At 37.9% G+C, this 563,993-nt stretch overlaps 62 protein-coding genes, 1 long non-coding RNA gene, 13 other non-coding genes and 1 pseudogene across 135 annotated transcripts; 42 read left to right on the forward strand and 35 right to left on the reverse strand.

Moving 5' to 3' along the window:
• Positions 1–7,814: 7,814 nt before the first annotated feature.
• LOC110183897 (lysosomal alpha-mannosidase-like) lies at positions 7,815–11,219 on the forward strand. The gene is made up of 3 exons (XM_086831343.1): positions 7,815–7,960; positions 8,151–9,896; positions 9,956–11,219. The coding sequence occupies exons 1-3, from the start codon at positions 7,877–7,879 to the stop codon at positions 11,135–11,137; spliced, it is 3,012 nt and encodes a 1,003-aa protein (XP_086687469.1). The 5' UTR covers positions 7,815–7,876; the 3' UTR covers positions 11,138–11,219.
• Positions 11,220–12,926: 1,707 nt separating this feature from the next.
• On the forward strand, positions 12,927–16,284 carry LManV (Lysosomal alpha-mannosidase V). The gene is made up of 5 exons (XM_086831344.1): positions 12,927–13,062; positions 13,120–13,490; positions 13,551–14,021; positions 14,079–14,964; positions 15,028–16,284. The coding sequence occupies exons 1-5, from the start codon at positions 12,982–12,984 to the stop codon at positions 16,207–16,209; spliced, it is 2,991 nt and encodes a 996-aa protein (XP_086687470.1). The 5' UTR covers positions 12,927–12,981; the 3' UTR covers positions 16,210–16,284.
• A 925-nt stretch (positions 16,285–17,209) lies between these two features.
• LManIV (Lysosomal alpha-mannosidase IV) lies at positions 17,210–20,370 on the forward strand. The gene is made up of 5 exons (XM_020952245.2): positions 17,210–17,293; positions 17,356–17,726; positions 17,785–18,255; positions 18,311–19,130; positions 19,192–20,370. The coding sequence occupies exons 1-5, from the start codon at positions 17,210–17,212 to the stop codon at positions 20,368–20,370; spliced, it is 2,925 nt and encodes a 974-aa protein (XP_020807904.2).
• A 490-nt stretch (positions 20,371–20,860) lies between these two features.
• On the forward strand, positions 20,861–24,060 carry LManIII (Lysosomal alpha-mannosidase III). The gene is made up of 5 exons (XM_020952244.2): positions 20,861–20,950; positions 21,006–21,376; positions 21,435–21,905; positions 21,963–22,812; positions 22,876–24,060. The coding sequence occupies exons 1-5, from the start codon at positions 20,867–20,869 to the stop codon at positions 24,058–24,060; spliced, it is 2,961 nt and encodes a 986-aa protein (XP_020807903.2). The 5' UTR covers positions 20,861–20,866.
• A 16,005-nt stretch (positions 24,061–40,065) lies between these two features.
• LOC110183903 (uncharacterized) lies at positions 40,066–41,468 on the reverse strand. Its single transcript, XM_020952246.2, has 2 exons — positions 40,576–41,468; positions 40,066–40,510 (listed from the first exon to the last, which is right to left on the reverse strand). Exon 1 carries the CDS (start codon positions 41,324–41,326, stop codon positions 40,577–40,579), a length of 750 nt encoding a protein of 249 aa, XP_020807905.1. The 5' UTR covers positions 41,327–41,468; the 3' UTR covers positions 40,066–40,510; position 40,576.
• A 12,740-nt stretch (positions 41,469–54,208) lies between these two features.
• Positions 54,209–55,643, forward strand: LOC110178078 (uncharacterized). 2 transcript variants are annotated; one of them, XM_020945082.2, is made up of 2 exons: positions 54,209–54,345; positions 54,406–55,643. In XM_020945082.2, the coding sequence occupies exons 1-2, from the start codon at positions 54,280–54,282 to the stop codon at positions 55,252–55,254; spliced, it is 915 nt and encodes a 304-aa protein (XP_020800741.2). In that variant the 5' UTR covers positions 54,209–54,279; the 3' UTR covers positions 55,255–55,643. The 2 variants fall into 2 exon arrangements, with proteins under 2 accessions (XP_020800741.2, XP_020800740.2); XM_020945081.2 differs by having other exon boundaries at positions 54,228–54,345; positions 54,394–55,643.
• A 3,752-nt stretch (positions 55,644–59,395) lies between these two features.
• raw (NDT-like domain-containing protein raw) lies at positions 59,396–86,118 on the forward strand. 13 transcript variants are annotated; one of them, XM_086831350.1, is made up of 11 exons: positions 59,396–59,780; positions 65,392–66,027; positions 82,663–82,769; positions 82,830–82,944; positions 83,012–83,354; positions 83,430–83,644; positions 83,725–83,883; positions 83,955–84,346; positions 84,410–84,601; positions 84,680–85,335; positions 85,393–86,118. In XM_086831350.1, exons 2-11 carry the CDS (start codon positions 65,543–65,545, stop codon positions 85,546–85,548), a joined length of 2,820 nt encoding a protein of 939 aa, XP_086687476.1. In that variant the 5' UTR covers positions 59,396–59,780; positions 65,392–65,542; the 3' UTR covers positions 85,549–86,118. The 13 variants fall into 13 exon arrangements, with proteins under 13 accessions (XP_086687476.1, XP_086687473.1, XP_086687481.1 ...); XM_086831351.1 differs by lacking the exon at positions 59,396–59,780 and adding an exon at positions 64,805–64,963; XM_086831352.1 differs by lacking the exon at positions 59,396–59,780 and adding an exon at positions 64,830–64,903.
• Positions 86,119–87,572: 1,454 nt separating this feature from the next.
• Hnf4 (Hepatocyte nuclear factor 4) lies at positions 87,573–112,709 on the forward strand. 3 transcript variants are annotated; one of them, XM_086831361.1, is made up of 8 exons: positions 87,573–88,941; positions 92,547–92,726; positions 109,726–110,179; positions 110,241–110,737; positions 110,800–110,937; positions 111,010–111,246; positions 111,319–111,999; positions 112,068–112,709. In XM_086831361.1, exons 2-8 carry the CDS (start codon positions 92,636–92,638, stop codon positions 112,112–112,114), a joined length of 2,145 nt encoding a protein of 714 aa, XP_086687487.1. In that variant the 5' UTR covers positions 87,573–88,941; positions 92,547–92,635; the 3' UTR covers positions 112,115–112,709. The 3 variants fall into 3 exon arrangements, with proteins under 3 accessions (XP_086687487.1, XP_086687486.1, XP_020807890.2); XM_086831360.1 differs by lacking the exons at positions 87,573–88,941; positions 92,547–92,726 and adding an exon at positions 98,614–99,629; XM_020952231.2 differs by lacking the exons at positions 87,573–88,941; positions 92,547–92,726 and adding an exon at positions 108,613–108,835.
• Positions 89,645–94,448, reverse strand: CatB (Catalase B). 2 transcript variants are annotated; one of them, XM_086831362.1, is made up of 3 exons: positions 94,293–94,448; positions 90,476–91,330; positions 89,645–90,422 (listed from the first exon to the last, which is right to left on the reverse strand). In XM_086831362.1, exons 2-3 carry the CDS (start codon positions 91,313–91,315, stop codon positions 89,742–89,744), a joined length of 1,521 nt encoding a protein of 506 aa, XP_086687488.1. In that variant the 5' UTR covers positions 91,316–91,330; positions 94,293–94,448; the 3' UTR covers positions 89,645–89,741. The 2 variants fall into 2 exon arrangements, with proteins under 2 accessions (XP_086687488.1, XP_020807891.2); XM_020952232.2 differs by having other exon boundaries at positions 90,476–91,333; positions 94,293–94,432.
• Positions 112,710–113,299: 590 nt separating the features above from the next.
• Positions 113,300–114,452, reverse strand: Trs23 (trafficking protein particle complex subunit 4-like protein Trs23). Its single transcript, XM_020952234.2, has 3 exons — positions 114,306–114,452; positions 113,874–114,228; positions 113,300–113,816 (listed from the first exon to the last, which is right to left on the reverse strand). The coding sequence occupies exons 2-3, from the start codon at positions 114,046–114,048 to the stop codon at positions 113,332–113,334; spliced, it is 660 nt and encodes a 219-aa protein (XP_020807893.2). The 5' UTR covers positions 114,049–114,228; positions 114,306–114,452; the 3' UTR covers positions 113,300–113,331.
• PrBP (Prenyl-binding protein) lies at positions 114,178–115,421 on the forward strand. Its single transcript, XM_020952235.2, has one exon. It carries the CDS (start codon positions 114,345–114,347, stop codon positions 114,798–114,800), a length of 456 nt encoding a protein of 151 aa, XP_020807894.2. The 5' UTR covers positions 114,178–114,344; the 3' UTR covers positions 114,801–115,421.
• Positions 115,422–115,720: 299 nt separating this feature from the next.
• Positions 115,721–119,425, forward strand: LOC110183893 (glutactin). Its single transcript, XM_020952238.2, has 5 exons — positions 115,721–116,306; positions 117,489–117,644; positions 117,764–118,460; positions 118,533–118,729; positions 118,790–119,425. Exons 1-5 carry the CDS (start codon positions 115,731–115,733, stop codon positions 119,423–119,425), a joined length of 2,262 nt encoding a protein of 753 aa, XP_020807897.2. The 5' UTR covers positions 115,721–115,730.
• TRNAD-GUC (transfer RNA aspartic acid (anticodon GUC)) lies at positions 116,442–116,513 on the forward strand. Its single transcript has one exon. It is a non-coding gene; the product is annotated as a tRNA-Asp (tRNA).
• TRNAD-GUC (transfer RNA aspartic acid (anticodon GUC)) lies at positions 116,618–116,689 on the forward strand. Its single transcript has one exon. It is a non-coding gene; the product is annotated as a tRNA-Asp (tRNA).
• TRNAD-GUC (transfer RNA aspartic acid (anticodon GUC)) lies at positions 116,958–117,029 on the reverse strand. Its single transcript has one exon. It is a non-coding gene; the product is annotated as a tRNA-Asp (tRNA).
• A 1,884-nt stretch (positions 119,426–121,309) lies between the features above and the next one.
• LOC110178072 (glutactin) lies at positions 121,310–124,741 on the forward strand. The gene is made up of 4 exons (XM_020945077.2): positions 121,310–121,534; positions 122,879–123,550; positions 123,604–123,969; positions 124,060–124,741. The coding sequence occupies exons 1-4, from the start codon at positions 121,310–121,312 to the stop codon at positions 124,663–124,665; spliced, it is 1,869 nt and encodes a 622-aa protein (XP_020800736.2). The 3' UTR covers positions 124,666–124,741.
• TRNAD-GUC (transfer RNA aspartic acid (anticodon GUC)) lies at positions 121,873–121,944 on the reverse strand. The gene has a single exon. It is a non-coding gene; the product is annotated as a tRNA-Asp (tRNA).
• Positions 124,742–124,885: 144 nt separating the features above from the next.
• Positions 124,886–157,119, reverse strand: Glt (Glutactin). Its single transcript, XM_086831345.1, has 2 exons — positions 154,590–157,119; positions 124,886–127,081 (listed from the first exon to the last, which is right to left on the reverse strand). Exons 1-2 carry the CDS (start codon positions 155,746–155,748, stop codon positions 124,968–124,970), a joined length of 3,273 nt encoding a protein of 1,090 aa, XP_086687471.1. The 5' UTR covers positions 155,749–157,119; the 3' UTR covers positions 124,886–124,967.
• A 4,279-nt stretch (positions 157,120–161,398) lies between these two features.
• On the reverse strand, positions 161,399–311,589 carry Sema1a (semaphorin 1a). Its single transcript, XM_086831364.1, has 22 exons — positions 311,445–311,589; positions 310,260–311,043; positions 286,173–286,824; positions 204,084–204,180; positions 193,362–193,470; positions 188,702–188,897; positions 176,224–176,328; positions 175,326–175,414; positions 175,009–175,150; positions 174,793–174,914; positions 174,646–174,726; positions 174,136–174,281; positions 169,435–169,517; positions 169,229–169,372; positions 169,049–169,160; positions 168,277–168,419; positions 168,072–168,200; positions 167,071–167,260; positions 166,741–167,011; positions 166,609–166,662; positions 163,592–163,664; positions 161,399–163,022 (listed from the first exon to the last, which is right to left on the reverse strand). Exons 3-22 carry the CDS (start codon positions 286,462–286,464, stop codon positions 162,826–162,828), a joined length of 2,775 nt encoding a protein of 924 aa, XP_086687490.1. The 5' UTR covers positions 286,465–286,824; positions 310,260–311,043; positions 311,445–311,589; the 3' UTR covers positions 161,399–162,825.
• Positions 182,841–182,912, forward strand: TRNAD-GUC (transfer RNA aspartic acid (anticodon GUC)). Its single transcript has one exon. It is a non-coding gene; the product is annotated as a tRNA-Asp (tRNA).
• On the reverse strand, positions 183,224–183,295 carry TRNAD-GUC (transfer RNA aspartic acid (anticodon GUC)). Its single transcript has one exon. It is a non-coding gene; the product is annotated as a tRNA-Asp (tRNA).
• TRNAD-GUC (transfer RNA aspartic acid (anticodon GUC)) lies at positions 223,402–223,473 on the reverse strand. Its single transcript has one exon. It is a non-coding gene; the product is annotated as a tRNA-Asp (tRNA).
• On the forward strand, positions 250,388–251,146 carry LOC147644057 (uncharacterized). Its single transcript, XR_015271315.1, has 2 exons — positions 250,388–250,527; positions 250,592–251,146. It is a non-coding gene; the product is annotated as an uncharacterized LOC147644057 (long non-coding RNA).
• LOC110183864 (bomanin Short 3-like) lies at positions 251,991–252,348 on the forward strand. Its single transcript, XM_020952217.2, has 2 exons — positions 251,991–252,074; positions 252,151–252,348. The coding sequence occupies exons 1-2, from the start codon at positions 252,023–252,025 to the stop codon at positions 252,222–252,224; spliced, it is 126 nt and encodes a 41-aa protein (XP_020807876.1). The 5' UTR covers positions 251,991–252,022; the 3' UTR covers positions 252,225–252,348.
• On the reverse strand, positions 277,423–277,495 carry TRNAF-GAA (transfer RNA phenylalanine (anticodon GAA)). The gene has a single exon. It is a non-coding gene; the product is annotated as a tRNA-Phe (tRNA).
• Positions 311,590–314,674: 3,085 nt separating the features above from the next.
• On the reverse strand, positions 314,675–314,746 carry TRNAD-GUC (transfer RNA aspartic acid (anticodon GUC)). Its single transcript has one exon. It is a non-coding gene; the product is annotated as a tRNA-Asp (tRNA).
• A 176-nt stretch (positions 314,747–314,922) lies between these two features.
• On the forward strand, positions 314,923–314,994 carry TRNAD-GUC (transfer RNA aspartic acid (anticodon GUC)). The gene has a single exon. It is a non-coding gene; the product is annotated as a tRNA-Asp (tRNA).
• A 334-nt stretch (positions 314,995–315,328) lies between these two features.
• TRNAD-GUC (transfer RNA aspartic acid (anticodon GUC)) lies at positions 315,329–315,400 on the reverse strand. Its single transcript has one exon. It is a non-coding gene; the product is annotated as a tRNA-Asp (tRNA).
• Positions 315,401–315,541: 141 nt separating this feature from the next.
• Positions 315,542–315,613, forward strand: TRNAD-GUC (transfer RNA aspartic acid (anticodon GUC)). Its single transcript has one exon. It is a non-coding gene; the product is annotated as a tRNA-Asp (tRNA).
• A 141-nt stretch (positions 315,614–315,754) lies between these two features.
• Positions 315,755–331,381, reverse strand: LOC110183867 (uncharacterized). 5 transcript variants are annotated; one of them, XM_020952220.2, is made up of 6 exons: positions 331,082–331,381; positions 322,002–322,186; positions 321,779–321,840; positions 320,333–320,513; positions 319,909–320,141; positions 315,755–316,731 (listed from the first exon to the last, which is right to left on the reverse strand). In XM_020952220.2, exons 2-6 carry the CDS (start codon positions 322,019–322,021, stop codon positions 315,947–315,949), a joined length of 1,281 nt encoding a protein of 426 aa, XP_020807879.2. In that variant the 5' UTR covers positions 322,022–322,186; positions 331,082–331,381; the 3' UTR covers positions 315,755–315,946. The 5 variants fall into 5 exon arrangements, with proteins under 5 accessions (XP_020807879.2, XP_086687492.1, XP_086687494.1 ...); XM_086831366.1 differs by having other exon boundaries at positions 330,868–331,316; XM_086831368.1 differs by having other exon boundaries at positions 330,862–331,314.
• A 1,098-nt stretch (positions 331,382–332,479) lies between these two features.
• On the forward strand, positions 332,480–336,014 carry lmgA (anaphase promoting complex subunit lemming A). The gene has a single exon (XM_086831372.1). It carries the CDS (start codon positions 332,480–332,482, stop codon positions 332,735–332,737), a length of 258 nt encoding a protein of 85 aa, XP_086687498.1. The 3' UTR covers positions 332,738–336,014.
• On the forward strand, positions 332,840–336,014 carry lmgB (lemming B). Its single transcript, XM_020952229.2, has one exon. The coding sequence runs from the start codon at positions 332,840–332,842 to the stop codon at positions 333,992–333,994; it is 1,155 nt and encodes a 384-aa protein (XP_020807888.2). The 3' UTR covers positions 333,995–336,014.
• On the reverse strand, positions 335,790–341,271 carry Acer (Angiotensin-converting enzyme-related). 2 transcript variants are annotated; one of them, XM_086831370.1, is made up of 5 exons: positions 339,356–339,722; positions 338,879–339,289; positions 338,253–338,817; positions 336,372–337,613; positions 335,790–336,184 (listed from the first exon to the last, which is right to left on the reverse strand). In XM_086831370.1, the coding sequence occupies exons 2-5, from the start codon at positions 338,942–338,944 to the stop codon at positions 336,147–336,149; spliced, it is 1,911 nt and encodes a 636-aa protein (XP_086687496.1). In that variant the 5' UTR covers positions 338,945–339,289; positions 339,356–339,722; the 3' UTR covers positions 335,790–336,146. The 2 variants fall into 2 exon arrangements, 1 of the variants encoding a protein (XP_086687496.1); XR_015271316.1 differs by lacking the exons at positions 335,790–336,184; positions 336,372–337,613; positions 338,253–338,817 and adding an exon at positions 339,846–341,271 and having other exon boundaries at positions 339,117–339,289.
• A 337-nt stretch (positions 341,272–341,608) lies between these two features.
• Positions 341,609–342,178, forward strand: mRpL51 (mitochondrial ribosomal protein L51). Its single transcript, XM_020952216.2, has one exon. It carries the CDS (start codon positions 341,609–341,611, stop codon positions 342,131–342,133), a length of 525 nt encoding a protein of 174 aa, XP_020807875.2. The 3' UTR covers positions 342,134–342,178.
• On the reverse strand, positions 342,146–343,877 carry PIG-U (phosphatidylinositol glycan anchor biosynthesis class U). Its single transcript, XM_020952215.2, has 4 exons — positions 343,655–343,877; positions 342,970–343,594; positions 342,630–342,901; positions 342,146–342,575 (listed from the first exon to the last, which is right to left on the reverse strand). Exons 1-4 carry the CDS (start codon positions 343,782–343,784, stop codon positions 342,322–342,324), a joined length of 1,281 nt encoding a protein of 426 aa, XP_020807874.1. The 5' UTR covers positions 343,785–343,877; the 3' UTR covers positions 342,146–342,321.
• Positions 343,878–343,925: 48 nt separating this feature from the next.
• LOC110183872 (U3 small nucleolar ribonucleoprotein MPP10) lies at positions 343,926–346,721 on the forward strand. The gene is made up of 3 exons (XM_020952225.2): positions 343,926–344,288; positions 344,347–346,081; positions 346,155–346,721. Exons 1-3 carry the CDS (start codon positions 344,191–344,193, stop codon positions 346,299–346,301), a joined length of 1,980 nt encoding a protein of 659 aa, XP_020807884.2. The 5' UTR covers positions 343,926–344,190; the 3' UTR covers positions 346,302–346,721.
• A 565-nt stretch (positions 346,722–347,286) lies between these two features.
• On the forward strand, positions 347,287–349,901 carry LOC110178062 (ribosomal L1 domain-containing protein CG13096). Its single transcript, XM_020945069.2, has 2 exons — positions 347,287–348,820; positions 348,986–349,901. The coding sequence occupies exons 1-2, from the start codon at positions 347,390–347,392 to the stop codon at positions 349,757–349,759; spliced, it is 2,205 nt and encodes a 734-aa protein (XP_020800728.2). The 5' UTR covers positions 347,287–347,389; the 3' UTR covers positions 349,760–349,901.
• Dh31 (diuretic hormone class 2) lies at positions 349,742–378,714 on the forward strand. 2 transcript variants are annotated; one of them, XM_020952223.2, is made up of 5 exons: positions 351,935–352,041; positions 352,100–352,167; positions 376,681–376,789; positions 377,496–377,621; positions 377,697–378,714. In XM_020952223.2, the coding sequence occupies exons 3-5, from the start codon at positions 376,695–376,697 to the stop codon at positions 377,830–377,832; spliced, it is 357 nt and encodes a 118-aa protein (XP_020807882.2). In that variant the 5' UTR covers positions 351,935–352,041; positions 352,100–352,167; positions 376,681–376,694; the 3' UTR covers positions 377,833–378,714. The 2 variants fall into 2 exon arrangements, with proteins under 2 accessions (XP_086687524.1, XP_020807882.2); XM_086831398.1 differs by lacking the exons at positions 351,935–352,041; positions 352,100–352,167 and adding an exon at positions 349,742–351,349.
• Positions 363,557–381,810, reverse strand: LOC110178070 (uncharacterized). Of its 2 annotated transcripts, XR_015271317.1 has the most exons (5): positions 380,994–381,205; positions 379,797–380,933; positions 379,552–379,740; positions 378,076–378,254; positions 363,557–364,292 (listed from the first exon to the last, which is right to left on the reverse strand). XR_015271317.1 is itself a non-coding variant. In XM_086831392.1 (3 exons), the coding sequence occupies exons 1-3, from the start codon at positions 381,048–381,050 to the stop codon at positions 379,606–379,608; spliced, it is 1,329 nt and encodes a 442-aa protein (XP_086687518.1). In that variant the 5' UTR covers positions 381,051–381,810; the 3' UTR covers positions 379,554–379,605. The 2 variants fall into 2 exon arrangements, 1 of the variants encoding a protein (XP_086687518.1); XM_086831392.1 differs by lacking the exons at positions 363,557–364,292; positions 378,076–378,254 and having other exon boundaries at positions 379,554–379,740; positions 380,994–381,810.
• Bace (beta-site APP-cleaving enzyme) lies at positions 370,126–373,518 on the forward strand. The gene has a single exon (XM_020952222.2). It carries the CDS (start codon positions 372,359–372,361, stop codon positions 373,475–373,477), a length of 1,119 nt encoding a protein of 372 aa, XP_020807881.1. The 5' UTR covers positions 370,126–372,358; the 3' UTR covers positions 373,478–373,518.
• dachs (unconventional myosin-IXb-like dachs) lies at positions 381,240–453,761 on the reverse strand. Of its 3 annotated transcripts, XM_086831373.1 has the most exons (10): positions 451,481–453,761; positions 450,813–451,386; positions 427,767–428,225; positions 427,356–427,576; positions 386,869–387,179; positions 385,950–386,540; positions 384,316–385,020; positions 382,227–383,904; positions 382,008–382,165; positions 381,240–381,950 (listed from the first exon to the last, which is right to left on the reverse strand). In XM_086831373.1, the coding sequence occupies exons 3-10, from the start codon at positions 428,186–428,188 to the stop codon at positions 381,633–381,635; spliced, it is 4,404 nt and encodes a 1,467-aa protein (XP_086687499.1). In that variant the 5' UTR covers positions 428,189–428,225; positions 450,813–451,386; positions 451,481–453,761; the 3' UTR covers positions 381,240–381,632. The 3 variants fall into 3 exon arrangements, with proteins under 3 accessions (XP_086687499.1, XP_086687501.1, XP_086687502.1); XM_086831375.1 differs by lacking the exons at positions 450,813–451,386; positions 451,481–453,761 and adding an exon at positions 428,291–428,378; XM_086831376.1 differs by lacking the exons at positions 427,356–427,576; positions 427,767–428,225; positions 450,813–451,386; positions 451,481–453,761 and adding an exon at positions 390,715–391,747.
• Positions 387,423–388,070, reverse strand: LOC110183860 (uncharacterized). Its single transcript, XM_020952214.2, has one exon. The coding sequence runs from the start codon at positions 387,956–387,958 to the stop codon at positions 387,536–387,538; it is 423 nt and encodes a 140-aa protein (XP_020807873.1). The 5' UTR covers positions 387,959–388,070; the 3' UTR covers positions 387,423–387,535.
• On the reverse strand, positions 438,807–450,949 carry prg (piragua). The gene is made up of 3 exons (XM_020952210.2): positions 450,813–450,949; positions 440,974–441,429; positions 438,807–440,919 (listed from the first exon to the last, which is right to left on the reverse strand). The coding sequence occupies exons 2-3, from the start codon at positions 441,109–441,111 to the stop codon at positions 439,366–439,368; spliced, it is 1,692 nt and encodes a 563-aa protein (XP_020807869.2). The 5' UTR covers positions 441,112–441,429; positions 450,813–450,949; the 3' UTR covers positions 438,807–439,365.
• Agpat2 (1-Acylglycerol-3-phosphate O-acyltransferase 2) lies at positions 442,231–448,208 on the forward strand. Of its 4 annotated transcripts, none has more exons than XM_020952211.2 (3): positions 442,231–442,678; positions 446,622–446,833; positions 447,114–448,208. In XM_020952211.2, exons 2-3 carry the CDS (start codon positions 446,658–446,660, stop codon positions 447,751–447,753), a joined length of 816 nt encoding a protein of 271 aa, XP_020807870.2. In that variant the 5' UTR covers positions 442,231–442,678; positions 446,622–446,657; the 3' UTR covers positions 447,754–448,208. The 4 variants fall into 4 exon arrangements, with proteins under 4 accessions (XP_020807870.2, XP_086687522.1, XP_086687521.1 ...); XM_086831396.1 differs by lacking the exon at positions 442,231–442,678 and adding an exon at positions 445,070–445,157; XM_086831395.1 differs by lacking the exon at positions 442,231–442,678 and adding an exon at positions 446,006–446,129.
• On the forward strand, positions 448,204–452,188 carry Aasdh (Aminoadipate-semialdehyde dehydrogenase). Of its 2 annotated transcripts, none has more exons than XM_086831379.1 (6): positions 448,204–448,797; positions 448,859–449,197; positions 449,261–449,538; positions 449,597–450,027; positions 450,081–451,411; positions 451,469–452,188. In XM_086831379.1, the coding sequence occupies exons 3-6, from the start codon at positions 449,276–449,278 to the stop codon at positions 451,880–451,882; spliced, it is 2,439 nt and encodes an 812-aa protein (XP_086687505.1). In that variant the 5' UTR covers positions 448,204–448,797; positions 448,859–449,197; positions 449,261–449,275; the 3' UTR covers positions 451,883–452,188. The 2 variants fall into 2 exon arrangements, with proteins under 2 accessions (XP_086687505.1, XP_086687504.1); XM_086831378.1 differs by having other exon boundaries at positions 448,387–448,797; positions 449,257–449,538.
• mus201 (rad2 superfamily protein mus201) lies at positions 451,870–456,318 on the reverse strand. The gene is made up of 3 exons (XM_020952209.2): positions 456,094–456,318; positions 455,856–456,031; positions 451,870–455,782 (listed from the first exon to the last, which is right to left on the reverse strand). The coding sequence occupies exons 1-3, from the start codon at positions 456,179–456,181 to the stop codon at positions 452,255–452,257; spliced, it is 3,792 nt and encodes a 1,263-aa protein (XP_020807868.2). The 5' UTR covers positions 456,182–456,318; the 3' UTR covers positions 451,870–452,254.
• A 181-nt stretch (positions 456,319–456,499) lies between these two features.
• On the reverse strand, positions 456,500–457,251 carry Chrac-14 (DNA polymerase epsilon subunit 3 Chrac-14). Its single transcript, XM_020952193.2, has one exon. It carries the CDS (start codon positions 457,154–457,156, stop codon positions 456,773–456,775), a length of 384 nt encoding a protein of 127 aa, XP_020807852.1. The 5' UTR covers positions 457,157–457,251; the 3' UTR covers positions 456,500–456,772.
• D12 (YEATS domain containing 2 homolog D12) lies at positions 457,067–460,562 on the forward strand. Its single transcript, XM_020952183.2, has 2 exons — positions 457,067–458,370; positions 458,432–460,562. Exons 1-2 carry the CDS (start codon positions 457,474–457,476, stop codon positions 460,412–460,414), a joined length of 2,880 nt encoding a protein of 959 aa, XP_020807842.2. The 5' UTR covers positions 457,067–457,473; the 3' UTR covers positions 460,415–460,562.
• Positions 460,563–461,486: 924 nt separating this feature from the next.
• On the forward strand, positions 461,487–464,398 carry grk (gurken). 2 transcript variants are annotated; one of them, XM_020952194.2, is made up of 4 exons: positions 461,487–461,732; positions 461,878–462,174; positions 462,834–463,526; positions 463,598–464,398. In XM_020952194.2, exons 2-4 carry the CDS (start codon positions 462,105–462,107, stop codon positions 463,801–463,803), a joined length of 969 nt encoding a protein of 322 aa, XP_020807853.2. In that variant the 5' UTR covers positions 461,487–461,732; positions 461,878–462,104; the 3' UTR covers positions 463,804–464,398. The 2 variants fall into 2 exon arrangements, with proteins under 2 accessions (XP_020807853.2, XP_086687520.1); XM_086831394.1 differs by having other exon boundaries at positions 461,520–461,814.
• Positions 464,399–464,487: 89 nt separating this feature from the next.
• Akap200 (A kinase anchor protein 200) lies at positions 464,488–481,744 on the reverse strand. 10 transcript variants are annotated; one of them, XM_020952185.2, is made up of 6 exons: positions 481,556–481,744; positions 468,440–468,683; positions 467,964–468,371; positions 467,436–467,897; positions 466,110–467,201; positions 464,488–465,209 (listed from the first exon to the last, which is right to left on the reverse strand). In XM_020952185.2, exons 2-6 carry the CDS (start codon positions 468,638–468,640, stop codon positions 465,123–465,125), a joined length of 2,250 nt encoding a protein of 749 aa, XP_020807844.2. In that variant the 5' UTR covers positions 468,641–468,683; positions 481,556–481,744; the 3' UTR covers positions 464,488–465,122. The 10 variants fall into 10 exon arrangements, with proteins under 10 accessions (XP_020807844.2, XP_086687511.1, XP_086687512.1 ...); XM_086831385.1 differs by having other exon boundaries at positions 476,832–481,562; XM_086831386.1 differs by lacking the exon at positions 481,556–481,744 and adding an exon at positions 469,234–469,485.
• LOC110183852 (uncharacterized) lies at positions 481,494–485,755 on the forward strand. Of its 3 annotated transcripts, XM_020952205.2 has the most exons (5): positions 481,494–481,956; positions 482,039–482,199; positions 482,306–482,528; positions 482,587–483,995; positions 485,622–485,755. In XM_020952205.2, the coding sequence occupies exon 4, from the start codon at positions 482,614–482,616 to the stop codon at positions 483,991–483,993; it is 1,380 nt and encodes a 459-aa protein (XP_020807864.2). In that variant the 5' UTR covers positions 481,494–481,956; positions 482,039–482,199; positions 482,306–482,528; positions 482,587–482,613; the 3' UTR covers positions 483,994–483,995; positions 485,622–485,755. The 3 variants fall into 3 exon arrangements, with proteins under 3 accessions (XP_020807864.2, XP_020807861.2, XP_086687517.1); XM_086831391.1 differs by lacking the exon at positions 481,494–481,956 and having other exon boundaries at positions 482,027–482,199; positions 485,562–485,695; XM_020952202.2 differs by lacking the exons at positions 481,494–481,956; positions 485,622–485,755 and having other exon boundaries at positions 481,986–482,199; positions 482,587–485,346.
• A 25-nt stretch (positions 485,756–485,780) lies between these two features.
• Naglu (N-acetyl-alpha-glucosaminidase) lies at positions 485,781–488,620 on the forward strand. The gene is made up of 2 exons (XM_020952201.2): positions 485,781–486,151; positions 486,211–488,620. The coding sequence occupies exons 1-2, from the start codon at positions 485,795–485,797 to the stop codon at positions 488,290–488,292; spliced, it is 2,439 nt and encodes an 812-aa protein (XP_020807860.2). The 5' UTR covers positions 485,781–485,794; the 3' UTR covers positions 488,293–488,620.
• Positions 488,610–494,195, reverse strand: emb (exportin-1 emb). Its single transcript, XM_020952200.2, has 7 exons — positions 493,908–494,195; positions 491,728–493,552; positions 491,258–491,628; positions 490,661–491,140; positions 490,270–490,602; positions 489,842–490,207; positions 488,610–489,769 (listed from the first exon to the last, which is right to left on the reverse strand). Exons 2-7 carry the CDS (start codon positions 493,217–493,219, stop codon positions 489,620–489,622), a joined length of 3,192 nt encoding a protein of 1,063 aa, XP_020807859.1. The 5' UTR covers positions 493,220–493,552; positions 493,908–494,195; the 3' UTR covers positions 488,610–489,619.
• fy (fuzzy planar cell polarity protein-like protein) lies at positions 494,185–495,895 on the forward strand. The gene is made up of 3 exons (XM_020952206.2): positions 494,185–494,383; positions 494,456–495,570; positions 495,632–495,895. Exons 1-3 carry the CDS (start codon positions 494,306–494,308, stop codon positions 495,687–495,689), a joined length of 1,251 nt encoding a protein of 416 aa, XP_020807865.1. The 5' UTR covers positions 494,185–494,305; the 3' UTR covers positions 495,690–495,895.
• LOC110183854 (uncharacterized) lies at positions 495,587–497,131 on the reverse strand. The gene has a single exon (XM_020952207.2). The coding sequence runs from the start codon at positions 497,014–497,016 to the stop codon at positions 495,904–495,906; it is 1,113 nt and encodes a 370-aa protein (XP_020807866.2). The 5' UTR covers positions 497,017–497,131; the 3' UTR covers positions 495,587–495,903.
• A 411-nt stretch (positions 497,132–497,542) lies between these two features.
• LOC110183847 (uncharacterized) lies at positions 497,543–499,406 on the reverse strand. Its single transcript, XM_020952197.2, has 3 exons — positions 499,373–499,406; positions 498,312–499,305; positions 497,543–498,191 (listed from the first exon to the last, which is right to left on the reverse strand). Exons 2-3 carry the CDS (start codon positions 498,625–498,627, stop codon positions 497,677–497,679), a joined length of 831 nt encoding a protein of 276 aa, XP_020807856.2. The 5' UTR covers positions 498,628–499,305; positions 499,373–499,406; the 3' UTR covers positions 497,543–497,676.
• A 766-nt stretch (positions 499,407–500,172) lies between these two features.
• On the reverse strand, positions 500,173–501,669 carry LOC110183837 (uncharacterized). Its single transcript, XM_020952187.2, has one exon. It carries the CDS (start codon positions 501,561–501,563, stop codon positions 500,214–500,216), a length of 1,350 nt encoding a protein of 449 aa, XP_020807846.2. The 5' UTR covers positions 501,564–501,669; the 3' UTR covers positions 500,173–500,213.
• Positions 501,670–501,799: 130 nt separating this feature from the next.
• On the forward strand, positions 501,800–502,425 carry Peritrophin-15a. The gene is made up of 2 exons (XM_020952198.2): positions 501,800–501,997; positions 502,092–502,425. The coding sequence occupies exons 1-2, from the start codon at positions 501,988–501,990 to the stop codon at positions 502,382–502,384; spliced, it is 303 nt and encodes a 100-aa protein (XP_020807857.2). The 5' UTR covers positions 501,800–501,987; the 3' UTR covers positions 502,385–502,425.
• A 4,645-nt stretch (positions 502,426–507,070) lies between these two features.
• Positions 507,071–507,683, reverse strand: Peritrophin-15b. Its single transcript, XM_020952195.2, has 2 exons — positions 507,596–507,683; positions 507,071–507,528 (listed from the first exon to the last, which is right to left on the reverse strand). Exons 1-2 carry the CDS (start codon positions 507,603–507,605, stop codon positions 507,257–507,259), a joined length of 282 nt encoding a protein of 93 aa, XP_020807854.1. The 5' UTR covers positions 507,606–507,683; the 3' UTR covers positions 507,071–507,256.
• Positions 507,684–508,300: 617 nt separating this feature from the next.
• Positions 508,301–508,398, reverse strand: LOC147644058 (U6atac minor spliceosomal RNA). Its single transcript, XR_015271374.1, has one exon. It is a non-coding gene; the product is annotated as a U6atac minor spliceosomal RNA (small nuclear RNA).
• A 320-nt stretch (positions 508,399–508,718) lies between these two features.
• Positions 508,719–509,364, forward strand: LOC110183845 (uncharacterized). Its single transcript, XM_020952196.2, has one exon. It carries the CDS (start codon positions 508,846–508,848, stop codon positions 509,269–509,271), a length of 426 nt encoding a protein of 141 aa, XP_020807855.2. The 5' UTR covers positions 508,719–508,845; the 3' UTR covers positions 509,272–509,364.
• On the reverse strand, positions 509,284–514,066 carry LOC110183824 (proton-coupled amino acid transporter-like protein acs). 6 transcript variants are annotated; one of them, XM_086831401.1, is made up of 7 exons: positions 513,933–514,066; positions 513,518–513,749; positions 513,288–513,412; positions 511,609–511,774; positions 510,580–511,477; positions 510,223–510,395; positions 509,284–510,164 (listed from the first exon to the last, which is right to left on the reverse strand). In XM_086831401.1, exons 4-7 carry the CDS (start codon positions 511,745–511,747, stop codon positions 509,920–509,922), a joined length of 1,455 nt encoding a protein of 484 aa, XP_086687527.1. In that variant the 5' UTR covers positions 511,748–511,774; positions 513,288–513,412; positions 513,518–513,749; positions 513,933–514,066; the 3' UTR covers positions 509,284–509,919. The 6 variants fall into 6 exon arrangements, with proteins under 6 accessions (XP_086687527.1, XP_086687526.1, XP_020807838.1 ...); XM_086831400.1 differs by having other exon boundaries at positions 510,580–511,480; positions 513,933–514,027; XM_020952179.2 differs by having other exon boundaries at positions 510,580–511,489; positions 513,933–514,027.
• Positions 514,067–514,423: 357 nt separating this feature from the next.
• On the forward strand, positions 514,424–514,819 carry Dad1 (dolichyl-diphosphooligosaccharide--protein glycosyltransferase subunit). The gene has a single exon (XM_020952181.2). It carries the CDS (start codon positions 514,424–514,426, stop codon positions 514,760–514,762), a length of 339 nt encoding a protein of 112 aa, XP_020807840.1. The 3' UTR covers positions 514,763–514,819.
• Positions 514,771–515,631, reverse strand: Rcd4 (Reduction in Cnn dots 4). Its single transcript, XM_020952182.2, has 2 exons — positions 515,135–515,631; positions 514,771–515,072 (listed from the first exon to the last, which is right to left on the reverse strand). The coding sequence occupies exons 1-2, from the start codon at positions 515,438–515,440 to the stop codon at positions 514,809–514,811; spliced, it is 570 nt and encodes a 189-aa protein (XP_020807841.2). The 5' UTR covers positions 515,441–515,631; the 3' UTR covers positions 514,771–514,808.
• LOC110183827 (transmembrane protein 126) lies at positions 515,531–516,592 on the forward strand. Its single transcript, XM_020952180.2, has 2 exons — positions 515,531–515,897; positions 515,965–516,592. The coding sequence occupies exons 1-2, from the start codon at positions 515,779–515,781 to the stop codon at positions 516,515–516,517; spliced, it is 672 nt and encodes a 223-aa protein (XP_020807839.2). The 5' UTR covers positions 515,531–515,778; the 3' UTR covers positions 516,518–516,592.
• Positions 516,593–516,710: 118 nt separating this feature from the next.
• Positions 516,711–520,180, forward strand: AlaRS (alanine--tRNA ligase, cytoplasmic). Of its 2 annotated transcripts, none has more exons than XM_020952188.2 (3): positions 516,711–516,800; positions 517,043–518,050; positions 518,111–520,180. In XM_020952188.2, the coding sequence occupies exons 2-3, from the start codon at positions 517,056–517,058 to the stop codon at positions 520,014–520,016; spliced, it is 2,901 nt and encodes a 966-aa protein (XP_020807847.1). In that variant the 5' UTR covers positions 516,711–516,800; positions 517,043–517,055; the 3' UTR covers positions 520,017–520,180. The 2 variants fall into 2 exon arrangements, with proteins under 2 accessions (XP_020807847.1, XP_086687528.1); XM_086831402.1 differs by having other exon boundaries at positions 516,789–516,907.
• Positions 520,181–520,248: 68 nt separating this feature from the next.
• On the reverse strand, positions 520,249–521,464 carry LOC110183841 (haloacid dehalogenase-like hydrolase domain-containing protein 2). The gene is made up of 4 exons (XM_020952192.2): positions 521,252–521,464; positions 520,886–521,182; positions 520,612–520,828; positions 520,249–520,555 (listed from the first exon to the last, which is right to left on the reverse strand). Exons 1-4 carry the CDS (start codon positions 521,380–521,382, stop codon positions 520,382–520,384), a joined length of 819 nt encoding a protein of 272 aa, XP_020807851.2. The 5' UTR covers positions 521,383–521,464; the 3' UTR covers positions 520,249–520,381.
• Positions 520,341–522,919, forward strand: LOC110183839 (mitochondrial ribosome-associated GTPase 2). 2 transcript variants are annotated; one of them, XM_086831406.1, is made up of 3 exons: positions 520,341–520,479; positions 521,645–521,800; positions 521,858–522,919. In XM_086831406.1, exons 2-3 carry the CDS (start codon positions 521,657–521,659, stop codon positions 522,857–522,859), a joined length of 1,146 nt encoding a protein of 381 aa, XP_086687532.1. In that variant the 5' UTR covers positions 520,341–520,479; positions 521,645–521,656; the 3' UTR covers positions 522,860–522,919. The 2 variants fall into 2 exon arrangements, with proteins under 2 accessions (XP_086687532.1, XP_086687533.1); XM_086831407.1 differs by lacking the exon at positions 520,341–520,479 and adding an exon at positions 521,437–521,550.
• On the reverse strand, positions 522,871–523,888 carry Wdr82 (WD repeat domain 82). Its single transcript, XM_020952191.2, has one exon. The coding sequence runs from the start codon at positions 523,886–523,888 to the stop codon at positions 522,935–522,937; it is 954 nt and encodes a 317-aa protein (XP_020807850.1). The 3' UTR covers positions 522,871–522,934.
• Positions 523,889–524,266: 378 nt separating this feature from the next.
• On the reverse strand, positions 524,267–528,036 carry LOC110183831 (pancreatic triacylglycerol lipase). Of its 4 annotated transcripts, none has more exons than XM_086831408.1 (6): positions 527,865–528,036; positions 525,855–526,057; positions 525,723–525,789; positions 525,070–525,477; positions 524,628–525,002; positions 524,267–524,570 (listed from the first exon to the last, which is right to left on the reverse strand). In XM_086831408.1, the coding sequence occupies exons 2-6, from the start codon at positions 525,880–525,882 to the stop codon at positions 524,432–524,434; spliced, it is 1,017 nt and encodes a 338-aa protein (XP_086687534.1). In that variant the 5' UTR covers positions 525,883–526,057; positions 527,865–528,036; the 3' UTR covers positions 524,267–524,431. The 4 variants fall into 4 exon arrangements, with proteins under 4 accessions (XP_086687534.1, XP_086687536.1, XP_086687535.1 ...); XM_086831410.1 differs by having other exon boundaries at positions 525,855–526,002; positions 527,865–527,989; XM_086831409.1 differs by lacking the exon at positions 527,865–528,036 and adding an exon at positions 527,203–527,745.
• Positions 528,037–528,377: 341 nt separating this feature from the next.
• Positions 528,378–532,283, reverse strand: Pp2A-29B (Protein phosphatase PP2A regulatory subunit A). Of its 3 annotated transcripts, XM_086831404.1 has the most exons (8): positions 531,906–532,275; positions 531,237–531,390; positions 530,747–531,165; positions 530,613–530,687; positions 529,785–530,550; positions 529,449–529,721; positions 528,752–528,794; positions 528,378–528,689 (listed from the first exon to the last, which is right to left on the reverse strand). In XM_086831404.1, the coding sequence occupies exons 1-7, from the start codon at positions 531,987–531,989 to the stop codon at positions 528,790–528,792; spliced, it is 1,776 nt and encodes a 591-aa protein (XP_086687530.1). In that variant the 5' UTR covers positions 531,990–532,275; the 3' UTR covers positions 528,378–528,689; positions 528,752–528,789. The 3 variants fall into 3 exon arrangements, with proteins under 3 accessions (XP_086687530.1, XP_086687529.1, XP_020807832.2); XM_086831403.1 differs by having other exon boundaries at positions 528,378–528,794; positions 531,906–532,283; XM_020952173.2 differs by lacking the exon at positions 528,378–528,689 and having other exon boundaries at positions 528,696–529,304; positions 531,906–532,268.
• An 80-nt stretch (positions 532,284–532,363) lies between these two features.
• On the reverse strand, positions 532,364–533,692 carry CSN8 (COP9 signalosome subunit 8). Its single transcript, XM_020952174.2, has 5 exons — positions 533,373–533,692; positions 533,071–533,317; positions 532,956–533,020; positions 532,718–532,893; positions 532,364–532,659 (listed from the first exon to the last, which is right to left on the reverse strand). Exons 2-5 carry the CDS (start codon positions 533,125–533,127, stop codon positions 532,409–532,411), a joined length of 549 nt encoding a protein of 182 aa, XP_020807833.1. The 5' UTR covers positions 533,128–533,317; positions 533,373–533,692; the 3' UTR covers positions 532,364–532,408.
• RpS13 (ribosomal protein S13) lies at positions 533,440–534,359 on the forward strand. The gene is made up of 3 exons (XM_020952175.2): positions 533,440–533,492; positions 533,712–533,839; positions 533,908–534,359. The coding sequence occupies exons 1-3, from the start codon at positions 533,470–533,472 to the stop codon at positions 534,210–534,212; spliced, it is 456 nt and encodes a 151-aa protein (XP_020807834.1). The 5' UTR covers positions 533,440–533,469; the 3' UTR covers positions 534,213–534,359.
• A 1,030-nt stretch (positions 534,360–535,389) lies between these two features.
• LOC110183820 (putative multidrug resistance-associated protein lethal(2)03659) lies at positions 535,390–541,938 on the forward strand. 4 transcript variants are annotated; one of them, XM_086831413.1, is made up of 10 exons: positions 535,390–535,596; positions 536,606–536,727; positions 536,788–536,873; positions 537,275–537,583; positions 537,650–537,858; positions 537,925–539,564; positions 539,642–540,162; positions 540,230–540,495; positions 540,632–541,561; positions 541,624–541,938. In XM_086831413.1, the coding sequence occupies exons 2-10, from the start codon at positions 536,651–536,653 to the stop codon at positions 541,660–541,662; spliced, it is 4,077 nt and encodes a 1,358-aa protein (XP_086687539.1). In that variant the 5' UTR covers positions 535,390–535,596; positions 536,606–536,650; the 3' UTR covers positions 541,663–541,938. The 4 variants fall into 4 exon arrangements, with proteins under 4 accessions (XP_086687539.1, XP_086687541.1, XP_020807830.2 ...); XM_086831415.1 differs by having other exon boundaries at positions 535,420–535,676; positions 536,627–536,727; XM_020952171.2 differs by having other exon boundaries at positions 535,420–535,596; positions 536,627–536,727.
• Positions 541,939–542,500: 562 nt separating this feature from the next.
• LOC110178054 (putative multidrug resistance-associated protein lethal(2)03659) lies at positions 542,501–547,350 on the forward strand. Of its 3 annotated transcripts, none has more exons than XM_086831416.1 (9): positions 542,501–542,624; positions 542,685–542,770; positions 542,929–543,252; positions 543,345–543,553; positions 543,614–545,211; positions 545,283–545,782; positions 545,860–546,125; positions 546,188–547,117; positions 547,174–547,350. In XM_086831416.1, exons 1-9 carry the CDS (start codon positions 542,530–542,532, stop codon positions 547,180–547,182), a joined length of 4,017 nt encoding a protein of 1,338 aa, XP_086687542.1. In that variant the 5' UTR covers positions 542,501–542,529; the 3' UTR covers positions 547,183–547,350. The 3 variants fall into 3 exon arrangements, with proteins under 3 accessions (XP_086687542.1, XP_086687543.1, XP_086687544.1); XM_086831417.1 differs by having other exon boundaries at positions 542,944–543,252; XM_086831418.1 differs by lacking the exon at positions 542,685–542,770 and having other exon boundaries at positions 542,549–542,624; positions 542,944–543,252.
• A 708-nt stretch (positions 547,351–548,058) lies between these two features.
• On the forward strand, positions 548,059–552,821 carry LOC110183832 (putative multidrug resistance-associated protein lethal(2)03659). The gene is made up of 9 exons (XM_086831419.1): positions 548,059–548,248; positions 548,312–548,397; positions 548,513–548,821; positions 548,878–549,086; positions 549,146–550,740; positions 550,798–551,273; positions 551,351–551,616; positions 551,674–552,603; positions 552,665–552,821. Exons 1-9 carry the CDS (start codon positions 548,187–548,189, stop codon positions 552,695–552,697), a joined length of 3,966 nt encoding a protein of 1,321 aa, XP_086687545.1. The 5' UTR covers positions 548,059–548,186; the 3' UTR covers positions 552,698–552,821.
• Positions 552,822–553,443: 622 nt separating this feature from the next.
• Positions 553,444–558,240, forward strand: LOC110178058 (putative multidrug resistance-associated protein lethal(2)03659; annotated as a pseudogene). The gene is made up of 7 exons (XR_015271318.1): positions 553,444–553,529; positions 553,675–553,983; positions 554,063–554,271; positions 554,330–555,938; positions 556,003–556,511; positions 556,610–556,875; positions 556,943–558,240. The product of XR_015271318.1 is annotated as a putative multidrug resistance-associated protein lethal(2)03659 (transcript).
• The last annotated feature ends 5,753 nt before the right edge of the window (positions 558,241–563,993 follow it).

The following is a 563,993-nucleotide window of genomic DNA, read 5'->3' on the forward strand; positions in this document are numbered from 1 at the left end:
TTACCCCGCATCCTGGGTCCTGGAATCTTCGTTCCCGCTCCTGTTTTTTGCACCCACACACACAGGCAGCAAACGCTGTAAACAATAAATAATGCCAATGTCATGTTGTTTAAGGTGTACGTATACCTTCATAGGCCCTGACATAATGCGCAATCATTCACTTTGGGCCGACCTGACACTTCTACTTGCCCCCGACCATGAAAGTGTGAAAAATGCATGTGAACAGTTTGATTGATTTTTACTCGATTTTTCCATGTTTGCCAAACCTCAAAAATCAATTTCAACGGTGACGGAATGGTGAATCTATGCTATACGGCTGGGAAGTATTATATTTTCTACATAATGAAACAGCAAAAAGTCAGCTGAATATTAAATATGAAATACTTGATTTCTCTTAAGGAGCTGTTCTAAATTTCGAGAGGATCTACTCCTGATTTCTAAATTTATTATTAATACCCTGACATATTTATTTTATTTCCAGCATTACAACCTTTTTTCTTGCATATATTTTTTTCTTTAATATCTTTCCTGATTTAAATTTATATATATTTTTCTTTATTTTTAAATAGAAATTTCACATTTACACTTGAACTCCGTTGGCAGTCGAGCGCTAACTGGGAAGGAGTTTACTTTGGGGGGTTGGGGAGGCAGAGAACGCCTGTCAGTCAGTTAGACATCGGCGGGAACGTCATCGTTGAGGCACAAGAACAAAAGGACTTCCGGTGACGTTTAAATGCGTGGCATGTCACGGCACAGCGGCAGACAGCAGCATCCTGGCTGAAGCCATGAGTCTGAGGGTCCCGAGTCCTGATTCCTGGCAGCAGCGGCGTGTGTCCTGGCAGGAAACCCACCGCCAGATCCCAGCTCCGGGGGTTGTCCCCCTCAACTTGCATACGGCTTATGCATATTTTTGGGTGGAATTCCCAGTAAAAAAGCAAGTAAAACAAAAACATCAAACTTTTTGCGTTGATTACTATTAACTAATGAAGCAGCTGCCGCTGCCACCCCCTTGAGGCAAGTTCAAGTACACACATGTTGTGGGGCACGCCTACCATTTCGATTGAGCCAGGCAGCCGAGCAGAAGTCGCAAGTACATATCAAGTTATTAATTTCATGAAGTGCCAGGCACATCAATGTCTTCCTCCCGTAGAGGCATCAACAATGGGGACTTTCTGTCACCGCCTAACAAGATCTGCACCACGCTCCAAGGACGACGACGAGGACGAGCAGGAGGATGTTAACTTGAAGCTGGGATTGGGGGACACATCACATCATCACGTATGGTTACGCACATTGTTCGTGCGCAGCGCAAAATGCTGTCGAAAATTAAAATTCAGAGACCCTTCTACTTAACTTACCTTGCCTTAGCCCTTGTATGCACCAAGAGAAAATTGTAGAGGTATTTAAAATTTAAGATAAGTAACTAACTAAGGAAAGTTCAAGCATTGCTTAACATACGCTTAAAATAATTCCATTCTTTAAATCAATTTTTATTTAGATTCCTTTTAAGTTCCTCTTTTAATTGTTCTTATATTTCAAGAAAGGATAATGCAAATTCTTAATAGTAAAATTCCTTTAATTTCACTCGCCTAAAAAAACCATTTTCCTATCCCCTTAAATAATTATTGTTTTTCCCCCAGTGTACCCTTCCAGGAGGTGGGTGAAAAGTGAAGCAAAACAACGACGTGATTGCATTACACAATCAAAACAGGCACAGCCAGCCCTTTGGATCGCAGAGGGTAGCATAGTAGCCCTTCGTTCCCTTTTGCCCCGTCAATCCCCGAACTCGGATCCGGCGAAAAATCAAAGCCCGGGCCACTATAGCACTAAAGTAATAGACCAACCGACCCACCGACCGACGGAGCAACCCAACCGAATGTTGAAACGTGTGCGTGGGCGTTGCAACTGCTACGCCCCATCATCAGAATCCAATCAAATTAACAACAACAGGCCGCAGAAGCAGCAACAGAGCTACAGAGCTATAGGATTTGGGTGGAATAGGAATTGGTAGAGCGTCTGGTCTCATGAAGCCCCTGATGAACCCGGATCCCCTCGGTCCAGGCCGCCTGTCGATGGTACGTTAATTTCAATTTGATTTCCGCGCCGGAGTACGCAAAGGGGGGTGGAGGAAAACGAAACGTCTGAGCAACAATTATACGGCAACTTCATTAGGTCAACATGGAGAGAGAGAGCTGAGGCTGAGGTTGAAGGGGCGGCGGACTGGTTGGTTTTGCGGCTTACGCAACGGCCCAACGTTGATGAGGGGGGCGGATGCGCAAGGGGTAGATTAATCAGGGTAAAACTATTAATTAAATACCAATTCATTTCCGCAAATTCAAAGCACACACACACCCCCGTATACAACTCTGCCACAGATGCGGTCCTTTGTGCGGGGTTTAGCTGTATTTCTATTTAAGGCAGCCAGCCCAGCGGTGAGTTGAGTGGTTGGTTTGATTTTGGGGCCAGGATGTAGGATTTTGATTTGAAAATTGGTCCTGATATTAGGTTGCAATGTGCCAAAATATATGTGGCTTTCACTTACCAAAGCCTAAGAGGTCTTAGAATGCTATTAACTTACAAGTAACCCAGCAGCACAGAGGTCCTAAAAGTCTGCTACACTTGCAAAATAATAAAAACCTTGTTTCATTTGTAATAAATACATAATAAAATATAGAATGCATCACTTTATGAACAGACATGATATGTCTGAAGTCCCTTGTGTGGGCTGTACTTCTATTTTTATTAGCAAACCTGATTCAGCATTAAATTAGGCAAATCTGAAACCCATAAATAGCCCTCATACCAGCATCAGATGAGACATAAAGTATCCAACTCCCAATGCCCCCAAGCATTGTAATAGAGTAAAAAAAAAATGGAGAAAAATGCAGATGAACGGGGAAAATGTGGCAACAAAAAAACAAAAATTGTCATAATAAAATCCCCAAGCTTATCAGTAAGCGCAGCAGCAGTCAGGGTATTAACAAAAAAAACAAAAAGCCGGCGGAGACCCCGAACAGGCAAAATAAAAATTATATACCGCAAAAGGATTTAGGACCAAAAACAGGAGACAGGAGAGACAGGAGAGAACTGGCTGCAGCTTTGCTCATCCGGTGTGTCAACAATTCCCAAGCTTCAACGCTTTGATGTCGCCCGTGGAGCTGGAAGCCTGGAGTCCTGGCAACGAGAAGGACTAAGGCCCAGCCAGACACTGGTGTCATCCACTCAGATGACGCTGATGGCATCATTAACGCATATTCCGGACTGCCTTTCGGGCACAACCAGACACCGAACCGTCGAGGCGACGGGTCCCGGGGAATCGGTCCCGTTTCCGGCTTTTGAAGTTCGAGCGTCAGGCTTTTAATTTTCTTTGTCTTCTCGCTGACGTTTGGGGCCAAAGGGTGCAAATTAATCGAAGGCTTAATTAGCACACACACACTCACACACAAGGACTCCCGGACTCGTTGAGCGGCGCCAACGTGGCGTATGATTAATAAACAGCTCCCTTGGCGGATGAATCCCCCAACGCTGATTTATGCTGTGTGCAGCAATTAAGGGGCATCGATGAAGGTGAAGGTTGTCAATATACGGCAGGCAGGCAGGTGGCAAGGATCCAGCGGTGGCTTCACCTCCATCTCCTGGCTAGCTAGCACCTTTTTATGAGTACTGCGGCAGCGTAGTTGGTTTGCCACTTAATGTGCTTTGCCCACTAATTAGGTTGTTTTGCCGGCTGCCGTCACATTTCAAGTGCTGAAACAGGTGACAAAAAGGTGACGCCAAGACCAGGAGCAGCTGCAGCGGTGGTGCCTCTGCGAAAATAATAACAACAACTGCACTTGAAGCTAACACTTTCGAGCTGCATCCAAGGAAATGGGTAATTGTTAGCATTGGGCTAAAGGGGTTAAGGAATACTCTACCCTCGGGTAATTATAACTCACACAATCGGAGCTTACATTTTAAGTATACATACATAAATGTATTCTAAGATTATTAAGCAATCTTACTTAATGATAATAATAAAGAATTTCTATTGAATGAGCTTGATAGTTAAAGCAATTGTTTAATTCATGATTACACTTTATAGTCGGCTTATCAGTTAGCTAAACCTTTAGCAAGACGTACAATTTAATTGCAAAATAATACTATTTAAGTGTGCAATTAGGATTATCAATCAACAAGGTAACTCGGCCAAGAAACTCAATAATCAAGGTACTTCAATATTTGTTTACCCAAACGATAAGGATCAGATTAGGTTTCGCAGGTGGCAACCAACCTAAACTTTGCATAAATTTAAATATTACTCTTTGATTAGATTTAATAGCTTTAATAATTTTTAATTTTAGAAAAGTGAAGAGGCACTCTGACTGTCTGATATGCCCCAAACGAAACTCATCTGGCATCTTGGCTTTTTAATTTGAAAGGCAAGATGACTTTCCATGAAAGTGCAGCAGTAACTTGTTAGAAGCGCGTTTTCCATACAACAACAACATCAACTACAACAACAACAATATAAGCAGCAAAAGAAGAGTAGACTCAAAGTGAAAAATGTTTTAATTACTCATCTCAAGGCGAATCCGCAAACCTACTTTCCCTCTCTCACGATTGATTAAATTAATAAAGTTGTAAAGGTACAAAAATTTGGATTTTTAATTATAGAAAACAGGCTTTTAACTTTAACTAATTAAATGAAAAGTATTACAAAATATTGTAGTTTATACATGATGTTGACTCATTGAAAATATCACTTTAAATATTCTGAAATACTTATATTTATGTACAAGGGATCCACTCTAAATAGTACTGTGGATCGTATATAAATTTATATTTATATTTTTATATATTTATTTTTTCTTAACCTGTCGAATCCCAGATTAGCTAAAACAGTAGCACACAAAGGTCTTTTGACAATTGTTTGTTGGAACACTCGAATGCCTCCTCTTTCTGGCATATTCTCCTCCTGCGCCGCCGTTGTGTGCTAAATAGTTCCCCCAGGGCCGAATCCACTCGAGTCGTGCTAATGAGAACACCCCAGTGACAAGGAGACTCCGGCAAGGACGAGCTCTACGCTAAAGGATGCTTCTAATGCAGGGGAGAGCGAGCGCTGCATTATGCAAATACTCGCAAAAGGCGAAACAATTTTTGCACTGCAGTGGCGAAGTGGAGTGGTCCCGTCCAAAGTCCTGCCCGAGCAGAAGACAAGGAGGTGTGCAGATCCTTAGCCAGGAGCCGGCGGCAATGCAGCGTGTTCCATTTGCACACATTTCGACAGGGCAATTAATTATGCTAAATTCGTTTAGAGAAATGCAAAGCATTGCACAAAGGCTAAGGGTAAGTCTCAGAGTTCATTGTATGAACCAAGAACTTTATTATTTTTAATATTTTTTAATTATTCGATAAGACAATAAGGCAAAGGTATTACTTAGATTATTATTATTATTATTCATTATTAAAAGAGATTTAATATTTATATTTATTAATACACTAACAAAGCAACAAAGACATTACTGGAAAGCTATATTGATTCAGCATTATCAACCTTTACTTAGTTTCAATTGAAAGTGAAAATTAATAAAGGTTTTCTAGTTTAACTTCACAAGCTATATAATAAATTTAAACAATAGCGAATAAACTAAATTATTTTTTTGTCAAAGATTGTACAATTACATATTATTAATCCTGCTTTTAAGCTTCATCTAAAGTTCAAAGGCTAAATAAATAAAACCTTTTGTAAGCAATATCATAAACCCATTAATCTTTACCGTTTACCACTCGAAACACTTGGCAATTCATCCCTGAAAATATTATATTATATAAGGGTCTGGGACCAGCAAAACTTGGCGCCCGGAACCACCTTTTTGACCAGCAACCATTGGATGACTTTTAAGTGGGTCTAAGGCTCAGATCTCCGTACTGGCAAAGAGGCTGCTGGCCTGACATTTGCGCTGGCCATGCGCAATTAATTACAAAAGTGTTTGCGGACAAATGGCGTCCAGCAACATGGGCACATGGGGTACACGTGGTCGCTTCGGTGTTTATCCTGTGAACCCCAACTGGACATGGCCATGGGAAATGTTGATGATGATGACGACGACGACGACGACGACGATGTGGAGGGCATTTCTTTTCGCCGGCTCGCCACCAGCTCGACAGCGTTTATGTGGGCTCAAGTGGTACGGAGAGACCCCGAGAGAAGCGGCAGGCTCTTTGCTTTGAGGTTATTTGCTTTTAATGACTCGCAAACTACACTCACACCCACACTCACACCCACACCCCATGTCCATCCTGCACACGCAGTGGTTGTGCCACATGGCGTATGCGTCATGTGTGTGTATGTTGCCTAAGTGTTTTCAGATATCGCGCATCAGTAGCCAACGACAGCATGTGCCCTGTGTCCCATGGTTTGTTGACTTTTAGACGCTGTTTGTTTGTCAGCACAATTTTGTTTTCTTTTTCTGATTTTCTAGTTTTTTTTTTTTTTTTTTTGCCCACATATTTTTTTCTGTACTTTTTGGCTTTTCATCTTGGCATCGGCGCAGCAGACAAGCAGCAGCAGGACCCATAAATGAGCTTTGAAGTTTGCATATGAGAGTGCAATGCATTCGCACTGGCTGGAAGGGATAATGCGGCGCAATTATAGACAGGGGCCGGGAAGTCCTTCCCCCCCAAACCTTCGGTTATATCCTTGAAAATAAATTGTTTTGTTAATTATTTATGGTTGGTTTAATGAGTGTGTACTCCGCGAACTGCTCTGTACTGTACTCGGGCGGCTCTGGCAATCCCTTCGTTTGGGGCGTCGACATTCACGAGTTTGTTATACTTTTGCATTTTGCAATTATTTTAATGAGTTTTGCATTTAAGCGATTTTATGCAATCATCGTCATTCGCGATAGTGTTGGATGCCAAAAGGGATATATGTACATATGTGCGCATAAATACAGAGTATACAATATAATTGCCGCTTTTGCTTCATTAAAAAATAAATCTTTTTTACGGCCGGGCAGACTCATTAAAAAGTTTAACAATTTGTATGGCGATATGATGCATAAAGTATCTCTTTGAATTTACGGGCAATACTTTTTGATATTATATATTGTATTTAAAAATTAAGTTATCTATATTTTCATAAAGCTAAAGTTCTACTACAATTCTCTATCAATTAAGTTTTTTACAAGTCTCATACTTGGTATTCTTTTAAATTACTTAAAACTACCCATTTATTAACCAAATATTAGCCCCATTTTAGGCCATACTTTCCTTGCTAAATAACCATTTTATATTCCCATTGATTTGAACGATAAGAAACCCTAATTACCTCTCACCAAGAGGCACCATTTATGATAACAATTCAAAACACTTCCTCCACATGTGGTCCTAATATTCAAAACACTTTTCCTCAAGGTAATCAGTCACTCTTCTGTGCCGTGAAGGGCTATATAAACGATTCAAAAATAGACCTTTGAGTTTCCTAACCCAGTATCAGTCCCTGTTTGGGGTCTGCATGAAATTATTTCCTCTACGCCTTGGTACAAATTCATAAATATTGTATATAACGTACTCGTCAATGGAAGCTCATTTTACTAATCGCTTGCCTGCGATTAGAACCAATTAATATACCTTTTAAGATATGCAATGAAAAACACTGAACTTGTACTTCGTAGTGCAAATATCAGTATTTCCCTGGTCTTTTGGTCTATCGTTAAGCCGTTTTATTGACTCCTCAAGCCCAAGCACAAGCCTCTTGACCACCAAAGCTGATTGCTTATCAGTCAAAATCCGCAAGGGGTTCTCCTATAAAAGCCACCCAAAATTCCTAAGAAAGTCAGTCCTGTGCTTGGATCGAAACGGTTTATTTCGGAAAGAAAATTGTTAAATCGTCGCCATGAAATATCTGTGCGGCATTGTGCTCTTTGTCGCCCTGTTGGCACTCAGTATTAGGCCATCAGAGGAGGCCTGTGGTTACGAGGTGAGGAGTGCAAAAAAACAAGGATAATACTATCAGGATGTTATAACAAAATATAAATGAAAAAAAAGTTCTCTATAATTAATTTTCAACTGTGAAAAAACTACTTCAAAAAATTGCAATTAATTTTAAAACTTTATAAAGTGATTAACTTACAAAATTACTAAACTAATTCTTAAAAATCCTTTCCCAGGCATGTCCCAAAACCAAATCGAACATGATCAACATTCACATGGTTCCCCATTCCCATGACGACGTCGGTTGGCTAAAGACTGTTGATCAGTACTTCTATGGCCACAAAAGCAACATTCAGCATGCCGGAGTCCAGTACATCATCGATACTGTGATCTCTGAGCTCATCAAGGATCCCTCTCGTCGCTTCATCCAGGTGGAGACCTCCTTCTTTGCCAAGTGGTGGGCTGAGCAGTCGGAGACCGTGAAGCAGGTTGTCAAGAAACTGGTGAATGAGGGTCGTCTGGAGTTCACTGGTGGTGCCTGGAGCATGAACGATGAGGCTGCCGTCAACTATCAGAGTGTGATCGATCAGTTCACCCTTGGCTTGAAGTTCTTGGACGACACCTTCGGTTCCTGTGCCCGTCCCCGCATCGGCTGGCAGATTGATCCCTTTGGTCATTCCCGAGAGCAGGCCTCGATCTTTGCTCAGATGGGATATGATGGCGAGTTCTTTGCCCGCATGGATCACCGTGACAAAAATAACCGCATCGATAACTTGGGCATGGAGATGATCTGGGATGCTAGTGATTCGCTGACCAACGATGAGATCTTCACTGGCTTGCTGTACCGTCATTACTCGGCTCCTCCCGGTTACTGCTTCGATGTGCACTGCGGAGACGATCCGATTATCGATACCAAGAGCTACGACAATAATGTCAAGTCCCGTGTGGATGACTTCCTCAGCTATGTCACGGAGGTGGCCAAGCACTACCGATCCAACCACATTATGATTCCCATGGGTGATGATTTCCAGTACGAAGATGCCCAGGTTAACTTCAAGAACATGGACAAGCTGATCAAGTACGTCAACGAGCGTCAAGCCGAGGGCTCCACCTTCAATCTATTCTACTCCACCCCCGCCTGCTACCTGAACTCCGTGCACGAGGGTCTCCAGACCTGGCCCAACAAGACCGAGGACTTCTTCCCCTATGGCAGTGATGACAACAGCTACTGGACCGGCTACTTTACCTCTCGTCCCACCCAGAAACGTTTCGAGCGTGATGGCAACCACATCCTGCAGGTGGCCAAGCAACTCAGTGTTTTTGCCGAGCTCACGAGCAAGCAGCAAAAGGAAGACCTGGAATACCTCCGAGAGATTATGGGTGTGATGCAGCACCACGATGCCATCACCGGAACCGAGAAGCAGGCTGTGTCCAATGACTACGATCGTCTCTTGTATGATGCCATTCTGGGTGGAACCAGCACTGCCCGCGATGGCCTTCGTAAGCTGACCAATCTTCCGAATGGAGAGTTCGAAAGTTGCCTGCAGATGAACATTAGCGAGTGCGCCTTCACCAAGGATGGAGCTGACAACGTGGTGGTAACTTTGTACAACCCATTGGCCCACACTTCAACGCAGTATGTGCGAGTTCCTGTTAAGGACGAGAAATACGAGGTAACCGATGAGAAGGGCCGTGTGGTGCCCTCCGAAGTGGTTCCGGTCTTCTGGCAGGTTCTGGCTTTGGAGTTCCGCAACAATGACACTCAGCACGAGCTGGTTTTCAAGGCTTCTGTTAACAAGATTGCCAACTACTACATCAAAAAGATTGATAGTGCTGAGAGCAGGACAGTCGTTCAGCCCAGTCATGGCAAAAAGTCCGAAGATTTGTCTGCCGAAGTTCCCAAACGATTCAAGAAGGTTCACTCTCTAAAGAACGCCACCGAAACCTTTGACGAAGAGGGAGAGACTGTGGTGCAGACCTCGGTTAGTAGCATATAATTATTTTCTTTTGTTTGTATTACTAAACCTTTACTTTCTTTTAGCAAATCAAACTGGTGATTGACAACAAGACAGGTCTCCTGAAGACCGTTGAGATGAACGGAATTTCCGAGAACATTGATCAAAGCTATGGTGTATACAGGACCTATGACTCTGGCGCATATGTCTTCCGGCAGTATCACCAGGCCGACTTTATTGTCCAGGATGAGGGCGTGGAGTTCTCTGTTTACGATGGAGCTTTAGTCAAGGAAATCCACCAGACATTCAGCGACTATGTGTCCCAGACTATTCGCATCTATGAGGGTGACAACAAGGTGGAGTTTGAGTGGCAGGTTGGCCCCATCGAAAGGGAAGAGGAGTTTGGCAGGGAAGTTGTCATCATTTTCAACAGCACTGTCGCCTCCAATGGTGTGTCATACACCGACTCCAACGGCCGTGAGATGATCAAGCGTGTCAAGGATCAGCGCGAGGACTTTACTCCTGGTCTGGATAGGCAGCCAACTGCAGCCAACTACTATCCCATCACATCCCGAATGGCCATCCAGGATAGCAATAAACGCATTGCTCTGCTTAATGATCGTGCCCAGGGAGGAGCCAGCATGCAGGATGGTCAGATGGAGCTGATGTTGCACCGTCGCCTTGTCCGCGATGATGGATACGGAGTTGGAGAGGCCCTGAACGAGGAGAAGTATGGCCAACCAATGATTGCCCGTGGCAAAGTTTACCTGATCCTCAGCCCCGCCGATGAGTCCACGGCCAGTGAACGTTATGCCGAGAAGGAGATCCATTTGCCCTTCTGGAAATTCTTCAGCAAGAATTCGGGAAGCACCAATTCTGTGCCCAAAGCGGTGCCCAGCTTCGAGGACTTCCCCCAGTCGGTTCATCTGCTCACCCTGGAGCCCTTCAACGATGACGAGGTCCTGCTCCGTGTGGAGAACTTCTTGGATCACACGGAAGGCAAGGTGGTTAGCTTTAATATTCGCCCGATCTTTGACTACTTGAATGGGCTGGAGATTCGTGAAACCACCTTGGATGGCAACCTGCCTCTGAGTGACATGAAACGTTTCAAATTCCTCCACGACAACGGTGGTCGCAGGCCCGATGCCGTTGAGTACTACACTGCCGCCCACAAGCCCTTGGCTGCTGATAAATCCCAGGAAGCCTCCGAGTTCAGCGTCACCCTGCATCCCATGCAGATCCGTACTTTCATCATCAAGACGGAATAAACAAAAAGTTCTCACCGAGATATACAGTATTTAAAGCGATGTAAAATATTTAAATGAATAAAATCAATCCCAAAAATTAAAATCAGTAATTTATATTTAATTAAGGCTCTTATATTTGAGTATATCAAAATTTTACAAAGTTACAAAATTAAGTAATAGCAATAATTGAATTAATTAGAAAATAAAAGCATAGGTAGCACAGCTGAGCCTGATCATGATACATAATACATAATATAATTGTCATATTTAGGACTTACCCCATAGGCTCCTCATAGTATCATCAATAAGAGCTGCTTCCTGTTTATCCAGATGGATTACATAGGCCACGTCATATTTTTGGAGTCAAAGGGTAAACACAATGACTATCACTATCACCATCACAATAGATGTGAACAGCAGGTGGGCGTCGAACAGAATGAGGCCGGAGCGAGTGAAGTGCCTCTATTTATAGTCCGCGAGGAAAGAGAACAGAGAATATGAGAGCGAGAGAGAAAGAGCTATCATTTGATATCATGCACAGAGAGAGATGCAACGATTGAGATGCAATGAGAGGGAGAGCGAGAGGAAGCGGGAGCGAGTCATAGTCATAGAGCTAGTGATTACAATTATATTAATATTATAATAGTTTGCAAGTGTAGGTATTCGTGTTCTTTATATTGTTTTTGGCGGTGTGCTTTTAACTTGTAAACAATATGAGACAACTATTTTAAATTCAGTAAAAATAATTCTTTCTGTAATTCCTTTTCCATAACTTAAACTAAACTTAATGATGTAATTAAAATAGAACACACATATACATAAATATGAAATTATTTTTTAAGGTTGCCACGAAATTTAAAACTGCATAGATGTTCTGACCAACTATTGATATAAAAACATAAAAGCTAAAATATATATGCTTTTAAAAATAACATATTAAAGTATTAACATCTCTTAGCCAATTGTTATTGGGTAATAACCAGGTCGACATAAGTGTTTTGTTGATCTTGGTTTAATTGGTCATTACAATTAGTACTCCATGATATCTCGTCACTTGCACTTTGCGTGGGGCTTTAATTCTTACACTTTCAATTTACTGTTTATATTAGGCTTTGATAGCGGTTGATTAATTCCGGTACAAATCCATAAACAGAGTTTAGAAATGTTAATGTGCAATCGACTATTAAAATCATTTTCTCTTATCTACAGATAAGCACTGCAGCTCCATCAAAACAGAAGCTGATGTATATAGAGGCTAATTAAGATATCAATATCAATATCAATATCAATGACCAGTAGTTTCAAAATTTGGAAATTTGTTATGATTATACAATTGGCATGGGGTAGTAAAAGTTGGAAATTCATGAATTATTATTTAAGATAATACATATAAATTTCTGCATAATTAATAATTAGTATTGATTGCTTATCAATAATACTTCGAAAAGCATTACTTTAAAAAATAATCTTAGTATACATCCCTACTCTTAATGCTATGAAGTTTTTCCTTGGCAACCGACCTAGTTGAAAGTAGTGCATTCATATGCTCTTGAACCAAAATCATTATGATAATCTTAAGATAAGCCCGCAAAGGCTTATTAAGATATGACAAGTAGTTCAAGAATAGTAAATTTTGTTATGGTTTCTGCGATCAACTTCTAATCGTTCAATTATCGCTGAAATATAGCTAATTGAATTTTAAGCATGCTTGAGTTCTTTTAAACCAAGATAAACTCAAGTACCGATTGCTTATCAATGACTTCAAAGACCCGTATATAAGGCTGTGAATGAATGCAAAGAAATCAGTTGTGGACTCGACTCCGAGTCATTTGTTTCATCGTTTTTTAGACACTGGGCTTTCAAAAATGAAATACTTAGGCTTCATTCTCTGTGCTGCCTTGTTCGCAATCCAAGCCCAGTCAGCTCTGGCTGTCTGTGGCTATGAGGTGAGGATAAAGGATACTACATTTAATAAACAGGATATAAACAAAGTGCTTTTGCAGTCATGTCATCCGACCAAGTCGAACATGGTCAATATACATTTAGTGCCCCATTCCCATGACGATGTGGGCTGGCTAAAAACGGTTGATCAGTATTTCTATGGCCACAAGAATAATATCCAGCATGCCGGAGTCCAGTACATCATTGATACTGTGATCTCTGAGCTCATCAAGGATCCCGCCCGTCGCTTCATCCAGGTGGAAACATCCTTCTTCTCCAAGTGGTGGGACGAGCAATCGGAAACCGTCAGGTCAATTGTAAAGAAATTGGTCAACGAGGGTCGCCTGCAGTTCACAAACGGAGCCTGGAGCATGAATGACGAGGCTGCCGTGAACTATCAGAGTGTAATTGATCAGTTCACAGTTGGATTGAAGTGAGTCATATATTTCATTATTTATAGAAAACTCAGTAATATGTTGCTCTCTACCGACAGATTTCTGGATGACACTTTTGGAGTCTGTGGACGTCCTCGTGTCGGTTGGCAAATCGATCCTTTTGGTCATTCCCGTGAACAGGCCTCTCTCTACGCCCAAATGGGCTACGATGGAGAATTTTTCTCCCGTATGGATCACAACGACAAGGGAAGGCGTATGAATGACTTGGCCTTGGAAATGGTCTGGGATGCCAGCGAATCTTTGGACAATGTCAAGCTTTTTACTGGACTTCTTTACACCTTTTACTGGGACACTCCTGGATTCTGCTTTGATGTGCATTGCAACGACGATCCCATTATTGATGGCGACAGCTACGATAATAATGTAAAGTCCAGAGTGGACGACTTTATTGCCTACGCCGCCCAGGTGGCTGAGAAGTTCCGCACAAATCATATCATGATTCCCATGGGCGGAGATTTCCAGTACGAAGATGCTGAAGTTAATTTCAAAAACATGGACAAGCTAATCAAGTATGAAAATGACTAATTTTTCTATACTTCATTTAACGACTTATTTTCTTTTTTAAGGTACATTAATGAGCGACAGACCAGTGGCTCAAAGTACAACATCTTCTACTCCACTCCTGGATGCTATCTGAACTCTGTCCATCAGAGTGTGCAGTCCTATCCCAACAAAACCCAAGACTTCTTCCCCTATGGCAGTGATACCAATAGCTTCTGGACTGGCTACTATACCTCTCGACCCACGCAGAAGCGTTTCGAGCGTGATGGCAACCATATCCTGCAGGTTGCCAAGCAACTCAGTGCTTTTGCCAAGCTCTCGAGTGAACAGCAGAAAGAGGATCTGGAGTATCTCCGCCAGATCATGGGTGTGATGCAGCACCACGATGCCATCACCGGAACCGAGAAGCAGGCTGTGTCCAATGATTACGATCGTCTTCTGCATGATGCCATCATCGGAGGAACCAACACAGCCCGGGATGCCCTTCGTAAGCTGACCGACCTTCCGAATGGAGAGTTTGAAAGTTGCCTGCAGACGAACATTAGCGAGTGCGCCTTCACCAAGGATGGAGCTGATAACGTGGTGGTGACCCTTTACAACCCATTGGCTCATACAACCAACCAATATGTGCGAGTTCCCGTCAAGAATGAGAACTACGAGGTGACGGATGAGAAGGGTCGCATCGTGGCCTCTGAAGTGGTTCCTGTTGCCTGGCAGGTTCTGGCTCTGGAGTTCCGTAACAACAACACTCAACACGAGCTGGTTTTCAAGGCTTCCGTAAATAAGATTGCCAACTATTACATCAAGAAGGTAGCCAGTAGGAACATTGTTCCAACTGCCGCCAAGTCCGCTCAGAAGAAAGAACTGCCTTTAAAAGCCAATAAGAAAGTCAAGTCCATGAAGACTGCTGCTGAGACCCATGACGACGAGGAGACTGTGGTCCAGACTTCGGTAGGATTACATTAAATTATTAATTCAGAATTTCCTTGTACTAACTTTTTACTTCTTTTTTAGCAAATCAAACTGGTAATCGACAACAAGACAGGCCTCTTAAAGACAGTTGAAATGAATGGAGTTTCCGAGAACATTGAGCAAAGCTTTGGTATTTATAGAACCTATGATTCTGGAGCCTATGTCTTCCGTCAGTATAACCAAGGAGACTTTGAAATTCAAAAGGATGGTGTGGAGTTTACTGTTTACGATGGAGCTCTAGTCAAGGAAATCCATCAGACATACAATGAGTTCATCTCCCAGGTTATTCGTATCAATGAGGGAGAAGAACATGTAGAGTTCGAGTGGCTTGTTGGTCCCATTCCAGTTGAAGAAAACTTTGGCAATGAAGTGGTTACAGTCTTCAGCAGTGGAATCTCATCCAATGGAGTTTTCTACACTGACTCCAATGGTCGTGAGTTGATCAGGCGAGAAAAGGATAAGCGAGAGGACTTTACTCCAGAATTAGCCGTCCAGCCAACTTCTGGAAATTATTATCCGATCACATCTCGCATTGCCTTGCAGGATAGCAACAATCGGATGGCTCTACTGACGGATCGTGCCCAGGGAGGATCTAGCATGAAGGATGGACAATTGGAGCTGATGCTGCACCGTCGCCTTGTCCGTGATGATGGTTATGGAGTTGGAGAAGCTCTGAACGAGGAGAAGTATGGCCAGCCTCTGATTGCCCGCGGCAAGGTCTACTTGATCCTTAACTCTGCCGAGGAATCAACATCCGTGGAGCGTGAGGCTGAGAAGGTGTTCCATCTGCCCCTATGGAAGTTCTTCAGCCAGAATACTGGCAGCAGCGGCTCTGTGGCCAAGTCTCTTCCCAGCTTCGATGATTTCCCCAAGTCGGTGCATCTCCTCACCCTGGAGCCCTTCAACGATGATGAGATCCTGTTCCGTGTGGAGAATTTCATGGATCACATTGAGGGTAGGGTTGTTAGCTTCAACATTCGTCCAATCTTTGATTACTTAAATGGATTGGAGATTCGCGAGACTACTCTGGATGGCAACTTGCCTCTAAGTGACTTGAAGCGTTTCAAGTTCCACGCTGAGGGTTCCGGAGTGAGAGGAACTGAGCCCGAGTACTACACTTCGGCCCACAAGCCATTGGCAGCCAATGGAACCCAGGATGCCTCCGAGTTCGCCGTAACCCTGTACCCAATGCAAATTCGTACTTTTATCATCAAGACCCAGTAAATTATTGAATGTAACAACTAAATTATTGGCATAATGAATAAATTTTAAATAAATGTATTGAATATAATCGATTAATAGAAATGCATTCTTATTTTTTTTTTTTTTTAAAGATGTTTTAAATTCAACTTCAACACTACTTAAGTAATTTTTTCTTTATTGTTTATAACTGTACAAAGCAAAGACAATATCTATTAATATGTTGGAATCAGAGCAATATATATTATTCAAAGTGTTATATATAATGGTTCTTTAAATCTATATTTATTGATATTATTATATGACAATTTTTTCGAGAAATCAAAGTTTAAGAAACTTCCTAACTCAGCCACAAATGGATTAATTTTAATTCGAAAAGCTTTCCCATTATAGTTTTTGGTAGGTTAATTAATCTGCTAACTCAATTTAAAGTTTAAGAAAAGTAAAATTTTTGCCAATTTTTTTAAATTTTAACGAAACCCCTTATAAAATTTTTAAATTTTTTTTAAACAAATTAATGCCTAGATAGATTATACTTTTGATGCTGATCCAGAATATAAATGATTTATAGGGTCGGAAATGACTCCTTCATTGGGTTACAAGCATTTGACTAAAATTATAATAATATTATTTGTTATTTTTATTGATTTGGCAAAACTTGTTTTATTTCAGATTACAAACTAATGCATTAATATAAATGGGAATCCTGTAGAATTTTTCACAAGATATAAATACATAGTCTAAGAAAATTTTACATTGTTTTAAAAAGTATATTCATATTCATCTTCCTAAATGGATCATAGGTCAAGAGTATTGTTCAAGAGCCCTGTAATTGCATTCATCTACTTGAGTTTTTTTATGGGTGTACCAACTTAGCTAATTAGCGTTAATTTCAAGTACGTTGGCTTATCACAGTGATCATCAACTGATTGCTTATCAAGCCATCCAAGAATAGGAAGCCATATAAGCAGCAAATTAATGGAAAAGAAAGTCAGTTCTTATTTCCATTCGCAAAATTCTAGTAATGTCAAATCTCTGCCAACTTTTTCTCCTAGCCACCTTATTGGTGGTGTATATAAAACAGTCACAGGCCGTTTGTGGCTATGAGGTCAGATAAGTTTAATTCAATATACAACATATATCTATCTATAAATATACATATTTCTTTAGGCATGTCCAGCAACAAAGGCAAACATGATCAATATTCACTTGGTGCCGCACTCCCACAACGATGTGGGTTGGCTTAAAACAGTGGATCAATCCTATTACGGCTACAAGAATAAGATCCACCATGCTGGCGTTCAATATATCTTGGAGAGCGTAGTGACCCAGCTTATCGAAGATCCCAAACGCCGATTTATTCAAGTAGAGACAGCCTTCTTTGCCAAGTGGTGGCAGGATCAATCGGAGACCATGAAGCAAGTGGTCAAGAAACTGGTCAACGAAGGACGCCTCGAGTTTACTGGTGGAGCTTGGAGCATGAATGATGAGGCTGCTGTTAACTATCAGGGTGTGATTGATCAGTTTACAGTGGGTTTGAAGTAAGTAAAGGAAAGATTCCTTATTACATTAATAACACCTTCAACTCACATGTTCCAGGTTCCTTAATGAGACATTTGGAGCATGTGCTCGTCCTCGAGTTGGCTGGCAAATAGATACTTTTGGCCACTCCCGGGAACAGGCTGCCATATTCGCAAATATGGGTTACGATGGTCAGTTCTTTTCGCGAATGGATCACAACGATAAGGCCACTCGTTTGAAGGATTTGACCATGGAAATGATCTGGGATGCCAGCGAATCGTTGAATGGAGTTAAACTGTTCAGCGGAATGCTCTACAACTTTTACTCGGATACTCCAGGGTTCTGTTTTGATATTCTTTGCACTGATCAACCCATTATCGATGGCAATAGCTATGAGAATAATGTCCAGTCCAGGATAGATGGCTTCATCAGTTATGCGGAAGAGATGTCAAAGCATTACTTGACAAGCCACATAATGGTGCCAATGGGTGGGGACTTCCAATACGAAGATGCTAAGGTCAACTATAAGAATATGGACAAGCTAATCAAGTAAATAATCTTTAAAGAAACATCAAATTTCATTAATAAAGTAAATATTTTATAGGTACATCAACGAGCGCCAGGCAAATGGTTCCATTTACAACATTTTCTACTCAACACCAAGCTGCTACCTGCACTCTCTACATCAGAGCCTGGAGACTTGGCCAAACAAGACCCAGGATTTCTTTCCGTATGCCCATGAGCCCAACAGCTTCTGGACTGGCTTCTTCACATCCCGTCCTACCCAGAAAAGATTCGAACGTGAAGGCAATCACATACTCCAAGTGGCCAAGCAACTAAGTGTCTTGGCCAATCTATCCAGTGAGCAGAATAACAAGGACTTGGAAAATCTACGCCAGACCATGGGTGTGATGCAGCACCATGATGCCATAACTGGAACCGAGAAGCAAGCAGTTTCTGATGATTATGATCGTCTTTTATATGAAGCCATCTTGGGAGGCACTAATATCGCAAGGGATGCTCTTCGTAAACTAACTAATCTTCCTAATGGAGAATTCGAAAGTTGCCTGAAATTGAACATCAGTGAATGCGCTTTTACCAAGGATGGAGCTGATAACGTTGTTGTGACTTTGTATAATCCTTTGGCTCATATCTCCACACAGTATGTGCGTATTCCTGTCAAGGAGGAGAGCTACCAAGTCACAGATGAAAAGGGAAACATTGTTGCTTCGGAAGTGATGCCAGTCCCCTGGCAGGTTCTGGCCTTAGATCACCGTCTAAACAATACTCAGCACGAGTTGGTCTTTAAGGCCACAGTTAACAAAATAGCCAATTATTATATCAAAAAATCCGAGAATCCAGAAGGTACAACAATTACTAAACCGCGTGTTATCGAAGGCACTGAGACTATTGTTGAGAATTCAGTAAGTTCATTTAACTTTAAGCTTCTTCCAAGACTTAATTATTAATTCTGCTTATTTACAGCTCATAAAACTGGTGATTGACAATGAAACAGGTTATCTGAAGAGCCTTGAGATGAATGGTGTCTCAGAAAAACTAAACCAAAACTTTGGCATATATTTGGGTCGTGCTTCTTGTGCTTATACTTTCCGCCAAAGCAGCGATATTCAAATCTTTGAAAACAACTTCGAGTTCACAGTTTACGAGGGAACTTTGGTCAAGGAAATTCATCAGCATGTAAATGAGTGGATCTCCCAAGTCATTCGAATCTATGAGGGCATCAATCGAGTGGAGATTGAATGGCTCGTAGGACCCATACCTGATGATGATAAAGTGGGCAAAGAGTTTGTCACCAATTTCCAGAGTGAAATTTCCTCAAAAGGAGTCTTCTACACTGATTCCAATGGTCGTGAGTTGATGAGACGAGAGAAGAATAAGAGGGAGGACTTTGTTTCCAATTTGACCCTTCAAGCTGTGAGCGGTAACTTTTATCCTGTGACAAGTCGCATTGCTTTGCAGGATGACAGAAAGCGGTTGGTCCTGCTTAACGATCGTTCTCAGGGAGGAGCCAGCTTGGAAGATGGTCAACTTGAGATGTTACTTCATCGTCGCCTGTTCTTTAACGATGGCGGTGGAGTTGGTGAAGCTCTGAACGAGACCCAATTTGGCAAAGGCTTGATTGCACGAGGAAAACTATACCTGATCCTCGACTTGGTGGAAGAGGGAAATACTATAACTGAGCGTGTTAATGAGAAGGAGCTCTTCCTTCCATTTTGGAAATTCTTCAGCAAGACCACTGATACTGGAAAGGCAGTAACTAAATCAATTCCAGACTTTAATGACCTCCCTCAGTCTGTTCATCTACTCACTCTAGAGCCCTTCACAGAGAATGAAATTTTGCTGCGCCTTGAGAACTTTTTGGATAAAACCGAGGGACATGTTATAAGCTTTAATATTTTACATATTTTTAACAGTCTTGGCGGTCAGGAGATTCGGGAGACCACTTTAGATGGCAACATGCCATTAAGCCAGATGAAGCGTTTCAAGTTCCAAGCCCAGGATTCAGGAAATTTGCCTTCAGAAGTCGAGTACTTCACGGCGCCGCACAAGTCTCTGGAAGCTAATAAGTTTGATGAAGCTTCTGAATTCACTGTCACCTTGTATCCCATGCAAATACATACTTTTGTAATCAAAACGGAGTAAATTAAATGAATGAAATAAAATGAAATGTATAAATTTTAATTATTCTGTGTTGCCCCACTTCTGTGTATACCTTTCACTTTCTCAAAGATAAGACTAAGGTTCAAAATCATAAACGTTACCTTATCTTCAAGTGGCCTATTGGTAATTAAAATCCATTTAAGTAATCAGGAAATTGAATGATAAGAATTGCAATGCTCTTGACAAATCCCAGATAATAAATACAGGTAGATAAGCCACTGAGTTCGATTTGATTATCTTAACAACTATGAAATGCATGCGGTAGGGTAATTACCCTTCGAGACCCATTGATGATTAGGTTTTGTTAATCACCTCTCGAATAGGCAAATTCAAAACACTCTGAAGTTATCAAATTAGATTAGTTATCAAAACAACTTTGGAGTATAAGGACCCCCATTGAGGAGCTTATAAAAATGGGAAAATTTTTGTTTTGAAGTCAGTTCTTGGTTAGACTTGGATCTTTGACAAACTCAAACAAATGGCTAACCTTAAGATTCTAGCAATTTTTGTGGCCTTGTGTGCCTGCCACATTTTGCCTTCTGAGGCTGTTTGTGGCTATGAGGTAAGGGAAATTATAAATTTTCTACAAAATGTAATATTAACGTGTTTACCTTTAGTCATGTCCTGAAACAAAGTCGAATATGATCAACATTCACTTGGTTCCTCACTCCCATGATGATCTGGGTTGGCTGAAGACCGCCGATCAGTACTATTATGGGAATAAGCATAGCATTCAGCATGCCGGTGTGCAATATATTTTCGATACAGTTGTCGCTGAACTCGCCAAGGATTCACGCCGACGATTCATTCAGGTGGAGACAGCCTTCTTTGCCAAGTGGTGGCAGGATCAGTCGGAGACTAAGAAAAAGCTGGTGAAGAAGTTGGTAAACGAAGGACGCCTGGAGTTCACTGGTGGAGCTTGGAGCATGAATGATGAGGCTGCTGTTAACTATCAGAGTATGATTGATCAGTTCACAGTGGGTTTAAAGTAAGTAAAGTAAAATCTTAGATTCTTTTAGATTATATATCCTTAAATAATACCTCAGATTCCTTAATGACAACTTTGGCGTCTGTGGAAGACCCCGCGTTGGCTGGCAAATCGATGCATTCGGTCATTCTCGAGAGCAGGCTTCGATATTTGCCCAAATGGGTTTCGATGGCCAGTTCTTTGCCCGCATGGATCAGAATGACAAAAACAAGCGAGTGGATAACCTGGGTCTCGAAATGATCTGGGATGCCAGTGAGACCCTGAAAGATTTAGAGTTCTTCACGGGAATGCTCTACAACCATTATTCGGCGCCTCCTGGCTTCTGCTTTGATTCCCTTTGCCAAGATGATCCCATTATTGATGGCAAGAGCTACGATAATAATGTCAAGTCCCGGGTAGATGATTTCATCAACTATGCCACTAACCTGGCCAAATATTATCGCTCCAGCCACATTATGGTGCCCATGGGCGATGACTTTCAATACGAAAATGCATACATGAACTACAGGAATATGGACAAACTTATCAAGTTAGTACAAGAGTGCAATATATTTTAACTTTATCTTTATAACAATTCCCCTAATAGGTATGTCAACGAACGCCAAGCAACTGGCTCCAAGTTTAATATCTTTTACTCGACGGCTGGTTGTTATTTAAATTCCCTACACAAGAGTCTTCAGAGCTGGCCCAACAAGACCCAGGACTTCCTTCCCCATTCCCACGAGGCGAAGAGCTTCTGGACCGGCTTCTTCACCTCACGTCCTACCCAGAAAAGATTTGAGCGCGATGGAAACCACATCCTCCAAGTGGCCAAACAACTGAGTGTCCTGGCTAATCTATCCAGTGAACAGCAGACTAAGGACTTGGAATATCTGCGTGAGATCATGGGTGTGATGCAGCATCACGACGCCATCACCGGAACCGAGAAGCAGGAGGTCTCCAATGACTACGATCGACTTTTGTATGATGCCATTTTAGGAGGAGCAAACACAGCCCGCGATGCTTTAAGAGTTCTAACCAACCAACCGAATGGCGAATTTGAAAGTTGTTTGAAACTGAACATTAGCGAGTGTGCCTTTAGCAAGGATGGAGCGGATAATGTGGTTGTTACCTTGTATAACCCATTGGCACACACTTCAACGCAGTATGTGCGAGTTCCAGTGAAAAATGAAAACTACGCAGTGACTAATGAAAAGGGCCAAGTTGTGGCGTCTGAGGTTGTGCCAGTTCCCTGGCAGGTTTTGGCTCTGGAGCACCGTAACAACGATACGCAGCATGAGTTGGTTTTCAAGGCTACTGTCAACAAGATTGGTAGTTTTTACATCAAGAAGGTTGAAGAGCAGCAGATGGATATTCCCAACCGCTTCAAGAAGGTTCACTTATTGAAGAGCGATGCTGGGACCCATGACGATGGGGAGACAATTGTGCAGACTTCGGTAAGCTCAAATTTAGATATATCACTGAACTTTTCTTTTAATATATATTCTACCTGTTATCAGCTTATCAAACTCGCTATAGATAACAACACAGGACGTTTGAAAACCGTTGAAATGAATGGAGTTTCCGAAAGCATTGACCAGACCTTTGGAATGTATAAGACTGCCCGTTCTTGCCATTACATTTTCCGCCAGGATGCAGACTTGGAACTTCTGGAAGATCCTGTTGAGTTTTCCGTTTACGATGGACTTTTGGTCAAGGAAATCCATCAGAACTTTAACGAGTATGTGTCCCAGGTGATACGCATCTATGAGGGCGTAAACCGTGTAGAATTCGAATGGTTAGTGGGTCCCATCCCGATAGATGATGAACTAGGCAAGGAGATAGTCACTGTTTTTAAGAGTGGAATTTCCAACGAAGGAGTCTTCTACACCGACTCAAATGGCCGTGAAATGATCAGACGCGAAAAGGACAAGAGGGAGGACTTTACTCCCGATCTCAGTGAACAGCCCGTGAGCGGAAACATTTATCCGGTGACCTCGAGGTTTGCCATGCAGGACAGTAGCCGGCGATTGGTGATCCTCAACGATCGGTCTCAGGGTGGAACTAGCTTGGAAAATGGACGTGTGGAGATGATGCTCCATCGTCGTCACATTTTTGCTGACGGGTCAGGTGCTGCCGAAGCCATTAATGAACAGCAATTTGGAAAGGGTCTTATTGCGAGGGGAAAGCTTTTCCTTTCTCTCAGTGCTGTCGAGGAAGGAGTAACTGCCGCCGAGCGTGTGGCCGAGAAGGAGATTCATTTGCCTTTCTGGAAATTCTTCAGCAAGTCCACCGAAGTCGTAGGAAAAGTGTCCAAGACGCTGCCTGACTTTAATGAATTACCCGAATCGGTTCATTTGCTCACTTTGGAACCCTACTCCAAGGATGAGATTCTGCTGCGCGTGGAGAACTTCTTGGACCAGACGGAGGTCAGCACGATTAGCTTTAATATCCGCCAGATCTTTGATAGTTTGGGCGGTCTGGAAATTAGGGAAACCACTTTGGATGGCAATCTTCCTCTGAGCGATATGAAACGTCTGAAATTCCCACACGATGGCGCTGGACTTATTTCCTCAACTCCTGAGTACTTTACAAGTACGCACAAGCCTTTGGCAGCGAACAAGTCCCAGGAAGTTTCCGAGTTCAGTGTCACTTTGAGTCCCATGCAGATTCGCACTTTTATTATTAAGAAGGAGTTGGTTTAATTCAGAACTCATTTTATAACTGAACTTTGTATAAACAATATTGATAATGTTTGATTCCTAAAGGATTCATCAAACGACAGTCTTATTACGACTTTATATATTAGTTTAAAACTACAAATTTTATCTTTGGGAACACCTTAACCCATCTGGGATTCCTAAGAGCAATGCCTGTACAGCCCTGCTTTAATTTATAAAAAACTAAACTTACAGATTTCTCATTTCTCTACATATGTGGGACCTCTCTTAATACCCCAGCGAACCGCAAAGATAATTACAAGTTGGCAATGTCGAATCGAGATTATCAGTATCAGTCGCTCCGCAGGCTTTTCATATTTAGCGCTTACAATGCAGATACATTTACTGCAGTGGCTTCGGCTTCTTCCACCCTCATCCGACAGGAACAAACACCTCAAATCCCTTGGCCTGAGTCGACATAAGTCCTTCGGTTATTTGGTGAACCCATGGCTTCCATATTTCCCCCCGTTGTTTTGCATTCTGTTGTGAGCTTTCGGCGCAGCAAGGCTTTTGCCATCCGGATATCTATGTATATACATATATATATTTCTGTACTATATAGGTATAAGTAGGAATGATATCTGTGTGCTCTAATGCTGCTAATGTCTGGCACTCGAAAAAAGATTTGCGCCCAATACCCCGTAACCGAGCCCCTGCCCACTAAATACTTTTGTGCCAACACCACACTCGCGTTGCAGGAGGAGGACAGTCCTAGCCTGGGTCCTGGCCAGAGTCCTGGCCTGAGTCCTGGGCTTTTATTATTAAGTTCGCCACGGGAGACTTTAATCTTCGGTTTCAGTCCTCCTGGTTGGGACAGCCGGCTCGCACCGCTCTACTTCATTTCACTTTACTGCGATGCAAAACAATGAACTCCTGAAATTCATGCCATATGTATGTGTGAGCCCTGCGTCCTGTGTCCTCGGTACTGAGTCCTCAGTCCTGTGTCCTGGGAGATGGGAAAAATTATTTAATATTACCCGTCTTAGCCGATGAGGCGGAGCAAGTTGAGGCGTTGTTTGGTCTTAATCCTGGACGAGCATTAGACATGGAATTTAATTTAGTTCCAGTTGAAGGCGGGAAGGATACACAAAGAAAGAAAGTGTTATCCTTTATATGAAAATATGAACAAAATTCTAAATATATGTATTCTATATACTAGAATTGATAGTTACATAGATTGTTATTAAACTTAGAAACATTTCTATTCCTTTAAACTTCAAAACTTGTGTATAACAAGTTTCTACTATACAATTAAGTAGTTCTTAGGAGGACCCCCAAATTTTCTCTCTGTGTATAACAGTCTGGCCTGGCATATGTGTGCCAAGTGCCCCATGCTGGCTGTCAAACTGCGCTTTGCCGACTTTCGGTCGAGTTGGCGCTTTTAATTCAAATGAAACCCATCCTTGTAGAACGCTGCCTGTTTACTCGCTGAGCCGGGCAGATAATCCAACTTTGATTAAGTAATTTCGACGTCGGGTAGCGTAATAAGTTGGGTGTTCAAATCCAAGACTCAGTCGTTTATTCCCATGTGTGTGTGTGTGGGCGTGGTGAAGCCGAACAAAACAAAAGGACTCAACCGGAAATGGGGGGAAAAAAAGGGAAAATTATTTGGTAGAAGCACCATAATGATTAGCACAATGCTGCAGTATATATTCCTGCTGAGTTTGATTGTTTGTTTTGAGATTTTCGGGACACGTTGTGTGCAATTACCATATAATAACGATATAACCACTCACTCATACAGAGGTCACACATTTTAATTGACAATCGATTGTTAAATGGGTAAATAACTTGGAAAAAATAATTGATCAGCTTGAGGTAGATAAAGAAATTTCTATAGAAAATAAAGAAAAGAATGCTCTCTCATCTGCCAAAGTTCAATCGAACCAGAACCAGAAATTGGTCTAAAAAACCAGGGCCAGAATTGGAAATAAAACAAATATCTAGCGTATGAAAAAACCGGCAAAACAATGGACAAATGGCAAAACTAAGCGGCTAAACAAATATCGTCATCGGGCATAAATCCTCTCACTAAACCGCTCACTCGACAACTCAATAATACGAGCACAACGGCGCAAAAAGAACGATCCAAAGTGTGCTTTTTGGCACTTCAAATACAGGAAACTGCAGTCGGCTGCCTGGGCTTATAGACAATCGACTGGCTGGCTGGCCCCCCCAGGAACCTAAGCACTCAGTGGGTAAACTGTGGGCAAGTTAGCGGTTGTGTGTGTCATTTTAATCAACGGCAACATGCAGCGGATTATCCGACAGCTAAACAACACCCGATGCCAATGAATGGAGGAGCGTTACGCTTTGACAATTGCCACTACGGTGCTTAACGCTCCTCGTCTCGTATTTTTTCACCCCTGCACATTGGTGCAAATATATATAAATTATAATGGAATATTAGTTACGGATATAGTAGATATGATTACATTGATACTACATTGATTACATTGATTTTATCTCACGTGGAAGCTTAACATTTTCAAATGAATCATTCGATTTGTAAGGCTTTCGTCTTCAGAAGTTTAAATACTTTCATTTCACTTTTAAAAATATAAATATTTACTTTGCATTTTAAGCAAAATAATATTTTTCAAATATTTTATTGGGAAGTTATTAAATTTATATGATAATTCAATCACTTTACCAGTGTGCCCTCGATAGCAATTAAAAGCGCAGTGAGTTCAAAGCCTACTTAGGGTTTGTTAAACGATACGAACAAGCTGAATATAAAAGTAAAAACAGTGAGAAAAATGTATATTTAGTAAATATTATTTACAGTTATTATTAATATGCGCTTGAAATATTGAAAATTATATAGCAAAACTAACCCATTAAAAGATTTTACAAAAAGCAGAAAACTATCTATTTCTTTCTATTCAATAAAAGTTTTAAAAAAGATGAAGAAATCAAAATGTTTATTCTCATCTGAAATTGAATTGTTACATATCTTTAAATAAGATCGAAACTTTACAAATTCTGAATTTAAATTAATTCTTTCAAAACTTAATAAGCAATAACTATGAATTTATGAACTTAAGCCAACTTTAAGCTAAATCTTTTACATGCCTCAGGCACTCATATTTCCCTCAGTGTTTTTCTTCTCTATGTATTTTTTTTAAGGGATTTCAAAATTTATTGAACCGCAACAAAATGTCATTGATGTCACCATCAACAACAGCATCCATCTGCCACTGCACTTAATGATGATCAGCATAGACATCATGAACATCGACAACCGTATCCCGAATCTTTTTATTAGCAACAAGTTTTTAATATCGCAGCAGGAGCTCTCATATCCATGGCGGTACAGAGTACCATAAAAATGCCTCTAACTTTTAACAATAGCGCCCTAGTCTATCTATATCCTGCCTTCGTCCTTCGCCACGGATCCCCTTCAAAGGACGAGCATCCCTCAGCGAGTGCCGATTTTATAAGAATTTAATATGCGCCACGTATTTGATGTCGAGGATGTGTTTCGGTTTATACGGATTCGTCCTTTATTTTCCTGCGCAGTTTTCTTGTATCATTCACACTTTGGTTGGGTTCAAAGATGTACAGATTGATTTGCCAAAGGAAAGGTATATAAATTAAATATTTGTGGGATTATATATAGGGAACTTTGAAGTAAAGGTGACTTAAGACCTATAAATTTTAATTTTAAAAAATAATAATATTAATAAATCAATAAAATATTTATTACCTAATAGGTATAGATTCTTCTCAGGTTTAATACCTCTTTTAATTATGCAGATATTTATCCTTATTGAAAGTATAAATGATCTATTGCAGCTGTCCCGCCTAATCCTTCGGCAATGTCGCCGTTTTCTTCATTACATCATAACGATTATGAAATAAATACTTCCGTTTCTTTGAGTCCTTCGTCTTCGGTGTGAGGAGCCTTTCTCGCTCACTCTCATCCGGCCTCAATGCTCTGCGATTTTCCATAGAAGAGAAATAAATCAACTGCATGTCCTGTTCCTGGCGATTGCCACCAGGACTTCTCATTCAATCTCACTCTCTACCCCCCGAGAGCCGTGTATTTATTGTTGCGTTTTTAAGTTTGGAATTTTTAATTTATGGCGCATCCTTCATTGTTAAAATTTATAATTCTTGCATCTTTTGGAGACCTGAAACCGAGAACACGGGACTGCTTAAGGAATAAAATATATATATCGGCGGCGAGTCCTGAAAATTATGATGTATGTGCAATAAATAATCCGAAATAAATAAATTATCACCAGAGGTTATTTATTTTTTGTTGTTTCTCTCGGGGCAGGCCCGGTCCGAGTGGCGCATCTAATAGATGCCGGTTTTCTTTCGGTCCAGGATGTAGGAATCCTTTTTTTTTGCGATTCGGATTCCTACGATCCCGATGATTTGTTGGCGACCCTAGATGTGCAGGAGAGTGTGTTTTCCTGGCGGTTTTACACATTTACAAGGGTGCTAATGTTAGTTTTGTGCACTTTTTTCTCCGCTCAACTGTGAGCTCCTATTCCTTTGGCAATCCTTTGGCTGGGCCATAAATCAAGGCTTGATTTGGCGCTTCGCATGTGTCCGGGGTTGTTCTTTGTCTATTTGCCCAGCACACGGCTTCCTTTTGTTTTAATGTGCCAAATATACTCGTCCTTGCCGTCGTCTCCTGCAAACTCCCATTTTTCTAGATTTCTTTTTTTTCTCTTTTACTTGTGCTTTTATAGTGCTTTTTGTTTTTAGCACGGGGTTAACCCGTTTAACCCTTGGCAAAGCGACTGCTCCTCGTTGGTTAACCACGGACAACGTTAGATGACATTTTCCAGGACATATTGCCACGACACTGAGGTCAACCTTTTTCATGTTCATTGGCTGGTGTGCGAAATATTTTTGCACTTTTGATCATGGAAATTGTTATGACTCCTATCCGGTACTCTTAAGTGACCAAAATGGAACCAATTTAAGTTAATTTTGGTGTCGTTAAAGTTAAAGTAAATGGATTTTGTTGAAAAGGATTTAATTCTTTATATTTCATTTCATGTAACTAAAAAATTACAAGCATATAAAGTTACATTTATAGAGAATACTAATCATATTTTAAATAAATGTTGTACCAAGGAATATTTATAGGTTTCTTTTAGAATAAGCAATATTATGTTAACAGTCTAAATATTCCTTTACCATAATTTTAAACCAATTAAAATATAAGTTTAATAAATAAGGATTTCTTCTCCTAATCGCTTTAGTTTCGATCTTAGGAAGTTATAGGAAAAGATATTAAGATCTACGAAGCTTGACCTCGTAGGGCTACTTCAGAGCCGGTTCAGGGGTCAGAGGTCAGGGGCTGGAGGCGCGGGAATGTAGAAGGTCCTGCGGGCAGGGAGGGAGCCAGCGGCATTTTGCCGTAACTGTCTTTGTCGCAATGTCGTAAATAAAGTCGGGGCAGGCATCCTCGCTGAACATTGGAATTTATGCGCGTTGATTTATTTGCTGTTAGCGATTTATTGCTGCCGCAGCCGCATCCCATCGACCAGGACCAAGGACGAAGGACGACAAGGGAGCGATGCGACTGAGAGAGAGAGAGAGAGAGAGGAGCAATCGGTGACATGACTGCGGACGTCGCACAGGAGCAGGACACACGTATTGGGCATGTCCTGGTTGCTGCTCGGATCCCGTGCGCCGCTCGTTATTAAGTTTTTAATTTATGGCCATGTGAATGCAGCGGCAAGCGGATCCCAACCAAAAAAATATAAAAATGAAGAAAATAAAAAGGAAAAGGATCTTTGCCAGCTCCCGTTGTTTTTTCGTATTTTATTTTCGTCATATTTTGCTAAAAATTATATTTTAATTGAGCGTCCCGCCGTCACTCTCCCGGCATACTCCCCTCTAATCCCCAGCGGCTGTCAAATAAACGCTCTGCGTTGACAGTTTTGCCACTGACAGCCACATCAGCGGCCACAAAAATATTGAAATTATTATGACTTTGTCTTTGCCAGATACTAGCCTCATTCTGGAGTTGAAAAAATGAATCGAATGGGGGATACTTCGTGAAGATTTTACTCTTTCAAATCCTTAAGAAAATTATGAATGCTAATTTAAGATAAAAGAGTTAAAAGAGTACAGACATGAACCTATGTTTATTATTCAAAAATTTAAAAAATAATTTAAATAAATATATTTTATAAAAACCCAGTTTATAGAAACCCAGTTATCTTTGCAATTGGTCGATGTAATAATTAACTTTTTTGGTCTGTTAACAATTTTGGTTAGTGCTTTATATAACATTTCTCTAAAATAAGTTTTTCAAGGCAGTATCTTGCAAATATTTTCAAAACATCTTAAAATCTAGGATGGATTTCTATTTTGTATAAACATTTTGTATTTTAAATTCCAAAAAAATCATAATGATAGCCGAATGCCTAGAATTTTATCAAATATTTTCGCTTATCAGTTAACTAATGATTTTAAACTTCAATAAAAATAATCCTTGAGAGACTGAGATATAGCCTAAACAACCAGCACGTCCCTGTGACTTACCCTGTATAAATATATTAAATTCTGGATGCTATCCGGGAAGGACGACGAAGTGTCAGGAAATGTGGCCGGGGGCGGTGTCGGCATCCGTCGGCGTCCAAATGCGGCGACCGCAGACACACGCAAAAATTCTAATTTCTCCACTCAGTCGAGAACCCCAAAAACAGCAAAGCACAAAAATAATAATACAAAAAAAAAAAATAAAATAAAGTAAACGAACCAAAATTGTGGGGGAAGCGAAAAAAGGAAAAATACCAGAAATATTTTTCTAAGCATGCGTCGGCGACCCGTCATCATCATCATCGTTCTCATCATCCTTGGTTAGCCCAGGGCTTCAAAATGAAATTAAATTTGATGTGCCCTGGTGCTTTGGGTTTGTTTAGTTCCGTATACCTTTTCCTCCCCCTTTTTCCGCCCCCTTTTCCCAGCTCTGCCCAGTCCCGGACTCCGGACTCTACCGGAGCACCCCGGGCAACTCTGGAATCGCATTAAGCAAACATTTAAATTTAATTTCGCATGTAATGAGGCATTTGTTTGTTTATTTTATTTCACTTGGCTTTGCGGCACTCCACCTAAACCCCTCTGAAATTGTTTTGATTTTTTTTGATTTTGGGTTATGTATTTTTTGGGGTTTTCCTGATGATTTGATTGCTTAATATTTTTTCAAGGAATTAACAGCAGCTCAAAGTTTGTACTTAACTTTGTTCTATTTCATTTTGAGTTGCTGAAATAAGTATATATTTCTGCATACTTGAGAGCAACTTGAAAACTAAAAGAAACTGATGTCTGCTTCCGTATTTTTTTGGTGCAAGTGTTTAATTACAGTTAGCTCACCATGGAAACCCATTAGACCATGGCTCATTAAATCAAAAATAGCCTGCTCCATTTTGGCTAATGGACATCCTCTGCAGCACAGTAAACATCTTGGAAGTTGAACGTGAAATAAATCAAAGATTTGAATTTGTTTTATGCACTTTTTGTATACTCTTTCCATAGGTTTTATTGTTTACAAAATTCTTGTTTATTAATTAATGCTATTACAACTTCTGTAAAGGTATTTCTAACACACCAATAAAGGTTTTCAATGGTTATTTTGAGGTGTAACCCTTTATAAAAAGGTTTCTATTTATACTGAAATATTTATTGAAAAATTATAATATTTGAACCGAAATAAGACTGCATTTAAGGGTCAAAATGCTATAAACAACATTTGTATTACTTTGCAAGGATATATTTGAACTTAAAGGGTATTTAAAACCTGTCTAAAGTATACATACCTCTTATTTTTTACATATTTTTTTCTTCTGGTCGACTGACTGGTTGCTTTCCTTCCTTATCCGGGCACTTTAGCCAAATGGTGGAAACAAGCCCGAAGAGAGCTGAAATTTTTCAAATTGGAAATAGCACACAATTTCCCTAATTGGCGCGGGAGGATGGCATACACCGTTCGTGGAAGAACAACAACATACCCGGACGGCTTATTATAATCGCGAAAAATGCTGATAATAATGATGACGATGATGAGCACCTGGCGCGTTTAATTATTATGTCTCTAATGCATCCCGCCCCCAAAAACAACATGCCACACACACACCTCCCTCGGTGTGTAGCCTCGCACCTACATGCAATTTCACACATGTGAGGAAAAACACAAAGCAGGCGTCGCATTTCCATAATGGCTGCAAAAAAATACATCTTCTGGGCATATATATACCATACATATATACATATACTTTATAATGCCGGCTCCCTAGGATGGGGTAATATGGGGTAAACAATATTTTTAATATGCAAACAGAAAATGGGGAAGGAAAGATGCTGCTGCTTATGCCGGCTTATCAAAAAAGTGTTGCAAAATTAGCCAAGCCAAGAGCTGAAGTGAGTGCAATGTTTAAAAAGCTGGAAATTCTTAGCCAAGAGAGTGTGTGTGGGGATACTTTGACTAATTTTCAGAATGCTACTGGATGGAATAGCACAAAGGGGATGCATCATGGACTTAGATCATGGTCTTAACAAAAATATATATCATAATAAATATACGGCTTCAAGGACCTTTAGAAATTGTATTCTTTTTGTATATATTTTGTTCGAAATAGTCTAATTCTGAGAGCTATTCATTATTTAAAGTATTAATATATGAAACAAACCGGTGCCTAAATCTATAGTAATTTTATTACAATTAAAAAACTCTGTTTTGTAACGAAGTTTTTATTTTGGAACCTTTGGGAATAGGATTTTAAATAATTATTCGATTTTTAAATGGAATATTGGAATAATTAATTATTATAATAGCATATTTTTATACCTTTTCATTTTATTTTACTTTCAGTCAAAAGGCTGTAAAAACAAAAGGAATCATTTACGACCCTATAAACTATATATATATTCTTGAGCAGTATCAAAAGCCGAGTCGATCTAGTTTTGCCTAATTAAAATTAAATCAAAAAAAATTTTTAAGGCGTTACTATCGTCAAAATTTTCAGAAATTGTCAAAAATTTTAAATTTGTAAAATTTTAAATTAAGTATGCATTTTTGTTAGCCTGATAAAAACTTACATGGGTCAGCTTTCCGGATTAAAATTAAGAACTTTTTTTTCGTGAAACTTTAATTTGTCGAAAAATTTTCATTTTAAAATCTCGTTAAATATTAATTTAAACTTGGTTTTGATTGATTTTAAACCAATTTTAAACTGCATTGGTATATAGGGTTATTTCTTGTAACCTATAATAATATTCAATTCGTGTTATTAAAATTTATTAAATAGAAATAAAAATTATTTCAAAACCACGTCTCCAAAATAGTCACCACTTGAAAACATCTCAACTCTTGAATTCCTGTTAATTTGGCAGTACGAGAAAGCCGACATCATTTATTTCAATCATTTATCAAAATGTTCAGGTCGAAAAAGAAACTGAAAAATCTCCGATTTCAGGCTTTCAACACCGAACCGCTAATGAGCCAAGTTCAGTTCTCTTGAATGTTGTTGTTCCGCGAAACTCAATGAGTCAAAACGTATCTTGGCGGTATGGCGGCCAGACAAGTTGACAGGCCGCCCCTGGCCCAAAGTGTGGGAGGAGGTTAAAGCCAAAAAAGGGGGGGAAACGAGGAGAGGAGAGAAGTTAAGTGCGCAGATTCATTAATTTACATTAAAATGTAATTAGCGGTCAAATAAGTGGCAGGAAAAATACAGAAACCGCAAAAATATGCGAGCTGCCAAAAGAGAAGGGAAGAATACAAAAAAATAAAAAATAAAAACCCAGTTCATCCGCCACAGAAACCAATTGAAATGCAATTTAAAATTATATATTATATTGTTTTACTTTGGGCATTTAATGAGTGTTCATATTTGTAGAAGTAATAAAATAATAAAAAGAAAAATAGGGCCTCCAATTACAAGGTCTCATTAGGAGAAATCTTACTGAACAACCATTAAAATAGTTTAGCATAAAACTTGGTGTATTCTTAATCCAAACAATGCATATTTCCCCTGCAAATGCCAAAGTAAGTAAAAAGCAAAAATTGTGAGAAATTCTATTCCTAAACAGAATACTCTATAGATATAATAATAAATCTATTATAAGGCACTCATCTTAAAAATTAAGTACTCAAAATTTGTGCAACTAAAATCAATGAGAAATGTATTCAGAATTCTGGAAATTAGCCTTTTATTAAATAATTTTTTGTAGGTTGTTACAGATTTTGTGTTTTAAAATTGTAAACGTTTTGGATTTTATATTTAATTCGAATTATTATTATACGATCGCCTAAAATAATCACTTTCCTTCTCGTAAGGGTATTGAAAAGGAAATTTTTCGCTTGTTAGCTATTTCCGCTAAGAAAATGGCTGACTTGTTAAGTACGAACAAGGCGCCATTTTTTTTTTTGCGCTCGCGTTATAATATAATTTTTTTCTTAGCTTGTTAACAAATTTTATGCATTTCTTAACTTTTGGAGGCGAGTTAACGAGTCCCAGGCTCTGGAATCCAACTTGCTTATTATTATTTGCGGCGATTCTTTGGAATCCTCTGAGGGGAAACGCATGCAGATGGTGTGGAGGGGGACCTGGACCTGCATTGTGGTTATCATACTTTAACAAGTTTTCAAAGAGCATGAAATTTCCCTTTTGGCCGTGTCCTGGGTCCAGGCTAAAATGCAACTTGGGCGCAAAAGATGTAGAATGCAAAAGTGCTGAAAATGCTGCGTGCAGCTAACTTTTTATCGTCGCGGCCTGGTCTGCTCTGGTTTTTGGCTAAGAGAGAAAAAATAAAAAAAAGTCTCATGCAAAATATTGCATTAAAAACGACCCAGGAAAAGCCACCATAATGGGAAGAATGATGATCGGGATGCTGCTGCAGCAGGTGTATTGTCCGAGTGCGGTCGCATTTTGTTAATTTCTCAGACCTGCTCGGAGGCTGCCAAGAAAGGCCCAAGGAAGTCGTCGTTGTTGTGGCTGCTGGCTGGTATACAAAAGCGAAAATGAATTCATAATTAGATGACACCATCCGTGCGTAAATAATAATTTTTGCCCGTTTTTTTCTTTTTCCTTATGCAACCTCGACTGAGCTGAGCTCCCACTGCTAGTTAGTTAAAACGCGCGAATGAGTTTTCTTGAGTTTTCCCTCTGCTTTTTCCATTGTCAGCAGAACATTTTGCCTCTGCTCAAGTTTTATATAAATATATATATGTACATGTATATACATATATATATGTGTGTATACTTAGCCAGGCAGCGAGCCTGTGGGCTGAGGTTCAGCAAGTTTTTATCCAATCGCTGCTCTGATGTACCCCGTATTTTGTTAGTATAAAGGGTATATTCGAAAAGATGACATAAGGGGTTTATTTAAAGAGACTGATTTTGGATTGTTTACATAAAAGGTTCTATATTTATTATTAATCAGTAAGTATCAATAAACATTAAGTAACTATGAGCAGTACGTAACCATGAGAAATGAGTAACTATGAGCAGTAAATATCTATAACCAGTAAGAAACTTAATTAGTAAGTATCAATGAACATTAAGTAACTATGATCATTTATAAATTATGAGCAGTAAGGAACTCTGAACAGTAAGTATCTATGACCAGTAAGTATGTATGCCTGATCAGTTACTAACTTTGAACACTTATAAACAATGACTTGCAACTTTTGTAACACAACATATTTCTTATACTTGGCCTGGAGAAGTCACTTCGTTCCGGGGATGTTAGAACCAGTTGGGAATCATATGCTCAGATGTGCGAGAATTGAGCAAGCCATTTGAATGAAACTATGGAGTTATTCGTTTATATAATTATACTAGTATATAAGTCGGAGCATGGCGAATCGGTGGACTATATATTGACATATATATAGCTGCAATAGGAACGATCAGAAAATTTTAAGCAATTTATAACTTTTTCAGTTTTCCAGATTTCAATCAAACTTAATATATAGCCATTATATATATTACTCTAGAATTTTGTGTAAATCAATCTTTAAGTTATTGCTTAAATTATAAACTCGATTTAGTTTAATAATTCCAAAAATATATGATTTTCTTATACTTTTCCCTTAAACTGTATCGTATTTCAAGAACTGCTTTTAATTGCAAACTCGATTTAATTTAATAATTTCTGGACTACATGCTTCTCTTATTCTTTTTCTTTATACTGTATCTTATATGTTTTCATACAAATTATATTATAATTAGCTTTATAGGGAACTCATAATTCTTAACTATTGACCCTTGAGCGCTACTTTCCGCTGTTGGCCAAGTTACCTACGCCATTGGTATCATCTCGGCGGCATCTTCTGCTGCTAGTTTGGCCGTTCAGTTAAGTTCAACGCTGCTCAGCACGTCTCATCCCGGTTTTGGCCAAGTCTTAGCCCAGCTCTATTTTGGCCCGCTCGGTTCTGTTCTGTTCTGTTCAGTTCTCTTCTGTTTGTTTCTTTATCGCGCTTTCGCCAAGTGGCAAAGTTTTCTCGTTATAAGTTTTGTAGCCTTTGTGTCTCTCGCGGACCAGCTCGAAGCTTTTTGCCGGGCCGAGCGCGATGCGAGGAAACTTTCGATATTCCTTCAAAAGTTTATGGCCAAGCGTCGAACGAGTCGCGAATCGCCAAAAAAAAAGGACACCCACTCACACACCCACACAGAAAAATTATGGAGGACGCCAGGATTCGCCGGCAACACGTTTCCCTACTTTCCATTCCCCAATTGAGAGTTGGCAAACAAAAAAATTATATTATTTTATTGTTGTTTGGCTGGCGCATAACTTTGTGCCAAACACTTCGTTCACTGTGGGACTCGCATTATCCCAAAACGAAAGTTTTCCCCTCTTTTTCCTTTTTTTTTTTTTGTATATTTTTCTAGGAAATGGAAGACTTCTGTTCTGTGTTCGCCTATAACTTTTGGCTCCATTTGCCGCCGTATTCCGAAGTCGGACGAAGTCAGAGCCAGACCCTGGGCAGATAAGGAAAACTATTTCCATATTCACATGCAACTGGCAAGTGCACTTTAAATTCTTGCAAATGAGTAGCTCGGCTCAATGCGGTTGAACAAATTTACCATTCACATTTTGATTGCCAAAAAGTTTTGATGCCTTTTGTACCGAAGTGAATAAATAATAAATTCATATCAGAATTTCATACATTTTTAAGGAAACTTTGCTGATATAGTGCTGGGAAAATCCGAAAGGTTTGCTTATGTGACTAATTAGAAACAAATTTAAAGATTTGTTTTCATAAAACTTATTGGCACAAGAAAGGAAAGTATCTTCGGAAAGCCGTAGTTAATATATTATAGATTTATCATTTGAATTCTATGATTGAATGAGAAATCTATCAAAACCAAGATTAAAATATTCTCACTTTTTGAAACGATATTTTTATATGACATTTTTTTTCAGCAAATGAAGATTTAAAAATCTCATAGCTAAGCCAAAAATGCATTAAATTTAGTTGGGAAAGCTTTCCTATGTTAGTTTTTCTCTAGCAATTAATCAGCTTACTCAATTTAAAATTTAAACATTTTGACAATTTTGGACAATTTTAACGATGTAACCCCTTATATTTTTTTTAAGAAAAGAATGGACACATTTTTTAAATTTATTTTTTCACCCAAACATGGCTAAATCGACTGGGCTGTTGATGCTGATCAAGAGTATATATGGTTTATAGGGTCGATAATGACTCCTTCATTACGTTTCAAGCTTCTGACTTAAATTATATTGTTCAAAAAGGTATAAAAACAGACCTTTTTTTTAAATTTCAATTTTTCGGACATCATAATTAAGCCATAATTTCATTAATTTTAATTCGGAAAGCTTTTTTGTGCTAGTTTTTATTGAACTAACAAATCTGCATACTGCGTTTGTTGATGCTATTGTCAGTTTTTGACTAAAATCATAAAAACCTGCAAAAAGGTATAAAAACAGACAATTTTGTCCAAAACTTATAGTTTTAACAACTCATAACTAAGCCAAAAAATTATTAATTTTAATTCAGAAAGCTGTTCTATGCTGGTTTTTAATAGATCAACAAATCTGCATACTCAGTTTTAAAATTTGAAAAATTTGTTGTCAAATTTTGACCATTTTAATGCTGTAACCCCTTATAAAAATTTTAATTTTCGAACAAATTTTTAAAATTTATCGATGTATCGACTCGGCTTTTAAAGCTGATCAAGAATATATATGATTATAGGGTCGGAAATGACTACACATTTTTACAAGCTTCTTTATAATAATAAAATAATAATCTCGATACGAAAGTTGTATACAATATTTTAAAGTAAACTTTGCTCTTCCAAACATATATACAAATAATATCTATAAAGTACAGCTTAAATTATTATTGTTTTATTGCCTCCATTGGTGACCTTAATGGATCTTCCTGCCGCTGACCAAACAAAGCGGATGCAGTGCCTCAGGCAACCGCTGATTCCAACCATATGTCCCCGTGCCATATGTTGATAATTGTAAATTAAAATGGAATTTTTGTCATACGCCAACAGCAATTAATATGCAATGAGCGATAAATAATAATAATTAACAAACATATTATGGACAGGAGTGGATCGAGAGAGAGGGAGTGGGTGGACAGTGGTTTAGATTTATGCAGGAACTAATTTTCAAGGTCATTAGAATGCCCACCGAATTGGGAGAGCCACTGACACTGAGCATCCCATTGTTTGGCTAATGTTTATTGATAATCACAGACAATGGACTAGCCCCAGTGTCATTGTTGTTGCTATTATTGTTCGAGCGTAACCCATAAATACTCCAGGGGCAGTCAAAACAATCGCCGTGAAAGGGGGGACTGGGTTGGGCTTCTGTTTGGGTTTGCCACCAGGCGGTGGCGCCTCTGACTGAGACAATGAGCAAAAGGCAAATCAACGCAATCGATAGGCACTTTGATTTTTGGGGGCGGAGGGAGAGAGGACACCACCCACGCCCACTAGGAGGCAATGACAGCGGCGGCTGAAATGGCGACAACTATTGTCCTTTTTTGGGTCCGGCATGCAGCAAATGGCACAACTTCCGCTCTCGCTTGACTGCTGCAAAATTCACGGAAATTATCAATAAATATGCGAAGGCCCGAGAACCCGTGAAATGAATGAAACTGGCAAATTTTTCACCATATCTCCGGCTCTGGCTGAACTCATTTTTATGCAGCACGGCACACGATCCAATGTCCCTGTGTCCGAAATGTCCGAGATTTTGTGCGACTCTCCCCGCCTCATAGCGGAAGCATCATTATCATAAATTATCATTTTGTAGGAATTGCATCCGCTGTCAGCCAGAAAAACCGAGCAATAACAACAGAAATGACGACAATTTCAATTGCCGGTCGCCCTTCCTCTTCATGTTTTTTTGAGATTCCCCTTGCCACTCCCACATTACTTCTGGCCATTCGAATTGGCAAATACTTTTCTAGTTTAATTTATGGCTGACCAATGCGAACCCTGGGGAACATCAGTTGGATTTATTTCTGGCAAATCGGTTTAACGTACATGAAAATAAATGAATCCAAGAATATATAACATAAATACAAAATAATTGTTTATAACTACGGTGTAAGGCAATTCTAGAGGTTTGTTAAGGCTTTATTTAATGCTTAAATGCTTTAACTAAATCAACCAAAATTAATATTTAAACAATCAAATCGAAAATGTATAACTATTTTTATTTAAAAATATGTTAATTAAACGGAAGATCCAAAAACATTTAAACTAACATTAAACAATCCAAAAGGATAAATTAAATATGAGAATCAATACAAAACTTAATGATTTTTAGCAACCAAGGTTCGTTATTAAATAAATAAAATATTTTTACATATTGTTTATACCATTTTACATTGTTTATTACATTGAATATTAAAAGGAACAGATAAAGATAGTTATCTTTCAAACAGACATTATTATTCATGTAATGATCTCTCCCAATTATTATAAAAAATAACTAAATAATGCAGGAAAAGTAAACAACAAAAAACAATTCAACAGTAGGCCTTGCTATATATTTTTTCATATTTACAACCAATTAAAAGCACTGACAATTTGTAATAATTTTGTAACCAAATAAATGTGCCTAATATTTAGAATATATGTTAAGCAAATAAGACTACTCTTAAAATTTGGAAATATCCATTAAAAGCACTAGATAAAATCAAAATCATTTAGGACACGATTTCTCTTCCGTTTTTGAGGTAAAATTTGTCGTATCAGAGATGACAAAGACTTCGATTCCAGATCGCTTTACGAGTCACGTTTTGAGCCATGAGCCTGGGACGTGATTGAGGCTGCTCAGGGTTAGTACCCGATCTCTAGATGAATCACATCTGTGCCATATTGATCTGCCTGGCATTGGATATATATTCATGAATGCCATCACGTCGGGACTGAATAAGGTGTTACCTTTCCAAATCGCATATGAGTAATATCTAAGTGGGACGATAGGAGGATAGTATTCCATTTACACTCACAATTCAAACCTACTTAAACTTACCTCAGAAATCATCTTCTCTACGTGTTGTATTTGTATCTATTGTATAATAACGTGTTGTTTTACTTCTTGAATCAAAATACTCGATATTTTCTTTAACGCAAAAGGCGGCAACGCGACAGGCAATCATCAACAGCATAAAGCAAATCTGCAGCACAAAGGCAACATGCATTACATCGTCCTGCCGCAGCAGATCGAAATTGTCATTGGTGATCAGAATATGACAGATCATCACAACAAAGACACTGGCGAGAAAAAGGCTCACTTCAACGTCCCGTATGAAAAACCAGTTGGTAAAGAGATCTATGGATCTAATACAGAATACCAGGATGAAGCCCAGGCAAGCCAAGACAGCTACCTTGGTGGGATTGGGATATAAACGGTTTATGATTAGCAAATAGCTCACGAGCAGGACGAGTCCTGAGATTAATATTCCCGCGCCTATCAATATAAGGGTGTGGAGTAGATTCCATTTACTCAGGAAGAGGGCTACGCCGATGGTTAATAGTTCGTAGCAGATGAGGACAAAGATAATGTTCCAGGGACGCCTGTACCTCATTGCCTCGAATAGGTGAATGCAGGCGAGCAGGATGAATCCGGCAAGGAGCAGGATCAGCGTAAATAGCAATGGATTCTTTGAGTACAAGCAAATGATCATCCACTGGGGAATGGCTATCAGCACGAAGAGTAACCATATTAGCAGTGTCACCAAGACGAACTTTCTCTTGGAGAATGTATTATCTGCGGGCTCCATGGCTTATCGCCACTGAATTCCACTATTTTTGCTCTTGCTTCTCAACTCTCTGGCTAAGACTAAAAATTTTTTAAAACATTTCCGAAATACCTAATATATAAAAATTTAGATAACTTTAACTAGTATAATTTTGTTTGACAACTGAGGCAAAGATTATAGGAACCAGCCTCCTGCGACAAATCTATTATATGGCAGCCGCAAAAGTGCCAACTCTGCCACATATCTTGAGAGAGCTTCCCTTTGAGGACCTCCAGGGGGGTGAAACAAAAAAATAAAATTACATAGCCGTAGAAGCCAGAGAAACGCTAAATAAATGACAAAATACTAAAAAAAAAGCTCGCACGAGCTGCAAGGACACTTGAGGCTCAGCAGCGGCCAAAAGTCCTTTGAAGTTGGATAAAAACCCGAGTCCCGTGGCCCGGCCAGTTTGTCTCCAAGGAAATACACAAAAAAATAAGATCGCTGGCAAGAGGAGAGTGCGGAGTAAAATCAATCTGCGATAACCGATGGTAAGAATATGAGAGGCTTTATAATGCTATACAATAACAAATACAGCAAAACGACTACCAGAGTCCAGCGAAAATACGTACAAACAGCTGAGGTCAAAATAATAGAAATAATAATATTTTTGAAATAATATAACCATAGTAAAAACAAAGCACACTATACAACTATATGTTATATTATTTATCACTAAACTTTAATATCTTTTAAGACATTTATAACACTTAAAATGATTTCATTAAAAATATATTTTTATATAGGTCTTAGGACTAACTATATAAGGTCCTCTCATTATCCTTAAATTAAATTATCAGATAAATTAAATATTTTCCTAAATGAATACCTATTTTGTAGCGAATTAACTACCGTTTCAACCTCATCTGTGCAGACATATATGAGCAGCATAATGAAATAAAAATAAAAGGAAATGTTTGGCTGGGAAATTGAATTGGAAAATGCTCACACAGAAACACACACTCACGAATTGAATGGTGGATAAAAAATAAAACCAATCAAATAAGGGAGAGTCAAACCGGACTTCACCTGTCGCTTATTTTTGTTCTTAATTTTAATTGAAAATTTGTACAACGTCGTCATCGTCTCTCTCTTTTGCGCATTGTAGTTGTTTGCAGTGCTTCTCGTCTCGTTTAATTACAAGCGATTAAAATCTGTGAAAATTTATTAAATTCCATAAATCAGCAGAGCTCTTCCCGCCCCTCTACCCTCCTAGTTGATTCTGCGGTCATTCCCCTGACTATTATAAATTATGCGTTGCCGGGGGCCACCTCTCCCTCTCTCCTTCTACACCAAAAAAAGGACGAAATGGCTTAACCACAAAATGTCACTTCACCCGCTTGCCTGGGTTGACTGACAATAACCGCTTTTTTAACGTTCCTGATTATGTAATTATATGGGTTTGGGTAGAGAAAATATACACCCTCACATCTTCATCCACCGAAATCGAATAAAAGTATGCGGTTTCCCCCTTTGCGAGGGTTAAGATTCCATATATAAATATATATCCAAACCGATCTGATTGCAGTTACCGGGACAACCTGTTTGAACTCTTGTGACCAGGAGACCACAAATCCATATGACCAATTAGAGGGTTTTACACATCAATTGCATTTGCTTACAAATATTGTACAATTTATTTTTTATTTACAATTTGCTTTAATTGACTTATTCTTTTCTAGGAATGAAATATCTCCAAAACATTTATTTGATTATGTATATATATATGTATATGTATTATATATAATTATATATCAATATTTACATATAGTACAACAATATATTTTGATAGTTTTTACACAATTTGTTGAGGAGATTTGTCATAAAGTTTACTATAAATATGATAAGATACTACTTAACATAATAAATTCCTATAGAATTCAGCTCGAAAGAAATCACAATATATACGATTAAAATTTAAAAAAAGCAAAGGGGTATTACGGAATTATCCTAATATTGTTTAGATCACAATTTTTTATATATTTTATAATGAACTGTACATAAGATAAAACAGAATATAATTTAGGAATCGCTGTTAACAACCTATTTATTGCGATTTTACCTTTAACACCACATTTCCATTAATCTTAAATATATACAAATATTTAATATTGTTTACAATTAGCTTATAGCCAAACAGTATTCACAAATATATTCGATTTAGCATATATTTTTCAACATAATCCCACAATCATTGCTCACCATTCATCACGACAAATTACAATGTCCGGGAATTGTGACCCACGCGAAAAAAAAGTAAATAAAAAACACGCAAAACAAAAAAAAAAAAAAGAAAATCTAGGAAAACCGAAAAAAGAAAACAGACCACAGACAGCAGTTAAATGATGCTACTTAGCCGATAAGAACCCAGCGAAAAAATCCAGCTCCAAAGGCAGGACAACCCCAAGCGGCGCGTTATTTGTTTTGTGTGCGTTGTCCAAAACAATTTCCTTCCTTAATCACATGCTAACAACATGGAATTGGGGGGAGAGACAAAAAATTACATTTATCTGACCAAAGGACGAACAAATCAGAAAGATTCACAACAACAAAATGTATAGGAACACTCGGAAAAATCAACAAAAGTAATAACATTGTAACGATTAAAAATCGAGATATTTGAAATTCATTTCAAATGTTGTGCTGCAAATAAAAATACAAAAAAAATTGTTTAGTAAGTAAATTTAATAAAATTCTTTTTAAATGAGGTTTACAACTATGTACTTTCTTGCCCTGTAAATATATGGAGTGCCCAGGGACAACGTTTCTAATTGTAAAAGATAAAAAAGCAAGGCGAATCTAACTTTGGGCTGCTCAGTCGACATTTCTCGTTAGACCCTGGCAACAAAAAATCCGAAAAATAAAAAAAAGGAACGGTGAAGATAAATGACAGGCAAGTTTCGGAGATGGGGCTGCCGTGGTTCTAGGATCTGGCCAGGGCATAAGGATAAGAGGGGAGGAGTCTGCGTGTGTGCCTGTGTGTAAAGACATTTGGCGGCAACTGTAGCATACTTTCGAGAGCCTCTGCTGGGCTTTCAGGACATTCTATGTATGCCAACAGCTTGTCGAGTGTTTCTGGGGTTCGTTTTTTTCGCTCTCCGCTTTTTTTTGGTATTTGTGCTATCGATGTCGCCATAAGTTGTGCAAACCCCTTCAGATCTCGGCCGCCTTGTCCGCCTGCCACAATTTCACCAGCTTCGCTCTCTCTGCTTGACCAAGTGCAAAATGTCAAGTTTTTCCCTTTGATGTGTGGATCGGATGACAGTATGTAAATTCGTTTAGATTCGTTCATTTTAATCGGAAAAGAAATACACCACTAACCTAGGGCAAACAATAATCTCACTTCAAGCTGATTACTTTGTTTAATGCGAGGTTATCTGGAATCTGATCCGCTGCCCCATGAAATTAATTCAACTTGTTTTGTTGTCAGTCATATGCCAGCATTTCAATTGTTAAAAGACAAATTAGTCTTAACTTGAGAATGGGGAATTTCTTTCACTAATTAATTGAGCTCTTAAATTGATGAATTTAAAGATCTATAAATATATATAATATATTTCATCAGGTAAGCTAGGATGAGTCATTATAAGTCTGTATATTAACGATTATTATCAATTCTGAGTGTCGCATTCTATTTATCTCACATCTATAACGTATCCAACTGTGCATTTTCTCATGGCAAATTATCGAAGATTAATGATAATTAAATTTACCACCAACCCTCATCGGGAACATTATGGGATGGGTTTTGGAATCAAGAACCAAGGGTCATTGAGGTAATCTGTCACTGGCCTCCTTAAATCCAACTGCAAATTGAACAATAAAATAATTATACAACCAATGCGGGCATTTCAGTTAAAGAAAAATTAACATTTATCCAGAAATCAATGCTGATTCTTATAATTATAACTATCACTGAACTTGACCTCCATTTGAATAAATCAAATTCATTAAATATAATTTCCTTGTGATTCTCACATCCTTATTGTTCGTTCACAAGTTCAAGTCGAATTCCTTATGCTGTTTTTTGGGGGTCAATAGGGGAGGCAATTTTTATTGGATTTTATTTTTATTGTCCTACATAAATTTATTTATTTTATGACATTTTCTGGCTATTTTTTTCTTGGTTGTGGGCACATTGATATTTGACAGTTATTGCGGGTTCCGGAAACGCCCAGTTTTTCTGGTTCCTTTTATATACCATGAATTTTTCTTTCGATTATTTGGTCTACTTGTTTTACTTGTACGGGAATGTGGACTAGAAATGTTTTAAAAGAATATTAAATTGCAACAAAATACATGGTTGATACTCAAAATAGAAGTAGTTATTATTAAATTAAACTAATTTCATCAATGTGAAATTGAGAAAGATTAAGAAGTGAATTTATTCATAACAGAAGCTCAATATTACTACATAGAAGTTATTATTGAAAAAATAGGAAAAAATGTCTTAAAATCATATTTAATAATATAACAAGTTCAATTTCCAAGTAGTAAGCTCTTTTTGTATTCGTTTCAAAGGAATCCTAAAATAATATAATCGTGGGTGGCTAATGAATTTTTTCCTTTTGGCAGGACTTCTGGCTGATGAAGCTCGTCCAATGCTCCACGGGTCAAGGATATTAAATCTTGTACAACACCCTCATAAACAGCATTTCCCCCTCTCTATCTTCCTCAATTGCCCAACCCCAAGTTAGTCGTAAAAAATCAGGGAGCGCACGTGTCCACCTTTTTATATTTTCGTCCTTTTGTATAGGATTTTTTCGTTTGGGCCGCTTGCATGTCCTGGGCGGAGAGATGCGTGAATAATTTTGTTGCAGGACCTTTGGTCACGCTGTGAATCAATCTTGCGGCCACCGGAAGTAAACAACGAACCGCCCAAAAAACTGAAGCTCCGAATATGGGAATTAATGGATGCAATTTTCGAATATTCTACGATCTGGAAAACTTTTCAACTTGAATATTCTTAAAGCCCTGCCGCCTGATTCGAAACAAAATGGAGCAGCTCTCATGTACTTTTCTTTTCTCCGAGGGGGCGAACTATTAGCGTTTAGTGCGCATGTTTAAGGACGAAATCCCCGCCAACAGGGAGTGGAGCAAACAGCAACACTTCAAAGTGGTTGCAAGCAACCCTGAGTTACTTTTTTTCTCCCCCTAGCCGGGCGTCCTTTTTTGCGCCATTTGTATTGGCATTTGGCAGCGCGTGCTCCAATAAGAACAAAAGGAATTCCCTCACTCCCTGCCAGCTTCCGCCAATTTTGTTTGTTTGTTTTCTTTTTTTTTTTGGGGCCTGGCGTTTTTTTTCCAGGAACTTCCCAGTCGGGTGGCAGACAGGACTAAAGGTTATTGGAGTGGCAATGCACACAGGGGAAGGGGTCTCTCTGGGGGCACACTATGGAAAGAGGTTTATACCTTTTTTTTCAACCTCCTAGGCCTTCTTAATTATCGCATTTTCACAGTTTTCTTGCTGGGAAAATGTTAGTAGAGAAATCACCTTTTTAAGAGCTTAAATTTTGACTAGCAAAACTTTAATGGAGGATGTATCATATGATTTTCAGTTTTAATTATATTATTTATTAAAATTTTAAATCAGAAATGCTTTTAAAATACATATATTATATATATATATATATAAAAATGTGATATTAATTATTTTGTACTATTTTTTAAAACAAATATACAAAGATCTCCTTGTTGGTTTATATATATGATATTGATATGCATTAAAAAGGAAGGTTTATATTTGCATTTATTACCATTCATTATTTGTTTCAAATTATATAAATAAATTGTATTTTAAATAATTAGTTGTTATAATAAATATCTGATTTGGTTCAGGGTAATTTTATAATAGTCTTTTACTTAGTAAATAAGAAATTAATCAAAACAGAAAAATGTTTTAGTTAAGGAGCAAATTTAGCAGCTACTACTACTTCCATATTCTTATTTTAATTGTAGTTCTATTTATATTATTATTATAATATTTAAATAACTAAAAAGTTCTTTTGTAAATGAAAACAAAGCCTATTTTATTATGCTGCCTATCTATTTGATTCCAAATCGGTATATTTATTTAATTTAATAAAATCTTTTAGAAAGGTAAACAATTGTTTTCCTAGAAAACTTCTTAATACTATGATAAATTTTAATAAAAAAAATTAAAAAACAAGTCCTGCAATTCCCATTTTTCCATATATGTGCTCATGGAAACAGTGATATTGCCTCATTCCCTTACCAATTTGCATTAACCACAAGCAAAACACCCACAATACTGGGCACCCTTGGTGCTGTGTAGAAACCACAGCAACAACTTCTATCATCATTCTCATCATCATCGGGCATCATGAATGAATCTGTCATATTATTTCGGCAATGATGTTGACAACAACAACAGCAACAAGGACTTGGTTTATAGCTTCCAAAAAAATCCCCCAGTGTGCAATATTTATCATGTCACATAATATTTTTCTGGCATTTGCACGTCACCTCCACACCCCCAGGATGTGTCTAGGACTTTCCTCTCCCCCTAAAAATTCAGGCTTAAGCAGCTGAAACACACACACACACACACACACACACACACAGAGTACTAGCTGAAATCTCAACCCCTTCGGTGAAGCAAACGATGTGGGCGGAGGTCTCAGGAGGAGGAGAAGGACGACGAGAAGGAGGCAGCGGCGGTTGGTTGCCAGCCATCAATTGCAGTCATCAACCACCGCCGCCGTCAGGACGTCTGCCTGATATCACTGCGAAACTTTAACACTGTTTTACACTCAGAAAAATAGGGAGAATCTTATAATTTCAAATACAGAAAAATTATTTAATTTACAAGTAAAAGAATCCTTACATTTATACCTTTTCAGGGTATTATAATTTTAGTCGGAAACTTAAAACAAGCGACCTTATAAATAATATATATTATTGATCAGCATTAACAGATGAATCGATCTAGCTATGTTTAGTTAAAAACAAAAAAATTTCAAAATTTTAAAATTTTTTCAAAAAAAGGATGGGTTTCATAGTTAAAATTTTTTAAAAATTGTCCAAAAATTTATAATTCAAATTAAGTATACAGATTAATAAACTTATCAAAAACTATCACGGAACTGCTTTCCGCATAGAATTTAGTGCTTTTTTGGCTTAGTTATGAGTTTTTTAAGCTTTGATTATTTGAAAAAAATGTTCATATAAATATATTGATAAAAATTGATCCTAAAATTCCAAACATATATATGATTGGTTTCCGATTTAATCCAATAATTCATTAGCAAATTGCAAAAGTATATTAAATTTGCCTCTCTATAACTAGTTTCCTTTCTTGTTTTATAACTTTAGTTCTTATAATAAAATCTTGAATTTTTTGAATATTTTTCCTGAATATATATATATTTTTTGTAGTGTATTTCAAGCAAAGCAAAACCCTGCCTTAACCCCTACCACGAGTCGCTGCTCATTGAATTTTCTGCTGATTTCATTTCGACTTCTTTTGCTCCGCTGGGAACTAACTTAAAAGGGGGGAGGGAGGGAATTTGGGAGGTAGAGTGTGGGTGGGATGGGGTGGTGGGCAGGAAGTGGATCTGGGTGGGTTTTTGGGGTGGCTGATTGTTGTTGTCACAGCTTCTGTTTTGCCTGTTAATATTTTTGGCAATTGTCGCCTTCCCCTGCTCCCCAGCCACACTTCCCCTTTGGGAGCAAATTAATGATGTCTTTCCCCTTCTCCACCCACAAATGGAAATTACTAAGAAATATCTTTAGGTGTTTGTTGTTTCAGTTATTGCATTATTACACCATTTAGTTATGTATTTTGACATAATTAAACTAATAGTTTTGCTATGAGATATTTACAAATTTTCTACCTTAATTCTAAGAGTTATTTCCGCTGCAAAATCAGCTTTTTTAATCAGAAATAAAGAATAAATAAGTAAAGAAATTATAATAAAATTTCATTTTATATTTTTTAGCAAAAGAATGTTTTCAGTTTCTTCTTGGCAAATGAAATATCAAAATAGGTTTAAGATTTTCACATTTCATATTGCAGTTGAATATTTAAATGCTTTCCTCCCTTCAACTTTGTGTTAACTTCCGTAAATTGTGGTTAACTTCCAAGTTCTTATTCGTGGCTAACTTTGAATGCCCCGCCCTGCTTGTTGGCCAAGTGTCCGCCACTCGTTCGGGGTACTCTTAGAATTTTTATCCATCAACACCTGAGCAGAATGCTGACTGAGCTGAAGAGAAGATGGTAGAAAGAATGTCGCCGAGTGGCAAGGATGGCGGACCGCACTTGAGGAGCTCCAGAGAAGCGGAACGCGGCAAAGAAGGAGCGGCAGCTGGCCAAGTACCGCGTCGCCATCATCATCTTCATCATCATCATCACCATCGACGTCGTCGTCATCAACATCATCGTCCTTCCTGGCAACACTCTCAATTAAAATGTCCTCGCTTGGTAAGCGTGAGCGTTCAAGAGGCCATGAAAACTCCTTATTACACAGTGTCAGCGGTCCAACCACACTGAAAGATATTCTAGGAACTACAAATATTTTGCAGGATTTTTTAAGGATTAAAAATTATTTAGAATTGTACTTAAGAAAGCTTTAGAAACTTTAGAATAAAGTGTTACGTGCAAAGCAAATTCTTTCAAAACCACAAAAAGCCAAGAATTCATTTTTAAATGCAAATATTTTATAAATGTTTCTATGGTTTTTTTTTAAGTGCACTTCAGCAACTCATACCCTCAGCCCCTCATGGGTTAAAGCCCAACCATAGTCGCGAACAGCTTCTAACCCGAACCCGCGAGGGTTCTTGGCACCTACGTGTTAATAACGCGAAATGCGGTGAAATTTTTGTATTTTCAAGTACGCACTTGAGAGTGCCACGCCCCAGAGTCCTTGCCGCCCACCGCCCAACGCCCAGTTGAAACAGAAACCCTCCTCCACGGTGTGCAAAAGTAGAAAAATGAAAATTGCAGCAAACCAGAAATCATTGAGTGAGTTGGCAACACTTGGCGGGCCCAAAAGGAGCTACCCCAAATAGGGGGTAGTTTTTGATTAGGGGAGGAGGAATGCCAACTAAAAAAAAAACACTTTAAAGAAAAGCAGAAAAAAAATTAATTTTGTTTTTGGTTGAAATTCGAAACACTTCAAATATTTGGAGAGTCGAGAGTTCAAAAATTTGTGGGACAAGTTGACGCCAATGGAAGGAAAAGCCAGAGTATGGACATGGGAAATTTTAAACCCACTTGCCAGCTGCCTACAGGGCAGCACTTAAAAAGGACCCCCAACTCGCGTGCCCTTAACCCATGTTTACTTCTGCAATATTGACATGAAAATATTTACACAAAAATACAAATCGCGACCCCACGTTCTCCATCTTCCTTCTTCTAGAGGAGGCGAAAGTTTCAATTGCTTGACTCCCAATACCCTTTAAAAGGGGTATATTTAGTAGTTTTAAATAATAAATATATATATAAAAAATATGTATATGGAATAAATGATTTATATATAGTTAGAAACTAATTAAGAAATCAAGAACAAAATATTCAAAGAATTGCAAAATAGCTACTCAGCGTTAACACATTTGGAAAAGGTTTTTCGAAATCATGAAATTTTAAGACAGTTCATAAATTAAATATATAATATATTAAATAAGTTTCAATATATTTTTTATTGTTTAAATTAACTTTTAATTAATTCTTTATATAATTTAGATTCCAATTACTTTTCCTTCTAATTTCTTTACTTATTCAAAGAGTATTTCCATAATATAATCTCTCCACTCTAGTTCAGCCTTCTTAGACTTTGTGTACTTATTTTTTTGTGGCTTGTGTGTGAGTGTGTTGTGTCTGCTTGTCGTCTACAATTTCCACATGTGGCTTTTCCTTGAAAGGTTTTCAGCTGCGGAAAAGTTTTTCGCTGCAGCTGGAGGGCACCAATAAACGTCAGACGCGTGTCAGGGCGCGTCCTTTGTACACTGACACCTCTATGGCTGATTTGATCCAAACTTTTCGGGGGGAAGGATGGGGAGGTGGATGAACTTCAAGTAGGCAGGACAGGTGAGAGATGCTGCAGATGCAGGATGTATAGGTGAACAGGATGTTCTTGGCCACGGGTATGGCTGTCATCAGCAATTGGACAAATCGGTAAAGTTATGCCAGAGTGTCGAAGTGGTTAAGAAATTCAGGTAACAAGGGAAGGAAATTTGTCGGGAAATCTAATCTAATGGGAAATAATAGATAGAAAGGTTAATAAATAAATCTGTACTGTATAAATCTATATTAAATTATTAGCTATTATATTTTCTTAGAAGTATTTTTAACGCTTTTGAAATGATATAATAATCTCAATATTATCTCCCATGAAAACCCCAGTTTCTATCTGTTTGCAATTATTTTTTAAATTGTTTTTCCCCCACCACTCCCCTTTAGCTCTTATCAGCAAATACGAAACACGCGTTGAATTAAAGCAAAAAAAATATATATAAATCTCATTGACTAATAAAATTAAACTGATAACTTAACTAAATCAAACATTGTCGCTGGGCCACTGAAACTGAGTTCGACCCCTTTTTTTTGCCTCCTGCGGACATGAAAATCCCCTCCGGTTCTTGAGGCCTGAAGAGCTGTGAATCTAGAAAGCTGGAAAGTGGAAACTGGAAACTTATGTCAGTGGCACGCGTCTGTGGCACGTGACCCCGACAAGAAAATCACGCTCAAGATCGCCCAGCGGGCAGTGACGAGAGCAAGTGGAGTGCCACCCCCGGGTGGAGATGGGGATGGTGACGAATGCTCGTGTTCAGATGCTTTTAAATTTAAATCGAATCAAATTGATTTGCTTACAGTTCCAGTTTTCAGTACAATTTGAGCCTGCTGCTGCACTGGAAAAAAAATTAAAATAACACCCTATCAATTCTAAATTTTTCACTTAAACCTCTTAAAAAATGTAACTGTAGGTGAGGTTTTTTAATTTATTGAAAATGTGTTGCATTGTAAAAAATTAGCCGAATTTGGTATTTTAAAAACATGATGTTATGGGAAACTTTTAAACACTGTTTGTTTAGGTTTTTAAACCTCTTTTGATTTTTGAAGTTAATTTAGTCAAATTAAGTCATAAAAATTGCTTATTTTATTCAGAAAATTAACTGTAATTATTATAAAATAAATTAATACTTTTTAATACATGTCGAGAATTAATTAAAACATTTATTAAGACATTGCACATTTTAAGACACATTTTTTTAAATGCTTTCAAACCCCTATTGTTTTTACAGAAACCGGAAATTAGGTAATGCCTTTGAAAATGATTTTTGTATGTTACAATATTAATGAAATTAATTATAAATACCAAGTGATTTATTAAGAAAAGGGTTTTACCTTACAAAAATATATTAATAAAACATTTTATTAAATACTTTTAAAAACCTTTTGTATGAACTTAAATGCTATTATTGTTCCTGTGAATTTATTGTCGAAAATTACATTCCAAAAAAATATGCAAAATTTGGAATATGAAAATCTAGTAATATTTATAATATTATTTTTATAAAACATATATTAAATTTGATTTCAGTGTACTATCAATTGGCACGCCTTCTGTATGGCCGAAGGGGATGTGCCCAGTGTGCCCTGACCCTGTCCCAAGGTCTTTGTTTAGCCATTTGACAAGTGTTTTGACAATATTTATTTGAGCTACTACAACTGCTACATACACTGCCACGCCCCCCGCCCGCACACCAAGGCATTTTCCAGCGCCCACATTTTGTGGCACTGTTGCCGTTGGGTAATTTGATTTCCTTGGCACTGCCATCATCTGCATCCTTGACGTTGGACACGTTTCTGCCTAATGGAGTTGCTCGAGTGGCGTGAATTTCAATTAAATTAAATCAAAATGTTGCATTTTTTATTAAGGCCATTAGCAGCACACACACATATATATATATACATATATATATATACCCCGCGGGTCCCCTAGTTGGTTAAATTAAATTAGATACCACCTCACTCGCTCCAAAGAATTTTTGTATCTTAATGTGCATAATGAAGTGCTGAGACTTGACTTGCCAAGCAGCACCTGAGAGTGTGTGAGGAAAATGTATCAAAAGGATACCTATTTTGTTGAATATTTAAATTAACTATTAAGGGTTCGAATGAGTAATTTTTACGTTAATATATGAATCAACTCAAATAATTAAAACCGCTTACATATTCATTTAAATACATTTTAATTTCCAGCACCATTTCGAGTGAGGTTGGGTTGGAGTTACAGGTGCAACTGTTGCCAAGTTGAGGAAAGGAATGGGGGTTGTGGTACCTATTAGGTGGAAAGTGGAGTTTTTCCCCCATTGTTGTGTGTGCATTAAGAGCGCCGCTGCAGTGCTCGGAAAATTCTGGAGTGAGAGTGAGAGAGAGAGAGCGCACTTTGAGTGGCAATAAACAATGCATAATGAGTTGAGAGTGTTGTTATTATTGTTGCTAACCGTGGCCAGAGACGTTGCATTAGTCAAACAGGTAATTTAAATTAAAAATAAAACAATGCAACAGAGTAGAGGTGCGAAACGCCATTAGGAAATTACAAATTAAGATGCAAGTAAGTCTTTTCTTAAGGGTGTTCAAAGTGTGTGATTTACGCAAAAATAAAATATATTTCCTAGCTTAGATCACCAGTAAAATATTATATTACAAGCACTTATTTTGTACATTTAAATGCAAAATAAATTGTTATCAACAAATTTCAAACAAATTTCAAAGAAATTAATAAAGAAAAACAAAAACAATTAAAGCGAAAATTGTTTGTTTTTTTTTTTGTTGTAGATTTTATATAGTCAAAAGGTCTTTTCATTATCAACTTCAACACAGATTGTGCCTATAAAACCCCTAGGAATTAGACTATTTGCATTAGTCGGTTTCAATAGCCACATAGAGAAAGTCTTGAGTTTTGTGCAAAATGAAATACATTGTGATCCTTTTCGTCTTCGGGGTCCTTTGCCAAAATATCCTTGCAAGAGGAATTGTGAGTTTACTGAAGAAATAATTCTCATTGATTTACAACTAATCCCAGTACTTATCACAGGGCAATACAGTCTTAGATGATTTCGAACGAAGACTGGTGAGACTGGAATCTCGGCAGTTCTCCGATAGCGAAAACCTAGAGCACAGGATGCTCCAACTGGAAATGCAGTTGGGAAATCAAAAAGGAGAAGAAAAGCCGCAAATTAGTCAAATCGAACGAAATTACTATGAAATTTCAAAAGTGGAAAAGCATGACGAGGAAATGACATTCCTTCAAAGACTTGAGAAAGTGGAGACGAACTGGGAGAAGGAGCTGGAAGAGAAACTGACGAAATTCTCCTCGAAATATGAGAACCTATCAGAGAGACTCTTAGATATTGAGGAGCATATAGAAAAACAAAATGATCATCAAAATAATCAGGATACGGAGAGCACATCTGTTGAAGAAAATAGCAATTCTGAAGAGCATAAATTGCAGACAATTGGTAGCAATTCTGAAGAGAATAAATTCCAGACAATTGGTTCAAAGTCATATTACATTGAAGATAATCGAACAGTCACCTGGACTACGGCTGTGATGAAATGTCGGGATATGAACGCACACCTGGTTAGTCTCCAAAACGAAGACGAGTGGAATGCTTTGAGGGAGAATCTGAACCAGGAGCACAGCTATTGGACTGACATCAACGACCGTGCCGAAGAGAACGAGTTCGTATCCGAAACCACAGACAGGAGAGCTCCTTTCCTCCAGTGGGATGAGAACGAACCGAATTCCAGACCCGGAGCCGAGGATTGCGTTGAGTTGAGGTCTGATCATGATTTCAGGATGAATGACGTGTATTGCCTTGATTTTAAATATTTCATTTGCGAAAAGCGTAACAACGATAATTACGAAACTACCGAGGAATAAATCATTTTTCTTTTTTTTTATGGTCTAAATCATTCTTTTTTACAAGGGTCTGATCAAGAGGACCTATTAAACTTGTACAGCTAAAAATTTATCCAAATTATGTTTTATTGAAATTATCCCTGCGAGAGATTCATATGAATTTTTTTAAATTCCTATACAATTAATTGAGTGAAAATATAACAAATTGATTATGGAAATATATATGGTATATGGATATGCGATGATATAAAATATTTTATTTACGAATCAAATATTAAAGATATTTTCTGAATATCAAATGTAATTATCATTTTTAAATCTTCAAGAAATGTTAGATGTATACTTTTTTTAATTATTGTAACACTTATTATTACTATAAATAAACTTTTCATATGAGTTTTATTAATATAGAACGCCAAAACTTAATATTTAACCGGAATCAATTTACAGACAACGAGTAATAGCTAAAAAATTAAAAAATAGGAACAAAACACAGATGATTCAGTTTAATATTTATTTATTCGCGGCAATAGCATGTTTTTTTTCGATTTCGCTAAGAAAAGTCAATAGCCATGCATTATCATATTGCAGATGTATGTGTGTGTTGTTAGCGGTTGAAATTACAAAAATACCTTCAATCTTTATATGCCTAAAATACATTTGAAATTTTTAACGGAATAAAAAATTAAATATAAATGCTTTTACTTTGTAACTTGTTTCTTTCTATTTTAGTGAAAGTTTCTCAACACGGTCTACATATATAAATCTATATTATTCTTTAAAAAAACATTTTTTTTAAATGGCTAGAAATACTTTAATAACTATAATTTAAAAAAATATCAAAGACACGAAAATGGCGAGAAATACTTTAATAACTAAAATTTTTAAAATATCAAAGACACCTAGCGAGCGCAATCGTTACCAACGTCGTTTTTACTTTCCACAGAAATCCTAGAGGAGGCGCCACATTATGAAATTTCAATCCTTAATTCCATAAAAACCGTTATGGGGCGTATTTTTGAGGGAAGGAATTTAATAAACGCAGCTTTAAACTATATTTTCCCTCTTTTCTTTTTCCTTCTTAGTTTTTAACCTCTTTGATCATTGTTCTCCACCTCTGGTGAGTGTCTTGGCTGTATCGCAAGCCATATTTAGTGTAACCATTTTAAACAGCCAAAACATACCAACTCTTTTTTAGAGGGCTGGCTCCATGATAATCTTCCGATACCTATGTTATCGATGACATGAACCGTATAAGTTATATTCTGTGCAATTATAAACTAAAACAGACTAAATATAAAATAGAGATGTTAAAAATTGTAGATAAATAAATTATACATAATTATTTAAATCATAGTTATTGTATATGTATTTTCATTCAATGTTTCCAATTCGCACAGTGTGATTCCGATTTCCAATGACTAATACACATAATATTTAAAGGTTTACATTTACAGTTTTACATTTAAATGGATATTTCTCTAAGATATAAATCTATATAATATAGTCAAACAATTTCCTTATAAAATAAACTGATATTCTGAAAAAAATAAATCTCTGAGATGAAAATATTTTGAAAAAGCTGTTATAACATTTTCATTTAATTTCCTAAAGCTTCCTATTATTTCCATATAAATAATACCGAATTTCTTAAATAACACATAAATTTGTAATTATATAAATCTGTTAAAAACATGGAAAGTTAAGTTTGGTTTCTTACATTTTCCAACATACATATATATAAGTGAGAGAATATAGAAGACTAAGTGAAAAGTTTCATTCAGATAGATTCAAAGCTGAGAGACTAATTAATATACTAAAGCGTTTAAGAAAATGGTAAATGCTCATAATAATGGGTTTGAAAGTATTTGATTTATTTTATTTATTTAAATTTTGGATATAATAAAAAAATAGCGTGTGAAAAATCCTGTTTTCACGGATTACTTAATATAACTTCATATAACTTCGATTTACGAACGCGTGCACATATGCACAGCATATAGGCTTACTAGGGGAAGATTAACGAGAATTTGTTAAAAATTTCAATTGTTCTTAACCGTCGGATTCCGAAAAAATCGAATAACAGTGGGTGGTGTATTTGGGCTGATAGCTAAGGCGCGAACTATGAAAATGGAACCAGATGGCAACATGCAGAGAACCACTCGCTGAATCAGACCATGGAACCATGATAAGAAAAATACTAAACTAAATAACAATAGCAAATTGTTGAATAAAACATTAAGAAAAATGACTGCCCAATAAACGCAAACCCCATTCAAAACAATTTGGTGGAATTTTCATCTAAATCAGGGACCTATTTCAATTATTTTAGTATATACCTAGGTAGAAAATATTTCTATTGGCCATTTAAACAATTGTTTAAAGAATGCATGCCCCATGAATGGAAATGACATTCCAAGCATTTTGGTATATGTTTCATCAAAATCCGTTTTGCCGTTCAAGAGAAAACATTACTTTTTCATTTATTTCCATAAATGTACGAAGAATAAATATATCTGGCAGCACTGCCTACCAAAAATTAAGTCAAGTTGATTTAAACTTTATTATAAAACTTATGCTAAATAATGATCGTACCATTAACGGGATCGCTGTTCTGAAAATTTTGATCCATGTTTCAACAAAATCCGTTCAGTCGTTAATAAGAAATCCCGAGTTTTTCATTTATTTCCATTTATGTGTCCCGCAGCCCTGCCTACGAAAAAACAAGAAATCTTGGCTTAAACTTTATGGCTAAACCTATGCAAAAGAAAGACTGCCCCATAGACGGCATCGCAGTTATGAACATTTTGATCTATGTTTGATCAAAATCCGTTCAGTCGTTAATGAGAAATCCGACATTTTCATTTATTGCAGTTGGGTACCAGGGGTGCATAGTCATGCCTCCTTAGTATATAAATTAATAATTCAAATGTTTATTTCTCCAAAACTACTGAACGGATTTCGATGAAACATTTACCAAATTGCTTAGAATAACGATATCATTTATTGAGCTGACTATTAAATGATATTTCGAAAATTTGCTTCTCAAATCTAGTGCTTCAATGCCCTTGCTATGTCATATGATTTCAGGTCAAAAATTTGCAACGCAGTAAATAAATTATTTCCGATCCTATAAAGTATATATGTATATTCTTGATCAGCATCAACAGCCGAGTCTATCTAGCCTGTCCATTTGTCTTTCTGTCCAATTATAAGCAAAATAGACCCTTATATTTAAAGCTCTCTTAATAAAACTTTGAAGTTAGTCTTCTATATACAATAACTAGTATATAATGTTCAGAACTGCGATGCCCTTTATTGCTTTTGTATACATACGTCCCACCATTAAGTTTAAATCACATTTTTTTATTTAATATTTTTCTTTGAACATACATACAATTATGCCATTCATGAAAAAGTCAGGATTTCTTATGAACGACTGAACGGATTTTGACGAAACATGGATCAAAATGTTCAGAAATGCGATCCCGTTAATGAAATGGATCTTCATTTTGCATAAGTTTTATAATCAAGTTTAAATCAAACTGATTTAATTTTAGGCAGGCAGTGCTGCCAGATATATTTATTCTTCGTACATTTATGGAAATAAATGAAAAAGTGTAGTTTTCTCTTGAACGGCTGAACGGATTTTGATGAAACATATACCAAAATGCTTGGAATGTGAATTCCATTCATGCATTGCATGCATATTTTATACAATCGTTTAAATTGTTCAATAGGAATATTTTCTGCCTGGCTATTTATCGATAGGGTGTGGGAGGCGCCCCTATTGAAATGAAGCCAGTGTTTATTAACGAGGTTGGAAAAACGGTCGGGTATTGCTGCACGCTTTTAATTAGCCGAGATATTAAGAAATCCGAAAAAACACAATTTGACATTCTTTTTTCTTAATATATCCAAATGTCAAATACTTTCAAACCCAGTAAAAAACAATAGTAAATTAATTTAAAAAAATTAATGCTTTAATTACGAAATAAATGAAAAATTAAATATCCTTTCCATGTTCCATTTCGACGCTAACTCATCGACGCTAATTTGACGGACATCCTTTATAATAAATTGATTTTTTCAACTGTTGGGTTAGCTTTTTTGTGCCTTGACCGTATGGCAACACTGTTGCCATCGGTACATCGATAAATTCATCGATGTTTCGCGCACTTTTAACGTTTGATCATAATCTGACCACACTAATCTCTAGTTTTCCACAAAAAAAGAAAGAGGAACGGGCAAAACAAACGCGCTTAATTAATTTAAGATGTGACAACCAGTGAAGGCAATAATAAATATATTAACAACCCGCCAGCAGAGTGTGCAGTGTTTTTGTTACTGTTACTGCGTAAAACGTGTTAAGTGGAGCATATCGTTTGGAAAGGACGGATGCATGGAAGAAGGGCAAAAACAATGGAGCTGCCGTGAAAATTGATTAAACAAAACAACAACATCGGGACTGAAGAGTGAAGGGAAACCAGTGCCCAGCGAGAGCAAAGGAGATAAATAATGCACAAAATGGTTAAATTATTCCTCAGGTAATTACATTAACAACAAAATAAACGACAGACATTGGCCCCCGCTCTCCATTCGCTGTGTTCTTGTTATTGTTGTTGCTCTCCATCTCCCTCTCTTTGTCTTTGCTCTTTGAGCTGCGTTTTTATTTTTATGAATGACGTAAGCCCCCCGCCGCTTTGGTGCCCATAGGAAAGCAATAACAACAACAACAATAATATGAGGCCGCATAACAAATTTGGTTTTGTTGTTGTTGGGCTGCCGAAAAAAAGAGTGGAAAGGGAAAGAAATAAAAAAAAACTCTGTCCTAACAGAATTGTTTGTGTGTTTGTATGTGTGGGGGCCCCACTCTCTGTGGCACACACACACTCAGGGCAGAAGTGGCGTCGTTGGCTTTTTTTCTGGAAAAACGTGCTCGCCAAAAGAGAGAGAGGGAGCTATTTTAAGAGCGAAAGAGTAATTTAGTTTGGCCCCCTTACTCTTTACAATGCTATTTCTTTTTTTGGTCAATGACCTAAGCTTTTTTGTCCGTTAGTTGGTTTCGTTTCGTTTGCCAATTTCTACACGCTTTTGCCTATGAATGGTTGTATGTATGTGTGTGTTTGTATAAGCTGGAAAAGTTGTACTCTGCCTTTTGATGCGATTTACCGCTAATTTTTTCAAAAGCCTTGAGCTCCAAATTTAAAGAGAGCCAATTGACCTCGCTTCCCCCCAAAGAGGTAAACAAAAGAGCAAAGTTTATGTGATTTTTTTTAAAGATTTCTATTGAAGTATTGCGAAATAAACATAATTGTTTATGAAGCGTTAAGTCAGCGGAATGTCCTTGAACTTTAATTACCATTTTTATTGGCAGCTTGAGAAGATTTGACCTATCAAAATATTAATGTATAAGTTCTTAGTAAATGCTTAGTTCCGAAATTCCTAAAATAGATTTAAAATCGATTAAAAATATTTCCACCATTTAAATTGATTACGAATCGAAAGTGATAACTGTAAAACTATAGCATACTTTTAGTATCGTTATTTTGCTGATATCCTTCATCCGCTCCTGTGCCTCTATCAGTTTTTTCACTTATTCATTGCACTTTTCTATATTCCACTCAATCATTGTTGTTGTTGTGACAGTTTTGATAATAATTAAGTTTATGCACTCAATTGCATTGAAGGCGGAAATAAAAACCGCACAAAGATGTAACATTTTGATACGTTTTGTAGCAATAACAAATACCAGCAAATAAGAACAACAACAAAGGCAATGACAAACAAATTAATAAACCGCGAAAAACAAGGCAATGTTTACACGTAAAATAAATATTTTTGTTGTCATTCGAAAATGATATACAGGCCATTGTTGTGGGCTTTTAAAATGCAAATATTTTAATTTCAATTGCAGCAACTGCAGGGTTTCTTTGTTCTTAATTCCTATTAAAAGTTTAGGTATATTAGAAGGGCAATATGTTAAACATTTTTAATTTAATATAATAGAAGATTGAAAGCAAAAAGTATATTTATAGTGGATGCTAAAAAAACACTGAGGTTGCATAATTCCTTAAATAGGTGTCTTAAAATATGGAATACATTTGTTTAGGATCGCTGGGATATATTTAGATTTATTTAAATTAATATTTCAATATCGATTTATTTAAATAAATATATAGATATAGATTTAAATACATTTTTTCGTCAAATATAATGTTTTATTTTATTTTATTGTTATTATAATTCACACATTTTGTAGGGTATTACGAGAACGGTTATGCCTTTCCTCAATGAACTTTGAGAAAATGCTTACACAAAGAGCGAAGCAAAAAAAAGCCTCAAGTTCTCTTTTTCTTTTAAACTCTCTCAATTCTGTTGATATGTAAACAATCGAGTAAAATGACTTAATAATGATTTTAGTACTTACATATTACCACCAGGAAAAGCAGAGCGGAAGTGCTTTTATAAATATACAAAAATTTAAGTGCCAAAAATGGCAATAAGTGATCGAGGCGACATTAAATGTGGCTAAGTAAATACGAAGGCATCCATTACTGAAGGTCGTTTTTGTTTGAGTGCGATAAACTTTAATTTTTTATTTTTATTTTTTGACTCTATAGCAAATAATACGACCCTATATGTATTTGTGATTCGCATTATCTGTTGGCTTTTGTTATCCAACCATTTACTTATCTAGGCATGATTCTTGATACTTGATTGAATTGTTGTCCGTATGTTAGCGCCTCGAATAGTAATCGATTCCCAGCTTATCAGCAGTGGGAATTGGAAATAAAAGAGCTTTACGAGTGTACCCCAGACCCCAGAAGGTGAGAAGCACCTAGCAAGTCGCACACCTTCAACCAATTTGTCAATCAACTGACAATCATTTGTCAATCAAGTCGACCCAAGACGATTTTTGTTCCCCCCGTGTGGGTGAGGTGGATTCTATAGTTTTTATTTACTATTCAGTGTCTGAAAAGTAGGGCAAGAGTTTAATGAATAATCGAATTAATTAATTACTTACCTATTATATCTCAGGATATACAAATTTGTGTCTTGATTTAATTATTTAAATTGATTGAAATTGTTGCAAGTTATTATTATTTCAGTCTTCTTTAAAGTCATACATTGTAAGTCACAGTTTATAACTCAAAACTATGTTATGTGTTTTCATATTTTCAAACTATATATACTTTTCACATAATATATAATAATATCCATAAAGTCAAATTATTTAGACTTTTACCAAGGAAACAAACTTGTCATTATCTTTTTATGTTCAAGTCTTTTAAAAAACAAATGTTAACTGAAAAGCATTTCTGTGCATTGCAGTTTATATATTTTATTTATATTTATCTGACATTTTTTTTATCTTAAACTTGACTTGACAAAAGTGATCTTATCTCATGTGAATTAAAATTTAAATTATTTCATAAAGTAAACTGTAGCAACTTGAATTATCTGACTTTTAGTATAAATATTATCAACTTTTACCCTTAAACGTCAATGTAAACTTTTCTAGTTTATCTCTAATTGTATTTATCTCAAGACACAACACAAAAATAAAGTTGTTTATATTTTTGTTTTGTTTTGTTTATTTTTGTATACTATCTCTATCTCAAAGTATTGTGTTTATCCGGGATTATCCGGAACCGCCAAAAATGAAATCAAATGCAATGTTTTCACCTTGTTCCAATGCCAAACCGTGGCAAAGCAATTAATTAGGCTTAGATGGATTTATGACCACCATATAACCCAAGATAACCCGGCAACCCACAAGTCGCTTATGGCATCATCATCGCAAAATGCTCATAAAAGGCGCGTCTATGACAGCATCTCCACCACTGGTGCCGTGCACATTTTGAGTATTTTTGGCCAAAACAACAACAACAATAGCGGAAAATAATAGAAACAAAATAAAATAAAAATAAAAACAAAAAACCAAGCGTCTTGGACATGTGCGCAAATCTTTTTGAACTTTCGCATTCGCGGCAAAAGCGAAACAAGTGCCAAGAGCAAACCCTGACATACATTATAATTTGTAGCAACGCCCTCTTTTTATTTTGTCTAAACAGACTTTAATTTTTTTTTTTAGAAAACAAATATATACCTATATATGTATATATAGCATATTTATATTTTTGTGGATATTTTGTTCACCTACACGCGCTCATAATCCCATTTCAAGCGGCATCAATAAATATTCGGCCGGCAGATATAGCCAAATTTCTATAGCTATGCTGCTGTTGTTTATATATAAATATATATATATATGTGTGTTTATGAATATATATAGTCATATATTTGGCAAATCGTCTTCAGACCGCCCACCAACAGCTGTTGACAGCGCTTCGGAAATAACAACTTACCTGGTAAGAGGATCAGGTAAAAATGCCTGAGACCTTTATGAAAGCCAAAAGGGAGTCCCGCCATTAGTCACAAGGTTACTTGGTCAACTACAATCTAAATTCGCATTTTTGCTTGTGGCTGTGAGTAATCGCAATAATTAGTAATTGGTAGCAGCTCACAAATGTGGTATTAAAGACACAGTCCGTTTAATAAATGTATAGCTTTAGACAGTCAATGAATCGTGAAAAACATTAAAGGGGAATTCGTAAAAAAGGGATTTGTAGTAGGTAATTGTTTAGTTAATTGGATTAAAAAAATAGAAAAACGCTTAAAACTAAAACTTGTACTTATACTCATATGACTCACTGTACAATTCGATTGACTTTCGTTTGATTTGCCATTTGATTGGAAAACTTATAGAAAGTCAATGATGAAAACATTAAAACAAACAAAACCAAAAGAGAAAGCCTTAGTGCCAAAAACAATGGGAATCAATAGATGAATGTTTATGGTTCGAATAAAGGTTGATAAAATATATATACTCTAGGGTATAAAAGGGGAAAGAACTCATAATTCATAAATACACAAGTGAGTAATTATATTTTATCAAAATTAAAAAGAAACTAAGATAAATTTTACTAAATGCAAATTATAAAGTTAAATAGTGTAGTAAGCTTTTCCATTACTTTGATTTAATCAAAAGCTTAATTTTTCATAAGAAAATTATCCATAAATGATGTATTTTTTATATCTTGAAATCATTATTTCTTAGCAGTATAAAAATATATAGATATATTTAAATATATATTAACCGTACGTTGCCCAAATATGTCTAATTTAATTATAATCGCTCAACGAGAACTTAAGCTCTTAATGATATTCAATCAATTTTAATATTTTCTGTTCTCTATTTGGTGTGTGAATTTACCGAAAAAAAAAAAATTGATTTAATTCCACTTAATGTGCGGTGTGAATTAAATCGTTAGCTGGTCAACAGAAATTATTGTTTAAACAAATGGAGAGTTTTGGCCCACGCGCTCTGCTTCCTCCTACATTTATTATTGCTTTTGTTGTTGTCTCCCCAAAAATGTTTGTTTTGAACGTGTGCTATGGCAAGAGAGCGGCAGAGAGAGAGAGCGAGAGTGAGCTTCTCTCTGCTTATTCTCTTTATCTCTAAGCGATTCTCTCTCTTACGATCGCTGCTCGTCGTAGTACTTCTGTGGACATCGTCCCATTTTGCGACTCATTCGCTTGCCTTCATTCGACGCGTTCACAACGTTGCGTATACGCCTCGTGGGCCGCGTGCATAAGAGTCGTCGTGAGTGTGTGTGCGAGTGTGCTTGTGTGTGTGAGGTTGGGCCTGTGCGAGTGTCTCTTTGTGAGTTCTCTTCACATATACATATATAGTATTTACGAATATTGTATTTTTTCTGCGCCCCGACTTCCGTTTGGTGTATAAAATCATTTCTAAATTTATAAAACAAACGCGTATACACACACTCTAGTTCGCCGCCTCAAAAGAAATCAATTTAATTTGTGCAGAAGATGTATATTTATGCATAAATATATATTTGCCAAAGGCACCCACACGAAACGAAGAGAAACAAAAATTATTAAAAATAAAAACACCCAAGTGCTAAACAACATAAAAGTGGGAAATAAAATTTGCAGATTTATTTAGCCAAGACACTTAAACACACACACTGTTTGCTGCATTTGAATTATATTTATTGTTTTACCCACCCATGTTTTTATATGTATGAGTTTTGTTTTTGAACATTGTTTATTTTCCCATAAATTCTTCAGTTGAAAGTGAAAGTGGCGTCGCAGAGAGATCGCACGGAACAAAATGGACAATTTATGCTAAATGCAAATGCTAAATGCGAACAGAAAAAAAACAACGGAAGCTTGAACATTGAACTTTGACATTTGGCTTAGAAATTTGTTGATATACAAAATGCGCTTGCAACATCGTTATGCCACAACAAATGCCACAACTACCAATCCGAATACCAACAATAATAACTCTTCGACCAGTAACATCAACATTAAGCGAGCCAAGAAACTGAGTGGCAATAATAATAGCAGCAGCAGCGGGATTATCAAATTACGTTCTGGAAATCAAAAATCTAACAAAATGCCACCACAAATGCCAATGGACAAGGATTCAGAGGTACTGGAGGAGCAGCATCCCAAGGAGATTGTTGATGAAGTTGAGGAGGAGACCACGACCACCACCACCTCGGTGGAGCTCCGCTCTTCGACCAGTTCGCACATCCGTGCCTATGCCACCATCAGGAGCAACTCGACATCGGCGATCCTGGCTCAGGCGGGTCTTCCGCCCCCGCTCACCCACGCCGGAATGTTATATGCCCGCCCTCGCACCCTCAACGTTCACAATGTCTGCCAGACGCCCGCACAGATAACGCAACTATTTTTTGGGTATGTTTTTTTGTTTCGATTTCTCTTTTTTATTTGTGTTTTTATTAATTCATGTTTTGGTTGCGGATATATTTACTAACACAATGGAGAAAAAACCACTAAGGGGGGAAATATGTGGAGAGCACTATTTAGATAGTTTGAAGATACTTTTAAAGGAACTTATTATAGTGTCCACAAAAATATTATCTATTTTCTAGGCATAAGGTGTTGAATAAGGCATCTTTTTCCCTTGAAACTTGATAAATATCAGCTCTTGATACTAGTTAGTTCTTATAGATAGTTTAAAATTTGTAAAGATACTTTTCAAGGAACTTATTATAGGAATTTATTATAGAGTTATATAGCACTTGTCTTAGGCACCTGTTTTGGCATGAAACTTGTCAAATATCGTAATTAAATACTAGTTAGTTAGTTTTATATTTGTTTTGGAGTAAAGAAAAGTTTTTTTAACAAAAGTTTATGTATAAAATAAGCTTAAAAACATCTTAAAAACATATGTATGCTAAACTTTACAATTCCCTTAATTGAATTAAATATCTTTCCATTGTTTATAGATACTTATATGCTTATAATTTTCAAGGAACTCTTTATAGTGTCCACAAAGTATGGAGAAAAGTTACTTATTCGCATGGTAAAACTTTCTTAGGTATCTTTTTTTTACATGAAACTAATTACATATCATCTTTTGATGTTAGTTAGTTAATTTTAAGTAAGATTTGGCCAAGAAATTACGTTTCAAATGTGCCTAAAAACCATCAATACAAACATGTTACAAACATATCTATGCTAAATTTCACATTTCCCTTAGTAGGATTAAATATCTTTCCATTGTTTATACATAAATCTTTTGATTCTTATACGAATCAAATCTTTGAAATCTTTCGTTCACTTTAAGAAATACTTTATCCAAATATTTATATAAAAAGGCAAGTCAAGGATACAAATAAGAGTGTTTTATAGTTGACCATTCATCATTCTCATCCATGTTGGTTGTCAATTGGGAGGGTCAAGCTCCCTGCAGGTAACCAACAAGGTCACCTCAGATACAAATTCCAGATGGACATTCGCATAAATATTTATTGGGTTCTTCGGCGGAATTAATGAATTGTTTATAGGAAATGTTGGAGCATAGGAATTTCCCTTTTTCTTGTACTGAAATAATTCCAGTTCACTATCCTTTTACGACTTGGGTTAATGCACTTCAAGTGCCTCCGTTTTGCATTAATCAAATTAAGAACCAGATTTGGATGAATGCCTTCAGGGTTATTCACTTTATTTGTCATAATCATTTGAGCAATTTATAGCCGATAAGTTCAATATGCTGTTTGGCACAGAGATTTATCTGTTGGGCGTCACGATCTGCCACGCCCACGCCCAACCGCCCAGAGAACTGCAATCCGTTCCGTTTGGCGGGATTCGTTCTTGAGAGATTTTGTCATCGTTATTTTAAAACTGAAATATATATTTATATCGCACAGAAATACAGAAAAACAGAATACGTAAAAATATTCAATTAAATGAATTTGCCAACGCTCCCCGACTGACAATACACTTTGTCACTGTGTGAAAATTCAATGAACTTGATCTTTGTCTGATGTTTTTCTTTTTCATTTAGAGAAGCGCGTGTATTGCATTTATTTTTGATGTTTGCTTTGTTTTTTTTCCCCGTCCCCCTCTTTTGTCAATTGGAATTGAAACTCAAAATAATAACAAAGCATTAAAATGTCAAGCGGAGCTGTAAACACGAACTCACAAGAAAGCAAGCATCGAGTATCGAGTGCGATTGTGGCTATCGAGTACACGCTGTAGATTGAACATTTGTCTCAATTTGCATATAATAAAGTCATAAATAAGCCAGCAAATTGTCACTTTTATAACATATTTATTGAGCGCATTGCCTCCAGGCAATGTACAGTAAAAATAACGAATATTTGGTGACCTATAATAGAGAGAAATTAACTATAGAACAGAAAGTTTTGATACCTGAAACTTGACTTGGTGTTCAGGTATCATTATCACCTATGGAAACACATTTAATAGATTAAAATCTAATATATAGAGGATATCTCTCAAGTTTAATAAATAAAATAAAATAAAATTAATAATTATAATAGTAACCACACCCAATCCCTCCATAAATGTATCTATGTATCTTTGTATCTGCGGGGTATGAACAAAGTTCAATTCATTAGATCTTTGGCTATATGGCTCTTGATTTCGGCCATTTGCTTCCCACCATCTTCGTGGCCGATGATGTTATATATGGCTGAAATTTAATTTTAGCCATGATCTATTGTCTACTGACCTTCTTCGTGACACACTCTGTTTGTAATGCTGGGCGGCACGTGTTGGTGATTTTCAGAGCATTGCACTGGAAACGAAAAGGGATTAAAATATATATACGATATAAACTATTAACTTGGCTAGAAGACGTAGAAAAGCGTCAACTAATTTGCCCTCATAAATCACAGAGTTTAATTAATTAAGAGTTGGTTGCGTTCGCCTTTCTGTTTTTCTTTTTCATTTCGCCTTAATTTAATTGTTGCCACAAGTGCCGCTGGATGTGCGTTCATTGGTTGCAACCATAAATCAAGCATTGATGATGATGAGTTTATCAAAGGCACTTCAATTTAGTAGCCGCATTCTTTTGTCAATTATTATTATATATTTTTTTTTATTGTAGTAGAGTAGCCAGCATTATTTTATTATTTGTTTTGATGTCTTGCCCCTTTATTGCTTTGTTGATTCCGCATTTATCATATTGTGTGCCTTTTTGATTCGTGATATTATGCTATACATTTAACTCGATTATGGAATAGTGCAATCACGCTTAATTAATTTATTAAAACTCTCTATTAGAATGCCAATTCCAAGTATTTTTAGTCTCGGGCTTATCCGAAATGCATGGAAATCCAAGTTATAGTATTAAATGATATTGTTTATATTTTTAGAATTGCTTTAAGATTAACTAGACCCTTCATTCGGAATATCCGGATGATAATATAATCATTTTGCTGGGTAAATCTTCATCCTAGGAATATTCACTTGATTATAGTTTTATTCATAGAGAATTAATGGGAAAATGTAGGGGGAAGACCCTTAATACTATTAAATATTATCCTTATTACTTTAGAGCTTAGTATTTAGCTATTTTAAATATGCGAATTAACTTGTCATAAGTTAGTCGAGTCATCAGCCGTCACAGCTTCAGGTTTATAATCGGGAGAAGTTAATTAAGAAAATCACCTGCACACCCAATTCGACCGCTTCCATTGCGGAACTGCGGCACGTTGGCAAATAAATAATAATAAATGTGGTGGGAAATGCATTAATAGGCTAAGCAAATGTGCGCATTAATTATTCATTCGACATAATTGAGAAACGTGCTATAAACAATTAATCGAAAGCCAAACCAACACCCGTGCTTTTGCTGTAAACACATCCAGAGCCAAACATACATAAATATCGAATAACGAATAATGAACCCCCCGATCCGAGCCAGACGAGTGAGCTAATCGTTTAAAAATATCTGAAAACCCAACAAATGCAGATCGCAAAACTGAATGCAATCAGTTGGCCAAGTTTAGATAGATGAAACCCTATAAAGACCAGAACAGAATTGTGGGCTTTGATTACCAGATAATGGTCTAATGGTCGATAAAGGCAAACGGATGAGCCAATCAGGGTCTGATGTCACCTTCCAAAAACTGTATTTTAACCTCATCGATGAAGGGGAGACTTCGATTTGATAAAACCGATAAGAGATATATATATATAAATGGAGTATAATCATCCGGTATAGGTGATGTTGTCATCCCACAAAATAGGTTTAGGGCATAAATCGTTCATTATTTATTACTTTCCTCTGATAAGGTTAGATTATAAAAATCGAATTAAAGATGATCCCATCAATTGATGTCATTACCTATAAAGAGTTTCTATAATGATTGGTGATTTGATTACATATTTTTCTTAGATTGTAGCTGTGATTTCTTTGTACTTGAATTTTTCTTATACACGATCTACTTGAGATGAACATGGCCAAAAGATAACTCATTTGCACTTGGTTCATTTTCATGGCCAAATACTTTTCTCATTGCCATCTTCCAAACTAAAAAGCGCTTAAACAATGTTTTCTTTCTCTTTTTTTATTCCATATATAAATACATAAATATTTTTGCATTGTTTACGTATCTCCATTTGTTTGGTTTTGCAATCGTCGCTTTATTTATCCGAAACATGTTCTAAAAATAATATGCATCTATACAAAAGTCAAAAGAAAGTGTGAATTTTTGAGGGCCATTACTGGAGGCTACTTCATAATTTACAATGCAAACAAAAACACATCAACCGTGGCAATACAATAGCTGCCAAAAACGCAAATAATAAAATTAAAAAAGAAAAGAGAGGAGCAATTTAATAGCAAAATTTAAGAAAGCCCATTAAATCATGTGAGTTTAAATAACAGATATATTTTGTATATACCTCTCTATATATTTATAGCAAAAGAAAAGGCGCAAACAAAATACAATTTTTTAGAATATAATTTTATGGCAGTGTCGAGTGGTTTTTTGTTATTTTGTGTGGGTTTCCTATGGCGTTCCATCAATTTAAGCTCACTCATGATGAGTGCTTGGGATACAACTTTTTATCTCAATTTTATATTGAATTAATTGTAATAATTAAATATATAAAAACTCTAGAGAAGAGTTTAGATGTAACAGATTAAATTGCAAAGAACTTGACTTAATATACAGATTTAAATAGGATTAAGGTTAGTCATTAAAATGTTATAGTTTTAACTACTTATGCCAAATAAATTAATAATAATAAAGTGCGATATAGATGAGAACTAAGATATATACAGTGCTCATCTCCATCAAAGTTCTTTATTAGGATTGGTACAGTCTAGTGTTCTATTTATATTATTTTAAAATATTAGTTCAAAAATCCAAAGAACCAAAAATGCATCTTAGTTTTAGTAGCAATTATAACTTAACTTCCAGGCTAGAAACTCCCTTATTAAAGACTTTCTTTTAAGATCTTCTTGGTATATCATATATTCCCTAGAAAATGTCAAGTCTATATTCTTTCTCCTAGCAATCCTAACGACCTTAGATTCCAGATTCTTTATATATTCACCATAAGGAGTAACTGACTCACATTTCACCGATTTGCATTCTCAGTAAAACAACATTTTGAGGCAGCGCAGATGTTGAAACGATCGGTGGATGCCTCACTAACCTTGCGCAAAAAAACGAATACAATATTATATATTTATATATATACTATATAGGGAAATGTAGATTGTGGTTCTGGTTTGCTTTATCGATCGCCTGGATCTGGGCTTTTGGGCCTCTCTCTCTCTTTGTTAGTCGACCGAAATATGTAACCTATTTATTTTTGAAATGTTGACCTCATACGCACACACTGTTGCTTAAGTGGGAGTAAATCGATAGCGACCAAATGTGTCGATGACAACTTCATTCATCGCAGCATGGAGACTGATGATTGACTGATTGACTGATTGACTGATTGACTGACTGACTGACTGACTGACTGAACAACTGACTAACTGACAGTATGTAGGCTGTTGAGCGGCTTTTGTTCTTACTATCTCTATACTTTCAATCAGAAAACGATAATTCATGACATCATCATCATCATCATCAACGGTCCGTGACAGTTCCTCCACCCTTTCCGCTTGAGTGGCACACTTAATTGGTAATTTAACACAATATTAAATAAATGTGAGCCCTCTCTGGTCTAACCGACACCATCCCAGTGGTTGTAATTCCTATTAATATAAATTCATTTTATAATTTGTTTTTCATTTTGCTTGTTTTTCGCCTTTCCGCAACATCAACAAAGTTCGTGAGCTTTTTGCTAAGCGATTTTCTCATAATCGGCATTTCATTGATGGAGTCATTGAGCAGGGGAAAAAGAGAGTGTAAATATATATATAAATTTATATATAGTATATGAAAAACAGCGGAAAGAAACCCACTTGGCGGGAAAGAAGCACTCAGTGCATGGCAAGTCAGTCAGTTGCTCGGTTGCGCCTCTAATGAGCGGTTGTGTTTTGTCAGCTATTTATTTAATATTTTGTTAAAAAAAATATAAATTAAACAGATGAAACAAATTGTGCTTAATGATATTTTGTGGATACATCCTCTCAAAGGACAAATACATCTACTAAATCCTTATTTACAACAAGGAACTACAATAAATAAGGATCTTTAGGGGTTCTAAAACTTCAAGAATTTAGGATCTTTAAGGATTGTGTTTGGTAATTAACTTTAATAATTAATTGCTTTTAATACAGAAGGAATACTTATATTTAATTGTATTAAATTTGCTTCAAAAATGTTTTTAATATAAGCTTAGACATTTTCCTAAATATTCGATTGTTTTTAAAGATGCTCAAGCTCGTAATTTCCCCTAATATTCGATGTTTTCTAGATAGATTACTATTTTAATTTAAAAAAAATAATAATAATTACTATATTTTTTACAGGAATTTATTCCTTAAGATTATAGTAAAAGTTTTTACTATAGGAAGCTATAAAAAAGAGTAAAATAACATTACACATTTCCTTATTTTTACGAGGTCTCTTACGAAGGTTATTTCCTATACTACTTGGAAATAATTTCAAGAATTTAAACAATATCAATTGTTTTGCTTTAATTTCCTAGAAAGAGTTTCAATGTAAATTTTCCCCATTGCTCCAGGGAATATATAATATGTAGAAATATTCTTTTTCTGGAGCATGATCGAATCGTTTTCCATACACATAGATCGATTGTTCGAACTGGCAAATACTTTTTTAGCAATGTGTATTGAATACTCCGCTCCGCTCGGCCATCAGAAGTTTTTTGTGCTGCGATTAGATTAGATGTTAGAGCACCGATAAAGCAAATCACTTTGTACACTCTAGAGAAAACCCAAAAGAGATTGGGAATCAGACAAATTGAAAACAAATACAGACCAATTCAGGCCAATCCATATTGGCGTCTAGCTGAAATTCCTGATGGTGTGCCTGCAAAAGGTAAACAAATTACTCGCAAGTGATATCATGGCGCTCCACAATTTTGGTATACAATCGAATAAATAATAAATAAATGCAAAACCTGGGAGGAGGGCAAGTAGAATAACATATATACAATATAAATACGAGGCACAGAAAAAAAATGGTAAAGTGCGGAGCTTTAAAAATAAACGTTGATGTCACAAGCCAGCCCCCAGAGACGAGCGGCGAAAAATAAAGAATATAAGAAGCCGCAAGCAAACCGCAAAATAAAGCAAAAAAATAAAAGGTTATAGGACAACGAACGACTCTGCAATCAAGATACTTTACTACTCGTATGAGACTAAAGCAATTCCCAGGCCAAAAAAACGATGACGCTATATCTTTTACAGACACAAACTACTATCCCCTCCTGTCTTGTGAAAGCTTTGCCGCATTTTGGCCGTGTTTACCAAGTCTCTATAAATAGTTCCTCCGGCAGAAGCAACGCTTTATAAATAAAGAAACACCGATTAATCAGATACGAATAGAACCACTTGAGGTAGGGTTTCTACTAACAACTCCTCTCAGGCTGGACAGTGAAAGGTGGTCACCAATCATGGCTAAGAACAGCTCAGAATAGAATAGAACAATTGGAATTGTAAGACTTAATGATGATGGTTTTGATGGGATATATATTATCTTTGGGGGATCTTCTGCTATGAATTATGTCAATCATTAGTGTTAGTTCCTAAATTACAGATAGATGAAGGGTTTGGTTCCAGTTTAAAGTAAAATATTATCTTGTTAGCTATTTTTGATTTATTTGAAAAGTTATAATTGTTTCTAAGTCAGCTATTTTTTTTATAACATTTTACACAAAAGTCTAGATTAATATATTATAGCTATATATCAAATTTGACGAAAATCTGTTGAAAACTGGAAAAGTTATGTTTTTGTCTTAAAGTTGTCCGATCGTTCCTATGCGGCTATATATATGTGTATATATAGTCCACCGATTCGCCATGCTTCGACTTATATACTAGTAAAATTTGATATAAGAATAACTACATAGTTTCATTCAAATAGCTTAAATTTGTTCCAAAACAAATCTCGCACATCTGTGCATATGATTCCCAACTCGTTCTAACATCCCCGGAACGAAGTGACTTCTGCCGGCCAAGCATCAGAAATGTGTTGTGTTACAAAAGTTGCAAGTCATTGTTTATTAGTGTTCAAAGTTAGCAACTGATCATACATATGTACATACCTACTGATCATAGTTACTGGTCATAGATACTTACTGTTCAGAGTTATTTACTGCTCATATTAACTTGCTGCATAAAGTTAATTACTGATCATTGATACTTACTGATTAACTTACTTACTGGTCATAGATACTTACTGCTCATAGCTACTTAGTATTCAGAGTTACTTAGGGTTCATAGAAACTTACTAATCATAGGTAATTACTGGTCATAGTTAGTTACCTATTATTGGTACTTACTGATTAAGTTACTTACTGGTTATAGATACTTACTGATCATAGTTACTTACTGGTCTGAGTTACTTTATTACTGATCATAGTTACTTACTGGTCACAACTAATTGCTGATCATAGTAACTTGCTGTTGACAGATACTTTATGATCCTCTACATTTAAGAACCCTTTCTTTGGCTAGTTATTAACTGATATTTATTATGTATTTATTATTTGGTTACCTATTTTAATTTCAACGGATTATTTCAAGGTCTTAAAAAATGTATTTTTTATGTTTTCTTTTCAAGTCCTTAAAGTCTTATCTGCCAAAAGGATTTGTACTGCTTAGTTAAATATAATTAATTGTTCAAATAGCCAAACATAGCAATATTGTGAGCAAACTTAACTGATAATATTTGAGAAGCATTTGTACACTGAACAAAACGTGTTATATTCTTCGAAAGGGATTTGGTAATGAGTGCATTGTGTTAACTATGTTAAAATTTACTTAATTTTAAATCAATTTTTTTTTTTTAATAATTAATATATAATATATAATTTTTTTCAATCTAAGCCACGTTTAAATACTTTTTCACACTTTATCACTCCATTAACAATTATTATTAACTTAGGTTTTGCAAAGACAGCTACCCACCCATACCTAATCGAGGCGTTTTTTGGGTGGCTATATTACCAATTTGGTTAAGATAAAACCGATAAAATGGATAAGAAACTGCTGGGAGAGTTCAAAGAGCTCGGTGATGACGCCAGCTCATTGATAAATATTCAGCGAGAGTTGCTGCAGCTAAATACAGATAACAGATAAAGCCTGATAAATAAAAAAGAGATATGTTTGCAAATACAACAACAGCAACAAAAAATTAAGTGTGTTGCCAAGATTGTATTGGCCGGCCCACTAAAAACAGCTGTTCAAAAAGAGCGGCAATTTGCTCTTTCCCTCCCACTCTCCCACTCTCTTTATGGGTCCCGCTCTTTCAGTGGCTACTCTTTGTTTAACAATTTACTCACCAAGGCATCGTCATTTTTATTATTAGTTATGACCTCATCATCGATTATTGCCGGGAGAGTTGTGCCAGTGTGAGTGGCAGCCGGTCGTTGTGTGTGTGTGTGTTTGTATTGAAACGAGTCGCTGAGCAAGCTGCAGCCACAGCTCCCCCATCCCACCACGCCCCTCTCAGCACCTTTGGGTCTCTCCCTCTCTCTCTCATTCGCTACCTGTTACCAACAGAGAGTGAGCTCCATTCGATGTTTTGTATGTTTGTGTTAGGGCGCCACAAGTCTTGTGCAAATGTGCACTGAAAAAAATAGTATAGTTAGATCAGAAATTTAAAATTAAATAAAAAAAAAGGAAAAGGGTATATAAGAATAGCAGAAATATATATTTTTTATTATCTTTTGTTCTTATATATAGAAATAAAATTTATAAAATTAAATAAATAGAATTAAAATTTATAAAATTAATATGAATCTTAATTCCTACAATCTATAATAATCATTTTTATTATTTTATATATATAAAAAAACCAAAAACTAAATTTTTATATATTTTTATTACTTGTAATTTCTTTAAGTGTAGCTTAGAACACACCTCTCTTTAAGATTTGTCTCCATCTATGCATGGAACGCCGCTGATTAATCCCGCGCCTGCCTGACATGTGTTCTATAAACTTGTACGCAAATATTTTTCGCTTGATTTACAAGCTGTTAAATGCAAATATATGTTTAGCCACTCACAGTGATTTACACACAGCGCCCCCAAATGCAAATAGTATGTTTGTGACTAGCAACATTTAATCTTCCACTGACGCTCTCCAGTGTCGTACTCATTCCCCGAGTTCAACGTACATTTCGTGTCATTCCGTTCAATTGTCTTTCGGAAATTGTTTATTACTCATTACAAAATTACTCTACGTCGTGGATGGAGGAGCGTGGGTCAATGAAATCATTTCCACAAATGCATTTTTCTTAATGGGTATCTCTATAAAGATTGCCTGATGACCGCAAACGTCATTCGGCTTGGCTACGGGCCAAAATTTATAATATATTTATTGCACATGCTGGATTTTGTTGGAAAAGTTCATTCATCACTTGCGGAAATGCTGATCTGTTTACTACCATGATCAGTTTATCCAGAGATTATTCATTAATTGAATTAAATAAGGAGAAAGTTTGAATGAATAACATGTAAATTATAGATCTACTTTGTTTATTAATCCGTGGGAGTTATAACTATATATAGATCTAAAAAATACACAGAACCAGGATGAACTAACTGTGTAAACTGTAAATTAATTATTATTAATTAATATAAAATAAATGCTTACCCCCAACATAAATGAAGAAAATTCTCTCGTCAGTAAATTAATTACCCAAAAATCAAGATACAAATTTTAACACTTCCCCTTAGTTTTTTTTATAATTGATTATCTCTACCAATTTCATGTCTTGTCTTACCTTTATTAATTGCTACTCTCAGCTCAGCACCTGATTAACAGATAAGAATATTCATTAAATCAAATGGCATACATATGTATATATTATTTGCAACTGGAAATAAATGATAAGTTATACTTATGATTCAGAGATAAAAATTCATTTAATTAACTGCAACATTCATTCAAGAAATGAATACTATGCGAGCAGATAATTGCTATTTATTACTATCAAACAATGAGGATCAGACACGATCTGATGAATCAGAACCAGGAATTTCACATACTCTTATCTGATCTATGATGGCCCAATGGCTGATACTAAGTACAAGACCACAAGGGCTTCATTATAGGCAATTTTGTTTTGTTATCGACAGATAGCTTTAGTTATAGATAGTCTTAACTAGATTCGAATAGAAACGCTAACCACACGTTATCTTTAGCACGTAGGGTCTGTTACCAAAGGTGAGATAAAGTCACAGGGTAACAGAGAGACTGAGAGAGAGAGAGGACCTTGGTTTATTAACTTGGCCTTATCTTAGCTTAGCTTTTAATGGGTCACAGAGAATTTCCGGTAGCCTGGCCAGATCACTTAGGTATATTTGTTTACCTTCTCTTTATTTTTCTCTGGGTTTCTCTGGGACTCGTGCTTCATTTATTTATTTGTTAATTTTTATGCGGTTGGTCAGCATAAAAACAAACAAAAATGCCAAACTTGTTTACTACCTTATGTCGTCGCAGTTTAGGGGCACATCATGTCAGGTTCTTGGAATCTATCTGATGCCAGAATTTCATCATGAATACAGCTAATGAATCAGCATAGACCCACCTGACCTGGAAATCTGGAATATTTCGTTCGTTCATTTAAAATGAGTATTTAAATTTTTCCATCGTTTGAAAAATATAGTAGCAAACTCCTAAGGTTTCTAATACTTTCTTAGCCTAATAATTAGTTATTTTTAAACTCGAGCTTAATATATTATATATCATGAATGAATTACTTAGTATCATTCACTAAGATAACTTCCCGTTTTGCCTTTAATTAGATGATCAGGAAATGCATCTCAGTATAGGCATTGGAAATACTAAAAACAACATTTATGACCAAATCAAGAATCTGTTAATTGTTCGGATGCTGCACTTCCTCGGTTGCATTCCCGCCTCGTCTTTTCAGACCGGAAATGTTGCCACTGCCAAATTTGCTCATCGATGGCGGCCAATGCTCTTCCTCTTAATGGATCTCTCTGATTCTTTGCCGTGTTTGTGGTAAACAAAGCATAAAGAAATCTGTTTGCCATAAAAATTCCAACAACAAGAAACAAAACGGTACAAATATGGCGCAACTTCACCCACACAGACACGGGCCAGAAGCAGAAGCAGGCCAAAAATAGAAGACCAACAGAACGAAACAATTTTAATACAAAAAAAAAAATAAATATAAACAAAAAAAGAGGTAAAGAGAGGCCAGGCCAAATTTAGTGAATGATGTGGAGATGTGGGCGTGCCTAGTCAGCTGATGCAGTCATGTAATTGGCATTTAGACAAGTTTTGACCGCCGCCTGCACTTGGTCTTTGTCTGTCTCTCGGCCAAACTGTCTGTGTTGCCAGATTTTGGGTATCAATACAAGACAAAGTAATGTAACTATATTACAAAATAAATAAACTGTAATTTGGGATCTTTAAATACATAATAATGTCTTAAACATGATCTTAAGAAAGTGCTTACCATTCACTTTGATATAATCATAAGACTTTCAGTTCATATAGCATCGAATACGTTGTCAATCGTCTTAGATATTGATTAAGTTAAACATCTAAAAATTCAGATTCACTAATTCTAAAATAAAATCTATATCTATTATTAACAAAAATATAGATTAAAATATAATAGCTATATTTTAAATTTAATGCAAATCTGTTGAAAAGGGGAAAAGTTATAATGTTTTTTCTTAAAAATTTCCGATCGTTCCTATGCGGCTATATATATGTATATATATATAGTCCACCGATTCGCCATGCTCCGACTTATATACTAGTAAAATTTTGTAGAAGAAGAACTCCATAGGTTCATTCAAATAGCTTGCTCTTTGTTCCAAAAAACATCTCGCACATCTGTACATATGATTCCCAACTCGTTCTAACATCCCCGGAACGAAGTGACTTCTGCCGGCCGAGTATCAGAAATGTGTTGTGTTACAAAAGTTGCAAGTCATTGTTTATAAGTGTTCAAAGTTAGTTACTGATCATACATACATACATACTTACTGGTCATAGATACTTACTGCTCATAGTTACATGCTGCACATAGTTAATTACTGATTATTGGTACTTACTGATTAAGTTACTTACTGGTCATAGATACTTACTGGTCATAGATACTTACTGGTCAAAGATACTTTCTGGTCATTGTTAATTACTGATCATAGTTACTTGCTGTTCAGAGTTACTTAATGTTCATAGAAACTTACTGATCATAGTTAATTAGTAATCATAGCTCTATAAATCATCCGATTGTTCCTATATCAGTTATATATATGTATATATATATTCCACCGATTCGGGATGCTCCGATTTATAACCTTGTAAAAGTATCTAAAAGATCAACTGCATAGTTGCATTCAAATAGCTTGCCTTAATTTGATCCAAAACAAATCTCGTACATCTGAGCCTATGATTCCCAACTAGTTCTAACATCCCCGGAACGAAGTGACTTCTGCCGGCCGAGTATCAGAAATGTGTTGTGTTAAAAAAGTTGCAAGTCATTGTTTATTAGTGTTCAAAGTTAGTAACTGCTCATAGATACTTACTGGTCAAAGATAATTACTGGTCATATATACTTACTGTTCAGAGTTACTTAATGTTCATAGAAACTTACTGATCATAGTCAATTAATGGTCATAGTTAATTACTGGTCATAGCTAATTACTGATCATTGTTCTATAAATCGTCCGATTGTTCCTATGTCAGCTATATATATTTATATATATAGTCCACCGATTTGGCATGCGCCGATTTATATACTAGTAAAATTATAAAGAAGAATAACTTCATAGTTTCATTTAAATAGCTTGCTCTTTGTTCCAAAACAAATCTCGCACATCTGAGCATATGATTCCCAACTCGTTCTAACATCCCCGGAACGAAGTGACTGCTGCCGGCCGAGTATCAGAAATGTGTTGTGTTACAAAAGTTGCAAGTCATTGTTTATCGTAGTTAGTTAAAGTTAGTAAGTGATCATACGTACTTACTGGTCATAGTTACTTACTGATCATAGTTACTTAGTGGTCATAGATACTTACTGATCATAGATACCTACTAGTCATAGATACTGGTAGAGTTACTTAATGTTTATTGATACTTACTGATTAAGTTACTTACTGGTTATAGATACTTGCTCATCATAGTTACGTACTGTTCATAGTTACTTACTCCACATAGATAATTACTGATCATAGCTATTTACTAATCATAGTTACTTAATGTTCATTGATATTTACTGACCAAAGGTAATTAATGTTAAAAGAAATTAACTGATCATAGTTACTTAAAGTTGAAAGATACTTATACATATATATACTTTATATGGTCAGAGATGACTTCTTAACTGCGTTGCGAACTTCTGAGTAAAAATTATAATTCCCTCCAAGGGTATAAAAACTAGCCAAACTCTCAACTCAGAAACTAGCCAAAAACCATTCTCTTTCTCTGACATAATCGGTTGGCATTTTGGATTTGAATTTGCATTTTGTTGTTGGGGCTTTCGGGCTTCTCTTGCCCAACATGTGTCATTGTGATGTTAGGAGTTTCTTTGCCTCTGTGTTGCATGGTATTTTTTATGCTTTGTTTGTGTGGGCAGAGCATCGGCCCAAACAGTTAACAGACAAGTTTCGTTGAGCTATAAAACCAAAAATGTTGCTCCTCATTAATGTCTTCCCGTTTGCACACTTGTTTTTTTAGAGCTATTTTGACAGGGACTTTTCTGAGTGATGCGTGGGTTGTATAAATCGTTGGGAAAATGAGAATTTTGTAGACTTGTTTACATCTTTGATTATGTTCAGGAGTATGCCTAAAAAAGGGGGAATATCGCTAACCCACGCTATTTGCTATAACTGCTTAGGAATTACAGGCATATGTTAGACTCATTTTCTTAAGTCTTATGCAGGTAATTATATATTACCAGAAAGGAAACTAACTTAGGGAAGCCAAAGTTTATATACTTTGCAATATAATTTAATGATTGAATCGGAAATCGATCATAACTAAGCTTAAAATATGTGCATTACTTAAATCGATATATATCGATATTTTTATAGCTTCTAACTGAAATTATAATACCCTTACAAGTCTATAAAAATAACACAAAGTAAAAGCATCTTATTTATTCCTACCTTGAATCATATTTTTAATAGTTTTTATTTTTGCAAAAAAAAAAAAAAGTATATATTTTCTGACTTTTATTTGTCACTTGTCTGGGCCTTGACTTGACGTCATTTCACCGAATGGCAACCTTCTTCTTGCCATTCCCTAATCATTGATAAGCCAGAGCAATTATATGAAATAATTCTCAACTCTGAACAAATTCTATAAACAAAAAATAAATTTGTTGAGTTCAGTCGTAAATCTCAATCGCTGGTGTTTAAAACCGAGAGTGCAATAAAAAATTATAATTATAAATAATTTACGCAATACAAAAATTACAAAATTCTATTGTGGTGTGGAAATTGTCAACAACGCAAAAGATATATAATATATTGCTATAAGAGATATTGTGTACCAAATTGTGAATGAATTATTTTGCGTTTTCCATTGCCAAGCCTGAACCCAAGAGATATAAATAAGAAATACAAAACAGTTTCGAAATCCAAATGGAAATCAAGTAACTGCGTCGCAAAAAATTTCGTTCAGTCCCGGGTCTAGGGTATATACGATAAATATTACCCATTTATAGGCTGCCCTCCAGCCCGCTTCAATCGGTTCTCTCCCTTGCGTGGCTGGCATACGTTACGTATACGCGATATTTAAATTTCCATTGTACAAATGATGCAATTGCCAATGTTTTTCCTACTGATGATTCTACTGCTGCTGATGATGGTGACGACGACGATGTCTGGGCAAAGGGCGAACGATGAGAAAGAACCCAACAAGGCTGCCGCAAAAATATCGTAATATTTTTTAAAAATAAATATTGGGTTTGGGGTTTTTTTTTTTAAGCTTGCATTTCCATTTTCGTCTTTACATGACTCGAAATGGTAGCTTTAAAACATGTGTCGCCCCGAGAAACGTGACTGGCGTTCAATTTTGATATATACTGAGATTTATAATACGGAATTGATTAGCTCTCTAGTCCTTGGTTGGGTTCATTGCAGTGATCCCCGTATAAAAATGTAAATGATATGGATTTTCAGTTTGTTTTTTACAAGTGTTTATTTATGAAAACTATGTTTCCGGCTAGGTTTTTCAACTCTAAACTAACAATATGCTAAAAATACTTGCTGTATCTTCCAGCCAAGTAATAAAACAATAAATTGCACAATGTATCGCATCCACAGGCACATAAATCGACTAATTGTTTAATAAGGTCATAAATCGTTCAATAAACCATTACCCAAGGCAGTTTATTTTTAAATATTGAGCAACGATAAAAGTGAAAGAGAATGTTTGCTAATGATCTTCTCATTTATATTATATCTTACAGAGAAGTGCTGAATGCATGGCGTGGAAAGGCCCGGTGCAATGTAGTACCCGACGAGCGGACCCAGGAGCTCTTTCACGAGCTAAGCTTCCATCCTAGCCAAAAGCAGAGTGAGTATTACCCATAGATCCTTTGATGGCAAATGTTTAAAGTTGTATTTTGTGTTACAGTTAGTGAAATGCTGCAAACGGCCAAGAAGGTGGCCCGCAAGGGTGGCAGTGGACAGGCGAATGGCTTGACCTTTGGCCAGTTTTGTGTTCTAGCTGCGGATCTTAAGCGTTTTAGGTGAGTCTATGAATGCATCTCCTTTGCAATATATTTAACTAATCATGCTTTTATTTACTATCCCCAGAGCTTCAACAATTTCGAATCAGCCGTCTTATTGCGACTACCAGACACTGCTACCGGAACAAGATGATCCTGCCAGCCCCTCCACCTCCACCCAGCAACATCTGCAATCGCCAGCTGCCGCCACATCGTCATCGCCTGGTTACAGCAACAAGAAATCGGATAATCATGGCACCGAGCTGCGGAGCACCAAGTCCTTCAGCAGCGTGGATGACACCAAAAAGAAGAAGAATGCCAGCAATGAGCCCGTGGAGGTATTCCTTGGGGGCTCCTGTAATCCAACCACCTGGCGAGCCGACGTTGCCATACCAGCCCTCAAGGAATTGGGCATTTCGTTCTACAATCCTGTAAGTCCTCCTAATTTAATATTATTTCAAGAATTTTGTCACTAACTTTTTGTTTTGGATTTGTTCAACCAACAGCAAGTATCCGATTGGACGCCCGATCTTATAGAGCTGGAGCATCGAGCTAAGGAAAAGGCCCGTGTATTATTCTTTGTTATGGATTCGGAAACACGCGCATCTGCTGGTGCCATCGAGGCGGCACACATAGCGGGTCAAAACTGCAAGCAGCTGGTGTTGGTTTTGCATCCGTATAAACCAAATCAGAAGATCCTAAATGAGCCTATTTCACAGCAGTAAGTATTTAATATATTTCCGAAATAATCAAAGAAACCCATGTAATATTAAATACAAAATTCGTTTACTTAATTTGCAGAGAATACCTCGATCTAAATCGGAATCAATTGATACTTAAGGAGCTGGTCTCCCGTCGCGGCCTGCCTGTATTGGATAATATACCCTTGGGCTTGCATCGCACCAAGGAAATTCTCTCTGGCATCCGAGATCCACCGTCCAAAATATCTTCTATATTAGAGTGAGTGTCTCACATTTCAATATTATACTATTTAACAAAACTAATTGGATTTTTTCTACCTTTACTCTTAGTACCGTTCGCGGCGCCTTCGATCGCGTGAATCCGCAAAGCGATCTGCTCACTGTGGAACAGTGCAAACGTGCTCTCTTATTCCTAGGCTATGCTCAGAGTTTAGTTAATTTAGACAATCTAACTAAGATCATAATCAATCAACGCGAATCGCTGAAATTGCTCCAAACGCACAGTCCTAGAGCTGGCGTTGAAAATCTGGATGGGAATGCTACTGCTGAGGGCAGCAACTTCATCCAGCCCACTTTGCCCAGCCAGGAGCTCATCGACTTTGATCTGTTCTGTGTGATCTCGGCCTACCTGTCCGTCCTGCAGCAGGAGATCCACGAGAGCGGCTGTATTTCACCCATCAAGGGTACTAATGTGCCGCCTCCGCAGGTTTACTTTACAAATGGTAATTATTAAGGTGGATATTTTGATAGGAAACCTTTATTAACTCCATTTTTCTTTCAAACAGCTCCCGATGTGGACATCTATTATTCGGCCAGTAAGAATATTTCACGCACTTCAAGCAACGCCAGCGTTCCGTCCAACAGCAGCAGTGGTATTGGTCATGATCTGGAGCGACAGAACTTGTTCGAGCAGCTCAGCCGCAGCCGGGATAGCGGCACCTCGTCGCCCCAGCCCACGGGGCCATCAAGCAGCTTAGGTAAAAGCCCCAGACCACAGATTCTCCTCAATGTGGAGTCGATTGAAACAACCGAAATAATCACGACCAAAACAATAGAAACCAAGGCCAATGCTGTGACGGCTGCCCAATTAGTTTCTACGCCCGCCGAGGAAGAGGAAAGCGACTCCAACGATTCGGTATTCTCCAGCAGCAGTTCGATAGCCAGTGCCGGCGATGCCCTCTGTTGCGGTGGTGGTCTAGATCTCCGAGATGTCTATCTGGGCGGCAGTTGTGTCATTCGCACCAAGTGGCGTACGGAACTGGCTGTTCCCTATCTGCAATCGAAGAATGTTAGTTTCCACACCCCAGCGCTGCACGAAAGCATTCAGCAGATGCAGCAGAACCAAGATCAAAGCCAGGAGCAGGCAGCTGTCGCCCAGCAACAACAGACGCCCAACGAGCAACAGCAAACGCAGAGATCTTTTGTACGTACGCGCAGAAAGTGCAGGGGCAACCAGCTGCAGTTGGAGGAGCAGGAGGAGCTAACCGTCGCAGAGGAGTCGCTTAGCTGGTCCCTACCACCGGTGGCCGTACGCCAGAGCCTGTACAACCCATCGCTGCTGGACTCTAGCCGAGTGCTGCTCTTCGTCATCACGAATGAGACACGTTCGCTGGCTCCCATGACACTAGCCGCCCACTGCATAGGCCTCATGTACAACGTTGTGCTGGCGGTGCAGATGCTGCCCGATGACTGCGTCCTGGGTGGCGAGAAGGTGGGTTGCTATACTTAAATCCAACGTATATGTATTAATAATTATATTTCCTTGCAGCTGACAGTGGCGGCCATCAAGGACTACAATCGCGGACGGTCGTACCTGATTGACCTGGCCAAGCGCCAAGGCGTGCCTGTGTTCACGGATGTTCGGGCGGCCCTCGAGTGCACCGTGGCCAAGGTGCAGGCCTATAACAACCGGGATCGCTGCTAATTCGTACCTGTATTCAAGTTCCAGCACATGACAATTTAAGCTTATGTCTAATCTAAGGCCTAGTGCAATTTACGTTCTACTTTCCCCTACCCAAAACTTAAAACTAACTTAAACGGTGTCTAATCGTATTCGGAGTACACTCTTTTACCTAGTTAAAGCTATACGTAATATATGATATATAAATAAAACAAAAACCAAGTGTAAAACCACTAAAATGTCGTCGCCCAGAAAGCGCATTTCATAAACTAATGGAGAAAGTGACATGCATTCGAAGCTCCCCTCTCTCTATATTGCTATAACGCTATATATGCTGTATGCTTTATGCTAATTTATTATTTATTTAACACACAATCATGTGGTACATGTGCTAAATTAACTGTAAATATTCAAACATGTACAATTTTAAAATATATTTATATATATTTTATAATCGTAGTGAGCATTCATATACAATTAATTAATAACTATGTAAAGCAACAATTATATATACATATATGTATACCCATAGTGACCCACTATACCAGTTAGACGGCAAAAAAAATATCTCAATAAACCAATTTTTCTAACATATACAAGATTTTTATAATATTTCGACATTTTAAGCGTTAAGTTTCTGAATCATTAATAACTGATTCAATTTCCTAATTGTTTTAAGGGGGCCATTGACCTTTACTATAATTGTCTTTAATTTTACTTCTTAAAAAGTCCAGAAATTGTATTTTTTAATGCTTTTCTCTACCACTTTTGAAAGATATTTATGATTTATCAACATTTAATTGATAATATCTTAAATATTAATAATTTTATTAGACTTTCTCTTGGCTTAAGGTGCATTTGAACAGTCACTATAAATGTACTCAATTTTACTTGAGAAAGTCCTGAAATTGTATTTTCCAAATGTAATGATTAGCTTTTCCTTACATAATTTAAAGGATTTCTATGATTTTAAGACATTTTAACTGATAAGTAACTTGTATATTAATAATTTCATTCGATTTCATATTAATTTTTTGTGGCCATTTGTCATTTACTATATTTTTTCTCAATTTTACTTTCAAGAAGTCATAAAGATTTATTTTTTAAATCTTGCCTGAGCCTTTTTTACATATTTGAAAAGATTTATATGATTTTTCGAGGCATTGAACGACAGATTTCTTAAATATTAATTATTTTATTCGATTTTTTAATGGTTTAGGGGGCATTTGCCATTTATTATACTTAGGCGTAATTTTTTTTATGCATCTTTCGACATTTTAATTGATAATAATTTTAAATATTAATAATTTTATTAATTTTTGTATTGTTTTCTGATGGCATTTGACATTTATTATTTATTATTTATTATATTATTCTCAATTTTATTTTTTTTTCGGCATTTTAATTATAAATTATTAATAATCTTAAATATTAATAACTGTATTAAATTTTGTATTGTTTTTTGATATAATTTGTAATTTATTTTAATTGTTGTCAATTTTATTTTGGAAAATGTCCGATAATTTTATATTCATTTGTAGGAATATTTTTTTCTAACATATTAAAAAAGATTTTTTATTAATTTTTCGACATTCTAGTTGATTAATATCGTAAATATTAATAGTTTTATTCGATTTGTATTTTTTTTCTGTGGCCTTTTGTCATTTACATAAATAGTTTTTAATTTTCCTATGAAAAATGTCCTGAAATTGTGTTTTCTTGACTGTAGGATTATGTTTTTATAACATATTTGAATCGATTTTATATGATTTTTTTACATTTAGGCAAATAGTTTCTAAAATATTAATAATTTAAACAGATTTTCTGTTGGTCTTAAGGTGAATTTACCTTTTTGTTCTTTATTTTACATTAGAAAAATTCGTGAAATTTGATTTTTAAAATGTAGGAACAGCTTAGAAAAATTTCCATTAAGGAAATTTGGTATGTAAACTTGCCAACTTCTTATCAAAAACTAAATTATAAGCCAAATTAAGCTACGCGCTTCTCAAAAGCTTTTCCAGAATTAAGGGAAAACGCGCTGGCCTGACAACTCTAACGTCCCATCACGCCACCAGATCATCCCTCTTTGCGACAATCTGGCAACTCCCCCCGAAGATCGGCGAAAATCTGACGTGATAGAAGTCACACTCTCACACTCGCAGTCACACGGACGGTCAGTACTCTCACTCTCAGCAAATTGCTTTGTTGCTATTTTCGCGTGGCTCCGTTTTGAACTCTGTTAGACTGAAATTTAACAACAAAATGTGATATTATCGGCGCTGGTTTGCCACACGCGTTTTTCACCATTCGTCGCGTTGTGTGGGCATGTGTGTGTTATTGTTTTAGTTTCACTTGCTGCCCCCTCTTTTTCGTTCGGTTTGGCGACTTTGATTTCATTCGCCAATCGTCAATCGGTCGGTCCGCCGGGTTCTTTTTTCCAATTGGAATGCGACAGTGTGCGTACGCGTGTGTGTGTGCTAGCGGGTTCAATCAACTGTAGTTTGCCAGCCGCGCACATTCCTCCCCCGCCCACCCAAAGCCATGCTTAAGAACCACAACACGCTCCATTTATGCAATTAATGCATATTAAAATAATAAAGTAAACGGAATTTTTTGTTTGGCAAAAACAACTACGTAACAGCAGCAGTCGCAGTCGCAGCCCCCTCGTGTGTCTGTGTGTGTGTGCGAGAGCGCCGCGAGAGAGAGTGGGAGCAGTGAGTGATAAGTGAGAGGGAGAGGCATTGTTGGCACTTTTGTAACGGAACTCAGAAGCCGTAGTTGAATTCAAGTGACGTTCGAAGACGGCGGCGAAAAGGAAAACTGAAAAACAAAGCAACAGCAGCGATATGTTAAAGTTATATACATATATTCCACTTTGATTGAAATAAATGAATATGCAGTGTGCCAGTTATACAACTGGCAAAATCACTCGTACGGGCTTAATTAAACGCCCGAGATGAATATCGCCTCAGTAGCAGTACAGCAGCAACAAGTGCAATAAAAAATCAAAAGTCAAAATCAAAAGAGTGGCAAGCGTGTGTGTGTTTGTTTGTGCTCAAAACAAAACATAAAAATATCTCTCCAGACACAATACAGCAACAGCAACAACAATAGCCAATAATAATAAAAAGTAATACGAAGAGGGGAGAGAGACAGACATAAACAGAAATTAACCGGCGCAGCAGCGACTTTAATTATAACGAGCCACGAATTTCGTATAAGGAAATCAACAAGTGTGTGTCTGCTCTGCTATTTCGCTTTTCATTCATGCCTTCAACTCCACAACAAAGCAACAAATAATCACAACAAAAACAATCGAAAAACAACAACAATAATAATAATAATAACCAGCTGATAAAAGGCTTGCAGTCAAATAAACAACAACAGCGAGAATATCGCCTGGCCACTGAGCTTTAAGTAAGTTCAAGTCACCCAACTGGTTGGGAACCTTTCCTATTTACTGAATTGTTTATTATTACAGCCCGCCTATATTTGTTAAACGTTTTAGTTAGACAAGCTTTTGGTTTTTATAATCAAGAGTGTGTGTGTGCAGTACAGTGCGTTACAAAACAGTGGGTGCAAATATTGGGTGACATTTTAATGCTTGAAAACAACCCATTAAATTGAAAGTATATGAGTTTTCCTTTGTGAAATTATCATGAAATTCTATTTTACTTACTCCCTATACGATTGTTAAACAGAACTCAACCAGGAAGCTCCATAAAAATACCTATCAAACAGTCTTAATAATCAATTGACTTTAATATGTCTATAGAGACGAATCTTACTGTGTTTATAAACGCATATTAATTAAGCAAACGAACCCTGGGCACGTGTAGAATATGCAAGGCGAGCGACTCGGTAATGACAGATCTGACTGTGTGGGCGGTGGAGAGGTCTCCGAAAGGGCATCAAAGCTTGGATAAGACCTGTTAACACATCGGTTAGAAAACCAAATAGGTGGGATATATGATCATTTTCTGGAAGCCAGCCTTAACCCCAAAAGTATGCAGTACCGGTGCAAGAAGGTTAAAGGTTAAAGAAAGTATTCCCTATAGATCATGGATTTGAACATGATAACTTAGATGTTTTCCTTACTACTTTAAAACCACTTATTAAATTGCAGTTTTCACATTCTTAAACGGAGGTATCTTTATCCTAGAATTTACATCACATTAATTTTGATATAAGCTTATCAAATTAGGCTTCTAGACTTCCTAGAACTTGGATATCTTGGCCGTGTTTAGGGCCTCCGTCATCAAGCGACCGAAGTCAGAGTGAACCATGGTAAATAGCTTTACGGCACGCTCCTGAAGGAACTGACTGGCCTCGGACAGATGCTCAGATAAGTTTCGCACAAGTCGCTTCCTTCCACAATTGTCCAAAGTATATGTCCAAAAGTCGGTGACCTGACTAAAGTTATCCTCGGTATCACCACTCATGTAGCGATAAACATCACCAGTCACAGGACAGCACGTTTGCAGGGCCATTGCTCGGGGACTTTCCTTGGGACCGCAGAAAGAGTTTGGGAAGTAATTGGGAGCTCCACTCTGATTATCAGTCACTGTCATGGGGCCATCGCGTTGGTAGTTTCTTACATTAACCCTGTAGGGACAATTGACAGGGATTTGCATGCAATTAATGCCCAAACGATGCCGCTGAGTGTCTCCATAGGCAAAGAGTCGACCCTGAAGCATCTTATCCGGCGAAGGTTCGATTCCTGGTACCATATGAGCCGGACTAAAGGCTAACTGTTCGACCTCCGTGAAATAGTTGGTGGGATTACGATCCAGGACAATCTTGCCAACTGGCAGCAGGGGAAAGTCCTTTTGGGGCCACACTTTGGTCACATCAAAGGGATTAAAGCGACACTTTTTGGCCTCCTCATTGAGCATTACCTAAACGAAAAACATTAATTACAATAATAGTGATTATTCCTTAAATTACCTACCTGTATAAACATACTCCAAGTGGGATAATTGCCCTTCTTGATCGAGTTGAATAGATCCCTTATGGCATAATCCGGGTCGTGGGACTTTAGCTCATCACAGCGTCGACTGTCCAGGTTTTTGATGCCCTGATCGGTTTTAAAGTGAAACTTCACATACTGCGTTTCCCCGTTCGAATTAACCATGCGATAGGTGTGAACTCCAAAGCCATGCATATGACGATATCCATCGGGGGTTCCCCGATCACTGAAATACATGAGCAGGGCATGCAGAGTCTCCGGACGCAGGGTCATAAAATCCCAGAACATATCCGCATCCCTGAGATGGGTCTGTGGATTACGCTTTTGGGCATGTATTAGGCTGGGGAATAGCGAAGGATCCCGCACATAATACACAGGCATATTACATCCCACCATATCCCAGATGCCATCATCTGTATAGAATTTCACAGCAAATCCTCGCTCTCCACGGATCGTATCCGCCGAACCATTCTCACCGCAGGACATGGAAAATCTCATGGCAACGGCTGTGCGTTTCTTTACCTTATCGAAAATTGTGGCTGCACAGAACTTTGATATATCATGGGTACACTCAAAGTAACCAAACGCTCCAGCTCCCTTGGCATAGGCCACACGTTCGGGTATTCGTTCGCAATCGAAACTCATAATTTCATCCAAAAACTGAAAGTCCTGGAGCAGGGCAGGACCCCTTGGACCCACCGTTTGTATGGCATCCCTTCCGGCAACTGGAGTTCCACTAGAAGTTGTGCATTGCCTTTGCTCCTCAGAGTCATTGGTTTTATAGTCGATTAATTGATTCGAGGCCGGATCACGGGAACACATTCTTAAATTTTAAAGCTACTAGTGAGATATATACGTTTTAAAAACCACAAAAAAGTAAAGTATAATCTTTTTAAAGAAAATATCACTCAATGCAGGTGAACGTACTAGGTTTTAGGAAATGATTTTAAAACTGAAGTGTAAGTCAATCGAATGTGAGGGTTCAAGAGAAGTTTAGTTCAAAGAACACTTGGAAGGGGTTTAACAAATAACCTCTCAGATTTGAAGTTAATTGGGTGAAGTTTTCATCGTTTTGTTTTTGAATACTATAATGTCATGAAGTATAGTTCCCTAAAAGTGTTCTTGTCATGATATTAGAATATGGAGTATAGAGTACCCCTTAAGAAAGTTTGCCTAAGGTCGTAACTGTTGTACCCTTATAATGAATGAGTTCTCCTAGCTTTGCTTTTTATTTTTTCCCAAAATATTATCTAAATAAAGTAAAATACCCACTAAAATTATCTTTAATATTGTTATATAAACAAATACTTAGTTTTGCATCAAATAATACTCGATTTGAAGCAACTCGCGACAGTCAGCAGCGTTCAAAGGTGAGACACTGGTGACAGTGCCGCCGAGGGGGTCTGCGTCAGTCAGTGGTAACTAACTGATAAGAGATAACAGAGAGCTATAAAAGGTAATACGAGAGACGAGACTGTAGTCCCCATAGAGTCCATGGAGCTTATCGGCTGTTCTGGCACTCGAGCGAAAAGAGAAAAAAGAGAATTAAAAAAGTTCGCATAATGGTAAAAAATGGGCAGAAGAAACAATAAATTTCTGATAATCAGAAATTGTGTTTCAGCGTTATCAACAGTTTATATATATTTTTTTACCATTTTTACCTTCTTTTTTTATCAGCCGCCCTGGGCCAGTCAATAAAGTTATTGAAGATTATGATTTTGGGTATTTTTTTCGGGCTTGTGTTTTTGTGAGTTTTCATGTTTGAAGAGGTGGAGTACAGCTTTGGTTTATAGTACAGGTGTGTCTGGCACATCACTGATATCACCTGGGGAGATCGTAAACCCAATGACTCCTAACTATATCCAATGGAGGGGCCATGTAATGTGAGCACTCATGTTGACACCTCCATTCAATGTGTGCTTCGAACAAGTATATTTGTAGATTTACAGGCGATACTTCAGTTCGATTATCGGACAATCATTAAAACTTTAATTTGTCCAGCAATAGATTGATATATGACAGCTAATCGATCGCCATGTTCCCCCTTTTGCAGTTGCCGGGGCACAAACTTTATGACTATGTGATTGGAGAACCCTTTGTTAACCATTTGTAACCTGTAAATATAAAACGTGGCCATAAACAATGAAACATCCACAGGATTTGACTGTAACCGATGGGCAGCTAATGAAGGTCAACAAGGTGGAGAAAATGGAACAGGAGTTGCAGGAGTCTGGTAAGCTTTAAGTAATTAATATAATACTATGAAATAAGAACAAATTTGTAAATAATTGAACAGAATTAGTACTTAAATTTTAACTTAAAGATATCTTATCTGTCTGAAAGATCATTCCTTAAGGGTTCTAAGAAAATTACCTCAAGTTTAATACACATTATTTTCACTTTTTTCAAGTACTTTTATAGCTAAAGATATTTCCTATAAATGCTCAACAAACATTGCCATAAACTTTCCAAAAATATTTGCGATAATCGTTTATGAACTTGAAAAGATTTCAATCACATCGATCGAGTTATAAATGATATATTTCTAGTCAAAGTTCAAACCTCTTTCTGCAAAGAAAAGAAAAGAAATGGAATGAAACACGTGCCACGTGTGGCAACCAAACGAAATCATTTGAAAATCGCATTCGCTGGCAGTAATAATGGTATTATAAATAGAGCGCCGTGGCCTTGATAAGACCGCTTACCAGCCGATAAGCCCAGTAATCATTATAAAATGTTTATAATTTGTTTATTGATTAAGAAAATTGCTGGCGCTGCTGCTGCAACTGCTGATGGTGGAATTAAAGTTGCAATTGAAACAGCCTAGAAACAAAAAGGGCGTCAGCCAATCGAAACAAAGGAAAGGCTCACACACAAAAACAAAATTTAAGCGCTGTGAAACGTAATTGTAAAGTTTAACTTAACCCCAAAGGGTTAAATATGCGCAATGGCAAACACTCTGAAGCGACTAAATACTGTGGCTTATATATACGCCAAGCTCGCTTACAAGCCCACTTGTTGAATATTTATAGTCCCCCCTGACTGGCTTTAGCTATATAGCTTCAGCTATATAGCCTGGGTTTGTGTCACCTGAGTGTGCTTATAGTATTTATTTATTTTTTACCCCTAACCGAAAGCCAATTTGTATGTCTGCGCCTCCTGTAATTCCAGGGCTATTATGCATGGCGGAGGTTCAGGGGCCTGAGCCACTGAATGCCACTTTATAAATCGAGGAGGGACTCGACTCTCCCATTTTGCCTGCTGATATGTGATAGGAGGTTATCGCCCAGACGCGAACTCCATTGATTTTGCATACTGCCTTTATGCTTGGCTATGGCGCTTCTTCTTTTATAATTATAATTAAAAAGTTTGTACTTTCGTATCTAGATCTTAGAATAGCCTCAGCGGCAGACAAACTAAAGAAATAACCCATATTTTTCTATCTGTCTTTTTGCTTTTATATACTTTTTATATCCGCTTTGAACATTCATTAATTTCCATGATAGATAATGAAAGGAAGCGCCTTGCGTCACTTTGTGATATAAAGTAAACAAATTATACAGTTTGCTTGAGGTCATGAAGGGTTTTGCAATAGGCAAAAGCTGATATAAACATATATTATATAGAATAGGGTAAAGTGAAACCTACTGATAAGTCGGTTGCATATTCATTATAATGATATCGGTGATGGTCAATATGAAACTATTGTCAATAATGTTTTTAAAAGGGTTCTTGAAGGTGATCTTTTAGTGTATTATAAGGCAATTTTTGGATTATACTACTTAGTAACAAAACATACCTGATATATAGAGCAGTATTCAACAATATTAAATGATATTGATACAGAGGGTTTCATTTATAATATACAATAAAAATTATACTTTATTTTTGACAGCTATAGAAAGGCTAATATGTTTAATTTTCAAAATAATAGCATAAGTATTATGTCTCCAAATGAGATACTTGTTTCTCTCCAGAATATTCCCTATTTGCAACCGCTGAAAAGTAGGCAATGCTTAGTAAAACACCAAAAGTATCTTTCTCCTTTTGCATTTAAAAAATGTTAAAAATGTTAATATTTTACTAAACGAAATGCATTCCAAAAGAACTCTCACAAAACTCAGGACTTATTACTCAATAGTTGTGTGAGCGGGGGAAAAGCTTTTCAAGTTGAGTGTTTTTGGTAGTTAAAGTACTATATATGTATGTAGTTCTCGGTGAACCCATTCCCGAGATTCACTCCTTATACAATCCACTTGTTTGGGGGGACTATCCTCACACTTGAGCTAATTCGCCAATTAGTTGGAGCTGCGGGCTCAGCTTTATTCAATTGCGATGCTTATTATTTCTTATTGTTTCATCATGCAGGAGCTCGTCGAGAGCCCCCAAGCGAGTATCTCACAGATACAGGAAAGCGAGCAAACTACTCAGCCCAATGTGGACACATTTCACTTAAAGTTGTCGCCGCTAAATGAAGTGTAAATAGTAAATTGCAGTCAAACATTATGAATACCATAATGGTCATTATTGTCATAGTCATCATCATAACGATCATTGCATTCAATCCGCAAGTCAGGCGACAGTGATCATGATCATGATCATGAAGCCAATGACGAACCGCACATGAAAATCACATGTGTATCTCATGGATACGCAGGCAGTCGCATTGCTTCGCTGTGCTCGGCTCATTCTTTTGGTGGCTTGTCTCTATAAAAATGTATGCAAATAAAATAATAATTTTCTTTTTCTTCCATTTTTTTTGTTGTTCATTGCACAAAATTCACTTAACAAAGCAACCGAGAAGGAGAAAAGAAAATACAAGAAAGACAGGGAGAGCCAGCTTGTGTTCTGGCTTGGCTAATTTTCATAATTCCCTGGAAATTGCAATCCCCCAAGGGACCGATGCCACCACATGTGGCCGGGAAAAGCGACAGCCATCAGCTCTTGAACATGGCATGCATTTTATTTTAATTCTATCTTTTTTTCCACACTTTTGTTTTCCGCGCTTACACGCTACTGTTGTTGGTGTAGTTTTCTTATTGCATTATTTTCGTCACCATCACCACCACACCCCATTTCCCCCAGGCAGGAAACATGTGGATACTGAGAAAAATTTAATGAAAATGTTATTAAACGGGAATTTAATGGGGCTTCACCACATTAAATAATACGTTAAATAAACCACTAAGTAAATTACAGATTTAAACAGAAGATTAATATAAACAAAATGTCAACAAGTTAAATGATATTTTACTTTATAGTTATTCTATGATTAATGCATGTAGCTTCATATCAAAGAATGGTATCCCTTTTCTCCATGTATCTCTCAGATAGCAACTCAGTGGAGTTTTGTTTGAGTCGAATTCGTATTTCCGATTATGGGGACATTTGTGGTGTGTGTCTGAATGTAAATGATTCATTCGAATCTGTTGGTCTCTGTCTCAAAACCAAAACATATGCGTCATGTTTGGGCGATCGTACCGCTCACATACATTTACAGATTATAAAATGCATAAATGTACGTAAACATATTTTGTAATTGCACTTAATGCAATCTCTCAACCCCATTTCAAGGGATCAGGGAGCCACAGATGATGATGTTTTGCATCAATGCAATATGGAAGAGAGAAGACTGAAAGATGTCCATTCGAAGTGGATAACTTGTCATATTATTTTGTCATTACACAGAGAAGATTTCTCGAAGAACGAAGATACAGAAATATATAGGGTTATAATAAGCATTTTAGCATGGTTAAAATTTGCTTTAGCATAATAAAATGATGTTCAGAAATATATATTTTCTAAATCTTTGCCTTAAAGATATTTAGAAAGGTATTGAAATAAAGTTATGGCTAAACAAAGGAATTATCTGCAAGTCCTGCTTTTCTAGGCTTTCTTGATTTACTTCTAAATTCTTTTGTTTAAATGAATCTTAAAACACTCTTAAAGAAATCTTTCTTTACAACTATTTAGAAAAGACTTCGCTTTACTCAACTTAAATTCAAATGAAAATAAGTAATAAATAGTTGAATAGAGTTCTGCAAGATTAGGTTAAATTGTTACAATAATTTAGAAAGACAAATCTGACTTAGTTCACTGGATTCTTGATTAATTATTACAACACATAATCATGGATTTGTCACTGCATTCAATTACAATGGCCCACCAAAAAAATGGCCCCACACAATAATAATTATATCAAGTTTCCGCAAAGCCGTTGGATGATTTGTGATGTGTCGGGTGATGACGCCGATTCGAAATGAAAATGTATTGAAAGGAAGCAAAGTGCACAAATGAGTGGACTGGGAGCTTCATTTCGTCACAGAAATTCCGGCGTATAAAGTACGGGTACGAGTACGAGTAAATCGGAATGAAAGAGGGAACATTGCGATTGTGCAGGCAGTTGGAATTAAATTCAATTGAATCACACAAGTATCAATCAGAGCTGCAGCCAAAGAATATAAACACAAATCAGTGTCATACTCATCATCGATCTACAAAAACCATCCCTGGAAACTCGGAATTTTCCGACTGTTTTCCCCACAGCCTAACTGATAAGCAATGCCTTGAACGGCTTAGGCCTAAGGCGCTTACTAATCTTCTCTGGAAAGTCTCTATATATCAACAGAAACAACGACCTATTATAATGCCTCACTCTATAAGCTATATGCAGTCTATCTCTGATTCTTTTCCACATCTGTCTCTCACTCACTCACACTCTCTGTGTGATTTGCTGTCTGAGACAAATGAGGCTCCGGTTTTGATAAGAAACTAGGGAGAGATACCAGAGAACTGACTGTTTGCCGAGCTGAAAGTGAAGTGATCTACAAATAGAAAAGTGGAAAATCATTTTGCCAGGGTTATTTCTAAGCTATAGAAGAGATTTTTATGAATATTTGGTATATAAGATGATTGATAATATTTTAAGATTCTTATAGCTAAAAGAATTATATAAGAATTTTATGTTATATTATAACAGGGTAAACTGCATTAACAAGGGAAAAACTATGACAAAATTGCTTTAAGGGAACATGATATACTTAATAATCAGGACTATTTAAATAATTTAAAACAGAAAGTATTTTGGGTAACAAGTCATACCAGGAAAAGGATTAATTGGAAAATCACTTGTTAAATTTTACAAATTTAAATTAAGGTATTAAAAATTAAAATCTCAGCAGTTTGGAAATATTGCTATATAAAAAGTATGATACTATGTGTAGCTTGATCTTTTTAAAATGAAGAATGTTGAATATACAATAATGTTCAAAACCAGATTACAAAAATCACTTAATTGACTCTAAAATGACTTAGAAACTAATTAATAAATATTTCATAATTTATTTATATAAAGTTAACACTTGGTAATACCTTAAAACAGACTTATCAGTAAATTATTAAAAAAGTAAAAGCAACCTTAGAAATAATGAGTAAATTATTATTACTTAGCAGTAACACAATTTTAAGAGATTTGAAAATCTGCTTTAATTTTCTAAAAACTTTCTTGTTTGTAAATATTTGATATATTTTTCTCTATACAAATTTTGTTTAAAAAGCAATACCTTTTTTTAATAATTCAAAATTCTGATATTCCCTTCATTCTATATATCTGATCTATCTATTCTGATAACTCACTAAATACAGTCAAGACTTTCATTTTTGGTAAGCTAAATCTTGGCTTATCTAGGTAAACTGTGAAAACGTAGAAGAAAAAGGAGCAATAAAAACTATTTATTTTAATGAAAGCTCAAAAACATATAGAGCCCCCCAAACAAATGTACACAGAGAGATATGGTTTTTATTATATGTGCCATTAAACAATTTGAGTTGCTATATATACACATAAATGTAAATATGTGTGTGTTAGTGGAATCCGCTTAATCTGAACTGATAAGACCGCCCTGCTTCTGCGCATGCCTCTGATCCAACACAAAAAAATAAAATAAAAACCGATCGAAGGCGATCCGAGCGATCCGAGACTGTTAACAATTTTTTGCCAAGACGACCGACCAGTAATAATAATAATAATAATCACACACTAGCAGCAATAGCAACAATAACAACAACAACAACAACAATAGAAGCCACCGGCAGAGAGGTAATAATAATATTTATTAAAGTTTTTCTACGATCACTGTGGTATTGTACGGTCAGCTTTGAGCCGAACGATCCAAAGCTTTCCGTCGGGAGTGCGTCGTGCTGTCGGTGCTGTCGGTTCCGTCGGCTTCTATATCTACAACAAATAATATTAAGACAGTTAGTACGTGTTGAGAACATTATTTGAGGTTTAGTCAGTGTTTTGCACTAGGCGGTAATAATACAGACAGCCGCAGGGCACCGCAGGCTCTCTCTGCACCCTTTTCCGCAATAAATCCAAAACCCTAAATCCAAGAAGCCGGCTTTAAAGACAATATACTAACTACCAACTCTTATACATTAAAATAAATAACAAAGAGAAAAAAGAAAAGGATTTTCAATTAAGGACTGTGATTATTCCATTTGTTTTACTTACTTGCCGTTCTTGCATTATTTATTTATGCACCTCGTATGTTAATAATGTATATAGTAGATATATCGGTTCGATTCGCTTGAATTCTCGGTGTTTCCAGTGTCTCCTTAACTTTCATCGCTTCAGCTATTTTCGGTTTTAATTTGTGCAAATATTTAACTTTACTTAAGTGTGTCTCTGGCCCCTTCTCACCTTTAGCTGGCTTCAAATAAAACCAGCAAAAAAGTGTCAAGAATTATAAAAAAACACACAAAAAATGAGCACCAACAACAGCAGAAGCGACAAAAGCAACAAGCGTTTGTGAAAAAGTAAATTTTACAAAAAATCATAAAAGAAATAAACAAAAAAGTGTGAAGGATTCTCAAATATTTAAGACGTGTATTGAATATTCAACTCAAGGACCTAGAGTCGAGTTTATTCATCACCCTTTTGCTAACAATCAATCCTAATCAACCGGATTAACTTAATTTGAGTTCGCAAAAAGTGAACTATCAGCAAAAGATTAACACACAATCCAAATGTACGCCTCAATGTTGCCAAGTTTGTTAAATATGAAAACGGAGAATTTAACAAATTCCAGCTACGATGATGCCTTTCTCCTCGAGGAGAATCTTTTACATATAATGGGTGAGTTTAGAGAAAAACTAGGAAAACCTTTAGCTCTAGATACAGATGAATTTATTGAATATTTTTGGAATAATTATTACATGATTTTATCAAGTTATGAAAGATACATCATCAGAGTTTTTGGAAATTTGGTAATTTCTAAATTTGATTGCGTTTTTATTTACCAATTAATCGAAAAGAAGAAAAGATTTGTGGTCATTTTTGAGTTGATTATGAATTTTATTTACCAATTAATCGAGAAGAGGTGTTTAAATTGGTCTTACCAATCAATATTCCATGTAATTACGGTACTTATTTTTGTTTTTAACAACTCAATTAATTGAGAATTAGCTGCTGTAATAAAGACTCCGTATGCCTTATGTAATATGAGAATTTTAATTAAAAGATTGCTACTACAATCATTAATAAATGCTTCTAAGAATCATAAATACTTTTATTAATTAGAAAAGTCGCTTATTTATTCTGAAACCTAACCAGCTTGAATCTTATACTTACTGAATATATTTCAATCTAAATAATAATATTCCAATATTATCTCAATTCGTAACAGAGTACTTTAAATGCGCATTTTGATATTCATCTACATTTAAAAAAGATAACACTAGGGCGTTAATTTAAAAATATATGTTCAGGAATCCCCGGCTATATAAAATAATCTCAAGTCATGCTGATAACAAAATCTGCAAAACTTTGATAGCCTGAGAAGCTGCGTGGGGTATATTAAGGTTATAATTGTTCAAGATAAAGTTAATACTTTTAACTAAAGCCAAAGATCTATAGTTACTATCCGTATAAAGGACTTATGTCCAAGTAATTCTTAGTACAGGGTATATTTAGGCCGTGACTAGCCGTCTAAGCAATGTGTTTTGTTCCCAGAGTTGAACGCCTCTCTGATAAGATACACTTAATTGCGGCCATGACAACATCGAAAACAATTCATAGCCCAAAATCAGGCGACATGATCCATTCAGATCGCAGCTCATTATGTGTCCATCGACTTGCAAAAACAAAATAAAAGTAAATAAATAAACGCTTGTAATTCGTTGCTACATCCTCCAGTCCTATGTGGTCATATTATCTGATTCTATATCTGACTACAGATAAGTGCGAGACCCCTCTCGACTGCAACTTTTTTTTCACGATTTATCGTGGCAACCCGAACACATTATCAGGTATAGCTGGCCATCATAAAAACTCACTTTATTGCAATGTTTATCAGCGATTATGATTCTTTGCCTTGTGCATTCGCTTTGATAAGATTTACTTGGCCAACCAAGAAGCGGAGAAAGTCGAAAACAACCAAGGACAAGGGGAATTGGCCAAGAAGCCTGAAGAAAAACCATCACATAGGGTATTTCCAGCTAATATAGTTGGAATTTTAATACAGAATATTTGATTTATAATCAAGGGTGTTCCAAGCTTCGATCAGTTTATGCTACTATCATTATTATGTCGAATTCTTTGTTTAAAAACACAATTTGTTTTAAATATTACGTGGAGGTGCATACCATTATCTATTCAAATGTAGAACCAACATAACCGTAGTCAGTCAGCCGAAATAATATTTTTGGTATGACAATTTTTACCACACGACTGGTTGGTTTAATTACCAACCAAATCATTCATTCGGTCAGTATACTAAAATTACTGATACACCTTCATTACGGATATAGCCCCCTCACTCCAGGCGATGAGCTCTCGGTAACCCCAGAGCCCCTTCCAATCACAGGAAAAACAACTTCAACTACAAATACACATTCGATTTGTACTTAATTTCTTGCAATTATTCAGATACTCTATTGATTCTAATCACTGGGTCTCCTCCAATGGCAGTGATCTAACCGGAAATACTAGCCTTACAATATGCATAACACTAACATAGATATTTATAGTACAAGTGAACTCTGGGGCATATTGAAATCCCCACTTGAGATGTACATCTACATATGAGAACCCAGTAGCTATCGATAAGTACTGTCGAAATTGGGGAGAAAATTGAGTCTGATTGAGTGTCAGACACTTGAGATACTCAAAAATCACAAAGTGATAAGAAATAAGAGTGGAACGTTTTCACATGTCGAATGATAGATTTTTGGGAGAGGAATTAAATACACTAAAACGAGTCGAGAAAATAGAATAAATGAATACAATTAAATATAAAATATATCTTAAAGGAGAGATATCTTTGGAAATAGATCCATAAATATTAAAATATTTAAATAAATATTTGCAATGATTTTATTTATATTTATTTTGGTTTATACCATTAATGTTGTCGCGAATTTTATTTTTATTTCACTTTATAGAGATCTACTGGATATTTTAAACTGATGATATTAACTATAAAAAAAATCTTTAAAATGATATATATATACCTTGATCATATGATCTCCCTTTTGTATATAATTTTCAGGAAATTCTCGTTTTGTATACTTAAAAAAAGTCTGCTGAACCTATTAATTTGAATTAATTTTAATGCTGTATATTAATATATATAATTTCTTTGAGGTAGGTCCACTTTCTCAACTTAATCCCTTTAAATATATATAATTGAATCATAAAACTGTCAATAAAGACCCCGTTTTTTGGGATTTTTAATTTGTGATTTCACACGCCCAGTCGCAGTTCCCGTCACCGTGACTTGCAGTTAGCAATTTTCTCGGGAATCGTGATTATGAGAGGTCTCGCATGCTAATTAGAAAATAAAAAATAAAAGTAGGAAGCCTGTCTGGGTCATGACCCAGACACGATAAAAAGATAAGAAAAAAAATCTGATCGAATTCAAGATGTGTGCAATTTAGAGCTAAGCTTTTTGGGTGAATTAAGAGTGCGCGCTCTCAACTCAATCTAAAGTTCTAAATGTCATGATATGCGGTTCAAGGAGAGGATTGCTTTAATTGCTGTCCGGCGGTGTCTATTTGCTAGTTGGAGATACAAATGTATCTGAAACACGTTAGCGCCCAATTAAGAGGACAGACGACGGACAGAGAGCGACCATAACAAACATAGTTAATGGAAATTACACTTGACTCGATTCTAAGTGCCCCCCCGAGTGCGAGAAGTTTTACTTTCAGCATTCAGATTTAAAGATCCACACATAGATACATAGATGTATATAGATACGATAGTTTTATCTAACAATTTGCTGTCTGATTGGTCCGTGTGTGTGTGTGTACTGGTTGCAGCTTTGGCTTTTTGTTAATAACAATTTAATTGAGACGTTTTTAGTATTTTAATTATAGACAATATGAGCGCAATTATTAGTCATAAAAATAATGATAATGCCAATAAAAAGTTGAATCTTACGAGACGCTGTCGCTTTTAATTGGATCAAGCCCAGCGGGCAAAACTTGAGAGACTCTCGATGGCCAGTGTGATCATTAAAGCTATAATTTTTGTTATTTTTATTTGTTTAAATTTTGGCTGACCTAACCTAGCCCAATTTAAGCCAATGATCGCATTCGGTTAGCTGGAAAATTCTCAAAATGTTTACAATACATCTATTGACTTGCCAAACTTGTCATTTCACAACCAAAAGGTGGCTTTTCCTATTTTCATAAGCCACTCCCCAATGCAATGCATCGATATTACACTGAAGAAAAGTGACTACACTGAAGAAAAGTGACAGAACTTGTTAAAGTAAGATTCCTTCAGATATTTGGTAAATAATACCAAGAGAATGTTGATTATATTTGTAAGATTTTTTAATCTTTTAAACAGTTTTATTAATTATAGAAACCTGTTAATTTCAGATTTAAGTCACTAAATTTAGAACTGATTCTATATCTCTGAGCTAGCTAATTTTTTGCAGTGTACATTTGCCATTAATTGACCAATATTTGCACTCTAAAGTCAATCTGACAATGCACATTTTTCGCACATTTAATTGTTGGTTGACAATTTCTAATGTCCAGAGCAAACATCCGTTGGGCGTTGGATTGTTCCCCATCGATGATGCTAATGCTGGTAATGATGATGATGGAATATAGATGGAATTGCCCCACAATATTGGCAATAGAGTGCGAATGACATTCTATAAAGATCATTCCTGGGAGATGAGCTCAACGTTTGCTTGTGGTCTGATTGATTTGGGGCCAATATTTGCAGTGATTTCACAGATATTTCCCACCACAAGTGTTTGCTTAAGTCCTAGATTTCCCCCTTTTAATTATCCGCGAATGATGCAATCCTAAAATAGGTTTTTTTTCGGCTGCCTACAAGTACTTACCAAATGTATTTGTGGAAATTTGTTTGTACAAAATTAAATTTAATTGCTTTTAACGAATATTAAATACAACCACTTGGTGGCAGGTTCAAGATCATTAACTGAATTGGCAGGAGGAGCCAAAGACACTATTCGTAGATCTTTTCCTGAAATTACGAAAGCAATTAAGCTGCGCCATAAACTAAAGCCTTGTGGGGTTCAAGGAACCTCCAGCACCCCGAATGATTATTATCTGGAAGGGAAGGAAATGGCGACCTTCACAGTTGCATCATTTCTGGGCGGTGCCATGAGGTCAGATCGTGGGTGGGTGGGTGCATGCAGCTGCGCGAATCACTGATAACATTATATATGTAATGCTATATATGCATATTTGTAGGATTTGCTTACGAATCAACATTTCCACCTGGCAATTAGACAGTATTTTGCGACGTCCGTCTTACGCATATTTATTGAGCTTGACCTGTGACTTGCCATTTAAATTTAAACAATTCTTGAGGCTGAAATGCTATATCAATGGCGAAATTACCAGTATATAAAAAGGCAGGTAAACAATTTTTACATTGTGCATCAGAATTGGGATATTTATTATTTTCTTGCGTTAATTCTAATAAAATGTACATATATACTGTTTGTAGTACATTTAAAAAATATTCCTAATTAATTAGAGTCCATATTCCTATAATCTAATTATAATCTTTAAGTTTTTCTTTCTTGTTGTATCTACTGACTCTCTGAAATCTTCTGAACTGCTTATCCTGATCAGAAATACTTACATACTTACGATTTGTATTATGTTTTAAATGTTTCCTTGTTTCATTTCTATGTATTTTACACGACTGCAATATACCCTTTACTTTGACAACTACTGGAAATGGGAGTAACAATAACTGATATCTCGCTGATTCATTTTTTATTTTCCTCTACCTTCAATTGTATTTTGTTTTTGTGCTTGTATTTTTTTTTTTGCTAATTGCTCTTGTCGCATGTGGACAACGTATGGACAGGCTATTGTTTCGGATTCGGTTTCGATTTCGTATGTTTTCACTGAGTTTGCCGATTTAAAACAAAAATTGATCATACGCCGTGTGTGCTATCAGCTCGCTCGGACTCGCCATTAGGCACGTTATTGAGTCTCTCTCTGTGCCGGGCGATAAGAGTCTGTATTGAAGCTCGATTGGGATTGTAAACGGCAAGGGGAAAGAGGAAAGGGGAAAGGGGTTTTCAAATTACATACATATGTTTGTAGGCTAATGCCAGTCGTTTGCAACGCCGATTAAACTAAAACAATAATTAAGGTCTTAGCTAAATTGCTCTCTCTCTCTCTCATGCTCGTACAATCTGTATACGTGTACAAATATAATTCAAGATTTTCTAGATTTTGCTGTGACTTCCTTAATCCGAGCTCAACCCAAAACAAATAAGAGGAAAAAAAACATGATATGATTATGGATTATTAAAGCTATTTTTATACACTGACCCCTTTAACTATATATTCTCGATCAAGGCGTCGTAATAATGGTAATGTAATTGAGAACATTTATGTTTACTTATCACATTTTCTTATAAAAAGCTGACCAGTCTTAATTTATGGATATTGTTAGGAATTGTTAAGATAAAGCTATAGCTTGTAAATCTCTCATAAAGATCGAAGAAGGTTATTTTGTTGAAGCAATTTGAATTCTTTTTGGATGGAAACTGCTTCAATTCTTATCAAAATTTTATTATATTTTGTGACTAATGGTTGACTAATACCGAATAAACACACACCAGGTGTGTGTAAATTTAAACACAAAAGCCGTCATGTTGATAAAAATAATTAAAAATGTTAATAATAAAGAATTCTCTTAAATTAATAATTTTCAGAAGAAATCTATGCCAGCATTTTATTTCAATATTTGTTTTCTGTTTGAGTTTATATAATGCTTTAAAAAAAATATATATCAGGTTGGGTAAACAAAAATTTTGTATCTAAAAATACATCCGTTTTGCGTAGATCGAGCAAAGTTCTCATCCAAAAGATATATTTATAATATATTTTCAAAATTCTGTTCACATGCCTTAATAATATTTTACTCTATTCATAGGGTATTTCCAATCTTCGCTAAGATCTGTTAATGTCACATAACCATATTTAAGAAAACAGCTGCTAACATTACTAATTATTTTCGGTTTTACCAAATTAGCTTTGTTTATTTATGCAAATTAAAATGTATATTCCACAAAGTGAAGAGATGAAAAGAGCATCCATCAACACATTAATTAACATCTTTTCTCCAGATCTATTTATTTATTTATACTTTTTTTGGGGGGAGGCTTTGGGGGCTCGTCGCCCGCTGGCCGTTAGCTTTATTGATTTTGTTTGTGGTGTTTGGCAAATAAATTGGCCAAATTAAGCTAAAAAGCCCCTGCACTCACATTCCCATTTAAAAATATGAATAGATAAAAATAAACATTAGTAATACCTCTTTTATATACATATGTATATAATGATTCTTTGATACCCTCAGGTGCGGCACTTGTTCCGTTGTTTTCTTATCTCTGGACACATCGTAAACGTGTGTTTTTCTGCTCTTGCTCTTGTTTTTATCAACGGTCATAAACTATTTGCGGCAAATACGCATAAGAAATCCGCCAAATTATTATTTCACCGAATCGTCCGAGAATCCGATATTTTCTAATCTCAGATTGCGATTTGTGCCCACTTCAGAGGGGGCATCGATGGCAGCAGCAGGAACCACATTTTTTGCAATGCTAACGATGACGCGGCGTTAAAAAAGCTGAACTCTAACGATGACTTGACTAAAAAATAAAAAAAAACTTACACCGGGGCCTGTTTCCCCCACAACAAAAACACCCCAGCCATAGTGTGCGAAAGAGAGAGCGATGCGGCTATGAGAAAGTTTTATATATCCGAAATGATAGCAAAACGAGTGTTATGCTTTTATTTACCCTTTTTTATTATTATTATTTCTCTTCTTTTTTTTGGGTTGGGTTGTTTCTGTTTATTTTGTGTTCAGTGAGCTGGTAAAACATGAGCATTAGCTGTGATAAAAAAACTAAAAGTACACGCATTCACATTCTTTGTTTATTAGAACATTTCGTCGTATAAACTAGGGTGTTATTATACCCATTTAGGGATATTTTAATTTCAGTCAGAAGCTTGTAACTCAGTGAAGGAATCCGATCCTATAACAATGTCCGGTTGAAAAATAAAATTTTTTTGACATTATTTTTAATTTTTCCCTAAACAAGATATTGGGTTACATCGTTAAAATTAAAAAAAAAAAAATTAATTTAAATAGGCTATGCAAATTTGTTAACCCAACTCACAAACTAACATAGGATAGCTTTCAGAACTAAAATTAATGCTTTTTTAGCTTAGCTCTGAGATATAAAAATATCTATTATAAAAATATCGTCTTTAATTACTTGTTTTTGTCTAAACTTTGCTTATTTCGAGTACTTGCTCTTATTTCCAATATAATTTTCAAGCTGTAAGAGAATATCAGGTGTCGAAGGGCCGTGATTAATTGTCTGGGAATCTGTGAACAAGCAAACCAATTAACCCCTTCGAGTGCACTTATGAAAAGTCTATTAAGACGGTAAATGTTTACAAATCTATTAAGCAAAGCTGATTCGCAGGGAGATTCAAAATAATAGTTATAGTGATGAAAAATGTGTTTGCTTTGAAATAATGTAGTATTTGTAAAGTTAGTTAGTGTTAATTAATATCAGTGAATTTGTAGTTTTAACGGGAAGTTGTAAGAAAAATTGTATAAAGCATCACGATATGGGGATAATCAGTTAGTGTAAAAAGTATTATAAAAATACACAAATACTTAATATAATAATAATAAAACACTTTTAATTATAAAACCAGATACTATTCTACAAAACAACTTATATTCTTTGTTTAACTAAAAATACTCATATACATAAGTATGTATATTTAGGTAATAAAAAATCACTTCCACTGTGCGGGTATTTTGATTGTTTTTTATTAAAGGCAACTACTATTTACCGCCTCTTCCTCTTCTATATTCGTGTTACTAGTATTTCTAGTTTCTCTCTTTCTCTTTCTCTTTCTCCGGTCTCCCCAACTGATTTTCTGTTATGTTATTTTTACACACTCGCACACACACACGCACACTCTCCGGCTGCCTCATAACGATGTCCAAATTAAAGCCGGCTTTTTTTCTACACATTTTTTATTTATTTGTTTATTCGTGTGACTTTACTCTCCATGTTGTTGTTCTTTTTTTTCGTCCAAAACGAATTTCTATCTCTGCTTGTGTTTAATTTTCCTTGTGTATTGGTGGGGAGAGAGCTCCAAGTCTGGTTTTAAACTTGGGCTCTCTCACTCTCTGGGAGAGAAAATCGCTGTATGTGTGTGAGATATGCAAACACAGTTGAATTGATTTAAGCGTCGATTAACGCATACACTTGCAATGCATAGTGGGGCCTTTTTGCGGGTTTTCGTTTTAAAAATGATTAAATTAACTAAGTAATATAATCGAGTAGTTTAAATAGTAGCTTATAGATAATTTTTCAACTTATAAAAACACTTGGTAATAAAAATTCTACCCTTTATGTACTATTACATATATAGCTTATCGCAGGTGACATACTTCAAGAATTTGCTCCAAAGTCTCCACTGTGCGCTGGCGGCAAGCAGAGCGACAGACAGAGTGGTGAGCGGCAAAGACAACATACGATACGACTGAATATATTTTCGAGTCGTGTGTGTTTCTTTCAGTAATCAGTTGCATTATAATGGTGCGCAAGTCCGGTAGAGTTAAAATTTCTAGTCGCGATCGCGATGGTGATCGCCCCGCCGTTGCTGATATTCTGTTGCGTGGCAAAGTGGGCGGTGGGCGGGTCTCCGTCGCAGTTGCAGCAGCCAAGGCGGTGGAGTCAGCGGCTGAGGGACGACGACGACGCAGACGCGACAGCAGCGCCAGCCACACGGCCTCAAGTGACGGTCTGTTTGTTGTTTTTTGTTGTTGTTAATATTTTAGCTTTTGCTCATTTTTGTGTTTGTTGCTATTACGCGATTTTTAAAAAAACATTTTTTTTTTTTCGCAATATTACCATTTCTACGATAGGCAACACGCAGGTCAACAAATAAATTACACATGCAGCGTATATGGCACAGTTGGGGTTAAAAAAATAGTGATCAAATTAAGTGCACAAAGGAAAATTAAATTCTTTTTAAAACACCTTATTTTTCATTTATTTTTACATTTTTCTTTTAAAGAAACAAAGATCTTATTCTCTAAATTCAACCATTTTGTATATAATTATAATTAAAACAGGGAAACTTGTATTAAAACTGCATTGCTACTATTTTAAATGCAAATCAATTCCTAAAAAGTTTTACGTATACGTGATATTAAATGCTGTGCAGCCTAAACTCTTGCCACCAGTAAATCTAAAACTGTTCCGAAGAATTCGCGTAGGCGCAGTGTGGTTCTAAAACTGTGTTCATGTCTGCCCAGCCCCTGCGGCTGCCAAACTGTTGATCTAAGCATGACACGACATATATTTAACGACACGTTTGTCGAATGAGTAACAAAGAACAATAACTAAATTGATTATATATTTATATATTTTATAGTCCTACTTAATGGTGTTTACAAATATTATAGTGGAAATAATAACAACGGAATTTATTGACTCTTGAGATGTATTGGGAACTTTTCCAGTGCTTTTCAAACATTATTTAAACGCGGAAAATTTGAAATTTCATATTCTTTGGTTTCTGTAAGGCTTATTTTAATAAAATTGGTACAAAATAAATAGTAAAATGAAATGAAATTATATCCTGAATGAACCCAAAACTAACTTCCTTTATACCCTTTCTCCTTGCAGAGTCTGAAAGCCACATAATGCACGCCGATGCCTTGGCCGCTGGATATCCCGGTGCCTCTCAGCCGCACAGTCCCATCGGACATGCTCTTAGTCCCAATGGCGTTGTCCTCGGTCTGAGCAACAGCAGCAACCAGAGCAGCGAGAATTTTGCGCTCTGCAATGGAAACGGAGGTGGCAATGCGGGTAGTGCAGGAGGCGGAAGCGCCAGCAGCGGCAGCACCAACAACAATAGCATGTTCTCGCCGAATCATAACCATAGTGGAAGCGGAAGTGGTGGCAGCAGTCAACAGCAGCTGCAACAGCAACAACAGCAGCAGCAGCAGCAACAGTCACCGACGGTGTGTGCCATCTGCGGAGATCGAGCAACAGGGAAGCACTATGGAGCCTCCAGTTGCGACGGCTGCAAGGGATTCTTTAGGCGCAGTGTGAGGAAGAATCACCAGTACACGTGCAGGTGGGCATTAATTAATAACCATCTTCTTACTTAAGTCGATTAAACGATCTTCCTTTACCAGATTCTCCCGCAACTGTGTGGTGGACAAAGATAAGCGGAACCAGTGTCGCTATTGCCGGCTAAGGAAGTGCTTCAAGGCGGGCATGAAGAAGGAAGCGGTCCAGAACGAACGGGATCGGATCAGCTGTCGACGCACCTCCAACGATGATCCGGACCCGGGCAATGGTCTCTCCGTGATCTCGCTGGTCAAGGCCGAGAACGAATCGCGCCAGTCTAAGGCCGGCGCTGCCATGGAGCCTAACATCAACGAGGATCTTTCCACAAAGCAGTTTGCCAGCATTAATGATGTCTGCGAGTCGATGAAGCAACAGCTATTGACCCTGGTTGAGTGGGCCAAGCAGATTCCGGCCTTTAACGAGTTGCAGCTGGATGACCAAGTGGCCCTGTTGCGTGCCCATGCCGGTGAGCACCTGCTGCTCGGTCTGTCACGTCGATCGATGCACCTTAAGGATGTCCTGCTGTTGAGCAACAATTGTGTGATCACTAGACATTGTCCAGGTGGGTTAGCTACATACTTTAACATCTTGATTTGGAGATCAATGAGAAGTTATCTTTTGTAGATCCCCTTGTGTCACCCAATTTAGACATCTCTCGGATAGGCGCCCGCATCATTGACGAACTTGTGGTGGTCATGAAGGATGTGGGCATCGATGATACCGAATTTGCCTGCATCAAGGCCCTGGTCTTTTTCGATCCCAGTGAGTTTACGCAGAGTTCATAATCTTGAGCGATATCTTTAATTAATGTTTCGTAATTTAAATAATTTACAGATGCCAAGGGCCTAAATGAGCCGCATCGCATCAAGTCGCTGCGTCACCAGATACTCAATAATCTCGAGGACTACATATCCGATCGGCAGTACGAGTCACGCGGTCGCTTCGGCGAGATCCTGCTTATCCTGCCCGTTCTGCAGTCCATCACCTGGCAGATGATCGAACAGATTCAGTTTGCCAAGATCTTTGGCGTGGCACATATCGACTCGCTGCTTCAGGAGATGCTTTTGGGAGGTGGGTTCAAGCATATAATTAACATTTAAACTTATTAAATATATAATTCATTTTTATATCCGAATTTTGCAGGGGAGTTGGCTGACAATCCTTTGCCTTTGTCGCCACCGAATCAATCCAACGACTACCAAAGTCCCACCCACACAGGAAACATGGATGGTGGCGGCAGTCAGGTGAACTCCTCCCTAGATCCGCTGGTCTCGGCGGGTGGCAGTGGACCGCATGGCTTGGACCTAGAGGTTCAGCACATCCAGGCCTTGATAGAGGCGAATAGCGCAGAGGATTCGTTTCGGGCTTATACAGCTGGCACAGCAGTAGCTGCGGTAGCTGCCGCTATCTCGTCTTCCTCCTCCGCCTCTGCACCCACATCCGTGGCTCCGGCTGCGATCTCGCCCCCGCTCAACAGCCCCAAGTCGCAACAGCAACAACAACAACAGCAACAGCATCAGCATCAACAGCAACATGCGAGTCACCAGCAGCAGGATGGATCCTACATGGATGGACCCGTGAAGCACTACAATGGCAGTCGGTCCCATCACAGTCCCCAACGGATGCATCCCTACCAAAGACCGGTCGCATCGCCAGTCGATGCGACCAGCGGTGTTGGCGGCCTGGTGTTGCGGAATCCCGCCGACATAACGCTCAATGAGTACAACCGGAGCGAGGGCAGCAGTGCCGAGGAGATGCTGCGACGCACTCCGCTCAAAATCCGAGCGCCGGAGTTGCTAACAGCTCCCACTGGCTATGGAATGGGTGAGTTTCCAAGAAAGATTTATATAATAAAATAAATACTCATCTCTGTCTTTTCTTTGGTATTTCAGAACCCTGTCGCATGACGTTAAAGCAGGAGCCCGAGACTGGTTACTGAATGGTTACCAATTGGTGCAATAGGCAGTTTGCAATAGGACTATGCTCAAAGACAGACACACACCACACATACACACACCACACATACACACACACACACCCCTTACACAGAGATACAGGCCCCGCTCTTGCTGTAGAGAGATGGAAAATGAAGAACTTACTTAATTGTTATGCCTTGAACATTTTTGATACTTTTTATTAGTCGTTAAGTAGGTATCTTGGAAATTGTTGCTTAATTTTTAAAATGTTTAACGCAGTTGCAATCTATTTTTGGAGTCATATTTCGCTCAAGAAGTTTATTATATACACCTATATATATATACTTGCATATATATATTATACACCATCTAGCATGTACTGAGTTTGTTGGTTATTTGGTTATTTTATCCTTGTGCATGGGTCACAAAGCATACATATATAGGCCATGCAATATATTGTTTTAGGTTAGGGTGTTGTCTAGATTATGCGCTGAAAGTGTAATATACAAATTATATTTAGTGTTAAACAAAGAACTATTTTTATATGAGTATGTATAAAATACAACAAACTATTCTAAGATGGCTGAATGAATAAAAAACGGAAAATCTATACAAAAATAAGGAACGGTATAATGTGGAAGTGTGTTTGTTATTCTTTGGTTATTTGGAAAGTAAAAGAAGTGTAGTGAAAATCGTGTTCTTAAAAAAAGTGAGTGTATAAGTTAACCGTGAACGATGTAGCCACAGCTGTGCATCGAAGTTTAAGATCGGAGCTCAACATGACTGGAAGTTTATTGTGCCTATCCAAAAATTATGCTTCTAATTGTTGATCTAAGATTTTTATCATTTAAAAATATGTGCATATTTGTTTTTAATTTCAAAACAATCTAATGGCGAATCCGAATATAGGCGAGTTTTTGCAATCATTTGCATTTTGGCCTTTATTCTTTAAATCGGTACTATTTTTGTAAGAAAATCTAAGTTTAAACTAACAATAACTAAGCCAATAATTAGTTTAATTCAATTCGGAAAGCTTATATAACCTGCATACTCAAACATAGCCATATTGATTCGCCTGTTAATGCTGATCAAGAATATATATGACTTATAGGGTCGGAAATGATTCCTACACATCGTAATAAGCTTATATTTATAATACCATCAAATAAATATAAAGAAACCCCACAGCTGCAAAGAAAACACCTCAATAACATTGTACAAAGACTACTTAAACCTTTATTTATTTATCAATATTGCTAATTCCCGTCTTCTCCACCTGAGCGAGCAGCTCCTGGAGCTTGTTGTCGAACAACTCGCACCGGATGGGCATCTCCAGGGAGTAAAATGGGTTCTTGAGGACATAGTCGGAGTACAGCTCGTAAACCTTGCGCAGCAGCAGGTCTATACCATTCAGTCCCGTCTCCGAGATCACAATAAACTTGATGCCAGTGAGCGTTTGGAAGCAGTGCAGCGTGAACGTATCCGCCTCCAGCAGCTCAATGCCAGAGCTCTTTGGCTCCGGACTCAGCTGGCTGGCAATGGCGAACAGGGGATAGAACATGCTGGCCAGGAAGATCTTCTCGTTGGTGGTCATCTTTGGCCGGCTGAACTTCAGGTTGATGGGATAGTTCTCCGGCGCCTCCAGCGTCGTCTTCACATCGCGTCCATCGTCCAGGGTTACGCCCGTGACGGCTATGCCGTTGACCGCCACCAGGACGTGGCCAACTGCAAGTCGTGATGTTTATTAGTCAATAGATAACATTGAAACCAAGACACACCCACCATTTATGCCATCCTTGCGGTTGAACGACACCGAAACCTTCTTGGAATCGTAGTCCAGCACCAGGTCCAGCGGGTATGTGAATGTCTTCTCGTGCTCGATGCGTGGCACATTGTTGTCCAGGTTGAATATAAGGCCACCCGATTTGCTGACTATATAAACGCCATATATAATCATGGCTTATTGTGGCTAATTTCTAGTTATTGGGAATGTTTTCTTTTGGTGAATTAGTGCTGGCAGAGCGGAAAATCGCTGGTATCGATAGTTTCCCAGCTATCGATTATTGAATCGAGTTCGAAAGTGTGGCAACGCCAAGTGATGATTCGGCGGGCACACTATTTTCTGCACAGCTGATGGCTGGCATTAGGATTAAAAATAAACATAATTGATTTTCTGCTCCGCTTAGTATACGTAAACGCGTAGGCGGTTCTCACCTGGTTGTGCTCCAGATTCACCAACATTCAGCTGCAGCGATGGGCTCCGACGATCAGAGCGCCGGTGACAGGATTCAGAAGGGATTCCAGATCAACTACATGATACTGCGGGACGCCGACAGCGGCAAGGTGATATGGCAGGAGAACAAGGACTTCTCGGCACCGGATCTGGAGCACGAGGCGCGAGTGCCGGTGAAGATACTGGACATGAGAGCTGTGTCGCGGGAGATCAACTTCAGCACCATCGAGCCGATGGAGAATTTCCGGCTCGACCAGAAGGTACTGTTCAAGGGACGCATCATGGAGGAGTGGTTCTTTGAAATGGGCTTCGTGGGAGCCAACACAACCAACACCTGGCAGTCGACCATTGAGGCGGCGCCCGAGTCCCAGATGATGCCCGCCAAGGTCTTGAACGGCAATGTGACGATCCAAACCAGTTTCTACGACAACGAGACACTCATCACCAAATCGGTTGTGCGCCTGTACTACATTTAAGCGATGTTGACGGTGAATCACCTGGCCAGCTGTTCCCATCTGCGCCCACATACGGCTTGCGGAACGGAGCTATCGATCTTCAGCAGATGTTCTCTCCATAACAAAACATTAAGATCGCTTTAGAATACTTCTGCATTTCAATGCAATTGTTTGTGCGTTTATGAACTAGTTGTAGTCTATAATGCATTTTAATCTAATTTTACATGATGCCTACTACATACTACATTAATTTATTAATAAAGATTTAACGAATGTAACACACGCAACTACCAAGGAGTGAAAGCCCTCGAAAACATCATGCTAACGTACAAATATTTATATCTATCTCCTGACTAAATGCTTAAATCTGTCAAAAAGTTTGACTAAAAATAGCGCAGAATAATGCAATCTTTGCAATCCGTTCAGAGAAAATGTGTATCTCTAGATCTCTGGCAGTCTGACTTAATGACAACAATAAAAAATACAAATAAACATTTAAGCAGATTGCAAAATGTATCACCAGTTAAGAAAAATCTTTAGCTACGACTGCGAGTACCATTTAAAAGTCTACTGAAATCTGTCAAAGTTGTATTAGATATGGCTTTATGCAAATATATAAGAAGATGTTTGAAAGAAATGTAATATAAACGAGTTTTAATCTTATTATTTTAGTTATTATGAGATAGTTATCTAAAGCAATTGTAATGTATCGCTTACCTTAATTTAAATTATTTTGAAAAGGCCTTGACTTACAGCAATTTATCACCAAAAAAAAAAGGGATCCTACGAATCCCACTAATTGGGAGAAAACCAGACAGAGGTCAACTCTAGAACTGGTTGTGCCGCCTAGCTCTCTTTTACTTTCATGCCAAGAGCAGCATAACATAATCTCACCTGCGGCTAAATTTCGCATAAGTTCGCATTTAGATGGCTGTCATTGAATATTCATATATGTCGGGATCGCGAAAAGTGGCGCTCAAGTTAAGAGGAAGATTCGGACAGAGTGCTGTCTTGACCCCATTTACCATAATCCGAAATAGAACTCGTGCCCGGTCAAGAGCCACTGGAGGGTGTCGAGAAAGTCTTCTTGGTGGCCAGACATTTGGACTAGACCACAGTTCGATTCCATCGTTTAACAGCTTCGCACCTGAAGTTCAGTGTATTAAGAGAATGGCAAGGATTAGTGGAGCTCTTGTGCTCCTGGCCATCGTCCTTCTGGCCCTCTTTGCGGCCAGCAGCCAGGCGCAGAAGAACCAGAACAAGCAGAAGAAACAGCGGCCAGCACCAGGCGATGTCCAGGGTAACATGGGTCACCACAAGAACAAGCGACCCAGGCCCCAGCAGGGCCAAAAGCAGAAGCAGAAGCCCAACAAGCAGCAAATGCAGAATGTCCAGCAGCCCACGATATTCACCGTTTCCGTTCCCGAATTGGGCAAGCTTCGCGGTCGCACCTTGAGCACGGATTGGACTGGTCAAAAGATAATGCAGTTCCTCGATATTCCCTACGGCAAAGCTGATCGATTTAAGGTAAGTTTGTCTTACCAGTATTATTATTTGGTTTATTTATTATTTAAGTCTAACGGAGATACTTTTATTCTGAGTAAATATCAAAAATCAAATGCATGACTCTGTTACCCCGCATTTGACACCCAACCGCCAACATCCTCGATAGTATAGTGGTTAGTATCCCCGCCTGTCACGCGGGAGACCGGGGTTCAATTCCCCGTCGGGGAGAATGTTAAAAACCTTTTTTGTTTTTTTTTTATTTCATTATTTTTTATTTTTATTTTTTCTTATACCCTTGTAAATTATTTGGTCGAGAAATCAGTTTATCCAAATCCTCGATAGTATAGTGGTTAGTATCCCCGCCTGTCACGCGGGAGACCGGGGTTCAATTCCCCGTCGGGGAGATTATAGGATAAATCTTTTTTAGAAATTTATTTTCCTGAAAATCAAGTCAATATGTAAATTTATTCTATTTTGTTTTAATAAGTATATATATAGTTTTAGTATAAATATAGGACAAAATGCAGGTTGTATTTTAATATTATACGTTCTAATTTGAACTTTAGAACCCACAACGTTATGGCTAGCATGAATACAAATATCCTTGAACTCATTAAGAAAAGAAAAGCTAAAAAATGCAATATGTAAAATAAAAAAAGAATGCTTACACATCTCCCCGACGGGGAATTGAACCCCGGTCTCCCGCGTGACAGGCGGGGATACTAACCACTATACTATCGAGGATGTTGTCCGACAGGCGTCAAATGCAAGCTAGCTGCGTTCATTCGGCTCGAATTAGAGAAATTGTATATTTCAGCAAATAGTATGAACCATGTATTTATAGTTCCATGTATACTCTTTAATTTTAGTCACAAGGAAAGAATGCATGGTAGAATAAAATTAAAATATTAATATTCCCTCCATGGCTTCAGTGAAGGAGTCCGACCCTATAAATCACATAAATTCTTGATCAGCATCAAAGGGCGAATCTTTCTAGGGATGTAGGAAAAATTATACATTTTTGAAAAATTAAATTTAATGCATTTTTTGCTTAGTTATGAACTATTAAAAATTCCAAAATCCTGATTAAATTGTAAACTGCAAGGGTATACGAAATTAGGCTTTACGGAGTTCGATTTCTTTCTTGTTTCTAACTTTAATAAATTTTAACTGGTTAAAGAATTAAACACTATTTTCCCACAGCCAGCTGAACCCGCACCAGCTTGGAGGGGCTCTTTACCCGCCCATCGTCCTCACGCCGGATGTCCATCTATCCAGGATCTGCTCATGTTCTCCAAACTGGAGGAGGAAGGCTATGATGTGGAGGACTGCCTGCGGCTAACCATAAACACAAAGGCGGTATGTTAAATGCTTTTTGTTGCAATTTATTTATTTCTTTGCATATAATATTAATTAAAGATAAATTTGCAATTGCAATTATAAATATATGACTTAAAAATTCGCTGATTCCGTTTCAGATGGAGGGAAAATCCATGCCGGTGATGGTATACATCCATGGTGACTTCTTCTACGACGGTGACTCAGTGGAGGCCGCTCCTGGCTATTTGCTGGAGCACGATGTGGTTCTGGTCTCTGTCCGTTATCGCCTGGGACCCTTCGGCTTCCTCTCCACGCTGACCAACGATATGCCCGGCAATGCCGCTGTCACGGATATTATCCTGGCCCTCAAGTGGCTGCAGAAGCACATTGCCTCCTTTGGTGGTGATCCCAAACGGGTCACACTTTTCGGTCAAGTGGGTGGAGCAGCGTTGGTCAATGTGCTCACCCTGAGTCCTGCAGTTCCGGCTGGACTCTTCCACCGGGTGATCTATCAGTCGGGCACGGCTCTGTCGCCGGCCTTTATCACGGACAAGCCGCTGGGTGCCACCAAGGCCATTGGCAAAATCGCCGGCTGCAAGCAGCCTGGAAAGGTGGATCAGCTCAATAAGTGTTTGGAACGCCTGAATACCACAATGCTCCTGGCCGCCTTCAGCGTGCATGGTGAAAATCAGCCCTCCCTGTCCGGCGGAGCTTACGGTGGAGTGCAGTTGGTCATTGGTGGTCCTTCCGGCATCCTTCCCGAACATCCTGGACGCCTGCTGGCCGCCGAGAAGTTCCAAGCTTATCCCACAATGGGTGGCAGTGTGAAGAATGGAGGAACCTTTATGTTGAGGGGTAAGTTTATATTTAGTCGTTTTATGGCTTATTATTTTATATATAAATTAATCTTTAATTTCTTATTTGCAGACATCTTTGCTGATACATTTAATGAGACAATTTTGGATGACAAAATGACGGGAAGACAATATATTGATACCATTATCGAGCATGCCAATGGTGCTGATCCCACTGGCTCCTGGAGAGAGTTTTCCGACGAGGAGATTTTCTCGGAAGCCGATGTCAAGAATGGCACCTTCAAGCGTTTAACTTCGGGATTAATTGATGTGAGTAACTATAGTAAATAATATGTATTTATTCATATTTAAATTAAATATTATTTCCAGCTCTGCAGCACCATTTCCCTGAAGAATCCCGTGCTGCTGGTGCTCCAGGCCAATGCCAAGAAGTTGCCCAACAGCACTTACCTGTACACCTTTGACTATGAGGGAGAGCAGAATCGCTATGCCACCAGTCCAGAGGAGGCCAGTTTTATGCCCTTCGACATGGGAACTTCGCTGACGGACGACAACCTGTATCTATTCCCCTGGCCACGGTTCCTGGCCCTCAACTCCAACCGAGACATTAAGATGGCCCGACGTATGGTTTCCCTGTGGACATCCTTTGCCACGACGGGGGTTCCCCGGGCTCCCGGTGTACCAGAATGGCCAACGATGAATGATGAGACGGGTCCTTATATGCGTATCGGTCGTACCGTCACCTTTAGTGACAATTACCTAGATGAATATCGCATTGCCGTGGAGGAAGAAAAGCATGGTTACAGCCTGGTCAACGAGGACTTTTATGAGCTGGAATCCGCCCTGGAGGCGGAGGCCAAGCTAGACAAGGATCAGGTGGCCGCCTTGGAGGAGGAAGAAGACCAGGATGAGAGCGAGGAAGAGGGCGAACGAGCTGCCAATGAGGGCCGTGGACAGAACCTGGTCTTTATTGCCAGGAAGTCAACTCGTGTCCAAAAGCAATAGAAATGTAAAGCAAATTATGATCCTGTCCCCTCTCTAATTTATTTATTCTCCAAATACTTCTTAAATAAATGTATAATTTAGTAAAGGGTCGTGTTATTTGGAGGGGTTTCTTTATGTCCTCTTAAATGTAATTATTATATTTTAGTAATACTTTACCTTAACATCCTCCAAATGCGACCATTGACCTTCTATAAAATTAATTGTAAATTATACAAAACTGAATTCATTTCATCATTTATGTTTCTTGTGATTATCTATAAATTATTAGATTACAAATTATATGTTAAGCTTTTTTTGTTTTATCAGAAACCGCTTTCTTTCACGGCCTCATAAATCATATTTCGCGGTTCATGGTTTAGAATCTCCATGAATAGGGGTATCAAATTTCCATACAAATTAATTAGTGAACATAATAGAAGTTAAATAAAGCATGACACATCATTAGGTCTTTGGTTTAATTAATTTGCCACTTTGGCATCAACATTAGCTGTATTTCAGCTGTAACCAAGATTGATTGAATAATCCCTTCTGAGTAAGATATATCTTTCTAGATAGAAAACAGCGATGCCCTTTCTTTTTAGGAAATATTAAAGCGAAACGAATAAAAATTTTTCTTATGCTATCATATGCTAAAAATTTCTTCTTTGTTCATTTTATTACCTTAAAATTATTTTAATTTTAATTAAACTTTCCCACAACATTCCCTGGAATTTAAATTAAATAATTTGCAAGAATAATAAAAGCAATTCTTTTGAGCTCGTTAATATGAATTCTACAAAAGGAAAAGTCTGCTTTCTTCTAGTTTCCTTTCCTGGCGGGGTTTCCCAATTTTGTCTAAATGTATAGATAGCCAAAAAATAATGGAATTATCTTGTGCGATTATGTGTAAAAGTCGTTGATCTCTTTTGGCACAGAAGTGTTGCCTATGCTTTCTCTCCCGCCACTCGCGATGATGGATCATACACCTCGGGAGTAGGAATACCAGTAGCGAGGAGAATATGCGGAATCAATTAGGTAAAATTTTAAATTTAAATCAATGCCCGCAGCTTTTTCGAGATTAATATTTCCAGCTTCGATGCTACCCGCACTTTCATCGTCGCCATCGTCATCCTCAACGTGAGAAAGACAAACTTAGTTAATGGCTAATGTTTGCTGGTAAATATTCGCATTAATCTGAGCGACTAATGACGGACTGGCAGACAAACCGGGCTAAGATTCGGGTGTCCAATCTTCTGCTCTTGTAGTTTTCCCTTTTACTTACCAATGATCAGCGGAGCAGTCAAGCAACCGAAATCGGAGCATCGAAATCTGTTCTAGCACTGAGCAAAAAATATTTGATCAGAAATAATATTATATATATCTCTTAAAATAGTTTAAACTCAATGAAACAGCTTGAAAAATGGAATAACCTTTTTTATTCATTGTTAAAAGTAGCAATATACATATATATTATTAAAATTATGATATGCCTTCTAAACGTTTAATTTTATATATTTTATAACGAGTCAAATGCTGAAATCAATTCAATAAATTATATTTTCTTATTACACAATCTTTAATAATTATTATATCTAGATAACATTTTGTTGTAAGCTTGTTAAAACTAAAATATTTACATTTTTTCTACCCTTTTCTCCCTGTGTAATTATTAGCATATGTGTTTGGCTCTAACCGCATCATTTGCAGTAGATTTCGCGTTTTGTTTTAGCCAGTTTTCGTTTTGCAAACTCTCCGTTTTGGCTATTTCGGTCAGTCATGGGGTGAAACTTCGGGTCAACACGGCGGACTAATATCTATTAGCTCCGTCTGGCCACAGATCAGTTGCTTTCCGTGCGCTACAGAGAGTGCTGGTTCGATCCGCGATTATCCCGAACCCGACAGAAGATGCAGCAGCTCGTGTTTACGATATTACTTATACTCCTCCACAACGGGGTGGAGTCTCGGTTCCGGAACAGGCAGTACGATGAGGAAAAGGACACCATCGTGGAACTGCCCAAGCTGGGCAGCATCCAGGGAAAGATCCTTGAAACGGCCTGGACAAAGCGTGAAGTGCTGCAATTTGTGGATGTCCGATATGCAGAGCCTCCCACGGGACTAAATCGCTTCAAGGTACCCAGAATAGTATTCTGAGCTTTAGTGAACTATTTCAGTATGGAATTTAAAGCCAAACAATGGAGTTGAAGCAAGTGAATTATAATAAGTTCTTTATGTTTTTTGGTGCAAAAAAATAGAGGTCGTCGTTATGCAAAAATGCAAAAATGTGTTAGCATAACAGATTCGCCAAGAATTTCAAATAGAAATGTCCAACTTTATTTGGAGTCTGGTTTCTCATACCACAAAAACTTTCAAAATTATGTAAATTTCCCCAAAGGCAATAAATAAGCCAAAACAGAGACTTAATTCTGAACAGAAAAAAAGGCAAACAAAAATATAAATGTTCCTCACATCTCCCCGACGGGGAATTGAACCCCGGTCTCCCGCGTGACAGGCGGGGATACTAACCACTATACTATCGAGGATTTGGTAGTAGGCGGCAATTATTAAGTTCTTGGGCAGGTGCGCATCTGCAGGTTGTCCACAATCAGTTTATGGGAAAACGGAGATTATTATTAGATTGTAGTATGAGACATTAGAATTGAATTATAAGCAGAAAAAAATGTTGAAAACTATGAAATTCGCTTGAAGTTTTAAATAGGAATAAAACGTATATTTATTTATAAACATTTGGAATATACATTTATAAATAACAGAGTTTCCCTTAACTAACTAAAATATTCGCATTCTTTGAATCAATATTTTCAACACTTTTATATGACAAATTTTACGATAACTTAAAGCTTAAAAAACTCATAGCTAAGCCAAAAATGTACTAAATTCAATTCGGAAAGCTTCCCTATGCTAGTTTTTATTAGGATAATCAATCTGCATACTCAATTTAAAATATGAAATTTTCGCCATTTTTGACAATTTTAATGATGTAACCCCTTATCGTTTTTGCGAAAAATTGAAAAAATTTCAAAATTTTTTTTTCAGCCGGACATAACCAGATCGATTTGCCTCTTAGTTCTGATCAAGAATATATATTATTTATAGGGTCAGAAATGACTCCTTCATATTGTTTTAAGTTTCCGACTAAAATAGCAATAACGATAAAGAGTATAAATATTAAAACATTCAACCGGCAAAACCATATAGTTGCTGACATTCCTAATCTGAAAACCAGCAAACATTTGAATAAACTTAAACATTTCTATATTTTAAATTTATTCAGTCTGAGAGACGTGATTTTGAGAGAAATGCGAATGGTTTTCAGAGAGTCAGTTGTCATCGTATTTGCATATCATTTACAAGAATGCCATAAAAAATAAACTGTTAATTAATTTGAACTGATAAACCTAATGGGATGGCCCTCATCAGAAATATTGATTCTCATTATTAATTAACTTTATACAGCCCCCACGTCCCATCGAGCCATGGGAGGATGTGATGGATGCCACAGCAGAGAAGATCGGATGTCCTTCGGTGGTGTCAATGGAATCCCTCCGAAAACTGGACGATGTGCTAGACGTGGAGGATTGCTTGACCATGACCATTACCACGCCAAATGTGACTGCCCGCCTTCCTGTCCTGGTGTACATTCACGGCGAGTACCTCTACGAGGGCAGCAACTCGGAGGCGCCACCGGATTATCTGCTCGAGAAGGACATTGTGCTAGTCACGCCGCAGTACCGCCTCGGTCCTTTTGGTTTCCTGTCAACGAAAACGGATGAGATTCCCGGCAATGCTGGCTTCCTGGACATTTTCCTGGCACTGCAGTTTGTTAAGCATTTTATCTCAAACTTTGGCGGCGATCCCGAACGGGTTACGGTGGCTGGCCAGGTAGGCGGAGCAGCCATTGCCCACCTGCTCACACTCTCGCCGATGGTACAGCGCGGTCTATTTAGCCAGGTGATTTATCACTCGGGATCCGCTATTATGCCCATCTTTCTGGAGGAGGATCCCCGGAAACATGCCCACGAGATTGCCAAGAAGGCCGATTGCCAAATGGTGACGGTTCGTGATCTCAACTCTTGTCTCATGGATCTCACGGCTATGGAGTTGCTTACCGCCTTTATGGAGCATGCTGTAAGTTCTTGTATATATAAATCGGTAAAAAGTCTAACAATTTATTTTGGTAGCTCGAGAAATCAGACCTGGGAATTGGACACACTGGTGGCATTCAGTTTACAATTGGTGGACCTAGTGGTGTGTTGCCAAAGCATCCTTATGACCTTATGCTGGAGTCCAACTTCTCTTATCCGGCTATGGGAGGGTGCCCAAAAAACGCTGGAACTCGAGTGCTCAACGAGATTGTGGACAACGATTTTGAGGGAAAGATACCGGATGATGAGTATAATACCTACAACTATATCGACCATGTGATACGCCAAGTGGTGGGCACGGATAAGACCATGCTCCTTACCAGTTTTGTCACCCATGATTTCTTCAATCGTCATCTGCTGGAAAATGGCACCTTTCATACCCTGATCCCTAGACTTATTGATGTAAGTAATGCCTTTTATATTCCTTTATTCAGAACGAAGGTAAAACTATGATTTTGATTTTAAAATTAATTTTAAAATCTTATGTGTTAGGTGGCTGGCACTTTGAACCACAAGCTGCCCGTTCTGTTGGCTCTGAATATGAACAACAAGCATAATCCGCACAACACCTTCCTCTACTCCTTCGAATATGCCGGCGAGTTTAATCGGTATAAGGAGATGGATGAGGAGACCAATATGCAGAGTCCTTTCCGGGCAGGAGTCTCATTAACCGATGAGGCTCTCTATCTTTTTCCCTACCCTGACCATGTGAAGCGCCTTAGTCCACCGGATGTGACCATGGCTCGCCGCATGGTCGATCTCTGGACGAACTTTGTCATTACTGGAAATCCCCTTGGTTCCTATCGCTCTGGCTACTGGCCACCCATGACCACGCTCTATGGTCCTTATATGAAGATCGACGAGACTCTGACCATTGGAGGCAATTACTTTACCGAGTTCTCGGCCACCTTGCGGGACGAGGATGAAGGCCATAGCCTGGTCCGTGAGATTTATTACCTGCGCAGCCGCAGCCGGAAGCAGGCGCTGGCCAAGCGTCGAAAAGCATTGGCGACCTCATCCGCCAGCAGGATAAAGAAGCTCCAAGGTCGCAAGAGTCTGGTGAAGCGGCCCAGCCGGAACAAGATACGATTTTTTTAAGTAGCTCCACTTAGAACTAGGTTTAGAATTTTAGAACTTATTATCCCACAGGTTAAACTCACAAAATAATATTGGTATTTATCGCCCACGTTTGTTTAGTGAAATAAAGTGCTCATTAAATTATTAAAAAATAACCATGTGAAGTGTATGCAATTTAAATTTCAAAATCATATACATATGTGCTATATATCTCAAGAAGAAAGCTTCGACAGGTACAAAATTAGTACAGATAGCTCATATTGTGTTTATTTTAATATAAAAAGAGTGTTTTAAAAGAAATTAAAAGACGGGATTGGTATTATTTAATGCCTGCGTCGCTGGTGTCTGTGCATGAGCTTAATGTGCTGTGGTCCGTTGGCCAGGCTCCTGAATTGTGAATATCCTGGATGTTCCTGACGGGCCTCTTCCTGCTCCTCTTCGGCCCTCTCTCGTGCCTCGAGGGCTCTGTCACGTTCCTCCTCCTCCTCGCGCATCTTTTGCTGGGCACGCACGTAATCCTCGTAGCTTGGATAGGAGCTGGGATCGTTGGCCGGATCGGAAGGTTCCTGGTCTTCAGAGTCTTCCGGATTCTCCTCAAGTGGCTCTTCTTGCTCCTGATCTACCTGATCCCTTCGCTCCTCATCCCGATCCTGTAATTCCGCATCGAAATCGGATTCGGCTGGTTGCCTGGCTTGGTGAGCTCTTAAATAATCATCGTAGCTGGGATAGTTACGCGGATCATCACTGTCAGGTTGGGGTTCACGCTCCTGCTGCTCTCGCTCCTGTTGCTCACGCTCCTGCTGCTCACGCTCCTGCTGCTCACGCTCCTGCTGCTCACGCTCCTGCTGCTCACGCTCCTGCTGCTCTCGTTCATGCTGCTCACGGAGTTGTTGCTCGCGGTCCTGCTCCTCGTTATAGTTACGCTCTGGTTCCGTATCTGGAGGATTTTCTCCTTGCTGCGCTTTAAGGTAATCTTCGTAGCTGGGATAGGATTGTCGATCATCGTCGGGATTTTCATCCGGCTGCTGTTCCCGCTCCTGCTGCTCTCGTTCCTGTTGCAAGCGCTCTTCCTCGAGTCTCTCCTCCTGTTCCCGTGCCTGCTGCTCACGTCTCTGCAGCTCCTCGTCGTAACCACGATCGGGTGTTGATTCAGAAGACTGGTCTTGGTGATTTCGGAGATAGTCATCATAGCTGGGATAGGGTTCAAGTTCGTTATTTGGGTTTTCATCGCGTACTGATTGATCTCGCTCTTGTTGCTCTCGCTCTTGCTGCTCACGCTCTTGCTGTTCTCGCTCTTGCTGCTCCCGTTCTCGCTGTTCTCGCTCTCGCTGCTCCCGTTCTCGCTGTTCTCGCTCTCGCTGCTCACGCTCTCGCTGCTCACGTTCATATTGCTCTCGTTGTTGTTGCGCTCGCAGTATTTGTTCGCGACGCTGTTGTTCTTGCAGCTCCTTCTCTCGTTGTTGTTGCTCGTGTTCTTGACGTTGTTGCTCTCGAGGATCCTGAGCTGGACGACGATTCTGGTTATCCCGCTGCTGCTGCTCTCGCCAACGTTGCTCCCTTTCCCGCTGTGCCCGCAACTGCTGATCCCGGATGAACTGCGCCTGCCGCTCCTCCTGAGCTCTCACGTAGTCTGGATTTGCTGGACGCCAAGTCTGTTGCGGTTGCCTGTTCTGCCAGTTGGCATAGGGATTATACGCGTACGGACGCCTGGTAGTTGTGGTCGTGGTCGTGGTGGTGGTGGTAGTAGTGGGATAGGTTGGATATGGTGGATAGGTGTAGGGCCTAGTCGGTGGTGCAACCGATCCACTGCTGCTGGTGGTGGCATTGAAGTACTCTCCGTAAATATTGGGCAAGTTGATGCCCTCTCCGAAGTGTGGATCCAGCTCAAGCATATTCTGGCGGTTGTTGGTGAAGCGCAGGAAGGGTCCATACTCGGACGTGGCTCGTGGCCACACTCCAGAGTTCGGGTTGGGCACTCCAGTAACCGCAAAGTTCACCCACATGGTGACCAGGGCACGGGACAGGGACCTGTCGACGGGATTCAGGCGACTGGCCTCCACTGGGTAGGGGAACAAGTAGACGCTGTCATCGCTCAGTGAGGCATCCACACCGAAGGGCAGGGGATTATTCAGATGTCCAAAGCGGTGGTGTTCGCCGCGGTAGTCAAAAGTGTACAGGTAAACTGGTGTCGAGCGGTAGGACTGGCGGATGGAGAAGATGACGGGAGCGCGGTACAGGATTAGGTTACTCAGCTCCAGCAGACCCTGCGTCACATTGCGGACACTGGCCGAGTACTGCATGTCCCAGGAGAAGATCTCACGTTGAGCCCATTGCTTCCAGATGTGGTGCTCGCTGGGAGGTGCCGTGTGACGCAGCACCACATCGATGTAGTCGCTCACATTCCGGGACTGCAGGCTGGAGATCTGGTTATAGAAGCCTGCAAGAAAAGGTTATTAAAGATATCTGTTAGATACGATATACACATATAAACAACAACTGAAGACCATTTTAAACGACTGTTTTTAAAGTATATTAGAGTTATGTTTCTATAAAAACTGTCTACATAATTGTTCTTATCGCCGGGCATTGACATTCGACTTGTCAATTTTATTTTGGGAAAATACACAAGATTAAATAGGTTTAATTAAAATGCAAACATTTCCTGCCTGCCGACGTACATAAGTAGCATAAAAACCGAAGAACCTTGACACTAATTAAAAACAGCCCAACAATCACATCAACATGACGATTTTTTCTGTATCAGTCGGAGTAATCACATAGCTCCTTATCACACTGACCCCCGAGATCCGCTGAAGCTTCTTATCGCAGGCAGCCACAGGTTTTGTCTCAACAAATCTCTTTCAGTTCAAAATATTATGGAACCTAGCAAAAAATAGGTTCTGATTTAACGAGTAATAGTAACTTCCATTACGTTGTAAGCACAAATCAAATAGTTATTTAAGTTTAAATCATATACTTGTTATTTAACAAACCAAAAGAGTAAAAATCTCACAACTAACTAAAAAATGTATTAAATTCAATTCGGATAGCTGTTAATGCTGATCAAGAATATATATGATTTATAGGGTCGGAAATGACTCCTTCATGTTGTTTTAAGCTTCCTACTGAAACTATAATACCCTCAAATTCAAATAAATACCGCAATTTTATATGACAATTTTTAAGACATATCAAAGCCTAAAAATCTCATAACTAAGCTAAAAATGCATTAATTTTAATTCCGAAAGCTTTTCTATATTATTTTTTACTGGGTTGATAAATCTGCATACTCCTTCTCTGCACTGCAAGCCTGTGACTGAAATTATCACATCCGCAAATGGTTATTTAAATTTAAATATTAAGCAGAAATTAGGACAATTTTTTCGACAAACCAAAAGGTAAAAATCTCATAACTTAGCCAAAAATGCATTAAATTTAATTCGGAAAGCTTTCCTATGCTAGTTTTTATTAGGATAATCAATCTGCATACTCAATTTAAAATATAAAATTTTCGCCATTTTTGATAATTTTAATGATGTAACCCCTTATCGTTTTTGCGAAAAATTGAAAAAATTTCAAAAAATTATTTTTCAACCAGACATAACCTGATCGATTCGCCTCTTAATTCTGATCAAGAATATATATGATGGATAGGGTCGTAAATGACTCCTTCATATTGTTTTAAGCTTCCGACTGAAACTATAATACCCTTAAATTCAAATAAATACCACAATTTTATATGACAATTTTTAAGACATATCAAAGCCTAAAAATCTCATAACTAAGCCAAAAACGCATTAATTTTAATTCCGAAAGCTTAAGACATATCAAAGCCTAAAAATCTCATAGCTAAGCTAAAAATGCATTAATTTTAATTCCGAAAGCTTTTCTATATTATTTTTTACTGGGTTGATAAATCTGCATACTCCTTCTCTGCACTGCAAGCTTGTGATTGAAATTATCACATCCGCAAATGGTTATTTAAATTTAAATATTAACCAGAAATTGTTTGACAATTTTTAAGACATATCAAAGCCTAAAAATCTCATAACTAAACTAAAAATGCATTAATTTTAATTCGGAAAGCTTTTCTATATTATTTTTTACTGGATTGATAAATCTGCATACTCCTTCTCTGCACTGCAAGCTTGTGACTGAAATTATCACATCCGCAAATGGTTATTTAAATTTAAATATTAAGCAGAAATTAGGACAATTTTTCCGACAAACCAAAGGGTAAAAATCTCATAACTTAGCCAAAAATGCATTAAATTTAATTCGGAAAGCTTTCCTATGCTAGTTTTTATTAGGATAATCAATCTGCATACTCAATTTAAAATATAAAATTTTCGCCATTTTTGACAATTTTAATGATGTAACCCCTTATCGTTTTTGCGAAAAATTGAAAAAATTGCAAACAATTTTTTTTCAACCAGACATAACCAGATCAATTCGCCTCTTAATTCTGATCAAGAATATATATGATTGATAGGGTCGTAAATGACTCCTTCATATTGTTTTAAGCTTCCGACTGAAACTATAATACCCTTAAATTCAAATAAATACCACAATTTTATATGACAATTTTTAAGACATATCAAAGCCTAAAAATCTCATAACTAAACTAAAAATGCATTAATTTTAATTCGGAAAGCTTTTCTATATTATTTTTTACTGGGTTGATAAATCTGCATACTCCTTCTCTGTACCGCAAGCCTGTGACTGAAATTATCACATCCGTAAATGGTTATATAAATTTAAATATTAGCCAGAAATTAGGACAATTTTTCCGACAAACCAAAGGGTAAAACTCTCATAACTTAGCCAAAAATGCATTAAATTTAATTCGGAAAGCTTTCCTATGCTAGTTTTTATTAGGATAATCAATCTGCATACTCAATTTAAAATATAAATTTGTCGCCATTTTTGACAATTTTAATGATGTAACCCCTTATCGTTTTTGCGAAAAATTGAAAAAATTGCAAACAATTTTTTTTCAACCAGACATAACCAGATCAATTCGCCTCTTAATTCTGATCAAGAATATATATGATTGATAGGGTCGTAAATGACTCCTTCATATTGTTTTAAGCTTCCGACTGAAACTATAATACCCTTAAATTCAAATAAATACCACAATTTTATATGACAATTTTTAAGACATATCAAAGCCTAAAAATCTCATAACTAAACTAAAAATGCATTAATTTTAATTCGGAAAGCTTTTCTATATTATTTTTTACTGGATTGATAAATCTGCATACTCCTTCTCTGCACTGCAAGCTTGTGACTGAAATTATCACATCCGCAAATGGTTATTTAAATTTAAATATTAAGCAGAAATTAGGACAATTTTTTCGACAAACCAAAAGGTAAAAATCTCATAACTTAGCCAAAAATGCATTAAATTTAATTCGGAAAGCTTTCCTATGCTAGTTTTTATTAGGATAATCAATCTGCATACTCAATTTAAAATATAAATTTGTCGCCATTTTTGACAATTTTAATGATGTAACCCCTTATCGTTTTTGCGAAAAATTGAAAAAATTTCAAAAAATTATTTTTCAACCAGACATAACCAGATCGATTCGCCTCTTAATTCTGATCAAGAATATATATGATGGATAGGGTCGTAAATGACTCCTTCATATTGTTTTAAGCTTCCGACTGAAACTATAATACCCTTAAATTCAAATAAATACCACAATTTTTAAGACATATCAAAGCCTAAAAATCTCATAACTAAGCTAAAAACGCATTAATTTTAATTCGGAAAGCTTTTCTATATTATTTTTTACTGGGTTAATAAATCTGCATACTCCTTCTCTGCACCGCAAGCCTGTGACTGAAATTATCACATCCGTAAATGGTTATATAAATTTAAATATTAGCCAGAAATTAGGACAATTTTTCCGACAAACCAAAGGGTAAAACTCTCATAACTTAGCCAAAAATGCATTAAATTTAATTCGGAAAGCTTTCCTATGCTAGTTTTTATTAGGATAATCAATCTGCATACTCAATTTAAAATATAAATTTGTCGCCATTTTTGACAATTTTAATGATGTAACCCCTTATCGTTTTTGCGAAAAATTGAAAAAATTTCAAAAAATTATTTTTCAACCAGACATAACCAGATCGATTCGCCTCTTAATTCTGATCAAGAATATATATGATGGATAGGGTCGTAAATGACTCCTTCATATTGTTTTAAGCTTCCGACTGAAACTATAATACCCTCAAATTCAAATAAATACCACCATTTTATATGACAATTTTTAAGACATATCAAAGCCTAAAAATCTCATAACTAAGCCAAAAATGCATTAATTTTAATTCGGAAAGCTTTTCTATATTATTTTTTACTGGGTTGATAAATCTGCATACTCCTTCTCTGCACCGCAAGCCTGTGACTGAAATTATCACATCCGCAAATGGTTATTTAAATTTAAATATTAAGCAGAAATTAGGACAATTTTTCCGACAAACCAAAGGGTAAAAATCTCATAACTTAGCCAAAAATGCATTAAATTTAATTCGGAAAGCTTTCCTATGCTAGTTTTTATTAGGATAATCAATCTGCATACTCAATTTAAAATATAAAATTTTCGCCATTTTTGACAATTTTAATGATGTAACCCCTTATCGTTTTTGCGAAAAATTGAAAAAATTGCAAACAATTTTTTTTCAACCAGACATAACCAGATCAATTCGCCTCTTAATTCTGATCAAGAATATATATGATTGATAGGGTCGTAAATGACTCCTTCATATTGTTTTAAGCTTCCGACTGAAACTATAATACCCTTAAATTCAAATAAATACCACAATTTTATATGACAATTTTTAAGACATATCAAAGCCTAAAAATCTCATAACTAAACTAAAAATGCATTAATTTTAATTCGGAAAGCTTTTCTATATTATTTTTTACTGGGTTGATAAATCTGCATACTCCTTCTCTGTACCGCAAGCCTGTGACTGAAATTATCACATCCGCAAATGGTTATTTAAATTTAAATATTAAGCAGAAATTAGGACAATTTTTTCGACAAACCAAAAGGTAAAAATCTCATAACTAAGCCAAAAATGCATTAAATTTAATTCGGAAAGCTTTCCTATGCTAGTTTTTATTAGGATAATCAATCTGCATACTCAATTTAAAATATAAATTTGTCGCCATTTTTGACAATTTTAATGATGTAACCCCTTATCGTTTTTGCGAAAAATTGAAAAAATTTCAAAAAATTATTTTTCAACCAGACATAACCAGATCGATTCGCCTCTTAATTCTGATCAAGAATATATATGATGGATAGGGTCGTAAATGACTCCTTCATATTGTTTTAAGCTTCCGACTGAAACTATAATACCCTTAAATTCAAATAAATACCACAATTTTTAAGACATATCAAAGCCTAAAAATCTCATAACTAAGCTAAAAACGCATTAATTTTAATTCGGAAAGCTTTTCTATATTATTTTTTACTGGGTTAATAAATCTGCATACTCCTTCTCTGCACCGCAAGCCTGTGACTGAAATTATCACATCCGCAAATGGTTATATAAATTTAAATATTAGCCAGAAATTAGGACAATTTTTCCGACAAACCAAAGGGTAAAACTCTCATAACTTAGCCAAAAATGCATTAAATTTAATTCGGAAAGCTTTCCTATGCTAGTTTTTATTAGGATAATCAATCTGCATACTCAATTTAAAATATAAATTTGTCGCCATTTTTGACAATTTTAATGATGTAACCCCTTATCGTTTTTGCGAAAAATTGAAAAAATTTCAAAAAATTATTTTTCAACCAGACATAACCAGATCGATTCGCCTCTTAATTCTGATCAAGAATATATATGATGGATAGGGTCGTAAATGACTCCTTCATATTGTTTTAAGCTTCCGACTGAAACTATAATACCCTTAAATTCAAATAAATACCACAATTTTATATGACAATTTTTAAGACATATCAAAGCCTAAAAATCTCATAACTAAGCCAAAAACGCATTAATTTTAATTCCGAAAGCTTTTCTATATTATGTTGTACTAGATTGATAAATCTGCATACTCCTTCTCTGCACTGCAAGCTTGTGATTGAAATTATCACATCCGCAAATGGTTATTTAAATTTAAATATTAACCAGAAATTGTTTGACAATTTTTAAGACATATCAAAGCCTAAAAATCTCATAACTAAACTAAAAATGCATTAATTTTAATTCGGAAAGCTTTTCTATATTATTTTTTACTGGGTTGATAAATCTGCATACTCCTTCTCTGCACTGCAAGCTTGTGACTGAAATTATCACATCCGCAAATGGTTATTTAAATTTAAATATTAAGCAGAAATTAGGACAATTTTTTCGACAAACCAAAAGGTAAAAATCTCATAACTTAGCCAAAAATGCATTAAATTCAATTCGGAAAGCTTTCCTATGCTAGTTTTTATTAGGATAATCAATCTGCATACTCAATTTAAAATATAAAATTTTCGCCATTTTTGACAATTTTAATGATGTAACCTCTTATCGTTTTTGCGAAAAATTGAAAAAATTGCAAACAATTTTTTTTCAACCAGACATAACCAGATCGATTCGCCTCTTAATTTTGATCAAGAATATATATGATATATAGGGTCGGAAATGACTCCTTCATGTTGTTTTAAGCTTCCGACTGAAACTATAATACCCTCAAATTCAAATAAATACCACAATTTTTAAGACATATCAAAGCCTAAAAATCTCATAACTAAGCCAAAAACGCATTAATTTTAATTCGGAAAGCTTTTCTATATTATTTTTTACTGGGTTAATAAATCTGCATACTCCTTCTCTGCACCGCAAGCCTGTGACTGAAATTATCACATCCGCAAATGGTTATTTAAATTTAAATATTAGCCAGAAATTAGGACAATTTTTCCGACAAACCAAAGGGTAAAACTCTCATAACTTAGCCAAAAATGCATTAAATTCAATTCGGAAAGCTTTCCTATGCTAGTTTTTATTAGGATAATCAATCTGCATACTCAATTTAAAATATAAAATTTTCGCCATTTTTGACAATTTTAATGATGTAACCCCTTATCGTTTTTGCGAAAAATTGAAAAAATTTTAAAATTTTTTTTTTTCAACCAGACATAACCAGATCGATTCGCTTCTTAATTTTGATCAAGAATATATATGATATATAGGGTCGGAAATGACTCCTTCATGTTGTTGTAAGCTTCCGACTGAAACTATAATACCCTCAAATTCAAATAAATACCACCATTTTATATGACAATTTTTAAGACATATCAAAGCCTAAAAATCTCATAACTAAGCCAAAAATGCATTAATTTTAATTCGGAAAGCTTTTCTATATTATTTTTTACTGGGTTGATAAATCTGCATACTCCTTCTCTGCACCGCAAGCCTGTGACTGAAATTATCACATCCGCAAATGGTTATTTAAATTTAAATATTAAGCAGAAATTAGGACAATTTTTTCGACAAACCAAAAGGTAAAAATCTCATAACTTAGCCAAAAATGTATTAAATTTAATTCGGAAAGCTTTCCTATGCTAGTTTTTATAAGGATAATCAATCTGCTTACTCAATTTAAAATATAAAATTTTCGCCATTTTTGACAATTTTAATGATGTAACCCCTTATCGTTTTTGCGAAAAATTGAAAAAATTGCAAACAATTTTTTTTCAACCAGACATAACCAGATCGATTCGCCTCTTAATTCTGATCAAGAATATATATGATTTATAGGGTCAGAAATGACTCCTTCATGTTGTTGTAAGCTTCCGACTGAAACTATAATACCCTCAAATTCAAATAAATACCACCATTTTATATGACAATTTTTAAGACATAACAAAGCGGAAAAATCTCATAACTAAGCTAAAAATGCATTAATTTTAATACGGAAAGATTTTCTATATTATTTTTTACTGCGTTGATAAATCTGCATACTCCTTCTCTGCACTGCAAGCTTGTGACTGAAATTATCACATCCGCAAATGGTTATTTAAATTTAAATATTAAGCAGAAATTAGGACAATTTTTTCGACAAACCAAAAGGTAAAAATCTCATAACTTAGCCAAAAATGCATTAAATTTAATTCGGAAAGCTTTCCTATGCTAGTTTTTATTAGGATAATCAATCTGCTTACTCAATTTAAAATATAAAATTTTCGCCATTTTTGACAATTTTAATGATGTAACCCCTTATCGTTTTTGCGAAAAATTGAAAAAATTTCAAAATTTTTGTTTCCCACCAAACATAGCCAGATTGATTCGCCTCTTAATTTTGATCAAGAATATATATGATATATAGGGTCGGAAATGACTCCTTCATGTTGTTGTAAGCTTCCGACTGAAACTATAATACCCTCAAATTCAAATAAATACCACAATTTTATTTGACTATTTTTAAGACATATCAATGCCTAAAAATCTCATAACTAAGCTAAAAATGCATTAATTTTAATTCGGAAAGCTTTTCTATATTATTTTTTACTGGGTTAATAAATCTGCATACTCCTTCTCTGCACTGCAAGCTTGTGACTGAAATTATCACGTCCGCAAATGGTTATTTAAATTTAAATATTAACCAGAAATTATTTGACAATTTTTAAGACATATTAAAGCGCAAAAATCTCATAACTAAGCTAAAAATGCATTAATTTTAATTCGGAAAGCTTTTCTATATTATTTTTTACTGGGTTAATAAATCTGCATACTCCTTCTCTGCACCGCAAGCCTGTGACTGAAATTATCACATCCGCAAATGGTTATTTAAATTTAAATATTAAGCAGAAATTAGGACAATTTTTTCGACAAACCAAAAGGTAAAAATCTCATAACTTAGCCAAAAATGCATTAAATTTAATTCGGAAAGCTTTCCTATGCTAGTTTTTATTAGGATAATCAATCTGCATACTCAATTTAAAATATAAAATTTTCGCCATTTTTGACAATTTTAATGATGTAACCCCTTATCGTTTTTGCGAAAAATTGAAAAAATTTTAAAATTTTTTTTTTTCAACCAGACATAACCAGATCGATTCGCCTCTTAATTTTGATCAAGAATATATATGATTTATTGGGTCGGAAATGACTCCTTCATGTTGTTTTAAGCTTCCGACTGAAACTATAATACCCTCAAATTCAAATAAATACCACCATTTTATATGACAATTTTTAAGACATATCAAAGCCTAAAAATCTCATAACTAAGCTAAAAATGCATTAATTTTAATTCCGAAAGCTTTTCTATATTATTTTTTACTGGGTTGATAAATCTGCATACTCCTTCTCTGCACTGCAAGCTTGTGACTGAAATTATCACGTCCGCAAATGGTTATTTAAATTTAAATATTGACCAGAAATTATTTGACAATTTTTAAGACATATTAAAGCGCAAAAATCTCATAACTAAGCTAAAAATGCATTAATTTTAATTCGGAAAGCTTTTCTATATTATTTTTTACTGGGTTGACGAATCTGCATACTCCTTCTCTGCACTGCAAGCTTGTGACTGAAATTATCACATCCGCAAATGGTTATTTAAATTTAAATATTAGCCAGAAATTAGGACAATTTTTCCGACAAACCAAAGGGTAAAACTCTCATAACTTAGCCAAAAATGCATTAAATTCAATTCGGAAAGCTTTCCTATGCTAGTTTTTATAAGGATAATCAATCTGCTTACTCAATTTAAAATATAAAATTTTCGCCATTTTTGACAATTTTAATGATGTAACCCCTTATCGTTTTTGCGAAATATTGAAAAAATTTTAAAATTTTTTTTTTTCAACCAGACATAACCAGATCTTTTCGTTTCTTAATTTTGATCAAGAATATATATGATATATAGGGTCGGAAATGACTCCTTCATGTTGTTGTAAGCTTCCGACTGAAACTATAATACCCTCAAATTCAAATAAATACCACAATTTTATTTGACAATTTTTAAGACATATCAATGCCTAAAAATCTCATAACTAAGCTAAAAATGCATTAATTTTAATTCGGAAAGCTTTTCTATATTATTTTTTACTGGGTTAATAAATCTGCATACTCCTTCTCTGCACCGCAAGCCTGTGACTGAAATTATCACATCCGCAAATGGTTATTTAAATTTAAATATTAAGCAGAAATTAGGACAATTTTTTCGACAAACCAAATGGTAAAAATCTCATAACTTAGCCAAAAATGCATTAAATTCAATTCGGAAAGCTTTCCTATGCTAGTTTTTATTAGGATAATCAATCTGCATACTCAATTTAAAATATAAAATTTTCGCCATTTTTGACAATTTTAATGATGTAACCCCTTATCGTTTTTGCGAAAAATTGAAAAAATTTCAAAACATTTTTTTTCAACCAGACATAACCAGATCGATTCGCCTCTTAATTTTGATCAAGAATATATATGATTTATTGGGTCGGAAATGACTCCTTCATGTTGTTTTAAGCTTCCGACTGAAACTATAATACCCTCAAATTCAAATAAATACCACAATTTTATTTGACAATTTTTAAGACATATCAATGCCTAAAAATCTCATAACTAAGCCAAAAACGCATTAATTTTAATTCGGAAAGCTTTTCTATATTATTTTTTACTGGGTCGATAAATCTGCATACTCCTTCTCTGCACCGCAAGCCTGTGACTGAAATTATCACATCCGCAAATGGTTATTTAAATTTAAATATTAGCCAGAAATTAGGACAATTTTTCCGACAAACCAAAGGGTAAAACTCTCATAACTTAGCCAAAAATGCATTAAATTCAATTCGGAAAGCTTTCCTATGCTAGTTTTTATAAGGATAATCAATCTGCTTACTCAATTTAAAATATAAAATTTTCGCCATTTTTGACAATTTTAATGATGTAACCCCTTATCGTTTTTGCGAAAAATTGAAAAAATTTTAAAATTTTTTTTTTTCAATCAGACATAACCAGATCTTTTCGCTTCTTAATTTTGATCAAGAATATATATGATATATAGGGTCGGAAATGACTCCTTCATGTTGTTGTAAGCTTCCGACTGAAACTATAATACCCTCAAATTCAAATAAATACCACAATTTTATTTGACAATTTTTAAGACATATCAATGCCTAAAAATCTCATAACTAAGCTAAAAATGCATTAATTTTAATTCGGAAAGCTTTTCTATATTATTTTTTACTGGGTTAATAAATCTGCATACTCCTTCTCTGCACCGCAAGCCTGTGACTGAAATTATCACATCCGCAAATGGGTATTTAAATTTAAATATTAAGCAGAAATTAGGACAATTTTTCCGACAAACCAAAGGGTAAAACTCTCATAACTTAGCCAAAAATGCATTAAATTCAATTCGGAAAGCTTTCCTATGCTAGTTTTTATAAGGATAATCAATCTGCTTACTCAATTTAAAATATAAAATTTTCGCCATTTTTGACAATTTTAATGATGTAACCCCTTATCGTTTTTGCGAAAAATTGAAAAAATTGCAAACAATTTTTTTTCAACCAGACATAACCAAATCGATTCGCCTCTTAATTCTGATCAAGAATATATATGATTTATTGGGTCGGAAATGACTCCTTCATGTTGTTTTAAGCTTCCGACTGAAACTATAATACCCTCAAATTCAAATAAATACCACCATTTTATATGACAATTTTTAAGACATAACAAAGCGGAAAAATCTCATAACTAAGCCAAAAATGCATTAATTTTAATACGGAAAGATTTTCTATATTATTTTTTACTGCGTTGATAAATCTGCATACTCCTTCTCTGCACTGCAAGCTTGTGACTGAAATTATCACATCCGCGAATGGTTATTTAAATTTAAATATTAAGCAGAAATTAGGACAATTTTTTCGACAAACCAAATGGTAAAAATCTCATAACTTAGCCAAAAATGCATTAAATTCAATTCGGAAAGCTTTCCTATGCTAGTTTTTATTAGGATAATCAATCTGCATACTCAATTTAAAATATAAAATTTTCGCCATTTTTGACAATTTTAATGATGTAACCCCTTATCGTTTTTGCGAAAAATTGAAAAAATTTCAAAACATTTTTTTTCAACCAGACATAACCAGATCGATTCGCCTCTTAATTTTGATCAAGAATATATATGATTTATTGGGTCGGAAATGACTCCTTCATGTTGTTTTAAGCTTCCGACTGAAACTATAATACCCTCAAATTCAAATAAATACCACCATTTTATATGACAATTTTTAAGACATATCAAAGCCTAAAAATCTCATAACTAAGCCAAAAACGCATTAATTTTAATTCGGAAAGATTTTCTATATTATTTTTTACTGGGTTGATAAATCTGCATACTCCTTCTCTGCACCGCAAGCCTGTGACTGAAATTATCACATCCGCAAATGGTTATTTAAATTTAAATATTAAGCAGAAATTAGGACAATTTTTTCGACAAACCAAAGGGTAAAACTCTCATAACTTAGCCAAAAATGCATTAAATTCAATTCGGAAAGCTTTCCTATGCTAGTTTTTATTAGGATAATCAATCTGCATACTCAATTTAAAATATAAAATTTTCGCCATTTTTGACAATTTTAATGATGTAACCCCTTATAGTTTTTGCGAAAAATTGAAAAAATTTCAAAATATTTTTTTTCAACCAGACATAACCAGATCGATTCGCCTCTTAATTCTGATCAAGAATATATATGATTTATTGGGTCGGAAATGACTCCTTCATGTTGTTTTAAGCTTCCGACTGAAACTATAATACCCTCAAATTCAAATAAATACCACCATTTTATATGACAATTTTTAAGACATATCAAAGCCTAAAAATCTCATAACTAAGCCAAAAACGCATTAATTTTAATTCGGAAAGATTTTCTATATTATTTTTTACTGGGTTGATAAATCTGCATACTCCTTCTCTGCACCGCAAGCCTGTGACTGAAATTATCACATCCGCAAATGGTTATTTAAATTTAAATATTAGCCAGAAATTAGGACAATTTTTTCGACAAACCAAAGGGTAAAACTCTCATAACTTAGCCAAAAATGCATTAAATTCAATTCGGAAAGCTTTCCTATGCTAGTTTTTATTAGGATAATCAATCTGCATACTCAATTTAAAATATAAAATTTTCGCCATTTTTGACAATTTTAATGATGTAACCCCTTATCGTTTTTGCGAAAAATTGAAAAAATTGCAAACAATTTTTTTTCAACCAGACATAACCAGATCGATTCGCCTCTTAATTTTGATCAAGAATATATATGATATATAGGTTCGTAAATGATTCCTTCATATTGTTTTAAGCTTCCGACTGAAACTATAATACCCTTAAATTCAAATAAATACCACAATTTTATATGACAATTTTTAAGACATATCAAAGCGCAAAAATCTCATAACTAAGCTAAAAATGCATTAATTTTAATACGGAAAGATTTTCTATATTATTTTTTACTGCGTTGATAAATCTGCATACTCCTTCTCTGCACTGCAAGCTTGTGACTGAAATTATCACATCCGCAAATGGTTATTTAAATTTAAATATTAACCAGAAATTATTTGACAATTTTTAAGACATATTAAAGCGCAAAAATCTCATAACTAAGCTAAAAATGCATTAATTTTAATTCGGAAAGCTTTTCTATATTATTTTTTACTGGGTTAATAAATCTGCATACTCCTTCTCTGCACCGCAAGCCTGTGACTGAAATCATCACATCCGCAAATGGTTATTTAAATTTAAATATTAAGCAGAAATTAGGACAATTTTTTCGACAAACCAAAAGGTAAAAATCTCATAACTTAGCCAAAAATGCATTAAATTCAATTCGGAAAGCTTTCCTATGCTAGTTTTTATTAGGATAATCAATCTGCATACTCAATTTAAAATATAAAATTTTCGCCATTTTTGCGAAAAATTGAAAAAATTAAAAAATTTTTTTTTTTCAACCAGACATAACCAGATCGATTCGCTTCTTAATTTTGATCAAGAATATATATGATATATAGGGTCGGAAATGACTCCTTCATGTTGTTGTAAGCTTCCTACTGAAACTATAATACCCTTAAATTCAAATAAATACCACCATTTTATATGACAATTTTTAAGACATATCAATGCCTAAAAATCTCATAACTAAGCTAAAAATGCATTAATTTTAATTCGGAAAGCTTTTCTATATTATTTTTTACTGGGTTGATAAATCTGCATACTCCTTCTCTGCACTGCAAGCTTGTGACTGAAATTATCACATCCGCAAATGGTTATTTAAATTTAAATATTAACCAGAAATTATTTGACAATTTTTAAGACATATCAAAGCGCAAAAATCTCATAACTAAGCTAAAAATGCATTAATTTTACCTCGGAAAGCTTTTCTATATTATTTTTTACTGGGTTAATAAATCTGCATACTCCTTCTCTGCACCGCAAGCTTGTGACTGAAATTATCACATCCGCAAATGGTTATTTAAATTTAAATATTAAGCAGAAATTAGGACAATTTTTTCGACAAACCAAAGGGTAAAACTCTCATAACTTAGCCAAAAATGCATTAAATTCAATTCGGAAAGCTTTCCTATGCTAGTTTTTATTAGGATAATCAATCTGCTTACTCAATTTAAAATATAAAATTTTCGCCATTTTTGACAATTTTAATGATGTAACCCCTTATCGTTTTTGCGAAAAATTGAAAAAATTGCAAACAATTTTTTTTCAACCAGACATAACCAGATCGATTCGCCTCTTAATTTTGATCAAGAATATATATGATATATAGGGTCGGAAATGACTCCTTCATGTTGTTTTAAGCTTCCGACTGAAACTATAATACCCTCAAATTCAAATAAATACCACCATTTTATATGACAATTTTTAAGACATATCAAAGCCTAAAAATCTCATAACTAAGCTAAAAATGCATTAATTTTAATTCGGAAAGCTTTTCTATATTATTTTTTACTGGGTTGATAAATCTGCATACTCCTTCTCTGCACTGCAAGCTTGTGACTGAAATTATCACATCCGCAAATGGTTATTTAAATTTAAATATTAACCAGAAATTATTTGACAATTTTTAAGACATATCAAAGCGCAAAAATCTCATAACTAAGCTAAAAATGCATTAATTTTAATACGGAAAGATTTTCTATATTATTTTTTACTGCGTTGATAAATCTGCATACTCCTTCTCTGCACTGCAAGCCTGTGACTGAAATTATCACGTCCGCAAATGGTTATTTAAATTTAAATATTAGCCAGAAATTAGGACAATTTTTCCGACAAACCAAAGGGTAAAACTCTCATAACTTAGCCAAAAATGCATTAAATTCAATTCGGAAAGCTTTCCTATGCTAGTTTTTATTAGGATAATCAATCTGCTTACTCAATTTAAAATATAAAATTTTCGCCATTTTTGACAATTTTAATGATGTAACCCCTTATCGTTTTTGCGAAAAATTAAAAAAAATGCAAACAATTTTTTTTCAACCAGACATAACCAAATCGATTCGCCTCTTAATTCTGATCAAGAATATATATGATATATAGGTTCGTAAATGATTCCTTCATATTGTTTTAAGCTTCCGACTGAAACTATAATACCCTTAAATTCAAATAAATACCACAATTTTATATGACAATTTTTAAGACATATCAAAGCGCAAAAATCTCATAACTAAGCTAAAAATGCATTAATTTTAATACGGAAAGATTTTCTATATTATTTTTTACTGCGTTGATAAATCTGCATACTCCTTCTCTGCACTGCAAGCTTGTGACTGAAATTATCACATCCGCAAATGGTTATTTAAATTTAAATATTAACCAGAAATTATTTGACAATTTTTAAGACATATCAAAGCGCAAAAATCTCATAACTAAGCTAAAAATGCATTAATTTTACCTCGGAAAGCTTTTCTATATTATTTTTTACTGGGTTAATAAATCTGCATACTCCTTCTCTGCACCGCAAGCCTGTGACTGAAATTATCACATCCGCAAATGGTTATTTAAATTTAAATATTAAGCAGAAATTAGGACAATTTTTTCGACAAACCAAAGGGTAAAACTCTCATAACTTAGCCAAAAATGCATTAAATTCAATTCGGAAAGCTTTCCTATGCTAGTTTTTATTAGGATAATCAATCTGCTTACTCAATTTAAAATATAAAATTTTCGCCATTTTTGACAATTTTAATGATGTAACCCCTTATCGTTTTTGCGAAAAATTGAAAAAATTGCAAACAATTTTTTTTCAACCAGACATAACCAGATCGATTCGCCTCTTAATTTTGATCAAGAATATATATGATATATAGGTTCGTAAATGATTCCTTCATATTGTTTTAAGCTTCCGACTGAAACTATAATACCCTTAAATTCAAATAAATACCACAATTTTATATGACAATTTTTAAGACATATCAAAGCGCAAAAATCTCATAACTAAGCTAAAAATGCATTAATTTTAATACGGAAAGATTTTCTATATTATTTTTTACTGGGTTGATAAATCTGCATACTCCTTCTCTGCACTGCAAGCTTGTGACTGAAATTATCACATCCGCAAATGGTTATTTAAATTTAAATATTAACCAGAAATTATTTGACAATTTTTAAGACATATTAAAGCGCAAAAATCTCATAACTAAGCTAAAAATGCATTAATTTTAATTCGGAAAGCTTTTCTATATTATTTTTTACTGGGTTAATAAATCTGCATACTCCTTCTCTGCACCGCAAGCCTGTGACTGAAATCATCACATCCGCAAATGGTTATTTAAATTTAAATATTAAGCAGAAATTAGGACAATTTTTTCGACAAACCAAAAGGTAAAAATCTCATAACTTAGCCAAAAATGCATTAAATTCAATTCGGAAAGCTTTCCTATGCTAGTTTTTATTAGGATAATCAATCTGCATACTCAATTTAAAATATAAAATTTTCGCCATTTTTGCGAAAAATTGAAAAAATTAAAAAATTTTTTTTTTTCAACCAGACATAACCAGATCGATTCGCTTCTTAATTTTGATCAAGAATATATATGATATATAGGGTCGGAAATGACTCCTTCATGTTGTTGTAAGCTTCCTACTGAAACTATAATACCCTTAAATTCAAATAAATACCACCATTTTATATGACAATTTTTAAGACATATCAATGCCTAAAAATCTCATAACTAAGCTAAAAATGCATTAATTTTAATTCGGAAAGCTTTTCTATATTATTTTTTACTGGGTTGATAAATCTGCATACTCCTTCTCTGCACTGCAAGCTTGTGACTGAAATTATCACATCCGCAAATGGTTATTTAAATTTAAATATTAACCAGAAATTAGGACAATTTTTTCGACAAACCAAAGGGTAAAACTCTCATAACTTAGCCAAAAATGCATTAAATTCAATTCGGAAAGCTTTCCTATGCTAGTTTTTATTAGGATAATCAATCTGCTTACTCAATTTAAAATATAAAATTTTCGCCATTTTTGACAATTTTAATGATGTAACCCCTTATCGTTTTTGCGAAAAATTGAAAAAATTGCAAACAATTTTTTTTCAACCAGACATAACCAGATCGATTCGCCTCTTAATTTTGATCAAGAATATATATGATATATAGGGTCGGAAATGACTCCTTCATGTTGTTTTAAGCTTCCGACTGAAACTATAATACCCTCAAATTCAAATAAATACCACCATTTTATATGACAATTTTTAAGACATATCAAAGCCTAAAAATCTCATAACTAAGCTAAAAATGCATTAATTTTAATTCGGAAAGCTTTTCTATATTATTTTTTACTGGGTTGATAAATCTGCATACTCCTTCTCTGCACTGCAAGCTTGTGACTGAAATTATCACATCCGCAAATGGTTATTTAAATTTAAATATTAACCAGAAATTATTTGACAATTTTTAAGACATATCAAAGCGCAAAAATCTCATAACTAAGCTAAAAATGCATTAATTTTAATACGGAAAGATTTTCTATATTATTTTTTACTGCGTTGATAAATCTGCATACTCCTTCTCTGCACTGCAAGCCTGTGACTGAAATTATCACGTCCGCAAATGGTTATTTAAATTTAAATATTAGCCAGAAATTAGGACAATTTTTCCGACAAACCAAAGGGTAAAACTCTCATAACTTAGCCAAAAATGCATTAAATTCAATTCGGAAAGCTTTCCTATGCTAGTTTTTATTAGGATAATCAATCTGCTTACTCAATTTAAAATATAAAATTTTCGCCATTTTTGACAATTTTAATGATGTAACCCCTTATCGTTTTTGCGAAAAATTAAAAAAAATGCAAACAATTTTTTTTCAACCAGACATAACCAAATCGATTCGCCTCTTAATTCTGATCAAGAATATATATGATTTATTGGGTCGGAAATGACTCCTTCATGTTGTTTTAAGCTTCCGACTGAAACTATAATACCCTCAAATTCAAATAAATACCACCATTTTATATGACAATTTTTAAGACATAACAAAGCGGAAAAATCTCATAACTAAGCTAAAAATGCATTAATTTTAATACGGAAAGATTTTCTATATTATTTTTTACTGCGTTGATAAATCTGCATACTCCTTCTCTGCACTGCAAGCTTGTGACTGAAATTATCACATCCGCAAATGGTTATTTAAATTTAAATATTAACCAGAAATTATTTGACAATTTTTAAGACATATCAAAGCGCAAAAATCTCATAACTAAGCTAAAAATGCATTAATTTTACCTCGGAAAGCTTTTCTATATTATTTTTTACTGGGTTAATAAATCTGCATACTCCTTCTCTGCACCGCAAGCCTGTGACTGAAATTATCACATCCGCAAATGGTTATTTAAATTTAAATATTAAGCAGAAATTAGGACAATTTTTTCGACAAACCAAAGGGTAAAACTCTCATAACTTAGCCAAAAATGCATTAAATTCAATTCGGAAAGCTTTCCTATGCTAGTTTTTATTAGGATAATCAATCTGCTTACTCAATTTAAAATATAAAATTTTCGCCATTTTTGACAATTTTAATGATGTAACCCCTTATCGTTTTTGCGAAAAATTGAAAAAATTGCAAACAATTTTTTTTCAACCAGACATAACCAGATCGATTCGCCTCTTAATTTTGATCAAGAATATATATGATATATAGGGTCGGAAATGACTCCTTCATGTTGTTTTAAGCTTCCGACTGAAACTATAATACCCTCAAATTCAAATAAATACCACCATTTTATATGACAATTTTTAAGACATATCAAAGCCTAAAAATCTCATAACTAAGCCAAAAACGCATTAATTTTAATTCGGAAAGATTTTCTATATTATTTTTTACTGGGTTGATAAATCTGCATACTCCTTCTCTGCACCGCAAGCCTGTGACTGAAATTATCACATCCGCAAATGGTTATTTAAATTTAAATATTAGCCAGAAATTAGGACAATTTTTTCGACAAACCAAAGGGTAAAACTCTCATAACTTAGCCAAAAATGCATTAAATTCAATTCGGAAAGCTTTCCTATGCTAGTTTTTATTAGGATAATCAATCTGCATACTCAATTTAAAATATAAAATTTTCGCCATTTTTGACAATTTTAATGATGTAACCCCTTATCGTTTTTGCGAAAAATTGAAAAAATTGCAAACAATTTTTTTTCAACCAGACATAACCAGATCGATTCGCCTCTTAATTTTGATCAAGAATATATATGATATATAGGTTCGTAAATGATTCCTTCATATTGTTTTAAGCTTCCGACTGAAACTATAATACCCTTAAATTCAAATAAATACCACAATTTTATATGACAATTTTTAAGACATATCAAAGCGCAAAAATCTCATAACTAAGCTAAAAATGCATTAATTTTAATACGGAAAGATTTTCTATATTATTTTTTACTGCGTTGATAAATCTGCATACTCCTTCTCTGCACTGCAAGCTTGTGACTGAAATTATCACATCCGCAAATGGTTATTTAAATTTAAATATTAACCAGAAATTATTTGACAATTTTTAAGACATATTAAAGCGCAAAAATCTCATAACTAAGCTAAAAATGCATTAATTTTAATTCGGAAAGCTTTTCTATATTATTTTTTACTGGGTTAATAAATCTGCATACTCCTTCTCTGCACCGCAAGCCTGTGACTGAAATCATCACATCCGCAAATGGTTATTTAAATTTAAATATTAAGCAGAAATTAGGACAATTTTTTCGACAAACCAAAAGGTAAAAATCTCATAACTTAGCCAAAAATGCATTAAATTCAATTCGGAAAGCTTTCCTATGCTAGTTTTTATTAGGATAATCAATCTGCATACTCAATTTAAAATATAAAATTTTCGCCATTTTTGCGAAAAATTGAAAAAATTAAAAATTTTTTTTTTTTCAACCAGACATAACCAGATCGATTCGCTTCTTAATTTTGATCAAGAATATATATGATATATAGGGTCGGAAATGACTCCTTCATGTTGTTGTAAGCTTCCTACTGAAACTATAATACCCTTAAATTCAAATAAATACCACCATTTTATATGACAATTTTTAAGACATATCAATGCCTAAAAATCTCATAACTAAGCTAAAAATGCATTAATTTTAATTCGGAAAGCTTTTCTATATTATTTTTTACTGGGTTGATAAATCTGCATACTCCTTCTCTGCACTGCAAGCTTGTGACTGAAATTATCACATCCGCAAATGGTTATTTAAATTTAAATATTAACCAGAAATTATTTGACAATTTTTAAGACATATCAAAGCGCAAAAATCTCATAACTAAGCTAAAAATGCATTAATTTTACCTCGGAAAGCTTTTCTATATTATTTTTTACTGGGTTAATAAATCTGCATACTCCTTCTCTGCACCGCAAGCCTGTGACTGAAATTATCACATCCGCAAATGGTTATTTAAATTTAAATATTAAGCAGAAATTAGGACAATTTTTTCGACAAACCAAAGGGTAAAACTCTCATAACTTAGCCAAAAATGCATTAAATTCAATTCGGAAAGCTTTCCTATGCTAGTTTTTATTAGGATAATCAATCTGCTTACTCAATTTAAAATATAAAATTTTCGCCATTTTTGACAATTTTAATGATGTAACCCCTTATCGTTTTTGCGAAAAATTGAAAAAATTGCAAACAATTTTTTTTCAACCAGACATAACCAGATCGATTCGCCTCTTAATTTTGATCAAGAATATATATGATATATAGGGTCGGAAATGACTCCTTCATGTTGTTTTAAGCTTCCGACTGAAACTATAATACCCTCAAATTCAAATAAATACCACCATTTTATATGACAATTTTTAAGACATATCAAAGCCTAAAAATCTCATAACTAAGCTAAAAATGCATTAATTTTAATTCGGAAAGCTTTTCTATATTATTTTTTACTGGGTTGATAAATCTGCATACTCCTTCTCTGCACTGCAAGCTTGTGACTGAAATTATCACATCCGCAAATGGTTATTTAAATTTAAATATTAACCAGAAATTATTTGACAATTTTTAAGACATATCAAAGCGCAAAAATCTCATAACTAAGCTAAAAATGCATTAATTTTAATACGGAAAGATTTTCTATATTATTTTTTACTGCGTTGATAAATCTGCATACTCCTTCTCTGCACTGCAAGCCTGTGACTGAAATTATCACGTCCGCAAATGGTTATTTAAATTTAAATATTAGCCAGAAATTAGGACAATTTTTCCGACAAACCAAAGGGTAAAACTCTCATAACTTAGCCAAAAATGCATTAAATTCAATTCGGAAAGCTTTCCTATGCTAGTTTTTATAAGGATAATCAATCTGCTTACTCAATTTAAAATATAAAATTTTCGCCATTTTTGACAATTTTAATGATGTAACCCCTTATCGTTTTTGCGAAAAATTGAAAAAATTGCAAACAATTTTTTTTCAACCAGACATAACCAAATCGATTCGCCTCTTAATTCTGATCAAGAATATATATGATTTATTGGGTCGGAAATGACTCCTTCATGTTGTTTTAAGCTTCCGACTGAAACTATAATACCCTCAAATTCAAATAAATACCACCATTTTATATGACAATTTTTAAGACATAACAAAGCGGAAAAATCTCATAACTAAGCTAAAAATGCATTAATTTTAATACGGAAAGATTTTCTATATTATTTTTTACTGCGTTGATAAATCTGCATACTCCTTCTCTGCACTGCAAGCTTGTGACTGAAATTATCACATCCGCAAATGGTTATTTAAATTTAAATATTAACCAGAAATTATTTGACAATTTTTAAGACATATTAAAGCGCAAAAATCTCATAACTAAGCTAAAAATGCATTAATTTTAATTCGGAAAGCTTTTCTATATTATTTTTTACTGGGTTAATAAATCTGCATACTCCTTCTCTGCACCGCAAGCCTGTGACTGAAATTATCACATCCGCAAATGGGTATTTAAATTTAAATATTAAGCAGAAATTAGGACAATTTTTTCGACAAACCAAAAGGTAAAAATCTCATAACTTAGCCAAAAATGCATTAAATTCAATTCGGAAAGCTTTCCTATGCTAGTTTTTATTAGGATAATCAATCTGCTTACTCAATTTAAAATATAAAATTTTCGCCATTTTTGACAATTTTAATGATGTAACCCCTTATCGTTTTTGCGAAAAATTGAAAAAATTGCAAACAATTTTTTTTTCAACCAGACATAACCAAATCGATTCGCCTCTTAATTCTGATCAAGAATATATATGATTTATTGGGTCGGAAATGACTCCTTCATGTTGTTTTAAGCTTCCGACTGAAACTATAATACCCTCAAATTCAAATAAATAACACAATGTTATATGACAATTTTTAAGACATAACAAAGCGCAAAAATCTCATAACTAAGGTAAAAATGCATTAATTTTAATTCCGAAAGCTTTTCTATATTATTTTTTACTGGGTCGATAAATCTGCATACTCCTTCTCTGCACTGCAAGCTTGTGATTGAAATTATCACATCCGCAAATGGTTATTTAAATTTAAATATTAACCAGAAATTAGGACAATTTTTTCTACAAACAAAAGGGTAAAAATCTCATAACTTAGCCAAAAATGCATTAAATTCAATTCGGAAAGCTTTCCTATGCTAGTTTTTATTAGGATAATCAATCTGCATACTCAATTTAAAATATAAAATTTTCGCCATTTTTGACAATTTTAATGATGTAACCCCTTATCGTTTTTGCGAAAAATTGAAAAAATTGCAAACAATTTTTTTTCAACCAGACATAACCAGATCGATTCGCCTCTTAATTTTGATCAGGAATATATATGATATATAGGTTCGTAAATGATTCCTTCATATTGTTTTAAGCTTCCGACTGAAACTATAATACCCTTAAATTCAAATAAATACCACAATTTTATATGACAATTTTTAAGACATATCAAAGCGCAAAAATCTCATAACTAAGCTAAAAATGCATTAATTTTAATACGGAAAGATTTTCTATATTATTTTTTACTGCGTTGATAAATCTGCATACTCCTTCTCTGCACTGCAAGCTTGTGACTGAAATTATCACATCCGCAAATGGTTATTTAAATTTAAATATTAACCAGAAATTATTTGACAATTTTTAAGACATATTAAAGCGCAAAAATCTCATAACTAAGCTAAAAATGCATTAATTTTAATTCGGAAAGCTTTTCTATATTATTTTTTACTGGGTTAATAAATCTGCATACTCCTTCTCTGCACCGCAAGCCTGTGACTGAAATTATCACATCCGCAAATGGTTATTTAAATTTAAATATTAAGCAGAAATTAGGACAATTTTTTCGACAAACCAAAAGGTAAAAATCTCATAACTTAGCCAAAAATGCATTAAATTCAATTCGGAAAGCTTTCCTATGCTAGTTTTTATTAGGATAATCAATCTGCATACTCAATTTAAAATATAAAATTTTCGCCATTTTTGCGAAAAATTGAAAAAATTAAAAAATTTTTTTTTTCAACCAGACATAACCAGATCGATTCGCTTCTTAATTTTGATCAAGAATATATATGATATATAGGGTCGGAAATGACTCCTTCATGTTGTTGTAAGCTTCCTACTGAAACTATAATACCCTTAAATTCAAATAAATACCACCATTTTATATGACAATTTTTAAGACATATCAATGCCTAAAAATCTCATAACTAAGCTAAAAATGCATTAATTTTAATTCGGAAAGCTTTTCTATATTATTTTTTACTGGGTTGATAAATCTGCATACTCCTTCTCTGCACTGCAAGCTTGTGACTGAAATTATCACATCCGCAAATGGTTATTTAAATTTAAATATTAACCAGAAATTATTTGACAATTTTTAAGACATATCAAAGCGCAAAAATCTCATAACTAAGCTAAAAATGCATTAATTTTACCTCGGAAAGCTTTTCTATATTATTTTCTACTGGGTTAATAAATCTGCATACTCCTTCTCTGCACCGCAAGCCTGTGACTGAAATTATCACATCCGCAAATGGTTATTTAAATTTAAATATTAAGCAGAAATTAGGACAATTTTTTCGACAAACCAAAGGGTAAAACTCTCATAACTTAGCCAAAAATGCATTAAATTCAATTCGGAAAGCTTTCCTATGCTAGTTTTTATTAGGATAATCAATCTGCTTACTCAATTTAAAATATAAAATTTTCGCCATTTTTGACAATTTTAATGATGTAACCCCTTATCGTTTTTGCGAAAAATTGAAAAAATTTCAAAATTTTTGTTTCCCACCAAACATAGCCAGATCGATTCGCCTCTTAATTCTGATCAAGAATATATATGATTTATAGGGTCAGAAATGACTCCTTCATGTTGTTTTAAGCTTCCAACAGAAACTATAATACCCTCAAATTCAAATAAATACCACAATTTTATATGACAATTTTTAATACATAACAAAGCGCAAAAATCTCATAACTAAGCTAAAAATGCATTAATTTTAATACGGAAAGATTTTCTATATTATTTTTTACTGCGTTGATAAATCTGCATACTCCTTCTCTGCACCGCAAGCCTGTGACTGAAATTATCACATCCGCAAATGGTTATTTAAATTTAAATATTAACCAGAAATTATTTGACAATTTTTAAGACATATCAAAGCGCAAAAATCTCATAACTAAGCTAAAAATGCATTAATTTTACCTCGGAAAGCTTTTCTATATTATTTTTTACTGGGTTAATAAATCTGCATACTCCTTCTCTGCACCGCAAGCCTGTGACTGAAATTATCACGTCCGCAAATGGTTATTTAAATTTAAATATTAGCCAGAAATTAGGACAATTTTTCCGACAAACCAAAGGGTAAAACTCTCATAACTTAGCCAAAAATGCATTAAATTCAATTCGGAAAGCTTTCCTATGCTAGTTTTTATAAGGATAATCAATCTGCTTACTCAATTTAAAATATAAAATTTTCGCCATTTTTGACAATTTTAATGATGTAACCCCTTATCGTTTTTGCGAAAAATTGAAAAAATTTTAAAATTTTTTTTTTCAACCAGACATAACCAGATCGATTCGCCTCATAATTTTGATCAAGAATATATATGATATATAGGGTCGGAAATGACTCCTTCATGTTGTTGTAAGCTTCCGACTGAAACTATAATACCCTCAAATTAAAATAAATACCACAATTTTATATGACAATTTTTAAGACATATCAATGCCTAAAAATCTCATAACTAAGCTAAAAATGCATTAATTTTAATTCGGAAAGCTTTTCTATATTATTTTTTACTGCGTTGATAAATCTGCATACTCCTTCTCTGCACCGCAAGCCTGTGACTGAAATTATCACATCCGCAAATGGTTATTTAAATTTAAATATTAAGCAGAAATTAGGACAATTTTTTCGACAAACCAAAAGGTAAAAATCTCATAACTTAGCCAAAAATGCATTAAATTCAATTCGGAAAGCTTTCCTATGCTAGTTTTTATTAGGATAATCAATCTGCTTACTCAATTTAAAATATAAAATTTTCGCCATTTTTGACAATTTTAATGATGTAACCCCTTATCGTTTTTGCGAAAAATTGAAAAAATTTTAAAATTTTTTTTTTCAACCAGACATAACCAGATCGATTCGCCTCTTAATTTTGATCAAGAATATATATGATTTATAGGGTCAGAAATGACTCCTTCATGTTGTTTTAAGCTTCCGACTGAAACTATAATACCCTCAAATTCAAATAAATACCACAATTTTATATGACAATTTTTAAGACATAACAAAGCGGAAAAATCTCATAACTAAGCTAAAAATGCATTAATTTTAATACGGAAAGATTTTCTATATTATTTTTTACTGCGTTGATAAATCTGCATACTCCTTCTCTGCACCGCAAGCCTGTGACTGAAATTATCACATCCGCAAATGGTTATTTAAATTTAAATATTAACCAGAAATTATTTGACAATTTTTAAGACATATCAAAGCGCAAAAATCTCATAACTAAGCTAAAAATGCATTAATTTTACCTCGGAAAGCTTTTCTATATTATTTTTTACTGGGTTAATAAATCTGCATACTCCTTCTCTGCACCGCAAGCCTGTGACTGAAATTATCACATCCGCAAATGGTTATTTAAATTTAAATATTAGCTAGAAATTAGGACAATTTTTCCGACAAACCAAAGGGTAAAACTCTCATAACTTAGCCAAAAATGCATTAAATTCAATTCGGAAAGCTTTCCTATGCTAGTTTTTATAAGGATAATCAATCTGCTTACTCAATTTAAAATATAAAATTTTCGCCATTTTTGACAATTTTAATGATGTAACCCCTTATCGTTTTTGCGAAAAATTGAAAAAATTGCAAACAATTTTTTTTCAACCAGACATAACCAGATCGATTCGCCTCTTAATTTTGATCAAGAATATATATGATATATAGGGTCGGAAATGACTCCTTCATGTTGTTTTAAGCTTCCGACTGAAACTATAATACCCTCAAATTCAAATAAATACCACCATTTTATATGACAATTTTTAAGACATATCAAAGCCTAAAAATCTCATAACTAAGCTAAAAATGCATTAATTTTAATTCGGAAAGCTTTTCTATATTATTTTTTACTGGGTTGATAAATCTGCATACTCCTTCTCTGCACTGCAAGCTTGTGACTGAAATTATCACATCCGCAAATGGTTATTTAAATTTAAATATTAACCAGAAATTATTTGACAATTTTTAAGACATATCAAAGCGCAAAAATCTCATAACTAAGCCAAAAATGCATTAATTTTAATTCGGAAAGCTTTTCTATATTATTTTTTACTGGGTTGATAAATCTGCATACTCCTTCTCTGCACTGCAAGCCTGTGACTGAAATTATCACATCCGCAAATGGTTATTTAAATTTAAATATTAAGCAGAAATTAGGACAATTTTTTCGACAAACCAAAAGGTAAAAATCTCATAACTTAGCCAAAAATGCATTAAATTCAATTCGGAAAGCTTTCCTATGCTAGTTTTTATTAGGATAATCAATCTGCATACTCAATTTAAAATATAAAATTTTCGCCATTTTTGACAATTTATCGTTTTTGCGAAAAATTGAAAAAATTGCAAACAATTTTTTTTCAACCAGACATAAACAGATCAATTCGCCTCTTAATTCTGATCAAGAATATATATGATTGATAGGGTCGTAAATGACTCCTTCATATTGTTTTAAGCTTCCGACTGAAACTATAATTCCCTCAAATTCAAATAAATACCACAATTTTATATGACAATTTTTAAGACATATCAAAGCGCAAAAATCTCATAACTAATCTAAAAATGCATTAATTTTAATTCGGAAAGATTTTCTATAGTTTCTAACTTAAAATATTCCTATGAAAAATTGTGGGACTCACGTGACAGGATGAAGGCGCTGGCATCTTTGGCGGCTCCGACAATGGTGGGCACACTGTTGCTGGCGTTGGTGGCCAGGGCGGCCGGGTGACGGGGCAGGTATCCAAGGCGGTCGCCCACGACAAGCTTGAAGCCGCCGAGGGAGCTAAGACCACGCGGCTCGTTCTGCTCGAAGAGCTGCTCGAAGGCGGAGACCAGCTGCGAGGTGGGCAGTGTCGCCAGGCAGTCGTACAGCGGGGCAAGGGTGCGGGCGGCGGGATTGGTTGGACAACGGGCGAGGCGGGCAAAGGTGTCCAGGGTCTCCAACGGGCGCTCATCGATCAGGTAGGGATTGAGGGCGGTGCCCGACTGCAGGATCAATTGCTGGAAGAGGTCTGAGGCCCGTCCGCTGAGGCTAAGAGCGTGGACCAATGTGGCTCCGCCCGCCTGTCCTGCCAGCGTAACCTGACCGGGATTGCCGCCAAAGTGAGCCAGATTGCGCTGCAGCCACTCGAGGGCCAATTGAAGATCGGAGAGAGCCACGTTACCAGGAAGCTCGTCGCTTAGAGCGCTCAGGAAGCCGAAGGGCGCCAGACGATAGTTGATCGAGACGAGGAGCACGTCCTTCTCCAGGACATAGTCCGGCTGGGCCTCTTCAGCGCCACCGTCGAACAGCATCTCGCCGTGCACGAAGACCAGCACCGGCAGGTCCTTGGCCCCCTCGGGTGCGTAGATGTTCAAGGTCAGGCAATCGTCCACGTTCTCGCCGCGGGACTCGGATTCCCTCAGGCGCTGCAACTCTGGAAACTGGGCACAGTTCGGGCTCTGCACGGTGGCGTCAATCCGTCCCCGGAGGTTAGCAGGTTGAGCCGCCTGGAATCGTGCCAGACCGCTGCCCACTTGACCATACCGCACGCCCAAAAAGGCGTTCACAGGACGCCCGGCAATGGTCTTATAGTTGCGAACTCCCTCGATCTGTCCGATCCCTGGAATAGGCACCACGGCCGACTGGGGCTCTTGGGGTGCGTTGCGTGGTTCCGCCTGCCAGGGAGCTGGCTTCAGGGGCTCCGGCTGCCATGGCTTCACCTCCTCATCGTTGTAATCGTCGTCGTAGTCCGGTCTGGGGAGACCAAAGATTGGGGCCGCACAAAGGGCCAGCACAACAAGGAGCAGCGGCTGCATGTTGCTCACTGCGTCGCGTTCGAAAGGGAACTGATTTCGGAATCGGATTCGACGACCTGAAAAGCTTACAGCTTTATCTGTGGCCAGAGCAACAGTCAGCAGCAACAGCAGCAGCAGCAGCAGCCTTGGTGCGAGCTCACTGCGAGGTTGGCTTGAGGCGACACTGGAACTGAGGAGTAATCAGAAAAATCACTCTGGAAGAGAGCCTAGACTTTGCGATATCAGAAAGATAAATTTTTCACAAAATGTATAGCATACTTATGAGGGTCTTCCCCATATGCCTTATATTTATTACGTCAAAACTTCTTTTGTTTTCCCTATAAACAGGACACAATATATATATAGGGATACCAAGGAAATAGTTTAACAAATTTATTAAAACCTATGATTGTTTAAATCTTAACACTAACCTTATTTACATTTCTAAATGTAAAATGATGTTTTAATGGATGCCTTAATCTGTGAGTCTACCCTCGTTGTCCCAGTCCAAGTCTCAGTTGGTGGTGTCATGACCGCGATTAATCTGCTATTTGTGCTTCCAGCTGTATTACTTGGCTAGCTTTGGCTGACCTTATCTCTTCCGGGCCTTATCTGCTGGAACAGCATCGATTTTCTGGTTGGCTCGAGTCGGGTTTCAACATGGAGCTATGCAATGTTAAATTAAGAACACTGTTTACATAGTCAGACTTAACAAATCTTATGCAACAATTCAAGAAAATAGCAAGAAATAAAGAAGAAATTATATTGCTTATTAACTCAAATAATTAATTTTCTCTACATACCTTTAATTTTGTACCTTTTCTTACCAACAAGAACATGATTACTGGAAGAGAAAATAAATATAGATGCCTTGACCCTGAAATTCAAGATTAAAACGCAATGAACAGATTCATAATATAATAATCTCTATATTTTCATTTTTATTAATCATTTTTCGATTCCATTCCCTCCATTTCTGTTCTTGTTAAAGTTTCATTTTCATTTTCTGGTTTTGTATCGGCTTGTTCAGTATGTATCTATAATAATGTGTTATAATTAAGAATCGTCATTTCATCTAAATATTTCTGTTATAATAATACAATATAATAATAATTAATAATATGCGGTTCTTTGTTTTTACTTCTTATTCATTTTTTGTTATCGATTTCACTGTATGTTAAACGTGTGTGAGTGGGTTTTGAGTGTGTTGTATATTGGCTTGCTTCTGAATGTATTCTCCGGATCGATCCGTTTGGGAGTTAATTGTGTCTTGGACCGAGTTCGGATCTGGGGCCTCGCAGCAGCAATTCTTATCCGCTTGAGTTTGATTATTAATTCGTATCTGAGACCGACTCATCTATCTTCTCTTTATGACGCGCAGCTTACGTACAGTACAGTACAGTACGGTACGTTCGAGTGTGGAAATCAGAGTTCTAGGAAAGCTAAAAGCAAGTGGTATGCATATATACTTGTGTCTATATACGTATATATGTATATGTTTATATATTCGTTCTAGGTATTTTAATCTCGATTATGCTGTGGCGCTGTGGCAGTGGCCGTCACTGTGGGCCAAAGAAAAGGAAGCCTCTTAAATTCAAATCCAAAATCTAAAAAAAAATCAGAAACCAAAAAGCGAAGAGTGTCTCATTACGTATGTAGTATGTTATGTATTTAGCAGCTTCCTTTGACTATGTACTATACATCCTCAAAGAATGCCAGAAAAAAGAAATGCAAAAGTCCTTGTTCCATCTTCTATTTAGATGCATAATTTAACATGGCTTAGTGGCACTGATTGAGCCATTTGATTGATTGATTGATACCGGGGGTTGCCATCGCCTGCGGGAATATCGTTTTAGGAACTTCTCAAACTAATTAAGGACTCGTCAAAATCAAATGCGAATGAAACGAACTCCTTAGCTCCCGGTTCTGGCGTTCTCTAGTCAAAAATCGTTTACCAAAAAATGCACATTAATTATGTTCTTTCACTGATTTCTGATTTCAGTTTTTGCTTGTTTTGTTTTTATATTTTTGTTTTGTCTTTTTAGTTGTTTTTTGTTTTCTTGTATATTTTTGTAGCTCAGTCTTTTTACTAACAATTTGTTGTTGTTTTTGTTGTTGTTCTTGTTATTTAATTAGCTTCTTGATGCTGTAGATCTTATTTATTATTTCGCAGTGCTGATCTTGCACATTTGCCGCTTGAATACTAAGTGTGTGTTTTTATTATTCGAACGAAATCGAACAAATTACAACGAATTCCTGCTTGGAGAGAGGGTGGACTGTGTTTTGTTTTAATTTCTTTTTTTCTCAGTGTGTAGGTGTGTATGTGTGTGTGTTTGGGGGTTGAAATGAGTAGGAGAAAGTTCAATTCATTTAGTTTATAGTTCGCATCGATTAAAGTGGCTAGCTGTTAGCTCTATAGTTGCTTGGAAGTACCGTTGTTCTTTTGTTTTTTTGTTTGTGTCTAACTTTCGTAACTTATTTGATTAAATATTTTGTTATTCACTTTGTTTTTTTTTTTGTTTTCTTTTTTGGGGGATTTCATTACATTTTGTGTTACTCATTACGATCTTGCGCTACATTTGTCAACAATTTAAATTTATCCTTACGTATTTGTAACCGCTAAAGAATGGATAACATACTCGTGTCATATGGCTCCTATATGCTTTGATAACTCCTAATCGATAAGCACATCTTCTGGATTGTTTGGATTCTCTGTTTGTGTGTTTTTTCTTTTTTTTTGTGGAGAGTGGAACCAAGCGGTGAATGGTAATCGTTTTTTGGTAATCGAGTTATGGATCATTATGTTTTTTGCTTTAATGAAGGAATATTTTATTTGGTTTTGGTGAAGTATTTACAGAGTTTCGCATAATAGTATTCATATAGGTAATGCATACGTTAGGCTGGTTTGTTTGTTGCGTTATAAAATCTTAACATAATTATTATAATTTGAATTCGCGAACTCGCATAACTCTGCCTCGGGAAAGTAAAAATGCATCGATTACGTGTCAGTGTGTTTTCGTAATTATACTATGTTGCATAGAGAGAGTGAGATAGAGAGCTGTCTACTTAGAAATAATAAAACCAAACGGAACCGGAAATAGTTGTTACGTTACGTGACGTGACATTACGTGACGTTACGTTACGTTACGCTTAGCCTATATCCGCTCAGTGTTCTGATTTCAGTTGTATCTGTAATAGTTCGCTCGTTTTCCCAAAAAACAATAATAATAATACAGTTAATAAGAGTCAAGTTAATCGTAAATGCCTTAGCCTAATTAGTAGGTATTCTTTTTTTATAATGTAATGCCTGCTCGTAATAATATCTATCCTTTAATCATTCATATATTTTTGTTTTTGTTTTTCGGTTTCATATATATTAATATTTAGTTTTATTTTATGTAAGAAGCACTTGAATATATATCGTTCTTAATGGAAAAAATGAAAACTTGAGTGTGTGTCATGTCAAGGGTTCATTTCCTTCGTTCCTAATGATTTTTATTTTTTAATATTTTCGTTTTCTTATTTCGGGTTCCTGCTTTCTGCTCTAATTCCTTAAATGTTGCTTGTTCTTTTTATATATATTTTAATAAGTTGCTAATTAGCAAATATGAATGCGCCGGCTACAATCTGTAGGTAATAATTGTTTTTTTTTTTTTTTTTGTCTTATTCGGAGAAAGTTAAAAATCGTTTTCAATTAGCTTATAATTATCTTTAAAGTATGTTCAATCTCAACCCCAGATTCCTGCTCTTCTTAAAAAGTTGCAGAATGGGTTTATCTTGTTTACCAAAAAGTGTAACTTTTCCGGAAAGTGTTTTAGAAATTTATAGATTTTTTTGTTTGCATTTGTTTTTCGACTCTGCCATTTCTTTGTTGGGTGTTTTTAATAAAATACTTTGCTTAATTCTTTTGTTTAATATTTTTTTGTTGATTTTTTTTCCTTTTTTGTTTTCATTCAATTTAAAAGCATTTCTAGAGAATCTCTCGTCTAAAGTACCTAATAAGTGTATGGGTCATCTATATATTTATGTATAAGTATATATATATATATATATTCGTGGATTCTCTGCTGTTTTTGCTGCTGGTTTATGTCAGTGTAAAACCGTTCAATTGTAGCCTGGGCCTCGTATTACAATTACAATTACAATGTTCGACTGCTCGCCTTGTATATATGTATATTAAATAATCGGTAATCGGCATTCAGTTTTGCTTGTTGCTGTTTGTTTTGTATATATATATATGTAAATGGTAAAGTGTATAAAAGTTAATGATCTGATTCAGTAATACTTGTATGAAATTGTATGATTAGTTGATGTAGATCTAGAATTAGTTCAAACTTCTATGTTGTATCGATCTGCAGCTACTCTAAGTGTCTGACTCTTATTTTGTTACTTTTTTGTTGTTGCTTACGAGTTATATGTTTACGTGTTTTGTATTGCTTTCAAAGTACCTAAAACACTTTTCTAAAAGAATACCGATAAAAAACAAGTAGATTTAAAAACTAAATAAATCGAAAGAAAATTATCTTTAAATGCTTAAGGGCAGTACGCTTTCATTTATAGTTCAAATTAAATAAGAAATATGTACAAATAAAACTAATCAAAACACAGTATAAATAATTCATAAATATTTATATATCTTTGGCCGGTCTATAAATTATATAGAAATCTTGCTTTCTTGCATTCCTAATAATGGCTTTTCGTTTTCTCATTCTGCGGTTGGTTTTGTTTTCTTCGATTGTATACATTTTGTAAAAAAGTAAAATTGCATATAAAAGCATTAAATTGCAGCTGCATTAAGTATGTATAATACGTATGCAAGTGTTTCAGTGTCCTTGTATTTATTTACTATTTTTTAAACGCTACTGTTATGCCTTTACTGTTTACACATTTGCTTTGATTTAGATATTTCTACGCTTTCTTTAATCGTCTTGCAACGCAATTTCCAAGATTGATCAGATGATGACTGAATGGTTCTCATACAAAATATTGAATATCAGCTTAGCTTAGTCTACCTTCTAACATAACTCTATTACGAGAACAACATTAGCAATGCCCCTAGTGAAAATATTTTCAAAAGTTCTCTGCGCTCTGACCCGGATTCTATTATACAAAATCTATGTGGCTAGGCTAATGTTTAGTTTTAATGCTTTCACTAAATTTTGATCGATCACGTCACATGAAATTTGTGTGTCCTTCCTAATTATATATTCGTATTCGTATATATACATGGATAGCGAGTTCATTTCTCAATGCAAACAATAGTAAAAACTAACTAAAAATGGGTGTGGGCCCAGTGTTTGGACACCAAACACCCGATTATGGCACATATCGCACATACTGATTTCTGTACAGATCGGTTGAATATATAATGCGTATATAGTCCTGTACATAATTTACACTTTCCTACATGAGACTGAAGCAGAAAGATCCATGAAGAGTAGAGTAGCAGTGTGGGGGACTCAGCAAACGAAAATTGACAACGGAAAACCCTACTTAGTTACTCGATCTCTGACGGCTTACGACTAATTTGTTTGCCTTCCTCATACACACTATTTTGGTAGTTTAATTTCTTTCGTTTTTGTCTGGTGTAAATCAGTAATAAGCGTTTCGTTTTTTTTTGTTTTTCTCTTATCTTGCCATGTAAATTTCTTCTATTTTTCCTCTTCTCTCAGGGTTAAATGCAAAAAATCTTGTATATCGCGTACACTCTACTCGAATAAGGTTTTGCTTAGCCTACGTCCTCTCTATGTTTAATATTTACAAGTGTTGACTCTGCTCAAATTGGTAATTAACAATATCATTTGCAGCTCTAATTTAGCGTAGCCTTTGTTACTTTTTTTTACTTTTTTTAACCGTGTCTATATATATGTATATATAATCATGTTTGTATATAAAGAGTCATATAGACGTACGTTATATGTTATATGCTTTTGTATACTTAGCAGATCTGGGTATATGTATAAAGGCTATATAATTATAAAGTTCGTGTATAACTTCTCTCTGGCTTTCTGGTTTTTTCTTATTTTTTGTGTGTAAGTAAATCCCCATGCAGCTTCCATAGCAAGCATTTTTGTTTGATTGCAACTTTTGGTTAAATGAAGGGAGCGAGGATGGTTGAGGATAAGGGGTATTATAATCATAGCCCCAGTCATAAGTCACAGTGTAAGTTGCATTGCATTGCATCGATTGAGTCTTGTGTACTATTTAAGGTGGTATTATATTAAGCAAAAGAAATATTAATTTCAGTTTTCTATGTAATTAATTTAAATACCACCTTAAAACAAACCAGGTTTCTTGTTTTTATATAAGCACTTGCGCTATATTCCGGAATCGTTGTTCTTGATCCCTAGCTTTTAAATCGAAATCGCTCCTACTACCTTCTTAATTTAAGAATACCTTCTCCGATTAAAAGTGCTTATATCTTCGACTTGCCTGCTAGTACATCTCATTCTCATCCCAATCGACGGACTGCAGCACCAGCTTGTCCAGTTCCTTGGAGTCACCGGAACTGCTATTTCTCCTTCGCCTTCGCCATTTCCGGTTGAGTTGTGTGGCCATTTGTGGGGCGGCAAACATGGCCGCCGCTGCTGCACTTAGCTTTGTGGGCGTTATGGCAGTGCTAGAGGTTGTGGGCGTGGCACCACCGCCAGCAGGACTCATGCTGAATAGCTCTCGGTTGCCGAAGCGAAATCGACGAGGCGGTGGCACTGGTGGCGAGGCAAGCAGATGGGGCGTGTCATAGGGCGGCGGCGGTGTGATCATGGCCAGCGATGAGGTGTCCTCCATATCCTCACCATCGAAGTCCGAGTGGGCGCGGGCATCGGAGTGGGCATGGCCTTCGTACAGTTCGTAGGATGGTGTCTCCTCCAGCGGCGATTGCGGCTGAACGGGTGTCACCGGCATGGACTTGGCCTTGGCAAATGTCCTGCCGCCCATTGGACTCTTGGCGAGATGCTGCTGCTGATGCTGGAGTTGCTGCTGCTGCAGCTGCTGCAGCTGCTGTTGCTGGTGCTGGACTGGAAGCGGAATCGGGAGCGGTAGTGGGTGCTGCTTGGGCTGGGCCTGGATGAGTGGCATCGATTTGGTGTTGCATATCAATCAATCACGGTAGATGTAGCTGCAGTTCTTGGGGCTCTCCTGCGGACTGGGGCTGCTGGATGGCGGTGCCGGACTGCTGCTGCTGTTGGACATTACGGGCGAGGAGCCGGAACTGGAGTGCGACGGCTGGGGCTGTTGCTGCTGCGACTGCTGCTGCTGTTGCTGCTGCTGGGGGCTATTGGAGCGGTGTTGAGTTACTGCAAAAGCACAAAGGCACAGGGATTAGCAGCGGGTTTGAAGAGAGAGAGAGTTTCATGGGGCATGGGGCATGGGTGCTTGGGTGCATGTTGCATCGGGGTCTGGAGACAAGGTAACACACTGAGAGGCTAGGGATGCATATGCACAACACCGAGGAGTCTGCTGCAACATGCACATAAACACTCACACAGCAACTACTCTTACACGTATCAAGTATCAACTTAAATATATCAAATATGAAATCAAACAAGAGCACATGAAAATAATATTGTGATTTTACATTTTAGGTAAAGTTTAAGGTTATAGAATGCAATTTTGAAGGGATACCCCACCAGAGGGGGTAATGTCCAACCCATTATTCGGGTTTCGAACCACAGAGATCGATCAGAGACAGAGATAGAGGGAGAGAGTGGAAAGAGAGAGAGGAAGTAGAAAGGGATCAGGAGGTAGAACCGCCGACAGAGCTTGTGGGTGATGTTTTGTGTATTCTGTGTCCTGTGGGTCTCTCTGGTTGGCCAGTTATATGGCATATAACTCTATATAACTTAACACAAGGATTATCACTTACCAATGCCATGACGGGGCGGCTGTCTTCTTGCGCGACCAAGACTTCTGTTACGTGTGTTTGTGTTGTTTACAGCCTATATATAGGGGGTTGGAGTGTTTATCAATTTCTCAGCTTTTACATACGATATTATCAAGATTCAAGCTTCGTTAGAGTTACGTAAAAATGTTGAGGAAATCAACCAAACAACACAAGAAGAAAGTATAACGCTAATTTGCTTCAAACATTACACGTTCGCAGTCAATCTTTTGCTCTCAAGCCAAGGCCAATTTGTTGTGTGGTGTGTCTGCGGTTCTAGCAACCCAAATAATAATTAATAATTGATGTTAAATTAATATTAATCTAAGATTTTTAGTTCTTTGTTTACTTTCTCAGCTGGCAATACAGTTTCCTCCAATTGGTATTCATTTTAAATTTCGGCAAGCAAACAGAAAATGTCGAGTGTGTGTGCTTAGCATAATCCATTAAATAAATAAAAAATCTTAACAATTACAGGGTATTTAAGTATGGGTTATAGTTTAATTATTGCAGGTTACTTATAGTATGTGTGACTGGGTAATGTGTTATATTTGTATTCTAAGACACACACACACACATCCTGGAAAGGACTTGATTAATTTGTGGAATTTGGCGCCCATGCAGGAGGAGAGATCAAGAGTGTGAATCGGAATCTCAGGTCTCAGAACTCGGGTCTCAAGGATCAGGGAATGAAAGAGGCTGAAGGACACGCTGGCGAGCAGGCGAGCTGGGCGCGGGATGGCTGACTGGGCTGGACTGATCGATTGATCGATTAACCGATTGTTGCAACGATATATTCTTTTATTTTCGCATTCGATAATGTGTCATGTGGCAAATCAAAATGTGAGTGAAGAGAGAAAGATAGTTATAGAGAGAGAGAGAGAGAAAAAGGAACAAAGCTTCTGCAACAGTGCCTAAAAAAGGATCTATCGATAAATTGAAAACTAAACTTTGCAACGGTGCTCCAAAATGTTTTCAAAAATATTGTTAACAAACAGCAAAAACCGTGAAGATTTCTTTTGAAAATTACTTTTTGCCTAGAGAATTTCGGTAGAGCTCGTTGCGAAGAGAGCTTCCATATTGCAGCTTTTGAGCAAAATTCCAAATTTTCCAGATTAATATTATTCAGCAAATCGAAGCCCCACAAAAAAATAACCAATAAGCAAAAGAGGGATAGTCAAGAAATAATAATAAATAAACAGAAAAATAAACTTAAAAATAAACTCAAGTCAGCTTTAGTTATAAATAAGTATTTACCATATTTTGGGTAATTAGTCCCTGACTGGTTTCAGCCGCCCCACTCCCGTCTCAAAGGTAAACCTAATGAAAAAAGGGGAAGAAGAAGAGAGAAAAGATAGAGATAGATTTTTTGGTTTTTTTTTCGTTTTTTTTTTTTGTTTTTTGAGTTTGTTTTTCGAGTTTTGTAAGAGGCTGTTAGTATCGTTGGGAAAGTGTCTCTCTGGACTGAAGAAGTAGATGTGAAATGATCTATACAAAATGCTTAAACAGAGATAGAAATGGTACAAAAACCCGGGACTCGATTCGAACGATTGGTGTATTTCCAGCTTGAACGCAGAACCCAAATGCCAAAGAATATAAAAGCGAAATAATGAAGGGATCGAGATGAAGATGATAAGATCTTAGCATGCGCCTAAATGGAGATGAGGTCGATGAGTTTTTATTATGGGTTTGATAGCAGAAGAACAGGAGAATTTATTATATATCCTACATTTTTATAGTAATATGCAAATCATTTAAAGTAGAAAAATATAAAATTAAGGTTAATTTTCCCAGGAACTAAGGATAAAGTTTATATAAACTAATAGTTGATGTATAATGAATAATGAAAAATAGTATTCTAACTTGTTTCTTGCAATATAATTATGTACACTATTCTCTAAGGTGAGCGGTTATTAAGTCTTAGTTTTAATACCAGTATTATAAGTAATACCAGTATTATAAGTTTAGTCAGAAGTTTAAAACAATATGAAGGAGTCATTTCCGACCCTATAAATCATATATATTCTTGATCAGCATTAAGAGGCGAATCGATCTAGCTACGTCTGGTTAAAAAAAAATACATTTTTTTAATTTTTCCAATTTTTCGCAAAAACGATAAGGGGTTACATCATTAAAATTGCCAAAAATTGGCAAAAATGGCGAAAATGTTATATTTTAAATTGAGTAGATTTATTAACCTATCAAAAACTAGCATCGAACCGTTTTCTAAATTGAGTTTAATGCATTTTTGGCTTAGTTATGAGGTTTTCAAACTTTGATTTTTCACAAAAATGCATACATAAATATAATATGAATAAATATCTATTTAAGGGTAGATAAACTTTGGCTTCTCTAAGTTAGTTTTCTTAAAAAACACGTTTTACCAGCACCTAAAGATTTTAATAATAGTTTCTATATTAATAGTATTGATAGAAAATATGATAACCATATAAAATATTATATAGGACTTCGAAAAAGTAATATGTTTTGGAGAAACTTTAAATGAATGATAGGTCACAAAACATAAGCATGCGAATAAAATAATAATAGTACGCAACACACAACAATACAAACTACAACGACATATAAACAATATTTGTGGGCTATGAAGATGATGTACTATAATTATGCAATTTTGTGCTATAAAATACATATAATTTATACTTTAAACCCACTCTTGGGTGGAACTTTTACACACACACTTAGAGGAGACATGGAAAACAAGCTGAAGGAGGTGAGACTAAGAAATACACCAATCGACGATTGTGTGAGGAGAGAGAGAGAGATAGTTCAATACATTTCAAATACAAGCGCAGCACAAGGACTCTCGATAACTATGTACTTAGTGTCAGAAAATATCGAACAACATCGAAAAGAGCGCAATGATTAAGATTAGAGATTAGTAGTAGTAGTAGTAATAGTATTTGGATACGATAGTTGGAAATGAAAATAGATCCGTCTGATCTCCATCCAGATCGGTGGAGAGGCCAGGCTCAACTCACCTTCTTGACGCTGCGGGTGGTGGAAAAGCCATCGCCGCGCCTATAGTTGTCGCCCTGCAAAAGGAAACATACATTATAGTATAAGAAAAAGGATATCCTGCAGCCTGCATCCTGCCTAGCATCGATACTCACCATCACCTGGTGTGAGCGCAGGGTACCAAAGTTATCGCGTCCGCGATATGATTGCTGGGTATTGTAGCCATCGGGCTGGAACTGGAAGAGTGTTTCCGAGTTGGGGCCTTGATGCATCTGGTGCATGGGTGGCTTCCTTAGTGTATTCTTTGGCGAGTGCATCTTATTTGGTGGCGGTGGCTGAGGTAGCAGCACTGGCTCCGCATACGTCACCTCCTCCACCTGAGGCAGCAGCTTGGGCTCCTGCTGGATGCGGCATGATGAGGGGAAGCTGTAACAGAGAGAGTATTGTTTAATCAAACTCATACGCATTGGAAAAGTATAACAAACCTATTGACATTTTGTCGCTGCTCAAAGTACTCATATTCCGTATCCGGATATGGCAGATTGTCATCCTCGTCCTTGTGGCAGCGTCTTCCACAGAAGTAGCCCGTGAAGAAACCAACGAGCAGGGAGAAGATCGAACCCGCTAGCACGGCCATCACCAGGGTCTCCACTGTGTACTGGGCATTGATTATATCTGCGGAAATTTGGGGTCCTTCAATTAGTAAATTATTGGTTTTATGTGGTCATGGATATTGGTTCGTTTTGCATCGATACAGTAGTGTGCATTAGGCAAAACATTCAACAACAACAACAAACAGTTTAATGCACACCAAAAATATGGTTTGTTGTGTTGGGTATTCAGTGTGGGATTGGTTTTTATATGGAGGTTGTTCCATTATTGCAACGACATCAAGAAAACATCCAAACATCGAATTTAGAACGCACGTAAGCGTTCAGAAATCATAAAGAAAGAAAGATAAGAAAAATATGAATAATAGTTAGTACAAAGGTACAACAGCAAGTACAGGTAACATATAATTATTGATATAAATAAACAAATATTTATTGAAATATTAGACTTAGTTTTAAAGGGTTCAATGAGATAACAAAGGATATCTTTTAGGGGGTAAGGTAAAGGCAGTTCTACATTATACAAAAAGCTACTTGATTAAACACAAAATTGCATCAAATAAGAAGTATTTTCGTTTAAAATAAACTGCCAGCAGCCAGCAGTTATAATGGTAGATGAATGGCATAAAGTGGCAATAACCCGACAGCCAGGAGCTCTGGGAATCCGCGCAAAATGAAAATGTGATTGGCGATGAAAACAACAGGTAACACGGGACTCCTTGCAGGAGCAGGAACCCGGCAAAAGGTTGGTAGGAAGGAAGAGGGAGTAAATTGACAAGCAAATACGTGCATAAGACAAAAAGAAAGGAACGAGTGCAACGAAAATAAAATGATATAAATATAGTATGCAAGTGGCAAGCGCTTGGGTACATTACCATCGAAGTTCTTATCAATGTTGTCGATGATTTCCTGATCCTTGCTCTGGCGCCGTGAGTCCAACAAATCCATGTCGTTCCGGAAGCCCTTCTGCTCCCCGGCATTGGCATCCTTTGAATTTATTTTGCCTGTAAGAAAGCAAATCGGAGTTAGAACCAGAGTGTTCCATGAAATGCTCGTCGGCCACTTGCAGCGTTCACTCACCTGAGGGACAGGCTGCATGCTGGCCGGTGGCCACATTCTGGTAGAAATAGTTCTCCTCCAGCCACCGTGGAGCGCCATGGGAGCGGCACTTGCCAGCAATTTTGTCCCAGGCGCAGTATGGATCCTGCAATGCGACGCATTCGCTGTGAGGGGGAGAAAAACGGGTGAATAAATAACATAAATGCAGATAGAAAAAGGAAAAGTGAGATGGAAAATTTAGCTGGAGTTTGCATGAAGTTTTCATTGGCAAATAAAAAATGGAAATTGATTTTTGGGGTCATATTAGATATAATTTTCAATATATTCTCATTGTAAAATGTTTAAATTTAATATAAATATTAGAATTACATTACATACGTTTCTTGGTCTTGATATTCCACTAAGAAAATCTTAAAAAGTGTATTATAATGACTTTTAAATGATATTTTTATATGACCCTTATTAAAAGTTAAAAACTTCATAACTAAGCCAAAAATAATTTACAAGCTCCTGACTAATATTAAAATACCCTGCAAGGCTTTAATAATCTTTATTAATGCCCAATATTTATCTCAGTGTAATAAAAGCCAAAATGAAAAGTGGATAGAGCGAAAAGCTCCACGAATATATGGCATATTGAGGCAGTCAAGTGGCAGACAGGCGACACGCAAATTGTTACATGATAATAAAAATGCCATTGTCTGGAGTATGTAGCGAGGTCGAAATGGGTTGTAAGGGCGGATGAGGATGAAGATGAGGATGAGGAAGGGCTGAGTCCGGGACTGGCACTCACCTGCAGCTGGTAATTTTGTCATTGTGACAGCGATGCAGTTGTATGGCCACCACCTGGCTGTCCGTCACAATGATTAATTTGCCATCATCGTAGCTGCCATCTTTCGGTTGATCTGCGAATTTTAATGAGAATTGAGTACCAGGGCAAGGGATATGTGTATATTAATTAACTCCAACTCACCGTACTGCATGGTCCTAACGATCTCCAGGTTTCGAATGGGTTCACTCTTGGTCAGCACATCAATCTCTTCGATGACAACGGATGTGACTTTGTCTGCGGAATCGGCAGATTCGGCATTCACTGATTTGATGATCTTGCCATGATCTGTTTAGGATTATATTATGATTAATTTAATTTCCTAAAAATATATTAAATTGAAAACGTACCTGTTCCCACAAATATAACGTCATAGGTCTTTCCACCAGGAGTCTTGATTTGTGCATCTACAGCGATTTGTGTGAAGCGATAACTGAAATAAAACAAGTTGAAATTGATTATTTAGAATTTCTGTTGAAATATTTATAAATATATTTATATAACCTCAAGTTTATTCTTCTTCAGACTTTTCCTATCGACTCCTTAATTACTTTTGCTATACTTGCAGTCCATTTTGTTTAGAACTAATTCCTCTTCCATCAACAACTCTGGCGGTTTTGATATAAATGAACGACAGCAGAATGTCAATGCATGTACCCTGCTTTCTTTATTTTCCGACAATGGTTTTTCGCCTGTTTCCCAGACAGACCGACAGACAGGCTTCAGTCATTTCGGTTAGACGTCCATTAATAATGGACAGAAGGGTCCGCAGCGGCATTGTGGCCGTGGACGACTGGTTAGCAAAGCGACAGAGCAACCGCCAGTGCAACATGAGTGGCAACATTCGGTGCTGCAACTACTAGCTTTTATTTCTTTTTTTTTTTACTTTTTGTATGTTTTATATATGCAAAAAGCATATTCTGAACAACAACAAAGAAGTTGTAGATGAAATAAAAACGAGAATTTCCCTCTGATTTCACCGCAAAAGCGCCGTCCGCCTCTCCAATGTTTGTGGCCGGTCGTCGTGTCCAGTGTTTCTGCTGCTCCTGCTCCTGCTGCTCCTGCTCCTGTCATGCCTTCCTGCCTCGATTTAAATGCAAATGTCTGGCAGCCAGAATGGAAGTTACAATGGGGCCACTCCATGTCCCATTGCTCTGCTATTCTTTTTCATTTTTATTGTTAATTAACTAATCTTGTTGCCTGGGGAGGAGGGGGCTTTGCAGCAGCAACAATTTTCCAAATTGCTCTACATATTTTGGAATAATTCATTAAATAAAGTTTACATTTCCTGTGGACAAGTTGGTTGAATGGAATTTGTGTTGGGGTTTTTCAAAATCTAATTTCAGCTTAGTTGAGCCTTTTTCTGGTATTCATAAATATGCCTTTAACTGATTTATTTAAACTAAGAGAAACTTAAAGGGAATTTATTTCGTGTTGAATTTATAGTTGAAGATATATTAAAAAGGCATACTCTGGAGCATTGCTCTTAATTATTTAAACCTAAAGTTGACTGTTTAAAGAAGCAAACAAACAATTTCAGCTAAACTTGAAATTGGAAAATATATGTATGTACAGACAAGGCATGGTGGAAGCATATGCAAAACAAGTAAAGCCAGCAAGCAAGTCAAGAAATATTAAAAAAAAAAGGCAGCCAGGACCACGTCCTGTGCCGGGTCAAAGTCCAAAGTCCTGGCAATTGAAACTTGCGAAAATGTTGCCAACTTTTTGTATCGCTCCGATGAGCTTCGAAGAGAGTGGATCGTCTGCCGGCGATGACAGCAACAAAAGGCAGCAAAAGGCAGACAAATGGCAGGAGTACGGAGTCCAAAGGATGTAGAGGAAGTCAGTCAGTCAGTCAGTCCGTCCGTCTGGTCCAGTCGTTAGTTATCCACCTCTGGCCACCAAACTGGAGGCGATAAGAGGGCACGTTAAGGACAATGCGATACACCTTGGGACAGGAAGATGCCGATGGGATATGGTCAGCCAGCTGGCAGAAATCGGTTGAATATGGGATGCTTCCGGTCTGCGTCAGGAAGCAATTTGTAACGGAGCCCGAGTCCGAGATGCCAACATGCTGGGCACATTCAACTTTTGCCGAGACGCTGTCTCTTCCTGTCTCATCTCTCGACTTTCGACTTGCTGGAAAACTTTCTCCAAGCCAGGCCAAGCTAGTAGTACTATGCAAATCATCATCATCATCATGGGCTTCTCCTTCTTGGCCAGATTTATTTGTGCCACGCCCCCACAGACACACGCAGTCAGAGAGCCACTTGGGACCATTCGCAGGATATAGCCGGACCCCAAAGAAATTATAATAAATTTATGTATGTTTTTCTGCTGCGGCCCAATGCCATAAATTTGCGGGGAGGGGCGGCACATTTTTGATTTGATTTTGTCATTTGCGTTCAATAAATCCCCGCACATTTTCGTTGCCCGATTTATGCGGCATTTCCTTCCATTTCGGGGTTTCGAATCGCTGTCGAATATATATGTAACATATATACATATAATTTATGCGTATTGTTTGAATTCAAATCGAAAATATGATAAATGTATTCTCCTGTCAAAACTGTCTTGGCACTAAGAGCTTGACCTGGCTCAAAGAAAAGAAGGCTGTTAAGCCATTAGACTTGAGCCGCGACTTGGGAAAGCTTAGAATGTACATTTCGGAATGGTGATGATAAGGCAAGTTAAGTATGGTAAAAGTAAGGTATTTAGGGATTTTAAAAAAGAATTGTATTATGTATTTATACATAACTAAATTACTTAACTAAATCAACACAATTTACTATAATAATACATCCATTTATACTGACAACATTTAGAAGTAATAAGGCATAAAGTAAAAGCCAGCTTTAATAATCATGAACATAAATATCCATAAACAAATACAGCTTTCCAAAGTCATAACAGTGAACAGTTTCTACAGACAATAACAATTTAATTCTTTGGATTAAAGTGGATAATATTAGTGACTGTTCATGCATTTCACATTCATTTGTATTGGCCCGCATCATTAGAGATGATTAAATATTGACTCCCACTTGATTACGGCGACCCCTGTACATTTATTTGACCCAGTTTGTGAAGTGATTTATGGAATGGCGATGACGCTAAGTCGTGATTTCAGCTACTGAATCAGAATTTAATGCAATCTCTTATTTTTTCTTTTTTTTGGCTGAGCAACTGAGATGAGAATAGTTGTGGAGCAAAATACACAACCATTTTTGGGGGGAGTAAGTTGTGCGCATTTTTATGCTTTCAATTGAGTGTCCCGGTCTCTTGATTAAATTCCAATGCACGCTCTCGTCCTGTTCCCCGTTCCCGTTTCTCGGGTGGAGAGAGCATCCGCATCCGTCCCAAAATGCAATGAGTCAGTTGCAGAAAGTGGCCGCTCCACCCACACCCACACCCACCACAACGAGGACGCACACTAGCCCTTGCATTTGTTGTGGTGTACTCATGTGGCACACACAAAATTGTTCAGGGGTTGCAGAGGCTGCAGAGGCTGCAGATGCAGGATGCAGGATGCAGGATGCAGGATGCGGATGCGTAGGGAGCCTGAAGGAGGATCGGCAGGTCGGCAGTCTGCGTTGTTGCTAGTACGTGTTCCATATTTCATTCTAATTTATTCAGTTGTGCATACATATTTTCGTTACGGGTTGCCTCCTCGGCGCATCCATGCATTTCCTTCTGGCTGGCTCGCTTCGTTTGCTCCAAACTATCGCAAAAGGCAGCTGCCCTGCCACCATTACCATCTCCACATTCACCTCGAACAGTACAGGATACAGTGGTGCCAGTGGAGAGGCAGGTACTCGGCGGTTATCCTTGCTCTCTTCGCATTCAATACGGTAGATGGTATTTTTGGGGGAGACACCAAAAAAAGAAACATTGTGGCTTTTCTAGGCCCAATGATAAACGTGCTAGCATTTATGTGGATCAAAATTTAATGTCAAAATGGGGCCACACACATATTGCTAAAGGAAAATAATGGCTTAACACCGTAAGAGGTTTTAAATTATTATCATTGTATAGTTTTCCAGAGATGTGAATTGTTTATCAGGCTTAAAAGAGGCATAAAGATCTGAGCTTGAAATCCATTAAAGGCACTCAAGAAACTGACTTATTAAATGGAAAACAAATGTTTTAACTTTAACACAGTTTTGTATTGATTCAGAACAAGTTATTTTAGTAGTAAAAACATAAAAGAAGTCTAGGGAATGTATGTGTATATGTACACAAATATTTCTCTATATTTTATTAGAGAGTTTGGAACCACTGTGCAGAACCTGCACCACTTGTTCCGCGTCGAGAGCAATGCTCAGTGGCTCGCTTATGATTTAGCCCTCTTTAAAGTTTCACCGCTATGCCAGCATACATTTCAGCGCTGTTCTTCGCCCCGTAATTGTGGCTCAATTACATGGAAAAGTTGCCAAATTGAATTTTTAAATTTTTCCCTCAGGCCATGCAGGGTGGGTGTGCTGCACGAAATCGCTGGCAAATAATTTATGATAACAGTTTCTGCATTTTCCCCACCTGCATCCTGCAACCCACTTGCCGCCATTCAGATTGCTTTGGTTTATGGTTATTTGCGCTGACTAACACCTTTAGAGGAAATTTCCATAAACTGAAAACAGATGCTGCAACATTTGAGCCAATGAACCCATATGATGGTCAATTCTTGACAGGATTAACTTTGCTATTTTGAAAAATAGTCAAGAGAGAGCAGATGTTTGCCAATGGAGGAAAACTATCAAGATGAATTGAATTTACTGTTGCTACAATGAAATATTATATTAAATAAGCGAAAAATGAAGCAAATAATATTAAATTTTTTACAAAAATGTTATGAATGCTCTGTTTAAGCTTACAAAATTAAGAGTCACGTTTTGGATGTCCAAAAAAATACAACTTTCTGAATAATAAAACCCCTAAAAACCAGTCACTGTTGGCCACTTGGCTCCCTGCAGATTTATATCTATCTCTCTCTCTCTCTCTTACACCGGAAACGGAAGTGACTAAGGCAACGAAATAGGAATGCAGTTACTCACATGGTGCTCGTCCGGACCAAAATCGGTTGACTGAAAAATGCCCGCACATTCTCGTCCATTAGCGAATGTGTTTTGATGAAATTTAATGTGGGATCCGGAAGCGTTCTTGAATCGTTGTGACAGGAACCAGGACGCGGATCGGGTACCTATAAAAGAAAATATATATGTAGATAGCATCAAAAAAGTCTAAGAATAGTTACTATTAAAATCTTTCAGCAAGCAGTTTGAATAAAAATATTATATGCATTTCTTGGCATTTTGGAAAATATCCCCCAACTTGGGCAAAACCACAAATCGATGGCGACATGTGCAGTCATCTGTGGGAAATTGGCAAAAGCATTCGAGATGCAAATGCAAATTTTGTGCCAAACGGAGAATACATTTTCTTCTCAATATTTTTATGGCACGGCGGCCGTAAGTCATAAATTTTCTGGGCAACATCTGCGCTAAAGTGCGGTCTCGAAGTAAGTTTAGGGTTTGGGATTAATACTTATGCGGGAAAGGACTCACCTTGGCATTGTTTACCGGCAGCCAGTTGGAGTTGATGCCGCTCTGTTCCTTAAACTGGCCCTCAAACGTATCGGCAATGTCCTGTGGAAGGAAGAAAATCATCGTATTTAATTCTAAATTTGTAGAAAATGTAATTCAAAGACTTACCTGTAAGGCAAATGCACAAACTGCCGAGCCAGGAATTGAGTTGGTAGGTGTATTGAAGACTCCATAGATCAACTTAGAGCTCATTGCACCATACTGTCCCTCCACCAGATTGCTAGCAGATTCTAAGAGTAAAAACAATGATTAAATTCAATTTAATGTAATTATAAACTAATAAGATTATGCTCAAAAAACCTTAATTTAAACCCAAGAACTTACGGATTTCGTTAAAGTAGAAAGGATAATCGCCCGGAATGGAGCAGTTGAGGCGGGACTTAAGGAAGGATGTCCAGCGGTTGCGGAAACGATGCGGGCCACCTTTGTCCCACTTGCAGACGCGGGCAACGCGCGAATAAATCGCCTGAAAGGATAACGTTCAGATAAGATATTAATTCAACTCCGCTTGAAGCCAGGACAAATCTTCAGGATAGTCCGTTGACAAATGCGAGACATCAGCAGTTATTTTACTTGTATTTCTGCTTATTTGGCATTGATTTCGGGACCCTTGAAATTGATTGGAAAACTCCATTCCTTACCTTGCCACAATTGATAAACTCCACAGCGGTTTCGCGAAAGAAGAAATATACAAAATCTCCTTGGGTAAATGAGCTCACAAAGTTGGGCGCTGCAAAAATGAAAAACAAAATGAAAATGAGACGAAAAAATGATAAAAACAGTTTAGTCATCAAAATTTATTTATAGTTTTCGAGATTGTAAACATTTTTATGGCTTTTCCTTTTCGTGTATCGTCAATTTTCATGAAATTGTGATGCACGCTTTTGGGTTTCATACTGGCTTTTTATGTGACATCAGTCGGTAATATAGAGTTTATGGATGGACATGTGAATGGGTTCATTGATATGCATTAACTAAGGATTGGGGCTGAACTAGGATGTGTGTGTGATTAAGTCACTTTTACACAGAAATACTTTAAAGCCTAAAGTTTGTATTTACACTATAAATATTTACAATAGATTTACATGTACTTTTAAGGCAAACTTTGCTCAGTTTAAAGATATTGTTTTCATTTCAAAGCACCTTAAGAGAACCCCATGAGTCAGGCAGACTCCCCTCTTTGGCCCTCTTCAATATTATTTATGAAGTCAGTCTGAACGCACACATCTTCTTCGTGGTTGCAAATGACAGTAGCACGTGCCATGTCTATTCAGGATTCAGATTCAGTTAATGGAAGCTTGTACATGGCCAACGCCAGCTGGCCCCGGGACTCTTGAAATATGCAAAAGGCAATTGCACGCAATCGCTAACTGACATTCGACAGGACATCGGGCAGCTGCAACCGGAAGGGGAGGAAGAGCCCCACCCCTCCCTCCTGCCGCATTGCGCTAATAAAGCGGAAGCGCCATCCTGACAGGATCCTTGACGTTTTTCAATTACCACAAGTGGCTACAATCGTGCGTCGCGGCTACAACTTACCGTTGAGACTCAGGCTGTCATACTGTTCCGTCTGCAATGGTTCCCTGTAAATAATCGGATCGCTGCCACTGAAGTCTGCCACGGTGCCGGAATACAGTTCATTGTCTGCAAAAAGGGAGAAAATGAATTCAATTTAATTAAATACAGTAAAAGGTTTATTAAATACAATATACAAAATAACACAAAGACATGTCAAGCTGTGCAGCTTGGCTTTGTTACTATTTTGTGATAAATTCTCTTATCAAATATGCTGTGTCATAGATTAGCAAATAAAATTGAATAACTTTCAAAAAGATGTCAAGAATGAAGAGAAAAACATTTAGCCACTTAAATGTGGCTTCATCTTGGCAAACAATGTCACAGATAAACGTCAATTATGTGCCACATTCTATTACCTGCACAATATAGCACATTTTCCCGATCCAATTTTCCTTACAAATCGCTCACCTCGTACTTATTATGCATTAAAGTGTCCGGCGAAAAGGAAAATACATGGAGGATATTATAAAGTATTTATCAATTGCTCCAAGTCAACACACACAACACACTCATACGCCCTGTTGTCTGGATAAATCTTAGCGCCAAATTCCATTAAGCTAAACGACAACAACATCTCACGGAGGGGAAGAGGAAACTTTTGACATGCCTTCTCGGGCAAAAGGCATTGAATGCGCCTGCGGCCACATAGTCGAGAAGATAAATGAGATTTTCTTGTTTTTATTTCGCCGTTCTGATTTCTGTTTGTGCAGCGGATTGCCTGGCGCTCCTCCTGTCACAGGCGCTTCGGCGTTTTTCTTTGTCCTTGTCAAGGCACTGGTGGTGTGCGATGGATGAAATAAAGGCAAAGGCAATAGCAAAGGCAAAAGAAATATGGAAAAAGCCGAACAACAGGACAGCACAACAGAACCGGAAATGCCAAGCAGCGCCCGTTTATTGTCTGGCCGGAAATGGCTTTACTGACGGCATCGAACTGCCAGGCACTTTTACCATATCCACACAAACTCACCATGAACGCAATGCAATCATCAAAAGGCTCAATGAAAGATTTGGATCTCCAGACAAATATATTAAGAGAATTGCAGACTTGAGAAAATCAAACAGTTCTTGTATCGATTAAATAATAATATTGATATTGATATAACAAAGCAAATAAACTCAAAGAAAACACACTAAAAACTAGCCTAAAGAGTTTTGAAAATAAGACTGGAAGAAATAAGTTCTTGTTAATAAATAAAAATCTGACTTCTTTAAGGAAAGGTTTCTGAAAAGGAACTTTAATCAAAGGAATTCAAAATGTTAACAAATTATACTACAATTTCAATTTCTATTGTTCAAACAATCAATATCCTTAATATCGATTACTAAATACTCAAAAACCCAACATGCAAAGTGTTATTTTAGGTCAGAGCTCTCTCGGTGTGATCATCATGGCTTGGTTTTATGCAAAACCGTAGCCGAAAATTGCATGTTTATGGGTTTTTTTCTGGGGAGCATCAAGGGGGAGGCAATTTCAATAGAATTTCATGCTGATGGCCTTGGCAAGCTGAGCGCATTTTGTGATTTTTGGTCATGTTTTTTCGGTTTGGCCTACACCATCGTCCTGGCCCCTGTTGTAATCTATCAAATTTACAGTGCTGGCACGTGGGCGTGGCATTACGGCAGCTCCACCGAAAAAGCCGGGAAATGGAAAATGCGAATTACGTGACGAGAACGTGTGCCAGGGAAATGAGTAGAACCAAGAGGGGGTAGCTACTAGCGAATGCTACATTAATTCAACAAAAAGCCACATTAAAAGCGTCGTCTGCAACAAATTAATTTTCCCCCCTAGGAAAAAACCATCCCCCTGGCTGGCTCCACCATTCAAAAGCCAGGCGAGTGCTTAAATTAAGAGGCTGTAAAAGTCACGCGGTGAGTGAAAAGTGAAAGCGTCTCTCGCATTTCGGGAGGGGAAGTACCGAAAAACCCCCCAGAATTAGGGTAAAAGAAGAGGGGGGTTGGACGAAGGACAGGTGAGGCTAACGGCCAATAAAAACAATTTCCCAAGAGGAGTTAATGGGGAGCCAGAGAGGCTGAGAGGTTGGGAGCTTTAAATCAAAAATCTTGAAAATTGAAAATCCCTTTGCTAAAGTAATATTTAAATTTGAATAAAAGAACAGAGGGGAGCCCATGTTTGTGGTTTGAATTAAGAAAAACCTACAATTTAACATTTTAACGAATTAAAAAAGCTACTTGTTTAAGTAATAACTTTCTCTTGTAATAAAATCTTCTACAAACCCTTTCAAAAAATATATTTAAACTCAGTTCCCAAAATTTAAAGTTCCCTTTGCCATTTGTTGCTCAAATGCAAAGTAATTAACAATGAGAATGCAATTAGCATGGCAACCGAATGCTGCCATTGTTTTAGTTTTTTATTTAGCAAAATCTTTTGCTTCTATTTTGTGTGTGTGTGTGTGTTTTGTTTGACTGTGATGACGGTGCTTTCTTTGGCTTTCACTAACAAGGTGCACAATGGATGATGGGACAGGACCTTTATGCCCCTCCAGCAATCCGACGACCCATCGACCCAGCGTGGATGGACTTGTCGCAACATCGACAGGACACGAAAAGTTGCGCTGGCACTTTTGGCCTTCGTCCTCCTCGTCCTTGTCGTCGTTGCATCTAATTGGTTTTTGTTTGTGTGAGTGTGAGTGTGTGTGTGTGAGTATATCCTGCCATCCTTTTCTGTCCGCCATCATTGTTTCGTGCTGGGACGTTTGCTTTTATTGTTTGCTCATTATAACGCCAGTTACCTGACGACGCCAGGACAGGAGAGGCCAGGACTTAGACTTCCAAATCCAACCCGTGTCGTGGAGCTCTGGGTACTTTACCGCATTGCAGCAATTGCAGGCCGGTCTTAACTCATTTTAAATGACAATCTAGCGTGCAAAAATTATGCACATCGGTTGTGTCTTCTTTTTGTTTAGGCCTTTTCCCTGCACGGAGCTCTCAAAATAGGAGGTTCTTGAATGAATTTTCAAGCGATTTCTCTGTTTCTTTGACTCTGGCCTAAAGTTCGATAAACTCTTTAAGTGATTTAATCGATTTTCCTGCGTCGCCTGCCAGGGTTGAAAGGATGAAGGGAGGTGTATACATATATAGTCGATGGAAACGGAAAATGGTCTTTAGAGTGACGAGAACAAGGCGTAATGAAAGTTCATCGCGTTGACTGCGGCAATTTGCATATTTTTGCATGTTTTATTATGCGGCTGGCACACACACACACACACACTCTGGCACATGCTAATACATAAATTACACTCATTTTCAATGACAGAGAACGGACAGAGGAGGGGACAGAGGGCTAAAATAACGAGGGCACCACCGGGACTGGGCTGAGCTTTATTACCGAAACGTTGTGTTTTAAATATTTCATATCTAACACATACACGAAACTCAGCGAGTGTGTGTAATTTCCTTCCTTTTTTTCAGGGTCTAGGAGCAAACATTGTTTTTTTGGGGGTTCCCCTACTTAATGCCTTGAATAACGTTCTCATATATACGGATATTCATACGAACATTCATGCCTGCGTGAGTCCGAGTGTAAGGCCCTTGATTAAATAGCCCGCTTAGGAGTAATTACGCTCCGTGTACGTTTTCATTATGCACTTCAATGTATTTTAGCATAGTTATTTCGAGTGCAATCGTCAGTTGAGTTTGCAATCCGGTTAATTGCTTAATTTGATGGAAATGACCAGGCAAGTGATGGAAATGTTCGTGCAGTCTTATCATTTTTTTTGGATATAATTATATGTAGTTATAAAAAATAAAGTATGGGAGTCATTATCCCATTAGAGGAAATGGATTTTTCACATTTTTAAGGCTTATAATCTTTATAGATTGTTAACAAGGTTGTCTTTTTTAACTCATAAACTCTTTGCTGATGGGCCTCTGTGGTGAAAGTGAATCCACCTAGACAAGGAACCTGTTGCTTACTCCTAAAAATGATTTAAAAATCAGATTATCTTTTAAAAATTTAGCATTTTGGGGATGAAGCAATGTTAAATATTTAAATACTTAACAAATTATTATCTAACTAAGCAGGAATCCTATTAAAATTTTTTCATTTACAAGGATTTCAAGTAACATTTTGATTTAAAATTCCATTACCAATCTCTCTTTATAATGTTCTACTTCCTTTTTAGTCAGGATTTGCTTTTAGAGAGCGTATGTTACCTATCAATTAAGATAATTACCACTTCAGGGCCGGCTGACCCAGTTTCAAAAGGCATGAAAGCCCCATCTTAAGCCTGACCTCGACTTGCAGGCTACAATATCGCTTCAGTTAAGGCTTTAATTACACTCGCTGGCTAAGAGCCCAGTGAACAGACAATTTTCCTTTTCCCCATTTTTTGTGTTATCAATTTTTGGCTCTAATTACATTTCACTTGTACTCCTTCGATGGAAATGCAGAGACGTTGGATGCCCAAATTGGAGGAGTGGGTGCCATTTTTGGGGGACGTGGGGAGAGAACTTGAAGAAAAGTTTTTGGAAACATGTGCGCTTGCAGCAGATTCACATTTCGTTTGCTCCACTTTTATTATTCCTTGTTTTAGCCAACTAGAGTTTCCCATTTCTGTTGGCTTTTTTGGGAGGGGAGGCCGGGAGGGGATTTTGGAAAATTTGGCAATTAGCTTAATTCTCTTTTTATTGGCGCACCACAATTATCAGCTCCGACTGCCCTGCTCTCGGCCTGCCACTTTAACCAGATTTGCATCTCCAGATGCATCTGCCACTGGGAATCGCTTAGAAACGATCGAATTAAAAGCTAATGTTGCTTCCTGTCTTTCTCCCCTATAAAATGGATATTCAAGTAATGGCCTGGGGCCAATGTTTTCCAGCTTAAGCTTGCCAATGGTCTTTCTTGGCTTGCAGGATTTCTTGGGAGCGTTTTTAATGTATGTATCTGCGGTTAAATGGCTCACACAGATTTGGCAGCGAAAATTGGCATTGGCAACGAAAAGAACAAAAGTTGCACTCGCGAGCAAGAAAAATGTGTTCAATTATGTTTCTTTTAGTATTTTTATACCCTTGCAGTCAGTCAGAAGCCTCAAACACAGTGAAAGAATCATTTCCGACCCTATAAATCATACATATATTCTTGATCAGCTTTTAACTTTTCCTGCTAAACTTTATGGGAAAAGCCTGATAAGTAGCTTCTGCTCTTCCGGAGAAAGGAAAAGCAGGAAAAGCAAACAGCATCCTGATAAAACCCTCAAATTCAAGCTGTTGGTTCAGCCTACGGAGAATGTCTGATCTAATATTCTTACTGGGACCTTAATTAGTACAAGACTCACAGACTTTAACATTGTAAAATTCTAGCATATGAGGGAGATTTCCATTGACTTGGGTGTCTAATTGGAAATTCAGAAAGGAAGCAAGATTAACAGGAAGGAATGAAAGAAAATGGAAAAAAGGGAGCGATAACAGAGGAATAGAGTGACTTAAACAGGGCTTTTCCGAAACAACTTAAAGGCAGATATTTTCAAATTATTTTCCAGAAAGAACTGAAAACCTATTACCGAAAATATATATGGTAAATATATTATATTATATTCTTATATTTATGCAGTTCTAAGTATCTTTGGGCATTAAATGTCTCTTAAGATTTTCACTCCAAAACAACCTTTGTAATGAGTTTTAATTATTTGAATTACGAGTAACTTAAGACTTGAAAGCCGTGTCTATAATTAAGGTACTGCTTTTAATTATGGACATTTCCTCGAGGGTCATACACCTTAAAAAATACACCCAAGGACTTGTCACTTAAATGTCTCCCATATTTCAGGGATCAGCTGAACTGAAGAAAAGGAATAGCTGCTGTCCTGTTGCCCCCATTTTTAGCAGCTAATTGTTTCTTGTAATGTTTTCTTTTTTTGTTTTTGTTTTGTTTTTGTCTTAAGTTAAGAATGGGTAAAGAAAGCCAGCGAAGGGCTCGCTAAAAAGGGTCACAAGCTGTGCTTGTTTGGTCCTTTTTACTTTGGTTTTTTCTCTTAAATGTTTTGCTTTTTCTGTTTTTCGCCATTTGGTTTATTGTTTGGACTTTGTTTTCGAGTACATATTTTACTGCAGACTCGCTTTTGGCTCGCTTTTTTTCACGAGAGCCCTTGTAGATGTATGTATGTTTCGTGCTGGTGTCCTTTTATCCTTTGCAGTTGTTAGACGCTCATTTAAACTTTTGGCTCTTAGTAGATTTCATTGTTTTAATGAAACTGACAGTTGTTATTTTTATTTTATTTTTTTCGTTGTCGTAGTTGCCGCTGTTGTTTTCATTTTGCATTGCACCCGCACTGTGACCAGGGCCATCCTTTCAGCGGGCTTTGGTTTTCAGATAACGCGCCATTTGTTTTCTTCTGGCCATTCGCCTAAGCCAATTTAAGTTGGCTAAAATAAATTAGCTCTCCCTTACTTTTTAACGACCCCCAAGTAAAACCAACAGCAGCATCAAGAAGAAATGCTTATAAAAAGCAAATGATGCGGCAAAGTGGTCCTTAATTATTAAATAAATAAATTAGGCCAGCAGCAGAGAGCGATCCTAATCGGTATCCTAGGGCATTAATTTTTATAGTTATATATCAACATCCTCGATAGTATAGTGGTTAGTATCCCCGCCTGTCACGCGGGAGACCGGGGTTCAATTCCCCGTCGGGGAGACGGATGGAAGATTCTTTTTTGAACATTATTAATTTATTTTAACTTCATTAGTTATTTTTTTATTTTGTAGTAATGTTAAATATTTAATAGTTTTCAAGTATAATGATTTTAGATTCTTTTTTAAGTTAGAATCAATCAAATACAAGGTAATAAGGGAACTTGACAGACTTTAAATATGAAAATAGGAATAGATTTGTATGTAATTCTTATACTCTATTGCAAAAAAAAATTTATTTTATATGAATTAAAGCTTTTAACTATATTCTCATATGTAAAATCAATAAAAAAAAAGAACATAGTCCTGATATATCTCCCCGACGGGGAATTGAACCCCGGTCTCCCGCGTGACAGGCGGGGATACTAACCACTATACTATCGAGGATGTCGGTTTAAATCAACCCAAGATAATTTTAATTCTCAGGTAACTTTCTCTTATCGTTCTTATTCATCACTAATATAATCAAAATTAGAAGTGACTTATTTATAGATGATCATAAACTGAATATATTATATATTCAAATTTATAAACCTATTAAAAATACCCTTTAAAGAAGTAGGATTTTTGGGAACTTTGAAATTTGTTGGGCACGCATATAAAAACATGTTAAATGCTTTGTTAGAAGTACAGAAAAAATATATTATATAATATAATATACAATATAATATATTCCTTTTAAAATGCATAACTTAAATGCAATATAAATTCCAACAAAGTATAATACTTATATATCTTAAATTTCCAAAGCTTTAAATTCCCGAAAACTGTAGCCCCCCTCAAAAATTCAACGGAATATATCGCGTGGGTGGGGCTTTAGTGGAGATGCAGGACAGCAGGATTCGTAAAGGATGAAAATGCCAACACGGTGTGAAATTGAAGCGGTCTGTGAGGATATGCAAATGCAGCTTGGACCTGTTTTTCAGCCGTGTGTTCCCGGTTCACAAGTCTATGCGATGTCCTGCCGAGTCCTTGACATTTTCCGCTGGCGCCAATGTCCGACCCTAGCTCCCCCCTCCCCCCGCCATGTCCTGCGTCCCGTTCTCCGCCATTCGTCAGCATTTTAATCGCGTTTGTGCATTTGCTTGGAAAAGTCTAAAATTGAACGCAAGTGATGGCAATTTGTACGCTTCGCTGTGCCTGAGAATTTACGGTCGGTCGTGTAACTGGATGGGGTTGTGTCTCCCTGGGTCCTGGGTCCTGAGTCCTCAGTGCGCCGAAATTAATATGCGTCGGCCTTTTTTGGGGGAAAGCGGGGACAAACTTTTCCCGGCAAGGGATTTGCCGCTGTTGGCCATTTTCGAGTTTTTTCTTCCTTCCTTGAATCCCCTCTTTACCGCTCCCAAGGATGCTGGGATGCCGGCAGCGTTGGCTCGTGATTAATGTGGCAAATGCGCAGTTATAAATTATTTATTACTATTCTTCGCATTGTTTCCTGAGGCGTGTGCGAATTGGTAAGACATTTAAGCCATATTTTCAAGTGCCACAAAAGGCCAGAAATCTACGTGATACTTTGCGTTTAATATTCAAAGCCACGAAAAACGGACGTTTGGTTAACACAATAATGTCTTGTAATATATTGAGAGTGTTGAGAGAAGATTTTAGGAAAAAGCCTTTGGGAATTACAAACTGAATAAATTGAAGGCAATCGAAAAACCCTTTGGCACTTTGCTAAAGCTTAAGGGTATTTTTGATTTATTTTAAATCTGAAGAGAATGTCAAGTGTGGCATTAGAAATGCTTTTTGGAATTTAAATAACTTCTCCTGTGAAGACTGTGCTTCCTTTCCTCAAATCTTAATTCACAATGAAAACATTTAACAAATTAAACGAACAAGCCCGGCTAATACGTGTTTCCCCTGCAGCACCTTTTCCGAAATGTCATTCGGTTTGTCTATTATTTTGGTTCCTTCCTCTCCGTTGGCGTTTTTAATTTCTATTTTTCTATTGGGGAAAAGTTTTGTTCACTGGCTGATCTCAATGGCTTGACAGTGTCAGGCTATAGAAATTTATTTCACATGCACTTTTTAAATCGAACGAAAATAGATTCCTTCCGCCATATTGAGGCGAGGTGAAGGAACAGAGGGGGCTGCGACGAAGTTGAGTTGGCCTGATGTCGTATATTGGTGGAAAAAGCAATTGAAAACTTCATCATGGTTACAAAAATATTTTTACAGCGAAATTGGCACAAAAATGTTGTCCACGAACTTTTTTTTTTTTTTTTGCGCAAAAGCGTTAGAAAAACTGGGCTATCGAGGGGGGAAAATCTGGGGTGTGTGGGGGGAGGGGGGTTTGGGAAACTTTTGTGCCAGTTACCGACCACGCCCACGTCAACCCATGGCATCAACGCCCTGTCACGAATAAAAACTGAATTGATAACATTTTTCAGCTTGTTCTGGTTTTTTCGGCGACTTTTTTCTGTACTATTTTTTATTATTTTTGTTTGCAAGTTGGAACTTTCCTAGACTCTCTTCGACCATTGTTGTTGTTTTTTGTTTTTTTTTAAGGAGGGGGTTTTTTATGTGACGCCTCTGTCCGGGGCAATTTGTAATCTAAACAACATGGCCCGGGCTAACCAAGGCCCCCAAAACTCTGGCCAGAATATCCTTAAATCCTGGCGCAAGGAGAGCGCTGGAAAACTGACAGCCAGCAAATGACTAAAGACGCCGGTGGCTGTGCGGGGACGTGGAGGGGGGTTGTGTATGTAAAAATGTCGATTTAATATTAGCACCATGAAGGGAAATCAAAGTGGAATAAGAACAAAGTAGAGGGTATTGGGAGGTTGCGAGAAAATATAGAAATATGAGAGGGTTTGGGGAATTCCTAGTAAGACAACAATTGATATAACAAGTGCTATATTTATTCATATGTTAACAGAATTTATGTATATTTAATTATTAAATATATTCATTTATTCAGTAGCTTGTTTTTAGTATTTAAAAGAAAAAGCCAGCTTAGAAATATAAAATCTAACAACAATCATAAGTAGAGTCATAACATTTGCATATTTTAAAAACTCCCACAAACCTCTCTCAATTTCTCGTTATCAAATATTTCCGATACTTTTGACAGAAAACCAATATACCCTTGGTGGTGTAAAATGTAATGGGTGCATAAATGGCTGCAAGCAATAAAGAAAATGGCGGCTGACAACAGCTTCAGGTTTGGCTGGTTCCTTTTTTCCTTTTTGGCCAGGATGTGGCAGCTTGTTGATGATAAACTCTTATGACCCACATTGGGTGGGGGGAATTGCGGGGTATATCGGGGGTCATGGAAAGTGGGCAAGTTGCCAACACACACACTAGCATGTATGCCTCCCCATACCCCCTCTCCCCACACAGCTGCATCCGGCGGAAGTTGGTGGCAACACTTGGAAACCTCTCACACGGATGGAGCCACACGGGCGAGCGAACACAACACACTCACACACACACTCTCAAGTTAGTTATAAACGTTTATCGATATTATATCTATTCGCTGCTCTCACACTCACACACTCACACAGAGAGTCCTGGCAAAGTTTTCGGGGGCTGCAGACAATGAAATGCAAACAAATCACATCGCGAAAACTTCACAACATGGCGGCAAAGAATGTCGATTTATGGGTGCCAAGTGGAAATATTATCAAAACTATGACTTTGCTGGCCACTTTTCACCGGGATTTCAGAGAGAGAGAGAGGTGAAAGGAGCAAGGATATTGCCCGCAGGATGCAGCCAGCAAATGCGCTTGTTTATTGGCTGAGCTTCTGGTTGCCAAGGAAGTGAGCAAAAATAAAGCTGCATGGGGTGCTGCTCTTCAAATTTAGATAAGGAGAAACTTAAGGAGGTCCTGACACTTCTTTTCAGAAGAATAAATAACAAGGAAGTAAGAGAGCTCTAGAAGGTAAATAGTTATATTATAATCCCTTTTAAAATTTTAATTAAACTCCCTTTTCAGTACCTGGAAACCAGGTCACTTAACACACCTGGTCTTTGGGTCATAAATATCCATCATATCGCGATCATATGAGATATATAATATTTTTTGCGAAATCTTTTATCATTTATGGTAGGCATAACAGTCCGTGAAAACTGAAAATACATTTCTCACATAATTTGCAGGTTCGCAGACGGTGCAGCCCAACAAATAATACTAAAAATTTATCATGTGACCGACCTCCTCCTGCTCTTTGGTGAAGAGTGCACAAAAAATAAATAGAGGCAGTGGAGGTGGAGTGCTCACGTAAGAGAGGTATTGCATGATGAATGACAATTTTCAGCCGATTTACATGGCAGGAAGGCAATGCGATGAGTCCTTTTCCACACTCTCTCATTTTCTCTCATAGTAACATTTGGACAGAACTCGGCCGGGCCTGAATTCCTTGCATTTTTCCCTCGTGTTGCAAATGGCGATAACAGGCAGAGCAAAATGGACAATTCGCATACAAAATGGTCGTTCACAATAAATTATTCGGACCGCATAACAACAAAACAAGGAATATACATATTCTGTAAGGGACACAGAACAGCAGCAAAATGGGTGCTTGTGGATGTGTTAAAAAGGTTCACTAGAAAAAGTCATTCTGGACTTTGTGTTGCATCCCAAAACAAGTATTTTTTTCCTTCATAGCTTTGCTTTAAAGTTTTAAGTTCCGATATAAAATATCAATAAATAATTATTCAAGGAATGCGAATATTTCAAACATAGTCATGAACGATAGATAGTTTCATTTCTTGCATTATGTTAAAATATTATTATGATTTTATTCAAAAAGTCAAGGAAAAATACCTTCTGAAAAATGGCAACACTGCGTATGAGTAATATTATTTTTTAAATAAAAAAGCTTTCAAATATTAAATAAAATGTATAAAAATACTTGATTGAGGATTTTATAAATCAATACACTATCAATAACATATTTCTTCAAGCAACCGAAATCCATTCTAGAAAATGACAACACTGCGTATGAGTAATATTATTTTTCAAATAAAAAAAGCTTACTAATATTAAATAATATATTTGTAAATAATTGATATGGGGATTTTATAAGTCAATAAATTACAAATAAAATATTTTTTATCAAGCAAACAAAATCCTTTCTAAGAAATGACAACATTGCGTATGAGTAATTATATTTAATCCTTGTAAGCTTTTTTTTATTTAAAACATAAATATTTAAAACATAAATAAAAATAAGCTTACAAGGATTAAATATAAATTATATAGATACTTTAGATTGGGATTTTATAAATATATATAATATAAATAAATAAATTATTAATAACATATTTTTCTTCAACCAAACGAAGTACTTTCTGAGAAATGCCAACACTGCGTATGAGTAATATTCTTCAAAAAATCTTGCAGTAGGTTAGCACAATGGTCCCTGCATCTGTTATTCATTTGGAAAATGCAAAAATATATAAACCTAGTCTTTTCGATGTTAGTTTCGTTTCTTGTTTAATTTGTGATATTTTATGCTAGTTTAATGCTTGCTTTAGAGGTTTAACTTTGATCTATTTTCTGCTATTTAAATGCATACTTTAGTTGCTATGGTTTTATGGTTTATTACTTATACTTTTAACCAAAAATTCAATAATGCACTAAACATCACTTATATCCTTAGAAAGCAGGTATCATAACTTTTAAGAACTGCCAGGCTACATAAAAAATGATGACCGACTTCCAAATCATCGACAACACGAAATTCAGTACGTAAAGTGTCACGAAAGTACGTTTTTTTTGCGAAACTATATATTTTTATGGTTAGTTTTTGACTAAAGGAATTTAATAACTGAATAGATGGGGCACTTACCAGCCAGCACTGAGGTGGAGTTGTGACGGGGATCATAGGGGCAGACAGCCTGGCCATTCTTGGTGGCCTCCAGGGTGTAGTTGCTTTCGCTGATGAGGTACGTGTTGCACATGGGCCGGAAGGAGTTGGTGCCACAAACGAAGAGGCGACCCGGCGATGGCACCACCATGATGCGAATATAGTTCTGGCAGGCCTCCTGAAAGGGGATTAAAGGAAAGAGTTGAGTAAATTATGTATATTTTCACATATCGAAAGTATTAAATAATATTTTATCTTTTCAACTGAAAATTCCACAGCAGAATCAAAGTTTATTCAGTCTGTTTAGTACTCTTTGTTGACCTCCGGGTAAAGAGGTCAAAGTCTATGCTCCGACTATCTGTTTTGCATAAATGTTCACCAATTGAGATATTTAGTGCTTGTTGTTCAAAAAACAAACAACGAATGTGTTCGACTGCATGCAGATGGTGGAATTTCTGTGTGTTCTGGTTTCTGATTCCTGCATCCTGGGGCTCTCTCTGTGTGCACCTGTGCGCAACCCAATAAATATTAAAAGGCAAATGCGCAACTTGCTATCCATTTAGTGGAACGGCGGTAACTTTTCCCATAGTGGCGGAAAATTGTTGCATGACATTTCCGGCGTACTCCGCCCCCCATCCCCCGCACTGTGTCACAATTACGGCCGGAAGTGTTTGCACTCTGACATGACAAATCATTAGAAATATTCCCTGCAAGCATTTTCATTCCTGTATTTAAATATTATACATTTTTGTTATTGTGCAACTAATTGGCACAGCTTTACACAGGATTTTAAGTTGGGTCTTTAAATAGTTTAAAGTTTCTCCGAAATATTTGTATATTTATAGGCAATTATTTGAGTCACATAATTGGAATATTTAGCTTTAAGCCAAGTTCGTCTTCTAATTGTGTTCTGGCTGTCTTGTATTTAATTTAGTTTATTGCCCTGAAATATTTAACATGTTCCCTGACCCTGTTTTGTGCGGCCAACTGTTTGTGCGTAAATTTAAACGAATTAACAAAACAATTACATGAAACTGGGATGGGGGTTGGTTGTAAAGTTGTAGTTTTCATTATTTCTCTGGTAATTAACACGCACAGCAGACGTCCGGATACACAAACAGACATTGTTTAGAATGCAATTAACTGTGAAATTTATTAATTTGCTGTTGAAATATAGCGGCTGTTATTTGTGTTTTGCTGTTTGTTAATAAATATTATTTTATTTTATTTGATTTTATTTTATTTTTTGTTGCTTTTAGTTGGCGCCAAAACTTTTGATTCTCATCCCAACCATTTAGATTTAATATGCTTTTTATTTAGTTTATATGAAAGTCTGGAATGTTGTATGAAAATAATTTGGCTAATATTAATTGAGCGCAAATATTTAAATGTGAAAAGCGTATGTGGATGTAGAATGTAATCTCATATTTGCCTTGTGGCTGTAATTAATATTTAATTTAGAAAGAAAGCAAGAACTCGACTCTAAAATACCTGGTAATCGTTTAATAAAATAAATTGAAAATAATAAATAGAAATCTATTGATTTGATTATTTATCATGTATTAATCGCCTGACAAAGTATCCATAAAATTAAAATTTGTATAATTTAAGTACGATTTTAGAGGTGTATTAAATACAGAACTTTATAAGGATTTTAGCTACCTATCTCCTACTGACACCTATAATTACATAAAGCTCTTCAAACTCACAGAATTAAATGTCCAAATAGAAATGTATTATTTTTTCATTGCTTGTACCCATATATTTAAACTTAAGTCACAGCTGCAAATCCTCAAAAACTTTCTATGTTGACTGTCTTATTTTCAGAACCTTTTCTTCCCTTCGAACGGCGGGTATAATTATCAAGTAAAGCGGGCTTTTCCGTGTCCCGTCCTCTAGGACTTCATTGCTCTATGGGCGTGTCGTGTTTGTGTATCATTAACGAAATTGTTGCCTACCTGCAGGCGCTTTGGCAGCAGTCAAAAATATATTTTCAGAGACTTTCTGCAAGGAAGTTTCCCGCCACCCCAGCTGACAATGAACTTTTCCATGGCCCTGGGATTGTAACTTCGTCTGACTTGGCCATGTTATGTATATATACTATTTTAAGCAGTCCTACAATTATTTGTATTTACTTCGTTTCAATTTCTTAAAGTATCAACTTTAAATCGATATTCCGTTTAATGATTATTTCGAGTTGACTGGCATGTCCTGTGATTGGAAAGGAGCCAAGGAGACGGCACCGCAGCATCTCGAACAAGTCCGATAAATGAGTTGTGTGAATTGAGGTTTGATGAAACGAAGGATGCCAACAACACAATGCTGTGTGTGTGCATGTCCTGGCAGACAAAAGAAGAGGCCAAAGTATTCGCCAAAAACCCAGCATAAATTCACCTGCATTTTCCCCAATCGAACTACCGACCGGACTCTTCAGAAGGAATTGCTCCTTTTCAGTCTTCGAATTGCACCTCTAGGGTTCTAGGGGAAAATGCTGCAAACGGAGCGATTTGCAAACCAAATCGAATGTTTAATGAGGAAACAAGAAAACGTAGGCGATGCTTTGTGGTCAATCCCAGAAAATGGACGATTAAGCCTCCGATCGGTATATGGATGTAATGAGGATAATAACCGTCTTGGTAACTAACAGGAGAAGAACTTTGGCTTTGTGAAACGGAAGCCTCACTTCCTCCCTGACTTTCACATATACCGAACTTGTTACTTATTATCCTTTGATTAAATTGAAGATTTATAATGATTATTTGACTTATTTGGTCTGGTTATTTCCTGTGAAATATCCCTAAAGCTCAATTCACTCGGCACCTTGAACAGAAAAATATTTATCTTTCATTTTGTGCCAGGACACCCTTTGCATTTTTTATAAATCACCCATTGCCAGGTGAACGAATATATATATTGGCTGCTCATTTTGACCATCAACTCGAGGGACTGGACCGGTGTTTACGTAGTTTTAATAAAAAATAGCCAGAGAAAAATCAATTAATTAAACATTTAACACCCAGCTGGCGGTGAACTGTTAAAGTCAAATGGAAAAAAATTACAAAAAAGGAGCAAACATGACTTTGGCAGGAATCTGATTTTGACTTAAAAGGATTCCCTGCAAACTTAAGTTTAAAATAACTTTATATGTGGCGTGAGTTGCTTTCTGAGTTGCAGTTCCTGCGGCTGATTATCGCCTTGATTAAGTTGACGTATTCACATTCAAATTAGTGGCCAAATGCTAGTTAATTAAAATTGTAAATTTTGAACTTTTCTTTCCTTTGCGTTTCTATTTTCGTAGCCAAAGAAATGCAATTTATTTTTTGGGGAAATGGCAATCCTGCACGCCATCCCTGAAAATCTAAAGAAACTTTAATTTCGTTGCTGATGCCATAAATAACGTGACTCCCTCTCTCCTTGGCTCAGGTGAAGGCAAATTGAGTTCAACAAATTACACCTGCTAATGCTCTGGGTTCGCCTTAGCCTTACCTTTTGTTCACTCTGCCACTGAGAGTTCCCTTGCTGGCTTTACAATTGCCAAGGCACGCTGTTGGCCAACAAGTGTTGGCTAATTACGTGAGCAAAAAGCCAAACTTGAAGTGCACTTGGGCATGCACAAAAAATAAAGGCAAAGGAACTGGCGGAAGTGTTGGAGGGAAATCCTCTTTTTTGGGCTTCAATTGACCTCAAGTTTTAGGATTAATATAAGAGAATAAATTACTAGCCTCTTTTTTGTATAAAAAATCAAATTTAAATTTTTTGTTGAAGAAAATAAATCGATTTCCGTTTAATCTTTTTATAATTCTTAGCATCCAAAGTTTTTATTTTAAGCTAAATGTTAACCTTAAGCATTCTTTATTTCAAAAGTAGTACAAGTATGTAGTTCAAACAATTAAAATCACATTTTAAAGTCCACAAAACTTGCTTTTCCATTAGTAAAAGTTTGCTTTAGGTTTCCTGTTCCTTTGGCCCACCTTCCCTAAGGACATTTACTGCCTCCTGCCTCCTGCCTTCTCAACCAGCAATCACTTTCTTAATAGGTCAACACAGCAGTGGTAAAGAGGGGTTTTCAAAAAATTTTGCTGACTTCTTAGCCACAAAGGAGTGGAGGCAAAACAACAACGGCCAGGACAAGGCAACAGAAAAAGTTGCATAAATCAATTTCTTCTTGTCTTGCCTTGGCCATAGTTTTCCATGTTTTTTAGCGCGAAAAAAAAGAAAACGCTAAGATAGATGGCGGCAGGGAAAGGGAGACGAAGAAAACACTTTATTTAGAGCTTGTTCTTGCTGGGAAAACGGAAGCAGCAGCCAAAGTTGAAATCGAAATGGAAATGGGAATGGAAATTGCAAGGCCATCGGGTCCAAAAGTGCTAAAAAGTTTATATAAAACAGCAGAGAGAACAACAACAAAAAGCATTGACAAAAATTTGTATATTTTGGCTGCTAACTAACACGAAAAATTTTATTTCTCAGGGAAAAAGGAAATTGTCTTTTGCTTGGCTTTCATTCGATTTTATATTGAAGGTAAAATGAACTTGGAATCATCAAAATGTGTATTAAAGAATTAAGGTTTTGGATTTTAAGGGGAATATTATTATGAGAAAATACTCTAAAAACGGTTTAAAATAATATGTATTTGACTCACCTCATCCTTTCCCTTGACGAGACACATTTTGGTGTCATCCTCTGGCGATGTCCAGACCAAACGCTGCTGCTCAGTGAGATCGTGTATGCTTAAATTAAAAACCGTATTTCTGCAAAGAGACAAAAAGGACACAAAAGACATGCGATAAGAAGGAGTCCCATACATTGTAAGAATGGGGAAATGTAACCCACAGATAGAATTTGTGCGGTTTTCGTTTTATCAACCTTATCAGTGAGAGAGAGCTGGGTGAAGGGGTCAGCTTGTGGCTGCTGAGAATTAATTAAAAAATTAATTAAAATTCATTTGGCCTTTTTACGGTGCTGGCAATCAACACGCAGGACGAGGTCCTCCAAGCAAGGACCACAAAAAGGCCTCTGCTCTCTATGTTTTGCTTGCCTTTTAACCCTTCACCTTCCTTTGCTCTTTCTCTCCCTCTCTCTCTCTCTCCCTTACTTCAATGCGATATTTGTGCAGAAATTCCAAAATTCTCGTTAATAAAATTTGCACACTCACATGTGGTGCCCAACCTCCTCTTTTGTGTGTGCAGTGCGAGAGGCGACGCGGGGGTAAATTTCATAAAATCAACTCATTGATTATTGAAACCACAACTACGTGAGTGTGGGTGTGTGTGTATGAGTGTGTGTGAGTGCGGTTAGTGCACCTTTGTGTGTGGATGCACTCTGGTCGGGCATTTTATGGCTGCCAAGCCATGTCAGGAAATCAGCCATCACCGCATTCGAGCGACCCGAAAAGCCTGCATTCGAATAACACGACAAGCTTTATCGAAACTTTCTGAATTTTATTATGATTTTTTCCTTTTGTTGTTTGGAATTCAGCCAAAAAGACTGGAAAATGTTAAACAAATACATAGATATGGTGCAAAACAGAGATAGATAGGTTCTATGGCATTTTGTGAGGTTTGCATAACAGATTGGAGAATTATGCGAAACCTTTGATTTGTCCTAGCAAATATATATTATAATATATACTAAAATATATTTAAATATATATTTAATTTAAATATTAAATACACTTTACGTTTAATTAGAAAAGTTGCTAAGTCCTATTATCCAGTCCACTGACCAACTGTGATTTTAAATGGGTTAAAGGATACCCCCCCTTGCTGTACAGGACACACTTCCATTGTTTGGCAATTAAGCAACGCGTTTTAATTATGGAAAGGCAAAGGCGGCAACTTCAAACGAACATGCACCATCAGCAACATCATGACGGCCACATAGCAACGTTACAAAGTTGCTGCAGCTGCACTCTTCCGTTGCATCTGCTGTCACCGCCTCCTGTTGCCAGGACAAGTACATACTCACATATACACGTGTATATATATATAAAGCCCGATATACGCGTACACCCAAGTACATATAAAATGTCCTGAACCAAATTAGCATATATAGAGGGGACAGAGAGGGAGAGTCAGGTGGTAAGGGTCCTGAAATGGGTCGGGCCAGGACCAGAAAGCCAGGTGGCAGTGCCAATGGGTTGAGCGAACTGTGCAAGTAATGCCACCGGAAGTTAAATACTGAATACGCTACTTAAATAAGATTAATTTAGGGGATTAACATATAAAAGTATATGTTTTCGTTTTTAAACAAAGCAAGTGATAGAGTACTACTTTTTAATGACTGATTAAACTTAACATATTTGCTTGAAACAGCTGGTGAAAAAAATATATATATCCTTATAGACCTTTAACCTTTTAAGACCTATTTTTACTTACTGATTAATCTTAATGTTTTATTTGCTATTAAGAACACCTTGTCGGTGAATTTGAACTCAGGAATTACAGCCAAGGAACCTCATAAGTACTCCTTTCTATATTCTTAAAGGGTATTTTTATTTAAGTTGTAAGCTTAAAAATATGAAGAAGACATTTCCGACCATATTCTTGATATATATTATTGATCAGCATTAAGAGGCGAATCGATCTGGCTATGTCCGGTTGAAAAAAAAATTTTTTTAATTTTTTTCAAGTTTTTGAAAAAAGATAATGGTAAAGATAATTTTCAAAAATTGTCGAATATTTTACATTTTAAATTGGGTGTGCAGATTTATTAGCCTAATAAAAACTAGCACAGGAAAGCTTTCCGAATCGAATTTTATGCATTTTTTGGCTTAGTTATGAGAATTTTACCCCCTAATTTTGTCGAATAAGTGTCATATAAAAATATAGATAAATATAACTTAGTTTTAATGGAATTCCCATTCTATCCTATAAGTCAATTGCAAGTAGATTTTCTTTCTTGTTTTTTTAACTTTAACCTTGCCTTTTTAACAGCTTGTTCTGGAATTTGTACTTGAGAATCTTAAGTTTAATTCTTTTAGATTACCTTTAAAATGCACCTCAGGTATTTTTTAGAGTCGCCACAAAAAGAGTGTAGAAATTTCCTAATGTTGCACTTGTGGAAATCTGTTGTTTCCTCTTCTTATTATTTTTTTTTTAGTAAGTCGTTGCTATCGCAGTTACTGGCTTTCAAAGTACACAAATACATATAAACACTTTAGCGCATTGCTTAACACACATACATATAGGCCAGGCACAAGCGTTTGTGAAAATGTCGCGGAAAATGGCAAAGGAAAACTCTATGGCAGACCAGGGGGAAGCAAGGAAACAGGATGGTTGAGCATTTTAAAGAACGCATTTGGCGTGAAAACCGAGCTCATAAATATTTTCCACACGGCGAAGTGCGTTAGTGTTGCAGTGTTTGCCCCAGTTGTTGTTGTTGTTGTTGCAAGTGCTGAACGCAACGATTACGAAGGATTTCCCACCGCTTTTCCACCGTGTTGTGTGTGTGAGAGAGAGTGTGTATGGTGTCGTTGGCTCCTGCTGCTGCAGTTGCACATTTAGCAACAATCCTTGTTGTTGCCACTGCTGCTTTGCAGTTTATTATTATGCAGCTTAAACGCAGTTGGCAAATATAAAGGGGAATGTGTGCGAGCTTCCTCTATGAAAACGTTTACATTTAGTCGCATGAAACGGTGATGATAATGAGGCTACACCAGGTCCCCCAGCAAAACATCTAAATATTTGTGTATTTTGTACTCAATTTGGTTGAATATTCGAATTTTATGGAACTAGAAAAGACTAGATGAATAATCTTGATCGAGATTTAAAAATAATGAAATAATGCATAACTATTTGATCAGCTTAAAATAAATTTTGCTAGCTATAAATTCCATATATGGCATATAAAAATTTAACTTTTTATTAAATTTCCATTTAATTTTGTATTTAGCCGCAAAACAAGAGTATTTTCCATACATTTATTAATTGCATAAAAGTAAAAACTTATCCAAGATAATTGTTTCTATCGGTTGTGAAGTCCCATTAAAATATTTTCCAATTATTATTTTTAACTAGAACATGAGGATAAATACAAAAGCAATGTGTGTGTGTGATAACTAGGCAAATCAGGCGAAATAGCATTTTGCGGAGAGAGCATTTTGATGGCAACGCCATGGTTTCAAATATTTGCGGTTTGTGTAGATGCCCATGGAGCCCCAAAATAATTCGTGGTTTGAACCGAAATGAGCACAGTTTCGCATCAATATATTTTAGGTAAATACTCTAGTATATACAAAAGGATTGTGCAATATATACATGTACAAGAAAATATAATTAAAGTTTGCTTTTGGAAGCCTTTAAATATCACAAAGCAGTGACAAACTCTCAACAAGTTTTATTTAAATACCAAAAATAGCACAAAAACAGCAGGCATTTGGACATTTATTTGTGGAAAATAAAATTTAAATTCGTTTAAAATCCGTTCTGTGATGCCCATCATCTTTAACCAACCGACAAACAAATCAACCATCCGCCACGTTGGCAGCCATCAAACAGCAATAATAACACCGACAGCCAGCAGGAAAACAAAACCCGCAGGCATCACAGGCATCGGGACCCTTTTCAAATATCATTTGAGCGAAAAGAGGCAAAAACGAAACAAAAGCCGCATGCACATAAATAATGGCATTGCGGTTGAGAAGCCCTCACAAAATCCCCGCCAAAGTGGGTGGTGTATATACATATACATCCTCCAAAACCCTCCACCTGCTCTTCCTTCTCCTCTTGGGTTTGTCATAAAATAGATTGGAGGAACCTCTAACGAGGCAAGACTGGGGGCCAAGAAGGAAAACTCGTGTCGCCATCGCTACCGCCGCCATTTCTGTGGTTTGACCCACAAAAAGTATCCCTAAAAGAGAGCCCGAAACAACAACCCCAAAGTCTAGACCCAAAGTGAAACAGAAACACAAATGTATTACAGAACAAATATACAGAAAGATGAAGAGAAAAGAAAAATTTGCAAATTACTCATACGCAGTGTGGCCAATTGGCATGACCTTGGCTTCAGAGTCTCTTTTGTATTATGAATAAGATCATTTCAATGATTGATTTGCAAGGAAAATTGGGCAGGTGACATGTAAATATTATGGAATTATGAAAATATCATAGAAAATTATGTTTTTGGGAAAATTACTGGTAATAATGGTTAGGTATTTGAAGTATATTATACGTATACTTGATATTTAGCTTTCAATCATAGTAATTTAGTAAGTATTTCACTTGTACTTAATATATTTAAGAAAAAGAAATCCTTAACAGTTTCTCTATTCTTTTAAGGCATTTCATCTTGATAAAACCCATTTGAAGCACTCACATCAGAATTGATCCTTTCCCAATATCAATTTCTTGTATTCATAACCTCGTTGTTCTTTGGCCAATTGAGATGGCAAATTTGCCGGACTATAGTCATCATGCCGGTGAAAAATGCCAGTTGCAACCGTTCAATGTCACACGTCATCAGCGTACCAAAGAGGAATGCCCCAAAGGCAATCAGGGAAAAGAACACTCGACTTCCGGAATGCATTGATGCATTGATGCGATGATGCCGAGGTGCTGCAACGTCTGAGGGGAAAGGCTGACATGACGGTAAATGGCTTTTCTGAATAGCTAAGCAAATCAGGCGAACTCTAGCTTCAGCTCGAATCTCCTCATGTTGCCCAGCTTTCGAGACTTTCGGAGGGAAAATTTATGTTGTCGCCGCCATTTGCATGCGCTCTGTGTCTCCTTCCGCCATTTTGCCAACTCATGTGGGTGTGCGTGCTAGTGTGTGTGTGTGTGTGTGAAATGGCAGCCATTGCAAAAAATTATTGAAGCGGAGCAGTAGGGGGAGAGAGGGGATATATCCTGCACTCACCCAACACATCCATCACTATTTCGAGTTGAGCTTTTGTCATTTTTCATTGACTTCTGACCGTGCCAGGGTTACGTTTGGGTTTCCACTTCCACTTCCAACTTTATTCCGCTTGATTCAATGATGCTGACTAAACAGATTCGGTAGCAAAAGGATTCCCTCTTGCAATTTGCACTTGAATAATTATTCAATGAAGAATTTGCAAGGAATTTAAATGAATTTTTGCAAAGGTTTTCTTTTACTTTGAGAAAAACAAGTAATAATTATTACCAATGTTGAAGACCTTATTTACATTTATTATTATTGATTTTGATGTATACTCAAGTACGATTCTTTTTCAAGTGCATTTGGGCAGCTTTTTGCTATTGAGCTGAGACTTTTTTTCCCTTTTTGTGCAACGAGCCCTGTCAAAGCGTACCTCAATCCAGGACCATTTCGTCCTGTGCCACTCACTCAATGGAGGCAGAAAACGTCGAAACTGTCAAATGCCGAAAAACCCAAATGTGGATTGCCCAAGAGCTCAGCTGCTGCTGTTGCTGTTGCTGCTGGTGACCCACAACTCCGGTTCGATTCGGTCGTTGCATGCAACACAAACCTGGGGGGGGGCCAATGTCCCGCCCCCAAACCAATCAGAACAGTTGACCAGGTGGCTGCTTTTGACCTTTATCCCCCCTCAGGCCAAGTCAGTTGCAGAACGCCATAGGCCAAACATGACAAAGCGAATTGGACTTGGCCATTGAGCGGTTGTGTTATTGGAATATTCTCGATTAGGCCACATACATATATTGGCCGATATTGGATACTCTTTATGGAGCTTGAGGCAAATATTAACTGGCTGCAGGGTGAAGTTCTAGTGTCTTGTATTAACCTGTGGCATAGCCTTGACATTACTAATTGGTTAAATTAAAGCAGGAAACAGGATTTATCTGGATTTATCTGGATACTGGATTATCTAATTAAGAAGCTAATAAAGCCTAAGATAACTCTGAAAGCTTCTTCCATTAAATAAAACACCTGCAGTCATTTGCCTCCACCTATCCCTGAGAAGTAACCAATACCAAATCCTAAAACAATGCCCATTCAATTCAATTGAAATCTTTTAAGCCATTTATGCCTAAGGCCTGTTGGAATTGGCAATACAAAAGTGGGCTTAAATCGCTGGAAATTAGCGGATGCGTTTTCTGCATTCATACAGAGGCAAGCGGCACACGCAGATATCAAGCGGAGAAAAAACACAAAAACCAGCACAAACGGAAATGAATTTGCGGTGCAAAAATGATTGTTGTGCGGTTGCACAAAGGCTCAGCACACACATTCACAACACCACACCATACCATTCTCTACAGAAGAACAAGGACGAAATGAAATAAAAGATGGACATCGCCATGAGAATGTGTGCTCGCCCCCAAAAAAAGGAAACATGCATACAAAAATTGGAATATCACAGTGGAGCCTCTATGGTGGGTTTTAAGTGGAAAATTGTAAAAGAACTTTATTTCTTTAGAAAATTAAGATCTCTGGTAACCGAATCTCACTTCTTTTTCCCCTACAGAGCTACTAAATTTGAGTTATGCAAACTTAAACAGACTAAATAGTTGGAATTCTAACCACTGTTCAATTGCGTTGAAAAAGACGTTAAAAGCCAAGAGATAGGCCGACATATAGAGCACACTCCAAACCAGAATGAGATGGAAAAACAGTGAAAGAGCTGCAGATAGAGACAGAGAATGTAGGAGAAAGAGAAAGCATATGAATCAAGCTCCGTTAGGCAACGAAATGGTTTTTTCCTTTGTTCGTTTAGCAATTTTATTTCCGCCTTTGTCGCGATTTATTCGATTGCCTGCCAACCTGATATGGCGGGAATGGAACGGGAAAGGAACGGAAATGAAACAGAATGGGATGGGTATATATATAGAGGAATTGGGGGTATCGGGTATGCCATGAGCATGGCATGGCATGGAATGTGCCACTGACAGCAGGGAAAATCGTTGCCACATATTTTCCATCTTAATGTGTTAACCCAATTTTCATGTCGAGCGCATTGCAGGCAGGGAACTGATATATATATATATATATATACTATATATATTAAGATCCTAGGCAAGAACATTTTCCGCTAAGTTAAGAGCCAGCGATTTGCCAAAGGGAATTTCCATTACAACAGGCTAAAAGGAAGAAGGGAAGGTGTCGTCCTCGTTTAGACAACAATTTCCAGCTAATTTGCATAAGTGACATAGTGGAATACAAAAAGTAATGTTAAAGGTAAGAAGTGTAATAAGCTTAAAACCTAAGCAGGAATTTGCAAGGCAAAGTAGGCGGTATTTTGTTGGAACATCAATAGATTTGTATCGATAACTCCTTTGGAAAAGAATCAGGAAATAATTAACAATTGCTTTCTTACGGAGGAAATGAAAATATGGTTTTGCTAGATTAATATTATATATGAAATATATACAAATTAATGATTTAACTATGTCTAGATCAATTGCTAGTATACAACAGCTGATTTTAATCGATTTAGTAAGCCTGCAAAATTAACTCCAATTACAATGTTAAATTATATAACAAATTCCCTCTCAAGAAAAGCCAAAATTTTTAGCCAATTTCAAGGAGGAAACCCCCCTTTTTTTTGCGGCTGGTTAAAGAATTCTTCTTGACATGGCCTTCGTCTTCGGGTGCGGGACACGTAACACGGTACCTGCTGTGCCACAGGAAATGTAACGGTACAGCTATGTCAAAAGGAGGAATGGGGGGGGGAACAGGTGAGCCAAAGGTGCAATTCTGTTGTAGAACTTTCCCTTACCATTTTCCCCTACACTTCTTTTTTTCTCCTGCTGCTGTTGCTGCTGTTGTTCCACATTGTTCATGACGTTTCACATGCAAAACGCGTGTCACATTCGCATTTCCGCCTGTCATCCTAGTTTAGAGGGGGAAGGGGGTACACACACACACACACACTCATATATACACACTTAAGCACACGTGGCACTTTGGGGGCTTCAACAACAGTCGCCAACGGTAAAGGTTTTCCTTCGGTTACTTTGACTCTTTTTGGGGTCTGATAAGTGGTTATGTGCGTGTGTGAATTCCCGCATCCCAATGTGTGTGTGTGTGTGCAACTTGTTAAAAATCCATTAATCACGTAAGTGGCAACTCTGGCAGCGACATTGCCGGCATACAAATTCGTTCATGCGTGCGAAAAAAAGGAAAGCTGAAAAGCTTCCATGGACACCCCTCCCTCCACCTCTAGTCGTTGCCTGGAGGAGTGTAAGTGTGTGTGTGTGTGTGGTTCCCCTAATTTTCCTGCTTTAGATATGCTTTTGCATTTTACTGCCTCATTATCCAGGCATTGTGAAACGCTCTAAACGGAAATGGCTTTCAAGGTTGACGAGCAAATTAATTTATTGAAAATATTTTGACTTATTTCTGGTCTGTGGAAATTAATTATTAATTAAAGTTATGCAATTCCTTATACATTTTGTATTTATCAATTTGCAGGGTATTGTAATTTTAATCAGAAGATTGTAAGGATGACTAGTTCGTTTTTGGCTTAGTTATAAATATCAATAATAAATATCAATATATATAAATATCGATAAATATTAATCCAAGGAATGCGAATATTTTAAACTTAGTCATGAACGTTAGTTAGTTTCTTTTCTTGCATTAAGTTAAAATATTATTATGATCTTATTCAAAAAGTCAAAGAAAAATATATACTGAAAAGTGGCAACACTGCGTATGAGTAATATTATTTTTAAATAAAAATAAACGTACAAATATGAAATAAAAATATAAAAAAACTCGAAATAGGGATTCCATTAATCTATAAATTATCAATAACAAATTTCTTCAAGGAAACGTAATGCTTACTGAGAAGTGACAACACTGCGTATGAGTAATATTGCTTAAAAACCTTCTGGTTTGATAATAACCTTCGTATCTGGAGAACGTTGAGAAGTTTAAATCGCTAAAATGTTGGTATAAAGTATACTGTATAATGTTAACTGCATTTTTGTTAAGACCTTTCACTTTTTTAACAAGAATTTAACTTAATATTGGAAATTCTCCTGAAGTAAATGAAAAGTTAAAACACCTTACAATATTAAAAAAGAAGCCTTAAAATGTTACATCTATCTGTCACTCTTTCTAGACTTTTTAAATCATTTCAATAATATATATTTCGTAACACAAAACAAAGCCTCTTCTCAATTCGGTTTATATAAGATATTATTTTCATTTATTTTCACTTGGAATTGTTGTGGCTTTCGCTCGCATTGTTCCTGTTCCCTCAGCCAGGGCTTGGGTTCCATGTGCTGATGTCTTGTATTACAAGTTGCACGCATTCCTTGGTCACACAAATTTCGAGGACACCACATACTTATACTGTCGCACACCCACACACACAGAGAGACAAAGAAGAAGCTGGCTGGCAAGTTTATTAAGTCCGGTTGGTTGCCCCGAAGTATGCAACATTTTAATATGTATGCCTCCTCCCCCTTTCCACGGATGCGAGAGAGAGCTTTTGGTTGAATGTTTATGTGGGTTCTCCACATATATTCCTGCTGCTGGGGCATTGTCTAGGCGAAATATAATAAACTCAACATTTGCAGCAAACATCTTTTGCGGTCCTGCCAACGACAAAATTTACAAAATACGGGAAAAGCCGACCCGCCAACGACGCTCACGAAAAACTAACACCGACAACCGGCAGAGACCCAACCTTGGCAACCCTTTAAGTCTTCCGGGAATCCTTGTGAAGTAGGAAATACTACTTCTACTACTAGTAGTAGTGGTGCAAACTTTAGCACAGTTCCTCATATCTTTGGGGCACCTGCTGCAAAAGTTTCCGCTTCCTTTCGCTCTGTATGTGTGTTTTTTTTTTGTTTCTCTTGCCAGGGCGTTGCAAAATCAAAGTTGCCACGAACGAAGCAGCTAAGAGGAACCTTCATTCTTCCACTTATACATACACTACCCATATTTGGGCCCTTGGAAAGTTTGTCATGTTTGTACGTAAAGATATATGTTATATATATATGTTGGGAAGTGAACATGGTCGTATCTTCTACTTAAATTAAATACAATGTGTGCGAAAAGTAAATTGAAGTTTGCTTTATGTGAAATTTTCAGTAGTCTGCTGTCACAATTTCTTATCCTTCCAGCTCCTTGAATATGTAGTTTCCCCTTGAACTTGTTTAACAAATGTTCTAAAGCAGACTTATATGGATTGTATGAATTTACTTACACCTTGGGGAATGGATAACATATATAAGAATATAACTTATTAAACCTTTAATCTTGAAAATTGTAAAGATACACTAATCAGAGCTACTTAATAGTAACTTCAGGATACGTTATCTTCAGAATTTGTTACTATATATATTATTATTTGGTCAATAAGAAAAACCGCATAAACTCTATTAAATATTTATAGCTCTCTATAACTCTCATATTATCTTCTTGTAATATTTACAATATATAATCCTATTTAAAGGATATCACAAACACTTACCTGGCACCGATGAGCAGACTGTTGCCATCCTTGGTCACAAGCTTGAAGTGATCCACGACACTATCGTTGCCCAGAAACTTCATTATATCTTCGGGACCTGCAAATCGGAAAATAAAAGAGGATTATAAATAAATTGCAACAGGCAAAGAGGCAAAAAGGCGAAGTACAACGCCAATGTGGGCGTGAAAAGGCTCAGAGACAGATGACTTAGCGGAGGCGTTTTTTTTTTGGGGTTGGAATGCAAATGCCTAATTAGGCAATTAGGCGGCGTTAAAGGCGACAAAAAGCAGTTGAGAGATAGAGAAAAATATAAGGGCAAAAACGGAAAAGCGGATGAGCCAAGGAAAAAGCGTCAGAGGGTCCGTGTGAAAAGGACGCGGCAAGTGCGGCAAAATGGCGGCACAGAGGGAAACAATGCAGCTGGAGTTGGGAGTTGGAAAATGAAAATGGAAATGGGTTTGGGTTTGGGTTTTGGGGATCAGGAGAAGAGTTTTGCCCCAGATGATGATATGCAAAAAAGGAGGGAAAAGTCCGTTTAGCAACGGCAACATAATTAGCAGTTGCATCACCAGCGAAAGGCAAAGTACAATTTTTTGTCGTTTGTTTATTTTGCTTATTTGCATTCACTTTTTTTTACTTTTTTGAAAGAAACCTTGCTCCGGAAAATCTTTTTGTTGGTCGCCACTTGTACCGACAGTCTATATCTCTCTCTTTGACTGACCGCTAAACAGAGATTTAGTTAAGGATAAAATGATGATGACGGCAGTAAACCAGTCATGGAAAAATATTATTTTATATTTAAGCATGTTTTGTAAATTGAATGTAAAGTTGAAAATTTATTACTCTACTTTCCATACTCTTTTTTAAATAATTTCCTCTTTACCGCACATTAAATATACTTTCCCCTCGATCGTTGATGTGGCATCACCAGGTGAGCATTATTTTTACCTTATTTTAACCCCAACTTTCCACCCTTTTCTTTATTTTTTGGCTTTTTCAGCGAGCTTTTAACTTTTAACTGCAAATGTTCGGTCAACCACACAAGAGCGAAAAAGTTTTCCTCGCTTTTTTCAACTCAATGCTCCTTTCAACGTCAAATGAACAGAGGAGGGGGAGGAAAAGCAATGGAAAGTGGGGCAGGAGTCGAAGGATGGCACCTGGTTATTGAAAGCACATTTGGGCGCTTTTCCTGCTACGTCCACTTTTCATTTCAACGGGGCGCACAAATAAAAATGAAACAAAACTAAAATAAATGGGCAGAATGAGCGTTTTTATGTGCGAGACAGGAGAGAGATCCTTTTGTTTACTTGACATTTAACGTGACACGCGGGACATGTGAACAACTGTGGAGGCGGTGGGGGCTTGGAACTTGGGATGTGGGCGTGGCAGCTACAGGAAAAAGTTAAAAAACCTGAAATCAACACAAATGAAGCGACATTTTTGTGTAATGTTGCTTCTGTAATTAAAAGTAACAAAAGCAACCAAACCTGACAAGTAGAAGAAAAGCAACCAAACGAGAACAAAAGATGGCGAAAGTCGGGACGAAATTAAAAACAGTATGGAGAAATAATTATTGCTGAGAAAAAACGTGAAAAATATGACAGGGAAAGTAAAGTAAAAACTGGGAGATGGTATAAGGTAAGACAGGAAGAAGTATTCAACTTGGCAGACAGAAAAGAAACAATTGCAGGAAAAAGTAATGAATGAAAATAAATTAAAAGTAACAATACATGGTTTTGTTGAGGAATTTAGATGATTGAATTCTAACTGTCACCATAAAAAAAAGATAAGGTAACAGATTTTACCAAGATGGTCAGTAAAAAACTATGACCAGTATTTACCTATGAGCAGTAATTAACGATGAACAGTAAGTATCTATGAGCAGTTACTAACTTTGAACACTAATAAACAATGACTTGCAACTTTTGTAACACAACACATTTCTGATACTCGGCCGGCAGAAGTCACTTCGTTCGGTGGATGTTAGAACGAGTTGGAAATCATATGCACAGATGTGCGAGATTTGTTTTGGGACAAATTGAAGCTATTTGAATGAAACTATGGAGTTATTCTTCAATATAATTTAACTAGTATAGAGGTCGGACCACGGCAAATCGGTGGACTATAAATATATACACATATATATAGCTAACATAGGAACAATCGGACGATTTATAGAACTATGACCAGTAATTAACTATGATCAGTTAGTTTCTATGAACTTTAAGTAACTATGAGCAGTACGTAACTCTGAACAGTAAGTATCTATGGGCAGTAATTATCTTTCACCAGTAAGTATTTATGAGCAGTTACTAACTTTGAACACCAATAACCAATGACTTGCAACTTTTGTAACAACACATTTCTGATACTCGGCCGGCAGAAGTCACTTCGTTCCGGGGTTGTTAGAACGAGTTGGGAATCATATGCACAGAAGTGCGAGATTTGTTTTGGAACAAATTTAAGCTATTTGAATGACAGTAAGGAGATATAGTTCAATAAAATTTTACTAGTATATAAGTCGGAGCATGGAAAATCGGTGGACTATATATATACACATATATATAGCTAACGTATGAACAATCGGAAGATTTATAGAACTATGATCAGTAATTAACTATGACCATTAATTAACTATGATCAGTTAGTTTCTATGAACTTTAAGTAACTATGAGCAGTACGTAACTCTGATCAGTAAGTATCTATGGGCAGTAATTATCTTTCACCAGTAAGTATTTATGAGCAGTTACTAACTTTGAACACTAATAAACAATGACTTGCAACTTTTGTAACAACACATTTCTGATACTCGGCCGGCAGAAGTCACTTCGTTCCGGGGTTGTTAGAACTAGTTGGGAATCATATGCACAGATGTGCGAGATTTGTTTTGGAACAAATTTAAGCTATTTGAATGACAGTAAGGAGATATAGTTCAATAAAATTTTACTAGTATATAAGTCGGAGCATGGAAAATCGGTGGACTATAAATATATACACATATATATATAGCTAACATAGGAACAATCGGACGATTTATAGAACTATGACCAGTAATTAACTATGACCATTAATTAACTATGATCAGTTAGTTTCTATGAACTTTAAGTAACTATGAGCAGTACGTAACTCTGAACAGTAACTATCTATGGGCAGTAATTATCTTTGACCAGCAAGTATCTATGAGCAGTTACTAACTTTGAACACTAATAAACAATGACTTGCAACTTTTGTAACACAACACATTTCTGATACTCGGCCGGCAGAAGTCACTTCGTTCCGGTGATGTTAGAACTAGTTGGGAATCATATGCACAGATGTGCGAGATTTGTTTTGGAACAAACTTAAGCTATTTGAATGAAACTATGGAGTTATTCTTCAATATAATTTAACTAGTATAGAGGTCGGACCATGGCAAATCGGTGGACTATAAATATATACACATATATATAGCTAACATAGGAACAATCGGACGATTTATAGAACTATGACCAGTAATTAACTATGACCATTAATTAACTATGATCAGTAAGTTTCTATGAACTTTAAGTAACTATGAGCAGTACGTAACTCTGATCAGTTAGTATCTATGGGCAGTAATTATATTTCACCAGTAAGTATTTATGAGCAGTTACTAACTTTGAACACCAATAACCAATGACTTGCAACTTTTGTAACAACACATTTCTGATACTCGGCCGGCAGAAGTCACTTCGTTCCGGGGTTGTTAGAACTAGTTGGGAATCATATGCACAGATGTGCGAGATTTGTTTTGGAACAAACTTAAGCTATTTGAATGAAACTATGGAGTTATTCTTCAATATAATTTAACTAGTATAGAGGTCGGACCATGGCAAATCGGTGGACTATAAATATATACACATATATATAGCTAACATAGGAACAATCGGACGATTTATAGAACTATGACCAGTAATTAACTATGATCAGTTAGTTTCTATGAACTTTAAGTAACTATGAGCAGTACGTAACTCTGAACAGTAAGTATCTATGGGCAGTAATTATCTTTCACCAGTAAGTATTTATGAGCAGTTACTAACTTTGAACACCAATAACCAATGACTTGCAACTTTTATAACAACACATTTCTGATACTCGGCCGGCAGAAGTCACTTCGTTCCGGGGTTGTTAGAACTAGTTGGGAATCATATGCACAGATGTGCGAGATTTGTTTTGGAACAAACTTAAGCTATTTGAATGAAACTATGGAGTTATTCTTCAATATAATTTAACTAGTATAGAGGTCGGACCATGGCAAATCGGTGGACTATAAATATATACACATATATATATAGCTAACATAGGAACAATCGGACGATTTATAGAACTATGACCAGTAATTAACTATGACCATTAATTAACTATGATCAGTTAGTTTCTATTAACTTTAAGTAACTATGAGCAGTACGTAACTCTGATCAGTTAGTATCTATGGGCAGTAATTATATTTCACCAGTAAGTATTTATGAGCAGTTACTAACTTTGAACACCAATAAACAATGACTTGCAACTTTTGTAACAACACATTTCTGATACTCGGCCGGCAGAAGTCACTTCGTTCCGACGAACTTGGAACGACTTGGGAATCATATGCACAGATGTGCGAGATTTGTTTTGGAACAAATTTAAGCTATTTGAATGACAGTAAGGAGATATAGTTCAATAAAATTTTACTAGTATATAAGTCGGAGCATGGAAAATCGGTGGACTATAAATATATACACATATATATATAGCTAACATAGGAACAATCGGACGATTTATAGAACTATGACCAGTAATTAACTATGACCATTAATTAACTATGATCAGTAAGTTTCTATGAACTTTAAGTAACTATGAGCAGTACGTAACTCTGATCAGTAAGTATCTATGGGCAGTAATTATCTTTGACCAGTAAGTATCTATGAGCTTACTAACTTTGAACACTAATAAACAATGACTTGCAACTTTTGTAACAACACATTTCTGATACTCGGCCGGCAGAAGTCACTTCGTTCCGGGGTTGTTAGAACGAGTTGGGAATCATATGCACAGAAGTGCGAGATTTGTTTTGGAACAAATTTAAGCTATTTGAATGACAGTAAGGAGATATAGTTCAATAAAATTTTACTAGTATATAAGTCGGAGCATGGAAAATCGGTGGACTATATATATACACATATATATAGCTAACGTATGAACAATCGGAAGATTTATAGAACTATGATCAGTAATTAACTATGACCATTAATTAACTATGATCAGTTAGTTTCTATGAACATTAAGTAACTATGAGCAGTACGTAACTCTGAATAGTAAATATCTATGGGCAATAATTATCTTTCACCAGTAAGTATTTATGAGCAGTTACTAACTTTGAACACCAATAAACAATGACTTGCAACTTTTGTAACAACACATTTCTGATACTCGGCCGGCAGAAGACACTTCGTTCCGGGGATGTTAGAACGACTTGGGAATCATATGCACAGATGTGCGAGATTTGTTTTGGAACAAATTTAAGCTATTTGAATGAAACTATGGAGTTATTCTTCAATATAATTTAACTAGTATAGAGGTCGGACTATGGCAAATCGGTGGACTATAAATATATACACATATATATAGCTAACATAGGAACAATCGGACGATTTATAGAACTATGACCAGTAATTAACTATGACCATTAATTAACTATGATCAGTAAGTTTCTATGAAACTATGGAGTTATTCTTCAATATAATTTAACTAGTATAGAGGTCGGACCATGGCAAATCGGTGGACTATAAATATATACACATATATATATAGCTAACATAGGAACAATCGGACGATTTATAGAACTATGACCAGTAATTAACTATGACCATTAATTAACTATGATCAGTTAGTTTCTATTAACTTTAAGTAACTATGAGCAGTACGTAACTCTGATCAGTTAGTATCTATGGGCAGTAATTATATTTCACCAGTAAGTATTTATGAGCAGTTACTAACTTTGAACACCAATAAACAATGACTTGCAACTTTTGTAACAACACATTTCTGATACTCGGCCGGCAGAAGTCACTTCGTTCCGACGAACTTGGAACGACTTGGGAATCATATGCACAGATGTGCGAGATTTGTTTTGGAACAAATTTAAGCTATTTGAATGACAGTAAGGAGATATAGTTCAATAAAATTTTACTAGTATATAAGTCGGAGCATGGAAAATCGGTGGACTATAAATATATACACATATATATATAGCTAACATAGGAACAATCGGACGATTTATAGAACTATGACCAGTAATTAACTATGACCATTAATTAACTATGATCAGTAAGTTTCTATGAACTTTAAGTAACTATGAGCAGTACGTAACTCTGATCAGTAAGTATCTATGGGCAGTAATTATCTTTGACCAGTAAGTATCTATGAGCTTACTAACTTTGAACACTAATAAACAATGACTTGCAACTTTTGTAACAACACATTTCTGATACTCGGCCGGCAGAAGTCACTTCGTTCCGGGGTTGTTAGAACGAGTTGGGAATCATATGCACAGAAGTGCGAGATTTGTTTTGGAACAAATTTAAGCTATTTGAATGACAGTAAGGAGATATAGTTCAATAAAATTTTACTAGTATATAAGTCGGAGCATGGAAAATCGGTGGACTATATATATACACATATATATAGCTAACGTATGAACAATCGGAAGATTTATAGAACTATGATCAGTAATTAACTATGACCATTAATTAACTATGATCAGTTAGTTTCTATGAACATTAAGTAACTATGAGCAGTACGTAACTCTGAATAGTAAATATCTATGGGCAATAATTATCTTTCACCAGTAAGTATTTATGAGCAGTTACTAACTTTGAACACCAATAAACAATGACTTGCAACTTTTGTAACAACACATTTCTGATACTCGGCCGGCAGAAGACACTTCGTTCCGGGGATGTTAGAACGACTTGGGAATCATATGCACAGATGTGCGAGATTTGTTTTGGAACAAATTTAAGCTATTTGAATGAAACTATGGAGTTATTCTTCAATATAATTTAACTAGTATAGAGGTCGGACCATGGCAAATCGGTGGACTATAAATATATACACATATATATAGCTAACATAGGAACAATCGGACGATTTATAGAACTATGACCAGTAATTAACTATGACCATTAATTAACTATGATCAGTAAGTTTCTATGAACTTTAAGTAACTATGAGCAGTACGTAACTCTGAACAGTAACTATCTATGGGCAGTAATTATCTTTGACCAGTAAGTATCTATGAGCTTACTAACTTTGAACACTAATAAACAATGACTTGCAACTTTTGTAACACAACACATTTCTGATACTCGGCCGGCAGAAGTCACTTCGTTCCGGTGATGTTAGAACGACTTGGGAATCATATGCACAGATGTGCGAGATTTGTTTTGGAACAAATTTTAGCTATTTGAATGAAACTATGAAGTTATGCTTCAATATAATTTAACTAGTATAAAAGTCGGAGCATGGCAAATCGGTGGACTATATAGATATATATATACATATATTTAGCTACTATCGGAACAATAGGATGATTTATAGAACTATAATCAGTAAGTAACTATGACCAGTAATTGACTATGATCTGTAAGTATCTATGAACATTAGAACAATAAATATTATAAAATTTTTTAACTTTTAAAAAGTAAATAAGTTGGTAAAATTTTAATAATGTTGGTAATATTTTCAAATTACAATTAAATTAATTAGTTTTAAGTAAGAACTATTTGGTTTTTTTCCTTGAGCTTTCCCTTTTTCCTGATCTTTAATTTGCTGAGCGTAAAACTTTTCTTAGTAACTTTCCAAATTAAAAAGAAGACTTGAGCGTAATAATTGTCAAAATCAGTTTACAATTCCTTGGGTGGATTAATCACCAAAATTTTTAGGTCTCCCAAAATGCCATTTAAATTTGCCCTATTATTTGCTTTATATTCTTTCCGAGTTCCGCAACCGTTTTAACCATTCTCATTTGTATGATAATGTCTCGCATTTGTTGTCTCTCAAGGCGGCCAGGCTAGAAGCTCGTCATTCACAAAGGACCTGCCATCTCATTACTCACCCTGCCGGCCCCGGGGGCACTCTTTGTGCGCTATAACGTCCAACTTTTGTTTAATGCCACCACCACCACGGGCCTTTTTGTCGACCTGGCCGACGAAACAAAAAAAAAAATACTTTGTAAGCCCAAAATTGTAAGCTAATATGTGCATTACCTACATCTGCGCACAGCACACACACATCTGCATAGACGGCAAAGTGGAACCGGAAAGAAGCGAAAAATTCCACAACCAAAAATCTAATATTTACCTTGACTTTGCAAAACGCCAACTGCAAACTCAAAAAACGCCAAGCGGCATTCCCAGTCCAATTTCGGTTACCCATGGGCATACACACACAAACCCATTTGTAACACACACACAGACATTCCAACAAAGGACTTTTGCCGCCAGACAGGGAGCAAAAGGAAAAACCTACAGTGTCAGGCAGAGTCTATCACTTTAATCAACTGGACCGAACGACCGTCTGACTGCTCAAAATTATGCAAATTCAACGGCAAATAAAATAAAAATTTCTGATGTACGGCATTCTATAGAGAATGTTGAGAGTGTGAATTAAAGTAGAGGAGAGTCCTTAGTGTTTGACATTGACTTGGGAACGTGACTGTGCAAGGACCAAGCCACTTAATGGCCAAGTTCCTGGCACTCCAAATCACACAGAGCCGGCCCACAAATAAGCTGATTATTAAATATTTTCTTAATGAATTTTTCATTCGCACTTGCGGAATTCCTGAAATGCTACCCCACAGGCTCAGGCCCAGTTCCTCCACCTTTGGCAAATATTTGCCCAAGATGGCGTCCACTCGCCAGGTGTGATGACCATTCCGCGAGCCTCCATTCCCCACGTACATTTATATGTAAATTCCGAATGCATTTCGTAGGCGGCGTGAGGCTCCCAGACAACAATGCAGCCTTAAAAATGCAAAAACCTTTTCAGAAATGCAAGCCAAATGTTGCTCTTAGTGCTGCCGAGAGAAAATACGGAATGAAGGCGAGCGGAAGTAAGTAAGGAAGCTGGGTATAAGGCGCTATGCTAAAAAGAGGAAGCGACGAAAGTCTGTCAATAATAAAGGCTTCCGGGCATACAAATGCAAAACGGAGATGCCGTAGACTCTCAAGAACAGCATATATCATTAGGCAAATAATGCCAGTGAAAATAATTAAGGACTTTCTTTAATCGATAAGGATTTGGAAATCAAATAAAATTGAATCTAATAGAATGATTCATAATTTGTATTTATTCTATTTCAATATCAAATCAGCTTTCTTAGCAATTTCTTCTGACAAAAATGATTTTGCTAAGATTTCTTTAAAAATTATTTAAAAAATAGTTACAGTAATATAAACCACACATTTTCGGGCAAGAAAATTCTACTCAAGAACGTGAGCAGTTTAATTTGCGACACCTCTCATAAAAAATAAATGAGTACGAAGAGGCAAAGTCCATACTTTTTGGTGGGCTAAAGACGAAAAGCGGCTTCGCTTTCCGGAAAACAAAATGCAGCGACGCGTGAAAAACATTTCCCCGACTTTGAAAACGTTTCCACACTCTGCACCCCGTCTCCACCAAAACCTTCGAGCCGTGGAAAGGCAACAATAACACGGTGGACGGCCGTCCTCCTTTCTTTTGGAAGGAGGAGCAGTACAACAAAAAAAATCCCTCGTTGAGATTTGCATTTAATTGAAATGAACGCCAACGGTGGTGGAGAGGACACATGAAATGGCCAGACCAGACCAGAACAGACCAAACCAGACAGAATCCGAATCCGAATCCGCATTGGAATCTGAAACCAAATCGGACGCACAAAGGGCAGAAAGCAAAAGGCAGATACTCATTGGCCATGGGCAGGGAGTAAAGTTTTTGCTCCTGTGTCTCCTTCCTGAAATGAAATCTGAAATGAATGCCGCTGGCTGACCCTGGAACAGGGGAGACATATCCTTCGATTGAGTACCGGCGGCGGCTTATCGAAAGGCCTGCTCCATTGTCTCTTTTTTATATCTCGGTTCAAGCTTTTGGCCCAATTGCAGCGTTTGATTTGTTTTGTTCTGGCCTTTTCCCTCTTTGTTTTTTGGCCATTACCAGACTTGTCAATTTCGTTTTCTGCTGAAGTTTGCATCTTGATGGAGTTTCGCCACACTAATATCACAAGGAGGAGAGGGATTTAGGTGAATTCAGGTGTGAACGGAAGATTGGTAAAGCTAATCTCCGGAAATGCCACCACAAATTGATAGATGTTAACTTATTTCACAATTCATTGAGGAAAATCAACTGTCAAAGAAAAGAGTATTCACTGATTTCGTACAATATCTCCTAATAATAGATATTTTCTTTTAGGCTTCTTTAAACATAAATATTTCCCTCACATAATTATCGATTTGAGCAAACAAAAATCTGTTGGCATTGGAGTTTTTTCCCTTGCCATTTCTGCATATTTCAAACGTAAATCACCCAAATTATCCCATTAAATATTCCGCCTACACCCACATAAAGGAGCAATGCAAAAAAATTTTAAAAATAAGCTCCAATCAGTGGGAACATTTTTTCCACATGATAAGGTTTTATATTTTTTTATCTGGTGTTTCAATGCAAACATTTTTGACCAAATCAAATTTATTTAGCGCATGTGACGACAGTCAACGCATGGATTTCTCTTATTTTCTCTCTTATTTTTATTTTAATGTGATGAAAAACCCACACAAATAACTTTTTGGGGCAATGGAATATGGGCTTTTTTCCTTCATTAATATTTCAAATCGCTTGCCAATTACATTAAAACTCATCAACAATTTAAGTCCGAAACAAAATATTTATAGAAATCAAAGTGGGGAAAAAGAATTATGTAAATGTTGTGGAATTTATTTATTTACTTACTCGCTTGCAAAAAAATTTGAAATAATATATAAGAACTTGTTTTTAAATGGTTTAAGAAACGTTCTGCTGACTTAATATTCAGAAAAATCAATATTTTACACTGCTTCACCTGGCTGTGGAGAAGGCGTGCCTTGTGCGAAATGAAATTAATCGCGAGTCGTTAAAGGAAATGCCATGAAGGCCTTTAAATTCATTTAGTCCAGGAAAGAGAGAGAGATCGGACAGAGAGCTGCAGGCACTGAGGTTCTTCTCACGTGTCCTGTGGTTGCCACGAAATGTGACAGGATATGAACTACATGCCATTTATGCAGCAATTAACGACAGGACCATTCGCTGCAGTCCGTCGCTCATGGCTCTGCTGCAGCGGCAAGGACCTCGCAGAGTTGAATTTTATGCCGCTTTAATTATTATTGTATTATTTTGCATTTATTTACACACATATCCTTTGTGCACCACGCCAAGGATGGCGAAAAAGGATGCGCCAGACGTCGACCCTGGTGGCGCTGCGGCTTGTTTGAACATCCGATGGGCCACAGTCGAGCGGCTTTCTTAATGACAACAAATTGTCGTAACCAATTGCAGGTGTTTCCGAACGAACGCCGCACAGCGAAATCGAAGAGTTTCCACCGAGTTTCCACGGAGTTTTCATCGAGTTTCCACAAAGTTTCCGCCATGAAGTTACGCCTATATGCATTCACATGCGAAGCGATGGCTCGTCAAGTTTAATGCCAAGCAACTTTATGTGCAAAGTTCATCAGTGTAAATATGTCTGATTAAAAGGTGAAATGGCACCGAGAGGGAAGGCAGATGATGGTGATGATGAGATGGGTAAAAGAGTTCTCCTTACTTTCATATATATTAAAATGGTAATTATGTAGTTTATTCCAAGGTAAATACTATAAGACATATAAGTTTCCCTTAACAGCTGCTCCTTTTTCCAATCAAAGTTTTCTCTGGCTCAACTTTCCTTTTTGGTAAACATTAAAAATTCACAATTTTTTTTTGTTTTTAAGACTTCGTCGTCATTAAGGATTTGCTCTACCCTTAAGGAAACGTGACGTGTTATCCCAAAAACAGGGTCTAAATGATGATACTGGAATTTTCACATGCCTCACACCATTCCACCTTAGCCATGTGTTTACTCACATAATCCCGGCTCTTGGCTCCTGTCTCCTGGCTCCTGGCACCCAAGCTCGCAGCTCGACCTGATTCAGATAAGATGTGCTTTACATGTGCCTAAACAAACAAGAGGAATGGGGGCTACGGGGTGCTATTCTGTCAGGTGCAGAGGTAGCAACACCCACATCCATTTACGGCTATGGGAACGCATGAATGAATCCCAAGCGGGCATGGGATCAGTGTTGCCAACTTGGCAACCGGAAAGTAGCAACAAATTATTGATTCAAGTAACTAGGATATATTTAAGTCCTCTAGAGATTATAGATTATTTTTCAAGGAACATGTGAGATATTTTCTTTTATTAAAGTATTTTAAGCCTTTTATTTCTAAAAGAAATCTTTCATACAGAAAATTCGTTATGGCTTACGTGTCGTATACGTAATATTTCTTCTAAAGATTATGGAACATAGACGCTTGTACGTAATTTTACGCATAAGAGATATTATTATTAAGGCATTTTGAGCTTTTAAATAAAAGATACTTAATCTTGCATATAGAAACTTCGTGGTGGCTTAAGTGTCGTATGCGTAATTTTACTTGTTCAGATTGTAGAACACAGACGTTTGTAAGTCAAATTATATGTGCATAATAAGAGATATTATTTTATCCTTAAGGTATTTTAAACTTAATTTTTTGTTCTAAAAGAAAAATTTTGTATCTTGTATACAAACACTTTGTGCTGGCTTACGTGTCGTATACGTAATATTTTCTCTAGGGCTTATAGAACACAGACTCTTGTAAGTCATATTACGCCTGAGGGATATTATCATTAAGGTATTTTAAGCTTTATATTTTTGATTTAAATGAAAGATACTAAATCTTGAATATAAAAACTTCGTGGTGGCTTACGTGTCGTATGGGTAATTTTTTCATCTAGAGATTATAGGACACAGAGGTTTGTAAGTCAAAAATTATGTACATATTAAGAGATATTATTTTATCCTTAAGGTATTTTTGCCTTAATTATTTTCTCTAAAAAAAATGTGTCTTGTATATAGACCTTTGTGCTGGCTCACGTGTCGTATACGTAATATTTTCTCTAAGGATTATAGAACAGAGTCGCTTTTAAGTCATATTACTTATGAGATGTTATCATTAAGGCGTTTTTAGCTTTATATTTTTGTTCTAGATAAAAGATACAAAATCCTGCATAGAGAAGCTTCGTGGTGGCTTACGTGTCGTATACGTAATTTTTCTTGTAGTTATTATAGAAGGCAGAGCTTTGTAAGTCATATTATACATAGAGATATTATTTGATCATAAAGGTATTAATTTCTTTATTTTTTTGTTCTAAAAGAATGATGGTTAATCTTACATACAACAACTTCCTTGCTGGCTTACAAGTCGTATGAGTTATTTTTTATGGAGATTTCAATGCAAAATTGTTGTTTATTCTTTTTTCACATTGAATTGTAAGTTACATTGATTAAAATGATGTTTTCTTTGACTATTGGCTTTTCAATTTAAATATGTTTCGGGAGCTTTGCCCTAAGCATTCTATTAATTTCTGTACAATATAATATAGATCTCTTGTCTACCTAATAAATTGTTGGAAATCTGTTAACTTTTGTTGCCGCAGTATAGCAAAAAAAACCTTTGTATACTGTAATATTTTTTCATTTTCCATGGGCTATAAAACCGACAGATTGGCAACATTAGGGTAAACTCGGGACTCAGGTGTATGCACCAAGCACACGCGTCACTTATTACAGTGACAATGATATGCGTCTTGCACACAAATATGAGCACGAGCATGAGGGAAAGCCAGGGTCCTGGCTCCTGGCTCCTGGCTTCCAGTTCCCGTTTCCCGGTTTCCCATGGTTGCTGAAGACCCCCAAAGGCACCCAGGGACTAAAGCTGCCAAACAAATGTCGGCGGGTGTAATTGATCAGGACTGACTGGGGCACGCACACAATCAAACAATGACTTGCAGTTGCCCTATAAATCGGCTGCACTTAATGCCGGTATACTACAGGACGACCAGAAAGGACACTCCCCCTCCCACACATCTAAGAAATGCTCGGCACGAATTTCAGAATGTCAGTGTGGGTGGCAAGCAGACATAAACACGTATCTGATGCACTTAAACAGGAAGAAATTGAGCAGGAATACGACTAGAGCACTATGCTTTCAAGCAGATAGGACACGTGTTTGGTGCAAAAAATAAGAGAGAATGGGGTGAGACTCGTTAATCATTTCTATGATCAACCTAAAGCTATGAAGCTTTGAAGTTTGGTAAAGAAGAGAAGGATAATTAGAGATTTTATATGCAAAAGTATCCTGTATCCTTTCACCTTGTGTCTCTCTCAAATTGTAATTATTTAAAGTATTTGCCAAGTTTTTAATTTTTTGCACAGTGCCCCGGTTGAAAAGCACGTGCTGAAACTGATGTGTATTGCCATGTGGCAATACATGAGCCCATTCTCCATGGAATCGCAGCCAACTGGTGCTCTTGCTCCTGCTCCTGCTGATGATGATGATGATGATGATGAAGCTGATGACGAGAATGGGCACTTTGCCCGTGTTTAATGATGCCGTTTGGCTGTCACTCCGAGGACATCTGCCCGGCTCATCGCGACGTGGTTGGTGCAGTGCAGTACCACATCAGCTAGCGCAATGTCCTGACAGCCCCATATATGTAGGTTACGCTCGCTGGCTTTTCATCAGTCCGGATCGGGAGCGGTGCAACCGTAAGTCCGCTACCCCAGCATCCTTCTTGTCCCCACTATCCTGCATCCTGATGTCCTGCAACCCCCCGCTGTCCTGGTTCTTCCCTGATGAACCGATGAACCAATGACCCATAAAACGGACGCTGGCACCGGTCGGAATCAGCTTTGGCACGGCTTTTGTGGTTCCCTGGATACGCTTGCTCAAACATAAAGCGACCAGAGATGGGTAGAGTTTACTTTACTTTAACCAGGTACGAACTAACCGTATATGCAATAAATATAATTAAAAACCTACCTAAAATTTGGGAATTTACATTATTTATAGTGAGTTTCATTAGATTTTTATCATGATTTGTAAGAAAAAGAGCTAAATTTTGATAATTACAAGAAACCAAACTATAATTTGATATTTTAAATGAATTCTAAAACGAAACTCTGACTTTTAGCCATCAAATTGGGCCATATATTTTATATATAATTTCATTTTTTAGTTTGAATTAAAACGATAAAATTAATGTGTAAGTAAATACACTCTGGCCATCACTGGTGAAAAAGGGACCCTGCCAAAATCTCTGGAAACTGAAAAAGGGGAACGAGTACACCGGAACAGGGCTTAACTTTGCAGCTCTGGCAGGGACCATCTGTCAATTTGTATCGATGCTTTTGACTCAAATTGGGGTCAGCGAATTACTAGCATGGTTTATATATATGATTGAAAATATACACCACCTCAAAGGGGGATTGAAATATTTAAATTAGTTACATACAACTGCAGCACAAGAATTTAATAGATTTAAGCTAGTTTTGTGAGCTATATTTATCGGTTAAGTGGAAGAATATTAGTGATAAATCCACTGAAGTGCGGCTTTGCTCTGGGTTTTATTCTTGTGTGGACTCTTTCAGGCATTGAAATCGTCAATGTCATCTTTACAACCATGCCACACGCACACACATCTCATAGATAAAAAAAAGGATGCCACCTCCCCATGGATCCTTACGACTACTTGTAGCTCTTGGAGGTCCTTTGACGGCAAAACTCTGCAAAGAGTTTTCCAGCCTGTTCAGCACTTTGTCGGGGGTAAACTTCTTTTGCTGCGTTTTATTTATTTAAACGGAAAGCCGATGAAGCCGAAAGTCTTAAGTGGAGGGATGGAGCCCGAGCATGGGATGTGATGGAAAAACGCTTGCTTTGAAATCGTCCAAGGAGGCTCCTCTCCTGGTGCTTTTATAATTTTACGCTGTCGAATGCGAAGCGAAACGACCACCTCACGTAGCAGAAGTACAAAAGACATAAAGAGTACAAAAGATATAAAGTAAACTGAAAAGTAAAGATAAAAGCGCCATGGGCTCAGGAAAATGTGCAAAGACAATGATAAGATATGGGGGAATAAGGAGTGAGCGAAGAAAATGGGGGAAACATGGAGAAAAATTGGAAAAGCGACTACTACACTCGCGCTTTTCACTTGTCATGTCACTAGGGGTCCGGGATCCGGAGACCTCTTCTCGAAAGGCAATATTTTCTCTCCTTGGCATTTTTCACCTTGGAAACGCAACAAAAGAAAACCGGTGATGAATTGAAAATAATAAAAACCTTAAAGTCCAAAGCAATGCTAATGCAGTGTAGTTATTTTAAAGGGCAAAAAAACATGCACTGGGTTTATACTTAAGAAATGTGATAAGAAGTAGTAGGTTGCAGCACTTTACGGCAGGTTATATTTTAAGGTTTTTTTGTTGACATACCTGTAAAGATAAGAAGGAAAAATCTGGAATTAATATCTGTTAGTTTATGATGTTTTAAGTATTAATTTAGTATTATTTATAAATACTATTAATACTAATTTATAAATGCTAATACTAAGCAAGAGGCTTGATTCTTTCATATTCATGTTGTTTTAGACTTTAATAAGAATGTGTATCCTTATATTCAAATCAATCTAGATCAACAAAAAGGGTATATAAAATAGTTATGGTTCTTGGGAGGTTATTTTACGTTATATTAAATAGTAAAAAATATGTTTAGTTCACTGTTTTAAATATAATTCCTAATTGAAGCCTGATTTGTATGCTATATTTGTGCTTAATTAGTGTTTAGTAGTGAATACGCACTCTCTTTGATAATGTTTTTTAATAGTTTCCAACTGCTCGATGTACATTTATATATATATTTTGAATGGCACACATGCTGGCATTTTCATTTGGTCGCCCCAATTTTAGTCAATTCACTGATTAGTTTTCAATTGGAATGGCCATTAGAGTTCGATTTGAGTAATACACACATGCACAAGGACATTCTGTAACTGAGTTGGCCCGGTTGCCCGGCGACTGTCAGCCAAAATGAATAATCGAATGGTGTGTGGAATTGGTAACAGAATGGAACTCCGCCCCTCCACAGTGCATATTGCATTTTTTTTCAATTCGATACTCGCTTCCGTTCAGTTTTCCCCCAGTTTTCCTTCAGTGGTTTTCCCTGTTTTTTTTTTATTTCTATCTATCTAGATAGCTAGCTAGCAATTTATTTGCTTGCGACAAGAGACAAAACAACATTTTAAAGATGCAAATACGTTGGAAAAATGGCAATAAAGAAAACTAAAATCAATGGGAAATATTCGCGATGGCATAAATTCCCTTTGAGGGTGCAATAAACGAAAAAGAAAAGCTGAAAAGGAATGCAATACGAAAAGTTTGTAACCCAGATTCTTTTTTTCCTCTGTGTTTTTTTTTTAGTTTATTTTGGCAACTGCAGCCTCAGGTGTTACTGCGTGTATGTTGGTTGCTTTTCACCACAGCTGCAAATGGCGGAAAATGTATAAAAAAAAAGAAGTGGAACTTTTCATTGTTTTCCATTCGAATCAAAGGGAAAATATTTTTGAAACGCACATATCTACTATAGTTTCAAACGGAATCAGTTTGGTTTGATATATTTTTTTGGGTATAGGAATGAATCGGTGCGAGTGATGCTTGAATGGATATGAATTTTTCACTGAAATAGATTTTTGAAATAGCTATTAAACTTCTTATATAAAATTTCGATTGTATATGAACTATTAATGCGATTTCGTTGAATTTTTGTTTGGCAAAATTGATATTTCAATTGTATAATATCATCTAGTACATTTTCTAACAAAACTATTGCCTTAAAAACAATTTACAAAGAGCATTTGCTTTTATATTCTATATTCTAAGTGTTTTATCTTAAAAAGAACTATAGGAAAACCTTTGAAAAGTTTCTTTATAATATATAAAAAATCCTCACAACTCCCCTTTTTTTTAGGAAATATTCTTTGTGCCTTACCACTGTTGTGGAATGTGTTGGCTTTTTGCGTTCAGTTCTGTGGTCTTCATATTACAGGAGCCGTAAAAACTTTTTTTCACTTGGCAAGGCTTCTTCCTGTTTCTGGTTCTGTTATTGCTGTTGCTATTTTCTTTTGCATATCCTCGCATTCGCTTTGCCTGTCCCAAACACACACTTATACACACACAAAGAAAAACACCCAACTTACACCCACATGTCCTGGGGCAAATTTATTGAATTCGCATAGCAGCCAGGAAGGCAACTTAATTTTCAAGTGAAACTTTGTTAAGGTTCGCCATGTGCTCAACACAGGAAAAAACCCTCCCCTCCCCAGAAAAAAGGACAGCGAAAAACCCCCCAGACAATTTCAAGGACCTTTCTCTTATGGCAAAGTGGGTGGCAGGTGGTGGGGGGTGGGCCGTGACCAACAGCAGCAAACAGAAACAACAAACCAAAAGCAACTGAAGTTTGGGGTTTTCGCTTGGTGTTTGCATTTTGTTAAGTGTTGAAAATTTATTAGTTTCACCTTAATTTGTTTGCTGACTGCTCTCGGTGGAGGCGTAAAGAGCTCGGTGAGGTTGCAAGGTTGCTTGGTTGCTTGCTTCTACCAGAAAATCGTTTTATTTTTCCTTAAAGTAAATTTATCATTTTTGTTGTTCACGACAAACACAATACAATGTTTAGAAGAACCGAAAATGAGTTCATCAATCACCACAAGAGTTTCACTTTTAAAAGGGAGGTTTTTTGTTGTAATTTATAAGTCAGGTGATTAGTTTAAACATTTAAATAATTGTTGTTATTTTTCATATAGAATAGAGATGAATTATTAAAATAATTTAAAAATTAGCATAACTTCTATAAAATGAGCTTAACCATTTCACAATGAGTTCATATATACATATATTCATTAGAATAAAACAATAAATTTTGTCTAAAAATTTGAATATATATTACTAAAAATAAAAAGGAATTCAAATTTCAATTAAATTTCTTTACCTAACTTATGAAAAGCATTTCTTGTAACCAACTTGAGGTTCTACAGATCCCTTACCATAATTTCTATTAACAAATTCATACAAACAATATTACTAATTATTATTTTCTTGAATAAAGATGATCATTTAAAGTACATAAGAAAAAAAGTAAACAAAAACAAGTAAAATAAAAATACAAAAAACAAAAATATATTATCCATCTCCCCGACGGGGAATTGAACCCCGGTCTCCCGCGTGACAGGCGGGGATACTAACCACTATACTATCGAGGATGTTGATTCTGACCAGTCCAAAACTCGTCATGTTCAGCAAGCAGCGATCAGTGGTCACTCGCTGAGCAAAAGCTTTTTATTCTAATCAATTTCAAACCAGATCTGCTTAAGGGGGTAGACCACCCTGAACGCATGAAATTTGGAGGGTTTTTCAAAAATTCATTTTGACTAAGTTATTGGGAATACAACTTTTTATTTATTAGTACATCAAAGTACATATGTTAAACTAAAAAATACTTATTGAAAGAAAAAAAAATATTTACGAACCTCGGAGATATAGCCAGTCAAAAAACGAATTTTTTTTAGGGAATGGTCGGATGGTGTACATGCTGCACACCACATTTGTTATCCGAAATTCAAAAACAAAAATTTTTTATAAGCTATATAAGTATGGCTATAGCATGACGTAGCCGTTTTTGGAAATAATTTTTTTTGAGCAAATGGGAGCACTTTGAAAAAAAAAATTTTTTTTTTTAACAAAATTTTTGATTTAAAAATTTATAACTTTAAAACAAAAAAACATATCGAAAAAATCCTACGTCATGCCATAGAGGGCATTATAGAGAAGCTGTGTAAAAAATTTGAAGAGAATCGGTCCGGCGGTTTTTGAGAAATCATGTACACCGTTTTAAAAAACGTTGTTTTGAGAAAAACGCAAAAGAAGATAAAGAAAGTACTCTACGGTATACCGGCAGCGCTCACTTCTAATGGCTGTAGAATCCACAAGTAACGAGATATTTTTATGCCCGATGTCTTAAAATGACCGTAAGAATATCAGAATCAAGATTGATTAAAAAAAAAAAATTATATTTTTAAAAAATGTCAGGGTGGTCTACCCCCTTAAGCTTTAAACCTTAAAGCATAAAAATAGCAAAGTGGCCATCATGTAGGAGAAAAAAAACAACAACTAAATGTTGTTCGTGGAAGCGGGATGGCAAATCAAAGTCAGCAGCGCAGCCAAATGGGGAAACATTGTTTTAAAACAATGAAATACAAGCTGCTAGTAGCTAGCTAGCCGGGGAGCCAAGCCGATTCAGCTAACAGAACAGAGCAGAGCCCAACAACACGCAATAAAAGACAAAAGTGGAATATGTGCCACAACGCTGCACAGATGCCAACGACCAACTACCACCGCCCTATCCCTTACAGTGTCCCTTCCTTTTACCAACTCCTCCTCCTCCTCCTGGCACAACATGCGAGTCCACTTGAAACTTTGCGCTATTGTGCTTTTACCCCCTACTAACAACTATAGTATATACATATACATATATATACTATATAGTCTATATATATATTCATTTTTTTCTACAGCCGCTTCCAGCTGCGGACTTTCTCTAGAATCTTTGGCCAACTGAAGCCAGTTACATAAAAAAACCACAAGGGATTAATGGGGTCGAAGTGATTTGACCCATTAAATAGATAAATTTAATTTTTATCTAATTTAAATGCATTTTAAATTAATAATCAATTTATAAATAACTATATACTTATTTGATTTAAATTCATTTAAAATTATAATAAGTATATAAATGAATTTATTTTATATTAATAATAAATGTGTATAGTTATAATTAATCATTATCATTATCATTTCATTATCATTAATAATAAAATTTTTATAGATTTAGAGACATTTGGGAACATAGGTTTATTGTGATAATCAATAAAACAAATACAGATTAAAATGATATATTACAAATACATTTTTGATTATTCAATTCAAGGTTAATTTGCTTACAAACTCCTTTAAAAAGAAGCACATTTTACAAATACAGCAATTTTGTAACATTATTATAACGGTTTCCAAGATTCAATTTAGAAAACTGTTCTTTTCCATTATTCTTTCTTTCCTATCTTGTTTTTCAAGTCTTAAAATATAACTAAAATTCTAATGCAAATTGAAATCTAGGAAACATAAATGAGTTATTAAAAACATTATTTGAATTTAATATTATAACCTAGATTTACATTTTTTTAAATATTTTAAATTTTATAAAATTTTGTGTTCTGCCTAAGTTCCCTAACCTTTTTCCTGGGTACATTTTCCACATAAAAAACCCCCACATATATTGCTCCACTAAAGTGCTAGTGCTTCTGCTGTTGGTTGAAACAAAAAAGTTTAACAAATATAATTGCTGCTCTGCTTTGGCAAACTCCATTAAATTTATAAAGTGGGCAAAGTTGCATTGCCATCTTCTTTTGCTGCTCTCCCAGCTTTTTATCCCTACTCGCAGACTTACTGTGTGTGTGCATTTGAGCACTTATTGATTAATAGTTTTATTGCATTCATGCAGAGCCCGGCCATTAATTTTGCATGTTAAATAAAAGAGCACTCAATTATGTGGGCTGCAATACGAGGCTGGGGATATATGTATGTTAAGGGATGAAATATTCATGCACTTTATGCTGGGCCTACCATCAAACAATGCATGTTTGATGTTGAATTAAAGCCCTCCGCTTCGGCTTTGGTCATCTAGGATTGAAATATTGATTGGTTTTTTTTTTTTTGTGGGCCGGAAAATAGTTTTGTAAACTGAAAAGAGATGGGATTTCCATGCTTGATGCATTTCCCTTTCTTTGACTGACTAATTCAGTTAGAATAATTGTTTAGTATGTTCTCTATATGCTTAGTTAAAATTTAAACACTTTTACAAAAGTCCTGGTTATTATTTTATAATATTATATATTCATAGAGAGATGTAGAGGGTTTCTCTTGAATTTCTAGAAATGAAAATAAGAGGAAAACCAAGCTGGCAAGTCATCAAAGCAATAGTTAGCCAACCCCAAAGATGAGGCGTCAAAATGCCTTTAACGCCCAAGAACATGAGTGGAATATTAAAAAAAGGACAGCAAAAAGGAAATCTTTGCCTATAAGAACGAAACTAAGTATACCCTTATGTCCCAAAAGTCTTACAAACTATGATAAAAACATTGCCTTTCAGTTTTAAATCCCTCCAAAGTAATTTATTTAAAGAATATTATAGTAAATTTTCATTATTATAACATCTTTCCCACCTCGTTGTTACAAACTTCTAAAGGAAATTGGGAATACTTTTGCTAGAGTATACAAATAATAAAAACGGAAAACCGACACCCAAGAGATTTTTTCTTTCCTACCATCCGTAGGGAAAGAGCGGGCAGCTAGGCAAAAGTTTTTCCATTTCATTTTCATAATTTCACCATTTGGCAAGTATCTCACGCATTTGCAATTATGTGAGGATTTTTCATTTCATTTCTTCATTTCATTTACGGTGGCGAGACTCCATTTCCCAACCGCATTTGCTACAGATTCTCCTATTGTTGGCGCACTTTGGTCGCTGCACATTTATGCGCAACCGCATTTCAAAAGCAATAAATTCTGCAGCTTTGCGCTGAAGTTGCGCAAACAAAATAAATACAAAAATACAAAATTATACAACAAACCAAAAAAAAAAAAAAAATTATACAAAAAAGTAACACAAAATAAGGACAAAACGAACCCAGAAAAATACGCGGAAACTGGGCAAGAAAAACTTTGCTCATTTGTGGCCACCAAATATTTTGATTTCCAGTTTTATATTCACTCAACAAAGCTCTGGGTAATATATAAATTAAGGAGGAAAAAGACACAGCAAGAAAATAAGAGTTATTAATTTTTAAATTATATATTTACATAGCAAATTAATTCAATTGTTAAGCATTTACTATGGAAAATAAAAGAATTGCAATAATAAAAAGTTTTAGAAATGTTTTCTGAAGTCGCAAACTTTATATCCGTAAAAATGCAACAAATATATTTCTACCTTAAGTCTCTTGAATAAAATTATAACAATCTTTGTGCAAGGTTGTAAAAATACGTATAAATATCTGATACGCTTACTTTTATTGAAAATAATATTTCTTTTTTTGCTGTTCCGGCAGCTGTTTACTTGGCTGGCTTTCATTACTTCGTCTCGATTTTCTTTTTCTTTCAGCCTTCCTTTCTAAGCAAAGTTTTGTGGACTTTTGGCCAAAAACCAAGCAGCTTGTTATTATTATTTTTTGCCCTTCAATGGCAAAAGTTGTAGTAGGAAACAACAATTTCACTTCAACCCAAACTTCGCGCAGCATCTCACAACCTTTTGGTCCGACAAGATTCTGTGGAGTTTCACCATGAAAATTAATTGCGCATTTATTTTGAGTGAGTTTTCGCGTCTTTGGCAGGGTGTAAAAGGAAAGAGGCAAGGAGTTTCCCAAAGAAGAAGAAAAACTTTGGAGCATTCGTTGTTGCCTTCTTTCCTTCCTTCGAAGTGCCTCTTTTTTTTATGCCACCTCAGTATCGAGGCGGTAAAAGTTAACTAACCGTGCTGAAGTGGCAAGGTGACTGCAACAGGAGGAGAGGTTTATGCGTGTGTGTGGTTTTCCACGAAATTGATGAAATTAATGTGTTTGTTGAATGGCAATTTCCAAAACAACAAGAAAGAACATTTCATAGAGCAAAAACACACTGTGTTTCCTATTGCATTCAAAGTACAATGGTAATAGACTTTCCACAAAGGGGTGGCAGTTATTGGCAGCCTCCAATATCTCCATTTTCCCCTCACCAATTTGCAATTCGATAACAATGCGGGTGCGCTTAGTGGCATCACAATACACGGATGCAAACAAGAAATGGTTATTGGTTTCCCCGCACTGATATTGTAGTAGTATGTAGTCACGGTCCATGCAAATCAAGTTAGGCCCCTCTGACTTTGATGTCGACGAATCGAATCACAACCACTTGCCAATGCTTATCATTCGATCCGTTAAGAGACAACCTGATTTACTAACGATAATTTCCCGCTATGAAGGCCATTAAATTTGCATTTCAGAACGATAGTGTAAGGGATGTAACTTGGGCTAAAGATTAAGTACGGAGAGGATAAAGCTTCTCGTTTAATTGCAAGGCAGGAAAGTCAAAAGATTCAAAGAACTGTAAGAGCAATTAATGGAATGAATATATATATTAGATACTTGCCTTGAGAAAGATATAAAATGTTTTTTTTTTGAGGCTAATTTGTTCTTGAAAAGTAAAAAGTATTCATTTCATTCTCAAATTAGTTATGGGAAGTGAAAAAACGTCTGAATACGACTACTTTCTTTAACACACTCTCTCTCACTTTTTCTTCCACGCCTTACCTGCCATGTACAAGCAAACCAGCTAAAATACTTGAATATAGCCAAAATTAATAGCTCTAGTATTTATATACTATTCCCAAACTATAAACCATATATCTCTGACTCATCGAATAGAAGCTGATGTCATGGAAACTGTGGAATCAATTATTTTAGGTCTGTAATATATATACTTGTGTCTTAGTTATCCATAGCATTTAAAGATAAATGTATGTGCTTTGCCATCTCCCTTTGCCTTCATCCCCCTCCTTAATGGGGGTTTATATATATACTTCTCTGTATGTAGGTTGAGACTGCCACCGACACTAATCAGAATTAGTTCCCCGATATCCGCTCCGCAGTCAGTCAGTCTCCTTTCAGTGCTTAGCCTTAGTCAGTACTTTGTATCTACAATTTATTTCAGTCATTTTAATTGATTCTGTCGCTTCCTTTCGCTCAAGGCGCATATCCCAGGATCCAAGGAAAAGGACTCCATGGAGAGAGAGACTGCACCCGGCGCATCTTGTTATTTGTAACAATTAATATCCAATATCTGGGGGTGTGCCTTCATTAGTTTGTTTTTCTTTCCCTGCTGTACATTTTTTTTCTTTCTTTCTTATACTTTTATGTATATAAATATTATTTCTTTTATTTTTTGTTATCCTTTCTATCTGTCGGAGATGTTTCACTTGGCGTTGCAAAAAGCTGATTTTATCAATAGAGAAAAGTACAACAAGGGCGCGGATCAACTTTAGTTGGGTTATTAAGTAGCAAGAAGGAAATTACACTTGAGAGAAAAAGTTGTATCAAAATAAAAAGATTCAATTGACATGTTTCTATAAAAACTTGAAGGTTTAAATAGTCCGAAGAACAGAAAAAGAGATCTCTTTATCTAATATTCGTTCGATTTTTCTAGTGTTTAGATATATTTTTAAGTCCTGCTTAGTTTGAGTTCTTGAACTTAAAAACTTGACTTTAAAGCTCTACTTTTCCCTCTGTGTATGAAATGGCGAGGGTTGACTGGCTTCTGGCTGGCTCCTTTGCTGATGATGCTGCATTTGACAGACCATTTATCATCGCACTAATTGTGTATCATTAAAAAAACCAGGAGGCGAATCCCTGCTCTCCCTCTGTGGATGTTAACCCAAAGGAACCGCCGACACAAGGCTGAAAGTCCGGTATAAAAACCGCTCCATCTCCAGCTTCATTTTATCCCGGGACAGGGACCGGGAACGGGAACCAAAGCCAAAGCCACCACAGCCGGCGGTATCGATGTTCCGCTGACAATGGCAGCCATGGCGGAGGACAGCGGGAGCGACTATGACAAGAGGTCCTGCAATGCCGGCGACGGCAAACAGTCGTGACAGTGATAGAAATCTGTGGCCAGCAGATTAAACGTGTTCCCAGCTCACGCAGGACGAGGACGGGGGAGAGTCTTTGTAAAAGTCAGTCATGATTATCGGCACTTTGGCATCATCACCACCAGCCCAGAAAGGAAAGCAACCACAATGAAATACGGTAATCAATGGACCAAAATTATTAGAAAATATAAGAGGGTCTGCTTTAAGTAAAGTAATATTTTAAGAACTTAACTACAATCTCTGACTAAGTATAGCTGGTGATATAAAGGAACTTTCTATAGAGAGAAGGGATATATACCATCTAAATGTATTAATCGACTTTCCCATCAACCCTTTCTATCAATAATCCAGATTGTTCCACAACGAGGGAGGTCAACACACAATGGACACTGATGAGGGAAGCCGGACTAATGAGAAACGTGCTCCATGAGTTTGCGATAAATGGCTCAGCTCAGCTGAAATGCTGATAGTACAACCGTCTATCGTTGCCCCTTTGGAACTCGCAACTCGCAGCTTCCATAATAATCATAAAAATTCAAAGCTCCTTTTGCCATCGTCTCTCCCCCCCAAAAATGGCATCGATGATGGATTACGACGTCAACAACTCTGGGAAAGGGGAGATGACTGCCCCGAGGCCTGATGAAAATGTTAATGTCGTTGCCAATCGCTTTGTTAATCCATCCAGGACGGGTTAGTTGATTTTCCGATCCTCCTTGTTTCCCCCTTTGGAAAACAATTATAACCAGCTTTCCTCAAGATTTCCCTCAACTATCATCAGGGAAAGTAGGTTGAGACTGGGACTGGGACTCGGCTAGAACTTGTCACGTAATACACACTAATTAATATTGATATTTTCTGATAATGAGCTCCTCCTTCTCGCTGGGCTTTGTAGTTTCTGCTTAGTCAATGGCATTTTGATAGGCCAAGCTCAATAATATTCCTCTGCCCTTAGCTAAATTGCTCTTAATTAAAGCGAGAGAGAACGAGCAGTGCAAACTGAAGAGGGGAGAGTTGGAAATTCACTTAACTTCGCTCTCAGAAACTAATAAGTCAGGGGAATAGAAAATGTAACTATAGGGAAAATGAGAGAATCAAAGGGAAATTGGGACTAAATAACCTATATTATAATTTTTTTCCTTTCAGCACTGGTTTGAACTGCTCTTTCTTACATTTTTGTCTCATATATCCCAGTTGATGACACAGTTTTCTTTATGTCAGGCATGAAAACAGACTTCCAAAGTGTGGGTTAAGCTTTAAGGGGAACTCTTTGAATCTTTACTCTCAGCTGCTTCAGTTTACAAGACGCGGACAACTGTAATCTCTCCATGCCAGTAATTAGTTATGTTTAACTACAAATCTCGTGTGCCATAGTCACACCCCATACCCACACACAACAACACTCACTGTCATTAAAAAGCCCAACACGTATCGTGTTCGACACTTGATAGAACAAACAATAGCCGAAGAGAGACAGGCAAAGAAAGAGGGAAAACTCATCCCGACCTCAAAGGAGGGTCGTAAAGGAGCCAGTGCTGGGTAGGTTTTTCCACCAGGCTCCTGTCCAGCATGCCAGAGATGCAATCGGGTTTGGGGGTCAGAAAGGTCCTGCAGATCACACTTAATGGTTATGCCCATGTCTACGGCAGTCTCGTAAAACCAAGAGGGAAGGCAGCAATAAAAGAAAAAACGGAAACTCCTACACTGCAGAAAAATGCATAGAATATAATGAATAGAAAAGGAAATTCTCTAAAAATACTTTTCTACTTTGGGTTGCCAAGAAATCAAAGTTCAATGAGAAGAAAGTCATTGAAAACTACTCAAAAGTCTTAGGAATATATGTATATTTTTGCATAGAGATCCTACTTTAAATCAATACCTTTTTAATTTTAGTGCACTTTCTCTCTTTCTCTCTGGCATCTAGCTCTCTCTTTCTCTCCATTTAAGAACCGATAAGGACGAGTGGAGGGCAACAAAAATATTTAATGAAATCAGCAGTGGCACAACAATGTGGAGATGGAAGCATAACAAAATGCAATTGTTGCATTATTAATTTATATTATGCGCAATTGCTGCAAAGCCTGGCCTGAGATACACCCTCACACACACACACACGTGGCCACACACTGTTCATGCGGAAAATCATGAAACCAGGACGAATGGGGGGAGCTGGGAAAACCTAGCGGGGCAAGGAGCAGACACAGGCCGCAAGATAAGCACCATGTAAAGCTTGCTCGGTCTGAAACCATAAAAGGAGCACAAACACAGTAAAAAAAAGGAAAAAGAAAACAAAGAAAGGAAGAAAAAAATATACACGCCAAAGGATAACGACAGCAGCAGCAGGAGAAGGACGAAGTAGAGCCAACCAATTTGCCATCCGCTCCCGCAGCCTTTTGTTTCTCGCCGGGAAAGGTGAAGGAAAATGTGGTAATAAAAACAACAATTGAACACAGTTATGATTGAAGTGGAAGCAAATCCTGCACAAAAGGAGCGAGTGCGAGAGAGAGAGACCACAGAGAGAGCGAGCGAGCAGGAAGTTAAGGGATCTGGGGGATAAGCCACCGAGCCCGTATCCCTTTATCCCAAAAACCCACCACCATCGTCATCGGTACCACCACATCAAGCAGCACCACCAACACCACCACCATCGGCACCACAGGTCCATCCCCCAGTTGGTTTTGTGATTCGTATCGATCGATTTGATGACACACACTCTCAGCATCAGCATCCTCATATCAGTTTGTTGCATGAACGTGGCTACACAATGGGTTTGTGGCAAAAAAAAAGGAAATCAACAAATTATTTCAGATTCATAAGGATAACTTAAATATGTTGTTAATATAAGTATTTGATAGTTGGAGAGGCTACTTTTGCACATAAAATGATAAGTTCTTGGGGTTAGGTTAAGCTGGAGAGCTCTACATTTTAATGATAGTTACTTTAACTTTTAAAAGATTAAGGATACGTTTTGTTTATTGAATATATTATGACTTTAATTATATACAATATAAAGTATAAGGAAAATAATATTTAAAAATTAATAACCGTCTTCATAAAGTAAGACAAGTGTCTAGTGAATAATGTCAATAAAATATATTACCGATTTTAGTTTTCTTTTGGAATAAATGAACAAGTAAATATATTAGTGCTACTATTATTATAACAATAAATATAATTGTCTATTCTTTATCACTCATATAAAAAAAGATACCTTAAATATTTGTTTTACCATCAGAAACTATTTACTTTAAGTAAACTAACGCAAAGGTAAGTAGCTCCTAATAAATCTATATCACATTAAAACTATTAATAGTGTATTTATATTCAAAAAGGCCCTGCCATCTCAGCTTAAACTATAATCAAAAGAGGGGTGGTACATAACACTTATCGTATTTCTATGAATACTCAAGATTAGACAAAACTAATACCTGGAACCAAAATCCATTTGCCCCGCCTTAAATTTCATATCACATTCTCGGTTGGCTAATTTGAGATGCTTAGTTTCTGGCGCATTACTTCCAGACGAGTTCCTCGATTGATTGAACTAATCAAAGTTTCTGCCTGACTGAAGGTTTCTCTCAGTGTACAGGAAATGGTAACTTTGCCAACAATTATGGTCCGTAAGCCCCATCAGCAGTCTCCATCATCATCCCCCGTATCTTGTGTCCCGTGTGTGTTTGTGATCGAACCAAGCGCTGCTCCGTTCACCACACCGCTCTTGGGTTAAATCTCCAGCGGATTGGACAGTGGTTATGGGTTGTGGAGGTCGAGGAGCCGAGGCATTGATTATGTTGTTGCCTCAATGGTTAGGGTGATGGAGGCGAACAAAAGGGGGAAGGTGCCACAGGCACAGGAGGCCGTGGTCTTATATGTACAGATATATGTATGTATGTGAGGGGAGAGAGAGGGTGGAAGAGAGAGACTAGCCGTCGGCGGTCCGTCTATGTTCGTCCTTCCTGGTTTGCGTTTGCATTTTCAACTAGTTAGCTGGTCTCGATGAGTCAGGCAGCCGAATTGCGGTTCACTATTTCAATGAGACGAGCCTCACACACACACACACATGACATACACTGTAAGAGCAGGATAATAAATAGATAAAAATAGTTATCGATAACATTGTTATCCTGTTCACAGATCAAAAGTGTTATCGATATTTTTACTATGTTACGATTACGATTACTTTGTTTTCTCCGAATTTATTTCGTTGTACTTGATATTTTGACTAAAGCTAAGATTTAGCTTAATTTATTAAAATCTATTAAAATTTAATGATATATTTAGACAAATGTATATTTATTATATGATATAAGATACAAGATAATAAATATATATATATAGTTCATAAGGAATTATATTATTATATGAAAGGTATTATAATCCTACCATTTTCCTAAACTTAACAATTTATTGTTTGGGAACATAATTATAATACTAATTCTAAATTCTGTCAATTAATTAATAAACTTTAAAATCTATATAATTGATAAGATTCTCAATATTTTTTTAATTTTTTTAAACGAACTCTTAAAATTTAGATCAAGTAAATTCATATTTTATTATTTTACTTTTTCTAGAAAAATCAGTGCTACAGTAATTTGAATGATATTTAATACAATTTTAAATCGATATATCAACAAGATTTTCGATATTTTCTATAATATTTGAAAAAAAAAAATTGTAGCATTCATTTATATATAAATTAAGGCAATCTTTAGCTTTTAGCACATTACAACATATATTAAAATCTTTAAAACCCTTACTTTGCTATGCTAAATTTGCCTCAGTGCCAAAAAGACGTTTGTGAATCGCTCTCTCTCTCCCTCTGTGCGTGTGTGTGTGTGTGTTTGAGCTTGGTCAAAATAATTGTTATTGTTACTTGAGTGGCAGGCGGATGGGGTTGAGGGTGGGCGATGAAGAACCGCATCCTCCAAACATTATAACGTTTGTGGTAATGTGATTAACATTTCGGCCAAAGCCCCTAATGACCAAGTTGTCGACTTAGGAACCAACCAACAGGCCCAACCCAGCCTCAGTAACGGCAAAGTTATTAAACTCGTATATATATACATCTATATGTATATGTGTGTGTATATCGAGCATTGATTGGCGCATTGTGGTGTGCGTGTGCGGTCAATGAAGTGAGTGAATGTGTGTGTGAGTGGTTGACTGTGCTTGGCGCTTGTTTGTCCAACGCCTCGTATACGTAATGAGTTTGCATGTGCATTTTCAATAAAAATTTATTTCACAATCGCTTCACTCGAGTGTGTACAATGCTGGAGTAATTGCATTTTAAAAATTGCTTATTAAGGCAGAATACATCCCCTATCCCCCGGCTTTTGTCCACCGATTAACCCTTTCGTAATGGCCATTAATTGTAACCATGGAATTTCTCATTAGCCCACAACAAAAAACAGGATATTACAAATACGTTAACGCACACATCAGTATTAAATAACTTACTCAGTTACAAGTTTGGTCAAAGATACATACCTGAAAAGAGAAAAATTAAAGCATTAGATATGGAAACATATTAAAAACAAGATAAAAAAATGTTTTAAGCTAGTAAAAACCCTAACAAATATCAATTTTAAACCACTAATATTACTTAGAAAGTTACTTGGAAAACCCTTAAGCACTCAACTGCTTTGAATGCAACCAGATGCGACTTTACCGTCAACAAGTTCCTTTCACATATGAGCTACTATATATTCTAGTAATATAACAAATGGAAAACCTCACTCAGAGGCGTGGAAAACTCTAACCGAGAGAGAGACGAAGGATCCCGTCTGTCAAATCAACGTGGAGAGCGCCGCAAAGTATGCAATTTACAAAAATAACGTGAAATATTTTTGCAACGCATCGTTGGCGCTGGGAAAAAAACGAAGATATATATATATATTTAGGAAGGACCTTCCTGCTACAGCTAAAGTCAGCCCTAAAACCCAACTTTAGCTTCGACACGAACTGATTTATAAAGTTTACAAATGCGTGGCAAAAACCTCGTGACTTGACTTGACTGACGACGACGAGGACGATGGTCTTGGGGTCCCGGCTTGACTTGGCTTCAGTTTTTCGGGGATTTTGGGTTGAAAAACGTTTGCCACTTAACACGTACGCCGCATATTTTGTGCCACGCCCTTGGCTTCAGTTCCCCCCCGGTTACTGTGTGTTTTTACACTAGAAAATTTTTGCTGATTTTGCCGAGTTCGTTTGCAGCCGTCGAAATTTATACGCTGAGTGCAGAAGTTGCCTCCTCCGTTGACTGCTGCCATGTGCTTTGTTTGTGCGCGGCTCTGATCCTTGAATAATCAACAACAGCAGCAGCAGCAGGACGAGTCCAACAGATAAACACACACACACACAAAAAGAGGAGAAAAAATAGAAACGAGTCGAGAGGATGCAGCGCGTACGTTGCTCAAATATTAATGTTGACCCTGGGCCTCCAGCTCGTTAGGACAAAGAAAGATCCCATTTCACAAATGCGCGGCATCATTCGTAATCACAAGTCGAACATTTTGGCATTAGCAGAGGTCATTAGTGGTCATATTTTGTTTTAAAAGAATATTCCAAAGTCTTTAAGAAGTTCACTGCAATGCAAAATGTAAATAAATTCAGCTTTTGTTTATTAAAACAAATCGAATATTCATGCAGTTTTGGTATTATGTAAACAAATTGGTATTCAATTCCTCATCTCTGACTGAATTCTGTGTTGTGTTCTCTGCAAACTCTCTGGCAAATCGCAGAAGTTATTTATTCCTTTGTTATTGTTTTTCAGCCACCAGCTGGCACTATGAGGTTTTTCCTGTGTCTGCGCTTGGCTATTAGATGAGGAAAAACTTCTATCCCGGTCGCTTATCTGAGCTCTGTGCTTTGTTTTTACTCATTTCGTTCTGCTTTATGGCAAGGAAAATACAACAAAAAAAAAACAGGAAGCCCAGATGCACTAGAAAATATCATAGAGTTAGGAGAGTGAGCAAAGAGTATTGTATATATTTTTCAACTTATTGTGCTCATGTTTACAGGACATCATCCTGCCACTACTCCCTTTTCTGTTTGCTGTCTACGCTGGCGGCTATTTCAATCGGTATTCCTGCGCTTAAGTCCCAGTGCTCGTTTAATATGTATTTCATGTTTTAATATCTGACACGATTGCCCAACAGTTGCTAGCTTCTGGATTTTTTTATACAATTTCTTTCCTTGTTCTCAGTTCCCAGTTGTTCCCAGTCTCCCAGCGAATTCCTCGAATTTTTGAGCAACCAGCAAAAAGTTTTTTTGCCATTGCCTTCTGGCACAAGACTTTTGGACCCAAAAACTCATCTCTGTGCTGGCTGCCAACCTTTTCTTCATTTTGCGATTGAATAAGTTGGCTCCGATACTGGCCCAAAGATTTGGCCCAAGACAAGAGGAAAAGCGGGTGAACAAAAACTTAAGAATAAAATATGACATTGGAAAGTTTATGACACTTATTGCAGGCAGCAAAAAGTTGATGCGATTGAGATGTCAGAAGGGGGTTAAATTTAAATTGGAAAAGTCTTTTTGAATTAACTGATTTATTTTGGACCTTTTGTTTAAGTTTTTAAATTTATTTAAGAGTTTAACCTATGCTCTAGTAACAATTCACACACTAGTGGTTAGCCATCATTACATTTTCAAGTTTTATTTCAAATATTTTCCTTCGATTAGCTGACAAGCTGAAGGCCAACTTGACAGTTTCTCGTTGAGCTGAACATTTTTATTTGGTATACTCATTTCCCTGAATGCCACAGCAGAAAACCCCCTTGGTTTTCCCTTCTCTCTTCGGTCCACCAGCTGTTGACTTCGACTTATAGACGCTCTGGATTTAAGTGTTATTGTGGGCAATTTGATACTTTCGATTGAGCAACAACATTTGCTTGTGCGTTCATTCAACTGAAGCGTGCAATCCAGACGGGACAGCTCCCAGCTCTGGCTCCAGTCCTGGCAACAGCTCCACCCGACCACATACTCATCCCTCCAATGACACCGCCATCATCCCCACACACACACACAACATGGGCGGAAAACCCACCACAAAATGCTGTAAAAACACGCAAAAATGGCTGCCACACATTTACACAGAGAGGAAATAGGGAGGATATTCATAATAAGTTAATACTTTCTTTAGCAATATTAAGAACTTATTTATCTAAAACTATTTTTCTTTTAATATTTCTTGCCTTTTAGTTTCTTTTAGTATTTTTTTCTTCAGTGTACAGGACCTCCCCAATCCACTGATTTTTCCCACAAAGTTCTGCAGACGCCTGAAAAACAAGTTGAATATAAATGATGCTGTGTAAAGCGGGCACCAAGAAGGATAAGCAAAGGACTCGCAGGACTAAGAGAGATGTCTTGTCTGCAAAACTCGCCATGTGTGTGTGTGTGTGTGTGCGTCCTTATTTATTTGTATGCTTAGCTGAAACATTCAAAATATCCAATATAAATCGTTAGCCAACTTTAACCAATCAAATATAATGCACACACAGACACTTATAAACTGCCCCCAGAAGAAGGACATTTTTTTAGGATTTAACTGACAATCCGAGGACTTGAAATTGAGGCAAGGATTAAGCCAATGTAAAGCCTAACGAATACCATTTTCGCTAACAATCCATTGATTTAAGGAAAGTTTTATGCACTAATTTTAACTGCTTTAAATTTGGGAATCCTTTAAAACCCATATTTGTATCTAATTATCTTGAAATATTAAGTAATACTCAAACTAATACACAAAATACAATTATCTCTTAATGCGTACTCAAGGTGCAATGGAATATATTTAGCAACACTATCAACACACACATATGTACATATGTACATTAAATCCCCTTTGTTCTCTTAGCAAAATTAATCAGGCTTTTGTTACTGAGCACAGATTTGACTAATAAATGCCTTGAGGCTTTAATTACAAAAGGGCGTATAGAAAACCCAATTAACTTGGCCAACGGAGTTGCAGCAATTTTAACAATATTAAATGTTGTTAACCCAATTAGACCGCTGCACACAAAGCGAAATTCTGAGAGGGGGAAATCTGAAAAGCAAAAATATATTTTGTTTTTTTTTGTGCTCAAAACTTGATTAGACCGGCGGCGGCACACGACAGAATGCAGGACACAGGACACGACCCTCCACTTCATTCCACTATACTATATAGTCCTGCCACTTTATTTCATTTTAACTTTTCTATGACGATGCTACACAAATTTGCACAGCTGCGAAAAACTTTTGCCACCAAAAAAAAGAAAAAAAATAAAAAGGTGCAATGGAAGCCCGAGCGCTATCAGTGGCAAATTAATCCGACTCCAATCTGATGCCCGGTCTGGGGAATCACACAGCACAAGTTGGCGTTGAACTTGCACAGTTGGATGCGGAAAAGTTGAGAAGGACACAGGCCAGACCAGGCCAGGCCTGGCCAGGTGCCCGGGATTCGCATTCATCACAGAATGCAACAGCGTAAGCGTCCAGTACTGCTGGTTTTCCTTTCCAGCTCTCAGTTACCAGTTAGCAGTTTTACCGAGTTTCCCCTCGGTTTCAGTTCAACTCCCAGTTCACTTATCCATTTCGCTGCAGTCCATATAATTTGTTACACCATCAACCCTATGGCACAGTGAAACTCAACCCACTTTTGGGCAAGGGGTTAAGGGAAATCAAAAGGCAATAGATGAAGATGGTACAGTGAGGCAACTTTAAAAGGTAATTAAAAATGGGAAAAGATTTTTATTTTAATAAGTAGAAAAAACAAAAGAATTGCTAGCTTTCTCGTCCAGGCTTTGTGTGCAATGTACAAGCAACAGAGAGAGTTTTATTTAGAGCTTTGCATTTCCCTCTCTCTCTCTCTCTCATAGGAAAACCAATCACATCTCTCCAACTCAATGCCCAAAATGTGGTTGATTACTGGCTTTTTGCGCATTTTTCACATTGAAAATCCAACTACGTATTTGCAATTTGTTGGAAAAAGAAGCACTAGCAGCAGCAGCAAAGGGAGGTGGAAATTCCAAAAAAGGGGGCGCAATGGCGTGATTGAATGGGTCGACGGGTTTTGGAGCTATGGCCCAAGCTCAAATTGGACGCCACATAATGAGAGTTATGGCTAATGCATTCGGGGTTTGGCTATCCGTTGGCTTTTCGTCCAGCATCCACACCGCCCATCCAACTTGATGGATTGCCCAGGGCGTAACCCCCAACTAGAATCACCCAGGGTTTTTCCACCACGCTCTCTCAATCCTTTTTAAAATGAAACATCCAACTATGTGAAAGGGTCGACTGCAGGTGCAGAGGATTTGCATAGTCAAATGTCCAACTGAGTTCGTGGGGCGTTTTCCCTTCTATTCGCTTTTGTGGCCTTTTTTCTTCATGTCCTTGCCTTGAACCTAACCCCAGAGCAAGGTGAAAGTCAAGTTTCTCTGACCACCGGGAGGACTCCACTTGATAGCTGCGCTCTTACATTGAAAAAGCAGACCTAAAAATCAATGTGGTTGGCCTGGCTGGCCAATTTTTACCCTCATTTTTAATTTATTTAATGGCCTGTCTGAGGTCTAGAAACATAGGTGAAGGTGGCTAAGACACATAGACATAACCAATGCTTATAGTATAAAAAAGGGTTGCTTTGTTTCCAAGCACATGTTGCAATTTAATAGGATTATACATTAGATACGGAAATAAATTGGTATTAGTTTAAGGTCGAAATATCTATGGGGTGCAAGATGAGGATTTTCTTGATTATTAAAGACAAAAAAATGGAAATGCAAATCGAAATTCTCTGTACAACGTGAACAAATATCAATTTCTTCTCTGAAGCTGTGGTCACTTTATAATTCCTTCCTTCTTGTCAAATTCCAATCTCTTCCCCTTCGATTCAATCTAAGAAAGTGAGCTGAGCTATGTAAGTACCGCAAAAACTGAATGGCCAAGTGGATGTCCTGATGTCCTGGGCAACAAAATACAAAAAAAAAAAAAAAAAATCCAAGGATATAGAATCAGGCGGCGAATGCGAGAGCAAAGAGCAGTTGTGTAAGCAAAAGAAGAATGTTGCTGAACAAGCAAAAATTTTATGACATTGCGAGCCAGGAAAGATGTGAAGGGGGAAGGGACTTGAGACACAACGAGGGGAAACTGCAGCAACAAGGGAAAAACAAGAGAAAATTGTGTTGAGAGAATATGATATACCCAGTAATAAAGATCTTTTTAATACATTTAAATAGAGAGTTATTTTGCCTAACAAGCAAAAGCAAGAGAAGGGTTTTTCCTATAACAAAAATCTTATGATTTGCTGCATTTCGGTTAAAGGAATATTGAAAAAGATTAGTTTATGAGATAAACATAAAAAAACTTCGTCCTATTGATATATTTTAAATGGTTTTGAGCAATTTATTAAGTCCAAATGCCATATTTTTATAGAAGAGTAATGTAAGTCAAGTAAGTATCTTTACTCCACGAAATATTATAGTTTTTCGATTTTCTTATCAAAATAAGCGTAAAATATCGATTAATTATTTGTATATCGTTGTCTTTATGTGCACTTGAAAGTGGAAAATGTCTAGATCGTCTCTCCTGATGAAATTTCATACTTTCTCATAACCCCCATATACTCCTTCTCTCTATAAATACCCCTTACTGAAATAGAAGAAAGAAGAAAACGAATGAAAAACGCAAACACAATTATAACAAGTGGCAGTGGGCAAAAAGCCACTCCCCCTCTCTCTCTCTCTCTCTTTTTTGGCCCCCTTTCGAGTGTGTTGACCAACAATGTTGGTCACAACATGTACACACACAGGACTCGGGGGCCCCACCCAAGCCTGGTCGTCCTTCCACTAACAAGAACTAATATTTGACAGCTGCCTCAGCCCCAAAAAGCTGGGCACAGAGAAAAAAAGGCCAGCAGCAGCAGCAGAGGGGAAACAGCGTTCAACGACTTTTGGCTGATTTCATAAAAGGTCAACAGAGCGCAGAAAAAAAACACAGAAAACAAAAAACAAAATGCCCAGGTCCCCAGCCAAGTAGCCGTAGTAGAAAAGGCCAGCAAAAAAAAGAATAAATTCTTAAAAAAAAAAAAGGAAAATGGTAGCAACAAAAAAGAAAACAATTTAGCATGCACAACACATGCTGCCGCTGCTCATTTCGCTGGAAACAAAGCGCACTGCAGAGTCAAGTCCTCCCTGAGGTGCCCCATCTAGCAGCAATGATGGAAAAAATAAAGCGGAAAATACAAAGTTACGTTCAGCAAGAAAAGCCCGAAACGAAAAGCAATATTCCAACCTCTAGATGCAAAATACATAGATATAAAAATATATATGTTTTAAGTTTGCATACCACAAGAATGTTGCAGGTTTTGCAGGTGCTTGCAACCAAATTAAATTAATTTTCAAGCAAAATTCGGTTTCAGTTAACTAAATAAAATAAATTAACAAAGAGTTAAAAGCTGCTTTGAGGATATATAGGAGGTGACTGTATAATTAATCACCGTTTCTAATAATTCAGTTATTTTGCACTTCAAATGTATTTTAATTTCAGTCAGAAGCTTGTAGTGAAGAAGTCATTTCCGACTCAATAAATCATATATATTCTTGACCAGAATCAAAAGCCCAATCGATCTAGCTACATCGCATAAAAATTTAATTTTTTAAAAATTTTCACAATTTTACATCGTTAAAATTGTAAAAAAAAAAATTGACAAAAATTTTGAAAATTTTACATTTTAAATTGAGTATGCAGATTGATTATCCAAATAAAAACTAGCATAGGAAAGCTTTCCGAATTGAATTTATTGGATTTTTGGCTAAGTTATGAGATTTTTAAGCTTTGATTTGTTGAAAAAATTGTCGTTAGAAAATCTCTCTAATTATCCTTTTAAAATATACGAAAACTTGAAGTTTAGTTATGATCGATTTCTCATAAGATCCTCTAATTCAATTGCAAAACGTCAAAGGTAAATAAACTTCGGTTTCCAGTCGTGTTTAGCTTTAAAATTCATAGTTTTCCCCCAAATACTCTGTCAATATTTATATCGAAAAAAAAAGAAATGTAATAAGCCCTGGGCCAAAGCCCCCCCACAAAGTTCATGGAACCATTTGACCGATTCAGAGCCCAAAATAAGCGCTTTAAATAATTTATTTATTTATTTCCTTGCCTAATCCCACAATCCCAGCCGAAGCACATCAGCCACGCCCTTATGCACAAACAGCCAACTTAATGAACCATTCAAACATGCCCAAACAAGCTAAAAAAAAAAAAAAATAACAAAATGGTAACCCAAACGCACATCAAACAATTACACAAAATTTAAGCGCACTTTCAGTTATTGTTATTTGAACCCTTTTCTTTTTTTTTTTGTTAACCCACAAAAGTTCGCACACACACACACTCATCAACAAGTACAGTGAAAACAACCCCGTCATGGCCATTTTAATCAGCAAATGGATAATAAAAAGCAAAATTATATTGTATATTATGCTGCGTATTAGGATTCTTAACAAATGTGCAAAAGAAGGAGGAAAAATAAATGCTGCATAATTTGAAAATGTATGCAAAATCCCCAACCAAAATGAGCAGTATTCTATGTGTATGTGTGTGTGTGTGCGTTGTCCTTCTTATCAATGCTGACACTCGTCCTTGGCAAGAGCTTCCGTTGGGCTCTCGTCGCCATCGTCTCCATGCCTTGCGGCACTTTCTTTGTTGTCGCTCCAAAAAAGAATCTAATTTGAAATAAATGAACTAAATATGCTTAACACGCGCCACACACACAGCATACACACACACACAGCACACCCCAGTAGAGTCCTTGGCTCACATTGACTGGTCCTGGGAGCCGGGGGTTTTTCCTTTTTTTTTCGGTGTGGGGTTGTTTTGTCTGGCGCATATGAAATAACTTTTCGTTAGGTTTTCACTTATTTCGTCCCAGTCGAAACAATTGTTGCCACACACAAACACACAGGACACATTGTCCTGGGGAGGAAGGATTACGCCCACTGCAGTCGCCATAAACGAATTTGCATGGAATTTTAATAAGGCTAACAAATATTTTTATTTGCCTTTTTTTGTGTGTTGGCGGCTTTTCTTTAGCTTTATTTTTTGTATGTGGCCTTTATTTGGATATTTTTCGTCGCCATTTTGTAGGCTGCGGACATATTTTCTTGTTTTTCTGTGTGTGTGTGTGTGTGTGTGTGGGGGAAGTACAAATAATCATAAAAATGGCAAACTGATGACAAGCAATCATGGAATTTTAACCAAAAATAATGCCCCAAAAATGTAGAAACAACATTGTAGTTTCCAATGCGGGGGCAGTAAATAAATGTAATGTTTAACCTGATAAAAAATCGCAAGAGCGCTTATGTAACTGCACATCATCAAGTGAAGGTCATAAAAAGAAAGGTTATGGCCACAGGCAATAACATTAGCTATGGTAAATCAGCAGCAAATAAAGACCAGCACTTAATTCAAATTTATTGCCCATTTTCTCCAGCAGCTTTTCTCTCTCTCTCGAACACACAGAAGCCATTTTGATCGCCCTGGAAAGTATGCTAAGGTTTTTGAGAATCGAAAAACTGATTAGGTGGCAGAAAATGTTAAAGGGTGGAAAATGATGCCAGTTACTAAATTTCCTGTTAAAACACTTGGTTAACCTTTAGCATAAATTAACGAGTATTTAAGTTGATCGTAAATAGCATTAGGGTTTATTAATTGCTGGTTTATTGAGCAGAATTAAACTGATAACAGGTGCTGTAAAAATAACGAAAGTTGCTCTTAATTATTTAGTTTTAATAAACCCAGTGTGGAAAATAAAAAAAAAATAAATAAAATTTATTCTAGAAACATATTTACATTTCTATACCTTTCTATAGCCGATTAATGTGAATTACTCTGATAACTGCCTTTATCCTTAAACCTTTTATCCATAAAACCTTTAAAAGTATTTTCAAAAGTCTGTTCTAACCCATGTTCAGCATCAGCGCGACATTAGCGACATGCGAACATGGTCAACAGCCTCCGGATATATCTGTTTTACGGCGTTATTTTTCACCCTGAAAAACGTACTTGCCTCTTTACATCAGCTCTGTGATGTTGCACAGGGGTCACTGGGGTTGTGGCAAAGCCAAAAAACTTGTTCTCTGTCCAACAGATGGACACGGAGGACTCTGCTTCCTGTCTGTGAGTCATCTAACAACTGCACAATGATGTCCAGCCAGCATGTCCGGCTAATAGTTTTCATTCTGGCTCATGCTCATGCACATTGACCACAGAACCAGAAACGAGATCAGACCAGAGACCGGACCCACTTCACTCGGCACATTTGTCATTCGCTTTTTCGAGTCCGGTTTTTGTCTACCAAAACGAGTATTTCCTAAAATAATTTAGACTCAACAACAACGGGGGTCGTTGGGAGGCTGGGTGGCAGCTTAATAACGCATATAAGTCATGAGAAATTCACTCATAATTTCGCCTTTATTGAGGACATGCTCAGGCAGTACGACGAGCAGGATTCTTCACTTTTGTGTCCATCTGTCGTTTTGTTTCAAGTATGTTTATGATAGTTTTTTGAGTGCTACACACTAAGGCTCTATGCATTATGTCTGGGACAGCTTGTTTGTAACGAGCTCAATCTGATCTACAAAAATTACTCTTGCTTGGTGATTTGGGAATGTATTTTACAAATGCATTTGAATAAAATAAAGAAACATTAATGCTAATTGGGGGTAAAAAATAACTTATTGAAAGGAATTAAATATTATACAACGCTTTGAGCACAATATAGAATATTTCACTGCACCATTCATGCTCTAAAGTTTAAAACATTTTTAACAATTAAACAATTTAACATTTAAAACAATTTGTGCAAATCAATTATGCACATATTCAAAACTCATTGGCATAAATTCACAGCTTAGAAATGAGAAAAAACAAAGTGTAAAGTTTTGTAATACTTTTTATAGACTGCAAAACATAACACAAAATAAATGCCTAGCCTTGCTATTTGAATGTTTTCCATATATATACAAATATATATACATATATATATATTCCTGTTTCAATTAGAAAACGAAAAGTGAAAGAATTCCATTTAATAAAAATCAATTTTGTCATCAATCATTTTCAAGGGAAAGGCGGCAAAAAAATATCTATAAATCCCAGCTGCAGCAGGCGATTTTCTTCTCATAACTCTTTGGCCATCCCAACATCAATTACATTTATATATACATATAAATCTATCTATATATAGGTACATTTTTTTATCAATTTTCGGTATTATTCGGTAGTGAAGAATGTTCACAAAGACATTTTCGGCTCATTTTTTGTTCAAAGCAATTGCTACTGCAGCAGCTGGACAAACATGATAAGGATGCTGCTGCCACCATTCATTTCATAGCGTGCAGCTCGAGAAAATTTACCCAAAAAAAAAGAAAGGAAAATACTATATAGTATTCGGATAATTTACATACTCATATGTATGTATGGCATGCGCAAAGAAAATTCAGTTCGGCAATTTACATTCGAAGTTGAAAATTGATTTTTATCTTTTGTTCCCAGAGGTTGGTAACAAGGAATAATTGCTTCGATTTGCATTTTATAAAACGAACTTTAAACCTTTGGTCTGGCTTTGCTGATTGCTTTTCTTTTTACAAAATTGATGTGTGTTCTTATACATATTTTGAAGGCAGTTATTGGGGCACTTAACCTATTTTTAATTAAAAATTCAACCATTTTGCAATTGAAATGTATAAAGAAAATCATGCAAACTCTCTATATAATATAACTGCCAGAAAACGGTTGTTAAATTTAGAGGATCATCTTTCAACAGTAGGTATCTATGTCCAGTAATTAACTTGACCACTAATTAACTAAGATCAGAAAGTTTCTATGAACATTAAGTAACTATGAGCAGTAAGTAACTCTGAACAGTAAGTATCTATGACCAGTAATTATATTTGACGAGTAAGTATTTATGACAAGTAAGTATGTATGACTAACTTTAAACACTAATAAACAATGACTTGCAACTTTTGTAACACAACACATTTCTGATACTCGGCCGGCAGAAGTCACTTCGTTCCGGGGATGTTAGAACTAGTTGGGAATCATATGTACAGATAAGCGAGATTTGTTTTGGAACAAAGAGTAAGCTATTTGAATGAAACTATGAAATTATTCTTCTATATAATTTTACTAATATATAAATCGGAGCATGGCTAGTCGGTGGACTATATATATACATATATATAGCTAACATAGGAACAATCAGACGATTTATAGAACTATGATTCGTAATTAGCTGTGACCAGTAATTAACTATGATCAGAAAGTTTCTATTAACTTTAAGTAACTATGAGCAGTACGTAACTCTGAATAGTAACTATCTATGGGCAGTAATTATCTTTGACCAGTAAGTATCTATGAGCAGTTACTAACTTTGAACACTAATAAACAATGACTTGCAACTTTTGTAACACAACACATTTCTGATACTCGGCCGGCAGAAGTCACTTCGTTCCGGGGATGTTAGAACTAGTTGGGAATCATATGTACAGATGTGCGAGATTTGTTTTGGAACAAAGAGCAAGCTATTTGAATGAAACTATGGAATTATTCTTCTATATAATTTTACTAATATATAAATCGGAGCATGGCTAATCGGTGGACTATATATATACATATATAAATGCCTGCCATAGGAACCATCGGAAAGTTTTAAGAAAAAAATTATAACTTTTCCAGTTTTCAACAGATTTTCTATTTAATATATAGTCATTATATATGTATATATCTAGAATTTTATGTAAAATTTTACTAATTATCCGACTACCATATCATAAAGCTGCCATACAAACGAGCGTTAGAAATACAGAAAAATGCAAAAACGGTGAATGAAATGAACAATTAAAAATATATTTAATTTACATTGTATTAATTTCTGGTGATCAAATTGCAATCTTCAAGGGTATGAATACTTCAGTGTGCAGAAGATAGCTTTTTGTCTTGTTTGTAATATTTTCCGAAGAAACTTTAAACGAAATTATGAAGAACTAGTTAAATTAAAATAGTTTAGCTATTATAAACCTTAGAAAGGTATTTGTTTACAATAATTACCCCAAATGCCCTATCTTATAACTTCCACAATCCTAAATAGGTGACAAAAAAAAACCCAAAATAAAATAGATAGACACTTTTCTAGCATTATTCTCTTTATTACTAGGTTTTTTTCTATTTCAGGCTGCAGCTGCTATCGCTTTGGTAATGTCATGCAAAAACTCAATAAATTTTGCGCCAACGATTTATCATGAGCTTGATTACGAAAATGCAGACACAATCACAAAATATGTATATATTTGTGTGTGTGTGTGTGTGTAAGTCGGACCCAGTTGCATGCATAAAATAATATTCCAATATTATAATAGACATATAACAATGGGAGCAGAGTAGCATAGCACCCAAAATGGCAGCAATTTTTCACATGTCAGGCCATTGATTTGCAGTTGTTACACAAAATGGCGGCGGCCGGGTACCGTTAGTAACCCACTAATGGATTGTTGCCAGTCATTCAGGAATGTGTCTCTATGTGTGTGTGCGTGTGGGTTCAAGAAAGGTTATAACTAAATTAGCATAAATTGCGGCACAAGGAATTGACAAGCCTTGCGCTTTCGATTATACATTTGCCAAAAGTGTCGAGTTAATGTTTGAGTTTAAATCCAATCCTCCCCAGCATGACCAAAAATTAACAGGTTTCGCTTTGATTTATGAACAACGAGTGGCGTCAATTGAGTGGGTGGAATACAAATTAATAGATTAATATTTTATAATCGAATTTCGTTCGTGATTTGCATACCTGCTTTACCTCGTCAAGACTACGAAAATGAGCCAAAGCTTGAGTCGAAGCTGGCAAAATTTGCAAAACGTGTCACACTGTCAGAGAGCAGTTCAAACATTTTCCATTAAATTTAATTTACTGCACAATCGCACCTATATACATACCTCACAATGGACCTGACAGGACTACGTCCAATGCATCTGTCAAAATGCCTGCCTGAACCGAAACAAGGACCAAGTCAATGTCCCTGGCACGGTAAATTAATTAACTTTATTGTCTGAGACTGTCGTCCTGTTCGTAATTTGATTAAACAGCTCCAACTGCCACGTGTACATGCCTCTTTCTCTCCCTATCCTTATATATATACAGATACTCTTAGACATGGATATATGTATATAGAGAAGGCATTATCAATGTGATGAAAGCATTTATCATTTCTGGCTACATTTTTGAAATGAAATGTGATTTCCCTGTCATTAAAGGTGAATCATAAGCAATGATTTCCCTTCTCTCTAATTTAATAGACTTTAGCTAATGGACTAAATAGTGAACTCACAGAAAATGGCAGCATTGTCTGTGATAAATATTGATACATACAATTGAGATTAACAACTGAGTTGTCTCAAATATGTGAGAGGAAATATAGGGTCTTGGGAAATATAAAAAATAAATAAAGTAGTTTCAGCCTGAAAGTATGATATGACTCTTTCAACATTTTGTCTACGATAAATGACTCATTACTTTATTTTCTTATAAATGTTAATGTAAATAGTTTAATAATGATACAAATAAATAGGGAAGAGGCAATAAATTAAGAAAAAGATAAGATAAGGGAAATATTGTCAGTACACATAGTTCAAAATGCATACAAATTTCCGCAGAGCTTGGCACAGTACTCCCTCAACAAAATTTGACGAGAATACACACAAAACCCTAAACAAATCGTAATATATATATCTATATATATATATATCTACATAATGAAGTTCCGTTCCTCTTAGTTGATTTCCAAGTTTGTAATGCAATTTTGGTTCCCTTTTGCACTTTGCAGGGAAGTTTCTCTTCCAACTTGCAAACCATTTTGATTGACTCTTTTCTTGTTTTCAATAGATTTTCACGAGTTTTCCTCATTGGTACATAAAGACAGAAGTAATAGAAAACATTTCAACTTACAAACAAAAGGCAAGTTTTTTTGAAAATACCATAAAAATTATTATGATAAACTAATTCATTCTAAGAAACCAATTATTTCTTTAAATTTGGAAATAGGCAAAGTAGTGAGTAATTTCAAAACACAAGTAATTATGAAATATTTTTAAGAACACTATGAAATACAAAGAGGAAATTGAAACTGCAGAATTTGCGTCAATTGATGTAATTATAATTCATTTTTATGGGACTCCTGAGACTTTAATAAATTCTGATAACATATTTTGTATGACACATAGGCCGGAAAACGTTGTTTCACTTTATAAATAGTGAAAAATATATATTTACAGAGGCACGCGTCCCAAAGGTATCAGCAAAACAATTCCCTGCACTTATTTCCGTCATCATTTGATAAGAAAAACTGCGCTCAAAGACCATTTTTTCTCTACAGAATTTATGCGATAAAACCTTCTTATGGAATCCTATATATTAGTTATGTTCCTTCTTAGGAGCTCAGTTCCACTTCGTTCGGCAATCAAATAAGTTCATATCCTTCAAAATGAAGCTCCTGAAATTCGCTTTTGTTTTTCTGATGGCAATCTGTGTAGTTAGTGCTGATGAATGGTGATTATAGTGATTTTGGCAGTAAAGTACTCAAAAAAAAACTTATTTATTGGTGTTTTTACAGCCCTAAAACAAGAGAGTGCCCCGTACGACATCCGGAATTATCCATATTTAATACAATATAATCAAAATAAATATCTTAGAAGACGCGGAGACCTACTTGATGACGAATATGTTTACACTTAATGGAATAAATATTATAAAATTCAATCTTCAGTTCGTAAACTAACTTAAATATATTAAATAAAAATATTTCTCATAAATAAGTTTTTGTGCTAATATAAATGTCAGCCAAAGCATAAATAGTGATTGTCAAGTTTGTACACGAAATAAAATTTATGAGTATTAAATCAGCCCTTAAAATGTTATTTAGAGAATAAAAGTTGTAAATTCAAAGCCAAATAACAGCAATACAAAATGTAAAGTTATAAATTAAATGAATAAATGTATCAAAAAATATTAAACTCAGAAGATCTTATAATAATTAAACGAAAGTAGTATCAATATCACAAACCAATCAATCTTGATCTTAAATATTTTGTAAAACATATTTTTCTTTTATTTATTTTAATATAACACTTATTATACATCCATGAAAGATATTAAAAACAATAAAGAAGCCTAAAAAAACAAGAAAATCTCAAAGCAAATCAAACTCATTCGAAATAATTAAAACAAATAAGTGACTTGTTCTTTTTGTTTTGATTAAACTGGTATCTCATTATCATCTTCAGCTTAATAATATTTGTCTCGATTTAAATTATATTATATATTAAATGATAAAATCCAAAGTGAAACATATAAGATATATTTTTTTGGCAAAAGTAATTGATTATAAATAATTGAAAGAAATTAAAACTTGTATCTCTACAGCATTTTTCATTTAACATAAATCATATAAATTTAATAAACATAAATATATACATATATATAAATTTATATAATATATATGCCAAGCAGTTGCTTCTAGGTGTTATGCACTTTAATCATAAATATATTTACATATTTAGGGACAAATACAAATTGAATTAAAGTTAAAGAAGCATCATAATAATAATAATAAATAAAAACCTGTTCCTAAGCATTCGCGACGAGCTATGACGTATCTTTTTGATATCCAACCAAAGGCAAGATATTGGATTTTTACGATTGCCTGGAAAGCTTGTCAATCAAAACAACGGGCTTAGCAAAACGAGTTCTAAATTTCTTCAGAAGAGAGACCCGAGACCCACAACCAGACGCATGCAGTCGAGTTCAAGTGCAATTAACTGCAGTTAATTGAACCTGAAATCGATGGGGGATGGGGAAGATAGCAGAGACTTGGGATTTTCACAGTAAAGCGTAGGGTAATACCAAACGTATAAAATCAATAATGCGGTTTTGCCCCAACCCAAAAGCTGATAACAACGACTACTGATCGGAGGTATAAAAGCAGCGGGATGAGTCTGGCAAAGGCATCAGTTCAGTACTCGCTTCTGTTCGGCTAATAACAAAAATGAAATTCCTATCGGTTGCCTTTCTGCTTGGCCTTTTGGCTCTGGCTAGCGGTAAATATAATTGATTATAATAATAGTATTCTGTGAGTGATAAGTTAATAATAAATCTATAAATCTATTCAATTAGCCACACCCCTAAATCCTGGCAATGTCATCATCAATGGAGACTGTCGTGTGTGCAATGTTCATGGTGGAAAATAAGATGCATAACTCTCTAATGGATGAACAATTTCGGAATATTTGATGGAAATAACATAGGCTTGTTGTGTCTTATCAATAATTACCTATACTTTGAAAATAAAATTCCCACACTAATCTCTACGGTGTATATACACATATTTCGATTTAATCTCTGACCCAATTCCGATTGCAAATCTTCACCATTGAACATCTGTCGGTGTGGCATTAACATTTCATTTCAATTAATGCCTGCTGCCATATGTATTTCATATTCAAGGACCAAAACGGTTGGTTCGTTGCAGTCCATTGATTTGTTGTAAAATTTCATTTATTTGCTGTGGCTGCTGCCGCATTGTCTGGGTGCTTTATTGTCTGGATTAAGGAACATAATGTACACTTAATATGCACATAACTGTTATGTTAATGCCGCCACCGATGTCCCCTACTAGTCCCTCCCCTTGCTATGATTTTAATTTTCCTCCTCTTTTCGCTTATGGCATTTTTGCATTGATTTATTAGCGTTTTCCAAGAGCTGAATTTTTAAAAAAGTTTTCGTTTATTTTCTCACTCCATCCACATACACTTTGAAAATTGATAATAATTAATGCGATATTCTCATTTAAAACTCTGCGAATATGTTAATGACATGGTTTAATTTCGTTGGCCGTTGCGAAAATTGTAATTTGATTGTGTTCCGATAATTCGAGCATCGAAATAAGTCTTATTAAAGCACATATAAAACCCAATTTGTTTACTTTCGAGCTGGTTATGAAATATAATAAGTATGTTCGTTGTTATTAAATCGATGGCATAAAAGTCTAGCGAACAAGGCCATTAAAAGATATATAAAAAAACGAGATATTATTTATAATTTCATGTTATTTGCTTTATGTGGGTATTAAAATATACTTGAAAAAACCCAAAGATGTTAAGATTAATAGCAAATACATACATACTTAATTAAAATATGTGTTCAGTCATAATTAGCTGAGGCTTACCTGCAATGAAAAAAAGAATAAAAAATATATTAATATATGAAAACAGCTCTTGGGATTATTTAAAGTTCATAAAATTATCTCCAATCATATTTATTTTTCCTCTTAAAATCAACATTTGATTATTATTATTTTCCCACATAGCTCAGCCGAATTATATAAAGTGTTTTTCGGCAAAAACTCACTAAAATATTCGTTGAAAAATAGCGTTCACCTATGCGAAATATCCGAAAATTTCCGTTTATTATTAGGAATACATTTCAAAGGCCTTTGTGCACATGCCATTTAAATATTCGCCTCAATTGATTCAGGCTGCAATTGCAAATGTAGATTTATGTCCCAGCAGCGTGCCAATCATCAAAATGCACTTTCTGTCGTTTTTAGACGTTTTTTCTTACTTTTTTTTAAGCCTAGTCTTTGGCATGCAAACGGAAAAATAAAAAAAAAATCTCTTTTCATTTTTCGCCACAAACAGAGTCACAAAGGGAACGAAGCTGTGAAGGGGCGGTGAATCTACATCAGCCAACATGAGAGCTAGGGAGTGAAATAATTTCAGTACCCCAAAAGAAGCCCAATGCGCATAATTTAACTGAAGAGACCATAGACACTGATATAAAATCGTTGTTTTATTTAAATCACTAAAGAAATTAATAGAGTATTCTTTATAAATGGTAGAAGAATATAGAATCTGGTCATTATAATTAGTAGTGCTATGCAGTTCAAAGAAAGGGACTCTTACAGCTTAAAACAAACAAATTTAATAAAAAAGGCATTTAGAATTAAGTTTCTGATAGGTTTAAAAGTTCAACTTAAGTTAATAATAATACAACATTAAATAAAAATTATATTATATGAATACTTGTATATGACAATTCAACTAACTAATTCAAAAACGCGCTAAATTCAAAACGGAAAACTGTCATAAGTTATTTTTTAATAGGTTAACAAATCTGCATACTCAGTTCAAAATACAAATTTTATGAAATTTTTAGCAATTTTAACGATGTAACCCCTTTTAAAATTTTGAAAAAATTTATAAAACAAATTTTCTGTCTGAGATGTCTAGATTGATTCGGTTCTTGATGCTGATCAAGAATATACATGATTTATAGGGTCGGAAATGACTCTGAAATGACTTTGAATCCTGTTAAATATTTTATATTACTTAAATGTTGTTTATCTTATCTTAGGAAACTCGCATTTTTCTTTAAAATAACATCTCCCATCCCTAAACATTATTTTTCCCAGTGTAAAATAAGAGGAAATGCGGTTGTGCGGGAGTGTCGGAAGTGAGGGCGTTGACTGCATTTCATTTTGAGTTTTTGGCAGTCAGCAAAATGGCAGCATGCTGTGAGCCTGAAAGCCGCAAAAAGGCATCGGTACACAGAAAGGATAAAAAAAAGGACATTTGCCTGGCCATCTCAACTTCACTTCACGTGCCTGTGACTGTGTGTGTGTTTCTGGCTTTATCGCACAATCTCGGCCCCTGGGCCTTGGCATCATTTTTGGTGATTTTTCTTCTGGTTTCGCTATGGACCCCCATCGATAATGATGTTAATGATGGGGTCGCTGCATACTTTTTGGCAAAACTGTAAGCCCCTTGCTCAAAGGGAGTCTTGGGGATAGTTACCTTGGGCTTTTCACTTTAAATGTTTCGCAGTACACATGTCCAAAGAGTGTGAGAGAGAGAGCCCCAAGAGTATGCAATAAACAATTTATTGTAACAACTCGTTCAACGTTAAAGACACACAACACTAAAAAAGTGAAAGAGAAAAGCACACAGAGAGGAAAAACCCTTGACCAACCCTGCTTTTCCAACCATTTTTCAACTGCTGTTTAGCATAAAATTTACTGCAGCAAGAAAAGCGTTTGACGTCGACCCGAGAGAAAGAGCCCGTAAATCCTACTAATCAAATTTATTACCCATATATAGGAGGCGGGACGCCAACCACAAGGTTTCGCTACCTCGGAAAATGGGGGTTCTCGTCCTTGTGTCTGGCCACTTGAAATGCCCCAGCAATATGCATATCAAATTTAATTAGAGCGACGGGTTGAACAGAGAACCAAACCACCAGCAGGTCGAAGCTCTAAGGAAGTGAAGAACGATCAGGACTTCAAAGGGAAACCAGCTACTTGGGTAATTTTCATTGTTGTTCAGTTGTGGTGTTATATAGAAAATAATTAAATAATTATAATAATAATAAAAGGGTTTTCTAAGAGGGAGTTTTGTTTTAAACAAAAAACCGCAAAGTATGGGTTGCCTGGAAATTAGATTTATAAAGGAATAGAGAGAAAGGACTTTGCCAGCAATGCACAAGCAATTTAGCAACAACTGCCTTATAGTTCCCATTAGTAGAAAAATTGAGCAAAAATCCCGGTTCTGTTTTAAGAGAGAATTCGATTAGGTCTTTTATTGTTAATCCTCAAAAAATGACCTTAAGACTATATGGATTTGATATGTATCTTGAACAAATTCTTGTTATTTATGCAAGCTTTTATTTAAAATTTGTTTTAAAAACTTGTCTTTTATGTAAACAATTCCCTAATTTATTATTTAAATTTACTAACATATATCTCCTGAAAATTAAGGCTCTATTTTTAGAATTATCCCCTCTTAAGTACATTATACCTTCCCTCAACACTCAATTTTATATACCCGGACTTTTATCACACAAAATCCTGCCTAATAAATTTCATCCCAAAAAAGACCCAAAACGGCAGTGGCGATTTTGGCTAATTTTGATTATTTTACTGCAGTACTGAAGAGTGTGGGGGGGAAACTCACGTTAATTGCCTTACAGGCCCACAAAACGGCCACACACACACCCAACAATTTGTTGTGTGCACTCAATTTAAATGGAGTTTCGGTCCAGGTCCCCGTCTGGGGTTTCCTCTGATAGAATTTTTGCTCGTTTTATGCTCTTTCCGGAGTTGCCATGAATGTGACATTAATGAGCTCTTAGCCTATCCCACAGGCAAAAGGCGACCAAAGCTCCTTTATGGCTATAATTTGTCCTTGGATTTGGTAGAGAGAAAGAGAGAGACTGGGAGTGAGGAGACCCGAGAGCAAAGCCTGAGTATGTTCATAATTAAATTGTTATTTGGCTGAAGAGAATATGGGCCCCAAAACTGCCTGCTCATTTGAAGGTTATAAAAGGTCGGCCCTACACACACACACTCTCCCACTCGATATTCCCACTTATGTGGGTTTGCCCGAGAGAAATTAAAAAATTACATTTATGCCTGAAATGAAAATCCCCTTTTCTGTTCCCATTCCAAAAGAGTCGTTTTTCACTGTTCAGTTTCCCCGATTCATTGTTAGAGTAAAAGTTTTTGATTTCCCCAAGCAAAAGTTAAACATAACTCCCGGTCAGGTAAAAGTAAGCTCACTTATTCGATCTATCAACTTAATGCTCATTTCATTAAAAATCACTTTTTGCTCGCGAGTTTTTTATGGAAATTTCTACAAAGAAGTGTGGATTTCATTTAATTGCTTATTGTTCAGTTCGCGGATAAAGTTTCCACCTCTGCTAAGGGAACGGACCAGGGTCAAGGATCTCAAATCCGATTAAGAACTTGATAAAATTACTGAAAAGTTTAAGCAGATAAGATAAATTGCATTAATCTGGGAAAAACTAATTTCAAAGTACTGCTATGGAGACAGCTTTCATTTAACGCAGGAAATGGATATGCCTTAAATTTTAAGGTTGATTATTAATTTGTACGATTTTCTGATTATTCAAAACAGTATATATATAAGAATTTAAAATTTAAGATGGTATCAGGTTTAAAACCATATAGATTATAAGGCTAAATTTATTACTGTAACAAAACACTTATTTACAAAAAATAAATGCTATGCTAACCCATAAATAAGTTTTATTAAAATGAATTTTTCTTTTGGATCATGTACAGATAATTCAAATATTATCTTTTACAAACATTAATTTATTGAAAATTCCTAAAATACTTTCCAATTCTATAAAGATATTTCCGTTTAAAGTTAAACACTTTTCAAACTCACAAATATCTTTGACACACATCAAAATCTTTCTAGTGTGTTGTTTTAATAATCGAAATAACGTTCCTTACAAAATGTAAATTCAATAAAATAAATAATACCATGACGAGCCGAGTCAATAAAGTCACCGAAACTCCCCTCCCCACTAAAATCTCATTAAAGTCTTATCACACATACACCGTTTGATTTTCCCCCTAGGGCGTTCCAATTTGCAGCGCCACATTGAGATTTATGTGGCTTATGTGGAGTGCATCGCATAAATCTCGGTCTCCGGCCCCGCTCTTCTCCCCCACTTACAAGCTCATTTAATGTCAACCTCAAAATCTCCAGGGGGGAGAGATGAGATGAGAATGAACACCTCAAATGTATCTATTATGAGGCGGTGCACCATTTACATGCCGCCAATTGGTGACGCTTTTTGAGGGGAGGCGCCATAATGAAGTTGCATTCGTCAGGGCATTACGCAATCAACAAAAATATATATATATATCTACATAATATATATATATATATATGTATATATAGGCACACACGACAAAGCACGGCACACGGCGATTTTATCTAAATCAATTCAATGAATGCAGGCAGATGCAGATAGGCAGAAGGAAGTAACATCCCGCATGGATGTTGCCCGAATGATGCTGGCAAACATGGAGCTAAAAATATACACAGAACTTGAAACTGGGAGAGATGGAAACTGGGGAAAAGCTGGGAGAACTGGGAATTCGGAATACGGAAAATACAGAGTACGGAAAGCCATGAGCCCTACCTACCCTACCCTCCCCTCCATCTCTTTTGGAAAAGGCAAACACAATAACAGAGTCAGACGGCGATAAGAGAAACAGAAACTCAAATTAAATTAAAATCTTTCAGTTTCAATTACGAGTTTTTGTGTGCGCCACTCTCCAATTCCAACATACAAAACACAAATTGCATTCAAAATGCATTAAAAGCAATTTGCACGAAAAATTTACATAAAATCCAGGAGGGCGACACTCCAACACAGCACAGAGCGCGACCAAGACCCGGACCCTTTTTCTGGAATTGTTTGGAAATGGCAAAGAAGGAACAAAATTATATTGCTATCAATTATAATGGCAATGACAAAACGCAAGTGCAATGCAAGGTGAAGTTGAAGGGAACTTTTCACAGTCGACAATCCCGAAAAAAAGGGGGAGAGCATCAAAACAGGGTTGCATTCTAAATTGCAGTTGCCAGGCACAAATAAAAAGCAAAGAGTAAACACCAAAAATGCAACAGGGAAGTTTCGTGGAAGGAGTTGCAACACTTCCTTCTGGTTCCAAATAGGTTAAAAGCATTGCATATGCATTTCTTAGAGATGGGACACCTAAAGAGTTGTAAAATTAAATTTTTGGAAAATTATTTCACTTTCAAATAAATTCTTCTGGAGTCATATTTATAAGGTATTTGGTTAAGAAAACTTCATGTTAGCTTTTGAACTAATTTAAAATTTAATGAATAATTTTAATATATATTCATTTATACAGGAAATATTAATTTACATCTTCAAACATATTAATACAAATCAAAGCCATCAGTAAATTACTTGAATCCATATTATTTATTAAGTTGATGGAGGCTTTGCTGCTAAAAATTCCCAATTACGAATTCAGCGAAAATATCTGTCAGAAAAATTAATAATAACTGCTGGAATATTTAACGAGTTGTATACCAAAAAAAGACTTTTGCTTATCTTGGGCAAAATGTATTTTTGGTATCTGTATTTTCGTATTTTTTAAACGTTGAAATTTATTAGAAACATTTACAAAAACCACCCTCAATTAAATGATAATAAAAATATCGCTTACACAAATCTCCCTCACTTATCATCTCTAATTTCCTGAACTGAGCCTCTGACTATGCAAATTTGTTTTTGTTGAAGCCTTTGGTGGTGCAGCAGCAGCAGCAGCAACAGCACAACACGGACACGCTTCAAAGGTGCAACCGATTGCTGTTGTGGCACTCAAGGAGTACGTATGTGGCAGTGAGTCTACCACCTCCTCCATCTCCTCCTCCTCCTGGCAGACAGACTAAGGGGCAGGGGGCAGATTGGCAGGCCAGACAGATTGCCGTTGCCGTTGCAGTTGCAGGCAGCCGGCGCCTGATGCCACCGCCTGCTGGCTGCTGCCCCGCCCCACATTGACAGCGACATTGTCGAAGGTGTTGGAATATATCCCAGCTTTTGTCTCCCTTCTCGACCCATCCTTTCATAGAACATTGAATTATTGCTTGCTGCATGCTACAAATCAGCTATAAAGTTGCTGTTGCTGTTGGTGTTGCTGTTGGTGTTGCTGTTGTTGTTGGTGTTGTTGTTGGTGTTGGTGTTGCTATTGCTGCTTATGTTGCCCTTGGTGGTGGGCCACCAAATGGTTGCAACTAGCCCTGCTGCATGCAGCACACAAGCGGTATCTTGGTTGAATAAATATTGTTCTACTTGTTCAACAGAATTGCGATTGATCTTTAAATTAAATTTGCAATCTTGTTTATAAGCTGCAGCCCCAAGGCAGGGATAAATGATTGGAAATTGTTTATTGTTTGAAATATGTTTGGAAATGGAGTTTAAATGAAATTAGAAAACAGCATTATATATTTCCTTTTTAATAAAAGATTTTAAATTATTTTCCCAACATTTATGAATACTACTTTTCCCACTTTGGCTTACATTTATTTCATAAATATTACACAAAATTGCAAAACACATTTAGCAGAACCATTTTGGCCATTAATGGCAGACAATATAAATCATATTGTGAACATTAGTAAATATACCATTAAGTAAATGTTGAAACCATATTTTAATTGACTAAAGTGGCACTCCAGCAATCATTTATACTGCAACTTAATATTGTCCTATCACCATTCAATGTTTGTGTTTTCCAACAGAAAAGAAATATATACTGTCTTCAGAAAAAAATACAAAAAGGAAACAAGGAGAAAGCTTTTTTCCAGCTTCTTTTTCCATTTTCTGCTCGTCTGCAAGTAGTTTCGCCATTGTGCAAACTTATTTCTTTTATCCCTCGCCATTTGCCGTTGCCGAGATTTGTTGAGAGCGAGCATAGTGTACACTCTGCTAATTGGAGCGGAAAATTAGCAAGTTTTATTGATTCGCTGCACAAGATTTATTGTTCCTGGCACTACTACCTACTTACTACACTGCACTACACAATAATGGGATCAAGCCGAGAGCCAGGCAGAGTAAAAAGTTTGATCAGCTTTAAAAAAGTTTTTTAAAGTTTTGTTAACTGAAAAAATGCAAAGTGCGCTTTTGGGTAAAGTCGAAATCATTCATCCATCCGTTCATGCATAATTCAAATAGATAGATAGATTTGCATCAAATAAATGTTGTGGAATTTCAGCACACATACACACACCGAGTTTTTTGTCAATTCATTCGTTCTTTCATTATTGTAAAAGCGGATTACAAAACATCTCCGAAAGCCCCGCAGGAAAAGGCTGTCTCACAACCGACAGAACACCGAAAAATGCCTGCAGCAATATTAAATTTATAAACAAAATAAAAAAACACATAGTCCAAGGAGAAAAAAAGGGAAGCCTCCCTTAGCTAAATCGGTCATGTTATATAGATATATATATACATACTATATATATTTCCCATTTTCTCTGGCAACAAAAAATGCAACTCAGCAAAACAAAATACAACTTTGCTTCCTTTTTTTCTTTTATGCCCATTACTTTTATAGCTTGCGGCTAAATAAATTTGTTAAGCCAGAAAATAATGAAATAACTCAAAATATTTTTTTAAAAAATTATGTTTTATGTTAAAAAAATAAACAGGAAATGTTTGGTATTGATTAAATATTAATATGAATTTTTTTACAAGGCAAAGGGATATTAAAAGAGTTCTATGTTTTATTATGAAATAACAATTTACAAATCAAACTAAATAATTTCCTAAAGCAATTTCAATCGTTATTTATTTATTTATAGAGCATCAAATATTCGAAGCTATTTACTGCTTTGGTTTTCCCCCTTTTTGTTGCTAAGTAATATGTATTTCATTTTGGCATTTGCCGCAAACACTCCAAATGCATTTGCCATTCCCCAGATTTTGCTCTTCCCTTATATTTTTGTGTATATCTTCTTATTGAAGCCCTGAATGCGGGTTGTTTTTTGTTTTCCTTTTTCTATATATATATATTGTTTTTTTTTGGGTGGGTTGGGATATATTGGGTGGACTGTTGCTTTTGTGGGGTAAACTCCTGCCGGAAGCGTGGATTTTTAATGCATGCACGCTGGCACTTGTGTTCCAAAAGTTTCCTTTTGGCGTTGATGCGAACGCAGACACATGTTTCTACGACTATTTCGCTTACTGTACTTCCGTTCTCGATTCAGCAAACGCCCTAAGGACATGGCCTAGTGGGCGTGGCACTAAACGAGTGTGTTCTACATATATGGAGGAGGTTTTTCCTTTTTCCCTTTTTGATTCATTTTCAGTGCGCCTTTTTAAAGTTTTGTTTATTTTGTTTATTTCTTGTGATAGTTTGAGTATTTATTTTCGATTTGATTTTATGTTTCCAATTATTTATTTACGCTATAAATAATGGTCAGTTTGTGGTGGGGTTTTTAATATTGGAAATTCTATTTAATAATTTAGATACTTTTAAGCAGAATGAAGACATTTGCACTCGATTAAATAAAGAAATTCCAGTTAAATATTATTAATTGTATAAGCACTTGTTATTTAAGATAGTTTTATTGAATGCCCTTTTTTTAATATTTATAGAAATAAGTTAACCTAATTAGAAAATGTAAGCTTCGGAAAATTGAATATTTTACTAGATTTTTATGAATAATACAAATTAAAGAAGCAAATGGAAAGTTTGCTAATTTACTTGTACATATTTAATACTCTTCCAGGGGAAGTATTAGAAGGAAACGTTTCCTACCTTATAAAATATGAACATATGTATAAATATATATTAATATCAGACTTTCTTCTCTTCTTGGTTAAAAATTATTCAAAAATACTATATTTTCCTCTCCTTTCTACTAAGTGAAAAATCAAAAATCAGAAGCCGTATTTTTCGTTTCGCATTTGACACTTTTTTGCTCTTTGCGACTCAAGGCTAAGGAAAAGAAGGGAGTTGTGTGAGTTTTTTCGGGGGAGATAACTTAATCCTGGCGCCGACGGAATGCCGTGACAAATAGTTCTTCCTGTCACTAGCCAAGCGTAGTACAACACATGTATATATTACTGGCTATAGGGTGGCTCAAACTGAAGAGATGGAAGGAGGTAAAAGGATATATATCCCAAGCAGGATCACGTAGCGAGGCGCGATTTTGTCGCTTGCAACTGCAGCTTACTTTCGACACGTTCACACTGGCACTCACACTCACATTCACGTCGAATGCATTTGCAGCTATTCCTACCGAAGGATGCGCCCAGACAGACATTTACATTTGGTTGTGGCTCCCCTCGTTTAGAGAATATCTCAAAGATACAAATGTATCTTGCTCTCGCTCTCTCCGCAGCATGATGTGTGTGTGGCATGCAACGCCCCTGAAAACACTTCGCAGGCGGCGCCACAACACACACACACACACATTGGGTTGAATGCAAGTTGTGTTTACACTCAAATATTTCTCGTTTTATAGCAATGCGGTTGCCCCTCGTCAAGATTGCCACAACCGGCACTCGTCGTTAAAGTTTTTAGGGCAGTGTAATTAGTAGTTTTCTCGTTTTTCCCTCTCTGATTTTCTTTTTTCATCTCCATTTTCCCCTTAACCCCGGGAGTGTTTGAATAGTTTTGAAAATCCTTTGCGGCTAACACTAATTTGATGGTTTGGCATGTTTAATTTTTTGGTCTTTGTTTTCACGTTAATTTTGGTTTGGAGCGTCAGGTCAGGAGGTGAAATCAACATAATGTGAAAATAATTGTTGTGGAAAAACATGCTGTTGGGGGGGAGGGGAGGGGAAATGTGATGCTGCAGACACTGATTGAAATAATTTGAAATTTAAACGAATCACTTTACTTAAATTGTTTGTAATAAATGGCAGGTCAAACGTTATCGAAATGATTACTTTTTTGGGGCAGACAAAATTGCAATAAGCTTTAAGTGTCGATAAAAAGCATTAGCATAAATTGATATGATTGTAATTATTCGGAATGTACGTGTTTTAACTTAGTTTGAAGGATATTTATGTGATAACTGAGATTTAATATTCCTTCTATTATTCCATCTTTTTAATATGTGAAAAAGTATATATCTTGTGTTTTCTAGCTTTAGGTGATTATAAACATTAAATTGATTGTAATTATGCATGTATCTTAAAGGATATTAACATCTAAATACCCTTTCTTTTCTATTATTAATTAATTTTAAGACATGCCAAACTATTTTCCTTGATAACCTCTTAAATTTCCTAGAAAACCATGACTTTTATTTGGTTTTTACCAGCTTCTGAGTAACCAATCTGCAATCCAATAGACTACCATCGACTTTTAGCTTTTCATTTTCATTTTCATTTCCAACTTGAAGCTAGATAGTGGTTACTCTTCGGCTACAATTGAATTCAATTACTTAACGAAACTGTGTCGAGTTCTGCACACAAAAAGCAAGCAGAAATAACAACGGGTAAAGACAAATATAGAAATAATTTTCGTTCTGCTTCTCAATTGGAATTTGTTCAATGCACCCAAAGGGGGAGAGAGTGTGGAGAAAGGGATATATACTTACATACATATGTCTCTTGTAATCGTCACATGTATGTTCATACGTTGAACTGCAACTGTTGCATCCTTCGGTATAGATAGATAGATAGAGATACATTTGTATTCGTATCTTTCGCACAAAAGTCAACGCCAGTTGCTGCTAACAAATGCGCTTAAGCAAACTGTCAATTTCATCTGAACTTTTTGCTTCATTCCACTTGACTGTCTGACTTCCTCTTCCCCTCTCTCTCTCTCCACACTCTGTGTATCCGTGAGATACATTGCTCCCCATTTCCCAACTCGTCGTAATAAATATATGTGTATGTAATATAAAACTTTGATGGTAATTATTTTCCAGCACAACACCCGCATGGCGCATTCCCACATGGGGTGGGGCCATAAATTCAAGTTGCCTTTGGTGGGGAAGGGAGGGAGCAGTTGGGTGTGAAAAATGAAAAGCATCTATAATCTAATTTTATCATTATCACAGATGTCTGCGCTAAGTGACGTCACAAGCTGCATGTGCAAGAAATGTCGCAGTTGAGTGGAGATGCCGTTGAAATGAAATCGTAAAAATGATTAAAGAAAGTTTATGGGTAAGACAGAAACGACTTTTTGATACCCAAAATTATAGAAGAAATATTTAGAAAATTATATTTGGGTATTAATTTAAAGTAATTTAATAAGGATTTTTAATTTAAAGATTTTTAAAGACAGTTCTGCATGTTACAGCCTTTTTCCTGTAGGATATGTAAAGTATGAATGCATTTCTTAAGTTCTTAAATTATCGATTTTTTGTGTCCTTTGTAGCATATCGATATGTTATCGCTTGCAAGTATCACCACTAGCTGCAATAAAATCTTGAAAAATCCAAAACATATAAAGCTTGCAGCTTATATATAAATAGAATTTAATTTGTGCTTCCAATTGAAAGTTATAAAAAAAAAATATCAATAAATATTGATATGTCCAGTTTTTCATAGACAATAATCGCAAATAGTTGACAGAAACTGTTGCCATATTAATCTATCCTTGTTTGTATTTTAAAATTTGTAAAATATTTTTTTTCTAACTCCACCTAGCATTTATCATACCCCTCCATCAAACAATTACAGGATATTGAAGTGGAGAACTGTCAGCGAAATGGGAAAAGTGTATTATTGTGTAAGAAAAATCGCCAGGCACTTGACTTTGCCGGCGGCAGCAATGGCAAAACTGCAGCTATTTCATGCTACTTTTGTGTGTGACTTTTGTTTTTGTCAGCCACAGGAGCAGGAGCACCAGCACCAGAGACACTGAAGAAAAAAAATAAATTGAGGGAAAGGAGCTCCGAATGGGGTTGGATATGGGGTGACCAGCATCACCGTTCACCATCCTGCTTAGCGTTGTCCTTGCGCTTATTGTGGAGCTCGGCTTTCCTGTGTCTGAAGTTAAGTGCAACTCTAACATTGTGCAGCCGGCAGATAGCACGACATTCCATTGTTGTGTGCTGACTGCTGCTCCCTGAAAGGACACTTAATTCACCCCCCCGAAGCCAATTTGGAGCGGTGTATACCCTACCCCTAATATAAAGGTATATATATCTATATATATGTATATATGGGGACAACTAACCGACTCTATTACGCAGAGTTGTTCCCATTGTTGCTTCTGCATTCAAAGCAAATGGCGACAACATTCAGGCACTTTGCACACACACAGGAAAAATGAAAAGAAAAATGAATGCCAGGGGGAGCAGCAAGGTTAAGCTTTTCACACTGCCATGAAAAATCCCTTCAAAAAAAAAACTTTAATTTGCTAAGCTGTGGAAATAAAATGCCAGCCAAAAAGTCAAAAGGTTAACTCGGCTAATAGAAACAAAAAGAAACTTTTTATATGGCAATAGTGAAATGGTGATTTTTTAGACAGTTATTAAGTTACCTACGTGTTTTTAACTTTTTATAACAGTTTTTTGTAAATGGAAACATACCTGAAAATATATAAAAAAGGGAGATTTATAAGTATAATTCGTTGTATACATATAAAATACTATATCTAAAGTACTTGCAAAATAGAAAAAGTATCTTATGTCAAATTAATTAAAACAGCTCTCAAAAAACTATTCATTTCAAACTGTTACCTTAAACATGTGTTAAACTCATTCTTATCAAATCAAAAGCAATCCACTTAAGTCGGTTTTCTTTAGGTTTCTCATTAAAAAACCATCTTAAGACTCACCTTAAGATAACTATCGATTTCGTGCCGCTGAATAACACTTCATTCGAAATAGAGTCAAACCCTTTTGGAGGCAACCAACCAACGAAGCCACTCCAATCCCAAAACAATTAAAAAAGATCTCTTCCCCACACACACACCACATATCTACTCCACGCATCCAATTAAGGATGCACAAGGAACTCGTAAACTGAACCATTTACCGGGACTCTCAGACAGGTCAGGTACTCACAGATGTCAGCAGTAATTACGGGTATATACACACACACCCAGGAAAGTGTGCTGTTTTCTTAACGGGTTTCAGCGGGAAAGAGGTAAGAAATCAATGGATAAACACCATAAAGAGTTGGCTGACACGGCTCAAGTCAAGTCAGTCAATGAACCGCAGTGGAATGACATGCAACATGAGCAATTGTGACCTCGACCCCAACAAGTTCGAATCGGACACGCCCACACATTGCCACAATTCATGCATCATTAAGTCAGAAATTAAAAGAACAGCAAAAAACAACAACAAAACAAAACAGAACAGAACAGTTAAACAATAATAGCAATAATAATAATAACAATAAGAACAATGGGAGGCCGCAGGCAGGCCAACAGCCAACAGATGCTGTAATTAATTCTATGAAATTTACGAGAAAGCGGTCAATGTGCGGGGCAATAAACTTCAGACGATGACCAGATGACCCAATGGCCAACAGGAAAGTGCTCAGCATTTAGCCAGAGTCCATGACTAAGCAGGTTTATTGATTAGCATAGACACATTAACAGATAAATTGATAATAAATATAACCACAATTCTATATATTTTTGAGTTGGCAGCTGTTAAATTTAATGGTTTTGGTGGTTTAAACTTTTAATGATAAAGAACATTTTTGAGACATTTGTGGTTTGAGTTCGTGGGAATTAATAATTCAATATTTGTGGTTTTATCATTAAACAATTAAATTGAGAGCTATACATTTAAGGTATTTCTAGTTAACCAGCTGCTGATATTTATACAGAATAAATTCACAAACTGCTCTTCAAGAAATTAAATCTAAGAACTACCCTAAGAAATTAATTTCAATAAGGTTCCCTTGCTTATTGAAACCCTAAATACAATTTAAATTATTAATCCCATAAAATACTTTCACACATCAGCAAATAACTAATAATCTTTCAATTTATAATACATTTTACGATAGAATCCATCTCCAACAACTAAATTAATCACAAATTTGTAAATGAATAAATCCTAATACCTCTTTCACATCCATTTCAAATAATCAATAAATTTATTGCAAAGCAAAAGTTAATACCTGATTGAAAATTGCGTAAATCAAGCATAGAAATTGATATGTTAATCTTGTGATTTATATTGGATACAATTCAAATGCAGATTTACGTACAAATACAAATATCCTTTGTGGCAATAAATATATATGCAAGTTTAGCTGCTGTCAGAGGCAATTGTGGTAAGTACGAAGGCAAATTTTTATGCCGCCTGCTTGGACGGTTAGAATGACTCAATGAACGATTTATGGTGACGCTTTGTCTTGGCTTAAACAACACACACACGTTATGTTAGATGTTTACATGGCTAATTATGATTTATTTGAGCAATCATTTTTTTCAGCTGCGTTGGGCAAGTGTGTGCCAGCAAATACTCTTATATAGAAAGCCGCAGCTCTATGCTCCCAGCTCTTAGCACCCTGCTCCTTCATCTCCTATTTCCCAGCTCCCTGCTCCTTCAGCTTTTCCTATTTTCTTTGCTTGCTTTGGGGGTGGCCATGGTCCTTGGTCCTGTGAAGGACACAGTCGCACTTTGCAGGCGTCGTCCCCTTCGGGCGTCTTTGTTTATCTAAGTTAATTACAGCAAAACATTTTTAGGGTCGCCCGCCCCCAGTTTAGTGGGTGGGTTTTTGGGTATTCACGCATGTTTGGGTGCGGACAGTTCCGCTGATTAATTGCCGCTAAGCATACAAGCCGCCATTATTCAGCCGCCATCACATAAAGGCCTAATTATACATGGCCATATAGGGTAGTTACTCTCTATATACAATATATACATACATACATTGGAATGAGGCCTAAAGAAGGGGTTTATAAATAAATACAATAAAATAGAAAGTCCAGAACGGATTTAAACCATATGGTAAAGGGTTTGAGATAGTTTATTACATTGATTAAATAAAAATGTAATACTGAATATTAAGTATACTGAAAATTACAAACCATAATTGATATTATTGATTATTTTCTTCAACAATCTTTTCATCAATAATAATCAATCAATTCTCACATTGTCTACATTGCACCCTTTGAACTTTCAACTTTAACCTGCCACAAAATAAAAAAAAAAAAACACCAATGTATTAAGAAGATCCAGACAGCTGCCTTTTCACTTATTTATGTTATATCAAAGCATATAAAACTGGTGTCTACAATGAACCCAGAGACAAAATGTCAAAGAAACAAATCAATTGCTGAACTACTGACCACAAGCAATCCCCAGGTTTTTCTTAGAGAACGAATTTATTTATTTATTAGTACAACTTTTTGTGAGTGTCTAATTTAATCAAGTGGTAAATTATATGAATAGAGTGGGTTTTTGATTGAATCAAACATAGAAGGCGATACACAGAAAATAAAGAAGTCAGAACTTATTATTAGTACCACATGATTTAAGAAATTTTGTGTATGGTAACTTTATGGAATCAAGAAGATAGTTTTATAATTTTCACATGTTACTTTAAGTTTGAATAATATTAAATCTTAGATTTTTGAACAATATATTTATGCTATGTGATATAATAAGTATTTACTCAAGCCTTAGTTTGTTGGGGCTTCGTATAAAGTGCATCTAAAAGGTTTTACTAATTCCATAATTTACCCAAGACTATATCTATGATAATTACAGTCAAGATCATTTTCTAAAGGAGCTTTACTATTTATGTATTCTGAAAAATGTGACTACAAAAATCCAGATATATATTTATACATATAAGACCTCCTCATGAAGAGCACTCAAAGACTCTGAGTACTCTGAGTATGGAACTCTCCAGTTTGATATATGAACATCTCATCTCTTTCTATATATTCTGAATACTAAGACCTACCCCTCTATAGATTCTCACCCCCTTCTAATCCGAAAGAATAAAAAATTGAAATGCAAATGTGAGTGAAAATAATTTCCGACATTTTCCCAAATAGGAATTGATTGGGTTGGGTGACTTGGCCAAATGGCCTCCGACATTCCTGATGCATCCTGAAACGCGACTGGACGTCGCCCATTCATTGTTAGCTAGTTTGCTAGTTCGGTTAGCCTCTGTCCAAGTTCTCCGGCAAGGAAGTCGGCTGCTTGCTCAATGAATAAAGAAACAAACAAACAAGAATTTCGTACGCTTGACTGAATGTCTGCATGAGCGAATGAGCGAATGAATGAATGAATGAGTGAACGGATGACCGGGTGGGTGAGTGGTGCAAATGGCTGAATGAATTGTCGGTGGGTTGTATAAATCAACTTGGCGTTTATCTCAAAGCAAATAAGTCAAGTGTAGACGGATAGCAAAATGCAATGTGAATGTGAATGAGAATGTGAATGCAGAGGAGAGTCTGGGTTTTGTTTGCCTTTCGGGGGGTCAGGGAAAACTTTCCCCTTGTATGTGCGAATGTGTGATGACATGGACGATTTAGTTGCGCATCCGTTGGCAGCTTCAAGTGACCCCCATCAACCTCAAGCTCCTCTCCTGCGATGCGAAATGAAGATTTTGCACTCGACAGATTCAACTTGGAAATGGAAAACTTTGAAATTGCACAGAAACGAAGCTCACCAGAATCCCAGAGATCAAGTTCTGAATTTTTAATTTTACTTAAAGTCACATTCATAACATAAATTTTAAAGGTAAAATGTATACATGTATGTATATGGACAAGAGAATATAAATAATAAAATTTATGTCATCTAAGTACTATGCCCCATAAATAATATAAGCTACTAAATGTTTTGTGAATTATGAAGGAACAGAGATATTATTTCAGGGAGCAACTTATATTTCGGTTACAGAAACTGAATAAGTTGTTGGATATCGGGTATATCGATATATCGTTCACATATCTATTATATCAAAAAAGCCGATAGTATATCAATATATCCTATAAAAAATAAAGTATATATATAATAGTATAGTATACATATAGTATAGTATATATATAGTATAGTATAAATATATTGTATAGTTAAGTATATATAAAGTATAGTAAAGTATATATACATTTTACCAACTTAGTATTTAGATTACATCTATATTGAAGATATTACTTAACTCTATTTTAAAATATATGGATTAAATCTATATAGATGGTATTCATGTCAGGGCGATAGAATATATAAAGTAAATCTATATTATATCGAACCCATTTCCAAAACTCTTTTCCGAAACTAAAATTTCAATTAGAGAAAATTATTTAGTACAAAATATAAATAAATACTATAACGAACACATTTATATTATATGTCGTTTAATCATTATTAAATCGAAAACATTGTCGATTACTCTACAGGTTAAACTTTCGATAGTATCGAATCGATACCTTAGTTTCATTTTCTCTAAAACTAAAAAATATATTCTATATAAAATAAAAACTTAACTAGGCCAACTGTGCCCCTTCTAAAGCTTCTATTTCAGAATTATTCACAGGCAATTAAACCCTTTTGGTTCCCAAGACATTTCTGCACAATTATTTCAACATTCGGACAGCCCCAAAATGGTAATGTGATGCCTCAGTTGCAGCCAAGACAGGAGTGCCTTGTCAGCTGTTCAAGTTATATTCTCAGGATAAACATGAAATTGGCCAGCAGGACCAAACCGCAAAAGTTCCCCCATACACACACACAGACAGAATCATACAATGAGCCTTACATTTGAGGGATTTGAGCCTCCGGGCTTTGAGGTATTCTAGAGTGCAATGGTAATTCATCAATTAGGCTGCGCCTTTATAGAATTACCAATTACCATTCCTCAATATGCGACACAGCCCACAAAATGCAAATGTGCATTACCACCACCACCGCCATTACACCCCAAAAAGTTAGTGGTTTGGGATCTCTCTGTATATATCGTTCTAAGCTTATACCTTCAATACATTCGGTCTTCCATCCATTCGATATAAGTATGTATGTATGCCCTGTGCAGCTTTTTGGCCAATTTCGGTAGCCAACTAATCGATGGCGAAACATTTGCCCAGACACAAAGCGAGCCTAATGCAAGGCTTCAAACTCTAAACTCCCAGGATCTATCCATATGCACGGTTCGTGCTGTGTCGTTTGCCATCTCATAAAAGATGCACATTGTATCTCGTAGTATGCAGAGTATCTACGGCATTTAGCCTCCTCCCATCCCCCCAGACCCCTTCCAGCAGCTTAACTCTGCGGAATGGAATGGTTTGTGTGCCGCTTCTAATGCGCATTTGCCTCCTCCATTTGCATTAAAAGCGCTTTCCCCAAAAACCAAAACTGTCTAAAGGACGAAAGGAGGGACGACACAGTAGAGGGTTCCCTACTGAAAAGCTTACAAATCACACAAAACAGTGGGTTTTGATTCAGAAGAAACTTGGAAAAGGATATCTTTTTACTGGAATGTTGTCATTTGATAAAATAAAACTAAATATGTTTAGATTTAAAGCTTAGACCTTACAATGTAATGTATCTAAGATACTTTTAAAGGCTTCTCCTCCTAATTTCTTTACCAATTTCTTTACAAAATCATTAGTAAAACCTATCAAATTATTCTTATAAATAATACTAAAAAACTTTATTAATAAATTCCCACTTTCTTAATCTCCTGAACTACTGTCCAGGCAAAGTAGCTGGCCCATGCATCACGCACATCCAGAGGAGAGATCTAAAGTGGGTTTTGGAAACTGGTGGAAGAGGATGCCGCCGGTCTGGGCCACATTGCTTATTTAATGAGATTAACGTCTAAAGACAAATGTCATGTGCATGTTAACAGTGTGCGGCCGTGGCCATGCTTGGGCCCAGACCCGAGTCACTGAAAAAATATCTTTTGGATACAGATACAGCCCGAATGCGTTTGCGTTTGCGGATTGTGGTCCAGCAGTTGGCAGATGCTTCTGCTTCCGCTCATGCTGTCAATTGTCTGTGTATCTCAGTGTGTGTTTGTGTGTGTGTGTGTGTGTTGCCATAAAAGGCAGAAGGCGGCACATTAAAAATTCTAAAATGTTTTTGCCAGCCTACCGCACCATAAGCTGCAGATACACACGATGGAGACATAAGCATAAGCAGAATATGGAGAAGTATTTTTGATAGAGACTCTTAAATATCCTGTAAATTATAGTTTGGTTGAAATAAATATAAATGTATAAAGATAGCAATATCCCTGGTATATAAAATTGAAAGATATTTGAAAATGTGTTATTGGATGTCTTCAATTTGTATATAAGAAGTGTTATTGGATGTCATTAATGTCCTAGCAATATGATGTTGTTTCTAAAACTATTTTTAATTCCTTTTCTGATTATATTTTTACTTCAACTTGTTTTGATAGTTTTATATCTTTTATTATATTACATTAATAAAATGAGTATACCGAAATATTGTTAAGTCTGGAAAGACTTCTTTGACTTTATTTAAGAGGTATTTGAATTTTACGCAAGCCTTGACTCGTGCCTTTTTCGGACTCCAACTTTTTTTGCTCAACTACAAAGCAAGCCTTATACTGTGGGCTAAATATCCATGTATTTACGAGGGGTTATATTTCCTAATATAATCGCATATAATCTTAGATTAGAAATAAAATTAAGGAGATTATTCTGTGACTTGTTTTGTCCAAAAGGAGAAAGAAACTTGCTACGACTTTTCCCAAGTGGTTAGAAGTTTTTTCTTCTAAGGTTTCTTGGTTTGATTTTTTATTCTCTTACTTTTTAAATGTCAGAAACTGAAAAACATAGCAATTGAAAGTTTATAATAATAACTTTTAAACATTTAACACTTTTCTTAAAATGTTCTGGAAACATTTTAATTTAATTTAAAATTGATTAAACAAATTCTGAATATTTTCGTATTATATTAGCTTGAAGTTTGTTGAACGAATTTTGAATATTTTTAACACATTTGAATGTGAATCTTTCTTTATAAATATTCTTCAAAATGTGAATTAATTTAACTCAAAGTTTGTTGAACAAAATATTCCTATTTTCGACTCATTATCATATTAATATTTTAGACTCCTTTGAATCCTACTCCCAATTCTTAATATTTTTCGACTCTTTTGAATTATAATTTTAATCCATTTTCTTTACACTTTCCTCCCACTGTGCAACAATGGGTGCCAAGCTTGAACTTCAAAGTAGCCGAATGCCATTATGCTCACTGCAAAAGAGCGGGCGAAACGAACATTCACTGCAGATGCCATGCCTGGAAATCGGTTGGAAAAAGAAAAACCCAGGAGGAGGACCACAAAGGATCCGCTGGAAATGATGACAGCTCAAGCAGCAGCAAAAGCAGCAGCAGCGGCAGCCTTGACCAAGGTGAAAAGTGAAATGCTGTCAGCAGTTTCTGCCTCGCTGTCCGTCTATTAAATTTATATGTGGGGATATTCAGCCAACTATAAAGAGTTAACGAGCTGTAAACTATGAAAAGGCAAACTCTTTGTCGCTTCATATAATTGCAGCTTTTTATTCAGTGTTTTTACCTCTCATGAATTGAGCCATAAATGTGTAAATTGCGATTTAAGGATCACTTCAGATAAACTGCAAATGAATTTGAGCGAAAAAATAAAAATTGGAAAACCTGAAAAGGTGGTAACTCAGTAAAGAGTATTAAGTTAAAGGCTTGATAAATATTTAATAACTATTAAATCCCATTTTGGTGAGTAGTTTGTATAGATTGTAGGGGTTTCCCCTTTTCCTATGCTAATTCTTTAATGGAATTTGAGAGAAGCTTTTCATTAAATGGCATAATACCGCAAATTAATGTAATGACAGGACACACACACACTTGTGACAGGCAGGACTTGGATGTTAAGCAGCTTAGGTAGCAACTGGAAAATGACTTTTAAATCTAATCCCCTTGAAATGCTGAGGGTCAGATACAAAGATACACAGATACTTCCCCACTCAATGGATGTTGCCTTAGGAGATCATCAGTCAATTGAAGGGACACAAAAACAAAGATACATTGAATAGATACTGCCAGCAGTGGATTCCTGGCTGATTTGCGATTGTCACAACGACATGCGTCTCAATAATTCATCATGAAGGCCACAAAAGGCGCAACATGGAAAGATTTTCAATGTAGACAACCCAGTCCAGGGCTCAACTTCGATCCCGACATGGCGGCAAATTGCGTTGACGCGGTTGCACGTTGTCACCGCAGAAAAAAAAAACAGTCGTGGAAAAACACATGAACCTCAAACTCAAGCCGAGGCTAAGCCCAACCTCAGACCAAGCCCCCCAATGCCAACTCCATGGTGACAATGATGTATAAATGGCGATAAATCTCGCCAAAAGGAACGGAGAGGAAAAAACTCTGCAACGGATTTGCCCCAAGACCAAGGAACCGAAGAAGAAACTTGAATTACACTGTAGAATATATTTCATATAAATAATTTCAGATATGGAAATTATTTATGATAAACATATTAATAAGAAAATATACTAAGGTTCGTGCTTCTAAAGGACTAATCATACTTAAGGTCCTAAATCTTAAGGCAGCTTTTTCTATGAAACATCTCCTATTTTATCTTTTATTTATAATCTTTATTATTAAGTTATATTTTTTCTTATATATTCTCCTAGTGCAACAACGGAAGCTACCGCCTTGGCAGACATTTGTTTCGGATTGCGAACTGCCTGGGATTTTCCAGGGGGTTTTTCATTTAGCGGTAGGCCGCCTGTCTGATGTACAGCATCCTTGGCTGCGTAGGATGTCAACTCCTGCCGCTGATGATGATGATGATGGGTGCGGAACGGAATTGGGAATGGTTAATATTCCTTCTTTCGACGTCATCGTCAACGAGGGTTGCTTGCACAATTTCCTTTTGTAGCCATATGAGACCCGTGTAATGGGTTAAATGGGAACGTTAAGGGTTGACCGCCCTATTTTAATAACGTCTTTGAGAATGATGGATGATGTGCAGTATAAAACAGATGTTTCAATTATGAACAGATTTCTTAAGAGGGCTATTTTTAAGCGCAGGAGTGGCTTATCCTAAGTCAATGATGTCATGTGTAATATCTTACTCTATATAAGAAAGAAAACCCAACCAGAACTCATTAAAGACTAACAAATCAATTTATTATTGCCTATAGGAAGTTGTACATCTCTTTTCCATATGCAACCGTCTAAAAGTCACATGAGCAATTGGCTCTCAGCAACCACGACTGTTGGCCAACAAAGTTTATACCTCAGATTGGTAACAATATTCAATGCAAAAGGTACAGGCTATGAGTTGAGGGACTCTGACGTGGGCGCCACTGGGTTGGATCATTAGCGGTGCCAGTCGCAAGTCCGGAAAAGCTGTAGAAAAGTGCCAAAGGGGGGAGAAGGGGAAAAAGCGAAAACATCTTGCTAGAGTGACACAAACGACGACAGCCTCTCGCTCTCTAGCAGGGTAAACGTTTACTTCTTTTACGAAAATAAAATATATATAAAAAACTTTTCTGCCTCTGCTACTGACAGCCCAAACAACAACAACAATAACAACTTTAACAACAATTACAACAACAACTTCAACAACAACTACAACGGATACAACAACAGCGGCAGGGCCTCAACTTGAAGAAGTTTATGTCCAAGACAAAAGTCTGATTTATGTTTTATGGCAAATAATTCAGAAGGAAAAAAAAGAAGAAACAACAAAAAAAAACTTAAAAAAAAAAAAAAAAAATAGGAGGAAGCTTTTCCAGTAAAGTGTTTATTATTTTAGTTGCTTGGAGGCACAAACTGCGGCGGCCCAAATTGGTAATTAGGATCTTGGCAATATAACTTTGGGCCAAAGAAAACTTTTTGTGGCGCAGAAAAACAAAAACGAGTTCTAGGTATTTATAGGCGCCGTTAATATTATATGCGAGGGAAACGTCTATTAGTCCAGTCTTTGGGCTTAAACTTTTAGCATATAAATTATACAACAAAATAATAGGATTAATGGATTTTGATATATATAGCTGAGATAAATACCTCCAAACTTACTTTAAATTACATTATTGCGGCACTAATTTACTCCGATCTTGTTGCCTTTCTTTTTATTTACTTTAAAAATCCCTTTTAATATTAACTATTTAGCTTGTTATCCAATAATATCAGTTTAAAAACGAAGAACTTTATTCTAACCACATGCTAAAAATCTTTCAGTTACCGTTTTGCCAACTGTTGAGCAACTCATTTTCCTGTTAATTAAATTAATTAGAGTAAATCGGGTGCGGAGATAGCAAGGCATATAAAAAACATACATACACGTGTAAAAAATAAAAATAAAATAAAAAAAAAGAGATCAGAACCGAGCTAAACTTTTTTAATTGCATTCAATGTAGCTGCCAACTGCGGCAACAAGGATAAAACGACGCGACCAACTCTGGAAGGACGAAGCGAAGGATTAAACAGAGGCAAAAGACGACGTCGGCGCACTCTGATGATGACGTTGGCAAGTTGGCTGAATGACGCAGAGCTGCTTCTGGTAGTTGGTTGAATTCCTTGCCGTCATTTAATGACATTTTCATCAAGACCCCCCCCACAGATCCCGCCTCCTCATTATCATTATAATTGTCATGCTGATTTCTGTGTTCGCCTTTCCCTTCCCTCTCTCTCTCTCTCTCTCTCGGGTGGCACAACATTTTCTGCATTTGTTTGGGGCAAAAGTTTTTGGCCAAAAAGTTCGTATTTCGTATTGTGATTTGTGTGCAATAATGGGTCGAGCTTGTTGTCGGAATTCATCAGCCTACACACCTCCCCAACCAATCCTTTAATCCTTGACTTGGTGCGACTACATTTTTTTTAATGAGCAAAGAAAGAACGATGAAGTGTGTACCGACAAGGACGTTGAAGAATGTCGAAAGTTCATGGAGGGAAATAATGTGAGGAATGGCTGAAAAGGTCTTTCAAGACAATGCCATTAATTAAACATAATCATATTGGAAGCAAAGCAAAGAATTGTGATTAAATTAATGCAGTTTGAAAGAAGAAATGCTTAAGAAAGGGATCTATTAAAAACATATATTAAAATAATAAGAAATAAAAAATTTCTGAAGTAAATTCTAAGAAATAAAATAATATTTAAAAAAAAGAAGTCAATTGCCGAAACCCGGGATTGAACCGGGGACCTTTAGATCTTCAGTCTAACGCTCTCCCAACTGAGCTATTTCGGCTCTTGACCGGTCAGCGACAAAAGCCCAGCAACTCACACAGCAAAGCTCTCTGAGCAGAAAATCCAAAGATAGAGAAAGAGGGAGAAAGTGTGAGGGAGAGGGAGAGAATGAGCCAGCGATAACCTCAGAGATACTTTATCTATAAGGCCAAAGCCTAATCTTAATAGAGAGAGGGAGAGCGAAGAGAAGATAAGCCAATAAGCCTCAAACTAATGTTAATACATTTTTTGTAATAAATAAATAAAAAACAATCGCATATCGACGCAACAGAATATTCTATAAACTATTTCAATATATAAGAATAAAAGCTTCTTAAAACTAAGTTCACTTCTAATAGTATTCTTTTATTCAATCATTTTATTTAATTCATAGTATTTCTTTCATTTTCAAAAGCTGATGTATAATAATTATATATTTAGTAGATCTCTTATTCTATTAAATATTATGCTTCAGTACTATTTAAAGTGATTCTTTTAATAATTTTGTTCATTTTTCTGCTCTCCCAATTAGCTTTAACTTTTAAGTGTCACTGAACCAAGTTTTCAGATATCATTGTGTCCATCCTACATCTCTACAGGTATCTCTTTAATGTTCCCTTACTCCCCTCTAAAAAAATGAAGAATTATTAAACTTTTTAATCAATTTATCTATATTAAGTTTTTTTCCTGAAAAACTTTTCTAGTGCAAGCCAACCATTTTTCTCCGTTCCTCAACCTCAAATATATATATATATATTACTCTTTAACGTTTTCATTAGAGTGTGCGAAGCGAAGAAAAGCGAGATTCCCTTCAATTTTTAGTCGTTACGCCATTTCAATTACTGGCCAAGTGCCAGGAACCAAGGGGACAGAGAGACAATGTCCATGGCAGGACCCACGACGATCAGTGGCAAATTTATAGGGACAAAAAGCTAGGACCAGTCCGAAACAAAGGGAATAAGTAAAATGTGTAAAAATGGTGGAAGAGAATGGCGACGACAACGACAACGACAAGGACGAGACTCTCTGCCATCGAGCTCATTTGTCCACAGGCTGGGTTGGAGAAGGGTTTGAGTTGGGTGGAAATACTGCTGCACTTGTCGTATTACTAATTTCCCTGGTGACCAGGGACAAGCCATTGAACCCCTCATATAAGTGCACTGGAATAAATACATTTAACCAGATCTTTAACAAAAAACATCTATGTACATATTTAAAAATTCATTAACTTTTAATAAACGATTTATTATAAAGCTTGGTTAAAATAATCACTTGTATAATTTATATAATTTTCTTTATGTGATAGCTTCACCTAGAAATCTCTTCAAAAGTACAATTTATTTGCTTTAAGGCACTCATTTTAATATCTCAAAATTCATTTTTGGAAAGTGTTTTAAAAGATCCTTACTTCAGTAATTATTGGCATAATTTATAACTAATTTATTATCATTTTCTTCATGTGCATCTATAAGTTAAAAACCATTAAGCGTTCAATCGTTCTGCTGCAACTTGCTGCATCAACAGAATTGCATTGGCAACTTTTTGATTAACGCCATTATGAGGTGATTGTTCAGTTGTGGCATCCTTTCGGCCTGAAAGGATAACGCAGGTTACGAGCGTTAAGGCTCGATTCATTCCAGTTGCATCCTGCAACATCCTGGAGCCACGTTTCCCAGTGCCACCAAATTGCACTCATGTGTGTAATTTATTTTCTCGGCATGAAAAACTTCCTAACCGGAAAATGAGGCACTCAATTAAGAAAACGTTTAATCCATGAAATGTTCCAATTGCACAGACACAGTGGAGTGCAGTGCAGTCAACGGGAGGATGAGGAGGAGGATGAGCAGGAGGAGGAGGCTGGACACGGACGCGGACATGGGCTTCGTTGGGCAATGGCATTGGAGGAACGAGACATGGCCCAGTGGGGGCTGTAAAATTGCTGTCTATATAATTGATTGGGTGTGCCTTTCGGATTTACTGTGCAGCTTCCTTTTCTGCCTTTTTTGTTTTTCTGGGTTTTTCTTTTTTGTTTAAAGCACAAACCAGTGATTTGTAATTCCCATTTCAAATTACATGGCCGAACTGGGCTGGATTTTAAGGGTAGACATTACTTTTATGGGAAAATTAAAGACCTTTAGGCATTCAGTTAAAGTGATAAAATAAAAGAGGAAGATAGTAAATTATGTATACTAAGCTTAGGTATTAAAACATATAAAATTAACCATACAAAGTAATTGTTCATATACCATACTAATCAAAGTTAGTGTATACAACAAGGAATTCTATCTTTTATAAAAGCAAATATTATAAATAATGAAATATATAAATATACAGCTTTGAAATTGCTAACTAACTTTAATTTGTTATGAAAATCTTTATAATAAAGTCACCTTTTGATATTTGATATTAAAACCAATTGGTATAAAGCTTACATAGCTTGGTAGAAATGTATAAATAAATAAAATTATGTATATATCTGATTTTTAAGTACTTTCTTTCCATATATTTCCTGAAATTTATGTTTCATCAACCGTTGCTGTAATCTTTCTGATAAATTATATTGAAACATATAAGTTTATATCTGATTTTCAAGTACTTTATTTGTATATATTCCCTGAATGTTTCCCGCAAACCATGATGTAATCTCTCTGATGTAAACCCCCCATAATCTCCTCCCTATCATCGCTTAAACTATTCATCTCACATACATTTCAGAAATCCAAATACAGACACGAGACAACCGACGACAGCGATTATCAATTCACAATTTATTTAACAGATATACATATATAAATGGAATCAAAGTAATATGTAAATATGGGCAAGTGGAGAGGAAACAAAGACAGAAAGACAGACAGAATGGAGAAGAGAAAGAGAACAAAGAGGCCCCCACCATTGCAGTTCGGGGTTAGATTTTGTAGCTGTCGCATTTCCGCCCCTTTTTTTTTTGTTTTGTGGACTGCCAAAAATGCATATGGCAAGGAAATTCCAGAGAGGGTAGAGTCACGACTTCTGGGGGGGGGGTAAAATTGTGGAAAACTTGGATGGAGGGGGTGGAAGTGGTGACTTAAGCAGTGTAGTGCATACATATGCGCGTCTTGTGGCACATAAGACGTGTGGAAATTATGCGAGGCGCGTGTCAAGTGGCGCAAAACTGCAAGAAAACTTTTTGCCAAGTCGGTGGTTGCCTGCCTCACCCAGCCCACCCCCATCATCTCCTTTTCTTATTTTCCTCTACTTTTCAGTTGCTTAGTTTTCCTTGGTGGGGGACGGGGGTAGTGTCGATGTGTACGTCTGCAATTACATTGTGAATTAAATTGTAATGAGGCGGCATGCGGCGAAAAATATGAAAATGAGACCGAAATGAATTCTCCGACTTTCCGCACAAATGGCAATTAACAGTTATGTTTGCTGTTCCAACACGTTGCAGACAGTTTTAATGACGGCGAACTCCCCCCTCACCCAATTCAAGGCGAAAATGAAGACGAGAACGTCGCCGACAGAACTATTTTTGGATGACGCGCGACTTCGAACTTGGAAGGGAGCTTGGAAGCAGGAAGTAAGTATTCCAGGAAAGTCATTCCAATTTACACTTTACTCCAAAGGCATGAAGAAGAAATTAAATTTAAATTGAGGGAAATACACTTTACAGACTCGCAGATTTATTACATGAGATTTGAAACTATAATCCCTAAAATATTAAATTAAATTCCTATAAATAGCACATTTTATGCTTTCTAATATAATAAACTCTTCTTAATTTGTCACTGTGTACTAACCAAAGTTAATGTAGTCTAAGTAATACACTCCCCTCACGCCCAATTGGTCATCAAACGGAAGTTTGCGTCATTTAAACCCAATAATTGCAACTTTGATCTCGATTATTTAAACCATTAAATGCTCAATTTCAAGGAAATTATCAATTATCCGATAGAAAAATGTAACTAGTGTAATTACATTTAATTTGAATTGGGAATTCAAGTGTCATTTAGCTTTCAAGAAGTACCATTTTCCCAGAAATTTATATTATTCTTATCTTGGCACTTTTCCCTGCCCTCCAGATTGGATTGGTAATCCAAATTTCATTGCACGTACCAAGAAATAAGCATAAGATACATTTTACACAAGTGTCCACAAAAATTTGTGCCGAGAGAAAAACGTGAGTTTTCCCAGCAGCCTGTGCGAGTGGGGTGGAGGAGAGGAAAATGCAGCGCGAAAATGCCGCAAAACGATCAGCATTAGGTGCCGCCCCCCCACCACCACTCCTTGCCACCCAGTTGATGGACGTAATTTCACTGCAAAAAGGACGAAAGGAAAGGGTGTATGAAAAAAAAGTACCACCAGCACCAGCGGAGAAGAAGAGCGCATTTAAATGACCGTTTTGTCGCAGCTCCTAATGACAACCACTTGCGGCTGTCAAATGCAACCCCTGGCCACGCAGAGTTGTAATATTTTATGGTCGAAAGGACCCCAAAGGGGGAGAAGACTGCGTATAACAGAGTTTGGGTGCCCCCCTTTTTTTTATAGCCGGTGCTCCAGGAAAGTTTAAAAGGATATTGCATTTTCTGTATTTAACAGAAAGCAAAAAGCATTTCCGACCTTTTATCTTTTGTTATATCTTGTTTCACTTTCTCCCCTTTGGGGAGAATGGGGGGGAGTATATAAGGTAAAGTGTCTGATTGCATTCAACTTGGTGAATGCCAGCATGATCCTTATCACTGCTCTCCCCAAGCCGACGCACTACCTCCACGTGGTTCTCCCTGGATTGTCACTCAACACCCGTTGCTTGACAAACTAAAGCGCGCGACGAGAGTCCTAGCTCTTCAAACTAGGTTGTGGCGTAGGACTTGAAATCCACCCACGGAAAACAAATCTTCAGTGAAAGAACGACAAAAATAACACTCTACAGGACGCTCATTCTTCCAGTACTCTTATATGGTGCGGAGTGCTGGACAGTGGTGCAATCCGATGCAGCTGCTCTTGGAGTGTTCGAGAGAAAGATTCTCCGCAAAATCTTTGGTCCAATCTGCGTTGGCGATGCTTATCGCATCAGATGGAACCACGAGCTGTATGAGCTGTACGGGGATGTTGATATAGTAAGCCGAGTCAAAATTCAAAGACTCCGCTGGCTGGGTCACATCGCCCGCATGGAAGAAGACGCTCCGGCTCGTAAGGTATTTGATGCGGTAATCGTCGGAAAACGGAGGAGAGGACGACCCCGGATACATTGGCAGGACCAGGTGATGGAAGCCCTGTCTACATCTGGTGTTACCAACTGGCGAGCGCGGGCCCAGGACAGGGAAGCGTGGAGGCAGATTGTGCAACAGGCTGTGACCCGATAGGATTGTGATGGCCATTAATAATAATAATATCCTTTGCTAGTTTATAAGTAGGAAAGGGACGGATCGTATGACTATATCATATAGATGTCATAGGAACGATCGGATATTTATAGAAAACAAATATTAACTTTTCCAGTTGAGTATTATCATATAGTTCCCATAGAAACACTTTTCTCTTTTGTTTTATGTCTCTCTCCCTGTCTCTCTTATACTCCATCTCCCTCTTTTGCTCATCCTCTATATCTCTTTCTCTCTCCCTGTAACTCTATATTTTTCGGTATCTCTATCTCTCTCTCTCTCTCTCTGTGTATCTCTAGAGATGCCTCTTTCTCTCTATGTCTCTATCTCTCTCTCTCTCTCTCTCTCTCTCTCTCTCTCTGTGTATCTCTAGAGATGCCTCTTTCTCTCTATGTCTCTCACCCTCTCACTTTCTCTGTTCTCTTTACTCGGGGACTATAAATACAAGCGCGGACGTCGCTCTGGCCTCAGTCAGTTCGCGGCCTTCCCACTGTTCACATCTATAGTAATACTGGTAATGATAATGATATAAACACATATAGTGATATAAATGTACAAATAGTGATATATATATTTATAATTGCATTGCAAAATATTTATGTAAACTTTTATAAGTTTTAAATTAAATTAAACCTTTAAACAATATTAGTTTTCATTTAATTAAAGGCTTTTTTATAAACAACTAACAGGCTGACACAACCATATACTCAGATTTTTGCATTTTCCTAGTACCGTATTCAGGAAACCACCATTTATTCATGAAGGACTATGTGTACCGAGTATACCATAGTCGTGGCCCTCAACTAAACTATTCTTTCTGGCTTTCCTTTTGCTTCCTGACCAACAATGGCATATGAAACCCTCACACACATCCTTTTGCTCATTTGGTCTGCACCTCCTTGGGCGCATTCATAATTTCCCCATTAACCTTATTTTCCTGTTATGCACGAGTGCCCCAAACAGCGAGAAGATGGTGAAAAGCGAAAAATTGTCACCCGACAACCGCCCACTTTTTCTGAAATGACGGTTTTCCTTAACACCTTCTACCTCTACTTCACTCCTCTTCTCCTCTCCATTTCCCGATGGATTTTAAATGAACTTTAACACGTGCAATGTCCCCTGACAGTGGGAGTGAAAGAAGCAGAGGTGATGGGGCCTGGAGCTAAGTAATTGGTTTAGCAGTGCGCAGAGGGTTAACAGGTTCGTTTCACAGATTATCCCTGAGTTGATTTTGCAGTTAAACTAATAATAACAAAAAGCAAAAAAAATAATAATAAGAAATCCATTTCACTTGGCAACAGCAGTTGGCAAAGAGAAATGAGTTTTCCTAATGAGATATTGAGCATGATGAAATAGTAAATTGAAAAGAAAAATGTCTAGAAAAATATTTTACAAGGGTTGGACAGATGATAATAAGGAAAGGATATATAGAAGATCTTAGAAATAAATATGAAAATATGCTATATTATATATTATATTCAATATATTTATCTCTTAGAGTTTCCTATATTTTTTACCACCAAAAGCACATATTAAATCGAATTTGCTAGAATGTTAAAATTCATAGTTATATAAAGGATATATCCTTAAAGATAACCTACTTCCTGACACAATGTAAGGGGTACAATGTTACTCCCTTCTTCTTACTCTTGTAAGAATGGTAAATTTCTGAGGAAAACCCCCCGTTTTTGTTCCCATTTAGTGTGTGCCAAATGCTCATTTAATAACGTAATTTCTGAAGCATGAAAAAAATATATATTTTTAGAATTTTGTTCCTCTTCTCGCCAAAACTCCAGTGTCTCAACTCGACTTTTCTCCATCTGCTGCCGGCAACTTTTTTGTTCTTCTGCTTCATTTTGCACAAACAAAAAGCCTGGCAAGGCAGCTGGAGATACATATGTACATATATACCTTTCACTACACTATGTACCAGGGTACACCATATAAATAGACAACTATATGTGCTTGGTTATATCCGTCGCCAACCTACGTGAGCACGATGAACAAGTCGCCCAACTTTTTGGGCCAAAAAAAAAAGAGATGATAAAAAAAAAGAAATGGAAAAGAAACGAAATTTGCATATGCAACGTAACTCCTGAAGGCGATCATCATGGTGACGATGATGATGATGGTGATGACGACGATGTCGCACATCGAGGACATACACACAGGACACTAGAAATAGCTGCTGGCAATGGCAGGCAGCAGGCATCTAGCATCTCCTCCCTCCGACTCATTCCAACACTGAAAGCTTCGCCACTTTTATGCAAATAATGTCTTCCAGAAATTTTTGTTATTTATAGTTAAGATAGCAAAACGTGTGGATGTCTGGATATATCTCAGAAAGTGTGTGCATTAGTAGCTACATACATATACACACACACTCTCTCTGTGTCCACGTTATTGCTTCATTTCTCCAAGCAAACTTCTTCACCTGCCAAAAGTGGATACTTTCGAAGGATGGCCAAAAAGGTTTGCTGATGAGTTGGGCGGGCCGGCGACCAGGTGAGTTTTCAAATGTCAAACTTTAACAGAATAACCCCCAAACTATTCCTCCATTGGCAGTATGTCGTCGTCTGGCAGTCAAATTACATTTTGGTGCTCATAAAAATGTTGTCATTAAAGTTTTTGGCAGTTGACTTTGATTCCTTTGACTTCTTTTTCGGTATCGTTCCAACTATGTGAGAGTATTTACGGGTTTCACTCACTTCCTGTTTCCTGTTTGGTCATAATTTAAATTGACATTTTGCTGTAGTCTTAATTTTGTTACAATGAATGTCGCACAAAGTGACAATTCCCTTGAATCCTTTCTGAGACAGACATTGGCCACATTCAAAGAAATTCGATTATAGGTAAGCAAGTATTCCAATAAATATGAAAATTGTATTTTTTGGATGTGTATAAAGCAATCTGCTTGATATGAAATGGGAAAAATATCAAGAAGACAAAGGTATGACTATCGAAGCGGAGAAATGAATATAAATATCGAAGGTATATCGATAAACTCATAAACTTTGCCGACAATTAAACCTATTATATTTGTAATTCTTCTGCAAGCACTTGAAGCTTTAATAAGTAGCATTTATCTGTAGTTCGATCAAAGATCGATTTACTCGATAAAAACTATACACAATTAATTTTTTTAAATAATTTATAGCTCTGTAAACAACCATCACTACATTTTGTAGTTTAATAAGAATCGCGAATCTCAAATTGATCGAACAACATGATATATCGATATAATATCGGATTAACACTTGACTATTAACGTAGAACTATCGAAAAGTATTATATTATCTATAATTCTATTGAAATAATTTCCAACATTTTCTCACTTACCTAATTCAACGTAGAGTTTTGGTCGAATATTCTCCTGCCAGGCACTTTGATTACCAATCACGAAGACTGTCAGTAGTAGGAAGACTTGCATCCAACCGTATCCATAAAATTTACTTAAATTATGTTTCAGAATTGTTGTTTTCACTGTTGACGTTGCCGCTGCACTTTTTAAATGCATTTTGTGATTTTTGTTATTATTGTTCCAGTAGCTTTTGTTATTATTGCTGCTGCCGCTTCTGCTGTTGCCTTTGTTGTGCGTAATTTGGTTTGCTGAATTGTGGAAATCGAACATTTCTATTTTGCATAAATTTACTTAAATTGTTGCTTGTTAAATTGTATTACTCTGTTGATTTACTATGTATGCTTTTCTTCTTACTGCTTTTTTTATTGTATTTAAATGGTTTTGATTTTATTTATTTGGTTTTTGGTTTCGGTTGTTTGTTTGTGTGTGTGTTTTAGAGACTATTTTTTGTAATTTATTTACTGCATTTGAATTTACTGTACTGGAATCTTTAAATGGATTTACTTTGTTTTTTTGTTCAACAACTATTGTGGTATTTGTTAATAACAAAGTCGGTTATGTTTTTTATTATGTTAAACGTTTTTATTTATGGAGAAACAAATGTGATGAGGGGCAGAAGTTCATTCATGGCTGCAAAGAGAAAAGAGATCATGAATTAGTTATTAAATTGTATAATGGAGTTTATTTTTTATATTGTAAAAATCAGGCAAGTTGCAGAACGTTCCTTTAATTTTATTTTAATTAGAAAAACCTTTGAAACCTGCAACATTTTTAAATACATCTCAATGACAATTTCTTAAAAGAAAAATTACATAGAAACTGTAATTAAATTTATTTTAAAAACGTAATCAAAGCTATTTTAGTATATTTTTCCCCAAACTTTCTTCATTTGCATTTTTTCAATTTAGTCAGCATAAATTATTTGCTCGATTTAATGTAGGTCTCCCCTTTTTCTTGTTGCTCTTAAATCGGCTTATTGTGCAATCGTGTGTGTGCACACACACAATAAACACACTCGCACACAGGACCACGCCCTCCTATTAGTATTTTTTTTCTCTTCCTTTCTTATTTTCCATGCAGATAAGTTGAGCGACCTTCGCCCACAAATGGAAATGGAAATGGAAGGCGCAAGAACTGGCAAAAAAAAAAATACACCAACACACGCAAGAAGAATGAGTGAAGCAAAGGCTAGGCGAGATGAAAAACAAATTGAAAGGTAGAAAGGAATACAAAAAAAAGAAGAGAATTGGAAAACACAATCCTAAAAATACTTAGTTTAGTTTAGTTTATACAAGGCATGTCAGAAATTATATTATTACAAGTGTAAAATTATATTAGCATACTTTTTAGGGCCATTTACATTATAGAAATCACAGGAATTTCTAACTTTCTTTCTAAAGTCATATTTAAATAACATTTTTTTATAACATTTTTGAAAAAACATAATTAAAAAATATTTTTTTAACCCTTTCGTAAAGAACCTTTTTTAAAAATTCAGTTTTAAATAATCTGTTTTTTAATAACTATTCATAAAGAACATTTAAAAAAAACACCTTTTTCTGAATAAGCTGTTTAAAATAGCATTTTTTAAATAGCATTTTTTAAATAACCTTTTTAAATTAACCGTTTTAAAATAAACTTTTTTAAACAACCTTTTTAAAATAACATTTTTTTAAAAAACCCTTTTAAATAATTTCTTTTAATGAACTTTTTTTTAAAACGCCTTTTTAATGGTCTTTTTCAAATTACCTTTTTAGAAATAACCTTGTTGAAATAACCGTTTTTAAACAACACCCAAATTTTAAGATTTTCATGAATTAGATATCGCATAAACGCATTAAAAGATGTCCGCAAAAGGTGCCAAGTAGCGTGCACAGTTAATGAGTTTTTCAAAATACCCCGCCGCCATCAGCACGAGCTTGTTTCGCCCCCTGCCTCTGCCACCTGCCACCTGCCCCCTGCCTCTGCCCCTCCCTATGCAGAGAAATTAAAATGTGGCACGAAAATGTACAAATCTAGCACACGAAGGGGTTGACAGGGTGTGGCAAGAACAGGGTGGTTGAAACGGGGTTATTCGGTGTCATAAATCTGCCACAGGTGAACTTTGAGACGCAAGCTTTCCGGTGCGGTAAGGGGTGCAGTTGCAATTTGTTTTTCCAAGTCAGGTGCATCTGTGTCGGCATCGTTCTAATTATGACGTCAACAAAGCACCTAGGTGCCAAGGAAAACTTATACAAAAAAAAATAAATCTAGGAATTTAGAAAATATCTGCAAATTAAATCTTGTTAGAATTATTCTGCAAATATTTGGGTTATTTTTGAATGCAAAGAAAGTTTACCTAACCGGGAAAACTACCTCGAATATAATTTAAAGTTTTATAAAGTATAAATCAAAGCAATGTTAATGCCTTGTTAAAGGATTCCTAATTCCATCATCTATAATTTTCAAATAGGGTAATAAATGAACTGAATACACTCTCAGTTCCTATAACAAGGATGACCCAAAATGGATAAAAGGTGTAAAGGGTGCAGTGGGTGCAGGGGGATGGTTTTGTACGGGTCGAGTCTCCACTTCCCATGACCCTTGTGATGTTTTTGCTGCTGCACTTAACCGATTGTTAGTTTAGATATATAACAGACAGACACAGACACAGGCATGAATATGTTTTTTGAGGGGACTACAAGTGGCAGTGTGTTAGTTGAGTACCAAAAATAAGTGTTTACGCAAAATTTAACTAAAAGCCCGTCACCGAAAAGTCATTCAATAACTAGGTACTTATCGAGAGCTATTGATGGTGTTTGAAAATGAAAGCAAAAAGAACACACCTTGAAAATATAAAGTATCCTTTGCTATCTCTAAACTTGGTTTATTAAAATTACACATTTTTAAACCACATAAATGAACACTCATCTATAATGTCAAATATGAAAATGGATTTCCTTAATAAGAGATTTAGCTATTTTTAAAAATATTCCTCATTTTGTTAATCAAGTAGGCCATGGAATCGAAAATGGAATTTCAAATAAAAGTCAAGTAGGCTTTGGAATGTTTTTAAGGTTTACCTTTTCGCTAAATGCCTAAAGGTCTTTCATAATAAGTTCGGAGCTCATTGTGAGCACACGTTCCTGGTTGGAGTTTATTTTCCAGATTTATTTTATTTTATTTTCTATTATTGATCTGTTTATTATTTCTTTTTTAATTTGCTTTTTTTTTTCTTCAAATACATTGTTTATTTACCTGTATTTTAACAATTTACTATACCATTTTAGATTTTCATCTGTATGTAGAGTGATATATATATATCGTTGTGTGTTTGTTAATAATTTAGAGCTAAACATTCGGAAGCTATTTAGTATTTTAGCCCTTTACCCGCTAACAAAGTACGAACATAAAACTTTTTTCTTAGTTTAGTATAACATATTTCATTTCGACGAAAAGAGACATTATTCTGCACATCACAGTCCCAGAAAAGTGGCATTCGTTTCGAATAGGATTTGAATCGAATTTAATTCTCCAGCACAATTAGTCTAGAGTGGAGGGGGCAGGCTGAGCCTGATGCATTGCTCATATTATTATTAAAAAAAGGAAAGAAAAAATAACAAAAATAAAGCTAAATAAAGGGCACACGATTCATTGTCCAGGCACGACAACCAATTACCCTTAAATATCCATTGAAATGTTTTTATTAATTTATTTGGAATTCGTTTCTTTTTGTTTTGTTAAATATATGTTTTCCCTTGTTTGCATATTGTTGCACCATACTATTTATTTCTGTTTAAGAGTACAAGAGACTGATTTAAGGGTTAGTTCAATTTTGCGCAACAACTCTTTGTTATATTTATTTATTTGACTTAAATAAAATCCTTCAGTCTAGGTGGAGCCAATTTTAATTTTTTCTTAAGTGGCATAGACTTGTTTCTTATCGAAATATTTATTTATATTATAGATATTTTTGTTTCCGTTCGTTTCTTTTCTTACTTTACCAAGAAATAACAAGGAACCGAAAAGACAATTTCATTTATTTGTGCTAAATATATTTTTATTTGGTTTCCATATATTCCTTATTAACATTTTAGTTAATACAAAGCGATCACAACGATATGGTGTATTATTTTATTTATTTTACGCAGATGTTTAAATCCATAAACAGAACGCTACCAAATACAAGTAGGGAAATCCCCCGGCAACAATCGTTTTGGGCAATGCAATTTTTTTTTTGTGACCGCCATTTTGTTGCAGTCGTCACAAAATGGCCGACGCCATTGCAAACGTAGCGATGGGCGCAAAAAATCAACTCTTAATATACAAATAAATGCCGCAATTCATGTTTTCTTTTCCATTTGTAATTTTTCTTTTTTTTTTTCTTTTTATAAATCGTTTTTCACATCGTTTGTCTGGAAATGGAAAATATTTATGTTGCAAATCTTTTGCGGCTCGACGAGTATTTTCATTTTTCAGCCTGGAACTGAAGTTATCGTCCTTTTTGCCTGTTTGGTTTCTTTTTGGGTTTTTTTTTGGTTCGTGACTTGTTTGCCTTGTCTGCATATCCTGCAGCGATTTGTTGTGCTTTCCCCATTTCTTTTTTGTCTTGTTTTTCGGCCTGCAATTGCTCCAAGGCTCCTTTATATATCCTTGTAAAAATGGGTTTTTGTCTTGTTGTCGCGCTAAAGTTCTCATTTATTAACATTCTTATGTGTGTGTATCTCTCTGGCTCTCCGTTTTAAAATATTTCACAATTTTTTACCCCAGCTTCTCTGTGTGTGTGAGCTTGTTTGTGTCCTGGCAGCAAAGACAAACAGATTTATTCGTTTAGAAAACTTTGTATCCTTATCTCTGCCCATGTGTCTTTGTTTGTGTTTCCTTGTTTTATGTTCATTTTCTGTGGGCGGCAAAACTCTGGGTACTAGAGTAAATAATCATAATGGAATTTTTAAGGCTTATGACAATTTAACATGTTGCGTGTACATATGTAAGAAGTATCTATCTTTGTTTCTTGTTTTGATTTGCTGCGTAAAGCTTAACCATGAATGATGCCTATTTTTTGTTTTTTTTTTTTTTTTTTTTTTTTTTGTATCCACCAATAATAATTGGAATTTATGGCACTCGTAAATTTAAAAATGCATTTTTAACCGTTGCGTGAAAAATGATGATGTATATTTCAGTGCCAGTGCCAGTAAGAAAACTTAATTTTAAATACGATTATTTAAGGGAAATATTTATATTGTGGTTTGCAAGAAAGCCTTCTTAAATTTCTAGTACAAAGTTAAAGTTTGTCTGCCAAATCCTATAGGTCCTTTAGCTTTTACTTACTAGTAATTTCCCTTTTGCAAGTCTCATCTGCTAATATATATATTTGCTCTGCAGAATGCAAAGCTCATTTCGAGCTGGTAGTTTATCGTTTTACTGGGGGGAAAAACCTTCAGAGTTCATAGTGCTTTAAGGAGGATTTATGCTTATTTCTTATGCGATGTCACGTTCTTGGAAGCCGAGTAGCAAATATTTTTTTGGGTTGGTTTTTGTGTGACTTATTTTTTAGTAAATACTAGTTAGTTAGTTCGTTTTGGCACTGAGGCGGAGGCTGACTCTGTTTTTCCTCGTAATTATTATTCCGATACCGGGCAGCTGGTGCTTCCTTCTTTATTTTTGTATACCCAAAAAGCTTTTCTTTACTTTTGCCGCATTCTGTTTGGCCTGGATTAGCATAATGCTATTTATTGTTGTACTTTTCTTGTTGCCAGCATCTCTCATTGTTTGGCTCTCCGGCGTTCAGTTAATGTTGCCCAAGCCACTTGAATTTCATTCTATTGTGGTTGTGCTCAAAGTTTTCTCAACTTTTCGTCCTCTTTCCATCTGTAAATTTTTTGGGGCAATCTATTGTGCAGCGGCAGCATCACTTTCTATGTACCATGAATTTTCTGCTCAAACTTGTTGTGTTTTTTGCTTGTTATGGATAAGTTGCTGGATGCTGATTTCCTTCAGTCGATTCATTAATAATTTTTCCTCGGCACCTCACACTTTTCAAACATGCAAATGAGTATCAATTTCAAGTCAACAATTTTTTTAGGGGAAACGAACACAAGAAAAAATAAAGAAAAGGTCCTTGGAATTTTATTCAAAGCTTGCAGCATGGAAAGCAATTTGAAATTTTCTGATAAACTGAAAACTTGGATAAGCAAAAGTTATTTCAGTTTGAGTGGTCAAGAGGTGCTTCGTTTTATAAGCATTATTTATTGTTTTGAAATATTGCATTTTCTTATAAATTGGAAGCCATGAAAATGCTGATTTAATAAAGTAGAGAAGAGTAGGAAATGCATTGGATTTTAAAAATTGAGAAGAATAATAAACTATAGAGATGATTCTTAAGAAATGTCTGAAGAAAATGATACACATTCAATTTAAAAAATTTTTTACATAAAGTAAAATTATGTTAAAAATTTTAAAACCGAATCATTAGAGAATGTCCAGGAAATAAATCCCTATATATATTATTTACACTATAAAGCCAAACATAATATTGACTTTTGAAATTCTCATTTTTGGGGATAATCAATTCACCATTTCCATTTCCCTTTCCGTTGTTTTGAGGATGCCTCTGCAAGAAATTGTTGTACAAATATTTTCCCATAAATATTTTCCACGTCACGTCTGCGCAGTGTCACATTTCCCTTCCCTTTCCACTACCCTCCTCTCTTTCCATGTTGACAAGCATTTAGTACGTGTTAGAGCCCGGCCAAAGGGCTTAACGCATTCCCCCGAAAACCAAACCAACGCCCAGTCAAAAATGTGGCACTTTGATTCCATGATTTATGGGCTTCAAGTGGAGGAAAACCAGCTCACACTCGGCTCTTTCGGCTCTTTTGCATTTGATAATCCCTTTTGAAAATTTTTGCGTATGGCCAGTTGACGGACAATTTGACTTGGGCTTTTTCGGCAGCTTGTTTACTTTCCGCTTAAACTCCGGTCATAAACAATGAAGCTGAGACTTGTTATCCCCCAAAGTCATAAGGGGTTGATGATATATATCACGGGATTTAAGGGGGGTTTAGAAATGCATTGTTTTGAAGTAGAATACAATCATAAAAACAATTATTTCCTTGATATTTAATTCATATTCAAACTTAAGCTTAAAAATATCTAAAGGTTTTGAAAGTAGAAGTAAATATTCTCTATGCTTATATTATTTTTTCAAACTTGATATATATACAAACTTAGGATATAAATCATCTAAACAAAGTATTCACAGCTTTATAAACATTTTAAATTTGTTTGAAAAAAAAAAAATCAAAAGACAAAAAACTATTATGAAAACCCATAAAATATTCTTTACATAAATAAAACCCATAAAAAGATCAACCCACACAAGTCTTTCCAAAACCGAAACGTGACTGAAAAATGATGCTTACTGCCGACCCGTTCTCCTGTGACATTTACAAAGCGCTGAAAAGTTAACCATTAACAATAACCCAAAAAAATACAACAAAACACAATCAATCAGAGCCTTTTATATGGTCAGGTTTTCTTCGGAAACCTTATCATTTGTAACCAACAGAAATACTGCAAGCGCCAGTCATAAAATATTAATGGGATTCCCCAAACTAAACTCCCTTTTTCATGAGATTTTAAATCCGATTTGAACTCATATCAATTTTATGTTTTGTCACAAATTAGTGAGATACTTAACCTGATGAGAGGAGAAGGAGAAGGAAAAAGTACTTGAAAATTCAAGCAACGTACTAAATGTATTTACGATCTGCTCAATCAATTGAGGAAATATTTTGTGGCCAGCCAATGGGGGTCATCAATTAAGGGCAATAAAAAACCATAACTTTAAGAGCAGCAAAGATATTGGAAAATAAAATGAGTTCAAAAAGGAAACCAAGGGGAAAATTGGGAAAACCTACACATAAAAATTAAATAATAAAACAAGCCGCATTCTGAGAGTAACCGGAAAGTAAACAATTTTTATAACATAACTAGGTGAGAGTGAGTTAGGTAAACAGAGTGTCACATCATAAATGTCACGGACACATTTTCCTTATTTTTGTGTAATACTTTTTTTTTGCTTTAGAGCTGCAACCATAAATTTTTATTTCGCTCTTCAAGAGTTCCAAAGCAGCAACAAACAAATAATAAAAAAAATCCAGGCAGAAGCGAAAATGTTGAGCAGGGTCAATGGTATCCAAAAAAAGAGGTCGTAGATATTTTATTTCCTTGCTAAGGTTGCACGAAATATTCGCCACCCCCCAACTTTCCAACTGGGAGAAAAACTCATAAATCACTTAATCACATAATTAGAATGTAGGGAGCAACGAAAAAAAAAGAAATAGAATTGATTTACGAGATTTTGAATGCGAATTATTGTGCGAGTCGTCGTCGCGTGCTTGGGATTATTTACTAACTTTCAACCCCAAAAAATAAGGAAAGAAAAAACTCCACCATGAGATTGCATAATAGTTGTGTTGTTCTGTTCATTATATGGAATGCAAATTGGCAACTCATGCCCGGGGGTTGCCGCCACAAAACAGAAGGGGGGCGAAAAATGCAAATTGATGGATGGTGGATGCAACACTGAATGCGGCATCCACATTTTTCCCAAGGGAGGAACCACCATTGGAGGTGGTGCCACAAAAGGGGTGTGATTGTTGAAGTATGGATCAAATTTCAAGGTGATTTGAAAAACGTTTGCAAAAGGTATACTATGCAAAATATATTTAGATACTAATAAAAGAAATAGAAACTTAAGAACATTATGTATTTCAGTTTTATAAGGAGATATAGAACAACAAAGCACTTAAATAAAATAGTTAATGGGATTTATCTGCTTAAAATTCCCAACTAAGAATTCCATGAGCAATTACTAGTCTTTGGGTAACATCTTAAGTGTAAAGTAGTTACTGAATTTATATGAATTAAATCAACAGTCTCAGAAATCTAGTTATCAAAAAGTTTTTATAACAATTCACTTTTTTTTTGTTAAAAATAACTCTAAAATTTTAAGTAAAATATTTCCTAAAGTTCCTATCGACTTCAAGACAAGAAACTACCTCAAAAAACATTACTCTCACCACCGAGGATACTCATTATATTTTCCCAAGATCCATTGTCCTCGATAAGACAAGTTAAAATAAATAAAAAGGGACATACTACATTTAGTTTCCTAAAATATATTATTACAATATTCAATTTTGTACTGTTGAAAAAGTCTAACATTTTAAGTTAATTTTTCCCTAATAAAAGAAACTACCTCAAAAAACATTACTCTCACCACCTAGGATACTCATTAAATTTTCCCAAGATCCGCTGACCTCGATAAGACTAGTTAAAATAAATAAAAAGAGACATACTACATTCCCAACCAATCGAAAGGACATCACTCTAAAAAGGATGATAACGCCGCAGATGATGGCACGTGCTTATATTATGGCAAATATTCCTGCCCCGCCTGGCAGATCCTGTCGCAATCGAAAAACTCGACAGCAAGAAGCAACATCAACATGAATTTCCACAACTTTTTTTAGGGGGAAGGGCTGTCAAAAGTCAAAGTAAGCCGACAGACGGCAAAATAGAAGGCGAGCTGCGAGTTGCGAGTGGGAAATAAATAAGACCCAAAAGGTTTTGAGGTACGTGACACCGCTGGATTGCCTCCACAGTTCACCACTTGGCTGGCCACCCTTCGCTCCGTTTTTATTCCTGCATCCTGCATCCCTTTAATCTCGTTTGACTCGAGGGCTTTGCAAACAGTTGACATCGATAGAAGTTTTCCTTTTTCATTTTACGCTCTAAGGATCATTTCCAAAGGGGGTTGCTTCGTTGGTTCCTGGGTTGGTTGGTGTGTGCCCTTGTCATAATCGTTTATGGCAACCGGTTGTCCCAGTCCTGTTGGTCTCTAAAGGTCTCTAAAGTCAGTCACTGACTCATTGGGAATGTTCATTTACACCCTTAGTATTAACCTTTTTTTTTAAGGCCAGCATTTTATTTTGAATATTCAAAAAAGAAGTCTTTACTAATTAAGCTAGTAATTAATGGACGTTTATTTCCTTCTCTATAATTGGGAACTGTTATAGATCGAAAGGTCTTAGAAAGGATATTATCAAAACATTGAAAACAAACGAAATATCATAGAACTTAGTTATCTTTTCCTATATCTTAATATTTACAAAATATAACCCACAAACTTCTATATATATTTTTGAAGATCTCTTGAAAACATTGTTATTATAATAAATAAAAATAAATGATCTGTGGGGTTAGCATTAGTTATAACATAAACTTCATGTATTATGTCTCAAAATAATATTAGCAATACTACAATACTCTTATTTCACAATAATATATTTTAAATTTATTGGTTTATTGAGTTTAGCTAAGAATTCTTCTAAAAAGTACCGAAACTAAAGCCAATGGCATCCCATAAATGTGAAAAAAAATTTAAACCCTTGGATTTGGTTAGACAAAAAATTCAAAATAATTTATAGACGTGATTCCAACTTTACTATGTTAATAATTAATAACAAAATAATGTTTTAAGGCCTCTAAAAATCTAGAAATATTTATTAAATCTTATCATTTATCGAAAATTACCACAAATAGTAAAATAAAATCCCTAACCACTAGTTCATCGTCCTTTCCAGGACCATTTTTCCAGTTGTGTTGTTAATTCCTTTTTGGGGGCTGTCCTTATTTCAAGGCGTTCCTGGCACGCACACACGCATGCCTCGCCCACTCTTTTCGCATTTTCTTCCTCTCTCTATTCTATTTCCTTTTCCCCTCTGGATCCCACCTCCCCCCGCTTCTGTTAACACTGTGTTTTTTTATTGCACCATAAATTTAATATTTTTATGTAATGTTTGTATAACGTATACACGCTTTTACTACCCTCCTTGTGGCATGGCCATGTCCTTGCACCCTCCTCGCCATTTCCCTATTTTTGGGTCCAAACACACACTCACACACATACAAAAATGGAAAAATTCACAACATGCAAGAAGCGCGCGCCCTTGGCTTTTCCTCTGCCTCAACCACACCCCCCTCAAGCCGCCCGCCTTGGAAAAATGTTTGCTCCTTGAAAGTGTCGCCAGCGCGTGCCATGGGAATTTTCTTTTCCTTTTTTCCCTTCGCCTTTGTTTTTGCAAAAATCTGACTGCGAAATAAGTGGGTGGGTTTTCTGTTGTCATTTCTTGAATGTTTGAGTTTTTTGTTTGCACCTCCTCGCAAGTCCTTGCTCCTCTGTCTTTCTCTCTGTCTTGAAGCCCAATCAAAAAATCTGACTTTCGTCAGACAGCCAACAAAAATTGGAATCTTTCAAAAATCGTCGTGTGTCATTCGAAGGAAATGTGAAAAAAATGTGAATAAATTTCAAGTATTTTTTGCCAAGTCACATTAGAAATTAATGAAATGGATTTATGTTTGTGGAGGGAACTACTTTCAAAAAGATTTCATAACAAAACTAATGGAATTTCTGGATAATATATTAAAAATATTATATATTCTTTAAATAAAGTTTCTTATTTTATTGTAAATTTATATCTAAAATTACCATTTACCATTATTTCCAGATACCCAAAAAATACCTTTACTTAGGCTCCATTAATATTGTCATCAAAATATTTACCTGCAAAGAGAGAGTGAATGAAAACAGGTTAGTAAATTAAATTAAATAACACTAAAGCCGGTGAGAATAAGTGTATACACTCAAGAATAAATACATTTTATTTTATTTTTTTATTTTTTTTGAAGCAGCGATACGCATCAAGTCAAACCTGATATTGCAATTTCCCTAATGGCTCACGCAGAACCTTTAAAAAGAAATTACCCATCATATTTACTTAGGATATGCGATGAACGCAAAGAAAAAAAGAATGAAAATAAAGAAAAGCGAAGGGAAACCCATCACAAAGCCTCGCCTTCTTGTCGCACACAACTCGCATACGAAATTACGAATTCCCACGGCATATTCATCCCGAATGACAGGCCAAGGAAAATGTGCCGCCAAACACTCTTCCCGTCCATCGTCAAGCCATCAAAGTGAAAGACGACACCCTCTCTCTTAACCAAAGCTAAAGCGAATCGAACTAAGCCAAAACCAAATCGAAAACACTCAGCAAAAAAAAAAAACACCAGAGATAGTACAGTGGTTACTCATTAATTGGTAATTAAATTTTATAAAGGTCATTATGTAGATTGTGGAATAATCAAACAATTTAGAAGAAAAACTGGAAAGCAAATGATATATGTATATGTCAAGAGAAGTTAAAGTATTGAGGAAAGTATTTGAAAATTATAGAATATTTTATACTAGAACTCGAGAAACCTGCATGGTTTTGTAATCCCTTAATGTTTACCAAAAACTCTTTAAACTCTAAAAAAAAAAATGGAATCATGTATATATATACACTGAAAACACATCACTCTCACGATTTCCCAAATTTTCACCAAATACATAAGAAAACCCAATATAAATAATAAACAATAACAATTAAAACTCTAAATACTTTTCTCCTACACAGTTTGAATCCATTTTTACTAGTCTTAAGACCCAATACAAAATAAAATATAATACAAAGATAGGATTAAGTTGTCAAAAGGCCACTTATATTAAAAACTTCATTTATATATTTATTTACAAAAAAGAAACACACTTAGTCATACAATAAATCCGATTAAAATATTATCCCCATCTCGGTATTACAGTTTCCGTCAGAAGCTTAAAACGAAGTGAAGGAGTCATTTTCGACCCTATAAATCATATATATTCTTAATCAGCATCAACAGGCGAGTCGATCTAGCTATGTTCCACAAAAATTTAATTTTTTCAAAATTTGAACATTTTTTTTTTAATAAGATTCTATAAAAAAAAAATGTTAAAAATTATAATTTTTTTCATATTAAACTGAGTATGCAGATTTATTAACCTAACAAAAACAAACATAGAAAAGTTTTCCGAATTAAAATTATGCTTTTTTGGCTTAGTTATAAGATTTTTAATTTATTAATTTGTCAAAAAAAATTGTCATATACAAATTTCGATAAATATCGATTAAAAAATCACGAATATTTTAATCTTAGTTATGATAAATTTCCGATTCAAGGCTATAATTTAATTGAAAACTTTAAGGATACATAAACTTTGGCTTTCCTAAGTCTGTTTACTTTCTTGGTTTTTAATTAAAGTAAAATCTACCTTAAATTTTAAATAACTTAAATATATTTTTACCAAAATGTTAGTAAAGTAAATACATTTGAAAACCCAATCCTAACTTAGCGATTTTAATGCTGTATGTTGTTTTCCATCCCACCATCCTAAACCCAACTTAACCATTAGCGATACCCCAACAACAATAAAGGGAAATCAATAAATCACGTGGAAAAAAAGGACAAAAAGAAGAAAACACAAAATCGAATGTGCCGCCTTTGCCTCTAAATGATCGAATGTAATGTCCCAAAGCCACTCGCAGTGTCGATAAAATAAAGAGAGACTCGGGAAGGTGAACGAAATCAATTTCAATAAATTTCCAACAAAACAAAGCCAAGAATTATGTGTTCGTGTGTAAGCAAGAGTGTTATCTGGGTGAAGGAGCAGTTAAAGAAGGGGTTTCATCAAGGAGAAGGGGAAGTTTGACCACCGACAAAAGCCTCTTAGTATGCAAATCGAGACTTTGGGCTACATTAAGTGAGTGAATCATACTGAGAGCGCTCTTCTGGCAGCAGCAGCATCTCAAGATGCCGATAATTTATGCTGTAATAATTAAGCAGCATCCAAGGGAGACCCAGAGACCCAAGCCAAATGACAGCCAGCTGTCTTGGGGAAGATATGGGGGATATATCTCGACGGAAATGTGGCCGGTAATACCACACACTCCCGAATATAATACATACATATTACAGGCGGCACCACGCCGAGCTTCAAGCAGCAGGAGATAAAGTCAGGGTGGTGCAGGAAGAGGGGGTTTGTGGCATCAACCACACATTGTCAGCTGATGACATAACCAAAAATCCAAGGGAAAACTTTGGGTGGAAAATAGGGAGAAGCACTATAGGGGATAAAAGCAATTTAAATTTGCTAAAACAATTAAGCAAAAAAAGGATATTATATACCCTTTTTTCAAGTATTCTTTGTAGGGTCATTTTATTATTTATTTATGCTTTCTTATTTAGTCAATCATTGAATTTAGCTCTATAAAAATGAATAAAAGAGGTATCCCTGCAACTTTATTTTTTAGTTTTTTGTAAACTTTCCTTGACAACAACGAGACAAAATGAGTGAAAACAATTTGACTGATGACGAGGCTCCTACTTGCTACTACTACTACTACTCTTACTACTGTTTCTGAGTAAATTTCATTTGTGTGGCTGAAAAGTTGACTTGATGCACTTAGTTGTTGCACTTGCAATTGAAATTTTAGCAACAAGACGACAACCAACTGAGAGCAGGTCGTCTAAAGGAGGAGGGTCGTCGTCGTCTCTTTCGCATTGTCTCTGGGAATTGAATTGAGCTGAGTGACTGCATGAGTGACTCGAGTGTCAGATGCCAGGGCTTTGATTGATGAAGATGAAGACATTTTCCGTTTGGCCGGCGATGACGACGACTGCGGCACAATTTGCACTGGAGTACAATCCTGCCCAGATGCCCAGAGAGAGACAGATGCAACGGCCACAGTGGACTGCACTTGACCAGTGGACGACCACCGTCGTGGTATGTGCCACAGCTATGGACAGTAGCCACCATCCACCAAAGTCACCAATTTTCTCCTTCCCACCAAAACGCCAGAGGAGCTGTCAACGTTCCTGACCCCCAACCTCGTTTCCATTAAGTCCCGAATGTTGCAATGATAGGAGTAATAGTACGAGCACAGTGGTTTTAAATTGTAAAAAAGACTCTTAAAATTGGGAAACATTAAGAAAATTATACCCAAAATCAATATAAGCTAAGTTTTCTTTAATCTATTAGTACGAACTATTTAATATTTGTGATTTAAGAAAGAAAAAAGGTTCACAAAGACTTTCTATTTAGCAGTAAACAACAGCCTAGTAGATCTAGACATTGCTTATGGATCAGCATCAAAAGTCTAGTAGATCAAGACAAGTCAAACTAACCCAAAAGATACATAGAAAGTCTATAACTCAACTAAAAAAATATAAGCTTAGGAAAATTATAAAAACACGATCACAATTTCATGTCTTTTTCCACCTCTCTGAACCACTGTGGAAAATTGACTGTCAGCGGTCTGAGTTACCTTTTGGCCTCCGCAAAACTTCACAACAGAGAACATTGACAACAACCAACAACAACAACAACACACACTCACACACACACAGTCAGCAAACGTTGGCTGCATCAACTAAGATGCCATTAACGGTGGTCCACCCGCTCATTACCAGAGTCCCAGGATCCAAGAAGTCCAGCCGCAGTTCAAATGAATTTAATTGAAATTTCAAACTTGTCAAGCAGATACATCGCACCAACACACTGAACCCAGCAATACACAGAAAACAATTGAATTTCTATAAAAAATGATACTAGAAGAGGAACTTTCTGCTACAAACAATAGTAATTTTATGATATCCTTAAAGGGTATTATAACTTAACTCAGAAGCTTGTAATCATGTGAAGTAGTCATTTCCGACCCTATAAATCATGTATATTCTTAATCAGCATCAACAGGAGAATCGATTTAGCTATACCCGAATAAAATTGTTTTTTTTTTTCAAAATATTGAAAATTTTATAAGGGGTTACATCGTTAAAATTGTCAAAAATGAACAAAAAAAAAACATTTTTTTAAATTTTCAATTGAGTATGCAGTTTTATTAGCCTGAGAAAAACTAACATAGGAAAGCTGTCCGAATTGAAATTAGTTAGTTTTTGGCTAAGTTACGATTTTTTTAATCTTCAATTTGTTGAAAAATTGTCCTATAAAAATATTGAAAAAAATATCGATTAAAAGTTTTTTATTTTTTAAGCTTATTTACATATGATCGATTTCCAATTCGACCCAAAAACTCAACTGCAAACTGCTTGGCAATATAAACTATGGCCTCCCAAAGTAATTTCCCTTTCTTGTTATGAAATCAAAATACATACAAATCAAATAAACCCCAAAAATCTACAATACATTAATAAAACCTTATTAAGCTGCTTAATAGTTTTTTAAATTATTATAAATTCTATTTCAGCATTCCTTTATTTTCATAGTGTAGCGATTTTCTAGACTGATACTACGAGGAATGCAATGGCTGGCGGGGAAAAGTGCCAGAATAGGGGCGTTTTTCGGGAGGAGAGGGTGAAATTGGAAAGCCGCATCCGGGGCAGTCAAGTGCTGCGAAATGTGAAAAAGTAAATAAGTTTTCGCCGCCGTTGCACTTTTAATGTTTTCCTGGCAACATCTGGCCAAGACTTCCACTGTCCACCTACCCCTCTGGCTCATCAACCCCTTCAACGCAGAAGTGTCATCCAGTGTACGTAACTTTTTAAAAGAAAAGTTTCCCATTTGCTGAGGCTTGTCGTCTTTTCCTTTGGCTTTCCTTCTACATTTTCAGATTTTTTTTTAGCCCCTACCTTTCCTTTGCTTGGGTCCTTTTTTTCTATTTTTTGTAAGTAGCTAGCCCAAAAAATTTTGCGGGACTTTGTATAAAATTTGTTGAGTTACTTGATACCTTTTCTTTAAAAAGGACAGGGAAGAATTTTTTACATATATATTTTAAATGTCAAGTAATTAATATTCACATTTTTAACTTTAACTTGCTCTAGGGAAAGTGGGTCTTTTATATAAGTATAATTTTCTTTCTAACATGCTAATATTTACTTATACAGCTTCCAATTAATCCAAATAAAAATGCTTTGAATATCAACAAAAGAATAAATCTTAAGGTATTTAATAATTAAATATATCAAAAATATTTCTCAACTTTATAAATAATGAAACATAATTCGGTGGTATGTTTTATTACCTCCTAAATTAAGAAATCAAATATCGTTTAAAATTCAATTGAATAATCACCAAATGTGAAAACCTCTAAGCCAGTGTTGTTCTTGGCCAATTGGCAAGGAACAATTTATTGTTATTAGATTTTGCTAGGACAACATTTGGTGACCTTAATGGTCCATAGATTGGCACAACATGTGTCACATCCAAATCTATTTCCAAACAAAATACACACAGGAAGAGTGGGAGGAAAGGCGCTCACATCTGGAAGCATTTAAGTGTTAATTTTATAACTTTTTGCTTAACAAATTGAGCCTCCATTAGAAAGGAGGAAGAAACAATAAAAAAAAATACTACCACAAGCCGGTGCAGGATTTTCGGCAGGAGAAGCCTGGCAAAGGCGGCATTTACATTTTCAATTTAAATTTGAATTTCAATTTTAATTGAGATGAAATAGACCAAATGAAGCTCAATTCTCTTTCCCCTCATATTTTATTTATGCACACAATTTTCCATCTTGGCGCTTTCTGGCCCCTCCTCAGCCTTAACCCAATTATGCTCAAATTACCAAGCGCAAGCAAAGGGGACGCTCATGGGTTAAATGCGGTGGCGCTGCCCCAGGCTAACCAACAAAAAAAAGCAGAGAAAAAAAAACGATGGAAAAGAAAATTCCCTGCAACGATTCCGAAAAAGAAAAAGTTCAATTTGCAGCTGTCGCAACTTTCAAACGTTGAGTGCACTTTAACCGTAGAAAATCCACCCAAAACCCGAATATCCTTCCCTTTTTTGGGGGTTGTTTCCTCTGTTCACTCATCATGCAAATGAGGGTATTGCATTAAGGGAATATATATATATGTTTTTTCGGGGGTTAGACCCTTTCTTTTTGTGTATGTTCTTCGTTGTTAATGATGCTTGTGGCAAATAATCGACGTTGTTTTTCATTTCGCAAAGAGGTCTACAAGCCCTTTTTGCATTGCTCATTTGACAGCTTGAAACATTTCACGAAAATATATTTCAAGAACCTAATTTTTATGAAGTATCTTTTATGAATAAATGAAAAGTTCTATAAGCAAACTTTAAACATTGAAAAATATAAAAAAAAAACCTCAAGGTTCCTCAAGGTTAAGGTTTCTGCAGAAAGTGCCACTAAAATTCCCAAGTTCTAATTCGGAGACTCAAGTTTATTCACAAAACTGCATTATTTTAATAAAAAAGCACAAATTTTGCACTTCATTTCTTCACTGTATTTAATTCCCCTAAAAATAAGTTTATAAATATCAACAGCGATTAAAAATATCATGAAAATCTCTTTACCATAACCTGCTAATATAATCGTAAACATAAAAATTTTCAACTCTGGAATAAAGCGAACTTGTGCGGGGAGGTTAAAAGGATTTTTCATAATTCGCACCATCCATAATTTATAATATCAATAAATGTGGAAGAAAAATCGCGGATGAAAAATAATAAACCAAGTATAAAGCAAACTCCATGAAAATTGTATGCAAATAAGAGGCGAAAAGCAAAATATATGCATTTAAATATATATACATATATAATATATACGAATATATGTATGTATATGTATAAATGGATGCGGTAAAAAATGGCAAACATTGAATTTTTAATTGCTGGAAATTTGTGTTCTTTGGTTTTTATGGTTTTAATGCCAAATTCGCTGGGTGTCTGTGTTTATACGGCTGAAAATATATATATGTATATATATATATATATATGTGTATGTATGTATGGATATGTGTTTGTCCATTTGCGTTTATTTATTTTGAGCCTTTTTATCGCAGTTTCACCACGCTCAGACTCAGACTGAGACCCCGCCCTCAAACTCCCCCTTTATCCATTCAAATTATTAACTGCTTTTTATACGAATTTCGTTTTTCACTATTACCAAGTTTTTCTTCCCATGCATTTCTCATATTTTTCATAATAACTAAATTCTTCATGTTAAAAATAAAGAATTTTAATGAAAAATTGTCATACACTTTGTTTCTGTGAATGGATAAATCAATGATTATAAAGAAAAAGGGAATATTAAATGCTGCTTTTATAGTTTAATTAAAAGGTATATATTTAAATGTAGGGTATGCAAATAAACAATAAAGTAAAAAAGCATTTACACACACATATAAGCACGGTTTTAATTAGAGCATCAATTTAAGCCATGTAAAAATCAATAAATAATTTAATAAAATACAAATATGTGCAAGCAAAAGAGAACACACGAAAAATTAAATTAACAAACGCATGAACAAATTGTAATTTCCACTTGATGTGGTTTTCACTGTACCCGAGAGCATTAGGAATTGCAATCCTTTTGGGTTTTCCCCTCTCCAACCCAATGTAATTTGTCAATTGAATTTATTTTTGTTTCTATGCTATTTGAGTTCAATTTGAAATTCAAACCATTTAAATAATTTATAGAAACATGTATGAAATATTTATAATGTACATTATTATGTAAATGTTGTACATTTTAACAATAGTATTAGCAGATTTAGTTTTAGACTTTTATGAACCTCAGTAATGCATTAATTTGATTTAATTTCAAAGTTCGCTTCGAACTTGATAAAAAAAAAGTATTTATAATTGCTAAACATGAATTAAAGCTCACTGATAATAATATTAAACAGGTTTATTGAAAAGTAAGCTATTAAAAAAAACTGTAGACACTCCTTTTGTTGTTTGCTCACTTGTTCAATTAACTTTTCACACGCGACTGGGCCTAAAAGGTTAACGTCAGGAGATTGAGGGAATTAGGGCCAAAAGGGAAAAGCTATTTAATGCAAAAAATTGTAATTATAATTTAATTAAAAACTTAATCACATTTTTAGTGTTTTAATTGGGTGAGGAATTTTTTTTTAATGTTACATGAAAACTCGAATTGCAACTTTATTGTTTCGCTCAACTCCATTGTCGATTATCAGAATTTTTATACGGGCAGAAAACAAAACTTATTATCAGTCAATATATACAAAAAAAATGCGTTATCCTTAAACCATAGACAACTATTTATAATTGTGTTTTGTAATTGTTGCATTTATTGTTTCGCTTTTCGGTACTTAATTATTTGATTTTTAGGGAATGAAAACAATTGGTTAGATTAGACAATAAGTTAATCAAGAGAGACAAGGAAAAATAAATAAAAATAAATAAAGACATATAAATCATGTAAAGAATTCCTTTTTAAATAAGTTCCCCTAAATAATCAATAATTTATTCTTCTTTTTAATTAAACAAAAATCCATTTTCCCCTCCTAAAACCTCCAAGTTTATCCAAATCGAAGTAGGGAGTGTTTCCCTGACTTGAGTGTCAATGAAAGCCGTCATTAAATCAATCATTTTTGGTGAGTCACACCACTTGCGGGTCTTAATTTGGTCAACACGGCAGGTGACGAATATTTTATTAATTTCATTTTTTTTATACCTTTACATTGTGCCTTGTTTGTTTTTTCTCTGTGCTTCAAATTTATTGATGTTTGTTCTGCTTTCTTGTTTACCCGAAAATTCATTTTATTTTGTTTGCGTGGTATTTTATATTAGCAAAAGTTGACATAGAAGAATTGATGATAATCAAATAAATGGTATATGCCACGATTTTTCTAACCTTGAAATAATCGATATAGTCCTTGGGCTTGTGTCCTTTCAATGTGACTTAGTTTCTTAATTAAGTAAATTTTGTTTGCAGATTGAAATGCTATAGATAGATTGATAGTTTCAACTGGAAATTTAATTACATTATACAAATGTAATTAATATTTAAGCATTCGATACTGATTGGTTATTGGAAAGAAATCCTTGTTATATATTGATTTTTATGTGCTCAACAGTATTTTATAATCTTATAAATGTATCAAGCTTGATTCTAAAATCAAACAAATAAAGGCAAATACGTATAGAGGTAAAGTACCTAGTGCATCTTGATTAGTCAAGGCACACTCATAGGGCATCCATTGTTATTTCAGGGATTTTTCTGTGGATGTTTTTGTGCTATAAATTCTGGTAAAAGTAACTATAACTGCAAAGGATATTATTCAGATTACAGAAGCAGCAGGATAGAAAAAAAGGAACTACCAATAAGCACTTGGAAAAAGAGATTTCTTTAGTAAAAAATATAAACAAAACGATAAAGTTGTAACACGCATTTCAGTTTATTACTGAAATCTTTATATACATTTATATATGTATGTTAAGAAAATTAATTCACAATAAGAATTGACATTGAAAATGCCCAATTCTTTTTCCCATTTTTGTATTATTCGAAATTGTTTCTTTGTCATTTTATATATAAATAAATATATATAATAATATAATAATGATATATATTTTTTTTTATTAAAATTTCATGTTTTTCCCACAGTGCTCGACTAGAAAACAAGCAAACAGGATTTAGGCCGTAAAATAATTCATGAATTTATTGAAATTTATTAGCATAAGGATGGAGGCTTCTTGCTATGCATTGGGGTGTTGGATAAACCAGAAAGAAAATGTATCTTGGGGAAGCCAACTTGTATTTTGTTGCCCTGCTACTGCCAACTTACAGTCTGGCCGAGATGAAATCGTAGAAATTGAATAGAATTGGTTCAGGGTGGGGGCAAATGGCAATCGATATGCGTATCAATGGATAGCAAAACGAGGCAAAAAACAGATAAAAGTATCGACAGACAACAAAGCAAAAAGCAGAGCATTGCCAGACAACTTATACAAATAGCAAACATGGCAAAAAACTAAAAAAAAAAAAAAGAATATAAGACCAGAATGAGAGCCAACAAAATACCCAACCAACCAGTTAGATAGAAAAAAAAAAAGGAAAAAGAAAAACAGTGCCCAGGAAGTCAGTGAAGATATGCTAACCACTGTTAGTTTTATTGGGAAATGTACTAAAAAAAATTAGCAAAAATTTATTAAAATAATATTAAAACAATGTTTAACATTTCCGAACTTTAAAGTGCTTAAAAAGTAAGCCAAAAAACCGCCTCAGGCATTTCAATTAATATTTTGCTAGTTCTTTTTTATTTCTTATAAAAACATAATTTCTTTTTCCAATAAATAAATAAAAAACATATAGAAATATACAATTTATAGGTGGCTGTTCTAGACAATTTGATAAGTTAAATTTATGGTTACTATATATCACATTTTTTGGCACTGACACTGGCAATTATTTTCACATTTTCAGTTTTTTAGTGACATTTTTTTTGGTACACATTGTATATGCCTCTTTGCCTGTTAATCGATCTACATGCTGGTCCGTTCATCCAATATCATGGATAGTGATGACTTACAGCACGACTTTGGCTTTCCCAGTTCTCAATGTGGATTTTCCACCTCCCACTGAGCTCAACACCACCCGCACATTCGACTTAAATGTAACTTTTCCTTCCAAGGCAATGCCATTGTTGTTGTTGTTGCGCTTTTCCTTGGGTCTTTCTTTATATATATATATATTTGTGTATCTTAAACGCGTTTCGTTGTATCTACTTAAGGCAGCTTAAATATTTGTGTAACATAATACAAAACATACGGGCTTCTTTGGTTATACTTAGATACATAGCTTAGATACTACATTAGCTGGGAGTGAAGGCAGAAGGAGGCTTAAAGGCAAAAGTCCCCGGGCTGAGCTTAACCACAGTCGGGAACCAAACAGGAATTGCACCATGGGAATATAATCATTAATTTTCAAGTAGTTACAGGTAATAAGAAATTATTGAGAAAAGTAAATTGTATCCCCCATTAAATTTGATTCTTTTCTATGAAATATAATATATCAAAGTCCAAATAATCTATGTAAAAACTCCGAATAAAAGCTACAAAACGTTATTAAATAAAACATGAAAATAATACCATTAGGATAATCGCTGGGGATTAGTGTATCGGTCTATCTAATAGACTAAAACCTTCAAAAGAGATGACGATGACCCATGCCAGAGATTTAAAATATATCACGCAGCGATAACAATGGAAATAGGAGATGAAGAACAGAAACGGATAAATGGAAAAAATAACAAATTAAAACTGGAAAATCGGTAACCTATCTAATTGATATGCATATAAAAACAGATAGAGAAAAATATGTTCTTCATTCTTAATTGATTCAGCACGCGGTTTCTTACAAAGAAAATATCTAGAAACTTAAATCAGATATCTAAAACATATTTTCTTGCTAAATTTACCACAACTAAACACATTTTGTGTTGCCTTTCTTGTTCTCAAATTAGGATTCAAATTATCCTTATCTTTTATTTTACTTTATGTATGTTGTGCGGTCTGAGTGTAGTGGCATCTTAAGTGGTCTGTTTGCCTTTGTTACTCCGATTGTACTATCATCTGTTCCACTGTGCCGGGTATCAGCATGCTTTGTTTACATTTCAAATGGAAATTGCTCTGTTTTGTATCTGTATCTGTGTATCTGTATCTGTACTCAACTATCTCCTGCTGTGCGAGTGTGTTTTGGGTCTTCGTCTGCAAAATGCATTTCTCCTAATGAGTCGAACTCTATGTCTGTTCCATTTGACTTGGGCAAATAGATATCTAAAGCGAAAATAGTTTCTCTACCTAAATCGATTTATTTGGCTCCCAAAAGGACATCGTAAGGGATAAAACGTGATTCAAATATAGATTGCCTGGCATGCCCAGGGAATAGGTCTTTGATTATTGAAAATAACCTAGGAAAACTTCAATGCTCGAATGTGTCTGGTGCAATCGGTGTTCAATGTCTTAATTTTTGCTTTAGATTATCAAAAATATGTATATTTAAGTACTTTAACGCAAAAATGCATATTTGAAAACACATTTTGAAACTTGGTTCTATTTTAAACACATTTTGGGACCTCATTAAAGTTTTGGAATATTTTAAATCTAATGAAATATACTTCTGAAATTATGTATTTCAATTGAAATAGTTTGCAAAACTATCTGACAAATACTAAAACCATAGAGAAACACAAATTAAATAACAATCTAGGACCTACAATATTTTGTAGCATACTTTTTGACACATTTTGAATTGATTTCAAATCAACAAAGATTTCTGTGGCACTCTTGTATATTCAGATTGATTTTCTATAGTACTTATCTCTAATATTAATGCAAATTAAATTATATTTTAAATAAGTTTTAAAAAACTCACCATTTCAAATAGTTTCCGAGACTGAAAGATGGTATTTTCCAGTTGATTTCCCGTTTGAATTATTGAAGATTCAATATCCCACGTAGGTGAAAACAAGGTAAAGTGACCTCTGAAGATTTCAAATTTCTTTATGGGGTCCTCTCTTAGTTCTTTGCTGACGTTGATTGATTGCTTGTTGTTGTTGATAGCGATATTATCGATTAGCCCGCATACATCTAACACACACACATGCACACACAGCTGATTTGTGGTATAATTTTTTGACTCTTTTTTTATTCTCACCGATCGCTTGTCGTACTTAAACAAACTATAGACACTTACACGAGACAACACCGAAGAACACAAATTTTTTATATTTACTTTAGGCGCAGATGAATGCAAGATAACAGCAACAACAACAACAACGATGTACGACGACGACGACAAATATTGTACATATGTACAGAGAGAGACAGACTTATAGCACACAGAAAAACACACACACACGTACGCGAACGGAAGTACACAGACACACGAGCGCGGACAGACGGATAAACGGGGGCGGGGCGGAACGGAGCGGCGAAGAAGTCGGAATTAACGCGACGCAGCGATTACAGTAATCCGTTATATCGGATTGAACCAACGAAATCTATTCACGTTGCCAAATATTATGCGGTAAGTATGCTATGGATGCGATGCGTCCAGCTATTTTCTTTTAAGCTTCTTCCTCAGAGCATATTTTCACTTGGTTTCTTGGCTTTTCACAATATTTTTCACTTTTTCACTTTTGTGTCTGCTTCAACAACTGTAAAGGTAAAAGAAAGGACACTGGATTAGGTTGGGATTATGTACGGGAAAAGTTTAAGCCGCAAGCTCCGAAGTATGAGATTAAAGGGATTTTTTAATTTTTAAAGAAATTGTGAAGTTATAAAAAAAACCGATTATTTGTAATTTTTGAAATTTTAAATGCATATTTTTTTAAGCTTTTCTTTTGGGTTTAAATTAATTTAATTTGCCGTAACTTTTTAAAACAGAGTGTCCACTTTTATTATCGTTATTTAGGCTTTTTTCACATTTAACTCACAAACACAAATTATTTTAACTAATAAAAATGGAAATGCGACATAATATTTTCCTCAGCCACGTTCCCAACATAAATTGTAATTAAATTAAATTGAATTGAACATATAATTCATCTTTTTTTACAGTTTATTTTTTGCACAATATCTTGCTTTATTATGACAACAGCAATTTCTTTTTTTTCGGCTGGTTGGCAACGCGCAGCGGACAAAGGATAACGAGCTGAGAGATGCGAATGGGGGACATGAGGCAGAGCCAGAAAACATTCTGCGGGGGGTGTTATGTGAGTGCGAGTGCGAGGTGGCGATTTACATAGAGGGCAGCTGCTCTGGCTCTCTCTTACTCTCACTCTCAGCCTTGCTCTCGCAGTCGCTCTCGCTCTCAGCTTGGTGTGTGGCCAATTTGAAACGCCGCGAGAATGAAATGCAGCGAAACGAATGGTGAGCACAAAACGTGGCCAGGAAAATAGAGAAATAAACAAAATATAAAAAGGATAATCCACCGAGAACGTGAGAGAGAGAGAGAGAGTTTGTACCGTTCCATTTCCAAAACATACACAAAACAGAACACAAAAGCCGCGCTCTCCCGCCCTCTCACTCTCTCCTCTCTTGATCCCTCGCTGGAGGTGTGTGCGCGGCAGCCGAAAAATCAATGAAAAATATCTGGAAAAAACTGCCGAAACTTTATAATTTGTTGTTGGCTTTGCTTTTGTTATTGCGGCTTAAACTTTTTACATTTTCTATTTTTCTTTTCTGATCTGCGTTTTTTCATTGCTTATTTATTTGTTTTGCTGTTTGCTTATTGCGTATTTTGCCAATTTGCGGCCACTATTATTATTGTTACACACATGCTTGCACACTCACACTTACACGAAATCGCACATGGTTGCTATGTCAAATTGGGCAATTACCCAATAATTAATTAAAGTACACAAAGAGATTCCTCTGAAACCACAATTGCGCGACCAGAAATTGGTTTTTTTGTTCGTTTGTTTTTCAACCCGTTTTAGCGGCGAACAATAACTGCAGTTCTTTATTCGAGCGACCGACCGCAGCACAATAACACAAAAACAATATTCCACTATAAATCCAACATGATTTTGTGGTATTTATCCCGGCGGTTCATCCGAAAATCGATGTTTTTCCTTTTCGCTTCTTGTATTCTTTTTTCTTGAACTCTTCTTTGGTGGACGAAAATATAATGAAAAGAGAGGAAAATTGCGGGTGCTTATATAGATTTTTCGCTGGTTCTGAGCGGCTCTCTATTAACGCGCGCTCTCTCTAGGTACTCTGGAAATGTTATGTCCCGTTTTCACTGTTGCGAGTCCCTCGCTGTTAATGTACACAATATTAAAAAAATAAAGCAAACAAAATAATTTACAGGCATTTGACAAAAAGGGATTAATTAATTTTTAGCTGAATTTTGAAAACAGAATTTAGTCGAAATTAAAAACAACATCTTGTTGGAATAAATTCATTAACATTTTGGGAGAACAATGTTTTTGGACAACAGAGAGTGAGAGGAAATGGTCCATTACCAGCGTACCGCTCTCAGTGGGCGCGGGTGAGACTGCGCGTGTCAAGGGCGAAACTTTTTTTGTGGCAAAAAAAAAAACACAAAATATAACTGCACGTGCTGCAGACTTCACTAATTAACACAATAGAAATATTGCAAATTATCACATTTTAATTATTTAATATCACGCTTAGCTGAAGCTGCAGACAAAAACAAAACACTGTATTAAATTTCCAAATGATATTTTTAAATTGTACCGCTTTTTAATATCGCGCAAAACAAACCACCTGGCAACTCTGTTGGCTTACGCTCTCGCTCTCTTTGTGGGGTCATTCAATAAGTGCGCTCTCTGTTTTTGCCGGCGGTTCATATGTATTGGTTTATTTATAATTCACAAATTATTCGTTTTTTGCATAAACACAAACTTTCACAGATATTGTTATTATTACTCCACTTTTATTGTTGTACGCCGTCAATCAATTAGATTTATTACTTTGCACTTTACTTACACTTGTTTCTGTGGAGATATGTATGTATGTATGTATGTATGTTGTGGACCAATTTTATGGCACTACATTAATGCATTCATTCATTGCACACGATTGGCGTTCTTTAAACTCTCTATATTAATCTTAAAGGTTAGATTAACATTTCCCAAAACTTTATATTGCCAAATGTCGAATTTTCCGGCCGTTTCCCGCTTTCCGCACCTTTTTCTTTGGAGCTGCACGTCTGTTTCGCACCACGGATGTTTTGTTATGTTGTTCTACAGTTTTCATTTACAGATGCAAATGGTAGAATACTCTGTAGAAAGTAAAATTTATTAACAGATCTGTAAATTAACAGATTTATTTCTCGTGTGGAGTGTTGCCCACTTTTCATTTGTTTTGACTAGAAGATCGATAAATTAATTTAAAAAATAGCTAAACAAAATTGGATTTTAATAACAAATACTTGTTGATTTTAGTTCAATGAAAAAGGGAATTGTATTTAAATGTCTTTATTATAATATTATTAACTAATATATATTAAAAACATCATCGATGTGTGCTCTTGTGTGCGCAACATTACGTATTCTTTAAAGTATTTTGAAAAGAATTTTTAAAAAACGTATTAATGAGTAGCAATGGTTACGTTGATGGATCACACTTATTGTGTCGGTAAAGTTCATACTACAAATTTTACAAATTTTCATAAAAACGGCAGTTCCCGCCTAAATCCCTTTATTTCTGAACTTTATTGTATCATCGGCATTTTTCCACTCTACCAGGGTTATGTCTTTGTACAGACGTTTAATTTAAATTTTCGTAAATTTGTTCAAAAAGCTAGATTTCCCGCTGCCCGCTGTTTTTTTTCCCCGCAAACACACTTCAAAAAAATCCAAATCTGACGGGAAAAAGCGGAAGTGACACCACTGTTAAGTTAAGCTAACAGAGCCGAAAAGAACTAGTGCTGACAGAACATCGGATGACTATCGATATTATCGATGTTTGGATATTGCTTTTTGCCATCTCTAAGCGAACTGTTTCCGTCTCAAAAATACCATTTAAATACCAATATATTTAAAATCGCATGAATTGTTTCTTTTAATTATGTAACTTAACTTAAGTGTAGTTAAGCCTAGTTACAAATTATTAGTTATTAAAATTGTTAATTAAAGCTTATATGAATATATATAAAGATTTTCCATTCACTAGTCTCTGATAACTTACTGTTGGTTAAGCTCAATAAGATCTTCAGAACATTTTAAACCATAAAGGAAAATCAATAATAAACCCAGTTGGAAATTGTGGAAATTATTATTTAATCTTGAAAAAATATATGGAAAAAGATATCCTTTACTCCCCGACGGGGAATTGAACCCCGGTCTCCCGCGTGACAGGCGGGGATACTAACCACTATACTATCGAGGACGCGTTTGAATCGAGCTCAAAATTAAATAAGAGAAAAAGAGACAACTTTCCATTGTCTTATATATTTACTTTCTATTGAGAACGTATAAATGAAACGTGTGGAAATGAAACATTGTCGATAGAGAAAAAATAACTACGGAAGCCCGAATGGTTAATTGGACACGCCGGGATCAACATCCTCGATAGTATAGTGGTTAGTATCCCCGCCTGTCACGCGGGAGACCGGGGTTCAATTCCCCGTCGGGGAGAACGTTGTAAAAACACTTTTTTTTTATTTTTATTCAAGAAGTATTTTTTTTTTATAAAAACAACTAGCTAATAATTATCTCTCTTTAATATTTCATTTAAAAAAAACCCTAACTATCTCTTATAATTTAGTAAACAAAATATATATACAATATGGTTTTCAATCGAGTAACTGTTTTAATTTAAGGTTTTATGTATATTGTGTATTCAACAAATGTTAAAATAATTTGAAAAAAATAAAAATAATAAAATGAATAGTTTTAATATTTAACATTTTACAACCAATCGCTAGCTTTATATAAATAATTAACATTGAAAAAAAAATGTTTCAACATTCTCCCCGACGGGGAATTGAACCCCGGTCTCCCGCGTGACAGGCGGGGATACTAACCACTATACTATCGAGGATGTTGATGTCGGCTTGCCAAAATATCTACTCGAGCCCGAGCACCTCATTTTGCATACGTTCCAAACAATTTTCGAGGGAATGAGAAGGAAGATAGCAAGGCTCTGTTGCGCATGAGCAATTTTGATGCGTTGTAAGACATATCCTCGATAGTATAGTGGTTAGTATCCCCGCCTGTCACGCGGGAGACCGGGGTTCAATTCCCCGTCGGGGAGATTCGATGGAATCAATTTTTTTCTCTTTTCTGTGCTTAACAGTGTTTGCACAAATTTCTCTTTTATTTTTAAGAGCATTATCATACCTAAATTCCATCACAATCTTCATAGATTTCATAAAATATAAAAAATATCTGTATATCCCTTTTTTTAAAGGACTTTATTTGGGTAAAAGTACAATATAGTTTGGAATATCAATCATAAACGCAAAATGAAGTACAACCGAATACTGAGTGGGTGGACGCATTGACTAATACTAAGACATTTAAAAACATTTAAAGTGTATACGAAAATATTAACAATTAGGTAAATTTATGGTATTTCACAGGTGTGCTAATCCACCTGCTTGCCATCGTCGCGATTGCGCTTGAAGGACACGGAATGGATGAGTAAAGGCGGCAGATTTCCACGCAACCTCTGGAGACGCTTGTTCTTCTCCTTCTCGGGTCGCCGAATCTCATCCTTGGAGGAGCCTGGCGAAGCGGATGACGAGGCCATCGATGGCGACATGGAGGCCAGGGAAGAGGCACCCGGCAGCACCTCTGAACTCTGGGTCATCAGCATGGCAGATCGACGAAAATACCGCGGCATGGAGTAATCATCTTGAGTGGCCCGGGCTGCATTCGCTGTCTGGATGGAGTACAGACTCTGGGACACTCGATACTTCTCAATGGTGGGTGTATCCTCGTAGTTCTTGGGCAGATTGCTAAACGAGATTGATGGCACCTCCGGTGTCATGCTGATCTGGTTGCTGCCGGTCACAGTGCCACTTATGGAGAATATATCGGTCTCACTGGCCGCCGAACGGACATTCATGTGAGGGACACTCTTGGCGGAACGCAGGATACGTTTCGGTGTGGTGGTCAGGCCACTTGGATTGGCCAACAAATGGGGATGTCGATCGATAAGACGAGGTCGCAGGACCACCTCCTCCACCGTTTCATCTTCCTGCTGGTCATCGGCCTTGTCGTCCTCCTTTTCCTCCTCGGCAATGGCCTCGAACTTCTTGGGACTGAGGGTGGTCTGGCTGCCCGAGGGAGAGCTTTCGGGGGAACTGGGAGCCAAAGTGAAGGTGATTCGCTTCTCAGGTGATACTGTCTTGGAATCGATGGCATCTCCTGTAATAAATAGGGGAGAATTTAAGTTAAGTACAAGCAAATATATATTTTACTGCAATAATAAAGTATTTAAAATATAACTAATACATTTTTCTGTAGCAAATAAATTCTTATGTCTATTAAAACCTACAACAATACTCTACTTAATAACAAACAAAAACAATCAAAGATGAAATTCTGATTTCGTTTCAATAATAAATCAATAAATCAAAATTATTTTTAATTATAGCGTTAACAAAGCAGCATGATAATGGAACTGCAGATAAACTCTACTTGGAAAAATAATTACCTTTACTCAAGATTGTACAGATTCTGTTATTAAATTCTTTTTAATAATAATGTTCTTTTAAAATAATAATACTGGACATGGCTTTAATATTAACGCTACACGCAGATGACAAGTAAATCGCATGAAAGCTTGACAAATAAGATAATGGTTGAGTTCATGACAGATAGTAAGATATGAGCAGATAAAATATTGGCCCCAAACAAGGCTAAAGTAAAAACATTGGAATTTATTCTTTAATATTAAATTCTCTTTCTATATTCCTGCTATGGCTTTGCATCTAAGAATAGAATGTCATTTATTAGCCAAACCGCTTATTTAGCAAGATATGCATTAAAAGTCCCACATCAAATCATTAAAACCGCACGTTTTCTTTATCAGTTAAGAAATTAACGTAATCAGTTTGATGTCAGTCAATATTTATGATGTTAAGAATATTTTTTATATCTTAAAGGAAGGTGGTATATTTGCGAAATGTGTATCTTAGGTAAGAGGTAATGTTCTTAAGATAAGATATAACTTATTATATTTTTAAATTCCTTTCAAAAGAAGGCTTTTTAAAGCCATATAATAAATAATTAAAATATATCTTGTATTTGGTTAAAGGATAAATCAAAGCTTTCTAAGTTTTTAATCATAATTATAAAAGAAACAAATTTATAAGCTATCTTATGCTGTTTTAATTAATTAAAAATTGTATTATTTAATAACTAATGACTACTAGAATTATGAATTGTGCTGTAGATTCGCAAACAGAGGGTCGATTTGCCTTTGTGGGCACGTCTAATGGAACACTTCCAGCTGACTTTTTAGATTTCGCCAGAACCAATGATTACGGACGTCAGCTTTATAAGCCGGGTAGTCATTCTGACGAAACTACCAGTATATATTATATGACCCTGGTGGGGAAATTATCCAGTCACACCAAATTGGGCCATAAACATTTCTCTCAGTGCACAAGACCTCAACTTGCAAAAAGCGATAAAACGTGATGAATTAAATGTCGTCAAGATATCATACAAATGTACAATCAATGATCATACAAGTACAAAATAAAAAAAAGTCTAAATAGAGGCAAAACAAAAAGCAGCACGACTTTTGAGATATCTGATGACGGTTTATTAATGATATTTCTAAGGTGGTTTTTCCAAAGATTTATAAAGAAAATTATAAAGAAAATTACTAAAATGAAAATTATATAAGAAGTAAACAACTTGAACCCCCATTGATGGTTTCTTTGCATTTTTGGCTTTATCAGCTCGGGAAAAACTGAGGAATCAATAGTTACCAACTCGTCTAGCCTCTTATCTATACAAAAACAAAAAAATTATACACATATGCATATTTTGGCCAAACTTGTCAACATGTAGGTATAAATATTCATATACAAACTGTGTTTGTTTGTTGTTAACAAATGTATATACTTTGTCATTGATAAGAAAATCGAAATTTGACTAATTGGCTTCGGTGTTTCGTTCAGTTGTTGGAATAATTTGCGTAATTTGCCTGAATTACGATAAATAATTTGATAGTAAAATCATCTGGAAATGGATTTCCTATGGTTTTATCTTCTTCCAAATCCGATAAGCTATAGTGACGTAGGTTTATAAAAAAAAAACAAATGTGTACTTTAGCACCAGATGTAACCGGTGTCGTCGGGTGCTGGGAGCTGCGTCAGTGCGAAATAATCTTGTTAATTAAATTTAACTTCAGATCCAGATTTATTCTTTTTCCGTTCTTCCTTGTTGAAAGTTTTAAATAAATGAATGGCTAATGGAGTTAATGAAGCAACGCCCTGTTCCCGAGTCTCAGATGAGTCAAGTTTTGCGGAAAAATTCTGCAAGTTTAGTGCCACAAAATAATCATAATTAAATTTGGAGATTTTAATATCATCTTAAGCATTTTTTATGAGGTTTTTGGTGATGTTTTAGTTATTAAAATAGCAAGAGTGTTACGCTTTTTATTTCCTACTCAACGATATTTTATTTTGGCCTTTAAAAACTCTTTCTAAAAACGTCTAAATAAATGTAAGTTTATCCAATCGAACACAATTTGACGTAAATAGTTAAAAGCTGTTGAGTAATGCCAACTTGACACAAAAACAAATAATTTGTACAAAGTACACACATTACTACTTTGCTAAAAAATGAGTCACAAAATATAAAAAAATTACCTGAGAGATGAATAATTAATGGAAAGAAGATCTATCTTTCTAAATATTCAAATGTAGAATCAGAATTACTATAAGCAAGCCAAGAGTTATTAGTTTATATAAAATAAATATAGTTTAAGTACCTTAACTAAAGTGAAACCCATGCAATATTTATATATATTTCTTTTTTGTAAAAACTTTATGAAACTGTTTTATCAAATCTTAGTTAGGACTAAACACTTTACAAGGTCCAACAATTAAGACTTAAATAAAATACTCTTAAGTTAACTTAAGTACGGCTACTTAAAGGTCTAGATAATACTAAAATATTAAATACCAGCAAGCTGCCTTATGACATTGCTTTCGAATATTTTTATATCGTTGTGGCTGTGGCGATATCGGTAAACACTTAGAAATAATTTAAGTTTAATAATATTAAGTCACATTTTGGCGATAATTGGTCACTCTCTCTCTCTCTTAATTTCTCTTTTGTTTATATGATGAGAGTTCCACAATCTTTGGCACAAATACTGCAAGTACCCATCGAACTCACGAGCCCAAGAAAACCCAGATCACAGATCAAAGATCACAGATCAAAGATCATCTCAGTTCAGATAGAACTTGACCTTGGGCACACCGCTGGAGACGATGCTGCTGCTGCGGGTGCTCTTGCCGCTGGCTTTACCACTGCCAGCACCACCCAAAAGTGGGGTATGTGCACCACTGGGGCCATCATTACCTTCCAGACGTCGCAGCAAGCGTTCCTGGTCACTGAGACGCGGCGTTGTGGGCATTTCCCGATTCGGTGAATGTATCCCGGCCAAGTAGGTCTTTGTGCTGATGCGATTCAACTTGGTCGGCTGATGGTCCTGGAAGATCTGCGAATTGGCAAACACGGCCAATATCTCTGGTCCCAATGTGGGCACATTGATCTGCGTCTCACGACGATAGTCCTCCTCATGGATCTTGGCGCTAATGGAAAGGTAGCAAAAATAAAAGAAGAAAGACATATAAATGTAAATTATGAAAGCCAATAGAGTCCGCCATCACGACATCTCGTCTTGCCAATTAATCGCTAATCGTTAGTCGTCCAAACAAAGTGCGAAATGGAATCTTTGGCTCGTTTTTGGTCGAATCTCTCAGTTTGATCTGTCAATTAGTACCTCATTAGGCTCAGGCCCAGACCCGAGTTGTTGCCGTGCCTCAATTGAGGCTGATCGCAAATCGGTTGGGGCACCGTCAGCGAATTATTATTATCCACGGATGCGGGTTGTATCCGGCCAATAATCTGGCCATTTTTCTGAGCAGCCAAGTAGTCCTCGTCGTCCTCGGGATTGTAGTTTGCTAAAATACACAAAAAGGGGGAGAATAATAATAATTAATAATAAATACAATATAATATTTAATACAAAAAAATATAACTAATTTCGGAAGGTCGTAAATTATATACCTTTGCAGTGTTTTCATTGTATTTTAGGTTCGAATCGGAAATCCATAAAAACTAAGCTAAAAATATTCAGATTCTTTGAATCGACATTTTTTAAAGTTTTTTTCGACAAATCAAGATTTTAAAATTTCATAAATCAGTCAAAACACCTTTACTTTTAATTTTACCTATGTTATTTTTTATTTGGTTTATAAAACTACATACATACAAAATATAAAATTTACAAAAAATTTTAATTTTTATGAATTTCTGACAATTTTAACGATGTAACCCCTTATAAAATTTTGAAATTCTTGAAAAAATTACATTTTTGTTGGACATAGCAAGATTGATTTTCCAATTAATGCTGATCAATAATATATGTATATTATTTATAGGGTCGGAAACGACGTTTAAAGCTTTTCACAAAAGAATAATTTCCTGCAGGGGTTTTAAAAATCAGAATTCAATAAGAAATTTTATTTTAAAAATCTGAATGTATGGAAATGTTCTTATTTAAAGTATACAAAAGTTTATCTTATAACTTGATCTCTTCATTAACTTTAAACGAAATTCAATAGCCTTAAAATTCACAAATATGGTTTAATATTTCATTGTATAAGTCTGTTGCCATTATTTCGTAATAAAGCATATTAATCATTTTTTTTTTTTTGTAAATACTTTTCTTCAGCTAAATTTTCCATTGTGTCAGCGCAATTTCGATTGTTTATGTTTGAAATTAAATACTACTTTAAATAAAATACTTGTTTATGTGACAGATTCATGTGAGAATGCTGCAGTACAAATGTGAATTTATTTTATTCGAAATGTTTGTATCTGGAATGCACATACTAGTTTTGAAAATAGCCTGTTAAATATTTTAAAAAAAAATCCATAAAATTTATATGTTTCCCATTCAATTGTTGTTATTTTTCCTTCTCGTTTCGTATTCATTTCAAAACCCGAACACGTTAAATCTCGCAAAAATTCATCGCATCGCATTGTGCGTTTCAAGATCTACGCCTGGAGCTCTATGCGCCTGTGTGAGTGTGTGTGTTGTTTGTGTGAGGTAAATAAGTGAGTGAGTGAGTAAATCGAGTGTGTACTCAACTCACAGGTAACCGTCAACTGACCAATTAAAGCAACAAAAAAATAACTATAAAATCGGTTGAATTTTACTTACCAATCGATTCGTCGTAGCAGAAGCGCTCCTCAAAGCAGTTCCAATAGAAATCTTCCCAACAGCTGCAAAATAAAGGAAAAACGCAATTCGGAATGTTAGCCAAGTTATTTTGCTGGCCGAGCCAGCAATACCTGGGAAAATTGTACCCAAAAGCAGCAGCAACAACAACAACAACAGAAGCGAAACAACAAATAAAAAAAATATATTAAAAACGTTTACTCACTTTTGACAGCAGCGGCACATTTTTTGTAGTTGCTTCCTCTTTCTTTACCCGACTTTTTTTCGTGTGTGTCTCTCCGCCAAAAGAAGAGAATCGAAATCAAATCGAATCAAATCGAATGCGTTGCCGTTTTTGTGTTGTAACAAATGCTTTGATTAATTTCTGATATTTGCTTGGTGGTTTTTGGGCTAAGTTAAGGAAAAGTAAAATTTATGTGACTTTGGGTGCGTGTGACTCGTTCCAGGCATTCGTGAGCAGAGTATCGGAGCGGAGCGGAGCAGAGCAGCGCAGAGCGGCGGTGGAGACAGCTTGGCGTTTTATCGGTAAATGAAGTGAAGTGCCCCACAAGGCCCACAAATCGTATCTCGCTCTCTCCCACTCTCTCTCTCTCTCTGATGGCCTGGCCGCTCTCTCCCGCCGCTGATTGCGAATGTGTGTGTGATAAAAAAAGTAAGTTGATTTGGGAGCTAAAGCTACCGTTGGCTCGGCTCTCACTCTCTCACCCATTTGATTTGTTAACTCATCTTCACAGCCCGGCTGTGAGAGTGGGGCGACTGAGAGCGAGAGAGGGAGCGAGCTCCATTGATCGATCGCACATGATAGATTACCAACAGCGGGAGTAAAACCTTAGCGACAATTTCTACCTCTCTAACTGGGTGAGAGCACCTCTATCTCTGTCTCTGTCTTTTGTCTCTGCACTGTGGGTCAGGTGGCCAGAAAGCGTTCCCAACATTATCAGATTTAAATTGCACGAATTTTCAATAATTTATGACCATTCAAGCTATCTTGAATTTTGTAAGATTTTGGCTGTGTTATAAAAAAAATTCCTTTTACTAAAGCGGAATTTATGAGTTATTTTAATTAAAAACAATACTATAATAATTTACCCAATTTATTGCTCATTTAATTGTATTAAAGTGTTAAGGTTGGTCACTCATGGCGTATGAGTAATATGTATGAAAGTAGTTCACAAAATATCACTCATACGTCCCGTTGACTTTTTTGGTCTCGCCTTTCTGACTATGAAATGATGTTAATTTTTAATTTGTTTGTATGAGATTAATATTTTTACCAGCTTAGAAATACCGTAAAAAATATTTGATTGTCACTCATGGCGTATGAGTAATATGTATGGAAATAGTTCACAAAATATCACTCATACGTCCCGTTGATTTGATCCCCTTCATGACTATGAAATGATGTTAATTTTTGATTTATTTGTATAAAATCAATATTTTCACCAGCTGATTGTTTTTAAAGTCATGGCGTATCAAAACCTAAAATTAAATATAATATTTAAAGTATTCTTTAAAATTGTTTAGCCATAAATTTTATTTTTATCTCTGAATAAAATGTTATTATACAGTCAATAAGGCACTATTTATCAGCTCAATTGTGTACTATATATATTTACAAAAGTGTTCTGATTATCTAGATCTGTTATGCATGCATTGTGATAACTCTTTTGTTTACAAAACATATGCATATCATAAAAGAATGATTCAAGTACCTCCACAATGCTACACGTTCATTAAATCTTAAAAATATGGGCGTGTCTTTGACTCAATTATTTACTTTCTTTCGCTTGCACTTGCCCCACTGTAACCTGTTGCCTGTTGTGTGTGACACCTGCTACCTGCTCAAGCCTTGCAGTGTGTGTACGTGTGTGTTGTTGGAGTAATTGGAACTTTTTAAACTTGCACCGCGCGCACACACAGCGATAACCTTACTACACATGTACTCGTGTTTGTTCGCCTGAGTTTACTTAACGCTTTGGACGATAAGCGCTTCTGCAAATTGAGGCCACATTCCCTCCACAGGTGAGAGTGGGTGGCAGGGGTGCAGGGGGGGTGGGGCGAGGGTTTTGTGGAATTACCTCAGGTAGCTTCGCTCAAGGTTCCTGAGACTTGGCATACTTTTGGGCCGTCCAGAGTATTATTCTTGAGTGATTTTCAATCCCCTTTCAGAGTTATTTCCTGTGGCTCATGGCAGCCGATACTATATTTCTTATCAGTGATTTAAGTTTTGTAAATTCTTATCAACCGATCGCTAATTGATTTCGAATGAGCTGATATTGTGTCAACCCCTGCGAAAAAGTTCAACAAACCGAATTGTAGGAATCGTAATTGTTAAACCAATGTCATTTGTTCAAATCGCATAATGAATCAGCTTTGGATAAACATTTAGTTTAAGTTATTTATTTTTAATCAAAGTCAGCTTGTTTTGGTTAGATAATTGTTTTGGTAGATGGCCTGGTTTGCTCTTTTAGAGGTATCTTTATACCTTAAAGTTGTTAAAGAAATTTAAATAAAAAGCTAGTATCTGATTTAAAATTGTCATAAAATCTAAGGACACGTCATTATTACTTATAAAGAATTATATTAAATTAATTGCTGTAATTTTATTTTGTATTTTATAGCTTTGCAGATTATTATAATTTAAGTCAGAAGTTGGCAACGCAGTGAAGCAGTAATTTTAATTTTATTAGAATCGGACGGCTCCATAAAAACTATTTTCTATTTGTTTCTATTTATTTTCCACCCCCTCTGCCTCTATCGCTCTCTCTCTCTCGCTCTTTCTCTAGAGATAGCTCTTTCCCTCTATGCCTCTGTGCCAGCTCTAGAGGCATGACTCTCTCTCTAGTGCTCTCGCTCTCACTTTCTCTGTTCTCTCCCGGGGACTATAAATACAGGCTCGTCGGCAGCTCTGGCCTCATTCAGTCCGCGGCTTTCGCCCTGTTAACATCTGCAGTGATGGTGCTGGTGATAGTGATTACCCTCTGACCCAAATAAATAATTAACATCCTTATTAGATCCAATACAAATAGGGATCTATTTATCTTTGGCTTAGTTATGAATCTATGATACTATGAGTAACTGCAAGGGCTTCTCTTAGCTCCCTTTCTTTTGTTTATTATTTCCAAAACTCTTTATTTCTTTATTTAAAAAATAAAATATTTCCCTTCAACCATTGCCAACAAGTTTCTTGTTTTTTTTTTTTGTGCCTTTTTTTCTTGGTTTTGAGTTTATCTACCAAGTTCATACTTGGAAGCTAATCTCTGAGAGCAGATAAGTTAATTGTTTGTGTTATTTTGATTCGATTCAAAGGTGTGAAGTTTTAACACAAAAACTAAGAAAAGCAAATCTTTGCACATTGTAAAATGAAGTTCGAACCGAAAAAAAAGGAAACAAAACAATATGATTGTCAAAGTTCAAAGGGCACAGCGTATCATGTGAGACCCAACTGCGACAATCGATCAATTGATTGTCTTTTGATAAAGCCGTAAATATATATACATACATACATATGTATATACCATTCATAGCTTTCGGCGACAGTTGAATTGAAAAGCGTTCAACACTCATTAAAGTCTGTAAGATGATGTGCAGAGGGGGGAGAGAGAGGTGGAGTGAGGTAGGGCCGATCGGTAATTGAATGTCAATCATTTGCACTTAAATGAAATGAATAGCTCTCATTTTGTAGTTGCTGTTGCCTTTGTTAATGTTACTTTTAGCCATGTAATGCAATTTGTTGTTGATGTTTACACGTCTTGTGCGTGAAGCTCATTTAAACTCCAATTGTGTTATACAACGAAAAGCGAGAGGAGGTTGAGAAATGTTAATAAAAATGGGTAAAAAGGTAATAATAATAACTTAGCAAAACGGTTTAAAGCTTTTAATAGGATTTATTACAGGTATACTAATATAGAAATTCATTACAGAAATTATCAAGTAGGAATTAAATGACTTTAAATGACAGTAAAACCCGAACAAATAAACCATAAATAATCCTCTTCATTAATTATAAACTTTGCATCAAAAAACACTTTTAAGATCTCTACAAAAAACCCCAACTTACAATTAAAAACTTACTTGACATTAATTTTAAAAGCCAAGAAACAAGTCAAACAACTTTTGCAAATTCTCATTGAAAAAATAATACTTATTTGTAATGAAAAAATTAATTAATCTGGACAGGCTTCTTCTTAATTGTAAATCTTTCCCAAGCGGTGTCATTAAAAATAATAATTATTAAAAGTGTTCAGCAAAAGTGATTGTTGTCTTAACCTTTTTAATGGTCTGCGAAAAAAACTTTAAGATATAAATCTTTATAAATCTCGTTCAAGTAAATGTGCCATATCATTCAACACTTCATGGTTTGTCGTTTTTATTGCTGACCTTTGAACTGGCCACAAAATCGGCTTTGGCCGCTGATTTGACAAATAAATGAAATCGCATGCCACAGGTAAAAATTTGCGGCCAAATAACTTCCGTACGACGTAAAAAATAAAATAAAAACAAATACAGAGCCAAAATCGCGAACAATAACATTCGGATTACAATATATAATTTCACGAGTCACTCAAGCGATGCATGCAATGCGGTGAATTCTTTAAACAAATAAAAGCAATAAAAACGAAACTGAAATTTATATGCATACTTTGTTTTTCATATATCCTACCTCCGAAACGTAATTATAACCAAAAACAGGGATTTTCGATGCGATTTTAATTTTTAATCTTATTTTGGGTTTGATATTTTTGCACAGAATATAATTAAATCTTTTGAAAACTTGAAACTTCCCATGTGCAATAACTATCTTAGTATCTTATGGTTTTCACTTTATTAACTTTTTATATGCCTGTCAGCGGCATCATACTCCCCTCTTCCTCCCATATAAAACACTTTTACGACAACAAAACGAGTTTTCTGGTCATAAAAAGTATACATATGTATACATATATGCAATATAATAAACTGCGAAATGAGTATTATCTAGAATCTCTCACTGGAAAATCACCGAAAAGTTCAAAAGCTACAATAAAAAAAATGTTAAATCTAGCTTGCATTACAGGGAAAGGGGAAACTTGTATTGTATCCATTATATTATTTTATTTATTATTCCATTTTATCGTTAGCTTGCTAACTTTAAATTCAAATTGGGTTTCCTCCGACTTTATTTAATTGAGCTTGGCATTGTTCGAAGTATTGACTAAGCTAAAATTATCTGTTGAATAAATGAAATAAAGTTGAAAGATGGTTTCCAGGAAAATATAATGCTTTACTAGCGGAAATTCTAACAATTTTTAGATATATTTTGTTTGATTTTAAAGTATTTGTTACTGTATTAAATATTTTGAATAATTAAGCTTTAAAAAATAAAATTTTAAAATATATTTGTATTTGCCTTGGTTTGTGCAAAATATCCTTTGCAAAAAGCATTTAATATAAAGAGCAATGCTTTTTAAGTTCCATTATAATTAAAATTATGTTTAATTGAACTCCAAATTTGATACATTTTTTTGTATTTCCCAAAACTTTCCTAAATCTTAGAAGTGTGAAAATTCGTCACAATAAATTAAGCCTAATAATCACTTAGTGAATATCTTGATCTGATTTACAATGCTTGAACTTATTTATCTGAGATTGTAAATGTATATATTTACCCCGCCCAGAAAACCAACAGATGTTTATTTGTTGTAAATTTTTGATTTAAACATAAAGTGTAAATTACAATAACCCGCAAATGAAATCGTTCACACGCATCTGGCGATGCTGGAGTTTTGCCTTTGTAACTGCTCAGAAAGATCGAAAGATCGATGGCAGGTGTCATTAACCGCAGTCAGGCTTTGGGGCTTGCATACAAGTATATATGTTTATACATATGTACATATATATTTGTATATATAATGCCACGTTTGGTTCATGGCAAACTAAAAGTCCCAGACGACAAGTGGCGTGCATTGGCCTCGATTCAGTTATTTTTTATTCAGTTTTTAGGCTTTGACAGGCATCAGACATCAGCGAGTGGCTTGTATTTCGATCGAGTTGGATTGCCATTGCAATCGAGTTTCTCTTGGCAGCGAATCCCCTCCCCTTTAGAGCGGTATTTTATACCCTTACAGGGTATCAAACTTTTAGTCAGAAGCTGGTAAAACATTGAAGGAGTCATTTCCGACCCTATAAGTCATATATATTCTTGATCAGCATCAAAAGCCAAGTTGATCTAGCTATGTCCGGGTACAATTACATTTTATTCAAAATTTTAAACATTTTATAAGGGGTTACATCGTTAAAATTGAATAAAAAAAATGATAAAAATTTTAATTTTAAGAAATTTTAAATGGAGTATGCAGATTTATTAACCAAATAAAAAACTAACATAGGAATGCTTTCCGAATTAAAATTAATATATATTTGGCTTAGTTGTGAGTTTTTTAAACTTTGATTTGTCGATAAAATTGTCAAACAAATAATCGATTTCCGTTTTGATTCTATAATTTCATTGCAAACTGCAAGAGTATATTAACTTCGGCTTCCCGAAGTTAATTTCCTTTCTTATTTTTATGGTTTTGCACTTTTAGATTTGTTCTCGATTTCTTTTTAATTATTTTTTATATATATTTTTTAGAGCACGCGCTGCGCTTAATGTTGATCTTATAAATTAGTATCTACAGCGTAATGGCGCTCACAAATATTTTCAAATCGTGTTCGTCCAGAGTTCGACTTTCTGTGGTACTAACCATTTTAATAATAATAACAAAATGATGGCATGTATTAATCATTTCGAAATGGAAAGATATTTATTTTTTTATGTAAGCTAGCTGACTAAAATTTGAATTTGAACATGGAAATTAAAATGATAAATTTGTTTGAAAGTTAGCTTTCAAAATCAATGACTATTTCCTACATTTTTAATATTAATTAAAATTAAAATATATTCAACTGAATCCTATAAATAACAAGACTGTAAGGTAAGGTCGCATTTTGATTTAATAGTTTAATTGTTTAAGAATTGCGGATTCGATTGTACTATTTTATGAGACTCATAAACGATGCAATTTTTATGAATGGTTTATAAAAACCTTTAGATAAATTATTACAGAAATTACTCACAGGTTTTCATTGAGATCGACTTTATCACCTTGTTGATACACAACCTTTACCGTAATCAATTAAATACCTGATGAAAACGCTCTACGCAGTAGCATTTTTCCAGCTGCATTGAGATAATGACTGCCATTAGTAACAAAAGGTTCCCTTAAAGTGTTTACCCCTTAATTGAAGTTCGCGGGAAAAGCCTTGAAACTAAAGCGGAAAAGATCTGAGATCAGCTGAGATCAGTTCTCTAGAATTGCACAGATATTCCCATGACATTAAATTCCTTTTGTTTTTGTTCTTATTTTATGAATGAATGCAATTTATGTAGGCGATCCTCGACTCACTTTAATCGGTTTCCATTCTCATTTTGCGATCTTTTCAGTTCCGCGTTAATACATCTCTGTGGGTTCTCTCTCAGGTGGTCAGAAAGGTGAGTCACAGGTGTGTTTGCCTGTCTCATAAGTAATTTTTATTTGAATCATGAATGCTGTGCACGTCTCCCCCGTTTAAGATGCTTCCTTAAAATATATACTCTGTATATAATAAACACATCTGTGTCCGAGTGAAATCCCGGTGCCAAGTATTTTGTTTTGTCAGACCATTTTAGCTTCAATTTTATCAGTAATCACTTGATTGTTCATGGCTATATGGTGAGGGAGCACTAAAGATACGTAGGAGTGTGTAGTCAGATTGTCCCGTCTCCGGGGACTTTGTCGATAATGCAAGTCGCAGACAGTTTTGTCATTAAACATTTCGCCATTAGAAAGCTAATGCAATAATTCGATTTCAAAAGGCCTGTGATGAACAATCGGTTTTGGAGCTTATATTATGTATAGTATATAGTAAGGTATCATTTATAATATGGACTATTTTTTGTGTGTTTACGATATCACAGATAAGATATGACGAAAGGAGGTTTTGGAATGTTAACGATAGTAGATGTCAAATCGCTGGGATTTGGGTAATCAATCAAAATTGTGTCGAGCTACAATGATAAGCTAGAAGTAATTGAGAAGCTTTTGCTTTTATTTAGAAGTCGGATCTTGAAAGGTTTGGAAGTATGCTTCATTCTTACTTCATTTAATGAATGATTTGACGAAATTATTAAAATAAAGTAAATTAAATAAAAAAATTAAATTAAAAGCCACAACTTTCAGGGTCTACCTCAGGCCTTGCAGCATCAAGCGCAGGTTGTTTAAAATTCTCAAGTAGGAATTCAGAGGTCAACTTTAAACCAATTAAGGGTTAAAACCTTTTAAAACAGTAAAATATACCACTGATAAGAAATAGATAAGGAGTTAAATAAAATTTTAAAAAAATATTAACCCCTAAAACATAAAGTTTTGTAGTTTTATTGTTTTATTTATTAATTTGTTTAAGCTTGAGTTTGGTGGTTTCCAATCTGAGACATGACTAGCACGTGACACATAACTGACAAGAATTCATTTGAATCAGCGCCTTTTAAAAAAAAAATTCCAAGAATTGTAATTAAATGAGTCACCTCCAGTGTCATATGTATCCAATTCGCATCCCCAAAGATTTATTTGATTGTAAATTGTTTATTTTCGCTTTGAAACGAGTGATGAATTGTTAAATTGTCTGCGTTTTGAAATATCCCGTCTTTATAATTGTTTGTTTATGAGCAAACATTAAATGGACATGAGACACAAATCAAAGCGAAAATAGTTTGCAAATATTGAAATTAAATTTCGAATTACGTTTGTAATGAAAGCGTAGACAACACACATTGCACACATTTGTTTTTTTTTTTTTAGACGCATTACATATGTGTATGTTAGTTTGTATTTCGCAGAATTCGAGAAAATCCCGGGACGGACCAGAAAACCGGAACCTCCTTGCAAGGCGAAAACGGTTTTTTCCATCTCCAAAGAGAGATGAGTGAGAAACAGAGAGAAAGAGAGAGAGAGAGACAAGAGTGCAATAAACTGCAAAAAACATAAATTCTTATGCTAAAAAATTGCCTTTGCCTTTTGTATATAGTTGTTCTTGGAAAATCACGCGGCTCTGCCTCAGGGTCAACAACGTGTTGCACAGTTTATTATTGGTTTATTTTTATTTTATTTTTTTGTTGTTCACATTTTTATTTATGCCTGTATTGGTTTATTCAAGTGCGTTTTTAATTACAGGTTCTGGGCAACGCACAAATATGTATTTGTTGTATTTTGATTTATTTACACTCACTTCACAGTAATATTTTTGGAGCAGCTTATTCTCAAGTTTAATATTGATTTTTATTTAAACTTTAATTCTTGGATTAATTAGAATCGAGGCTTGAACTGCGTCACAAACACACGAAACAAACTTTTTGCGTGATCACACGCTTCGAAAACGCGAAACTGACACTAAACCGAGCAAAGCTCTGCGGATCGGAGCATTGGCGCACGTCTGGTGGGTTAAACAATCGTCGGCTGACTGAAAAGCGAACAAACCGGAGGCGACAACAACTCCAAGCCCCAACAACGCTGGGGAGCACCAAGCACCAAGAGCGCCCCGCAAATCCGATGGAGCATGAGCATAAAGCCGTCGGTTTTTGGGTTCGGAAGTCATTCGCTTCGTACACGTGACGTTCGTGTCGCATTTGTGCTCTCCAAAGATCTGACCTGGGCTCCGGCGACCTGTCCCTGACGATTACCAAAAAAAATTATATTAATGGCTCTCGTGCTATGACCATGATATTGAAAATCATTTTTTTAATTACAAAAAAAATACACCTAAAATTGACTAAGTGGCCTAGAAGCCTAAGAGATAAAACAAAAAGATAAAACCTTAAACAAGAAAGTCACAGAACAGATTAAGACTTTTGATTGAGACTAGTTCTACATCTGGTTTGCTGTGACTGTCTGAATACTTTCATCTTAATTAATTTAAATGTTTTTAGTCTATACATATATTTTAGTTTTTATTATGTTTACTTTTCAAAAAGCATACTCAATTTAAATATCGCCCGCCAAAGTCAGATAACTACTAAAGCAATGATATATCGATTAAAATATCGATATTTGCTAAACTATTTTGCTAAAAATACTATTATTAAACAAAAGGTCTATAAATATGTAATCTTCCATTCTTTTAATGTAAATATATCAGAAATATATATTTTTAATAGTTTTAAGAACACAAATATAAATATCCAATACCGATGAATTAAAATTCCTACTTAAAAGACAAGCCTACTAAATGATTTAAATCATATTTGGTATTTTCAGCAAAACACAAAATTCAAATCATTATAATAATCGTTAAAAGTCACATTCATGCAACGCAACAATACCGTAATTAAATCAAAATAAAAAAATATAGGTTGCCACTCAACAGCCATCGTAACACATCGCACTCACGAAAGAGTGCCGTCTCCAAAGCGATCCGCTCTATCGATAGGCGCAGTCACCGTTTCGGCCACCACTACGCTCGACCTATTTTCAGTAGCAGCAACCTCAAGAAAAAAGGCAATATTTTGCGAAAAAGCGACTAAAGAGCCCCGGAAAAATCAGTTAACCGAAGTAAGGGACTATATTTATGCAACGCAAAGGAACGACGACGGCGAGAGGAGTAATCCAAGTGTAAGCAAATGTGCGCAAAATGAAAGTGACAATCAAGTCATGGACGGGAGTTGCAACTTGGCGTTGGATAGCGAATGACGAGAACTGCGGAATTTGTCGCATGTCCTTCGAGAGCACCTGCCCGGAGTGCGCGCTGCCCGGTGACGACTGCCCGCTGGTGTGGGGTGTCTGCTCTCATTGCTTCCACATGCACTGCATCGTCAAGTGGCTGAACCTGCAACCGTTGAACAAACAGTGTCCCATGTGCCGCCAGAGCTGGAAGTTCAACATACATTAAACACCAACCAACCAACGTCCTAGCATAATCGTTAAATACAGCAGCAGCAGCAGCAGTAGCAGTAACAGCAGAAACCAAGTAAACATTGTCCAGTCGTCGCGAATGAGAATGGAGAACAGCGATACCCAGCCGCACCTGCCGGCGGGTCTTCCCCCACTGCCAAAAAGCCTAAGCGCCGCCGCGGCTGCTTCCTCGGTTGCTTCTCCGCCTGTTGCCCCACTGATGATGCCACGCACTGCCTCGCCGGCTTCCGTCAGTGTGGCCGCTCTGACCGCAGCTGCCGGTGAACTCTATCTGGGCCCCTCCACCTCATCCCAGGCGGCCAGGAATCGCAGCTACAATGGACACGGCCACAGCCAGCGGCACGGCAGTCTGTCGTCCACGCAAGAGTCGCTCAGCGACAGGGAGTCTGTGCACAGTCGTGCCTCCTCCACACACAGCGCGGGAGCCGCACATACGCCCACCAACAGCTCGAGCAGCACCGGCGCCACCTCGTCGACCATCGACAACCAGTTGGCCATCTTACGGCGGGAGATGTACGGCCTGAGGCAGTTGGATCTGTCGCTGTTGTCGCAGCTGTGGGCGTTGAATGAGTCAATACAGGGATTCCGGGTTTTCCTGCAGGAGCAGGATGCCATGTCGCCGCCTTCGAGGTCACGCACGCCATCGGATGCTAATTCATTGTCCTCCGACGAAGAGGACGATGGCTCCTATGCGCCAGTGGCGTTGCCCAAGATGACGGATGCCTCAGGAGGAGGAGGTGGAAGTGTAGGTGTGGTTAATTCCAGAGCCATGGCCTCGCCGGCAGCTAGCGGTGGACTGCCCACCAAATTGGCCACAGGATCGACCACATCTCATGCTTCGACTAGCTCCACTTCAGGGGCTTCCGGTTCCTCCTCGGCTGCCTCGTCTATGGGCAAACACCAGCAAATGCAACAGCAGCAACAATTGCAGCAACAGCAGCAGCAGCAGGCATCTCTTTATCATCAAAGGCCGGCGCCACCTCCAGCACCTCCAGCCCAGCACAAGGCGCATCCGCAACTGCCAAGGATACTGCAGCAACGCATGAGACAGGCACCACCACCGCCGCCTCCCACACGGCCCAAGGGGGGAAGTAGTGGTGGCGGCGGCGGCGGCGGAGGTGGTGCAAGCACCAGCAGCAGCAACCATAGTATCAGTAGCAGCGTAACGCAGTCTCATCAGCATCAACAACAACAACATCCCCATCCGCATGCCCACCATTCGCGACCCGTATGACAAAACCCGTTCTTGGACTAAGCAAAAGGTCCAAGAACATAAAGCAGCCGATGCCAACACTTCGGAAAGGGTCAATTAAGCGACATTTCTCCAAGAGTCAATTCAAATTCAAGTGCAGAACGAACACACACCACACACACACATACACAATCCACCAACTCTCATCTCGAAAAGCTTGCCATGCTCCTCCATTAAGTTCTTGAGATATCCAAAAGTACGAGAAACACACAAAAATCTGTTTATAAATGTTTTTTGCGAAAGGAAAGGATGAAAATGTATTTGGAGTGTACGCGAACCCACTCACTTTTCACGTTTAATATTAAATGATAAACACATGATGAAATTTGTATTCAATAATAATCGCTAAGTAGTAAAGGATAAGATCCTTATTATGCATCGTATGTATTACTCAAATTGTATAAACGTATATTTAAAATTGAAAACTTCAAATGCTTGAGATTCCGCATCGAGTACATAGATCTAGTTCCATTATTTGCGTTGACTCTCTGATTTGATTTTTTAGAATGCCAATACACACTATCCAACGAAAGTAAAAAGAAAAACTAAACCACGTAGCACTAACCAAAACTAAACTCTTGGCCTATACATAATAATATGGATGATATATCTGGTTTGATTTTATAGCCCCTGTTAAGTGAGAGATAAAATGGAAAATCATATATTATTATAGAAACATTTATCTGTATCTCAAAGAAAAACACTAGCTGATCTTACTGTTAGTCCAATAATCCTATCATTAACACTCCTACATTTCTAGGCATATATATGTAAAGCTCAAGTATTGGAGCAATTCCCCCGAGCAATTGTATAATGCGTTGCAGAGCTATAAGTCGGCGGAACAGGCCTATTTATATGGCCTATCGATTTCTTATTGAATTACAATTAAATCTCATTACAGTGGCTAACCCAATGTCCTCCGTCTTATGGCTTTGAAACGTATTATATAAAATATTTATATACTAAACATATACAATTTTTACCACATATATAAACAAAGGTTTAACAAAACGATAATTGAACGAAAAACGCTAAGTAAATGCCATCGAGTATTTTCCCATATCACACGCAAAGTACGGGAGGAGATTGCGAAATGAAACAGGATTTACATATATTATCCAATCAAAAAAACAAAACAAAAAAAAAAAAGAAAAGAAATAAAACAATTTCCAAATATTTATTGTTAGTTCTTAGAATGTTCTCATTTTTCCTTATAAATTATTCTTCACTCTAAATTTAAACAACTAAAATGATTGTATCTAAAATCCACACAACGCTCGTATTTCACAAAATCCTTATTTTGAATTTAAAAAACAAAGACTAAAAATCAAAATCTGTGGAATTTGATATCAACAACAAACCAGTTCACTGAAACATCGATATAAGAACAATATATACAGCACAAGCACCCAAAAAAATAAAGGCTTTGAATGACTTGCCTTGAAGTATGGCAGAGCGAAAATAAAATTGGGAAGTTCATTAAAAATAAGTCAGAACAGTTCTTTTTATTTTATTTCAATGTCGTTCCTTAATAATACGTCATTTAATTGTGATTTTAATCCTTACAAATACACCATAAAAATATATTTTAAGATTTTTTTTTGGATAATTATCAGTCATATTACTACCAAGTTATTCAAAGCCTTGGCAACCAGCTCTAAACTCATAAAATATTGCCCATTTGAGATGAACTTTTGAAAGCTTTTGCTGTGTACAAAATATAAAAGCAAGCAAGATATCGAAAATTTACACTGACCGAAAAAGCAATGTATACAACTTTTGTGTGGGATTGTTCAATTGTAACACAGTTTAATTCGAAATTGAGATTGAAATACAATTAATGAACAAAATAATTTATATATTTCTCGGTTTTGATGGAAAATGATAATGGATTAAACTCGTTATAAAAGCATGTATTATGTAATGGCAAATTGATTAATGAAACGAAAGAAGCGATAGCGATACGAATGAATCGATACAATAAATATCAATTTAAATATCATTTCGCAATTATGAATTATTTACAACGGTTTCAAAAGTCGTTTATTTAATGTCCTATTTTATGTCACATTAAATATTTTTTTTTTGGGGTCTCTAAAGAACCCCACACGTCAAGGTCTGGACAGTTTAAGGCCTAAGTGCTGAAAGTTCCGCAGCAGTCCGAGGGGATTTCTGAAAGAAAAGTGTAAATTTTAAATAAGATTGGTTAAATAATTTTATAATCGGAGACAGAGCACAAAAAGGGACTACAAAACCACTTAAAGCAGCCATGACAAAAGTATGCTCTTAATTTAAATATCTAAAAATTTTTAGGTTTGATTTTTGTATCCCTTGGCGTGAGTTATTATAATATACTCACTGTCCGTGGGTCCCCAACCAAGTGGTACTCCTAGCCGACTATTCTCCTGCTTAAGCCACTGATAAAGAGGATCAAAGTACTCCAGGAGAGCGGCAGCATCCATTTCCGTCTCGCCTGTGAACTCCTGCAGCACCTCCTTCCAGTGACGGGAACTACCCTTTGAGAGGAACTCGTGCAGTGCTCGTCCAGCCGCCTTGCTGTTATAGATGTCGCAGTTATCCAATGTCAACTGGCTGTTATTGGGCTCATATTGACCGGCCAGGCGACACAAGGCCTTGTGGAACTGAAACTGGAAGATGTGGGCAGCAAAATAGCGCAGATACTCCACATCCGCGTCAATATGGTACTTGGCCGGCGGATCAAAATCTTTCTCAGTACGGGAGACTGGCGGCTCTACGCCTCCGAACTCGGAACGCATCTGCCAAAAGCCGCAGTTCCATTGGGATTCTTCCAGTTCGTTCCGGAAAACAGCATAGCGATACTTGTCGACGGCATAGCCAAATGGAAGGAAGACAATCTTGGAGATGGCCTGCTTGAATAACTGGTTAATGCGACTCTTCTCGTCCAGCTTGCCATTATCTATCAGTCCAATGGTCTTAAGGTGCTTGGCGGACATCACCGACAGGGCAATAACATCGCCAACAGCTTCATGGAAGCCAGGATTGGGAGCGCCTCGAAAGACAGCCGGCTGCTGTTCATACTGCAGATAGTATTGGATGTGTCCCAGTTCGTGATGCACCACATAGAAGTAGTGATTGTCCACCTCGGTGCACATCTTGATCCTCACATCGCTGTCCTGATAAAAGTCCCAGGCAGATGCATGGCACACCACCTGACGATCCTCCGGCCGGGTAAGCACACTCAGATTCCAAAATGTGGGCGGCAGGGCGCGCAATCCAAGTGATTGGAAGAACTGATCTCCCAGCTCGAAGAGCTTTTGTACTGTGTATCCCTGACGTTCCATCTCAGCCTTCACGTCCACGAATGGCTTCTCCGGAAAGGGTGTGAATAAGTCAATGACTTCGGTCCATGACTGGCCCCACATATTGCCCAGCAGGCTTATGGGTATATTTCCGTCCGCTTTCATTACATCCGGACCGTAGTGCTGACGCAGCCGATACCGCACATATCCATGGATTTGTCTGTAGAAAGGCAGTAGTTGCTTGAATGTGGCGTCCAGTTGCTGCTCAAAGTCGGCATCCTCATAGAATTGCACCCAGTAATCAGCATACGACCGATGATCTATCAATGGAAAAATAGTAATATTAATATGAATTGTTTTTTTTTTTTTATATAATTTTAGGTTGAAGGAGGATGGTGGTTTAAAAATATTCAGTTTCTAATTTTGAATACCTCTCAAATAAAATACTAATTTTTAAAACAAAAATAAAAAATAAAAAAGTGCCTAAGCCATTAAATAATAATATTGTATAAAAATATTTACATCATTCAATTGATAATTATATATTTTTAGAATCAAAATGAGGTTTTAATAGATAAGCTTAGAACTGAGAAAAATAGTTCACTGTTTCTGAAAGAATTAAAAAGATCTATACAAACAGTGGTATTTCACTAAAGAATTTTTAAAAAGGAGATTTAGGCATCGAATTACTTGGATAAATTTTAAAATTAATACATAAATGTATTACAAAATGTATAATTGTGTTTTTTTTTTTTTGTTAAGTGTTTAAAATAGGTATACATTTTGTTCATATTTTTCCTATCTTTCTATTTCAAAAACGGACACCCTTCTCCGACATATAAAGAACTTTAGCACTGATGACCCAATTGGCTTACATTTTCTCCCTGTGCAGGCCAGACGTTTTCCCCCGTTTCCCCATTTTAAGGGTCAGACAGCTGGGTTATCGGATTACCACTCACCGTTCAAATGGGCCGCCTTGCGCGTCAGCCGCACGTACTCGGCGAAGTGCTCCCGCATGGGAGTTCCTGCCTTGTCGTGCCACTCCCGCCAATACCAGGCCAGCTCAGCGGGGTCCCGGCTTTTGGACAGACGCTCCTGGATGCACGGCTCCAAGGCGCAGGAGCAGTCGCTTTGATTGGCATAAGTACAGACTGTGGTGGTGGCATAATTCGACTGCATCGAACTGATGGCATTCTGTAGGGCCAAGTAGTCATCGGGATTGAGCGCAGAGGCACCCAGCTTGGAGAGATGCGTGGCCTGGCGACGGATGTTGGCATCCTCGGACTCCGAATAATGTGAGGCTTTGATCCGCTGGGCTAGGCGTTTGTTGAGCTCAGCATTGCGGGCATACACCTCAATCATGGACTGGCGATTCTCCTCCGTGACATTGGTGTTGTAGGTGTAGCCGGAGAGGAACTCCTCATGGTAGCGCCTCCTCAATTGCTCATTCTCCAGCTCGAAGAAACGGCGGGCCTCCAGCACCGAAGCCGAACAGCTATTGCCCATGGAGAGCCCGTGGGGTAGCTGTGGAAAATATTTAAATTTAGAAATATATGCAGAAGCTAAATCGGCAGCCGGTACTTACCCACAGCATCAGCACTAGCCACAGGACCAGAAATCCTCCTGGTCCTCCATTATTTAGTATTCCCATTCTTCGACTGCTTCCAGAACTCCTTCTCCTCCGACTTTTCCTCAGCTCCAGCTGCTTTTATCAGCCTGCCGCCTGCTTCTGCTTTGCACTTTGAATTTAAATTATTTAAACACACAAAGATCTGACCCAAACAAATCTCGCACAGATTGCTTGGTCTTCTCTGCCGCTATAGTCGAGCACAACTAATTCTAGATGCTGGAGAGAACTGCTTTTATATAGTCACCACACTTGAGCAGTGCATGCCCACAGTGCTGGGCATAAGACAAGGGATAAATTGCTCAGAGCAGCCTTAAAAATATCAATTTAAAATTAAATATATCGATTGCTGGTTTCTTGATAATAGCACTGGAAAGTATAAAGTAATACGTTTTTATGTTAAACCCCATTTAAAATAAAATAATAATTTCTTACAGTAATAACTTGGCTAAATATCCATTATAGCCAAGTCCACAGCACTGTTCATATCGATACCATTTCGTTAATGCTTGCATTCTCTTCTTCCAATCAAAGGTGTGTGCGTTGGGCGAAGTCTTACACCTGCCCGCCAATCTACCTGGCTCTGTATAAATTGTTTTTTTTTTCTCTCTGCCTGCTTCTGGGCTCGAATGTCACTCAGCTGTTGTGTCCGGTGCCGATGATGGGTAACAAAACAGAATTGGAGGAAAATGATAACCTTCTACCTGTATGAAATTGGGAAAGTTTTGTTGAACCCAGATTTATATGGGGTTTTCATTTTTTGCAAAGTATTTTTGTAAAAGAAAGTACTTTCCAAATGTCGCTATGAAAAAAGATAAGATAATATTAACCATTTCAAGGATAATTACCTTAAGAATCAATGAGAATTTCGATATATTTTTTAATTGTTTTTATTGGATTAATATATAGGAAAACTTGGGTCTACCTTTTTCGTCCAGGCATGCAGTCCGCCGATCAGGTCCCGGATGGAATGCATGGGAAATCGAGTGCGCACATGCTGAACTGCTATCTGGGAGTCGTTGCCCCGCCTGCACAGCAAAATAATGGGCAGCTCCTTGTCCTCGAGCTCGGTGCCGAACCGCTTGATGTAGCTATCGTCAAGGATTTCGGCCAGGGGCACGTTCACAGCACCAGGTAGCTGACAGATCTCAAATTCAGCCGGCGGTCGGACATCGATCAACAGATGTGGTTGTGTCTGCAGCTTCTCCTGGTACTCCTTCACTTTTAAACGTTCCTCTCTGGAGAGCAAATGTTGCGCGTCTTCTTTGTCGTTCGCTCGCATTCCGCAGAACATTTCGTAGTCGATCAGCTGCGTAATCAATGGCTGTGCGGAGCAAACGTGACAGTTGGGTCGCTTGTTGCGGATGCGAATGTTGCGAAACAGGCTTGTGCTGCCATCAAAGATCAACAGTCGACCGGCAAGGACATCACCTAGGCCCACAATCACCTTAATAGCCTCCAGGGCCTGCATGGCTCCTATTGTGCCAGTAACAGCGCCCAGGACGCCGCCATCACCGCAATTGGTGACAGATTCCTTCGGAGGCGGTACTGGATAGAGGCACCGATAGCAGGGACCATTCCTATAGTTGTAGACGGTCAGTTGTCCATCCATCTTGAGAGCACTTCCGGATACGAGGGGCTTTTGCAGCATTACGCAGGCATCGCTCAGCAGATAACGTGTGGCCACATTGTCACTGCAGTCCAGGACCACGTCGTAGGACTGGATGACGTTAAGGGCATTGTATCTGTTCAGTAGCAACACATGGCTGTCGATCTCACAGTGCGGGTTCAGCTCCAGCAGTGCGAACCTTGCCGACTCCGGCTTGGTCCAGCCAATCCGCGCCTCCGAGTGCAAGATCTGACGGTGGATGTTGCTTCGCTCCACACGGTCGTAGTCCACGAACCCCAAACGGCCGCATCCGGCTGTCGCCAGATATTGGGCTGCCGGACAACCAAGTCCGCCCATGCCCACAATCAGCACGGAGCTGTTCTTCAGCTTTAATTGCCCCTGAACACCAAAATCGGGCAAGATCAGCTGCCGGCTGTATCGGGCTATATCGTCGTTGTTCAATTTGGTGTGCCGTGTCCTAGTTGGTGACTGTGGAGCGCCCCCATGGTCCGGATCTTGGTCAGCAGCTGCAGCGGATACTATTTCCTCCAGGTTACGCAGACTCTGTTCCTTGCTGTAGAGCGCCGCTCGCAGTTCAGCGATCTCCCGCTTCAGCTTTGTCCTCTCGTCCTCAACATCTATTTCGATCATTGCACTGTTTAAACTTTAAAGAAGTAAATCAACAAATTGTGATCTAAATTAATTGGTCTTGCCACTATCAGCTGTTCAGAGGTCGGTGTTTTGATGTGGAGGCAAAATATCGATAACGATCGTATATCGGATTAGAGTAGTATTTTATCCCGAAAATAACTGATTTACGTTTCAATTTCACGTGGACGTGGACATAAAAACGCAAAATTAAGGAATATCTCAACATTAGCAACACGAGTAAAAGCATTAAAACCCTATTAAGAAGCTATATTTTTCATACCACTGTGCTTGTTTCTCATAATCGATAGCTTATCTCGATATATCGATTACTTTAGTCAGCTGTTTCTCTGGTGCCTGTTTTCTTTTGCCATCAATTCCGGCATCTGGACTGTGTTTACAATTATCTAATCATAGAATTAAGAAAAACCATGTCCTGGCTGAGTAGTGCGATCCAGAAACTGGGCAGAGCCTCGCTCTTGACCCTGGGTGGCAAGACACTGGCGCCGGTTGCCTCGACTTCCACCACCGTGCGACACTTGTCCCATGCCGAGCGACGAGCACGCGGTCCCACTGTGCGCCGCTATGGATACAAGGACAAGATCTTCAAGAGCGGCCTGCTGCCGCATGTGGACAATGGCCAAAAGCTGCCTATGCCCGTGTACCGCCCAAAGAATGCCTGGTCGCAGAAGCGTGCTCTTTTCGGCCAGAATGACTACATCGACATACTGGGCAATGACCGCCTGCATCCAGTGAAGGTGCTTTACTCACTGCCATCATGGCTGCGTGGAGTCTCCGGCAACGAATACCAGGTGCTGCTGCGCAAGCGCCGTCTGCTGGAGAAGTCCAAGTACCCTATAGCTAGACCGACCAAATGGAGGGAAATGGAGAAGCGTATCCTCTACCTGTACAGGTTCCTGAACCGCAAGACCAAGACAGGTTATTCACATCAGTAAATCGCCAATCCATTAGAATCAAATAAAGTTTTTGTTTTAATTTGATATCGTTTAAAGTTTACTTATGTTAAGAGTATGCCCTGCTGCTCCTCCGCCTGCTTCTTAAAAAAATGTATCAGCGGAGCAGCTTTTGCATCTGTACAAGGTTCTAGCATCCACACAATGAGCTGATATTGTTCGCGAAAGGCTTATTTCAAGACTATTCTCGCCTCAACGCCGTCAATCCAAATTTTTTGGCCCTTGAAGAGACAGAACTCCCGTTTAACGTGTGCGAAGAGTAGATCCGTGATGAGGAATATCTGGCCAGTTGAAAAGGCAAGAGTGGCTCCAAAATAAAAGTTTGCATTTGCAGAGCCAGCGTAGATCCATAAATGCCACAAAGCTCCCATCATTGACAGAGTAACCAGGAAGAATGTGAAGACCACAAAGCCATGCGCCATAACTAAAATAAATTATAAATTAGTAACTTTCAAGAGTGTAACAATCGAAAACTCACATTTCCAGCAACGCTTCCACAGCGGCAGCAAAGCCAAATAGAAACCAACATCGCCCAAGCTGGGATATGCTCGAAACACGGCCATGAGAGCCACCAAGACGGTGGCCAATAGGAGTGGCTCCTTGCGCAACTTAATGCTGAGAGGCAACAGGTACAATACCGTGGCATTCAGTTGGAATGTGATCAGGAACATGGTTCGGAAGTGCTCGAACATTTCTGTGAAGAAATACCAGAACAATCCGATATTGGGCTGCAAGTCTCGGAAATAAAATCTGTGAATTAAAGAAAATGGGAACGTTGTAATTATCTGATAACATTCAAAACAGATTGATTTACTCACATGAATCCCAATGTGCCGTCCAAGAAGTTCCAGCTATTCAGCACAAAGAAGTTGGCAAAAGCCACACCCACACAGCTGGCGATAAAGAGCAGCGTTATGACTAGACCCCTCCGGATGGATTTTCGTGAAAAGACCAGGAGCAGTGGAGCTATCAGCACGATGGGGTAGAAACTGCGGACGGTTTCAAAGGCCAGAACCAAAAGGCAGGGAAGCAGCAGACCTTTCACCAGGCAGTACAGAAATGAGGCCAGGAACAAATTACTGATCACCGTGGAAGTCATGCCAATACAGTTCATCACAGTCAGAGGATTGAAGAGATACGCCACGATCACCAGTTCGGGAATGTCGTATTTGTCCAATTCGCTGAACTGCAGCTCCACAGTGTCCTTCGCATAATGCTTTTGTTCCGTGGTCTGCTGTTCCTGCTTTTGCCGGACAAAGCGACGACTCATTAGATAGAGAAGGGCGGCAGTAAAGACGTCCAAGATGATGTAGAATGCTGGCAAAAAATGCGGGTACTTTTGGAATAAGCCAGAGAGAGCGCTGAGGATCAGTGGCGTCTCGTGGACCAGATCGCCTTGGTACGGATCAATGCCGCTCTGCAGCAGGAAGATGCCTTCTTGCACTGGAAGAGTACAACACACATGTACACCTATTGCCATTAGCCGTACGTTTGTTTACTCACTGCGCTTGTGTGAATTCAAAGGCGTCGCGAACTCCACTCGGTTGCCAATCATGGCAGCCAACGGCGTGCGACTGAAATAGAAGCGCACCACGCCGCCCAGGAGGAGCAGTTTGAAGAATTTTGCATCCATGTTCTAATTGGAGCCGCCTGGCATAGTCTATGCGAGAAACTACGGACACCGCCTGGAAATTGCAACGAAGCCGCTACAGCTGTTCCTAGTGATGGAAGCCGCTATCGATAGGCTGTCGATAATTCGTGCTGGATGTTGGTGCTATTTGTTTTTTATTTATATATATTTTTTTAAATTTCTTCCATTTGCAATTATTGAATTACCTAATAATACCATTTAACAGACATTTTTTCCAAGCTTATATCCCTAATACACGAACATTTAAATTCTATCGAAAAATCGGGTTTGTTCCCATCTCTACGCAGCGCAACACATGCTGAGAGTGTCATCCCTCACCGCTCTTCTTGTTTGCTTCGCTGAATTGTTTCACTTAATTTTTAATTAAAAACACGATAACGTTGTGAACATGATTGGAAGCAAGAAAAAATCCAAAAAGGCGAATGTCTTTAAGGAAATTGAAGACAATTTCGAGCAGCTGACCAGCAATCCAGAGCGTTTCCTCAAGTTTGTTTGCCAACCCGCCGCGCACGTGTTTTACTTTTCTAAACAACTTTTATTGCAGGCCACAACCAGACCAGATAGACGCCATTGAGCAACTCATCCAGCAAACTTACAGCGTGAGTATCAGTGGCGATGTGGCGAACAAGAAGGACATACTGCCGGAGCTGGTTCTGGAGCACATGGATGAAGAGCAGATTTGGCAGCAGCTTGAGATACGCAACGAGTTGGTGTTGGAGCAGCTGCTGGAGAGCACAGCCCGGTTGACGGCTATGCGGGAACAGCATTTGGGCATCGAACTGGATGATGGCGAAGAAGAAGAGCAGGAGGGGGAGCTGGAGGAAGAAGATTTTGCTGAAGAGGAACAAGAGGACGAATCGGATCTCAGCGATGATGCAAATGAGAAGCCATCGAAACAGAAAGCCATTGCACCCAAACGAAAACACGGCAAGCGGGGGCGTAGCTCTATAGTGGACGACACCTTTTTCAAGTTGGAGGAAATGAATGAATTTCTGGAGCAGGAGGATGCCAAAGAAATGCGCCGACTGGACAGCAAGCGGAGAGGGAATCAAATGGATGATACCATCGATCACTTTTCGGAGAATTTCGGTCTTGACGACAGCGATGATGGAAATGTCAACTATGCGGAGTTCTTTGATATGGACGAGGAACTCGAGCAGCAGGCCAAAGACCAAGGCAAAGGCAAGCAGAAGGATTTCTTTAACGAAAACGAAAGTGAAGATGAACAGGACGAGGATGAAGACGAAGATGGGGACAATGCAGAGCTTGATCTGGCGGAGGGCAAACAAGGCGAGGATCAAGAGGAAGTGGCCAGTGAAATAGATGAATCAGAGTTTGTGGCCAAGAGTGGCATCGAACCAGCTAGCGACAGCGAATCAGGTTCTGACTCTGAGAAGGAAGAACATGACGAAGAGGAAGATCAAACGCCGGCCGAACCGCCCTCCAAATCCTCAAATGAGCTAAGAGAGGCCCGCTTGTTCCAACGCATTCGTGATTACGAGGACGTCGTCCTGGGCGAGAAGCCCTGGCAGCTAAAGGGAGAGGTAAAAGCGGCAAATCGCCCGCAGAACTCGCTGCTCGAGGAAATCCTTGACTTTGACTCAACAACCAGACCTACAGCGCCAATTACAGAGGAGGATAATCGCTCAATCGAGGACATTATTAAGCAGCGGATACGTGACAAGGCCTGGGACGATGTGGAGCGCACAGTGCGTCCAGTAAACACGCCACAGGAGTACCGCAAGCAGCTTGTTCTAGACCAGGAGAAGTCCAAACAATCTCTGTCCCAGATCTATGAGGCGCAGTATCAGCGCGAGCTGGATAAGCTTGATCCCAACCGTGATGCGGACGATAAATCCGGTCCGGAGCCAAAAGAACACCAAGAAATCAAGCGAGCCATGCGTTCGCTCTTCCTCAAGCTAGACGCCCTTTCCAACTTTCATTTCACACCGAAGCCGGTGGCGCCAGAGGCCAGGATAGTGACCAATACGCCGGCAGTGCACATGGAAGAGGTGGCACCGGTGGCAGTGAGCGATGCCAAGCTGCTGGCACCCGAGGAAGTGTTCCGCGGTCCGAAGCATGCGCCTTTGGGCAAGGCTGAACGCGACCGAACGGACAAGAACCGCGAACGGCGCAAGAAGAAACAGAAGCAGCGAGCCATAAATTCGGCCTTGGAGAAACGTGATCTGCAGCGCGCCAAGGAGGGCAAGGCGCCAACGAAGAGGGAAGCGGATGCCAAGCTGCTGAAGAGCATCACCAAGAGTCGAAATGTTGAAAAGGTAAGTTTTAATAGAAAAATAGAAAATAAGAGAATTTTAGGCTTAATTTTATACAATACAATATCTTTTGCAGATCAACACGAGCAGTAACGACCAGGGTGCTTTGAAGTCGTCCAAGGCGTTCTTCAACAAGCTGCAAGACACAACAGCGGCAACTGCTAGCAATAAGCGACCCAAGAAGGATCCGTCAAAGGCGAATGCCAAGAAGCTCAAGCTTTAATTGTACAAATTAAGATTCCTTCTCCCTCTGTTAATTGCCTTTTGCCTAGCCAAGTTTTCGCCTCGCCAGTCACGTTCTTGAAAACGGTCACAGGCACACACACGCCCACGAAGGATTTCTGGTTAAAGGAGAGCTCTGATGGCTCCAATTTGGTGCACCATGGGAGCTGGCATGCGCCGGCATTTCGAGGATTCCGTGTGCGAGTGTCCTGCGTGTGTGTTTTGTGTGTGGGCGGATTGTGTGAGTCTGAGTCAAGGACTTTCGGCGGTGGCATGGCGGGGCGATTAGGCACACGTGTAATGTGCAAGATGTGACTATTTTTAGAATTATTTTACTTAAAATAAACTGTTTGCTATTTAAATAGAAGCGAAATAAAAGGAAGTTGTAAGTAAGCCGCACGAATGTGAGCAAATATGTAAATATTAAGGCTTTTGGCGATTTTGAGTTGGTTATACAAATATAAGAAGAAATGGAATAGATAATAATTATTGTATTTTGTTTATATAATTAAATATTTCTCTTTATTTTATTTTAAATAGAAATACAAATCCCGGATCCGAAATAGAGTTCTGTTGTATTTTGAGCAAGGATTTAAATATGAAATCACTTTTAACTTTTTAATTATTTTCAAATAAAAAAATAAAATTTCTTATAATAATTAATAATTTAAAGTAGATTAAAATGTATACTATTTAATATATATTTGATTGAGCGGTTCTAGTAATTTTCCATATAAACCTAATCTAAGAAAATGTTAAAGGTTAAAGATAGCTTTTAGGTTTCATTGCTAGAACTAAAAAAAAATTATCTGCCCCAAATGATAAAATTAATTAATAGAAGGTAAAAGAATAACGTATAATTAATTAATTATAATAATTCTGATCTTCGATTCCAACGGCTTATTTAGCAAAGTTTCCCACCACGGATTAGTTAAAATACGCTAATTGCCGCCAGAATTTTTGTGCCGGCTCTTGCGGTATTTTTTAGTACATTTATGAACTTCGCACGTGTATAGTTTACTACGGCGTGTGTTGCATTTAAAATATAATTTAACCCCCGAAAGAAAACAAACAGTTGCCCAATTTAAGATGGTTAAAGTGCAGAAACCACAGCCAAAGTCGCTCACCAAGAGCAGCAGCATCGAGGGCGTGACCAAGAAGAAGGGCAAGCAGGAGAAGGCCAAGAAACTGCCCGAAGAAGCTGTCGTCGCGGTCGCCGCCAACGCGAAAAAGCTGAAGAATGCTAGCCCCAAGCCAGTCGAGGCGAAGGCCAAGGAGCAGAAAAAGCCAGCGGTGAAACCAGATGCAGAGAAGAAGCAGCAAACTAAGGCGGCCAAGAGGCCAATGATTCTGGCCCCGGCTCAGTCACCTTCTCCTGCTCCTGCGGCAGTCAAGAAGTCCAAAGTAAAGGCAGCTGCTCCCGCAAAGACAGAGGCTGTCAAGAGGGCACTGATCCTGGCTCCTCCAGAGTCGCCAGTGGTGCCTAAAAAACAAGGCAAGTCCAAGGAGGCGGCTCCTGTTGCTGATAAAAAAGAAAAGTCGGCCAAAAAGGTCGTTGAAACCGAGGCTCCTCCAGCAAAGAAGTCGGCTCCAGCTAAGAAATCAGTTGCAGTTGCTCCTCCCGCAGCTAAAAAGCCAGCAGCAGTGGCCACTCCAGCTAAGAAATCAGCTGCTCCTCCCGCAGCCAAGAAGTCAGATGCTGCCGCAGCTCCAGCGAAGAAGTCAGCTGCAGTTGCTCCTCCTGCGACCAAGAAGCCAGCGGCTCCAGCCAAGAAGCCATCCGCTCCAGCTAAGAAGCCAGCTGCAGTTGCTCCTGCCGCAAAAAAATCCCAAAAACCAGCTGCTGAGGAACCCAAAAAGTCCCAGCAGCCCGCCAAGCCAACTGCTTCGCTCCAAAAGAAGGCAAAGTCAGTGCAGAAGATATCCAAGCCAGCCAAGGCGCCCAAAGGAAAGAGAAGCATTAGCAAGAAGAACACAGCGGCCAAGGGTAAGCCCGTTCGCAAGGAGCCTGTTAAGACCAAGAAGCCTGTCGAGCTGACCTTCGAATTGAAGTCCTTCGACGAGGACAGGTACAAGGAGATCGTTAGCGAGGCCAATGTAACCAAAATCAGCGAGGCACTGAAGACACTTGTGGAGGGCGAAGTAGCCAAGAAGAAGGCTACCTCGATCTTCACCGACTACCGCTACATGCTGCAGGTGGCCAGCTACAAGATCGCCAGCTGCCCCAAGCGCGTGGCCAAGCTGTCATTGAAGCATTCGCTGGTTAGCAGCGATGACGATGTGGCCATCATTGTGCCGGACTTGCAGCGAGGTGCCAAGTTTGACTTTGAGCCAACCAAGCAGCACTACGAGGATCTGTTCCGTGAGGCGGGCGTGGAGCAGCGCCTAACCATCGTGCCATTCAACCAGCTGCGCAACGAGATGGGCACCTTTGAGGCGAAGCGTAAGTTCCTGAACAGTTACGACTACCTGCTCTGTGATGGTCGCCTCTCCGGACAGGCTACTGCCTTTCTGGGCAAGGTAAGATATCTGCCTGTACTTTATGGTAATTCCCTGTATTCTAAGAACTCGCTATTGAGCTCATAAATAATCCTCGGCGAGTGGTATATATACACTGCCCTGCAGGTCTATAAACCACTTGCATCCTAATCTTCGGCTCGTACTGACAGCTCTCCATCTTTCTAGTTTACCCAAAAGCCGCGGAATGTACTTCACGCCGTGCGCCTGAGCGTTGAAGCTGACCAGCTAGCAGAGGAGGTAACCCGCGCCCTTAAACGAACCGCTTACCGGCAGCTGGCAAAGGGCGATCTGACGGCCATTCCAGTCGGTAATCATCAGCACAGCGCCGAACAACTTGCGGAGAATATTCTGCAGGTAAGCAAGCAACTGCAGAAGCACTTTCCCGGCGGACTAGCCAACATTAGGTCGCTGTACCTTAAGATCGACATTGTGGGAACTTCGGCGCTGCCATTGTACGTCAGCATGTGTGCTCCGCCAGCAGATACACCCTATGTGGTGGGACCACGGGAGCAGCGCATGCTCAAGTTGAAGAAGCAGGCCAACGAGGTACTCTCCCGGTTCGCCATGACCAAGGATGCCGAGTTCGTGAAGCTTACCGCAGATCAGGTGAAGCGCAAGGCCGAATTGAAAAAAGAGAAGGCAGCTTTAGTAGCAGCTGATGCTGCTCCAAAGGATAACGATGGCGAGGACACCGCTGTGCCCACGAAAAAGGCGCGCAAGGAATCAAACAGCGAGGCCGCTAAGGCCGAGGAAGGGGAATCCGATGAAGAGGATGCTGAGGAGGCGGCGGGTGAAGACGAAAGCGGTGAGGATGGAGATGATACCGATGACGACGATATTGATGAAGAGGATGACGATGAAGACGAAGAGGACGACGACGACGACGAGGATGAGGAGGATGATGATGATGATGACGACGATGATGAAGATGATGAGTAATTTTGCATTACCTTATTCCTCTCGATTAGTCGTAGTTTTATATATCTAAACAACAAATATGCAAACCTTTCGTTCAATTCCGTTTGCAATTTTTACAAACAGTTTTAAGTAATAAAGAAATGTTTTAAGTACGCAACATAAATTTCTAATATTTGTTCGTTTATTAATACATACATATACATTTATGGGATTCTTTAACCCAAAGTTCGTAATTAAAATTTTATTCATTTCATTTGTTCAATCGCCGATAAAAATCGCAGCTTGTATGCAAATAATTATAGTAGTATCAATTCATTGTCCGATAGCATAAAAATAATGCCCATGAATATTCATATTTATTTACATGTGTACGTACTTCTATATATCTGCATATCCTCAAATCAGGCATAAACCCTTATGGTCGTTGCATCCCCTTTAGCCAGATTGCTGGCAATGTTTGTCCGCGGAAATGGCTCGGATTCTTGCTGAGTTATCGCAGCTCAAAGTGGATGCCAACCCAACCCTTCCTTGGCATCCTTTTTGTGGTAATAAAAATCAAATATGCATTATGCCTCGGACTACGCTCAGCGGGATGTCACCGCTACGTGCTATACTTACAACAAAGTCCATTTCAATTTTCATAGGAACAGATTTATATGCACTCGTTCTACATATAGTATGTATAGTTCTTGTATATAGTTCCTTCCCATAAATCAGCTCGATTCTGAACCAAACCTCCAGTGGGAGTACAGCGAAATGCAATTTCTTTGATGTTTGCTGATGTCTCAGACGAATTATGTATGTATGAGGACCAACCGAAAGGTTTGGGGTTGACCGAAAGTTTCTTTTTTTTTGCCTGCATAATTTCTCTTAATTAGTCTATTGGCTTGGAGTGACTTTGACAGCTGGATGTCCAAGTGTCCAGGGCTGTCTAGTCCAATTCCAACTTGAGATCCTTCCGCTGACCATGGGCTATTTGTTTTTTTTTTGTGTAGGCAAGGTCGCGACCCTAGAGATTAGAATCACGTTTCAGGCCGAAACAAAAAATATAACAAAAACCAAAGCCAAGCTGGACACGTCGCTGGCAACAAGAACAAAAACATTGTAAAGCTTTTATCAGTCCACATTATCATTAGCCGCGTTTTCTGTTCCTGCCATAAAATCCATACATATGCGAAGATAAACATGTTCTTTTTTTTGTTTACGTATGTATATACGGATATAAGCAGCAAGGATTCCCCACACACGCATTTGGATATTCCCACTTCCGTTGCCATTTCCATTATTAAACTCAAATTCACTTCAGTCTGCGGAAAAAGAGAGTTAAATAATACTTGAATTGACGACAAACAATGATGGGGAATATTTATTTTTTATATACCTCGAGGTTTTGGATTAAAGAGTTATAGGGGTAAGGTTTTTAGAAATACTTATCACTAACCAATTAATATAGTTTCTTTTCCCTTTATTCTAGATAAATTGATATGGAAATCTGCCCACTCAATTACGTGTGACAAACCAAGCATAGTTCCTGTATTTCCAATACCAATTTGCATATCAGCTATATAATTGCATCATCATGCTATTTATCGTGGTGATAAGCGACTAATTGTGAGTATGAGAAAAAATTCCCAAAATATAGTAATTGGTGACTGGGTAATCTCTCGATGATTAGTCAATGCGGGTTCGGAAAAATTGCAAAGAGATATGTAATTGCCATTTATGCGATAATGCCACGTAGAATTAATAATAATCTAGTTTATTGGGGGGATTTATATTGGATTTAGGGTCTGACAGCTGCCTGGGATGGCAAAACTAATTGAAAATAATCAGATGCTGATTAGTCCTGATGCTGATAGCATGATCGATGGTGCCGGTGGCCACGATAAACAGTTCGATAATTGTGCGTAATAGATGATTAATAAAGTGATAGCAAAATAATACGTATACGACTGGTTGCCGATGCCCTTTTGCCACGTGTTGCGTATACGACTGGGTGGCCAGCACCCACTAGCGCCCATGACTGCGCAAAATCCTCACTGAAATACGCCAACCGTCGATGTCGATTACGTTGTGGGCGGAGGCGGAGGCGGAGGCAGAGGTGGCAGTGGCAGTCTTCGGTGGTCCCGGACTTCGGGATTCGCTGTCGGGTCCCGTACCGAGTCCGGGTCCCACCTGAACGCGTTGAAATCTTTCGTATCCTCGCCTCGTATAAATCGCGGTCTCCTTGGCTGCCGATTTCACTTACGTTTCAAACTCAAAGCCGTTCAGTCAGCAGCAGTCGAACCAGAGCATCGTTATCGGTATTTAAAAAATATTCAAGAAACGTTTTTTAAACTCAGTGCTTGGCCTTTTTTCCAGTGAAATATTTACGAGACTCTAAGGAAAAGTCTTTTTTGGGAGAGTGTTGTGTGAATTGTTGTGAAAAGGTGAGCGGAAAACTATTCGCTGTGGATTTTAAATCAATTGAAATGGTGTCTAAAGTATTGGAAAATATATTAAAAGTTAAAAATAATATACAATTAAAATGACTTTCTGAAGTTTTGGTCATAACATTGGCACCCGTTCAATAGATTTCAAATCTGTATTAAATATAAATAAATTACTACTTATAGTTCAAATTTAATTAAAGAACGTTAAATTTAAAGAAAGAAAATAATTGTTTATCCAGTTATTGGTAAAAATTTAAGTATTTAAAATTTTTCTTGGGAATAACAAAAGAGCCAAATTATTCTTAGATAAGTACGAAGATACATTGATAGATAGGGATAGATATTTAAAAAGCAGCGATACAAATTCAAATAATTTGTAATTTTAAAAAAGAATATGAGTGATTTTCTATGAATTAAACATAGATCTACCTATGAGGAAAAAAATAGAATTTTTCAAAAGTTTTAAATTTTTTTTCAAAAAAGATAATGGGTTATCATTAAAATTGTCAAAAATTGTCAAAAAAAAAACTTATTTGAGTACGGGGATTTGTTAAGCTTATAAAAACTAACATAGAAAAACTTTCCAAATAAAAATTAATTGTTCTTTGGCTTAGTTATGAGTTTTTTAAAGTTTGATATGTCGAAAAATTTTCATACAAAAATATATGTCTAAATATTGATTCAAAGATTGCATTGTCATATGTACAACTTAACAATTACAACTTTTATTATTTGTTTATCTAATTAAATCTGTTATAATTTTTGTATTATTTGTTAAATTTGAATGAACTTCTTTTCGCTTTTAATTATTTTATATTTTAAAATATGTAGCCCTGATTTTTGCAAGTATTTATTAGATACAAAATATACTGTTGATTATTCTGTTCGTACTTTAAAAAAACGGCTTACTGTAATTGACATATTATTTAAATTTAAAAGCGAAATGGACATGGCTTGCTTAATTAGTAATTTTTCCTTCTACCTTTAAAAATATGTTTACAAAAACTATGCGTCTTATTAAACCGATTTAGCTTTTACGTAAGAATTTTCTATTTTTTAATTAAGTCATTGAAAAGAGCTTCTTATAATGTGGCGAATTTTTAGGCTAGCTTATGAGAACCGTTTTGACTCCATCTCAACTTAATTATGCTTTTATGGCTTAAATTTTCATATGTTTATAATTCGGTAAATGCCCTGAGCTGGCCCCTTCAGAAATTGCTTCTTAGCCTGGCCTAAGCCATAAAGTCAACATGGAACCCAAGACCATTGTGGCGGCGGGTCCCGGATGATGATGTGTGCTCTATGCACAGGACATTTGTTGCTTCCCCTTTGTCCTTTTGGTCTTGGCGACCTTTTTCCTTCTTGTATCGGCCAGAATCTTTATTTTATGCTGCAAAATTGAAGTTGTCCCCTTGGCTTAATGGCCCTTTGGCCTGGATCGAGTAAGTCCTTTTGGATTATCGCAATCATTTTAAGCTTAACTCTCTGCTCTCCCATATTAAGGCGGCCCCTATAGTTTAATGTTGCTACTCCCATATATAGCGGGTTGCCACTTCAATTGCTAAAACTTTAGCGCGAAGTTTGTCTTAAACTTGTTGATTGCAAAGTTCTGTGAACTTAAAACACAGGCAATTGAAATTAATTTCCCTGCATTAATAACAACAGTTGTGAGCTCAGATTGGCCCCGAAATTGTTCAGTGAATCGAACGAGTGACTTGGCCTGGGAGCATCCAAACTTGAACAGAATTCAATCGAATTGTAATTGAAGCATGACCTTAATGCCTCAAAGACTATCTTGTATTTCATGTTTAATAAATGCGCAATTAAAGTCCATTTAGTTAGTCATAAAGTGGTACTTGCTGTTTATAGGAATAAAAAACTACACTAATTGGAAAATGATGAAAATTAAAAATGTATTTAAATGTGGTGCAGCGCAAAAGCCGCTTAGCTGCGGAGGAAGTAAACGTGAGAGATTGCCAGGCACAGTGTTCCCAGGCTAAGCCGTACATGCAGGATAAATGCCATTAATCCGGGCATTTTTTGCATGCCATTTATAGAATTATTTAATATGGTTTCCTGTTTTTTTTTTGTTTTTTTGCGAGAAAAAGCAGTAAAGAAAGAGGATTATAATTTATTTTTGCATTATTTTGTTATGATTTTTTTGTATGTGTTTTTTGTGGCTTATTTTAAAAGTGATATTTACACTTTACACTTAAGTTTTTAAAAATTGGTATAATTATGGATATGATTAAAATAGTTGTAAAACGCTTCCTTTAAAGAATAATTTAAAGCCCCTGAATTTCTTTATTTAAAAACGATTCCTACATTATACATATTATTTATGGACAAAATGTCTGAGGAATTATTGCCTACAATTTCAATCATCCTTTGTCAAGGACCTTTTGCCTTCTGAACAATTTATGCCCACTGTTTTATGCAACACCTTTTTGCGTCACTTTGTTCATTTTATGTTGCCTACTTTCTTGGGCCAACGACAAAACATACATATTCTGGGGTCTGGGGAAATTCAATTCTCTCGCTCAGGTGCTCCAAATGAAATGGAAGGCGTCGAAAGCACTACTTAATTTAATGCTCTGCCCGACGGTTGTTTACGAAATGCTCCTTCGACTGCGACAATTTGTGGGAAATCCTTGTTTTCTTTAAATTTACAAAAGGAAAATACCAAGCAGAGCGGAGAATCACAAGAGACAAAATGAGTGAAAGAAAAGGGCAGTTGATTTGGGTCTTCGGATTTGCTATCACATTTTTCCCATCTTTATATCTTTTCCTGTTTCCTTTTTATCTTTCGGCCTTGTGAAAATACTCAAATGCGGGAACTTTGCATACTCAATTAATATTAATTCATGTAAGGAGCGCCATAGAAAGTTTACCTCAACTGGGCAACAATTAAAAAATACTTAGACAAAAAAGGCCTTAAAAATTCACTTGAGCGTGGATAAAAAAGGGCTTATGTCTCGAAATGTTTACATAATGCCCGCAAAATGGCTTAGGAAACTTTTGGCCAACAAAAATGGTTCTTAACAAGCAACCTCGCTGGCTCCCCGGGTGCTCTCTCTAATTAAATTTGCATATTTTTATTAATTAAATTGTTTAGCCAATGTTTACTAGAAGCTTCGCCCCCCCTTCAAACTTTTGCTCAGCATCTCACACACACACGCATGCTAATCAGCAGATAGAACGGGGAATCCCCTCCGAAAATTAACACGCCCCAAGGCAAAGCAAATAAACTGGGGACAGGACAATTGCAGAAGCAATTGCGAATGCTTGCCACGCTCGCCACTCGAATGGGTCCTGTGCGGACGCGTAAATTCCTAGATTCGAAGAAACCCAGTAGATTGGGCCAATTTTCAGGCACATTTCCTCCATTTATTGCATTCTTATTATGATCTGGATTTTTCTCATCATTTTTTCAGTTTTATATTTGCCCTGAGTCGGAGCTAAATTTAATTGGGCACGATTCTTGGCCCACAAATGTTTACGTCTCCAATTAGTCGACTTTACGAATATTCATAAACGGATGAAATATCAGAGGTGTTAAAGTTATATGAAATGGAAGTGATGTAGTGTGGGTGGTGTATGCAAATAAAAGGCTTTTATGGTTCATTAAAAGTTCGTTGTAAAAGTTGTCGTATTTTGTTTCAAAAGTTTAAATTGTATAGAAATTACTTAACAAATCTTCGACCCGACAAACCATGATGAATGAATCGAAAAATATTGAAATATAATCTTAATTTAGAAAAAAGTAATGAGATATGTTATGTGGCCACCGATTTGCCGTGATCCGACTTATGTATATACTAGTAAAATTATATAGAAAAATAAGTCCATAGTTTTATTGAAATAGCTTAAATTAGATCCAAAACAAATCTCGCACATCTGTGCATATGATTCCCAACTCGTTCTAACATCCCCGGAACGAACTGACTGCTGCTGGCCAGATCTCTGAAATGTGTTGTGTTACAAAAGTTGCAAGTCATTGTTTATTAGTGTTCAAAGTTAGTCACTGCTCATATATGTATACTTACTGATCAAAGATAATTACTGATCAAGGATACTGTTCAGAGTTACTTACTGCTAATAGTTACTTAATATTCATAAAAACTTACTGATCATAGTTAATTACTGGTCATAGCTAATTACGAATCATAGTTTTATAAATCGTCCGATTGTTCCTATGTTAGCAATATATATATATATATATTTTATCCACCGATTTGGCAAGCTCCGATTTATATACTAGTAAAATTATATAGAAGAATAACTCCATAGTTTCATTCAAATAGCTCAAATAAGATCCAAAACAAATCTCGCACATCTGTGCATATGATTCCCAACTAGTTCTAACATCCCCGGAACGAAGTGACTGCTGCTGGCCAGGTCTCTGAAATGTGTTGTGTTACAAAAGTTGCAAGTCATTGTTTATTAGTGTTCAAAGTTAGTTACGGATTAACGTACTTACTGGTCATAGATACTTACTGGTCTAAGATAATTACTGGTCATAGATACTTACTATTCAGAGTTACTTACTGCTCAAGTTACTTAATGTTCATAGAAGCTTACTGATCATAGTTAATTACTGGTCATAGCTAATTACGAATCATAGTTCTATAAATCGTCCGATTGTTCCTATGTTAGCAATATATATATATATATATATATAATCCACCGATTTGGCAAGCTCCGATTTATATACTAGTAAAATTATATAGAAGAATAACTCCATCGTTTCATTCAAATAGCTCAAATAAGATCCAAAACAAATCTCGCACATCTGTGCATATGATTCCCAACTAGTTCTAACATCCCCGGAACGAAGTGACTGCTGCTGGCCAGGTCTCTGAAATGTGTTGTGTTACAAAAGTTGCAAGTCATTGTTTATTAGTGTTCAAAGTTAGTCACTGCTCATATATGTATACTTACTGATCAAAGATAATTACTGGTCATAGATACTTACTGTTCAGAGTTACTTACTGCTCAAAGTTACTTAATGTTCATAGAAGCTTACTCATCATAGTTAATTACTGGTCATAGCTAATTACGAATCATAGTTCTATAAATCGTCCGATTGTTCCTATGTTAGCAATATATATATATATATATATATATACATATATAGTCCACCGATTTGGCATGCTCCGATTTATATACTAGTAAATTTATATAGAATAATAACTCCATAGTTTCATTCAAATAGCTCAAATAAGATCCAAAACAAATCTCGCACATCTGTGCATATGATTACCAACTAGTTCTTACATCCCCGGAACGAAGTGACTGCTGCTGGCCAGGTCTCTGAAATGTGTTGTGTTACAAAAGTTGCAAGTCATTGTTTATTAGTGTTCAAAGTTAGTCACTGCTCATATATGTATACTTACTGATCAAAGATAATTACTGATCATAGATACTTACTGTTCAGAGTTACTTACTGCTCATAGTTACTTAATTTCCATAGAAACTTACTGATCATAGTTAATTACTGGTCATAGCTAATTACGAATCATAGTTCTATAAATCGTCCGATTGTTCCTATGTTAGCAATATATATATATATATATATATATATATACATATATAGTCCACCGATTTGGCATGCTCCGATTTATATACTAGTAAATTTATATAGAATAATAACTCCATAGTTTCATTCAAATAGCTCAAATAAGATCCAAAACAAATCTCGCACATCTGTGCATATGATTCCCAACTAGTTCTTACATCCCCGGAACGAAGTGACTGCTGCTGGCCAGGTCTCTGAAATGTGTTGTGTTACAAAAGTTGCAAGTCATTGTTTATTAGTGTTCAAAGTTAGTTACGGATTAACGTACTTACTGGTCATAGATACTTACTGGTCTAAGATAATTACTGGTCATAGATACTTACTATTCAGAGTTACTTACTGCTCAAGTTACTTAATGTTCATAGAAGCTTACTGATCATAGTTAATTACTGGTCATAGCTAATTACGAATCATAGTTCTATAAATCGTCCGATTGTTCCTATGTTAGCAATATATATATATATATATATAATCCACCGATTTGGCAAGCTCCGATTTATATACTAGTAAAATTATATAGAAGAATAACTCCATCGTTTCATTCAAATAGCTCAAATAAGATCCAAAACAAATCTCGCACATCTGTGCATATGATTCCCAACTAGTTCTAACATCCCCGGAACGAAGTGACTGCTGCTGGCCAGGTCTCTGAAATGTGTTGTGTTACAAAAGTTGCAAGTCATTGTTTATTAGTGTTCAAAGTTAGTCACTGCTCATATATGTATACTTACTGATCAAAGATAATTACTGATCATAGATACTTACTGTTCAGAGTTACTTACTGCTCATAGTTACTTAATGTTCATAGAAACTTACTGATCATAGTTAATTACTGGTCATAGCTAATTACGAATCATAGTTCTATAAATCGTCCGATTGTTCCTATGTTAGCATATATATATATATATATATATATATATATACATATATAGTCCACCGATTTGGCATGCTCCGATTTATATACTAGTAAATTTATATAGAATAATAACTCCATAGTTTCATTCAAATAGCTCAAATAAGATCCAAAACAAATCTCGCACATCTGTGCATATGATTCCCAACTAGTTCTTACATCCCCGGAACGAAGTGACTGCTGCTGGCCAGGTCTCTGAAATGTGTTGTGTTACAAAAGTTGCAAGTCATTGTTTATTAGTGTTCAAAGTTAGTTACGGATTAACGTACTTACTGGTCATAGATACTTACTGGTCTAAGATAATTACTGGTCATAGATACTTACTATTCAGAGTTACTTACTGCTCAAGTTACTTAATGTTCATAGAAGCTTACTGATCATAGTTAATTACTGGTCATAGCTAATTACGAATCATAGTTCTATAAATCATCCGATTGTTCCTATGTTAGCAATATATATATATATATATAATCCACCGATTTGGCAAGCTCCGATTTATATACTAGTAAAATTATATAGAAGAATAACTCCATCGTTTCATTCAAATAGCTCAAATAAGATCCAAAACAAATCTCGCACATCTGTGCATATGATTCCCAACTAGTTCTTACATCCCCGGAACGAAGTGACTGCTGCTGGCCAGATCTCTGAAATGTGTTGTGTTACAAAAGTTGCAAGTCATTGTTTATTAGTGTTCAAAGTTAATCACTGCTCATATATGTATACTTACTGATCAAAGATAATTACTGATCATAGATACTTACTGTTCAGAGTTACTTAATGCTCATAGTTACTTAATTTCCATAGAAACTTACTGATCATAGTTAATTACTGGTCATAGCTAATTACGAATCATAGTTCTATAAATCGTCCGATTGTTCCTATGTTAGCAATATATATATATATATATATATATACATATATAGTCCACCGATTTGGCATGCTCCGATTTATATACTAGTAAAATTATATAGAATAATAACTCCATAGTTTCATTCAAATAGCTCAAATAAGATCCAAAACAAATCTCGCACATCTGTGCATATGATTCCCAACTAGTTCTTACATCCCCGGAACGAAGTGACTGCTGCTGGCCAGGTCTCTGAAATGTGTTGTGTTACAAAAGTTGCAAGTCATTGTTTATTAGTGTTCAAAGTTAGTTACGGATTAACGTACTTACTGGTCATAGATACTTACTGGTCTAAGATAATTACTGGTCATAGATACTTACTATTCAGAGTTACTTACTGCTCAAGTTACTTAATGTTCATAGAAGCTTACTGATCATAGTTAATTACTGGTCATAGCTAATTACGAATCATAGTTCTATAAATCGTCCGATTGTTCCTATGTTAGCAATATATATATATATATATATAATCCACCGATTTGGCAAGCTCCGATTTATATACTAGTAAAATTATATAGAAGAATAACTCCATCGTTTCATTCAAATAGCTCAAATAAGATCCAAAACAAATCTCGCACATCTGTGCATATGATTCCCAACTAGTTCTAACATCCCCGGAACGAAGTGACTGCTGCTGGCCAGGTCTCTGAAATGTGTTGTGTTACAAAAGTTGCAAGTCATTGTTTATTAGTGTTCAAAGTTAGTCACTGCTCATATATGTATACTTACTGATCAAAGATAATTACTGATCATAGATACTTACTGTTCAGAGTTACTTACTGCTCATAGTTACTTAATGTTCATAGAAACTTACTGATCATAGTTAATTACTGGTCATAGCTAATTACGAATCATAGTTCTATAAATCGTCCGATTGTTCCTATGTTAGCAATATATATATATATATATATATATATATACATATATAGTCCACCGATTTGGCATGCTCCGATTTATATACTAGTAAATTTATATAGAATAATAACTCCATAGTTTCATTCAAATAGCTCAAATAAGATCCAAAACAAATCTCGCACATCTGTGCATATGATTCCCAACTAGTTCTTACATCCCCGGAACGAAGTGACTGCTGCTGGCCAGGTCTCTGAAATGTGTTGTGTTACAAAAGTTGCAAGTCATTGTTTATTAGTGTTCAAAGTTAGTTACGGATTAACGTACTTACTGGTCATAGATACTTACTGGTCTAAGATAATTACTGGTCATAGATACTTACTATTCAGAGTTACTTACTGCTCAAGTTACTTAATGTTCATAGAAGCTTACTGATCATAGTTAATTACTGGTCATAGCTAATTACGAATCATAGTTCTATAAATCGTCCGATTGTTCCTATGTTAGCAATATATATATATATATATAATCCACCGATTTGGCAAGCTCCGATTTATATACTAGTAAAATTATATAGAAGAATAACTCCATCGTTTCATTCAAATAGCTCAAATAAGATCCAAAACAAATCTCGCACATCTGTGCATATGATTCCCAACTAGTTCTTACATCCCCGGAACGAAGTGACTGCTGCTGGCCAGATCTCTGAAATGTGTTGTGTTACAAAAGTTGCAAGTCATTGTTTATTAGTGTTCAAAGTTAATCACTGCTCATATATGTATACTTACTGATCAAAGATAATTACTGATCATAGATACTTACTGTTCAGAGTTACTTAATGCTCATAGTTACTTAATTTCCATAGAAACTTACTGATCATAGTTAATTACTGGTCATAGCTAATTACGAATCATAGTTCTATAAATCGTCCGATTGTTCCTATGTTAGCAATATATATATATATATATATATACATATATAGTCCACCGATTTGGCATGCTCCGATTTATATACTAGTAAAATTATATAGAATAATAACTCCATAGTTTCATTCAAATAGCTCAAATAAGATCCAAAACAAATCTCGCACATCTGTGCATATGATTCCCAACTAGTTCTTACATCCCCGGAACGAAGTGACTGCTGCTGGCCAGGTCTCTGAAATGTGTTGTGTTACAAAAGTTGCAAGTCATTGTTTATTAGTGTTCAAAGTTAGTTACGGATTAACGTACTTACTGGTCATAGATACTTACTGGTCTAAGATAATTACTGGTCATAGATACTTACTATTCAGAGTTACTTACTGCTCAAGTTACTTAATGTTCATAGAAGCTTACTGATCATAGTTAATTACTGGTCATAGCTAATTACGAATCATAGTTCTATAAATCGTCCGATTGTTCCTATGTTAGCAATATATATATATATATATAATCCACCGATTTGGCAAGCTCCGATTTATATACTAGTAAAATTATATAGAAGAATAACTCCATCGTTTCATTCAAATAGCTCAAATAAGATCCAAAACAAATCTCGCACATCTGTGCATATGATTCCCAACTAGTTCTAACATCCCCGGAACGAAGTGACTGCTGCTGGCCAGGTCTCTGAAATGTGTTGTGTTACAAAAGTTGCAAGTCATTGTTTATTAGTGTTCAAAGTTAGTCACTGCTCATATATGTATACTTACTGATCAAAGATAATTACTGATCATAGATACTTACTGTTCAGAGTTACTTACTGCTCATAGTTACTTAATTTCCATAGAAACTTACTGATCATAGTTAATTACTGGTCATAGCTAATTACGAATCATAGTTCTATAAATCGTCCGATTGTTCCTATGTTAGCAATATATATATATATATATATATATATATACATATATAGTCCACCGATTTGGCATGCTCCGATTTATATACTAGTAAATTTATATAGAATAATAACTCCATAGTTTCATTCAAATAGCTCAAATAAGATCCAAAACAAATCTCGCACATCTGTGCATATGATTCCCAACTAGTTCTTACATCCCCGGAACGAAGTGACTGCTGCTGGCCAGGTCTCTGAAATGTGTTGTGTTACAAAAGTTGCAAGTCATTGTTTATTAGTGTTCAAAGTTAGTTACGGATTAACGTACTTACTGGTCATAGATACTTACTGGTCTAAGATAATTACTGGTCATAGATACTTACTATTCAGAGTTACTTACTGCTCAAGTTACTTAATGTTCATAGAAGCTTACTGATCATAGTTAATTACTGGTCATAGCTAATTACGAATCATAGTTCTATAAATCGTCCGATTGTTCCTATGTTAGCAATATATATATATATATATATAATCCACCGATTTGGCAAGCTCCGATTTATATACTAGTAAAATTATATAGAAGAATAACTCCATCGTTTCATTCTAATAGCTCAAATAAGATCCAAAACAAATCTCGCACATCTGTGCATATGATTCCCAACTAGTTCTAACATCCCCGGAACGAAGTGACTGCTGCTGGCCAGGTCTCTGAAATGTGTTGTGTTACAAAAGTTGCAAGTCATTGTTTATTAGTGTTCAAAGTTAGTTACGGATTACGTTCTTACTGGTCATAGATACTTACTGGTCTAGATAATTACTGGTCATAGATACTTACTATTCAGAGTTACATACTGCTCAAAGTTACTTAATGTTCATAGAAGCTTACTCATCATAGTTAATTACTGGTCATAGCTAATTACGAATCATAGTTCTATAAATCGTCCGATTGTTCCTATGATAGCAATATATATATATATATATAATGAAGGAAGTGAGTGCTGCTGGCCAGGTCTCTGAAATGTGTTGTGTTACAAAAGTTGCAAGTCATTGTTTATTAGTGTTCAAAGTAAGTAACTAATCATAAATACTTATTGGTTATAGATACTTACTGGTTATATATACTTACTGTTCAGAATTACCTACTGCTCATAGTTACTTAATGTTCATTGATACATACTGATTAAGTTACTTACTTAACAATCTTTTCTCTGGCAGTTATATTATACAGTATTCTGATTTTCATAAAATTAAAAACGAAATTCTATAATAATGAAAGATAGCTTTGAATCAAATTAGATACAAATAAGATAAAAAACTGTTAAAGTTATAATATTTATTTATATTTATTTTTATATCCATATTTATTTTAAAATGAATTTAATATACATTTTTTTCTGCGTCGGTCAATTGTGTATTAAAAGGATCCTTCTCTGCCTGGTTAATATTGAGTGTTGTTTTACTGCTGGTAATTTTTCACCCCATTTCATACATCTGCCACTTATGCGTGCATGAAAGATAAATTTGGTCTTTGGTGAATGTTAACCTCTTAACATATAAATTTTCACTCTCCATTTCCATTTGCATTGCCATAAACTGGGCTGCTTTGCTCCCACACTTTGATGGTATTTCTCTCTTCGTTCTCCGTGCTGCTCCCCTTCTGCCAAATATTTATTCACATTTAAAAAGTATTTTATGTTGCATTTTCCTATACGCATTCTTTGAGCCCTCGGCTCCAGCTCGTCGTGCTCCTCCTGTTGCCTCTGCCACGTGAGTCCAAATACCATTCCTCGGTGATAAGACATGCATTCGTCCCCCTGAGTCCTCTTTTCGATTCTCTGGGCTGCTTTGGTGTTGGATTTTATGAGAGAGCTCCTGGCTCCTTTGGAGTGTTTGCTCTTCCGCAATCTACATCGGCTGGATGGTGTCCTGGCCGCCATTTCCCTGAATTGTTTGTATGACAAAGTTAGCATATTGTAATAAATTTCGCTTTAAAAAATATTTGAACATTTATGGTCGGCATTTAAATTAAATACTGAAAACGCCGGCTCAGCTGGCTGAGGAAAAATAAAGAAAAGCCGAATATTAAAACAAGGCGCAGGAAATGTCTTTGTGCGGAAGGAAAAACAGAATGTATGAGGGCAGATGAAAAGTTCATTATGATAATGGCAGCTTGGTTGCCTCAAAAAAGGCAACGGAATGTTAAATAAAAAATATATATATACTTCCTTAATAAAAACGAAGAGTCTTCTTAACTGTTGCATAACCTAGTACGACGCCTGCCTAAGATCCTTTTGGCCAAGTTGTGTGCATTTCACTTGTTTTCTTTTCCAGTTCAATTCTGCTTAAAACCTGCAAAGGAGCAATTTCCATTCAACGGAGGCGGAATTAAAGTTTAAACCTCTCGTCAATAGTAAGGCTCAATTGCAAAGGCAATTAAGGATGCGAACCACATACAACTCATACTGCTGCAATGGGTTAAATAGCACAATACTGAGGGGAAAACTCAATGTAACGAGTGTGCTCAAAGTAAAGCTTTGTGCCATCGAGGAGAAAACATTTACATTTCGCCGGCAACTGGCAAAACTGAAATTCAATGCAAAACGACTGAGAGCCAAAGGGAGGCAAAAGTTGTGGCAACAATGCTCATAAAACATAAACAAACAAACAGACGTCATTGCCACTGGCAGTTTATCAGGCAGTAAATACGAGGGAATTTCCAGGAGCGTATGCAGAGGGCTTTACAGGAGGGGGTGATTTTACAAAAGGGGGGTCCCGGGCCGGGCTTAGAGGTCTGACAATGCAATCAAGCGAAAGTGACAGAGGAGCAGGCACAACAACACCCCGGTTGGTATTGCCATCGATATGTCGACGACAACTGGTGCACATGGTGACGGCACCAGGGGATTCGGTTTTTTGTGTATATTTCCCTCTCAATACTCCTCGAAACTGCCAAAGTATTTAGCAAAAGTTCGCCACAAGTTATCCCCGTTTTTCAACACACACAATTTTGTATTTTATTTTTCGAATGTGCGTGTGTGTGATTCCCCGTAGCATAGTTGGCGGTCTTCGTTTCCATTTGAATATTTTGCCACTCCTGTGACGCACTCGACTCCTTTATCCACATGAGTTACGTGACCCTCATGTGCTGGAACTTTCCTCAAAGTGCGAAAAGTATTTGCCAAGTTCCTTTTGCTTTAGTTCATATTTTAAGGATGCTTTTTCTTTTATGCTTAACCTTTAGCTTGGGAAGTTTTTTAACCCTTTTTTATACTCATGCGGAGTATTATAATTTTAGTCAGAAGCTTGTAAGGATGTGAAGGAGTCATTTCCGACCCTATAAATCCGATATATTCTTGATCAGCATCAACAGCCGAATCTTTCTAGGGATGTAGGAAAGACAATTATATTTTTCCGAATTTTTGTTTTAAATTTTATAGAGGTTACATCGTTAAAATTGGCACAAACTTTATTTCTTACATTTTAAATGAAGTATGCAGATTTTTTAGCCTAATAAAACTAACATGGGAAAGCTTCCCGAATTAAAATTAGTTAGTTTTGGTCTTAGTTATGAGTTTTTAAAATTTTGATTTATTGAAAAAGTTGTCATATATAAATTTCTATCCAAAGAATGCAATTGTTTTAAGCTTAGTTATGATCGACTTCCGATTAAAAGAAAGTAATTAAATTCTAAAGGGTGAAGAAATACTTGTCACTATTTTGTGGGCAATAAATTGATTAAAATCTTAAGAACCTAAACTATAAATAAGTATTTAAAGCAGGTGATGGTTTAAAGTATATATGAGCCCAAAAGGTGAACCAATTTTAAGAGGCTTTTGATAGTCGGAAACTCGTGTTACTTTAATACAGTTCGCAGCTAAAAAAAATATATATTACATATATTTATTTACATATCTATTTCCATTAAATATGTGTTACCTATGCTCCTGGATTACCAATCCGTCAATTATATGGCAGGTCATACATCTCTGTCGCAGAAAATATAAGTAACAACGCAGTTGCATCACATTTCTTTGGCATTTTAGCAGACAAAAATACTTCAAATGTTTTCCCTAGGTAGTAAAAACTTTTAAATTTTTTGTTTTGTTAAAAATCATGACTCTAAACGAAAACAACGAAAACTCATCAAACAATAAAAGAGCGAATCGAATTGTGGCTAACCCAAATGCGCAAAAAAAGGCAACAAACTCAACAATTTCGAATCACCGGAGGCTAATTCACAAATTCCCACAGTTTGAATATAGAAATACAAAGGAGTAAAAACATTTGCCTAACACCGAATTCCCATTTGGCATAAACCTGTTGCCGGCATAATTTGTGGCCTGTTTTGTGTTAGACCCCGGCTCAAAGCCCACCCACCTGAGGCCGAGTGTCCTTGCCACTCCCATCCCCCTCTCTCTCCCCTCAGCTCTAGTGGAGTGCAATTATTTTAATCTGTTGCCGACATTTTCGGCATAATTTTTCATCAATTTTAAAGATTCAACGAGCTGAGCAGCGGCCATGGCATAACAAAAATAAAAGAATTCCTTGGGCCGCAATGAATTTTTAAGTAAATGTAAAGAGTACCCGGCCGCTTCATCCCCAGGATCTTGGAGTTCCACTCATTCCCTCTCATCCCTCTCATCTGTGGTCTCCCAGGCAGGGTGAAGCTCGCGTGGCAACTCCCAGGAGGATGTTATCCTGTCGGTTGTTGCGGGCAATGCTTTTAGCCTCCGCAAGTTAAATGTTCCGCCCGGATCTCAGCCTCACCTTGGGCCCACCCACCTCCACCTCCTCCTCTCAGCCGTTGACTGCCTTTTCCACCTCATTGTCTTTATGTGAGCCACCAGGATACCCGCTCCCTTGTAGGTCAACAGTTTTTACATTGTTTTTGGCATCCGAGCAATGTTGCTCGGTTATCCACAACAAGAAGCTGTGGTGCTGGAGGAGGTTGTGTCTCCTCTCTGTTTCGTGTCTCTTAAACGAGGCGTAACTTTGGCCTTAAACTTTTTTTTCTCAGCTCCCTTGAGAAACAAGTTTTCTTTGAGTTTCTTTTTTTTAATGGTATATAACCATCATAGGTTAACAGTTATAATTACTATAGTGGTCGACGACGTGACCTTTTAGGCGGGAATAGTTTGTGCGGCATAATTCGTTTACGAGCATGTGTCTTGGTCAATTAAATATATGAGAGATGTTCTAAGCAGTAAATGTATTAATAAAATATCAGGGGAATAGTATTCTCTTTTCTAATCAAAAGTATTGCACTTTCCTTGGGTTTTTTTTTCTGTGCCCTGGTAAAAGCCCAATAATGATGAAATCTCCTCCTTATGCCTATAGAAATAGAATTAAAGTTGATTGTTGAGACTGAAGTGCTGACGTCGCGTGTTATAAAGTGTCCGTAAAGTGTGGTAATAGCCAGCTTAACCAATTTCCAGTCATAAACAATCTAATCGACGGCAGATATTGTTGCTTTGATTGATTGTCATAAATTGTTTGCTTTCCAATATTTTGATTTTTACACTTCAGACTGCCAAAGTTTGTGACTTGTTGATATCTGGAGGGATTAATGCCCGATTCTAATTGATAGCAATGTTGCAAAGTTTAGACCCTCCAGCCAGCACTTGGGTGAAACTTGGCGAATTACGAACAAGAAAAGTTCATTTTCTCCACCAAGTCTTCACGCAGTTAAGTGCCCTGACCATGTCCTTAACTTATTAGCAGTTTCCATTAGCCAGAACCACCGGAATCGAAGGATGAGTGGTATTACCTGCGCCGTCGTGATTGCTTTGGCCAGTTTTGTGGACATTTAGTCGGCTTATGTTCGCTGGCCATGGTCGTGTAATCAGTTAAGATGGCATCGCAGAAGCACACACAAAGCCACCGCAAGGACACCGAACTGGGGACACGCTCAGGTCAGAATCAGAATCAGGGGGCAAAATCAAATGTCTGCCAACACAAATCCAAATCAATCTTCTGTCTCCGGCTGCGTGGGGCTTGTTTGCTTAATTTGACAAAAGGAATAATTTGATGAATATCTAAAATGGCAGCGAGTAGAGGAACCCCGGCGTGTTGCCAGCTCCTTGGCATCAGCAACCGCAGCTCCTTCCGGTGCCAGAATCCTTCGCCCCCAATCCAACTGACTTTGTCACTAATTCAATAAGCATCCAATTACAACGCGGCAGGAGCGGTTTTCCTTTTTCCCCTCCCTTGATCCCCTCTTCTCTCTCCCTTGTATATATATATAATTTTCCTTTGGTGTATATAGGTATATTAAAATTTAATGCAACTAAAAGTGGCCGTTGTCGTGGCTATAATTTCCCCTAATTATTATGCTTTCCTTTCACCTGGCTTTTGGTAAAATTAGTGACAATTTATTCGTTTTTAAATGTCAACGATGGTGGGATTAAATGTATAGTTAATTAAATAATGGGGGAGAGCTAATAAGTGTCACAAGGTCGGAAATTATAAGTACTGGAAAGATTAGTACATTTTTTAGGCCATTTTTAGGGAAGTCAAAGGCGTAATTTTAATTGATTGAGGAGATTTAAGCTAAAGGTATTTAAGAATTACTTTGGGGCGGTACATATGGATATTGGTAGTGGTTAAGTTCTAATACTTATCATAAGCTGCCAAAGAAACGAGCTGGAATTAAATAAACAACAAATAAGGGATTTTTTGCGAATGAATCACATGGAAAATTGATCATAGCTAAACTAAAAATTCATTAATTTTAATTCGGAAAGTTTTCCTATGTTAGTTTTTATTGGGTTAATAATTCTGCATTCTTATTTTACCCTTGGTCTTAGTATATAAACTCCAAACAACCAAATACACCCCACCAGAAGTCATCTCCCATAGGGTAGAGGCACTAAAGCACGTGGAGGTATGTTTTTTGATTGCTGGGGATGCTGGGGAAATACATAGGCTTAAATTCTTGGCCCTGGCATTGGGATTGAATGACCTAAATTCAATTTGCAGAGTCGTGAGCTCGGATCCAGAGCCAGGTCTGCCCCACCACAAGAAGCACCACCCGCCTGCCGATCCCGTAAGTAGGTTTTCAGTTACCAACGCAGCGGGCAGGCGGCCCTCAGAAGCCGGGGGCCAGTGTGTGTGTGTGTTGTGTGTGCTGTGTGTGTGTGTCTTGTTGTTGGCCATAATCAACGCAATGCAATTTCAATGTCTGACTCTCGTGTTACACTTCTGTCCAGGCTGCACCCACCGGACGTCGCCCTAACCTAAATCCAATCCGTAGTTGCTACACCCCGAAAAAAGCTATTAGCAGAAAGGAGTAGAAATTGGGTTACATTTTGTTACCATTTTTGATACGAAAACCGATTAGAAGACAATTTATTCTAAGTCAAAGATTATAGGAATTTTTAAAATACTTACTCGTAAAAGTTTTGCATACTTTGAGCCAGAAAATTGTTAGAAACAAGTACTTTTTTTTGGGTGTCGCTGACATACCAAAGATAACCAACCCACAATGCTTTCTGTCCAAGTTAAGAGCATAAGTGCATGGTGGACAGGTGAGGGAACAAGTCAAGTATCTCGTTAGACAAATGCCTCTGCTGACTAGGCAGCACTTGATTTGGGTAAAGCGACGGTGACGGCCACAACCGTGGCCAAAAAGCTGAGCTGAGCTGGTTCTGTTTCTGGTTAAGTGTTTTGGCAATTCCGGTTGATGGCTTTTGGGGAGCTGGACGGGATGAAGTCAAACTGTGGCCTGAAATGGGTACATATTCGACAGGATTTCTAATGCCAGATTAAGTAGTCAAATTTTGGATTGCTGATAATTTCGCTTTGATGTTGGTAAATTCAGTTTGTTAAAGGATGTAATCTACTTTGTTGGCCAGTTGGTTTTAAGTACAAAAAGGTCATGGGTTGCCGGGAAAATAATAAAAGGTATACCTAGATACCTTAAAGTGTTTCAGCATAGATTTGTTTCAAGAAAAAAATGAACAAATTCTTGAATAGAGACCTCTATATTTCACTTGTCATAAAATTAAAAATTTAATACGATTTTTATAAGTTTACTGACACGCGTCGGTTATGGCATAAACTTATCCAGCTTCACCTCCTCCGTTGCCACTGTTATTTCATACTTCAATATTTTACCAGATTAATCGCCTGGCACTTGAGTGCCTCCGGCGTGGAGTTCATAAAATACGAGTGGCTGCATCGGCGATCAGGCGAACTGCAAAGATGCAATCGGCGGAAGGAGATACTCCTCGCCAAGACACCCACTGCATCCTGGTGTGACCTGAGGGCGAATGTCAAATGCGAATTGTTCACTGACCGAAACCGATATTGTTTCATAATAAAAGCATATTTGCTTGCATTCCATTTCACCGCTTCAGCAAATATTCACAATTGGTAAATATTTCACAATTGGTAAATATTTGCTGATTATTTTTTTCTCTCCGGTTAAATAGTATTTGCATTTCGGAACCCTTTAAGCCATTCCCGATTACGCAGGATAAACAGACAAAAAAAAAAACACTCAAATAAATCGCAATTCCGGCGAGTGGGTTTTTGGTTAGTTCACCGGTGGTGGTCACCCCGGGCGTATACTTTATTTATGTATTTACGGACTACAATCAAGTCCATTTCCAACCACTCGCCCGGGCCCATAAATCAAAAATGATTGATAAACAGCCGGGCCAGAGACACAACCACGGACGTATGTATGCGTGTGCCTAATAATTGCACATGAAATGTCACCGCAAACGCACTGCCATACAGGTCCTTTTGCCATCGGTAATCATACGCCCCGTGTGCCCAGAATAGTCACCCGAAATTGGCCAACGGTGCGTGAAATCCGTTGATTACTTTATTTGCCCCAAAAGTGCGCAACGCACTCGCCCGTGGATGCCTCCGTTTTACTCTGACCTGGTCTCCGTCCGTGTGTGCCCAGGACCCAGCGATAAGCGGATGCCCTGCACCACAATTAACCTGTGGCTGCCCGCAGTACCCGAGAACAGTGAGCACTCGTTCTCCACACATGACCAGCCACATGGACGAGCGCCTCCTGCGAGCTCCTTTTGGTCCTTTCACTCCCTTCTCCGGCAGTAAAGCGCAATCGAACAAAATGAATCGTCATTGTCCGCATTCGTTTAAAGTTGCGCCAATTGAAGAAGGATTTTATTTGATTTTAAATCTGATTTCAAAAAGGATTTGAGTGTTGTAATAATACAAGAAGTCTGTTTGGACTCTTTCTGCATTTTCTTTTATCTGCCCACAGCGAAATATATATTTTTATACGAGCGAGAAAATTGGCTGAGGGAAAGCTCAAGTTGATTGGAATGGAATGCCTTTCGTGAAAATTTTGTGGCCAGTTAAGCCAAAGTATCAAAAATGTTTCCATTTGAGTTAAGGCAATTAAATGGTGGCATTTCTGTAAATTAATCAATTGAATTGAAATGTATCTCTTTGAAATGGTATATATATTTTTAATTTTCATTAATTATCTCAATCTTGAATCTAATCTCAACGATTAAATATAAAAATCAAGTATCGGCACAGTGTATTAATATCTATGCCATAGCTAGCTTATCCTTCATGATAATATAATTATTTTATTTTATATATTTGGTTTAGCCATAGACCAACACCTGCTTATCATTATCGCCAAATTATTGGCTTATCTTTCGATACGCAGAACCAATAATAATAATAATAAATGATAAGGAAAATATGTATTATGGGGGACACTGATCTTATATCTCTCATAAAATTGATAATAACTAAGAACTATAGGGATCAAAGTTCATTACTAGACACAATCTTAAAAGTTTCTACTTATCAAACAAAATTATTGAAATACCTTCAACTGCGCATATGATTCTGCTGATTTAATTCTATAGAAGCGAGTTATCTAACATATGGGAAAAACATCGCCTCATCCCCACCTCAAGTGATGATATGCCCACCAAATAGATTATAATTATCGATAGATAAAGCCTTTTGGACTTATACGCCTCAAGACAGGCCACTCGAGTCACATCGCATTGCCTTATCGTCCTCCAAATTGGGCTGTGATTGATGGCAAGTGCTATAAATTAGGGCCGGGCGCTCCAATCGTCAGTTAGTCGAACTCGAGTAGACAACAAGCCAAGTGAGAATGTTCAAGTCCATCGCTGTGATCGCGGTGCTGGTGGCCCTGGCCAGCGCCGAGCTGCATCGCGTGCCAATCCTCAAGGAGCAGAACTTCGTGAAGACCCGCGAGAATGTGCTGGCCGAGAAGTCGTATCTGCGCACCAAGTACCAACTGCCCCAGGCCCGCAGCGTTGACGAGGAGCAGCTGTCCAACTCGATGAACATGGCCTACTACGGAGCCATCTCCATCGGTACTCCAGCTCAGAGCTTCAAGGTGCTGTTCGATTCCGGCTCCTCCAACCTGTGGGTGCCCTCCAACACCTGCCAGAGCGATGCCTGCCTGACCCACAACCAGTACGACTCCAGCGAGAGCTCCACCTATGTGGCCAACGGCGAGTCCTTCTCCATCCAGTATGGAACTGGCAGCCTCACCGGTTACCTGTCCACCGATACCGTCGATGTCAACGGCCTGAGCGTCACCAGCCAGACCTTTGCCGAGTCCACCAACGAGCCTGGCACCAACTTCAATAATGCCAACTTTGATGGCATCCTCGGCATGGCCTACAAGTCCCTGGCCGTGGATGACGTTACTCCTGTCTTCTACAACATGGTTTCCCAGGGTCTGGTCGACCAGTCCGTGTTCTCCTTCTACCTGGCCCGCGCCGGCACCTCCACCGATGGTGGTGAGCTCATCTTCGGCGGCTCCGACTCCTCCCTGTACTCCGGCGCCCTGACCTATGTGCCCATCTCCGAGGAGGGCTACTGGCAGTTCACCATGGCTAGCTCCTCCATTGATGGCTACAACCTGTGCGATGACTGCCAGGCTATTGCCGACACTGGCACCTCCCTGATCGTGGCTCCCTACAATGCCTACATCACCCTGTCCGAGATCCTGAACGTGGGTGAGGATGGTTACGTTGACTGCTCCACCGTCAGCTCCCTGCCCGATGTCACCTTCAATATCGGCGGCACTGACTTCACCCTGACCCCCTCGTCCTACATCATCCAGTCGGATGGCAACTGCATGTCCGCCTTCGAGTACATGGGCACCGATTTCTGGATCCTGGGTGATGTCTTCATTGGCCAGTACTACACCGAGTTCGATCTGGGCAACAACCGCATTGGCTTCGCCCCCGTGGCCTAGGTCATCTGATCATCGATTAATAAATGAATGAGTATTTAGTATTTGATTGGTTTTAAATTAATTTTGGTTTACTGAAGTGGGCCACCTGTTGAAGGCCGACGGCCCATGCAACAATCTAATCTGTTTACAACATTTACAAGTGAAGACCAGTCATGCAAAGGGAGTGGTTTATTATCGAAATATAAGCAAGGACAAGGTCTTTGATTTCGTAAAAAAATAACACTATAATTCTGTATACTTTATTTAAAAAAAAGAAAATAACAATTTTATAAATTTTTGACAATTTTAGAAATTAAATAGGTTTAATAGATTTGAAAAGTAATCATTTATCAAAAATTATTTGGTTATTAACATTGAAAAGAATTAAAATTTTGGTTTTCTCTTTTGTTTTTATGATATAATATGGCGGAAATTGATATTATATTTAAATTGGAATTCAAATTGTTAGTGGAAGTTGTTTTTGGCTTGCAAAAAGAGGGAAATAGACCATCAGCTATTTGAATGTGAATTTTATCTTGCCAGTTAAATTAATATAGCTTTTGTTTTTTGTTGTTGTAAATTCTAATTTGTTTTAAATATAATTTACTTATGTTGTTGTAAATTTTAAACTGTTGTTGTTTTTTTTGATGTTGTTGTTGTAGTTTTTGTTGTTGTTGTTGTTGTAGTTTTTGTTGTTGTTGTTGTTGTTTTTGTTGTTGTTGTTTTTGTTGTTGTTGTTGTAGATGCTGTGGTTGTTGTAGGCAAAAACAAGCCTTCAATTTGGTCAATTTCAGTACAAATCCATCCTGAAGTACCAGGCGAACAGAAGGCAGCAGCAAGCAAATTTAATTTTATGCAAATTCATTGTACACCCTAAAAGTATGCTACACCGCATCCCCAAAAATATGCAATATTTCTTGTAGTTTATTATCGTCATCCAAAATTATCGATATACTTACGTGGCGGCAACTGATCGATCATTTAAATTCAAATTCAAATTTTTCGGTTAACTGACATGGCGGGTACTGATACCCTATTTAAATTCAAATTCAAATTTGGCAGTTAAATTCAAATATTTATTGTCTTTTGTTGTTGTTGTTGTTGATGATGTTGTTGTTGTTGTTGATGATGTTGTTGTTGTTGTTGATGATGTTGTTGTTGTTGTTGTAGATGCTGTGGTTGTTGTAGGCAAAAACAAGCCTTCAATTTGGTCAATTTCAGTACAAATCCATTCTGAAGTACCAGGCGAACAGAAGGCAGCAGCAAGCAAATTTAATTTTATGCAAATTCATTGTAGACCCTAAAAGTATGCTACACCGCACCCCAAAAGTATGCAATTCCAAAAATATGAAATATTTGTTTTATTTTCGTGGCGGCAACTGATCGACTGTTTGAATTCAAATTCAAATTTTTCGGTTAACTGACATAGCGGGTAACTGATATCCTACTTAAATTCAAATTCAAATTTGGCAGTTAAATTCAAATATTTATTGTCTTTTTGTTGTTGTAAATTGTTATTGTATATATATGTATATATATTGTATATATAGAAAATAACTAATTTGTGTTGTTTAGCGGGAATTAATCGATTTTTAAATTTGATTTGAAATCTATCGATTTACTTACGTAGCGGCAACTGATCGACAATTTAAATTCAAATTCAAATTTGTCGGTTAACTGATAGGATGGGAACCGATCGGCTTATTAAATTCGAATTACAATTTGTACTTTGATTAATGTATTTAATTTTTCTTTTATTTTTGTATATTGTTTTTGCTGCAAATTGATGTTGTTAACGAATTGTTGATGTTGTAGGTGAAAACAAGGCTTAAATTTAAACATTTTCAGTATAAAGTCTTTAATTTATGTATTTTATGAACCAGGCAAAAAGGAGGTGCAGATGGTGAATTAATTTTTGTGCGAAAGGGTCTGTACCCTTTCCGGTCCCAAGTATCTCTTAGTCGAATCCTTCAAATGTAATATCCTTTTCGTTCGATAATTGCTTCTAAATTCGCTCTATACACCTGTCTGTTCAACATGATTTAGAATTGCTATCCATGATTTATTGACACCTGACTTCACTGTTGTTGCGGTTGTCCAACACGTTATTCGGTGGCCCGAAAATCCCCTCCTCTGTGGCCAATCGACAAATGTTGACGCTTCCAAATGGAAATGAACCGAGAGAGATGAGAGATGCCAGGTAAAGACTGGACTGACACCGATGGCTCAAAGAGCCAATTTATTTGTCCAGCCTGTTGCGTGGTCGGTGATGTGTGTCACTGGGTGTCAAGAGTTCCCTGGGGTAGTTCTCCACGGCTGTTTCCTGGGTGGGGTCTGGCCAATGGGATGATGTCAGTGCGATGGTGCGAGTCTAAAGTTTTGCAACTGCAAACACAACGCAGTGACAACACCATTTACGGACGGAAGAGGGGCCGGAATATAGAGAGCGGTGTTCGTGTACAGCGACAGGAAGTGGAAGTGCAGTTGAGCAATGCAAAAGTACGGATCCGAACGGGGACACAGGTCATATTTGCCTCAGTTAGCCCCAGTAGCCAACGCAAATGACTTGCCGACAAACAAGGAGGACTGAGCAGAGTTTGCCTTCAACATGGGGCTGGGATTGGGACTGCTTCGTTGAGCAGTTAATGAATCACTTAATGGAAAACCTGGTCAACCCCCGACTTCCGCTTCGAGTGGAAGCTCAAACCCCGGGCAATCGATATTTAGTTGCCACTGATGAATGTTGACTTTAGAATGCTCACAATGAAACATCGAAATGGATTTAAAAGTGCTTTAAGAAATAGATACTAAATAAATTATATATAACTTTTAACTTTTAAAACTTTTTGAGTAAATATAAAAGGGATACAATAAGGGCAGTGCATTAAGCAGCCAAAATAATGCTGATCCATTTGGAAAAAACTATACTATATGTGTCACAATCAGGCAAGACACCACACAGCAATTACTGAATTTATTAATAATAAATATTGAACCTAAAAGCACTTTAAAAGCATTGAAAGGTCAAGTTTATTTTAGTTTACAGCTTTCAACGTTATTTTAAATTAATCGCAACAGCTTTTCGGATTTGCAAAATGGCAAAGGGGAATATTTTGTAATCTCCCAGACATTTTTAAATTGAAAAAAATGTATAAAGAGTACATAGATGTTACCAATCTAATCCTCTTTCTCTATAAATATGTTTGTAATTTAAACTTTTACAGGAGACAGCCGCACAATGATGACAAACCGATGCGCTTGCTTCGCCTTGGCCTTCCTGCTCTTCTGCTTCCTGGCCATCTCGAGCATCGAAGCAGCTCCCATGCCCAGGTAGTTGTACCTTCTCTATTCCACAGCCATATCCACAGATCCTTTCATATTCGGTACAGAGAGAGAGAGAGAGACACATAACCTAATTAAATTTTTGTCACTTTACATGCAAAAACCGAAAAATTTGTTAGAAAAATATTTGGCCAAAAGCAATTACCCCTGCAGTCGCAGTTGGTTTAGAGCAAGTGCTTGCCATATAGGAGCTGGGAATATATGTATTTTTCACACTTTCGAGTGTCAGCGTCTTTTTCTCCCCCATTTAAAGTCTTGGCTGCCGGGCGAGGGAAATTTTTAATTAATAAAATGTAAACGTTGACGAAAAATTGTGCCTGCAAAGTTGAAGGCTTTTTCGGGCCACACATTTGAGAAGACTTGTACTTAGACTTATTTTTTCTTGCACATATTAAAGCAGTTCCTTTTGTTGTAACATTTCGGGAAATCCCAAACTCAATTTCCCGTTGAGGCAGTCATTAAAAATTCATTGGCCTTGCCGAACTAATTAGCAATTGCTCGAATGGAAAATGCCCTCAACATTTGGGCATTAGCAAATAATTGGGTTTCCATGCAAATGAAAGTTTTAAACCAGTCAAATGTCAAATTTAACAGAGCCAAAGTAATTAGACATCCTGTTTAGCCAAAGTTCCATAAAACCGGCATATATACAAAAGAAGCAAATACTAATTTTCCATTCCGCTGACTCCTGAAATAGCCAATCCAATGGAGGAGGCTATGGCGGAGGTTACAATGAGCTGGAGGAGGTGCCGGACGAACTACTCATGGAGCTGATGACTCGCTTTGGACGCACCATTATAAGGGCACGCAACGATCTCGAGAAGTAAGTTTTAAATAGTAATTATTCATAAATTTAGTTAGAATATAGAAAACTAAATACTTTCTTCTCTCTTTACAGCTCTAAGCGAACCGTGGACTTTGGCTTGGCACGTGGCTACTCCGGTACCCAGGAGGCGAAGCATCGCATGGGTCTGGCTGCGGCAAACTTTCCCGGAGGACCTGGACGAAGGCGACGCTCTGAGACCGATGTCTAAGGCGCTAAACTCTGGCTGAACGAGTCCTGCGGACGTTAAGGACGAGTTTCCTCTTCTCAACACTCAAACTTGGCCCATAATTTGTGTCTTCTATAGAGCTCTCTCTCTCTCTGACTTTCATTATGTTGGATTGTTTGTTATGCATTGTACATATATATATTTATCACGAATCTGACCTCATGTTTTCATAATTTCCGCACAAGTGTTTTGCAGTATTATGGAATAATAATAATAAATACTTACCAGATATCAAAATATATGCATACGAATAACCAAGTCGAACACCGAAATAAACACGTTAAACTGTTGCTCCTAAAGATAATGTTGAACCCCGTTTAATGTCCATTTCCATCCCAGATTATCTTCTCTTCCTCGGAAATTCTTTTAATCGTTCGTCTTAGTCGTTAAATAAAATGGCAAAACTTTAAAAGAGAGAAATAAATATCCAAATAAATATATATATATATTCAAGTGTAAGCAAAATCGCGCAAAAAATCTTTAACTAGGTATGTCTTACATAAACACGACAACTATATACACAAGACACATAAAATGCATATATGAAAAACGTTTTGGCCCCCAAATTAGCCAAGGAAAATACCCAGCGAAACTTTAAGTTTATTCTTTAACAACTCAATAGTCAACAAGATCAAGATCCTTCACCGATCGATTGTAAATATAAATTATTAAAACACGTACAACAATGCGATACAAAAATATATATATAGCCGTATATATATATATATGTTATGTATATCTACAAAAGTCTACTTGCATATATATTTAATAATTATTGTGTCTATGGAAAAGCTGCATACATAACACTTACCGTGAGTCGGGCACGAACAAAATAAAATTCTACATTTTGAGAAACATCAAAAACGTTTCTATTCTTTATGTGAATTTGAGAGGATTAAGTATTTGAATTATTATTATAAATAATTGACTGGAATTCAACAGTTGTGGTTTATCGTTAGTTGGGAAATGGTGCTCTTGCGACCCTTCTCAGTTGGTTGAAAGCCATTCATCTAATATCCTGTGCTCATAAAATGTATCCTTTGGGGAGCTGCAAACGCATTAGATATCTAGCAAACCCATGAAGCAGGAATGCAATTGAATTTATTTATTCAAAGACGAATTAGGACCGGCTGATTTATGTATGGCGTTGGCTAGTAAGTGGACTTCGAGGAACAATAAATGTGGCTGTAGATTCTATTAAAGCCTTTTCGGTGGAAGCATGAACGTTAAATCGATAATAAGGCACTTTCAAGAGCTCAGACCTAGTTAAATAATTAAAGGCTAAACTCAGAACATTAAGCAACAAGCATTTAAGGCTTTGTCTTTTAAAGACTACATTCTTTTTTTAATGCTTATGACTTATTGTTTGGGTTTTTACCATTACTTTAAATCTTGTAAATAATTACAATTTTATTTCAAAAGTATATACAAAACAAGAAATAAAACTAACTACGGAAAGCCGTAGTTTATAAACTCGCACTATGGGATCGAAAAGGAAATCAATTTTAAAAAAGCTTAAAATTGAATTTGAATCGTTTTTATGACAATTTTTTCGACAAATCAAATTTTAAAAATCTCATATTCTCATCAAGAATATACATATATGATAATAGGGTCATAACGTTAAGAGCTTCTGACTAACATTATAATACCCTTCAAACGTAACATAGGACAATCACCATTTAAATCTGGAGTACTTACACTTTAGTTTTGTAACATAGCTAATACTTTGAAAGTATTGCAGGAAATTATATTTTAGGCCGAAGACAAGGCAGTTTGTTTCTCAGAGTCAGGATTGAATTCAATTTCCACGAAACGTGAGCTCCAAATTTCCAGTTTAATGGGCTCGAATGAGATTTTTAAATACGGATGCTCTAGATCAGGAAGAACCTAAAAAACGCATAGATATTAGCAAGTATTTATAAATTTCGGATGTTAAAACACACCTTTTCAGGGTCCAAACCAGTGTTGTGGATATGCAGGGTCAGAGGAGCATGGCGATGCTGCAGATTCTTGGCCAAGCGCGTTGCATCGGGCTTGACCATCTCATAGCTCAACTTGGTGGACGACAGGTTGAGGATTCTGAGCCTGGGACAGGCACCTACCATCTTCCACAGATGGATGGGCGAGGGTAGGTCGCGCATCTTCAGCAGATGCAGCTCCTCCAGATGCGGCAGCTTGTGGCAGATGGCGTGCAGCAGTTGCGACTCAATGTCGTCGTCTTGCAGGACCAGCCTGCGGAGATTCTTCATTGCTCCGATGGCGTCTGTGACCAGGTCGCTGCTCCAAAAGGAGTCGTGGAAGAGCAGCGACCGCACCTTGAGCGGATGACTCTTGGCCACCATTTCCAGCAAGTACTCGTAGTAGTCGCGCGTGTAGAAGGACAGGCGTCGGAAGTTGGGCAGGCGCATCAGCTGGGGTAGGAAGTCGCCCAGCAGGTGGTGATCATCGATCTGCAGCTCCTCCAGCGTCAAGCACCGAGCGGCCTCTAGCACCTCCTCGCCCAGGGTGACGTTATAGCCATAGTAGAGCAGCGTCAACTTGGTCAGCTGCAGCGTGCTGAAGATCTCCTTGAAGGTGTCCGTGTCCAGATACTCGCACCAGATCAAATGCATCTCCTTTAACAGTTTCCACCGCCACAAGTGACAGCCGGTGGTGCTGCTGCTGAGCTTTAGGTGCGTCAGGAGCGGGAACAGGTTTGTGAGGAGCAGTGTCTCATCGTCGGCTTCCTCCAGATTGTATTCCATTTCGCAGTCGAGCGTCCGCAGGTGGGGAAAGCCGAATGGTGTCCATTTCTTCAGCAGCGCCATGCTGCCGGTGCTTATCTTAAGGCGTTGCACCGATCCTGACCAGCACTCCACACCCTCCAGCATCAGCGGTTCGTTGGTCCCGAAGTACTCCAAAACATCGCGGGTCAGCGTGACCGACTTGCTGTGCCGCCAATGGTATTTCACATATTCCTGGATATTACCATTCACTTGAGCCAAAGATATCTGATCGATCATGGGCAGAAACTGCAGGATTTTCAGCCACAGATCTCCATTAATTTTCTCCATTTGGTTAAACAAATCGTGTTGTGAAAACTAAACAAAAATGAAATAAATAAAACAAGCACACTTGTGTCAGCTGTTTGCACTGCTTACCGGTAGTTGGCAACTCAAATCTGGCAGCACTGGCTCCATACGGTGTGCGATCGACATAAACTGCTTGCTATAAACCTGAACTCCTTGCTATAAACTTGAACTGCTTGTTTATAGAAATATCCGTTACAATATGAAAATATTTCAAAATTAAATTAAAATTGAAAAATTTCTACAAACTTGTGTTTTTAACAAATAATAATACTATATTCAATTCAAAATAATTTTTTAATTAAAGTAAAGCAGGTATTTGAACGTTTCAATGCATGCTCGTTTATTTGAATGAATTAATGAACTCTTAGAATAACAAAGTACAAAATGTGATTCTGAAAAATATTATGTTATGCCAAGGCACACTTTGTCTTGTTCTACATTTAGTTAATAATTACTCAGAGCATGGGAAATTATCCAGTTTATATAAAATAGTTTGTATCCGTAACGTGTATAATAATTATGATATAGATGGAAGAACTTATTGGATTGGCACTTGTGGGTGTGTATTTGTATTACAACCTATGGATTGGCGTTTATCTTTTAAACACATGAATAATACTACGTAAATCTGGCTTGCATGCGTTAATGATGGGGATATTTATATACAGTCTTGGAGCATAAGGGATTGGCATCCGTCCGGAGCCATCTTTAAATCTTAACGCCAGTTCCCTGGCCTGTCGGAATCGCCGCCGTCGGAGCAGTACTGCCATTGCCGCTGCCGGAACTCATCAGCTCCATGTACTGGAAGGGTACGTGGTAACTCTGGCCCCTGTGCTCCACCAGCAAATGACCACGACCAGTGGATGCACCCACCACGGTCACCGCCTCGCCTTTCTTTAGTTGCTGTGTCTCCGCCTGGCCCTCCTCGGGGAAGTTCATCTTCATGACGCGACTCTGTGGATAGCCGAGCTTTGAGTTACCGCTTATCGTGTAGGAGCGGGAGGCGGGCACCGGCGGCGGTCGTTCCTGTTGAGTATAAATTATTTTAGTAAAAAATTATATAAATTCACATTCCTTAGTTACCAAATCTAGTCCGAAAAGACTGCAGGTCTGTTGTATGATCTTCTGGTCGCACTTCTCATGAGGATCCGGCGGTGGAGTCCCTGCAATGGGTTGTGGTCTGGGCCTGGTCACAGTACCGCCAATTCCTAAGTTTGTGGACTTGGGCGAAAGGCGAGGCACTGTGTGGAAAAAGTTACTTAGTTATTAGATGGAATGATCCGTAACAGAACTTCCTCTCACCTGTCGTGGGAGCAGCAGCTGCTACTGCTGCCAGGGCGGCCATTGTGGAGGATGCGGCCTTGCTCTGAGATGCGGAGGTGTGGCCATTGCCCGGCTTGTTACCCGCCAGCGGAACACTGGCTGTCGGCTGTGGCTGATGGTGACTTGCTCGGATACGCTTCAGGCTACCACTGCCGACCTTCTTGCGCCACCACCAGCCCCGCCAGGTGGCCTGCATCAGGGTGGCGCTCTTGTGCCGGATCTCCGTGCGCAGATGCTCCAGATGCTGGCGAATGCCTTCGCTGAGGAAGACATGACGCTTGCCGGGAGCCCAGGCCAGTGTCACCGATCCATCCAGTACGGGAGGTTGCTCCATGGCATACTGCAGGATCAGCTGGCAGTCCTCCAAGGCCTTGTCCTCACTGCGGCGCAGGGAACGGAATGGAGCCAGCATCCGGTAACGGGCATTGAATTGTTTGAAGCGCATGCGATGGGGAAAACCACTGGCCATCAAGTTCACCGTCTCCAGGACCTGCAGGGATCGGATCTGACGCACCACTGTGGCCCGGTCGAAGCTGCCGGCCGCCTCGGATCCATTGCTCCGTATGCAGCGCACAAAGTGGGGCCTGGCATGCACCAAGGTCCGCAGCAGATTGTCCAGCCTGGTGTGAAAGTCTTGGGTCAGCGTGGACACCGGCTCGTCCCCATTCAGCAGATCCGAGTGGGAGGTGGGCGAGATGCGAAAACTGAGGCCACGCGGCGCCTGCTGCTGGGCATACAGAGCCTTCAGCTCCGAGCCAAAGAGATGGGTGGCAAAGCCAAAGTTGCAGGTGTGCTTGTAGAACACCGCCACCAGATCATCCGGCACCACGTCGCGATTCGTGTCCAGGAAGTCTGTGGTGTCGTACTCCACGCGGCCGGCAAAGTGACGGATGAGGAACATGCGTGGATCGTGCGGCTCGGCGGTGGGCTTTGTTTCCAGGCGGCTGGAGCAGCGATGTTGCACCTTCAACTTGGCCACGTAGCTCTCGGCGGTACCTCGCACGGAACACTCCGCGTCCAGCATGCTGAGGAGACCCGTTCGCAGGGACGAAATCAGATCGATGCAGGGCACATTGTCCACATAGTCCACCTCGGTGTCGCAGACGATGCCTTCGTCTCGGCAGGACTCCACCGAAGACTTGAAGATGTGCGTGTTGTAAAAGTGTTGCATGGTCTCGGCACACAGGTTGATGCACAGATGCTCCAGATGGGCGTGTGGCGATGGCTCCTCGAACCCGAACATGTCCAGGATCCCAATGAAACCATCGGTGGCATGACGCACCGCATTGTTGAGAGCAGCCATCGACTTGGAGCCTGCATTGCCGCCGCCAATTGTGGAGGCGTGTTGTGAGGCAGCATCCGCCTGGTTGTGCACCGACTCGTTGGAGTCCGAGCTCAAGGTGCCCAGTGTGGATCCCAGCCGCTTCAGGCTGTTGGCTCTGCGCACAATGGTGGCCACTGTGCGGCAATAAAGAGCCTTTGCCAGGCAGTCCCGCGTCATGTTGGCATCCCCATCACCGCACACGGACTTCACAAGCTGGCCGCGCACATTGTGGGTGCGGGTGGTGAGGCCGCGGAAGAGGGCGGCAGGTGGTACGCCCAGCAAACTGGATACAGAATTTAGCTCCGTCTCTCCCTTGACGTCCACCTCGAGGCCCTGAAAGAACAAAGAGTAATAATTAGTTAAGTTGAGGAAAAGGTAAAATATTTCTCGCTCAGAATTAAAAACATCAAACACGGTTCTTTTCAGACGTAAATTACCACTAGACGATGTAAATTAATACATTCCATCAGCGCAAGAAATCTTGGAAACACAAAGCTGGAGCGGGATTCGAACCCGCGGCAAGCGGATTGGGAGACCGACGCTCTAGCTCATGCACCAAGGCGGCATCAGCAGTTATGCTGTCCAAATATTAATACTGCTTATATTAACTGCTTTACCGACACCTTAACTTGTAAGCTAGATGGCGCCACAGTTTCACTAAAGTGAAACCGCCGGATTCAAATATAAATTTTAATTTCTCGCATTTTACGTATCTAAAAATTAAAAAAATATAGCTCAACTCACCCCGCTATCGATGAACTGAACATTTCCCAGCAGCAGGACAGCGGCCAGGACTCGCACAACATCCAGAAAGGGAATGCCTAAGATGCCCAGGCAAGTTTTCCACGCCTGGAAGCGAATGGCATCCTCCTGCTCATTCTGGGCAAAGTCACCGCGTAGATACCGCAAATTGGCAGGTGAATATCCCTCCAGATGCAACTTCTGACGCTCCTCCCGGTTCAATCCCGCCAGCATCTGATAGAAAATGTGGTAGTTTTTCTCTTTGGGCAGCGGCCGAATGACCCGCGTCTGGTCGAGGAAGTAGCAGTGGATCTTAGTGCGGTACAATGCTCCATCCGTCACCTGCACTTCGATGAACTGCCCGATGCGACTGGATTCCGAATTGGTGGTGGTCTTTGCAGATCCCAGGGATCGCAGCACCGTAAAGGCAGCGGCCAAATGCTTAAAGGCATCCGTCTCTGGTCCCCCGCCAGCGATGGCAAACAGTTGGCGCAGCATCAGCATCGCATTGGCCGTCTTTCCAGCTCCCGAAGTGCCCGAGAGAATGATGGCCTGCGGATAGCCCGTTTCGCTCTGCTGACGCACTGCCTCCTGGACGATCTTCTGCAGCTGGGGGGCCAGCGGCAGGGTGCGAGTGGATGTGAGTGTCAGGGGATTGCCCACATCCAGGTAGGGATTAATGGAGAGCAGAATCGGACCAACGTTTGTCTGAAAAGCAAACAAAATATTTAATAAGATAAATGTGAGGGCATTAATAAAGGTGATGAGTCAAGAAGACCGGTGTACTTTTGCTCAGTTCCAGGAAAGCCTCGAATATGAAAGATAAAATCACTTGGAGAACTCAAAAGCGAACTTCTAACTTTGTTTTCTCAGATAAAATTGGACAGATAAGAAAAAAACTATTCCTAAAGTTAATGTTCTATTATTTATACTTCTGGCTAGCCAGGGAAAATAATAAAAATATAACCCAGTCTCTTGACTCAAATAATTCTATTAAAATGTTATTTAAATTTAATTCAATTTAAACTTTAAGGCCCTTTTTTGTTTAGAGAGTGTAAAGTATTTAATTAACAAAATAAATTGCAATTTTTGGAAGCTCGTTTGTGCCTCATTTAACTTCAAGTGAATATAACTAAATCTATAAATCATATATTTATACACTCTGCTCTAATTGAAGACTATTCGAAGTGTACTTAAGCTTTATGACTCCATAAATTATTTAATTATAATAATATGAAAGAAAGAAAGGAAAACAAACGGTGCAGTGGCAGCACATTTAAATTTAATCAATTTTTCTGCTCCGTTTTACACTATATAATCTGGAGCGGAGGCATAACAAATAAAGGCCTGGAGCTCCACCAGTTATGTGTGCTCACACCCCATCCTCCAGTTGCTTCAGTTGCCATTCCCCTAGACCAGCCAGATCACCAGCAAACCACAACACTTCCTTCGCCTTTCGCCAGAGGGGCACACACACTGAGTAATTGTCGAAATTAGCTGTTAATCTGCGGCCGAGTCAAACGGAGTTGGCTTTTAATGACAAACTATCAGAATAATTGCTCCGAGTGTGTCTCTGGAACCGGATTGCAGCGAGTCTAGTGACTCCAGAGATCTCCAGGGATCTCTTTCATACTCACAAAGTATCGCTGCTCGTTGAAGCGCGCCTGCAGCGTCCGCATCACGGCGTGCTCGGTGAGTGGTCCAGTCAGATGGATCAGATCCTGCATGTCCTTGGGCAGGGGACTGGTCGGCTGCTGAAGCCTCTGCTGGCCACCAGAGAAACCAAAGCCAAAGGGCAGCGTCTTCACACTCTGGCAGGGATTGGCGTGCTTCGGCTGTGGGATGAACGGCAGCTGCTGGCTATGGGCATGGCTGAGGGCGTGCTGGCCAATTCCACCATTGGTGGCACTCAGGTGTCCGGTGTTTGAGGAGCGCATGGGCAGCGTGTTGGAATTGGAATTGCTGTTGGAGTGGGCAGCGCCTGGTGTTTGCGAATGGGAATGGGCATGGGAACTCAGCCCCATAATGCTTCCCATGCTGCTCCCGTGGGGCAGGGTCCCGGAGGACGGGCCACGTCCGTTGGCGCTCTGCTGGTGCGACAGGCCAGATTTCTCGCCCAGCTGGTGCGGAAGTGGGTGCGGAATGGAGGTGTTCCTGGCCGACACCACAGCTCCGACACCAGCCCCGGAGCCAGAGTTCGATGGCAGCGTCTGGCTGAAGTTGTGATTCTATTGGAGAAAGAAAATATTCAAAATAAGTTAGAGTTTAAGTTAAGGTTTACAGAAGAAATAAATAAGTATAACTTATACATAACTAATATATATAACATTTTAGTTGTATTAATTACATTTAAAAAGAATCGGCTCAAGATTTCAATCTCTGCTTAATATTCTGTTCATGTTTTAAAAAGATTTCAAGGATAAAAACAATTGAATGAATAAGACTTCGAAATTAAGAACAAATGAGCTACCAATAATACTAATGAAGTTCGACAGGATCAAGACTTATTTAAATGATAAATTAATATTTTTTAAATATATTTAAGCATTAACTTACCTTCGATGCCGTATGCTGTCCATTTGTGTGTTGTTGCAGGGCACTGGCTGAGAGTCCTCCTCCGCTGGAGCTGAGATTTAGGTTGGGACTGGAGGCATTAAGATCAAAGTTACTCGCTTTGGGGCACGAGTTGTTGCCGCCAGGTGAGCCATGGGATTGTGATCCATTGCCCTGGCCCTGATTATGGCCCGGACTCTGTCCCTGACCCTGACCTTGGCCAACATGCAGTCGATTCCGAAGGGTCACCAGTTCGGTACTCAGGCTCTTGAGTCGCTGCTGCAGGTGAACCGCCTCATTGGATGAAGATGCATCTGAAGGATCAAGAAGAAAGTACATATATACATAAGTTAATAACCATTATATAAAATTGAATTGTCTTTGTTCTTATTGATTTGTAATAATTATTGATCCTTTTCCCAAACTTCTTTGCTCTGCACAGAAGCTGCTATTTGAGGTAGAGAAACGACTTAGTATCATCCAGTTATCATTATATTTATAAATATTTACAGAACAACAAGTTCAAATACTCAACGATAAATAAGACAAAATACGGGTAGAAAAGAATGGTTCTTTAATAGCCAAGACAACGGGTTTGCACAATAATTTAGATTGCTAAAAGCAAACACCATCCTAAAGGATTCAAGGATTATGCATTCGTCTCTCCCGTCTAGCGCTTGAAGGCTATGGAGCTCGACTTGGCATGGGTGCCTCTAATCATGGGCGGGATTGACATGCCCAGATGCATGGCAGTGTCGCCCGACAGGGGATAGACCAGTGGCTGCCGCTCCGTGGTCCATATGATCGGACGGGTCAGCTGCTCAACGCTAGTGTCCAGCTTAATGGCACACTTTCCTTGGTGGAGGCTAAATCGCAGCGGCTTGTGCAGCTTGTTGTGGGGATCACGGTAGTAGTCACGGTACTTCTGGGACTCCAGATAGAAATTGTCGATCCTGTCGAGATCCCCATAATCCACGATGGTCAATCCGATGCGGGGAGCAAAGCCCAAAATGGCACGTCGCTGCACCTCTGCATTTTTGGACACCTTGAGCATGTCCACCTCGGGTATGGTTTCATTGATCATTTCCAACATTTTGGGGCAATTGTAACAAGTAAACTTTCAACTTCGGTAGGGTTCTTTTGTGTGCTCAATGTGGGGAAAGTTAGTATGCTGAGGGACTAGACTTTGACAACTAAATCAAGGAATCATTCTTACTTTTAAACATTCAAACATTTCGTTTAGAACGATGGAACATTTACAAATATCGACACACTATTTCTGGCGAAAAGGAATTTTCGCATTGTCAATTAACAACTCAATACAGTGAAAATCAAATTCACACCAATTAATTCCGCTTAGGTTGACATAGCTTTTTGCACGCGAGTCTGGCCTCTCAGAGGCTTGTGCCGACCGAGCATCTTAAGATATTTTAATAGATATGGATGGGGCAGATTTACATAAAATGTTAATGAACCAATTTCGCCAGAGTTGAAGAAAAATGGAGACACAGAATGCGCCAAGATGAAACACAACCGAAAACAGACACACACACAAAATTGGCGGCATCTTAAACAAGAGAGTCAAGAACTAAAGATTTATGGAAACTTTCAAAACAGGCCGAGAGAGGTCATTGTTACAACCCAGTCAAGCCAGAGGGCCAAGCTAAGCTCTGACCAATTTTCATAGATCATTCAACAAAAATCAAACTAATTAGCTGATGAAAAGCTAAGGGGGGAAAATGACCCTTCCACAAAAAGCCTGTTTCGCTCTCTAAAATCAAAACAGAGAGCGACAACGGCTGGCATGGAGGAGCTTACAACAAAATCAGAGATTCGACAAAATACAGAAAATCATATCATTGATGGCTTTAGCTCTGGCGGAGGAAACCAGTTTTAGATTCGGTCTTTTTCTTCGATTTGTTGTTTCTTGTGCTGCCCACAGCTGCACTCAAGAAATGTAAGACAAAAGCCACGGAAAAGGGTACAGAAAAGACTTGCCATCCAAGTCATGCAGGTATTTTGAAATCTTTTTTAAAGACTCTTTTTTTCTTTTTTGTTTTCTGTTGTTGTTGTTTTTTTTTTATGAAGCTGCGACGGACCTTTTACCCCATTTAGTGATTGGAAATCAAAGTTTTATGGGGCCCGTGGTAAGTCATTAAATTTAATTTGTAACATTTGTGAGTAATTCGTCATCGTTTCGCTATTGGCTTCCTTACTTGTATCTTAAGGCTTTTGCATGTCGCAAAAGTTGGGGCGGGGGAAAGAAAACATTTCTTGGAAGCTGAGTAAACGAAGTCCCAGCCCAGCCGAAAAAAAAACTGGTCGGAGTCGCACCAAGCTCAGGTTATCCGTCTCTCTGTCCAGACGTCTTCGACTCCGACTCCGACTCCATCGGAGTTCGGTATGGGTTGCGAGGGAGAGCAGCCGAGGGAGCAGCATCAACGAAATGTTGCAAGTCGGGGCCATGCGGCACCCATATACCAAAAAGCACCCAGAGCTACATAGTAATAAATATTGGCCTTAACTTCAATTGATTTTGATTTGTGTAATACTAAAGATTATTTAATATTTAGTCAAAGTTTTAGCTGCTCAACAACTTCAATAATCATTAATAATTCGGTTTTTAAATAAAATGAAAATAAGCACAACCATTTTAATTATAGAATGGTTGTGAGTTTCATTACAAGCATCCAATTGATATGAAAATAAATTTCTAATATCTTTTGTTGAATCAAAATTATATAATACAATGCTCAACTTTCTTTGTGTGTAAGATCAAGCTCTCCAAATAAGGGTATTCGGACTGTAAGTTGTTGGGGATGGTTATGAATATGAATGCGCTTGGAGGTTGATTGAAATACACAGAGACACAGCTTCTTATGGTAATGACAAGTGAGTCGAGAACCAATCAACTGCCAGCGGTGACTTCTGATCCCAGGAAGGAGATCGAAACAGCTTATAAACCAATAATAAACATTTCTTGTTTGGAGCTTAATGAAGCACTAAAATTGTTTATTATGGTTGAAAGCTTCTATAAAATGAATATATTGTTACATGGCAATATAAATGAAACAGAAAGCAGTGTATTATTCATATGAAACAAAATAACTAAGCCACATTCAAATCAATTTTAATTGATAAACGAGAAAATGGTCGACTTATTGATTTTAGTTTTAATGATACTCTGCTTAATATTTGTTATAAAAAACATTTATTTATAATATAAATATTCTTTATTCTTTAAATCGATATTTTCAGATTACAATTTCTAAGACAAATCAAAGTTTAAAAATCTCATAGCTCAGTAAAAAATGCTTTAATTTCAATTCGGAAAGCGTTATAATGTTAGTTTTTATTAGTTAAATAAGACCGCATACTCAATTTAAAATTTTAGAAAATTAAAATGTTTGACAATTTTTGAAAATTTTAATGATGTAACCCCTTATTGATTTTTTGCAAAAATGTAAGAAATTGTTAAATTTTTTTTTCAACCCAACATGGCTAGATTGATTCAGCTGTTAATGCTGATCAAGAATATATATGCTTTATAGGCTCGGAAATGACTCCTTCACATCATAACAAGCTGCTGTCTAAAATTATAATACCCTGTCAGGTTATAAAAATATAGCTAAAATCGACAGTTTTTAAGGAATATCAATCCCTGTTATGATTTTACATCCTTTCTTAACATTTTATTGAATTTGTATAATCGACGTGTGCCTGCTGCCAAGCCAAATCAAAAGACTTAGGCAACGAACTTCTTGCCGCACTCGCCTGACGCGAGTCACAGAGCAGCCGCAAAAAAAAAAGAAACCCGTTGAAATTCCTGGGGGATAATGTCTCACTTACCCTGCAGCTTCTTCTCCGTCTCCCAAAATTTTTGCAATTCGGTAAAGTATTTATCCAGTATGAAGACTTTTGACAGGCCCAATGTGGCCATCGTTGTTGTACATTTGTGAGGCGACTTTGCGACCACAACGACTCGAGTAACTTTTCTTATTTGAATAATAATCCCGTATCCGCCGTATCCGTCTCCGTCTCCGTGTCCGTGAGCAGGCTCTCACTGAACCACACACACACACACACACTTTACACACACACACACGCACTTGGGGGAAACAGGTTTTCAGTTTTCCGCACAGGCTCTCTGTATCTGTATCTGTATCTATGGCATACAAACCGAACCCGAACGCGAACCCGTACCCGAATATCTATAGCTACATGCAGCTGCAACAAGTGAAGCGGCCGCACAGCACACCAAATACAACGAGGGAAAAAAAATAATACTTAAAAAAAATATAAGCAAACAAGCAAAAAGAATGCAGAAGGGCGAGCAGCAGCACACCAAATCTCAGCGAGCCTTCTTGGCCTGGCCGGCGGCTCTCCTCGGCATCCGCCAGATACTTTGGTTCTGGATCCTCCTCTCCTCCTCTCCTCCTCCTCCTCCTCCTTCGCCTCTTGCTTTTCTTATTTCTTATTTCTGATTATTGTTGTGCTTTTTTTTCGCTCCTCTCGCGGGCGCGCTTATTTTCTCGTTTTGTGCAGACTTTTTTTTTCGTCTTTTTCGGTCGCTTGTTTTTTTTGAAAAACGAGTTTCCAACTTCAACTCCAGCTCCCAGGTTTACAGTGTAGACATGCGCTTAGATACCCGTCGAAGGTACCCCGAACCCGTCTCCGTGCCACACAGCAGCGGTGTCTAGATTGATTCGCTGCTGGCTTCTTTGAACTATTTCGCTTTGGCCAACCGGTGACCTCTTGGCGCGATTAATTATAAACTTAATTGGGTTTTTCTTTATGGTTTCTATTCACTCCACAAATCGAATTTGCTTTTTAAGGCGACGGCGAGCAACGATGCGAACATTTGCAACTTCAGACGCAGACTGTTGGCTTCACCTGGAAAGGTAAGCCCACCGCTCCGATTGATCTTTGGGCTGCTCTCGCTCTCCACGCTCTCTTCTGCTGTGCAGTTAGGTTTTCCGCCAGGTAAAAGGCTCTGGCCACTCTCTCAGTTGCTCAAATATGAGGTCAAGTGTTGGGCGCTCTCTCGTTCTCTCTCTCTCTCTTAGCTGGTCGCGTGTTAATTAGTGTTGATTGTTTATTGTTTATTGTTTGTTGTTTGCAGTTTTGTTATTCATGCTGCATTTCACATTTCCCACAGCGGCAACAATTGCTTTGTTGCAGTTTCCGAAGAGCTGCAGCAAGGTGGCAGAAGGTAGACCAGGTGGGGAAATGCCATTAACTGGTGTCCAAGAGTATGCTTCAAGAGGTTATATCTTTCAAAAAATACATTTCCCACTAGATTTGAACTGGAGGCATACTTTTGGTATCCTTTTCCATTGATTGTAAATCGATAAGGATTGAAATGTATGTTTCTCAATGCAAGTATTCAAATTCAAATTTATATTCCATCATCCTATTCTAATATTTAAACATAGAATTTAAATAAATTCCAAATAAATATTAAAATATTCCTACTTTATAATTATCAAAACCCTTTGAATAAATTTATAAATTTAGATAAGTAGAGCGGTAGGTCATCCGTTTCTATTTGTGATCTCTCTTAAAATTGTTAATTTGCATTTAGCTTCAATTTATTAACTCCGATTAAATATATATATATTTTTAAAGAAACAATGTGTGTGATGCTGTGTGTTAAACTAGCTTCAACTGTTATGAAAAGGTTGAAGACTTTGGTAAAACGGCTTAACATGTTGTGTAAAAAATGGAATCAGGTTTCCTTATAGTTTTTTAAAGGTCTTGTGACGATTATTTCGTGAAAAAACACTTGCCTTCATGACTACGCATCCAACTCAATCTGTTTCAGTCTCGGAAAATGTCATAGAAGGCAGAAAATGGCTGGAAAACCTAATTACTCCTAGCCTTAAGTAGCAGAGCCAACGTTATGAACATAATGTCGAGTAGAAGTCAAAGTAAATTACTAAAAACCGTGTAGAGTCCGTTTCAACCTGTAGATACAAATATGTGTGTGATCTTTACTTTCTACGGGCTTTAGGTTCATGATTCAAATTAATTTATGTATATATTTTATTTACACATTATATTATACCAGCTATTACAACCTTCCAGGGAATCATACTGCTTAATATCAATAATTATTACTTGTATATTCTCTGCAGCATTGTAAGTTATTTTAATTTTAGTCAAAAGATTTATTAACCCAATAAAAATTAACAAACGAAAAGTTACCAACTTGAATTTAATGCATTTTTTGCTTAGTTATGAGATTTGTACTCTTTCGTTTGTCGCAAAAATTGGTATAAAAAATGGTTGTAAATATTTAAATTTTAATACCCATTTGGGGGTTTGATAATTTAAGTCAGAAGTTTGCAGCGCAGAAAAGGAGTATGCAGATTTATAAACCCATTAAAAAATTTCATTAGAAAGCTTTCCGAATTAAATTCAATGCATTTTTGGCTTAGTTATGAGATTTTTACCCTTTGGTTTGTCGCAAAAATTGGTATAAAAAATGGTTGTAAATATTTAAATTTTAATACCCATTTGGGGGTATGATAATTTTGGTCAGAAGTTTGCAGCGCAGATAAGGAGTATGCAGATTTATAAACCCACTAAAAATTATCATTGGAAAGCTATCCGAATTAAAATTAATGCATTTTTGGCTTAGTTATGAGATTTTTACTCTTTGGTTTATCGCAAAAATTGGTATAAAAAATGGTTGTAAATATTTAAATCTTAATACCCATTTGGGGGTTTGATAATTTTAGTCAGAAGTTTGCAGCGCAAAAAAGTAGTATGCAGATTTATAAACCCATTAAAAAATTTCATTAGAAAGCTTTCCGAATTAAATTCAATGCATTTTTGGCTTAGTTATGTGATTTTTACCCTTCGATTTGTCATATAAAATTGTTTTAAATATTTAAATTTAAATACCAATTTGAGGGTATTATAATTTCAGTCGGAAGCTTAAAATGATGTGAATGATGTGATGTAATTTCCGAGCCTATAAATCATATATATTCTTGATCAGCATTAACAGCTGAATCGATTAGGCCATGTCCGGTTGAAAATAAAATTTTTAGAAATTTTTCAATTTTTGAAAAAATGATAAGGGGTTACATCATTAAAATGTTCAAAAATTGGCTAAATTTTAACATTTTAAATTGAGTATGCAGATTGATTAGCCTAATAAAAACTAACATAGGACAGGTTTCCGAATTGAATTTAATGCATTTTTGGCTTAGTTGTGAGATTTTTACCCTTTGGTTTGTCGCAAAAATTGGTATAAAAAATGGTTGTAAATATTTAAATTTTAATACCCATTTGGGGGTTTGATAATTTTAGTCAGAAGTCTGCAGCGCAAAAAAGTAGTATGCAGATTTATAAACCCATTAAAAAAATTTCATTAGAAAGCTTTCCGAATTAAATTCAATGCATTTTTGGCTTAGTTATGAGATTTTTACTCTTTGGTTTATCGCAAAAATTGGTATAAAAAATGGTTGTAAATATTTAAATTTTAATACCTATTTGGGGGTTTGATAATTTTAGTCAGAAGTTTGCAGCGCAAAAAAGTAGTATGCAGATTTATAAACCCACTAAAAATTATCATTGGAAAGCTATCCGAATTAAAATTAATGCATTTTTGGCTTAGTTATGAGATTTTTACTCTTTGGTTTATCGCAAAAATTGGTATAAAAAATGGTTGTAAATATTTAAATCTTAATACCCATTTGGGGGTTTGATAATTTTAGTCAGAAGTTTGCAGCGCAAAAAAGTAGTATGCAGATTTATAAACCCATTAAAAAATTTCATTAGAAAGCTTTCCGAATTAAATTCAATGCATTTTTGGCTTAGTTATGTGATTTTTACCCTTCGATTTGTCATATAAAATTGTTTTAAATATTTAAATTTAAATACCAATTTGAGGGTATTATAATTTCAGTCGGAAGCTTAAAATGATGTGAATGATGTGATGTAATTTCCGAGCCTATAAATCATATATATTCTTGATCAGCATTAACAGCTGAATCGATTAGGCCATGTCCGGTTGAAAATAAAATTTTTAGAAATTTTTCAATTTTTGAAAAAATGATAAGGGGTTACATCATTAAAATGTTCAAAAATTGGCTAAATTTTAACATTTTAAATTGAGTATGCAGATTGATTAGCCTAATAAAAACTAACATAGGACAGGTTTCCGAATTGAATTTAATGCATTTTTGGCTTAGTTGTGAGATTTTTACCCTTTGGTTTGTCGCAAAAATTGGTATAAAAAATGGTTGTAAATATTTAAATTTTAATACCCATTTGGGGGTTTGATAATTTTAGTCAGAAGTCTGCAGCGCAAAAAAGTAGTATGCAGATTTATAAACCCATTAAAAAAATTTCATTAGAAAGCTTTCCGAATTAAATTCAATGCATTTTTGGCTTAGTTATGTGATTTTTACCCTTCGATTTGTCATATAAAATTGTTTTAAATATTTAAATTTAAATACCAATTTGAGGGTATTATAATTTCAGTCGGAAGCTTAAAATGATGTGAATGATGTGATGTAATTTCCGAGCCTATAAATCATATATATTCTTGATCAGCATTAACAGCTGAATCGATTAGGACATGTCCGGTTGAAAATAAAATTTTTAGAAATTTTTCAATTTTTGAAAAAATGATAAGGGGTTACATCATTAAAATGTTCAAAAATTGGCTAAATTTTAACATTTTAAATTGAGTATGCAGATTGATTAGCCTAATAAAAACTAACATAGGACAGGTTTCCGAATTGAATTTAATGCATTTTTGGCTTAGTTGTGAGATTTTTACCCTTTGGTTTGTCGCAAAAATTGGTATAAAAAATGGTTGTAAATATTTAAATTTTAATACCCATTTGGGGGTTTGATAATTTTAGTCAGAAGTTTGCAGCGCAAAAAAGTAGTATGCAGATTTATAAACCCATTAAAAAATTTCATTAGAAAGCTTTCCGAATTAAATTCAATGCATTTTTGGCTTAGTTATGAGATTTTTACTCTTTGGTTTATCGCAAAAATTGGTATAAAAAATGGTTGTAAATATTTAAATTTTAATACCTATTTGGGGTTTTGATAATTTTAGTCAGAAGTTTGCAGCGCAAAAAAGTAGTATGCAGATTTATAAACCCATTAAAAAATTTCATTAGAAAGCTTTCCGAATTAAATTCAATGCATTTTTGGCTTAGTTGTGAGATTTTTACCCTTTGGTTTGTCGCAAAAATTGGTATAAAAAATGGTTGTAAATATTTAAATTTTAATACCCATTTGGGGGTTTGATAATTTTAGTCAGAAGTTTGCAGCGCAAAAAAGTAGTATGCAGATTTATAAACCCATTAAAAAATTTCATTAGAAAGCTTTCCGATATAAATTCAATGCATTTTTGGCTTAGTTATGAGATTTTTACCCTTCGATTTGTCATATAAAATTGTTTTACATATTTAAATTTAAATACCAATTTGAGGGTATTATAATTTCAGTCGGAAGCTTAAAATGATGTGAAGGAGTAATTTCCGAGCCTATAAATCATATATATTCTTGATCAGCATTAACAGCTGAATCGATTAGGCCATGTCCGGTTGAAAATAAAATTTTTAGAAATTTTTCAATTTTTGAAAAAATGATAAGGGGTTACATCATTAAAATGTTCAAAAATTGGCTAAATTTTAACATTTTAAATTGAGTATGCAGATTGATTAGCCTAATAAAAACTAACATAGGACAGGTTTCCGAATTGAATTTAAGGCATTTTTGGCTTAGTTGTGAGATTTTTACCCTTTGGTTTGTCGCAAAAATTGGTATAAAAAATGGTTGTAAATATTTAAATTTTAATACCCATTTGGGGGTTTGATAATTTTAGTCAGAAGTTTGCAGCGCAAAAAAAGTAGTATGCAGATTTATAAACCCATTAAAAAATTTCATTAGAAAGCTTTCCGAATTAAATTCAATGCATTTTTGGCTTAGTTATGAGATTTTTACTCTTTGGTTTATCGCAAAAATTGGTATAAAAAATGGTTGTAAATATTTAAATTTTAATACCTATTTGGGGGTTTGATAATTTTAGTCAGAAGTTTGCAGCGCAGAAAAGGAGTATGCAAATTTATAAACCCATTAAAAAATTTCATTAGAAAGCTTTCCGAATTAAATTCAATGCATTTTTGGCTTAGTTATGAGATTTTTACTCTTTGGTTTATCGCAAAAATTGGTATAAAAAATGGTTGTAAATATTTAAATTTTAATACCTATTTGGGGGTTTGATAATTTAAGTCAGAAGTTTGCAGCGCAAAAAAGTAGTATGCAGATTTATAAACCCACTGAAAATTATCATTGGAAAGCTTTCCGAATTAAAATTAATGCATTTTTGGCTTAGTTATGAGATTTTTACCCTTCGATTTGTCATATAAAATTGTTTTAAATATTTAAATTTAAATACCAATTTGAGGGTATTATAATTTCAGTCGGAAGCTTAAAATGATGTGAAGGAGTAATTTCCGAGCCTATAAATCATATATATTCTTGATCAGCATTAACAGCTGAATCGATTAGGCCATGTCCGGTTGAAAATAAAATTTTTAGAAATTTTTCAATTTTTGAAAAAATGATAAGGGGTTACATCATTAAAATGTTCAAAAATTGGCTAAATTTTAACATTTTAAATTGAGTATGCAGATTGATTAGCCTAATAAAAACTAACATAGGACAGGTTTCCGAATTGAATTTAAGGCATTTTTGGCTTAGTTGTGAGATTTTTACCCTTTGGTTTGTCGCAAAAATTGGTATAAAAAATGGTTGTAAATATTTAAATTTTAATACCCCTTTGGGGGTTTGATAATTTTAGTCAGAAGTTTGCAGCGCAAAAAAAGTAGTATGCAGATTTATAAACCCATTAAAAAATTTCATTAGAAAGCTTTCCGAATTAAATTCAATGCATTTTTGGCTTAGTTATGAGATTTTTACTCTTTGGTTTATCGCAAAAATTGGTATAAAAAATGGTTGTAAATATTTAAATTTTAATACCTATTTGGGGGTTTGATAATTTTAGTCAGAAGTTTGCAGCGCAAAAAAGTAGTATGCAGATTTATAAACCCACTGAAAATTATCATTGGAAAGCTTTCCGAATTAAAATTAATGCATTTTTGGCTTAGTTATGAGATTTTTACCCTTCGATTTGTCATATAAAATTGTTTTAAATATTTAAATTTAAATACCAATTTGAGGGTATTATAATTTCAGTCGGAAGCTTAAAATGATGTGAAGGAGTAATTTCCGAGCCTATAAATCATATATATTCTTGATCAGCATTAACAGCTGAATCGATTAGGCCATGTCCGGTTGAAAATAAAATTTTTAGAAATTTTTCAATTTTTGAAAAAATGATAAGGGGTTAGTTACATCATTAAAATGTTCAAAAATTGGCTAAATTTTAACATTTTAAATTGAGTATGCAGATTGATTAGCCTAATAAAAACTAACATAGGACAGGTTTCCGAATTGAATTTAAGGCATTTTTGGCTTAGTTGTGAGATTTTTACCCTTTGGTTTGTCGCAAAAATTGGTATAAAAAATGGTTGTAAATATTTAAATTTTAATACCCATTTGGGGGTTTGATAATTTTAGTCAGAAGTTTGCAGCGCAAAAAAAGTAGTATGCAGATTTATAAACCCATTAAAAAATTTCATTAGAAAGCTTTCCGAATTAAATTCAATGCATTTTTGGCTTAGTTATGAGATTTTTACTCTTTGGTTTATCGCAAAAATTGGTATAAAAAATGGTTGTAAATATTTAAATTTTAATACCTATTTGGGGGTTTGATAATTTTAGTCAGAAGTTTGCAGCGCAGAAAAGGAGTATGCAAATTTATAAACCCACTAAAAATTATCATTGGAAAGCTTTCCGAATTAAATTCAATGCATTTTTGGCTTAGTTATGAGATTTTTACCCTTCGATTTGTCATATAAAATTGTTTTAAATATTTAAATTTAAATACCAATTTGAGGGTATTATAATTTCAGTCGGAAGCTTAAAATGATGTGAAGGAGTAATTTCCGAGCCTATAAATCATATATATTCTTGATCAGCATTAACAGCTGAATCGATTAGGCCATGTCCGGTTGAAAATAAAATTTTTAGAAATTTTTCAAAAAATTGGCTAAATTTTAACATTTTAAATTGAGTATGCAGATTGATTAGCCTAATAAAAACTAACATAGGACAGGTTTCCGAATTGAATTTAAGGCATTTTTGGCTTAGTTGTGAGATTTTTACCCTTTGGTTTGTCGCAAAAATTGGTATAAAAAATGGTTGTAAATATTTAAATTTTAATACCCATTTGGGGGTTTGATAATTTTAGTCAGAAGTTTGCAGCGCAAAAAAGTAGTATGCAGATTTATAAACCCATTAAAAAATTTCATTAGAAAGCTTTCCGAATTAAATTCAATGCATTTTTGGCTTAGTTATGAGATTTTTACTCTTTGGTTTATCGCAAAAATTGGTATAAAAAATGGTTGTAAATATTTAAATTTTAATACCTATTTGGGGGTTTGATAATTTTAGTCAGAAGTTTGCAGCGCAAAAAAGTAGTATGCAGATTTATAAACCCACTGAAAATTATCATTGGAAAGCTTTCCGAATTAAAATTAATGCATTTTTGGCTTAGTTATGAGATTTTTACCCTTCGATTTGTCATATAAAATTGTTTTAAATATTTAAATTTAAATACCAATTTGAGGGTATTATAATTTCAGTCGGAAGCTTAAAATGATGTGAAGGAGTAATTTCCGAGCCTATAAATCATATATATTCTTGATCAGCATTAACAGCTGAATCGATTAGGCCATGTCCGGTTGAAAATAAAATTTTTAGAAATTTTTCAATTTTTGAAAAAATGATAAGGGGTTACATCATTAAAATGTTCAAAAATTGGCTAAATTTTAACATTTTAAATTGAGTATGCAGATTGATTAGCCTAATAAAAACTAACATAGGACAGGTTTCCGAATTGAATTTAAGGCATTTTTGGCTTAGTTGTGAGATTTTTACCCTTTGGTTTGTCGCAAAAATTGGTATAAAAAATGGTTGTAAATATTTAAATTTTAATACCCATTTGGGGGTTTGATAATTTTAGTCAGAAGTTTGCAGCGCAAAAAAAGTAGTATGCAGATTTATAAACCCATTAAAAAATTTCATTAGAAAGCTTTCCGAATTAAATTCAATGCATTTTTGGCTTAGTTATGAGATTTTTACTCTTTGGTTTATCGCAAAAATTGGTATAAAAAATGGTTGTAAATATTTAAATTTTAATACCTATTTGGGGGTTTGATAATTTTAGTCAGAAGTTTGCAGCGCAAAAAAGTAGTATGCAGATTTATAAACCCATTAAAAAAATTTCATTGGAAAGCTTTCCGAATTAAATTCAATGCATTTTTGGCTTAGTTATGAGATTTTTACCCTTCGATTTGTCATATAAAATTGTTTTAAATATTTAAATTTAAATACCAATTTGAGGGTATTATAATTTCAGTCGGAAGCTTAAAATGATGTGAAGGAGTAATTTCCGAGCCTATAAATCATATATAAGTTAACTAAGTTAACCGGGCGACGGCAATGACCGATCGTCCGAAAGCTCGCTCCGGCCAAATTGCTGACCCAGCGTCTGGCCGGAAGCTCGTGCATAGCCGGCAAGCACTGCCCATTGGAGTGGCCGCTATGAATATCACTTTTGTTAGTTCTTAAGTTCAGTTCTGTTTTGACACTTATGAAATAAAGAGCCATCGCTCTCTTACTGTAACTCCGACGATCCGTCGTTAAGCATTTATTATTACAAATCTGACTGAGTCCTTAGGCCAGCAGATAAAGAGGGACAGTTATCCCTCCAACATAATCATCCTAACTAAATATTCTACGGCCAGCCGGCTAGAAGACACCAAAGGGCCTCTCGCCCCGACCTTACATCTCCAGGAATAATCCGTGGCGGAATTGAAATTGTCGACGACGAATCATTACCGCCCAACATTATATTAATTGGCGCCCAACATTTAGAAGTACCCACAATTACAAATTGGGGAAACATGTAAGTGAGCACCTCTTACTTTATACTTTCCTTTCTGCATTAGAGTAGCTTGAAACCTAATGAAATAAATCGCTGCCAGAATAACTTCTGCAGCTCCACCTTAATATATTTGTGTTAACTTTATTATAAATAAAGATTAATTAACCCATAATTTGTTTGACAATTAAATGGTGAATTATATTTGCTACAATAATATTTGTTCTGTGCTGTCTGTGTATTGTTTGCATTTTTTTGCCAAAAATAGGTACGGATATTAGATATTTCAGCCTAAGCGCTAGGCCGCCGCTAACGAACAAATTAGTTGTGAATTTATTTAAAATTATTTTTCACTATATATCGGCGGTTAATTCTGCCGTTTGGATATTCATAAATTGTGAATTTATTTATTTTATTCATTGTGTCTTTTTACTTAGACCCTAAATTCTTAGTATTTGCCTCGCAATACATTTTTTTCTATTGCCCCCACTCCACTGCTGGGAACCCGATACTGCTGCATATGCATTTGTGTGGCAAATTGTCGTTATTTGTTTCTTTGTTTCTCATAGCGGAGGCTCAGTCCCCGCATACCCCTGACCCTATCGCTGCTTGACAGGGCACCGACTCGATTTGACGAGCTCAGAAACTTTGTTGCCAAAGCGGCGGCTCCGTCCCCGCACACCCCTGGCCATGACAATTGCCTTCATGGGCAGAATAGCTTGAGCAAGCATTCCCCTACCAGTGCGATTTAGCTTGGCCACATATGAGCTCCCCATTCCAACAGTACCGGGAAAATAAACCATACGCTAGTGACTCAGAGTCTGATAGTGAAGGGCCCCGGCGTACTAACCCCACAGTAGGAATTATGGACGCAGATCAGCTTAAGGTTATAATTCAGGCAGCGGTTAACCAGGCCTTGGCGGAAAGGGTCAACAAAGAACGGGAATTGCGCCAAGCCATAGAGCAGTTGGCCGCACAAGTGGCAGCGGTGCAAGTCGCACCCACACAAGAGGCTCCTAAAATAAAGGTTTACGAGCCCATTGATATCAAAGGCAATGTTCAATGCAACGAGCCTTTAGATGCCGTGAAATGCCTGCCTGAATTTACGGGGGCACAAGAGACATACGTCTCTTGGCGGCAAGCGGCAGTAGCCGCATATTATATTTTTAGAAATTATGTTAATAGCTCACGCCATTATCAGGCAGTAGTTATAATTAGGAGTAAAATTAGGGGCCCTGCCGATGCAGTGCTATCCTCGTTCGGCACTATATTGAATTTTGATGCGATTATTGACCGCCTCGATTTCACATATAGTGACAAACGACAGATTCACGTCATCGAGCAGGAGATGGGTACCCTCAGACAGGGAAGCCTCACGCTCCTGCAGTACTATGACGAGGTCGAGAAAAAACTCACCTTGCTCACTAATAAGGCAACTATGTCGTACGAAGCATCGGCGGCAAGAGTTTTATGCGAAAAATTCCGGGACGATGCGCTCCGCGTTTTTATTTCGGGCCTCAAGCGCAGCCTCTCCGATGTCCTCTTCTCGGCAAAGCCGAAGGACATGCCAACTGCCTTGGCGTTGGCTCAAGAAGTGGAATCAAACCACGAGAGGTACACCTTCGCGGCATCGTTCGCAAAGAGCCTGGAGGATAGGGACAAGAAACAAGTTCCAAAGGCGCAAGATCGCCAGCAAACGCCCTATCAAGGGCACTCCCAAGTGAGTGCGGGCAAAAACCCGCACTTCACCAAACAACACCAGGCCCAGGTGCACTCCGCTCCGAGCAGCGACAGGCGTCGTGAAAACACGCCAGAGCCCATGGATGTTGACCCTTCAATGTCTAGGATGCTCAAGCCATCGCAAGCGCCGGCCTATCAAAACAGAAAGCCGGCCGGATCCGATCGATCTGGCCCGCACAAAAGGCAGAGAGTAAACCACATTACTCAGGGCCCAAATGAACCCGAAGGTTACACCGCCGCAGCTTCAAGCGCGGCACAGGAAATAAGTGACGATGCTGTCCACGAATACGATTCGGACGCAATTAATTTTTTAGGGGAAAATCCCTGCTACCCGTCATCAGACGAAGAGTAGCGGGGGTGGAGATGAGACTTTTAATAGATACGGGCGCGGCAAAAAATTTCATCCGTCCGTACGAGGGGTTGAAAGGCGTCCGCCCGGTAGAATCGCCATTCACGATACATTCGATCCATGGCGTCACCAATATCACCAAAAAGTGCTACGTTTCCCTATTTAACTTGAAGGCCACGTTCTTCATTTTACCAGATTTGTCCTCCTTTGATGCCATAATTGGACTTGACCTGTTAAAACAGGCAGGGGCATCGCTTTGTCTAGCTTCCGGCCACCTCAAATGGGGCTCTGAAGTAGAGAAGTTGGAATTCCAATCGTGTCCCGACGTCAATTTTACTAACATTGATTGCTCGGACGCGCCGCCTCTAGTTAGAGAGGCCTTTACCAAAATGCTTGGCGAACGAAAGAAAGCCTTTGCAAATCCCAACGAGGCCCTGCCTTACAACACGTCGGTGGTAGCTACCATCAGGACAGTAAGCGAGGAGCCCATTTATGCCAAGCTTTACCCATACCCAATGGGAGCTGCAGATTTCGTCAACAGCGAAATCCAAGAGCTGCTGAAAAATGGCATTATACAAAAGTCAAAGTCCCCCTACAATAACCCAATATGGGTAGTAGACAAGAAGGGCACTGACGAAGCGGGCAACCGCAAAATGCGACTCGTGTTGGACTTTCGCAAATTGAACGAGAGGACGATACCCGATCGCTACCCCATGCCAAATATCTCTATGATACTAGGGAATTTAGGCAAAGCCAAATACTTCACGACACTTGATCTGAAGTCAGGCTACCACCAGATCACTCTGGCGGAGCGCGACCGCGAAAAAACTTCCTTTTCCGTTAACGGAGGAAAATACGAATTTCGTCGGCTTCCATTTGGTTTGAAGAATGCTGCCAGCATCTTCCAAAGAACCATCGACGACATACTGCGAGAGCAGATTGGCAAATTTTGCTATGTCTATGTCGATGATGTCATCGTTTTCTCAGAAGACGAAAACGCCCACATACGGCATGTGGATTGGGTTCTAAAGAGCCTGCACGACGCCAACATGAGGGTGTCAGCACAAAAATCGCGTTTCTTTAAAAAGAGCGTTAGTTTTTTGGGATTCATTGTCACTAATAAAGGTGCCACAACAGACCCAGAAAAAACCAAGGCCATACAGGAATTCCCCGAACCAAAAAATGTATTCGAGGTGAGATCGTTCCTTGGCCTGGCTAGCTATTACCGATGCTTTATCAAAGATTTCGCATCAATAGCTAGGCCCATATCCGAAATACTTAAAGGGGAGCATGGAAGTGTCAGTAGGCACAGATCCAAGAATATCCAGGTGCAATTTAGCGAGCAGCAACGGCTTGCTTTCCATAAGTTGCGTAACATTCTGGCTTCAGAGGATGTCATCCTCAGCTATCCCGACTACAAGAAGGCGTTCGATCTAACGACGGATGCCTCGGCATATGGCATCGGCGCAGTACTATCCCAAGAGGGAAGACCCATTACTATGATATCTAGGACCCTAAAGGACCGAGAGGTAAACTACGCTACTAACGAGCGTGAACTGTTAGCCATAGTTTGGGCACTGGCCAAATTACGCCATTATTTATATGCAGTAAGAGATATAAATATCTATACTGATCACCAACCGTTGACATTCGCAGTATCGGAATCCAATCCGAATGCGAAAATCAAACGATGGAAAGCCCGCATCGACGAGTCCGGCGCCAAAATGTTTTACAAGCCCGGAAAAGAAAACCTCGTTGCGGATGCCCTCTCAAGACAGCAACTTAACGTTCTGGGAGAGGAAGAAGCTTTTTCCAGCGCAGCCACAATCCACAGTGAGCTGTCGCTTACCCACACAATCGAAACTACGGATAAGCCCCTGAATTGCTTTCAAAACCAGATAACTCTGGAGGAGGCACGCTTTCCGTCGAAACGCAGCTTCGTACTCTTTGGAAACAAGAGACGACATAGCATCGACTTTACTTGCAAAGAGTCATTGCTCGATGAGCTCGCAGATATCATCGTTCCTAAAGGCGTAAACGCCATTCATTGCGACTTGCATACGCTGGCAATGATACAGGACGAATTGGTTCGGCAATTCCCAGCCACCAAGTTTTGGCACTGCAAAAACCGAGTGACGGATATTTTTGCAGTTGCTGAGAGGCGAGAAGTCCTCACCGTTGAGCACAACAGGGCTCACAGATCGGCCCAAGAAAATGTGAAGCAGGTACTCTCCGAATACTACTTCCCAAAAATGGCTAAGCTAGCGACCGAAATCGTCGCTAATTGTAGGACATGCGCTAGGGCGAAATATGACAGGCACCCCAAAAAGCATGAGCTTGGCGAAACACCGCTCCCATCTCATGTAGGAGAAATGCTACACATAGACATTTTCTCCACGGACAAGAAATATTTCCTCACGTGCATTGACAAATTCTCGAAATTTGCCATAGTCCAACCAATTCCCTCTAGAACCATAGAGGACCTAAAACCGGCATTACTACTGCTGATGAATGTTTTCCCCAAAGCCAAGGTCATATATTGCGACAACGAACCCTCGTTAAACTCGCACACCATTTTGACCATGCTGGAAAACCATTTCGGCGTTAGCGTTTCAAACGCACCGCCCCTCCACAGTGTCTCAAACGGACAGGTGGAGCGCTTCCACAGCACTCTGGTGGAACTCGCCAGATGCCTTAAAATTGATAAAGGCATCAGTGACACCGTCGAGCTAATTTTACTGGCCACAGCCAGGTATAATAAATCCATCCATTCGGTCATCGACAAGAGGCCAGCTGACGTGATTCAAACACAGTCAGAAGAACCACTGTATGAGGTTCGGGATAGGATTAAGATCGCCCAAGATAAGCTCAGGAATAGGGAAAATGCTTCCCGACAGAACAGGGTGTTCGAAGTTGGCGAAAAAGTCCTAGTAAAATCCAACAGGCGACTAGGCAACAAACTCTCTCCATTGTGTGAAGAGAAAGTTGTGGAAGCGGACATGGGGACCACGGTCCTCATTAAGGGGAGGGTGGTCCACAAGGACAACCTTAGGTAGACGAAGCGTGGTCATGTTGACTTGATTCGTCTGATAATTTTTTACCACCTTTTTTTCATATTTTTATTCCTAGCCACTTGGCATAAGGTTTTTTATTTTTATTTTTTATTTGTCATTATCATTACTTTTGCTTAAGCTTTCCGTGCTTTATTTTTATATGTTGGTGGTGGGCTTCTTGAATTTTGCAAAACACTACAATAAATCCGAAAATTCCAACTCATTAATGCAAACAATAGACAGGTCAATATTAACAGTAGAGTACAGGAACAAATAAATAACATTACCATCACTGTCAATCAAATTCTGAGGTCGGCTAAAGAATCCCAAATTGATTCGGGACACCTATACGAGATGTTATTGTCTCGGAATAGGATGATTACAATGGAGCTGCAAAATTTATTGCTTGCAATAGCGCTCGCCAAAGTCAATGTAGTTAGCCCTAGCATATTAGATCATGCAGACCTGGAAAGTATGTGGATAGAGGAGCCCACAGATACCCCCATCAAAGATATATTGTCCGTTTCGTCCGTTAAAGTTTTACAATCCAATAACATTATTCATTTCATTATCAAGTTTCCTAAAATTAAGTCAGCCTGCGTTAAGATTACAATTTTTCCCGTGTCACATCACGACACAATGCTCAGACTGGAGGACAAGGTCATAACGGATTGCGACGGAGAGATCCACACGGTAAAAAACTGCTCCGTGTCATCAGGGGCCACATTTTGCCAACTGGCGCTGAGAAGATCTTGCGCCCAGGAACTCCACGCAGGAGGGATTGCGCACTGCGACATTCAACATAGCGACCTGCATCCCATCACCTATGTGGATGAGGGAATCCTCATAATAAACGATCGCCCGGCTCGTGTGAGTGTGGACAATGGCACTTACGTCCACTTACAAGGAACACACCTTATCACCTTCATCGAGAGTGCCACGGTTAACGAAACCCGATATATCAATCATGATATGGCCCAGAAGAGGGCACCAGGAGTAGCCAGCTCACCTTCCCTGAACATTTCTCTAGAGCACGATATACTAAGCCTCCCATACCTTCACCGCTTGAGTGAACGTAACCTGGAGCACATCAAGAGATTTGGGGAAGACATCAACAACTACCGCTCGCACCAGATTGTGCTAGTCGCGGGAGCAGTTTGCTGCGCGTTGATTTGTATCGGCCTCACTTATCGGCGAGTCACCCAGGCCAGGAGATCCACGGCCCAACTAAAGGAAGTGATTGCCCAAATAGGGTCGGCCGAGGGCGGCCTTAATCTTGAGGGGGGAGTAGTTAACTAAGTTAACCGGGCGACGGCAATGACCGATCGTCCGAAAGCTCGCTCCGGCCAAATTGCTGACCCAGCGTCTGGCCGGAAGCTCGTGCATAGCCGGCAAGCACTGCCCATTGGAGTGGCCGCTATGAATATCACTTTTGTTAGTTCTTAAGTTCAGTTCTGTTTTGACACTTATGAAATAAAGAGCCATCGCTCTCTTACTGTAACTCCGACGATCCGTCGTTAAGCATTTATTATTACAAATCTGACTGAGTCCTTAGGCCAGCAGATAAAGAGGGACAGTTATCCCTCCAACATAATCATCCTAACTAAATATTCTACGGCCAGCCGGCTAGAAGACACCAAAGGGCCTCTCGCCCCGACCTTACATCTCCAGGAATAATCCGTGGCGGAATTGAAATTGTCGACGACGAATCATTACCGCCCAACATTATATTAATTTATATTCTTGATCAGCATTAACAGCTGAATCGATTAGGCCATGTCCGGTTGAAAATAAAATTTTTAGAAATTTTTCAATTTTTGAAAAAATGATAAGGGGTTACATCATTAAAATGTTCAAAAATTGGCTAAATTTTAACATTTTAAATTGAGTATGCAGATTGATTAGCCTAATAAAAACTAACATAGGACAGGTTTCCGAATTAAATTCAATGCATTTTTGGCTTAGTTATGAGATTTTTACTCTTTGGTTTATCGCAAAAATTGGTATAAAAAATGGTTGTAAATATTTAAATTTTAATACCTATTTGGGGGTTTGATAATTTTAGTCAGAAGTTTGCAGCGCAAAAAAGTAGTATGCAGATTTATAAACCCATTAAAAAAATTTCATTAGAAAGCTTTCCGAATTAAATTCAATGCATTTTTGGCTTAGTTATGAGATTTTTACCCCTCGATTTGTCATATAAAATTGTTTTAAATATTTAAATTTAAATACCAATTTGAGGGTATTATAATTTCAGTCGGAAGCTTAAAATGATGTGAAGGAGTAATTTCCGAGCCTATAAATCATATATATTCTTGATCAGCATTAACAGCTGAATCGATTAGGCCATGTCCAGTTGAAAATAAAATTTTTAGAAATTTTTAAATTTTTGAAAAAATGATAAGGGGTTAAAATGTTCAAAAATTGGCTAAATTTTAACATTTTAAATTGAGTATGCAGATTGATTAGCCTAATAAAAACTAACATAGGACAGGTTTCCGAATTGAATTTAATGCATTTTTGGCTTAGTTGTGAGATTTTTACCCTTTGGTTTGTCGCAAAAATTGGTATAAAAAATGGTTGTAAATATTTAAATTTTAATACCCATTTGGGGGTTTGATAATTTTAGTCAGAAGTTTGCAGCGCAAAAAAGTAGTATGCAGATTTATAAACCCATTAAAAAATTTCATTAGAAAGCTTTCCGAATTAAATTCAATGCATTTTTGGCTTAGTTATGAGATTTTTACTCTTTGGTTTATCGCAAAAATTGGTATAAAAAATGGTTGTAAATATTTAAATTTTAATACCTATTTGGGGGTTTGATAATTTTAGTCAGAAGTTTGCAGCGCAAAAAAGTAGTATGCAGATTTATAAACCCACTAAAAATTATCATTGGAAAGCTATCCGAATTAAAATTAATGCATTTTTGGCTTAGTTATGAGATTTTTACTCTTTGGTTTATCGCAAAAATTGGTATAAAAAATGGTTGTAAATATTTAAATTTTAATACCTATTTGGGGGTTTGATAATTTTAGTCAGAAGTTTGCAGCGCAAAAAAGTAGTATGCAGATTTATAAACCCATTAAAAAATTTCATTAGAAAGCTTTCCGAATTAAATTCAATGCATTTTTGGCTTAGTTATGAGATTTTTACCCTTCGATTTGTCATATAAAATTGTTTTAAATATTTAAATTTAAATACCAATTTGAGGGTATTATAATTTCAGTCGGAAGCTTAAAATGATGTGAAGGAGTAATTTCCGAGCCTATAAATCATATATATTCTTGATCAGCATTAACAGCTGAATCGATTAGGCCATGTCCGGTTGAAAATAAAATTTTTAGAAATTTTTCAATTTTTGAAAAAATGATAAGGGGTTACATCATTAAAATGTTCAAAAATTGGCTAAATTTTAACATTTTAAATTGAGTATGCAGATTGATTAGCCTAATAAAAACTAACATAGGACAGGTTTCCGAATTGAATTTAATGCATTTTTGGCTTAGTTGTGAGATTTTTACCCTTTGGTTTGTCGCAAAAATTGGTATAAAAAATGGTTGTAAATATTTAAATTTTAATACCCATTTGGGGGTTTGATAATTTTAGTCAGAAGTTTGCAGCGCAAAAAAGTAGTATGCAGATTTATAAACCCATTAAAAAATTTCATTAGAAAGCTTTCCGAATTAAATTCAATGCATTTTTGGCTTAGTTATGAGATTTTTACTCTTTGGTTTATCGCAAAAATTGGTATAAAAAATGGTTGTAAATATTTAAATTTTAATACCTATTTGGGGGTTTGATAATTTTAGTCAGAAGTTTGCAGCGCAGAAAAGGAGTATGCAAATTTATAAACCCACTAAAAATTATCATTGGAAAGCTTTCCGAATTAAATTCAATGCATTTTTGGCTTAGTTATGAGATTTTTACCCTTCGATTTGTCATATAAAATTGTTTTAAATATTTAAATTTAAATACCAATTTGAGGGTATTATAATTTCAGTCGGAAGCTTAAAATGATGTGAAGGAGTAATTTCCGAGCCTATAAATCATATATATTCTTGATCAGCATTAACAGCTGAATCGATTAGGCCATGTCCGGTTGAAAATAAAATTTTTAGAAATTTTTCAATTTTTGAAAAAATGATAAGGGGTTACATCATTAAAATGTTCAAAAATTGGCTAAATTTTAACATTTTAAATTGAGTATGCAGATTGATTAGCCTAATAAAAACTAACATAGGACAGGTTTCCGAATTAAATTCAATGCATTTTTGGCTTAGTTATGAGATTTTTACTCTTTGGTTTATCGCAAAAATTGGTATAAAAAATGGTTGTAAATATTTAAATTTTAATACCTATTTGGGGGTTTGATAATTTTAGTCAGAAGTTTGCAGCGCAAAAAAGTAGTATGCAGATTTATAAACCCATTAAAAAATTTCATTAGAAAGCTTTCCGAATTAAATTCAATGCATTTTTGGCTTAGTTATGAGATTTTTACTCTTTGGTTTATCGCAAAAATTGGTATAAAAAATGGTTGTAAATATTTAAATTTTAATACCTATTTGGGGGTTTGATAATTTTAGTCAGAAGTTTGCAGCGCAGAAAAGGAGTATGCAAATTTATAAACCCACTAAAAATTATCATTGGAAAGCTTTCCGAATTAAATTCAATGCATTTTTGGCTTAGTTATGAGATTTTTACCCCTCGATTTGTCATATAAAATTGTTTTAAATATTTAAATTTAAATACCAATTTGAGGGTATTATAATTTCAGTCGGAAGCTTAAAATGATGTGAAGGAGTAATTTCCGAGCCTATAAATCATATATATTCTTGATCAGCATTAACAGCTGAATCGATTAGGCCATGTCCAGTTGAAAATAAAATTTTTAGAAATTTTTAAATTTTTGAAAAAATGATAAGGGGTTAAAATGTTCAAAAATTGGCTAAATTTTAACATTTTAAATTGAGTATGCAGATTGATTAGCCTAATAAAAACTAACATAGGACAGGTTTCCGAATTGAATTTAATGCATTTTTGGCTTAGTTGTGAGATTTTTACCCTTTGGTTTGTCGCAAAAATTGGTATAAAAAATGGTTGTAAATATTTAAATTTTAATACCCATTTGGGGGTTTGATAATTTTAGTCAGAAGTTTGCAGCGCAAAAAAGTAGTATGCAGATTTATAAACCCATTAAAAAATTTCATTAGAAAGCTTTCCGAATTAAATTCAATGCATTTTTGGCTTAGTTATGAGATTTTTACTCTTTGGTTTATCGCAAAAATTGGTATAAAAAATGGTTGTAAATATTTAAATTTTAATACCTATTTGGGGGTTTGATAATTTTAGTCAGAAGTTTGCAGCGCAAAAAAGTAGTATGCAGATTTATAAACCCATTAAAAAATTTCATTAGAAAGCTTTCCGAATTAAATTCAATGCATTTTTGGCTTAGTTATGAGATTTTTACCCTTCGATTTGTCATATAACATTGTTTTAAATATTTAAATTTAAATACCAATTTGAGGGTATTATAATTTCAGTCGGAAGCTTAAAATGATGTGAAGGAGTAATTTCCGAGCCTATAAATCATATATATTCTTGATCAGCATTAACAGCTGAATCGATTAGGCCATGTCCAGTTGAAAATAAAATTTTTAGAAATTTTTAAATTTTTGAAAAAATGATAAGGGGTTACATCATTAAAATGTTCAAAAATTGGCTAAATTTTAACATTTTAAATTGAGTATGCAGATTGATTAGCCTAATAAAAACTAACATAGGACAGGTTTCCGAATTGAATTTAATGCATTTTTGGCTTAGTTGTGAGATTTTTACCCTTTGGTTTGTCGCAAAAATTGGTATAAAAAATGGTTGTAAATATTTAAATTTTAATACCCATTTGGGGGTTTGATAATTTTAGTCAGAAGTTTGCAGCGCAAAAAAATAGTATGCAGATTTATAAACCCATTAAAAAATTTCATTAGAAAGCTTTCCGAATTAAATTCAATGCATTTTTGGCTTAGTTATGAGATTTTTACTCTTTGGTTTATCGCAAAAATTGGTATAAAAAATGGTTGTAAATATTTAAATTTTAATACCTATTTGGGGGTTTGATAATTTTAGTCAGAAGTTTGCAGCGCAAAAAAGTAGTATGCAGATTTATAAACCCACTAAAAATTATCATTGGAAAGCTATCCGAATTAAAATTAATGCATTTTTGGCTTAGTTATGAGATTTTTACCCTTTGGTTTATCGCAAAAATTGGTATAAAAAATGGTTGTAAATATTTAAATTTTAATACCTATTTGGGGGTTTGATAATTTTAGTCAGAAGTTTGCAGCAAAAAAAAGTAGTATGCAGATTTATAAACCCATTAAAAAATTTCATTAGAAAGCTTTCCGAATTAAATTCAATGCATTTTTGGCTTAGTTATGAGATTTTTACCCTTCGATTTGTCATATAAAATTGTTTTAAATATTTAAATTTAAATACCAATTTGAGGGTATTATAATTTCAGTCGGAAGCTTAAAATGATGTGAAGGAGTAATTTCCGAGCCTATAAATCATATATATTCTTGATCAGCATTAACAGCTGAATCGATTAGGCCATGTCCGGTTGAAAATAAAATTTTTAGAAATTTTTCAATTTTTGAAAAAATGATAAGGGGTTACATCATTAAAATGTTCAAAAATTGGCTAAATTTTAACATTTTAAATTGAGTATGCAGATTGATTAGCCTAATAAAAACTAACATAGGACAGGTTTCCGAATTGAATTTAATGCATTTTTGGCTTAGTTGTGAGATTTTTACCCTTTGGTTTGTCGCAAAAATTGGTATAAAAAATGGTTGTAAATATTTAAATTTTAATACCCATTTGGGGGTTTGATAATTTTAGTCAGAAGTTTGCAGCGCAAAAAAATAGTATGCAGATTTATAAACCCATTAAAAAATTTCATTAGAAAGCTTTCCGAATTAAATTCAATGCATTTTTGGCTTAGTTGTGAGATTTTTACCCTTTGGTTTGTCGCAAAAATTGGTATAAAAAATGGTTGTAAATATTTAAATTTTAATACCCATTTGGGGGTTTGATAATTTTAGTCAGAAGTTTGCAGCGCAAAAAAGTAGTATGCAGATTTATAAACCCACTAAAAATTATCATTGGAAAGCTATCCGAATTAAAATTAATGCATTTTTGGCTTAGTTATGAGATTTTTACTCTTTGGTTTATCGCAAAAATTGGTATAAAAAATGGTTGTAAATATTTAAATTTTAATACCTATTTGGGGGTTTGATAATTTTAGTCAGAAGTTTGCAGCGCAAAAAAGTAGTATGCAGATTTATAAACCCATTAAAAAATTTCATTAGAAAGCTTTCCGAATTAAATTCAATGCATTTTTGGCTTAGTTATGAGATTTTTACCCTTCGATTTGTCATATAAAATTGTTTTACATATTTAAATTTAAATACCAATTTGAGGGTATTATAATTTCAGTCGGAAGCTTAAAATGATGTGAAGGAGTAATTTCCGAGCCTATAAATCATATATATTCTTGATCAGCATTAACAGCTGAATCGATTAGGCCATGTCCGGTTGAAAATAAAATTTTTAGAAATTTTTCAATTTTTGAAAAAATGATAAGCGGTTACATCATTAAAATGTTCAAAGATTGGCTAAATTTTAACATTTTAAATTGAGTATGCAGATTGATTAGCCTAATAAAAACTAACATAGGACAGGTTTCCGAATTGAATTTAATGCATTTTTGGCTTAGTTGTGAGATTTTTACCCTTTGGTTTGTCGCAAAAATTGGTATAAAAAATGGTTGTAAATATTTAAATTTTAATACCCATTTGGGGGTTTGATAATTTAAGTCAGAAGTTTGCAGCGCAAAAAAGTAGTATGCAGATTTATAAACCCATTAAAAAATTTCATTAGAAAGCTTTCCGAATTAAATTCAATGCATTTTTGGCTTAGTTATGAGATTTTTACTCTTTGGTTTATCGCAAAAATTGGTATAAAAAATGGTTGTAAATATTTAAATTTTAATACCTATTTGGGGGTTTGATAATTTTAGTCAGAAGCTTGCAGCGCAAAAAAGTAGTATGCAGATTTATAAACCCACTAAAAATTATCATTGGAAAGCTATCCGAATTAAAATTAATGCATTTTTGGCTTAGTTATGAGATTTGTACTCTTTGGTTTATCGCAAAAATTGGTATAAAAAATGGTTGTAAATATTTAAATTTTAATACCTATTTGGGGGTTTGATAATTTTAGTCAGAAGTTTGCAGCGCAAAAAAGTAGTATGCAGATTTATAAACCCATTAAAAATTTCATTAGAAAGCTTTCCGAATTAAATTCAATGCATCATTAAAATGTTCAAAAATTGGGTAAATTTTAACATTTTAAATTGAGTATGCAGATTGATTAGCCTAATAACAACTAACATAGGACAGGTTTCCGAATTGAATTTAATGCATTTTTGGCTTAGTTATGAGATTTTAACCCTTTGGTTTGTCGCAAAAATTGGTATAAAAAATGGCTGTAAATATTTAAATTTCAATACCCATTTGGGGGTTTGATAATTTTAGTCAGAAGTTTGCAGCGCAAAAAAGTAGTATGCAGATTTATAAACCCATTAAAAAATTTCATTAGAAAGCTTTCCGAATTAAATTCAATGCATTTTTGGCTTAGTTGTGAGATTTTTACCCTTTGGTTTGTCGCAAAAATTGGTATAAAAAATGGTTGTAAATATTTAAATTTTAATACCCATTTGGGGGTTTGATAATTTTAGTCAGAAGTTTGCAGCGCAAAAAAGTAGTATGCAGATTTATAAACCCATTAAAAAATTTCATTAGAAAGCTTTCCGAATTAAATTCAATGCATTTTTGGCTTAGTTATGAGATTTTTACCCTTCGATTTGTCATATAAAATTGTTTTAAATATTTAAATTTAAATACCAATTTGAGGGTATTATAATTTCAGTCGGAAGCTTAAAATGATGTGAAGGAGTAATTTCCGAGCCTATAAATCATATATATTCTTGATCAGCATTAACAGCTGAATCGTTTAGGCCATGTCCGGTTGAAAATAAAATTTTTAGAAATTTTTCAATTTTTGAAAAAATGATAAGGGGTTACATCATTAAAATGTTCAAAAATTGGCTAAATTTTAACATTTTAAATTGAGTATGCAGATTGATTAGCCTAATAAAAACTAACATAGGACAGGTTTCCGAATTGAATTTAATGAATTTTTGGCTTAGTTGTGAGATTTTTACCCTTTGGTTTGTCGCAAAAATTGGTATAAAAAATGGTTGTAAATATTTAAATTTTAATACCCATTTGGGGGTTTGATAATTTTAGTCAGAAATTTGCAGCGCAAAAAAGTTGTATGCAGATTTATAAACCCATTAAAAAATTTCATTAGAAAGCTTTCCGAATTGAATTTAATGCATTTTTGGCTTAGTTGTGAGATTTTTACCCTTTGGTTTGTCGCAAAAATTGGTATAAAAAATGGTTGTAAATATTTAAATTTTAATACCCATTTGGGGGTTTGATAATTTTAGTCAGAAGTTTGCAGCGCAAAAAAGTAGTATGCAGATTTATAAACCCATTAAAAAATTTCATTAGAAAGCTTTCCGAATTAAATTCAATGCATTTTTGGCTTAGTTATGAGATTTTTACTCTTTGGTTTATCGCAAAAATTGGTATAAAAAATGGTTGTAAATATTTAAATTTTAATACCTATTTGGGGGTTTGATAATTTTAGTCAGAAGTTTGCAGCGCAAAAAAGTAGTATGCAGATTTATAAACCCATTAAAAAATTTCATTAGAAAGCTTTCCGAATTAAATTCAATGCATTTTTGGCTTAGTTATGAGATTTTTACTCTTTGGTTAATCGCAAAAATTGGTATAAAAAATGGTTGTAATTATTTATATTTTAATACCCATTTGGGGGTATGATAATTTTAGTCAGAAGTTTGCAGCGCAAAAAAGTAGTATGCAGATTTATAAACCCATTAAAAAATTTCATTAGAAAGCTTTCCGAATTAAATTCAATGCATTTTTGGCTTAGTTGTGAGATTTTTACCCTTTGGTTTGTCGCAAAAATTGGTATAAAAAATGGTTGTAAATATTTAAATTTTAATACCCATTTGGGGGTTTGATAATTTAAGTCAGAAGTTTGCAGCGCAAAAAAGTAGTATGCAGATTTATAAACCCACTAAAAATTATCATTGGAAAGCTATCCGAATTAAAATTAATGCATTTTTGGCTTAGTTATGAGATTTTTACTCTTTGGTTTATCGCAAAAATTGGTATAAAAAATGGTTGTAAATATTTAAATTTTAATACCTATTTGGGGGTTTGATAATTTTAGTCAGAAGTTTGCAGCGCAAAAAAGTAGTATGCAGATTTATAAACCCATTAAAAAATTTCATTAGAAAGCTTTCCGAATTAAATTCAATGCATTTTTGGCTTAGTTATGAGATTTTTACCCTTCGATTTGTCATATAAAATTGTTTTAAATATTTAAATTTAAATACCAATTTGAGGGTATTATAATTTCAGTCGGAAGCTTAAAATGATGTGAAGGAGTAATTTCCGAGCCTATAAATCATATATATTCTTGATCAGCATTAACAGCTGAATCGATTAGGCCATGTCCGGTTGAAAATAAAATTTTTAGAAATTTTTCAATTTTTGAAAAAATGATAAGCGGTTACATCATTAAAATGTTCAAAAATTGGCTAAATTTTAACATTTTAAATTGAGTATGCAGATTGATTAGCCTAATAAAAACTAACATAGGACAGGTTTCCGAATTGAATTTAATGCATTTTTGGCTTAGTTGTGAGATTTTTACCCTTTGGTTTGTCGCAAAAATTGGTATAAAAAATGGTTGTAAATATTTAAATTTTAATACCCATTTGGGGGTTTGATAATTTAAGTCAGAAGTTTGCAGCGCAAAAAAGTAGTATGCAGATTTATAAACCCATTAAAAAATTTCATTAGAAAGCTTTCCGAATTAAATTCAATGCATTTTTGGCTTAGTTATGAGATTTTTACTCTTTGGTTTATCGCAAAAATTGGTATAAAAAATGGTTGTAAATATTTAAATTTTAATACCTATTTGGGGGTTTGATAATTTTAGTCAGAAGTTTGCAGCGCAAAAAAGTAGTATGCAGATTTATAAACCCACTAAAAAATTTCATTGGAAAGCTATCCGAATTAAAATTAATGCATTTTTGGCTTAGTTATGAGATTTGTACTCTTTGGTTTATCGCAAAAATTGGTATAAAAAATGGTTGTAAATATTTAAATTTTAATACCTATTTGGGGGTTTGATAATTTTAGTCAGAAGTTTGCAGCGCAAAAAAGTAGTATGCAGATTTATAAACCCATTAAAAATTTCATTAGAAAGCTTTCCGAATTAAATTCAATGCATCATTAAAATGTTCAAAAATTGGGTAAATTTTAACATTTTAAATTGAGTATGCAGATTGATTAGCCTAATAACAACTAACATAGGACAGGTTTCCGAATTGAATTTAATGCATTTTTGGCTTAGTTATGAGATTTTAACCCTTTGGTTTGTCGCAAAAATTGGTATAAAAAATGGCTGTAAATATTTAAATTTCAATACCCATTTGGGGGTTTGATAATTTTAGTCAGAAGTTTGCAGCGCAAAAAAGTAGTATGCAGATTTATAAACCCATTAAAAAATTTCATTAGAAAGCTTTCCGAATTAAATTCAATGCATTTTTGGCTTAGTTGTGAGATTTTTACCCTTTGGTTTGTCGCAAAAATTGGTATAAAAAATGGTTGTAAATATTTAAATTTTAATACCCATTTGGGGGTTTGATAATTTTAGTCAGAAGTTTGCAGCGCAAAAAAGTAGTATGCAGATTTATAAACCCATTAAAAAATTTCATTAGAAAGCTTTCCGAATTAAATTCAATGCATTTTTGGCTTAGTTATGAGATTTTTACCCTTCGATTTGTCATATAAAATTGTTTTAAATATTTAAATTTAAATACCAATTTGAGGGTATTATAATTTCAGTCGGAAGCTTAAAATGATGTGAAGGAGTAATTTCCGAGCCTATAAATCATATATATTCTTGATCAGCATTAACAGCTGAATCGTTTAGGCCATGTCCGGTTGAAAATAAAATTTTTAGAAATTTTTCAATTTTTAAAAAAATGATAAGGGGTTACATCATTAAAATGTTCAAAAATTGGCTAAATTTTAACATTTTAAATTGAGTATGCAGATTGATTAGCCTAATAAAAACTAACATAGGACAGGTTTCCGAATTGAATTTAATGAATTTTTGGCTTAGTTGTGAGATTTTTACCCTTTGGTTTGTCGCAAAAATTGGTATAAAAAATGGTTGTAAATATTTAAATTTTAATACCCATTTGGGGGTTTGATAATTTTAGTCAGAAATTTGCAGCGCAAAAAAGTTGTATGCAGATTTATAAACCCATTAAAAAATTTCATTAGAAAGCTTTCCGAATTGAATTTAATGCATTTTTGGCTTAGTTGTGAGATTTTTACCCTTTGGTTTGTCGCAAAAATTGGTATAAAAAATGGTTGTAAATATTTAAATTTTAATACCCATTTGGGGGTTTGATAATTTTAGTCAGAAGTTTGCAGCGCAAAAAAGTAGTATGCAAATTTATAAACCCATTAAAAAATTTCATTAGAAAGCTTTCCGAATTAAATTCAATGCATTTTTGGCTTAGTTATGAGATTTTTACTCTTTGGTTTATCGCAAAAATTGGTATAAAAAATGGTTGTAAATATTTAAATTTTAATACCTATTTGGGGGTTTGATAATTTTAGTCAGAAGTTTGCAGCGCAAAAAAGTAGTATGCAGATTTATAAACCCATTAAAAAATTTCATTAGAAAGCTTTCCGAATTAAATTCAATGCATTTTTGGCTTAGTTATGAGATTTTTACTCTTTGGTTAATCGCAAAAATTGGTATAAAAAATGGTTGTAATTATTTATATTTTAATACCCATTTGGGGGTATGATAATTTTAGTCAGAAGTTTGCAGCGCAAAAAAGTAGTATGCAGATTTATAAACCCATTAAAAAATTTCATTAGAAAGCTTTCCGAATTAAATTCAATGCATTTTTGGCTTAGTTGTGAGATTTTTACCCTTTGGTTTGTCGCAAAAATTGGTATAAAAAATGGTTGTAAATATTTAAATTTTAATACCCATTTGGGGGTTTGATAATTTTAGTCAGAAGTTTGCAGCGCAAAAAAGTAGTATGCAGATTTATAAACCCATTAAAAAATTTCATTAGAAAGCTTTCCGAATTAAATTCAATGCATTTTTGGCTTAGTTGTGAGATTTTTACCCTTTGGTTTGTCGCAAAAATTGGTATAAAAAATGGTTGTAAATATTTAAATTTTAATACCCATTTGGGGGTTTGATAATTTTAGTCAGAAGTTTGCAGCGCAAAAAAGTAGTATGCAGATTTATAAACCCATTAAAAAATTTCATTAGAAAGCTTTCCGAATTGAATTCAATGCATTTTTGGCTTAGTTATGAGATTTTTACTCTTTGGTTTATCGCAAAAATTGGTATAAAAAATGGTTGTAAATATTTAAATTTTAATACCTATTTGGGGGTTTGATAATTTTAGTCAGAAGTTTGCAGCGCAAAAAAGTAGTATGCAGATTTATAAACCCATTAAAAAATTTCATTAGAAAGCTTTCCGAATTAAATTCAATGCATTTTTGGCTTAGTTATGAGATTTTTACTCTTTGGTTTATCGCAAAAATTGGTATAAAAAATGGTTGTAAATATTTAAATTTTAATACCTATTTGGGGGTTTGATAATTTTAGTCAGAAGTTTGCAGCGCAAAAAAGTAGTATGCAGATTTATAAACCCACTAAAAATTATCATTGGAAAGCTATCCGAATTAAAATTAATGCATTTTTGGCTTAGTTATGAGATTTTTACTCTTTGGTTTATCGCAAAAATTGGTATAAAAAATGGTTGTAAATATTTAAATTTTAATACCTATTTGGGGGTTTGATAATTTTAGTCAGAAGTTTGCAGCGCAAAAAAGTAGTATGCAGATTTATAAACCCATTAAAAAATTTCATTAGAAAGCTTTCCGAATTAAATTCAATGCATTTTTGGCTTAGTTATGAGATTTTTACCCTTCGATTTGTCATATAAAATTGTTTTAAATATTTAAATTTAAATACCAATTTGAGGGTATTATAATTTCAGTCGGAAGCTTAAAATGATGTGAAGGAGTAATTTCCGAGCCTATAAATCATATATATTCTTGATCAGCATTAACAGCTGAATCGTTTAGGCCATGTCCGGTTGAAAATAAAATTTTTAGAAATTTTTCAATTTTTGAAAAAATGATAAGGGGTTACATCATTAAAATGTTCAAAAATTGGCTAAATTTTAACATTTTAAATTGAGTATGCAGATTGATTAGCCTAATAAAAACTAACATAGGACAGGTTTCCGAATTGAATTTAATGCATTTTTGGCTTAGTTGTGAGATTTTTACCCTTTGGTTTGTCGCAAAAATTGGTATAAAAAATGGTTGTAAATATTTAAATTTTAATACCCATTTGGGGGTTTGATAATTTTAGTCAGAAATTTGCAGCGCAAAAAAGTTGTATGCAGATTTATAAACCCATTAAAAAATTTCATTAGAAAGCTTTCCGAATTGAATTTAATGCATTTTTGGCTTAGTTGTGAGATTTTTACCCTTTGGTTTGTCGCAAAAATTGGTATAAAAAATGGTTGTAAATATTTAAATTTTAATACCCATTTGGGGGTTTGATAATTTTAGTCAGAAGTTTGCAGCGCAAAAAAGTAGTATGCAAATTTATAAACCCATTAAAAAATTTCATTAGAAAGCTTTCCGAATTAAATTCAATGCATTTTTGGCTTAGTTATGAGATTTTTACTCTTTGGTTTATCGCAAAAATTGGTATAAAAAATGGTTGTAAATATTTAAATTTTAATACCTATTTGGGGGTTTGATAATTTTAGTCAGAAGTTTGCAGCGCAAAAAAGTAGTATGCAGATTTATAAACCCATTAAAAAATTTCATTAGAAAGCTTTCCGAATTAAATTCAATGCATTTTTGGCTTAGTTATGAGATTTTTACTCTTTGGTTTATCGCAAAAATTGGTATAAAAAATGGTTGTAAATATTTAAATTTTAATACCTATTTGGGGGTTTGATAATTTTAGTCAGAAGTTTGCAGCGCAAAAAAGTAGTATGCAGATTTATAAACCCATTAAAAAATTTCATTAGAAAGCTTTCCGAATTGAATTCAATGCATTTTTGGCTTAGTTATGAGATTTTTACTCTTTGGTTTATCGCAAAAATTGGTATAAAAAATGGTTGTAAATATTTAAATTTTAATACCTATTTGAGGGTTTGATAATTTTAGTCAGAAGTTTGCAGCGCAAAAAAGTAGTATGCAGATTTATAAACCCACTAAAAATTATCATTGGAAAGCTATCCGAATTAAAATTAATGCATTTTTGGCTTAGTTATGAGATTTTTACTCTTTGGTTTATCGCAAAAATTGGTATAAAAAATGGTTGTAAATATTTAAATTTTAATACCCATTTGGGGGTTTGATAATTTTAGTCAGAAGTTTGCAGCGCAAAAAAGTAGTATGCAGATTTATAAACCCACTAAAAATTATCATTGGAAAGCTATCCGAATTAAAATTAATGCATTTTTGGCTTAGTTATGAGATTTTTACTCTTTGGTTTATCGCAAAAATTGGTATAAAAAATGGTTGTAAATATTTAAATTTTAATACCTATTTGGGGGTTTGATAATTTTAGTCAGAAGTTTGCAGCGCAAAAAAGTAGTATGCAGATTTATAAACCCATTAAAAAATTTCATTAGAAAGCTTTCCGAATTAAATTCAATGCATTTTTGGCTTAGTTATGAGATTTTTACTCTTTGGTTTATCGCAAAAATTGGTATAAAAAATGGTTGTAAATATTTAAATTTTAATACCTATTTGGGGGTTTGATAATTTTAGTCAGAAGTTTGCAGCGCAAAAAAGTAGTATGCAGATTTATAAACCCACTAAAAATTATCATTGGAAAGCTATCCGAATTAAAATTAATGCATTTTTGGCTTAGTTATGAGATTTTTACTCTTTGGTTTATCGCAAAAATTGGTATAAAAAATGGTTGTAAATATTTAAATTTTAATACCTATTTGGGGGTTTGATAATTTTAGTCAGAAGTTTGCAGCGCAAAAAAGTAGTATGCAGATTTATAAACCCATTAAAAAATTTCATTAGAAAGCTTTCCGAATTAAATTCAATGCATTTTTGGCTTAGTTATGAGATTTTTACCCTTCGATTTGTCATATAAAATTGTTTTAAATATTTAAATTTAAATACCAATTTGAGGGTATTATAATTTCAGTCGGAAGCTTAAAATGATGTGAAGGAGTAATTTCCGAGCCTATAAATCATATATATTCTTGATCAGCATTAACAGCTGAATCGATTAGGCCATGTCCGGTTGAAAATAAAATTTTTAGAAATTTTTCAATTTTTGAAAAAATGATAAGCGGTTACATCATTAAAATGTTCAAAAATTGGCTAAATTTTAACATTTTAAATTGAGTATGCAGATTGATTAGCCTAATAAAAACTAACACAGGACAGGTTTCCGAATTGAATTTAATGCATTTTTGGCTTAGTTATGAGATTTTTACTCTTTGGTTTATCGCAAAAATTGGTATAAAAAATGGTTGTAAATATTTAAATTTTAATACCCATTTGGGGGTTTGATAATTTTAGTCAGAAGTTTGCAGCGCAAAAAAGTAGTATGCAGATTTATAAACCCATTAAAAAATTTCATTAGAAAGCTTTCCGAATTAAATTCAATGCATTTTTGGCTTAGTTATGAGATTTTTACTCTTTGGTTTATCGCAAAAATTGGTATAAAAAATGGTTGTAAATATTTAAATTTTAATACCTATTTGGGGGTTTGATAATTTTAGTCAGAAGTTTGCAGCGCAAAAAAGTAGTATGCAGATTTATAAACCCATTAAAAAATTTCATTAGAAAGCTTTCCGAATTAAATTCAATGCATTTTTGGCTTAGTTATGAGATTTTTACTCTTTGGTTAATCGCAAAAATTGGTATAAAAAATGGTTGTAAATATTTAAATTTTAATACCTATTTGGGGGTTTGATAATTTTAGTCAGAAGTTTGCAGCGCAAAAAAGTAGTATGCAGATTTATAAACCCATTAAAAAATGTCATTAGAAAGCTTTCCGAATTAAATTCAATACATTTTTGGCTTAGTTATGAGATTTTTACTCTTTGGTTTATCGCAAAAATTGGTATAAAAAATGGTTGTAAATATTTAAATTTTAATACCTATTTGGGGGTTTGATAATTTTAGTCAGAAGTTTGCAGCGCAAAAAAGTAGTATGCAGATTTATAAACCCACTAAAAATTATCATTGGAAAGCTATCCGAATTAAAATTAATGCATTTTTGGCTTAGTTATGAGATTTTTACTCTTTGGTTTATCGCAAAAATTGGTATAAAAAATGGTTGTAAATATTTAAATTTTAATACCTATTTGGGGGTTTGATAATTTTAGTCAGAAGTTTGCAGCGCAAAAAAGTAGTATGCAGATTTATAAACCCATTAAAAAATTTCATTAGAAAGCTTTCCGAATTAAATTCAATGCATTTTTGGCTTAGTTATGAGATTTTTACTCTTTGGTTTATCGCAAAAATTGGTATAAAAAATGGTTGTAAATATTTAAATTTTAATACCTATTTGGGGGTTTGATAATTTTAGTCAGAAGTTTGCAGCGCAAAAAAGTAGTATGCAGATTTATAAACCCACTAAAAATTATCATTGGAAAGCTATCCGAATTAAAATTAATGCATTTTTGGCTTAGTTATGAGATTTTTACTCTTTGGTTTATCGCAAAAATTGGTATAAAAAATGGTTGTAAATATTTAAATTTTAATACCTATTTGGGGGTTTGATAATTTTAGTCAGAAGTTTGCAGCGCAAAAAAGTAGTATGCAGATTTATAAACCCATTAAAAAATTTCATTAGAAAGCTTTCCGAATTAAATTCAATGCATTTTTGGCTTAGTTATGAGATTTTTACCCTTCGATTTGTCATATAAAATTGTTTTAAATATTTAAATTTAAATACCAATTTGAGGGTATTATAATTTCAGTCGGAAGCTTAAAATGATGTGAAGGAGTAATTTCCGAGCCTATAAATCATATATATTCTTGATCAGCATTAACAGCTGAATCGATTAGGCCATGTCCGGTTGAAAATAAAATTTTTAGAAATTTTTCAATTTTTGAAAAAATGATAAGCGGTTACATCATTAAAATGTTCAAAAATTGGCTAAATTTTAACATTTTAAATTGAGTATGCAGATTGATTAGCCTAATAAAAACTAACACAGGACAGGTTTCCGAATTGAATTTAATGCATTTTTGGCTTAGTTATGAGATTTTTACTCTTTGGTTTATCGCAAAAATTGGTATAAAAAATGGTTGTAAATATTTAAATTTTAATACCCATTTGGGGGTTTGATAATTTTAGTCAGAAGTTTGCAGCGCAAAAAAGTAGTATGCAGATTTATAAACCCATTAAAAAATTTCATTAGAAAGCTTTCCGAATTAAATTCAATGCATTTTTGGCTTAGTTATGAGATTTTTACTCTTTGGTTTATCGCAAAAATTGGTATAAAAAATGGTTGTAAATATTTAAATTTTAATACCTATTTGGGGGTTTGATAATTTTAGTCAGAAGTTTGCAGCGCAAAAAAGTAGTATGCAGATTTATAAACCCATTAAAAAATTTCATTAGAAAGCTTTCCGAATTAAATTCAATGCATTTTTGGCTTAGTTATGAGATTTTTACTCTTTGGTTAATCGCAAAAATTGGTATAAAAAATGGTTGTAAATATTTAAATTTTAATACCCATTTGGGGGTTTGATAATTTTAGTCAGAAGTTTGCAGCGCAAAAAAGTAGTATGCAGATTTATAAACCCATTAAAAAATTTCATTAGAAAGCTTTCCGAATTAAATTCAATACATTTTTGGCTTAGTTATGAGATTTTTACTCTTTGGTTTATCGCAAAAATTGGTATAAAAAATGGTTGTAAATATTTAAATTTTAATACCTATTTGGGGGTTTGATAATTTTAGTCAGAAGTTTGCAGCGCAAAAAAGTAGTATGCAGATTTATAAACCCACTAAAAATTATCATTGGAAAGCTATCCGAATTAAAATTAATGCATTTTTGGCTTAGTTATGAGATTTTTACTCTTTGGTTTATCGCAAAAATTGGTATAAAAAATGGTTGTAAATATTTAAATTTTAATACCTATTTGGGGGTTTGATAATTTTAGTCAGAAGTTTGCAGCGCAAAAAAGTAGTATGCAGATTTATAAACCCATTAAAAAATTTCATTAGAAAGCTTTCCGAATTAAATTCAATGCATTTTTGGCTTAGTTATGAGATTTTTACCCTTCGATTTGTCATATAAAATTGTTTTAAATATTTAAATTTAAATACCAATTTGAGGGTATTATAATTTCAGTCGGAAGCTTAAAATGATGTGAAGGAGTAATTTCCGAGCCTATAAATCATATATATTCTTGATCAGCATTAACAGCTGAATCGATTAGGCCATGTCCGGTTGAAAATAAAATTTTTAGAAATTTTTCAATTTTTGAAAAAATGATAAGCGGTTACATCATTAAAATGTTCAAAAATTGGCTAAATTTTAACATTTTAAATTGAGTATGCAGATTGATTAGCCTAATAAAAACTAACACAGGACAGGTTTCCGAATTGAATTTAATGCATTTTTGGCTTAGTTATGAGATTTTTACTCTTTGGTTTATCGCAAAAATTGGTATAAAAAATGGTTGTAAATATTTAAATTTTAATACCCATTTGGGGGTTTGATAATTTTAGTCAGAAGTTTGCAGCGCAAAAAAGTAGTATGCAGATTTATAAACCCATTAAAAAATTTCATTAGAAAGCTTTCCGAATTAAATTCAATGCATTTTTGGCTTAGTTATGAGATTTTTACTCTTTGGTTTATCGCAAAAATTGGTATAAAAAATGGTTGTAAATATTTAAATTTTAATACCTATTTGGGGGTTTGATAATTTTAGTCAGAAGTTTGCAGCGCAAAAAAGTAGTATGCAGATTTATAAACCCATTAAAAAATTTCATTAGAAAGCTTTCCGAATTAAATTCAATGCATTTTTGGCTTAGTTATGAGATTTTTACTCTTTGGTTAATCGCAAAAATTGGTATAAAAAATGGTTGTAAATATTTAAATTTTAATACCCATTTGGGGGTTTGATAATTTTAGTCAGAAGTTTGCAGCGCAAAAAAGTAGTATGCAGATTTATAAACCCACTAAAAATTATCATTGGAAAGCTATCCGAATTAAAATTAATGCATTTTTGGCTTAGTTATGAGATTTTTACTCTTTGGTTAATCGCAAAAATTGGTATAAAAAATGGTTGTAAATATTTATATTTTAATACCCATTTGGGGGTATGATAATTTTAGTCAGAAGTTTGCAGTGCAGATAAGGAGTATGCAGATTTATAAACCCACTAAAAATTATCATTGGAAAGCTTTCCGAATTAAAATTAATGCATTTTTGGCTTAGTTATGAGATTTTTACCCTTCGATTTGTCATATAAAATTGTTTTAAATATTTAAATTTAAATACCAATTTGAGGGTATTATAATTTCAGTCGGAAGCTTAAAATTATGTGAAGGAGTCATTTCCGAGCCTATAAATCATATATATTCTTGATTAGCATTAACAGCTGAATCGATTAGGCCATGTCCGGTTGAAAATAAAATTTTTAGAAATTTTTCAATTTTTGAAAAAATGATAAGGGGTTACATCATTAAAATGTTCAAAAATTGGCTAAATTTTAACATTTTAAATTGAGTATGCAGATTGATTAGCCTAATAACAACTAACATAGGACAGGTTTCCGAATTGAATTTAATGCATTTTTGGCTTAGTTATGAGATTTTTACCCTTTGGTTTGTCGCAAAAATTGGTATAAAAAATGGCTGTAAATATTTAAATTTCAATACCCATTTGGGGGTTTGATAATTTTAGTCAGAAGTTGCATTTTTGGCTTAGTTATGATTAGTTAGTTAATTAAAAAGTATCATATTAAAATATCATATTTTAGATTTTAGATTTCAAATATTTTCTACTTTGTGCACTTACCAGTTATGTTTCCTGTGGTTTTGTGGCAAGTCTTCTTCCGCTTGGGCACCGGCAGCGTGTAAATGGCCGAGAACTTGGTAAATCTCTGAACCACAGCACTTATTCCTTTGGCCTTGTGCTCCTTAGATGGCTTCACCTCCACTTCGGCTGCTCCGGACGCGGGTGTGGAGTCGACAACAGCGGGCGAAGGTTTCCTTTGATGTGGTGAAGATGTACTTGAACTGAGAAGGCAAAAAAAGATACATATTCGATAGATACAAAGTAACAGAACTTTATACACAATGTTGTAGTGAAATCTATACTTTCAATTAAACATGCATGATAAATTAGAGCAGAGCTGCCCCCGAGGATCTGTAGCTTTGGTAAGCTTGAAACCAACATAATTTTAACTGAATAATAGGACTCTCTCACCTGACAGCCTTGTGATACTGACAAAAGAAGTCGGGACGCATGCGATGGCGACATAGAAAATCCTCGCACAATCGCAATACTTCGGTGTCCTCACAATTCTCGCTCCGACTGGTGCTCTCACTGTCGTCGTGCTCCACTTGTTCCTGCTCCTCCTGCTTTCCTTCCTTTTGGAACACCCGCTCCTTGGGCTGGACATCCTCCTGTTCCTGGTGGCTGAACAAGAAGGCTGGTATGGAATCACCAAGAAAGTCGGGTATATTCTCAAAGAAGTCTGCTGTTCGCTCGTAGCTGCTGCTACTGGCATCCGAGCTCTTGGATCGTTGGAGTTGGGTCTTAAGACTGCGACTCCGGCTCTTGCGGTAGCTCAGCAGCTGGGAGTGGCCCACATCATAGTCGGCGTATGTCTGATCCGGCAGCAACATATCAGAGTCATCCTGATTGACCTTAGTGGGTCAAATTCTGGAAATGGCAAAAAAGGTGGAGTTAAAATAAGGCAACTTTATGAAATAATAATGGAAGCTTACCAATACTTAAAATAATTATATATTAATTGATCAGATACAACTTTTAGAACCTCATTTCTTAATTAATTTCCTAGAGTCTGCATGTGCTAGCACAATTAGCGATCTAGTGAAAGTGGATCCATCTAAGATCCTGTTGAAGAATTCGACTTGCAATGGCTGAGACTGGCTGATCTTGAAACGAAATCAATCGCGACATCAATTCGCATTTTAATTGCTTTTAAATCAGGTGCGTCTGCGCAAAGGGGCTTCCGCATCTGCGTCTCCATAAACCTGTCAGTTTATTGGCGCAGTCGATTACCACGATTAGCGTGACCATGACGAAGGTGACAGACACGGACGCTAATGCCTTTTACTGCCCAGCTCAGCTCAGTCCAGTCTGGAGATGGATCCGGAGACGGAGACCAGCACAGGTGCGGCTGAAGATGGAGCTGGAGCTGGAGCTGGGGCAGGAGCCGCGTTCGATGCAACATGTTGCGAGAGGAGACCTAGTCTTATTGCCACACGCAGCTTGGTGGTGACCGGTGTGGTCGTCTCTGCCGCGGACTTGTGCTGTTGGCAATTAACTCAAATGATTGTCATAAAATGTTGGACGTGCGTGGAAGCACATGTGTCTGCCAACGGCAAAGCAGAAATCCGAGTCCAAGTTGCTGGTGGCGTCGGCATTTTTCAGTGTCAACACAGCGGGCGGCAGTGTTTGAATTGAGGGAACACTTTGAGAAAAATATTCCATAAACCCTCTCTTTAAATAAATGTTATCATTAAAATTTCGACTGTAAACTTTGTCCAAAGTGAGAGTTTCTTAGTGATTTCATAAATACAGAGAGATTGCATATATACATTTTGTATTTAAAAGTTTATTACAATAATTACAAATGTTTCTTATTCCTTAGGTTGGCTTCAAAGAACTTGCAACTCCATTTCACTTTAAGTAACATTGTTCAAATGATACATAGCAACACCCATTATGAGCAGGATTATCAGGACAATTAAAACATAAAAGAAATCGCACATGGTTAATAGGTGATACTTTCTCCAGACAGAACTTTGTCAATCCAAACAATTGTTAATATTTTAATTTTTTATTTTCTTCAAGACAGATAAAGCAAATCAAATGTGCTATACTCCGAAATATAGTTATATATAAACCTGACTAATGAAAATTCCCCTTTCTCTCCGTGTAAAGCAGATCGAGGATCAAAGATATCAAAGTGTCTTCTGGTTTATTATGGCGATTATGTAACATGTTAGAAGAAGAAGCTTTCTTGCAGATGGGAAATACAAAGACTGAAAAGGGCTCCATTCCCAAAGGGGCCTCAGCTAGATGTAGTACTTTGATTTTTGTCAATTTATGGCTACTGATTGGTTGCACCGACTCCGCTCCACTTTACCGCCAACTGACAGATTACATGGCCCCGGAAATGTTTGGCCATAAATCGGCTTAGCCAAGAGGAAGGAAGCGAAAATGGTAGCCATCTCGTTGCCAACAATTTGACTGGCTAAACATGGCTAATCGCCTGGCCCCGGCCATCTAGAATGAATAAAATATGTCATCTAATAAATGTGCGCTGGGGAGCTGGCCGCCGTATCAGTATCAGGTAGCGACATCGCATAAAATAAAATAAATCTCATAAATATGCAGCCGGCACACACAGAGAGAGAGTGAGCAACGGGAGCTGCAGCTTGAGATGGAGATGGAGTTGGAGTTGGAGTTGGAGATGGGAATGGCAATGGAGAGGAGACCAAGACCCAGAACGAGACCGAGACTGGGCTACCTGGACTACCTGGGATGCCTGGGCAAAAGCTGCGGCCCCCGACGCAAAGTTATTTATTCTAACTACGAAGTACGATATACAATTTCCACTCCAATCTGCCGAGTGGAAGACAAACGCCGCTGTGGGTCGGACTAGCTGGAGACTCTTCCTGCCCCACCACCACGTGTGGGTTCTGTGGGTAATTTGCATTTGCAAGCGAATTCAACAAATCAACAGTCGTACCGCTGAGATATGAATTAATTAGTAAGCAAAAATTGGGAAATATGCACATTTCCGTCTATTATTTGCATTCTATTCAAGGGGAAAGTGCTGCAGGAGAGATACATATCTTTAGCCTAATATTTGCAACTTAGTGTTTACTCAAACCTTTCTTATAAATCGAAAATACTTTAAAACTCCGACTGGACAAACATTTACAATCAATTGGTAGGCATCGATGCTAAGCAATTTCCCAGGCCAGCAAATGATTACAGGCCTAGAATCTCAAACCCTTCTCCTGTAAAACTCCCTCCTCGATGCTCACCGAATAGGAATTGCACTCTTGACTCGCTACATGGAAATTACATGATTTAACTTAATTTAATAAAGAGCCAAGGGCACTAACTCCATCTCAGACAACAACAGGGCATCGTCGTATCGTGGTTTCGTGGCTCGCTTTTGTGATTTACCGCGTGTTTCCTTTCCCCCAATCCCTGAGATCCCTGAGTTTTCTGCCAAGGGTCGAGCTCCGCCCCCGCCAAGTGCCATCATTGGTTCCACTCACCAACAGGATTCAGTTGGATGAGTGAGAGATCAAGGTCTTTTGCTGTTTGAATCAGTTTACTAGAAGCTAGTTCAAATAATTTTGTTATTCTTCAATAGTTAATACATTTATGAGAAAAGAATGCTATTTCGTTTGTATAAACAAAATTAATATCATTTTTTACTGTGAAAAGCCTAAAGTGAAGTGTTATAGAGTCCTTCTGCTGCCTCCCAAACTTCTAACCAACATTTTATTACCCATTTCATGGCTGTAACCAGAGTCAAGGCCGAAAGTTTATGGCCATAGCCTACATAGAAGCCGTGAAGTAAAGAATTTCACTTTTTGGTAGACCAGTGTAGCCTGGAATGGAGTTGAATCTCTGTGGCAAAAAGTCGAAGGCTGGCGTCCTGGTCGTCCATCAACGTGGTGGGGCTGCTGTCCTCGAGCTTGCCCACACTCCAAGAAAACGACTGGCAATCCAATTAGGGATGCTGCCTTGAACGATCCTCGTTTACCCTCGGGTTTCTCTCAGTGTGTTGGGATTTGTGTAGATCAAGAGATTTTGATTAATAGGTGGTAGTTGGACCGAGCCTCTACCTCTGGACTCCTTGGCCATGGCCTCGGGTTAGACATTGAGAAATATTTTTGCGAATCGAGTCGACAGACGAAGGCAGTCGAAACTCAATGAAGTTTTCGCTGTTTCCTCCTCTTATTGTTGTGGTTTTTTTGTTGGTCTTGTTTGATTCGGTAATCGCATTTGTTCTGGCCATGTGTGTTGAAACCGTCGCTTTTTTCCTCAAATTGTCTTGGTCCTGGTATTGTTGTGAGGCATTTACCATTTCTTAGTGATCCTGCGACCTTAGGCATTAATAATAATTTTCTAAGAAGGAGACGGGTATCACAATGCCTTGCTTTTTCTATATAATTATGAATAATAGGAGCATATGTTGACATATGGAAAGGAGTCCACGCGCCTGACCCTGAGATTAAGACTAAGCCAGCAGGCCTAAGTATCGATCCTGCGATTCTCATCTTTAAATATTCACCCAAGGCTACAATTAAAACCATCTGTCTGAAGCTCAGAGTTTTATCCAGTACCAGCAAAGTTTCGACTCTTCTCTGAATCACATTCGGCATTAATATTCGCATTCCTGCCGAACATTTTCAACGGAACTTAAATGTATGAAAATTGCAAATATCGTCACGTTTCTGGCTTTAAGGATAATTACGTGTGCATAGCTCCGGCTGGCTACTCAAGGAGAGGCTGCAATGGAGGGGTGGCCCCGTCAAGGCTTCAACCTGTGCAAGATTCAATTTTCGAATTTCACAGCCATAAACAAAGAACCGGCAGCAGCAGCAGCTAAAGAAGAGGTAACAGTCACGAGCAAGACCAGGAGCTTGGGGAAGGGTGGAGAGAGACCAAGCCTTGGCTCCCAGAAGAATCCGAATCTCGAATGGAAAACGGAAGGTACTTGGTCTCGCTTTGCTGGATTGCTGCACTGTGTGTCTGTGTGCTTGGTCCGAAAGCGGAAAAGGAAGCGGAAAACGATGGCACACCACAAAACATACCGTGCTAATTTATGTGGGAGTCCCCGAGAGTCTCTCTATAGCCGTCGTGTGAAGACTTTTAATCGAATCTTAATTGCATTAGGCCCCAACAAGGTCCGACATCAACAATGCCAATTTGAAGCCCGACAATCCATCCAGTCCCATAATCGATCGATCTAAGCCAAACATAGCCACAGATGTGGTCGAAATAATGGAGCCAATGGCTCAGACCACAAATTGAGGAATAAACACGGGGAGTTTCTTACCATTAAGGTGTGGCTTAAATGCTAAATGGAGAACACAACTATAAGTTCATTGAAGAAAGATTAAGAAATTGATGGTTTACTGCTAATGGCAATCTAGTATACTTCAATTTAATAGAGTCTTAAGCGCTTTGTTCTATATTTAGTATCTTGTATAAGAATCATAAGAAAACTCTTAAAAATCAGGCCTTAAGGCCAACACTAATTCGGAAGCAAACAAGCAAAATAGGTTAGGCTGCGATATAACAACTTGCAATTAAAGTTTTCCATTCTTAAAGTACTTTATTATGATTATTTAAAGTTTCCTGTACTTTATAGATTTTCTCTAGCTATACAGCTTCCTTTCGTGATTCTATATTTTCAACCACGATTGTCCATTCAATCGATCTATCCGCATTGCGTTAAATTTCTTGTCGCGTGCAGGTTACGCAATATCATGGTCAGTCCACTTGCGTACATTGACGTGGATGCCAGCACGTGTAGTCCAGTAAGGTCTGGCCAAGATCAGGATCGCGCTGGTCCACAAAAAACTTGCCGTCGCCATTGCTGCACGTTGGCATTGGCATTGGGATTACTCGCCAATAAAAGGCAGCAAACAATTAGACGAGAGTCTGCAATGCCTGGACTTCACAGCTTATTTTTCTAGAGACTGGTCGTCATCGGGCTGTTAATATTTATGAATTGCAAAACTTGGTCTTGCTCGGGCCATCATCAGTCAGTTGACCTCTGTCTGCTTCCTGATCTTGGATCTTAACTGTTTTAAAGCCAAATGTATGATAGGTAATCAGGGGAATTCAAGTGATTGATTTTCCCCAATGATTTATGTCCTGCAGCTAGGGAAATGCACAATTTCAAATACAAGAAATACAGACAAGAAAGATATAGGAAAGTACATTTATCACAAGATACTCGTTTTTGTTCTTCGATCTCTTTGGATCTCCTCGTCCCCCAAAAGTAACCAAAATCTTTCTACTATTGGCAACCACATATTTATCTAACCATTTCGAGGCAGGCACCTCTCCCACGCGGCAAGTCAAAGAGCGCGGGACTTGGTCCACGAAATTCCTCAATGGAGCCTTTGTGTGTTCGAACAAATGTGGACACGTTCGATGGGGCAAGTGACCCGGCAAGGTTCTCCCTCCTCCTCCTCCTCCTCCATGGACACGAGGAATGGCCAAACCTGGCGGAACGTGAAATATTTTTGTAATTTGTGCAGGATGCGATAAAGAAAATGCAATCGGCAAAGCAATTGCACACCCTTGGCCACTATTTCCGCATGGGCTCCATGGATCAGCGGAGCGAGTTGACAGCGTACAGCTGCACACCCACAACGGCTGGCATGGGGAGGAGCTCCAGAGGAGCTGGCTGTCGGTCGCCCCTCCGGGCTCTCAAGTCCCGAAGATTGGACCCTCACCTCGCATCACCTGTGCATCTTTTGGTCGAGCTGAGCTCGATTTCGCAGAGGGGGAACGTGGGTCAAAATTGCTTGCAAGAATTTATTTGCAAAGGTTCCTGCGACTCGAGCCTTGGGCCACTGATTTGTGAGTGGTCTGTGAGCGGCCAGCAGGAATGCCTTGAAAAGTGGAAATGGAGATTCGACACATCAAAAGCTCCTGCTTGAACAATTTACACAATTATGGAAATCAACTGGCTGGAACAGAGACTAAAAATATACCAACTTCGAGGCCAATCATTAAATTATAAACACTGAAAGTAAGTTCTCCAAGTGTAAGCGTAAAGGTAAAAGAAAAGAAAAGAATTTCTACTTGACAAATTCATTTGATACTTTGTAAAGAAATGAACGTATTTTTTTTTTGTTACCAAGAAGATTAATAAGCTGTTAGCCAAGCACCGTGGCACTAAGCAGAAGCACTCACGATTGACATTAGGGTTTCCCAAGGCACTCATTAAATACATACTATGCTCCTTGGGGCCTTGCCGGAGAGACACTAACAACTAATTAACACTTCCAGCTACTTCCACGCCCACCGAGCCGGCTAACCGTTTGCCGGCTGAATTAATGAACGAATTAAAGTTTGCGTGACGACATGAAGCGGACTCAGGGATCCGAGACGGAGAAGACATCTGCAACGACGACGTCATAGCCATCGTCACCAGAGCAGCCACCGACCGAGTGAGAGTCCAGAGTCGGAGGCAGGCGGCTGCCATCACCGGACAGCTCCACAAACCAAATAAACACACACACAATTCGAGGCGCAGGAGCAAATGTCGTGCCAAACAAATACCTCGCAATCGGTACATCGACGAGGATGGGGATCAGAGGGAACTGGTTTTTTGTTTTTTTGACGGGCAACCGATGCGAAATACAGCGAAAACAAGAAAGTAAATGCCGAAGCATCGAATCGAAGCTAGGGATACCTTGGAAATCTATAAATATATTTATAATAAAGTAGGATCCTATGAAGATCTCACATGCTTTGATTCAGAGTTAATCCGGATAATATTTTAAGTGACAATTTAAGGTTTATGAAATTTTGAACCAGGCTTTCATTCATTAGTTATATAAAGACCTAGCTTACACATCTCGAACTAGATCAGCTCGGCTGCTGATGAACCCCTATTACATTCTACATGACCCACTAATCACTACACCTCTTCCACTACCGATTTCTCAAATAAGCGTGAATTTGTTTGATATATGAAAGGATGATGACAATGATCCGAATAAAGATGATGAACATCCCAAAGTCTTAATACCTCCACCTGTCTGTCAGCCAAGTGGAACGTTATACATGCATTATTATTATTTGCTGGATCACATCGCTGGCATTGTCTTCGAAGAAAGTGAATTGTGAATTAAATTGCATCTGATCAAAATGAAGCGAAACGGATGTGAAATGCAAACGTTCAACTCTCACCGCGGAAGAGTTTCGGGAAAACAAATAAGAAAAGAGTCTACTGTGTGTTTATGAGAGATTAGCTGGGAGATATGGGAGAAGAAGGTGGCAGCCAGTGACAGATGGAAAGGTGTCTGCCGTCTGCCTGACTGACACTGATGTATTCGTATTCCCATCAGTCCTTCGACAGACGAAGGCAGCATCGAAGACGACGATTTGTGTGTCTGACAGCCAACGAATGTGTAAGTTGCTTATCGCAGAAAGTTGATATTGAATTAAATGTGGGATTCAAAATTAGAATTTCTATTTGTCTTGAATGTTATAGGGTAAAATTATTTAGTTTGAGGTTTTTAGAGTCTTTTTTTTTGGGTTGTAGGGTTCATGAGAAAGTTAAGACTTAACTGAGAGAATTGAAATATAAAACTTAAGAACTAGATTAAATTATAAAGCTGCGAAAGTAAGGTTAGGAAGAAAAATTACGTCGAAACAAGAAAGATAAATCATTTCGGTAAACCGTAGTATTGGATCGTATAGGCAATCTATCATCTATTTATCTAAGCTTAAATCTAAGCTTATTCAATTTTTTTTAATATATAGATATTAATATTTTATATAACCATTTTTTCTAAAAATCAAATTTTAAAATCTCTTACCTAAGGTAAAAAAGGATTCATTTTAATTTTGAAACCTCTTTTGTGTTAGTTTTTAATAGGTTATTGCAGGTTTATGCATACTCAATTTAAAATTTAAAAGAATTCAAAAACATTCCAATATTTGAAAATTTTAACGATGTAACCTTTTATCTTTTTTGTCGAAAAATTGAAAAAAAAAAAAAAAAAACATTTTGGCTTGACATAGCCAGATCGATTCCGATTTTTATGCTGATCAAGAATATGTATGATTTATATGGTCGGAAATTATTATCTTAATACCCTGAAAGGGTATAATTAAGCCCGTTTTTTGCCCTAAGTTACGATTATCACTTTAACTTCGTTTAATATTTCAGCATTATATTAACGGGTAGTCGATAATGACCGTTTATTAATATATGCACACTCTCTTAAATCAGCCTGTAATCTGTATTTCATTAACTATTACTTTTCGCAAATAGGAGCATGGGGTATTCACTTCTCAGATCGCTTAATCACGAACTCAAAATTCCATCATTAAAAATGCTGAAGCTTTCATTAGAGACTTGAAAAATGTAGGTAACTAATAATTGACAGTGCCATGATATAGATCTACCTGGACGCTTCCTATGCGTACTTCGTGTAAATAGCCGTAATTAACTTGTTGCGTGGGCTGCTGCACTCTTGTACTTATGACTAGGTTCTAGCCAGCCGGAGGCTTTTATTGCACTAAATCTAAATCGACTGAAGGTGCGTGTTGGAATATACTTTCCGTTAAAATGAGCTCATTTATCTTCCGAGAATGCGATTGAGTTAACCCTTCACATCCGCAAAAGTTAGATTGTTTTTAAAACTGTTTGCCGCAATCCCTGTATTTTTGCACCGCAGGTGCTTTTCAGTAAAAGACACGCAATGCAGGAGAGTAAGCTATCGATAATATATCACTGTAGTAACTTATTTATTGAAGAATTCAAATATTTAAAATTGAATTATTAAAGGATTAAGGAGTTCGTAGCTAACCAATAAAATAAATAGATTACATATGGTGTAGGAATCTAAATAATGTTCAATGTAAAACAATTTTAATCAGTGTCTAGTTATAGAATTAAAGGAAATTAAAATTTTAGTCAGAAGCTTAAAAAACAGTGAAGGAGTAATTCCCGACCCTATAAATCATATAAATTCTTGATTAGCATTTTTGGCTTAGTTATGAGATTTTTAAACTTAAATTTTTTTCTAAAAAATGGCCATAAAAAATTCGAATATTGTAAGCTTAATTATAATCACTCTCCGATTTAATCCTTTAATTCAATTGCAATCTTCGGCTTCCCGAAGTTAGTAATTCAAACTAGTTTCAAGCTTCTTTCGAGGTTTGACAATAAATACTTTCTAAATAAACAAAAACTTAAGATAAGCTTCCATTTTATAGCAACTGCCATCCGTCCAGAACTTCTCCCGACAAAAGCTATAAGAGTACTCCCCTCGCATTTCTAAAGATTTAAATGGACAAAAAGTGCCTCACGAAGGTAGCCAGCTTCCAGCTGCTTTTTTGCCTTTTATGTAAGCCAGTTCGTCTCGTGCCCCTTATCTTTTTGGAAATGACAAAAGTGGCTGCTCAAATCATGCAAGCTAAAGTTGTCTTCCCATACGTACACACACTCATATGTGTGTAGGTATATCTCCTGCCTTGTGGATATGCTTTATTCAATCAAAGGAAAACTGTCGGGTGACCAGCAACATGTTCATTTGTCATGGGTGCAGGGAGAACGATGATGATGAGAACGATGTGGTTAAGAATGGAAGCCCGAGGGCGCCCCAGCGGGCGACGCCAACACCTAAACACCAGAGACCCCAAGCCGGGAATCGGCACATACATAAATCGCAGTCGGAATGACCCTTCCTTCCATGGTAATTGCGTACTTACCGCTCTCAACGGAACCTATCCGAGCGGATCCGCAAGGTGAGTTCGAAATTCCCCGATTGCGTGCCCGTTGCGGGAATAGATTTATCGTCTCGTTTGAAATCCGCACCTTATTTATGGCAGCTCGACCACATTTCTTTGGGGGCTCTCTCTCTCCCCCTTTATTTTTTTATTATTTATTATTCTATCAAGCGTTACACTGTCAGCACCAGCACAATTCACTGCACACACGCCGAGGAGAGGATCGTCGTGGAGGAGGCTTCGAAGGCGATCGATGGGTCGCGGGTACCGAACAAGTAGAGGGACTACCGTACGAGTCGACCTCAAGACACAATCTGGCGGCAGTGCCGCGATTGGGAAGCTTAGCGGACAGACAGTCTCAAGACCAAGCCACTTGCAACTTGTTGCATGCAAACATGTTGCATGCAGCTTTAACTTGATGTAGTTTTTGTGGGGCAAGTTTGTTTACAAGGAATGTTTTCAATGTCCCGAAAAATGAGGGTAAAGTATGGAGTAGTACGCCAAGAAGTTCAGAAAGGATCCCTTGTATCCTTTTTGAAATACGAGTCACAGACGGAGCCCCAGCATAAAATTCCACAGCTTAGAAACTGATGGACAATGGTTTATAAGATCACTCTTAGCCAGAATGGATAAGAGCCTAATTAAGCAAAGTAACCAAGAGAATTTCAGACATTCCATTAAAATTTGTGTTCCAGTGTTGAACCAAAGTGAATACATTTTTCCATTTACTTTAGTCTTTTCCCATCCAAGGAAATACGAATATTTGTTTTGAACTTAGTTTTATTACTTCATTATTTATTTTTAAGCATAATTGGCAATAAGAATGAATGCCAGAAAAATATAGTTATTAAGAAAGTTTACGTAAAATCAAAAACTAATACAAAATAAAGTTATTTTCAAAAATGATTCATATTTTCGTATACGAAATGGTAGCCCTCTACTGCTACTTTTCAAATAATGTACAAATAATAATTATTATGTTTTCAATTTTCATTTGTAAAAATTAAAAAGAAAAGACTTCATTGAAAACGTTTTTAAGCAAGAAAACTAGGAAATTCACTTTAAACTTATAGATATTTTGTTTTAGATAAGGTTAGATTAGAAAAAGATTTTTTACATTAAATTTAGTTTGACTGGTAAAAGAAACTGTGAAGACTTTCAATACCAAACATTGTTCTTAATCCTGATTTTGCTTACAAACTTCTATTTGGCCAAGTATATTTGGCTACGAATCTTTACGATGAAACCCCAAGTAAATATATATATATTATTCTTACCATCTAAGTAGTAACTTTGCAAGCTACTTACTATGTTTAGTGTTCTACTCCTCCGGACGAGTCTCGCTGTAGAAACCCAGATTCATGGTTGGAATCATGTTGCTGTAGAAGGAGAGTTCAGCTGCCGAGGGCTGAATCACTGGAGGTATTACAGCCACTGGTACCTGATCGATCTTCTTGAGGGGCAAACTAGCGGCGGCATTAATCGCCTCTTGGGCACTCTGCGCCATTTTGTGCTGCAGTTGATGGACCTTTAGATGGTTTTCCAGCTCAACCTGATACAGAAAGTTGATGCAGCAGATACCGCAGGTAAAGCTGGGCCCATGAGCCTCCAGTTCATGGCGCTGCAGTTGCTCTCGCCGATTGAATCCCTGGTTGCAAATCTTGCAGGCAAACAGTGTGTCCATGTGTAGGGCTCTATGGCGCTGCAGGTCACGCTCTCTTTGGAAAGTTCTGTCGCACACATCACAATGGAAATTGCGCGAGGACTTTGAGTTTGTTGGAGCCTTTGGCTTGGCCTGAAGCTGTAGCTGTAGCTGTTGCTGCTGATGCAGTTGCGCCAGGTCGGCATCCGCTGGCGGAATTAGTCCCATTTGCTGTTGCTGCTGCTGCTCAATGTCTTGCTTGGTGTGGACTTGCTGGTGGGCCAGCAGCTTATCCTTGCGCGAAAAAGAGTATGGACATCGGCCACACTGGTAAGTCTTTAACTCAGAATGGGAGCGCGAGTGCTTCATCAATTCCTCGGCCGTCTGAAAGGATCGAGGACACTGCTGGCAAACAAAGGGCTTTACGCCGCTGTGAATGCGTATGTGCTTGTTCAAATTAGTGTTCCTCGAGAAGCTCTTTGAGCACACGTTGCAGGTATAGGGCCGCACGCCTGTGTGCACAATCGTGTGCTTCTTTAAGTCGGAACGGCGCACGAATCCCTTTCGGCATTGTGTGCACACATACGGACGATCGGGATCGTGCAACGACTTGATGTGCGAAATCAGAGCAGTTCGGGCGGTCATCCGAAGGTTGCAGAAGGTGCAGCAATACGGTTCGGCTGGGTCGTGGGCGCTTTTCTCGTGCTGCTGGCAGTCGGAGGGCAAGGTGAAGCCCAGATCGCAATACTGACAGAGGAAGGCTCGTTTAGGTTTCATCGCCCCAGAGTTGGGATCGGCATTGACATTGTTGGCTTTCATGCCCGCCTCCATAGCCGCCATCTGAGCGGCGTCCATGCCTAGGGGCATGTCCACATCATCGCCATTCTGACCCTCTTCCTCTTCCTCCTCATCAAAATCCTCCTCCTCTTCCTCATCATCTTCCTCGAAGTTTTCGTAATCTCCCTCCGAGCAGGGCATAAATTCATCATCACTTGTCTCCGACAGCTTTTCCGCATCTACTTCGACAATTTGGCAGTCCTCATCCGCCACAAAATCACCAGGATTGCCATTAAAGCCGGGTCTGTACTTGGGATCCGTCTTCATCATCTCCTTTAACTGGTCCTGCAGGCCCTGCTCTCGATCCTGCATACCCTTACGTTGCTCGAATGCGTCGAGCAATAGCTCCAGGCACTCTGGGCATGCCAGCTCTGGTAAGATCTCATGGCGCTCGTACTGAAAGGGAAAGGATTACTATTGGAACACTTCTGCTATGCAGCAAACACTCACGTGAACGTCCCAAAGATGCTGCGAGATCTCTGCAATGGACAATTCCTTGCAGAACTCCAGGGAGTTCTCAAAGATGTTGGGGGAGTCTGGTTCGACCTCGCGGTGGCACAGGCGGCACGTGTTCTCGATCGCGTGCATGGTATATCAACGATATTGTATCTAATTTGGCAAAAAAATTCGCATCGAAGTCTCGCCGGTTGTGGGAGACGACACTTTCACACACAAATTACTTACTAAAACCATGATAGCGAAACATTTTTGGCTCTTATTTGTGTTGCCGCGTGTGTGTGCGTTATTTTGGACTTTAGAAACACAGCAAATTATCGAAAAATTAGGGAAATCTGCATAAATGTACAATTTTTGCGGAAAATAAAGCGTAGAGTGGCCGGACCTGGAATGGATATTGCACGCGCACGGGCAGCCTGGGGATTCTGGACGCGGTTCTAAATGGTCACACTGAAAATAAAGGGAGGGAAAAATAGTGGGAAATTTAAAAAAATAAAAAGAAACTAAACTCTGGTGTTGCTAATAATAAAGTTGTTGTGAAATGTGGTTTGTTTAGCCGGCTACGTCCTTAAATAGCTGAATTTGGAAAATAAAAAGACCTTAAATAATAAATTGTCTACTTTTAGGCATATTTGTCCCACACTTTTTAATGGAATAATCTTGGCTGTGCACAGTGGTATTTATTTATTTTTTTATTTTTTTAATGACGAATCGAAATATATATTATTTGTGTCAATCAATAACTATTTTTTCTTTATATAGAACTAACAAGATCAAAAGTATGTGCATTATATAAAAACTAAAAATGTGTATTTATAAATGATAATTCTTTGGGAAAATCAATATGTTTGAAATATCATAATCATAATCATAATCAAAAATTATTTAATTTCAAATCGAAATGGTTTCCTATGTTGCTTTTTATTAGATTAACGAATCTGCATACTCAATTTAAATTAAAAATTAATAAATAATAAATAATCGGGAAAGCTTTTCTATTTCTCTTTTGTATTTAAATTGAACTAGCAGGATAATGCCTATCATGAGCTTCGCTTAGAGAGAATATGACACTAAGGACGAGGACTTAATCCGTCATGTGGGACAACTAATAGAAGGAGGAGAAGGATAAGCAACTGGTTGGAGCTCAGTCCGTCGCGCAATCTGATTCAACCTCAAGCCTGTCCAGAAGCTCCACTGCGTCGCCTGGGTCACATGCGCAGCTCCAGCAAAGCCAATGCCTGGCCGCTGCTTAGTTAGTTAAATCAACGGAAGCGCAACGAACACGCGAAGCGAAAGCTTTTTCAATTGACCACGGACTTTTGTTTGAAGCGGACGCCTCTCGCTGCTGCTGCTGAGTAGTACAGAGTGCCGGCACTCGGGCGGCGGAAAATAATAAAACAATAATTGTTTTTCAAGACGAATGTGTGAATCAGTGCTAGTGCGGTGAAATTCCTTTTGTCTAAACCTGATTAGTTATAAACTGCAGGTGTAATTGCCATTAAGGGTACGTGGAATTTATTGCAGTGCAGATGCTGCAGCAGCCGAGACTCCCGCGCAAATAACACACCAATACAACCGCATATATATCATCATATACATATATATATGTTTATGTATATATATAATCAACAATTACGCCCACGCAGCAGCAACAACAACGGAGCAGCGGCAACAACTTTATTTCACCTTTAACGGTTTCGTGAGTTTGTACTATTTAAGTTGTTGTGCTTTTTCGTCTTTAATACTTCCCCTATTTGGTCCCTGTTTCCTTTTCCCATGCGGTTTGTGCTTCGTCCCACAAGGAATAAAAGCCACAGGAGCAAGTCCTGCGTACATTTATTACCTCTCCTGGGGTCGCTCTATCCTTGTCTGGCACACTGCCCTTAATTCCCAGTACGTCGTCATTTTTTTTCTGGAAGCCTCCCCCACATCTCTCCTCCACTTTTTCTCCACTTCTTCCTTTTACACACATTCCTTTAAGCTCTCCTGTTGATTTTAGGTTATTGGGACTCCCGCTGCTTCCTTTTGGCGTGTGAAATAACTTGTGGGTTCTTTAATAATTTATAAACTTAAAGAGAAGAATGGGAAGTTTAAAAAGTATCACTTGAAAACTTAAAAATTAAATGAATATTTCATTAGGAAGTTTTCAAAAGATTTCAATTGAAATTAAACAACAAATTTAAGTGGGGGAAATAACAATGATTGAGAACTGCCCTCTGAGAACTTTTCATAATTCGGATAATAGTTTTACAAAAATAAGAACTATTCTAGGATGGATTTTGTAACTTTAAAACCTCTTTTGTGTATATTAGAATTCGAAGCCAGAGTTTATCTCTTGGAATTAAATAACAGCTGTTGTGTATATTATTTACAAACAACTGGCGTGTCAAGTTTCTAAACATTCCACTCGTAAGGCAATGATCTTTAGACGTTTGATTAAAAAACGCCCGATCGTTTAATGACTAAGCTTGGTCTGGAAATTCTCATCTCTCCGGCTGAGCTGTGCACCCGTTGACTTTGAACTTGACTGCTGACGCTATGATTGTTCAATTGGCTGGCAAATGAGATTTCTGGAGTCCACCAGCTCATCCACATGCAGCAACCATATTCGTGCATTCGTCAGCTGTTTCCTAAGGTGTTTGTAAAGCCATTATTTTTCGTGGCTGAAATCATGCCACTATCTTATCAGTAACCGAAGCTTATGCTGCCCTGGGGAATGGATCGATGATGTTCCGCTGTCGCACACATACAGGAAAAGCTTCGCGGTAATTGTCACAAAGTGATAATGGGAACCGTAAAACGTAAACCCCTTTTGTGCCATTCGGCGGAATATTGTATATTGTAAACAAATAGTCAAACATTTGCTGTCGATAATTTAATTGACATTTTTCACACAGTCACAAGGAAAGTACAAAGTGTGCCAAAGTTGTAAATGTCGTTTTAAGAAGGATTACTAATATTCAGAGGTGTCGTAATATGCATTTTATGTACTCATGATTTATTATACATATATGTTTATTACAACATTCGCGTCAGTTCTTAAATTCTCGCAGATAAGTTCTAAATTCTTTATGCAAATTGTTTTCATTACTTAACAAATTAGCAGAAGGCCTAGTCCTAGTTTTTCCCTCCCCAAAGTGATTACTTTTTCCTAACCAACATTTAAATTCGATTTTTGCTCAATATTTTATATAATGGCTAAGTATTATAAGTTTAGTCAGAAGCTCAAAAGACTGTGAAGAAGTCATTTCAGACCCTATAAATCATATATATTTATGATCAGCATCATCAGGAGAAGCTATCTCCCAATAAAAACTAGAATAGGAAATTGAAATTAATTCATTTTTTTCTTAGTTATGAACCATTTTAAAACCCTTTTCTTGACCCATTTTCAAAGTGCAAGGGTATATAAATTTCGGCTTTCCCAAGCTGGATCATTTTCTTGGTTTATTAATGAAATCATGCTTCATTACTGATTTCCCTATAATTCGAATAAATCACGATAGGTACCCGGAAAAAGTATCGTAAACAGTCAGTATTCTGCAGAAGTAAACCCCCAACCCTATTCATTATCCATTATTAGAACCCTTATATCAATAGCAAATTGACGCAGTCATAACAAAGTATAATTTTCTATTTCTGACTCTGGCAAAAATCAATGAAAATCCAAGGCAGTTTATGCCATTACACACTGATCTCGAGACATGATTGGACTTAAGTGCCCATTCAACGCACAATTACAATTACTCTCCTCGAAAAGGTCATGCCAGTATCAACAGTTTGTCATCAAATACCGACCAAGTAGTATCTGTAACGATAATTGTCATCATAATTGGAATTGCCAACATTAGAGTTCTTTCCGTGAAAAAACTACCAGCTGGAAGCCGTAAAAAGAGAACTCTTTTAGCACAACAAATATTTATAGTACACACTGTAAACAAAAGCAGGCTAACAATCTGATTAGAACTCTCGTGGTGGTGTTGGTTGTTGGACTTAATATTGACATGATCTGGTCATAAAGATAAAGCTGATAAAGATGATAAATGCCGAAAGCCACTTTACTAATCTCGATTAGACGTAAAATTTCCAGAGTAAATTATCCGAACTTGAAGCTTCGAAAGGTTTCTCACTCAGTCCGTGACCGCCAGAGACTTTGTGTCAACTACTGTCTAATATAAGTATGTACCTAGTATGTATGCATGAGTAGCTACGTTAAACTGACTAATTAGTAAAGTCATATAGAAAGGTGTGTGGCAGACATGTCGGTGTAGATTTGCTTTGGTCTTAATAACAAAGTACAAGCTTAGAGTTCAAACCCTAGAAAAAGATAATGAGTGCCCCGAAAAAGATAGTTTTAAACTCAACAAGAAACCAGCCTAGATAACATACATATATTATATATTAACTATTCAATTGTTTTGAACTTTTTATATATATGTGAAGATGTGTATCTTTGTAGGTTCACTTCATACTCTGATAATCATATAGTTTATAAAAGATTTAGGGCGGTAGGGCGGTTGGCAACAGTCTACACCCTTATTCATAAACAACATTTTGTATACCAAAACTACTCCAACATCATGAGCACCTGGTATAAAAACTAGGCTACCTTCAACCATATATTATGCGCCAACGTTCCTATGTCAAAGCTTTATCTCAAGATTAGCCTCTTGAAAAAGCAAAGAACCTTATATACCCCCGGCATAGTGCCATTTCTAATTATGTTTAGATTATTCCCACACAAGTATTTTATTATTTCAAACAATCTTCACATCGATTCGTTCATAAATAACAATGCTATAAAAACCAAGAAAAAACCTAGTAACAACCATAATCTTAAAATGTATTTGCCTGCACCTGCACTTAAGGCATATCGCCCAACACTTGATTACTATTCTGATCTCTCAAATCTTTGCACTATTCGTCATTTATTTTGGACGAGCTGATTAGGAATATGCTACCATATAATAAAATGTACAAGCTGCGATATCAAAGTTCACTGCCTTAATCCAAACAATAGCTATCGGGCATTTCCTGATAAGCCTTTCTGTCCAGTTCAATCGATGCCTGTCGTCACTCGGGGTTTTCAGTCGTACCTTTTCAATCTAAGAAATTGGACGTGTCCCGGACCTGGCTAAGGTTCCTAAAAGGTTTGTTGCTAAAGGAATATCGCTCGATTTAAATGGATTTCAGTTAATCTTAAAGTGCTGCCATTAAACTAACTACAAATATGATTCTCGGTACTCAGCTATTAAGTAAAAGATTTAAGACCCCAAAAAAACACACGTATATAAGATCTATTGGGCAATCAAAACAATATGCAAATTAAAGATAATTGAAAGTAATTGCCACTTTGAGTTCTCGTAATGCAATCTCGTAATATACGCCAATATTATATATGAGCAATCGCAGTGTCGAAAATTAATAAAAAGAGTCTGTATTCTGATAAATAAATAAGACTTTTATATGATGTAACAAAGTATGAGTAAGCCAGGCATTAAGAGTTGTCTACCAAATAGATCAAAATTCAAAATTCAAAATCAGTTAGATAGTAGACCTGAGAGGAAACATTCGAAACTAAGTTTTGGTAAAACTTTCTTTGTGAACTTAATTTAACTATATTCTCTTTATTTCTTTTGCAGAAGTCGACTCTCTTGGGTTTGAGAGGCATTATTAAAATGGCTTGCACCTGTGAAGTTATTGGCCTGGCCTGTGTGGTGGCCCTAATCCTAAGTATATCCGCCAAAGCTCCATATCAGATGCGTATGATCTTTATATTCTTTGGAGCGGGTGCCATAGTCCTGCTTTGTGTGCCCTTCATGATCCTGAGGCCAAGGGACTATCGTAATGCCCTGTAAGTATGACCAACCATTTTCAATAGAGGTCTTCTTATAAAGATCTAGCTATCTTATGTAGCAGATTTTAAGGTTAACTTCAAGTTCAGAGGCCTTAATAACACTAAAAGATCAAATTTGCACACAAACGTGCTCTTCTATCTTTAAAAAAGTTATTAAGTTAGGACTATAACAATTTAATTTCTTAACGCTTTAATTTAAACTTATTTGGTTCTAATTTTCACCTCTCTCACTACTATTAGTTACTATTATTTACAAAACTTTTTCTATGTTAAACAGCGTCCCATCTTGGGCCTTCCGGCAGCTGTGCCGCTTGATGGGCATCACCATGGAGGTGCGAGGCCTGGAGAATGTGCGCAAGGACCATGGTGCCGTGGTCATAATGAATCATCAGAGTGCAGTGGATCTGTGTGTGCTAGCCTATCTGTGGCCGGTGATTGGACGAGCCACGGTCGTGTCCAAGAAGGAGGTTCTGTATATTCCATTCTTCGGCATCGGGGCATGGCTCTGGGGCACCCTTTATATTAATCGTGCCCGCAAGTCGGATTCGATTAACTCGCTGCAGAAGGAGGCCAAGGCGATACAGGAGCGCAACTGTAAACTGTTGCTCTTCCCGGAGGGCACACGCAACAACAAGGATACGCTGCTGCCCTTTAAGAAAGGCTCGTTCCATATCGCGCTCCAGGGCAAGAGCCCCATCCAGCCAGTGGTCATCTCCAAGTACTCATTTATGGACGATGAAAAGAAGACCTTCCGCCCGGGTCATGCCCTAATCCACATCCTGCCCGAAGTGTCAACGGAAAAGTACAACAAGGACAACATCGAGGAGCTGATCGGCGAGTGCCAGACCATTATGCAGACGGAGTACACGAAGCTGAGTAAAGAAGGCCAAGCCTTGAGCGCGAAGAAGCAAGCATAGGACTGGATATAGGATATACATACGATTCAACTCAGGTTAAACGAAGATAACACCGAGATGATATACAAAATAGTTCCTGCTTGAGGACGTAATTTATTGCAATCTAGAAGATTCGGCTAAGCATGGATGAGAGAGTGAGAGGAATTAAAGCAACGTTAATTCGGATATGTAGAGGGGACTTGGATTAAATTTTGCCTAGAATTAAGTTACGCTATTATGCATTCTTCGGAACTATTTTTGAGTAATATTAACTGTTTTACCTCAAAATGCATGCACATGTGTGCCAAGAGCTTTTTTGACAAATGAAACGAGAAAAACCAATCAACAAGACACTAACAAGGGATTATTAAGCACATTATAAGCTTCGTACGATCTATGTATATGTAAATAATGAAATGAGAAATATTTAACGTGTATTTGGCACAGAACAATAAAAAATCATATTACAAAACTAAGGGTAATTCAATTATTATTCAATTCAATTGTAATTGTTTTGAGAAATTCAATTGTTTCATAAATGTTTTGTTTAGTTTTATTAAACTGATTTTTTTGTTTAATCAAGAGAATGGCGGCTATTTTTTCAATTTCAACAAGTTTTAAATCGATTGATGACAAAGAAATCGATAAATCGATAGGCAGCTTTCTACCATCTCTAGTTAGAGGCCGGATTTGTAAATAAAACCTGTTGATATCAATGGCAACATCCGAGATTAAAGCGGAATTACCGAAAGATGCAGCACCTGAAGGAGACCAGGATCAGTCCAGCCAGGAGACAGCCCAAAGATCTGAAGAAAAGCCGAACCAGGTAGAAGCTAGCATAAGCCAGAAGAAGCTGTACGACATCGGCCGCATACGAGATTTCGACAATGTGCCCTTTTTGATAAAGCGAATGGAGCCGCAGGATAGCACCGTGACCTACACCAAGGCTGTGGAAGGTGTGGTGGAACTACTGGAGTTCTTGCGCCGTCACCACATTCCAGCGGGATCAGGAATAGCCCTTCGGATTACACAGCACACGCCAGCATCGTGCCTTCTTATCTTAGCGTGAATACATATGAACTAACATTGTAGATAATATGTAAACTAATGACTTTGAACCACGCAGGATTCTCAACCACGAGTGTTACTTCTTTGCCACGGACAAGATGCTGCTCTCCGAGGCGCTGCATGACCAGATGTGCGCTGCCGGCGTCGACTACTTGCTGGTCAGCGAACATTTAGCCGTGGGGGCTTTGTACTTTCAGAGACTGGACAGTATCCAGGTACTCAACGAGGAATGCAAGCTGTTCAAACTGAAGCGCACCGACAAAAGTCCCAAAGTACAAGCAAAGAAGCCCCTGCCTGCCAATATGTGCTACACCATCACAACAACCGGCACGACGGGGAAACCCAAGCTGATCCATGTGCCCTATGAATGCATTGCTCTTAACGTAGAGTCGTTGAGGTAAGTGATTACTTAATATACAACACTACCAATAAATAATCATCAATTCTCCCCTCAAGCCAGAAGCTTAATGTCTCGATGGCAGACATAATTTACCTGGGGACGCCCTGCACCTTTGATCCTTTCGTTGTGGAGATATTTCTGGCGCTTCAAAATGGTGCTGCACTGCTGATAAGTCACCACTCGATGAGGGATTCCCCGAGCCGGGTGCTGAACGCCCTCTTTCCCGTCAACATGACCAAGCCCGGCATCAGTCTGCTGCAGATGACACCGTCATTGTTCCGCCAATTCGGAAGCACTGCCATTAGAGAGCGAGTTTTGAGCAGCACCAGCTCATTGAGGTTTGAATTGTGGTTTTCTTGAAATTCAAAACCTTTTTAAAAAATATTCCTGGAATAGAGTTCTGCTTCTTGGCGGCGAACCCTTTCCTTCCAATGCTGAGCTTGTCACTTGGATGGAACCGCGTGTCTTGCTGCAGAAACACATTTGTAATATCTATGGAATTACGGAGATATCCTGCTGGAGCCTTCTCCACATCATTCAGTCCCTGCAGGCTCCTGTACGACTGGGTACGCTTATCGACGAGGATACCGTGTTGCGTATTCAATGTCAGAGCGAAAAGAATTTGGACTATGGCGAGCTATTCCTGGGCAGTAAGACAAGACGTTGCTATATACCAGAGATCGATGACAAGGAGGATTTCGAAGAAGAATCAGGCATTTGCTTTCGAGCGACGGGGGATCTAGTTAACCGCTTGGATGATGGCTCCCTTCGCTATGGCGAAAGAGCCAACGATATTGTCAAGAGGGCAGGGAATCGCATCAACTTGGGTAAGTTTCACCACCAAAAAATTTAAGATGAGTTCCCTAATTGCTTTGTTTAGGTTTAATCACCCGCAAAATAGAAAGGTGCTTGCTAAGCGGCGAATTGGCCACTTGCCTGTGGCTGGAGGATTTGCAAAAGCTAATCTGTTGTATTCGTTCCCTCGAGCCCAAGACGAAAGTCCAACAACGAGCCCAGACCTTTGATATCCTGTCCAAGGTGTCCATGGCCGAGCAGCCTGATAGGTTTGTATACCTCCAGCACTTCCCCTGCAACGTCCATGGCAAGCTGGACAAGGAGCTGCTGCTTAAGGAATGCATTCCACTGGCTCAGCCTGCACAGCAAATATTAAAGAGTTATCTGCACGACAGACTGGAGTGTGTGGATATACACGACGACCACTCGGGGTCAACGAAAAAGCAGCGCCTGGATGAGGACTGCCAAAATCCCTGTGGCTATGAGCTAAGCTTTCGCCAAGCCGGTGGCACTTCCTTCCACGCCATCACGATCTGTCGTGAAATTGGTCTACAGATGTGCATTGATGACGAGCAGCGCCATTTGTTCGAAATGTTGCTGGACGAGAACACGCCGCTACGCACCGTCTTACGGTTCCTAGACACGGCCAAGTTGGTAGCCAACAATGTCAAACTAAAGCCTGTGGAGCCTCTACTAACGAATCAGCCCAGTAGTTGTGGCACCAGCGCCTGCGGCCTAGTAATCAAGCGCATTGAGCAGCCAATCCTCAAGCTACAGTACCACTGGAAGGTGAACTTTGAAAAGTGCGTGGACTCACCTGTGACGGAGTACGAGGGACGTTACATTTGCGTGGGAGCCCATTCGAAGATATTGCGAACCCTGGATCCACAGACCGGCAGAGAGTTGAGTATTCTGAGGCTACCCGATCGCATCGAGTGCAAGGTGACCTTCCTCAGCGAGCAGTTGGCAATGGTTGGCTGCTACGATGGTTGCCTGTACGGTTTCAATCCTCAATCCGGTGATATATTGTGGCGTGTGGAGATCGGAGGCATGATCAAATCGCAGCCACTTCTCTCAATCGACGGTTGTCGGATCGTAGTGTGCAGCTATGCGGAAGACTATAATGTGTATTGTCTGTCCGCTGAGCGACAAGAGGTTCTCTGGTGTCTGAGGATTGGCGAGAAGCCCATCTTTGCCAGTCCTTTGGAGCTACCGAAAGAACAATCTTTGATTCTATGCACGCTGGACGGCACCTATGCTCGTGTGGCCATCACAGATGGCTCTGTGGAATGGACGCAGAAGTGCCGGGAACCAATCTTCTCCACACCTGTCCTGCTCGAGTCACAGTCCAATATTTTTCTTTGCGCTGAAGTGGCGGGTCGCGTCCATGCCTGCCATGTCGGAAACGGTAAAATTGTGAGTATAGAATATAGAATTAATTCTGAATTAGGCATTAATTATTATTATTTTCAGTTGGCTACTTACACCGCAGAAGGCAACATCTTCTCATCGCTGGTGGTGAAGACTCCACCCACATTTATGGGGCAATCTTTTGTTGTGTTCGGTTGCATCGATCAGCATGTATATTGTTTGCAGTGTAAAACTGGTTCGGTCCGAGGATCAGTTGACTTGGAACTTCACTGGAAGATAAATATCGGCGCTCCCGTTTATGCCACGCCAAGTCTGCTAACAGTTCAGCCAAATGGTCTCCTGGTTTGGTGCAGTGCCACCAACGGTCGCGTTGTCCTCCTGAACTTTAGGAACGGTGAAATCCAGTGGTCAGACAAGCTCCCAGGCGAAGTCTTCTCCAGTGCATGCTACATCGAGAGCTTACGAAGAGTGTATGTGGGTTGCAGGGACAATTTCTTGTATTGTTTGGGCATTTAGAGGCTTAGAGGCTTTATATTCAAATTCGGTGATATTTTATAGCCATTCTTACATCACATTTTTCTATTATCATAAAATGTTATTGTTATAAATTATAACTTGTAATCAGAACTAAATTCGTTGATCGATTTAAATAGTTTCCATGAAGCTTAGTTATAATAGACTCGAAATGAGTTCTGTTACTGAAATATTTAATTATTAAGCTCCAAAATATTCCATGTTTAATTAAAATTGAAAATTTAAGTCTAAGATTATCTTTGATTACTAAATTCCAAATATATTAAAAAGTAATCTTCTTGAAACTCACATGCCAAATCGTAATGCATTATTCATGCAGGTTCTATATTTCTTCTTATTTATTTTAAAAAGTTTTTAACTTTTCTTCGATTTTGTTGAGTTCTTAAGGATCTCCGCAGCCTTTGCTTTTTTCAAACGCATCTCCTCCAGATCCCGTTCCCTCTGAGGTATTACTTCCTGGGTGTTCGGTATCCGAGGACATTTTTCTGGCTTTGGAACCGAATGTGATGTGGAAGGTTGTTCGGAGTCCACCGATTCCATTTCAGTTGCTGTGGCAGCCTTTCGTTTGCCACGTTTGGGTCGAGCAGTTTCTTCGCCAGCTGCTGAATCATCGACCGCCGGCGCAGTCTTTGTTTTCCTGGCGCGTGTCACCTTTTTCGGCTTCTCCGGTGTCTCCACATCAATCTTGCCGGACATCTTATCAATGGCGGATTGGACGCGCTTGCTAACCTGCGGCTGCTGTACGCGCAAGGCGCTCTTGGCCGCAAAATAGTTTCGGATGGAACCCTGGATTTTCTTCTCGTTGATCTTCTTCATCACCGGATTGAGAATGTCATCGGTTTTCGAGGTTGTCCAGCCGAAAGACTTGCGCGTGAACTCTCTTATTGATTCCACATCAGGAGAACCCCAGCTGAAAGCGTCACGATTGTCATCGATCGTGGGCGCAAGATAGGCCTCAACCACTGCTCCATTGGGAAATCCCTCGTGCAGTTCAATATTTTTCAGCTTCTTACGAAGAGAAAGACGGGCCGAGCTTCCAGGAGGTAGATTACTGCTCTTGTGTGCCTGCCACCAGTCCCGGAATTTAATTAACGTCTGCAGGACCGCTTGGTTAGACACCCCTTCCGCAGTCTGGGCTGCCTCCTGTCCGGAGAAGGAGGCCAGAATCTCAAGGGCTGTTACAGCACCGATTCCATGAATACCGGTGGTGTAGTCGCTGCCAACCAAGCAGGCTAACTGGATCAGCTTGCCCCTGTTGCAGTTGAATGTCTGCTCGATCTGCTCCGAACGGAATTCCAGCACATGTTTGTTTTGGGCAAAGAAGTTTTTGTAGACTGTTCGACCGCCAAACAGCCAAATATCACTGTCGTCCGTTATGGTTCCATGGGTTAGATCGGTGGCATTGAGGAAGGCACACTGAGCCTCAGCCTCCATGGGGGCCACGATGTAGGGAATGCCAAAGAGACGCAACAACTCCTGGCAATCGATACTCATACGCTGACTAATTGACATACCCATGCGATCCTGTCGATTCCGCTCGATCTCCAGATCCTTGCGTTCCTGGGCCAAGTTGGTTGCCATTTCCTGCAGCTCAGCAGCGGTTTTTTGGGACTTTAAGGCCTCAGCGGCATCGTTGATGAGTTCCTGGGGATCTACGGCCTTCTCTGGAGACTTCTCCTTCTCAGCTCCCTTGTTATTCTCTGGAGACGTAGATTCAAAAAGTGATTTAGATGCCTTGCTGGTCCTCTTCATGGGTGAGACTTCCTCATCGCTATCATCCTCGCCGCCATTGGCTGCCCTCTTACGTCCAGATTTGGGTGTTCGCTTTCTGTAGAAGGGCTGCGGAACCTTGGGGGTTCCGGGAGGTGTGGCGGCTTCAGTTTTTGGCGACTTTCCAGGAGTTCGCTTGACCACATAATTGACATCAAAGAAGTCCGTGATAGACTTGTTTTTGCTGGGCGTTTTATTCGGTGAAATGCGAATGTTTTTATTGTCATCGCTGTCGCACAACTCGATTACATCTCCATTCGGTAAATTCGAGGTTTTTGGTACCCTTTCCTCGTCAGAGGATAATTCAATGGGGGCATCGTTAAGTTTAACTTGCTCTAGCTTTAGATTCTTAACTTCATTGATTTCCTTTTGTAGGTCCTCCAAAATGGAGCTAAGTGGAATCTTTGGTTTTGGTTCCGCTGATTCCTCATTTAAATTCAATTGTATATTCTTCACTGCAGCTGTTTCCTTCTTTAGATCGTTTAGAATGGAGTCCAAATCGGGTTTCGGCTTAACTGGCGTGTGTTTATCCTGTTTTTCTTCCTCTAGAATACTTTCTTGACTGTCTTTAATTTCTACAACTTCTTCAGATGGTTTCTTTACTTCTGTTATTGGTTTTTCTTCAGATTCCAATTCCATTTCCTCACTTTCCTTGACTTCTATAACGTTATCGACTGAATCCAGCTCCATTTCCTCACTTTCTTTTACCTCTATGAAGTCATCATCATCATCGGTTTCGGTTTTTTCTAATTCCTTATCATTTGGTGCAAATATATCCGCAAAGAGATCGTTTGCAGGCATTAGGTCCTTTGTAATGTCCACAGAAATCTGTAGGGGTTTTCCCACTTCCACAACTTCCTCCAAGTCAGAGGAGTCCGTATCCTCGGCTAAGCTACCTTTGCTCTCCTCAATAGCCTTTGAAATCTGTTTGCTCTCTTCAATAGCTTCGGAAATCTGTCTACTCTCTTCCATAGCTTGTGAGATAAGTTTGACCTCTTCAATCGTATCATTGGCCGTGCCAACGTGGTCTGTTGTGATCTCTAGTAATCTCTCCAAACTCTGGGTGTCATTCAGTTGGGTGGCCTCCATTATATTTTCTACTTCTTCGTCGTTCATTCCGCCATACTCGATCATGTATGCACGAGCTGGTCCCTTGGCCGCATTCTTAAGTTGCTTACTTTGTGCCCGATTAAGGCGAAGCTCCTGATCCGCATCGTATTCGTAGTCCTTCTCATCGTACACCTTAGTTTCCTCCATAGACAGGGCCAATGCTTTGGCTAAATCCGCATCGTACTCTGTGCCTAAGTCGTCCTTGTCAAGGGACTCTACTTTGGACGATGTGCTTGGCTTCTCGTCCTGATCACTGCTGGGCGGCACCTCCTCGATCTTCTCCAATTTCACCTCCTCTTGCTTGGTGTTAGCTAGAGCCTTCTTTTTGAGATCCCTGACCAGCAGAAATCGTGTGTGCTCATCGGAGCTGATTTGTCGCGTACTCTGCTCAATTGCCGTCGGTGTGACAATGCCCTCCTCGCTGAAAAAGTCACTCAACTCCGAATAGGTAAGAGTGACGCCGCCCATCTCCTGTTCGGCCTGCTCCAAACTTTCCTGGACAGCACGACGCTTCAACAGGCGCTTCATTTGGAACGTGGCGAAGTCGTCACTGCGAGCAGGCAACTCGTGCAGTCGGCCCCAGGAGGACTGCTTGCGTGTTTCCTTGATGTCAGTCAGAATCTCGTGCCGCACATCAGCGGGCAGGTTTCTAAAGTACGAACTCTTCACATCGATAGCCTGCAAGCTGGAGTTGTACGCATGTCGAGCAGTGGATTCGTCGAAGGAGCTATCATCGGTGCCGCTGGCACTCGTGTCGGCCAAGTCCTGATCACTTTCCGGTGCCTCCAATGCTGCTGGCAACTCTGGCAGCTTGAACAAGTCATCCTCGTCGTTTTTTGCCTTAGTCGGTGGCGGTCGCTTTAGTGGCGACTTTAGCAGAAGTTCCGCATTCTTCCCCAGCGCCTGCTGGACTACCTTTTCTTTGGCCAGAGATTGCAGGAGCAAGGCCTGAATGCGATCGGCCTCATTGCTAAGCTTATTTCTTTGCTGCTGGCGTCGGGCCTGAAAAATGGATACAAAAGCAAGCAAGGGACTTCTTGAAATACACTTCATGTCGGATAATCTGTCAACTTACTATGGTATCCCTTTTTAGTTGAGGTACACATCCGTCGAAGATAAATACGGGTCGCACCCGGTAATACAGCAGCTTGCAGAGGCGGTGGAACAAGCCCAGTAAATGGGCATTACTGAGAGCCGATCCCTTGTTGTCCTGGAAACCCTTCACTACCTGATGCAACCATATGGATATATCTGTTCGGATAATACTATAGTAACAGCCACTGTTTCGTTAATTGGCGAAATCAAAAGCTTACCAACTGCCAATATTTTACCCTCCAATGTTTCCACCGGCACAGGCTTGCCGCAAGGCTCGATTAGCTTCCACAAACCCGTAACTCCCATGACTTAACACAAAAACATGCAATTCTAATATAAATCATGCAATATAGATAATAAATTCACTTAAAACATTAACTTTGGTCGTTGGCGGCAGAAAAGTAAAGGCAACAGCTGATCCGATGCATCAAACAGTGTTGGTTAAGGCTGAGCAGCTAGTGTTGCAAAACCACGTGTCAAAGCAGAATCACAATTTTAATTAAAATAACAATAACTATAAAGAAACTTTAATATTTAATATTTAGGGGTTCTATTAAATGCTTTTCAAAGATTTTTGCTGAATTTAGGTTTCTGTCTAAAAAAGAAAATGATATTAAAACCGACTCCAATTTCTTTAGGTGTATTATTAATTTTAAATTGATGTTTACAGATTTCTTAATAATGTCTAGCTTAACAATAATTACATATATCTTTTCAAAACGTAGCTTTTTAACATAATTGCAAATTGATAAATATATGTATAAACATTTTATATGAATCCAAAATAAATGATGAAGATATTGGGGACATGTTTTATGCATATACAATCCTATTAATATTTTGTTTCGCTTAAAAATAAATGGTTTCATAGCGAAAGAGTGATATAATTGATAAGCATCACTCGGTGGCCTCCTCCAAGACGGCTTCAGTGGCACTGGCATTATCGTTGGTGCTCGCTTCTTTTTTGTTTGCCTTGCTCTCCTTCTTTTCCTTGACCATTTTGCGATACGCCTCGAGGTCCTGGGTGAGCGACGGCACAAAACTCTCAAAGTCCAGCTCCGTGAGCGTCTGCAGGATGTCCTTGGCGGTGATGGTTTTGTGGTTCTGCTTGTGTGCAAGCGCCGTGGAGGAGGATGTCACGAAAATAGCGAACACTGAAGCAGCCCGGGCGATTGCCGCTCGCGCCTCTTTGCTCACGTTGGCGGATTCCGGCAGCGACTCCTTGATTAGCCGTGCTATCACCGTATTTGGCAGATTTAGATCCTCGATGCGCTCGACCATGTTGACGCTGGGTTTATCCGGTGTGTAATCACAATTTCTGTGTAGAAGCGTCGCTCTTCCCGCTTAAACCAGTCAGCTGGATGACTAGTGTTGGCTAACTGGCGCGTGGACACCAATAAATGATCTGGCAACTCCGTCAGTCAATTCCGTTTTGCTTTGCGCCTCCTCGTTCGCATCAATTGTTTATAAAGTTTTTGGTAAATAAATTGCCAACACCGCGGCTTAAATGTGCAAGGAGCTGTTCTGGCATAACTTAAAGCTGTTCCCATTCGAACTCACGTGATACGTGCCCGGTGCGTGTGCCCGCGACCACGCACATGGACCAGCAGCCACAGGCGACGCCGTCAAAGAAGCGCAGACACAGCGAGTATCACGATCCGGACTACTACCAGACAGAGCCGCCAAGCCAGCAGCAGGATGAACCTGTCGTGGTCGAAGAGTCGAAACGACTCAGGATTGAGCAGGAGACGCAGGAAAATATGGCGAAACCCCCTTCCGCCGAGACAATGCGTCGCATCTGCGAGCTGGTGCGTCTGGAGTTCCAGCGTGAAATCGCCCAAAAGGTTGAGCAGCTGACAGAGATAGACCGGCGGCTGATCCAAGGCCGCCAACTGTTGGACAGGCTACGCTATCTGGTGGTTAGTGAGTACTACCAGAAGCAACAGGTTCCCCTCACCGCCGCCGACGTGGCCAAGGTGCGCGGTGACAGTCTCTTCGCAGACGAGGGTTCGCTGCCGCAGCTGCCCCTGCATCCGGCAATCAAGAAGATTGTGGGCAAGCGTCCGATTCCCATCCAGAATCACTTACCAGAGCGCACAGCAGCAACGCTGGCGAAACAAACGATCAGACTGCGGAATCCGGCACATCGGCGGGCGGAGAGGCGTCGACAGCAAAAGATACGGCATCAAGGCATCGTCACAGATCACTCAAAGGTCACATCCGATCAGCAGAAGTCGGAAGCAGCACCTGTTTCTGTGAAACTGGAGGACGAACAGCCATGCACTAGTCGTCAGGCGTACGAAAGGCAAGTGGAGCTGAATGCCTCGCGGCTGAACAACAAGAATAAGTTCAACTTTGTGGTGGGGAACACATCCAAGTACATTGGCGAAGGCTTGCGGGAGAGCTCTAAGGAGGGCCAAGCTATGACATACAAGTGGTTGGTCTATGTGCAAGGAAAAGATCTTCCCCAGCCCCTGGACACATACATCAAGAAGGTGCGTATCTCCTCTAAGGTGCTTAAGATTGGTTATAAAACTCTCTTCCCTTACCATATAGGTGCGCTTCCAGCTTCATCACTCATACCGGCCCAATGACATTGTGGACGTGCACAGTCCACCGTTTCAATTGTCCCGACATGGCTGGGGCGAATTTCCCATGCGCATACAGCTGTTTTTCCAGGAAGCACTGCAGGAGAAGCCCGTCCAGCTGATGCACACGGTTATACTCGACAAGAGCATGTCAGGCCTGCACACAATGGGGGCTGAGACCACGGTAGAGATCTGGCTTCGAGCAGAACAAGCGTTAACGAATCGTGAAACTGATAAGCCTCCGTCAACTATCCATCTGCCTCCAGCATTGGCTGCTCTTCCGGAACCGGCTCCACCCCTAGACTTGTGTAAACCGCGCACTATATCGATCACTCAAAATAAGGAAGAGCTGGATGACAATCTGTTTGCGGGCATCAACAAAATTGAGCTGAGCGACGATATCGAGCAAATTGAACCCACTGTTCTGGTTTCGGAGCCTCTTAAGCTCAGCTACAGCCCTAGAAAGCTGCAGCCACCGATCTCTCCCAGGCCCCAGCTTCGATTGAATGCCGCACCTGTGAGTGCTTCCCGGCCTTCAGTCGTCTATCTGCCAGTAAATGGCAGGGCTCAGACGCAGGATTCCTTGCGAGAACAGGAACGCAGGCCAGAAGCCTCGCCCCAGAGGCGATGGCAGGACTCCCCGTCAGATAGGCTTCCCATAAGGCCTGTGCCCAATGGGCATCACCAAAGAAAGAGAAATATGGTATTTCAGAAAGCCGGAAAACTTTACATCATCGATCCTGAGCAACGAAAGCTTAAGCAAACTTCGAAGCAGCAATCGCTACTAAAGCCACAATTAAGTCTCCTCAAGGCGCCGACTGCGATGCGGTGGCATCTTCTGCAGTGCATCCAGAACGATCACGGATATGCCAACATGAGCACGAACGACGTGGACGAGAAGCCAATATTTCTGCACAGCGTCACAACACCATTTGTGACCTCTCTCTTGCAAACCGGACATCGCCGGCTGCAACAGTCCTTTGTCGGCGTGCAGTTCTGGACCATGCGAAGTGCTGTGGAGTTTCTGCTGCGACGAATGCCGCTCACTCGGATCAATCAGAAGACAGAGGAAGAGTATCCATTCACCTGCTCCACAATCGAAGCATTTCAAGGGAAGACTGGCTTTAAACAACGGTGTTTTGAGTACATGCGGGCCCGCCTTCTGCGACGCTACCTCACGCAGCACCTCAAGCTGCAGAAGCTGGATACAAGTGGCAGGGAACATTTCTGGAGTTTGCGAGAGATCGTGGGATTCGCTCGGGTGCACGGTTACACGCCTCCACTCAAAATGTTAATTTCCAGCGGTGAAACGGAGCAGAGTCGGAAACCGGAAGCTGAAGAACAGCTAGCTCAGCGGGTGCAGGAGCAGCTGAAGGAGAAGCCACAGCCGCAACTGTCGGCTTACTGCAGTCTTAGCAACGGGAATCGACTGCAAGCCTGGATGGACAAGCAAAGGATACTTCTGAAGGGCTACGATGAAAAGATGTTGGATCAGGAATTCATCGATGTGTTGGGCGTGGACAGGATTCACTCCGAAATCAGCTCCAGAAGAAACGGTCCAAGGAGTAGATCAATCCAAGAAGTAAATGGCCGAACCCTGCTATGCCTGCCCCCGCCAGATCATCTGGATGCGGAGACGCAACTGGTTCAAGTCATGTGCAAGGACATCAACATCGCCCTGGAACCGGAAGAGTCTTTGCCAGGCGTCTCCCAGCCCGTGGCCCTCACCCTGCTGGCACACGTGCTGCGCACTTTTGTCGACCGATTAGTGCGCCGCTCAGTAGCGGTTAAACTGCATCAGGATACGATAGAACAGCTTCCGTCGCCGGCGGCCAATGCCACTCTATGTCTGCAGCCTCACGACATCGGTCGGGCCATTGGTCAGTGCCCCGAGCTCGACTTTTTGGCCAATACTCACCTGGGCGTCGAGCCCTTGGAGCCACAAACCTAAGCCATACCCACAAAATCATGTTACTGTACGTTTGATTACGCATATTAGTTCAAATTCTGCTGGGATATTAGTCGATATCTAAATAGTATCTTGTACTTGTTCGTAAGCATAAAGATAGGCAATAAATTAATTAATTTTTATACTTAAACTGCTCAATATCTCATGCTTACTATAGATTGCTTATATATTTCCACCCTTGCAGGGTATTATAATTTAAGTCAGAAGTTTTCAACGCACTGAAGGAGTTATTTCTGACTCTATTCTTCTTGATCAACATCGACAACCGAGTCGATCTAGCCATGTCCTTCTGTCCGTTTCTACGCAAATAAGTCTCTCGGTTTTTAAGATTTCTGAATGAAACTTGGCAGTTAGTATTGCAAAATATTTTCGATCCTCAGCACTTCATTTTTTAATTTCCAGAAGTTCTTTTTAAATTTTATAAAAATTGGACTACTATATTATATATCTTCCCCATATAAACGATCGCTAAATGTAGAGGAAAATGCAAAAATTTGTAACTTTAAATCCGTAATTGTAAATCTGTAAATATATGTATAGGTAAATGTAATGAAAGTTAGCAATACTTCATTGTTTTTACAACAAATATATATAATTTATTTTTATAATTACAACCTGCAAGGCTATACATAAGTTCTTCATTAGTTTACTCTTAATATCGTTCTGTGGCAATAAATCTCTTAGTGTTTCACCCTATAAGTATGCAGTAGAGTGTATAACAGAGCAGGGAGGATTCCAAGTGAATCAATCATAACGGTTAATGTTAATTCTAAGCCAAATCACGATGCAAATATACAAGGTGGTTCCATCTCTCTTTAGCCAGTCGTGTGTTTGCTATCTCTTCCTAGCTCGCACTCCTCTTAAAGAGAAGTGGGAGAGAGCTTAAAATGTTTACCGTTGATGGGGCCACCTTCTGAGGAGGCACCACGGGCCACCTGAGAATGGACACTCTCTGGTTCTCTCCTCTCCGGCGTATTTGCACGTCTCTCTCCCTCTCTTTGGGGTCCGTTCTCTTCACCGTTGTTCGATTTCATTCATGGCGCATGCTGATGATCTTTTTGGGATCCATCTGTTTCTCTGGCTCCCCAGTCTCTATTCTCTATTCCTACGTGCGCGCAACAAGACCTCTCGATAGGCACAAGGCAAAGCAAAGCAGAGAAGAGCCCGCTTCCCGCGCTTGCTGCTCACTAAAGTTAACTAATTCAATTTTGGCCAGACGTAAAATGACTCACGAGTCCTAGTTCGTTCGGTGCCTAGAATGACGGAGCCTTTACCAGGCAACAACAGTGCCGCCGCTCCAGTACGTTGCCCTGCCCCTCCTCTCTGTCTATAATAAGCACTCTTGGATCACCAGTTCTGTGATTTTATTCTCCTTGTGTTGTGTGCGTGAAAATCGTGTGACAGAAAATGTGAGGCGCTAAAAACGTTCTATTTATATTTTGCAGTAAAAGCCACAAGCGCTGGCCCCCCTAAGGAGATGCAAGTGTATAATATAATGTTTCTGCTTCTGTTGCGACGCCAAATTGCATTTGCGGTCATTACGCCGCAGCTCGATCCTTAGATCGCTCCACAATCTCTTTATTGACTCGAAAACTCCCCCCGCCGGCGGTGGGCCATCGGTCTGGTCCGCCCCCCACCCATTTCGGAACGCGGCGCCAGCCAGCGTTTTCCAATGATGCAAATCTCATTTATCCACATACTTAAAGTAATTTTCGTGCTCTCAACAATTGTCGCCGTCACAGGTAGGTCCATGTTCCTCTCATTCCCATTCTTATGCCAATTAATTCCACGTACCGATACGTCCAGGGTTGCTAGGCTTTCCAGCGGAAACCGATTTCTGGCTATTTGTGATTAAAAAGCTCCAAATTTGAATAAATAAAATAGTAAATAAAAAAAATATATTATGCATATTTTTAGAAAGTATTCCCAGACGTATCGATCTAGCCTAAATAGATATAAGTATAATTATTTCAGTCAGAAACTTGAAACCAAGTGAATTGTCTGAAAAAAATTAACATATACAAATATTAATTTAAAGTCCCTAAAATAAGCCTATTTTCGTTTTTTTTTTAGTGGTAAATCAAAGCGAAAAAGCTTATGAATGCTCAAAGTCTTATACATTTCGATTCGCTTTGTTAAAAGTAAATTAATTAAATATAAAATATTTCAAAAAATTCGTTTAAAAATTTTACTCAATTTTTAACCTAAAAAAAAACCAAAACAGATAATACAGGATACAACCGAACTGAAGCTTACGCATTTAAAGTTCAATTAAGATATATGTATTTTCAGTTCGAATTCATGATTCAATTTTAAAATGAAAGGGTATGCCAACTTCGGCCTTTCGAAGTTTGCTTTCTTTCTTGTTTATAACTCATTTCCTTATCCTAATCGTATACAGATTGTTGTTCGAGCCGGATTTTACTCCTTCGTGAGCACACGCTGAAAATTGTGCAGCATCAGCACGATTATCACATGCATGAGCATGCGCACGAGCTGCAGCAGAAGATCGAGGAGACTGCGGTCCAGATGCTCAACCAGTTGGAGCTGCAGCGTCACCAGCTGGAGGCCTCGGCCCAGGACGCGGCTGAAGAGTTGCGTCAGGATGCGGATACGGACAGAGAAACTGATCCTAATCCGGATCCAGACAATGAAAAACTGTACGCGAAGCCTGTTGAGGAGGCGACTGAGGCCGGGAATCTGGCACAGGAAGCAGATATCTTCGGATCCAGTACTGCAACCTGGTTGACCCAACGCAGCAGCGATCCGCCTGCTTTTTCCTCCTCCTCCTCCTCCTTCGAGACTGTGACCATGTCCACAACTGTTGCTACCGACACGGGAGACACTCCGCCCATTGACCAGAGCTCGTCCAATCCGCTTGACTCGAGCACACCCAGACCAGAGGACAAGGGAACTAACCGCACCAACGAGACCGAAGTTCAAATGCTGCCCTGCAGCGAGGAGTACAATGCTAGCTTTTGCTTGAACGGCGGCCACTGCTTCCGGCATCCGATGGTCAACAATACGGTCTTTCACTCCTGCATCTGTATCAACGATTACGATGGTGAGAGGTGTGCCTACAAGAGCTGGAATGGTAAGTAATGTTGTTACCTTCAATGGACTTAACTATACTATACTTTAATAAATTAAAATCAACTTTCGCAGGTGACTATGTCTACACACCGCCACCACTGCACAGGAAGGTCCGGATGGCGCAGATTGTCTTCTCGTTTCCGGTGCTGATCATGCTCTCGTCACTCTACGTATTCTTTGCGGCCGTCTTCATGCTCCGCAATGTGCCGGATTATAATCGCCGGAAGCAGCAACAATTGCAACACTTGCATAATCAACGTTTCTTTGTCAGATGTTAAGAGGTCCTTCTTCGGCCTAACGAAGAAGGAGCTCCTCTTCTTAGGGTTTAGATTTGGAAACAATTTTGGTTTCACACACACCTAAATATCGACATTTCTTTTTCATTTGATGGTAAATTCTTTGACCAAAATGTTGTATTTCTTTACGTTGCGCAGCGTAAAATTAAATGCTTTAATTTATTGAATACATTTAGTGTACTTGGTAGGATTTTCTATTTAGTTTTTGCAAAAAGACTCACAATTATATAGTATTTGCTCTTTTTTTTCTTGATCATTTCTTATAAGTTTCGTTTTCGTTTCGCTTTTGAAGCTTTCGTTGGAGCTTTTGTAGCTTGTTGTTTTTGTGGTAACATTTAGTTACGTTAAATTATAGCCATAACGAAATATTAAGAACGTACTTAGAATATAATCTCTTAGCGCTTACACCAAGTTACCAGGACAAATGGTTATTATAATTTCTTTTCTTTTTTTTGTAACACTCTGTTACACACACATCGTGTATATTGTTTAGAGAGAAAAACTATACTTTTTTGTACATGTATTAAAGTTGAGGAATATGGGACTCGAATCGACGGGACTATAAAACATTCAAAAACTGTGTTTCCTTTGGCATCTTCATCAATCTGTCTCTATATCTCTCTGTTTCCCCCTGGCTGGGTGGATATGAGTGAAGCACACGCTTGGTTTTGGGTTTTTTATATTTTATAATATATATTTTATCCAATATTTCGTCCAAAAATTCTTTACAAATTTCTTCGAACTTACAGTTAAATGTATAGTAGAAATTATTCAAAAAATTCTCATCAGTTTTTCATCAGCAGTTCATCGTATATATGATTTGTTGATTTCTTTTTTGTTTCGTTTCTATCAAAGATCATCAATATGAGAAATGGTATGTAATGCGCATGTGTGTTGGTTGTGTGGATGTGTGTGTATGTGTGTGAGTGTGTGTGGTGACGGGAACACTGTAACGGAGGGGGATTCCCCACCGTTCTCTGGAATTCAGAGCTACGCCACGGCTTCGTGGATGGATGGATAGATGGTGTGGATCGTGTGGATGTTGCTTTTGCTCGCGAGTTGTATGTATATCATCTTGGATTAGGGATATGAAGTTCGTACAAAAATTATTTAAAATATGTAAATGTTAAAAAATGTATTTTTTACTTGTTTTTTTTGTTTTTCGTTTTCTTGTTTTTGTTGTTGTTTTTATATATCTCGTTTATCTTGTAATTGTTTTTTTACGTTGCGTTCTTTTGTTTGTTTCTTGTTGTTTTGTTTTTAATAATATGTAATATTATATATAATAATTATGAGTAGGATTATTCGCATGTAACGGGCAGTTGCTGTTCCTGTGTTGTAACATCTGCCGCGGCATTCTTCTCCTTCAGATCCTTGGCGAGATCCACCTGTGGATAAAGATTAAAGACATATTAATATACAATAAAACTAAGCAAACAGTTTCTTGAGTGTAGTATGCAAAAGGAATGGAGCAACTGAAAGCACAACAACAACAATTAGGAAAATAAATAATCCAAAAATTAAGGACGCGACAAAAATAAAACAATCCAAAAATGTTATTATGCCAAAAAAGTAATGTAAATGTAATTAAATAATATTAAGCGATTTGTGGTGTAGTGAATGGTGTGTGGTGAACATTTAGGTACAGTTGTTGTGTAGTTTTATGGTCTTTAATTGGATTTTTTTTTAGTGAGAGCGCAAGAGTTACGGCAGCCATACAGGTATACATTATTTTTTTGTTAGAACAGAGCGTTAAGATGGTTTCGTGTTTGTTTCGTTTTGTGTGCGTGTTGTGTTGTGTTGTGTGTAAGTGGTGTTCGGGATGATTTAGCGTGTGTTTTTGTGTATGGATTTGTGTTTGTTGTTGTTGTTTGTTAATTTACACCAAAATGCAGTCGCTTATCCTCTCGGAGAGTTTAGTAGTAGTAGAACGTACATCATTCGCATATTATACATCACCAAAATAGAGTCTCATGCAATTGATCCTCAGCAAATCTATCACTCAAGATCAAAAATACAAAACGAACTACGGAATTAACTACAAAAAGAGCGCACAACAACTGATGCAACACACACGCACACACACACACACACACGCACAGTGGAGGAGTTGAGAAAGCAGGAGAAGCACACCCCCAGGACAAGACCAAATCCCATGCCCCACCCACACCAAGTGGAGAGCGGCAGATGCAATACAATGGCAACAGTTGTGTGTGGTTGGTTGGCTTGTCGAGGTGTTTATTGTTGAGGATGATGGTGCAGACTCACTGCCAGTTGATATTATTCACCTTGTTGCTGCTCTCGCCCGCCAGCGCTTCCGTGGAACTCACATCCAAATCGGTCAGCAGCTCTCCTTCGCCCGCCTTGATGATCGGTTCCGCCAGATGTTCGCTAATGATGTTTCCGACTACGTCGCTTTCGGTTTCGTTCTCGTTCTCGCTATGCGTATCCTCGATATTGGTTTCCTGCTTTTGCTCCTCCTCCTTCTTCTCTTCTTCTGGTTTGGTTTCTTCCTTATCCTCAACGATGTCTACCACTTCTTTATCAACTTGCGTCTGTTCATCTTGAATCTGTTCTTCAGTGAAGCTCTTTGTTTCCTCGCTGGCAACTTCTTCTTGAACCGCAATAGTTTCCTCATCAACGACAGGAGCAACTGCTATATCCTCAACGTCCGCGGGATCAATGGGAGCAGAGACTATGACAGATTCCTCCGCATCGCTTGAGGAGGGAACAACTGCTGAAATTGGCTCTTCGAACGCAGCCTGAGTGGTAGGTGCATCTTCATTGCCAACATTCAAAGTAATTTCCTCTACAACTGTGAAGATGGTTTCTTGCGGCGCTTCAGGGATGGACTCCTTCTCCACCTCTTCTTCGATCAGTTTCTCCTTCTCAGTAACAATTTCGGCCGCCTGCTGTGTGATCTCAGCCACAATACTAATGGCTTGCTGCTCAATCTCGTCGCGCTGCTCTTCATTATTTGACTTGACTGGTTCCTGGTCCTCGATAACATCTTCTTCGGAGAGAACAAAGGCGGAGACACGGGATGGTGGCGGGGATTTGGGCAATGGAGGTGGACTGCTGCTCCTAATCTCCACAGGCTCAGGAAGTTCGGCTACATTCTCTGTTTCAATATGGGGTACAACATCTAGTTCGGCTACAGACTCGGGCTCGGCTAGGGCAACGGCAACAGGGACAGTGGAAACAGGGACCTCGACTTCGGCCTCGGACACGGAAGGAACCACCACAAAGCCCTCAGCCTCGGTCTCGGTCTCGGCCTCCGTTTCAGCTTCAACCTCGCTGCTAACCGCTTGAATGATCGCCGCCACAACTTCCTCCTCCGCTTGGCTGCTGCTGCTGGTGACGGTGGTGGTCTCTGGTGCCTGCGTTTGGGAGGTGGGAAGGATCGTGTTTGTTGTTTTGGTTAGGATTGTTTGGGTCTGAACTAACTCTGCGGCTGCTGCAACGGTCGCTTCTGTCTTGGTGCTTGTGCATGTTCTTTCTGTTAATTCTGTTGTTGTTATTGTTCTGTGTGCAGTGTTCTCTGTGATTTCGGTTGTTGTTGTTGTATTTACAGTGTAGTTTTTGCTGGTGCTGTCTGTACTTGTGTGCTTTACCTCAATTTGCTGTCCCTTTTCGGCCTCAACGGCGACGGGAGTGGGTGGTGGCGTGGCAGTGCCATTGGTGCCATTCTGATGCGGCTGCTCGTCATCAACGTTGCTTGGAATGTTGTCAGCTGCTGGTGGTGCTGTCTCGGCCACTGGGGATTCGGCCAATCCATTGCTAGATCCATTAGTAAGCGCCTCTCCATCAGCGGCTCCATGTCCATTGGTCACCACAACCTTCTCCTGCTCTGGCTGCTGAATCTCCTTAACGGCAACGACTTCTTCGGTGGCAGTGACAGTGGCTTCCTCAACGGGCTTGGGCTGTGCCGCTTCCTCAACTGGAGCTGGTGCTGGCACAGGCGCCGCCTTCTCAGCTTCACCATTAGCCTGTTTCTCCTGCTCACTCGCAGAACCATTCTCAGCTGGTTTAACCTCCTCCTTGGCAGCCGTCGTGCTGGTAGCTGCGCTGGCAGTCTAAAACAGAGAATAACCATTATATTATGTATCAATTTCATTAATTATATATCGCAGAATAATTACCTCGGCTGGCTTTTCGGCCTCACCGTTCGTGGTGGCCGCTGGCTCGGCTGGAGCAGCAGCATCCGCAGCCGGAGCAGCGGCTGCCTCGGCCGCCGTGGGCGACGTTGTGGCAGAGGTGGGTGATACAGCTTCCTCTGACTTAGCCGGCTTCTGTTTGTCCTTCTTGCCAAAGGAGATGCTGCGGAAGGACCACTTCTTTTTTACCTTGTCCTTCTTAGACTTGGACTTGATGCTCTCATCGGCAAGCGGAGTGATATCCTCGCCAGCCGCCGCCTCCTTGGGGGAGCCCTCCTCGCCCTTCGATGTCTCAGCTGCTGCAGCAGCATCGCCACCACCCTCAGCGGCTGCAGCATTCTTTTCGGTGGTCAGATCTTTGTCGTTTTCAGAGTTCTCCTCGGTTTCCTTTTTCTGTTTTGGGTAAATATAAAATATTAGGTTTTCAAAAAAAAAAACCGTGAATTCATTACTAGACTTACCTCTCCTGCAGCTCCCGCTGCTACTTCTCCATCTGCACCACCCTCTTTCGGTGTGGGCGCATCTCCATTCACCGCCGCTGGTGCTTCTGCCTTTTGATCAACATCGATCTTCTCCACCTTGCCGGCCACCTCATCGGTCTCTGCCACCTTCTTGGGGTCGGTGGTGATGTCAATTGAACGCTTGCTCTGAGTTTTACCCATTTTATTTTTCTGCTGATCCTCTTTTGTTGGTCGCTAGTGTAATCTGCAAGTGTAAGGTAGTGACAATGCTTTGTTTAGTTAAATGCAGGAAGGAATGGCACAAGTGCAAAACGACGCAGTAATATATTTTTAGCATGCGTATTTCCTATTTTTGCATTTGACATTTTCACTTAGTCACACGATCTTTCAATTCCCACAAGACCTCATTACTAAATTAGCCATCTTATTAGGAAGGAAATTATTAAAGTTTAAACTTATTCTATGTTGTTTTTAAAGGGTTTATAAATGAGTTATTTCGTGACATTATGAAGCAGGGCTTGCAGGTTTCCCAGGACTAAGTGGACTGGCCTGATTCATTAATAAACTATTAGAAGGGTTACTAATCTTGAAACAGATTTAAGAATATACACAAAAATACAGCAAAATCCATAGAATGGAAAGAATATTTTTATCCAGTAGCATGAATAAAGACTCCTTATAGATCTTTATCTTTTATTAATTCTAGAAAACACTAACTAGCGTCGTCTCCGATTACCCAGTGAGCACTGTGACTACCAAAACCCACAAGCCAGGCGGTGGCAATAATCACTTACGGTTCCAGGCGCCTCCCATGAATCATCGACACTTGAACGTCGTTTCTGTTCTGTTCATTTTTTTACTGGGAAGTTGTTCATATATGTACATATATGAAACAACGAAACAGACACCGCACCGCTCAACTAAGGAGAAATGTAAAATGGGGCTGGGCTGCCCTTAGCGTGCATGCAATGCGTCATTTTGAAGAAAATCGAATTACACACAACATTTTTTGCAAACCGAATGAAACAGAAACCGTAGCAAAGAGCGGGAATTTCGAGGAGGTGAGAGGTGAGGTGAGAGTTTGAGTTGCACAAAAAGTTTTTGCATTTTTTAGGGGTTGTAAATGATGGCAAGGATGTGTGTGTGTGTGGCTTTAATTGCCGGTTTACGCTAGGCAGCTAAAAAATGGCGGCAACACACACACACACACACAGCATACATACAACAAACAAGGGCTGAAAAGCAGCTGTTCCAAAATGCTTTATCTAAACCCGGTGAATCAACAGCCTCCCATTGCCCCCTACATATATCTAGTATCACCCACACACGCACTATGGGCACGTGGTGCGTGCTCTTGCCATCTGTGCACCCGAGTCTTCTCCGGGAATCCATCAGTGAGTCATCATTACCTCCAATTTATTGTAGCTGACCAGATATGTATATACAAAGCTAGCATAGGGAATGAGTCAAAGCCTGGACAGGAAGCAATGCATTGATGGAAATTTAAAAGCTGATATATTGGCGATTCATAGAAGTCTTTTGAATCATAGTGATTACAGGGTTATCTTTTTGATAATTGAGTAATACGATTCATATAAATGATAACGAAATACTTATAGCAGGAAAATGAAAGTGATTGCTATTTTAGGTAATATATCATTGCTCAAGTAATCACTGGTCTTTTTAATATCCTAACAAAGACCTGTCGTTAAATGGATATAATTTTCAATCCATTAGATAAAAGGAAGTATTCATATTTTTGTCAGAAGCTTGAAACAAAGGGAAGTAGTCATTTCCGACCCTATAAATTCTTGATCGGCATCAATAGCCGAATCGATCTAGCCATGAACGGAGAAAATTTGATTTTTTTCAAAAGGTTGAAACTTTTATAAAATTTTCAAAAATTTTTTAAAATTTAAATTTCTTTAAATTTTAAATTAAGTATGCAAATTGGTTAACCCAATAAAAACTAACATAGGAAAGCTTACAAATTTGAATGTGTTTTTTGGCTGAGGCATGCGTTTCTTAAACTTTGAAATTGGTCGAAAAAACTGTAATTTAAAAATATCGAAATAAGCTAAGGTATGCTCGATTTCCGATAAGATTCTATACGGTGATTTATATTTTAAATTATATATTATTACTCAACCTTGTGTCAATATCTTTTCATTCCTAACCAATAAATTGTCGACCTAAATATAAAAAGAATGACGCACACACCCCATAAAATAAACATTAATCAATAACGCCCTTAAATAATACAAATTTTCACCTTAAAAGCTGTATACCTTTATATAGAATTACAAATCAAAAAATAAACCCATTATATATAATTATATCTCGACCTAAAACTGGAGAATTACGCGAACACACACTCCCTGTTAATGAAATATAAACAAAACCGCCCTAAAACGATAAGGTTTCCAATTAGAAATAAAAGCTTTAAGTTTTTGCACTGAACTCTCACACAGAACACACTCACACACACACACGTACACCAACGGTCTCGTGCACACACACTCGGCCCAAGTAATATCAATTTAAATACGTAACGAGACAAGACATCGGGTTTCAAGACGCTCGAGAGGTCAACGAACTCCTTGCCGGCAATTAATACAACACCATTTTCATTCCATTCCATAAAATACAATACAATACCGGGTAAATGAAGCTCTTCTTTGGTTATGTACTTCGATCGGAGTGATAACGGAGATGCTTGCCGCCAAAGTGAAAGAGACTATTAATTCCTGGCCTATCCAAAAATAACAAAAAAAAAAAAACTGGATGAGTAATTGCCGAAATATGCCGGCTCAACCCTCGTAAGCGTGTGTAAGTGTGCTGGCAAGCGTAATAACATAAAAGCGTAAGTAAACTGGCGCGCATGACGCATCAAGGAAAAAGGACATCGTGAGAGCCAAAGAGAGGAAGAGAAAGGAATAGAGAGAGCGTGTTAGAGAGGAAGAGAAAGGAGGAGAGAGCCCGTGTTAGAGAGGAGGGTTGCCGGCACTCGGCAAAGTACAACTTTAACAACAATAACATTAACGGGTCTCGGTCGCTGGTCAATGCAAGTTGGTAGCCATGGCGACCTAGCAACAACAGATGTCGCTCTTGCTCTCTCTTTAGTTCTCCCCTTTTACCACCCTCCTCCCACTCCTCCTCCTTCTCCTCCCCCTACTATTTACCGTTGCTGTGGGACGTGCGAAAATAATTGAGTGCGGTCCAAAATTGCATATGGATGCGGCACGAACTTCCCCCCTCAACTTTAAACTTTATTGCTTAAATTACCATAACCTCAATGGTCTTGGCTTCCCCCCAAAGTCGAAACAGTTTAATTTTAACAGCATTGCATTATGGAATATAATTAATTATAATTGTGGTATAATTACTTAGGTTTTATTGCGGAAGCTAGGAGCTTTTCCATGAAAAGAAATCGTTGGAAATTAGTTTTTTCTGCCCAAGATGGAATATACATATGTATATGACTTAAATTAAATTATAATACCCTGAAAGGGTATAAAATAGACGTTTCTCTACAAAGACAAGAGATCGACAGTATCTTTGTTTCCCAAATTGAATGAAAGAGAGAGAGAGGCTCAATGCAATGTGGTTCGTACAATCGAAATTTGTAATCTATGAAAATTACTTAATGGACGACAACGACGACAGTTTTCGGGGCCTTTGTGTCTTGCCTTTTTTATTAGTTTAATTCAATTTGGACACGACTTTTGACATGTGCGCCCGCCGCTTTCACACGCATTCCCCTCATTGACGCCCTCCCCTCCCCACCACATCCCCTCTGGATTCCCTTGCAATTGGTTTGGTTGCTGGTTGGACAAAGGAAGGCGGCAGAGCTTGGCGGCAGAGCAGAGCGCACAAAACAGCAGCCGCAGTCTATAAATAAAAGCGCATTTATCAACAATGGAGTGGTGTTCGGAAAAAGAAGCAGCAGCAGCTACACCAATAACAACAACAGTGTCGCTTCACAACACAAAGAGGCGGCGCTGCCCTGGGAGGAGTGTGTGAGCTTCAATTCATTCCCCCCCCCCCCACCGCTCTGCTGCCACCCATCAATTTTGACACTTCAAGCTGTTGTGTATCACTTTGCTGCTCCCTCCCAGAAGAGATGTCGAAAAAAACAACAAAACAAACAAGCTAAATCACTCAAGTTTTTAAAGTGCAAGCTGCAAGGAGAAAAGTAACCCAAAAAACCTAAGGCTACCCAAAAAATAAATCTATAAACAAATGAAAATACCCAGCTTCTGTCTTTTATAGAATGTTTAGCAATCAATTAAATAGGATAAAGGATTTTTATAATCAGCTATTAATAAGCTAGGATTTTAGCTAAAGTTTTAGGATCTTGTCTATAAAACTAGCTAAATATATATCTCTTTCTCTGAAGCTCTCCACCTAACAGAGAGACCCTCTCCTCCTTTCAGAGAGAGAGATGGAGATGAGACGCTTTGATACGTAAATTAAATTGATTGTGCTGGAATGTGCCGGCTGAATGACTGTCCAAATGTCTGAATGTCTAGCCGGCCGGTCAAACATTAATTTCTCTATATGTGTGTGTGTGTGTTCGTTTGCTTGTTAAAGCGCAGGCGCAGAGCATTCCATTTCATACGACTTGTATCCATCTCGATTCCAATTTCCCATTCCCATTCCCATTCCAATCCCACCAAGATCGGTGGCAGTGGCATGTCCATATACATTGTTGTGCAATTAAAATTGAAAAGTTTCACCATTTTGCAGTTGCAGGGACAACGGAGAGACAGAGTGCATGCGCACCGAGTCTCAATTGAACTTTTATAAACTAATCAAGGCGGGATCGTTAATGGCATCGCTCACACGTCCATCTGACGTCCAAGCATCCAACTATCCATTCCATCCATCTAGAAAGCCATCCTCTCCTCGCAATTGAGTGGAAAGTTTTCCTCAATCAGGCTCAAGTGTGCGTAAGTACGAGTGGGAGAACAATAAGACGATGGACGACGGACGACGGAGGAATAAGAAAGCAGAGTGCACTTCTCTTTGCTGCTCTGCTCTGTTGTTGTCCGGCTGATAAGCCACGCCTAAACCCGCAATCAGACGCTGCAGTTGGCTTTATTGAGGGTATATATGTATGTACATATGTGTATGTGTGCACATTGTGCAGCCGGCAGTCGCAGTCCACATTAATTGTCATCAAGAAACATTCTTTTTATGGAGCCCCCACGCAAAAATAAAACCCCTGGGATGCAACGTTCCTTCTATACAATCTTATGGGCAATCGCAAACCAAAATAAATAAAGGGTCTAAATAAACCAAAATAAATAAATGAATAAAATTGCAAAAAACTAACTGACCATTTTGATTGTTTCCTTTTTTTAACCCACTCACAATAAAAACTTTTCTAATAATAATCTTACTGTAATAGTAACTATATAGAATATAGTATAATATATTGTATGTACTATAATATACCGTAAGAGAAATTTCGAAGAAAAAAGATGCGTAATATTAGACTGATTAATCATTAATACATTCCCCCTTTAAATAAACCTCTACAGAAAATGCCAGACAGGAGAGTCAGATTTCCAGGTCATTATTTTAATCACCTAATCAGTTCAATATGTAAATCAATCCCATAAAATTCTAAAAATACTATTACTCATACAAATTCAGACGAAATAAATAGCTTTAGCATGCTGCTAATCAAATTAACAATCTATTAAGTCGCAAATTCTAATCAAGCTAAAAATAATGCCCAATAGAGTACTCAGCATGTAACCAAGTCATGACTAACTCTAGTGGTTTCCTAAATACCGTTTAAATTTAGAGAAATCCACCACAAAAAAAAGAACCTTTGAAGAAATCTAAGCGAAGAGAACAAAATGAGGAAGGAGAAGAAACATGTCTCAAGTGACCACCGGATATAATTGTTGTTGCTATGTGTGTGCCATGTGAAAATGATACGATATGTAAAATGAATGCATTCCATAATTAGTAGCCAGCGTACCCACACACTGGCACACGCACATTCTCGATGGTTGACAAGACCCAAAGAAAGAGAAAATATTTTTTTCAATTATCATTTCCGGTCAATTCCGGACAAGCCGACCCAAACAACCATTGTCCATCTATACAATTCAATCCCCTTTCATATGGATACACTCACATGGCCAAAAATAAAGAGAGATTCATTGTTAACGGTACATATAGAACCTTGTATATATCACCATATCATAAAGTGTTAATATAACGACAATGATAATACTAGAAGAGGAAATCATGTTATTTTCGTCAAGGAGAAAGACTGTATAGCATGGGGAGGGGCCAACAGGAACAAGCTTACCCAATTGATAAATGCAATTGTGGGAAACAAAGAACGTATCCGTATCAGCAAGTGATTCAGAGGAATGTCGTTGGTTCTTCACCCGATCAGCCAGAAATAATAGTGGGTGCCTGCTGCTACGTGAGAGTGAGTGTTTTAATTAAACCTACATATATATGTATTCTCCATGGCAAGTACTAAGCATGTTTGGGCGGACGCTGATCTTACAGATATTCGGTTGATCTTGGCCAAACATTACCTGCCCCACAAAAAAGTGGCAGTCGCTGCAGAAAATACAGTGTACATAAGACGTGCCTCAGTCTAGTTTTTTCTTACTGCCTGACAGCAGATGTGTGTAGATACAGCACAGATACCGGCTTATCTAGCCGGTTTTTATCATATCTTCAAGATACTCGAGTACTTGGCAAACCAACACACATAGATATGAGTATGTACGAGTGGTCTAGTGTATGGGGCATCGATCGTAAAATTAGACGCACTTGAAATGAACTTCTTCCTCTTGGCCTGCCATTCAAAAACTATCAAAACAGACACAAGACGAACACGAAGACGATGAAGAACCACACACATGTATAAAATATAATGAGGCCCAAAACGCATAAAATCATCAGCAAGAATCGTTAAATTTTATGAGCTCGTTGAGAACGTCCAATATGTCTTTGTATGTGCGTATTTGTATTTACATTTATGTACGAATATCTGTGTTATGCCAACTTCTTTTAGCAAGGCGCAAATTCTCAAATGGCAAATGCCTGCCTGTGTGTGTGTATTTGTGTAGTACTAGCACTCGAAAATATTTCAACAATGTGTAGTAATGCCAAGTTCCATACGCAACAATTTGGTTTCTACCAGTCAGCATAGGTATACTATAACATATTTCATTCTTTACTTGAAGATTTTATCTTAAATCAGCCACACTGCATGCCCATCGATGCTTTTAACAATTTAGCTAAAGAGAAAGATTTAGTTTTGAAAATCAGCAAAGACCCGCCTTATCGTGACAGCGTTTAAATTAAAAGATAAATGTGTTTTAGCTTTTCTAAGTGAAAGACTTATCTAATCGTGACAATTTCTCGTTTAAGATAACAATGAAAGATTGGTGAAGATGGTCACAAAATTAGGAATGAGATAAGCTCTGTGTAAGTATATATTCTGTCTGCATTTCCGACTTTCTGTTTGTTTTTAAAAGACCTATTAATGAGAGATATTTTCAAATCAGAAAAATCTTAAACTTCTTAAGATTAACAGTTAAAAGTTAATACAATACTTCAGAGCTGATTTAAATAACTGCCCTAAACTGAGGTAATCTCTACGAATTTCAATTTTCCCATTGCTAACCAACACATCATACCCTGGGAACACAACGCTTAAGGGGCATCAAAGAGCGCGCGCACTTAAATCAAACTCTCCAAGCTGTGGGCCGGCGTTGAAAATAATTACAATAAATATTTAAATATTCAAAGCTTGGGCTTCCTTTTCCCCCCATATGCTAGAAGGGGACAGAAGGCGAAATAGGGGAGAGCGAATAAGTGCCAATAAATTTGTCGCCAGCCCACGCATGTTCTTCCTTCTCCTCCTCCTCCTCTTCGTCTTCTCTTTTCTCGCCTTCTTCTTGGCTCAGTTGAAAAAGGATAAAACGAACACAAAGTAAAACAGCAACAAGAACAACAAACAGCAGGAGCAAGAAGCAAGAGCACTAAACCAGTTCTTGTAGTCCAACTCTCTCTTTCTCTCTGACTCTCTGGGCTGACTCTCTCCATCGTTGCGGTTAATTAAAACTGGGAGAGAGGCGTGCGACAGTTGTAAGTTGTGTATTAAAAAGTAGTAAGAACAACAAGTAAGGTAGCGTGGCCAATTAGTCGGTCGCCTTTGGAATTAGCATTTGTTTTCAGCAAACGAGGAGCGTGGAGTTGTGAGCTATTGAGTGCTATTCTGATTAGAAATTCACAGTGGATACTTTGGAGTGTGGCTGCGGTAAGCGCGGCTCTTTTATACATTATTCATTAGACTTCGATGACTCCTCTCTCCTTTCTAGCTTTTTCCTCCATTTCCGGTACTTACTCTTTCTGCCAGCCGCGGGTGGTCGTGGTCCCTCTTTGTTGTCCTCTCTTAACTGAGTGACACTTAACGAAGTGTGAATATCTGGTAAGAGTAATTTAACCGTTTAGCACTCGCGCCTCGATCGATTACTTTGATTTTATTTTGTTTTGCCTTCTGTAGGATGGAGTGATAATCCCCGACGAACCGTTAAAGTCAAGCGAACAAACAACAGTGACTGAGAGAGAGTGGCTCGATCAATTCAATGGCAGCAGAAACTTCTCTCGCAGCTGGCGCAGGCAGAAGCAGTGACTGCGACTGCGACGGCGACGTCAGCCGGAAGCAGAGGAGTCAGAAGCAGAAGCAGAAGCCGAACCCGGAGCAGGGAATGAAGCAAAGAAATGCGGGCGGGCAAAGACATTACACACACATGCACACACAGTCACCGCCATCATCATCATCATCATCAGCTACCGATAAAGGCGTGCTCCTGCCTGGCTCTCCTCCTCATCTTCAGCTCCATGCCTTAGTCAATAACAAACTAATGAGCCTTGGCGGCGTCGATGCGTATGCTTTATTGCTTTATTTTGCTGCCATTCACACAATGACCCCACATGCAACAGCAACAGAAACAGAAACAGAAGCAGAAGCAGCGGGGGGAATAAACAATATGCACACATAATGCACAAACACATGCACGGGGGGACAAAGAAAGAAAGAATGAAAGAAGGCGTGAAGAATCACCGAAATATTTAGCCCCGCTTTTATGGTGTAATATTGAACGGATTTCTTGTATTGTTATTTAATTATCGCCCTTGGATGGGAAAGTAATTGTGCACCAAAGACTCTGCCATATATAGCGGTACTTGTAATGCCACCAATCTACGCCACTCCAATTCAAGATAAATCGCTGCTGTGGTCCCGAGGTTAATGGAACTCTGCTCCTTCTAATAGATGCAGTTCTCATAAAAAAAATGGATTCAACTTGCCCTTCAGTTGGAAAATACTTCCACGGATTTATAGGCAGTTAATTTCTATAATTAATTAGACTTGCTCCGATGCAAATTGTGTAAAATGGTTATATTAATAATTAAAGAGGAATCTAGTTTGATACCAATTATTAACAAGAAAGTATGGAATTTGGTTAGGATTAAGAAGCATGTTATGGATTTTTAAATTGTATATCCTTTGAAAGGTCAAAAGGGTCTTCTTGGTTGCCTTGCAAGCCCTCGAATGATATTATAATATCCGCTAAAGTAATTTATTTCCACAATATAGAATGCTATCTGGGCTAATAGAATTTTCAGTGTACAAAGGTAAAAAATAAACATTTCACAGACCAAGGTTTAGTGACCATTCCAATAGATATAAAATATATTCAACTCAGACACCGCTTTAGTTTTCATAAAACCAAAAAAATACCAATTTTCAACACTCAAATATTTTCTAAATTCGTAATCAATACGATAAACTGATAGCAACATTGTAAAGTCTCTTTTGAGTGTGATCACTGTACCTGCGGACGCCTCACAAAGACATGGGAACAAATTGAGGCATTGATAAGCACAGAGCAAAGCAGCAGCAGCAAAGGCAGGCGGCTGAGAAGAAAAACAGAAAACCGCAACGACGAAATTGAACGCTGCCAGAAGAAGCTTTAAATTTAAATAAAATTCTCCAGCGGATGGGGACGGGGTGCTGTGATGTGTTATTGTTATATATTGTATTGCAAAAAGATCAGATCGGATCGGATCGGATTGGAGATGGCAAATCGGAGATCGGTTTGCCGCTTATCATCAATTCAATTTGTTTATTTTTGCTGCTTCACTACTGCGATTGATTTTTTTGTTCTGTGGACGATACCATTCCGCATATTTTTCTATTTGCCACATTTCTGTTGATTTGGCATTAATACAATGCCCATTCGGCATGCCAAATGCCTCGTAAAACAATAGCACAAATAATGTGCACACCAGCAATTATGTTTGTGTGTTTGCCTGAACCAAATTCCTGGGCCAATAAGTGGCTTCAAGTGGTCGAGGGAATGTGAAATTGGGGCCTGCTCTCTTCTCTTCCAGCGAGTTTCAATTTTAAAAAGGAAAACACAACGCGTACGGGGAAAATCTGCTCAATCTGTGGAGCATTTTCCTCAACATCTTCCGCACAGATGTTTGCATATTAAACGAGAAATTCACCCGCTTTTCCCCGCTGACGTGTTTTGTATATACAATATCATCATCATCATCATCGGTGACAAGGGGCTTTTCAACACTCTGGCTTACTGAACGCTCGGTTCCCCAATTGAGCTTCGGACTTTGAGCCCACATGTGTTCCACCACAACAACAAAATACAAATGCTGTGCCAGACCTCCTTTTTCGACTTTAAATCCCGTTACCGCTTCCGTTTCTATACCCCAAAAGTCACACGATATCTTCGAAGACCATGCGATTTAGTTTCATTCTGGGATATAGACCCAGGCATCTATCGGATTTCAAATAATAACTGCTATAAGAAAATATTTATTCCATTAAGGAGTAGTTTTTATCAACATTGATGAGGTCTAATAGTTATTATTAGAATTAAAGCCGAACTTTCAGCCAAGTATTTTATGGATTTATTTTATAAAGTTAGTATAACATTTCTTTGGTTCAGATCTTATCCTCCGAAAGAATCTTTAATTATTTTGTGTATTTTAATGCAATTTTTAACAATAAATGAGTCATAATTTAAATACTCTCAGGGTTTCTGACTAATCCCTATTCTCTATATATGTTCTATAAATATAAGCGCAAACTTTAAGGCCAATTGTGGGATCGAGCTTTGCAAGTTAACCGCAATTCGCACTTGGCAATAATTCACAACCCTCTACGGCACAATGCAATGTTTATTTGCGTTTAAGCAAACGTTGACGAAATTCACCAATAGTGACAACAACGACAAAGGCATTATATATTCGTCCTCAGTGAGCGGCAAGCAAATATGTACCCGTAATCCGAGTCGACTTCAAGGGAAGCCCGCCTTTGCCTTTAAAGAATTCTCAAGATACATTCAAAACTGCCATATCGCATTCAACTACTCCCCTAAAATAAATAAATTGTTTACCTAATCGGATTGATTGAAAATATGACAGAAAAGTTCAATCTGAAAGGAATTTTGTGTATGGTGTATGGTTCTATAAAAATACATGGAATTTGATGATGATTCTGGTTACAATTTTTCTTTAAATATTATAATATACCAAGCATTATTTACAATTTAAGGATACATCTTTTATGTATTCATTGTGGAAATTATTCTCACACTGCCTTATAAGGTTTTTTTTTTTTAAATCAAATGGTGGCCTTCGCTCTTAAGGACCTTGTGAGTTCTGTCCTTTCCAGGTACAAAGTTAATGTAATAATAAAACCCCTTAGCTAAATTGCAGCGACAATCAAAAATCTTCTCCTCTCTGCCTCTGCTTCTTGCTTTCCACCCACTCCGACTGTGAAGGACCCACACACATGCAAGCGCCACGACATACACACGCACTCGCACAATCACCGATGGGACTGGGCTGCAAGTACATACCCATACAAAGGCATGTAGGCGACGACGCCAGTTAGGGCGGTGGCTGTCTCCCCGTCTGCGATTGAGCGATTGAACGATTGAGTGACTGGCGAACTGGCAAGCGGACGCTGCAAAAAATGCGACGCAATTTTTCGTAACAAAAGTGTAGGGAACAACAACAAAAACAGAAAAGACGATCCTCGCCAGCGATAATCTCTCTGCCAGTGGAATCGGGAACGCAAAAAGGGGAGGGGAAGCAACCAGGCAGATGCACATAAACAACAGCACTAGTATTTGGTTCATGGGTGTGCGTAGGACACAGTGAGCCCTCGCCGCATTGCACCTTGCCCAAGGATGTCAGGCCGAGAAACATGTTGGCAAGTGTATCGGGGCTTACAATGCAAACAAAGAAGAGACAACGACTATGATGAAGTCAAGGCGAAGCGAAGCGACGGCACAAAGCGCACACAGGACTGACGAAGAACAGGAGGCAGGAGACACGCAAAGACAGACAGAGAGAGACAAAGAGAGTGTATGCGAGAGCGGGCGGCTGAGCTGGAGAGAACGAGGCGAGCCAAACGGATACAAAGCCACACCGGCATGGTGTTGTCTCTGCCGGCGGCGCTGCCTGCGCTGCTGCTGCGGACGCCGACGTGGTGGCAACGCCGACGCATTGAAGGCGGCACACCCAAAAATTGTGAAATTCGGCAAATATGCCGGCTAAGGCGGGTGTACGCTAAATACTTAAACAAAGAAGGCTCTGAGTTAGTAATTTTTATACACTTTGAGGATCACTCTGCTTCTCTTTTGTCCCTGTGCCCTCGTCTTTCTCCGCTCACGCATACAAAGCCGACGAGCATGGCGTCCTTTTTCCTGCTTGCCTGTGTGCGTTGGCGGCGGCGGCGTCCACCGCACTTGTACTTAAATCCTGCATTTATCACATTTGTTAAGCCCAGCCACTAAACCTCTCTCAGCATCCCAGCTTCCTTTTCCATTTAAGTTTAGACACAATTCCTTCCTTGAAACAGACGCGAAGTACAGAGCGGGTATAGAGAATTTCAAAAGTAGCACCACTCACGCACACACACACACTCACACAAAGGCACAGACACAAGCAGTCTGCTTGGCTTGGCTTTATTTCATTTTAGTTTTTAAATGTACGTCTGCATTGTTCGCCCATCTTATGACATAGAGTGCAATTTACCTGGCTCGATTTTGTTCGGTTTAAAAACACACGCACTTGGCTCTTTCTTTGCTTTGCGATTCTTTGCGATACACTGCCAGTAGCTCTTTTGCCTTTCCGTTTCGGTTTCTCGTTCTTGTTGCGCGCATAAAAAATGTCCGCTCGGGGTGTGACCGCTTGTATTGCGGCAAAAATACCCTAAAAACAACCTTTGGGATTATGCGTCAAAAAATGCTGGGCACACTGCCAAGCAAAACACATTTGGCGCTGCCGTATTTTCCATAGAACGTTCGATTAATACGTTTTTACCAATTCCACGTTCCTTGCAAAAGTGCAAACCCTTGGATATGAGTGCAGTTTCATCTGACACAGGGTCAACTTTGAAATCTACTGGGCAAATATATTTGGATACTCCAAAAATGGTTTGTGGCGCGCTCAAAAATCCCTTAATAACGCCTTGTGCTGCCAGAGTTATCGATAAATTTTCCGTGTGGTATATTTCAGTGTTTCCGCTCTGGTCACACCTCAGAATAAGAAGTAGAAAAATAAAATGAGTTGATGAATGCATAGTTCCGCAGAAAAAGTGTTAAAAGTTATGTTTTAAGTGAAATTACCAATTGAAAGTTGTTGAAAAGGCACGACTATGGATGTGCAACTGCCGTTATGTAAGTGGTGGCCGCGAACAGTGCAATTAACTACTTTTTACGGCCGAGTAAAGCCCATTGCGCCTCCAGTTTTAAACAATCTTGTGCTTGTTTTGTTATTTTCTAGTGTAAATAACAGTGTCTCTACATTATAAAATAAGAACAAGAGCACAAGCATATGTCCTGAGGCGAAGACAGTGGTCAGGAAAACGACAGGTGAGGATTGAGCCAGAATCAGTGTGTGGATAGCAGCTGCTTTGGGCGCTGCCAGTGGGCGGTGTTCTTATCGGCCTGCTTAGGCTCCCCATGCTCCCCACTGCGATAAGAGCGAGGCGGATCTGCCCGTCCAGGTAGGTATTGCACACTTAGACACACTTCTCAATGTGGATTATAGCACAGTCATTTCAGGGAGCACTCAGACTCGGACTCGGCAACATGGGCTGCATCACCAGCACCAGCAAGCTGAACGAGCTGCGCGGCCATGAGAATGTGTTTCGCGTGCGGGTGGCCCATCTGCAGCCCACTCCTGGCACTCCCGTCATTCGCAGTGGCTACCTGGAGCTGACGCCGCGTGAACTAATCTTCCAGACGCCCGGCTGCGAGCCGATTGTGTGGGCCCTACAGCATTTGCGCCGATATGGCTTAAATGGCGACCTCTTCTCCTTCGAGGCGGGTCGCAGGTGCATGTCCGGGCCTGGTATCTACACCTTCCGAGTGCACAATGCCGAGGAGCTGTATCCCATGTTTCAGCGCTACATCAACGCCGTCAACACGGATGCCTTTGCGCAAGTGGAGCGCGAGCGGGTAAACTCCGCCCATTCGGTGTCCGTGATGATGGGCGGCGGCCGATCGGAGGGTAATCCGCAGGGCAACAACTACCTGGAGCCGGCTCCCCTAATGAGTCGCCAACTGGGCAGCTCTCACAGTGAGTCCTCCAGCGCCAGTGCCTCGATGCCGCTGCCACTTAACGATGCACCGCTTGATGATTGTCCGCCCAACCTGCTGTCCCCTCTACTAATGCCCAACTCCTGTGCGGATCAGCCGTTACGTGTTCTGCAGGAGTGCTGCAAGGATGCACAGTCAGCTATGGATCTGCTAGCCACTCCGCCGTCGGGTAATCGATTAAGCATGCGAAGGCGCACATTGGACTTGCCGCCACAGGAGTCTGCCCCGCCACCGGCCCCTGTATTGAGTCCTTCCAACAACGAAGCCATTCACATGTACGCCAATGTGGACGCACTGATCTTCGATCTGAGCAACGAACGCTGCTACGAGAACGTGAGTCGATTGGAGCTGCCGCTGCCGCCGCCGCGGGAACCGGTCGTCGCCAGTCAAGAACCGGCCACGCCCACTAGTTTGGCTGGAAGCAGTGGCGTGAACTACATCGTCCTGGATTTGGATCAACCTAAAAGTCCTGCTGCCCCGGCTGGCTCTCCCAAAGCGACGTTTAATGGTTTCGGGAGCGGACTCTCGCTGGTCTCCACGCCCGCACCACCTGCGACAGCACCCGTTACCCCGGAGGCTAGTGCTGTGCTCGAGGTGCCACCACCTCCGCCCATTCAATCTAAAAGCCTGAGCAGTGTGAGCGCCTTGGCTGGTACTGAGGCCGCAGAATCGCCGGCGAACAAGAAAGTCGAATCGACCGGAACACAGGGCTACTCCACCATTGACTTTATACGCACCTACGCCCTGAACAAGTCATCGACAGAGATGCCGGATCTGGTAACGCATCGTCAGCATCCGGCGCACGACGAAGAGCTGCGGATCACCAGACACAGCAAGTGCATAAGGAAGGCATACTCGATCAGTGAGTGAGGGTAAGAAGCACATCGAATTTACGAAAAGTGTAAAGGTGTGACAGCGCCTGTGAATGTAGTTCTGATATATCAAGAGAAGTGAGGAAAAACCTAGGTTGTAGTCTTCCCTTTTCATAAGCTAAAGGCAGTCTGAAAGTGTATAGATCTTGAGTCTTTGTAAAGATTTAAAGAAGGCAATGTCTTGACAATTGAACTTTCCAAAAGGTCTTTTTCATTTTGATTTCCAAAGAAGCTTAACTTGACCTTAGACATAAATGCAAATCCACCAAAGAAAGGTTTAAATATTTTTACATATATGGAGATACACTCAGAGAATTTACCATAATGAAGTGGGAGCAAGAAAAATGATATATACGTTAAGATATCATTTATAAACGAAAAAATGAAAAACTGAGGAGCTAATAAGATTTCTCATGTATGTTCTAGGTATCCCAGTTTCATACGCCCTTAGGAATTCCAGAATTGCAGTAAAGTTTCTACTAAATGAGGCATAGAACTGCTTGTTTTTATAATGTTTCACCTATAGTTTGAAGAATACGTAACATTTGGATTAATTTCCAAATTTCGTCTTGAGCACAACGAATTTACTGCAATCGAGATGGCAAAGGGTGGTATGAGGATAATTGAGGTGAAGTGGGACTAGAAGAGTGATTTTAATGCCAAATTTATGTTTTGTTTTTTTTTCCAAAAGGGCCAAAACAATAAACACATGAAATAATAACAATAATATGTAGTCATGTTGCTTAAGTAGCCAGTAAAGCAGAAATAGCACAGCCAAAAAACCCAAATATGACATGGAATACGTACTTAATTAGTTCTTAATTTAAGCATGTGGACATATAGTTATAGTTATACTTTGTATACTTGCCAGCGGCTGTTTAGAGCTAGTCAGTTTTTGGATTATTGTGCTAATTAATAATAGTGAGCAACACGAATGGCTTTTAACATTATTGCAGTGTATAAGCTTAGGTCCTAAGTACCAATATATACATCACCTGCATACATTTAAGCATTATTTATGTAGATTTGTTGTCGGCAAACGTGCTTTGAAATAGTATTTTGTTGCCATTAAAAAAAAAAGGGAAATTGAAAACAATGTTAGAAAGCATCGAGTTGCATTGTCCGCTGTGAGGTTCTAATTTTTTATAGTATATATTATATATCCCTAAATTGTTATTAAAGTTGTTGGGAATTGTATACACAGCGATGGCCACAAGGAGCTTTTGTCAGATAAACATAACGTGAGTGAGTATGTGAAGCGAAGTTTGCTTACATTTACATACATAAACGAAATTATTGTTAGTGTCTAAGACGAAAATATGTGCAATAAAGCTCAAAACGAAATCGTGAAGAGTGAGTTTTAATGCGGGTATGTGATTATAACATGAGTCTGAAACCAGGAAACTTTTATAAATTATGTACAAGCTCACGTAAATTTATTCTTTATTAGATAAATATGTTTTTCAACTTAAATTTTAATGAATTAAATTTACATTATTTTTATTTAATTAAAAGAGATTGGAGAATTCTCCATGACAATCTTAAAAAACCATAAAACCTTCTTAGCTTCCGATTTAAATTAAGAAAACTTCAAACCGGAATGTACAAGAATGTACTTAATTATAGAAATGCACCCCGCGATGAAGATCTTCAGTGCGTCATTGTCCGTCATCAGTGGTGATAAGAGGAATGTAATCGGTGAATCCAGCATCGGAGTCTTCCATTGTCCGCTCATTCCGCTCACTTAGTGATTCTCTCTATCTCTATCTCTTAATCTCCGAGAGCGTCTCAATTGGGAGATGAGAGGAAGTGCTGTCAGTCAGTCGTCCGTCAGTCATTTATGTTTCGTTGACATTGACACATGGCAGAGGCAGTACAGCTACGAAGCGAAGATGATGCAGCTGACACTCACACTGGCCTTGGCCTTGCTAGCGGTTCTTTGTCCACAATGCGGACAGGCATTGGAATGGAAGCTGAATGCGGATGATGGTCCTGATCTGGGACGTCAGATGGCTGTCCACTTGGCGCCTAATACTCCAGCAAAGGTTCAGGAGGCGGCTGCAAGGGCAGTAATCACCAGGTTGATCGGATTGCGATCATATTCACAGCTTTTCCAGGTGGCGGTCAGCAAGGAAATGGCGGCAAGAAGTTTTAAGGTTGGTTCCGGTGCTATTTTTATTTGTTTTTTACTATTAACTGGAATATTTTTGCGCAGATCAGCATGCTGGACAATGGAAGGATTCTGCTGACGGGCTGGGATGGCGTCTGCGTTTGCAAGGCCTTTCATTACTACCTTAAAAATGTCCTTAACAAGGATGTGGACTGGTTTAAGATGCGCATTGAGCTGCCCTCAAATCTGCAGCTGTCCAATGTGACCATTGAGTCCACCTCTGGCAGTCCAATAATGTATCACCAGAACGTGTGCACCTGGAGCTACAGCTTTGCGTGGTGGGGATTCGAGCAGTGGCGTCGTCACATCGATTGGATGGCCCTGATGGGCATCAGCCTGACCATTGCTCCCGTCCAGGAAGCTATTTGGACAGAAGTGTACACAGAGATGGGACTTACTCAGGAGGAGATCGATGACCATTTGGCTGGGCCTGCCTTTCAGGCATGGCAGCGCATGGGCAACATCCGGGGATGGGCTGGACCCTTGAAGCCGAAGTGGATGCATTTTCAGCTACTGCTACAGCAGGAGATTTTAACGGCCCAGCGAAACCTGGGCATGAGTGTGGCACTTCCTGCCTTCGCAGGCCATGTGCCACGCGCCCTGAAGCGTCTGCATCCGAACTCTACATTCGCGGAGGTGCAGCGTTGGAACTCGTTTCCTGATCGCTACTGCTGCGGTCTGTTTGTGGAGCCCACAGAGCCACTCTTTCAAGAAATAGCCAAGAGCTTTCTGAGTCGTGTGGTGGCAACCTATGGATCTAATCATATATTCTTTTGCGACCCCTTCAATGAGCTGGAGCCTCCGGTGGCTAAACCCGAATATATGCGTTCTACGGCGGCAGCGATACATGAATCCATGAGGGAAGTCGATCCTCAGGCAATTTGGCTGCTACAAGGCTGGATGTTTGTGAAGAATCCCTTCTGGACGACGGACATGGCGAAGGCCTTTCTCACGGCAGTTCCACGCGGCAGGATTTTAGTGCTGGATCTCCAGAGCGAACAGTTTCCACAGTACGAGCTAACGCAGTCCTACTTTGGACAGCCTTTCATCTGGTGCATGCTCCACAACTTTGGCGGAACGCTGGGCATGTTCGGATCCGCCAAGCTGATAAATTCAGGAATCGAGAACGCACGTCGAATGCCCAACATCAGCTGGGTGGGTACAGGAATCACACCCGAGGGCATAAATCAGAATTATGTTATGTATTCCCTGACCATGGAGCGCGGCTGGAGCTCTTCATCCTTGGACTTGGACAGCTGGTTCCGGAACTTTGCCCTCACTCGCTATGGCGTCCAAGATGAGCGACTGGAGCAGGCTTGGCTGTTGTTAAAGAACAGTGTCTATTCCTTTCGCGGCCTACAGAAGATGCGGGGACAATATGTGGTGACCCGAAGACCTTCCTTCAACCAGGATCCCTTCACTTGGTATAATTCAAGCGACATATTGGAGGCCTGGCATTTGCTGCTCTCCGCCAGGGCCATAATACCTTTGGAGGATGACAGATATGAGATGTATGAGCACGATCTGGTGGATATATCCAGGCAGTATTTGCAGATAAGCGCAGATCAGTTGTATGTCAACCTGAAGTCGGCTTACAGGAAACGACAGGTGACCCGCTTCGAGTATCTTAGCTCCAAGCTGCTGCAGTTGTTCGATGATATGGAGCTGATCTTGGCCAGCGGCAAGAATTTCTTACTCGGAACCTGGCTGGAGCAGGCCAAGCGGGTGGCTCCTGAGCCTGAAGACTTGAGCAACTTTGAATTTAATGCCAGGAATCAGATAACCGCATGGGGTCCCGATGGCCAGATCTTGGACTATGCATGCAAACAGTGGTCGGGCCTGGTGATGGATTATTACCGGCCTCGTTGGAGGCTTTTCTTGGAGGATGTGACTGTGGCCCTTTACTCCCAGCGACCCTTCAATGGCACCGCCTTTAAGCAAAAGGTTTCACAGAATATTGAACTGCCGTTTAGCAACAAAAGCTATCTTTATCCTGTGGATCCAGTTGGCCAGACCTGGTTTATTTCACAAAACCTTTTCGAAAACTGGAAGGCTCTTACCAGGGACTCGCAATTTCTCCACAACAATCGACTATTGGTGCCGAAAAAGTTGGGTGCTCATTGTTAATTTTTTTCCCTAAAACTTTTACTTTTCTGTCAAAATTCAAACTTTTATGACCAATTTTAATGTTGTAAGCTTGCAAGTCAAGTTGGACTTTGATTATATTAAATTAATTGATTATCGGACGTGTATAAAAATATGTTTAACTTTTTCTATGACCAGTCAGGAAAAGAAATTGAAAGAGATTTGGATGCTGTAATTGGATTTGTAGCCAACTGTAAGGTGCTTGGTGAACCTGCCTGGGCAGCTTTGCCATACAATGTATTCCTTTAAAAAATAATTACAAGGTAACCAATAAAAATAGAAAACTTGCACACGGATAATTCGCATCATACATCAAAGTAGTTTTAATTGATTTTTATTTAAATTATTGTACAAACTAATTATGTAAAAATTTAAACACATCATTAATACGCATTTCTATGGTTATTTTGTGGTGTGTTTGTTTTCTTGATGTATTTTTCTTTTGAATATTTGCGTTTTAGTTCTATTTCTTCACACATTGCATGAATTTGTTGCTGCTGTTGTTTCTGGTTATATGATGCGGCATGTTTGCTTGTTCATCGTCTCCTTAATCTGCGTTCACATCTCCATCATAATCATCGAGCTAATGCTAACTTTATGCAAAACGATTGCATATATATATATATTTATATATATATATATAATTTTGTTACTTCTGCCTGCTCCTGATCGCTGTTTAAGTCTACTACAATTAAATTTTACTTTAAGTTTTTCTTATTCCTTTTTTTACTTTCGTTTATATATCTTGTTTCTTTTGCTCTGTTTGTGTGGGTGATTTTGTGTGTGTTTTATCGGTCAAATATTCATTCATACTTGATATTTCTACACAAATACTCGTTTAAAAAATTCCAAACAAACATATATTATTAGTACGATTAAGCTTGAATCTTTCGTATCTGCTGAGTTGCATTTTAGTGTAGAAAATGACGGGAGTTTACAACTATATAATCTGGATGGTTGGGCGGGAATTGGTTAGGGGCTCCTCTGGGCTCGTGGGATCCAGGACATTGCGCAATAATATGTTAATCTTATTAATGTATGTAATTGCGCAAGAATAACCATATATACTCATCATTCACCATTAATCGCAACTCCTTCTATGTGTAGGTATGCACTTTTGTGTATGTGGGGGGGTCGTGTATGTGTGGGTGTATTTATATATATATAACGTACTTATATGCATTCAATCAAACAAACATTTATACTCTTTCGCGCTCGAGAGACACTCATTCATCATTATCATCATCATCCTCATACCATAAACATCTCCATTATCAAGCATCAACTAAAACACTCTATCGCGCGACACCTACTCGTCCTGCATATCCTCGGGCAACTCGTGCGGATTTAACATGCCTGGAATATTACGCTGCATCTGGTGCTTGTTGGACTGCTCCTCAGCCAGGGCCGCCTCGCGCTCCTCCAGATACAAATCGGAATCGTCCTCACCGGTGGCCTCCTGTAAATGCACAAAGAGTAAACCAATGGAACTTGCTTATTTATTTAACACTTCTTAAACTACAATACTAACGCGAATTTGTATAAGGAAGTCTCTCAAATGCTCCTTAAATGCTTGCACATTCTCGTCCAAATTGAAGAGCCCCGTCACAAAGACCTTGATCTGATTATCGGACAAGTGATTGAACGCCGATTTCAGCAGAGAGGCCACGTACTCTTGAATGAATATCATGTTATCTGGGATCGGACCCAGATCAACGGTGATCTTTCTGTTCTCAACCAAGGAGAACATGTACGCCAGAATGGTTGCATGATTGGGCAGACCGGCCGTATGAGAGGTGTCGGTAACAACCGAGAAAATCTGCATCAGAATGTCCGTAAAGTAGGTCTGATAGAAGCTCTGCGCCGCAGCCGGATGTTGTTCCAGGTTTTGCAGCATCTGTGTAATATGGGATAGGTATTAGTATTTTGCAATTTCTGTTAGTCGCACTAAACTCTTACCTTGAAAAGGATATTCAGGCCCATGTCGGCCACATTGCGCATGGTGTGCTTGAAGGCCCACACCACCGAATCAAAGACCAGCCGGAATTGAGCCGGCGGTATATTGAGGAACGCCTTGAAACAGTGCGCATTGACCGCCTGCAGAAGCTCGTAGAAGCTGAGCCGGTGCTGGGGGAAGTCCTCGAAGTTCTTGTTGATCATGTCCAGTGTACACTCGAAGACGTTGTCAAATATTTTTGGTACTTCATTGGTGATATGCTGGCGCAGTTTATGCACAATGGTTGCCATCGCACTCAGGACCTTTGGCTCCCGCGCCGATGGAACTTTGCAACGCTATAAAGGAGACAGATTAGTATCCGCATCTACATAAAATATCTTGTAGAGACCTCACCTGATAGTCTAATAGTATAGCGTCCAGCAAAGGCGGTATAAAGTTGTCCATCACCAACTGATTGTCGTTGGAGCGCGACACCCATTCCGATATCAGATTGAGCGTCTCCTTTTTCACCACATGCATGGTCTTGATCAGGGGTTGATTGTTCACATTGACGCCATTCACCTCGATGGCCTGAATGATGTTCTCCGAGGTGATCTTGTACACATTCAGCATGTCCAGGTAGATACGACCCAGCTGAATGACATAGGCATGCCCCAGGGCTTTGCAGGCAGCCACATTCGTTTTGAGAATGCTGCCCAGCTGCTTTACGGCGGTCATGTTTTTCAAGAAGTCAACGTTCTTGGAGGCGCGTGATATAATGTCATCCCACACCTGATTGGGCAGTTGCATGTAGCGCTCGATGAGTGCATCCTGCTGCACCTGATCTACCTGGGCCGAGATCATGTAGCCGACAGCTTCATAAAATGTATGAACCTGCGAATAGATTGCAGCATTAATTATTATTATTTGTCTTGATCATCCTTTAATTTTGGCATCAAATAATTATTAATTTTAAATATATATATAAATACCAATAGATTTTAGGCTCACCTGCTGTGGCTGCAGATCGCAGATGATGCTGCTCATTGTGCTGAGAATCTCGTCGATGAAGGTGCATGCCTCATTCGGCTGAATGGTGACAAAGTAGCGGCGGCACTTGATCGCGATCTTAATGAATGTGTCGCAGGCCATGTCCTGGACGCCATCGTGCGTCTCGTGCATAAATTCGAACAGTTTGTTGACTACCGTCTTGAGGAACTTCCAGTGGGCGCGCAGGAAGCGCGGATACTGGCCCACCACATACATGATATTTGATGCGATGATTGCCTTGTTGTCCTTGCCCTTCTTCTGCTCGCACAGGCCCAGCAGATCCTTGATGACGGTGACCAGAAAGCGTTTTTCATCCTCTTCACAAAAAGCACCTGAAGCAAAGGAAAGGCAACAAGAAAATGTCAATTTAGCTAACGATGCAAAAAAAGCAACACAAAACTTGTAAACAAAATTATTTATAAACATCTCACCCGATATCGAGCCAATGGCCCAGCACAGCGTGTTCAGGTTCTTCCAGGAGAATTCCGAGCCGTTGACCTGGTTTAGCAGCTTCAGCGTCATGATGCGGTCCGTGTCAACAGAGTCCAAGTGAGTGAGAAAGACCAGCGTCTCGCGCATATTCTTGTACAGATTAATAGAGTTGGTGTCCTTCATGAACTCGCGCACCACCTCTCCGTTCTCGTTTTCCACCACCAGCACCTCCTCGGGCTTGGCCATGCGCGAGATCATAATAAAGCGCACTTTGGACAGGATGGGGGCGTAGAAGCGACGCCGGGGATACACCTGCTGCCTCTTCGAGGACTCCAGGTTCGGGTGAAAGAACTCCGAGTTGTACAGGTCCTCTACCAGACTGTTCCAATACTCCAGGCAGATCTTGAACACCTCTACGTCCTCCACTTCGCTAATCATCACCAGATACATAAGTGCCTGGTTTAGATAGTCCACATACTTGGCGTCTTCCACCAGTTTACCGTGCTCCTTGAGGAAGGTGCACAGGAACATGGCCAGGTTGAGGACCAGCTCCTGTTCCGTGTCACTGCCGTGCTTGAAGACATGGTTCATGTTCATGTTTTGGCCAACGATCTGGTCGAGCTGCACCATCGTGTCCTTGAAGAGCGTTGCGAAGTTTTCATCGTAGTTTGTCGCCGCCAAGCCGGCGATCTCGGACAGGCACTTCAGGGTCACGTTCCTGAACATGGGCACGCTGAGGAACTTGAAGATCAGCGTCTCAATCTGCGGCGTCTCAAAGATGTAGCCCAATGGAATCCAATTCAAGAAGCGCAGTAGGGTCTCCAGCGTTACGTGAATAAGTGCCGCATTCATCGAGTTCTCTAGGACGAACGAGCAGAGCGTAAAGATCTGCGAGAACTCGGAGCACATGGTGTCCTTTAGATGCTTGGCCTTGGTCTGCGTGATCTGGCCCTGGGAGAAGTCGAAAACCTCCTCGCTGAGGTTTTTCAGTATAACCATATTGTTCATACACAGGCTCTCGTTTGTCTTGGACGCACCGACAATGTCGCTGATGAAGGTCTCCCAGTTGCGTGGCCACTCGCGCTTCAGGATCTGCACCAGAATGATGTTCAGCTTGTTGAGATAAACCTTGTTCTGCTCCATGATGATGGGATCCGAGGACGTTTTAATGATCAGACTGACCACATACTTCTTAATGCCCTCGCACTGGTTGCGCGGCAGCACCTTCCAGCGGGTCTTGATCACCTCCTCGAGGATTTGCAGTGCATAGAACTTGGTCTGCTGGTTCTGTGAATACTCCAGGATGCTGTCCACCCGCGTCCATGCCTCCGGATGCTCCTTTAGCGTGGTGAGTATGTCCTGGGCGAGGCGCAGCTGCTCGCCCTGCGATGTGTACACCACCTCGACGATCTTGTCCAGCAGATTTATGTCCAGCTTCTGCGAGAAGTCGAGCAACTTGCCCGCCTCGTCCGACGTCAACATCGTCGCCATCGCTTTGTAATAGAAGCGGCGTTCGCGTCTGCGTCGCTCGTTCGCAGCTGTGTCCGCGTTAATCTTGATAGCTTCTTCGCTTCCTCCTCCGGCTGAGCTGGGCTAAGCTAACCTGAGCTGAGCTGGGCTGGCTGAGGTATTGTGGCACTCTATGGACTGGACTGAGCTGAGCTAAGCTGTGCTGGGCTGTGCGGCAGCGGCTAGTTTCCACTTCTGCGTCTTCCTCTTCTCTCCTGCTTCTTCTTCTTACTGTGACGGTGATGGTGAGGAGCGGCAACTCTTGATCTGGATCTGGATCGGGATCTGGATCTCGTGCCGGGACTGGGCCTGGAGCTGCAAAAGAGCGAGCGTAAAAATTGACGTTAGTTTTATTGCGCTTTTAGGTACCGCAGGCAGGCATCCATATTTCTTTTTTTTATTTTCTTATTTTCTTTTTTGGAACACACTCTTACAACTACAAGCGCACGCTTACTGCCTGCGCGCGCTTACACTTTTTCGCACACTCACACACACGCGTGCGACACATGCACGCACACAGCCACAGGGGGAGCGCATCGCCGCCGCCGCTGCTATTGCGACGGGCGAACTCCGGCGGTATTTCGTGATCGCCGCAACTGTTTGCACGCGTTTGCGGCGCCCCGCTGCCCCAATTGCAGCCCCCATGGCGCTTTTCACATATCTAGCTCACCTTTTTACCAATTCCAGAAAAAGAGCAGAAATCGACGACACGGACAATGCGAAATGCAATAAGTGTTGCCGTTTCGCGACGGTTTAAAAATACCAAAGTGAAAATACACTAAAAAACCTAACTATCGAATTTAATACATTCGAGAAGAAGCAACGTCGTGTATCAAGAAATGTGTGTTTTGAGTCCTAGTCCTTGGAATAAAAATTATTTGTTCTCTAGAAGCAAGAGAGAAGAAAACAAAGGGAAAGCCAACTTTTCACATTCTATCGATATGTTTAAAATATAAAATTATGTAGCCCAGTGCAAACATATCGATTGCCGATCTAAGCGATAGGGATGGAAGCTTGTAAGTGTTCTAGGTCGACGTTGCAGATTTTTGGAAAGAAGCAGAGCACGTAATGTCTATTTATTTGTTATGTTTGACAACAAATGGCGGCTTACCGGTGTTTACTCGCAAGAAGGGGGAGTGTGAAAATGTAAGTGAAAAATGTACATAAGGGCTTATAGGCGAAGTCACTTAACAACCACCTTTTGTTGTCATTTTACAGTTGCCCTTCTCCACGGTGGCTTCGCTCAACGGCTTTCATATGTTCTTCAAGTCGCTGGGAATTCAACTGGAGGCCACCACGACCAGCAAGCAGCCCGTACAGTATCAGAGCTCGGCGGACGCAGAGGAGTGGACCTATATCTGGCGGGATCAGAATGCCATCACCTTGATTGTCTGCGCCTGTGGCTTGGGATCGGTGCAGTTGCTCCAGACGCTTGCGGATCTTGTTTTTGGGGCAATTGCCATGTTCATCACTCGTACTGCCGAGATGGCGCACGCCACGCTGCTAGAGCGGCTGAAGAAGGATGCCAAGAAGTATGTGCCCATTGTGGACGCCATTCTGGAGGCAGCCTGCGCGGGTACACAACTTCTGGGCTACACCGACTGTCTGCTGGCCTCGGAGAATGGCCAGCTGCTGCAGTGCCTCAATGAGTTCAGTGGGCATTGCGGCTCGTTGTTCTGCTGCCTGGTAGTGGGCCATCGGATCGCCGTGGCCACTGAGGGGTGGTGGGACCTGGACACTAGGGATCGGGAGCTCCTGCTATTCCTGCTCAACTCGTCAAGCACCCTGCAGCACGATGTGCCCGTCTACTTGCCCGTAAAGAGTCCCAATATAGCCTATCGATTTGTCAGCATTCCTGTGGCGCCAAATACCGCCTTGTGTGTGCTGTGCGGAGCCGAGAATGCCTCGTTTCGCGAGTTGCATGCCCATGCGATGAGTGCTTACCGAAACGAGGGTAACCTTCTGGCCGCCGCGGAGCGCTGCATGCCACGCAGCTTGCCAGAGCACCTGGATATTGATGGCAATGTACTGGCCATCATCCTGCTAAACCGACATTCTCGTAAGAGTTTGTTTACCAGGAATCTCAATCAGTCTGCGAGTGTTAAACGCATCATTGCCGGCGATTTGCAACGCCTCGACATACTCAAGAAGTTCTTCGACCAGACCATGGATGCAGTGCATCAATTCGAGTCGGAGACATCGTCGGGAAATAAAACGATGCTGTTGGATCAGTACAGTTGCTCGGACTATCACAAGTGCTACGCCCATGCGGATGATCTGGGCAACGTCCTATTTCTACTCTTCGTGGCAGCCGTGCCCACACATGCAATGAGGTATGATTTTGAAAATGTTATTCTTTGGACGGTAGTTGTTAAACATTTTATTTATTTACAGATTTTTGGCGCAACGCATCCATGGAAACATATTGCAGGAGAAGTCTGTTTGCTGGTGAAAGCTTCTTTACATTTTAACTTCTTAAAGACTGATTTATTGATATTTTTTACAAGTAACCATATGGGCATAGGGAATATACATTATAGATCATAATTATTAAGTATTTCAAACAAATCCTGCATTATACTTAAACATAACGAATTTCCTTTTTGAAATTACTTCATTATATGCAGTATTTTTATACATTTAATATTTACAACTAAAGCCTGTCTTTATAATACGATTACATTATGTGGCTGACAATAGACCAATTGCTTGTTGGTCAGTTCTAATGGCTTAATTTTGGGATTTAGGTAGAACTGCACCTTAGAGCCAACTTTTACATTTTTTGATTGTTTTGATTGTAATATAATATTAAAACTAGAGCTTGGACTGCATTGTTGGCTCTCGGTCTCTACTAGAGCCATTGTTACGTTAAACTCCTCGGTTATAGCCAACACGTGACCGCTATGGGTTGGTTCCCTGCTACTCAAATGGCGCTGATCCATTCGCACGCTCTTTAGCAACCGCTGGAAGCTGTCGGCATAGCCTCCCTTGACGGCGTGTATATGGGACTTTGGAATGACTCTTTTCTGGCTGCTGCTGGGCAGATACTGGGAGGGTTGATCCGGTACTAGACGGATGACTGGCGAAGATTCCACATGGCTATCGTCCGTACAACTAGATTCATTCAGCGAATGATCGCTCATCAAGTCGTTCCAACGCTGAGATGTCTTCAAGGAAGAGGATAATCTGCGAGGGATCTCGTTTGATTTTTCAATTAACGGAGAAGTCTTTGGAGAGTTATAACTAATCGTCTGAGAGGATTCTTCGCCTATTAACTTGCTCCATAGCCGCGACGTCTTAAAGGAAGAGGATAATATTTGAGGACTTTTATCTGTCATCAAAGGTGAAGCCAGCGGAGACTTTCTACAGGATTCTTCGCTCATTAATGTGTTCCATCGGCGGGATGTCTGGAACGTAGAGGAAAAACTCGACCGGGATATGGCAGGAGGAGTCCTCGGAGAACTCTGGTAAGTGGAGATTGGCAAAGCTTTAGTTCGGGCCTTTGTTGACAGAGAACTTGTCCAACTGGTATCCATGGAAGCATCCATCAGGCTTTGGCCCATACATGACTTATTTAGAGCCAGCCAGGATTCCTCGAACTTGGAAATTTTATTCCTTCTTTGTATGGACAAGGAATCGCCCAAAACATTGTTGGCCTTTGGTGAGCCGGTGAATTCTGTTGATGTGTGTTGGCAGAGCGATTTCGAGGTGTTCTTCGGCGGGTTCTCCTGTTCATCTTCGGTGTCAGCAAGGACACTCAAACTCCGCTTCGAGCACATTTCACTTTTATTTTTAGTACTACAACATTTTACGTGTGTTTTTCTTTTTGTTTGTTATTCTGCCGCCTAGTAGAGGTGGGACAAACATTGAAATAACATCGTTAAGCCACAATCGATCTGCTTGACATCGATGTTTCTCCGATGTGTGATCTTTTGAAATACTTTACGATAGTTCCCGCTCTATGACCGGAAATGAGCTTGAATTACAGAAATTGAAATTTATAAAGCAGTTTTTGAGTAAACGAAAATTTTGGGTAAAAATACGCTTTCTTTTTCACTTTCTATATTTAATTCAATATTATAGGTAACACCTTTATGAATATATATAAGTATGTGCATAAAGTATAAATCTAAAATGAATTATCGAAACCCATGGTATGCGGCGGTTATTATGCAGTAAAGAGCCCCTAAATGATTTACCACTACATGATATTTACTGCTTGATAACACCTTTCTTCGAGTCTTAATGGAAAAGATTATTACCCATATTTTGAATATGTTGGGGTTCCAAGTTCAATTCGCACACTTTGTTTACCATTTTTAATCAAAGTCTTATCAGGTATTACTACTTATTGATAAAAATTCATTGAATAGGGATGTGGATTTTTTCTTTTTGTCCTTCTTTCGTGAATGGCATATTAATGGTATGTGTTTATGGGCTTAAGTTGTTACCAGATTTAGGCGATGACGAGAGCCTGCCGCCCGGCGTTTACGTTTCCCGACAAATGACGTTCCAAGTCCAGATACAGTGCCTAGTTGGAGGAGCAGGGGATTGCTTATCAAGGCGGCTGCAATTCCCAGGACAGCAGCACTGGCCAGAGGGATGAGGAAACTTTTAGCTAAAAGGCCTTTAGATGGTCCCTCTCCGTATCCCGGCCCCTTGAGAGTGGCTACTTCATGGTGATCCAAGTGATAGGGATACGCATATTCCGATGTGGAATAATGGCTGTGACCCAAGCCATGACCTGGACGCGATCCGTACACATCAAATGGAATCGGCGCCTCCACACTAGAACTGCCAAAGTAAGCCCCCGATGCACCTCCAGCTGGTAGTCCAGGTCCAGCACCTCCGCTACTGTGAGAATACTCATAGGGATATGGATGGGAGTTAGTCTCAAAGCTGCCCACAGGTGGAGCATGGGATGCGACAGCTCCAGCACTGCCTTGGTGATGACCTGATGAAGGGGTATTATAAAAAAATGGGATTAATGTCCTAGCCAGTTGACTCAGAAGCCCTCGGCAAGAACCACATCAAATCAGATTTGTATTTTAATATCTCTATCTCTTAAACCTACCCACACTGATGCGCTCCTGGATATTTCCTTGACTGTTACCTAAGGCTTTCCACTTGTTGTATGTTTCGCTGAGACTTTCACCCACACTTCCCAATGAATGATGATTGTTGGAACTTGACCCTGGACCTCTGTAGAATTCTGGTAGTGGCTCAAAACTCTTGGCAGCCACCGAGCTAGGCAGATCAAGCTGATTCTCCGAGCGTCCAGTGGCTAGCTCAGGGCTGGAATTCTGCGTCAGCCCAAATCCCAGCCGAAGGCTCAGGAGTAGCAGTAGTAGTTGTACTGCAGCCTGAAGCTTCCGTTTGCAGGTGAACATTTTGACTAAGCTCGCCGGCGCGTTGACATCAAGTCTTTATAATAAAATTGCAAGCGACTGGCGACAAATTGTGCTGTGCAATTTAAGTCTGGAATTGTCTGCTTGGCTGCGTCCATCAGTTGCGCCAGTCGTCGCGTGGGGATTTTCACTTTCCTTGGCCAGGGGTTTCGTCAAAACGAGACCCCCTTTCCTCTTTTCTGAGATTTGGCAACTTAAGTTAACCGAACGATAAATGAATGAGCATAATAAATGTCCATACATTTCTTATTGAAGTAACACATTTTTAATGTTTAAGATTAATATTTATAACTTACTTTGCACTAATAGTCTTTAAGTGTCCCGTTTCTGTTATAATATAATAATGATACCTTTAGGATTTTAAGAAGCTATATATCTTTCAATAAGTGTATTATTAAACGTGCAGTAAAAACTCTACAACAACCTATAAAAAAATAATTTAAATGTGATAATTAGCGCAATCAAAATCAAAATATCTTGCCATATTTCGACTGAACTTAAGTGTGCTTAAGCTTACATTTTAATAATTTTACACACATATCATGAAACCAATGCCAGAAACTACTCAAGTCACAGAGATCGCAGCACTGCTAAGAATTTTTAGGAAATTATCACTGTTCCGGGCGAGTGCAACCAACCAAACGGCAGCAGCAAACATTACTTGGAAAACACGACCAATTTATTAGATGTATGTCCAAAATGCGAAGATGCGGAGATGCAAAACTACCTTAAATGTCAGCGAAATGATGTGTCTTGTGTTTCCGGCATTCGCGACTCGATTGCAAGTATGTAGAAAGGGGGATGTCTTGTGAAAACGTGTCGCCTTATCAGCTTATTGGAATCGTACCGGTATTTCGGAGAATTTTGTTATCACCAAAAGACACGGCAAGCTTAAATATGAAACATTTCACAGAGCTTATCACATGCGGCGTTTAATCTAAGCCAATCGTGTGAGCTACTGGTGTTTAAAAATCCTTACCTTGTTGATTACTTAGTGCAGGAGATAACACTATCTTTTTAACCTGGAGATTTATCGCAACTAATCAGGATGTGCTTAGTTTATATGTAGTTAATTATTGCAAAAAATGTGTGATACTGCAATTATTATAGGCGCTTTTAATGAGAGACAAGTAAATGAATGAATAAACAAACATTTGAGTTAACTTAGGTCTGGGTTGCTTGTCTAAATAGCGATTCAGGGTTATTTAAGAAAAAGTTAAATAAAAACACGATTGTTCCACATGTCGGATACGTAATTTCGACTTTGACTTAGTAACTCATCCTCAATGGAACATTGCTCATACTAAACCTAACTATTTGGCCATTTTAGTTATTTTTTTTACCATTTCTTAGATCATTGGTTTATTTTCACTAAATTGTTGATAACTGATTCATTCTTTTTTAACTGCGTTTACTAGTTAAGATTATTTTCCTACATCATTGTTTAATTTTAAATGAATTTTTGATTCGTTTTTTAGATAAAGATTAGGTATAGCTATATATTTTATTCAATCATATATTTCTGCATATTTTCCATTGATATATATTGGTATATTGATCGAAAATGTTTAAATTTTGTTACACAAACAGGGGTCGTCCGTTTGTGAATAGCTGCAGAGATCTGGATCTGGAGGCAAAGTGACAACGGCTAGATCTGGCAGCGAAGGATCTAAAACCTCCGGTGGTTTTAACACGGGCACTACAGCGTTCGGAGATGTGGGACCAGTGTTCTTCTCCTGTGGAACTGGCGGTAACTCTTCTGTGGGAAACCGCCGCCTGATTGCAGGACCTTTCAGACCCTTGACGCCGGCACAGACTTGCTTTACCAATGGGAATTTTCTTACTGGCACTCTTCGAACGGTAGAATGAGCTCTATGTTGAGTAATCTGGTTGTTTTTGATACACAGTCCAGGTAAAGGGCCCGACACTATGGTGTTGTAATCCAAGTCCACTGGTTGTGGGACCCACACCGGGGCAATAATTGTATCTCTCGGCGTTTTCGGATATACCACTGACTCGTGGCTAGGAGACCGAAGACGCTCAATCTTACAGCCAGATCCCGTTGGACTGAGAAGTTGAATTGAGCTCAAAAAATCTGCCCTTCGGTTCGAGTTAACCGAATGCGGTTTGCTTTCTCGGTATTCTGTGTTTTTCGACTTGGCCATCATCTGAGTCAGGGTGTGCGCCAGGATGTTTCTCTGGTTGGGTGTCGAATCGGCAGGCGAATAATTTGCATGGGCCTCTAAGGCCGCCATGGCTGCTGTGACAATGGCTTGACCCAAGGTCTCGCAGATTGTTTTCAGGGAATCCAGGTTCTGTGGTTGGTCATCGGTATTGGTTGCCTGATCTCGATGGCCCTCCGAACTCATTGAATCCTGCCGCCGTTGCGAGTTACTACTTAGTCGTGGCGATGTCTGATTCTCTATGAAGTTTTCCGGTTCTGGGACTGATCTCCGGACACGACAGTTATGGCAGCTACAATGACCCCCTGTTTCCTTTAGATCAGCAGGAGGAGCCGGACTATAGATGGAAGACATCTTCTCTACCGGATGACAGACATACTCCATCCATACAGTCCTTCCCTGACCCAGGGGTTGATTAGGAGAGTCACTATTGGTTTGGATGCATTGAGGAGGAGAATATCGAAAATCCTCTGTCGGAGCTCTTCTCCTCTGCGTTGGACCCATTGTGGATGGCAGGCGCGATGGGTTCGGAGCTGCCGGGCTCTTTGATCTGTTCGGAGCAGGAGGTGCTGGTCGTCGTTGCTGCTCCACAGTTGTCTTGGATCCTGGAGGTAATGACATCGCGTGCACGGAGATGGGCATGGTCTGTGGCTGCGGTGATACCAGCTGAATCACAATGGTGTTCGGCAGACCGTTTTCCTGCTGACGCGGGCCACGCTTGGCCTTCGATTCCATTGTCAGGATTAAATCACAAGGAATTTGGAAGCATTACCGTGTGGAGCAGATCAATTTTGGGACACCTACTGAGGTTTTAGATTTCAAAAGCTGCCACTCTAAATAATATGTGCTCGTTTAGAGAAATGTCCATCGCTAAAAATAGTAATAGACTTGGAGGGACTGACCTTTCCAAGTCCCCATCTTATCTAATGCTTGCGTCAGTTCAATTTCGAAACGGGAGATATCGACACAACCAGCGGGCGATACACGGTTTGATTATATTCGAAGCATTCCATGTTTTTGCCAAAATAGAATTTTGCACAGGTTCCCCCGGCGGCGGAGAGATAACCATTATTGCCAGAAGAGGCTCGTATCAGTGCTTGGCTCAGGTATATAAAGTTGCCATTTCGCGCCATCAAACAGACATTCGAAAGGCACAACCATGAAAGCCGGTAAGTCAACAGCGGGACTTCGCCGCGATAGCACCTACGCACCGTCGAACCTTGCACTAACCGACCAACCATTCTTCAATCCTCTGATCCTCAGCTCTAGTACTGTGCTGCCTCGCCCTCTTTGTGGCTCTCCATGCCGCGGACTACGTGTGCAATCCTAATTCAGACAACAAGCCCGACTGCACCAACACCACCAACCAAGGAGTAAAGATCCGCAACTTCTTTGATCCGACCCGGTATTGGTGGTGCAACTCAAGTAACGTAGCTGTTGGTGTGCCATGTGAGCTGCAACTTGCAAATGGCACGGTACAACCAAGAGGTTTCGATGTGAAAGTGGGTGACTGCGTTGAATGGGATCAGTGGCAATGGTCTCCATGTTGTCCCTAAATTCAATTATTTTATTAAATAATAAAAATGATTGCAAGCTATCTGATTATTGTGCTGTTATTTAATAATTAGAACTTCTACTGCAATTTTGGGAAAAGGAAAAGTGATGAACACCGACAGCAGCCAACGTTCCTATTTGGCATGCTCCGATATATAAACTATCAAAAGTATTCATAAGATCAACTCCATAGTTTTATTCAAATAGCTTGCTCTTAAATTTGATTCAAAACAAATCTCCTGCATCTGTACTTATGATTCCCAACTCGTTCTAACATCCCCGGAACGAAGTGACTTCTGCCGGCCACGTCTCAGAAATGTGTTGTGTTACAAAAGTTGCAAGTCATTGTTTATTAGTGTTCAAAGTTAGTTTCTGATTAACATACTTACTGGTCATAGATACTTACTGGTCAAAGATAATTACTGGTCATAGATACTTACTATTCAGAGTTACTTACTGGTCATAGTTACTTAATGTTCATAGAAACATACTGATCATAGTTAATTACTGGTCATAGTTAATTACTGGTCATAGTTAATTACTGATCATAGTTCTATAAATCGTCCGATTGTTCCTATATCAGCTATATTCATGTATATATATAGTCCACCGATTTGGCATGCTCCGATTTATAAACTTGCAAAATTATATAGAAGATCAACTGAATAGTTTCATTCAAATAGCTTGCTCTTAAATTTGATCCAAAACAAATCTCGCACATCTGTACTTATGATTCCCAACTGGTTCAAACATCCCCGGAACGAAGTGACTGCTGCCAGCCACGTCTCAGAAACGTGTTGTGTTACAAAAATTGCAAGTCAGTGTTTATTAGTGTTCAAAGTTAGTAACTGATTAGCATACTTACTGGTCAAAGATAATTACTGGTCATAGATACTTACTATTCAGAGTTACTTACTGCTCATAGTTAATTAATGTTCATAGAAACTTACTGATCATAGTTAATTACTGGTCATAGTTAATTACTGATCATAGTTCTATAAATCGTCCGATTGTTCCTATATCAGCTATATTCATGTATATATATAGTCCACCGATTTGGCATGCTCCAATTTATAAACTTGCAAAATTATATAGAAGATCAACTGAATAGTTTCATTCAAATAGCTTGCTCTTAAATTTGATCCAAAACAAATCTCGCACATCTGTACTTATGATTCCCAACTGGTTCAAACATCCCCGGAACGAAGTGACTGCTGCCAGCCACGTCTCAGAAACGTGTTGTGTTACAAAAATTGCATGTCATTGTTTATTAGTGTTCAAAGTTAGTAACTGATTAGCATACTTACTGGTCAAAGATAATTACTGCTCATAGATACTTACTGGTCAATGATAATTACTGGTCATAGATACTTACTATTCAGAGTTACTTACTGCTCATAGTTATTTAATGTTCATAGAAACTTACTGATCATAGTTAATTACTGGTCATAGTTAATTACTGATCATAATTGTATAAATCGTCCGATTGGTCCTATATCAGCTATATTCATGTATATATATAGTCCACCGATTTGGCATGCTCCAATTTATAAACTTGCAAAATTATATAGAAGATCAACTGAATAGTTTCATTCAAATAGCTTGCTCTTAAATTTGATCCAAAACAAATCTCGCACATCTGTACTTATGATTCCCAACTAGTTCAAACATCCCCGGAACGAAGTGACTGCTGCCAGCAACGTCTCAGAAATGTGTTGTGTTACAAAAGTTGCAAGTCATTGTTTATTAGTGTTCAAAGTTAGTAACTGATTAGCATACTTACTGGTCAAAGATAATTACTGGTCATAGATACTTACTATTCAGAGTTACTTACTGCTCATAGTTAATTAATGTTCATAGAAACTTACTGATCATAGTTAATTACTGGTCATAGTTAATTTGTGATCATAGTTCTATAAATCGTCCGATTGTTCCTATATCAGCTATATTCATGTATATATATAGTCCACCGATTTGGCATGCTCCAATTTATAAACTTGCAAAATTATATAGAAGATCAACTGAATAGTTTCATTCAAATAGCTTGCTCTTAAATTTGATCCAAAACAAATCTCGCACATCTGTACTTATGATTCCCAACTGGTTCAAACATCCCCGGAACGAAGTGACTGCTGCCAGCCACGTCTCAGAAACGTGTTGTGTTACAAAAATTGCATGTCATTGTTTATTAGTGTTCAAAGTTAGTAACTGATTAGCATACTTACTGGTCAAAGATAATTACTGCTCATAGATACTTACTGGTCAATGATAATTACTGGTCATAGATACTTACTATTCAGAGTTACTTACTGCTCATAGTTAATTAATGTTCATAGAAACTTACTGATCATAGTTAATTACTGGTCATAGTTAATTTGTGATCATAGTTCTATAAATCGTCCGATTGTTCCTATATCAGCTATATTCATGTATATATATAGTCCACCGATTTGGCATGCTCCAATTTATAAACTTGCAAAATTATATAGAAGATCAACTAAATAGTTTCATTTAAAAAGCTTGCTCTTGAATTTGATCCAAAACAAATCTCGCACATCTGTACTTATGATTCCTAACTCGTTCTAACATCCCCGGAACGAAGTGACTTCTGCCGGCCAAGTCTCAGAAACGTGTTGTGTTACAAAAGTTGCAAGTCATTGTTTATTAGTGTTCAAAGTTAGTAACTGATTAGCATACTTACTGGTCAAAGATAATTACTGCTCATAGATACTTACTGGTCAATGATAATTACTGGTCATAGATACTTACTATTCAGAGTTACTTACTGCTCATAGTTAATTAATGTTCATAGAAACTTACTGATCATAGTTAATTACTGGTCATAGTTAATTACTGATCATAGTTCTATAAATCGTCCGATTGTTCCTATATCAGCTATATTCATGTATAAATATAGTCCACCGATTTGGCATGCTCCGATTTATAAACTTGCAAAATTATATAGAAGATCAACTGAATAGTTTCATTCAAATAGCTTGCTCTTAAATTTGATCCAAAACAAATCTCGCACATCTGTACTTATGATTCCCAACTGGTTCAAACATCTTCGGAACGAAGTGACTGCTGCCAGCCACGTCTCAGAAACGTGTTGTGTTACAAAAATTGCAAGTCAGTGTTTATTAGTGTTCAAAGTTAGTAACTGATTAGCATACTTACTGGTCAAAGATAATTACTGGTCATAGATACTTACTATTCAGAGTTACTTACTGCTCATAGTTAATTAATGTTCATAGAAACTTACTGATCATAGTTAATTACTGGTCATAGTTAATTTGTGATCATAGTTCTATAAATCGTCCGATTGTTCCTATATCAGCTATATTCATGTATATATATAGTCCACCGATTTGGCATGCTCCAATTTATAAACTTGCAAAATTATATAGAAGATCAACTAAATAGTTTCATTCAAAAAGCTTGCTCTTGAATTTGATCCAAAACAAATCTCGCACATCTGTACTTATGATTCCTAACTCGTTCTAACATCCCCGGAACGAAGTGACTTCTGCCGGCCAAGTCTCAGAAACGTGTTGTGTTACAAAAGTTGCAAGTCATTGTTTATTAGTGTTCAAAGTTAGTTACTGATCATACATTTTATTGCAATGGAAGAAGCTCACTTCGATGATAAGCCTACTTGAAGTCACCCTACGCTGGAAGGAATTAAGGAATGCAAGTCGGTAAGTCTTAACCATGAAATTTATTTCATGAATATATGTAGATGTTATAAGAGGTATAGATCTTGAATCAGTATTGATAGCTAGTTTCCAATTGGTTCCCTTATTGCCATGAAGCTCGTAACTTTATTTAAATTTAAAGTAATACAGCAATTTATATTAGGGATTTCTATACGCAAAGTTAACAGCCTAACTTTATTATAAATTAATAATAATTATATATTATTCACGAATATTGATTTCTTGCCAATATGATAGTTTCAAACCCTTCCAGGGTATTATAAATTAAGTCCAATGCTTATAGCACTCGTTTCCGACCGTATAAATCATATATATATATGTATGTATGTATATTCTTGATCAGCGTAAACAACTAATTCGATATAGTAATGTTCAATATATAAATAAATCTTCAACATAAAAATGGTCAAAAATTTACATTTTTTAAGCTTAATATGCAGATTTGTTAGCCTTATAAAAACTAACACAGAACTAGAAGCTATTTAATTTTTGGCTAAGATATGATTTTTAAATACTTTGATTTACTTAGAAAAATTAGCATATAAAAATATCGATTAAATAAACCTAGAATACACATAGTTTTGAGTTTTGTTTTGTAGGTATACTAACCCTAAAAAGCCAATGATTGCCAAAAGTCATATATTTATGTTTATATTTCTAAGCAAAATTGTTATCAAAAAAGAATAACGCATTTAAAAATTTAACAATTCTACAAAAAATTTTACTGAATTTCGTAAAGTTTTGAAAGCCCAATATGCTAGTATCCTAATAAAAGCAGACACAGAAGTGGTTTTCCAATTGAAATTAATTCATCTTTGGCATAGCTATGATAGATTCCGAATCCCATGGTGCCTTTAAGGTTAGCTTTCTTTTCTTTTATTTTTTTAGAGAACTTTTATTTCTTTTTTTGGCTGCGTTTGCTCTTCCCAGAGACTAATCCATATTGAAAAACGGAAAAATTAAAAAAACGGATTTCTGTTAAATTTTCGTTCCTATGGCATATATTTGATATAGTTTCCCATTGCGACTTAATAAAAACATCATACTCGATTGTTGAATGTTAATCAACCCTTTGGAGGGCTATAAAAATACTTGCAATCCTATTTCAAGTCAAAATTGAAAGAATTACAACATTTATCAATAGGCACAGTTTATTTCTCAAGCAGTGACTTCGGGGCAGGGCGCGTACCATTGCCATTGGCTCCAGGGGATGCATCCTCCGGTCTTGGGGTCAAATCCAGTTCCTTGTTGGCAAGCCACAAGATTAGCATTGGCGGTCGCGTCGCACTCCCAGAAATGGGTTGGGTCCCAGAAGTCACGGGCAACTAGTCCGGAGCGTCCTGTGCAGTCAGGCTTGCCATTGCCATCGGGATCGCAGGCTTGGTCGGCGTATACAGCCGCGAAGAGGGCCAGGAAAAGCAGGACGAGAGCTGGTAAAAAGGTCCCTTTCTCAGTAACTTGTATATTTCCAAGGAGCGTTCCCACAGCCTAACTTACCGGTCTTCATGTTGCTGGTGTTCAGTTGAATTTATTGCATGGGAGTCAGTCTTTTATGGCACCGTCGTATCTAAGGCGTTATTATCACACATCCTACTACTGTCTACCACTATTGACTTGATAAATTCTATTTTCAAGCGAACATGGAATCGTTTAAAAATAATCGTGTTTGTATCACTGACGGTATCTCGACATAGTGCTCTGCTGCTTAGTTGACGGCAACCAAAGACAAACCGTAATACTATATTTAATACCCAATTTAAAACTTTACTTGTACAAAGTGTTCAAGATAAGTTAAAGATAGGTGCACCTAAGGCAAAAGCCTTACAAAATGTATAAGAGGTTAAAAGATTAAGTCCATAAACTCTCAGGGAATTTATACTTTATTGCCTCTAGAGTTTAGCTACCGGATATTGAGGAGAAGCTATACCTGAAATTGGGACATATAGATCTCTGTACTACTAGCACCGATACCATCTCATACCCCTTGTTCAAGGTGATCATGAGGAAGGCAGATTGATTCAAGAAGTCGTTCCGACACAGCTACCTCTACGAGATCCTTGAACAAAGATAGTGCTGGGAGACGCAGCACATCTTGTTCCATTGCTTTCATAAAAATAATAAATTAAACTTATTGGTTGCGTTACTGCAATTGTGCCATCAGTTATCTCAGTTAAATATTTTTTTTAAAGGCAAAACAACAAAAAAAAAATGTGAACGGCTTTGTCTTGTGCCCAGCCGTCCGTTTGTGTGTTCCATCCTTGTCTAGGGGAGTGCTAACTGGCTCTCCTTCCAAACAACACAAAATCGTGGTTTGCTTGCCGCCTTTTATATGCACGTTACGCAGAATAATGACTTGAGAATTCGAAGCGCTCAGCTAAAAATAGGTATAGGTACTTCTTGACTTGAACTATTATTAAGGTTTAACAATTATAGTTTATAATTCATTTGAGAACTTATATTAATTATATTTTATTAATAAGTACTCTGTTATTTTTTTGACATTGACACTGAAAATAATGGTTTTGACTACCTGTTTTGGGCACCTGCAACATGACACTTTTGACAGACAACTCCAAGTGCCCTCTGGGGTCAGTCATTAGCCGTATGACCATGTCTTTAATAGAAATTAAACAATCCAAACACGTAGCCCCACCGTCGAGTATATAAAAAGACATGTTCAGGGCGGACATGTATCAATTATCATCGATTTCACCTGCTGTTTGGTTAACTTTATTATTAAATCAATCATGTCCAGATTCGCTAAGATGTCTTGCTCCTTGGTGGTACTTATCCTGGCCCTCGGTATGATTAAAGCTCTGCCAGCTAGGTCCGCCAGGCAGCAGGCTGCAGCACCCTATCCATCCGCCGAGGAACTGAAGCCTGAGGTACCCTTCGAGGAAGGCGTACCCGATCAGACTTATGGCCCACCGGATCTAACCTATGGCCCACCACCCACAGATGCCATTGAGCAACTGCCTAGTGACGAGGAACCACAAGATTTCACACCCGATCCGGATGCAGAAGAAGTTCAGCCGATCCAGCAGGCCCCACTCGCTCGCTTGACCAACCTTAGCCGATTGCCAAGTGCCCGAGGATTGGTATTCCTTTCAAGAAATCCGTTGAGAATTTTAGGGCCAAGTCTGGCCCGCCTTCCAGTGGCCATCCTGGGATAGAGAAACAATCCCTTGATTTTTAAAAACATTAAGTTTAATTATTGTCTTTTGTTACTCGTTAAATCATTAAAGAACATTTGCTGATACACCGAATGAATGTAATCGGAGGTCGAGATTTCGGAGACCCAATACGGTATGTTGAGTATATATATATGTATGTATAACTATATATATATATATAATTAGAAAATACGAACGATAAAACTTCGGTTTGTTGGGTAAATTCTTTTTGGGCGTTGCTTTGGAATGATCGCGCTGCACCGACCTAGACTAACATACATAGTAAAATCTAAACAATAATTTATTTAAGAATACTACGCAAAAATCACTTGGCATTGTGCGGATCTCGAGTTAACGCAGGTAAATTCATAAGCTACTGCCATACTGAATTGAACTGAAGAGTATTACAAAACTGTCTACTTAAAATGCTAGTTATTGTCTCCGGTACAAAATTGCAGCTAATTAATAACAACGAGAAAAAATACAAATATTATCGCGATAAAAAATAAATTAAACACAAATAGAGCACCGAAAGAGTTACATCCTTCGCAAAAGGAGAAACAACTAAGGGTATACACTACATAAAGCCTTCGTCATAAATTCGCACACAAATTCTATATAGGTCCTGATTTCCCCTAAAGATTGAAATTAGTGTGTCCGGTCGTTTAGAATCTGCGCCAAGCTGGCCCAGGTGCCAAAGACAAAGCCACCAAGTCCGAATATCAGGATGAGAAAGTCTTTCCACAGCATCCAGTTGTAGCGGCCATATCCGACATTATAAAACGTAATCATTTCGATTATGGGCGGCGCTATGAGAGCCAACGCTGAGCTACTGACGGCACCCACCAGGGAGATAATAGAGCCCAAATTCGGAATGCAAGTGGCCAGTAGAACTATGGGGAGAACGAAGATTAAGTCATAATATTATGATGGGAAAACACGGGTACTTACAAGTGAAGGTGACTAGAACGATTCGTAGCACAGTTGCTGACAGATCCTTGGCCCGCGTGGTATCAAAGTGGCTCCTCACAAATGGCTCCACAATGTTTACGGGCACATAGAACTGAAGGGTATAGGAGAGGAAGATGGCCACGGCCATGGTGATGCGCACCAACTGGGAGAGACTGAAACATAAATATAATTAATATTTTAACAAGTTAGTAAGAGGGGCAAAGTAGATCTATCTATTTGCAGTTTGAATACATCTAAAGTGTGTACATATATTGAGTAAAAAATTGCACTAAAATGTTTGATATTTTCAGAGATTTCTAACAGATTAAGAATGGAAAATTTTCTGGATGGACTTACGTATCGCCCTGAGGCAGGTTCAGGGTTATGCTGCCCTTAACATCTTCGCCGTACTTCAGGTAGCCAAAGAATCCAACGGAGGTGTACAAGCAGGCTACAATCACCATGCCCGTGTTGAGAACGCCTGTGGTGCCGCCAAAGTCTTCGGGTGTCCGCATGTTGTTCTCCAAAGGTAGGACCACGCCAATGCCTTCAAACGCATAGATGGCGGTGCCAAAGTAGAGAGGGAGCGTCGCCCAGGTGGCGATCGGCTTTACCGTATGCACATCCGGCAGATCGTGCAGCATGTACGAGAAGCTAATGGCCAATCCAGCAACAGTGAGTATAGCGGCAATGAGGGAGACGGGCGTCAGGTACTTTAGGTTCCGCACCAGATTCAACAGAATCATGGGCACCAGCATTAGCAGCAGGTATATGTGCACATTGATCTTGTAGTAGTGGTCCATTACGTCCTTAATGTTCAGGGCCACGAACAGAAAGTAGACGCAGCAGAAGCCAATCTGAGTGATGAACAGGAACGTTGTTACGATCCGCCTGGCCAGCTGGGAGTATCGCCTCAGGCCCAACGGTCCCGTCTCAAAGCTGCAGTATGCCACCTCGGAGAAGTCCAGTGCCGGCTGCTGCAGTCGTCGACACAACTCGTGGGAGCAATTCACCAGCATGTGCATGCAGTGGGTGCAAATAGCACCCATTATCATGGTGCCAAACAAACCCACATACAGGCCGGCGTTCTTGAAGGCATCTGGCATGGCCAGGATACCAGTGCCAATATTGCCCTTTAGCAGATGGATCAGTGTGTCAAAGTTTGACGTCGGGTGCTCCAGGGTGCGATGGAGGGTGGGGTTATAGCTGGCCTTGTCCGCTGCTGAGCCGTGTTCGTCGTCTCCCGATCCCGAAGCTGCTGCGTGCACTCACAGAGAAGAATCATAGAGAATATTTAAGTTCATTTCTCATATATAGTTACTATATATTAAATTCAAACACAAAATTGAATCATTTAAGAGCCTGAAGAGGCGGACACTAACTCACCTGCTAGGCTGTCCTCGCTGTGGACATTTACCAGCGTGTTGTCCGGCGGAGAGCTGCGTACGGGTCGCGCTGCCGATCCCCTGCTGCCCTCGTAGTCGGAGGCATCGCTCTGCAAGAGCAACGGCTGGCGTTCCGACATCTTTTTGCGCGGCGCACCCTCGGGAATCTAGAACAAGTAGGTGTAGTGTTGTTAAATCAATCAATTTGGAGCGATGTGATGTGCCCTTCCCGGCGGTACGAAACGCACTGAACATCCAGCCTTTGCGACGCCCGCTTCTCGCCTCGAAAATTTTCCGCTGACTCAGTTTTCCCCGCTCAAATAACAATAGGAGATTCAGATAGTGCGGCGGGCACAAACGACGGACGAATGGACAGCGGACGCGTGCCAGGGTGGAGTGGAAAATTTTCGGACCATGCAGATAATCCGGACTTAGCCTTGGACTTGAATTGAAGTTCAAGCGAATAGATAGATTCTATATGAAACCTTATTACACATTACACGGTTGCATCGGAAGTCGATATCAAATTTGAGAGTCCAGTCACTGAGTAGAGTATAGCTTGAAGTCCGAAATCGAAGCTGGCAAGTCGCAAAAACAAGCAATACGAGTAAGTCGGTGATAAGAACCGCATTTCGCCTGGAAAGCCACCGATGTTTGTACCATAAATCACAATTATATAATATGTATCCAGACGTCGTATCAAATATCCACCCATTATTATTATACTCAATAATGACTCAGCAGTGGCGAGCGCAGCGTTTCGCAAATATCATATCTCATTTCTGAGTGGTTCGATTTTTATTACATCCGACGGCTCAGAATGAAAGTAGATTAATATAACACCTATATATATATGTTCATCTATGAGGCAATAGTCAGTCAGAAATGTTAAAATTAATTTCAAATAATTAAATACTGGTTAAATTTAAAATATATAAGAAAACTAACTAACTAACAAATTTAAAGGGTATATAATTGAGGGCTAAAAATCACATATTTTTGTAACTGCAAATCATATTTAGTTGTTTATTAACTTAACTTTCTCTCTACTTTGTTATGAACTAAACTGAAGATTATTTTGTTGTTATTTTATAAGCTTATACTCATACGAATACCCTTTTAAGCCAACTACTTAGTTATTTCTTTATTTAAACATGAATGTTTATGTGATTAATGTCTCTTATTAAAGTTTATTCACTAAACAGAGTCATTTTTCGATGAAAATCAATACACTCATTCTTGTATACTTCCAAATAGAATTAACAGATTTAATACTACTCGAATTAGACCTAACTTTCTTATTAAATGTTAAAACTCATATGAATGTCAGAAATTACAATGATTACTAATTAAAGAAACTGTTTTTGAATTAGTTTGCAGCACCCTTAAACGAACATCTAGCTTTGGTAGTATATATTATAAATATATATAAAAAGTTTTTAAACTCTTCTTGTTTCTTCCTGAACCGCTAAAATAAATAGTATACGCTATTCTGTGTAGATCCAGACAAACAGCAGACAAACATGTGCCAGAATCCGACCTGGTTCTTTGTTTAAAGACCATCAAGAAAGCAAACAAGCACTTTGCTCTAACTTATTTCAGTTTTATCTGACATCTCACACTAACTTGCACAACGAAGTGCGACGATATTAAATAGATCCAAAAGTAAATTTCACTTACGGCGAATATCACAAATTAGAGTAGGAATGTCAAGATGGGTTGTTGTTTGCTGTTTTTCGATGTACTTGGCAGTTGTATAAGGCAGTTGGCGGGCAGTTGGGCAAATAATAATCTTTGAACTAAAACTGTAAAAAAACATAATTAACAGATGGACAACTGAATCAAAATAAACACATTTAGCACGCGCATAAATCGATGACCAACAATTGTATGTGTGTGGATGTTTCTACCTGTTGAAGGTTGGTTAACGGCGTCAGGTCCTCCATTGATTATTCCCGCTTGTCACTGGGGATGCTCCTGCGAAGGTCACAACGTCGACGCGCAATATATCAGTGGGGGAATAGGGAAATCACAGAAAATCCACAGTGGTTTGCAACTCCATGGGCCTTAGCAATGGCGAGGGGGCGCAGGGGCAGGACAGGAGCGGATGCCAATTATCTTTGACAAGAGTGTCTGGAAGTACTGCGAATCGAACGGAGAAAACATCAACAATGAATCATGTTGTTCATTCATTCATAAAAGACGTCTGTTTGATAACACGCGACAGTCGGCCGACCGAAACAAACATTTATTGTACAGTCGCAAAACACTTTAACGATCGTATTGCTGTCGTTTGTTGTTTATTATTTGTGTTTAAATACATACGTTACAATTTTCTTCTGAATTAGCTCACAATAACAACGTCTGAAAACCTGCACAGCGAAATACCACGGCTGATGTTGGTTTTTTCCGAATTTATCGATAATTTGGACTTACAGTAAAAGCCAGATAAATTGGATGATTTTTAATTGTCGAAATGTAAGAGAACCACCAAATTTTTAACAATTAATTTTTAAAATAAATAGAAGAATGACTTCAGAATTTAATGAAATTAAAATTAATAAAAAAATGCCATCAAACAAACAAAAATTTAACATATCTGTCATCAAACAAACGATGACTTTTGCGTTATCCGAACTATCGAGTAACTCCTGTATCTAATCGCTCATCGCTAAAGTTTTAAGTATTATTTTCACATTCCAGCAACGGTCCTACCTTTGTGTTCTCTCCCAATTCGTGACGTGTCTGCGGTAAATTAATAAAAAATCTCCGTTTTATACCCAAATTACCGGAGAAACCGCATTAAAAAGAGCAACATGGTCGAGCTGGCGAGCGTCATATCAAAGTTCTACAACGACTACGTGCAGAACACCCCCAAGAAGCTTAAGTTGGTGGACATCTACCTGGGCTACATTCTGCTGACCGGCATCATCCAGTTTGTTTACTGCTGTCTGGTCGGCACCTTCCCGTTCAACTCGTTCCTCTCGGGCTTCATCAGCACCGTCAGCTGCTTCGTCCTGGCCGTGTGCCTCCGCCTGCAGGCCAATCCCCAGAACAAGGCTGTCTTTGCCGGCATCTCGCCGGAGCGCGGATTCGCCGACTTCATCTTTGCCCATGTGATCCTGCACCTGGTGGTAATGAACTTCATTGGCTAACAAACTTGTACAACTGGATTCGCATGTATTTAAAATAAAATGTAACCTAATGATAAATCTGCATGTAGGCGCCGTAGAAATCGAACGGCTCCCGATCGAATTTCAAGTTTAGCTCGGGTTCCGGAACGTACATGTCAATAAGTCGTATATTTTCCAAATAGTCGGCCAGTTTGAGATCGGGCTGCTTGGCCTTAGTGTTGACTGGGCGCGAGTTCGTCTTCTGCGTTATCAACACCGAGTCGTTAACGTTTAGGGACTCGAGATTTTTGAAAACAGTATCTCCCGGCTGGAAATTTAGCTTCTGAGTGATCTGTTGGGAATTTAAAATGAGATATAATGGAGTTACTCTGGGCATGTGATCACGGGACTTACTTTTGGAGCTATGGCGGCCATTGATTTCGGCGATACCGTGACCGGAGTCTGCACCTTTTTTATGTTGTCAATTTCGTTCTTCTGGCGCACGCAAGTGTTGTACTCGGGCGCGGCCAACTGCTGCAGCACGGATCTCGGGGTCGTCGAGCCTCCCTTAGCCCGGGAGCTGACTGATGGCAGAGATAACTTCGTCGCATCCAGGCAGCTGGAGGACTCAACGACGACATTAGGCAGTGCTGAATGTGGACAGTTGAGGCGGCGAACTGTTGTATTCTTTTGCTTCAGATTAGGACGCTTGTACGGCATTTTGAACAGAAAGGGAAGCCCCAAGCAACTACTTTCGAATGCAACTCTACAATGAAGGCGCACGCCACACTGTTGTCAGCTGTTCTTCTTGATACAGTAAACTGTGGCTACACGAATCGCATTCGCCGGAGGAAACTATCCAAAACGTAGATAATTTGATAAATTTATCGGATAGTTGATTGATAACCGATAAAAATTCAAGAAATATCGTACCAATCATCCAGCGAAGCGAAATGTGTACTGTAAATCAACGCCGGTTTTGACGCTTTCCAACACTGCCTCGTTTACAGCTGTTTGCCAAACAGGCGAATCACAAAAAATTTGGTTTATTTAACTAAATGGCATTATCTCGAGCCAAGCCAGGCGAGCTACCCAAGGATGCCGTCGTGATAACAGAGGATCAGGCCTTGAAATACCAATGGAAGATTATAACAGCCTGGGACAAAGTGGGAGATGTGTGAGTAAAATGCAAGCGAAATACACTTGTCGCTTACCTAACAATCAAAACCCAATGTTTTCTGCAGATGGTCCCTGCGCTACGCACCTGGGATCTTGAGTGCTATGGCGGCGGCCACGGGTGCCTACATAAATAATCACTATCGCACCAAACTGCGGCTGGGCGGGCACGGGAGGATATCCAGCTACTTGCCCATTGTCGCCGTACCCGCCATATTCACCATGCTAACGCACAAGTTCTTCATCCAGCGACCCATCCTCCTGAACCCGCTGGGCCAATGCCCCACGTGTCTTCAGGTGCGAAGTGCCGCCTTCCAGACAAGCCTGGGAATTGTGTATCCCACAATCTTGGCGCCCTTTGCCGCTTTTATGTTTGCCACCCGCTGCTACACATACCGCATGCCCTCGATCACGGAGAACCCGCGAGAGGTGTTGATGTTGTGGAGGAAGCTCACGCGACCCATTGTGCCGGCCCTGGGCACCATTATCTGCGTTCAGGCCCTGATCACCATGTTCCTCACAGGCCTGGAGGACAAGCAGAACTTCCAAATGATGCTGCGGATGAAGGAAATCGAGCACGAGCTGGAAGAAAACCACATGCCGCAGAGATTCGACTTCTAATTGTTTTTACATTGTTACCTAGCTAAAATAGAGGTGCATTTTGGGAGAGAACCCTTAGTTCTGTTTGTAGATTAAGTGTGTTTTTTATTTATAAAAACTTGAAACAGTTCTTGTATAAAAGAAAAAAGCTTTGTTAAATTTATACTTTCACGGTTTTAGTGAGTGGCCATATAACAGGAATTTCGAAAACGAAGGTATATTTGGCAAGCCCACCAACGGTCACACCCCGCACGTTGCAAGTCGGCTGACGAAATTGTTTAGATTTGCATTTACTGTTGAAAACGTGAGTAATACATAACAAATATTTATCAAAGAGGGGAAGTGGGAGTACTTCCAACTGGAAAATACAAGAAGCGGACACTTTTCTCTCTTAAATCGTTTTGAAATTGGGTAATACTGTCACGTAGTGCGGTCGGCGTACACTTTCACTGCTCCGTTTTTGTGGCCTATTGAGGGGTTAGGGGAATCAATTGTCGCGTGGCAACCTTTCAGTGTGTCTTTTTCTCACCTGCTCCTCCATTACAGAAGCACCAGCAAAATGAAGTTCCTGACCGCCAAGGAGGTGCGCGATGCGTATCTGGGCTTCTTCAAGGAGCAGAAGCACATCTACGTGCACTCGTCCAGCACGATCCCACTGGACGACCCGACGCTGCTGTTCGCCAACGCAGGCATGAATCAGTTCAAGCCCATCTTCCTGGGCACCGCCGATCCCAACAGCGAAATGTCCAAGTGGGTGCGCGTGGCCAACACACAAAAGTGCATTCGCGCCGGCGGCAAGCACAACGATCTGGACGATGTGGGCAAGGACGTCTACCATCATACCTTCTTTGAGATGCTGGGCAACTGGTCCTTTGGGGACTACTTCAAGAAGGAGATCTGCTCCTGGGCCTGGCAATTCCTCACTGAGCGCCTTGGCCTCCCTAAGGATCGCCTGTACGTCACATATTTCGGCGGTGATGAAGCCAGCGGCCTGGAACCCGATCTGGAGTGCAAGCAATTGTGGCTGGACTTGGGCCTCAAGCCGGAGCACATCCTGCCGGGCAGCATGAAGGACAACTTCTGGGAGATGGGTGAGACTGGACCGTGTGGCCCCTGTTCCGAACTGCACTTTGATCGCATCGGCGGACGCAGTGTACCGGAGTTGGTGAACATGGACGATCCCGATGTACTAGAGATCTGGAATCTCGTGTTCATCCAGTACAACCGTGAGTCTGACGGCAGCCTCAAGCAGCTGCCTAAGAAGCACATTGACTGCGGTATGGGATTTGAACGGTTGGTGTCCGTCATCCAAAACAAACGATCCAACTACGACACGGATCTGTTCGTGCCACTCTTCGATGCCATCCAGGCTGGCACTGGAGCACCAGCTTACCAGGGACGCGTCGGCGCTGATGATAGTGACGGCATTGATATGGCGTACCGTGTGCTGGCCGATCACGCCCGCACAATCACCATTGCCTTAGCTGATGGTGGCACTCCGGACAATACTGGCCGAGGCTATGTCCTGCGTCGCATTCTCCGTCGCGCTGTGCGGTGAGTAATCTTAGTCTGACCAGCGACAGAAAACTATAATATCTTTAATTCCTTTAATAGCTATGCCACTGAGAAACTGAACGCCAAGCCTGGATTCTTTGCCACGCTGGTAAACACTGTCGTGGACTTGCTGGGTGATGCCTTCCCCGAGGTAAAGAAGGATCCACAGCACATTATCGATATCATCAACGAGGAAGAGCTCCAGTTCCTCAAGACTCTGACAAGGGGTCGTAATTTACTGAATCGCACCATCGAAAAGTTGGGAACCGCAACCATCATTCCCGGTGATGTTGCCTGGCGACTGTACGACACCTACGGCTTCCCCGTCGATCTTACCCAACTGATGGCGGAGGAGAAGTCCCTGCAGATCGATATGGCCGGCTACGAGGCAGCCAAACAGAACTCTTATGTACTGTCACAGGGCAAAGGAGCCAGCAAGATCGAAGAGATCAACCTCGACGTGCACGCCATCTCGCAGTTGCAGGAGCAGAATGTACCTCCCACCGACGACTCCTTCAAATACAAGTACGAAGCTGTTTCGGAGGAACGTGACTCTGCCTATAACTACGGCGAATGCACCAGTAAGATTGTGGCTCTGCGCTTTGAGAATCAGTTTGTGAACGAGATTAGCAACGGTCAGAAGGCAGGCATTGTCCTGGACAAGACCAACTTCTATGCGGAAAGCGGCGGCCAGATTTACGATCAGGGAGCTTTGGTTAAGGTCAACGACGAGGCCAACGAGTTCCTAGTGGACCGTGTGTACAACCGTGGTGGCTATATCCTGCACATTGGCGTTGTCGAGGGCACCCTGAAGGTGGGCGATGAACTCCATCTGCATATCGATGTGGAACGCCGCTGGCTGACCATGAAGAATCACTCTGCCACGCATGCACTGAACCACTGCCTTCTCCAGGTCCTTGGCAAGGACACCGAGCAGAAAGGCTCATTGGTGGTGCCTGAGAAGCTACGATTTGATTTCAATAGCAAGGCTGCCATGACCATTCAGCAGGTGGCGAAGACTGAGCAGCTAACAAAGGACATGGTATACAAGAATGTACCCATCTACGCCAAGGAATCAAAACTCGCTGTGGCCAAGCAGATTCGTGGCCTGCGCTCGGTGTTCGACGAAGTCTATCCAGATCCCGTGAGGGTAATCTCCTTTGGAGTGCCCGTGGACGAGCTCGAGCAGAATCCCGATTCGGAGGCCGGGGAACAGACCTCAGTTGAGTTCTGCGGCGGCACCCATCTCAGACGATCTGGCCACATTATGGACTTTGTAATCAGCAGTGAGGAGGCCATTGCCAAGGGCATCCGGCGCATTGTGGCTCTGACAGGCCCTGAAGCCTTGAAGGCACTGAAGAAGTCGGAGGTCTTCGAGCAGGAAATCATCCGTCTCAAGGCCACCATCGATGCCGATCAGTCTGGCAAGGACTCAAAGTCGCATGTTAAGGAAATTGTCGAGCTGACCGAACAAATCTCGCATGCCACGATCCCGTACGTGAAAAAGGATGATATGCGCAATTTGTTGAAGGGCCTAAAGAAGACTTTGGACGACAAGGAGCGTGCCCTGCGCGCCGCCGTCTCTGTAACTGTTGTAGAGCGTGCCAAGGCACTGTGCGAGGCGAATCCCAAGGCCACCGTGCTGGTCGAGCAGTTGGAGGCGTTCAACAACACCAAGGCGCTAGATGCCGCTCTTAAACAGGTGCGCACTCAGCTTCCGGAAGCCGCCGCCATGTTCTTCTCTGTCGATGTGGACTCGAAGAAAATCTTCTGCCTTAGCTCAGTGCCCAAGAGTGCAGTGGAGAAGGGTCTGAAGGCAAACGAGTGGGTGCAACACGTCTCCCCCACGCTGGGTGGCAAGGGAGGCGGCAAGCCGGAATCCGCTCAGGCTTCAGGAACTAACTATGAGAAGGTGGATGAGATCGTTCAGATGGCTAACAAGTTTGCACAGGCTAAATTGGCTTAAACCGAAGAATTGTCTTTGACTCAAAATCGGCAAATCCTTCAATTACTCAGATCTTTTGATAAACCCTTGATGCTTACAAATGGTAATCCATTTATCTGTTCCAAACAGCATTTCAGATGAATTTTTTCGCTTATTTATAAAATAAAAGCATTTGTACACTTATAGTTCATGTGAATTTTTCTCTGTTGAGGAGGCGAAGAAAAAATGTAAAAGCTAACGAAAGGCTAGAGACTGGATAGGAAATGTCGAAACAAATTTTAATTTTCCTTAAAAAAAATAACAATAATTTACAAATTTTACACAGAATCAACTACAAATAATTTAGAAATATCAGTCAATCTAAACTAAACAAACAAATCATTCCATTAAGCAGACTTTTGTTTGTTTTTCTCTATAATCCAATCGACAGCCTCGGAAAAGTTTTCCACCAATGCAGTGGGAGGCGGTGAAGGATTAACATCCGGTAAATATTTCCCGGTCTTGACCAGAATTCCCTGCATACCAACGCTCATGGCACCGACAATGTCATCATTGGCATCCTGCAACCATGAATCATTAATGTCACTATCCAATGAGAAGCCTTAATACCACTTACATCTCCTATCATAACGCAGGAGGACGGATCTAGGCCATCCAAAGCTCCTTCGAAGAAGTAAGGATTTGGTTTGCCAATCAATTTGGCGGATCGTCCAGTAGCAAATTCCAGGCCCTTTACAAAGCAGCCAGGTCCAAGGGCTAGCCCATCATTGCGTTTATAGAATTTGCCCTGATGTATGGCCACCAGTTGGTGATTCTTGTTTTCCAGGAGAACACTATTAGGGTAAAAGGAGTATCAGTAGAAATACAATAATATTGGTGGCTATCCTCACTTAAATGCCTTGTTTAAACAGTCATAGTTGAACGCTTTGGGGGCCAGTCCAATTACCACCGAGTCCTGGTAACGTTTCGTATCCTCCGGAGGAAAGTCCTGACGAGCATCTTCTGAGAGGAGGTAAAATGGATTGAGCTTACTCTTCTCCACATACGTGACGGCGGCACTCAAGGAGCTGTAGATCTCCGAGGGATCCAACTGAAAGCCAATCTTGCAGAGTCGATCGTGAAGCGTGGCCTTCGAGTCCTTGGTTGTGTTTGTTACGAATTTGACGGCTACGCCGGATCCACGCAATCTTCTCGCAGTATATGTATGTACATGTGTTAGTATATAAATATTGTTGCTTGCACTTTGTTAGGCGTACCTCTTTAGAGCCTCAACGGCGTTAGGAGTGGGGTCATCCTCCACATGTAGAGTACCGCTGAGATCTATAAGGGCAGCTTGGATGGACATCCTGTTGAATTTTGCAAAGGTTCTTCTCCCAATCAGACGCATTTAGTAAGTCCAGCTGATTCGATACCGGTTTCATCGACTATCGATAGTCGATATGTTGTGTTCAAGCAGCTGATGCAGTGGCATGGCCGTAGCGGAAGGGCTTTACTTAATAACAAAACTTTATTTGCAGTTTTATTTATTTGTATATATTTGTAGTGGGTTAATTTGGTTGGTTTTTATTGAATTTAAATATGATAGCTTAACTTTGTGTGAAATAATTCAAACCCTTTAATTGTGTTAGAGACTACACCTCTGCCCACAGGCGCCGTTAGCAATGTTGTTTTCTACCGGCAGATCTGTTTTAGCGCGAGCTCTGTCCGATATATCCGCGAATTGGAAACAAAGTGGACTTATAGCAACATACTGCCAGTCAGCCACAGCCCTTCGCCCCAAAAAGGCCAAGTCCCAGCGAAAGGAGGTAAGGAGAAGCTAAGATCGAACGGAATTTACATAACTAAACTGTTTCTCCTTTCAGGCTCAATACTTCTCCGATGCCAAGAGGGTCCGGGCGATTGGCGGTAAAGGCGGCGACGGCTGCGTGTCCTTCCTGCAACTTTGGTGCAATGAAAGAGCCGGTCCCGATGGCGGCGACGGTGGCCATGGCGGGCATGTAGTTTTCCAGGCCTCCAACGATGTGCGTAACTTCAACCACGTGGGCAGCGTTCTAAAGGCGGAGGAAGGAGAGCGCGGCAACGCCAAGGATTGCCATGGCAAGAACGCCAAGCACTCAGTGATAAAGGTCCCCATTGGCACTATAATTAGGAACGCTCAGGGCATTATTGTCGGAGATCTGGCACAGGCGGATCTAATGTTTGTGGCCGCTCGCGGAGGAGCCGGCGGCAAGGGCAATCGTTTCTTTACCACAGACAAGGAGACCAGTCCCAAGGTATGCGAGTACGGGCCGAATGGCGAGGACTTTTCCTACATCCTGGAACTGCGCAGCATGGCAGATGTGGGTCTGATAGGCTATCCAAATGCCGGTAAGAGTACCTTGCTAAATGCCCTGACCCGCGCCAAGCCTAAGGTGGCCCCGTATGCCTTTACCACTCTGCGTCCCCATTTGGGCACCGTCCAGTACGATGATCATATTCAGCTGACCATTGCCGATCTGCCAGGCCTCGTTCCCGATGCACATCTGAACAAGGGTTTGGGCATACAGTTCCTAAAACACGCAGAACGGTGCACCCTGCTGCTATTTGTTCTGGACGCAAGCGCGTCTGAGCCCTGGACGCATTACGGCCAACTAATGCATGAGCTACAACAGTTTGGCGGACGATTGGCCAGTCGCCCCCAGCTGGTGGTGGCCAACAAACTTGACGTGAACGAGGGTCGGGAGAACTTTGAGGAGCTGCAGCGCCGACTCGAGAAACCAGTACTTGGTATCAGTGCAAAGATGGGTCAGAATCTGGAGCAACTCCTTAGAAGCATTCGAAAGGAGTACGACCGGCATAAGGCTCAGGAAAGAGATTTAAGATAAAGATGCTTCGATTGTTAGTTATAAATAAAACTTTATTCTTACGATCTACACGAAGATAAATGGAACGTCGACTCATTACAAGCCCTCCTCGGATGTCGGCAGCCAAAAAGCCATGTTTGTGCAGGCCGAGGCAAGCATCATATACTTGGGATTGAACTGGACACATTGCACCGGTCCCGGATGGTCGCCGTTGAGCACGGAGACCTTGTTGCCCGTGTCAGCGTTCCAAATGTGCACTCGTCCGTCCGTGCTGCCCGAGAATATGAACTGTGAGTCCGGGCTGAAGCTGGCCTCGATGGCTATTCCCTTGTTGTTCGGATAGCCGGTAAACGTTTGCAGCGGTGTACCGTGAAATGCGTCCACCAGCCGAATGACCGACCCGTTCGTGCTGATCAGTATGGTTTTACCGTCCCTGGAGAACTTTAGCCCCGTCCAGTCGCACTCCTTTTCCTGGTTCAGCTTAAAGGTGACAAAGGGACCCTTGTCGAACGATCGCAAGTCGTACAGCTTGATACTCTCCGAGTTGACACCGGCGGCGAAGATCAGGCCCTCTGGATCGTAGGCTGCGATTGGCCGACCGGACAGATGCATTAGTCCCTGGCAGTTCGGTGATCGAAGGTCCCACAGGCGCAATGTCTTGTCCAGTGAGCCGGATAAGAAGGTGTCCTCTACCGGCGAAATGCACAGCGATATAACCTTCTTCGTGTGGCCGGGGAAGTAGCGGAGGTATTTGTTGTCATGCAGGCTCAAATACCGGATAGTATCGTCCACCTTTGTCGAACTATGGATGGCCGTGTTGTTTGCATGCGTAAAGTGAATGAGGTCTACGCCGTACTTCTTTGAGTTCACCGTCCGCGACTGTGTCCCCTTTTCGCAGTCGTATATCACGATCTGGTCGTCCTCGCTGCACGAGATGAGGTGCTCTCCATTGGGCGCAAAGTCTATGGCGTTGATCTTATCAGTGTTCTCCCGAAAGATCTTGGCCACTTTGAAGCTGCGCACGACAGAATCTATGAGTTTTATTTTCATTGTGCAGTTATCCGGGCTTCTATTTTGTTTATAATTTTTTTATTCGACGCGAGGTAACGTTAGAGATGATACTTGGTTCGATAACAGGTTCCGCATTTCTCATCGAGCTGGCATGCCGGAACTGGTTCAAGAGCAAACATTTAAAATTTGATTTCTGATTTAAAATCTGAGCATTAGATAATTATATATGAGTCCCAGAAGCGGAGGCAGTAAATCATAACTTTACTTAACCTTTACTATAGGTAAGTAAGCTTGAACTACTCCAATATTAAAGCCACTTTGTGGCCATGGTTTTCATCCCAAATACTTGGATTAATTGATGGGACTCTATATAATTACAAAAAGTAAAACGATTTAACCAGATAAAAAGACATCTTGTTGGGTCAACAACAAACTTTAAGTATATATTTTTTCGTAAAGCGAAATGTGATGTGAAGCGTATTAAAAGCTATGTGTAAATACATTTTAAATGTACACAATTTAATCAAGTGCAATTGTTCACATTTTGATTTGTTAGTATTGTGTACATTAAAAATATATTACTCAGTGCTGCTGTGGACAGTCACAGGTAATGCTGGGAGTGTTGCCCAGCAGATCTTTGGGATCCACATACACTGTACCCTCCTTTCCCCGAGCAAAAGGGGTTTGTCCATTGGTTTGTAAGTAAAAGTCGCCATATATCCTGTAAATTAGAAGACCTAATTAATTAATTCTTTGTTATATAGTTTAGGCAACTTACGACGTAGGGCAGTGATGACCCATCACCACCGGTTGGCACGTCTCAATAGTTTTCCTTTGCTTAAATTCCGCCCAGTTCTTAGCCGCCACCGCATCGAATCGGATGGGATAGCGATCCGAAACACTCTCGGCCCAGAACCACCAGCTTCGCCGATGACTGGACAGATCGTTGTCACTGAGCATTTTGTAGTTGCGCTTCGGACAACCGGGTTGTAGACTGTTGCCTCCATTGGGCCAGAAGTCCACCGTTCCCGTGCTTGTCGGCGCTCCATACATCCAGGCATCCGTGTGTATAACGTCCACGAACTCGGCATCCTTTCTGGACAGGTGTGTTCCTGGGTAGTAAAGCGGAAAGGCGGGATCTAAAGCGGAAATTCTGAAAAAAGGCGAAAAACCAATATTTCATACATATAAAGGATTTATATATTTTAAATTTCCCTTACCTTTTCAATTTTCTGACACCGTTTGTGCGCTTCATTATCTCGCGCCCAAGGACTCCGGCCAGTTGACCGCCCATTGAGTGTCCAACAACGTGGAATTTCTCAATATCCAGACCGTGATCAAACATTTTGAGAAGTACTTTGGCCAATTCCGGACCCAGTTGCTTGACATTGGGAAAGGCATCGAACATATAGTTGCCATCGGCCAGTTCTCCCCAATCCAGGACAATCAGGTTGGTATCCTTGCGCTCCAAATAGGCCTCGGCAATGACATGTATGCTCTCAACATCCGGGTCTTCCAAGTAGCCATGCAAGTAGAGCACGGTGTTCTTGTCCAAGTCCAAGTTCTCATCTTCCAATAGGCTCTGGTAGTCCGTTAAATCGTAGATATCACTATCAGCTACGCAGGGTCTATGTGGGTAAGGAGATAAAACTTGAATTAAAATAGCCACTGACTGGATAGTAGTTTATGTGAAATGTGAGTTTACTTTTTAAAAAGTAATACATTTACTATAAATGTTTTTATATTATTCAGAAAACATGGTAAGATATTATTCTAAAAGTCATTAATCAAACTCAGTTGGGAACACTGTGATGTTAGTAAACAAATAAAATAATATACATTTGGTAATATATATATTTTTTAAATATCTTACCCATAATATAGTATAAACTTGGCCGTAGTCAGATCCGCTTTCGAGTTCTTGAGACCGAAGAGCAACCCTAGGTAATTGCATGAGAATCCAAATTGTTTTAAAGTAATTTTCCACATTTGCTTATTCACTTACTGGATTTGTTTTTAATGGCTTTGTGCATATTGCTGTGGGGCTGGTTGGTTGGCGCCGAACTGCTATTAGTCCATAAAATGATTGATTACGTGGTGGCCGGCAGCTGGTTTCCGGATATCCTCTGCTCCAATGCGGTGGTTGACAAAGACTGGGGATGGCGGACACTCGATTAGTTGCGGATCAGTGTGGTGGCGTGGCCTGGCCTAAAATCCATTCAAATTGATAAGTCTAATTAAATTTCAATCTATCCCGGATAAGATAGCACACATAAGCGGCCGGTCCGAAACAGCCTTGCGACGACGCGACCATAGTGAATCACAGAAGTCGGTGGTGGCACCAACGGCGGCAAAGTCCGGCCTCATGGAGCTCCAATCTTTTACCATGCATCATTCATGTGCACAGTGGGAAATCTAATTTTGGTAATTTTTACGATATTTTTATGACCACTTTTGTGGGCTTGAAAGCGCTTAATCGAACATTAATCCCATTATGCACTTGAGCGGTAATCTATGAGTGATCGATCCGAAGCAATATATATCAAAGCAAATGAAAGCCATTAAGGCTGTGTCGCCACTTAGTCTACTTTGATCGCTGAGCTATTAATATCACGTATAAGAAGCAATTAGGAGTTTCTGAATTGCACACTTTATTCGGTCAAAGAATTTCATCACGGAAAAAACCTTTACATTATAAATTAATTCGTTTCTCTTTGTTACAAGCATGTTAAAACAATTATATCACAAGGTAGAAGGTAAAAAATAGTTGGGGAAAAGCTCAAGCATGACGTACATCATACTTATGTGTTTAAAATGAACTTCTATATTTAAAGACTTATAAAACATGTCATTGAACTTAGTTTGATCTTGCCAAACTACGTTTAATGGACACAATTAAACTATAAAAATGTTTTCAAATTAAAAGCATACGTTTGTTCGGGGTCGATTTAACATGGTATGAACTCCACTGTCTTTTGCCGCACAGATTACCTTAACCCCGAATGGGCAACCTACAAATGCTTAAATATGCAGACTTGAAATTACAGCTCATGGAACTACAGTAAAGCTTACCTAACTTGGATAACTTTTAGTGTTTACATAATCCGTAAGACCATTTATTTAAATATTTTTGTTATAATTTTGACTATTTTAGGATGGCATATCTGACCCTATAAGTCCAAACTTTCTTTTTTATCGGTAGAGCCACTCTGAGGATGCCAATCCCTTTGACTTTCTTATTTTGAATTATACCAAAGAGTTCTCTAACTCAAATCTCTTAGAACTGCTTGCATTAAATATAACTTCTACTTTAAATGAACCTTAAGTTTGGCTTAGGGCAGGTGAGTCTATACCTGAATACGTTTGTTGTTTTGTGTTTGATGAAATCGCAGGTACCCTCATCACCCTGCACCTTCTACCCCGAATCTCTGTGGGCACCCCAACGCGTGCAAATGTTATTTAAGTACCGGCGGCGGCCTTTCTGCCTCAATTTCAGCGCTATACTACGGACATAAATAAAGAGCACTTCAATTTATATTATATTCCGGCTTATCGGGGGGAAATTAGCAGTCAGATAATGGCTGTGAGGGGTCCGGCGCCAGCAAAGCTCTTGGGCGGAAGGCAGAGAAATCGCTTAGCAAAACGCGCCACTTTAGGCTAAACAAAAAACAAAAACCAAATAATCCAACAATAATAGCAACTCAGCATATTTGACATGGCCGTCTGTAATTAACGCGGACACTAGACACCTGTTGAGCACGGGGGAAACGGTCGGGGCACCAGGTCAGTGGACGGAAAACGGACGCGGGAGCTTGCGACACTATGCGGAAAACTGATAATGACCGAAGTCTGCCAGTATACAGACACAACTTAGGAATTCACTTGTATAATTGATTGGTTCCATGGGTTCGTTTGCCTGGGCAGCGCCCAATCAAATTTGCATCTGATTGACTCTCACAGATCATTTCACGGTGCTTTTGGGTGCGATCGCCCGCGGTTTCCAAACGACACTTACAAACAAGGGGAACGGGAACGGGACCGTGTGTGGTGGCAATGACGAGTGTTAGGCAAACATTTACTTTTACCCACGGAGCACACGGCGACGGATCGTTACGGTCGCGAAAGTCCAACTGATCTCTCGCTCAAAAAGTGCTTGCTCGCTGTAAACAAAACAAAACAATAGTCACAAACTATCGAATTCGGCAACAGGTGACTATCGATATCGACAGTTTTAAAGATCCCAGATTTATATTTTTTGAGATTGTGAAGAAAGTCTCTTAAAAAATCTGTGTGTTTTTTTTGATTATGTTAACAAATTAGCATACAAAATTAAAGATTATAAAGACCTCAAATCTGTGAATTATAGCGTCTTGATATTTGTTCGTAATTTATAATTATTTTTCTATTTACATTAATAAATTCGGAAAGCTTTTCTGTATTAAGTTTATAAATAAGCGTTTCCTTGCAGTAGGTAATCAAAGAGTTCTTAAAACCATGCCAGTTAACAAACTAAAATAATAATATAAACAGGTTTTCTTATTATTTTTTGTTTTACTACAATTTTCATTTTTATTTTTTGTTGCATTCAGATGCTATCAAAGTTTCCAAACTCTACACATGTTTTAATGATCTTTATGCTTATGTGGTAATTTTTTATTTATAATATAAGTATGTAAGTAATAATGTTTAGCTGTGTGTCGCGTTTAGTGGCTCTCGCTTGCATATGATGGCATAGTAGTTGATTCCTCTCCTCTGCTCTTGACTTCTCGACGACGACGACTCCCATCCATTAGCAGTGGCTCTGTTGTGGCGTCAAACACCTTCAGCTTCCGGGGATCCACTACAATTTTCCATTCTTAAGTGTTGTTGCTACATATGTTTTGCCGGGCGTTAAATACATACAATTTAAAAATAGAATAAAAAAGATGCAAGAAGGTTGATTACGCTGTAAACAAGTACACAAATGTTTTATTGCACACAGAGAGAGATCGACACAGCCACGTGGTGAGAGTGATACCGGGAAAGATACAAAAATACAGTAAAACATTAGCATCGGTTATTGGTGGTTTTGTGGGAGGGTCTTAATGTACATTTGATTTTAATCTCGATAAACATTTTTTATTATCTTAAATGAAAACAGATGAATACACATGATGGTCAGGTGGATTAAATACAATTGTTAGTTTGGCAGCTGGATACAGCGGGAGGCAGGTACATCACACAGTTCTCATGGTTGGGCTACTCATCCTCTAACATTCCGTATCAACCCTGGCTGACGCTTGATTGTCAGCAGACGCCTCCGCTGCTGCTTTCGCGTTCATCTCCTGTAGAATATCATTATCAGATGGCGGCGGCATCGGAGGTGCCTCCGTTATCAGCTTTGAGTCCAAAGCTGCCTCAATCTTGGCACCCATGCACGGCGGCACCGCCGTTCTAAACACATTCAATTCCATTTCTAAGGCAGGGATAGCGATGTTAATAAGCAATTGATATATTCCCTTCTACTTCTTGATAATTATGCCCACCAATCCTAAATTTAGTCTCCTGACGCTTCCTATTTTGATTGAAAAACCCCACAAAGTTGTTTAACGACGCTTACCTGCTGCTATACCGGCAATGGCCTGTGCAGCAAAATGCTTAACGTCCACATCTGTGTCCGCGTTCAGTTTGTCGAGCGTGGGCTTCACTTGGGCATCGATGACGCTGGCCTCCAGGAAGGGGGAAATCTTCTGCAGGGTTTTGGCCACATTGAAGCGAACATTTGCGACGGGATCAGCGGCGAGTAGGAGAACTGTGGGCAGTAGCAATTTGGTGGTGATATCTGTACCGCAGACCTCGGCCAAAACGTTCAGGCAGAACAAACAGGTCATTCCTAATAAAGAAGGATACATATTAAAGTCAAAATGGAAATATTCTGTACCATCATAACACTTACTGTGCAAATAGTTCTTGTTGCGCGACATAACTAGGATCATGGGAATAATGGCCTGCTCAGCCCAGGGTGCTCCAAACTGCTCGACTAGCTTCTTCATGTTGAGAGTGGCCGCCTCACGAATGGCATACACATGATCGTTGAGCCAGCCCATGCAGAGACCGCGCAGTTTCTGGTCAAAGAACTCCTGCCCCAACTGACCAGCCAGAGCGGGCATGTACTCAATGATGGCCAGCCGCACTCGCCACTTGGAATCCTCGGCCAACTCAACGATGGCGGGGAGCAGTGACTGCGATAGCTGCTGGATGCCAATGACATCGTTCACGCAGTCCAAGTTTGAAATAATGTTGAGGCGCACTTCCGGGCACTCGTCCTTGAGTTGAATAAGGAACAGGGGCAGGAGCTGCTCCACTGTTTGATAGGCTCCTAGCATGGGACTCAGGCCCATAATGACAGAGGCCAGAGCTGACTTGACATGTGGATTCGGATCCGAAACCAGATCGCGAACATAGGGCAAAATGGAACTGAGAATGATCTGCACCTGGTTGGCCTTGTCCAGATTGGCGCAGAAATCCTTTACCTTGGTGGCCACTGCAGCGCGTACCTCTGCTTCGGCATCCTTGAGCAAATACTGGAAGGCTGGCACCAAGTCGACTCTTGTAATCTCCGGGCCTACTGCCTTTTGCAGGTCCACAAACTTCTCGGCCACCATATAGCGCACACGCCACGACGAATCGCTAGCGCACTGACGCAGAGTGGGCAAAACCAGCTACGAATTCGAGGAAATGTGATTAGCTAAAAAAGTGATTTTAACATATTAAAAGAGCTTACGTGCTCAACGTCGTCCTGGGGCAGCAACTGGGCGATGCTCACGCAAGCCTCCACGGCCAGAAGACGAACAGAGTCCTGAAGAGAAAAAGGAATAGTTTGAAGTTCTGCCCACAGATTACATGACTTTGGCTTACCTGATCATCTTGAGCCAGCTGCACAAAATTGGGGATCAAATCCGACTTAAGGTACTCGGTCTCCACGACCTTGGCAAACTCGCCCAGCTTATTGGCCGCCGCCCGTCGCACCATGGGAGTCTCGTCCTGGCACAGCTTACGGAAGTTGGCACGCAGCTCTGCCTTCACGGGCTGAGTGACTCGGGGATAGCAGACCGAGAAAAGGCCGCATGCCGAAGTGCGCGAGGTAAACCAGTCGCCTGAGACGAGACGCTGCAACGTTGGAACCACATGGATCTCCAGATCCTGGGCACTGTGCTCAGCGGCCACGGTGCGCAGCGATTCAACCGCCTTGTCACGTACAACGGTCTCCTCGACGGTGGCCAAACTCTCTAGTGGTGGAATCAAATACATTGCAAACTCGGGACCGCCCACGAGACCTGGCAAGGAAAGAGGGAAGAATTTTTCATAGAGGAAATTAAACAAATGATTGCGTTATCCATATGCTTACTCGTAAAGTTGCCCAGTTGATCAGCCAGAGCCAGCAACACCTCATCTTCGTCGTAAATGGTCTCGGTGAGGAAGGGAATTAACTCGGACCGAGTGCGCTCTTCGCCCAAAGCCAAGGCAATGGTGGATAGCTTCTTGATGGAATTTAAACGAAGCTGCGGAAATTACGTGAAATAATATTAGAATACAGGAGTTGGATAATGTAAATTTGTGCAATGAAAATAGCAAGTATGTTACTCATAGAATTGCTTTACAAATTAACACTTTAAAACTATAACCTCCCATCCTTGAATTTGCGAAATTTATCAAAATGCAAAAAATGCAGTTTCTCCACTGGAATGTCTCCATGGGAAACGATTATCCTGCATATCGATAGCAAAAACCGGCTGGTCCTAATGGAAGTTTTTGTTCTTTTCGTATGCAAAATTTATTGAAAACTTAATCGATGTTTTATTGCCCATGAAAAAAAAAAATAATACTTTTTCCGCAGCAGTGTGCATACACACGAGCCCACACACCCATACACACGAAAATACCCATGCACACAATGACGCATTTTTTTGCACAAATACACACAGCCGACGGGAGGAAGGGTTGAGGGCACGCTTCCCCATTTAGAATCAATTATTTCGCCAGTTTGGGAGCCGCCCGGCCATAGACACTGACTAACCTGCACATCCTCGTTTTTCAACTCATCGATGAGCACCGCTATGGGATATAGGGAGTCATCCACAGATTTGTCGCTCGCTGCCATCTTTTCTGCTGCTTCTCACACACACACACACGCACTGAAAATCGGTTTTTCTATTCTGCGTAAAATCAGATCGGTTTGGCCCTTCGGCGATTCACAATGCGTTTTTATAAGACAACAAATATTTTCACAGGCTTTTCCGTTTCGTCTGCTGCAATTTGCTAGTATTCAACAAAATATTCTCCGATTAGTTTTCCAATGAAAATCAGACGACAGAGATGGTGCAAATTATATATATTTTTCACTTCAAGTGACACAACGGGAAGTGTGCCCAGCTCAAAAGAAAAAATTCGTAGCATTATATCTAGGGGTGCGGAACCTCGAAACAGCAGTAGATGTTTACCAGTTTAGCTTAGACCCGAACCACACTCATTGTGTTGGTGGAATTATATTTATTGACTGATATTACGTTTTAATGAAGCCTAATTTTCTAGGAAGGTTACAAATTCGGTCAACTTGAGCAACTGATCATCGTTGCCGCGGCTGGGCGGCGTCTCCTTAACCTTGGGCTTCAGGATCACACGGTCGCCGTATAGTTCCTCGGTCCAATTTAAAGCCGCACACGCCTTTTTCAGTTCATCCTCGGAGAGCAGGGACAGCTCCAGCAGGTCCTGCTGGTAGATAGACACATAGGCGCTGCCCACCAGAGTGAATAGTTCCTCGCGCTGCTTGACTGGGAGGGGCCAACTGTTAGTAACTATTTTAACTGCTCATCACTGCTGATCACTTACGCAGTAGGTCTTCCAAAGGCGCCTTTACTTTCTCGGACCACTCGTACTTGATGTGTTTGAAGAAGTCGGTGTAGTTATTGTGCTGCAGCGCCAGGTTCAGTAGATTTAACTGGCTCAGTTCTTTGTCCTCCTTCAATTTGTCTGGTACTCGCATCCACAGTAATTTGGCATTGGCCCTACACAGCCAAAGTTATTAATAATTAAAGTTTTTTCGCCGGCTGAATTTTGCAATACCTACAGTTTGTTTTCGTATAGATAAATAGCAAGTAATTGCTGGTAGACGTCCGCTCCCAATTCGACTTGCTGCGGAAAAAGGTGAATTTAACAATGCATCAGGCTTAGGTCTCACTCACCTCCAATTCCTCGTTCTCCAGGCGTTCCAAGATATCAGTGTATTTATTTAAATGCATTTTGTTTTGCTAATTTTTCCTGCTGCTAATAATAATGTGACCGTTGGCCCAAAGTAACTCTGAATCTTTGTAGAGTTTAGCTGTCAACTGCTGTAAGCTATCGATACATCGTGCAATTCGTTTTCAAAGAACATTGCCTATAACATTCCAAGAATGGATAACTAGCACCGTAATAAAATTGCTTGTTTAACTACAAACAAAAATGTTGGCTAATTTCGGAAACATTTGAGATATCGTGTGGTTACCTATCGATAGCTGCTCTGACAGGTCTCCACTATCGTGAGCTGTCAACGAGCCAAAAGTCTCCACCTTCTTTTCGGTGTCAAAAACTAGACTATCAAGATGGGTCGTATGCACGCTCCTGGGTAAAAATGCTTATATTTAATATTTCCAAGCATCTGTGCGAAGCGTTACGTCCGCAAAGTGTGTCTGCCGTGTGAACTTAGCCCCTAGTCATGATTTCGGCCCACCTACCGGACGACTAGCCGTAAAAAATGGCAAACACGGCCAAGCACATGGCGCAAACGTTTCGCTTGCGACAGTCGCCGCCGCCAGAACGCAGACTAATTTTCGATTTTCCGCAGCAAGGGTATTTCCCAATCCGCGCTCCCCTACCGCCGTACCGTCCCATCGTGGCTGAAACTGAACGCCGATGATGTTAAGGACCAGATCAAGAAGCTGGGCAAGAAGGGTCTGACCCCCTCCAAGATCGGTATGTGTATTGTGTACGAGTGTTGTTGTTTGAGGTTATGTTGACAATGGCTCGGAATTGTTTTACAGGCATCATCTTGCGTGACTCGCACGGAGTCGCCCAGGTGCGTTTCGTGAATGGAAACAAGATTCTGCGCATCATGAAGTCGGTGGGTCTGAAGCCCGACATTCCCGAGGATCTGTACCACATGATCAAGAAGGCTGTGGCCATCCGCAAGCATTTGGAGCGCAACCGCAAGGACAAGGACGGCAAGTTCCGTTTGATTCTGGTCGAGTCCAGGATTCACCGTCTGGCCCGCTACTACAAGACTAAGAGCGTTCTGCCACCCAACTGGAAATACGAGTCGAGCACCGCCTCCGCCTTGGTTGCTTAAGTCATCGTCTTCGATTCGCAACTGCTTTCCTCGTTCGTTAGTTGGTAGTTTGTTTTGAAATCTTGTGGGCTCTACATTTCAAGTAATGTACAACCAATAAACCCAACAGAAATAAAACTGGAAACCGGAACTATTTTATAGAATCTATACACTGTAATTTCGCTTGGAGGTGGAAAGTGGCAAGTAGAACTTGTAAATAATGGTCCACTTTATTAAAACATTTAGTTCTCAAAGTCATGTTGCAATTTTTTTTTTTATTTTTTTTTTGAATTATATCATGATAAACGCTGAGCTTTAGCTTAGAGAGATCTATATATTTACGGATATTTAGATATTGAGAAAGGTAGGGTAATGGGTGGGATCATATTGATATTTATCAGGACTTCCTTAATATATAAACATTATCAAAGGGGATCTTATCATTAAATAAAGGCTAATGTGCTTAGTAGCATAAAGGGAAGAATACTGATAACCTGACTAATAAAGTTTTTCTTAATCAGGACTTCCGACATCATAGTTCGGAATTTATAATCTATAAGACTCGATTTTATTATTAAAAGAATTATTTATTAATTTTTACACAACATTTAACACAAAAGTATAAGTTGCTACAACCTGGCGGTACGGATTTCAATTTAATTTGCCCATTCCTTCTGTGTATATTTCGTAATTATAATTATTATTTACACAATTATATGTCTGCATGCAAATGTGCAATGAAATATTTAATTGTACTTGTTGATTCCGTCTTCAGCAGGAAAGTAAAATGTGCAATATACCCCACGCACACATCCAAAATGTTGATACAGTATGACATCATTAACAGGAATATTCTATAAACCAGCGGGAAATTTTTAATATAACGTCAATAATCCTTAATCGAACATTGTGGCTACAAGATAAATTTTAAATTAATTGTATTATTAACGTATTTTCTGTTTTGCCCCCAAATTTCAAGTGTTTATTTCAGAAATATTTGCAAATAATGGCAAAATATTTAAATTTAATTAATATAATAGATTATCTAGCAGTTACAATTTAAAATATTTTTAAATATTGATTTTCTTTTAACAATTACTTATTTTCAACTGAAACCCAGTGAACAAATTCAGCAAGAGAGCTCATTCAGAGCGCACATCACGTAGCTTGACTGTAGCCTAGGGCGACATTCGCATTAAGAGCCGATAGCCGCCGACGCCACAACAGCACAGTATTCGGCTGCCCTTTCAGACACTCGGACCGAAGTTTGTTTTATTATTTGTTATATTATTTTTCGTTGCCAGCAGCTGCGGCGGCCGGCCTTCTATCGCAGCAATTCTCACGTTCGCGGAGAACCATTCGCTAGTTTGGGCATTGTTGAATGTAAACAATATTGGAACAAAATGTACGTACACAGAAGTGATTTCGCAAGCAGGAGCAATTATTTTAATTGTGCTCAACCGCCAATTGTCGGACAATTTATTTGTGTGTGCCGGAAAAAATCCATGTGATTAGATAATTTACAGGCAAACGAAAAAGCATCGATGAAGCGGCATTTTATCTATGCGCGATTATTGTTGTTTGCCTGATAAATGTAATGGATTTGCATGAATTTTGGAGAAATTTCCCTTTTCGTACAGCAACAACGTGGTTCGGTTCTTAAGTGTGGGTGTGCGTGTGTACCCACACCAGTGCAAACCCAGAACGGGGAAACGGTAAATGGCTGACACGGCCCGGCTGCCTCCCTCGAATTGGTTATTCTCAGCCGCGCGAGTGAATGAAACAGACAACGAAAAAGGAGCAGAGAAATACAGTGAAGATCGATTACTTAAAACGTATATTTCGAACTTTTTGCTGTTAAATTCGGGAGTTGTTTAAAATGTTAGAAAAGCTGAAGATTAATTAAATGAATGTAACATATGGACATGTTTATTTGTTCCCTTTTGCAGAGATTTATATTGAAATATTCTATTTTTAAAGTGAAGTGCGTGTCTACTCCCACTCATCTTCACTGTAGTGGCGAAATGGCCAGCCGCGTGTTTTGTTTTTTAAGAACTAACTGTTCTCGAATATTGTTCGGTGACAGGGGCGGCTTGTCGTTAAAGTGAACCTCATTATGATGAATTACAAAACTTATGAGCAGCAGTGACACATCCAGTGCCTCCCCCTCTCCCTTTTATTGTTTTGCCTCGCCCTGGGTTTCGCGTATAAATAAATAAAATATACACAGACTTCTCCCAGTCGCCAAGCCAACGAGAATTCAATTCGCAGATAAATAAAACAGAAATGTTTGTTTGATTAAGACATGCCGCGTGTTTGTGCTCATATCGCCTTTTGTTTTCAACAAGAAGCACTCAACTGAATTACTTTTACCGTAATCCTCTATTGGTTATTACAATTACAAGTTTTTATAGCTTATTGCCACTTCAATTCAGATTCCTTAGCGGCCTTACCTCAAAATGCAGTCTGTGAAGACGGCAGATCTGCCGGAAAATCCCCGAGAGCGATCAAATTTTATTTCGGCAGCATGTTTCTGGTGAGTTTTTATAAATTTATTATTCTTAAATTGTTATATAATAAATATTTTAATATGTAGGTACACCATGCCCACTTTTGTGAAGGGGCGAAAGGCCACGCTGGAGACCAAGGATCTTTATAGAGCCCTAAAGGAGCACAAATCGGGTATGGTAATATGATGAAATACAGAAAAATTCCTAATGATATAATGGATAAATCAATTTGTAATCAGTTTGCAAGTCATAACATTACATAGCAATTATCTTTGAAATTATGTATGTATATCAAGTTATTGAAAGATAAAGAATGTATATGGAATACTGTCCAGAAGCACTGTAGTTATCACGAGAACAATTAATTTGACTGATCGATCCGAATACATAGTATGTTCGTTGACCGTCTTAATTGATTTGCTTTTTTCTTCTGTTGTTTTCTTCAATTGCTCCCCAAGATTCTGTGTTTTCTGTATTTTTGTTTGTGAAAATTGATAACCGTAATCCGAATTTATTGGGTTCCTCCGTAGCTGCGATTAATTCGAATTCATTTATTTATTTTAATTTTTGCAGAGACTCTCGGAAACAAGCTATGCGCTGCCTGGGAACGCGAGCTGGAGAAGACCAAGGGAAAGCCCAATTTGCTCAGGGCTCTCTTGCGGGTGTTTGGCTGGTACTTTGGTCTGCTTGGACTGGTGCTCTTCCTTCTGGAGTTGGGCCTGCGAACGCTGCAACCGCTTTTCCTGTTAAAACTAATTTCCTACTACGCCCATGGCTCGGAGTCCATTGAAGCTGCCTACTATTATGCTGCGGGAGTGATTTTGTGTAGTGCTCTGAACGTAATCATTATGCATCCGTATATGCTGGGCACTATGCATGTGGGTAAGTCAGACAATAGGCATACGATCGTATTAGATACATGGAATAATGATTTTCGATCGTTTTTAGGCCTCAAGATGCGCGTGAGCATGTGCAGCATGATCTACCGTAAGGCGCTACGACTGAGCACGACGGCTCTTGGAAACACCACCGCCGGTCATGTGGTTAACCTGATGTCCAACGATGTTGGCAGGCTGGATTTGGCTACTATTTTCGTGCACTACCTTTGGGTTGGTCCGCTGGAGACTCTGTTTATCACTTTCTTGATGTACCGTGAGGTGAGGAATACTATAATTGTGTAAATCCAGACATTTCCTGCTCACTCATCAGTTTTCTCTGTGCAGATTGGAATCGCCGCTGTCTTTGGTGTGGCATTTATGCTTCTCTTCATCCCCATGCAGGCGTATCTGGGTAAGAAGACATCGGTTCTTCGACTGAAAACCGCTTTGCGAACGGACGAGCGAGTGCGGATGATGAACGAGATTATCTCGGGAATTCAGGTGATCAAGATGTACGCCTGGGAGTTGCCCTTTGAGCAGATGGTTGCCTATGCGCGGAGAAAGGAGATCAACGCCATCCGTCACGTATCCTACATAAGGGGCATTCTGCTCTCCTTCATCATCTTTCTCACCCGTGTGTCCATTTTTCTGAGCCTTGTGGGTTACGTTCTGCTCGGCACGTTCCTTACCCCGGAGGTAGCCTTCTTGATCACTGCCTACTACAATATCCTGCGAACCACCATGACTGTGTTCTTCCCACAAGGTATATCCCAGATAGCGGAGACCCTAGTGTCCATTAAGCGTGTGCAAAAATATATGCAATCGGATGAAACGGATGTCTCGGACAGGAGTGTGGCTTTGCCGGAGGATCCGGTAAGCAGCAATCAGGCAACGGTTCATGCTGATGGAGAGGAGGACGCCGATGAGGCTGAAGATAAGTTGCTGGGTCCGCCTCTTTCCACCATTAATGAGAATGCAGTACTGTCGGAGGCGGGCATCTCCATCACTGGACTGAGAGCCAAATGGGACATTAATTCGACCGACTACACTCTGAATGGAGTAAACCTCCGAGTTCAACCTGGCACTATGCTGGGCATTGTCGGACGCACTGGCTCGGGCAAATCCAGCCTCATTCAAGCCATTCTCGGAGAACTGCGTGCAGAGTTTGGCGAGATAAAGGTCAATGGAACGATGTCCTATGCCTCACAGGAGCCATGGCTGTTCTCCGGCACCGTACGCCAGAACATCCTCTTCGGTCAGCCTATGGATCGTCGACGCTACGCCAAGGTAGTGAAGAAGTGTGCTCTGGAGCGCGACTTTGAGTTGCTACCATTTAAGGATAAAACCATTGTCGGAGAGCGTGGCGCCTCCCTGTCCGGCGGACAGAAGGCAAGAATCAGTCTGGCGAGAGCTGTTTACCGTGAGACTTCTATCTACTTGCTGGATGATCCACTAAGTGCTGTAGACACCCATGTGGCCCGCCATCTATTCGAACAGTGCATGCGTGGCTATTTGCGCGAGCGCATCGTCATTCTGGCCACTCATCAGCTGCAGTTCCTGCAGCACGCCGACCAGATTGTAATAATGGACAAGGGTCAGGTCAGTGCCGTGGGCACCTACGAGTCTCTACGGGAGTCCGGACTCGACTTTGCTAGCATGCTGGCCGATCCGGAGAGAGATGAGCAGTCGGAGGAGAAATCGCGCTCACGTTCGGGCAGCTACAGTCACAGCCATGGTCATGGTGACCAACGACGCAACAGCGAGCAATCTCTCCTGTCTATAGCGGACTCATGCTTGGAGGACGCAGAGGCGGAGGAGGGACAGATGATTAACCAGGAACGCCAGGAAGCAGGACGTATTGGCCTTGGTCTGTACAGCAAGTATTTCAAGGCTGGTGGTGGTTTCTTCGCCTTCTTCGTGATGATGGGCTTCTGTGTGCTGTCGCAGGCAATGGCATCGTTGGGCGATTACTTCCTTTCTTACTGGTAAGGCGTTGCCTTCTGGCAGGATATGTTTTATATGCCGCTCCCTTCTAACTCCTTTTAATTATTTCCGTTTTCAGGGTCACCAAAAAGGGAAACGTGGCTGCCCAAGCAGATAATAACACACTCAGCTCTGAGGCCATCGAGTCGCAACTGTCACTTTGGATGCGAGATCTGGGTTGGGCCGTCGACGCTGAAATGCTGGACACTTATATATTCACGTTGATAACGGTCTTGACTATCGTGGTGACGGTAGCGCGCTCATTTCTATTCTTCAACCTGGCCATGAAAGCATCCATCCAATTGCATAACTACATGTTCCGAGGCATCACACGGGCAGCCATGTACTTCTTTAATACGAATCCATCGGGTCGCATCCTGAATCGCTTCTCGAAGGATATGGGACAAGTGGACGAGATTCTGCCTGCCGTAATGATGGACGTTATTCAGATCTTTCTCTCACTGGCTGGCATTGTCATCGTCATAGCCCTGGTCAATCCACTATTTCTAATCCCAACCCTTGTCCTGGGCATCATTTTCTATCAGCTGCGTACCTTTTACCTAAAAACTTCGCGGGATGTAAAACGCTTAGAGGCAATAAGTAAGTGCTAATCCATTCCTATGGTGGAAAATGGTTTCCTAAACATATTTTAACTTCTTGACCATAGCTCGCTCCCCTGTGTATTCGCATTTGGCTGCGTCACTCACGGGCCTTTCCACAATTCGGGCTTTTGGAGCCCAACGTGTATTGGAGGCAGAATTCGATAATTATCAGGATATGCACAGCTCCGCGTTTTACATGTTTATAAGTACTTCGAGGGCCTTTGGCTATTGGCTGGACTGCTTCTGTGTAATTTATATAGCCATAATCACACTCAGCTTCTTCGTCTTTCCGCCTGCAAACGGTGGCGATGTCGGTCTAGCAATAACGCAGGTGAGTAAATATTATATTAGCTTTTAAGTTGTGTATACAAATGAGGGTACAAAAAAGAGTAAAGTGGTCCAAAGATTACTCGGAGAATTGCACTATTTTACTTTTACTAATATTACTTATTTCCAATATTTGTCAGGCCATGGGAATGACCGGCATGGTACAGTGGGGAATGCGTCAGTCCGCTGAGCTGGAGAACACAATGACTGCCGTGGAGCGTGTGGTTGAGTACGAGGACATCGAGCCGGAGGGAGAATTGGAAGCGCCAATGGACAAGAAACCTCCGAAGTCATGGCCAGAGCAAGGGAAAATCGTGTTCGATGAACTAAGTTTGCGCTACGTGCCAAACCCCAAGGCAGACTATGTCCTCAAGTCACTAAACTTTGTCATAAAGCCAAGGGAAAAAGTAGGAATCGTTGGACGTACAGGAGCAGGAAAATCTTCGCTGATCAATGCCCTTTTCCGACTGTCCTACAACGATGGATCCATTCTCATTGATAAACGAGATACGAACGATATGGGTCTCCATGATCTGCGCAGCAAGATATCGATCATTCCCCAGGAACCTGTGCTCTTCTCCGGCACAATGAGATACAATCTGGATCCATTCGACGAGTATAGTGACGACAAGCTGTGGCGCAGCCTGGAGGAAGTAAAGCTAAAGGATGTGGTGGCAGATTTGCCCAATGGCTTGCAAAGCAAAATCACAGAGGGCGGAACCAATTTCAGTGTGGGTCAGCGTCAGTTGGTCTGCTTGGCCCGAGCTATTCTGCGCGAGAATCGTATCCTGGTAATGGATGAGGCCACGGCTAACGTAGATCCTCAGACAGATGGGCTTATCCAAACCACTATTCGAAACAAGTTCAAGGATTGTACAGTGTTGACGATAGCCCATCGTCTGCACACGATCATGGACTCCGACAAGGTGTTGGTTATGGACGCTGGACGAGCTGTGGAGTTCGGTACGCCGTTTGAGCTATTAACAAAGGCAGATTCTAAGGTATTCCATGGCATGGTGAAGCAGACGGGCCAAGCCACATACGAAGGACTATTAAAAATTGCACAAAAGGTTCGGCATTTGCATAATTCGTAAGTGATTATACCAACTGAAAATATGATTCTTCATTTCAGGCCTTTGAGGACAGCCAGGGTCTGCGCCGTTCCTCATAAGACTCAGGGCATATGGAACAAAATATATAGAAATTAAGCCAACGTGCTTAATACCGAGTAATTAGCCGATTAAATGTAGTTAGCTTAACTAATGTTAGTTTGCTTTGAATGTGTTATATCGTGTGAGTGTAAATATGTTTGACCGTGTGTATGTTGTTTACTGGTTTGTGTATATGAAACACTTTATAGTTATCCGTTGCTTATTTTTCTATTTGTATTTAAATCTCACTAAGCGCAAAGAAGTGCCTTTGAAAATAAACGAAATATTTCTACTTAGACATTTTAATGGATTCATTGGGTACTAAAATATACATATGTAAAAAATTACACGAAAAACGGCGCCATCGTGACTTGCAGATTTAATTCATTAACATATGCGTCTGTTTATTTTACCTAAAACTTTTTGTTTACTACTTTTCCGCCACCAACTTTCAATGGCTTTGTATATTTAATCTTACTAGCGTCGATCCGCGACCTATCTTTATAACAATGCAATTTGATATTAAACAACTCTTATCTTACTTTCTGGATGATTAAGGCGCTAATAGCCGATGTCCTAGCCTTGCCGATCTCAGTTCCACCAAACCTCTTGAACCGAGCGGATGTATTGTGTCTTGAATTATTAACTTTTCGATATATATTTATGTATACATATATAATTCGTTTTTTAATGTGAAGATTATTATAATAATATACAACGTACTTGCATATACATAAATCGTTTCTTTACGTTTGAGAGCTAAAAATAATGTGTTTAGATAACAGTGCTTAAAAATATTGTGGATGCAGACAGACAACTATTTTGATAACATAGTTAAATGCATAGTAACTACACAAAGAAAAAAACATAGTTAAGCTAAAAAAATCATGGATTATTTAAATAAAATGGAGTCAATAGAATCGGATGATTTGCCGGAAAATCCTAGAATGCGAGCGAATTTTGTTTCTATTTTATCTTTCTGGTAAGTAAATAATTCTACATTTGCTAAAACTGTTTTTAATGGCACAGAAATAAATATTAGGTACACCATTCCCATTTTTATCAAGGGCTTAAGACACACTTTGGACTCAAAAGATCTCTACAAAACAATGAAGGAGCACAAGTCAGGTATATGTAAAAAGATAAATAAATTAACGAAACTTTCTGTTAGTAATTTTTATCAACCAGATAAGGCAATTCTTGTATCGCAAAGAATTAAGATTCTTATCTCACGTGAATAATGCAATTACTTATGATTATACATATTTATATTTTACTATACAAAGCCGTCACTCTTCCAGAATATCTGGGCAACAAGTTGTATGCTTCATGGGAGCTGGAACTTGTTGGCTCAGGGGGAAACCCCAGCTTGATGAGGGCACTTCTGCGGGTGTTTGGATTGCAATTCGGTTTCTTTGGACTGGTGCTCTTAATAGCGGAGGGTGGACTGCGGACACTCCAGCCCCTACTTCTGCTGAAGCTCATTTCCCACTTCTCACATGGTTCGGAGTCCACTTATGTGGCCTTGTTCTATGCGGGTGCTTTGCTCGTATCAGTTGGCCTCAACGTGATATCCAAACATCCATGCATGTGTGGCATCTGGAATTTATGTAAGTTTCAAGTATCTCCCAGATTTAATTTATTAATTGTCTCAGACCATATCTAATTGGCATATTTTTATATTCCAAACATGGACTATCAGGCTTTGTTGCACGGGTGAGCTTGAGCAGCATGATCTACCGGAAGGCGTTACGACTTAGCAGGACAGCTCTAGGCGCTGCTACTTCTGGCCATGTGGTCAACCTGATTTCCAACGATGTCAGCCGACTAGACAGTAACATCTTCCACGCGCACTTCCTGTGGATAGGGCCCCTGCAAACGGTCCTAGTCACTTACCTGATGTACCTTCAGGTAATTGGATAAAATGATAATTCCTCAGAAGTAAGTTTTTATACATTATAATAATTTCAGATTGGAATGTCCGCTGTAATTGGCGTTGCCTTCATGCTGCTCTTCATTCCCCTGCAAATGTACCTGGGAAAGAAGACCTCCGAGGTTCGCCTTAAAACCGCTCTACGAACGGACAATCGAATGCGAATGATGAACGAAATCATCTCGGGCATCCAGGTGATCAAGATGTATGCCTGGGAGAGACCCTTCGAGAAATTGGTGGCTCATGCGCGCCAGAAGGAAGTCAACGCCATTTGCCATGGCAGCTATATAAAGGGTATCCTTTCATCCTTCACTACCTTCCTCTCGCGTGCCTCCATCTTTCTCAGTTTGGTCGGGTACGTACTTCTGGGACAGTTTCTTACGCCTGAAGTGGCTTTTATGGTGACAGCTTACTACAATGTCCTGCAAACCACTATGATGGTGTTCTTTCCCCAAGCTATTTCTCAAACGGCTGAGATTCTGGCTACCATTGGTCGTGTCCAGAAGTTCATGCTGTACGATGAGGTGGAGAAGCCTGCGAAGAGCTATGATCTTATAGATACGTTCACTGACCAGCGTGAGGAGGGTTGCAATGAGGAAGGGGATAGGTTATTAACTCCATTACTCTACTCCATTAATAAGGCAGTTACCTCAAAGTCAAGTATCTCAATTACCGGATTGAAGGCTAAATGGGACTCTGAGAGTCCACATTATACTCTGGACGGAGTGGATCTAAGTGTCCATCCCGGAACGATGCTTGCTGTTCTGGGTTCAACAGGCTCTGGCAAATCCAGCCTCATTCAGGCCATTCTGGGCGAGCTGCCAGCGGAATCTGGCGAGATCAGAGTCAATGGAATTATGTCTTATGCCTCCCAGGAGCCATGGCTCTTCTCGGGCACTATTCGAGATAACATCCTCTTCGGTCAGCCAATGGATCGTCAGCGCTACGACAAGGTGGTGAGGCAGTGCGCTTTGGAGCGGGATTTCGAACTATTGCGCCTGAATGATAAAACACTCGTCGGTGAGCGCGGAACTTCTTTGTCTGGTGGTCAGAGGATGAGGATCAGCTTAGCGAGGGCTGTTTACCGAGAGGCCTCGATCTACCTTCTGGATGATCCCCTAAGTGCTGTGGACTCCAATGTAGGAAAACATCTCTTCGAGCAATGCATGCGGGGCTACCTGAGAGATCGCATCGTAGTTTTGATTACCCATCAAAGGCAATTCCTGCAACGCGTAGATCAGATTGTGATCATGGACAAAGGACAGGTGTGTGCTGTGGGTAACTACGAGACCTTGCTAAAGGCGGGCGTGGACTTTTCTACTTTTTTGGGTGAACCAGAGGAGAAGGAACAACTGGAAGTATTGACTACACATGAGGAGAATCGATCGCGATCGGGTAGTCTAAACCACTCTCACAATGAGGAACGATGCAATAGTGAGATATCCTTGTTATCTATCATGGATTCGTGTATGGACAAGATCAATGTCGAGCGCCAAGAGTCTGGGAACATTGGTCTTCGTTTGTACAAAAAATACTTCAAGTCCGGCGGAGGGCTTATTGCTTTCTTAGTAATGATAAGCTTCTTTGTGGTTTCCCGGAGTTTAATAGCTTCGGGGGACTATTTTCTTGTTTATTGGTACGTAACGAATATTATTTAGTTACTGGTTGAACGGAAGTCTTGATGAATATAAACGTATTCTATTTTAGGGTCGCCAAGAATAGGAATGTTTCCCTCCAAGAAAGAAATGATACCCTTAATTCAAATCTAACGAATCAAACTACGGGTTGGTCATTGAGCAATGAACAAAAGGACATTTGGCTTTTTACGCTAATCACAGTGTTGTCCATTATAACAACAGTGTCGGCCTCGTTTCTAATATTCAACCTGGCCAAGAAATGTTCCATTGGACTGCACAGCTCCATTTTCAATGCGATATCGCTTGCTTCCATGTACTTCTTCAACACGAATCCACCGGGGCGTATACTTAATCGCTTCTCGAAGGACTTGGGACAGGTGGACGAGATGCTTCCTGTCGTGATGATGGACGTTATCCAAACCTTCCTGTGCCTTACTGGCATAGTCATCATCATAGCCGTTGTTAATCCGTTGCTTCTCACTCCAACATTTGTGATCAGTATAGTTTTCTATAAGCTTCGCACTTTCTATCTGAAAACATCCCGAGATGTGAAGCGTATTGATGCAATTGGTACGAACTTATTCATTGATTTAATATTTTTGATTATATCATTGTAGAAGAAGAGCTAAAAACTCCTTTATTTGCAGCCCGATCTCCGGTTTACTCTCACTTGGCGTCATCACTAAACGGCCTTTCCACCATTCGAGCTTTCCAAGCTCAGCGCACCCTGGAGGCGGAGTTCGATTGCTACCAGGATACGCACAGTTCTGCATTTTATACCTTCCTTACCACATCCCGAGCATATGCTTTTTGGCTGGACTTCATATGTGTGATTTACATAACGATTACCACGCTTAGCTTTTTCGCCTTTCCCCCACCAAATGCCGCAAATGTGGGCTTGGTCATAACTCAGGTGCATCACCATTGAATCATTCTAGGTTTTAATACTTATAGTAGATTATGCTTGATTATCAGGTCCTGGGCTTGACTGGGCTGGTGCAGTTTGCAATGCGACAATCCGCTGAGCTGGAAAACCTTATGACTGCCGTGGAGCGAGTGGTTGAGTACGAGGACATCGAGCCGGAAGGAGAATTGGAAGCACCAGTGGATAAGAAGCCACCTAAATCGTGGCCAGAGCAAGGGAAAATCGTGTTCGATGAACTAAGCTTGCGCTATATTCCCAATCCGAAGGCAAAGTGTGTGCTAAAGTCGCTTAATTTTATTATAAAACCAAGGGAAAAGGTGGGAATCGTTGGACGTACTGGTGCAGGAAAATCTTCGCTGATCAATGCCCTCTTCCGACTTTCTTACAACGAAGGATCAATTCTAATAGATACGAGGAATACGATCGATATGGGTCTCCATGATCTGCGAAGCAAAATTTCAATTATTCCTCAAGAACCTGTGCTCTTCTCCGGCACAATGAGATACAATTTGGATCCATTTGACGAGAATTCTGATGACAAGCTGTGGCGCAGCCTGGAGGAGGTGAAGCTCAAGGATGTGGTGGCCAAAATGTCCACTGGCTTGCAGAGCAAAATCACAGAGGGCGGGAACAACTTCAGCGTGGGTCAGCGCCAGTTGGTCTGCTTGGCCCGAGCTATTCTGCGCGAGAATCGTATCCTGGTAATGGATGAGGCCACTGCCAATGTGGATCCACACACGGATGCCCTCATCCAGGCCACCATCCGGAACAAATTCAAGGAGTGCACTGTGCTGACCATAGCTCACCGCCTGCATACGATCATAGACTCCGACAAAGTGTTGGTCATGGATGCTGGAAGAGTTGTGGAGTTTGGGACGCCGTATGAGCTTTTAACAATGACAGACTCTAAGGTTTTCCACGGCATGGTAAAGCAGACAGGACAAGCAACCTATGACGAGCTGTTGAAAATTGCAGAAAAGGTTAGTTTTTTATTTTCAATTAAAATATAAACACCAGTTTTAAAATATATTTACAGTGCTCCTGAGCTTACCACACCTAATGCTCGGAAAAACCATAACAAAGTGGAACTGTGCCAAACAAAACCGAATCTTCAACCAAGAAAATTGATATTTTATTATTCTAGGATATTTTGTTTGTTTTTTTTTTTATTATACCCAAGCTAAGTTTATATTAAAAACCCATTTTTAAATTACCTCCGGTCGATTTTGTTAGATTCCTTAGCTAGTAATCCCATCAGCTAAGTTATTATCTATCCCCATCTATCAAGTTTGTTTTAAATTGAATTCTATCCCACAAATCTAAAAAAAGAGTTTAACTTAGATCTAGACGGACAGGCGAACTTGGTTTAATCGACTCGTTTATCATATAACATAAATTCATAGTTTGAGATTATCAACTCTTGTTCTAATTGTGCAAAGCCCTGTACCTATCTTTATTAGTATTCTTCTTGATTTTTATGTGCGGGCCATTAAATAACTCTTATCTTCCTTACCTTTGGGGGTAAAATGAACCTCTCTGCTCTTAGTAGCATAAAGTTCTCTCTGAGGAGCGTACGGATCGCGGACCGGTATATAGTGTTAATTTTACAATTTTTATAGTTGTAGTACGTTAAGTAAAATAAAAAAATAAGTCAACATTTTAGATTTTGATTGCAAATTGAAATACTTATGACTTTTGAAATCAAGAAAACCTAAATTATGTATATGTTAGGGATATTAAATCAATACATTGATATAAAGTTAAAAAAAACTCATAACTAAACCAAAAAAGGGCAGATTACATATTGTGCCTTTGTATACCAAATAAAAGTGATTAGATAACACTGTTAAAAATGCTTCTGCATTTTGATAACATTCGGTCGTAAAATTGCTGGTTAGAAGAAACAAGAACTATATCACAATCCAAGACTTTTTATGTTTATGGGATTTAAAATGTGGCTCTAAAATAAACTAAAAAAGGTTTTGAGAAGATGTGAATATAAAAATTATATAGTCCTGATTCATTACAATCAAAATAGATTCGATCGAGATGGAGGACTTGCCGGAAAATCCTAGAATACGAGCGAATTTAGTTTCGGTCTTAACTTTCTGGTGAGTAAAAGAGCCTCCTTCATTTACTAAACGAGTTTTCAATAAAATATAAGTAATTATTAGGTACACCATGCCGACTTTTATCAGAGGCCTAAGGCACACTTTGGATACAAAAGACCTTTACAGAACTATGAAGGAACACAAGTCCGGTATGAAACAAATGGGAAACCTTGACTAGTAATTTCATTAGGATCAATTAAGATTCGTATCTCACATGAATGGTCAACGGTACATATTATTAATATTATAAATCTACTTTTTCAGGTCCTCTGGGCAATAAATTGTATGCTTCATGGGAGCAAGAACTTGAAAATTCAGGAGGCAACCCAAGCCTCATGAGGGCCCTCCTCCGTGTGTTTGGATGGCAATTCGGTTTCTTAGGGCTGTTGCTTTTCCTGGCAGAGGGTGGACTGCGAATACTCCAGCCCCTACTTCTGCTGAAGCTCATCTCTCACTTCGCACACAGCTCGGAGTCTGCTAATATGGCCTATTTCTACGCCGGAGGCTTAATCCTATCAGTTGGCCTCAATGTGATATGCAAACATCCATGTCTGTGCGGCATCTGGAATTTGTGTAAGTTAAATAGGTAATAGTAAGTTAATAAGCTTTATACTTATATGAATTCTCAGGCTTCAAGGCTAGAGTGAGCTTGAGCAGCATGATCTACCGGAAGTCGCTGCGACTTAGCAGGACGGCTCTTGGCGCTGCTACTTCTGGCCATGTTGTTAACCTTATTTCCAATGATGTCAGTCGCATGGACAATAACGTCCTCTTTGCACACTTTCTGTGGATAGGGCCCTTGCAAACAGCCTTAGTCACTTATCTAATGTACCTTCAGGTAATTGGAAAATAGAAGTTCTACAAAAGGTTAAACCAACGGAATTTTATTTCTTGCAGATTGGAATCTCAGCCATGTTTGGAGTGGCCCTCATGCTGCTGTTCATTCCCCTGCAGATGTACTTGGGCAAGAAGACCTCCGAGATGCGTCTGAAGGTCGCTCTACGAACGGACAAACGAATGCGAATGATGAACGAAATCATCTCGGGCATCCAGGTGATCAAGATGTATGCCTGGGAGAGGCCCTTCGAGAGATTGGTCGCTCATGCGCGCCAGAAGGAAGTCAACGCCATTTGCCATGGAAGCTATATAAAGGGTATCCTTTCATCCTTCACTACCTTCCTCTCGCGTGCCTCCATCTTTCTCAGTTTGGTCGGGTACGTACTTCTGGGACAGTTTCTTACGCCTGAAGTGGCTTTTATGGTGACAGCTTACTACAACGTCCTGCAAACCACTATGATGGTGTTCTTTCCCCAAGCTATTTCTCAAACGGCTGAGATTCTGGCTACCATTGGTCGTGTCGAAAAGTTTATGCTGTCCGAAGAGGTGGAGCAGGCTGCAAAGAGTGAAGATATCCTGGATGCCAAGTCATATGTGAGATGCGATGAAGCGGAGGATAGGTTATTAACTCCATCCCTTTATACAATTAAAAACCAAGTCGTCCCAGAGTCGAGAATCTCTATTATCGGACTAAAAGCCAAATGGGACCCTAACTGCCCAAATTATACTCTCGACGGAGTGGATCTAATGGTCCAGACTGGGACGATGGTTGCCGTTTTGGGACCCACTGGCTCCGGCAAATCTAGCCTCATTCAGTCTATTCTGGGCGAGCTGTGTGCGGAATCTGGCGAAATTAAGGTCAATGGAACGATTTCCTATGCCTCCCAGGAGCCGTGGCTCTTCTCGGGTACTATACGAGATAACATCCTCTTCGGTCAGCCAATGGATCGCAAGCGCTACGCCAAGGTGGTGAAGCATTGCGCATTGGAGAGGGATTTGGAGTTATTGCCTCTCAAGGACAAAACACTCGTCGGAGAGCGCGGAGCTTCTTTGTCCGGTGGTCAGAGGATGAGGATAAGCTTAGCGAGGGCTGTTTACCGAGAGGCCTCGATCTACCTTCTGGATGATCCCCTAAGTGCTGTGGACTCCAATGTAGGCAAACATCTCTTCGAGCAATGCATGCGGGGCTACCTGAGAGATCGCACCGTAGTTTTGATTACCCATCAAAGGCAGTTCCTACAACGCGTGGATCAGATTGTGATCATGGAAAAAGGACAGGTGTGTGCTGTGGGTAACTATGAGTCCCTGCTTAAGGCGGGAGTAGACTTTTCCACCATTTTGGGTAACCTAGAAAGAACAGAAGACATGGCGGTGGAGGACGATCAGGACCAGGAGGAGGACCACTCAGTGTTGTGTAGTTCCAGCGTTGTACACGACGGGAAACAATCCAATAGCGAGGAATCTTTGCTAACTATCATGGATTCGTGTCTGAAAAAAATCAGCGTGGAGCGTCAAGGGTCAGGACACATTGGCTTCGGCTTATACAAGAAGTACTTCAAGTCTGGAGGCGGGTTTGTAGCTTTTCTAGTGATGATGAGCTTCTTTGTTGTTTCTCGGAGTTTAATCGCCTTGGGAGATTATTTCCTTGTTTACTGGTAAGTTCATTACTAAATGAAAAACAACTTTAACTCTATTAATATATTTTTTTTTAGGGTCGCGAAGAACAAGAACAACATTGATCAGGATCCTACGATGCAAAATTCGGATTGGCCATTGGGCAATGAACAAAAGGACATTTGGCTGTTTACGCTAATCACAGTGTTGTCCATTATAACAACAGTGTCGGCCTCGTTTCTAATATTCAACCTGGCCAAGAAATGTTCCATTGGACTGCACAGCTCCATTTTCAATGCGATATCGCTTGCTTCCATGTACTTCTTCAACACGAATCCACCGGGGCGTATACTTAATCGCTTCTCGAAGGACTTGGGACAGGTGGACGAGGTGCTTCCTGTCGTGATGATGGACGTTATCCAAACCTTCCTGTGCCTTACTGGCATAGTCATCATCATAGCCGTTGTTAATCCGTTGCTTCTCACTCCAACATTTGTGATCAGTATAGTTTTCTATAAGCTTCGCACTTTCTATCTGAAAACATCCCGAGATGTGAAGCGTATTGATGCAATTGGTACGAACTTATTCATTGATTTAATATTTTTGATTATATCATTGTAGAAGAAGAGCTAAAAACTCCTTTATTTGCAGCCCGATCTCCGGTTTACTCTCACTTGGCGTCATCACTAAACGGCCTTTCCACCATTCGAGCTTTCCAAGCTCAGCGCACCTTGGAGGCGGAGTTCGATAGCTACCAGGACACTCACAGTTCTGCATTTTATACCTTCCTTACCACATCCCGTGCCTTTGCCTATTGGCTGGACTTCCTATGTGTCATATACATGGCAATAGCTACGCTCAGCTTTTTTGTCTTCCCGCCGGCTAACGCAGCAGATGTGGGATTAGTTATCACTCAAGTAGATAAAAATAACCCTGCCCGAGTATTTTATTTACTATATATTTTTAATTAATAGGTTCTGGGATTGACGGGTCTGGTGCAGTTTGCAATACGACAATCCGCTGAGCTGGAGAACCAAATGACCGCAGTGGAGCGAGTGGTTGAGTACGAGGACATTGAGCCAGAGGGAGTATTAGAAGCATCAATGGATAAGAAACCACCTAAGTCGTGGCCAGAAAAAGGAAAAATAATCTTCGATGAACTAAGCATGCGCTACAGTCCAAATCTGAAGTCGAAATGTGTTCTTAAGTCGCTCAATTTTGTGATAAAACCCAGAGAAAAAATTGGAATAGTTGGACGTACAGGTGCAGGAAAATCTTCGCTGATCAATGCTCTTTTCCGACTTTCTTACAACGAAGGATCGATTCTCATTGATAAGCGAGATACGAACGATATGGGTCTCCATGATCTGCGCAGCAAGATATCGATCATTCCCCAGGAACCTGTGCTCTTCTCCGGCACAATGAGATACAATCTGGATCCATTCGACGAGTATAGTGACGACAAGCTGTGGCGCAGCCTGGAGGAAGTAAAGCTGAAGGATGTGGTGGCAGATTTGCCCAATGGCTTGCAGAGCACAATCACAGAGGGCGGAACCAATTTCAGTGTGGGTCAGCGCCAGTTGGTCTGCTTGGCCCGAGCTATTCTGCGCGAGAATCGCATCCTGGTAATGGATGAGGCCACGGCTAACGTAGATCCGCAGACAGATGGGCTTATCCAAACCACCATTCGAAACAAGTTCAAGGATTGTACAGTGCTGACGATAGCCCATCGTCTGCACACGATAATGGACTCCGACAAGGTGTTGGTTATGGACGCTGGACGAGCTGTGGAGTTCGGTACGCCGTACGAGCTGTTAACAAAGGCAGATTCTAAGGTTTTTCATGGCATGGTGAAGCAGACCGGCAAAGCTACCTTTGACGGACTGTTAAAAATCGCTCAGAAGGTTATTACATACTTACATATAAATTAACTTTACTTAAGCACTTATTAACAATTAATTACAGGCTTTTCAATGTTCCGTCTCTCACCGCACCTAAAAAAACAAACCGGAACTGTTTGGATTTTGAAATTCCTGAAATGCTCCATTTTTGCGAGCTTGACGATTTTTGATAGCTGAACACGTCTTAAGCCACACAATAAATCATGACCGAAAATATAAAACAATTTTGTTGTTTGAAATAAGCTTTGACAAAGCTTTGTTCTACTTTTTTTTAAACCTTTTTTCCTATCTTTATAACGATGCTTTTGGCTATTAAATAACTCTTATCTATGTTACTTTTTGGCGGTATAAGCACATGTATAAAGTTCAGTGCGCTCAGTGGCATAGAGGTCTCTTTGGATTGCGGACTGGCCTAAAGCATTCATTTTGCGAGAGGGTCAGCCCATAATATTTTTTAGTACATAAACAAAAAAAAGGTAAGTTCGTGTGGATCATAAGTGTGTGACTTGATTAATTAATTGCCGGTTGAGCGAGAACCGGAATGTGATTAAAAAGCATTGCTCAACAATATTGGGCTACATAAACAGCTGTTCTGATAACTAAAAGCGTGGTGGTATACACAATAAAAATTGTAAATAATCTAAACATAGACTATTTAAATTTAATTTGATTTTTAAACTTGTACTTTATTAGTCTTTAAAATGGGTTCCATAGAGAAGGAGGACTTACAGGAAAATCCTAGGGTGCGAGCGAATTGGTTTTCAATTTTAACTTTCGGGTGAGTAAAAATCATGCCTTACATATTTAGTGAATTTTTATTTAATGAATAATAAATTATTTTAGGTACACCATACCCATTTTTAATAAGGGTCGTAAACAGACCTTGACCACAAAAGATCTTTACAGAACCATGAAGGAGCACAAGTCTGGTACGAAATCATAAAAATAAAATGATAACTAAAGTAAACATTTCATTGTATAGTAAATTCTGATCCTCAAGGTTATGAGCCAGACAGATTATGTAAGATTATGTATAAGTTTTGATAATTTAAATGTAGAATCACTTTCTTCCAGAACATCTTGGCAACAGATTATATGATTCGTGGGAGCAAGAACTTAAAAGATCAGGAGGAAAACCCAGTCTTTTCAGAGCTCTGTTGCGGGTATTCGGATGGGAATTCGGTTTCTTTGGACTTGTGCTCTTAGTAGGAGAAGTGGGATTACGTACAGCTGAGCCGTTCCTTCTCCTGAAACTCATCTCCCACTTCACAAACGATTCGGAATCCATAGGGAAAGCCTATCCCTATGCGATCAGCTTGATCTTATCAACTTGGTTGTGCCTGATAATGAGACATCCCACTATGTGCGGCTTATGGAATTTAAGTAAGTGTGAACTCGAATAGACTTTTTTGTCTTCTTTATTGTAAAACTTATTCAATACTTTAATTCAATTGGTTTTTAGGTTTTAGAGCACGAGTAAGCTTGAGCAGCATGATCTATCGGAAGGCTCTACGACTCAGTACGACGTCTCTGGGCGCTGCTACTTCTGGCCATGTTGTTAGCCTGATTTCCAACGACGTTAGTCGCCTAGACAGTAACATCCTCTTCACGCACTTCCTGTGGGTTGGGCCATTGCAAACATGCATAGTCACTTATTTAATGTACCTTCAGGTATTTGAAATATAATTTTATAATATAATCATAATGATAATAATCTTTTTTCTCACAGATTGGAATCTCAGCCTTGTTTGGTGTGGCCTTTATGCTTCTCTTCATTCCCTTGCAATTATACCTGGGCAAGAAGACCACTGAAATACGTCTGAGGACCGCTCTGCGGACGGACAAGCGGCTGCGTATGATAAATGAGATTATCTCAGGCATCCAGGTGATCAAAATGTATGCCTGGGAGCGGCCTTTCGAGCGTTTGGTGGCCCATGCACGCCAGAAGGAGGTTAATGCCATTTGCCACGGAAGTTATATCAAGGGTATTGTTGCGTCATTCTCAATCTTCCTCTCGCGCTCCTCCATATTTTTTAGCTTAGTAAGTTACGTTCTGTTGGGCCAGATCCTTACGCATGAGGTGGCTTTTAGTATTACGGCCTACTACAACGCCCTGCTAGTCACTATGCTAGTGTTCTTTCCCCAAACTATCACACAGACGGCGGAGATCAGGGCTTCCCTTGGCCGTGTGCAGAAGTTCATGCTGTCTGAGGAAGTAAAGGAGTCCATTAAGAGCGATGATCTCCAGGAAATGATTACTCCACACCCAAAGAAGGGTCATTTTGAGGAGAAGGAAAGGTTATTAACTCCATCCTTTTATACCACAAATCCTCACACAGTTCCCCCAAAGTCATGTATTTTAATTACCGGACTAAAAGCCAAATGGGACCCTAACTGCCCTGACTATACTCTCGACGGAGTTGATTTGACAGTTCAGCCCGGGACGATGGTTACCGTCCTGGGATCTACCGGCTCCGGCAAATCCAGCCTCATTCAGGCCATTCTGGGCGAGCTGCGAGCGGAATCTGGCGAAATTAAGGTCAATGGATCGATGTCCTATGCCTCCCAGGAGCCATGGCTCTTCTCCGGCACCATACGAGATAATATACTCTTTGGTCAGCCAATGGATCGCAAGCGCTACGCCAAGGTGGTGCAGCAGTGCGCTCTGGAGCGTGATTTCGAGCTGCTGCCTCTTAAGGACAAAACGCTGGTGGGGAGCAAGCAACTTCCTTGTCTGGTGGCCAAAAGGCGAGAATCAGCTTAGCGAGGGCTGTTTACCGAGAGGCCTCGATCTACCTTCTGGATGATCCCCTAAGTGCTGTGGACTCCAATGTAGGCAAACATCTCTTCGAGCAATGCATGCGCGGCTACCTGAGAGATCGCACCGTAGTTCTGATTACTCATCAAAGGCAGTTTCTGCAACGCGTAGATCAGATTGTGATCATGGATAAGGGACAAGTTCGTGCAGTGGGTAACTACAAGTCCCTGATCAAGGAGGGCGTGGACTTTGCCAACGTTGTGGAAGAGCATCAGCAAAAGGAGGCAAAGGAACAGATAATGGAGCATACTGAACAAGAAGAGGATCGCTCTCGATTAGGTAGCTTCACTAATACTCAAGGAAAGCCAAGGTGCAATAGCGAAGGATCCTTGCAATCTATACCCGATTCATGTCTTGAAAAGATCAGTGTGGAGCACCAAGGGTCAGGTCGTATTGGCCTCGGCTTGTACAAAAAGTACTTTACGTTTGGCGGTGGACTTTTCCCTTTCCTTGGAATAATAATCTTGTGTTTACTTTCACGGGTATTCATCTCTATATCTGATTGCTTCCTGATTTATTGGTAATTTTAAATTAACTTTTCTTAAAAATCTTAAAAAGAGCTTTATATATATATTTCCTTGTAGGGTTTCCAAGAATCATGATAGAGCCGGTCAAGGAGGAAATGATACGCTTCACTCAGATCTTCCTTCAATGTGGTTACAGAACACAGGCTGGTCTTTGAGTACTGAACAAATCGACATTGGCCTGTTTACGTTTATTTCATTCTTCTCCATTGTCACAACAGTGGCATCCTCAATTCTAATATTTAACCTGGCCAAGAAATGTTCCATTGGACTGCACAGTTCCATTTTCAATGCGATATCGCTGGCCTCCATGTATTTCTTCAACACGAATCCACCGGGGCGTATACTTAATCGCTTCTCGAAGGACTTGGGACAGGTGGACGAGATGCTTCCTGTCGTGATGATGGACGTGATACAACTCTTCTTATTACTTGCTGGCATAGTCATCATCATAGCCGTTGTCAATCCGTTGCTTCTCGCTCCAGCCTTCGTGATCGGCATCATTTTCTATAAGTTTCGAACCTTTTATTTGAAAACATCTCGGGATGTTAAGCGGATTGAGGCCATTGGTAAGTGATTGCAAATAGATAAGTGTGATAGATTACAGAATTATAATTTGATGTGCAATTAGACTATACATTTTAAACACCTCTTATTTTACTTACAGCTCGATCTCCGGTTTACTCTCATTTGGCGTCCACGCTGACCGGCCTATCTACAATCCGGGCTTTTGATGCTCAGCACATCCTTGAGGCAGAGTTCGACAGTTATCAGGATACGCACAGTTCTGCATTTTATACTTTTCTTACAACATCCCGTGCCTTTGCCTATTGGCTGGAATGGTTTAGTGTCAGTTACATAGCAATCACCACGCTTAGCTTCTTCGCCTTTCCGCCGGCTAACGGCGGCGAAGTGGGCTTGGCCATTACACAGGTAAGTTGTAATTGAACCGTCATATGTTAAGTACAAATAAAATAAAATAATAATTAAAATTTTACAGGCTATGGGCTTGTCAGGCCTGGTGCAGTGGACAATGCTTCAATCCGCCGAACTGGTCAACTTAATGACTGTTGTAGAGCGAGTGGTTGAGTACGAGGACATCGAGCCGGAGGGAGAATTGGAAGCGCCAATGGACAAGAAACCTCCTAAGTCATGGCCAGAGCAAGGGAAAATCGTGTTCGATGAACTAAGCTTGCGCTACGTGCCAAACCCCAAGGCGGACTATGTCCTCAAGTCACTAAACTTTGTCATAAAGCCAAGGGAAAAAGTAGGAATCGTTGGACGTACAGGAGCAGGAAAATCTTCGCTGATCAATGCCCTTTTCCGACTTTCTTACAACGAAGGATCAATTCTAATAGATACGAGGAATACGAACGATATGGGTCTCCATGATCTGCGCAGCAAGATTTCTATTATTCCTCAGGAACCTGTGCTCTTCTCCGGCACAATGAGATACAACCTGGATCCATTTGACGAGTATAGTGACGACAAGCTGTGGCGCAGCCTGGAGGAGGTGAAGCTCAAGGATGTGGTGGCCAAAATGTCCACTGGACTGCAGACCAAGATCACAGAGGGCGGAACCAATTTCAGTGTGGGTCAGCGCCAGTTGGTCTGCTTGGCTCGAGCTATTCTGCGCGAGAATCGTATCCTGGTAATGGATGAGGCCACTGCCAATGTGGATCCACAGACGGATGCCCTCATCCAGGCCACCATCCGGAACAAATTCAAGGAATGTACAGTACTGACGATAGCTCATCGCCTCCACACGATCATGGATTCCGACAAGGTGTTGGTCATGGACGCTGGAAGAGTTGTAGAGTTCGGTTCACCCTACGAGCTGTTAACAAAGGCAGATTCCAAAGTGTTCCACGGCATGGTCGAACAGACTGGTCAGGCATCTAGCGAAAGTCTTTGGAAAAGTGCAAAAAAGGTAAAAGATAGATAAAAAACAGCATCTTCCTTACTTTAATCGCTTGCCATTTCAAGCTTTCAAAAGTACACAGGACTCGAGGAATAGCTTTCCTTCGTAGAGCAATTTAACCTAAATAAAGAGTATTTGGTATGTTGTTTGTAATTTGATTGTAATATCAATTAATTTAAAAAGATTCAATAAACTTACAGTCCTACGTTTATATCTCAATACTAAAAAAAATTTTAGAGAGCCGAAGCTTAGATACCTATAGCTGTTTGTAATTTGATCATCGAATTTGAAATCGACCAAAAAGTATATATATTATTTATAGGCTCGGAAATGACTCCTTCACATAGTTTTAAGCTTCCGACTGAAATTTTAATACCCTCAAAGGCTAAAAATCTCCTAATTAAGCCGAAAGGCATTAATTTCAATTCGGAAAGCGTTTGTATGTTTATTTTTCCCAGCTAAATAAAACTGCCTAGGATTTATAGGGTCAGAAATGACTCCTTCACTTAGTTTTAAGCTTCGGATTGAAGGTGCACTACCATTTTTAATCGTTATTAATTATATTTTTTTATGAATATTTTAATGACATATCGAAATGTAAAACTCTCATAACTAAGCCGAAAATGCATAAATTTTAATTCGGGAAGCGCTTGTATGTTCATTTTTACCAGCTAAATAAAACTGCCTAAGATTTATAGGGTCGGAAATGGCTCCTTCATTTAGTTTTAAGCTTCGGACTAAAGGTGCAATACCATTTTTAATCGTTATTAATTATATTATTATATGAATATTTTTTAGACAAATCAAAATGTAAAAATCTCATAACTAAGCCAAAAATGCATTAATTTCAATTCGGAAAGCAGTCCTATGTTAGTTTTTAGCAGGTTAACAAGGCTGCATACTCCATTTAAAATGTTAATTTTTGGCCGATTTTTGCAAATTTTAATGATGTAACCCCTTTCCTTTTTTTCGAAAAATGGGAATTTCCTGAAAAAAAATTTTTTCGGCCAGATATAGCTAGAAAGATTCGCCTGTTGATGCTGATCAATAATATATATGATTTATAGGGTCGGAAATGACTCCTTCATTTAGTTTTAAGCTTCGGACTGAAGGTGCAATAACATTTTTAATCATTATTAATTATATTTTTATATGAATATTTTAATGACATATCGAAATGTAAAAATCTCATAACTAAGCCGAAAATGCATAAATTTTAATTCGGGAAGCGCTTGTATGTTCATTTTTACCAGCTAAATAAAACTGCCGAAGATTTATAGGGTCGGAAATGGCTTCTTCATTTAGTTTTAAGCTTCGGACTAAAGGTGCAATACCATTTTTAATCGTTATTAAACATATTATTATATGAATATTTTTTAGACAAATCAAAATGTAAAAATCTCATAACTAAGCCAAAAATGCATTAATTTCAATTCGGAAAGCAGTCCTATGTTAGTTTTTAGCAGGTTAACAAGGCTGCATACTCCATTTAAAATGTTAATTTTTGGCCGATTTTTGCAAATTTTAATGATGTAACCCCTTTCCTTTTTTTCGAAAAATGGGAATTTCCTGAAAATAAAAAATGTTCTGCCAGATATAGCTAGAAAGATTCGCCTGTTGATGCTGATCAATAATATATATGATTTATAGGGTCGGAAATGACTCCTTCACTTAGTTTTAAGCTTCGGATTGAAGGTGCACTACCATTTTTAATCGTTATTAATTATATTTTTATATGAATATTTTAATGACATATCGAAATGTAAAAATCTCATAACTAAGCCGAAAATGCATAAATTTTAATCATTTTTACCAGCTAAATAAAACTGCCTAAGATTTATAGGGTCGAAATTGACTCCTTCACTTAGTTTTAAGCTTCGGACTAAAGGTGCAATACCATTTTTAATCGTTATTAATTATATTATTATATGAATATTTTTTAGACAAATCAAAATGTAAAAATCTCATAACTAAGCCAAAAATGCATTAATTTCAATTCGGAAAGCAGTCCTATGTTAGTTTTTAGCAGGTTAACAAGGCTGCATACTCCATTTAAAATGTTAATTTTTGGCCGATTTTTGCAAATTTTAATGATGTAACCCCTTTCCTTTTTTTCGAAAAATGGGAATTTCCTGAAAAAAAATTTTTCGGCCAGATATAGCTAGAAAGATTCGCCTGTTGATGCTGATCAATAATATATATGATTTATAGGGTCGGAAATGACTCCTTCACTTAGTTTTAAGCTTCGGATTGAAGGTGCAATACCATTTTTAATCGTTATTAATTATATTTTTATATGAATATTTTAATGACATATCGAAATGTAAAAATCTCATAACTAAGCCGAAAATGCATAAATTTTAATTCGGGAAGCGCTTGTATGTTCATTTTTACCAGCTAAATAAAACTGCCGAAGATTTATAGGGTCGGAAATGGCTTCTTCATTTAGTTTTAAGCTTCGGACTAAAGGTGCAATACCATTTTTAATCGTTATTAATTATATTATTATATGAATATTTTTTAGACAAATCAAAATGTAAAAATCTCATAACTAAGCCAAAAATGCATTAATTTCAATTCGGAAAGCAGTCCTATGTTAGTTTTTAGCAGGTTAACAAGGCTGCATACTCCATTTAAAATGTTAATTTTTGGCCGATTTTTGCAAATTTTAATGATGTAACCCCTTTCCTTTTTTTCGAAAAATGGGAATTTCCTGAAAAAAAATTTTTTCGGCCAGATATAGCTAGAAAGATTCGCCTGTTGATGCTGATCAATAATATATATGATTTATAGGGTCGGAAATGACTCCTTCACTTAGTTTTAAGCTTCGGATTGAAGGTGCACTACCATTTTTAATCGTTATTAATTATATTTTTATATGAATATTTTAATGAAATATCGAAATGTAAAAATCTCATAACTAAGCCAAAAATGCATAAATTTTAATTCGGAAAGCGTTTGTATATTCATTTTTACCAGCTAAATAAAACTGCCTAAGATTTATAGGGTCGAAATTGACTCCTTTACTTAGTTTTAAGCTTCGGACTAAAGGTGCAATACCATTTTTAATCGTTATTAATTATATTATTACATGAATATTTTTTGGACAAATCAAAATGTAAAAATCTCATAACTAAGCCAAAAATGCATTAATTTCAATTCGGAAAGCAGTCCTATGTCAGTTTTTAGAAGGTTAACAAGGCTGCATACTCCATTTAAAATGTTAATTTTTGGCCGATTTTTGCAAATTTTAATGATGTAACCCCTTTCCTTTTTTTCGAAAAATGGGAATTTCTTGAACAAAAATTTTTTCGGCCAGATATAGCTAGAAAGATTCGCCTGTTGATGCTGATCAATAATATATATGATTTATAGGGTCGAAAATGGCTCCTTCACTTAGTTTTAAGCTTCGGAGTGAAGGTGCAATACCATTTTTAATCGTTATTAAACATATTATTGTATGAATATTTTTTAGACAAATCAAAATGTAAAAATCTCATAACTAAGCCAAAAATGCATTAATTTCAATTCGGAAAGCAGTCCTATGTCAGTTTTTAGAAGGTTAACAAGGCTGCATACTCCATTTAAAATGTTAATTTTTGGCCGATTTTTGCAAATTTTAATGATGTAACCCCTTTCCTTTTTTTCGAAAAATGGGAATTTCCTGAAAAAAAATTTTTTCGGCCAGATATAGCTAGAAAGATTTGCCATTTGATGCTGATCAATAATATATATGATTTATAGGGTCGGAAATGACTCCTTCACTTAGTTTTAAGCTTCGGATTGAAGGTGCAATACCATTTTTAATCGGTATTAATTATATTTTTATATGAATATTTTAATGACATATCGAAATGTAAAAATCTCATAACTAAGCCGAAAATGCATAAATTTACATTCGGAAAGCAGTCCTATGTTAGTTTTTAGCAGGTTAACAAGGCTGCATACTCCATTTAAAATGTTAATTTTTGGCCGATTTTTGCAAATTTTAATGATGTAACCCCTTTCCTTTTTTTCGAAAAATGGGAATTTCTTGAACAAAAATTTTTTCGGCCAGATATAGCTAGAAAGATTCGCCTGTTGATGCTGATCAATAATATATATGATTTATAGGGTCGGAAATGACTCCTTCACTTAGTTTTAAGCTTCGGATTGAAGGTGCAATACCATTTTTAATCGTTATTAATTATATTTGTATATGAATATTTTTTGGACAAATCAAAATGTAAAAACCTCATAACTAAGCCAAAAATGCATTAATATTCATTCGGAAAGCAGTCCTATGTCAGTTTTTAGCAGGTTAACAAGGCTGCATACTCAATTTAAAATGTTAATTTTGGCCGATTTTTGCAAATTTTAATGATGTAACCCCTTTCCTTTTTTTCGAAAAATGGGAATTTCCTGAAAAAAAAATTTTTCGACCAGATATAGCTAGAAAGATTCGCCTGTTGATGCTGATCAATAATATATATGATTTATAGGGTCGAAAATGGCTCCTTCACTTAGTTTTAAGCTTCGGAGTGAAGGTGCAATACCATTTTTAATCGTTATTAATTATATTTTTGTATGAATATATTTATGACATATCGAAATGTAAAAATCTTAAACCTAAGCCAAAAATGCATTAATTTTAATTCGGAAAGCGTTTGTATATTCATTTTTACCAGCTAAATAAAACTGCCTAAGATTTATAGGGTCGAAATTGACTCCTTTACTTAGTTTTAAGCTTCGGACTAAAGGTGCAATACCATTTTTAATCGTTATTAATTATATTATTACATGAATATTTTTTGGACAAATCAAAATGTAAAAATCTCATAACTAAGCCAAAAATGCATTAATTTCAATTCGGAAAGCAGTCCTATGTCAGTTTTTAGCAGGTTAACAAGGCTGCATACTCAATTTAAAATGTTAATTTTGGCCGATTTTTGCAAATTTTAATGATGTAACCCCTTTCCTTTTTTTCGAAAAATGGGAATTTCCTGAAAAAAAAATTTTTCGACCAGATATAGCTAGAAAGATTCGCCTGTTGATGCTGATCAATAATATATATGATTTATAGGGTCGGAAATGACTCCTTCACTTAGTTTTAAGCTTCGGATTTAAGGTGCAATACCATTTTTAATCGTTATTAATTATATTTTTGTATGAATATTTTTATGACTTATCGAAATGTACAAATTTCATAACTAAGCCGAAAATGCATTAATTTTAATTCGAAAAGCGCTTGTATGTTCATTTTTACCAGCTAAATAAAACTGCCTAAGACTTATAGGTTCGGAAATGGCTCCTTCACTTAGTTTTAAGCTTCGGACTAAAGGTGCAATACCATTTTTAATCGTTATTAATTATATTATTACATGAATATTTTTTGGACAAATCAAAATGTAAAAATCTCATAACTAAGCCAAAAATGCATTAATTTCAATTCGGAAAGCAGTCCTATGTCAGTTATTAGCAGGTTAACAAGGCTGCATACTCAATTTAAAATGTTAATTTTGGCCGATTTTTGCAAATTTCCTTTTTTCGAAAAATGGGAATTTCCTGAAAAAAAAATTTTTCGACCAGATATAGCTAGAAAGATTCGCCTGTTGATGCTGATCAATAATATATATGATTTATAGGGTCGAAAATGGCTCCTTCACTTAGTTTTAAGCTTCGGAGTGAAGGTGCAATACCATTTTTAATCGTTATTAATTATATTTTTGTATGAATATATTTATGACATATCGAAATGTAAACATCTTAAACCTAAGCCAAAAATGCATTAATTTTAATTCGGAAAGCGTTTGTATATTCATTTTTACCAGCTAAATAAAACTGCCTAAGATTTATAGGGTCGAAATTGACTCCTTCACTTAGTTTTAAGCTTCGGAGTGAAGGTGCAATACCATTTTTAATCGTTATTAATTATATTTTTGTATGAATATATTTATGACATATCGAAATGTAAAAATCTCATAACTAAGCCAAAAATGCATTAATTTAAATTCGGAAAGCGCTTGTATATTCATTTTTACCAGCTAAATAAAACTGCCTAAAATTTATAGGGTCGAAATTGACTCCTTTACTTAGTTTTAAGCTTCGGACTAAAGGTGCAATACCATTTTTAATCGTTATTAATTATATT

This window comes from Drosophila serrata, unplaced genomic scaffold, assembly GCF_035046125.1.
Source record: "Drosophila serrata isolate PLE 108 unplaced genomic scaffold, ASM3504612v1 contig_240, whole genome shotgun sequence".
Taxonomy (NCBI): domain Eukaryota; kingdom Metazoa; phylum Arthropoda; class Insecta; order Diptera; family Drosophilidae; genus Drosophila; species Drosophila serrata.

What these genes read in the sequence shown, in the direction of transcription:
- LOC110183897 (XM_086831343.1), top strand. Translation starts at nt 7,877, where the DNA reads ATGAAATATCTGTGCGGCATTGTGCTCTTTGTCGCCCTGTTGGCACTC. An exon ending in AGGAGGCCTGTGGTTACGAG is followed by an intron (nt 7,961 to 8,150) that starts GTGAGGAGTGCA and finishes ATCCTTTCCCAG; the next exon opens with GCATGTCCCAAAACCAAATC. An exon ending in AGACTGTGGTGCAGACCTCG is followed by an intron (nt 9,897 to 9,955) that starts GTTAGTAGCATA and finishes ACTTTCTTTTAG; the next exon opens with CAAATCAAACTGGTGATTGA.
- LManV (XM_086831344.1), top strand. Translation starts at nt 12,982, where the DNA reads ATGAAATACTTAGGCTTCATTCTCTGTGCTGCCTTGTTCGCAATCCAA. An exon ending in CAGTTCACAGTTGGATTGAA is followed by an intron (nt 13,491 to 13,550) that starts GTGAGTCATATA and finishes CTCTACCGACAG; the next exon opens with ATTTCTGGATGACACTTTTG. An exon ending in AACATGGACAAGCTAATCAA is followed by an intron (nt 14,022 to 14,078) that starts GTATGAAAATGA and finishes TTCTTTTTTAAG; the next exon opens with GTACATTAATGAGCGACAGA.
- LManIV (XM_020952245.2), top strand. Translation starts at nt 17,210, where the DNA reads ATGTCAAATCTCTGCCAACTTTTTCTCCTAGCCACCTTATTGGTGGTG. An exon ending in AGGCCGTTTGTGGCTATGAG is followed by an intron (nt 17,294 to 17,355) that starts GTCAGATAAGTT and finishes ATATTTCTTTAG; the next exon opens with GCATGTCCAGCAACAAAGGC. An exon ending in AGACTATTGTTGAGAATTCA is followed by an intron (nt 19,131 to 19,191) that starts GTAAGTTCATTT and finishes GCTTATTTACAG; the next exon opens with CTCATAAAACTGGTGATTGA.
- LManIII (XM_020952244.2), top strand. Translation starts at nt 20,867, where the DNA reads ATGGCTAACCTTAAGATTCTAGCAATTTTTGTGGCCTTGTGTGCCTGC. An exon ending in CAGTTCACAGTGGGTTTAAA is followed by an intron (nt 21,377 to 21,434) that starts GTAAGTAAAGTA and finishes ATAATACCTCAG; the next exon opens with ATTCCTTAATGACAACTTTG. An exon ending in AGACAATTGTGCAGACTTCG is followed by an intron (nt 22,813 to 22,875) that starts GTAAGCTCAAAT and finishes ACCTGTTATCAG; the next exon opens with CTTATCAAACTCGCTATAGA.
- LOC110183903 (XM_020952246.2), bottom strand. Translation starts at nt 41,326, where the DNA reads ATGGAGCCCGCAGATAATACATTCTCCAAGAGAAAGTTCGTCTTGGTG.
- LOC110178078 (XM_020945081.2), top strand. Translation starts at nt 54,280, where the DNA reads ATGAAATACATTGTGATCCTTTTCGTCTTCGGGGTCCTTTGCCAAAAT. An exon ending in ATATCCTTGCAAGAGGAATT is followed by an intron (nt 54,346 to 54,393) that starts GTGAGTTTACTG and finishes AACTAATCCCAG; the next exon opens with TACTTATCACAGGGCAATAC.
- raw (XM_086831347.1), top strand. Translation starts at nt 65,543, where the DNA reads ATGCGCTTGCAACATCGTTATGCCACAACAAATGCCACAACTACCAAT. An exon ending in ATAACGCAACTATTTTTTGG is followed by an intron (nt 66,028 to 82,662) that starts GTATGTTTTTTT and finishes TATATCTTACAG; the next exon opens with AGAAGTGCTGAATGCATGGC. An exon ending in GCAGGTTTACTTTACAAATG is followed by an intron (nt 84,347 to 84,409) that starts GTAATTATTAAG and finishes TCTTTCAAACAG; the next exon opens with CTCCCGATGTGGACATCTAT.
- CatB (XM_086831362.1), bottom strand. Translation starts at nt 91,315, where the DNA reads ATGTGTTCCCGTGATCCGGCCTCGAATCAATTAATCGACTATAAAACC. An exon ending in CTTGGAGTATGTTTATACAG is followed by an intron (nt 90,423 to 90,475) that starts GTAGGTAATTTA and finishes TTTTTCGTTTAG; the next exon opens with GTAATGCTCAATGAGGAGGC.
- Hnf4 (XM_020952231.2), top strand. Translation starts at nt 108,628, where the DNA reads ATGGTGCGCAAGTCCGGTAGAGTTAAAATTTCTAGTCGCGATCGCGAT. An exon ending in CCACACGGCCTCAAGTGACG is followed by an intron (nt 108,836 to 109,725) that starts GTCTGTTTGTTG and finishes TTCTCCTTGCAG; the next exon opens with AGTCTGAAAGCCACATAATG. An exon ending in TCCCACTGGCTATGGAATGG is followed by an intron (nt 112,000 to 112,067) that starts GTGAGTTTCCAA and finishes TTGGTATTTCAG; the next exon opens with AACCCTGTCGCATGACGTTA.
- Trs23 (XM_020952234.2), bottom strand. Translation starts at nt 114,048, where the DNA reads ATGATTATATATGGCGTTTATATAGTCAGCAAATCGGGTGGCCTTATA. An exon ending in CCGCAAGGATGGCATAAATG is followed by an intron (nt 113,817 to 113,873) that starts GTGGGTGTGTCT and finishes CACGACTTGCAG; the next exon opens with TTGGCCACGTCCTGGTGGCG.
- PrBP (XM_020952235.2), top strand. Translation starts at nt 114,345, where the DNA reads ATGGGCTCCGACGATCAGAGCGCCGGTGACAGGATTCAGAAGGGATTC.
- LOC110183893 (XM_020952238.2), top strand. Translation starts at nt 115,731, where the DNA reads ATGTCGGGATCGCGAAAAGTGGCGCTCAAGTTAAGAGGAAGATTCGGA. An exon ending in TAACCATAAACACAAAGGCG is followed by an intron (nt 117,645 to 117,763) that starts GTATGTTAAATG and finishes ATTCCGTTTCAG; the next exon opens with ATGGAGGGAAAATCCATGCC. An exon ending in TAACTTCGGGATTAATTGAT is followed by an intron (nt 118,730 to 118,789) that starts GTGAGTAACTAT and finishes TATTATTTCCAG; the next exon opens with CTCTGCAGCACCATTTCCCT.
- LOC110178072 (XM_020945077.2), top strand. Translation starts at nt 121,310, where the DNA reads ATGCAGCAGCTCGTGTTTACGATATTACTTATACTCCTCCACAACGGG. An exon ending in CGGGACTAAATCGCTTCAAG is followed by an intron (nt 121,535 to 122,878) that starts GTACCCAGAATA and finishes AACTTTATACAG; the next exon opens with CCCCCACGTCCCATCGAGCC. An exon ending in CCGCCTTTATGGAGCATGCT is followed by an intron (nt 123,551 to 123,603) that starts GTAAGTTCTTGT and finishes TTATTTTGGTAG; the next exon opens with CTCGAGAAATCAGACCTGGG.
- Glt (XM_086831345.1), bottom strand. Translation starts at nt 155,748, where the DNA reads ATGCAGCCGCTGCTCCTTGTTGTGCTGGCCCTTTGTGCGGCCCCAATC. An exon ending in CAGCGCCTTCATCCTGTCAC is followed by an intron (nt 127,082 to 154,589) that starts GTGAGTCCCACA and finishes CTTTTCTTGCAG; the next exon opens with GCTTCTATAACCAGATCTCC.
- LOC110183864 (XM_020952217.2), top strand. Translation starts at nt 252,023, where the DNA reads ATGAAATTCCTATCGGTTGCCTTTCTGCTTGGCCTTTTGGCTCTGGCT. An exon ending in CCTTTTGGCTCTGGCTAGCG is followed by an intron (nt 252,075 to 252,150) that starts GTAAATATAATT and finishes CTATTCAATTAG; the next exon opens with CCACACCCCTAAATCCTGGC.
- Sema1a (XM_086831364.1), bottom strand. Translation starts at nt 286,464, where the DNA reads ATGTTCGATTTCCACAATTCAGCAAACCAAATTACGCACAACAAAGGC. An exon ending in TGACAGCCTGAGTCTCAACG is followed by an intron (nt 175,415 to 176,223) that starts GTAAGTTGTAGC and finishes TCATTTTTGCAG; the next exon opens with CGCCCAACTTTGTGAGCTCA. An exon ending in CGTTAGGACCATGCAGTACG is followed by an intron (nt 169,161 to 169,228) that starts GTGAGTTGGAGT and finishes TAAAATTCGCAG; the next exon opens with ATCAACCGAAAGATGGCAGC.
- LOC110183867 (XM_020952220.2), bottom strand. Translation starts at nt 322,021, where the DNA reads ATGTGCCGCTGCTGTCAAAA. An exon ending in ATGTGCCGCTGCTGTCAAAA is followed by an intron (nt 321,841 to 322,001) that starts GTGAGTAAACGT and finishes TTTATTTTGCAG; the next exon opens with CTGTTGGGAAGATTTCTATT. An exon ending in CTTGCTGCGACGTCTGGAAG is followed by an intron (nt 316,732 to 319,908) that starts GTAATGATGGCC and finishes TATTTATTACAG; the next exon opens with GAGATGCCATCGATTCCAAG.
- lmgA (XM_086831372.1), top strand. Translation starts at nt 332,480, where the DNA reads ATGAAAGTGACAATCAAGTCATGGACGGGAGTTGCAACTTGGCGTTGG.
- lmgB (XM_020952229.2), top strand. Translation starts at nt 332,840, where the DNA reads ATGAGAATGGAGAACAGCGATACCCAGCCGCACCTGCCGGCGGGTCTT.
- Acer (XM_086831370.1), bottom strand. Translation starts at nt 338,944, where the DNA reads ATGGGAATACTAAATAATGGAGGACCAGGAGGATTTCTGGTCCTGTGG. An exon ending in GGCTAGTGCTGATGCTGTGG is followed by an intron (nt 338,818 to 338,878) that starts GTAAGTACCGGC and finishes TATTTTCCACAG; the next exon opens with CTACCCCACGGGCTCTCCAT. An exon ending in CAAGGCGGCCCATTTGAACG is followed by an intron (nt 337,614 to 338,252) that starts GTGAGTGGTAAT and finishes TTCCATTGATAG; the next exon opens with ATCATCGGTCGTATGCTGAT.
- mRpL51 (XM_020952216.2), top strand. Translation starts at nt 341,609, where the DNA reads ATGTCCTGGCTGAGTAGTGCGATCCAGAAACTGGGCAGAGCCTCGCTC.
- PIG-U (XM_020952215.2), bottom strand. Translation starts at nt 343,784, where the DNA reads ATGGATGCAAAATTCTTCAAACTGCTCCTCCTGGGCGGCGTGGTGCGC. An exon ending in GACGGCACATTGGGATTCAT is followed by an intron (nt 342,902 to 342,969) that starts GTGAGTAAATCA and finishes TTTAATTCACAG; the next exon opens with ATTTTATTTCCGAGACTTGC. An exon ending in GTGGAAGCGTTGCTGGAAAT is followed by an intron (nt 342,576 to 342,629) that starts GTGAGTTTTCGA and finishes AATTTATTTTAG; the next exon opens with TTATGGCGCATGGCTTTGTG.
- LOC110183872 (XM_020952225.2), top strand. Translation starts at nt 344,191, where the DNA reads ATGATTGGAAGCAAGAAAAAATCCAAAAAGGCGAATGTCTTTAAGGAA. An exon ending in AATCCAGAGCGTTTCCTCAA is followed by an intron (nt 344,289 to 344,346) that starts GTTTGTTTGCCA and finishes CTTTTATTGCAG; the next exon opens with GCCACAACCAGACCAGATAG. An exon ending in AGAGTCGAAATGTTGAAAAG is followed by an intron (nt 346,082 to 346,154) that starts GTAAGTTTTAAT and finishes TATCTTTTGCAG; the next exon opens with ATCAACACGAGCAGTAACGA.
- LOC110178062 (XM_020945069.2), top strand. Translation starts at nt 347,390, where the DNA reads ATGGTTAAAGTGCAGAAACCACAGCCAAAGTCGCTCACCAAGAGCAGC. An exon ending in CTACTGCCTTTCTGGGCAAG is followed by an intron (nt 348,821 to 348,985) that starts GTAAGATATCTG and finishes CCATCTTTCTAG; the next exon opens with TTTACCCAAAAGCCGCGGAA.
- Bace (XM_020952222.2), top strand. Translation starts at nt 372,359, where the DNA reads ATGTTCAAGTCCATCGCTGTGATCGCGGTGCTGGTGGCCCTGGCCAGC.
- Dh31 (XM_086831398.1), top strand. Translation starts at nt 376,695, where the DNA reads ATGATGACAAACCGATGCGCTTGCTTCGCCTTGGCCTTCCTGCTCTTC. An exon ending in GCAGCTCCCATGCCCAGGTA is followed by an intron (nt 376,790 to 377,495) that starts GTTGTACCTTCT and finishes CTCCTGAAATAG; the next exon opens with CCAATCCAATGGAGGAGGCT. An exon ending in GCACGCAACGATCTCGAGAA is followed by an intron (nt 377,622 to 377,696) that starts GTAAGTTTTAAA and finishes CTCTCTTTACAG; the next exon opens with CTCTAAGCGAACCGTGGACT.
- LOC110178070 (XM_086831392.1), bottom strand. Translation starts at nt 381,050, where the DNA reads ATGTCGATCGCACACCGTATGGAGCCAGTGCTGCCAGATTTGAGTTGC. An exon ending in ATTTGAGTTGCCAACTACCG is followed by an intron (nt 380,934 to 380,993) that starts GTAAGCAGTGCA and finishes ATTTTTGTTTAG; the next exon opens with TTTTCACAACACGATTTGTT. An exon ending in CTGGTTTGGACCCTGAAAAG is followed by an intron (nt 379,741 to 379,796) that starts GTGTGTTTTAAC and finishes TGCGTTTTTTAG; the next exon opens with GTTCTTCCTGATCTAGAGCA.
- LOC110183860 (XM_020952214.2), bottom strand. Translation starts at nt 387,958, where the DNA reads ATGTTGGAAATGATCAATGAAACCATACCCGAGGTGGACATGCTCAAG.
- dachs (XM_086831373.1), bottom strand. Translation starts at nt 428,188, where the DNA reads ATGTTGCTGCCGGATCAGACATACGCCGACTATGATGTGGGCCACTCC. An exon ending in CAGTATCACAAGGCTGTCAG is followed by an intron (nt 427,577 to 427,766) that starts GTGAGAGAGTCC and finishes TTGCCTTCTCAG; the next exon opens with TTCAAGTACATCTTCACCAC. An exon ending in AACCACAGGAAACATAACTG is followed by an intron (nt 387,180 to 427,355) that starts GTAAGTGCACAA and finishes TTGATCCTTCAG; the next exon opens with ATGCATCTTCATCCAATGAG.
- prg (XM_020952210.2), bottom strand. Translation starts at nt 441,111, where the DNA reads ATGCACGCGATCGAGAACACGTGCCGCCTGTGCCACCGCGAGGTCGAA. An exon ending in AGCATCTTTGGGACGTTCAC is followed by an intron (nt 440,920 to 440,973) that starts GTGAGTGTTTGC and finishes TTTCCCTTTCAG; the next exon opens with TACGAGCGCCATGAGATCTT.
- Agpat2 (XM_020952211.2), top strand. Translation starts at nt 446,658, where the DNA reads ATGGCTTGCACCTGTGAAGTTATTGGCCTGGCCTGTGTGGTGGCCCTA. An exon ending in AGGGACTATCGTAATGCCCT is followed by an intron (nt 446,834 to 447,113) that starts GTAAGTATGACC and finishes TATGTTAAACAG; the next exon opens with CGTCCCATCTTGGGCCTTCC.
- Aasdh (XM_086831378.1), top strand. Translation starts at nt 448,448, where the DNA reads ATGGCAACATCCGAGATTAAAGCGGAATTACCGAAAGATGCAGCACCT. An exon ending in TCGTGCCTTCTTATCTTAGC is followed by an intron (nt 448,798 to 448,858) that starts GTGAATACATAT and finishes TGAACCACGCAG; the next exon opens with GATTCTCAACCACGAGTGTT. An exon ending in AGGGAATCGCATCAACTTGG is followed by an intron (nt 450,028 to 450,080) that starts GTAAGTTTCACC and finishes TGCTTTGTTTAG; the next exon opens with GTTTAATCACCCGCAAAATA.
- mus201 (XM_020952209.2), bottom strand. Translation starts at nt 456,181, where the DNA reads ATGGGAGTTACGGGTTTGTGGAAGCTAATCGAGCCTTGCGGCAAGCCT. An exon ending in GGGTAAAATATTGGCAGTTG is followed by an intron (nt 456,032 to 456,093) that starts GTAAGCTTTTGA and finishes TTATCCGAACAG; the next exon opens with ATATATCCATATGGTTGCAT. An exon ending in AACTAAAAAGGGATACCATA is followed by an intron (nt 455,783 to 455,855) that starts GTAAGTTGACAG and finishes TCCATTTTTCAG; the next exon opens with GCCCGACGCCAGCAGCAAAG.
- Chrac-14 (XM_020952193.2), bottom strand. Translation starts at nt 457,156, where the DNA reads ATGGTCGAGCGCATCGAGGATCTAAATCTGCCAAATACGGTGATAGCA.
- D12 (XM_020952183.2), top strand. Translation starts at nt 457,474, where the DNA reads ATGGACCAGCAGCCACAGGCGACGCCGTCAAAGAAGCGCAGACACAGC. An exon ending in TGGACACATACATCAAGAAG is followed by an intron (nt 458,371 to 458,431) that starts GTGCGTATCTCC and finishes CTTACCATATAG; the next exon opens with GTGCGCTTCCAGCTTCATCA.
- grk (XM_020952194.2), top strand. Translation starts at nt 462,105, where the DNA reads ATGATGCAAATCTCATTTATCCACATACTTAAAGTAATTTTCGTGCTC. An exon ending in AACAATTGTCGCCGTCACAG is followed by an intron (nt 462,175 to 462,833) that starts GTAGGTCCATGT and finishes AATCGTATACAG; the next exon opens with ATTGTTGTTCGAGCCGGATT. An exon ending in TGCCTACAAGAGCTGGAATG is followed by an intron (nt 463,527 to 463,597) that starts GTAAGTAATGTT and finishes CAACTTTCGCAG; the next exon opens with GTGACTATGTCTACACACCG.
- Akap200 (XM_086831380.1), bottom strand. Translation starts at nt 468,640, where the DNA reads ATGGGTAAAACTCAGAGCAAGCGTTCAATTGACATCACCACCGACCCC. An exon ending in CAGCGGGAGCTGCAGGAGAG is followed by an intron (nt 468,372 to 468,439) that starts GTAAGTCTAGTA and finishes TACCCAAAACAG; the next exon opens with AAAAAGGAAACCGAGGAGAA. An exon ending in AGGCCGAAAAGCCAGCCGAG is followed by an intron (nt 467,898 to 467,963) that starts GTAATTATTCTG and finishes TCTCTGTTTTAG; the next exon opens with ACTGCCAGCGCAGCTACCAG.
- LOC110183852 (XM_020952205.2), top strand. Translation starts at nt 482,614, where the DNA reads ATGGGCTGCATCACCAGCACCAGCAAGCTGAACGAGCTGCGCGGCCAT.
- Naglu (XM_020952201.2), top strand. Translation starts at nt 485,795, where the DNA reads ATGAGAGGAAGTGCTGTCAGTCAGTCGTCCGTCAGTCATTTATGTTTC. An exon ending in TGGCGGCAAGAAGTTTTAAG is followed by an intron (nt 486,152 to 486,210) that starts GTTGGTTCCGGT and finishes ATTTTTGCGCAG; the next exon opens with ATCAGCATGCTGGACAATGG.
- emb (XM_020952200.2), bottom strand. Translation starts at nt 493,219, where the DNA reads ATGGCGACGATGTTGACGTCGGACGAGGCGGGCAAGTTGCTCGACTTC. An exon ending in GCGATCTGCAGCCACAGCAG is followed by an intron (nt 491,141 to 491,257) that starts GTGAGCCTAAAA and finishes ATCTATTCGCAG; the next exon opens with GTTCATACATTTTATGAAGC. An exon ending in ACTTCCTTATACAAATTCGC is followed by an intron (nt 489,770 to 489,841) that starts GTTAGTATTGTA and finishes GTGCATTTACAG; the next exon opens with GAGGCCACCGGTGAGGACGA.
- fy (XM_020952206.2), top strand. Translation starts at nt 494,306, where the DNA reads ATGTCTATTTATTTGTTATGTTTGACAACAAATGGCGGCTTACCGGTG. An exon ending in AGAAGGGGGAGTGTGAAAAT is followed by an intron (nt 494,384 to 494,455) that starts GTAAGTGAAAAA and finishes GTCATTTTACAG; the next exon opens with TTGCCCTTCTCCACGGTGGC. An exon ending in GTGCCCACACATGCAATGAG is followed by an intron (nt 495,571 to 495,631) that starts GTATGATTTTGA and finishes ATTTATTTACAG; the next exon opens with ATTTTTGGCGCAACGCATCC.
- LOC110183854 (XM_020952207.2), bottom strand. Translation starts at nt 497,016, where the DNA reads ATGTGCTCGAAGCGGAGTTTGAGTGTCCTTGCTGACACCGAAGATGAA.
- LOC110183847 (XM_020952197.2), bottom strand. Translation starts at nt 498,627, where the DNA reads ATGTTCACCTGCAAACGGAAGCTTCAGGCTGCAGTACAACTACTACTG. An exon ending in CCAGGAGCGCATCAGTGTGG is followed by an intron (nt 498,192 to 498,311) that starts GTAGGTTTAAGA and finishes CCCCTTCATCAG; the next exon opens with GTCATCACCAAGGCAGTGCT.
- LOC110183837 (XM_020952187.2), bottom strand. Translation starts at nt 501,563, where the DNA reads ATGGAATCGAAGGCCAAGCGTGGCCCGCGTCAGCAGGAAAACGGTCTG.
- LOC110183845 (XM_020952196.2), top strand. Translation starts at nt 508,846, where the DNA reads ATGTCCAGATTCGCTAAGATGTCTTGCTCCTTGGTGGTACTTATCCTG.
- LOC110183824 (XM_020952176.2), bottom strand. Translation starts at nt 513,553, where the DNA reads ATGGAGGACCTGACGCCGTTAACCAACCTTCAACAG. An exon ending in AACCTGCCTCAGGGCGATAC is followed by an intron (nt 510,396 to 510,579) that starts GTAAGTCCATCC and finishes TTTATGTTTCAG; the next exon opens with TCTCTCCCAGTTGGTGCGCA. An exon ending in CGTTCTAGTCACCTTCACTT is followed by an intron (nt 510,165 to 510,222) that starts GTAAGTACCCGT and finishes TTCTCCCCATAG; the next exon opens with TTCTACTGGCCACTTGCATT.
- Dad1 (XM_020952181.2), top strand. Translation starts at nt 514,424, where the DNA reads ATGGTCGAGCTGGCGAGCGTCATATCAAAGTTCTACAACGACTACGTG.
- Rcd4 (XM_020952182.2), bottom strand. Translation starts at nt 515,440, where the DNA reads ATGCCGTACAAGCGTCCTAATCTGAAGCAAAAGAATACAACAGTTCGC. An exon ending in TGGCCGCCATAGCTCCAAAA is followed by an intron (nt 515,073 to 515,134) that starts GTAAGTCCCGTG and finishes AATTCCCAACAG; the next exon opens with ATCACTCAGAAGCTAAATTT.
- LOC110183827 (XM_020952180.2), top strand. Translation starts at nt 515,779, where the DNA reads ATGGCATTATCTCGAGCCAAGCCAGGCGAGCTACCCAAGGATGCCGTC. An exon ending in TGGGACAAAGTGGGAGATGT is followed by an intron (nt 515,898 to 515,964) that starts GTGAGTAAAATG and finishes TGTTTTCTGCAG; the next exon opens with ATGGTCCCTGCGCTACGCAC.
- AlaRS (XM_020952188.2), top strand. Translation starts at nt 517,056, where the DNA reads ATGAAGTTCCTGACCGCCAAGGAGGTGCGCGATGCGTATCTGGGCTTC. An exon ending in ATTCTCCGTCGCGCTGTGCG is followed by an intron (nt 518,051 to 518,110) that starts GTGAGTAATCTT and finishes TTCCTTTAATAG; the next exon opens with CTATGCCACTGAGAAACTGA.
- LOC110183841 (XM_020952192.2), bottom strand. Translation starts at nt 521,382, where the DNA reads ATGCGTCTGATTGGGAGAAGAACCTTTGCAAAATTCAACAGGATGTCC. An exon ending in TGTTTAAACAAGGCATTTAA is followed by an intron (nt 520,829 to 520,885) that starts GTGAGGATAGCC and finishes TTACCCTAATAG; the next exon opens with TGTTCTCCTGGAAAACAAGA. An exon ending in CCTGCGTTATGATAGGAGAT is followed by an intron (nt 520,556 to 520,611) that starts GTAAGTGGTATT and finishes TCATGGTTGCAG; the next exon opens with GATGCCAATGATGACATTGT.
- LOC110183839 (XM_086831406.1), top strand. Translation starts at nt 521,657, where the DNA reads ATGTTGTTTTCTACCGGCAGATCTGTTTTAGCGCGAGCTCTGTCCGAT. An exon ending in CCAAGTCCCAGCGAAAGGAG is followed by an intron (nt 521,801 to 521,857) that starts GTAAGGAGAAGC and finishes TTCTCCTTTCAG; the next exon opens with GCTCAATACTTCTCCGATGC.
- Wdr82 (XM_020952191.2), bottom strand. Translation starts at nt 523,888, where the DNA reads ATGAAAATAAAACTCATAGATTCTGTCGTGCGCAGCTTCAAAGTGGCC.
- LOC110183831 (XM_086831408.1), bottom strand. Translation starts at nt 525,882, where the DNA reads ATGCACAAAGCCATTAAAAACAAATCCA. An exon ending in AAGTTTATACTATATTATGG is followed by an intron (nt 525,478 to 525,722) that starts GTAAGATATTTA and finishes TTACCCACATAG; the next exon opens with ACCCTGCGTAGCTGATAGTG. An exon ending in GGTCATCACTGCCCTACGTC is followed by an intron (nt 524,571 to 524,627) that starts GTAAGTTGCCTA and finishes TCTAATTTACAG; the next exon opens with GATATATGGCGACTTTTACT.
- Pp2A-29B (XM_020952173.2), bottom strand. Translation starts at nt 531,989, where the DNA reads ATGGCAGCGAGCGACAAATCTGTGGATGACTCCCTATATCCCATAGCG. An exon ending in TCAACTGGGCAACTTTACGA is followed by an intron (nt 531,166 to 531,236) that starts GTAAGCATATGG and finishes TTTCCTTGCCAG; the next exon opens with GTCTCGTGGGCGGTCCCGAG. An exon ending in CCCAGGACGACGTTGAGCAC is followed by an intron (nt 530,551 to 530,612) that starts GTAAGCTCTTTT and finishes TCGAATTCGTAG; the next exon opens with CTGGTTTTGCCCACTCTGCG.
- CSN8 (XM_020952174.2), bottom strand. Translation starts at nt 533,127, where the DNA reads ATGCATTTAAATAAATACACTGATATCTTGGAACGCCTGGAGAACGAG. An exon ending in TATCTATACGAAAACAAACT is followed by an intron (nt 532,894 to 532,955) that starts GTAGGTATTGCA and finishes TTGGCTGTGTAG; the next exon opens with GGCCAATGCCAAATTACTGT. An exon ending in GCCTTTGGAAGACCTACTGC is followed by an intron (nt 532,660 to 532,717) that starts GTAAGTGATCAG and finishes GGCCCCTCCCAG; the next exon opens with TCAAGCAGCGCGAGGAACTA.
- RpS13 (XM_020952175.2), top strand. Translation starts at nt 533,470, where the DNA reads ATGGGTCGTATGCACGCTCCTGG. An exon ending in GGTCGTATGCACGCTCCTGG is followed by an intron (nt 533,493 to 533,711) that starts GTAAAAATGCTT and finishes GATTTTCCGCAG; the next exon opens with CAAGGGTATTTCCCAATCCG. An exon ending in TCTGACCCCCTCCAAGATCG is followed by an intron (nt 533,840 to 533,907) that starts GTATGTGTATTG and finishes ATTGTTTTACAG; the next exon opens with GCATCATCTTGCGTGACTCG.
- LOC110183820 (XM_086831413.1), top strand. Translation starts at nt 536,651, where the DNA reads ATGCAGTCTGTGAAGACGGCAGATCTGCCGGAAAATCCCCGAGAGCGA. An exon ending in ATTTCGGCAGCATGTTTCTG is followed by an intron (nt 536,728 to 536,787) that starts GTGAGTTTTTAT and finishes TTTAATATGTAG; the next exon opens with GTACACCATGCCCACTTTTG. An exon ending in GCTGGGCACTATGCATGTGG is followed by an intron (nt 537,584 to 537,649) that starts GTAAGTCAGACA and finishes GATCGTTTTTAG; the next exon opens with GCCTCAAGATGCGCGTGAGC.
- LOC110178054 (XM_086831416.1), top strand. Translation starts at nt 542,530, where the DNA reads ATGGATTATTTAAATAAAATGGAGTCAATAGAATCGGATGATTTGCCG. An exon ending in CTTACCTGATGTACCTTCAG is followed by an intron (nt 543,554 to 543,613) that starts GTAATTGGATAA and finishes TAATAATTTCAG; the next exon opens with ATTGGAATGTCCGCTGTAAT. An exon ending in TGGGCTTGGTCATAACTCAG is followed by an intron (nt 546,126 to 546,187) that starts GTGCATCACCAT and finishes CTTGATTATCAG; the next exon opens with GTCCTGGGCTTGACTGGGCT.
- LOC110183832 (XM_086831419.1), top strand. Translation starts at nt 548,187, where the DNA reads ATGGAGGACTTGCCGGAAAATCCTAGAATACGAGCGAATTTAGTTTCG. An exon ending in GAAGCGTATTGATGCAATTG is followed by an intron (nt 551,274 to 551,350) that starts GTACGAACTTAT and finishes CTTTATTTGCAG; the next exon opens with CCCGATCTCCGGTTTACTCT. An exon ending in TGTTAAAAATCGCTCAGAAG is followed by an intron (nt 552,604 to 552,664) that starts GTTATTACATAC and finishes AATTAATTACAG; the next exon opens with GCTTTTCAATGTTCCGTCTC.